Source organism: Marmota monax, unplaced genomic scaffold (assembly GCF_021218885.2).
Source record: "Marmota monax isolate L192 unplaced genomic scaffold, Marmota_monax_Labrador192_F-V1.1 WCK01_AAM20220418_F8-fsc00033, whole genome shotgun sequence".
Classification (NCBI taxonomy): Eukaryota; Metazoa; Chordata; class Mammalia; order Rodentia; family Sciuridae; genus Marmota; species Marmota monax.
Genome location: NW_026694282.1, coordinates 3874112 through 4450827, shown reverse-complemented (window position 1 = coordinate 4450827; position 576716 = coordinate 3874112). Strand labels below are relative to the sequence as shown.

Here is a 576716-nt window from a genome sequence, read left to right as displayed (position 1 = left end):
TCCCTCATGGCAAATGTTGACAATGGCGGCAGATGTCCAAATGCTCTCCCCTGCCTTGACATGCGTCAAGGAGGCTGAGTGGCAGAGTTGTCTCCACCTTGTTAGGCCTACCTCCACCAATGGAGTCCCCATATCCCCTTCTCCTCCACGGCTGCCTCTAGACAGGATTATTCCTGCGTGTGCAAAGGCCATTTCACTCTGTTGCTCCCGGCAGGAGGACTTTCTCCGACAGGCTTATTATGGGCTGCCAATACACATTGGCAGAGGATTTAATATGAATCTTCTTCTATTTTTCTTCTTCTCCTTGATATTTTAAGCTCCAAAGTCTGATTTAATGTTCTGATTTCAAGGGCAAAGCATGTAAGCCTCAAAAAAAAGAACTTTCAGAAAATCCCTTATGAGGGAGACTCTAATTTTTATATTTGATGTGGTGTTCACTCAGGTACTACCTTCCACCCTCTTCCTTCCCTTTGAGCATTATTGCTGCTTAAGACTTGTCCCTTCTGAGGTCAGAGTACAGATTTGCTGCCTCTAGACAGCTTGGCTCATTTTAAACTTCCTCCACATGAATACCCGCAGCACAAATTGAGGAGGTCACATTCACTCTCTAGAATCTACTCCTCCAGCTTGTTTAAGCTGTTTAGTTAAATCACTTGGTCCAGAGCTATTTTTCCTGATCCTAGGGAAGTGTTTAACAGCCAACCTCCATCATTTCATGGGAACTGCTGTCAGTAAGATTTTTTTCAGTGTGAAATCCAGTGAATTTCCTTTGGCCTTCTTTTTTGGGATCTCTCAGTGGCACATGTTCTATGCAAAGCCCTGTCCTCTTTGTTCACTGGGAGTCTACGTTTTTCCTCATATTTCTCTTATCTCTCTCGGTGCTTCTTATGGTTATTAATCCATCTCAAGCTCCTGCTCCATTCCTTGGAGTTATGACACTTGTCTTTGCTCTGCACAACAGAGCAATCCCAGCATCACCGCCCACCAGCCATATGGGTCTGAGAAAGTTACTTCTCAGTGCCTTTGTTTCTTCATCTACAAGATAAAATAACACTATCGACCTCAAAAGGTTGTCAAGTTAGATACTGAATTCATATTTATTATCTTAGTAGCTACTTAATACTTCATGTAAAGTATACTTAATAGTTAGAGTTAATATTTGTAAGTACTTAGAATGCTGATTATCACATAATAAACATTATTGAATGTTTAATTTTTCATATTAACCCCATAGTTCAATCATAGCCCTCATGCAGATGATTTTTCCAGATGCACATTCCAACCAAGATTTCTCTAGAACCTGTATATCTGCTATGGTTTGGATGTCAAATGTCCCACAAAGGCTTGGTCTCAGAGTGGTGCTATTGGGAAGGGGTGAGACCCTTAGGAGATAAGGCCTGGTGGAAGGTCCCTAGGTCACTGGGACATGCTCTAAAAGAGGATTAGGGGACTCCAGTTCTCTTCTACTTCCTCTTTTTTTTGCTTATGTTTTTAGAGTCTGTTGTGGAGAAAGCCCTGGACTACACATTAGAACCCCATGGATTTAGTATCAATGCAGCCAGTACTGACTAACTGAACTTATAAGTGACTGTCCCCTTCCAATCCTGTTTTCCCTCTGACAAAGATTTATCACTCATTCAACAAAAACATTAAACTTTTATATGCCAGACCTGTTCTGTGCTCTTGGGATACAGCAGTTAAGAACTGGTACCCCTGGCTTCATAAGGTTTACCCAGGAGGAGGAGGAGGACACTGAGTTGGTAAATTCCCCACAAATCCCTAACAAATGAAATGAGTACTCTGAGCTCTGCTACTGCGCCCTCCTCCCATGCATGCTTCTGTTACAGCTCATATGGTTGTGTGGCAACTTTTGCTTTTCTGTATGAATTAGCTTAGGCTTCTCCCAGAAGGAAGTAGACAAGAACTGTGGTGCAAGTGGTTTTAAGGGGGATGATCTCAAAAAGTACAGATGAGGAAAAGTGAGATATGGAAGGGAAAAAACGCAATAAAGGTGTGTTCATGACTGGGCAACTTGATATCAGTCCCTGAGATCTGAAAAACTGTGTAGGTCACATCTCTGTAAGAGGATAGGAGAGCTGAAGCACCTAATTCTTACTTATGGAGCATGGTCCCTTAGGGACATTAGCTTCACTGCATTTCCATGTTGCTCTTGCATGTGCCCAAGCCTCAAGTGAACTCAGATGGATTGAGGCAAGAATGGCAGGACCTCAATAACATCTACTACACACATAGTCCCCTCTAAGAACTGTAAGAGGTACACATTATCCATGTGACTATCCATACAATTTACTAGAGTTCCTGGGGAATAGTGAACACTAAATCATGTGCTAAATGAATGGGCAAATCTCTGACAAATTGATGTGTTAAAATACACACTTGCAACAGGTTACCTGTTCTGAAACATGGAAGGCTAACAGGGCACAGGTGAGGGTGTGGATGTTGAGAAAGTAGTTTTCTTGTTGAAATGCCAGATACAAAACTCATTGATTAGATGCCCAAAAAAGGTGATTTGTTTCCTCCTCCCTTTTGGCATATTTGGAAGGATACATGGTAGTAGTGGTCATACCGACAGGGTGGATTCCACACTCCACCATCCAATGTGTCAGGAAAAGTTGCATGGAAACAGCCAGTGGATGAATTTCCTGAGCATTGACACTTGACAGATGTCCTTAGAAAGACCCTCACTCCAGATTATTTTTTATGCAATGATGCATTTAACTATAAGATCCCTGAACATACAAGATTGTAGAGAATAAATGTATGTTTGATGCTAGTCAATCCAGAATGGGCTCCAGAAAACTCTTGTTCAGATTTTTTAATCAAGCATGAAATTTTAGGAATAAATATTTGTTCACAATGATGGTGACAGGTTTTACACAGTTGGGTTTTTGGCATAAAATGACTTCCCATTTCATAGGCATATAAAATAAGCACATAAAATAGTTAAAAAGGCTTCTTGGACATCAAATAACTCATACTAAACATCCTGATGAGTTAAGTGTAAATAAATGAGAAACACATGGATAAAATTTTCCTTAAATACATAAAGCTTTAGACATTAAGGAAAAAAGACTAACAAAACACATCTGGGGGTTTGCCCACTGCAAAAGTTATTTTTACTTTGGATATTAAAACAAATTACAATTTAATACATCCAGCTTGAGCATAAACTCTTGATTTATAAAGTAATGCCAGTCATATAATGATTGCAAAGATAGTATAGACAGTTATGAGAAGGCAGCCTTGACTCGGGTGGAAAAAATTCTTCAATAAAATCATTTAAAAGCAAAAAGGTCAGTTTTTGTACTATCATTTTTAGCAAGAGAAGCTCAAGAAAAAAACATTTCTACCATTCACTCTGAGGAATAAACACATGGAAAAAGCATCATTATAGAATTGTTGCAAATTTTTTCTACTAAAATCAAATCACAGTTCAGAAAAAGATGAGAGGGGTATTTGCTTCATTCAAGTTTGTTAAACAAAATTGAACAAAAGCCAAATTTTAGCGGTTGGGGTATAGTTCAGTGATAGAGTATATTTTCAGTGTGCATATAACTCTGGATTACATTTATAGCACCCCACACACAAAAAAAAACCCCCAGATTTTAATATTTCCCTAAACCAACTGATAAATATTACAGGAGGGGTGGGTTGTCATGCCAGATTAATTTTTGCTCCTTATCTATCATCTACAAGTGGACATAGCAAAGATTGATCAATAATAATAACAAAAACAACAACCATAACTGGGCTCTGGGTCCTCATTAAAGACTGTTTGTGAAATCTGGTCACAATTTCTAGAAGCATAAAGTTTCTACTTCTGTGTAGCTCAGAGAGGCTTCCCATCTGAGCCAAAGTTCCACAGTCACCATCAAAAAGATGGCAGGTGCTATAATTCCATCCCACAGGTATTTCTTCTTCAAAGAGACCGTGAGTGATGGCTTAAATCTGGACCCCTGAAGGCATCTGGCCTGGGATGTCCCAGAGGGGACTTATTGCTTTTTCGATGGGTGGGGCAAAGGAGATAGATAGTTCCCAGGAATGTATTAATCCTGGGCTTCATCTCTTGAACTGAGTATTTCAATCTCAGTCCCAGACCCTTCGGCCTAAATTCTCAGGGACCCTGTACATCTGCCTGGCCCTGCACCCTCCCTCCTCACAGTTCCCCAGTCTTCTCTGGGCCACAGTTCACAGACCCAGTTCCTTCTTGAGGATCCCCTGACTGTCCAGGAATCAACATGAACTGGAGATGACAAAATGCTCATGGGCGAGCCCTGAGATGTCCCAGAACTGAGAACAAGATCCTCCATGGCCAACTGCCCCCAGATCCAAATCAGAAACAAACAACAAATAACCATACAAATCACTCAGAGAAATGGAGCCCCTGGGCACCCATGAGGAGAATGCAATTCAAAGAAAACTGAGTTACTGAAAATAGTCTATAGGGAAAGAAGAAAGCAAAGAAGTAATGAATAAACAAAAGGCATCTGGATGCCAGGGCTGCTTGTCATCCTTCAGTGGCTGGGCCTGAGGAGTTGAACCTCACCTCCTTTGCCCATGTTCCACCCTCTGACTTCTGGATGACTCTACTTTGTTCCTCTCCCAAATTAATTTGCACAGAATAGTGAAAGATAAAAGTGTTAATGAAAGAAATATGATATCAGTCTATCACTCTATCTCTGTTCTTCAGTTTTACAGGCACAGGCAAGTGGTGTGTGGAGAGTGACTATGAATCATTCGCACGCAGATGTCAGAGGACTGGGGTACCATGCAGTCAACAACTAAGAATTCTGAGCAATGTGGAGTTCATCATACCTAAGAAGTAAGCTACACAGTTTTAGTAAAGGGGACTAATAGATTGTCCAGCATGAACTTAAGATACTTGTTTCATTGTTATTGTCATAAATGTGTTTAATCCAAGGACTCTAAAATCTGAGGAAACAAAAAAGTTTTATTCAAATCCTTTGAATTTTAAAGGCCTGGCCAAAAGACCACCTGACTTCAATTTGCTCTCAGGGAAAGGGAAACACTTGAGTCCTAAATTGAAGTTGGATATAGAAGTAGGGAGCATGATCCTTTGCCTGGGACATCTGATATTCTTCAGAATGTCCTGACTGTCCAAGCCCATGATGCAACGAAGCTCTGCAGTCTGCTATGCCCTGGGCTGTTGCAAACAGGCTCCAGATCTGAGGTCTAGGAATAAACACCTGAATATCTCCATATGATCCCTGGTATCTTTACAATGAGAAAGGAAAAGAAAGAACCCCAAAGATAGTGCAACACAAGGGGATGAACAGACACAAGTGCAAAGAAGGAAGTGATTGTAATGGGAATTTATTTCCTCCAACAAACTGCAAGATATTTGAGGAACACAGATTAGTCCAAAAATACTTGCATTCAGCAAGCTCTAAACTTCTGAAGTTGATAAGTGTCTTTCATGACAGTTACTGTCTCTTAAATCATTTCATAGACTTGATGGAGGGTAGTGACAAGAACAAGGTTTCAGTGATACCTATTAATTCGTTATGGTCCCAAACTTTAAATCATTTTATACCACCATCTGGAACAACATAACACCACCATCTCTCCACACTTTGCACACAAGAATGCTCTCATGGGTAACGGCTAGTGAATTTAAACTGCAAAATGTGCTCTGATAATTTTCATATTAACAGTGTAAAGTGTTTCATCTCAAGATATAATTGCACATTGAGGAGAAAAGAACACAGTTAACCCTCTCATTTAAAGTCCATGACATTATCAGGGGATATTAAAAAGCTCATCTCATGGACTAAATTTTACTTAGTATTTAAGTAGATTCTAAGAGTAAAATAAAATGACCTCTAAATACCAACACTTGATATTTTTTAAAAGAGAGAGAGAGAGAGAGAGAGAGAGAGAGAGAGAGAGAGTGTTTTTTTAATATTCATTTTTTAGTTTTCGGCGGACTTTGTATGTGGTGCTGAGGATCGAACCCGGGGCCGCACGCATGCCAGGCGAGCGTGCTACCGCTTGAGCCACATCCCCAGCCCACCAACACTTGATATTGAGGATGCAGCCTTTTAAAAAATAAATACATTATAATAGTATTCCAAAGACTCTCAAACTCCTCCTATTTACTAAATGCAAACCAGTATTTTGTATTTTAACATCCCAAAGCCGTAGGATTGTAATTTTCAAATTTATTACCTTTAAGAGTTAATATAAATACCTTTTGCTCATTCCTTTCAAGTATAATATTCTTGGGCATTGGGGAATGTAAACACCAAAAATTCTTTCTTCAAAAGATGGGGCTGGGGCTCAGCAGTAGCACAATTGCCTAGCATATGTGAAGCACTGGGTTCGATTCTCAGCACCACATATAAATAAGTAAAATAAAGGTTTATCAGCAACTGAAAAACAAGAGCTTTAACAGGGGCTGAGGTTGTAGCTTAGTGGTTGAGTGCTTGCCTCACATGCGTGTTCGATCCTTAGCACCACATATGAATAAATAAATAAATAAAGGATCATCAATAACTAATAAAATTTTTTTAAAAAGAGCTTTAGCTCTGGAAAGTCTTTTGTGTTAGACTGATAAAGTCCCACTTTCTGAAATCATTACACATAAATCCACTCCTCGAATGTTTGAGAGAATTGTTGCAGGCTTCCTTTTATTCTATTTACTCACCAGAAATGAGCTATATAGTTCAGTGAGAGGGAGGTATACTAGAGGCTCGGCAGAGTGGGTGTAAAGAACTAGGCCAGTCTAGACTTTCTGCTTATTCTACACTGAACCCCTGGAGGTGTAACTTTCTAATGCATACCAGGTTACATACCTGCCTTGCATGCAATCAACATCACATTTACAATGTTGATTTAATGTGTGAGAAAAGGCAGCACATGAAACACACTCTGGACTTCACAGATATTTCTGGTCTGAAGCTCAAGGATATTGGTTTTGGGCTTGTTCTTAAATTATTATGTGTATTGTTATTTGTGTTGCTTACATTACTGTTATTTTCTTTTTCGTTTTCAGATCTATGTTCCTCTCTTCTCAAGTCCTAGAGTTTGGTTGTAAAAACTCATATTATTTCCATATCCATCTAGAACTTAGGCTCATTATTGCTTAAAGGACTACCATGTTCCACACCACAACAAAATATTGTTCTCATTTAATAGTGTCTCTCACTGTGTATTTCCACCCAGGCATTTCTGTTTTAGCTTCATGAATGTGAAGAAATACTTCTGCACAGGATGAAGAAATAGAACCCTGTACTAATATAATAAAATCTGCATTGGGATCCTGAAGTTACCAAATTAATATACATGCAGTCAATGTAAAACCACTGGATTAGGAAACATCTAGTTCACAGATTTTGAAGGAAGATGAGAATTATCATATATGTGGATTACATTCATTTCTACATCCCATCAGAAATTTAGAAATATCTTATCAGCTTGCTGTACCCTTAGGACAGGCAGGGAAGTCTGTAGATATCTGAGAAAGATCAGGTGTAGGATAGCAAAAAAATAGAAGCAGAGAACAATGAACAAAAAATGAGACATTATTTCCAAAGTGTTTGGAGGTAGTGTATTAAAAAGCCCACCTTTCTGTAATGTACAACCTATTCTATTTATTCAGATTTTTGTAAAATTCCCCCCTTTTAACTTATAATTCTGGCAATATTCAGTCTATTTGATTATGTAGGGATTGGCCACCCAGGCCATTCTTATTATCTAAACTTAGGCCATTTTTCCTGTTGGCTAGAACTTCATCCAAAACACAAAATCAAATGTACAATTGTTACTACTGGCTAGTTACTCTGATAATGCTTTGTTGGAAATAACTAAATAAGTGAAGGTGAGGATGACATTTTCAATGTCAAGAAGAGATTATGTAAACTTCATTTTCATTTTTCTATACTCTGTCATTTTGATTATAGGTAATTGTGAATTGGCTGTAATTAAAGCCAGCCAGACAGATCTTAAACACATGCAGTCTTTACAAGATTCAGGAGAGAATGCCCTGCTTATTTGGGCCTTTTCTCCTTAGCACAATAAATGTGTGCTAAGCAGAGTTGAAACTTGTCCTGAAAAAACCCATGGCCTCAGGGTTCCATTGAGAAATAACTGTGTGGGCAAACAAAGATCTCTCTTTACAGCTTTACAAATGATAGGTTTTCACTTTATAAGATGTTTTCACTGCATTCTTAAAGCATCTGCTGATGCAAAACAGCATGGGCCAGTAATTCCAGTGTAGCATTGTGTCTGGAAACAAGTGTCTATTCATGGGAGGCTCACCCTCTCCCCTAGTTAGCTGCTTTCATTCAGAAGCTGGGAGAACAAGCAAGGACCAGGGGGCTAAAGCAAGATGCTTGCTTTGAGCAGTGTGTTTCCACTTACCCACAAGTGCCTCCCTCTAATCACCACCCTACCTAGTGGTAGCCTGGAAATCTTTGAACAAGCAGTGCGAGAAGCTCACAGGGAAGAAAGGAGGTGATGAGAGCACCCTAGGATTTCAAAGATAGGAACCATCTGTACAGATAATAAACAAAGAACCTCCTGACAAATGTCTTAGTCACAGAACAAAGCATCCAACTGCTATAACTAAACCTGTCCTGCAGCTGATCTGTGTGATGAGCATTCCTAATTTTTTAGGACCCTGACGTGGTGCAGAGGGCTGGTGGGGTTTTTTTCCCTACTGGACAAGGAGAATTATTTGACTAATTTGTCAGTGTAGTTTTCCCAAAGGGGGAAAAATGATTATGCAGTATGAGATGTCACTAACTTAATAGAATTATGTCTATGTATACATTCTAATGAGGTTGTATCTTTCTACAACATCCTCCCCATGGAAACAGCCTGTGTTCTTTATTGCATTTGGCATTCCGGGTAAGGTCTGCAAAGCACTCTTTGTGAGGCCAGTTTACTTTCCACTTTCTTGTTGCTATGTGATTTATCCATTACAGTAATATTCTTTCAAGTACCTATCATATTTTTCTTTCTAGACCAGAATACTCAAAAAAAAATAAGAAAATGGTATCATAAAATAAGGGGCTTAAAAATACTCTGTTATAAACAAAAAGATGACTTTGATTTTGTAATATGGAACTTTGAAATATATATATATTTTATATATAAGTATAAATATATATAAATTTTATATGTAAACATATATATATATACACACACACACACACACACACATATATATATATATATATATATATATATATATATATATATATATATATATACATACATGTTTAAAGGCTGTGAAAACATGAACTAGGTTATTGGGTGGGCAAGGGTCTGAGAAGTCCCAGAGATCTGGCTTTTCCTTCTCTTTGCAGGCCATTCCTTTAGGATGCTGTCAGACTAAACAAGTAGAGCCAAGTCCTGATTATTCATAGTGATCAGGTCATGGCTAATTAGCACTCACAGATCATAGACTCACAGAAAACTGGAACCAAGAAGGGAACTCAGAGAACACATAGTCCAATTCACTTGTTTTACAGGTGAGATTACCAAGATTCAGGAGGTTAAGTGTCTTGCACAAATTTGCACACCTAATAGGAGAGTAGAGATTAGAATAGAACCATGTTTCTAAGTATTTACTTCTCTCTTTTCACTCTCTCCTATGGATTACCTTTAATTTAATTAATTTAGGCATACAGACTTTGTTTCCCAAAATAAATGTTTTTAGGGGCATAGCTGATGAGCAAACTCAAACTAAACCTTTCAATTTTAATTTGCCTTCCTTTTCTGCTGCTCACTCTTAGTTTGAGGCATCATGTGATAACAAATGAACAGGCCCAAGGAGGGTAAGGAAAACATAGGACGCAGGTGATTTCCAAATGGAATGTTCCAGGTGTGAGTGATTACATTTCAGTTCTTAAAGAGACAGTCAAATACCAATAGTAGGAGTGTGGCCACCTGTATGTTAGAGAAAGCATGGATGGTGACTAGAAATGGGAACATCAGGGGAAGAACCAAAATAAAAATGATGGATCCTTGACTTCATCCCTCTATTTGGGTAAGAAGTTTATTGGTAGAACAGAAAGTTTATAGTAACCAGGAAGAAAAGAAAAAGACAGTTACAGTTCTGGAAATGGTATATCACATATGGATCGCTGGAAAGAAAGTGACCTCAGAATTGGGAATTATGGTCTACAAATCTGTCTAGGTCTGTGTGACCTGGGAGAGTCCCTGAATCCTCCTAGGCCTCAGCTTTTCATAAAATGAAGAAATCAACAATTAGTTTCCAAAAGCAGACTCTAAACGTTAGCTCCCTTAGATAGTTTTTTTTTTTTTTTTTAAATACATGTGCAGGCACATGTACACACACACACACACACACACACACACACCAAGCAAGTCTGAAGAAATCTGGATTTTATAAAATCAAACTGGTACTAGTCCCTTCCAGATGCTAATAAATATGTGTACCTCCAAGGTGTGGGGTATGATGTGCTGTGATGCCCCCAGTAACGGACAGATGTCCACAGAATACATACTCAGAAACACTGGCCTAGGAGACGTCTAACACCCCTCTTAGCTCATAAATGAAATGTGATTCCATGATCAAAGGATCTAATCATTTTCTAAAAAAAAAATGGCTCACATTATGTATAACACTGCTATTTCTACAGCAAGTACTCAAATGCTAATATAAAATTACAATGACAGATACTTTATAGTTGGCAAGTCTAAAATATGCAGTTCTCATACTTTAAAACTGTTGATCAAGAATATGATATTGTAATGCCCAATTGCCATACAAATTAATGGATTTATATCTACTTTTTAGAAATTCACATACTATTGACCTAATCTTCCTTAGATTGTTTCTTAAATTATATCTATTTTTTTATTTGTTCTTTTTGGTTATATATGACAGTAGAGTATACATTGATATATGTATACAAAATGGAGTACAACTTATTCTAATTAGTATCCCAGTCTTATGGTTGTACATGATGTGGAGATTCACTGTGTTGTATACATGTATGTACATAGGAAAGTTAAGACAGATTCATTCACTGTATTTCTATTCCTGCCACATACTTCTACCTTCCTGACATAAATATCCTACAAAAAGAATATCATGTCTTGAGGGAACACAGTTATAAGTATCATATCAATGCTGATTTTAAAAATATATGTAACATATAATGGCCTTTAAAAGTCATATATTGGACAGAAAATTGTCCCTAAAGTCATCAGTTTAGTTATCCCCAAGCACGTAATGATAATTTTACAATGAAAACCCAGATGTCTTTAATTTTCAATGAAAAAAATAATAAAAGTGTTTTCCTGACCTTTCACAATCTAATTTGCTACATATCATTAAAGATCTCTTTATCCTGAAAATTGTTGGCATTTCTGCTTTCTACGAAATGGCCCAGAAATACAAAAGAAACTATTTCTCACTGAACAGTCTAATTTTCAAACAACAGACATAGAAATGACACTTGCATATATAAATATGGAATGGAGACTATTAAGAGTCAAGGGCATCCATTCAAATTAAGCAAAAATAACCAGTTTTGTCAAAATCAAGTTAAAAATTGCCATAACTGGACTCCACATCTCTGAACTTTTTCCTTTGACTTACCTCCATATATAATCATTTCCTAGTTCTGATAATACAAATCTATTGTTTGAAAACTTTTGAAAGATCTCTTTATCTACACAATTAAATATAAATTCCTCTACCTACCATTCAATGCTTGTACAAGCTATCTAGGCCAATTCCTACAACTTCCTTGTACATGTAACATAGTCTCACTAGACTGATCTGTGTCATATTTTTCTGAGCATGCCCAGTGTTTTTTCCCATGGTACTTTTCTTCAAGCCAGTCCCTCCTATTGGATTGTTTGCTCTGTTCTTTCCTCATTCTTGACTCCCACATCTCACTGGTCAAAATCATTTTCATAATTCAAGGTATTGACCAATTTTGACTCTTTCATGGAGCTTTCTGATCCTTCACATAGAAGTGACCACTAAGTAACTGAAGAGACCCTTCCCATTCTGAACACATTTTTGAAGCGTTTACAATCTGCTATGTATATACAATGTAAAAGAGAAGACCATGACATGTGCAGAAAAAAAATGCCATGTCTTTATCTTTGGCACTTGAAAAATAATATCTTCAAAAATAAATGAACTTTTTTAGACTTTGCATCAAATACAGTACATAACAAACACTTTAAACCATAGAGAGATAAAGGGCTGGGGACAAAAACCATTGAACACAAACTATAAATAAAAAGTTATAAATGACTAAAAAACTACTTTAAGGAACCTGAACATGTGAGAAGATAGTAAGTTGTACTCATAATTTAGATTTAGAATAGCATGATTTTAAGGAATTTTTTTAGTATATTAAGGAACTGACATTTTTTGAAAATATTAAGCAACATCTTTCCCTAAAACTACTTAATGAACTATGCAAAGAACAGTATACTTGCACATATTTTGCCACTAAAGAAAACTTTCTGTTCTTTCCCTAAATACAGTAAGTTTTGCTCAGGTAACTCTGGCCTCTCTGACTACTATCTCTACCTATGCATAGAACTTAACCTTCTCACTATGAAGAAACATCAACACTAGACAGGAACCCCCATCCTCTGACCTACAGTGAGGAGATGCAGCCTTCTTATGAACCTAACAGCTATGGGTCAGTTAGTTCTTCCTTTTTTTTTTTTTTTTTTTCTGACCAGCTGGATTCTCAACCATGTCTTCTTTCTGAATTTAGCACATTTGTTGCCCCTTCCTATAACAATTGTCCACTTTGTCTTATCTCTGACATCTCTTAGACCTCCACCTTCTGCCTTTACTCTCTCCATCCCACCCACATTCAGAGTGGTTCTCCTTCCTGGTTCACCTGCTAGAGCAAAATGGGAGCTCAAACAGGGTTCAGGTAGCAAATACTTTGATGGGAATGTGCTACTTAGAGTAGATGGTTTTCACACTTTTCAAGAAATATAGTTCACATTTAATACATTTATCTATATTTAATTTAGGGTTCATTTTTTATGAGAATTCTATGGAGGACTTCCAGAAAGTTGGTGGAAACTATTGTAGTCTTTAAGAGATAATGCACCAGACTAGAGAGGGAGGGAAGGAGAGAGAAAGGGAAGAAAAATAAATCTCACAGGCAATATATGAAACAAAATTAGATATCAAGGTATTCCCATGAATCCCAACCATAAGCAAGTAAATATAAGTCAATAAACAATGATAAAATGTTATGCTATCTGTTTGTATGGGGGGCCATGGAGAGAACGGATAGGGCATTGGGCATTTGAAATTCCTAAGACAAGAAACCAAAAATATCCAACATGTATGTACTGTAAAACATGGCTAGCCAACTTCAGAACAGAAGCTGAAACTGAAAAGGTTTAGGCCAGTTAAATAAGAGCTAAGTACAAGGAACCCATAGTAGGGGACCAGGAAGGCAGACTTCTGTGAATCACTAAAATTAAACAACCAGAACTCTTCCAGGTCAGAGCTTCACATTGAAAAGAAACTACTGGGAGTGGAATAAAAATTGAGCAAAGAAAAGGAAAACAAAGATGAAGGAAAAGAAATTCAAGAAATAAAATAAGAGTACAAAAAAAAAGGAAATTTCAGAAAATAAGCTTCATTAAATATCTGTAGAAGATAGAGCTCTATGAACCTACCCTGATGCCAGGATCCTTCTAAAAGTTCAGGGGAAACAATTTTATATCAAAATGAGTGACAAAAAATGAGGTCAATCTCCATGCAAAGTTATTAAAAACAAAAAAGGGATAAATTTGCCAAATGATATACCTACAGAAAAAAATAGGGAAAATAATTGTAAAAGCCTGATAGGTATATCCACAGAACAGCTAAAATTGTTAAAACTGTAAAAATCTATGTTAAAAGTATTTAACAGGCTAAAAGTATTTAGAAAATGTTAAAATACATTTAAAAATACATCAGGTTTTAAAAATACAGAAATTAAAAAGGTACACTCAGAAAATAATTATAAAATAAGAAAAATTTATATTAGAAATGAAACTAAAGTAGAGGGAACAGAAACATGACCAAAGCTTCTACTAAAGAAGGTAAAAAGGAGACTTTAAAAATTAAAAAGAGAGTGATTCAAGAAAAAGTGAGAAATATTGAAGACAAAAATCTATTGTACACCAAAACAAAGGAACTGGGAAAAAAACAAAAATAACTTTACAAAAACTCTTCTAAAATTTAAAGGGACAAAAGAGGAAGTTTTACATTGAATGAATACACTCATATCTGAGAATATTAACCACCCAAGTGACCAAAACCAAGATATATTCTAATAAAATTACTGAATTTCATATTAAAAGAAAAAAGTTCATTTGACATCAAAGCAAAAACAGTTAGTGACTTACATGGAAAAGAAAATTTAATTATTACCAGATTTTTTTCCATGAAAGACAAATTATGCCAGAAGAAAAGGGAAAAACAGACTTAAATACTCAAGGAAAAAAAATGTGAACCAAAAATTTTATATTTAACAAAAATGACTTCCAATACAAAGGATATACCAACAAGAACAACAACAAGAAAAAAAACCTGTTACCAATATGCAAGAATACATGGAATGGACTTCTGCTTGCAGATATGATAGAACAGATTAGTGTGCTCCAGCCATAAATGATAAAACTCAACAAAATACATAAGGCAACTTTCTTCAAACATTAACAGAAACTCACCAACTGAACCCCAGAATTAGCCTGGATATTTGGATAGGGACATTTCTCAATTTCTGTTGTGTTTTAGTGAGCAGGAGTCTCCACTGAACACTGTGGTCCTGCTGAGATCAGAATTCATGGATCCATGTTTCAAGGTGAGCTGCTAGAAGTCCTTATGGTGGAGACACCAGAGGGAGGGAGAAGCATAAAGAAGGTACACAGATTGGGGAACCTGGAAGTTTTCCACCTAGAGTTCTGGGCTAAGGCCTAGGTTATCTATGAGATATAACCTAGAATATATACAAAGACAATATGCTGAGTCTTAAAATGAGTCTTCATATAATCTTTGATCATAAAAGATTCAAATTAGAGATCAATAAAAGTAAGATGAATATAAAAATGCCAAATGCCTGCAAATTAAAACATATGTCTACTATGAATAAAAGAAGAATTCACAAAGGAAATTTCAAACTATTTCAAAGTAATGGAAAATAAAAAAACGTCAAAATTTATGAGACACAGCTAAAGCAATGCTTAGGAAAAAATATTGCTTTAAATATTTTAGAAAAGAAAGAAGCTTTAAAATTAATAATATCCATGCTCATTTTTTAAATTCTACCTTAAAAAGATAGAAAGCAAATTTAAAGAGTAAATGAAAACCAAAGTGAGAAGGGAAAAAAAATACATAGTAGAAATCAATGTGGGCATGAAATATAGAAAAATAGTAGAGCCTAGCATGCTTGAGGCCCTGGATTTGATCCCCAGTGCTATTAAAAATGAATAAATAAATGAAACCACAAGTATATTATTTGAAAATATTAAATAAAATCAATGAATCCCAGAAAGATTAATCAAGAAAAAGGAGAGATAAAAGGCAAAATACATAGAAAGGATCAACATGCCTCTGCCTACTAAATAAATTGAATGCATAATCAAAGAGCTTCCAGAAAAATATATTTAAGTACATATGATTTCACTAGTGAGTTTAATTAAACATTAATGTTTTATATTAATTTTATTCCACAAAACAGAGAAAGAAAATACGTATCCCAGATCTTTAGAAGTATTGCAAAACCTTCTAACCAATGCTTGTATATTTATTATACTGAATAAAATGAAATTTATACAACAGATCTCTCATAAACTTAAATGTAAAATTCTCAAAATTAGCAAACAGAATTAAGCTGTATATAAAACAGAAAATACATCACAACCAAATGGGATTTGTCTCAGGTATGCACAACCAATTAGAGTAATTCACCATATTCTTGAAACATATCAAGAATATCCTCAATAGTTATAGGAGTAAATGTAATAAAATTCCACAATGATGCCTTAAAAAATTTCTCAACAAACTAGGAATAGATGAAAACTTCCTTACCCTCATCAATGTACAAACAAACAAAAAAACTCACAACTAATGTCATACTTAAGGAAACACTACTTTCCTCTTAGATCTGCAACAGGAAAATAATATCTTCTTTGACCACTAGTATTCAATATTGTACTCTGCAGATTCTAACCCAGTGCAGTAGGGAAAGAAATAAAGAAATACAAGGCTTATTCATAGGAAAAGAGGTGGTTATCAGCATAAATAACAACTGAAGATTTAACAAAATAAAGTTAACTTGGCAAGATTATGTAATATGATGTCAATGTTCACCAATTATATGTCTCTAGACTAGCAACAATATCTGGAAAATATAATTTAAAAGATGTCACAAGAGGGCTGAGGTTGTGGCTCAGTGGTAGAGTGCTTGCCTCTCATGTGAGAGGCACTGGGTTCAATTCTCAGCACCACATAAAAATAAATAAATTAAATAAAGGTCCATCAACAACTAAAAAAATTTTTTTAAAAAGACATTACAAGAATGTCAAAAAGGATAAATAATCAAAAAAAACTTAAAAGAATTATTATCCAAATTTTTTACATTGAAAATACAAAACAATGCTAAGAGAAATTAAAAAAAAAATAAAGATCTAAATTAAATATATATCATGTTCATGAACTGGAAGACCCAAAATTGTTAAAATTTCCTTACCCTCTAAATTGCTTGATAATAATTTAAAAATCCCAATTATTATCCCAATTATTATTCCAACAGAACTTATGCAAAAAATGACAAACTGGTTCTAAACATCATATGAAAATGCAAAAGACTTAACCATAGTCAAAATAATCTTGACAAAGAACAAAATTGGAGGACTTTTATTAACTTACTACAAAGTTTATTAGTCAATTAAGTGTGACAATAAACATACAGATAAATAAAACAAAATAGACTTTCAGAAAACATCCACACTAATTTTTTTTATTTTTGTGGGGATTGAATTCAAGGGCATGCTACCACTGAGTTACATCCCCATTCCTCCTTTTTAAATTTTGAGACAGGGTCTAAGTTGCTGAGGCAGCCTTGAACTGAGATCCTCCTTGTCTGTTGAGTAGCTGGATTACAAAAGAAGACCACCATACCCAGCTCACATAATTGCTTTTTGACAAAGACACTAATGTGATTCTGTGGGGCAGGGAGGATTGAGTCATCTTTTCAATAAATGTTGCTATAAAAACTGGACTCAATCTGGAGCAAAAATAAACCTAGACCTCCACCTTATATAAAAACTCAAAACTCAACATGCATCACAGGCCTAAATCTAAAAGCCCAAACTAAAAAATTTTAAAAAAGCATAGAGGAAAATCTTAACCACCTTGTAAGTATGCAAAACTTTCTCAACACATACACACACACACACACACACACACACACTATAAAATTTTAAAAAATGATAAATCGGACAAATATATTTGATGAGGAGCTCGTATCCATAATATGTAAAGAACTCTTACAACTTGTAATAGGGAGACAAAAATTAAATTTTAAAAATCTGTAAAGCACAAATGAAGTTATACGAATGGCACATACTTGTGCAAAAATGCTCAACATCATTAATTGGGCAAATACCAACTAAACCATAATGAGATACCACTATACATTCGTTAGATTGAAAATTTAAAAACTTTGCATATAAAGTATTAACAAAGATATGGAGCAACTACACATTTTTATATTTCTGGTAAAATTGGAATCACTTTTCAAAATACTCTGAAAGTTAACTTAAACATGCAGTTACCATATTGCCCCACAATTCTATTCCTAAGTATTTTCCCAGGAAAAATGAAAATATATGGCAAAGTATTGTGTACTATTGTGTTCACAGCAGTGTTACTCTTAAGCGCCCCAAACTAGAACAACACAATATGTAGCAACAGATGGATGGATCTACAAATTGTGACATTTGCTTACAATGAAATGCTACACAGCAAAACTGATAAATGTTCAAAAGGTTACATTGTGCTAAAAAAGCACAGCCAAAAGAGTACATAATACATGGTTGCATTGTATAAAACTCAAGAAAAGACAAATCTAATTCAGTGACACAGCAGATCAGGGTTTGCTTTCAGGTATGGGTGGGTCACTGCCTGGAAAGGTAGACAGGTAATGTATTTTGATGATAGAAATGCTGTCTATCTTGAGAGTATATCTGACACACAGGTGGAAACATTTGTCAAAACTCATCAAAATGATACTTAAATTGGATGCCTTATAGAGCACATGCTCAGCATGCATGAGGTCCTGGGTTCAATTCCCAGCACCACGAGCACATAGACAAACAAAGGTGCCTTTTACTTTCTGTACATTATACCACAATAAAGTTGATTTAAAATATGCTAAGGTAAAGAAGCTTATATAGAAAAGCAGTGAATGAAATCAGATGGTTATCTGGTGCAGGAATAAGGAGGAATTAACTTGGAAAGTTTCTGGGGTAATTAAAATATTCTAATCTTGATTTGGGCAGGGATGATATGATGTATACGTTTGTCAAAACCTTTTGAATTGAATTCTTAGTATGTGTATTTTACATAAAGTACACTTCAGAAAAATGCGATCTTTAAAAACCTTAGAACTTCCCTAGCAACATGCTTCACATAACCAAAATGACTCGAGGTGTGCTATGGTACATACAGCAACTAGCTACATGCATCTATTTTAATTTAAATGAATTAAAGTTAAAAGCGTAGATCCTCAGTTGCATTAGCCTCTCTCTAAATACTCAATAGCCATGTGGGCCAGTGGCTACTACTTTGGGCTGCACAGATACAGAACATTTCCATCACTGCAGAAATTTCTACTGGACAACACTGGTGATGAGAAATGTTAAAAAAAAAAAAGCGGAAGGAGTCGGTGGAGAAACTTAAATATGTATTTATTGTAGAAATAGGTAAAAACAAGAGAGTATATTAAGTAATTACCACATACTCAATCACTGTAATCATAGTTCACCGAATACATAGTGCACATGTGCAAGGTCTTTAATTCTTTGTTGATGTATTGGTGCTGGTAGTACTAGTATTGTTACTGAGACTTGTGTGTGTGTGACACAGGAAAGCATAATCGAGTGACTGAGGAACATTCCAATTCTGTGGAATGAGAACCAGAAAGGAAAGAAGGAAGGAGATATAGTTATAATCTCAAACAAAAAGGGCCATGGACCTGAATCATGATTTAAAGTATCAGAGTAAGGTCTTATTTTCCACTTTTTTGAGGAGACCTCAAAACAAGGACTAACCCAGCAACAATAGTCACCTCTAGCTCTCAAAATGGGATCTAAAATACCATTCCCCACTAAAAGAAAATTATTTGGGGGTGGGGGAGAAATGTCTGATTCAAGGACGGGGCAAAAACATCTGTAAGAGAAACCTGAAATATATTGTCATACCAGCACTAAGAAAGTCAGGGACTACTAAGCTCTCAAATTGATGAGCCTCTCCCTTGACCATTTTTTAAATCCATTAGTTCAGACATGAGTATCTGTCTATGATCTGTTGGCTGCCAACTTCTATTCTGAAGATATGCTCTGAGTCTTGAGTATGTGTACGATTCCTCCAGAGACCCAATTAAAATCAGACTGTGATTCAGAAGGTCAGATGTAATAATCTGCATTTCCAACCAGCTCTCAGATGTCATTGTGAGCTGTGTCCATGAACCACCCTTTTAGTAGCAAGGTCCTAGCTTTGAACACGTGAGCTGCATAGGGAGAGAAGATAGAGGAAAAAAGGTTTAAAAAAAATAGGAGTGAATTTCTAGGTATTATTTGTATTTTTAAGGGGCAACTCTAATTCCATTTAGACATCAAGGGGCATTTGATCTAACCTGATGAGATGAGGCACAGACCTCTTTGAGAAAATCAGAATGTATTCAGAAGCCAGAGGCCATATACAAGCTGCCCCACACAACAGTGGGTAATGATCCAAAATGCATAAGTGAAGGGCATCAAGGGGAAGAAGAAAGGAAGATGGCAGAGCACTGGACTACTAGGTGCTGTAATAACTTTCAGTTGCAGCTAGCAGCTAGGCGCAGCTCGGAGTGCTTGAAGAATCCACGTTCGTTCAGGCAGGACAGGAGCTCCTGCAGGATGGGGTGAAACCACATCCTCAGCACTTGTGGTTAGTGTTGCCAAACTACTGGCCCAGGAAACTGAGAGTTAGGGACTTCAGGGCATGAAATCCTTGACTCAGTAAGCCTCCCCCTTTAGGGACAAAGACCTTTCCAGATTGCTTTCCACCATGACAGCAATATTTAGAGTATCCTCACAGTGTGGTTACATTAGCCAGAAGATGATTGACTTATGGATATTACCTTACTTATGTATGACTGACAGGCACTCCCCACCCAAACTCTATAACAGTTGTATGCATTCCAAAAATAAACTGAGCTACTGGACATAGGCTAGGTCACCACCAACCAATTCTCACCAGCTCCTGGAGTCTGAGGGAGCCTAGCGACTAATTGACCACGCTAGTGAGGAACGTACGCAACTAGGCACATAACTAAAGCAGTTCACAATGGTAATGCATATGATGTATGATCAGGGATGCAGAGACACAGTCAGTTAAAGCTGGTTAGTCTCAGCCTGTCACCACTAGAGTTATCACATAAAAGCCATCTACTCTCTCCAGGCTGTTCATCTGAAAAATGGAGAGTAGTTCCTGTAGGAGTTAAAAATATGCATAAAATTTGTGTGACAGTGAGTGGCATTTTCTGAAATCTACTTTGGGTATATTACCCAATCAAAATTACCTTCTCAAGGATCCTCCAGTGTTTAACAGAATAAAAGAATGCATCAGGGCTGGGGTTGTGGCTCAGCGATAAAATGCTCGCCTCGAACATGTGAGACCCTAGGTTTGATCCTCAGCACCACATAAAAGTAAATAAATAAAATAAAGGTATTGTGTCCAAGTAAAACTAAAAAATAAATATTAAAAAAAAAGAATGTATCAACTCCAAAATCTAGAATTCCACCTGACACCCTTTTACCATTTCAACTTCCCTGTATGACATATTCTCTCCCCCCTATTGAGCCTCATCTTCATCCAGCCTGATCCTTCTTTATAGCTTGGTTCATGTATTACCTCCTCCAAGAAGCACTTTCTGATCTTTTCTTCACTGAAAAGTGATTCCTTTCTTTCCCAAGGCCAAAGCTCAAATACCATGCTTTTCATGAAGTCTTTTAATACTATTCCCAGAGATGGCTAAAGACTTTAGGAGAGCCTAGTTCTCGGACTCTAAGGATGTGATTAGATTTTTATAGTTATATTTGTCAACAAAGAACTTTATATTAATATTTATATTTTTCTTATATCCTAATAGCCTACTAATATAAGGAACAGAGATTTGGAAAAATGGTAATGAATCTAACATAAACTTCATGAATCTAAAAGAAGAGTTGAAACTGATTAATGTTTAAAACTATTTCCAATGATGCCTTTTGCCAACTTAATTTGAATGCTCCTTTTTAATCTTTAACTACTGGTGGAAAGATAAACAGCATCTATTTTACCTGAAGCTGCATTGCATCTGAAAATTTAAATTAGAAGTGTTAGTCACTCAGTTCAGCAGCCACAGTACTACCCAAATGAGATAAAAGAAGATAAAATCTAAGGCAAAAAAAAAAAAAAATAAAGAAATATTTTAAAAATTTTATCTTTGAAAAGCATTACAAAATTATTTCTTTACTATCTTTATTCTAAATGGCATCATTACTTCTTTGGCCTCTACCAAGAAAAATTGGTTACAGGAACTTATACTCTGTACTTGTCAGCTGCTACCTATACAGTTCCATTATGAATGGTCATTAGCTGCCAGTCTCTCAGCATTATTACCTTGAGGGCTCCATAAACCCTGTCCCATTGGTCAGTCTTAAAAATGGCACAGCTGCAAAACAATGTCAGTTATGATTCAGCCCTAATTTTCCCTGTCAACAGCCTTGTTCAACTTCCCAGATATTCCTACTTGTTGCCAAGTCCATTTTGTAAACGAAATCTGCCTTTTGAAAATCACCATATGAATATGTCAACAGGTCATGAAATATTTTCATTACAAATCTTAAAGAAAAACTTAGCTCTAAAGAAACAGTTTGGAAAATGTCTATTTCATTAAGTGCAAGTGTGAAATCTTGATGGAAAACATTTATTTTGGCAACTTTCTATTCTGCTGGTGGCCCCAAAGTATCCTGACCAGCCTATCTTTGTGGGAGGCGAAACTGGGGGGATTCTGGAGCAAATGAAAAATTCCTTAGCAGGAGCCCTTTGAATCATTAGCATTGGGGAAGAAAGACTGGGAAAATCCAAAGTGTAAATGTCAGGTATAAGAGATTATTCCAAAACTCCCTGTGCCATAAGAGTCACTTCTCAATTATCCACAGTAAGAAAAAAGAACTAGTAAATGGACCAAAAGCAGTAGATAATTTCCCAATTCACTCATGCTTGATTTTGGAACAAATTTGCATGGCACATTCACATTTCCCCTCCTTAAGTCTTCTCCTAAAACCACTTTCTCTTCCTAGAAAGACTTGCCACCCTCCTCTGCCTGACAAGGTCTATTCATCATTTATGACTCTCTACAAACATGGCCTACCTTTCCTGGGAAGACTTCCTCACTCTCCCTGGTAGAGAATCTGTGCACTCTGTACTCTCACAGCCTTAGATGCCTTCCTTTATTATTGCATGTGTCATGTAAACTGTAATAATCTCTTTATATGTCAGTTTTCCTAACTGTCCTGAGAGATCTCTGGGGTGAAGCCATGTCTAATTCATCTTCTGGACATCAGAGCCATGCCTCAAGCATAGACAATGTCTGGGGAACATTTTTTAATGATTTCTTTCCCAGGTAATCCCCACACAACTTGGAGGAAGCATCATAATCATAGCTGCAGATGAATTAAAACATCAAATTGGAATCTGGAACCAACATAGCCCATTTCCAAAGAATTCAATCAGGACAGGAGTTCAGGAGATTCCTTAAAACTAAAAGCTTGTCTTGGACCTCTATGATTTTCCGTGACTCTCCAACACATGGTAGGCACTGCTCTTACAATACCTATTCAGCTGTGTTTGTTATGTATCATTTTAGGCCCAAGTGCTGTTTCTTTATTAGATTGATGACACTATGTCTTACTAACTACAATGCTCCTATATTTTCTTCGAGTACATGTGTTTACCAATTTCTCTTAGCCACATTTTTCTATGAGTTTATCATGGAAATTATCTACATGTGCAAATGAGAAAAATTAAGAATCAAAAAAACTGGATGACTTGAACAAGCTGGAATCAGGACCTACATGTCTTTGTTTTTTTTCTCTGACATCTTAGTGTTCTAAACACTGCACTAGTTTATTCTCCAGAGTACAAGGAAGTTTCTGGTCTCATAGAGAGAACGCTTTAAGGTTAGGGAAGTTAAATGGTACATTCAGAGGTATCAGAGAGGCACAGAGGCAGAGATAGAATTCAATGCTCTTGATAGGATTGTTTAATTCAAATACTCGTTTCCTCGATGTTCCCCTTTTTTAAAAAGAATATGAATGATAATTTACTATGATAACACTTCAGGATGACTTTTTCAAAACACAGATAACACTAACAAAAAGATTGATCATATATAAACCTTATAGAGCCAACAGTTTTCAAGGTGAAAACTTAGGTCACAGATACCAAACAAAAAGTACGGTACAGTACAGTGGGGATAATGGTTGATATCCAATTTATATTCAGTAATTTGCTGATTGATATCAGACACACACATACACATAGTGCTACCTACTTAAGAAGAGATTCTCTCCTACTGGAGAGAAACACTTAATGGAGAAGATGGCAGTGAGCAAAATCTAGAAGGGCAGGTAAAAAGGGAAAGTGATATGATGGGTTTTTGTACCCCTAACCTACAGAAGACAAGAAAAAGTCAGGTGGTTATGAGGAACAGCAAAAAAATATCTTTTACCACAGGGACAGGAAGAATGCTGAGATAAAGTTGGGAAGGTTTGTAAATGCCAAGCTGGAATGAAGTGGGATTGATTTTTTTTATTGTGGCAAAATATACATGACATAAAATTTACTATTTATTTATTTATTTATTTTTATGGGAAGCATATGTTTTACAAGGCATTGCCAAACAAATTTCCAAAGTGGTTATAGCACTTTATATTCAACCTCTTGATATATGAGAACTCTGGGTCTTGATGCTATTATTATACATTTTACCTTTACATATGGTATAAATCCCACAAAACATTAGTTTTGCTTTTCAATTACTTTTAATTAAGAAACAAAACACCAGTCATTTTGTTTTCTCTAATATTCACCACTTCCAGAACTCTTACTCCTTTTCATAATCCAAGTTACCATCTGATATCATTTTTCTGTCACTGGAACACCATTTCTAAGTGTACAGTTCTGTGGCACTTTCTACTTCTGAATTTGATTGCTCTAAGTCCCTCAAATAGGTGGAATCCTGCAATATTTGTCTTTTTGACTAGATTATTTATAATGTCTCCAAGGTTTATTTACATTGTAGCATGAGTCAGAATTTCATTTTAAGAGTGAATAATATTCTACACTATTTACGCCACATTTTGCTATCACTGATCATTCAATGGACACGTATGTTGGTTGCATTAATCGTTTGGCTATTGTGAATAATGCTGTCATTGACCTGGGTCAATATCTGTTCAAACATCTACTTTTGATCTTCTAGGCATGTAGCTGGGAGTGGAATTTTTGGATCACATGATAATTCTCTGCTTAATCTCTTCAGGTACCATCATACAATTTTCCAAGGCAGTTGCACATTTTATATTCCCACCAGCAATGAAAAAGGATCCCAACTTCTCCACATCTTCATCATTTCTTTCATTTTTATTATAGCCATCCTAATGGATGTGCTGTGGTTTAAATATGGGTAGTGTCTCCCAAAAATCCATGTAGTAAAGACTTGGTCCCCAGGGTAGTGTTATTAGAGATGCTGTGGACTTTATGATTTGGAGTCTTGTGGTAGGTCTTTAGGCCATTGGGGGGCATGCCCTGGACCTTCCCTGTTCTCTCTCTCTGCTCCAGTTCTGGGTTTGACTATTTAGCTCCTATATGAGTTCCTACTATCATGTGCTACCTTCTCTTGCTCTTACCAACCTGAATTCCAAGTCTTTGAAATTACAAAACTGTTAGTGGATACCCCTTTTCCCAGCATGATTTGTTGAAGAGACTATCCTTTTCCCGTTGTATATTCTAGGCACCCTTGTCAAAAATCAGATGACCATATATGTGGAGACTTTTTACTGGGTTCTCTGTTCTGTTTCATTGATCCATATGTCTAGTTTTATGACAGCATATACTATATTAATTACTGTATTATTGTCATTATTACAGTAATATCTTTAACACAGTTTAATATCAGGAAGTGTGATGCTTCTAGAGTGTTTTACATAAATTAAAAGCCCCAAAGATACCAGGTATGGATGAATTGTTGTCACTGAATTTCCCCAAGTTGGCCAACCATTCTCTATTCTACTCTGAAAACAGACAAGTAACTAACCACAACTTGTAAATTTTGCAACTTCTCATTGCAAAAGACCAAGAATTTTTAGTAGTTGAAATACAACACTGGCACAAATTTCTTTCTGACTTTCAAGTAAAAGTAAAAATAGATATTATTTCTTCTTCTATTTACAGAAAAATCAGAAAATATCAAGAAAATTGCTTAAATATCCATTATCCCATCTGTCCCCAAACTCTATTAAATTGCTAAGTAACTTTCTATATCCTAAATTCGAACACATCCACTTTAAATTTCTATAATAAAATGCAAATCCAAAACTATAAAACCACAGTGCTCTAGATCTGTGAACATACATATGAAAGTATGTTTCATGAAGAGATCTATTAAAAACTTTGAAAATTTATGAGAATTCAGGCTGACTTACAGAATTTATATCTTTTATATTATCCACCTTCAATGATCCAGAAGAATTCCTCAAAAAAAAGCTAGCTAAATATATGGGTATTTCCAATCTATAGTTTATTATTTCTGGAACTATTCATGCACAAAACTTAATTGCTTTAAAATGGAAAGTTTATTTTTATCTATAAAACATCTATTCCTAAATAAATTTTGGTAAAATTTTCCAGCAGATAATACTGCTGGATGAAAGTAAGCATGAAAAATTTCTGGATGATGGCATTTTTTAAAAAAAGGAGTGAAGATAAGATCGTGACTTAAATTACAGTGTGTGCTATATGAAGGGAAAAAAGCAAAAAAGAAAAAGTTAATACAATAAACTGGCTATCTAACCCAAGTCAACCAAAGCGAGAATTAAATATCTAATAACAAAAATTAATTCAAACCCATGAGAATTATGATTGGGAAATGGCTTTTCAAAAACAGAGTTGATTATAGAGTTATGTAATAGGCCAACATTGGCATTTTCTTAAAATTACAAGCAATCAGCAATTGTTAGTCTTCAAAATCTAGGTCCTAAATATGGAAAACATAAAAATAAAAAATATTCACTGTTTTCAAAGCACTTGAAATCAAGTAAAAAAAAAAGATAAAGTTAATACATATGAAAAATTAAAACACCATTCAATCACCCCTTATTATGGGCCAGTGCTCAACTTTTTACAGCAATTGTCATAAGCAGCATTTGAGTCAATATTACCATCCTTGGTGTATAAACTTGTTTAAAAGCCTTTAAAGGCATATTGAATTAATTGGACAAAGCAACCCAGTTACTGACTACTTCAGGTTATATTTTAATATTCTGCTGTATCAGAATGTACAATTTCTCATCTTACTGATTAATAATGTTCATTTTATTTTCATGCCAGTAAATAAGAAGGTAGAAAAATATAGTTATCATAGTCTTGAAATTCAGAGAGGCAGCATTAGGGAGATCTTGACCTAACGTTTGAGGAGACTTAAGATTATGTGATGGCTATACGTGAAAATGACTTTGGCATTATAAACTACTTCATAACAAGCACAGAAACAGAATTCAAGCCATTGGTGTTTTACTTATTTATATATTTTTATTTAAGATTATTCTCCTCTTCCTCCAAACTGCAACTGCAACTAGCAGACGCTTGCAGTCTTCACTCCTGTACTCGGTGGGCCAGTCCCTGGCAAGGTCCACTTTTCCTTCAGTCTGGACTTCATCTTATGCTTGCTTCCTTCTGTGGTGAAAGCAACCTCTGTTGACTCAGCTTTTGTTAGTTGACAAAAGGCACTTTAAACTCAACATGCCTAAAGCCAGAATTTATTTTCTTCAAAAAATAATGCTTTTCTTGTATTTTCTCTCTCCAGGTCAATGGCAATGCCAGCCACATGGCTTTTCAGGACAAAAACCCTTCAGGCCTCTGTAGCTATCACATGTCACACCCAGTCTCATGACATTTGCTCTTGTTGATTCTGCTTCCCAAGTAAATACATCTGACAGTCTGAACATTTCTTCCCACCTGCATGCTACTACTGCCTTGCTCTGGGCCACCATCCTTTCTGGCCTGCACTAGACACACAGCTTCCAAAGGATTGTTCCTATTCCTATCGTTGTTGTTCCAAGTACTGTCAGTTTTCTGAACAGCAGCCAAAGTGAGCCTACCGTAGGCCAATCAGCCTACGAACAAGCACGTAAGGCTTGTGAAGTATCAGGCATTGAACAAAGTGCTTTATTTACACTAAGTCATCTTGTCATCACAACAGTTCCTTAAAGAAGGTAATATTATCATTCCTAATTACACAGGAGGCCACTGAGGCCCAGAATGGTTAAGTATTGTGCCTGAGGTCACTCAGCGGGTAAATGGCAAAGCTAGGATTCAAACTCAGTCAATTTAGTTTCTCTGTTATTTCCTCAGGGGACCCCCAGATGACTGAGTAGAAACAAAATCTACAAAGTCCTATATAATTTGACCTTCTTTTAATACATCACCTACCAATTTCCTCACTCCACTCCCATCTCACCACTTTGTTCTTTTCCAAACACTCCAGCATGCCCCAGCTCAGTATATTAATACTTGCTGCTTGGTTTTCTCAAAGGTCAGATTATTAGTAGAGTCTCACCAATCTACCCTAGGTAAAATGGCAGCCCTCATCCTCCTCACCTGATCCCCTTTGTGAACTTTATTTTTATCCCTAATACTCACTTATACCTGAACATGTGTGTATGTGTGTGTGTATGTGTGTGTGTGTGTGTGTGTGTTTACCTTATGTATGTTTCTGCCTTACCCCACAGTAATGTAGGTTACACAATGGTGAGGATTGTCATTTGTTTTGTTCACTTGCTCTCTAGCACTCAGAACAATGGTTAGCACTCAGAGAATGAAAATAAGGCAGGACTGGGAGCCTAAACCATTTATTGTAACAGATCCACTTTCTTCACAGCATCAGAGGTGATTATGATTTGGACACTAGAGAAAACCTAGGGTAATTCCATCACTGGCTCTTGCTCTGACCTCAGACATGGAGCAGACCAACCTCACCTAATCAATATAAAAGAAGCAAATCAAGATTAAGAGTTTTAGGGTTTATTCTGATAAGAGCTTGGAGAGCACTGTGTGAAGTGGTTTCAGAATCAAGAAAGCTTATTTACAAGAGGGACTGGGAAGAGAAGAATCCTTTCCTTGGGAATCAGAAGGAAATACTTTTCCATGGTGAATATTTTGCTCATTCTCTCTTAATCTTCAGAATGCCTTATCTTATCTTTACTGACTACCATTGGAACACTTTGAATACAGGGAATACCCGACTACCATCTTGGTTTAGGTCTACAAAATTGAGAACTAGGGCTAAGGGCTTTCTAAGGTAGTAAACCTTTTAAAAAGGAATAAATAATCCACTTTTGAGGGCTAGAGCAAGAATGCTGTGGCAAGGGATGAGGGCAACATAAGCTAACATTAATAGCAGGAATAACACATAAATTCTGCAGCACTTCCACAAACATTGTTTCAACTGAATGTCTTATGGACAAAGTTATTCAAACATTTTTGAACAGCAGAAACAAAACAGCAAATTGTTCCTCATAAAGAGTCCTAGTTGCACCTAGTTCAGAACTGGAATTCCAGATGACTGAGAGGTCTGTCTTTCACATAACTCTTAAGTGTTCTGAGATTTCCAGAGCTTTGCACAGCAAAGGTTTAATCCTGAAATTACCTGTAGCATTTGAACCAAAGCAAAGGCTAAAAATCAACATCAAAACCAGACATAGATTTTTCTTGGGTGATGTAGTCACAGTCAATCTTATGGACATTTTTATTCAGAAAAGTCTAGTCTCATTGTTATTGAAAGTTTTCCCAACATGATTTCTTCTTCAATGACTTCAATTTGAGATGACTATCTTGAGATATCATTTCAGTGTTACATAGTTCTAACTTTGAAACCTGAAGTCATGCAAGATAAATTTTCTCTAAAGTGCCCAAACCCACTCACAAATATGTTCTCAAAACTCACAAGTTTCTCATCCTATCATTTCTTCAAGAACCTAAAAATCTCAAATATTATTTTGAGTAGTCCTCCAAATTAGACACAAAGTTTTCATATTTGGTCTTAAATCCTCAAAATAAAAAAAAAATTACTTTCTCGAGTTTTATGCTCTGCATGTTATTGTAATGATACTGCAATAAAGATGTACTTACATTTTCTCCATTTATCCAATCCCCATCCAGTATTTTGCATAGTAATGGAGTGTATCTGAATGCAAGTTCCTTGCAGTCAGTTAGGACATATTACTTTCATTTATAGTTGGTCATGTTGGTCTTCTAAGTAAGAGTTTTTCTATATTCCTTATAATTTTCTCATGTCGTGAGACATTTACAGCCTATTATATACTGAATTCAAGACATTATTTCTTGGTCTCTTAACCTCTCTACTTCTTTCTTATTTTACCTCTTCCCTTCCAGAGCATCTTCTACAGGTCTCTTCACATTCATCACCAGAGGGACACTGGAGTAGCAAGTCCAACATCTGCCTGAGCCTACAGCATGGAATCATCTAGAGAAAGACTAATAGCACAGGGATTTATGGACAGCTTTGGGGTAATCTGGTTTGGGAACGCTTGAAGAGTGTAATATAAGTGAAGGATGCTCACATAGTATGTGTCTTGAAGTGTCCTTAGAAAGCTAAAAATGGTGACATTAGCTAGGGAAGTGGAAATAAACTAAATGCAAATACCCATCTTAAATTTTCTATTTCTTCCAGACACACATATGGTTTCATACTCCAAATCCTCTATATGTAATTTGACAAAATAAAGATATCCCTATAGCCTTATATAATCCTATCATTCTAAAACATGTTAATTCAATTTTCAACATTAGAAACAATTTCAGTTGAAGATGAGTTAATTTGCATTTTGTTTTTGTTAAAAAAATTCATCAGAATATATTGCAAAGATTCATACAAGAAAATAAAAGCAGTTTAACACATTCAAAGCTACCAATTTATAACCTTTATCACATAATAAAACTCGTCATCAATCCCAACTTTGTACTTATACCATAAGTGCATATAAAGAGTTCATCCAGAGTTTATCCATGACAATCATACTCTTCTACTTCCATAGGTATGCAGCTTTCTTTAATTTAAAAGTTGATTGAAATAATGCAGATACCATTCATATATTATTGTATCATAATCTTTAAAAAATTCTCAACTATTAAAATTACATCAAAAAATATAAATCAAGAAAAATCATGGATTCTATTTTTGTTCTTTGATTTGGAGTCAGTATAAAAAATGAGAAAACAAGTCATTTTCTCATTTTAAAAATTGTTCCTGATTTCTTCAAGATGAGCTTGACCAAATAATATGCACTTAATCTAGGAGTATCTGAAAAAAGAATTATTCAGATATGCTGATTTTAAGGAGTTCTGCCCAGATCCACCTGTGTACAATTTCCATGAAGTCTTGTTAAATATTAATAGGACTACTGAGTATTATGGTGTGCAAGGTCAGCCATAAGATAGTTAACTGTTCTTAAAGTATGGGAATGTTTTATAAAGTGAGAGCAATATAAGGCAGAAAAAAACAATGGAAAAATTATTTGTATCACAAGCCTGACCAAAAAGATAGTCTTTCACACTAAAGAATGACTAAACATGAAACAGCCTTAAAAATTATATTTGTAAGAACCAGATTGGATGGTGTCTCCTCTGTAGTCTTCAGAGCTGAAATGGCAGTTGTCCACTCTAAGACCACATTAACTATCTGCTCAATAATTCTGACACACTACTCTTCTCAAAGTCTGCCTCCAAAGTTTCACACTGCAGAAATATCCACAAGCTGTATAATATTCAACCCCTACCCACCCCGACTTTTTCTTTTTCCAGAATAGTGATCAGTTCAAGATATCATCTTTATGTGGAAGGTAAACTAGAAATATCTTAAAGTTTAAATCTTGAGGTTATATTACTAAATAATTCATGTTTTAAAAATTGACTCATATACATAAAACGATATTTCAGAACTCCCATGAAGAATGTTTTATGATTGACATTATAATAATAATAGGATTTTTAACTCAAAATATAAGTTTAATAAGTCTAGATTCTTTATCTAGAGTAAAGGACACACAACTGGAAAGCAGTAAATCTATATTCAGACCTAATTGTTCTGTTTGGTGAAGTCACTTAATGTCTCTGGATCTCAGTTTCCTAATGGTGATAAAGAAGAAATAATAATACAGAGAATGTCTGTTCTTATAGAATGGCCCTTGGCTGATTGTGAATATGCTTTGTAAGTTGATCTCTTATTCTAGGGTTTTGGCAGAGTTAAGTTCCTGGTAGAAATAGGATAATTTGCATTGATCTGGCTTCCTGGATGTTGCTTCTGCTTAGACCCTCACTGACACAGAGTATCCTTATTTGTGCTATTGTGTACCCATTCTCAGAAAAGAAGATATAATCACAATTTGTAGTGTATAAACGGCTTTTAAGATAATGTTTCAGAGGCATCTTGTAAGTATCTTCCTAGTTCATCCTTTTTCACTTCTATATCATTCCTCCCCCTCATTATTAAACAAAAACAAAAACAAAAACAAAACCCACTGCTCCTTCAAGCCATATACCATCCAAACACTCCACCCTTCACCTTCTCTCTCCTTGGTGTTTCTAACAACCCTGTGATCCATACTCCTTATTCACTGAGGATTTGTGCTCTGGTTTGGTCTCCCCATCTTTTCCCCATCTAGTCAGCATTTGCGTAGAAGATGGGCACCCATCACTTGGCTTTTCTCTCCTGGATTTCCAATATCCTTTCCTCCATTCCTCCTCTGCCATGCTTATCTGTAGTTGTGTTTCGACCCTTGTTATCACCAGTAAACAATCCACTGCAGCTACCATTTGCTTTCTGTCCAGCTCACCTGGTCAAGTACCTCCACCACAATTCCTTAACCTCAACATGACCTTCAGTCTACCAACTTTCTCACAACCCATTAGTCCTCTCCTATTGTCGGGTTTTGTTGTTGGTAGTGATGGTTTGTTTTATTTTTTTCCACCTCTGATTCTAAAGTCCTTCAAAAAGACATCTCATTTGGGAATAAATCCAACTCTGCTTGAAAAAAAACTAGAACTAAATGCCTCCATCATGATACTCCTCAGATATGTACCAAGTTTCACTTAAAAATTATGCAAAGAAGTTGAAAGGATGTTAAAATGGATCTTTTGAATTGAGATATCAGAACATAATAGAAATGAAATTCCAATGTGAATGGTTAACAAGAAAGCAATTTTTCAAAGAAAAGAGTGAATGTGATTTTGTCACATTTAGAAACCCCTCATCTATGAGGATAATAGTAAAAGATTTACAACATGTTTTGGGAAGAAAATTATTTGTTTGGTAAAGCTACTATAATGCTGAGCGTAGTTCCACCACTAAAGAAAAGGGTACCTGGTGGTACTTGCCACCTCAAGTCAGCCCTAGTAAGAACTGTGTCTATAGGACCACTCAGCTTGAGGACAAGAGAGATGGACTAGTACACTGCTTTGCTATAGGAGCCCAGGAGAGGTGGCTGCACGCACCTACCACGCTGCAATTTGTAAAAGCAAAGAAAGTGTGATAGTTTCCTGAGGCCAGACATGAGCCCCATGGATAGAGCACCAGCTTTTGGCTTGCAGTTGTGAGAACCAAGTGGGATGGAAATGGATTCCTGCATAGAGAATATCAGTGGATTGGATTTCTGGAAAAGTAGAAGCTGAGAAAGGATTGGTAGTCATAGGAATACAATATGTCTAAATCCCAGGAGTTGTGATTGGATAGGGCTTAGAAGGGGATTCTACAAAAACCCACAAAAGTACTCAAGAAAAAATGATACACCATGTGCCCCCAAATACCTATGTACTTTATAAGTCCCTCTATTACGCAGAAACCTTCCATATCTCTTTTGTCTCTTGTTTCCCAGGTACCAAACTTGGGTGACCCTGAAAGTCACAGCGAGCAACGCTCTGGCTGGACATGGGGCAGGGGTTATCTTTAACAAAGATTGAAATAAGGACACAAACAAGAACAAGACATTCATATTTCTAAGTCTAGACTCTTGTTCAACCTCCCATCACAGTAGGAACTTGTATTTCCTAAGGGACAAAGGACTGTCCAGAGTTTTTGACCTGTGGCAGAGAGAAAACTCTCCCCAATGCACAGCTAGCTATACAAGGGAAAATGAGAGAAATAATTAAAGCATTCTTCTTATTCTCTTTCATGAGTCACACTTGTTCAATACTGACTACATTGGTGTCTCTTGAACTGCATATTCACTAGCCCTAAATGAGCCCCCAAAAGCCCTACTGCTTTCATTCCTCCAATATGCGGGTTTCCTCACCAGTTTCCTCCATTAATTTTACATCTTCTCTCTCAGCTCAAATCTCCTATTTCCATCCCTCCCCACCACCACAGATGATGAACATACCCCAGAATTCATTGAAACCCCAGAAACTCCCTAACTTCTTACCAGGAAAGTGTTCCATCTTTTCCTGCTACAGTCAATATTGTTTTCCTCTAAGGGTTAGTTGGTCTCCATCTTCTCACTATCCTTCAATTAGCCAGTCTCTCCCACACTCATTCTAGCACCATGTAAACACATATTTGCAAAATAATCCTGGGCCCCAACTATTTTTCCATTTTTCAGTTTTTCTTCGCAACTAAGTTTCTCACAAAATTAGCATTTACTTCATGTATACAATTCTCCACTCTGACTTCTGACCAGAACTCCTTTCTTTGAAATGTTCAACAAGGTCACCAATGACTTTATCTTATTAAATACTTTTCTTTCTTTCTTTTTTTATGGGACACATTCTCAATGTCACAGTCGTTTCTCCAATCTATTTGTGACTTCTATGATTTCACACTGTCCTCCTTTTCCTCCTGAATTTCTGGCCACTTCTGCCCAGTCTCCCTTGCCACCTCCTTCTCTTCTACTTGATCTTTCCCTGTGGTAGAGTTCAAGGCTCACCTGTGCTATTGTGTCTTTGTTCTCCACTCTCCATTTCTCTCTACATGAAATGTGCCTTTCTGTGTCTTCAGTGTATTGATAAGTACTACCTGGGAAATTAAGATCATAATATCCAATTGCCCATTTTATACCTGCATTTAGATATTTCATGGGCATGTGAAACTCTACTGGTCCAAAATAAACCAGTAAATTGGTCCTACTCCTTCTCCCACTTTCTCCCTCATTCTCTTTTCTTTCTTTTTTTCCTTCCTTCCTTCCTTCCCTCCCTCCCTCCCCCTCTTCTTTCCCTCCCTCCCTTCCTCCCTCCCTCCTTCCCAGGGATTAAACCCAAGGATGCTTAACCACTGAGCCACATCTCCAGCCCTTTCAATTTTTTATTTTGAGACAGGGTCTCATTAGGTTGCCTACACCCTCACTAAGTTGCCAAGGATGGCTTTAAACCTGTGATCCTCCTACCTCCGCCTCCCAAGTCTCTGGGATTACAGGCATGTACCACCATACCTGACCCCTTCATTCTTTCCATCTCAGTCAGTGCTACCACAATTTAAAGATTATTTTAAATTTATTTTCTCTCTGGCAGGAACACATTTAAAGGGCTCCTTTCCAAGCACAGGTGCTTCTGGTCTTTTTTAAGACTCAGCTCCCAGAGTGGCCCTTCTTCATTGTCCACTGAGACACCATCTTTGCCATGGTGTCCCCATCTCTGTCACAGCATTTACAAACACTTATGTTCAAACATACGTCTGCTCACTGTCCTTTCCTTCAAGTTTTAATCTCCCTAAATGTAAGGTTTCTTTCAGTGCCCCTTGCCTGTGCCCTACACAAAGACAATACCTAGCCTACAGAAGGAACTCAGCAATTCCTGCAGAATAATGTAATGATCTGGTGACACAGCAACATGATCATGATCTAAATCTCATAAAATGTCCCATGTCTTTCCGTTTGGGCAATAATTTTTATGGAGTTCAGATAGCTACACAAAAGAATGGAACAAAACAAAAGGTTTAACTGCAGGAACAGAGCTTTGTTTAGAAGGATTTAAGGAAATCACAACTGTCAAATGCTACATTGTTCAGGGAACCCACATCATAACTTAATAAAAGAGAACTAATATCCTCATTCTTGAGTTGGAGATTTGACTTGAGGTGATGTTTAGGTTGTGTGACATATTCAGTTATTCATTACTTTGGTGAGTGTTTATTCATGCAGACATGACATTCCCTCTTTTGGAACTCAGATGGATTGAACACTGGCTTGGGACTCTGAGCATTCACTTAATAGCTTGATCCACAAAGCTTGGTCAGCACCCTTCACAGGCATGGGCCTGCCCTCAACAGGCACTTTCTTATACTAGCTCAAATCTCAGCTTGGAAATGCCACAGAGGCTGGCTCAGCCCCACAAAGTATCTGCCTCCTCCTGGGGTTACAAGGAGTGGTTACAAGGGTTCCCAGGGTGGGCCTGGGCCCAAGGTTGTTACTTTCTTTCCCTAATCCATTTTCTGAGGTTGGCTATGATTTTTCTCTTTTCTTCCTTTTGAAATGAAACTGTTTTTCTCCTTGGATAAACCAGTGTAGTCAGCTAGGGTACATGCCAAAACTAAATGATTTCGGTGTGCTATAAAGTAATGAAATTGACTTTTATAAAACCTTTAGATTGAAACTGACTTCTTCAAACTACTCACATTAAGCCCATTTTATTACATAGTAATCAAACTATACAGCTTCAAAAGGGTGGGATAGGGTGGAGTAAATCCCAAATCCTAAGTGGCTCCCACTATGGCTTTTGCTTCAAATAAAACTCTTTTGGACATTCACTGTAACCTCAAATTAGGTGCTTGGTTTTTTAAAAAAATGCTTACAAATGCATATTACATTTTTCTTGTTACAGATGCTTTAAATAACTTAATAGCTACTCATTAGAATAAATAAGAAATTACATAAATGTCAATTTTCATAGTAAGAAAATTTGTATTGGGGTCCAAAGGGAAGTAGTTTTTTCTTCCTTTTATAAAGGAAGAATTTAGGCAGAGAGAGATAAGGGATAAAAGGAGGGAGGGAGGAAAGTTCATTTCAAATAAGCTTATCTTGGGTGGCTGACAATAGCATCTCTCTCTGATGATTGAAAATATCAAGTGGTAAAATGAATAAATTTGCAAAAAAAAAAAATTACCAAAGTGGGAGGTGAAAGAAGGCAGCCATTGCCACATTTGAATCTTTGCTGCATGAACACAGCAAACCCATGGAGACCCTGGAGTCTAAGCCAAACTTCCTGGAATGCAGATTGATGCAATGGAAGCAGCAGATCAGGAACTTCCTGGGCCCACCTCCTATACCATTCAGTGGGGAGATTCCTAGTTCACCAGGGTCAAGGGCAGGGCACCAGACACAGCCCCTGAAAACACAAGACACGCTTCCTACCTCTCTCACTCTGCTCTTACCACTGCAGGTGAGTCCTTCCTCCAGTCACCCTGTTTTCAAGCACCTTTATCCCAAGTTCCACATCCATTGTCATTTCATGGACATCCCAGATGGTCTTCGTGCATTGCATTTATAGTTTAGTAAAAGGAAATGACCCCAGAAATGCAGAAAGGTATTTATTAAGACAAAGGGAAGTCAGAGTAGCCTGTCATTAGAACAGATGTAAGCTGATGGGTATGTTGGACTTGCAGCAGAAGAGAAGGACTTCATTTGAAGTATTGCTCCCAGTGCTCACATTTTAGAAAATTCTAAGATGCTCCAAGAAATGAAGCTAAAAGCATAGACCACTTACTAAAAAAATAAATAAACAAACCTGCTTCCTGCTATATACTCACCTCCTTTTAGGATTTAAAGTTTATAGTTTTAAGAAAGTGAGGCATACAAAAGGCTAGTGACCTCCTATATGAAGCCAGCTCTTACTATATTAACTTGAAATACTGCCTGAGGATTCTGATATACAGCTACCATTCCACAACCACATCCTGAAATTATAACTAAGACTATCTTATTTAGTGAATAATGACACCAAGTCTCCAGAAGTTAGGTGACCTCCTCAAGGTCACTCATTTAGTGGGAGTTGAAACCCATTATTTTTAATTCCTTATCAAATTTCCTTCAATATACCATAATGTCTCTCATTTTACTATAGTTCCATGGATATCAAAATGCATTTATACTTTTAAAATGTCAATAACATGATATAGTTATGCATACATTTTCACCCAGCAAAGAGAGCATCCTGATTCTTCTGAGCTATGCTGCTTTTGCACACACATAAGGCTCCACCCAAAGGCCTTAACCAATCCTCAATTACAAACACCACTCTGGCATGTGATTTCTCTTGCATATGTTATAAAGTACACAAAATACACATCACTCCTTTAGATCTTTAATGGTTCTATAATATCATCTAAAATGATTTATAAAGCAGTTCCTTAGCAGATATCATGTGACCAAAGAAAGCAGCAAAACCAGTGGCAATGTGTTTGTTCATCAGGCTGGGCAATCACATGGCTGAATTGCTCATCTCCAGTCCCTTCATAGTGCACACAATCCATATTATGAATTGCTATATTTCTTAGGTTTCAGGGGTAACTTTGAAGAGTTGACAGTGACTATATTTAATTCATGAATTCCAAAGAGTTCTGGAATTTAGGAGACAGGAAAACATATGGCAGGCATGGTGAACATATTCTGTGCCTCCTGTCATGAACTTAAATGCCCTTTCTTGATGAAGATAACAGCCTGATGACAATTCTATTAATCTACCCAAAGATAAACTATCTCAATATCACCTTCATGGGGCTCACTTCCTAAAGAGCCTTAACCTATCATTAAACTACAAAGTACAAATAACATCCTGAATGTTGCCCCTCAGCTGCAAATGGATACTAGGTACAATCTTCACTGGAAAGGAAGAATATGATTTTGTGTTTGGAAAAGGAAAAGGATGTGACCTAAGACTGAGGAGAGTTTTGCATATTAGTTCCCGGTAGTGTAAACTAGGGAACCATGGTATTATTCAGCTCCTTTTTGGACACTGAAAATAGCCTAATGGCTACCAACCTTTCAGGAGTAAGTGGACCCAACACAAATGTCTGGATTAAAAAATACAGGTGGTTCAAGACTGTTCCTGTCTAAGCAATGCTGACACAGAAACCAGTTGATGATTAATCTCTAGCAACACCAATGTTAGAGGTACGTCATTTGTAAGGTAGACAGCAACATTTTCTACTTTAAAAACAAAAACGAACCAACCAAAACACACTATAGTGAGCTCCTTCACACAGCTCATGCTAGCAAACTGTGCTGGTTCTGAAGAATGGGCCAACAATGGTAGGAAAAAGCTCCTCAAGATTTATACTTAAGGAACACCTCCCAGCTGAAGAGAAGTGTTCAAAAACTGCAAGGTGAGCAGTACTCTCCAATCTTGGGCTGCTCTATTGTGACTCAAAGTGAGGCCACTCATTTCTTCCTGTTTTTGCGCACAGAGCAATGTGACTATCACATGAAATCATACTTTGCATAAAAAGTAGGAAAACATCAAAATCACTAGTTGCCACTGAAAGTAATGAAAAATATCCAAAGAGGCTTCAGTCAGCTCATTTTTTTTTTTTTATTGCAACTATTCTCTCCCTGAAAAACAAGAAAAATGACAAATATGGTCCAACAGTGAAATCCCCATGGTCCATGTCTTTCGGACCACCCAGAAAATTCCAAGCTTGGCCACATGAAGGGCAGTGTTCTTGTTCTAATAGTTGCCAGAATAGTTAAGAGCCTTAGGAAGTTTCTGGCACTCTTAAGGACTTGGAACCATTAAGCTTGCCCTATATTAAAATAGATCAGAGTCTTTTTCTCAAATGAGGATGAAGTTGGAAAATCAAATTCTAGCAAGGGGCACATAGGAAATGTGGTTAATGATTCTCTTTGTTTAACATCCTGCACAAGATCTCTGTGGCACTGACTTCCAAGGTCTGCAAACTGAATTGTCCAGGAACACACAGTATATCAAATAATTCACTGGCTGTCCTCTAAGGTATGGGGAAAGGCTTACAACAGTTATCTACTTCTCTTTTTTCAGAATTAAACTTTCATTTTACTTATTTGTTTGCATGTGGTTCTGAGGATCGAACCAGGTGCCTCACCACTGCTAGGCGAGCGCTCTACCACTGAGCTACAGTTCCAGCCCTATACACTCCTTTTGAGGAAATGTCTGACAGAAGAAAACCTCTAGAGAGATCACACTCATTTCCTGTGCTTCACCTATGCTCTGTTAGGTGTATGAATAAAACCTGAGACCCATTTACAAGTATCCCTTTACCTGTACCTGCCACTAGACTTATCTTACTGTCCTCCGAGTCGATTAGCATTCCTTGCATTTTTACCACATTTTACATAATGTACTAAGTAGTTTTACATTTGAGAATTTGAATAACAACATAAACACTTATTAATTGTTTACCTGTATCTGAACTATAATTCACTTAACTGTTTAACTGTTTCTTCACAATGGAGACCTTTGGATAAGGCAGGAATCCCTGTCATTCCAAGTATTTCCACAGAATGAATGACGTACACACACATACACACACACACACACACACACACTCATCCTTGTTTTGAAACAAATTCTAAAAGTGCTCACATAGTTATCCTTTGAAGTGACCAAACCTTTAAATATTTTGGACCTAGAAACATCTGACAGCAAACCAAAAATTACAGTTTTAGATCCCCCTCAGTATTTTCATGGAAAAATTCTCCCCTTGAGTACATGCCATTCTCCACAATGGCTCTGTCTCTGAACACTGATCTAAAACCCCAAACCCCGATACAATCTCCTCTCTGTTTTCTTTCTCCAAGTACACTTGATCTTTGACTTCCTGAAGGTCCTTCATCCCCTGATCCCTCCTATTTCTACTTGCTTTGCTTTCCTCCTTGCTCTGTCTAGCTCTGGTTCTATGGCTCTGTCTGGCATGAATCTGACCCTGAAACAATCCATCACCTTCTACCCTAGCCCTGGAGCTGGAGTGCTGAGTGCTACCAGAGAAAGACACAACCTGTGTGTCTGATGTCACAGCTATACAAGAGCGTTTGACCCCAGGGTAGTTATGTGTGTGTATGTGGGGGGTATCCTTCTATGTTGCACAACAACCCATCACACATCCCCACAATATCCCATCCCACTCGCTCCTCCCTGTCCAGCCCTGGACCCTCACAGTTCATTTAGCCTACGTGAATTTCAGGCTTCTACTTTAGTTATAAGACCCATCTGTCTCCTGGTGGGCTTTATTTTAGTATCCTCTTCCAAGATTATATCTTCAAATGTACCTTCACTGATGGTTCATTTACCTCATGCTTATAAAAATACCCAAATCTTTTTCCTTCTTAAAATTAAAAAAAAAATTAATGGCTAAAACACACCCTCATATTTGCTTCTTCTGCTTTCTACCATTCATTCATTTATTCATGCATTCCTATTTCTACCACTTTCTTTCCTCAAGTTAACATTTCTCCCCCAGCCAAAATTCTTTAAAAACTGTTTAAGAGTCTATCATCCATATTTCTTCCCTTTTTGTTAATTTTCCAATCAACTGTAGTACTCTGCCATATCTCCATGAAACATCTCTTATTAATAGTTCTACAGACTCCTTCAGATGGGCCTTGCCCTGCACTGGCCTCTCTATGGAATGATCAGCTCCCCATTCTGGTTTGATATTCTCTCCTCCCTTGGATACACTAGACCATGTGGTCCCCACTATATTATCACACTTCTGGCTTTTTAAATGTTCCTATTTCTCAGAATCCAGTCCCCTTTCTTAGCCTGTTTTTATTCCACACTGTGTCCTTAGGTTATTCCAATAACACCTGCAGCCTCTCATCTAAGTTAGCTTAGATGTGAATTTCACACTGACAGTTTGACTCAACAGGTCATTGTAGATGACATGTAGACATCTCCAATCAATATACAAAAACCTATATTGCTAGTCTCTCAAAACTAGCTCTGTATTTCTGATTGTTGCTAATGGCCCCACATCCATCACTCAAACCAAAACCAAAGGCTTAGCTATAGATGCTTGTCAAGAGCTGCCACATAGGAGCTGAGCACCCTTATCCTTGAGCAATGGAGGTAGGAGACTGGCTCCCTGCGCAGAAATAGGTGGATCTCACCTCTGCTAGGCAGGGGAATGAAGCTCTGGGAGTGGGCGTCACCCAAAGAGACTGGATTACACCCAATCCCTTGCCTCATTTGGGTGGAATATTCTCAGGTGTCTTTCTCCTCAATAAAAAGAGTCTCAGGAATCTCCATACTGCTTTCCATTTTGGCTGCACCAATTTGCAGTCCCACAAGCAATGTATGAGTGTATCTTTTTCCCCACATCCTCACCAATACTTATTTTTGTTTGTATTCATAATAGCTGCCATTCTGACTGGAGTGAGATGAAATCTTAGAGCAGTTTTGATTTGCATTTCTCTAATTGCTAGTGATGATAAAAATTTTTTCATGTGTTTGTTCATTGATTGTGCATCATCTTCTGAGAAGTATCTCTTTAGGGGCCTTGGCCCATTTATTGATTGTTTTGTTCTTTTTTTTTTTTTTTTTTTTTTTTGGTGTCTAGCTTATTGAGTTCTTTATAGAACCTAGAGATTAGTGCTGTATCTGATGTGTTTGAGGTAAAGATTTGCTTCCAAGATGTAGGCTCTCTATTCACCACACAGATTGTTTCTTTTGCTGAGAAGAAACTTTTGAGGCCGTCTCATTTATTGATTCTTGATTTTAATTCTTGTGCTATGGGAGTCTTATTAAGGAAGTTGGGGCCTAATCCCATATGATGGAAATTAGGGCCTACTTTTTCTTCCATTAGACACAGGGTCTCTGGTTTTATTCCTACATCCTTGATCCACTTTCAGTTTTGTGCATGGTGAGAAACAGGGTTTATTTTCATTGTGTTGTATACAGATATCCAGTTTTCTCAGCACCAAGAGGCTATCTTTTCTCCAGTGCATGTTTTTGGCCCCTTTGTCTAATATAAGATAATTGTAATTTTGTGTGTAGTCTCTGTGTCCTCTATTCTGTACCACTGGTCTACAAGTATATTTTGGTGCCAATATCATGTCCCCTTTTTTTAACTATTGCTCTGTAGTATAGTTTAAGGTCTGGTATAGTGATGCCACCTGCTTCACTCTTCTTGCTAAGGATTATTGCTTTAGCTATTCTGGGTCTCTTATTTTTGCAGATGAATTTCATGACTGTTTTTTCTATTTCTTTGAGGAATGCCATTGGGATTTTTATTGGAATTGCATTAAATCTGTATAGTGCTTTTGGTAGTATGGTCATTTTGATAATATTAATTCTGCCTATCCAAGAGCAAGGTAGATTTTTCCATCTTCTAAGGTCTTCTTTGATTTCTTTCTTTAGGGTTCTGTAGTTTTCATCATAAGCTCTTTCACCTCTTTAATTAAGTTGATTACCAAGTATTTTTTTTTTGAGACTATTGTAAATGGGGTAGCTTTCCTCATTTCCCTTTCTGAGGATTTGTCACTGATATACAGAATTGCATTTGATTTATAGGTGTTGATTTTATATCCTGCTACATTGCTGAATTTATTTACTCATTCTTGAAGTTTTCTGGTGCAACTTTTTGGGTCTCTAGGTATAGAATCATACCATCAGCAAATAGTGCTAATTTGAGTTCTTCTTTTCCTATGTGTAACTCTTTAATTTTTTTCATCTGTCTAATAGCTCTGGCCAGTGTTTCAAGAACTATGTTAAATAGAAGTGGTGAAAGAGGGAATCCCTGTCTTGTTTCAGTTTTAGAAGTAATGCCTTCAATTTTTCTCCATTTAGAATGATGTTGGCCTGGAGCTTAGCATAGACAGCCTTTATAATTTGAGATATATTTCTGTTATCCCCAATTTATAGAAAGCAATATGGAGATTCCTTGGAAAACTGGGAATGGAACCACCATTTGACTCAGCTATCCTTCTCCTCAGTCTATACCCAAAGGACTTAAAAACAGCCTACTATAGGGACACAGCCACATCAATGTTTATAGCAGCACAATTCACAATAGCTAAACTGTCAAAACAACCTAGATGCCCTTCAGTAGATGAATGGATTAAAAAAATGTGGCATATATATACAATGGAATATTACTCAGCAATAAAAGAGAATAAAATCATGACATTTGCAGGTAAATGGTTGGAGTTGGAGAAGATAATGCTAAGGGAAATTAGCCATTCCCCCAAAACCAATTGCTTTGAATGGTTTCTCTGATATAAGGAGGCTGATTCATAATGGGGTAGGAAGGGGGAGCATGGGAGGAATAGTCGAACTCTAGTAAGGGCAGAGGGGTGGGAGGGGAAGGGAGAGGGCATGGGGTTAGAAATGATGGTGGAATATGATGGACATCATTATCCAAAGTACATGTATGAAGACATGAATTGGTGTAAATATACTTTGTATACAACCAGAAATATGAAAATTTGTGCTTTATATGTTTAATAAGAATTGTAATGCATTCCACTGTGATATATAAATTTTAAAAGGGGAGGGGTCTCAGGAGTGCTCTGTCTCTTTCCAATGACCCCCTATGGCCAAGAGCCATCCAGATTTTGAAAAGGTATTTCTGTGTGCTTGCATGCTTTCTTTGCCATTGTCTCAGTTATTGATACAGTCAGATTTTGTGAACCCAGCATAGGTCACCAGCCCAGCTAGTTAGTGATAGATGCTTATGCTTTTGCCATTCACATTCATCCACAAAATTCCATTAGATAGCTTTGAAATAGCATTTTCCTTCTCTTTGCCAACTTTATGTCAACTCACTTCCCTTCACTACCAGTGCCATGGCCATAGTTTTGAGCTCTCTGATCTTTTTTATTAACTACTATAGTATTTTCAACACTATGTCTTTATCTCGTAATTTCTTCAATTCTATTCAAATCACTCTGCATATATTTATGAATTCCAAAGATAAATCCTATCGCTGTACTTACAATAAACACACACACACACACACACACACACACACTTCAGCTAACATGAGCAGATAAGATCATACTTCAGTGTTTTTGTAACTGAATTGTGACCCATTAGTGAGCTTGGAAATCAACTTGATGGGTGGCAACCAGCATTAAAAGCATATGAAAAGGAATAGAATAGAGAATATCAGAGATGTATTGTAAGGCATAATAATAAACTTATGACCATTTGCTTCAGTTTTTACAAGTTTTCTATAAAATGTATATATGTATGTAAATAATGGATTGCAGTAAATATGCGCATTTGATAGTGAAAAAAACATGAATACCTATGTACATTCCAATAATTCTGGTAAAATTAGTTTTATTAACATTTTAAAATTTCCTACCTTCCAAATATCACTCCAGAATATAATTGGGGCTGGGGTTGTGGCTCAGTGGTAGAGCATTTGCCTAGCATGTGTGAGGCACTGGGTTTGAGACTCAGCACCACATGTAAGCAAATAAATAAATAAAGATCCATCAATAACTAATAATTTAAAAATAACTAAAAATTATGGTATATATTCTATTTGTTACTGTCTTTAAAATCTTAATTCAGATACCACATTTCAAGTTCCCAATAGCCACATTTCATTAGTAACTGCTGTGTTGATAAGGCAGTTCTATACACATATTAACTAAATAATCCATTCTTCTGTATACCTTCATGTCTGTGCATATACAAATGTATCCCAAGCCTGGAATACACTTCAGTTGTACCTTTACTTTTTTATTCAATCCGGTCTTCTATACTTACCACAAAGGTCATCTCCATTGCCCACTTCTCTGTCCCTAAAAGGCCAAGTTAGGTATTCTCTAGGGTCCCAGGATAAAATGCTCCTATGCAGACCCTATAGCACAGCAATTGTCCTTTTACACAGTGCCTTAACTACTTAGAATGGAAGTGTCTTGAGGGCAAAGAATGTACATTACTTGATTTTGTTGCCATATAGAGAATTTTCAGTGAAAACTTGCTAACTCTCTTATGGAAAACCTATGGAAGGATCTGGGGGACATGTAGTTTGTTATGATTTGAGCTAAAAACCTTCATCCCCAGGAACAATAAGTTCATGTTTCTACATGTATGAGGCATGGGGTTTGAGTCTCAGCACTACATATAAGCAAATAAATAAATAAAGATCCATCAATAACTAATAATTTTTAAAAATTAACTAAAATTTTTGATATATATTCTATTCGACTTGGTTGAAGCCTTTCATTGTAGGATTTGCCATCTGTAGTATTTATATTGATAATGGTGGAAAGAGCTGCTATCTTAATAAGTATATTTTTAGAAGGCTGGTGGACCAGCCCTCTTCTGATTTGCAGAAGATGCCTTTTGGGGCCATATATCCCATCACTATTCTTCAAGGCAGGAAAAGATGAAACTACTTCAGATGGCTCTTATTATTAAAACCTACACAAAATGAACTTACAGTTTCTCTTCCAAATTGTTAAAAAAAAAAAAGAAAAGAAAAAGAAAAAAGAGAAGAAAGAAATAAAAAGAAAAATCCCACTGTTGAAAGCTTTTCCTATCCACTCTAAATCCCTCCACTACATGGTCAGCCCCCCTCCTGTTTGGATCTCAGGAGAGCTACAGAGGAGCTTACCACAAGGATCTAGAAAAGAACCCTCTTATGCTTCAATAACAGCATTAAATCACCCTTAAGTCTTCTCTTCTCCAGGGTAAACAATCCAAATTTCTTTAGCCTTCCTCCATAGATCTTATTTTACAAGCTTTTAATCACCGCCTCCAGACATGACTCTCCAAGTTCCTCTATCCTACTGCTGTTGTAAAGCTTAGTGCTGCTGACAGCTGTGTGTATGTCGACTGTTACCCTGCTCCTCCATCCTTACTGGAAAGAATATCCCTTCACATAATATGATGCCCTAAAAAGAGTGGAATATGAATTTGCATGATGGTTCTCAAAATCAGAATTGCCCACTACTTAAACTCACTACAATATGTCAGTTAGAAAGCAACGATTATGGTGTAAATAGAATGAGAGGCATGTTAGGCCATCACATTTCTCATCTCATTTAAGAGGAGTAGTAGTAGGAATGGTACTGCTAATGCTTCTGAATGTTTACTATGCCAGGCATTGTTCAATACATTATCAATATTAACTCTTTAAATAAGTAAAACAAATGAAGTAGGTACCACTGTTGTCATCGTAACCTTCCCAATAAGAAAATAGTCATAAAAAATTAAATACTCAACCAAAGTTACACAGTTGGTAGAATCAGGATTGGAATCCAAATAGTCTGCCTCCCCCTGAACCAGTTTGGTTTCTAATCTAACAGATTGTTTACTGAATCCATTGCTACTACCTTCATTAAAACCTCCTAGCCATAAAGGTTTTAAATTTCCTCAAGAATTACTGCTGAAATTAAGGGAATAAACATCAATAAGACAATTCAACAAAATACCTAATGAGAATAGAAGTTGTTACTGCCTAAAAATACAAAAATAATATTTCAATAAAGAGATAGTCTTCTAATAGCATGTGTGCTGCACATATAGGTATATATTACATAAAGGTATTATATGTATTCAAAAGGTTTGAAGTAAGATAAATAAAATTAAAATGAGATAAGTATTTTAGGTATTTATAGCTACCATAAATTTAATTAATTAACCCTACCACCTGAATCTAAGTTATAGGGATATTTATAACTCTCTTTCCATATGCACTCAAAACTAGCTATCCTGGTGATGCTAGAATCTCGGCAACATGAGAAAGTTATTCTCTAACTTTATTATTTCTTTAATATTGACACCAAAATCCTATTGTGCTGAAATTCTTCCTTTTACAGAGAAGAGTTTCCTAAGGCTTGGGATGCCTCAATACTTACAGTACCCAGGATTTTAGAGACACTCAAATCATTGTGGGGAGTATAAAAGATGCTTTGAAAGGATATAGTGACACTGTATTAAATTATATCACATAGCATAAGCATGAGCTTACTTCTTTTCTCATCTCTTAATCATTATGATTAAGTGAAGAATAATGAATCATTGTGGTGATACAATTTTTTAACTCATTTTTAATACTTGAAAAATCTCCTATTTATTAAAGAGTGAACAGACTTCAAGCACAGAAACCTGGGCAGATAATACCATGTAAGCACAATTTAAAGACATCCCTTTGCTTTTTTCAAATTTATTTGTACAGTTACTTTTGATCTATGACCGGTGGCAATGGTTTTTTCTTTTTGGGTAGTGATATAAAGTTCACTTGTAAATTAATTGCATCACAAAGTAAACTGATTTAATGGCATATATTAAAAGTATACTGAAATGGCAATGATTATAAAGACAGCTTGCAAGTGATTGATCTTTAAGAAGAGAATGATGAAGCACCATGAAGTTAATGCACATGAAAACCTAAATCCTCAAAGGCTTGCAGTCTTCTACTCTGTGACTAGAAATTGCCAGCAAAAGCAATAGCATATTCCATCTCTGTGTACAGGAAATCCTTGCATGTACATCTCAACAGAGATGGGAATCTGTCCCTCTGGGTAAGACAGGAACCTGGTGTACAGAGCCAGCCTTTGTGTTTGGAGTTAACCGTGAAAAAGGTTTTATATGAATTTACTTTCCCAGCTGTAGAGAAGCTCTTGGAAGTTTGAAGTTGTTTTTCCCCAAGGTACTGAATTGCTTCAAACATATTTAATAAAAATCCACATCTTTTTCAACTTTCTTGTTGCCAGATTTACTCACAGTTCACAAAAAGAAAAAGAAAAAGCTCTCAAGCAAATATCACTGTGAGAAATAATATTTAAATACCAGTATGAAACTGTTGGGAAGGAGCCACAGTCAGATTTGATATTTTGTTCAGATTCCTGACTCAAAAACATCTCCAGAAAATATTAACCTACCTACTGTCTATTAAGCTTTCTAAGAAGATATATAAAAATATTTAATTAATAATTTCTAAACTTCAAAGGAGGATATAATCTATAAAATCAAGGAAGCAAAGGAACAATGTGGTCTCTTCACAGAAATGTAGTCATTCATTACTTTTAAGCCATGTGTAATAATCATTTTATCAATCCATCTATCCATTCGTGAATGTTCACAGTATTATGTTATGAGCATATAAATAAGGATAGACAGTTGCCATCCTCAAAGAATGTATACCCATATTAATCTATTGTATCCTTAAAAGTGAATACAGAAACTATGGTCAAGAAGGAGGTAATAGGACTTTCACTTTGTGTTCCTACAAATAACCTTGTGTAATTAATTCTGACAAAATGAAACTCATAAATTATGAATGATAAAAGAAACAACTGGAAAGATCACCTTAACCTGAGTTCTTAAATTCCAAGTGGCTCTAGATGGCTACTGTAAACTTTCAACTGGAGAGGCTGGGGATCCCCCAAGAGATATGGAGGAGATGAACATTTTGCAGATTTCTCCTTCATGTCCCTGCTGACTACATTGATCATTCCATTGCACCCCAACAGCACACCATTTTCTTCCTCTTTTGAATAAAGAATTCCATGCAGCTGCACACTCCCAGGAGAGAAAGCTCAAGACAGCTCAGTGCACTTCCTAGATCTACAATTTGCTTGTTTAGAAAGTGGGTTTCCATATGGAGCTATGGCAGGACCATCTGTGTTTACCTATTTCTTTTTTCTTCACTCTGAAAAAGGGAGGGGATGCATAAAAATGTACATGATGCCATAAATGGGGGCAGAGACTGGAGGCAAAGAGGGGGAGAGTAACGTGAGCTCTGTTATTGCTGATTCAAAACGTGCATGGAAATCAGAATCCTGGCTCTGGTGCAGAACACCCACTCATGAAGGAGGTGCAGAGCCAAACATCTCTGCAATAGCAGAGGGAAATAAGCTGCAAAAAAAAAAAAGTGTTTTGTGACAGCCAAAAAATTCAGCCCAAAGACCTTTATGCATGGGCAGATACTTTAAAGATGACTCTAGTTTACTTACCCCACTTACTCTAAATGAACAAAATCAAAATATGCTACTCATGTGGATTATTCAGGAGCTCTTCCCTGTGGCACAGAAACTGAGTCTCATTATGCTTTCCTGGGTGATGGACTCTCCACTATTCTCACATGTCCCCATCAATTGGCCCTTCCCTAAGTTGGCTTCACTCACAAAACGGAGCGGTGAATTATGCCTGTTTTGAGCCTGTCATGTTCCTATGGCTTCTTCCAAGTTTGAAAATGAAAACTCCACAAACATGTTTAGATGAAAGAGAAGATAGATTTAAGAATATAATATTCTTAAGAATATAATATGTTCCTCCCTGGTTACTAAAGGCTGCCCATAGTTAACTATTACAGAAGAGTGGATATAAGCCCTATGTAATAGGAATACATTAAATTACTTGACTTTATTTTAGTAAGGGAATTTTTCTTGGAATAATGTACTATGAAAAATAGTTTCTTTTCAACAACCTAAAGAACAAACTATACTAAATTTAAGGAAATTAGAAAAACCAAAGAGGATGCAACGTTCACAAGTGCCTGTTTCATGGAAGGTTTTATCAAGGCATCTATCACAAATCAAAGGAAAGAAATGAAAATACACTTTTAAAAAGCTGAAAATTTGAAACCATCAGAATTGGGTTTTGGTGCCATCACTATATTCTACAGACTGAATAGATAAAGTACAATTATCCAACTTTCTCAAGGTTAGAATCCTGTGTAATTCCTTAATTCCAAATACTTGTGATTATTCTATTTACACACTATTTGAAATGATTTCTTGGGAGTTAGGGGTGTAGCTCAGTGGCCGAGTGGGTCAGGTCTTGATTCAAACCCCAGAAAACATACACACACACACACACACAGTTTGTTATTCCTCTTACAAATTACCAATTTTCTTCTTACACTTAAGGGTAGATTGCTTAAAACATATTAGGTAGTGTGTATATGACACACATTAAATAAATATCTGAAGAATATAATGATAATTGATTACTGGACAACTTTATACATTATATTTATTTTATTCTATTTAACACGTATCTATTATATTCTTGTATACTCAGTACCTTTACCAATAGCATTCAAGTACATTCTGTGATACTCTGCAAACTAATCTAATGTTCAGTAACTCAAGGTAAAACTTGGACTTTCCTTAATCTGAAAAGCCTTGTGTAAAAGGAGCATCTTCTCATCACACAGGCAAGTAGTCAGCCATACCACATTCCAACCAGAAGAAAATGTTGTAAACTAACAGGTAGAATGAAGCTCTAGTTCAGTTTGAGTTACTTTTTAAGTTAGATGATGCAATTTCTGTTTAACATCTGTGGTAAAGAAATAAAAAGGAGAGGAAACAAAAGACAGGTTTGTGATCATGACATGTTATGATTTGGCATGGGCAAGCCAAAGAATTAACATGCAACATAATATATATACATAGTAAATATGCAAAAATTAGCAATGACCTAAAAATATTATGAAGCATATTCTAAGCTCATAGCAGACTTGAAAATTTTAAAAGTTAGAGGTGTATGGTAAGATTTATTATCATTAGTTTGACCAAATTCAGTAGGGTAGACATATCAGAAGAGAACATAAAGGAAAAAATTTTAATTAGGCATAATATAATAAGAAATAAATGACAGGCATTTCTTGTTTTCTTGCCAAATTTCTATAGGCTGTTTAGTAAATTAGTTTTGTGTTTAGTCTTGCCCAACATGTCAGAAGCTAAAGCTCGTAATAAGGATAATCATAAAGACCGTGACCCTCGATGGATAGAAGCCAGGTTTTTATGCAGTTTTGAAATGAAGAAAACAAAATATTGCAGGTGGCTTAGTCATAGGGTCATTTTATGGATTACCTTTGTTATGTACCACAGTAACTGAACAGACTTGCAACAAACACATACATGAACCCACAGGTGGAGTCACTGTAAACAAAAATATTTGACTGAGCTTAAAGGATTAAACATATTCTCTAAAGTGAAAGCAGGTGCAAAGTAGGATAAATGGTATGCTGCCTCTTGCATTTAAAAAATATACACTTTCATATACATGGAATGTATATGTATGTGTGTAAGCATAAGTCAGCATATACCAATTCCAGAAGGGCACCTAAGTCATGATAGTAGTTAATTCCAACAGAGAAAGGATATACTCATCACACTATTTTGTACCTCTTAAATTTTATATATGTGACTGTATTACCTGTTCAATAAATAAGTAAAATACAAGTTGTTTTTTAAACAAGGTTTGTTACAAACATTTGAGTCAGTAGAAAAAAAATTGCACATAAAGAGAACCAATGGTACCAAAGTAAGACTATAATACAGGCTGAAAAAAATCAAGTAATTTCTATATTTTTATTTAATTCTAAATTGTAATGTTTCAAAATTTAATGGGGTGAGGTAAAAAAAATTCCACTCTAATCGCTTAAAAAATAAAAATATGGGGTACACAAATATCCCTGTTAAGATTTTACAAGTTTGAGCTCTCACGAGTAATCATTCACAAGTAGACCTTGGACTTGCTTTTATCCATAGACCTTGAACTAATGTTAGGTGTGTGCACACGTGCACATTGTGTACAACCTTCCACTTCTCTTTCATCATCTGTGAGGAAAAAATTTCATTTTCCCTATCAAAGTTGAACCATAAATTTTATTGTAATATATAGATCATATAGACCTAAATATTACCAGCTCTGAATATATCCATTTCCATATCCCCGTTTTCCCCACTGTGTTAAGAAATGGCAATTTTGTGCATATTCTAACATCACAAAATATCTGACACCAAATTAGTACCAGAAATGATTCAACAATAACAAAAAAATTTATGCTCAATTTAGCTTAATTCTACAAATATTTACTGAGCATTATCAAGATATTAGTTGCTTTACTAGCACTAGGGAATGAACTCTATCTTTGCAAGGAGCTTACAATCCAGGAGTAAAACTAACTTACTCAGGAGAGACTATAATGAGTGTAGTGTTGGATACCAGGAGTTTGGGTTTTTGATGCTCTCCAAAAGCAATGGAGCACAGAATTTGCGAGAAAACTGTGGACATTTGAAAAGAAGGGAGAGAAGAAGGGGAGGACAGTGGACAGGGCCCAAGTAGCAGAGGTTAATCTTAAGTTAACATTAAACACTATGTGGCTACTTCGGTTTAAATAAGAACGTGCTCTTATAATTGGAAAACATCATCCTGATGCTAAGATGTAAGAATCTCCTTGAAATTTCCAAGTGCAGCAAGTTTTCAACTTGGAAGCTCACGTGGGGTTGGCAGAGTCCTTTGTTCGAAACTTAAAACTGGCAGTTACATCTGTAGTTTCTTTTGCTGGAATTGTTCTTGTAAAAAGATTTATGAGAGGCAAATGTTCCTCCCTGGCTTATTCATAAAAGAAAATGATGTAGAGACACAATAGATGTACAGACAAAAATGTTTTAATATGGTCTCTCTGTGCATTCACAGCATAAGAACAAAGTGAGATCTCTGTTTTAGAAAGAATTGGTAAGACTCATCTTATGGGTCAAAGGTGTGGGATCTAACACAATTTTCCTTCTGTGAGCCATGCCAGTATTTATATTGTATCAGTAAAATTCCACTCATCCCCAAATCCTCATTTATAGTTATATTTGTTGAAAAAGGAGCATGTTCACAGTACTCACAGGGTTGGAGCATTCATTATATTCTGAAATGTAATGAATGGCATACATACCGATGAGATATCGTATTTTTTTCTTCAATGGTTAATCTTATGATTGAATGAAAACTCAAGTAAATAGGGTAGTTACATCTTAAAGATTTCCAGGAAGGCAGTGTGCCCATCTGGTCTCTTCTCTGGGTTGAAATCCTACTTTCAGGACCAGCAGACAGACTCAACTGACATCTGGCAGAACTCTCTAGCGATGAAAGCATTTGCCTACTGACTCTTAATTAGGGTTATCAGACTTAGGTTGCTAACTCTGTAGGAAGTGAAAGGACATTCTAGATACTGTTCTAAACACTTGCTCTTTTATCCATTCTTTCATTCACTTCCTCTCCCAAACATCCATTCTTCCATCTTTCTACCTATTCTTCCAGCAAATGTTACTGTGATACTTCCATGTTCCATACCTTGTGCTAGGTACTGAAGAAATAACAAACGAGGAAGTGGAGCTTCCCTGGCTTTAAAAATTATAGCCTACCAGGGAGAGAATGATAAACCAACAACTATGTAGTCAAATAAGCGCCTTAAGGAAGAAATACTGTAGATAATTGAGATGAATAGTGTAGGGACCTAAATAAAATGAGAGTGTCAAAGAAGATGGACTGCCTAAAAAATAACATTAAAACTGGATCCCCAGTAATAAGAATTAAGCAGATGAAGAGTACTGCAAAGATCATTACTAGGAGAGGGAATGGAAGACTTGGTGGGTGCAGCAGGTAGGGCTGGTGCACCCACCAGCAACATGTGACTTTGGACTGCATCAGCATGATATAGGACCCATAGGGCCACAGCAGGCCACAATCAGACATTCTTTTTTTTTTTTTCTTTTTCTTTTTTGCTGTGCTGGGAATCTAACCGAGGGCCTCACACATTCTAAGCAAGAACCCTATCACTGAGCTATACCCTAGCCCCAAAGGGCAGTTACCTCCCTGTTGGGAAATCAAACCCCAGCTCATTCCAGGGAACTAGGTGTTCAATCAACATATATAATTTTTCTTTTGTTTTTAACATGAGTCACATAAGCATCTTAGCTAAGGTAAGGAAATTTATAAATCCATCTGTGACCAACTTTCCCTGGGTCTTCACTAGTGTTTTATAAAATATGCTTTTGACAATCCTGTTGGGAAAACAGCTTTTTACTCTTTAAGAAACATATTTATTTTTTCATACACAATGTTCACAAGAGCATTCCTTAGTCTGACACCACATAACCAATTTCCTAAATACAAGTTGTTAGGGAAATAATTAAGTTTCCCATTAGGCTATTACAAGAAGGTTTTCTATTATGAAGAGAAAAATCACCTGACTCAATACTTCCCATCAGTCCCCCACATAGGAAAACTTGAGTGACCAGTAACTCTCTCAAGTGGAGATGACAAAACCTGTTGTCTCTATTGCTGTCAAAGAGTCCACACTCTAGAGAGGCTGCCCCTAACCCAGGGGGAAGATCCCTGCTTTATCCAAAGTGAACATTCAACTCTACCAGGACAGTGGGAAGCTGAGCTGAAGTTGACAGTTGCCCCTTTAAGGCATCCATAGCTTCAAGGTATTCCATTCTGAGAGGCCCCATCAGGTTAAAGGGAAAAGCAGACAATAAGAGTATGTCTCCTTTTTCTTTTGCCTTCGTAATATTTTAAGACTCTAATGCTAAAGGAAACATGCAAAAGGAGACAAGTGAAAGTGGGCAAGAAGAACTGAGAGAAGACTGAGATAAACCTGGTGGGCAGAGAGGCTGAGCAGAGCCCCACAGGAGGTTGCCCTGTGAGTCTGGAGAATGTGCTAGATGAGAAGTGACAGCGCATCTCTCCACTCTGATTCTACCTGGAGGGTCTTAAAGCTCAGACGCGTGTTTGTGTGCTCACATCTCCTCCTCTTGGCCAGTTACCATGTTTTGAACTGCTTGCCATGGTGAGATTTGTAGTTTTCAACTATCTAAGTCTCTTTTTATTGCTTCTTCTTTTGCTCTCCACCTCCCACAGAATATACCTCGCCAGCAAATAACCCACTGCCTATGTGTTATTTATGTGCAGAATGTGTGAGGAAGTGCCAGCAGGTCACCCTCTGAAGGTGGAATTACTCATCTGCTTTCTGGAGTAGAGCTGCTGGTAACATCAACCTCTGTGCTGCATCTGCAGTCGCCCTGGCTGAGCCAACCCTGAATAGCCAGGGATGAGGAAGGAGCTCTCCTGCAGGCAGCACACACTGTGAATCCCAGCCTGCCACCAGACCTGAAGAAGAAGTTCAGATTTCCTCACTAAAAATTCCCTTGCCATATCAACATTTCATAACTTTGAAGAATGTGCTTTTCTCTTTCTTCTTTTTCAAAGCATGAGACTGCATCTCATATCAATATTTTAGGAAAAGGGCAGAGGAAGAAAGAAGGCTTTTTGCTTTTGCTGAAAGGAAAAAAAAAATGTCACCCTTCCTAAAAATCTGAGGCCTCTTTCCTTAATCTGGTGAAATGTGTTGCAGAGACCCAAGATTCATACAGCAGAACCTATGAAAATATTTCTACCCATGTTTATCTGGTCAAGTGTTCAGGCAATAAATTTTTTTAAAAAAATGTATTTTGCAATAGTAGCAACTCAAACTAATAAGTATGTTTTTGAACTTTTAAAAAACTAAACATGAAAGCATAGTTAATATCTGATTGCCCTCATGAGGGCTTCAAGGCCATATTTTGAATATTAAACCTTGTCAGGATGGCAAATGAATGAAATGGACTTGTAAAATCTGGGAAATTCAAAAGCAAAACCAGAGCTCCCTCCTAACTTACCTCATTAGTCTTCTCTATCGTAAAGGTCTTAAACTGCTGCAGGCATGTGCGGATTTGATGATTTTATGTGGAGCACGCTCTAAGACAAAACACCCCAACAATGAGGTGACGCACCAATGATGCATATGCATATGACTCCTTGTGGTTCTTGCTTTGAAAGACTGGAATTTTAGAAGGGAATCACAGAAAAGCAAAAGACCATTTGGTCTTTGTACATGTATTAAGCATTTAATGCATTGACATTCAAGTAGGTCTTATGGGCTTATTTATAGTTTATAGAAGAGTTTTTAGACTAGCCTTTATAGTTTCCACGAGAAAACTTTAATCCACAAAAGCACAATGAGACCGACCCTACTTTTACCCACTTCCTTTGACAGGCCTGTGGCAGCACTTACTACATGAAGAAAAGGTAATAGGAGCCCAAAGATTATAAACAAATGCTTTGAAAACAGAGCCAATAAAACTGGCATGTGTTTGTGAGGCCCAAAGTCTTTTATTTTATAACTCAGTCTGTAAGAATGGCTACAGAGCTGCTTTTACCAAACTGACTATGAATAGGTGCTAAAAAGAACTGTTACTACTTTAGTCTTTTGATTGAGATACCAATTCCTGACATTTCATCTTGCTCTTTTGGGAAAACTCCTCAGTAGAGGCCACATGCATGTCACAGTCCACTCACAGAATGCAGAGCTAGGTCTGAGCTTGAATAAGCTGGGTCACCCCGTGATGGCCCCTCCACATCATTGGGCAGCAACTCCCAGGCACCAATCCACTCCCTTACCTCTGCCAGTGCAAGTTGGGAAGAAGCACATGCTCAGACACCAAAATAAATGTCCTTCAGAACTCTGTGAAAAGTTCCAAGTAAAAAGTTGCACTAGTTCAGTTACTATTTTTACAGAGATTTATTTTTTTAAAAAAATCTTTCCTTAAATAAAAAGAATCACATACAAAAAAATAAAACACAAAATTTTGCATATTATAAAGCATTCCTCACACCAGAACAAACCAATTTCTAGTTATCCACATCTTGCCGAGCATCTGGCTACATATGAAAAACTATCTAGATGATGAAAAGACAGTTTTGATAGAGGTTTTTTTTTGTTTTGTTTTGTTTTTTTAATAATCAACCTGCATATTCAACCGCAACTTCTTAATAGCGAAGGGACCATGAATAAGTCATTTAACCTTTATGAGCTTCAAAGTCTCTTTATCTGTTAATTGACTATAACACTTTTTAGAGTGGGACTATTCAAGGATAAAATAGCACCTAATAATATACCTAAACTATAAGAAAGATGCAATAATTTGCACTACTGCTTAACACACATGATATCTATATTTAGAAACATGAAGGACTGTAATCTAAAATACATAATGGAGGTTTCCTCCTGGGAGCAGGAGTGCGTGTAACTTTATTCTTTGGGCTTTGCCATATTTTCTCAGTTTTCTACAATGTATTTATACACACACACACACACACACACACACACACTGTATACACACGCACAAATTTCCTATGTAATCAGAAAAAAATAGTTTCATAAAAATGTGGATATTTTCTACTATAAATAAATATCTGTGTCCTTTTATACCTGGAACTATATAGGCTATTGAAAGATTGTGAAAAAAGTAAAGTACTTTTAACATCACCACAACATTCACCTAAACCTTGTCACTAATGAGAGCTCACACCAGTAGTTATAGAAAAAGCAAAGACACTTTCATTTCAAAAGAGCCTGTCTGATAAATGTTAGGGCTTTGAATATACAGACCAGAAAAACCAGGGTCTTGATCATGTTATATCCTTGAAGTCTAATCAGAGCCAGTTATGCTGTAAGTGCTCAGTGAGTATTTGTTCAAATAATTAATAAGTGAATATAATATGAAAGTGATGGATAATCATAATGGTTTTCAATATTTGTATTTTGTTTGTTAGCAAAAAGATTTGGACAAGCAATCGTCAAATGAATATATTCAGAATGAGAAAAGAATGGTCAACAATTAAGAAGGTGGAGCACATTATATAATTATTACAATATACAGGTTTTTATGAAATCAGAATATGTCCCTTGTTTTTTACAATTAAGAGAGTGTCACATATGAAACATTGAACCAATTTTCTTACAATTTTTGAATAAAAATTCATCTCTTTACTGTGAAAGAGCATGAAAAATTTTATTTCCCCAAAGCACTATTTTTCTGAGAAAATAAAAGTGCAACCTAATGAGCAATGACAGAGATATCCCCACCCTCTCTTGTCCTCTTAGTGTTATTATTGAGACAAAGGACAAAACCTGGAGCAGAGCATGCACTCATCAGAGTAGTGCATACCCCAGGTGTGACAGTCCTACCTGAAGACCCTTCCCCATGAAGTTGAGTCTGTACCTTAGGGAAGAAGTCCCCTAGCTCTAAGATCCAGCACAAGAACAAACCACAAGAATGCTGTTCCTTTAGCTTTATAGGTTTTGATTTTAACCTAGTTTTACCAGGGCAAGAATCAAAGAAATAATAAGTTGGAGGAAACAGAAGTGGTGAAATCTGAAGACAGTGCATTTCCAAATTAGAATCCCATGTTCAAAAATATGAGCTCCTGCAAAGATGGTGGCCACAACAAACTTGTTGAGCCAATTTCACTTTGGTTTGTGCTAATTCTGATAATTTTCAAAAAGTTCAAAGGATTTCTTGCTCTGATTTCTAAAAAAATTGTCCTCCTATGAAATATGACTATGTTAACTAAGAAGCAACATTTTAAAAAAAAACTTCTACAATGTTGCTGCCGCCAATATAGTTTCCATTGTACACAACTACTCTTCAATATTCAGGACAAGACTTCCAGGGTTTATTAGTGGTTTCATGTTCCAGCTGAGATAACTGAGGCACAGATCCATTAGGTAGCCTGATCATCTTCACAAGTACAGAACAGAAAGTCTAGGCCAAGACAGACTGACATTCTCCACAGGTGCAAGCATGCATTCATCTGTGTGCCCATGTGCTTGGTCCCTGCTTTCTGGCCTAGACTGGCAAGGGCCACATCTGCAAATGAAATTATTAGATCAACATTTGTTGACTGACTCAATGACCAAAAAGAATTAATGATGATTTTCAAGGGTGGAGTGCAAAGCCACTATTTCTTTTGCACATGCAATCTATTCTAAGACCAGGAGCTCCACATTCATCTGTTTGTATACTGAATATGCCCTTAATATGTCTGAACAAAGTGCTGTAAGATGAATAATTGGAAAATTGCTATAACACAATGCTCCCCTACCTCAACAGACATGGATGGCCAATGAGGTGAGAGGCAGACCACTAAGGTCTACCTGACACCTATTTAAGCAGACATGGTATGAGGAACTCACCAACATAGGGAAACAGCTGAGTTGTTTTAGAATATAGATGTAAACCAAAATTCTGACAAAATCACCCTTCTTTCCAAAAGCTTCAAAGCAAGTAACTCTTTCTTCTCATCCATTCTACATATACCATGAGCAAGGCTAGTCTATGAATAATGATATAATAAGCATGTGTCATTTAAATAGTAAATATAAAATCAATAGGCTCACTGTATTTGAAGAATGACCATTGAATCCAGGAGTTCCCTGTGTTTATAAAAAAAAATTATAAAAAAGTTCTCACTCCTAAAGCACAAGAAATAAAATCAAGAATCAATAAATGGCATGGATTCAAACTAAAAAGCTTTTTCCCAGCAAAGGAAATAGTCAATAACATGAAGAGAGAGCCTACAGAATAAGAGAAAATCTTTACCACAAGCACATCACATACAGCACTAATCTCCAGGAAATTTAAAGAACTCAAAAAACTTAACACCAAAAAAACCAAATAACCCAATCAATAAATGGGCTAAGGAAATGAGAAGACACTTAGAGAAGATATACAACTGATCAACAAGTATATGAAAAAATGTTCACCATCTCTAGCAACTAGAGAAATGTAAATCAAAACTATTCCAAAATTTCATCACACTCCACTCAGAATGGCAATTATCAAGAATTCAAGTAACAATAAGTGCTGGTAAGGATGTGGGGGAAAATATACACTGATTTATTGATGATGGGATTACAAAATGGTGCCACCACTTTGGAAAGCAGTATGAAGATTCCTTAGAAAACTTGGAATGGAACCACCATTTGGCCCAGCTATCCCACTCCTAGTCTATACCTAAAGGACTTAAAATCAGCATATTACACTGATGCAGCCACCTCAGTGTTTATAGCAGGTCAATTCACATTAGCTAAACTGTAGGACCAACCTAGATACCCTTCAATTGATGAATAGATAAAGAAACTGTGGTGTATATACACAATGGAATATTATTCGGCCTTAAAGAAGAATGAAAATATGGCATTTGCAGGTAAATGGGTGGAGATGGAGAATATTATGCTAAGTGAAGTAAGCTAATCCCCCACAAAACAAAGGCAGAATGCTTTATGGATGCTGCTCCATAATGGTGGGTGGCAGTGGGGGAGAATGGAGGAACTTTGGATTGGGCAGAAGAGAGGGAAGGGAAGGGAGTGGGGGGAAGATGGTAGAATGAGACATACATTATTACCCCATGTATAGGTATGATTGCATAAATGGTGTGACTCTACATCATGTAAAACCAGAGAAATGAAAAGTTGTACTACATTTGTGTAAAAAAAAAATTAATTTTTAAAAAAGGTCTCTTTATACTTCCATCTTTCTCACTCTCAAAGGAAAATAAGGAGATTCTTCCACTGGGGAGCAGCTTTATCAATTTAAATATCTGACATCTGGGCTGGGGCCGTAGCTCAGAGATAGAGTGCTTGCCTAGCATGCATGAGGAACTGGTTTTGATCCTCAGCACCACATAAGAAAAATAAAGGTATTGTGTCAACCTACAACTAAAAAATAAATGTTAAAAAAAAAAGATTTGGCATCTGAACTGAGCTAGAATCCTTTAGATAATTATGAATTGTTTTCATTCTTCTTAGAGAGGAGTCCTCATTAAAATGTCACATTCAGAAGGTGGCAGATTACTGATTCCAACACAAGTATCTGATAATTGGATACTGCTTTGAATAGAGCCCCCATTATTCTCTATGCTTCTTCTTGATAGGTTAACTTTGTATCAGAAAACTGAAGAATAAACTTAAAGCATTTGTTATATCAAAATCTACTAGTTCATGCTTAAGAGACCACATTTTACTTAATCCTTTATAGATTGAGAAGGATATTTTAAGCATGATGAGATTTGTAACTCCATAAATCTAATTTTTATTCAATATCATAGTAGGTTGTGAGAAAATTCAAACACTGTCTGAAATTTTCCATTGAATGATTGAGGTCATTAAGTTTTCTCTCAAAAATACATAAACAAAGATAATGTATCTTTTCTGCTTCCTTTGAGTTCCTTTGAGTTGGAAGTGGCAGAAGCTTTCAACTCAAATGCCTTCCAAAATAAAGACATTGTAACCCACAGAATAAGGAGTATAAAAACCGATGGCTTCAGAGGTAGAGCCACATGGGCTCTCGCTCCTTCTAACTCTTACCTCTCGCTTCTCTGGCCACTACTATTAACTTTAACCATCTAGATATAGTGGGTAAAATCATGCCTCCCAAATGATATGTCCAAGTCGTAACCTCCAGTAACTGTAAATGGGATGTTGTTTTGAAATTGGGCTTTGCAGCACCATTTAAGGATCTTGAGGTGATTGGATTTAGAGCGAGTCCTGAATTGAACAGTGTCATTACAAAGAAAAAGGAGAGGAAGAGCAGAGACACAGGGAAGGCAGCAGAGTTTGCAGCAATGCCATCTACAAGCCAAGGAATGTAAGGATTGCTAGTATCCACCAGAAACCAGGAGAGACAGGAATGAACCCTCCCTCAGAAACTCCAGAATAAACTGACCCTGCTGATACTTTGAGCTTATGACTTATGCCTTCCTGAACTGTCAAAGAATAAGTTTCTGTTGTACTTTTAGCTGCACAATTTATGAGGTACTTTATTGCAATAGCCCTGGCATAGGACCTACACTCTGGGGATGGACTGGCCTTCTTGAAGCACGTGATCACAATGACGAGAGGATGGACACAGGAACAAAGCTGGTAAGGCTGAAGGGAGGCAGTGAAGGATGTCTGGTTTTTAACCCTCAACTATTCACGAAACTTGGTTTTAATTTTTTTTAATGTTTAAAGTGATACACAAAATTGTGTATGTGTGTGTGTATGTACGTGTGTGTGTGTGTGTGTGTGTGTGTGTGTATGGGGTTCTGTGTGAGTTTCAAAAATGCATATATTGTGTAATGTTCAATTAGGGTAAACTTACCTGACTACTTCAAAAATTCATAATTTCTTTTTGGTGAAAATACCCCAAATCCTGTCTTCTTCCTTTAAATACAAACAGTACCTTATCATTGTCTGTAGTCACCTTACTTTTCAATAGCACATAGAATTTTTCCCTTTTATTCATCTATAACTTAGTTTTCTCTCCCCTAAAATCTTTTTAAAATAAACTTTTTATTTTAGAATTGTGGAAAATTTCAAAGATACTACAGAGTTGCCATATATCTAAACCACAGTTTTCTCTATTAGTAATATTTTATATTCCATTTACATATAATGTTATACATTTACATGATGCATCTTGCAAACATGGTATCCTTGTTACAATTTACCAATTTCCATGTATTATTATCAAAATCTAGTCAAAATTTTCTTAGTTGTTATCTAACGTCTCTTTTCTGTTCTATCAGTAATGTACATAAAACCAGTTGGAATTTCACCTTTAAAAAATGTCTTCGTATAATGAAGAAGTATAATTATAAAGCTCATGAAATTTGTGTATCCCTGCATTTTGGTTTAAAAGAAACATGAGCAGAATAGATTTATAAAGACAAAATGTGGGTTGATTGCAGCAAGGAAGAAATTTTGTTCAAGAATAGCTTAAAGGGCTGTGGATACAGCTCAGTTGGTAAAGTGCTTGCCTTACATGCACAAGGCCATGGGTTCAATCCCCAGCACCACACACACACACACACACACACGAAAAAGAATAGCTTAAAGATAAAAGCCATAATGACCCACTATGATGCAATAATGGTCAGGGTTGGAATGGCAACATTTCTTAAAAAAAAATACTGATAACTCTTCCAAGATAATGATGCCAGGAATGTGATGTCAAATGTGTACTGCCTGTTCCTTAACAGGCAGTTCTGACAATCATGTGTTCAACACTGTTCCTCTTGCTGCAGTTTCTCCATTACTGATCTCATCTTCTCACAGGACTTCAGTTGGAGGTGACCTCTGGGTGGAGGATTCAGATCTTTATCATGACTCCCTATCCGCCACAATCTTCCACTCTTTACCTGGATGATTCCATTTGCGGTCAATGGTCAAACTAAATTCATCTTTTTCTCCCCAAGTTAAATAGTTGGGGAAATATTTCTTTCAGTGCTAGAAATATTGAGCATTACTCTTCATTATTCCACTCTGCTTGTATGTACATATGATTACATAAACCTGATTACATACTAGTGTGCCAACTTATCTCAGATCAGCTGGATCCCGTTTGCAGTTTTTCAAACATTTAGCTAAACTAGTCTCATCATGCCCACACCAATGTCAAGAAGGACCACTCAATCAGCATCCCCTCTCAGAGGGCTCCATTTCAGCTCAAGGCCCTTCAGAAGTCTTCTACACTTTGGGAGTGGTTGCTTCCTGTAGTCACTACCTTCTGATACCTTAGAGGAAGTTTTCTCAATCTCAGCACCGCTGACACTTCAGGCTGGGTGCTTCTTTATTATGGGGAATTGTCCTGTATATTTTAGGCGTTTAGCAGCAGACCTGTCCTTTACCCCTAAATACCAATAACACTTCCCCATCAAGCTGTGGCAACCAACAACATCTCAGACACGGACATACCTTCCCTGGGGGAGCAAAGTCACACTTGATCGAGAGCCACTACCTTTGATTTTTACTTGTTATCGCTTTCATTATTGAGTTAACTTTATACCTACTTCCTACTTAACACTTCTTTGTATTAAGTCTCTCTGTTCAGATATCTGGTGTGGTTTCTGACTGGATCTCTCTAGGATTTAGGAGCAACACCTCCTTCATTTGTCATTTTATGGTTGTCTCTCCACTTCAGTTTGCTCTGGGCTCCACAATTTTAATGTAGTCATCTCATAGGCCACCCTCTTGTTCTCCATTTCTCCATTATTATAACCTATCTTGATTGAGCCCAAACATCTCTCTCTCTCTCTCTCTCTTTCTGTATGTGTGTGTGTGTGTGTGTACCCCTGAACCCAGGGGTACTCAATCACTGAGCCACATCCCCAACCCTATTTTGTATTTTGTTTAGAGACAGAGTCTCATTGGGTTGCTTAGTGCCTCACCATTGCTGAGGCTGGCTTTGAACTCACAATCCTCCTGCCTCCGCCTCCAGAGCCGCTGGGATTGTAGGTGCACCATTGCACCCGGCCCCAGATATAATTTCATTCTACGAAAGAAAGCCTAGCCTCATTATCTTGATCTTTAGAGAAATGCATGCATCAGTAAAGCTATCTACAGTTCCAAATATGCTAATTACTCACTGTGTGTCTTTGGGCAAATTGATTATCTTTTCTGAGCCTCAATTTTTTTCTCTGTAAGATAACTGCTTCTCTTGAGCTGTTGTAAGATTAGACATGATACAGTAATGAAAGAGATAAAATTCAATAAATAGGTTATATTGCTCTTATTACAGCTTCCATGGTTATTAATATAAATAGTTAAGTACACAAAAAAGGATTTAACAAATTTTATTTCTTTTGACAGAGTGCAATTCTTCTTTTCTAACATGCTAATGATTATTAGCTGGGCCTATGGTCACCAAGCTAAAGATAATATAACTTTGTAACTAATAAAAAATAAAGATAATATATCTTTGACATATAACTACATGTAACCATATGTTCATATTTTGACCAATTAGATGTGAGTTGAAATGATACTTCAATTTTGGGGTTATGCCTTAACATGAAAGAGCATGTCTGATCTTTCTTTTTCTTTTTCCTACTGACTCTATGGTGACCAGAGCTGAACAGCCATCTTGAATTACCAGATGAAAGCCCTGCATGGAGGGTGGCAGATTAACAAATTAGAACTAGCCCATGTCCTCAGCTTTGTGGAGCCACCACAGAAGCTAGGGACCATATAGCCAGCCTCTCATGTAAGACAGAAATGAGTTGCTATTTAAGCCACTCTGTTTTGAATCTCTCCATTACATCAGAGAAAACTATATCTAAACTAACGCATTTCCTCTTATTAGATGTGTCTCCCATAATTTAGCCCCAACTGTCCATTTCCTTACAAATCCACTGAGGATTTTGCTTTTGTGGATTTAAATAGTAAGTATAAAATATGTCATCTAGGAGTAAGACTGTTTTCTCCAGGACAGCTGTGAACAGATCCCCCTCCCCAACCCTATGTACTAGGGCCTCTATTTTTTAATGACAAATGGCTTCTCCGATAGCTGTCCACTGACCCTTTTCCTTTCTTTAAATCAGGGAAAATTTTTGTTTAAAAATTGTTGATTAAGACGAGATTATTAACATATATGAACTTACCAATGTCAATATCACACAGAAAATAAAGTCACCAGGTGAACATGACAAGTAGGAAAGGGCCACATAACTTTTCCCTAAAGGAAACAATCTAAGGTTAAACTTTTAAATAAATGAGATGACTCATGGAAGAAGATGACTACAACCTATGAGGGTAAAAGAGAGTTAAATTCACTGCAGAAAGCTATGACCTATCAGTATACGTGAGAATTTCTATGGAAGAGCAATGCTTTTGTATTTGGGCAATGAAATTCCCTCTGGGATCTACCCATTCATCTAATTTAATAAGCATTCATTGATCATGAATGGGCATCTTTGTGGACAGACTTGAAGTATAATGCCAAGTTTTAGTCAAAACCATCTCTGCAGATTTTTTCTTTCTTGCTGAAACTGCCTAGAGTCAGAGAAAGAAGGCAAAACCACTTTCTTTGTGCTAACAATTCAGAGTTACACTTATTGGTGCCCCATTCACTAATGCCAAGTCCAACTGCTGATTTAAGAAAAACTTGAATAGTAGTAGAATAACCAATCCCATCAGGAAACATGTAGTAAGAATAAATCTTACAATTCTCCAACTACATATACTCAGTTGCACCATAGTTCTCCATTCTGGTAAGTAACCCATTTGGTGTGGAAAATATTAAACTCAGAGCAAATAAAGTTTCACAGTACCTAAGTGCTCTTATAATAAACTGTCTGTGTTAGCTGAGGAGGCACCAGAGACCCACAGATGTGAACAGTACTTATCTGAGTTACCAAATGCTAGCAGAAGGGATTCTGCTGGAGAACCTGGGGTCCTGAACCTCGCCACAAGTCTCCTCTATCTACTCTCCACTGATTTATAGTCAAGATAAAGATTAAAATTTGTAAAGAAAATTGAGTTAAATTCTTTCAAATTAGACAAGGTTCAGCAATTGAAAAAAAATTTTCTAATATTTCATAAGTCCAGAAAAGCCACACTTGCAGAAGAAAGAGCTTTAATTTGGGTGGGAGTCAATGGATCTACACTGTAGGCATGGGTCTGCTCATAAGTTTCTGATGAGTTAGATAAATCTAGATAATGTAAAATTAAGGGATTGAATAACACTTTCAAAAGCCCCTATGAGTGGCTTGTTCTATGATTCTAGAACTGAAAGAGCAAGCGCTGATCAATTTGAACTCAAGTTTATCATAGTCGCTGTCTTCTAAGTTTTCTAATATTTATGCTACTTGGTAATAAGACTCTAAAGGAAGTGGTAAAGATATAAAAAGTCAATCAAATCAAATGCATGAATTATTAATATTGACATCTATCTAAAACTCCCTGTTCAAAACATAGGACAAGAGCCGTGAAGCCCAATTCTAATCTTCTAGCTCAGAAACCATTCTTAAGAAAAACAACCAACAATTCTCCACCTCATCTATTCAAATTGCTTCATAGAGACACTGCAATCATCTCTGCCTATGTCTTTGTTGATGTCTCCATAGCCTCTGCATTTCTATTAACTGAAGTCATAAGTTTTCCTTTGGGGCTCAACTTGAGCCCCAGCTATTTCACATAGCATCTATTTAGTCCTGGTCCTTTTCTGACCATCTGTTTGGTCCTTAGCCACTTGGCACTTGATCTTGGTGAATAGCTACTGCCCAAACTAGATCAAAGTCTATTCTCAACAGGAAATATGACTTAGACCTATTTTTATATCTAGTGCAATAGCCTACACATAGCAGGTGCTCAATAAATATTTGTTGTTGATCATGATGATAACAATGGTTCCCATGGGTAACAGAGGGGGAAATTATAGAAAATTTCTGGGTAGGACGACATGCATCCATAAAGAGGAACATAACAGGACTGTTGAAACTGACTAGAAATTCAATAAGGGAAACTAATATGAGTCAGGGTGAAGAGAATGGATGATTATTGGGTTATTCTGAGTTGGTGCCAGTAAAATTGTTCCGTATCTCTAAAGACAGTCTTTCCTTTTCCATTATCTTAATGTATGATTTAAGAGAATATACTAAAATCTGGAATTACTTTATTTTATTAGACAAAATAATTTATTATCAATGAGCTGAAAATACCTGGTTACCTGTGGATTGGCCTTAAAAAATTTATTAATCAGCTGCTGGCAAAGTTTGACAATAACTTTTTCATGTATTTATAAAAGTAAAATTCAGTATTCTAACCTTTGCTGCTGCCCAAACCTTTCTTCTAGAAGTCAGGGGAACATGCTTCTTCATAAGCACAGACTCTATCTAGTGTGGGTAAACAGAAGCCACCCAGCTTGTTTGCTTGCTCTAAGAAGGAAAAGGGATATATTATCAAGTTACCTCAGAAAGTCTCTCTAAATACCCCCAAAATCTGAACACAAAAAATTTTAAGGAACTCAATCCCTTTCTCGGGCAATACTTTCCCAACTAACAAAGTGTAGCAGCTTCCAGGTGCTTGCAGGATTCTGGCCCAATAGTTAGTTCCTAACCCTGGCTAATCAATCAATCACGCTGGAAGCTCTGAAAAAACACAGATCCATATATCAGAAATCCAGATATTCTAGCTCTTAGAGGACATATGAATATGTACTATTTTATGCATCCCAGGTAATTCTGATAAGTGACAGATTTGGAAAAAAAAAAAGATTAGTCTGCATCACACTGTTTAAGATTCTCTGTTTTTGTTTGTTTGTTTGTTTTTTCATTTGTTTGGGTAAGTGAGTGGCTTATTTTCCCCTTAATTTTTGCAATGCAAAAGGAATCCTCATGTAATTATCCAGCTATCAATGTTGGCTTCTACTACTCCTTAGGGCAGAACATTCACACAGGTTCCCATATGAATATTTTCCTGGCTGGCAGATTTCTAAAGTGAAAGACCATCACACACTGAAAGTACATCACTTCACAATTTAATCCTTCTGTATTACATATTAGTCATGAGCTGCAAGATTTCCAAGGATATCTTATTTGCATTCGTTTGACTATTGGAAGACATTATAACTCAAGGCTTTCATAAATTTAATCTCTACAAAATATAACTTTACATTATAACTAGTTTCCAGAAAGAAACATAAGCCAAATAAAAGCTGTAACAGTGAATCATTCTGGCTATAAGAGCTTTCTTAGATAAAACTGATATAAACCTGATTATACAGAGGCAGTAAAGAGTGGTAAGGAAGAGGGGGCCTTGATATCAAGCTCACCTGGTTTCAGATCCCATGTATTAGTGATAGATGATCTTCAATAAGTGACTTGACTTCCAACCCCTCATGTCTTCATCTAGAAAATAGATCATTTTAACCGATCTCAGAAAGCTCTTGTGAAGATTTAGCAAGATAGTACCTAATAAGTTGCTGGCATATAATGAACAGTTAACTAAATATTATTTTTTTTCTCCTCTAAGGTGGAAATTCATGATTTCACTAAGGTCAACCAAAATTAGAGTTCTATTGTTTTTTTTTATCATTTGCTAGGTTAATCAATTATTCCTCAATTGAGATCCAAAGACTTTTTAATGTGAATATTAACTATTATTGTGCTTTACAGGTTTGGTATTGGGGATTAATTGAAACCAGGGGCTCTTTACCACTGAGCTACATCTCCAGTCCCCGCCCCCCTTTTGTTTTTTTTTTTTTTTTGAGACAAGGTCTCACTAAGTCACTAAGTCCCTAATTTTCTGAGCCTGGCTTCAAACTTTCAGTCCCCCTGACTTAGGCCCCAAGTGGCTGAGATTACAGGCATGTGCTACCATACTCTATTTCTGTGTTTATAATTTGTATACCATTTAAGCTTCATGATTTAATTTGTTCATACCTCCCATTGTTTATGGAGAAGTCAATTTCAGTTTCCTACTCTTTGCAAGAATTTTTTTTCATTAATTATAATTCACAAAAAGCTTTAAAAGTAAGCATTCTGGCATTTCATGCATTGAATAATTTGACAAAGACGTCACTCATCTGATTTTCAACAATATGTAATCAACATTTAGAGTACTCTGATACAAAAAAAAATTCAATACGAGATTATAGGACATTCAAGCTGATATAGATGTAGAGAAGTTCTTCAAAGTTTTAAACATTTCCAAAATCTGATTTATGGATGGCAAAAAGAGAACGTACTTTCATGCTGAAGTGATATATGTTGTTTTTTGCTATTTGGGATTTTTAAAAATTCAACATCAGCCACTTTTGAAAATCAGATATTCTTAATCTGTATACACAAAATATTTATAAATTTTTAAAATTATAATTTCACAACAATTGGTAGAATGCCAATAATAGGTAGACTATCAGTTTATTTGTATATAATCATGAATTACATGCACTCCACAATAAATTCCAATTAATTTTTGCTCCAGACTTCTGAATTTAGGAGCATCATTTATTTTATGATTCAGTCCTCCATCAACACATGTAATTGGATTACTGCAAAAACAAATAATTGCATCATTATGTTTGAATATTTAACCAAAATTTATTATAGCATTTACGATAGTGTCAAATATTTCATCTTCAACAGAATTAGTTTCCATTTTTTTCTTTTAAACCATAAATGGAATGCTGGAATTTGCTTGATTTTTCTATTTGAAGCAGCTAATAACACTGACATAAGACTAGCATCATTAAATATTTGCAAAATTCTTCTGCAAATAGATCTAAACATTAATGGCTCTTGCTTTACTTTTTGTACAAGAAAAGAATGAAATAAATGAGCTGAATTAATTCAGAGGAAAGCAGCCATTTATTCCAAATGAGAGGGCAGGCTCCACCAAGGGAGGGCACAGCACTTTCTGCAGCTGCATGTATTAAATCATCCTTGCCACATCCAGTTTTCTGAACATAACTACTAATTTCTGAACGAGCTTCTGATGCTCCTGTAAATGTGTGTCTTTGTTTTTCACATGGTTACTGGTATCACCTGGGCACCCCTAGTGGATAGCAAATGTCAACAAGCATTTTATATATTTCCCACTGATCATTGATCATTGGAGAAATGAAAACTTTTATTAAACTGCACTTCTAAAACTCAATTAGTGTCAAATAGGTTTATTAAATATCATTTGTTAAGTGTTAACAGAGGACCAACTAATGATTTAAACTGAACCTCACTCATTTGACAACCAAACAGAAATTATAGCTTCAGGCTATAATGAGTTTAACTTCCCCAAAATATAATTTTTCATTTCACCTGGTTTTCAAAAAGATATATAAAATAAATAAGGGCTATAACTCAGGTTGTGTTTCTCTGCTAACTCTGAAATAATCCTAACTACCTGGGTAGAACAAATATTTCAGTATAGATTTCACACTATACAGGAAATGACAAAATCATTGTAGCATGAGTATTCAAATTTAACTATAAATGTACTATAGCAAGACTCCTCACCTTCTGTGTCTCGTATATATTTTATCTACACATAATCTATGATTTACTGTGATTCCCACTGATCCTGCATACTGGTAGCCTGAAGACTTTGTGTACCTTGCACTTAGGGGCCATAGCCCAATCAGCTGGTATTTGGAAAATAAAGTGTCCAGCAGGAATAGGAACATCAAGGACTTCCTCTGTCACTACTCAAGATGGAAGAGGGTCTCTCTCCTTGTATGCTCATGTCCAAGAAGAACTGTATTTTCTAAGAGAGCAAGCTGTCATTGCAAGGAACATATGAGTCACCTTGCTTCTAATAAGGGGTGGTATCTACTCTGCTTATTACACCTGCCTCTCACACCCCTCTGAATGAGACCCTAGGAGAATCCACCATTTTTAACATAACATTAATGATAATACCGGAAAAATGTTAAACCAGATAAAATGACAAGATATAAACTAGAATTGTACTGGGGAAAAAATGCTATATTTTAACCCCATCCTTTACAGATTCAGTTTTTTCAAAGCATATGAAGAAACAGGCCTAAAAAGGAAAACTTGCCAATTCCTATGTGCCAAGAACAGAGACAAATCAGATTCAGTATCTGGTTAGCAAAATAAATATACAAATATCCTCACCATCAACCTCCCTTCCTTATAGAATACAATTAATCATCAACCTACCTCAAGAATAAAATTAATTTTTAAATTGGGTTATCAAAAAATCATAATTTCAACACCATCATTTGATGGATGATAGTCATTGTGAGAAACATATTGAAACAAGCCAGTTTTTTTTCCTGGTGTTTATTTGTTTCTCCACAGGGTTGAATCTTCTCAGTCTAAATTTTCTAAATTTCCACGAATAGTAGCCTGTGGAACCAATACAATCAGTTTGCTTAGTGTACTGGGAAAAGAAAAGCCTCTTGTAAGTAACGTTTGTTCTACAGACAAAAAGTTCCATCCCATAATAAGAAAAGTTCATAACATAAAAATATACCAATGATATACTCATTATTAATTCTTGAACCCACCAAATTCACTGCCTCACTCTCTTCATTTACCGTTGTCCTTTGAAGAAGGAAAAAAAAATTAATAACCTATAAGAAAATACTCTTGTTGTCATTGAGAAGTAAAAAGCCGAATATGTCCTTAATCTATCAACGTTATGTTCCACAAGATAACCTTTTCCAGGTAAACAAAAATGATTACTCATGTATTCAAATATTAAAGGCTTAATAGTATTATAAAATAAATACAGCAGGGCCAGGGGTGTGGCTCAGTGGTAGAGCACTTTCCTAGCATGCATGAGGCCCTGGGTTCCATCTTCATCATTAAAACAAAACAAAAACACCAACATAATTCAGTCTTTTCTTAAAGGCACAGGTATCATTCCACCACAATACAGTTTGCTATTTAAGTAATGGTCCAGACTATGTGGTGTCACTTTTTTCTTCCTATAAAACTCTTTCTCGTTTGGTGTTAGCTTTAAAATCTAGATGCTCTTATAACTGAGATCCTGGATTACCATTTTATTTTCACTAATTTCTAGCACTGTATTAGTGCTTTCTTCTTTCTATGAAGTATGTGAGTTATATAGCAGGTGATCTGTTCATTCTTTAACTTACATATGTGTTCACAGCTATGTCATGGGTAATTACTGTTGAAAATCCGACCTTCAGCTATGTGGGGAGTTTTGGTCTCAGTAAATTTTGGATGATGTTTTCTCCATAATGTTTTCCTTCTTGTAGAGAAGGAGAACTAACACAAATCCTTCATCTCATTATTAGAAGCTGTATGTTCATTTTCTAATTAGTCCTCCCCAAAACTCTATGTGAAAAGTTAGTGGTAAGTAGAACAGGGACTTGGCCAAAGCCAGAATGTCTCTGAGTCAGCTAGGTCAGGCTACCTCACCCAGCTGATTTCTATATTCCACATCTCTTCTGTATCCCCCTTTGAAATAGGGTATTCAAGAGATCAGATATAGAAGTTACAGGTTAAGATAAAAAGTCAAATTGCCATCAGGCTGAAACTATTATGATCACCAGTGTGTTTATGTGCTTTTGAAATCTGACTTTTACTTAGAGTGAAAAAAAATCTTGCAAGTTGATCTTTCAGGGAGATTAGGCCTTCTTAATTTCCTAATTAAAATGCTGGCAGGAATAGTTTTGGTTTTGATTTTGGTTGTCACTTTGGAGTGCATGCAGAAAGGACTATTCCAAGATTCCCAGAGGCCCAGAAGGGCAACAACCAAAATTGTCACTTTGGAATGTTCCCAGCCGCTGACCCATTAATAGCTACCTTGGAATAAACAGCCTAGGCTCGCATGTACAAGTAGAATGAGCAGATGGCATGGCTGACCCTTCCAGTAAGGGACACACATAATTGATGGGCATGATGGTAGCAACTTGGGAGTTAGGTTAGGCCAGGTCATTGTTCTCCGGGGACACTGCCTCTCTTAGGACAATCACTCTTCTGAGTGCCCTTTGATTTGGCATATCATCATGATCACTAAAATAAAGGATTGCATCACCCAAAACACTTTAGATTCTTGGTATAGATGTCAGACCAGACAAGTCCAAAAGTAGAGTCATGGTTTTGAGGCTTGCTGGGGGCCTTTTTTTCCTGGAAAACATGCTTATTTTAATTATGTGTCATTTGTTTCTGTAATAAATCTTTAAATGCTATTTCTGCACATTCTATTCAGAGAGAATGTATTTTTCTTATATGGAACGATTTTACTTCAGTCAAGTCAGAAGTTATAATTGTGAGTTCTAGTTAAATATATATAAAACATAAGCCTTTTAAACTTTATTAAACATAGACAGAAATTTTTCAGAGCAGCCACCGTAAATCTTCTACAAATGAAATCACTGAAATTCTAAGGGAAGTATTTAAATAAGATCTTCTACTTGTATAAACTGCATAATTGTGCACTAATTTGATGACCATTCAATACTTGCTTAACACTCTATAGAAAGAAGTGTATTTTAGAAAAGGAGGAGGGGAATAAATAAGCCCTCACAGAAGTTAGGCAACATGTCAATTTCATAAATCAGCCCTGTCTTCTTCCTATAAGACTAGTGTTGGACTTAGCAGTGTCATCCAAATCACAAGAGTCATCCACAAATACTCAGAGATCATAAAAATCTTGTGATATATTGTAATTAAGATATACTCTATGGAAACAAAAGGCTTTAGAAAGGGAACAAATATTAGCTATACAAGGATCAAATTAGAGGGTCTATACATCCCATCACCTCATATTATTATTTTTTTCCTTAGAACAAGATTTTTCCAACTCATTTGCCCTGAAGCCCCATTAGTAGAAATGTATTTAATGTCTCCTTCATCATTTATAGTGTAAATGCCTCCAAGGGGTATAGCAGTCATAGAGAGATAATAAATTAATAATACTAAAGACTGGATAACAGATCACTTAAGAGGAACCAAAAGAGATGAGATGGGACAGAGTCCAGTCCTGCAGTTACCCGTTGTCAGGTGTGCATGAAGTAATACTGTGTGAGAGTGGGGTAGGTCATCCCTCCAGGGAAACAGCAAGAAGGGCTCTCAGGGGACTCTAAAAGAATAGAGAGGAAGGAAAGGAGTAGAATTAAGAGAAAGCTTCAAACAAGCCATCTCAAAAATGTGGTCTGAACTTTGGCCTGTTTGAAAGCCAGAGGATCTTAACACATAGTTAAATAGAGAAGACCTATAATACTGTAGGCCCTTAACTTACATCAAAAAAAAATTTTTTTTGATGCCTCCTGAAACTACTTTCTTTGCTTCCCCAGTATGAGTCACTGATCTGATTACTCTGGGGATTAGTGAAAACATGCTATGCTGTTTTAAGCAAGCATCTGAATATTACTTACAGGACAAGCCATTGGCTGATAACAAACTAAGCATACCATGGTCAGAATTGTGACGGCTCTACTTCCACAAATACTAAAAATAAGATATGATGTTATAACTAGACTTACTCTGCCAGAGTGCATGTTTCTTACAAAGTATTTTTCCATTCCACCAAGGAGCAAAGCCAACTGGAAGATATTCATACTCTGAAATGCATTACCTAGAATAGTGGAGAGCGTACTGAGAGTCCACTGGCTTTGGGGGAAAGTGAGAACTGCACAGAAGGACTTGGAAAGTCCTCTTCAACCTCTTCCCTGCCCCCTCCTAGCACCAGCCTTCCCTCCAGTTTCTACTGCCCAGCCCCTTGACTTCTTGCAATTCCTTGAACTAGTCATGTTTTAAATATACCTAGAAGAGGTATCTCCTTCTGTCATTCTTTACTTAGCCAACTCCTTCTAATCATTCTGATTTCCAGATCTCAACTTGGTCATCATTATTCAGGGAAGGATTCACTAACCTCCTACACAAGAAACCCTCGAACAATGTCCTTACAGCAAAACACTCATAATGCCAGTGTAGATTTTCTTGACTAAATTGTAAACTAGGTGAGGACAAGGACCACATTATTTGTTTGGCACTACCAGTCCCCTCTCTAGCATAGTTCTTAGCATGTACTAAACATGACAAAATGACTTATAGGCTAATTTGTTTCTTAAGTCAACATATAATTACTGAGCCACTACTAACTCCTACTATTAAAGTACCTACTGTCAGATTTCATTCTCAGTGTATCATAATAAAATAGTCAATGACACCTGTCCTCCTAGAGCTTCAGTACCAGGGGGAACAGCAGACAATGATGATAATAAACAAGGAAACTGTAAGAAATGTTAGGCAGTGGGTAGTATTATAGGGAGAAAAAAAGAACAGGGTAAAGAGGATCAGGAGTGCCCAAAGGAAAGAAACTGCAATTTGAAGTAAGATGACCAAAGTAGTCTTCATGAGAAGGGGGACATTTACTGGTTGTATGTTCTTTTGTTTAAATACAATAATTTAAGCATAATTTGTACTTTGATTAAACGTTAGATATATTTTAATTATTAAAATAATGATCACTATTTTAAAAAGGACTATAATCCCCTGTAGGCAAAGTCTTCCATCATCAGGCTAAATCTATAGGCCACTGGAGTCAAACCTGAGACAATCACAATAATGCAATTAGAATATAGGATATGAACTAGATGTCATAGGAGAGATGTAACTAGAGTTAGGTGAAGACTGGGGCATTCTGATTTACAGATCAAAAGGTTTAAGATTGCTTAGGATTTGAAGAGAGCCTGAAATGTCCAGAGCAGAGAAAAACACAACTTTTGTGTTATTTTATAAACATAAGACCAGGATACATCTTCCAGATATCCAAAATGGGTAGAAAAGTGAGAAGGATAGAAATGAAACCATTCATATAATCTTGGTATCAATAATGAAAATGTCACTTAAGAAGGACAAAACCAGGATAAAGAGAGTGGAAGCAAACATGAAGGCATGAATGACAGAGAAAGAACTACTGTTATGGTTTGGATATGAATTGCCCCCCAAAAGCTCCTATGTTAATGTAGGAACATTCTGAGGTGAAAAGATTGGATTGTGTGACCTGTAACTTAATTAGTCCATTCTAGTTTGAACAGACTGACTGATAACCCAGGTAGGTGGGCAGAACTGGAGGACATGGGTCATTGGGGGGTATGCCCTGGAAGGGTCCATCTTCCCTGTGGCCCTTTCCCCCTTCCCTCTTCTCTCTCTTCTGCTTCCTGACCCTGCAATGAGGGGATCAGCTTTCCTTTGCTGGGCCCTTCCACCATGAAGTGCTGCCTCACCTTTGGCCCAAAGCAGTGGAGTCAACAATCTAAGGGATCCCTGCCCTTAAGTGAGCTTAGGCTCTGTGTTTATATTTTAACTGACAAAAATTGCATAATTTAAGGTGTATAACATAACACTTTGACACACACACACACACTTATTTGTGGAATGATTATATCAAGCTTATTAACAAATCCATTGTATCACATAGTATGTATCATTTCTTCCTAATGAGAACATTTAAGTGATTTATTAAATTGGTACCATAACATCTACCTTGCTATAAAAACCTGGATTAGCTCATTCAAAAAGTACAACTAATTCAATCTAAAGGAGTATTATTCACTAATTGAAAAAAAGCAATTAATGAGTGTCCTCAATAGGAGGTAAAAGAAAAATGAAGAAACCCATTATCACAGGCTGTAGAGTAAGAAATACTTATTGTATGATAAGTACAATCATTTTATTATGATTTTAAAAGTTATCTTTTTGTCTTAATTTTAACAAGCAGAGAAATTATGATATTTATAATTACCAGAAACAACTCTATTGATCCATTTCACCAGTAAAACATTAATTAATAAATTATACTGAAGTATTTGATCAATTTCAGATATAATCCAGTAAAAATGATAAGACAGAGAAAGAAGAAATAAAGATAAGGAAGCACTTTGAGAGGGTGGGAAGACATTTGAATAAAGACAGAGGAAAAATTTAGTTGAATACCTTATCAAAAGTAGTATCTTCATTTTTCTTTTTGTTATAGTTTAATAAGTAAACATTCTTTAGCAATTACATTTTACCAAACTATTTTCTTCTGAAGTATCTATATTAATATATTTTGTCTAGATCATTCAAGCAAACTTCATGTTTACTCTCATTGCAAATCATTAAAATGGTCTTTGAAGAACATAAGAGCACCTATTTGGAATTTTCACACAAAGAAATAGAAAAATTACACAAGTATCCTAACACGTAATAGTATGCCTAGATGGTCACAGTCCACCAGAATGGAGAAATCTGGAGAGAGAGTATGCCATAGTATTCCATTCCCACCCAATAAAGAAAAACTCCCAAAGCTAACAACCACCAGGGCTCCTCCAACAGGAATGGGGGTTTAAACGTTAATGATCCAGATGCAGGGCATTTCCTGGCTATTAAAAATATCTGGAGAAAGTTTCTGGTATGGAAGTTCTTAACCCAATATGGTAACTCATTCCAAAAAAATATCCTACTACAGATTTTTTCTTTAATTATTTCACAAAGAAAGAAATACTAATAGCTTCTTAAAACAATGTGTTAGTTCAGTGGTTCAAAGTGTGTTCTCCAGACCTTAAACACAGCATCATCTGAAAAGCTATCACAAATGCAAATTCTTGAGCCCCACTCCAGACCTACTAAATTTCATTCCTTGGAAATGGGGTCTGCCAATCTGCTTTTAGAAAGATCTCTAGCGGAGAGGCAGAGCCGCCCCCTCCCCCTGCGCCGGCAAGGTAGAGGGAACTGTGACCACCCACAGAGCAGGCCCAGCGGCCTGCTGAGGGGCAGAGCCGCCCCCCACCCCCACCGCCTGCCAGGTAGGCAGAACTGTGACCACCAACAGAAAAGGCCCAGTGGCCCGCGCAGGGGCAGAGCTTCCAATCATTCCTGCAAGGTAGGCGGGCCTGCGACCCACCGGCAGAAGAGGAGCAGCGGCCTGCTGAGAGGCAGAGCAGCCCCCTCCCCCCACTCCTGCAAGTTAGTCGGAACTGTGACCACCAACAGAACAGGCCAGACCTGCAACCAACAGACAGAACAGGCCCAGTGGCCTGAGGAAGGGTAGAGCCGCCCCCCCCCCCCGCGTCTGCAAGGTAGGCTGACCTGCGACCCACTGGCAGAACAGCCCCAGAGGCCTGCAGGGGGGCAGTGCCGCTGCCTGCGCCTGCAAAGTAGGCAGAACTACGACCACCGACAGAACAAGCCTAGCGGCCCGCAGAGGGACAGAGCCGCCGCCCGCGCCTGCAAGGTAGGCGGACCTGCTACCGACCGGCAGAGCAGGCCCAGCGGCCTGCCGGCGTGGTAGGCACATTGCCCCAATTGGAGGAGGGGCAGAGCCGCCGCCCGCGCCTGCGAGGGAGACTTTGCAACTATACAAGACCAATATAAATATATAGGGGGAAAATTCAATAGCACAACAGTTTCACCAAGTAGAAAGGAGTGCGAACAGTATGAAGAGACAAGGAAAGAAAGGACCACAAGCAATGCAGGTCAACTCAACGTTAGAAGAGGTAATAGCTGAAGCACATGGAATGTCAGATAAAGAATTCAGGATATACATGCTTCAGATGATCTGGAGTCTCAAGGAAGACATCAGACAGCAAAATCAGACAATGAAAGATCACTTCAACAATGAATTACATAAACAAATCCAAGAAGCAAAAGATCAACTATACGGGGAGATAGAGGTTATAAAAAACAAACAAACAGAAATCCTAGAAATGCAGGAAGCAATAAACCAACTTAAAAACTCAATTGAGAATACTACCAGCAGAGTAGAACACTTAGAAGATAGAACATCAGACAATGAAGATAAAGTATTTCAACTTGAAAAGAACATAGACAGCTCAGCAAGACTGTTAAGAAACCATGAGCAGAACATCCAAGAAATATGGGATAACATCAAGAGACCAAATTTAAGAGTCATTGGGATACAGGAAGGGACAGAGTTTCAAACCAAAGGAATGAGCAATCTATTCAATGAAATAATACGAGAAAACTTCCCAGACTTGAAGAATGAGACAGAATCCCAAATCCTAGAAGCCTACAGGATGCCGAATGTGCAAAATCATAAGAGACCCACACCTAGACACATTATAATGAAGATGCCCAACATACAGAATAAGGAGAGAATTTTAAAAGCTACAAGAGAAAGGAAGCAGATCACATTTAGGGGTAAGCCAATCAGGATAACAGCTGATCTTTCAACACAGACTCTGAAAGCTAGAAGATCCTGGAATAACATATTTCAAACACTGAAAGAAAATGGGTTCCAACCAAGAATTGTGTTTCCAGCGAAATTAAGCTTCAGGATGGAAGATGAAATTAAAACCTTCCACGATAAACAAAAGTTAAAAGAATTTGCAGCTAGAAAACCATCTCTTCAAAACATCCTTGGCAAAACATTACAGGAAGAGGAAATGGAAAATAACAATGAAAACCAACAGTGGGAGGTAGGACAGTAAACGGGGGAAAATAATCAAAGAGGAAAACAAACCATGTTTAGTAACATAAATAAACAAATATGGCTGGAAGAACAACCCATATCTCAATAATAACCCTAAATGTTAATGGCTTAAACTCACCAATCAAGAGACACAGGCTAGTAGAATGGATCACAAAACAAGACCCAACAATATGCTGCCTACAGGAGACGCATTTGATAGGAAAAGACATACATAGGCTGAAGGTGAAAGGTTGGGAAAAATCATATCACTCATATGGACTTCGGAAACAAGCAGGAGTGTACATACTCATATCAAATAAAATAGATTTCAAGCCAAAGTTAATCAAAAGGGATAAAGAGGGACACTACATACTGCTTAAGGAAACCATACACCAACAAGACATAACAATCATAAATATATATGCCCCAAACAATGGTGCAGCTATGTTCATCAAACAAACTCTTCTCAAGTTCAAGAGTCTAATAGACCACCATACAATAATCATGGGAGACTTCAACACACCTCTCTCGCCACTGGACAGATCTTCCAAACAAAAGTTGAATAAGGAAACTATAGAACTCAATAACACAATTAATAACCTAGACTTAATTGACATATATAGAATATACCACCCAACATCAAGCAGTTACACTTTTTTCTCAGCAGCACATGGATCCTTCTCAAAAATAGATCATATATTATGTCACAGGGCAACTCTTAGACAATATAAAGGAGTAGAGATAATACCATGCATCCTATCTGATCATAATGGAATGGAACTGAAAATCAACGATAAAAGAAGGAAGGAAAAAGAATACATCACTTGGAGAATGAACAATAGGTTACTGAATGATCAATGGGTTATAGAAGACATCAAGGAGGAAATTAAAAAATTCTTAGAGATTAATGAAAACACAGACACAACATATCGGAATCTATGGGACACACTGAAAGCAGTTCTAAGAGGAAAATTCATTGCTTGGAGTTCATTCCTTAAAAAAAGAAAAAACCAACAAATAAATGATTTCATACTTCATCTCAAAATCCTAGAAAAAGAAGAGCAAAACAACAGCAAAAGAAGTAGAAGGCAAGAAATAATGAAAATCAGAGCTGAAATTAATGAAATCGAAACAAAAGAAACAATTGAAAAAATTGACAAAACTAAAAGTTGGTTCTTTGAAAAAATAAACAAAATCGACAGACCCTTAGCCATGCTAGCGAAGAGAAGAAGAGAGAGAACTCAAATTACTAGCATACGGGATGAAAAAGGCAATATCACAACAGACACTTCAGATATACAGAAGATAATCAAAAATTATTTTGAATCCTTATACTCCAATAAATTAGAAGATAGTGAAGGCATCGATAAATTTCTTAAGTCATATGATCTGCCCAGATTGAGTCAGGAGGATATAGACAACCTAAACAGACCAATATCAATTGAGGAAATAGAAGAAACCATCAAAAGACTACCAACTAAGAAAAGCCCAGGACCAGATGGGTATACAGCAGAGTTTTACAAAACCTTTAAAGAGAAACTAATACCAATAATTTTCAAGCTACTTCAGGAAACAGAAAAAGAGGGAGAACTTCCAAATTCATTCTACGAGGCCAACATCACCCTGATACCTAAACCAGACAAAGACACTTCAAAGAAAGAAAACTACAGACCAATATCTCTAATGAACCTAGATGCAAAAATCCTCAATAAAATTCTGGCGAATGGGATACAAAAACATATCAAAAAAATTGTGCACCATGATCAAGTAGGATTCATCCCTGGGATGCAAGGCTGGTTCAATATACGGAAATCAATAAATGTTATTCACCACATCAATAGACTTAAAAATAAGAACCATATGATCATCTCGATAGATGCGGAAAAAGCATTCGACAAAGTACAGCATCCCTTTATGTTCAAAACTCTAGAAAAACTAGGGATAACAGGAACATACCTCAATATTGTAAAAGCAATCTATGCTAAGCCTCAGGCTAGCATCATTCTGAATGGAGAAAAATTGAAGGCATTCCCTCTAAAATCTGGAACAAGACAGGGATGCCCTCTCTCACCACTTCTGTTCAACACAGTTCTCGAAACACTGGCCAGAGCAATTAGACAGACGAAAGAAATTAAAGGCATCAAAATAGGAAAAGAAGAACTTAAATTATCACTATTTGCAGATGACATGATTCTATACCTAGCAGACCCAAAAGGGTCTACAAAGAAACTATTAGAGCTAATAAATGAATTCAGCAAAGTGGCAGGATATAAAATCAACACGCATAAATCAAAGGCATTCCTGTATATCAGCGACAAATCCTCTGAAATGGAAATGAGGACAACCACTCCATTCACAATATCTTCAAAAAAAATAAAATACTTGGGAATCAACCTAACAAAAGAGGTGAAAGACTTATACAATGAAAACTACAGAACCCTAAAGAGAGAAATAGAAGAAGATCTTAGAAGATGGAAAAATATACCCTGTTCATGGATAGGCAGAACTAACATCATCAAAATGGCGATATTACCAAAAGTTCTCTATAGGTTTAATGCAATGCCAATCAAAATCCCAATGGCATTTCTTGTAGAAATAGAGAAAGCAATCATGAAATTCATATGGAAAAATAAACGACCCAGAATAGCAAAAACAATGCTAAGCAGGAAGTGTGAATCAGGCGGTATAGCGATACCAGACTTCAAACTATACTACAGAGCAATAGTAACAAAAACAGCATGGTACTGGTACCAAAACAGGCGGGTGGACCAATGGTACAGAATAGAGGACATAGAAACCAATCCACAAAACTACAACTACCTTATATTTGATAAAGGGGCTAAAAGCATGCAATGGAGGAAGGATAGCATCTTCAACAAATGGTGCTGGGAAAACTGGAAATCCATATGCAACAAAATGAAACTGAATCCCTTTCTCTCGCCATGCACAAAAGTTAATTCAAAATGGATCAAGGAGCTTGATATCAAATCAGAGACACGCCGTCTGATAGAAGAAAAAGTTGGCTACGATCTACATACTGTGGGGTCGGGCACCAAATTCCTCAATAGGACACCCATAGCACAAGAGTTAATAACAAGAATAAACAAATGGGACTTACTTAAACTAAAAAGTTTTTTCTCAGCAAAAGAAACAATAAGAGAGGTAAATAGAGAGCCTACATCCTGGGAACAAATCTTTACTCCTCACACTTCAGATAGAGCCCTAATATCCAGAGTATACAAAGAACTCAAAAAATTAGACAATAAGAGAACAAACAACCCATTCAACAAATGGGCCAAGGACCTGAACAGACACTTCTCAGAGGAGGACATACAATCAATCAACAAGTACATGAAAAAATGCTCACCATCTCTAGCAGTCAGAGAAATGCAAATCAAAACCACCCTAAGATACCATCTCACTCCAGTTAGATTGGCAGCCATTATGAAGTCAAACAACAACAAGTGCTGGCGAGGATGTGGAGAAAAGGGTACACTTGTACATTGCTGGTGGGACTGAAAATTGGTGCAGCCAATTTGGAAAGCAGTATGGAGATTTCTTGGAAAGCTGGGAATGGAGCCACCATTTGACCCAGCTATTCCCCTTCTCGGTCTATTCCCTAAAGACCTAAAAAGAGCATGCTACAGGGACACTGCTACATGGATGTTCATAGCAGCACAATTCACAATAGCAAGACTGTGGAACCAACCTAGATGCCCTTCAATAGATGAATGGATAAAAAAAAATGTGGCATTTATACACAATGGAGTATTACTCTGCATTAAAAAATGACAAAATCATAGAATTTACAGGGAAATGGATGGCATTAGAGCAGATTATGCTAAGTGAAGCTAGCCAATCCCTAAAAAACAAATGCCAAATGTCTTCTTTGATATAAGGAGAGTAACTAAGAACAGAGTAGGGAGGAAGAGCATGAGAAGAAAATTAACATTAAACAGGGATGAGAGGTGGGAGGGAAAGGGAGAGAGAAGGGAAACTGCATGGAAATGGAAGGAGACCCTCAGAGTTATACAAAAGTACATACAAGAGCAAGTGAGGGGAAAGGGAAAAGTAATACAAGGGGGACAAATGAATGTCAGTAGAGGGGGCAGAGAGAGAAGAGGGGAGGGGAGGGGAGGGGGGATAGTAGAGGATAGGAAAGGCAGCAGAACACAACAGACACTAGTATGGCAATATGTAAATCAATGGATGTGTAACTGATGTGATTCTGCAATCTGTATATGGGGTAAAAATGGGAGCTCATAACCCACTTGAATTCAAAGTGTGAAATATGATATATCAAGAATTATGTAATGTTTTGAACAGCCAACAATAAAAAATTTAAAAAAAAAGATCTCTAGCTGATTCTTTCATTGTAAATCATGAAAATAGCTTTTGAAGATTACTAGAAAAGCTACTTGGAATTTTTCACAAACAGAAAATGTACACAAGTGTTCTGATCTAAAGTATTATGCATATATATATATATATATATATATATATATATATACACAGAGAGAGAGAGAGAGAGAGAGACATATATATGTATGTATACATATATATACACACATGAACATATACATATGTTATATATGTATTTGAATATATAGAGAGGGCAAGGGAGAAAGAGTGAAAGAAATATTCTGAAATAGAAATCTAGAAATATTTTTGGAAGTAGTCTTAGGAAACTGTCACTTTAGAATGACCTCTAAGCCAGTCATACCAACAAATGCCTAAGTCACATGAGAAATGTTTAAGGACAAAGGAAGAGGGAAAGAGAGAGTGAGAGTAGAGGAACCCAGGAAGCCAGAGGAGAAGAACAAGGAGCCCAAGAAAGGGGGCCAGTGAGCCCAGGACCTTGATCAACATTACCTATAGAAGAGAGAAAGACCAAATCATGCATGGTGGTCCCTGAACCAAAACAGTCAAATAGTAAGCACACAATATATATTTTCAGAGTTTAAATTAGAGATGGAATTCTGGTTCAAGTTCACAATAGGAAATAATTTAGCTCATATGCTAAAATTCTGTGCATATTTTGGTTATAAAGGCTACTAGCTTTTAAAATGTTGTTTTGCTTTATGGCACCTGTTAGTAAATGAGTGTTTCTATATAATATACTAGAAATTATACACATAAAAATCAAATCCATCATGTATTTGGCCTTATTCACACAAACTAATATTTATACTATAACCTGGAAAAAAGTGGAAAAGGGGACAAGAATTTTGCAGGATTTATGGTTTCCTACCTTACTTTCATAGTCAGCTATAGGAAAGGATGTTGTCACAGCTGAAGGCAAAGATGGTGTGGGGTATCCACCCTCTCAGAACAGAATAGCAACTATCTTGGGAAAGGGAGGGAAACACAGGACATAAACTCTTGCCTCCTGCCAGGTCTCAGTGCTGCATCCCTTTCAGGGAAGTTGCTCAAATATTTATGACTTCCTCAAGTTAATATGAGGCAGAAGGAATGCCCAAATCCAATTTTGGATCTTTCTCCTAGTTTTTGATGGTCTTTCCCATGGGGCACAGATAAGGGATAAACTGTACCTAGCTCTCCAAGGTGGTGGTGAATACAGGGGCGTGGTTTAGACATGTCCTAGACCCCCTGGATGCGGAGAGCCAAGAGAGGGAAGAATGAGCCATGCTGACTGCTCCCCTCTCTACCCTCCCTCTCCCATGCCAATGCCTGTTATCACCTCTTTCATGGAGCTGCAGGTCTAAGCCAATAAGCCTTCACTATAAACATTCTTCAGAAACATCCCTGATGGCCACCTCTGACCTGTTCATTAATACCAAGCCGGTTTCTGATTATGGTTTGTCACAAGTGTTTATTATCTTCTCGTTTTAGGAGACAGGGAAGATTAAGACTCTTCCAGTCTTGACATGAGTTTCCACATCTGCATTAAGCTTAAAATAGCACATAAAATGGCAGAATAATTTCCTGGCACAGTTCAACTGACAATTAATGAGAAGACCTCCAGTTAGATATGGAGATAGCTGTCTTCTTTTAAATAGCATCACTGAGAACTTAAATAACTAAATAACCTTTTATCTATAATAAACCATTATTAGATCTTGCTAATAATTGTTTTTTAATGGCACATAAAATGTATGCTTGTTTCCATGGAACCATGACAACAATCACTTGTTTTGAAAAGAGAAGATTCAAGGATTGCTTTAGTTCCAACCACAAACTTAAATTCTGAGTCTGTTATAACTAGTAATGTCAACAGTATTTTTCAAATGAAAAAAGAAAGTGATCTCTGGACAGCCTGAATATTGTAAGGGGGACCACAGGGAGAAAATATAGCTGTACGTGAACATCGATATATTCTGTTAAGGAGTTTCCCCTTTTTAAGTGATTTGTTACAAACCACATTTCAAATATCACTATTCTGCAGGAGAAAAAATGAGGTGTGAAGAGAAAAATTCACTGTGAACAAAGTAACTCTTGCCAAAAGCACTAGAACTGTGTATTTCAGATTTCAGGAACCTGTGACAAAGCTAATCAAACTTACAGTCCAGGCTCACAAGAGCTTCTCAAACTAGTGTGTTAAAAAAAAAAAAAATCACCTGTTAAAGCATAAATCTGAGGGCCCAACCCAAGAGAGCCTGATTCAGTACACCTGGGGTGGGGCCCAAGAATTTGTATTTTTAATAAGATCCCAGATGATATTGACACAACTGGCATGCAGACCCTTTGACTGGCACTGAACTGCCATGCCCTGGTCACTAGGGATTTGGGGAAGAAAAAAATGGTGTTGAAAGTATACTGCCAAGGGCATTTGCATCTTTTGTTTTGCTTTGGTTTGGAGATTCTTCTGCTTTGTTTTATACCCTGCTGTGCATTAAATCCAGGGTCTTCTTGCACATGTCAGGCAAGCACTCCATCACCGAGTTCAGTTACTGATGCTGTTTCAGTTACCAATAGCAGGTTGAAAAGCCTACATAACTGATGATCAGGAAAACCCAGGGGAGCACTTTTCAAGAGGTACTGTCCATGATGGTCAACACCTATCCTATGGAACACAGGAAAGCATGGCTACCATGCACAAGTGTCTTCAATACATCAGATCTGTCAGGAATAGCCTCCTCTAGCTGAAAGACCTACCCCCTTACTGCACATCACAGATCCCTCTAACCCCAGCCCAAGGAGAAGGTGAATAAATGGGAACTGTGTAACTATTTATTGATCTGTGTCTACAAAATCTTGGTGTCATGGTAGCACCTTTACAAAAAAGGAAATGAGCAACATATGCATATTAAATACTGAGGCTTGTTAAATTCTTTAAAATGAAGTTGTTGCTTAGTTTTTTATTGTAGCTCTGGAACCAACTGAATTCATGTGTCCCTGGCATATTAATTTCTGATGAACTGACTACATTACTTGTATGACATGGTACCATTGGAGATTTCTTAGTGAAAACCTGGAAATTCCACTCCACTTTAACAAGGCCTTATTTAGAAGCTGTGCATTTGCAAGGGTAGGAGCACACGGGAAATATATGTACCTTCCACTTAATATTACTGTGAAGCTAAAACTGCTCTAAAATAAAGTCTATTAAAAATGTTTAACATGTTAATTTAATAAAAACAAAGGTGATTAATGTTGTGAGTGACTTCCCTTTCTAGGCAAGGCACTACTTCACAACAATAACCCTTTGCATGTGCCAAAAAGTTACTTAAGTTAGTATTTTAAAATCCACTTCTTACTCATAATGTGTCCATTGTCATAAACATTAATGGTAGGGAGGGAGGAATCTGAGTTATAGGACCTATCCAGTTGTTTTCAGCTTATTTACCCCCACATATTCTCCCTAAATTTTGAGTGCTTGAGACCAAAGTCTATTCTATGAATTCCCCAGTTGTAGCAGAAAACTAATCTGGGCTTCCAGTAAGTACTACTTAAAACAAAGGGGCTATTTAAAACTTACACTATGTACCCAGAAACATAGAGAAACAAGGTAAGTTCCCAAAGGACATCATCTCTGTTTTCTAAGAATGTTCGCTTTGAGTATATTTGTAAATGTGCATGTTCAAATACCCATTCACAGACATGCATACATACATACACACACACACACACACACAACAAGCAAAGAGACTCTTAATGTTTATGTCCTTATTCATTCAACAGGTGGAAATTCTCATCAATTTTGCTTCAGTTTCTGTTTAATCTTTGCTAGTATAGATTCTGGAGCCACATGGCCTGGGTTCAAATCTGTGTTCTAGTCCTCATTATTTGTATAGCATTGAGTAGGTCTCGATTCCTCCATTTCACCTTCTACAAAATAAGAATAATACTTGTACCTACCTGAATTATTTATCTAATAACATAAAACAACAAACAATTCTTATCTCAGTTTCTGGGGGTCAACTTTCCAAGTGCAGCTTAGCTGAGCCTCTAGCTCAGGACTCTCTGCACTCAAGCTGTGAGCCTGGGCTATGGTCTCATCTGAAGGCTTGACTGGGGGAGATAGAAAGCTGCTTCCTGGCTCACTCATGTGGCTATTGGCAGGCTGTACTCTCTTTACCTATAACTTCCTCACAACAGCTGGCTTCCCCTTTAGCAAGTGAGTTAAAAGAGAATAGAAGCCACGGTCTTTTTCATAACCTAATATTGGAACTTCTCATTGCTTCTGCAATAGTCTGGTAGAAACGAACAACAAAATTCTGTTCATACTCAGGAGAATGAATGCCAGTAGATGAAGATCATCTTAAAAACTGCCTGGGCTGCGGATATGGCTCAAGCGGTAGCGCGCTCGCCTGGCATGCGCATGGCGCTGGGTTCCATCCTCATCAACACATACAAATAAAATAAAGATGTTGTGTCCGCCAAAAACTAAAAAAAAAAAAAAAAGAAAAAAACAAAACTGCCTCTAACATGTTCCTCTCTCTGACCCCCAAAGATTCACATCCCTTCCACATGGAAATGACACCCACCCACTCTCAAGGCCCCTAAAAGTTTCAAACAAAGACATCATCAGCTTAGCCCAGAATCTTCTTATGTGAATCAGGTCCAGGTTATTCACCTCAGATGTACTTCCTGAGCACAGTTTCTCAAATGTAAACCCCAGACTTGTGAAACTAAAGATAAAAGTACCCTTCTCCATGCCTAAATTATAGCACTGAGGCAGTGACAGTATAACCCCTCTACACATTCCTGTTCAAATAGGGCAAATGAAAGTCACAAGGGAATTGTTGGCATATAGGAATTCTACCAAAAATATAGCCATAAACATGTTAGGGGCACACTAATTATATCTCAAGGTCTGAGAATTCTCCCATTGGTCTTTGGTATTTACTCTCTAAGTCAACTTTCCTTCTTTTAAACGAAGCAGGGCATTCATTCACAGCTGAACAATTTTCCCACCCTGATTCCTAATAGAATTTGAGGATTCAAAGATCTCTCTTCATTCTATACTATCTCTGCTCCCCTGAATCCAAGTCCAAGTTTGTATGTATAATTATTATAAGACCTTAGTGGATTTCCCATGAATGTACTTTAGTTCATTTGCATTAGACAAAAGTCACATCTACAAATATCTTGCAGGTAAATCCTTTACTACCTTAGGTTCCTGCTGTCATGCCTAAGGGGAATCATAAGCTTCCTAAAAGCCCTAATGTTTGATTAAGAAGATGTGTGAGGTACACCCTTAGTCTCTTTTAAGACCCTTTTGTGTGACTGAAAAGTCCACTGAGGCCCTACCTTTGATCTTTCTGAGGTCTTAAAGTTTTACAGCCACACTCTTAGCTTCAACTTCAGATCACACCTCCCTGACTGTGCTATTTGGTCTTTGTTTAGAAATAATATATTGAGATCCAACATGGCGGCGGGCGGAGAGGCAGCGTTTTCAATACCCCCCCAGTGATGGGGTCATAAAGGCGCATAGATAACGCTTAGATTCTACCAACAGAGAATCTCCTAGCAAAATTCCACTGAAGAGAGACTGGCCGGGAGCTACTAGGATTTTTTGAAGCGACAGATTGCCCCAGATGGGCAAATCCCTGCCAGGAGACGCAGATCCAGATCCGCCAGCCACAGTCCACGCGCCGCAGCGCGGCTGCCAGCCTGTCGGCCAGCAGCAAACGTGACTGGGTCCCGCTAGCCTCTGAGACGCAGCTTGGCAGGAAGAAGTCTTTAGCCAAGCCTTCATGAAATAGTGAGCTGCGAGCTGAAGCCAACCAGGGACAGACCAGTCCCACTCCTCCCTTTGGACACTCCGGCAAGGAGCCTGGGGCCCGCCATAGCAGAGAGGTGACGTCATCGGAGTTCGGTTGATGGAATTCCTTCCCAGCAGAATACACTTTAGCAGGTGTGTGACTCCCTCCCCATCCAGATACAAGCAGCCAGGAAACTTCATTGACCTCTCAGGGGTCATGTCAGTAGGGAAGCAGAGGGGATCCCCGACCCCCAACCCCCATATCACCAGTGGTGACACCCAAGGTCTTAGCCGCCAGTTTACCACAGCATTGGGGCTTAAATGGGACACGCGGTGGGGCTGCAAGTGTAACTAGATCTCTGGGGAACCGATTCTGGTGAACAGGACCTGGCTGGCTGGCTGACAGGAGGAAGGGGGGTAAGGGCCAGAGTAGTGAAACGGCTCTGGACTGACAAGTCTGAGAGACTCCCAGGAGACGCCTTACAGGGACTGCTATGGGCAGGTAAGAGCAGAAGCTCCGCTTGGAGGGCACAGCTCCGCCTACTGGAAGAGAAGAAAATGGATCTCTAAGACTTCAATATTTTTTTTCTTCTTCTCTCTCTGTTCCTTTCTCCCCTTTTCCTTCTCTCTTTCTTTCCCATTTCAAGTTTTATTGTTCTTTTCATTCTCCTCTAATCTATCTATCTCTCTCTCCTTCTTTCTTTTTAAGAGCACCTTCATTCCCCTACCCCCCAACTTTCATCCCAAGCATTACGTCTTCCATTATGTGTAATTGTCTAAATGCAAATAGGTGAATGTCTCGAGGCTCCTAAATACCTAGCTACTACCAAACACCCTGATCCAATCGCCTGTTAATATCCCCCTTCAGTAGAGCAATCTTCTAAAGTAGCCAAGACATACTAACCCTCATACCATCATAGCACCTAACCTAAACATATAGTCCTAAGAACAAACAACAAATCACTATATGCAGACAGAACCTGGAAGCCTTTTATGAATTGAATGAATCAGCTTTAAAGTACAATAAAGCCCAACATTTCTAGACATAATCTCCCACCACAAAGGAGAGACAACAGAGATATACAAAGCCAAAACAAATGTATAGGAGAAAGCAGTTACAAAGCAGTCAAATAGAGCTGGAAAGTAACATGAACAACATGAAAAAACAAGGGGAAAAAGGAGTACAAACAATGCAGGACAACTTAAATCTACAGAAGGACCTAGAAGCATCAGAAACATGGACAGGGAAAGAAATCAAGGCATACATAACTCAGATGGAATGGAATATTAGAGAAGACATGAGACAGCAAGTCCAAGCATTGAAAGTATATTTTGAAAACGAACTAAACAAACAAATTCAAACTGCAAAGAATGAGCTTTACCAGGAGATAGATATTTAAAAAAAAAAAAAACAGTAATCCTAGAAATGCAAGAAACCATAAACCAGATTAAAATCTCTAATGAGAATATTACAAATAGACTAGATCAAGTAGAAGTCAGAACATCAGATAATGAAGACAAATTTTATCAACTTGAAAAGAATATAGTCAACACAGAAAAGTTGCTTAAATCTCACGAGCAATCTATCCAAGAGATATGGGATCTCATAAATAAAACAAATTTGAGAGTCATTGGGATAGAAGAAGGCACAGAGGATCAAACCAAAGAAATGGAGAACTTATTAAATGAAATAATCCTAGAAAACTTCCCAGAGATGAAAGATGGAATGGATTGCCAAATCCTGGAAGCCTACAGGACCCCAAACATCCAAAACCGTAACAGACCAACTCAAAGACATATAATTATGAAGATAGCTAACATACAGAACAAGGAGAGAATATTAAAAGCTACGAGAGAAAGGAGGCAGATTACATTCAGGGGTAAACCAATTAGGTTCACGACTGATTTTTTCATCACAGACTTTGAAAGCGAGAAGATCCTGGAACAACGTATTTCAAAAGCTGAAAAATAATGGATTCTAACCAAGAATACTGTATCCAGCAAAATTAAGCTTCAGATTTGACAATGAAATTAAAATCTTTCATGATAAACAAAAGCTAAAAGAATTTGCAGCCAGAAAACCAGCACTGCAAAGCATTTTGAGCAAAATACTACAAGAAGAGGAATTGAAAAATAGTGCCCAAAACTAACAGTGGGCGGTATCTCAGTAAAGGGGGAGAAAAATAACCAAAGAGGAAAAACTAGCCAAACTAAAATAAATAAATAAATAAACATGACTGGAAGTACAAACCATATTTCAATTGTAACCTTAAATGTTAATGGCTTAAATTCACCAATCAAGAGACATAGGCTAGTAACCTGGATTAAAAAAAACAAATCCAACAATATGCTGCCTTCAGGAGACTCATATGATAGGAAAAGACATACACAGGCTGAAGGTAAAAGGTTGGGAAAAATCATACCACTCACATGGCCCTAGGAAGCAAGCAGGAGTGGCCATACTCATATCGAATAAAATCAACTTCAAACCTAAGTTAATCAAAAGGGATAAAGAAGGACACTATATACTGTTAAAAGGAACCATCCACCATCAAGACATAACAATTATCAATTTGTATGCACCAAACAATGGTGCTGCAATAAAACAAATTCTCCTCAAGTTCAAGAGTCAAATAGACCACAACACAATAATTATGGGGGACTTCAACACACCGCTCTCGCCATTGGACAGATCCTCTAGACAAAAGCTGAACAAAGAAACTATAAAACTCAATAACGCAATCAATAACCTAGACTTAACCGACATATATAGGATATATCAACCATCATCAAGTGGATACACGTTCTTCTCAGTAGCACATGGATCCTGCTCAAAGATAGATGATATATTATGCCATAGGGCAACTCTCAGTAAATATAAAGCTGTGGAGATAATACCATGCACCATATCTGATCATAATGGAATGAAACTGGAAATCAATGATAAAAGAAGGAAGGAAAAATCCTACATCATGTGGAAAATGAACAATATGTTACTGAATGATCAATAGGTTACAGAAGACATAAAGGAAGAGATAAAAAAATTCTTAGAGACAAATGACAATACAGACACAACATACCAAAATCTATGGGACACAATGAAAGCAGATTTAAGAGGGAAATTCATTTCTTGGAGTTCTTTCCTCAAAAAAAGAAAAAACCAACAAATAAATGAACTCACACTACACCTCAAAAACCTAGAAAAGGAAGAGCAAAACAACAGCAAATGTAGAAGACAAGAAATAATTAAAATTAGAGCAGAAATCAATGAAATTGAAACAAAAAAAAACCATTGAAAAAATTGAAAAAACTAAAAGTTGGTTCTTTGAAAAAATAAATAAGATCGACAGGCCCTTAGCCATGCTAACTAAGAGAAGAAGAGAGAGAACTCAAATTACTAACATACGGGATGAAAAAGGCAATATCACAACAGACACTACGGAAATACAGAAGATAATTAGAAAGTATTTTGAAACCCTATATTCCAATAAAATAGAAGATAATGAAGATATCGATAAATTTCTTAAGTCATACAATCTACCCAGATTGAGTCAGGAAGACACACACAATTTAAACAGACCAATAACAAAAGAAGAAATAGAAGAAGCCATCAAAAGACTACCAACCAAAAAAAGCCCTGGACCGGATGGGTATACAGCGGAGTTCTACAAAACCTTCAAAGAAGAATTAATACCAATACTTTTCAAGCTATTTCAAGAAACAGAAAAAGAAGGAGTTCTTCCAAATTCATTCTATGAGGCCAACATCACCCTGATCCCGAAACCAGACAAAGACACTTCAAAGAAAGAAAACTACAGACCAATATCCCTAATGAACTTGGATGCAAAAATTCTCAAAATCCTGGCGAATCGAATACAAAAGCATATCAAAAAATTGTGCACCATGATCAAGTAGGATTCATCCCTGGGATGCAAGCATGGTTCAATATACGGAAATCAATAAATGCTATTCACCACATCAATAGACTTAAAGATAAGAACCATATGACCATCTCGATAGATGCAGAAAAAGCATTCGACAAAGTACAGCATCCCTTTATGTTCAAAACACTAGAAAAACTAGGGATAACAGGAACTTACCTCAACATGGTAAAAGCTATATATGCTAAACCTCAGGCTAGCATCATCCTAAATGGAGAAAAACTGAAGGCATTCCCTCTAAAATTTGGAACAAGACAGGGATGCCCTCTGTCACCACTTCTATTCAATTTAGTTCTTGAAATACTAGCCAGAGCAATTAGACAGACAAAAGAAATTAAAGGCATAAAAATAGGAAAAGAAGAACTTAAATTATCGCTATTTGTGGATGACATGATAATATATTTAACAGACCCAAAAGGGTCTACAAAGAAACTGCTAGAGTTAATAAATGAATTCAGCAAAGTGGCAGGATATAAAATCAACACGCATAAATCAAAGGCCTCCTGTATATCAGCAACAAAACTTCTGAAATGGAAATGAGGAAAACCACTCCATTCACAATATCCTCAAAGAAAATAAGATACTTGGGAATCAACCTAACAAAAGAGGTGAAAGATTTATACAATGAAAACTAGAGAACCCTAAAGAGAGAGATAGAAGATCTTAGAAGATGGAAAAATGTACCCTGTTCATGGATAGGAAGAACTAACATCATCAAAATGGCAATATTACCCAAAGTTCTCTACAGGTTCAACGCAATGCCAATCAAAATCCCAACGGCATTTCTTGTAGAAATAGATAAAGAAATCATGAAATTCATAAGGAAAAACAAAAGACCCAGAATAGCAAAAGCAATTCTAAGCAGGAAGTGTGAATCTGGAGGTATAGCGATACCAGAGTTCAAACTGTACTACAAAGCAATAGTAACAAAAACAGCATGGTACTGATACCAAAACAGACAGGTGGACCAATGGTACAGAATAGAGGACACAGAAACCAATCCACAAAAGTACAACTTTCTTATATTTGATAAAGGGGCTAAAAGCATGCAATGGAGGAAGGATAGCATCTTCAACAAATGGTGCTGGGAAAATTGGAAATCCATATGCAACAAAATGAAACTGAATCCCTTTCTCTCGCCATGCACAAAAGTTAACTCAAAATGGATCAAGGACCTAGATATCAAATCAGAGACACTACGTCTGATAGAAGAAAAAGTTGGCTACGATCTACATAGTTTTTTCTCAGCAAGAGAAACAATAAGAGAGGTAAATAGAGAGCCTGCATCCTGGGAATAAATTTTTACCCCTCACACTTCAGATAGAGCCCTAATATCCAGAATATTCAAAGAACTCAAAAAATTAAACAATAAGATAATAAATAACCCAATCAACAAATGGGCCAAGGACCTGAACAGACACTTCACAGAGGAGGACATACAATCAATCAACAAGTACATGAAAAAATGCTCACCATCTCTAGCAGTCAGAGAAATGCAAATCAAAACCACCCTAAGATACCATCTCACTCCAGTAAGATTGGCAGCCATTATGAAGTCAAACAACAATAAGTGTTGGCGAGGATGTGGGGAAAAGGTTACACTTGTACACTGCTGGAGGGACTGCAAATTGGTGAGGCCAATTTGGAAAGCAGTATGGAGATTCCTGGGAAAGCTGGGAATGGATCCACCATTTGACCCAGCTATCGCCCTTCTCGGACTATTCCCTGAGGATCTTAAAAGAGCGTACTATAGGGATACTGCCACATCAATGATCATAGCGGCACAATTCACAATAGCTAGACTGTGGAACCAACCTAGATGCCCTTCAATAGATGAATGGATAAAAAAAATGTGGCATCTATACACAATGGAGTATTACACAGCACTAAAAAATGACAAAATTATAGAATTTGCAGGGAAATGGATGGCATTAGAAGAGATTATGCTAAGCGAAGCTAGCCAATCCTTAAAAAACAAATGCCAAATGTCTTCTTTGATATAAAGAGAGCAACTAAGAACATAACAGGGAGGAAGAGCATGAGGAAAAGATTAACATTAAACAGAGACGAGTGGGGGGAGAGAAAGGGAGAGAGAAGGGGAAGCATATGAAAATGGTAGGAGACCCTCAATGTTACATAAAATTACATATAAGAGGTTGTGAGGGGAAAGCAGGGGGGGGGGAACAAGGGAGAGAATTAATCAACAGCAGATGAGGTAGAGAGGGAAGATGAGACGGGAGGGGAGGGGGGATAGTAGGGGATAGGAAAGGCAGCAGAATACAACAGTCACTAATATGGCATTATGTAAAAATTGTGAATGTGTAACTGATATGATTCTGCAATTTGTATTTGGGGTAAAAATGGGAGTTCATAACTCACTTGAATCAAATGTATGAAAGATGATATGTCATGAGCTTTGTAATGTTTTGAACAACCAATAAAAAAAAAGAAATAATATATTAATTTTAGTATTGCTTGCCACTTAGGCTGAGAATTTTTAAAACAATCAAATCTGGGTTCTTCTTTGTTTAAGAGTCTTTCCTCCAGTTTCTCTCTCCCTTCTCTCATTTCATGCTATCAGGAAAAAAACAGTCAGCATGCTCAGTATCTTGCTTGGAAATCACCCAATGCAGCAGGCATATTTTTTACTTTTTATGTAACTCCAGGTCACAGTGTTGCTAAACTTTCTGTCACTACATAAATAATATCTCCCTTCCTCCGATTTCCAATAGCATTTTCTTCACTTTCCTGCAATTTATCACTCGGTGTCTTCAAAGTCCAAAATCCTGTGAACAATATTTTCAAGGTACTTGAAGCTTACACTAACATTCTCTTTCAAATTCCACAGCCTTGCCAGATGTGGTGGCGTAGGCCTGTAATCTCAGCGACTTGGGTGGCTAAAACAGGAGAATCCCAAGTTCAAAGCCAGCCTCAGCGAAGGCGTGGTGCTAAGCAACTCAGTGAGACCCTGTCTCTAAATAAAATACAAAATAGGGCTGGGGGTGTGGCTCAGTGGTTGAGTGCCACTGAGTTCAATCCTGGGTACCCCCCCCCCAAAAAAAATTCTACTGCCTTTCTCGTCTCTGCTTAGCACTTGTTTTCCAAACCCAATCCCACATTTTATGTATTTGTTACTGGAAATATCTCACTTTCAGGTATTAAAATTTATACTTAGCTCCCGGTACATAACAATTTACCCCCAAATGAAGTGGCTTCAAACAATATTTTTTTTCTTTCTTTCTGTGGATTAAGAATCTAAATGCAATATACTGGGTGGGTGCCTCTGGCTCCAGGTCTCTCATAGGGTTGCAGTCAGGTTGATGACTAGGGATGCGGTTTCACCCAAAGACTCAACTTGGGTGATGGAGGAAGGAATTTGCTTCCTGACTACCATGGGGTATAACTGGCAAGCTTCGGTCCTTTATCAGAGCAATATCTCTAAATGTTGGTTGGCTTCTCCCATAATAAGGAATCAAAGGGAGTGAGAACGGACTCTCAAAATTCAGAGTATACTCTTAGAAATTCAATCTTCTATAATCTAATCATGGTGACATCCTGATAATTTTATTCTATACATTCCAAATCTCCTGCTATATGCAATTAGAAGGAAATAACAATCCATTAGAAGGGTATAACTAAATACAGCCTTACACTTGAGAGAAAATGTACACAGGGCATGAATGCTAGTGGAATATTATTGGGAACAGTCTTAGAGGCTACCTACCACACTTTCTCACCAAGTGTCTGTGAAGATATCTAAAATGCATGAAGAATGTTCAAGATATTTTATGACAAATATAAATAGAGAGAGTGTTACTTACATAATTACTATTATTATAATCATGTTAAGCAGGAGTCAGCAAAGTTATTCTACAAAGGGCCAGTAGTAAATATTCCAGGCTTTGCAACATACATATAATCACTATTGCATGTTCTTTTGGGTTTTGGTTTGTTAGTTTGTTTTACAATGCTCTGAAAATGTAAAACCCATTCTTAAGCATGAGAGTTGTACTAAAAAAGCCCACAAGCCAGTTTGCCAATTCCTGATATTAAGATACAAGTTTGAGAATGATAAAGAAAATGGTACTCCATTGTTGAGAGCCACAGCGGAAACGGCCCCAGCAAACTTCCAGCTGATTGGCTCCTCTGCAGTGACACTATTGGGCAGTTTCCCCACACTTTCAGACCACGGAACTGCTCATTGGGGGACTCTTTTGACTCCGCCCACGCGACCCAGCCAATCGGCCTCAAGAACGGGAAGAGTGCCGGTTGAGTGTGCTCACTGGAAGAGCTGGTGGTGGCAGTTGGGCTCTGAGGGAATTCCTGGAGAGCTCCTGTGGTGCTATGTGGGTGCTAAAAATAAAGTTCGTTCCTGCTTGACAAGTGGCTCATGAATTGTGCCCAGCCAGACTGCGGCACTCCATATGTTATAAAGCATGCCAATACCTGTGCACTGATTTGAGAGATGATGCCATCTAGCAGAGACTTCTTATACCAGGAAAAGACAGTCTATTCCTATGAGGAATGCTACAATCCTCCTTTGCTGATACAACTTTAATGGGGGCAGGTAGAGAACCAGAACCACATAAACTAAGGTGGAATTTGAGAAGTTGGATATAATTACCTAAATTGAAATCTAGACAGTATACAGCTCTTCTATATGGGGATAGAGGAGGGCCATGTGACCTATTAGATTCAAGAGAAAATTTTATCATCATTTTATGTTCAATTCTAAAGACAGGATTTCCAGAAAAAAAAATGCTTGTGGCCCCACATCATTAGAGTTATATTTGGCTTTGGTGCCAAACCAAGAAAAGAATGAGAGGTGCCACAGATTCAATGCTATGAGCTGTAGAGAGAATTGTGGCCTCTTTTCTTACATCTACCCTGGAAGGCCTCAACATGATTTTTCCCAACTGACTCCTCCAATATGGAAGGATTATAAAATAAACCATCAGCACTCATAAGTAAGCAGGTATTAAAAGCAGGGTCTTGGAAAGCAGGATGTTCTCTCTGCTGGATTTAGGAACATGGAGGAAGCAAATTCTTAAAAAAAATACTTTAGTATGTACTGAACAATCAAAATGAATATGAAAGACTCTGCCATCTTTTATATAATTACCACAACCTTATATTTTATAGGATTTTTAACTTTGCAAAGAGCAACGTTAATGAGGTATTGGGAAAACTATAACCCTCTTGGGATGCAAAATAGGTTTCTCCTTTGAGTCAAACCTAATCTATTGGTAGTCCCAGCATGGGTCTCAGTGTTGAAAACATTTCTGAGCCCATGCCAGCACATAGCCAGAAAGAGAGGAAGAAAAGCATAATGGAAAATGAATAATATCTTCCTGGACATGGGAAGATATAATAAGGGTGCATATGCCAGGTGACTGTCTTCCAACTAGTATACAAATATCCACTGTTATTTATCTTCCAATTTATTTATAGTTAAATTTAAACAATATATATTTTCATTACTTAAAGCACAAATTCTACTATAAAGCCACCTTCCATAGTTTTAGCACACTTACTTAAAACTTGACACAGAATACTATTTCAATCCAGAGACCATATTCTTCTGGTCATTCATTGAAAAGAAATTACATTTCACATTATAATTACCAAGACGAATTATTAGATACATTTTTTATACATGGAAACTTGATGTGATATAGACTATCAATTCAGGGAATCTAAGAACCCAACTGATTCTCTTACTTCTAGAATAGATTTGTCCCATAATTTTTATTCCATTCCATAAGTATGTACTATGTGTCTAGAGTTTGGGGAACAGGGCAGGAGTACAGAGGAAGAACTAAAAGAATACTACATACATTAGGGTCTCTACTATCATGTATGTTACAAATGTTGGGGAAAATATTTTTCCACAGTACCCTTTGTGTAATGATTCTGTTAGAGTCTTAAGAGTCTGCACCATTCCATACTACACCACACCATGCAGACTATCAGCTTGAGAAGGAAGACTGATGCTAGAAACCATGACAAGAACTACCTGTGTCTACTGACATCAAGAAGGGGTTCCTTGAACCAAATGGACAGGACAATGACAAAAACTTCGCTCTCTGTCTACCTAAGACCATGCATGTATACTTGGGAGCTGGTACTCTGGTGTCACAGGAACCCAAGTCCTGAATTCAAAGCCTACTAATTCCATTTCTATCTCCACTTTCTATTTCATCTTTCTAAAAGAAACAGTTATCAGAAAGATGGACATTAAATATTTATCTTTGACTTTCTCTCTTGTCTTTACCCCACATTAGGAAAATTCCTGCCTATCCAAATCCTTAGAAAGTTTAATAGATTATATTAATGATCATATGTCATTTACCTGGCATTTAAGGTTAGGAAGAAGTGACTGAACATCAAGTAACTAAAAGAAGTTAATCAGTAAGCTGCAATACCTTTTTTTAATAAAGAGATGCTTATGTTCAGCAAGATACCTGGAGGTAGCATATGATAATTCTCAGCCTTGACCACACCTTAGAATCTCTTGAAGAGGTTGTGAAAATACTGAGATCTAGGTCCTCTCTCATCTCACTATTCTGATTTGATTGGTATAGAGAGGTACCTAGGTTTTTATTACCTTTTTTTTTGAAGGCCAAGGTGTTTCCAGTGAGCAGCCTGCAATAGGAACCTCTGGCCCTGTGGAAATAATCCAGTCATACAACCCTTGATTCATATACTGCTCCAACACTTAGTGCAAGGCATTATGAAAAGTAAACATTCTAAGACCATTTTATCAGCTGTGAAATGGGAAGAACATAGTACAGGACTCCACATGGTCATAAGGAGGCTAAAGCAATAAAGTATGTCAAGTCAGTGCATAGTCCTTGGGCTAAAGGCAGTTCTGAATAAAGGGCACTAAAAAAATGAGCTCTGGAATCAGATACCTCTTTCTCCTAGGCAGTGGCAGGAATAGGAGGAAAGGAAGTTTTTCGTAGCTAGGAGCTAAAATTTAATTCAGTTTTCATCAGAATATGGAATGAGATCATCATTATCATACAAATTACCTACTTTCCCCTAGGAACTTCCTCAAGCCATTTATTATCTATCCTTTCTTTAGCTCTGAGGGTAAGGCATATTGGTATCCCAGAGCATTCTGTTACTTTCTCTCAGTCTTAGTTACCTAATTCAATAAAACGGGACCATTAATACCTACCCCATTTGGTGGGTGTGAGGATTAAATTACATTTTAGCATACTTTGGGCAGCACAGCAAATACCCATTTGTGTTACTTCTGTTATTGTTGCTACTATTTCATACTAACCACAGACTGTTCCTGACATATACCCTCTAGATTAATTTTATCTTGGTTTATCTTGATACTCAATGTACTTGGGGTTTATCCATTAAAAATGTTAATAGAGAAGAGAAGATCTCAGGAAGTGAGTAATTCTCAAAAAGCTCCAATGTATTCTTAAAAATGACTCCAAAACTGAGGGAAAAAAAAACCTTCTGATGTACCCAAGTACATTAGCGAAGGCCATTCTCGATGATTCAGACCCAAGCTGTCATCAGCCTGCACTGCTTTGGCCTCCCTGTGATTCCTCTGCAAGCAATTCCCACTGATCCAACATGATCCCCCAGCATTAACAACTTTGCTTTGAAACCCACAGTTAAAAATACTTTGCATGCAGAGATGGCCACATTAATATACCAGCTGCAGTTTTCTGGACCGTTCATTAAAATTGTTTTGGTTTTGAATGCATAAGGTATAAGCCTGTAGTGAATTTTTCACTAACCTATTGTGTTAGTCTGTTTTCTAATAAACACAATACCACAGACTGACTGAGTTATGAAGAAAAGAGGTCTATTTAAGCTCACTGTTCCAGAGGTCCAAGGTCAAGGACCTACATCTAGTGATGGCCTTATTGCTGGCAAAGTCCCGAAGTAGTTCAGGACTCCACAGGGCCAGAGACAGGGAACATTCCTGTATATTTGTTCCCCCCACCCCCTCTCTCTCTCTTTTTCTCTCTCTCTCTCTTAGAAAGGCCACCAGAATTGAATCTTGGGGGCTGTACTCTAATCACCTTATCTAAACTTAATCACCTCTCAAATGAGTCATCTGTAAATTCCATAGTCATATTAAGTTTCCAATCACTTGATACCTCACAATAGGGATTAAATTTTAACACTTAAAAACTTGGGGGACACACTCAAACCATAGCTCTTAATTTTGTTGTTGGAATAATTCTAGGTTTTGAGTTCTCTCTCCAGAGGAGACACCCTTTAACATTTCTGTAAGGGAACAAGAAACATAGTTACACTTGCATTTCCTAAATAACCAAGATTCCCATTCCTAAATTATGCTTTAATGTGACTGCAAATCCATTCCACAAGGTTGCTGAAACAGTACTGAGTTTTCACATGGTGCTGGATTTCAGACTCTGCATGTGATTTACAAGTACTGCCTCTTGCCAGGGGAGCAAGTGGTCCTGGTTACTGGCAGCATCCTGGAAGTGATTCCCAAGATAGGCACACTGCCCTACAGGTTCAGGTCCTGGAGTTGGAGAGAGGCCACACCATAAATAGGACATGAAAAAGTGCATTTAGTGAACCCCTTGTTTGCAGTATACAATCTGCAGTGAAGTTTTATAAAGGTGCTTAACTGTGCTCTTGCCTGGTAGTAATCTGTAGAAGGGAGCAATGAGAAAACCTTCTAGGGGTTCACTCTTCAAAAGCATAAGAAACATCCCCTTCACCCCAGTTCTCTATTTTCCCACAGTTACAAACTAATGAAAAGTGACATTTCAAGTGTGAACTTCTAGCTCCTAACCATGTTGTATACAGAGAATTCCACTAGCAGCATTTTCAATAACTTTGACAAAGGCAGTAGTCCCACTAGGAACCAATGCTATGTTTCATGCAGCTACACAGTCACATGTGGTTTACCAACAGGGAAACATTCCAAGAAATTCATCATTAAGTGATTTTGGCATTGTTCAAATAGCGACTACGTTAGTGTCACTAAGCAATACAATCTTATGGTGCTGCCACCACATATGTGGTCTATCATTGACAAATATGTTATGCAGCACACAATTTGATTAAAGGCTAACCTTCCAACTCTCTCTTTTTTTAAAACAATATAACTTTAGTTTCATTTTCTTTAATTTTTGAATTTTATTTTTATTTTTTATTTGTTTTAGTTATACATGACAGTAGAATGCATTTATGCACTTTTATATATCATACATAAATGGGACATGATTTCATTTTTCTGAGTGTACATGTTGCAGAATCATATTGGTTATGTAGTCACATATATACATAAAGTAATAATGTCTGTTTTATTCTACTATCTTTCCTATCCCCACACACCCTCCTCTCCCCTCCCTCTACTTAATCTAAGGTGATGCTATTCTTCCCTCGTGCCCCCTGCCTTATTGTGAATCAGCATCCACATATCAGAGAAAACATTCTGCCTTTGGTTTTGTGGGATTGGCTTATTTCACTTAGCACAATATTCTCCAACTCCAACCATTTACTGGTAAATGCCATAATTTCACTCTTCTTTAAAGCTGAGTAATGTTTCATTGAGTATATATACCACATTTTCTTTATCCATTCATTTATTGAGGGACACTTCAGGTTGGTTCTATAGTCTAGCTATTGTGAATTGAGCTACTATAAACATTGATGTGGCTGTGTCACCATAGTATGCTGATTTTAAGTCCTTTGGGCATAAACCAAGAAGTGGACAGCTGGGTCAAATGATGGTTCCATTCCCAGTTTTCTGAGGAATCTCCAGCCTGCTTTCTTTAGTGGTTGCACCAATTTGCAGTCCCACCAACTCTTTTAATTAGACTAATAGAAGCATGAATTTTTTTCATAGGAAATAATAGGGGCAACATTTGTTTCAACTCCGCCATTTTTGAGATAGGAAAACAAAAGTTAAGTGATATAAATAAAGACAAAACTGCTGGTGGGACCAAAACCCGGGACTAGAAAAACACTAAAGAATTTTCTCATGTAAGGTTTTGGAGTCCCTTTGAATTGTTTTATTTGTTTAGTTTGGTTTGGTTTTTAAATTGGATCTTTACTTTTATAAAATTCCTTCATTTAAAAATTTACAGAGCTTTGTTACTCTAAAATTTTACTGAAGCCTTTGAAGTAAGACCTGCATATACCTCCATCTCTCATGATATGTACATATAAACTATTGACATTGACCAGTCTGTGCTCTGATGATCCCATTTTATGGAACCTAGATATCCTTCTGACCACTAAAAAACAAAACAAAACAAAAACCTGGTGTGGAGTCAAAATCTCCTCAGGTTTAGTCAAAGGTTGAAATGGTACAACACGCGTGAAAGTACTCTGAAAGCTATGTATAAAAGGCTGCATATGTAAATTAATACTGTGATTATGATCCTCATGGGCAATTTTTTTATTACTTCATTACTTTTGGTCTTTCAGTAAGTACAACTCTAGATGCTGAGGGTACAGGATGAATGACAGAATAAAATAAAAAATTACAAAGTATTATGTACCAAAATCATAACTGCTATGTGAATAAATAGTGGTGGGGTGTGGGAGAGAAAAAATAAAGAGAATTATCTTGAATTCCAAACTTGAGTATAAAGATCCTTTTCTACAAATGCCATTTCTGAGTAAATTTATACTCTATACATCAAGTTTTTGTTTCTTTGTTTCTTCTTGCCAGATACAGAATATATAGGAAGGAGCAAGAAAGACAAAGCCCCCACTTTGTCTTTAATCCACTATGAAAGATGATGCAGAAGACTGAAAGAGTCCAGAGGCCTCCCAATCTCTTGGGAGAAGCCCACACCCCACATCTTCCTTCATAAAATCCACCATAGACATTTAGAAGGGATCTAGGGTTGGATCTTCTGCCACCTGTCTCAGCATTCCCCCGTGAATCCATGGCTATTCTCTTTCCTCATGCTACTAAATTCCTTACTTGGAAAGCAACATTCACATATGAGACTTGGGCTCTGGTACAAGCCCAACCCAGGAAAATGGGTGGAGGGAAGGAGACTCCACTTACAAGGGCTTGCCACAGTACCACTTCCAGACCTACAGCTAATGCTTCATAAAAGAGTGATGATTTCAAGTGACTCAGTTTGCTGATCACTTGCCTAGAGGCCGTGACCTAAGTGTATTTCTGGTTCCAAGTTCTCCAGATGTTCTTGATCCTGTTTGGAACACACATGCCAGAAACCCTGGAAAGCAGCAGCCTTTTCATAAAAATGGTTCTGACTTGGTGGTCAGATGGGAGCCAGCTGTTATAAGGCACCAGCCTTCCAAAAGCCACCCTTATTACTGGCCACAGGGGCCGGGAGATCATGGTTCTTGAGGAGACTCTTTCACAGTGGGGTCATCTCTGACAAGCCAAGCCAAACACTGGTGAATGTGGCCCCATAGAGAGCAACTGTAATTCTTGACCCTTTGCTAGGGCAGACCTGTTTCTTCCTCTAGAAAGAAAGGAACCTGCTTCTCCTCACAGTTATATATAACGTGAGAATCCCAGTGAGCATTTTGAAACTCCAAATGCTAATGTGTGGGGGCATTTTTTTCAAGAATGACTCCTCTAAGAGGGAGCATTCTCCCAAAGTTACCTACGTGAATCTTCCCTCAAGTTCTTCCCAGCCCTTGCATTTCTAGGTTCCTTTCTTTAGATAACTCACGTGTTGCAGAAAATACACTGGGCTGGAGGTCAAGAGCCTGCCTTTCATGTTATTTGCTGTGTGAACTTGGGCAAGTCACAGAGAGGACCCTCTTGGGCTTCAGGTTTCCCATCCATAAAATGAAGGAGGTAGGCTCTGTGCCCTTTACCACTCCTTCGAGTTCCAGTACTTTTGAGTTCTAGAGGTCTTATCTTGCAGAATTCTCCACTTGACAGCTTCACCTTTTTTATGGTTTAGACATGAGATTTTTTTCCCCAAAATCTCAGGTGTAACAAAATACAAGAAAGTTTAGAGGTGAAATGATTGGGTTATGAAAGTTTTAACCTAATCATTGCATTAATTCCCCTGATAGGAATTAACTAGGTGGTAATTCTAGGCAGATACGATGTGACTAGAGGAGGTAGGTCTTTGGGGACGTGCCTTTGGGAAATATATTTTTTCCCTGGAAAGTGGAGCTTATTCTCTCTCTCTCCCTCTCTCCCTTTCTCCCTCTCTCTCCCCCCTTCTGATCACCTTGTCCTAAACTACTTTCCTCCACCATACCCCTCTGCCATGATGTCCTGCCTCACCTTGAGCCCAAAGCAATGGAGCCATGAGTGTCACATAAATATTTCTTCCTCTAAATTGTTCTTGTTGAGTCCTTTGGTGGCAGCAGCAAAAAGACTTACTAAAACAAGCTCCGTCCTACACTCTGACAGGCTCAAGAATCAACCAGGAAAAGAGAAAAAAGGCAGACTACCAAGCAAGTGACCTGCCTTCTCCATGTGAAAATCTGAGCATGGACACTGGGCAGCTGCCTGCCATCTTGCCTTCTTCTCCCAGTGCACAAGAGGCACCTTCTATGTCCTTTTCAGGGGTAGATATACCATTGTCACTGAGTAAGAATTGTTTGCCTATCCCTCTCCCTCATCCAATAAGTGTTTATTAAAGGTGTTGAACATTTTATTTTTATGTTCAAAACCTTTTGTGATATATGAGACTAAGGCTGTCATTCAGACAATAATTCAAACAAAGGTTATTGTTTGTCATAAACATTAGCTCTCAAATGACCTTTGGCTTATTCCCATAGTTTTCAAAGATCTTTTTTTGACTTTTTTTTTTCCCAAAATCAAACATTAGTTCTAGATGACCTATAAAGTTTTGAGAATATTTTCAGTACCTTCATGTCATTTTCTGGGTACTTTTTTTTTTCTCATTTTTTTATACATAGTTTTACCATCCACAAGATACCAGATATTGATTTATAACTGAAAATTTTAGTTTTCACTTTCCATATGGTCCATATCTTCAAGAAACTAACAATCTAATGAACTTGTAAGATAATTCAATATTTATAAATTATTAATATATTATCAAATATTCGAGAATTATAAATAATCAAAAATACATAAAATAAATATCAAAATAGAATAATCACATAACAGTCATGATAAACATTAATTTGGCCCAGTACCTATGATATAAAGAATACTAATAAACCTTGAAAAGTACTGTTTGGGTTTGGTGACTATGCAAAGAATGCTCTTAAGTCCAGGACTGCACTGACCAAATGAGACAAATCTAGGCCTGGGAGTCCTATTTGACATAATAAAGCTTGAAACTCACTATTGGGGCTATTCCTACCTCCTGGAATCGGAAAACAGAAAAACAGGACCGCATATATGCATGGATTTCCTCTTCCTCAATATCCCATGATTTGACACCTATTCTTTAGCAGGTGTTGAATTTTGGCCCCAGAACTTATATACTTCAGTTCACTATTAATCTCTCCCAATTCAAGCTCTCAAGGAAACCAAGACATATTTCCAAAATCAAGTGAAATATTTTACATATATAGACTATTTGTTGTTAATACTTTATTTGGACGTATCCCTTTTCCATAAAAATAAATCTCCTTAGTGTTTGATTTTCTAGAAACAATATCTCCAATTTTTAAGCATTCAATATACACATAAACATGTATGAGTATGAAGTTTGAAAATGATCAAGAATACAAACAATAATAAATAAAAACATTTTCAGTTTATATGCTATTATCTCCCTATTTTGTGGCACTTTTTATATAATTCAGTACTCAGAGCTACCACCCAATGTTCATTCTTTAAGAATATGATTTAGGGGCTAGAGTTATGGCTCAGCAATAGAGCGCTCACCTTGCATGTGCAAGGCCCTGGGTTCGATCCTCAGCACCACATAAAAATAAAAAAAAAATAAAGGAATATGATTTATAGGAGGCATTACAATACCTGATCTGAAATTATACTACAGATCTATAGTAACAAAGACAGCATGATATTGGCCCCAAAACAGACATGAAGACCAATGGAATAGAATTGAAGACCTAAAGACAAACCCAGAAACCAATAGCTGTCAGATATTTGACAAAGATGCCAAAATCATATCTTGGAGAAAATACAGCCTTTTTAACAAACAGTTTTTGGAAAACTGGATGGCTATATATAAAAAAATGAAATTAGACCCCTATCTTTCACCCTGCGCAAAACTCAAATTGAAATGGATTTAAGACTTAGGAATTATACCAGAAAGTTTACAACTTCTAGAAGAAAACATAGGGTCAGCACTCCCTTATATAGATGCTGGCACCAACTTCCTTAACAAGACCCCCCAAAACACAAGAAATAAACCAACAACCACTAAGTCAGATGCCATTAAACTAAAAAGCTTCTTATAACTAAGGAAATGATTAAGAGCATGAAGAGAGAGCCTACAGAATGGGATAAAATCTTGGCCAGTACTCCTCCAATAGGGGATTAATACCCAAAATATACAAAGAGCTCAAAAAAAAATTAACACCAAAAAACAAATAACCAATCAATAAATGGAAAAAGAATAGAAACTTCTCAAGAGAAGAAACACAAAAGGCCAATAAGTATATGAAAAAATGTTCAACATCTCTAGCAATCAGGGAAATACAAATCAAAACTACACTAAGATTTCACCTCACTCTAGTCAGATTGCATGCTCAGCTTCTAGTCAGATTGGCAGTGATCAAGAATACAAACAATGATAAATGCTGGCAAGATTGTGGGGAGAAAGGAACACTTACACATTGCTGGTGAGACTGCAGACTAGTACAACCATTCTGAAAATCAGTTTAGAGATTTCTCAAAAAACTAGGTCTGGAATCACCATATGACCCAGCTATCTCACTCTTGGATATTTTCCCCAAATATCTAAAATTGGCATAATACAGTGACACAACCACATCAATGTTTATAGAAGCACAATTCACAATAGCTAAATTATGGAATCAACCTAGATGACTGCCAATAGATGAATGAATTAAGAAATAGTGAGATGTGTGTGTGTGTGTGTGTGTGTGTGTATACACACACACACACACAAAATGCAGTTCTACTCAGCTATAAAAATGAATGAAATTATGGCATTTGCTGGTAAATGGATATAAATGTAGACTATCATGTTAAATGCAGTTAGCCCAACTCAGAAACTCAAAGGTTGAATGTTTTCTCTCATATGTGGAAGACAGAATAAAATAAAGGAAAGGGAGAGGGAAGGATAAGATCACATAAAGAACCAGAGAAGTTAGTGCTAAATGAAGTTAGCCAATCCCCAAAACACACATGCTGAATGTTTTCTCTGATATAAGGAGGCTGACTCATAGTGGGGTAGGGAGGGGGATCATGGGAGGAATATATGAATTCTAGATAGGGAAGTGGGGTAGGAGGGAAATGGAGGGGGCAGGGGATTAGCAAGGATGGTGGAATGTGATGGACATCATTATCCAAAGTACATGTATGAAGAAACGAAGAAGGGAGGACAGGAGGGAAAAGGGATAGGGAAAAGGGGGAATTATGAACTGAAATTGAATTCAATGCATCTATGAGTTTGTCAGGATGAACCTAACTATTATGTGTAACCATAAAGCTCTAATTTTAAAAAAAAAAGAATATGCTTAAACAATTGTGTTAATTCTCAGAGTTACTTGAGTTTCATCTGAGAAACTTGGCAAATTGTGAGACTGAATTTGAAAAGCAGGCCAGCGTACTTTGGTATTCTAAAACTACCCCTGTATGTAATTTATCACACACAGTACCAGTTGTGGAATTATTCTTTGAGTTTAAATTTTCAATAACATTGATGTATGGGTTAAAGGTTTCTTCTGAATATTGTGAAGAACAAGAAATATTTTTCCTTGTTAACTCAACATTATTTTATTTGTTGATTCCTTTTAGTTTTATATACTGTTAGAATACATTTTGACATAATCACAAAAACATGGACTATAATTTTGCTTTAATTCAGTCCCCAGTATTTTCCCACTTCCCCCACTCTCCTCCCTCTTTCTGCAATTTGTTTGTTCTTAATTAGTGTCTTGTGGACATACTTGATGATAGAATTCACAGTGGTATATTCATGTATGTATGTATGAAAGTATAGTCAGATTCATTCCACTGTTCTTCCGTTTTCCTGTCCCTCCTTCCTTCCCATCAACCCTCTTCATCTACTCTATTGATCTAAGAAATGTTTATATAATCTCTATCCTCTATACCATTTTCTAAATTTTCAGAGAAGGAAACTTATGTTAAAGAAAATTGACATCAAGTTCAAGAACAACCAATCAAATAATGTAATGATGACAGTGAAACATCCCAGAGGGGAGGGTAGCCAGCAAGAGACATGAAGCTTGTGGTTCCCAAGTTTATCCAGGTCCCTCATGTATGGATAAGGTCACATAACTAGAAATGCCAAGTGTGGCTTCTAGGTCAGAACACCAAGTTGCTGAGGTGGGACCTCTCAGAGCACTCTTCACCTCAGGGAGAAGTGCTGGCAATACCAGGTGGGGATGCTTTAGTGAGTCCCCTGCGTGCACTACAATGAGTGAGTCCCCCCCTCTGACCCCAGTGGCTCCTGGCTCATGGGATCATCTGCTGCATTGAACTCCTGACATTTGGGGTGATAATACCATGGAATAAACTACAACCATAATGTGAAGCCTATCCTAATGTACTCAAGATGACGGGGCAATAAAGAGCTGAATCATGCAGGGCCTCAAGCCCTGCTAGGGAGTTTGCATCTTAGGCTGAGAGCACAGGGCTCTCTCCAACTGAAGCTGTTTTAATCACATTTGCATGTTGCTGTTGATCACTTTGACTGCAAAGTACAGAAGGGATTAGAAGGGCACCTAAAACACATCTCAAATTCCTGAACTGTGAAGGCTTATTTAACCATTTTACCCACTACCCAGTCCTTTTTTTTTTTAACATCTCTAGCCTTTTTTCTCTGTTTTCAAGTTACTGGCACAGCTGTAACTTGCCTCAGAAAAACTGAAAAGCTCAACAGAAATCTAAGAATATTTTAAAATCTCATGTCTAATGTAACCTAAATCTCTCTCAATGAAATGAAATTACCATTCCAGTTTTATCATATCTTCTTAATCTTTCTGATAAGGGCAAAATATGGTTTCTTTGAATTTGAAGCTAAAGAATGACAGGCTAATTTCTTTGAAATCTGATTACTTCAGATTCTGTGTCAGACGGTCTGAGGCCAAATTATTATGGAAAGAGCAAGTAAATTGAGCCAGAATACTTCATAATTTCCCTTCATTAGCAAGTTTTGCAGGCTTCACTGAATTTAATGAAAGAAGTACCATGTAAATCAACTCTATTTTCCCCAGGGGAAATTTTTTTTTTAAAAAATTCTCTTGGACCCAAGTATGGCGTGTGTGTCAACATTTAAACATCAGAACATTTAGCTTAATTAAACTCCTCTCTGGTTCCCCCTTTACTTCGATGGCTGTGTTTAAGGCTTTAAGACATAATCCTCCCCATTGCCAGACTTTCCCTTGCATGATTACATGGGCTAAGGGTATAAATCACAGATTTGAGGGCTAGAAGAACACAGAGGTATAAATCATGAACTCTGGGGCTTATCTAAACCACCTGCCTCATTTTACAAATAAGGTGAATGAGGTGGCAAATTACACTGGGTATCTTCAGGAAATCTGAATGAGGAAAATGATCCTTAGTCTTTCTACATTTACTCTGAGATGACTTTAACATACCATCTGTTTTTGCATTTTACTACATAGCAGGTTAACAATTGGGTAATATGGCACCTGACTGAAAACAGACTGATCAAAGATATAAACTACTCAACATATAAGCAACTGTTTAAAAGCCATTTGCTGGGGGTGGGAGGATCCACTTCACAGCTAGTTATCAGTGGGAAGCATCCAAACTGTGTTCCCCTAAACACCACTGTTCCATGAAGTTTTTCTACCTTCTATAGGGAAGGGATTTTGTTCTGTGATCAGATGGGTCTGGGGAAAGCAGCTTAAACTATGTTAAAATGTTATTGTTCATTCTGATCTCATCTTCAAAGGAAGTGCTTGGCAAAATTAATCTTAGGCTCACAGCTCCAAAAAGTTGACATTTAAGCTTTAATTAAACATTTTAAAATGGAGAATTTCTCTATTTTTATATGATTTTTTTCTACTGCTTTAATAGCCAGGTTGTTTCATTAAATCCAAATATATAAGAGCCTACAATAATGTCTTGTTTCAGCAAATCTAGACAAAGTTTTAATGATTCAATAGTAACACAAAACAAGTTGTCTTTATTTCTGTTCAAGATAAAGTAAATCAGTTCTGAATGTCCTGTTCACTTGGTACATAGGTCCCAAATGAGGTAGTTAAAATGTTGTCATCACAATATAAGCATACAGCTAAGAAAATAGTTGACATAATCACAGAACTCGCCTCATACAGAATGTAAGAGATACAGGGAGGCTTAGGTCAATCTCATCCATCTAAGGCCCTTGGCTCCCAGAAGAGGAAACTGAGGCTACTAGAGGCCATGGAATGTATCCAAGGCATTTTTCATATGCATAGGTAACTTGGTTTTACATTTGCATTTATTCATTATTTTATTGGTCCATTTATCGATTTGCTAAAATCATCTTAGTTTCAGGCCATATATCAAGCACTGAAAACACAAAGATGAACATAAGAAAGTTCCTGCCTCAAACACTCATGATTCAGTGGTATGCCTGCAATTTATTTATATTGAAATTAAAAGTAATAAGTAAAAAACACAGCACTTTCAAATTATTTCACTACAGTTCTATGCTGTTGCGGTTGCTCACATCATGAGTATGTTTAGAGCAGACTTATTATATCATGAAGTGCTCTGGTAGATCTGTTCCAAGTCCACACTCAGTCAGATCACAATCAAGTGAATATTATACTATGGAAATTGGCAATTGCTACTAAGCTGGATTTTCCCCCCTCCTAGGTGATTGTTCAACATTTACCACCTCTCTACTGAATTTGACTAACATATATGGAGTGTATTTTATTGTGGTATAGCTTATGGTAGGACTAGGAATTCACACATACATGATCTCATAGTCTCTTCTAAATAAGTCTTTGAGACAGACTTGGTGTCTAGTAGAAGACACAGATCTGTGCAAAACTAGCCATAATATAAAAAGTCCTCTGTTTATCGTATGATCAATGGTATGGCAGTTAAAAGAGTATGAGAAGAGGGAGACTGAGCCTGGATTTAGTAAAGTCACCCAAAGATCATGCAATTGCTCAAGATCATGTGATCACTAAAACGAGAGTCAGTGTGCCTCTAATTATTCTTGCCACTGTGCTCCATATATCTACCCTCCATTTCCTGAGTAACTATGTCTCAGACATGAAGCTCCAAAGAAAAAATATGTTAAAGTTTGAAACCTATTTGGTTTGCAATCTAAATATCTATGTACATAAAATATGTCATTATTTACTTGAAACTAAGGGAGATAGGTATGATGGCGGGGAGAACAAAAGCCAAGGGACATGTTGAGGCTAAATACGGTACAGACTGGCACTAAGCTGGGCATCCTTGGTGAAGTTACTTATTCTTCCTATACTTCTTTCATCTATGACATGAAAGCAAACTCTACCTTGGAAAATTAAATATAATGCTGTACTAAAAGCACATGGTTCATAGTAGGGGCTCAATAAAATGCCACTTCTTGTCCTTCAGCTTCATGCTACAGCAGTGGTCTGCCTTATTTGCAAACCTCTCTAGAAAGTTGTACAGGCCTCGGGGTCTCTGCTGTCCATTCTTCCCAGTATGCTTGATGCTTCATTGTCACCGCTGACTCATCCATCTGCGCACCCTGTGAGCTCAGGGACTATGTCTATTTTGCTTACCAATTTATGCAGAGGGATCAGTACAGTGCTTAACATATGATTGGTGCTTTTCAAGTATTTGCTAAGTACATGAATGATCCAAATAGGTCTTTTCAGACTGCTGGTTACACAAGGTACATCACTTTGAAATTTTTGTTCAATTTTCTTCCTTTAGACAATGCTTTTGTAAGCTCTATTGCCTCAATATTTCTTCTTCTAGCAAATGATACTAGTTTCCCACATTTTCCAAGAAAATGTAAGAATCAAGTTCTTAATCACAGCATGTCATGCATCAAAGCGCCACTCCACAACCCCTGTAAGACTGGCAAACACTAGTCCCTACTGGTGTCAGAGGGGATGTCAAAGAATCCTAGGCTTTAAGTTAGTAAATTTGGCTAAATTGCCATCTAATGTAGTTACATAATTTCATTTGTGTATAAAACCCTTTTGTTCCTGGTTAAAATGAAACATTTCCTCTGCAGTTGAACAAAAACTGCTTTTCCCTAAAACTCTGATGAATTCAATGGTCCATATGGTCTATTTCTTTTGTATATAAGTGATTGTATTAACAATCATTAAAAGAAATATTTTCTTTTTACTTGTTCAAATATTTACATGGTATAGCTTAATTGTTTTAAAACACTATTGGAATTCTTTTTTCCAACTTTAATATTTGCCTTTTTAAGGCCACAAAGTGGGAAAACAATATGAATGTAAAACCTAAGTGTATTTAAATTAAATAAAATCTGACCCTAAAGAACCCCATTTCTAAATATGACAAATCTGTTTTTCACATAAGTGTTCTTTCATATGGTAAAGCTGGATTGCACAGAAGGCCTATTTGGGTCTCCTAATCCTATTATAAAAAACAAGGTTAGTTTGGAATAGTCTGAATATTGATTCTTAGGTACTTTTGTCTGCTATTGCAGGATATATCAAAGAAAGGTCAAGATGCTATATAAGCTATGGAACTGAGATTTCCAGCAGATTTTCTATAAGAGCAGAAACAGGGTCAGATTTTTAACAAGCATCCATACTTCAATCCAAATGGGAAGTCTTTGGGTGTTTCCCAAATGCTAATTTGTGCTACAGTAAGAGTTGGTTGAGGGATAAGAAAGAAAGGCAAATTTGTGTAGGTAGAATATGCCCAGATGGGCAGCACCATTAGAATCGGTCAGCACAGATTTCTTTCGCTAGTTCAAAGAAACGAATGTAATACTTTCTATTTGTAGGCATTACAGTATCCTGTCTTTCTTAGGCAATTGTGACCTTCAACAAGCATTTATAGAACAATCTTTGGGTGAATCATATTTCTATTTGTCCTGTGCTCTTCATGTACTTATAGGCTGTCAGAAGCTTCAGCTTGACAAGCAGGTCACAAAGGCAGGACAAGAAGCTAGAGTCAGGGTGGAACAGGGCTGGACTTAGGGTGGGTCTGGAGCTGAGAGTCAAGGTGAACTCACAGAGGCTGAGCAATTCAGAGAATGGGAGAAGAGATGCCAAAGGTCAAAGCTGGCAGTGGCTCAGCAGTCACAGTGCAGTAACCAGGAAGTATGATCTGGGGACAAAGAATCTGGGTTTTAGCCCAACTCCGCCATTTGCTAGTTATCTGGCTCTAAGTAAGTTACTTCACTCTTCTGCACTGTGACTCCGTTTCCTACAAAATAGAAAACAACATGGACTGCTAAGTACTCTTTTGGACTTTGGATAAAAATAAAAGTGCTAATCATAATGAACATTTGCAGAATCCTAAGTATCTTATATTAATTAATTCATTTAATCCTCACAATAACCCCATAAAGCAGATACCATTATAATCCCCAAAGCCACACAGCTCATGAGTGATAGACCTGTAATACACCGCTCAAAATTCTACTCAACATGAGATCACATATACCATAAAGTAGCTTATTAAAATACTGTGTCCACATACATTTTAATAATAATAGATAATGTCTTTAAGTATTTATGAGGAATGGGGGGTCATACTCATTATATTAGGTATAATGTATGTAAAATACCACAGTCCTTTAAGTTTACTTCTTTAATAAGCTCCATACTACAGATGAGGAAACTGAGACAGAGTAAGGTCACACAGCTCTTACGTTTTGGAACCAGAATCTAAACTCAGCTCATTTTTTTTAACCTAATTTCAAAGTATGTTTAGTCTTTTATTTCTTTGACAAAATTGAGACTATCAATAATGTCCTCCCTCAATGTTCTCTTCCTGCCCCAGATTCCTGCAAACTGGCACCTGCTCTTAAGTCCCCACTTCCAGGATCAGAGGGTAAGTCATTGGTCATCCTTTCCATGTAAGGTCAGTGTTTCATCCTTTGCTCTGATACACACACACACACACACACACACTCTCTCTCTCTCTCTCTCCCCCCCCCCCGTCTCCCTCTGCTTCATTACCTATCCCCTTCAGCCATCAGTCAACTTCCTTTGCTCCTTCTCATCTAATCCTCTCTGCACAGTCTCTCCACTCCCTATCAACTTCCTTACCATCCCTATACTCCTGAGTCCCTACCTCTGCTTTCTATCTTCTCTTTTCTACTCCAACTGCTCTTTCCCAGTTTACCTCTGGCTTCCTACCTGCCCACACTAACAGGTATTCTCACTCCTCATCCTACTTGCTCTTTCCTGCAGACTGCAGCAGGCCCAGGGCTCTCCACCTCCTCCGGCTCCTCTGTGATCCCCTCAGCTGGTCTTCCATGCGCAGGGTTCTCACCTCCCTGCCTTTCCTCTGCCTGTCCTCTCCTCCTGGAATGCCTTTCCCTACTGTCACACCAGTCCTCTAACCAGTTTCCAGCTAAGGTAGGTTTTCTTCCTGGAAAGCTCTTCTGAATCGGTCCATCATCTTGACATTATCGGCACCTTCTCCATGTCTCCGTGATATGCTAACTTTCTATTTTAATTTCTTAAATTGCTTATTCTTGCAGGAGGCTTCCTCAATGACTGTAAGAGTCTTGAAGACAGGGACTGTCTTATTCATCTTGGACCGGCTCCAGGCTTGTCTAAACACTAGGACAAAACAGCGTGACTGGGCCAAGATTTCGGTTTTGACAGTCATAGTTTTTATTTTTAAAAAGGGGCTATTTCTCCTATGTAACTCACCATATGTATATAATTTTATACTTAGACTTAGTATTACAGTCTCACATTCAGTTCTACTTCTTTGATCATATATTCTCCCTTCTTTAATAAGTATGTTTTACTTTGTTCTTCTTTCCATTCTAAAGGCCTAGAAGCTGCCTGACATACCATTGGCTGTGAAGGCTGATCACTCTTTTTACCTCCCTGATGCCTACTCTCTTTCTTCCAGCAATGGAGACACTGGTGGGGTTCTCAATCCATGTCTCCCACTCTCAGGTCTAGGTGTGGGAAAATCCTCAAGACAATCAGACAGTTACTCCCAGGAATTTAAAATGTTGGGAAAGTGAAACAGAGGAGGAGAGTGATTAAAGCTAATTCATCCTAGAAGAGATTTCCCCTAGTTCCTATGACCTGGATTCTCCTTCCTATGCATTTCACAGGTTACTGGTAGCCTTCCAGTACATTCCTTAAACAAAGGTTCAAGGTAAGCAAAGTCTGTTTCTGTTGTTTAGAGACAACTAGCACCACATGAGTATTCAACTGGCATCTGCTGAATTAATAACAACCAAGGAATATTTGAGTCAAAGGGAGGTTTTTCCTAAGGTAAAGGAGACCTACAAATTCCCAGCTACATGAAGGACTGGGAGGAAATCCATGTTCTAAAAAGCCAGATGATGAATACAGAAAAAACCCTGGGGCTGGAAGAAAGAGGATCTAAGTTGTGCCTGACAAAGGGACTTGGCTCAGGAGACAGACATCCTTCCACTTTGTCTGATCCTGGAAACACAGGAGATAGGTAAGCTAAAGAAAGAGCAAAGGAGGGTGATCAGGCAGGATGACCTTGACTTTTATTAGGGAAGGAGATATTATGTGGGGAAGATTTTAAGAGATGTATCTGAAATGATGATCCGAGAAGCATATCAAGTAGTCAAAGGCAACGAGGATCACTGGAGATTTGAAGACAGATATGAGTATCTCAAATTATTAAATCCTCAACAGCAAAGCTTTCCCATTGCAAGTATAACTATACATGATGACTGACGAAAATCTTAATGACAACTGGGAAAAGTACTCTTTGGGGAAAGTAAAGGCATTTTCTTGGTATATTTCTTGGGCAGTATCACAGGTTTCAGCTAGCTCACTAGATCCCACAGAGGTTAACTTTCACAGCCACACATGCTGTCATAGGCTTAACCCGGTATAGTCTCTGGTCCACACAATGAAAAGATAATAGGATTTAGCCATAATTCATGTTTTAGACATTTGAAAAAAACAAAAAAAAACTGTAAGAGGACTGCTTCTTCTAGCTTAATGCTACTGTGCAGCATGTGGATTATTTTTGTGTTCATTGTTACAATCACACATTGGATTCTACTGTTTTTAGATTCTTTTTGGTATTTGGTGAATGTTACTTTTTCTTTACTCATCATCATATATAATAAAGACACTATGCAGAGAACCAAAAAGGGGCTGGATGTTTTCCCTAAAGAGAGGGCTTTTCAGATGTGCTCTGTAATTTGTCATCCAGAGGAAAGCGTGTATCATCACCGCTTTAAAAAAAAAAAAAGTGAATTACATCGACTTGATGCACAGCAGGCTCACAGCGTTCATGGGCCTTTGTATTCCACATATGCTTGCTCTCTGTGGTCTCCTCTCAAATTGTCCTAGGCATCCAGGAGATAAAGCAGGCAGGAAAGCAGGAGACGTCAGAGCAAATGGCTCAATAGGTCACCTCACTCGTGAGACACAAAGCTAGAAATCTACCTTCAGACAGGAAATTAAATACTTAAAAGAACCCACCAACCCATTCCACAGTCTGACATTTAAGACTTTCCCCCTCATTACCACTTCCCTTTCTAAAGCATTCGCCCTCCCTAGATGACTTCATAAAATCAGATTATTATTAAAAGAAAAAAATACATGTAGCTAAACATACCCTAAGGTTAGTGAAATCCTCTCAGTCTGTATAAGACACTTTCTTCTTTCTTTCAAGGAAGGTTACTCAACTAATAGAGCTTTACCTGAGAGTTCACTACCATTTCTGCACTTTGTTTGGTGTCATACATCAGCAGCCTAGGAGTGCTTTGCTAACAAGCCACTGTCTTTAGTTGCGTGCTGTGTACCAGCTCTGTCTCCACTCCCCAAATTCCCTACACAGGTGTGCTAACCGTACTCTGCATCTTTTCTCTCGTGCACTCCTTTCTTTTTGAATGCTGTGCTTTGACTTCCTAGAGACATGGGTTTCCATTAAGGAATGACATGGTGCTTGAACTTCTACAATCATGGTCATATGTGGACAAGTGTGCACATGTCTGCAAGCATGTGTGCATATTAAATATGAATTCTGTAAACAAACGTCTGCTTCCACTTAGTAGTTAAATTTGCCTTTGTTTGTTTAGATTGTTAAGAATGGGAAGGTTAGGACCATGTGAGTACCTTAAGTGGTCCAATTTTTATTAATAGAAAATATCTAACAGTTTTTATTAAAGGAGAATGGCCCAGTTTTATTAGTGGAGAATTTACCAAGTCCATCCTTACTAATGACATCAACAGCAGTGCCAGTTGTTCCAGATGACTTTAAAGCACAGCTGTCATTACGGCATCTTTGGTTGCAGATAGTAGCTAGAGGCAGTAACTAACTTAGAACATCAGGTGCTGGAAGACAGGAGATCCAGTAAGAGAGAGGTAATTTTTTTTCATGGGTCTCCATTTGAAATGAGAATATATTTTTCTTAAAATAATATTAATTGCCATTTGTGAAACAGCAGCAGGTACCAAGTTCTGTGTGTATTACATGCATGATCATCAAAAGAACCCTTCATGGAAAGCATTATTTCTCCCCTTTCCCCCTGCATGGAATGGTTGCACATTAATTTGAGAGCTGGCATCTTGTTTACAAAGGCAATGAAACATGGGTGTCACTGTGTTGGGGATTCTGCCAAGAAATATTTTTATTTTCAGATACTTGTATTTAATAAATGTAGAGCCACTTATTTAGAATTAACAAGTAATAGATGTTACTAACAGATGTGTAAATAAGACTTCCAACAAATTAATTTCCTGGCTAGAGTATTTAGGGGGGAAAAATGTTCCCTTTTATAATATAATACATGTGTGTTCCCTATGACAATATATATGAAGCTCATTCTTAATCACAACAAAGGCTGCTTCATTCTTTATTCAGCAAGATAATTGTGCTTTATAAAATTGTTACCAACACTCTGGTTTGTCATGAATAATATCAAAAATGAAAAGTCCTTAACCCTACCCTCAAATTCTAATTGGAGAGCCTATTTTTAGACCAATTGGCTTGATTCAATAGTGTTTTTATTCGAGTTTCAGCTAGATTCCAAACTGATTGGGACAAAGCCAACTCTATATGTTCCTTTTCAACATGCAGACTCAAGGCTAACGGCACCAGTGGAATGCAGAACTACCCGGAGACCTTCACTATCAAAGGGTCAATTTTTAGGCAGCATGCCTGCCCAAATTAAAGTTTATGTAGGTTCTTATCTGAAATAGCAAGAAGGTTAAATCAGAAAGTAACCTAAGCTGTTATCTCCTGTTAAGTAGAATTACTTGTACATTGTTTGTATATAAAAGGGTGGGCATCATCCTTCTGTGACTTATGTTACCAAAAAGATATGCAAAAACAAATGGGTATTACCTCAGGGTGCTTGCTCTGCACAATTATTTTACCATAAAAATGCAAAAAAAAAAAAAGTGGTAGTAAGAGGGATACAGGGAATGAAATGTGGAACACAAAGATCTATAAGGAGGAGAAAGTGGGGAACTAAGGGAGGGGAAGGAACAGAAAACTGATTCAAAAATGGTTGGCAACTAACAAGCAGCTAAAAGCACTTTGGGATTCAATATGGGAAATGAAACCCAGTCCATTAAGAATGCTCAGTGGCATTCCGATGACCTTTCAAAACCATGGTGCAATGTTAAAAGTTCTCCAAGAATCAATTTCTTGCCCAAGGATCCCTGTGTTTAAGTCTTTGCCTCCATGCTCTTTCTGAACAAACAGCAAAGATGTGGACACTTGAACTGAAAAGCAGCACTGAGGTTTCATCAGCCTCATGTTCACCCTGTGCTGAAAGGGTCTCTGCTATCCCCAAACCCATCTTGTCTAACATTCTGGTCTATGTGCCAGGGAAGTAAAAGCATTAAAGGAAAAAAACAAGCCAAGGTCTGCACTCATCCTCATAACTAACACAGAGCATGGTCTCTTAATGAAGGCTGGAGGCTGGGTGGAAAGTGGATGAGGGACTAAAAACAAAAGAAAGCTTGCAAAAGATTAAAAAAAAAAAACCTAGAAAAGTAAAAACATTCCTCAAACACTGGTAATTTAGAATGTGATAATTTAACATACATGAGACAAGTTTATCCATGAGAAAGGGAGTGATAAAAATATTAGCAGTAAAATAAAGACTGATGTTTACTCAGTAATAACAACTCACATTTATAGAGCACTTACTTTGGGCTGGGCACTATTCTAAGGACTTAGCACAGCCCTCTGGCTTAGCTATACATACTATGTCATTTTAGAGATAAAGAAATAAATTGATACAGTGTCCAAAGTCCTATTGGTGGTAAAGCCAGGATTTGAACCTAGATCATCTGATTCCAGAACCAGCATTTTTATCCACTATGCCACAAATAAGATAGTATGTTTACATTTTTAGCATTCTAACTCCTATTACGGAAAAAAACTACTAATTATAAATGTACCTCCTCTATTAATTTGAGCAATCTTGGCAGGACCCATCCCTGCATGCCTTCAGTGAAGAAACAATTTGGCAAGAAATGGGCAGACTAAAAATTAGAATTAAAACAAATCACTATAGTTTTTTGAAGAATATAGCTAAAGTTACTTGAAATTTTACTCATCACTATTTTCATTAATTCAGACCAAACTATTCCCAATTAACCCAAAAGAAAAGGGTTTTATGAAAATGCTGAAATTGAGCTTTTAATTTCTTTAAGTTTAAAATGTAGTTTCCTCCTTAGAGAGTCTTTCAGTACATTATACCTTTGCTTCAAACACTCTGCCTTGCATTCCACCAGCTTTCCTCCTGTAATCTGCAGAGATAATGTAGTAATTAGCTTAGTACAGGTTGGGTATCCCTTTTCTCAAATACTCAGGAATGTTTCATATTTGGGAGTTTTCTGGAATTTGGGAATATTTGCAAATACATTACTGGCCGAGCATCCTGAATCTGAAAATCTGAAGCCCAAAATGCTCCCAAATCCCAAACTTTTGGAGTATCATGACGTTGCTCAAAAAGTTGTGGATTTTGAAGCATCTTGATTTTGGATTAGGTATGCTCAGTCTGTGGCATCTATCCAGTAAAAGCAGGCCTAGCTTCAAAGAAAACCTTCTTGTTACCCATGCCTTGACTGGGCACAACAAGGAACAGTGAGGTCACAGTGGTTCTAATGTCTTCTTTCTAGGCCCTGAAGGAAGAAGGGGTCTGAAGGAAGCTACTTAATCAAGAAAAGGGATATGTAAGTACTAATGCAAAGAACAGTTAAATAAAAGAGTTTGCTGGCCCTTAACTTCTGTTAAGCAAAGAAGAAAATGGAGTCAGAGATGTTCATTACTCCCTAGACAGTGCTAAGCAACACATTCTGAATGTGAGAAGGAATCGCCAGTGTAGAAAAAGAAACAAACATAAACAAATTGCATTCCTCTTTAAAAACAGTTAACCTCTTTATCCCAAGTCTTCTTTCAGCTACAGGGAATTTTGGTCCTGTAAAGGATGTGGCTTCACCTATTTCCTTTTTAATTTTGTCATCTCAAGGATTTCGCGTATACAAAAAATACTGACACGTGTACTTTACTGAATCACTTCAAAATGTTTAAATGAACTTTTCTGTCTACCTATAAGAGCTTGTGCCTGAACTTCAGAGTAATGTGAAAGATCAGGATTGTAAATGACCTGTCTCATTTTTTTTTAACCTTGACCCAAAATTTACCACTGAACTAACATCATTCAAATCAAACCTCTCTGCCCTGTCAACTTTATCTTAAATACAGAGAGCTAATTCTCAGACATTATGTATGGTGCTGTGAATTAGTATGTACATTTTGCTGCATATAGCCAGGATCTAATAGATACATTCCTAAATTGCATTGAACCATCTATTTATTATAGTTACACATGAAAATGCATAGGAGCTATTTTATAATTATTCTTTCATTGGTGTCACTTTAAATGACTGTTAGTATGGTTTCTCAATCAGCAGTTTCATTGACCTATGATGCTAACTGCATAGTAAAAAGCAAAAAAAAAAAGAATGGTTATTTGAGATAGATGTTACGCAAATATCCCCCAAACAGCAACTACTCTGCTCTGATGTGTGGACAGAGCTTCTCTAGCTTTTCATAGCTGGTATCCCTTGTGATTGGCCACAGTGGCTGTTCAGACTGGTCAATGCCTTTGATGAACCTATAGTTAAATATTGGAGGATCACCCTACCAGTCATAGACAAGTACCAAATATATATAAATATATTTATAATATAATTACATATGTATAATATTATATATATATAATAAATATAATATATGTAAATATATACATTTCTGCCAAGGTGTAGAAATAATCTATAATGAGGAAAAAAACACAGTAAAGTATCACTATGGGTCTACAAATGGCAGGAAAATCAAATTTAAAAATACCTCAATAAAGTTACTTTCTGAAGACCTCTCTGATTTCTCTGAAAATAGTCAAAGTGAAGGTATGTACCTTATTAATACAGTTATCCAGATTTTAAGGAATATCTCTTATTCCTAACTACTCCTCAACTGAGGATCTCACAAGATGTGGGTGCAGTTGTTGTAATGAAATTCAAGACAACAGGAAATTTGTAAATGCTAAAGAACACAAGAAACATTCTCAGAATGTAATAGTCTATTTAATTAACAAAAGCTATCAGCCAAAGAATACTTGTATTAGAAAAATTTAAGGAATCAACAATCCCCCAGCACACCACCATTAATAACAACAATGTAATTGCAAGAAAAGTAGCTAAAGGAAAGGCTAACAGTGACCAAGATTTCTGACACTGACAGAATGAATCATTTCAATTTTCATTAGATTGGAACAGGTTTCTTGAAAAATGGAGATTTATGACCAAAAGACATGAATGCAAGAACACTTATAATACCCAAAGAATTCCTATTTGAATAGAACTCTATGAGCTATTACAGGTTCCTATTGTTCATGAAAAAAACAAAAGGCATGAACTTCATCCTAACTTTCACAAGTGTATTAGAGGGACACATTTAATCTTAGAAAACATATATGGAGGAAAAACCTTTGAAATGAGGAAGAAAAAAATCCGTAACCCAAAATATAATTGAACATGTTGAATAGCAATGAATGTCACACTTTCCCCTAACTTCATAAAAGGCCAGATGTGTGCTACACCCTTCTGCATGATTTCATAATTCTTACAACTCCACCCGACGAGATAACCCACCAGCATTTTTATGATCTTTCTTTCTTCCATGAAGAGCTGCTATTTAAATCTCTAGAGAAGTAAATCCCACACTAGCAAGAATGTATTACTTGCCTCTATCATTTCTGAATACAGCAGTGGGATAGATGATATTATTTATAGCCTATAGGTTGGCTACTCACTTCAGTAAACTTATCAAATTCAAATAGAGGAATACTCCTCTCTTCATATTGACAATTTTTATTCCCTTTCATTTTCAAATTCAGAAAAGAGTTACGTATAACATGGGGCAGCAGCATGGATAACATAATGAAAACAGATTTGGGAATGACAGAAACCTGGGAAATCTCATCTTTGCTCCTGTGCCACAGGCCCTCCCAGTTTTCTTTCTGTAAGATATGGGACACTAGCATCTACTTCCCAGATATTAAAAAGACCAAGTATGGGCATTTGCCTGAAAAGAAACAAAGTTAGCAAAACCATCAAGGGTGATTTTTTAAAAATTCTTTCAAAAAGGATGGCTAAGAATAAGCAATGTGAATGATATTAAATGTATTTTACGCTAATAAAATATTAGAAGGTTCCCATTTCTTAAACAAATGGGAATTGCAGACAACACAGCCAGGGGAGATAAACTTTCACATGACTCTGGCCCCTAGCAAGAGGTGTCCATGCTAGCCACAATTCTGCTCTCCCACAACTGGCCACAGGATCCTGGCACACAACCAGGAAAAGATCATCTGTGTGCCATAAGGGGGTCTTCCTTTCTGCTTTACACACACACACACACATATACATACACACATTAGGTTTGGCCTATGAGAAAGTCGGGCCTCTAACCTGCAGAAAGGGCAGGAATAAACATCAGTTGGGTGGGAAGGAAAGCTGGCAGAAAAGGCAACACAAGTCCTGGGCTGCTCCTGGCATGAGAGAAGGAGCACAGAGCTCTTGGACACTGGGGGTTTCCATTCCAAAGAGGATGAATGGGAAGGCAATGCTGTAGTTTGAAAGTCCCTTCCAAAACTCAGGTTGAAATTTAATTGCCACTGTTAACAGTGTTGAGAGATTGAACCTCAAAAAGGTGATTAGGTCATGGCGGCACTTTCCTCATGAACAGATTAATGTTGTGATCTCCAGAATGTGATGGCTACAAACACAGGGAGTTTAGACTCCTCCCCTCACACCACCTTGTATGTGTGTGAAAACTGTCCCACCATGTGATGTTTCCACCACACAACATACAAGAGGGAGGCCCTCACCAGATGAGGCCCCTTGATCTTGGATTTCTCAGCCTCCAGAATCATGCACCAAACAAACTTTTGCTGTTTTTAACTTATCTGGTCTGTGGCACTCTGAGACAGCAGCAGAAAGTGGACCAAAACAGGGGAAAAGGTGATAACATGTACTGGGGATTTGGAGACCTAACTCATGTTCCCTAAACGCACCTCCAAGTTACAGTAAGAAATTTTCATGAGTTAGCTGAGTCATTCATCAGAACACTTTTGTACAGTAAAGGAAGTTACATGAAGAGCAAAATGTACATGTTACCATAGGGTCCAACCAGTGCTTGAACATGAAAACACCTGCCACAAGAGAAGGGTTTCATGAAGGCCAAGTCTTTCCAGTACAGCCCGGGCTCAGATTGTCAGATAATGTGAGGCTTGCTAGCAAAAGTCTCACAAGCATGTATGTATTGGTGGAGACGGTGGCCTGAAAAACTCAGAGGGAGTTGAGAACATGATTTTCAGCTCTCCTATAAAGTAAAATTGTGTAAGAGTAAAATCAAGGATTTTCAAGTTTGATTTTTAATTTTTATTTATTTTATTATTTTGTTGTTGTTGTTGTTGTTGAGTCCTCAGGCAATGCAGTGGGAAATTGGAGTTACTCAAACAGGGGCCATCCAGAGAGGGACTCCAGAAGGTATAAGCTATGCCTTAGAAGATTTGGCTTCTTCAAAGTCTGAGGAAAGGTTAAGGAATCTCAAATAGTACTTTAGCTGGCTCCTGAGTTTTTCCAGGTGGTAGTTCCATTGTCCTGAATCAGTCCAAAGGTTGGAATCTCATTACTAGGCACTTCTCAGCCCCACCTGCCTCCACATAATCATGTGGCACTGACCACTTCTTTAATAGGAATGTTGTATTTCCATTTATTACACAGATTATCATGGAAAGGACAAAGGTTTGGAATGATATCAACACTGCTTCTAGACCAGGAATATACTGTGTACGTGGAACTGAGAAGAAGTAATTTTCTCTGAGCTTCAATTTCCTTATATTTTAAATGCAGCTCATAACATATTGTGAGAATAAAACATATCCAACAAACTCCTAGCAGTGTCTATGATAGAAAAAGCACCTCCAGATTTGGATTCTATACCCTTTGTCTCTACACTTCATTAAATTCTAAAATCAACCAAGTCCTAGAAAAAGTTTCATGAAGCTAAAAAGTATTGGGGATTTTTCTGTCAAAAAAAAATGATGTTTCCTACATTTAGTGCATCATCTCCTTTGTTTCTGAGGTTTTCTATAATAGTATTCAAACCACAGATAAAAGATATGTATCTTTCTACCTACACTAGCCTCCCTATCACATAAAATTGGTGTAGCATTTATGATGCCCCATGTCAAAAACTAAATAGCTGACATCAGAGAGTTTTGGACAGAAGCAATTCAATAATCATCCTTACAGAATACAGTTGCAAAAGCAAACCAATATCATCCAGGGACAAAGCTCAGCTCAGGGAGAAAAAAAAAAGCAATGGTTATGATCACTTCTAGATACTTCATTAAAAACTCAACTGGTGCTGAGAGCCATGGCCAAGTAGGAATGACGCATGGCATGATGGTCTAAAATTTGGGGGCCAACAGAGGTGAGGCAAAGAACCTCACCCCCCCACACTGGCACCAAGGCCAAATTTGGGGGCCAACAGAGGTGAGGCAAAGAACCTCACCCCCACACACACTGGTGCAAAGGCCTATCCACAAGTATGGCTGTATGCTGGACCGGTAGTCAGTGACGGGTATGATCCAATTGCAGTGGTACCAACCTAAGACAGGAGGCTGATGCCTAGAGGTCAGCTCATCTGATGACCGGTAAGGACCATATGTTGTATTGGACAACCTAAGCCACATTGCTTGTTGTTTAATTAAACAGAAGGGGGGAGATGCTGAGAGCCATAGCCAAGTAGGAATGACCATGGCATTTTTGGTTGAAAGGTGACCCCAGCAAGCCATTGAGATGATATGATTATGTTAAGATCTGCATTCAATTGGATATTAGACCCCTGCTGTCCGCCTAGGCCTGCTACTTTGGAGCTCTCGTGGGACTCCCGGAGAGTTCCCATTGGTTGGGGAAGTGCGGTAGGAGGGAATTCCAGAGGAGGGATTTCCTGTTGGTGGAGTGTGTCCCGGGAGAAGGCGGAGTGCATGGCATTCGCGGGAGTTTTGGAAATAAAGTTTGTTCCTGCTTGAGTGGCTCGTGATTTTGTGCCCAGCCAGACTGCGGCATTAGATTTACTTTGGTTTTGTTGAAAATGGGTCTTAATAATTACATGTGAAAACCAAGAAATTGAGTATGTTAAGTTCAACTTAAGGTGAAGCCAATAATGTGTGTGCAATAACATATTTTGAAACATAAATCTACTGTGGAAAATATGAGAAAGAGTCACAGACCTTAAGGTTCCTCTTATAGAGTAATAGTTCTCGGCCATAGAGGGTCTTGGCAAAAATTAATTATTTATGACTATGAACTGACTTAACTGAAGTAAAAGGAAAAGAAAGGTTTCTAAACATACCAGTAATAATATATGTAAACATTTGATAATTAAGACATTGACTAAAGGTCATCTACAAAATATCCAAGCAGAAGAGCTACTTCTCTAACTCTTAAGGTGTAACTGGTCACATAGCCAGTAATCTTTCAGACATAAGACTGGAAATGATTTCTCTGTGCCACATTAGTACCTGAAGATGTCTTGTCCTTTGAGAAAGATTTTTTAAATTTTGTTTCAGTCGGTTTTTTCACTGCTGTGACCAAAAGGCCTGACGAGAACAATCAGAAAAGGAAAAGTTTACTTGGGGGCTCATGGTTTCAGGGGTCTCAGTTCATAGATGGCCAACTCCATGGCTCTGGGCCCAAAGTGAGGCAGACTATCATGGAGGAAGGGTTTGGTGGAAGAAAGTAGCTGCAAGCATGACACCAGGAAGAGAGAGAGCAAGCTCCCCTCACCAAGAACAAAATACAAACCATGGCCCAAACCATGCCCCCATGGAACAATCTCCTGTAGTCACACTCCATCTGCCTACAGTTACCACCCAGTTAATCCCATCAGGGGATTGACCTACTGATCATAACTCAATCATTTCACCTCTAGATCTTCTTGCATTGTCTCACACAATTTGGGCGACACCTCATACCTAAACCATAAAAAAATTTAATGAAGCAAAGGCCTTGCTTGGTCCTCCTAATTCTCTCCTTGAAGGATTGTTCAAATAATCCAACTTTTCATTTAATAGGTCTGCTTAAAAACAAAAGCTTGTTTTGCCCTAATGCAAACTTATATTCAGGAACTACTTGTTCTTACATCAAGACGATTTTTATAATGACCTTGTACGTTTGCATGCTTACCAATGTGATCCTGCAATCTGTACATGTGGTAAAAATAAGAATTCATAACCCACTTGAATCAAATGTATGAAATATGATGTCAAGATCATTGTAATGTTTTGAGCAACCAATTAAAAAAAGACTCAGATGCTCATTTTCTAAATTATAAAAAAAACTAAACCAAATACCAATGGCCAATAAGTATATGAAAAAATGATAATATCTTTGTAGAAATAAACAAGTACCTACTAAAACAATTTGCCTATCAAAGCAGCAAATGTTTTAAAAAGTAACAATATTCTTTGTTGGGGAAGTTGTAAGAAAATGAGTACTCTCAATTTGGTGAGAATATAAACTGATGCAAGATTTTTGCAAAAGGACATTAAAGTATGCATGCCTTTCAATTCTTTTATGGGAAAATTATTTTAAGGAATTAATGGCAAAAAGGCTTTAGTTACAAGGAGAGTGCAGTGATGTTTTAAATGGTTTTTTAAAACACCCTATGGAATAAATTGTGATAAAGCAATCAAACAATCAGTGACAATTGCTGGGAGCCATTAGCCAAGTAGGTATGACAATTTCCTTGCCAGCGTACCCCATGTTGCAGTGACATTGAATGTATGTGACCTTGCTCAAGGACCAAGGCGGATTAGGGCGTTCCGGTTTAGGTTCCAGGTTTAAGGTTTAAGATTATTCCTGCTGGGAATAGGGCGTATCCTGCTGCCTGAGTTCCCCTTGAGTTCTCACGGGGTTCAGACAGTATATTTTTGGAGATAGAAGCCCAGAGAACGTGGATTTGGGCAGAGAACATGGATTTCCCCAGAACGTGATTGTAGACGGCTGGTGTGAGTTCGGGAATAAAGAGTTGCTGTTTGAATCTACAAGCTGTGTGGTGGCTCGTGATTGTGTGCCCAGCCAGACTGCGGCAGACAATGATCCAATAAAAATTATGTTGTTTTATATACATAAGAGTATTTCAAATAAATCATGTACTTTCAGTGGGGATATAATCATCTCCAAAAAAAGATGAAAATTGGTTCTTAGGAGTTTATAAAAAACCATCTTAGTATTTAATTGCGAGAGAGCCACAGATAGTTCGCAATGCCAAACCTAAATGTCCCTGGCCATATGCAGGTAAAGTTAGAGCAATGGGTAAAATCATAGAGTGACATTAAAAAGCCCCCAAAATAAGCTCCCTCGGGGTCAATAATGAAAAAGTTGAGAAATGCTAAACCAGACCAACATGAAACTTTGTTACCAATTTCATATAAAGTGTAAAAACCAAAATTTATTTAAAAGAGAGAGAGAGAGGGGGGAAGAAAGAAAAAAGAAAAAAAAAGAAAAGCCAAAATCATCATTTAACATTTTCTATTTATATTCTTTTTACCCAAAATGGCAAATATCTCACTCGAAACTGCAGGCTTAGAGACACTCTCAGGCTGACATCAGCAGAAGCAAAGTGAAGTCATTAACACAGATTCGCACATCAAACTGGCTCCTCAGATATTTCACTTTAAATGATGATACACTCACTTGGCCATCTTCTTCCATACATTGATTTCTTTTTTTATAAAACAATAAAAAGCATTTTATATAAAAGAATTATATAACTAGTAACACATGGCCCAGTGTGTATACTCCTGTGACTTTTCACACCAGTGTAATAATCCCCAGGGACACTTACAATACGTTCCCTGTGGGCCCTCTGTGTTAACTGGTTACTATTCATTTGGAAAAGTATTATTATTAGGTAGGTTTTTGAAACCCAATATTACATTTGTTGCTACAGCATTGAGATCAATAGGGGGTAACATATGAACTCAGAATCAGGTCATACTTTTAATAGGCTAGAACATTCCAGTCTTTCCAATTTAGTCAGTATTTCTTATTTTACCTTCTGAAAGGAATTCTCTGAAATAAAACAATGCCAATAAACCTTCATTCACTTCTTTATACCAACTCCCAGTTACAACTGCACATGGTTTCCAAGGTGAAACAGAGTCATAAATGTCAGAATAGTGCAATCAGGCAACATGCTTTAAAAAATCCCAGTATTAAATTGAGCATGCTTTTACAATTACTAGTTTGAAGGACCAAAACAAATTTGTTATATCCCAGGTGATCCAAACAAAGATTAAAAAAAAATGAGCTAGGATTCTGGGATGGGGTCACAGCAAAGAAGAGCATGCATATCTTATGGTATCACAAAGCAAATAACAACTCCTTCAAGAGTCACCTCTTCTGGAGACCAAGTCTGCACTTGACTCTGAAGTCAAGCAACACATTCAGGGAACTTGATTGTATGGACTTTTTTGAAGGGGAGACAGGAAAAGGTGCTAATGGTCCCCAAGCAAGCACAGAACATTTGGGGCTATTGTGAGCATGTTGGTGGCAGAGTTCTGTAAGAATTCGATGACTAATCAATACTTCCATTACCAGATGTTTCTTGGGCACATTTCAGGTGGTTTCCATCAGTCAAGACAGCCATTTTATAAAGGTGGCTTAACAACATATTACAAACATGCTAAGCCCGCAAGTCCAAACCGAACCAAATATTTCAGACACCTTCCTCTTTCTTACCCATTTGAAATTCTCTTGGCTTTCTCTGTATGGATCAGATTTTTGTGATATTGTTTAACTGTGTCATATAACAACAATGTCAAATTGTTGTGATATTTAATTCAATGTCACCACTTTCGCTGCTGATGATCAAACAGTTTTGATTATTATTGTTCTTCTGCCTCCTTGGCCCTCCAAAATACCATAGTCCTACCTTATCTGAAGTTTCGTTTCCTGTGGTTTCAGTTACCCATGGTCAATCATAATCCAAAGTAATTAAGTGGAAAATTCTACCTATAAATAATTGACAAGTTTCAAAGAACTTTTATTATAGTATATTGATTATCTTGTTTTGCTATTAGTTGTTGCTCTTCATCTTTAACTGTGCTTAGCTTATAAATTAAACTATATCACAGATATGTATGTGTTGGAAAAAAAACCCAGCATACATAGCCTCAGTTCTATATATATTAGAATTATGCTGTCACTGGGGGATCTTGAAACTTCTCTGTAGATATCAGAGCTCCTGTAATTACAGTATGGTGCTTAGCACCTGGGGACTTGTCAACAGGACAGGGACAAGATGCAGGCACCATGGTGCTGACACCACTTTGCATTAACTGTCCTGATCGTGCCACTGTGCACTTCTTTGGATTTCTAAATGTCAATTGTTCAATCTTTTGTTCATTATCAAAATTGATAGATACTCTCTGAAAACTCTCAAAGAGACATGACATAAAAGAAGTTATTCTCACTAAGAAAAAATCAAGGGATTAGTGGAAAGTGTTCCCCTAACAAGCTGTAAATCTGTACTTAATTTCAGGATTTCTATTATCTGACTCATAAAACACTAAAATGGCTATAACAAGAAAACCCAATTTGCTGAAGAAATAGCACACGTTTACATTTTAGCACATTTTTATTTACCTTTATAATCTCCCTTCCAACTGGGCAAGTGTCAAATGGAGTATGAGGTAATGTTTGCACCTAGTCAACAGTCTCAATTCCAGACATCTATAATAAATTTTTTTAAGGCCAAATACTGGTATTGCATACACACCTGGAGTTTGAAATAAGTTATTGTGCTGCCATGCCTCATTCTCAGAATTTGTTAGCACGGGCAAAAGGTGAGGGCTCACCTGAAGACATGGACCTCTCTAAGGACACCAGGTGGCATTTTAAATTGATCTTCCTGCCTGTCCTGTTTAAATTCAACAGTTTTAAGTTGAACATGCATTTTATCTTTGAAAAGTACATCTGATAGAAATGGAGAAGACTTGAGGCCATTTAGTTATTCAATAGTAGATCACAGATCACTCTTACTTTCTGGTATTTGTTCACATCAAGTTTTGTTCTCCTATGATCTCCATTTCCTACTTAGGGATGTGTCCAGAACTATTTCTCTAGGGTGTCTCTTCCAAAAATCATAGACTTCCACAGAAAACCACTGGGTCAGCCTCTACATGGGTGACCAGGGAGGACCCACAGCTAAACCTCAAGGACAATAGTCACTGTAGCCAGGCAGTTAAAAACATGAAATGTGTTTCCTCAAACAACCACTTTCCCCTAGATAGAAAAAGTTGAGAATGTGGGATTGGCACTGTAACATTCCATAAAACACACGCCGGGAAACCTTTCTGCACTCATCATCTCAGAGCCTCCAAGAAATATCCAAGGAACAAGAAAACTAGGTGCAAATAACCAAATTGTTATTTGTTAGGCATTTGCTTCTGTGTGCATTGCAAAGTGCATTTCAAAGTGCATTCAAAATCCATTTGAATTTCCCTTCATATATTGAAGAATTTCAAGATAGTAAGATCATCTGGAATTCTTGACCATTCAGCATGTGTATTGATCTGCTAAGAGGAACATCAGAACAAGGGACTCAGCTTATCACAGTCAGCACAGTTCACATTCTCCAGGTATCAGTCTCTACTTCCATGAAACAAAGAGGTTGGTGTTGGTAATTAATACTAATAAAAATGTCAGAAGTTGCTCATTAAAGAAATCATCAAATGTACCTCAGAACCACCCAGAATTTCATTTCGCTCACTATAAAAATGAAGGGATTGGAACATATGATCGTTAAGGTTGCTTTCCATGTGGTATTTACAGCTTGTGATAGTCCACACACAATCAAGCAACTGATGCAAAGTTGCTCATTCAGAGGAAAAATTCTTTTTTTTTTTTTTAAAGTTTATGCTCTGGCTTTATTGCTAGTTTAACCTCTTTTCACTTACTATATTCACATTCTCATAGCAGTCATAAAATATAGGTACTCTGATCACCATTTTCATGTAAACAAAGAAAGCAGAACACAGAATGATGGGATGACCCACATTCAGGATATAGGTTGTGAAGGAAAAAAGTTCAAAGAGCACAAAGCAAAACTGCTAATGAAGAAAAGAGAATATACAAAACCTCCTCCCCGTAGCTAAAGTTGTTACCTAAAGGCCCTTAATGAATTAACCTAATTAATTAATTAATTAACTAATTTGTGGGCAAAGAAATTTAAAGAACCATCTATTTTGTATTTCTCTTAGAAAATCATGCAACATAGTCTATATAGGCATACTGTTCCACTTTGTAATTTTAAAATCCTTTAATTTCATTTTAGCATACTAGAGTTAAGCACTTTTCTATTCATAGTGTTGTAAACCCTTTTATCTCATGTATGAAATAATGATATCAAGAATTTATTTTTCAAATCTACATGTAACACTTTTTTTTTAATTTATTTTTTTTATTGGTTGTTCAAAACATTATAAAGCTATTGACATATCATATTTCATACAATAGATTCAAGTGGGTTATGAACTCCCAATTTTACCCCAAATACAGATTGCAGAATCACATCGGTTACACATCCACATTTTTACATAATGCCCTATTAGTAACTGTTGTATTCTGCTACCTTTACTATCCTCTACCATCCCCCCTCCCTCCCCTCCCATCTTCTCTCTCTACCCCATCCACTGTAATTCATATCTCTCCTTGTTTATTTTCCCATTCCCCTCACAACCTCTTATATGTAATTTTGTATAACAATGAGGGTCTCCCTCCATTACCATGCAATTTCCCTTTCTCTCCCTTTCCATCCCACCTCATGTATCTGTTTAATGTTAATCTTTTCTTCCTGCTCTTCCTCCCTGCTCTGTTCTTAGTTGCTCTCATTATATCAAAGAAGACATTTGGTATTTGTTTTTTAGGGATTGGCTAGCTTCACTAAGCATGATCTGCTCTAGTGCCATCCATTTCCCTGCAAATTCTATGATTTTGTCATTTTTTAGTGCTGCGTAGTACTCCATGGTGTATAAATGCCACATTTTTTTTATCCATTCATCTATTGAAGGGCATCTGGGTTGGTTCCACAGTCTAGCAATTGTGAATTGTGCTGCTATGAACATCGATGTAGCAGTATCCCTGTAGTACGCTCTTTTAAGGTCTTTAGGGAATAGTCCAAGAAGGGCAATAGCTGGGTCAAATGATGGTTCCATTCCCAGCTTTCCCAGGAATCTCCATACTGCTTTCCAGATTGGCTGCACCAGTTTGCAGTCCCACCAGCAATGTACAAGAGTACCCTTTTCCCCACATCCTCTCCAGCACTTGTTGTTGTTTGACTTCATAATGGCTGCCAATCTTACTGGAGTGAGATGGTATCTTAGGGTGGTTTTGATTTGCATTTCTCTGACTGCTAGAGATGGTGAGCATTTTTTTCATGTACTTGTTGATTGATTGTATGTCCTCCTCTGAGAAGTGTCTGTTCAGGTCTTTGGCCCATTTGTTGACTGGGTTATTTGTTTTCTTATTGTTTAATTTTTTGAGTTCTTTGTATACTCTGGATATTAGGGCTCTATCTGAAGTGTGAGGAGTAAAGATTTGTTCCCAGGATGTAGGCTCCCTATTTACCTCTTTTATTGTTTCTCTTGCTGAGAGAAAACTTTTCAGTTTAAGTAAGTCCCATTTGTTGATTCTTGTTATCAACTTTTGTGCTATGGGTGTCCTATTAAGGAATTTGGAGCCCGACCCTACAATATGTAGATCGGCGCCAACTTTTTCTTCTATCAGACGCAGAGTCTCTGATTTGATATCTAGGTCCTTGATCCATTTTGAGTTAACTTTGTGCATGGCGAGAGGAGGGGATTCAGTTTCATTTTGTTGCATATGGATTTCCAGTTTTCCCAGCACCATTTGTTGAAGATGCTATCCTCCCTGCATTGCATGCTTTTAGCTCCTTTATCAAATATAAGATAGTTGTAGCTTTGTGGATTAGTCTCTGTGTCCTCTATTCTGTACCATTGGTCCACCCTCCTGTTTTGGTACCAGTACCATGCTGTTTTGTTACTATTGCTCTGTAATATAGTTTTAAGTCTGGTATCGCTATACCGCCTGATTCGCACTTAGGAAAAATTCTTTTCACTAAGCTGCATCCAAACTCATAAGGCAAGATATTTCTGCATTTTCCAACCCATTTTTTCCTTTTCTTACACACTATGTGCTAATTCTGATTTTGTACCTTGGCTCAAGTACCTCTTTATGTGGTACTCAGAACTATAAATAATTTTTCAAGATCTTCTTTTCCCTGTGACTAAATCTGCCTACTTAAATTTTATGATGTGTAGGAACAGAATCCCCATTATAACTATTTTAAATAATCTTCCAAGTTATCTAGTGTTAATGTTTTAACATTGTAACATTTAATGTTTTAAATCATTTAAAACATGTTTCAGTCATGAGAAGCAGGTAAGAATCTCCAGTGGCGATTGCATTGTTGATTCAAAATTTTTATTAAACATCAGCTCAAAAAGAGAACAAGATATCAGAGGGGATGCTCAAGCAGGAACTGAAAGTTTAAATTGTTTGCCAATCTTTTACACAATTCGGCAACTAACCAAATTCCATCTTTTCATGTCTAAGTAGAGAAGAAACATACGTGGTGAGTTCCTTCCTAATAGGTGTGTGCCATTCTCTTTCCACAAGCTACCTCCTCACATAAATGGCAGGAATTATTATTATCCTCATTTGACAAACAGGAAAATTGGTTTTGAGTATGTAAGTAACATCTAAAATGATAAAAGCAGGTGAAGTCAAGGTTAAGACTTTACTTGTGTCCTCCAAACTCACATCATTAAGGAAGAGTCTAAATCAGAACTAGACTGTAGACACCAAAAGTCCCTCCAAAGGAAGAAATTACCTAAATGATGTGAAAATGCCCAGTTACCATCCAAAGAATGGGCTTATTTCTCAGAATCATGCAGGTGTGTGGACATTCTAGAAGACAATTTGATAACATGTTCAAAAATTAATCTCTCATTTGTACTTCTAGAAATGAATTTTCTGGAAATGGTCATCAAATATGTTCCTCATAATAATGTTTATATTAGAAAAGTATATCAATTGTACACTGTATATACACACACTTATAAAACCCCATAATGGAATGTAATACAATCCTTAGAGTTAAAAGTTATAAGAAAAAGATATTCAAAAGACAATAAGAAAGGAGGGAAAGCAAGCATTTCTACAAAACAGCAAAGGTAATATCATCTGATTTAGTCCATCCAACTTAATAGATGGCTGAGAGAAAAAGATAACAGATTAAACTAATCAGTCCGCCAGCCAAGCATTACAAAGGATGTTTTACCTGCTCACAAAACAATCCAGGTGCTGTGAGTGCTTCATTTCATCCCTTATGTCTTTCTGTACTCTTGAGTTATGTATCACTTTTATAATTAGGAAAAAAAAACTATTTTAATTCTGCAAAGGTAAAAGAACTTGGCCATTGCCAAAGTAAATTTTTGGAATACTTGAGAATGGTTCTTAAATGCTTATTTTAAAATGGACCACCTATGGCTTTGAAAACAATATTCAATTAATTTAAATTATCAATTAAAAATTCTAATATTCCTTAAACACTTACATTTAAGTTATAAATCTCACTATTTATAAACCAAGTTCTATATTGATTAAATATGGTCTCATATTAACAAGATCACAAACATTTCAAACTGATTTTTTAATTAAATTTTTTAAAAATAAATGACAGTGGAATGCATTACAATTCCTATTACACTTATACAGCACAATTTTTCATATCTCTGATTGTATATAAAGTATGTTGACACCGATTTATGTTTTCATACATTTACTTTGGATAATGATGTCTATTACATTCCACCATCCTTGCTAATCCCCTGCCCCTTCTTTTCCCTCCCACCCCTCATCCCTATCTAGAATTCATCTATTCCTACCATGTTCCCCCTCCCTACCCCACTATGAGTCAGCCTCTTATATCAGAGAAAACATTCAGCATTTGTTTTTTGGGGATTGGCTAACGTCACTTAGCATTATCTTCTCCAAAGCCATCCATTTACCTGCAAATGCCATGACTTTATTTTATTTTATTGCTGAATAATATTCCATTGTATATATATGCCACATTTTTTATCCACTCATCAACTGAAGGGCATCTAGGTTGGCTCCACAGTTTAGCTATTGTGAATTGTGCTGCTATAAACATTGATGTGGCTGTGTCCCTGTAGTATGCTATTCTTAAGTCTTTTGGGTATAGACCAAGAAGAGGGATAGCTGGGTCAAATGGTGGTTCCATTCCCAGATTTCCAAGGAATCTCCATACTGCTTTCCATATTAGCTGCACCAATTTGCAGTCCCACCAGCAGTGTATGAGTGTACCTTTTTCACCACATCCTCGCCAATACTTATTGTTGTTTGTCTTCATAATAGCTGCCATTCTGACTGGAGTAAGATGATATCTTATAGTAGTTTTGATTTGCATTTCTCTAATTGCTAGAGATGATGAATATTTGTTTTCATACATTTGTTGATTGATTGTGTATCCTCTTCTAAGAGGTGTCTGTTCAGGTCCTTGGCCCATTTGTTGATTGGGTTGTTTGTTTTTGCAGTGTTTAGCTTTTGAGTTCTTTATATACCCTAGATTAGTGCTCTATCTGATGTGTGAGGGGTAAAAATTTGCTCCCAGTATGTAGGCTCTCTATTCACCTCACAGATTGTTTCTTTTGCTGAGAAGAAACTTTTTAGTTTGATTCCATCCAATTTATTGGTTCTTAGTTTCAATTCTTGTGCAATATGAGTCTTATTAAGGAAGTTGGGCCTAATCCCATGTGATAAAGATTAGGGCCTACTTTTTCTTCTATTAGATACAGAGTCTCTGGTTTAATTCTTAGGTCCTTGATCCACTTTGAGTTGAGTTTTGTGCAAGTGAGAGATAAGGGTTTAATTTCATTTTGTTGCCAACATCATTCTAAAAGGAGAAAAATTAAAGGCATTTCCTCTAAAAACTGGAAGAAGACAGGGATCCCCTCTTTCACCACTTCTATTCAACACAGTTCTTAAAACACTGGCCAGAGCAATTAGACAGATGAAAGAATTAAAGTGATATGTTAGGAAAAGAAGAACTTAAATTAGCACTATTTGCTGATGATTTGATTCTATACCTAGAGGACCCCCCCACAAAAAAAAAAACTCCACCAGAAAACTTCTAGAATGAATAAATGAATTCAGCGAAGTAGCAGGATATAAAATCAACACCCACAAATCAAAGGCATTTCTGAATATCAGTAACAAATCCTTGAGAAGGAAAACTAACCCATTTAAAATAACCTCAAATAAGATAAGATACTTGGGAATCAACTTAACGAAAGAGGTGAAAGATCTATACAATAAAAACTACAGAATCCTAAAGAAAGAGATCAATGAAGACCTTAGAGGATGGAAAAATTTACCTTGCTTTTGGATAGGCAGAATTAATATTATCAAAATGACCATACTACCAAAAGCACTATACAGATTTAATGCAATTCTGATTAAAATCCCAATGGCATTCCTCATAGAAATAGAAAAATCAATCATGAAATTCATCCAGAAAAATAAGAGACCCAGAATAGCTAAAGCAATCCTTAGCAGGAAGAGTGAAGCAGGTGGCATCACTATAACAGACCTTAAACTATACTACAGAACTACAGAGCAACAGTAACAAAAACAGCATGGTATTGGCACCAAAACAGACTTGTAGACCAATAGTACTGAACAGAGGACACATAGACTAACCCACAAAATTACAATTACCTTATATTAGACAAAGGTGCCAAAAACATACATTGGAGAAAAGATAGCATCTTCAACAAATGGTGCTGGGAAAACTGGAAATCCATATGCATCATACTGATTTTTAAAGCTTAATTATGGAATTAGAAAACAACAACTTCAAATGCCCAACAAACAAAATGTTCCTGAGCTATTAGTCCAAATAAATCTGATTAGACAATTTTATGGTATACTTAACAGTCTAGTTAGTTCTGTCTATAAGTTTAACAAAATTACCATATCACATTCTAATTTAAAAGTCTCAAATTTTAAAATAAAGTACACATTTCAAATTGTGATCTCAAGTCCAGTCAATTAGATAACACCAAATTCTCTTAAGTATTAACAAAAATTTTAAAACCTAACCACATATAAAGTTTATTCTCAAATATAGTACAAAGCCGGGCATGGTAGCACACCTCTGTATTTCCAGCAGCTCTGGAAGCTGAGGCAGGAGGATGGCCAGTTCAAAGCCAGCTTCAGCAAAAGCAAGGCACTAAGCAACTCAGTGAGACCCTGTCTCTAAATACAATACAAAATAGGGCTGGGATGTGGCTCAGTGGTTGAGTGCCCCTGAGCTCAATCCTTGGTACACCTCCCAAAAATGTAATGCAAATATTTAATGCAATGCATGTTATTTATTTATTTATTTGTTTGTTTGTTTGTTTGTTTGTTTTGACTGGGTCTCACTAAGTTTCTGAGGCTGGCCTTGATTTTGTGATCCTCCTGCCTCAACCTCCCAAGTCACTAGGATTATAAGTATGCACCACCATGTCTGGCTAATTTATTTTTTGTTGTTATAGTCAATACTAAGTTTCCAAGGGTTAAAGGACATACCTACCTAATAAGGAAGAGTTTCTCAATCCTGGCTACACATTAAAATCACCTAGAATTCTTTAAAGGTTGTGTGGCAGGAGAGGGGTGACACAATGTCTAGAGTCAATCTAACCAATTTACTTCAATCTCTGTGGATGATTTTCTTACTCAGAGATATTCAGATGATAGCAATAAGGTAGAGAACCTCTGGTTTAAGGAAATGATACCATCCCAAGGAAGGAACTGGCACTAGTATATTGTGGTAAATAGTAATAAACTGGAATTGCTTGATTATTTTGATAAATATTTGAAGGCTGGCCACAAGACTGCATATTCCTCATGAAACTGAGACGAGTCCCTTTAAATATTTCATTCCCTACAAATGTAATCAGGTTACACATTAACTGATCCTGTCGCTTGAATTGAGTCTGCAATCCCACATACTCTGATAGTCTATTTCCTGCCTGGTTTTAGTCTTAAATCTATTCATAGTTTTCTTGTATGACAGGACACAACTTTTACATATTTAAATGATATTTGATAGAACGTTGTATAATGTTCATGGCTTTATCACAAAACTAATGTCATTTTTAGTAGTGAATATGCATAACCAGAGGATCAGGGAAACTCCAAGGGAAACTGTCAGATAGAATGGAAGAACACTGGTATTTAAAGTAAATAATTTTGCATATGGAAAATGTAAAAGCAAATAGTCTGATTTATTCATGAATGATGTCTCTTCTGAGATCATCTGAGCATCAGATTGCCCCAAGGGCATTTACTAACCCCTCACATTAAAGCACTTATTACTTGAGCTAGCCAAAGTCCAGGAAATGGCTGCCTAAAGCAGCTACATCCTAATGGTAGGGGTGACTTAGAACTAAACATTCGCCCATTACTTAAGAGGTTCTAGGGATTGCAGAGAAAGATTTCTTGGTAAATAACAGAGCAGAAGAAAAATTATAAACAGAACCTGTATTTTAAAATATATGGTCATATATTAGATCTTAAAAATATTTGTACCCCAAATGTAAGCAGCTTGAGAAGGTCAAGAAACCTCAATCCATATATAAAGAGAGGAGGTTTTCAATGGTAGTACCCTTAGGTACCTGGATGAAGAAAATGAAAAGCCTATCCAAATAATAGCACATTCATCCTCAACAATAACAATGGCTCATGCAAAGAATTTTCAAGATTGATGACAAGGTAGCAGTCAAAATTAATGATACATACAAAGAAATATGGCAACATGAGCAAAAATCCCAGCACAAAAATACAAGCAAGAAGAGAGCTATGGAGACTTTAGAGATTTAAATTGCCAAAATAACCATAAGTCCTATGCTTAGTGACATAAATGGCAATCTTGAAAACATCTCCATGGAATAGGGAAACCATAAAAATGAGCGATCCTAGTTAATTCAGGCTATTATAACAGAATAGACTTGGTGGCTTAAACAACATTTACTTCTCATAGTTCTGGAGGTCAAGAAGTCCAGGATCATGAAATGGGCTGATTACTGGTGCCTTGTGAGGACCTTCTTCCTGGTTTGCAGATAGTCATCCCATTAAATTCTCACATGGATGAGAGAATATTCATCTTTTCATGTTTATTTTGATAAGGGCACTAACCCTACTCATGAGGCTTCCACCCTCATGATCTACTTACTGCTTAAAGGCCCCATTTTTCAATGTCATTATCACATTGACAATTATGATTCCAACACATGAAGTTTGGAGGGACACAACCATTCAGCCCATATCAGTGACAAAAAATATTAGAAAGATTCAAGTGTTAAGTTCTAGAATTTAAAAATATAATCACCAAAAATAAATAAATAAATAAATAAATAGCTATGTTTGCTAACAGAAAAGAGAATTGGTAAATAGGAAAACAGAGAAAAATAGACTGGCCAAAATGTGATCTAGAAAGACAAAAAGATGAAAAATAGAATCTGTCAGAAATTACAGCACATAGGTAGGACAGAGAAATAAAAAATGATACACTGACGAATGCAAGAAGGACAGTTTCACATTACCAATTTTACCCTCTCCCAAGCCCATGCATTATAGTACAAAAAGTGATATCCTCCATATGGGGTTAGTGAGTGAGGTCACGACATGATGTCATTGTAGACTACAATACTAGGCCTACCCCAGTGAATACCAGCATGAGGACAACTCCAGTAGTCCTAAGCTTCAGATCAGTCTTCATATCCCCACACACCAGGCAGAAGGGCCATCTACCCATTAACCTAGATACTAGGCTGATCTACCCAAGGACTCCAACAGGGCTCCAACAGTGAGCTTGCCCTCAGATGCTAACAGCTGGCCCATCCTGAATATATGGATGGACTGATTAATGAAAGATTTCTCGAGTTGAAGCCATTCTGGAACACTGGAAAGAGGTACCTATTTCTTTAAATGCACAGATGCCGAGGCCAAAGGATGGTGGATATGCAGGAAAATGCCACCATCAAAGAAACAAATTAAAACACCTGTAACACTATGAAAATGCTTGATGAAAAATTCAAAATTATTTCAAGAAAGCTCACTGAGCTATAAGAGAACACGGGCAAAACAACAATGCCAGGGAAATAATAAACAAAACCTGAAGTTCACTAAAGTAAGAAATATTTTTAAAGAACCAAACAAAACTCTAGAGTTGAAAAATAAGGAAAGCCTAAGGAATTTATGGAATACCATCAGGCACAATCCTATCATTATAACATGTATTATAATATATGTATTGTAATATTTCCAGATTTAAAAAAAAGAGGAGGAAGAGAAAAGAACAGAAAAAATATTTCAAGAAATAATGGCTGAAAGTTTCCCAAATCGGCGGAAAGATGGATATTCAGGTATGTGTATCTCAAAAGTCTTCAACAGGTTCAGCCCAAAGAAGACTTCACCAAAGCATACTGTCAAAATCAAAGAGAATTTTAAAAGTAGCAAGAGAAAAAACACTTGTCACATACAAGGTAACCCCCTTAAGAACCACCAGTGGATATCTCAGCAGAAAACCCACAAATCAGGAAAGAGAGGGTGACATATACTAAAATATTGAAATAGTAAAATTGCCAACCAAGAATATCTAACCAGTCTTACGTGTCCCTTCCAAGTTGTTAACAATAAAATGTTGACTATTATAACCAAAAAATGTTTTACGTAACCCCGTGGTAGCCACAAAGAAAAAACACAAAAGAAAGGAAGCAAAGCATACCACTACAGAAAAGCATCAGATCACAAGGGAAATAGTAAGAAAAAAAAGAACAAAGAAAATACAAAAAAAAAAAAAGCAGAAAATAAGTGAAATGATGTCAGTGGTAATAATAACTTTACATTTAATGGATTAAATTCTCCAATCAGAAGACACAAAGTTGTTGATTTAAAAAAAAAAAGACTTATCTACATGTTTCCTACAAGAGACTCACTTCAGCTTTAAGGACACGCTCAGATTCTGAATAATACAACACTGCAGAGGTGATATGTGAACGGTGATGAAAGTAAGGGATGAAAAAAGATGTTTAATACAAATAGAAACCTAATGAGAGCATGAATACAGATATAAATATCAGCCCAAACAGACTTTTGAAGTAAAAGACTATAACAAAAAACAAAGTAGGTTTTTTCATAATGATAAAGTGGTCAAGTCATCAAGAAGATATAATAACCATATTATCTATGATTCATTTATATATATATATATATATATGTGTGTGTGTGTGTGTGTGTGTGTGTGTGTGTGTGTACCCAATACCAGAACACCTAAGTATATAAAGCAAAATATTAATAGAACTGAAGGGAGAAATAGCAGTACAGTAAAAGTAGAGGATTAAAAATATCCCACTTGAATAGGTTTTCCAAACAAAGATCTCAAAGAAGCACTTGTCTTGAGCTGAATTTTAGATCAAAAAGACCTAATAGATCCACAGGGTATTCTAATCAGCAATAGGAGTTCCTATTCAAGAGTACACAAAACATTCTCATAATAGATTATATCTTGGACCCCACCACACACTGCCTTTTTCTTTTTCTCTCTCAGCAAACTTAAGACATAATATCAGACATTTTTCCAACCACATTGGTATGAAAGTAGAAATCAATAATAGAAAGGGAACTGGAAGAATTGCACTGCAAATTAAACACATTCCAAAATAAACAATGGATCAAAGAAGATATCAAAGAGAAAGTTTAAAATAGCCTAAGATGAACAAAAATGGAAACATACCAAAAATTTACAGGATGCACAAAAACTCAGAAGGAAGTTTGCAGCAATAAACACCTACATTAAGAAAAATGAAAGTGCTCCAATAAACATCCTAACTTTGTACCTCAAGGAACTATAAAAAGAACACAGTCTAAAGTTAGCAGAAGGAAGGAAATAATAAAATCTGAAAAGAAATGAAATTAAATAGAAACTAGAAAAACAATATGAAAGATCAATGAGGCTGAACTGATTTTTGGAAGATGTAAACAAAATTGACAAATTTTTAGGTAGACTAGGAAAAAAATACAAGACTCTAAATCATAAATGAAAGAGGAGACATTACAACATATACCACACAAATGCAAAGGATCATGAGAGACTACTATGAACAACTACATGCCAACACATTGGGTTACCTAGAAGAAATGCAAAATTTCCTAGAAACCTGGAACTAGAACTAAATCTTAGAGAAATAGATAATTCTAAAATACCAATAGAGAATTAGGAGATTCAATCAATAATCTAAAATCTTCCAACAAAAAAAAATCCTAGAATCAAATGGCTTGAGCTTGGAAAATCTATCAAACATTTAAAAAACTAATGCCAATCTTTTTCAAAATCTTCCAAAAAATTGAAAAGCAAGCACCTTTGTTTTGTGTTGCTATAACAAATACATGAGATTGAGTACTTTTTAAAGAAGACTTATTTAGCTTATAGTTCTCTATGTTAGAGAGCATGGTGTTGGCATCTTGGCAAGGGCCCCCCTGTTTGTGTTACAACAGGAGAAAAATCAGAAGGGAACCAACTGGATGCAGAAGAGATCATGTGGTAAGACAGAAAACATGTTGGGGAGAAGCCAGGCTTGCTGATTATATAACAGCCTGTTTTCAGGGGAACTAACTCCATCCTGGGGGAACTACCTTTGTTGCTTCCAAGGGTAGTGCCCCCTTGATCCAACTGCCTTCTACTAGGTTCTGCCTCTTCAAAGTTCCACCACTTCAACACCACCACATTGCAGAGCAGGCTAGTAAAACAGGAAACTTTGAGGGACACATTCAAATCATATCTAGACTATAGTAGGAGGGAGCACTTCTAAGCTCATTTCATGAGGCCAGCAATACTGATACAATGGCCAGACAAGGACACTATATGAAAAGAAATTATAAGGCCAATATCCCAGATGAACACAGATGTAACATACCTCAACAGAACACTCACAAACTAAATTCAACTGCAAGCTAGACAGATCACAGACCATGACGAGTAGGACTTATTCCTGGGATGTAAGTATGTTTTAATAAGTGCAAATTAATAAATATGAAATACCACATTAACAGAACAAAAGCTAAAAGTCGCATGAGCATCTGACAAAATTCAAAATCCTGTCATGATGAAAACTTTCAACAAACTAGGAGCTTCAATGTAATGAAGGTTGGGTGACAAGCCTACAACTACAACTTCCACAAGGAAGAGCTGAAAGTTTCCCTTCTAGAACCAGGAAGACAATAAGGATGCCCACTCTTGCCACTTCCATTCAATATAGTAGTTACAGCCAAAATAATCAGGCATGAAAAATAAAAGTTATTCAGATCAGGAATAAAGAAGTAAATTGTCTAGTTTGCAAATGACATGATTTTATAGGTACATAGAAAGCCATAAAGACACCACTGGGGGGCGGGGGGAACTGTTAGAACTAATAAACTCAGAAAACTTGCAGAGTAGAAAAATTTCTATGCAAAATCCAGTTGTGTTTCTTTTTTTTTAATGTTTATTTTTTAGTTTTTTTTTTTAGGTGGACGCAATATCTCTATTTTATTTTTATGTGGTGCTGAGGATAGAACCCAGTGCCTCACGCATGCCAGGTGAGCACGCTAACACTTGAGCCACATCCCGAGCCCCAAAATCCAGTTGTGTTTCTATCACTATCAACCAACTATCCTAAAAAGACATTAAAACAATCCTAGATACAATTGTATCAGAAAGAATACAAATTTTTAGTTAGAGGAAAAATTCTGGAGATTCAATGTATACATAGTGACTATAGTTAATAATACTGAATTGTATACTTGAAAACAACTAACAGAATAAAATTTTAATCTTCTTACCAAACACACAAGAAAGTTAATGAAACCAGAGCAATGGTGCATGCCTGTAATCCCAGCAGCTTGGGAGAGTGGGGTCAGAGGATCACAAGTTCAAAGCCAGCCTCAGCAACTTAGTGAAGTCATAAGCAACTTAGCCAGAACCTGTCTCTAAATAAAATATAAAAAAGGCCAGGGATGTGGTTCAGAGACTAAGTGCTTCTGGGTTCAATCTCTGGTATCTAACCCCCTCCCAAAATTCAATGAGTATATTAATTTGCTTGATAGTAGTAATCATTTATATACATATAAATATATATCGCATTTATATCTTAAAACACAATTTTCATTTACCCATTATACCTCAATAAAGCTAGAAAAAAAGTAAATAAAATTTTCAACAATAAAAGAAAAAGATATGGAGAATACAGGGAAAAGGTTTTATCTAATTCTGACTAGAATTCCAGAAGCAAAATGCACACAAAATGTGCTTTAAATTGGCTTCTCCCTTCATAAAATAAGAAAGATACGATTTCCTCCTAAGCAGTGGTCACATTTAAGTAGTTAAAATGTGTCTGGAAAAGCATATTCAAGTACGCAGGCAGAAGAACCACTAAAATATAACTGGGATTTATAATGTAAAATTGAATAAAAGCTTCAGTTAGTTAAATTTGCAGACCTACTTAAATTTGGCCACACTTCAAAAATATCTGTTGACATGGAAAAAATTACCTTAATAAAGTCATATAAATGTTTACTTTTCCAGCAATAGCACATGTATTTTGTAGATTAAGGATTGTTCTTTTAAAAATTTTATACTCAGGTCAATTTAGTTATGTTCGGATTCTAAGACTTCTAATTAACTATGACTATGTATGCCCTAGATTTAAAAGTCCATTTAAGTCAGAATTAAAGGAGTCTTGATAGTTTACAGGTACTTGGATGCTGAGAAGCCAAAACAAATTTAAGTCACAAAAGTGCTCACTCGTTTGCAATCTGAAGGAATTTGTTCCTGTCAGATGAGAGAGACAAGGAACTCTGTTTTCAATGGCAATAGCTGGCTTCAGAAAAGAAGTTTGTTTTTATGTTCAAAGGATACTTGGAAGTTTGCTTGACTCCTTTGGCACATTTACCTCATTCCCCCAATCTTTTGAAAAAAAACAGTGCTCTGATGTTTCATTTTATTTTCTCAAAGCTGATTGCCCTTCACAAAACAAATCACAATAGGCTATATTTCAGAAATTAAAGCTTTGATATATAATTATTTACATTTACATATGCAAATGCGCAAATAACTCTACACATACTAATAACCACATTTACTTAACAGCAAATGTATATGGAAATGTGTAGGAAAAGTTCTATCATTGAAAGCCAGGTGGTATATCTCTAATTGTACTCATAAGTTTCATTTACCATTTTCTACAGTCCAAGGTCTTTCCTAGTTACATTAGTGTTGACTCCTACCTTAAAAGCATAGAGTTTCACAGAGAAGACACAGCAGACATTTCTGCTAAGTGCAATGGCAGAGGCACACATAGGCAAGTGCAGAGAATGGAGGAGTGCACAGTGTCAGCTGAGTCCAGAAGCACAGTGCAGCCTAACGGGCTGATGGGAACAAAACTAGTTTGATACCTGCCCCCTCCCCCAAGAGGACAATGCATGAGGTTGTCACAGAAGAGTGAGAAGGAAGGCGTCCAAAAGGGAAATAGGAAATATTCTGGTACAGAGGAAAGAGCAACAGCCCAGGAGGGAGGTCATGATGGTAGCCTTCACATCTATACCCAGTTGGGAATCACTGAAGCACAAAGTTGAAGGTGATGGGGAGAGGGGACAGGCTGTCCAGGTGGTTCAGGCCAAGTCACCAGAAGGCCTATACTCCATGTCCAAGGACATCAGTTTTATAGTGAGGTCACTGGTGAATCATTGAAGGGTTTAAATGGGGAAACAGCAGAGATGCTCATGTGAATAATTGGACAAGGAGGATATACCCAGGTTTTGAGTAACAGCTCCAAGGCAGTCAGGGTAGAATGGAGGTGATAACTTCAAGGACTTGTCAGTAAAGTATGATGGGTCCTTGTAGGAAAAGTCTACACTAGCATCGATGTGTTGGCATGACTGGAGAGATGGTAGAAGATTCATTAAAGTGGAAATACTGATGATCAAGGATGGAAACTGAAGGAGGAGGATGAGGTCAGAGTACAAAGGAAAAATCACTCCTACATCCCCCATGGAAATGTACAGCAGGCTCTGAATACACTACTGGAAGATAAGTCACCAGTTCAAGGCTAAGGAACCTGATCAGCCCAGAGGTGTAGGGTTAAGATTGCTATAGTAATTTATGATTGTCCTAAATTTTCCATAGGTATATACACAGTTAAAAAAGAAAGAAGGACTTCAGTGTAATTTCCAAAAGAAAGAGGCACCACCACCAGATATAAGGACACTTGACACTGAAACCAAGTTAAACCCCTAGTGGAATGCAGAACTCACTGACATAAATTAGCAACTAAGACCAAGCCTAGCTCTGTTGCTCAAGGGAAATATGTTACAATGTCATCTACTCTGCCTTTAAACTATTTCTAGAACATATGAGAGAATTACAGCAAAAATTGTCTTCTTTAACATATCCATCTTTTTCTCAAGAGACTGAAAGTTTTGAAAGAACTTTATATTTATTTTGTTTATATAGCATCACATAGGATAACCCCAGGTCACTCACTTTTTTGTGCATAAAGCTACATAAATAAAATACATTATCTACATGAAAATCCTAGTTATCTGTCATTTATTCTCTTATATTCCCCTAAGCCTTCTATTTTGTCATATAAACAAGAGCACCACATGTTCTTTTATTATATATAGTTATTCTGTGGAGACACTGAAAACATCCCTGAATTAACATAATGTTCCAAGCCAAAAGGTATTAGAAGGTTAGAGAAGATAGAAATCCAAGAATTTTATTTTAAACAAATTAATGAAAATCCTAAGTTCTTTATAGTAATATGACATAACATCCTATGACATTGTGTTATCTTTTCCAAAGTGCAGACACAAAAGTTTGTGTGATTGTCCCTTTAACACAACAAACCAAACTGCACCCTTATTGGGCTCCAAATGAAATTATGTAAGTTGTCCAGGAGTGAAGCATAGATATTACCTCATCTGCCAATACATACAGTATTTTGACTTTTCATTTTAGTGGTGTGCTATATGAATTTTTTTCTTTTACTTTACAAAGAAGTCTTTGTACATTTTTAATGTAGCATGTACTAGCAAATCTTAACATCACCAAAAATTTGCTTATGGCTACAATAACAGTTTACTTTATAAAATTATTTTCTCCTTTATTTTTGTATAAAAATGTGTTACTGTTAATTACAAATGTTAGACTTAAAATTATTTAATACTCAATTTAAAACATTCTCTAAAAGTAATATATAGGTAAGGCATATGTCTTTAATCTACACTTAGATGTTCTACCTCATTTAATATACTGTTCAAAATTTCTTCTGATCTCATTTATTAGAGGACAAAGAACATTTAAGACTAAATAATGCTCATGCATATTTCCTTAGCTCTGGGGGAAAAAAAGGTAAAACCTGTAAAGGAAAGAATATTACTACATATAACCATAAGTCCTACCAGAATGTGGATTGACAGACTGTAATTCCTTTTTGCCTCTTAGAATATGGCTGGATGATGTGTCTGAAACCTGACACTTCATGAAAGCAGCATCCACCTTCTCTACCTGGAAGCCTCCTTCCTTGGAACTTGGTCTCATTTCCTATTCCAGGAAGCATGGTCATATCACCCTCCCTGATGAAGAAGGACAAACATTGCCCAAGAAGTAGTCTCTCATCTTACATCTCTTTCCTATCCCCTACAAAGCTTAATTATTCCAGTAGGATAAACAGATTTTAACTGGCAGTTATATTTCTGTTCTATTTGTCTTTGATGTTTATGCAGAGTTGGTGTTCATGCTATGGTATCCAGAAAACTGAGACTCAATATATAAATCTTGAAAAATACTCAAAAAATAAGAAATATAATTCAACCAGGAGATACTATCTGAAGCTGTGGGCAGAGGTATGAAGTTTCATTATAGGAACTCTTAAAGCAGAGCTCAGAAAGGACCCTCCAAAGATAGACCCAGTGGAGCACATCAGAAATATTTTCTGGTTCAGTGCAATTAGTGACTAGTATCAGAAGTACTTAGAACAGAAAAAAAAAAAAAACTGTTTTTTTTTTTAAAAAAAACCCTGCATGCTGTTATATACTATTCTGCATTAAAAAAAATGTTTAAAATCCCAATGTGTTAGAAGTCTTTCAGAGATCTTTAAATAAACTGATCATCAAAATTCAATCATGGATGCTGGTTTTATATATTACTATATGACACAAACCTTTCCAATATTACACTAAATTCTGTAAGAAGATCCTGAAGTAGACACAAGTCAAACCAGGTACAATACATGAGAAAAACACATGGTCAGACTCTGGGAGAAAATTCTACCTACAATGCCAATGGAGTGAAACTACCAACCTTGGTAACCAATGACAACTTTACCAGCTAAAATGAAGCACAATCACCAATCTGAACAAACATGGGGATATAATTTACCTGTCCCAATTTACCTATCCTTTGGCTGGGAGACCAAGCATTTCAACTAACCAGAAAACTGGGCATACATTCCTCCACAGCATGGTCATGGAATCTGAATTACTGGACATACTATTTTCATTTTATGCTCTCAGTTCTTCTCTTCTGATACATATTTAGAAACTACAATACCTAGGGAAAAATACTTACCTGGAGAGAGTGGGAGCTACTGGTGAACAATGCATTATGGGAGGTGTGGAATAAATACTTATAGTACCATGAGATGGAGGAGGAGAAAGATACAGTGATCCTGAGACCTTGAAATAACATTCTCTGCAATATGTAGGCTTTGATGCATTCAGCTGTTTCATTTTCAGATACAAAGGAAATAAGAGAAAATTCCTTCTCAAATAACTAAAGCTGCAATTGACAAATGTCTGTTCCCCAAATATTGGATTAAGAGCTGTGCATAGTAACTGGCCCACTAATTGTAAAAGAGAATGAGATCTTAGAGCTCACAGGTAGTCAATGAGCAAGCTGCATATCCTATCTATTGGTAAATACCAAGACTTGATAGACTTTCATCATTCCATAGTAAATAAACAGGAGAAAAGAAGATATACTAAACTGTTTAGAGAGAAATCTAAATGTTCACCTAAAACAAAAAAAATAAATATTTTTTTTTAAAAAAAAGAATAGAAGAGTAGCGGGCTGGGGTTGTGGCTCAGCGGTAGAGTGCTCACCTGGCACATGTGAGGCCCTGGGTTCGATCCTCAGCACCACATAAAATAAAATAAAGATATTGTGTCCACCTACAACTAAAAAATAAATATTTAAAAAAAAGAATAGAAGAGTAGGGGCTGGGGTCATGGCTCAGTAGTAGAGCACTCACCTAGAATGTGCAAGATGCTGGGTTTGATCCTCAGCATCACAAAAAAATAAATAGATAAAATAAAGGTATTGTGTCCAACTACAATATATACATATATATCTATATATGTAATATATATATATATATATATATATATATATATATATAGAAGAGTAGAAAAATCATGGCAAATTAGACTGGCAAAATGATTGAAACAATTTATTTGATTTTCGTGGTTTTCTGTATCTCCTTTTTACAGTGAAATCTTTTTTTAAATCAGTAAATTAACCTCTTATACCATAGCACTGTGATATATAGTGATTATAATTACATAGTCCTTCTTTGTGTTCCCTATGGATTTGTTCCTTGAAGCAAGAATCTTACTTTGTGTGCTCATTTTTAAGTTTTCAGAAGGTTTCTTGGACCCAACTTAATCTGGATCTATTCTAGAATCTCTTAAAGGACCTCAGCATTCCTAAAATTCATACACTTCAAACTAGATTTACAACATTATAACAAACAACTTCTATTCCTTTACACTGATACTCAGTAACAGCAAATTAATTCGCTTCTTTTCTTTAGTTCAGAATTTGTCAGGAGAAGAACAAAGAAGAGAAGATGCAACAATTCAACAGGCAGTAATCCCTGGTTAGTAGATGCATAGTCATCAGCAAAAAGGTTGCTTGGCTTTCCTTCTGGATGTAGAATCAGATCACTCAGAGGACCAAGATATCTGAGAGTTATAATCAAAGTCATGCAGCATTCCCACAGTCTGGAGATGCAGTCAACCACATATACTTGGATGGGTAGCTGCATGCCCTTGGGGCCCAGGGCTCACAGAATCAATTACTCAAGCATCATTGAATTGAATTCTGAAAATAATTTCCATTTATTTGTAGACATTGTTAAAACCCTGAATACCCCCAATTTATCATGTATGATGGAATTTGTTTTAGCAACCTTTACTAGGACCTAGTTGGTTTGATTTGTAATGATGTAACCGCTTAAAATAATAAGTGGTATGATTAATTTTTTAAAGTCAGGCTAAATATAGGACATCAGTTAGTAATCAACATTGATGGAATATTTTTTTTTATTCCACAATGTCAAAAATTCAATATTTAATCAATAAAAAATCAATATGCATACCTTTATGGTCTATAATAGTTCATTAGAATTTAATGTAAGTATATTCTCTGGAGATACAAAGTACAAAATATGCTAAATTTGAGTAATATCATATTTCTTTATTTTTATAAAAATAAATAGTGTTTTGATTCTACTACAAAACTATTTTCTTCTGTGAAATGTTCATAGGGAAGAAATTGGGAGTGTTCTTTTGAAAGATACCTGAGGAAATAGATAGAAAATGAAAATTGCCATGAGGCTGCAAAACAAATCTTAGTCTACATCTTGATTCTACTTAACTTCCACGTTGTTCAGTGTACATCATTATTGTAAATGTGCTAGATTGAAAAATGCTAAATTAAGTGAATGCGAAAAGCTGTCCTTCAACAAGATAGTTCTTTCCCACAAAAGAAAGTCATTAAATAAAAATTTTTAAGAAAACTTTTAAAACTTTCAGATCATTGTGGACTCACATGCAGTTATAAGAGGAAATGCAGACATATCCCATGACCCTCTTCTACACTCTACCTTAAGAGACATAATTCTGTAGTACAATATCATAACCAGGATGTTGACATTGATATGACCCACCTATGCTACTCAGATTTCCAGTTTTCACAAGCTCATTTGTGTTTATGTACTATAGTTTGAATCTTAAATACCCGCCAAAGGCCATTAAAGGCTGTTAAAACTTTGTTCCCAAGATGGGTGATTAGGAGGTGGTAGACTTATAAGAGGTGGAGCCTAACAGAAGGTCAGCAGGTTATTGGGGTCTTTCCCCCAAAGGGATTGTAGGACCTTAGCACCTCCTTTACTCTCTTTTGCTGACAAGTGATGTGGTAAGTGGTTTTGTTCCACCACATTCCTGCCATGATGTACCACCTCAAACCCAAAGAGGGCAATCAATAATCATGGATGGAAATCTCCAAACCATCATGAGCCAATATAAACCTTTCTCTTTATAAATTGCCTCCAATATTTGTTATAATGATGTAAAGATGAATAACACAGAATGTGTGTTTAGTTTGATACAAACACATGCATTGTCAAAACTCAGAAATTTCATCACCGCACAGGGATCATTTCTGGGTCTTTTCATGGCCACACCCATCTCTTACCTGTCCCCTTCTCCCTGACCACTGGCAACCACTAAGACTTCTCCATATCCTTAACTATTTCACTACAAGAATGCTCTGTTAATGGAATCATATAGTATAGGACATTGTTGTTAGGGTTTGGATAATATGTAGTTCCACTAAAAGAGTTTTAAAGTCATGGGCAAAAATAAAATTTAAAAAAGCACACACACACACACACACACAGAAATGACATAGCTCATGTCAGCTGCCATTTATAACTAAAGCCACCCAGAGCACAGGGGCATTACGTCAAGTGACCAACAAAATATCTTTACCACCCAGAAGTGGTTATTTTTCTATGCATAATGTGTCACTAATAATTAATGTCAGAAAGTTTTTGATCAATTTTCAACAACCACATTAGTCAAGAAAACATAATTTATAGTTTTGTTTATTTTGTTGTTTTAACAAGCTTCATAACAATTTGTCTAATTTTGCTGCTATATATCAAAGAAAGAAATAATAATTTGAGAGAACAAGTCTATTAGCATGTCAAAGGCACAGCTAAATATCACTAAGTGGGATGGAAAAGAGGCCAGTGCCACTATTCCAGCTGTCACTGAAGATTCCTTTAAAAAAAAAAAACTGGCTCTCTGTTATTCCTGGTAATCTTTCAACAATAAAATTGAAGGACTCTACTAACAAAGATTTCTGTGAAGCTAGAGGGATAAAGGGCCATAACAGTTTCAGGGTGCTTCAGGTTGGATCTCATTCTGGACAACTCCATGTTACATAATGAAATGACCCACATTAAAATGAAGGAATCCACTAGGACTCCTGCTTCCTGACTGCAGGTCTTTCTCTTAGAGTCAACAACGCAGGACATCAGAGTGTAAGGCGTCCTGAAAATGCATTGATTTCTCCTGGTTCCCTACAATTTATCACATGAAATATTCTTTCCCCTTCAATCTCACTTTGACCAATACTGCTGCCAAATTTTATTATATGAACAATAATTAGCTCATTCTCTAATGTAATACCTTCTTGAATTACTATTAACCATGTTCTAATTTTCTCCCTAAATTTTCCAAATGACCCCGTATAACAGCTAGCCTTCTTTATTATCTAATGATGTTTGTAAACTCTGTCCACCTAGACAAATAGATAACTAAAGGTATAATCAACATTGCAAAATGTTATTTGTAGAATCTATGCAAGAGTACATAGGTTTTTCATAGTACAATTCTTTTGACTCTTCCATATGTTTAAAGTTTTTCAGGATAAAATGGGGGAAAACCCTTCCATCTCTGAAAAAGAACTAGAGACAATTATGATAAATTAATAATATTGTTCAAATGGGCCTCTTAATCTCATTTTTAATCCCAAAGACATTTTTTTTCAAAGTAGCTTATTGTACATTTCAGTGCCTTGAAGGTTAAAGGGAATCCTGTCTCCCAGATGGTAGCCCTGACACAGAATGATGTCATGAGAAGTAGTCTCAATTGATGTGGCTCCTTGAATACCAACTGACAGTTATTTCACCAGGAAACTTGGCAACAAGGCCGTGTGCTTTATATATGATATCACTGTTCAACCCAAGAAATAGCTGCATGCTGTGCAAAGCTGTCTTCAAAGGAAAAGAAATTGAACGTATTAAGGAAAATGGATGAAAACATACTTGAAATTTTAAAGCAGCTATATACAACTACAACAGAAATCATGATTTTTAAAAATATCTAATGAGAAAAATAGTATAATTAGACCAAGGAATCACCACAAAAAGGATCATAAGATCTAAAACTCAGCATTTCTTAACCTGAAATATGATATTGTTCCTCAATTAGAAACATTAATAATTTAGATCATATTCTCTTCAAGAGACATTTTTTACACATATCTAGCTGGTCCTAGTTTTTGCACTAACATTTGATATATTATGTAATGTAGGGTACTGAGAAATGGAATATGTCAGAAAATTGACTTTAACCAGGGCTTATTTTTATAGACAAAGATCATATGTCAATATTGAGAAATAGACCAAAAAAAAAGTTGAAAACAGTAGAACTGACAGGAAGTGAAGAGTGATATGAAGAGTGAAGCAAATTCACAATGATGAATTTCTTAGTCAGACCTCCCCTTCTCTCTTCAAGATAGTGTGTGATCTCATTATAGCCCTTCAGGTGCCAGTTAAGGCTATTGAGACCTTCTAGGTGTTCTGGCTTCTACCCTGGTCAAATAGGTAAAAGAAGACCTGAACACTTAGGTCCAATCCCTAGCTCTGCCCTTTAGTCATCCTCCACTAGGTCACTTAACCTCTACAAAACTCTTCTTATTTTAGTCTACAAATAAAGATGACCAAAATTTCCATGCTTGAGGGAACATGTCATTTCATGACAAGGCTCTGTCTAACAGTGAGGTACTATTTTTCTAGGATTAGCAGGAACATTCTACTTCAGTCTACTCTTCTGTCTCCAGGGAGTCCTAAAATGGAACCCTGTTTGGGTTTCTCAGTATGAGCTACAGCTGGAGTGACCACAACTGTGCTGCTCCATCCTACAAGTCCCTGAGATAGGATGGATGTGGGAAAGACCTCCCAACCAAAGAGCTGCAGGGAATTAGAGGGAGAGTTCCCTCCTGGAGCATGTTCCCTCTCACCATTGGTGTACTGCACAGTGACAAAGGGTGTCCCAGATCAAAATCAGCCAAATCTGCAAACTTAATATATTCATTTAAAAACTGTTGGAGCACGAAAACAAGTAGCTTCCTTCTTTCCTTATCTCTTACAGTCACAATGTTCACAAAGTTATTTTGTCCATTAGAAACAGAAAAGGGGGGGGGGGGCTTGGAAAAATTGAAAACTTGTCCAAGTTCATATAGTAAGTATTTGGCAGAGCCCAAGTTCATACCTAGGACCAAATGGTACCAAAGTCCTTCGGATGCATTCTACTAAGCTGCCTCAAAGATTCTAAATCGAAGGTAGATAAAGCACATCCAGGAAAAAAGTAAATGGTTAAGGTAAACTTTAAAGCCATTTTTTTAACTTGAATTATTTCCAGAAGTATATAAATTTAGCAAATGCTTCTTAAAACTGAGCAAGAATCACATTAGTTAAGGATCAAGAAAGAAAAAAGATCATACAGTCAGAGATCTGACACAGCTACTGTCAATAAGCATTTACCAGCTGGCAGGCACTGTGCAAGCTGATGATATGGAACGAAAAGAAAGGGATTTGTGAAAATATAAATTAAATACACAAAGTATAGGTGGAGGCTAAAAAACAGAGGAACACGGAGAAAAAGAACATTTTTCTTAGACCTTAAGGTAAAGGACAGTGTTCATGCTTTCCTATGCAAGCCATTCTGAGTAAGTATGTTCATGAAGCTGAGATATTAAGCTGAGATATTTAAGATTTATACAATGAATGACAATTGCAATATGAATCCCAGAGAAGGTTTCTTATAGAAGGTTGTCATCATTGACAACCTTCTATAAGAAACCTTCTCTAAGGCATCCTGACTTATCTTTCTATACCAATGATGAAAACCGCTATTTTTTTTTTTTGTATTCTTTCTCTCCTTCCACAGTAATGGAACCCCAAATCCTTAGCTAGGCAAATAGCCACATGGCACAAAAATTACATTTCTCAATCTCCCTCAAGGCTAGACACATCCATATGACCAAATCTTGCCAAAATCATGCATGCCCTCTTCTATCCTTTAGTTGTTTCTTGCTGGATAGAAGGTAGTTATGACAGTAGAGGTAAAGCAGCCATCTTGACCACACCTGAAAACAGTGTGTTAAAGACAAAACAATGGGAAAACCCAGAAAGAGGGAGCCCTAGGCTATGAAACCAGAAACCAGCCCTGAACCATCGGTGTTAATAAGAAAGAGAAATACATTTTTATATCATGTTTAAATCCCTGTAATATTAGACTTTCTGTCTATCTGAACTTCTTCCTAACTAATGCACAACCCTTCCTCGCAGTTATTCCCGAGATAGACCTGAGGGGTAAGCAATGTACAAGCCACTGTTAGCAGAAGATCATAAAGACACATTTTACAAATAAGTCACACAGAAAATCATACTGTAGGACAGGATGCAGGTTTCAGAAAGAAAATGTAGAAAAGAAAATTTTAGCCAAAATAGTGACATATTTCAAACAATAAAGTTGTGGGTAGAGAGAGGTGACTGTCATCAGCTATTTCTATAATATCAATTAATTGTTTACTCATACATAAAAGCCCAAATAAGCAAATCTCTAAGGCAGAAGATGAAAAAACGTCATCAAATCACATACTACATGATAAATGATATTAATCCAAGAAATAAAAATCTAAATGCTATTTTACAAAATTCTAAGTATAAATTTAACTTTGCCTTTCTTGAGAATTTAAGCACTCAAGGTATTTAGAAATTCTATGTTTCCTTTTCACATTCTACACTATGTAGAGGATTTGTTGGCAATTGGAAGTAATACTATAATGTATTATATAGTAATTATTTTAACTTGATATTCCCTCAGGCAGAAAATTTAAACATTGATCCAAAAAGTCTCTAAAATTTGGAAATTACTTGTGAGATACTTTATAGTCTTAGAGTTCTGATTTAAAAAAAAATAAATCAGGGTTAAACTGAAATGTGACTAGGCAGAAATTTAAAGTATGTCAGTATTAAAACCTAACTGATATGTTTTTCTCTCCTCAAACTGCTGCCTCAAATTCTAAAAGCCCAAATTTCATATGGAATTTAATAGGGTTACCCTTCTGTAATGGTACATATTGTTTATGTCAGACAAGAACTCACATGGTCTCAAAAGTAATTTTTAAGGCTTATTTTCCTTTTCTTGGCATGGAAGAAATATGGGTTTTGGTTTTGATACACAAATCCAAGTTTTAAATCACCTTACTTGAACTGCTCTGGAATGTGTTATACACAAATTATACAATGCCATAGAAATCACAGCTAATTTATGTAATTAAGGAAAACAGAGGAAAAGAACATTTTGTCCAATGCTCAATTAATGAGCCATTCCTCATCTAGGGATAAGCAAAATTATTTTGGCTTGGGATCCAGACTAAGACATTGTTAGCACTCCACAAATTTTTCTTGGAAGAAAAATGTCAACTAAATGATCTTCCTGTAACAAAAATTAATGTGATATTCTTGCTCAGAAAACTTTTGCCTTTGATAAACAAGATTGCTAAGTATTTTCCAAAATGGAGGGAATGTTTCCACAAGTTGCTTCTTTTCCCCATTATCTCATCTAGTGGAAAAACAGATCTAATATTATTTAGTAAGCTCTGCTGTCCTCCATTGTGAAATACCACACTGCTGTTAATAGGCACTCAGAAGGTGGTTTCATGTGAACAATGCTTTACACTCTCCAGCCAAACATAGGCATCCCTTCTTAAATAGCAGGGCATGAGTGGAAACAGACAAAAATGAAAAGAAAAAAAAAAGAGACATTTTGGAAACAAAAGCAGTTGGAAAAAAGGAAAACAGTAAGACCAATATACTTTGGTAGGTAGGTGTTTTAGTTTCCCAGGGCTGTCATATGTACCACAAACTGGGTGGCTTAAAATAATAAAAAGTTATCCTCTTGAAGTCCCAGAGGCTGGAATTCTGAAATCAAGATGTTGGCAGGGCCATGCCTGCTCTAAAGGATTGAGAGGAGACCCTTCCCTGCCTCTTCCTGATGTTGAATGGCTCCTGGTCACCCTTGGCTTAACTAGACTTGCAGCTGCATCACCCTGCTATCTACCTCCCTCTTCACACAGCCTCCTCCTCTGCATGTCATCTTCTCTCCTCTTCTTATAAGGATACCTGTCATTGGATTTAGGATCCATCCTAATGAAGTATGACCTCATCCCAATGACATTTAAAAATGCCATTTTTCTAAGTGAGGTCATCTTCTGAGGTTATAAGTGGATGTGAACTTGGGAGGAGAATATTCAACCCATTATGGGAGAACAAAGAACACATCAGAGTTATAATTTCCCTGATTGCTGGAGGCTGACCTATGGAGAGACAAACACTAGGCTACAAAGAGAACAGTGGCCAGAGCAGTAGAGATGATGAGAAAGCTTGAGGGTCCATGTGTTGGTTAGTTTTCTGTCACTGTGATAAAATATCTGAGAAAATCCATTTATGGGAGGAAAGATTTATATTGGCTCATGGTTTCAGAGGTTTCAGTCCATGACTAATTGGCCCTTTTTGTTCTGGGCTTGTGGCAGCACAGTATATTCTAGTGGGAGCACATGACAGAGGAGACCCGTTTACCACATGGCAACCAGAAAGCAAAGAGAAAGACAGGAAGGGGCCTGGGTCCCCACATGCCCTTCAAGGGCACACCTTCAATGACCTAACTTTCTTCCATTAGGCCCCCCTTTTAAATTTTTCACCACTGCCCAATACCTCTACAGGTTAGCAACCAGGGCTTCAACACATGGGGCTTTGGGGACATTCAAGATCCAAACTATAGCAGCTGGGTTATCAGGAGCCCCAAAACTGCAAGGTCAATGATGGCAGGCATTCCCTGTGGCAGTATCTGTCAGAGTCCACTAGCATCTAAGGGATGCTCAGGTGCAGAAAGAGCAAGCATGAAGCACTAGGGGTGTCTGAAGTCAGGAAGGATGGAGGACAGTGTTCTGTCCCCAGGAGGAGATTACAGGGGGCCTCTCCAGCTCTGATTCTCCAGCAGTGTTTTTCAGACTGGGGGCATGTGGATCTGGGAGTTCTTTGGGAACACTTGTTTGATTTTTATGAGTTTAAATAGATATCTATCCATCTTTGAATTTGAATCAAAATTAATACTACTTTTCTTAAAATTAAGAACACTGGAGTATTTTTCAAGTATGTGTTTTCACTTTAATGAAAATCTAGGAAAACAAAATATACATTCTGGATTATCTGACATCTATGCAAATTTCAGCCTGCATCTTCATGGTCACAATTAAGAGGCACCAAAGTAGGGTGATTTTAATTATTGCAAGCTAGTGAAGTAAGGACAGCAGTGAATGTTCAATCCAAGTGAAGGGCAGCAAACCCACTGCTGCTCACAGAGGAGGCTTTTCAGCAGTCCCAGCAAAGAAACGGAGCACTAAAACTGGGTCATTGTGAAGACAGGCAGGCATGCCAGCACCCAAACATTCTGAAACAAGTACAGTCACCTGGCTTCCTAAGCACAAGGTGGTTCATACTGGAACCTTCTTTGCTATCCTCTTTAAGATGTTTATTCACTTAAATTAAATGAAATCTCAATAGAACTTCTAATTGTTTTATGTCAAAAGAAAAGTGCATTGCCAAAATTATTGTCAACTCTATCAATATGATTGATACTCTATCAATACTACTGCCATACTGTTTGTACCAAGAAGTATATCCAAACAAACAAAAAAAAAGATCAGATTCAGTTTTAAAACAATTCACTATATGTAGGTAATTGACTGTAAGGCTTGGATCATCTTTCTGCAAAACATGGAAGGCATGTCTCCAAAAAAGGTCTTATAACCACCTTTTAAAAAGCACAGTAGAGTTAAATGCAAATTTCTGGATAAAATATGTGATATTCAAAATATTAGATCCATGGATAATTGTGCATATTTGGCGTTTTAAAATGAACTATCTGGATTTTTCCATGGTATGTGGTTGTCATTTATGAAAACTTTAGTGAATATTTTTTTCCCCTCAAATATTTCAGGTTTAAAAAAAATGATTTTCTAAAATTAAAGTTGAATAAGGGAATATACAAATTAGAAGCCTGAAATATAATGTTTCTATAATCCTAAATTCGGAATCTTTCAAAACTTCAGCCTCAGCAAATTAAACAAGTTAAGATAGCAAAACTCTCTTTGCTGACAGTATAGCCAACAGTCTCTGCCACCCTGGGTACAGGAAGGGATGAAGAACTTTGTTGACGCACAGACTGAACAGCTGTCAACAACTAGAGGTCACAGGAAATAGATATCAAAGTCACACAAGAGGCAGGCCCTTCCATACTATTAAAAGCAAGTCATGGCATGTATAAAAGGAGCACATTAAATCTTCCAATAACTCTCTCTGTGTATAATACAGCATACATATGTAGGACAAGATGTATATACATCTACATGTATACTTGTATATTTACTTTGTTCTCCATTATTTTTTGCTGAGGCTACAACCATTTGTGTTTAACTCCTATCTTGCAATCTGGATGCTACTGAGGGGCCTCAGGAGTTCACAAAGCAGCCCAGTACCTTTTCACATTGGGCTTGACATACTCCAGGTCCAGTATCATTAAATGGCTGAACTGGAAGGAATAGGAATTCAGGAAACATGAAGCTTTTCTGTACAGAATGATTTCCATTTTAAGTGAAAACCCTAAACATACCTGTGTTTAATTTGTTTTCCCTCCTGGAATTTAAGTTTCATGACATACACTAACATTCTGGCCCTCTACTTCGCTACTTCTCAGTCTAAACCCCCCTTCTTTGGGAAAGAGAGTAGATGTTTCTTGGGCATTCTTAGGGACAATTAAACAATCAAACATTATTTCTTTCCAGGCCTCACCAAGTCATACAATTCTATGCCCCTTGAGCTTTCCATCAATAACTAGGTCTGGGAGCTGTTCTTCCAACTCAAAATGTCATGATGTTTTTTTAAAAATTAAACCATTCCAAAAAAATATCCAATGAAATTTAAGTCTCTCTGAGATTCTTAACACCCTTAGTGCCTTTCCAGAAACAATTACTATTAACAGTTACTATTAACTTCTTACCCGAGTTGGGCTAAAGATAAAAATTCCTTGCCATTCCACCATTGAAAATGGCGTCTAATTCCTTGAATTTGGGCTGGTCTTTGTGATTTATATGCTCACTAAGAACATGATCACATAAATGGAATGTGTCAAAAGTAATGCTCTGGAACCTCCAAGGTCAGGTCATAAGCCTTATGGTATCTACCTGGCCTCTTGGAACACTCACCCTGGGAGAAGCTAGTGGCCTCATAGGAAGTTTTACTACTCTGAGACTTCCATGTGGTTAGGAAACCCAAGCTAGCCACATGAAGATGGCACAGAGAAAGACAAATTAGAGAAATGACCCAGATCATCCAAATATCCCATCTCAGACACCAGACTTGTGCATGAAGAAACCATATTAAATATGGATGTGGTGTGGAAAAGAATCAACCAATCCAATAATGGGGTAGAAATGTGGCCCCTTCAAGTAAGCCATTTCTATCCATTCAAGCTACCTTACCTGAGATCCCAGTTAATACGGAACATAAGCAAGCCTTCAACAGTGTCCCACCTGTGAGAAATAGGAAGTCCAGTGGCCCATTTTCAGAATACAGTATTTAGCTTTAAATTTAAAATTCCTGGGCTATAAGAAAAACAACCAGATTGGAAATAAATAAAATGGTTACCAGTAGTTAACTCACAGAATAACACAACAACCTGTGAATGTGGCAAATTCAAAGTCCATACACCTGAACAGCCCTTTGACAAATAGGAATTAGGGGAAGGGTTAGGCCTAATTAACAGAGATAAAATTATCTCTGTTAAGGAACAGTAACTTAAGAAATCAGAACTGAGCACTTGTCAAAATGCACTCACCCCAAATAGACTTCCCGCCACAAGACAACAAAGGGAGGTAGGATAAATAAAGATAAATTAGAGACAGTAAAACCTAGGTGACATTCTGGAAGACTGTGTGTCCTATAGTACTCAGCCAATGAAGAACCAGAAAAGGAACCTTACACACTAGGGGGTAAAATGATACTTGTAACTGCTTTCTTGGGGCCCACTCACCCAGACACCAATCTTGCAAGACAGCCAATAAAGTCTAGATTCCACTGTATCTCGTGTTTCCAAGTTCATTCTCTGGATTTGGGCAGGTGAGCATGTATCTCACACTGTTCAGATTTCTCATACACAAAATCAATAGCATAAAGAAAAATGTGTTGTTTTTTTTTTTTTTTTGGTTGGTTGGTTTTGCAGTAACAGATAACAAACAGTATTCTTCCAGAATTTTTCTATGCCTAAATAAATATATTCTTTTTCCTTCTGCATGTATTGTTTCTGGCTCTCGAGGTTTTGGTTTTGTTTTCTTTTCTTTCAAGTTTAATGTCATATCATTCTAAGTCACGGTACACAGACTTACTTAATACTTGGTACAGTTTGCAGAGTATATAATCAGTCCAATAATAATGGGCATTTAGATATCTTACATTATTTTCCATTTATAAGCAATGCCGAATGAACTCATATGTAAATCTTGTGCATAAATATTTCTAAATGCTTGACTTATTACCATAGATTTCAAATAATTAAGTTCTCAGAGGTTTCAAGGAGAAGTCAGTTAAATGAATGCCAATAGTCACTTGACTCCTCATGGGATTGACTCCTAGAATAAGTTTAGTAGGTTTTCTCCGTCTTAAGTGAAACCACATTGTAACTATTGTTGCTAATTCAATTAAAAATGTTATTACCAAAGGTAAGAGTTTTTTTTGTTTTGTTTTGTTTAGTTTTATTTTGTTTTTTTGGCCAGGTACAGAGGTACATGCCTGTAATCCCAGCAGCTGAGAGGCTGAGGCAGGAGGATCACAAGTTCAAAGCAACAAGACCCTAAGCAATTTAGCAAGATCCTGTCTCCAAAAAAATAAATAAATAAATAAGCAAATAAGGGCTAGAGATGTGACTAAGTGGTTAAGTGCCCCTGGGTCCAATTGCTGGAACAAAAACAGAGCATTTGTTTTTCTGATAGAATCACAAATGCAAATGAAGTAGAACACCACATCCTGGTAAAGATAAGGTTCATTCTAAATTAAGAAATGCATAGTGGAGAAATATACTTGAAATAATTTGAAATTGTGTCCAAATTGTGATGGAATACCAAAAAAAATACTTGTCATTTATAAAATTATTGTCAGGTATGTCTTATAAGGTTAATGCCTTACAAATTTCAGTTTAACTATACAAACACACATTTAGTTTTACAGATTTTATTTCTCTACATATCAATAATATATATAACTATATCTGTGTACTTATCTAGTAATTATAAGTACATAGAGCCACATAGTTTACATACATACACAATTAAGCAAATAGAGACATTTTGGTAGCAAAGTTAATGCTGCTAAAACATGCTTCTGCAAGACACTGTGTTTTCTCTCCTTGCTCCCTATTAACAGTGAGACTTTAGAAGCTTGTAGAACTATTTTTTAAATCAATCCTTGTGTTCTTCAATAGTATTGAGTATTGATTGGTTTGGAAAAAAAAGACTAAAATGTATTGCATTCTGCTCAAAATCAATCAGAAATCTTTTGTATTCAAAGTGCCAATCAGTGAAAAGCCAAAACATGTAAGCTTTTGAAGATTTTTTGCAAATGGCAATTATGAAGTCAATGCTTGCAAACAGAAAGACCTTGAAATTAATCTTATGAATACAAGGAGCAACTGAAATAATTAAATGATGAGAACTCACCAAATGGTATGCAAGATTTAATTTGAAATTCTTTAGCTTCACTTTGGAATTGCTCCACTGTGAGAAAAATATTTTTATGAATTTCCAGAATTCCTATCTTTATTTGGAAATTGTACATTCGATAATACAATAAAAACAATATTCTGAAGACATAAAGTTTCACCGCATCTAAATTTAGCAAAAATGTTACAAAGGATCATTAATAGAGGTAAGTTATTTGATGAAATTTGTCTTGTAAAAATTTTATCAAAGAAGAATCTTGTGAATGGAGATATAAAGACAAAAAGTGGATGGAATAATTACACACATTTGTGAAAATATGAAATTTTAAATATTTTCCATTTTCAGAACGTTCTCTTACTTAAGTACCTGAGAACCAATTGACAAAATAAGTTCTCAATCAAAAATATATAAGGTCTACACTGGGCATGGTGGCACATATTAGAGGTCAGAAGGGGATATTGGTTATCAAATGAAAGACCATATTAACATTTTCTATGCATCAACAATCAATTTAGAAATGATTTAAATGACAGCAGAATAAAATAGACATTATTATTGCTGTGGGTATATACTGGACTGCATGACCAATATAATTCTGCAACCTGTACACTCAGAAAAATGAGAAATTATATCCCATCTGATTCAAATGTATGCTATGTCAAGACCAGTGTACTGTCATGTGTAACTAATTAAAACAAATAAATTTTTAAAAAAGAAATTATTTAAATGATTTGATTGTTTAGTGATGCATATTTACCTAATATTAGAAGGCAATATTTTTAAGTGTAGTATTAAGTGGCATGAAGTACTTTCACATGTTGTACAACCATTACATAACTATCCATTTCCAGAACTTTTCCCATCATCCCAACCAGAAACCTAGTACCCATCAAACAATAACTCTCCATTTCCCAAGCCCCTGGTAATTTCTACTCTACTTTCTGTCTCTATGAATTTGTCCATTATGTACCTCATGTAGGAAGGAAGAATCATACAATATCTGTAAATCAATTGCCATAGACTGAATTTTGGGGTCCCTTAAAATTCATATGTTGAGATCCTAACCTCTAACGTGACAGTATTAAAAGTTGGGGCCTTTGATAGGGGATTAGTGCCCTTATGAAGGATCCTAGAGAACTTGCACTCCTTTTGGCAAATGAGGACATAGAAGACAGCCGTCTATGAACCAAGAAGTGGGCCCTCACCAAACACTAAATCCGCCAGCTCTCTGACTTCCCTGCCTCCAGAACTGTGAGAAATAAATTTCTCTTGTTCATAAACCAACCACTTTTTAGTAGTTATTAAATATTTATTATTACCCCTGACTCTATACTTAGAGCTCTTTGAAAAATGAGGCCTAATATATGGCAGTAGCATACAGAATATCCTCCCACTTATAGGATAAATTTTGGATACTATATCAACTATAAAAATTTATATTTTCTATACTAAAACTGTACAAAATGTGGTTTCCTCAAATAAGGAATAAGCTGCAAGTATTCAAAAATGAGATTAACACTGAAAAAGTTTTTTAAAGTGACACTGGCTAACTGCAACACTGGTTGCTTCAGCTGGAAACTGAACTGTGAAGTTTTATGACTACAAATTGAAAATAACAGACCTTAGAAGTTTCAAATTTGCCCACTGAGATAAGAAGAATACAAAGATGGCTAAAAGACCACAATTGTGAAATCACCAACCTGAAAGATCTAAGCCAAAGAAATAAAGATGCCTGGCTTTTCACTTTTATGAAACAAAAATCAAAACAAAACAACAATTAAAAAAAAAAAACATGATTATGCAAATGACTACAACTTCAAAATAGCATAAAGAAATGAAGTTGTTCTATCTCCAAAGGGTGTAAGACCCAAAAATTCACGACTTTTTTAATTAACAAAAAGGAGATGAGCATCAAGACATGTAGTCTTAGTACAAACATAAATGGAACAATTTGTCAAGGAATTTTGAAAATGACTGAGAGAAATAAGAGTAATACATAAATAGTACCTGGCCTAATGAACTTTCTTCAAGTGTCTATAGAAAACAACACCCATAAATCAAAGGTGTTTCTGTATATCAGTGAAAAATCCTCTGAAAGAAATGAGGAAAACTACCCCATTTATAATTTAAAAAAGAAAGAAAGAAAGAAAATACTTGAGAATCAACTTAAGAGGTGAAATACTTCTACAATGAAAACTACAGAACACTAAAGAAAGAAATTAAAGAAGACCTTAGAAAACGGAAAGATCTTCCTTGTTCTTGGACAGGCAGAATTAATATTGTCAAAATGACCATACTACCAAAAGCACTATACAGATTTAATGCAATTTCAATCAAAATCCCAGTGACATTCCTCATAGAAATAGAAAAAGCAATCATAAAATTGATCTGGAAAAATAAGAGACCCAGAATAGCTACACAATCCTTACCAAGAAGAGCGAAGCAGATGCCATAACTATACCAGACTTTAAATTATACTACAGAGCAATAGTTAAAAAAAAAAAAAAAAAAAAGATCATGGTATTGGCACCAAAATATACTTGTAGACCAATGTTACAGAATAGAGGACACAGAGACAAACCCACATAATTACAGTTATCTTATACTAGACAAAGGCGCCAAAAACATATATTGGAGAAAAGATAGTGTGTTCAACAAATAGTTGAAAATCCATATGCAACAAAATGAAATTAAGCTTCTATCTCTCACCATGCACAAAACTCAACTCAAAGTGCATCAAGGACTTAGGAATTAAACCAGAGATACTGCAACTAATAGAAGAAAAAGTAGGCCCAAATCTCCACCATGTTGGATTAGGCCCCAACTTCCTTAATAAGACTCCTATAGTGCAAGAATTAAAATCAAGAATCAATATATGGGATGGATTCAAACTAAAAAGCTTCTTCTCAGCAAAAGAAATAATCAGTGTGGTGAATAAAGAGCCTATATTTTTGAAGCAAATTTTTACCACCTGTATCTCAGAGCACAGATAGAGCACTAATTTCTAGGATATATTAAAGAACTCAAAAATCATAACAAATAACTCAATCAATAAATGGGCCAAGGAACTGAATAGACACTTCTCAAAAGATGATATACAATTAATCCACAAACATATGAAAAAATGTACAACATCTCTAGCAATCAGAGAAATGCAAATCAGAATCACTCTAAGATTTCATCTCACTCCAATCAGAATGGCAGCTATTAAGAATACAAACAACAATAAGTGTTGGCAAAGATGTGGGGGAAAAGCCACACTCATGCATTGCTGGTGGGACTCCAAATGGGTGCATCCAATATGGAAAGCAGTATGGAGATTCTTTGGAAATCTGGAAATGGAACCACCATTTGACCTAGCTATCCCACTCCTCAGTCTATACCCAAAGGACTTAAAAACAGCATACTTCTCTCTCTGCCCTCTTCCTCTTCTTTCTCTCCTCTCTCTACCCTTTCTCTTTCTCTCTGCCTCTCCTTTTATACCCCTTTGGGCAGCCCCCCAATAAAATCTCTTGGTTGAATCTCCGTCTCAGGTGAGTCACTCGCCTTTCACCGGAGAATTCGCAGACCTAGAGAGACAATTAAATTATGATTTAGTCATTTATGATCAGATCACTGCATGTGCCAAAAAAGCCTGGCTCCAAATATCTTCCTGGGATCAAACAAAGTTAGCTTTTAACCAAATTAAACAGGGACTGGAGGAACAATTCTCCTATTTCATAGCATACCTGTACAAGGGAGCTAATAGGATTCAAATGCTTCTGAATTCATAGTTAAATAGCTAGCATTTGAAAACACCAATAAAATTTGTCAAGACATACTCTGACCTCATCGGAAGAAAGGAACAGTCTGAATTCATTCGCCTTTGTGCAGATGTTGGTCCCACGCAATTACAAGGTTTTACACTTGCTGCTGCTTTAAAGCAGGTACTTCAGCCCCAGTCCCAAAGATGACATTCTCCTGGGTGGTGTTTGTGGTAGGACTGGCATTTGGCGCAGGACTGTGAATCTCCGTGCAACAGGGCAGAAATCTCTCCTGGTTCCCAAGGTGGAGTTAAAGAACAAAAAGATGCATGGTGAGGGGGGAGGGGAACAGATATGGCAGTGGCCCGCCTCCATTTCTGACCTCACTTCCGCCTCCTTTAGGGCCAAAAAATGGAAGATTGGGCCTACCTCAGGCCTGCCAAACAATTGGAGCCCTGTGATTCACGTGGGAGGAGGAGTTAGAGTCCCAGGCTTTGACATCATCACAGCTGACAATGGTGGATCCTCATTATTACCAGCCAGCTCCGCCCAGACAAAACTTTTAGGACCAGCCAAGCAACAGGCCCTTTAGACCTGAGGAAAGGATTTACAGATGGTCAATGGAAAGGACCGGATCCAGTGATTATGTGGGGCAAAGGTCATGCTTGTATTTTCCCAGAAGGTGCTTTTCATCCTATTTGGGTACATGAATGCACCATCAGGCATGGAGGACATAAAACCAACATTCAAATGACTGAAGATTGACCCAGAGAAGCCTTCCCTCAAAAAGAAGAAATCTCAAAGGAAGAGAAGAAGAGTGATGGCCATGAGAAACTGAAAAAGGAAGCTAATCTTGTGGAAGGTCCTGAAGAAATTGATGCTACAGGCTACATGAATGATTCAACAGGAAGGAAATTTAAATCTCCAATGATGACGCTTGTTGCAATAATAGCTCTATTGAGCTGTCAGGTAAAAGGGAATCAGGAAGAAACTTATTGGACATAGTTTCCAGATCCACCTCTAGTATACCCAGCAGTGTGGACTGGAGAATCCATCCCAGTATTTACTAATGACTCATATATGATGGGAGGGCTTGCAGACACTCATATTTCCCGCAACCATATGACTAGATTTAATTATTTTGGCTATAGTGCTCAATTACCTTTGTGTTGGTCCCATGATAAACATGCTGGCTGTCTAAAAGTGTCACTTGAGGAAAAGACAGCAATTGGGAGACCTAGACCAGTTAATCGTACTGTTCCTGGAGACTCAAAACCTTATATCAGATCAGTTATTAAAATGGGACTTTCTTAGACAGTGTGAGTGGAGCATGGGTGAATAGATAAAAAAAATGTAGCATATATACACAATGGAATTTTACTCAGCATTAAAAAAGAACAAAACCATGACATTTGCAGGTAAATGGAGAGCGCTGGAGAAGATAATGCTAAGTAAAGTCAGCCAATCCCAAAAAAACAAATACTGAATGTTTTCTCTGATATAAGGAGGTTGACTCATAATGGGATTGGGAGGAAGAACATGGGAGGAATAGATGAATTCTAGATAGGGAAGTGGGGTGGGAGGGAAAGGGAGGGAGCAGGGATTAGCAAGGATGATGGAATGTGATGGACATAATTATACAAAGTACATGTATGAAGACTTGAATTGGGTGTCAACATACTTTATATACAAAGATACAAAGATTGTGGTATATATGTGTATTAAGAATTGTAATGCAAAGAAAAAAAAAGAATAGCATTACCTTAGATTAGGTAGAGGGAAGTGAAAGTAGGGGAAGGCAGGGGATGTAGGGATAAGAAAGATAGTAGAATGAAACAGACACTATTACTTTATGTATGCATGTGACTATATGATCAATGTGATTCTACAATATGTATAATCAGAAAAATGAGAAATTATATCCCATCTATGTATGATATATCAAAGTATATAAGTGCATTCTACTGTCATGTATAACTAGTTAAAACAAATTAAAAAATGGAACTTTCTCATAACAAAAAAAAAAAAAAACCCAGCATACTACAGAGATGCAGCCACATCAATGTTTATAGCAGCACAATTCACAATAGCTAAACTGTGGAACCAACCTACATGCCCTTCAGTAGATGAAGGGATAAAGAAAATATGGTATATATACACAATGTAATATTACTCAGCAATAAAAGAGAATAAAATCATGGCATTTGCAGGTAAATGGATGGAGTTGGAGAATATAATGCAAGGTGAAGTTAGCCAATCCCCCCAAAATAAATGCCAAATGTTTTCTCTGATATAAGTAGGCTGATTCATAGTGGGGTTGTGAGGAGAAACTTGGAAGGAATAGACAAACTCTAGATAGGGAAAAGGGGAGAGAAGAAAAGAGGGGGGTAGGGAAGACAGTGTAATTAGATGGTCATCATTACCCTAAGTCCATGTGTAAAGATACAAATGGTGTGACTACTTTGTCTACAAGCAAAGACATGAAAAATTGTGCTCTGTAAGTGAAGTGTAAGTTGAATTGCATTCTGCTGTCATATACAACAAATTAGAATAAATACAATTTAAAAAAAGAAAGCACAATGTTCAGGCCATGGAAGTCTAAGGACATGACAGACTGCTACTTCTGATGAAAACTGCCTCCTTCATAGCCCCATCTTTCATTTCCAACTGCCAGCCAGGCAGTTTGCTTGGTTGCCTCCCAACTAACTCCAACTCAATATCTGAACAACTAAACTCTATTTGCCCCCAAATTATTCCTTTTCCTATATTTCTAATTCATTAAATTTCAGTACCACATCAGTAAACATGACTACCACTGAAACAAATACTATCTCTGAGTTATTAGTTGCTTCTCTCTACTTTGCCTTTGAAGTCAGTCTGCTACCAAATTCTACTGCAAGAAGAAATCTTTCCTCCTTTCCACCCCTACGTCCATGGCCTACTTCAAGTCCTCATTATTACTCACCCAGATCTTTGGCATATATCCTCCCCATTCATCTTCTCAATTGGGGTCTTTCCTCAAATCCATTCTCCACCATGATGTGAAGGTTACCATCTTGAAAACCAAACTGTTTCATTTCTTTATGCTAAACTATGAGCACACAAGCACACATACACACACACACAAACAATCATAAAACAACCTGAAGTAACTGGGATAACAACCAAACACCTTACCAAGGTTCAAAGAGCTTTTACAACCTGCTATAACCAACCACCTAACTTATGTCCCATTATTGCCGCCACCAAAGTCTACATAAATATACCTATTGCTTTATTACCCCGACAAAACACTCTCCTTTTTCATGCTTCTATGCCTCTGCAGCACTGTGCTCTACCAATACCCTGGTTCTTCCCTTTTCCCCACTCAATCAAGAAAACTCAAGTACATCATCAATTACTCAATGACACCCTCCTCTCTTGAGCTGACTTTATCACTGCCTCTTCCACATGCATACAGCACTAAGTTAAAACATTTATCACAGTAGATATACTGTATAAATATATTATATTAAAGCATAAGATATTTAAACAGTAAAGTATAACATATTTTTCTACTTCCCTTAGATTATGTCCTTTATAAAACAAATGTGATGTATTGCTAATATTTCTATCTCCAGTGCTTAATATAGTATGAGACTATGGTGTATGTTCAAAATATGTTCTCTAAATTAGCAAATGAATGAGAGATGCAGAACATCAGAACCTAGCTGAAAAATAAACCAAAATCTCAGCAAGATCATTTGATCATTGCAATCACTTTTTTTCATTAAACTAAAGCTCCCTTGATTTGGAATTATAGATATCAACAGTCATACATCATTATTACCAAGTATACATTACTTCTTTAAAAGAATCTTGAAGACTTTTGAATGAGATGTAAAGACATTGAAGTGGCTTTTTCTAATTTAATCTTTTCAGATATACATGACAGTAGAGTGTATTTTGACATATTATACATACATGGAGTATAACTTCCCATTCTTGTGATTGTACATGATGTGGAGTTATACTGGTCATGTATTCACATATGAACAAAGGAAAGTTTTTCAATTCATTCAACTGTCTTTCATATTCCAATCCCCCTTCCTTTCCTGTTTGGTAATCCAATGAACTTCTATTCTTCCCTCCCTTCTCCTCCTTATTGTGTGTTAGCATCCACGTATCAGAGAGAACATTCAGCCTTTGGTTTGTTGGGATTGCTTTATCTCACTTATCATGATAGTCTAAGTTCTATCCATTTACAAGAAAATTTCATAATTTCATTCTTCTTTTTGGCTAAATTGAATTCTGTTGTATATATATACCACATTATCTTTATTCATCTGTTGAAGGACCCTTAGGTTGGTTCCATAGCTTAGCTGTTGGCAATTGAGCTGCTATAAACATTGATGTGGCTGGATCACTATAGTATACCGATTGTAAGTCCTTTGAGTATATGCCAAGGAGTGGGATAACTGAGTCAAATAGCAACTCCATTCCAATTTTTCTGAAGAATCTCCATACAACTTTCCATAGTGGTTGCACCAATTTTCAGTCCTACCAGCAATGTATGAGAGCAGCTTTTTCCCCACATCCTCGCCAATATTTATTATTACTATATTCTTGATAATTGCCATTCTGACTGTAGTTAGATGGAATCTCAGTGCAGTTTTAATTTTCATTTCTGTAACTAGTAAAGAAGTTAAACATTTTTTTCATATATTTGTTGACCATTTGTTTTGTTTTTTCTTTTTTTTTTCTTTTTTTTTTTTTTTTTTTGCTGTGAAGTGCCTGTTCAGTTCTTTTGCCCATTTATTAATTGGGTTATTTGTGGGTTTTTTGTTCATTTGTTTTTTTGGTATTAAGTTTTTGAGTTCTTTGTATATCCTGGAGATAATGCTCTGAGTACAGGTAGTAAAGATTTTCTCCCATTCTGTAGGCTTTCTCTTCACATCTTTCACATTGTTTCCTTTGCTGTGAAGAAGATTTTAGTTTGATAACATCCCATTTATTGACTCTTGGTTTTATTTCTTGTGCTTTAGGAATTTTGTTGAGGAATTCAGTTCCTAAGACAACATGACAGAAGAGTTGGGGCTACTTTTTATTCTCTGTTCTAATGCCTAGGTCCTTGATCCACCTTGAGTTGAGTTTTGTGCATGGTGAGAGAGAGGGATTTAACTTCATTTTGCTACATGTGTATTTCCAGTTTTCCCAGAACTATTCTCCAATGTTTGTTTATGATGCCTTTGTCTAATATGAGATAACTGAATTAATGTGGGTTTGTCTCTGTGCCTTCTATTCTGTCCCATTGGTCTTCTCATCTGTTTTGGCCCATGCAGTTTTTATTACTATAGCTCTGTAGTATAATTTATGATCTGATATTGTGAAGAGAAGAGACTTTTTTAAAAGTCAGTATTTCAGACATTAAAGTAGCATAGAATACAATTAATGGGTGAAAAAAAAGGAAAAGAAGGTGACTGAAAATAAGACTAGTTTGGTTAGAAAAAAAAACAGCTGAAAACTGGATAGTGTATCAGAGCTAAAAATAAGGGACCTGGTTAAAGGAAGTTTTGTGAGGCTAAATGACATTGTGTTTATACTAAAAGAAATAATACTTCGCCAGTGAAAAGAAAGAGACCAAATAAGAAAGATAAAACAATTTGGTGGTACAGAATATTCTACAAACTGAAAGTAAGGAAGCAGTCACTGTGACTAAGTTAGTAAGCTGTATATAGAATGTACCAAAAATCGACACTCATATAAAACAAAAATGGAAAGAGATGGATATTTGAAAGGATTTGATAGGAGTTCAGTGTGCAGAGATGATTAATGTAAGGAGGGATCATTTCTCAACAGGGACTGTTATGGTTAGGACATGAGGTGTTCCCCCTAAAAGCTCCTGTGTTAATTATTCATAAATGTTCAGCAGTGAAATAATTAGATCATGAGAGCTGTACCCTTATCAGTGGATTAGTTCTTTTGAAGGAATAAAATTTGAATGGACTAAATGGGTGGTAATTGTATGTAGGTTGGGTATTGCTGCAGGAAGTACCGCACTAGGGGAATGCCCTTGGGGATTATGTTTGGTCCCTGGCCTCCTTGAACACGTTCATTTGTTGGTTCATTCGTTATCTCTCTCTCCTGCGCTGTGCCACACACACTCTCCCTCTTTCCTCTTTTCCTCTCTCCCTGCTTCTTGGCTGCTGGGATCTGAGCAACTTTCCTCCACTGTCCCCTTCCACCATGATGTTTTCCCTAGAAGAGCAATGGAGTCAGCCAAGGATAGACTGAACTTCTGAAATTTTGAGCCAAAATAAATTTTCCCCCTTTGAATTGTTCTTGTCAGGCATTTTTGTCACAGCAGTGCAAAGCTGACTAACACAGGGACACTGGCATTAGGTAGAGAAACTGTTTAATGATTTGGAAAAAAAAGCCTTCTCCATGTTCGACTTCTAATGGTAGCAAGAGACCTCTCCAGAAATATCAGGGAAGGGCAATAATTTGACCTCTATTATTATGGGACATATTTTAGATATTCTCAGCATTGACAGCTCCATAATTTTTATAAAAATGAGCCTCAAAACATTCCCACAGTTCCTCAAAGATCCCAGGACAAGATAAGCCTAGAAAATAATGCAGGAAGCCGTGGAAGGAAGATGCCTGGGAATCTCTTCTGGTTCTTAGCTACAGTTAAGTCAGAGGTCTTTCCTAATATCTGACTGACACCATTCTGTAGTTTTCCACTCCACAGTGAAGTTGAAATTCCCAGGAACACATGCAGCTGGTGGGACAAACTGTGGGGAATATGGACTTCCATTAGACCTGAAGCACTGAAGGAGAATCAGCTAAGCACAAGGTCATGGAGATGACACCCCACCCTTGGCAGAAGGACAGAGAGCAAAGATGCCTAGCATTGCACCTGGAGGGATTCCTTTGAAACTGTTTCCACTTTCATGCACAAAGATTGAGGTAAAACTTTATGAAATTTTCAGGAGTCAAATTACATGAAACATGTTACTCAATACCCAAGAACCCATGTGAAACGAGTTTGCACATAAGGCCCTTGTGCCTTATGTCATTTTACAGGACTGTTACGCCTCCCTGACAGCAGCTCCACAGAATAGTTGAAATACTCAGCTCATGGACACACCCCATCTAAATTAGAGATGAGTGCACACAACTACTTGCTGGAACCTATGAAAATCCTAAATTATAATTCAAACATTTTGACTTCAACAAAGAACATTTTTTCCAAACATATTTTCCCTTGGTTTTTAAACCCATGTGTATTTCAAGGGGGAAAAATCATCTGTTTCTGATTCATTTATGCTTAACTCATCAGGATATCACTAGAGAAGAGTTATTGAGTGTCCACATCACTTTCCTCTCTCCCTATACTTCCATTATTTCTCTTTTTAAAAATAAGCAGGTGTACTATGTCACAATAAAATGGACATGAATTATAAAAACGCTATAATTTTGATTAAAACCTCAAGATATATGTGCTTTGAAAGATAGCATTAGAGTTTTCCTCTTTCCCTGATTTCAAGTTGTGTCATTTTGCTGGGTGGGGGGAGTATTTTGCTTTATAAGTGAGAGAGAGATGAGGAAGCATGAGATTCCCAACAATGTACAATAGGCCAATTCACAACTTATCTCAATGGTCTTATGTTTTATTATAAGGTTCCTGAGAAATTATCAAGAAATGGAACACAGCAAATACACCAAGTCCTCCTCTATCTACTAAGGATTAATGACATTAAAGTTATTAATGATATGTTTGTTTAAAAATAGAAATCCATGTTTCCCCTATAAACAATGTTATGGAATTAAGATCCAACTTCATGATCATCAAATTAACCTGAAGGGACCTCAGTCTAGCACTGGCTGGGATTAAGAGACGGTGTGCAGAAACACAGAACGTGAGCTGTGGAGGCAGAAAGGACTGGGTTCAAATTCAGCTCAGCTCCTTACTGCTTGCTGATGGCTCTCCTCATTCCCCAAAGAGATGGAGCCCCTCTGGAAGTGCCAGAGTGGGGATGAAAGAGAAAGCGGACACAGAGCTGGCCCCCAGCAATGGCTGCCTGTTGCAGTTATCCCTCATCAATCCCGTGGTTATCCCTGAAGCATCATCTAATAGAAGACGCTTTCAAGACCCAAGTTGGTGTGTCTAAGCCACGTGGCCTGAGGTCCATCTCAGGAAGGCAGCAAAAAATCACACAACACAGAGTAGTGTTTAAATCGCGGGCAGGACACCTCTACGACCTTAAGGGTTCTGCTTCCACACGGGAAGGAGAGCGTATTGGAAAAGAGAACATGAGCCCATGTTTCCTTTATTTTATAGCAGGAACATCAGAGTCAGGGATAAGGTTTCAAGGGTGGAGTCTTGCTTCATGATGTCTTGTGGTCAGGAGATTGATTGACATCTTGGCAAGTCACACCCATCTCAGGTGCTGCTTGGGATCTTAGGCAGAACTAGAGGAGGAAGCTCACCTGCATCCTGAGATCAATGCCTGACAAGGAGTTCGTAATGCCAGACCTACCCCTTTATTTGGCTACTATGTGCAACAGCCACACACACACAGCCCACGGATGGCTCGTGACACTTGACAACAGGACAGGCCATTAGTAGTAGGAACTCAGAGACAATGGGCACTATATACTGCAGCTCTCAGAGGGGTGAGTTGAGGGGGTCTCCCAGTACATGCTGCATTGTGTGCTGCCAGAGGGATAACCTGGTCCACTGCCCTTCAACCCAAAATCACATGGAAAGCATCATAAAGTAATTATAAAACTCACCTCCAGTACCACTGGCGGCTTCTCACTCTTCAAGGGAGTACTTTAAAGTTTATTTGTAGAAGGGGACTAAAGCAGGCCAAATTCTGGCACAAGCCCACTTGCACAGGCAATGGTGAGTTTGGGGAGATGTTTGGCAGCAGGCAGGGGTGGTACCTGCTGTCAGCCTCTTGCCTCTGGTGTTCCTGTTGGATGGAAAATTTTTACATAAAAGCTGGCAAAGAGTAGGTTAGAAAAGGGATAGACCACAAAATAATCTAGCAGGTCTTTATGGCCTGAGCAGTGCCGCTGCTCACATTCATGGGTTGTGAGGGCTGGAAAGGGCCACAGAGATCAAATTCTCAACCCCCCTTCCCTTTACAGATGGCCAGCAAAGGCTCACCGAAGTTATGAGGCTTGTCTGAGGTTGCACTGCCCATTCTGTGGTTGCTGTACTCAGTCTGCATTCTCTCCCTCCCAGGCCCTGCATGAGAGAAACGAGGTCATACCACAGCCCCTTCTACTGAGGCTACAAGGAACTTTACTCTTTGAGCTCAAATGTGCCAGTGAATCTACAGTGCACCCCAACAGGTGAAGACCAAAGATCAATAACCAAGAAATGAGAGGCAATGATTTTTAAAAGGGCATAAGAAAATGAGGACTTCAGTTACTTTGTGGAGTTGCAAAGAGGAGATATAACAAGTCTATAAAATGAGATAAGGCACGGGGAGTCTTATATATAAACTCAATTCAAATAGAAACAGTTTTACTTAGTAAATAGCAAGGAGATTGTACTTAGGAGGGGGGAAAGATTACATACACATGTACCTTTTGCCCCAAAGCAGGGGAATAGAAATAAAGACATTTTTGCTTTGCTTTGTCTTAAGGGCTAAATACTAAATTGAGGTAGGAGCATGCCTGCCATTTTCAAGGAACAGCACAAAGGCCAGTGTTGGTGGAGAAAGAAAAAGGGAGACAAGGAGGAGAGTAGAACACAGAAGTGGCCTGATTGGTAGGATGGAGTAAGCCACCTGGGAGATGGAAAAGCATTGGAGGGGATTAAGAAGAGGAGTGACATGACTCCACTCAAGGTGACCAGGATCACCTGGATTCTGCACTGAGAAGAGACTGAAGGTAGAGCAGAGCTGACACTGAGACCAGTTGGATAGCACTTTCCAATAATCCAGGTAAAACATGTCATTTGAACAAAGTAGTTCACATTGGAGATATAAGAAATGACCTGCATTTGCACCTAGATGGAGGAGTCAAGAGCATGGCTAGTGAATCAGGTGTGGAGTGTGGAGAAATAGGAGTCAGGATCAAGTGCAGTGGTTTTCATGTGAGCAAATGGATAACCAGGTTGCACTTCAATGAGATGACGGCAGTTTCAGTGGTGATAATTATAATGTCTCACCCTCAGTCCCAAAGAGCTTATAAAATACCATATTAACAACACAGGCTGCCAGTATCAGAGCCATAACATGATATTGTAAACATGAGAGAATAAAGAACCAGACATGGATATTGAAATGACTTGACATCAACAGATAAACTGAAACCAGAATCTTTGAGACAAGGATCCAATGACTGGCCACCACAAATGGGTGGAATGGACTGACAATGGCTCCCCAGAATATGTCACACCCTACAATCTGGAAAAGGTATCTTTGTGGATGCAATTAAGTTAAGGATTTTTAAATGATACTTTTTTCTTGGGTTTTCCAGGTGAGTCCTAAAATCCCATCACAAGAGAGGAAGAAAATGACACTCATAGAAGAGAAGGTGAAATACACACAAAGACTTATTAGAGTGATGTGGTGTAATGGTTTCATTATGAGGTGCCCCCCGCAATATGAGGTGTGCTAATGAACCAACCAGGTGGTAACTATAGGCAGGGGGGTGGCTGGAGGAAGTGGGTGACTAGGGGCATATCCTGGAAGGGTTCATCTTCCCTACATTCCCCTTCCCTCTGCTTCCTGGCTGCTTCCATCATGATATTCTGCCTTTGCCTGGGGTCCACAGCAATGAATTCTGCCAAGCATGGACTAAATCTCTGAACCCCTAAGCCAAAATAAACTTTCCCTCTTCCAAGTTGTTCCTTCAGGTATCTTGGTCACCAGGATGCAAACTTGACTAACACATATGGCCATGAGCCAAGGAAGACTAAGGAATGCTGGAAGCTACTAGAAGCTAGAAGGGGCAAGGAATGGATTCTCCCCCAGGCCTGGAGAAGGAGCATGGCATCTGCTAGATTTTGGATTTTCACCTGCCAGAACTATGAAAGATGTTGTTGTTGTTGTTGTTGTTGTTATTGTTGTTGTTGTTTTAAGCCACTTGGCTGGTGGTAATTCATTACAGCATCTGTAGGAATCACATATAGCTTAATGGCTTAATCAAGGAGTATATAACATGCATTGTGCTACCCTGGACACTTTTTACCCAAGATGGTTAGGGTACAGTCCTTTCCTCAAAGGTTCAATTATCAAGTTAAATTGATCTACCATAAGTGTTTGATCAAATCCATAAAATAAGAAGTCAAATTCCTTGAAGTGTGTTCTGAAATGTGGGTAAATGACTGTCCATCGGGTCACAGTAGAAGAGGAGGTACCAAGGTTGTGAACCCCTGAAGAAATTCCAAAGAGCTTGCAACTTACTTGTATTTGTTTCAAAAAGAAACAACATGGAGAATAATAAGCTGATTACTTAGATCATTGCGTTCAAAATGAAAACATTTTCCAAGATAGCCTGCACTACAGGGAATACATTTTTCCCCACCTAACACAGAGAAAAGACTTGGAAATGAAATAAACTTAGTGGAAGTGCTTCCTGTTACTGTTTCTAAGGTTCCAGATTCAAAAATCACCCAAGACACTAGAGGAGAAGCCTTTAAAATTTTGGATAAAAAATTCTACTCTACCTTTTAACAAAAAAAAAAAAAAGAATTTACCACTAAGACTTCTAAGAAAAAAAAAAGCAGGACACACAAAACATAAGCCACTTAGTTCAAATTCAATCATTAGTTATTGTCTCTCAAAAACAGCCTGAAGGAACCACATGGCTAACATTCAGCTTTATCTGTTCCATGCCTGAGCTTCTTTGGAGCAGCTGATGGGAAGGTGGCCCTGCAGTGCCGACCCTGCTCTCAGCAGGTGTGGCTCTTAACACTTCCAGTACAGCTGCAGGGAAGAACTGCCTAAGCTCATGGTTGGTTGACAGGCATCCTAAATCCCACCTAATCAGCGATCTTCTACTCAGGGGAAGACCTAGAACAAAGTCCAGGAGGAAATGGCATGTGGCCAAACACAGGGACATTCAAAGTTGGATATGAATAAAATGTACCTCAAATACTCCAAACAGCAGGAGCCCACAGATCCCTCTCCATTCAGCCTCTATATTGAGGTCTTGCTCCAAATGAGATAATTTTTCATGATACAGGGGGAAAGATGATTATCCACCAACTTGTTGCACACTAGCAATGCTGTAAAGAAATTGCTAAGCTATAGATCTTTGGATTTGGAAGTTCCCTCATTGTCTAGCTCTGGTCATCAATGGAACTTTATCATAAACCCCTGTATTAATCCCAATTAGAAAGATGCCAGTGTGACCTCATCAACCTGCTTGTCATGGCTGCCATAACTTTCTGATAAATGTCAATCACTTTTAAGCTTCATTAGAGGCACAGAGAACAGAAAACTGATCTGAAACTGCACTTTATGCAAAAGGAAAAAAAGCAAATTGTTACTGAGAAAAAATCTAAATGAATCCTTTTAGCTTTACTTGCTCTTTTTTAAATTTGTTTTAATTAATTACACATGACAGTACAATGACCTTGACATATCATACATGTGAATCAGATGGGATATCATATCTCATTTTTCTGAGTATACAGGTTTACTTGCTCTTAATTGATTTAAAGCTTATTAATTTTCCAACAGCTAGGAAATACATTATTAGCCCCCCACTAGCTTTAGTAATAATGCCCCTGATCTGTGGGGTGCAACATTTGCCCGGGTTCCTCTTCAAGAACCTGAAGGAGGCTTTTGCTGAAAACATGGACTCTTCACTGACCTCACCTCAACATAGCTTGGTGAAGTCACACGGGCATCTTTCTTGATGCTTTAGTAGTATTAATACAGAGGTTTATGCTGAAGTTCCACTGAGGGCCAGAAAGACTGAGGGAATTCCCAAATCCGAGATCTAGGAGTCATTTGTCCAATGGGTGACTGAAATGGGATGAAAAGGGTTGACACCTCTGTCTCCGTATAGTCTGTCTTCTTTGTGCCTTAACTTTTGGGTCAGCTCTACGTATATACCTGTTGAACATTTGAGAAATGTTTTGTTTGAAACTATAATATAGGGTTCATTTGACCTAGCCTTGCCTACTCTTTCTACCCCTCTTCAAGGCTAAAGACAACTACCAGCAGCCCTAACCAGAAACAGAAGACTATAAAAGGAGTGAAAAGAGGTAGCAACTGAGTTTCTGGAAGATCTCCACCTAGTCCCAGAAAAGATGAATGAGTATTCTTCCCTTCTGTTAGCCCATCCCTCTCTGTCATTCCTCGTAACCTGTTTTTGTAACCCCTTGGCTCCCTGGAGCAAAGAAACAGATTTGTGAGCAAAAGTTCTCTCTCCTCCAATCTTTAGCCACTGAATAAAGCCTTTCTTTCTCCCCAACATTTGTCTCTTGGACACTGTGTTTTCCCTGGGATGAGCTTCTAAATCCGGGTTCAGTAACAAAATGACAAGCTGAAAGAGGGAGGATGTGGACTATATTTACACTTCTTGGAAATATCCAATTTGCCAATTTAAAATATACAACCTCTATTTGGAGGTAAGAGGTTGTCTCCAAAGAGGTGAGTTTTCCCCAAAAACTTTCCAAAAGAGATAGCTAGGAATAGAGTTAGCTGCATGATATAAAGGAAAAGAAAAAGTTTTATCTCAAAAGCTACAATGGAAAGAGAAAAACTACAGCTGACAGCACCCATCTAATCCACCAAGCTCTGAATTCTTTCTTTCTTTAGCTAAGGATTTGAAAGACTTGAGATAGGGGCTCACAAACTGCACAAAAGAAACCTCCAGGCTCGTATTTCTGCTCGCCTCCCCTGGCATAGAAAAGAATAGCAAACCTGACGGATGGCCAGGTAAGCTTTGGCTCAGAGAAAAGTATAGTATCTTGATTTCATAGATCAGTTACAATTGCCTTGTTGTATTATGAACCAGACATGCAAGAGGTGTTTTTTTTTTCTTCTTCCAACAAACAGACACTATTTTATTAACAGTTCCAAGAGATGGAACACTGGTTTTTATTTGTAACTCATCAAAAGACTAGGACTTATCAGGTGATTTGGGAACTAGAAATAGTATGTTAGTAAAAAGGCCCCATTTTATTAAGAACAATGGTGCCAGCAGCCCAACCAGAACCCCACCTGGGCTTACATTCAGCTAACAAAATGCTAATCTGTACATATTCATGAACACAGCTACACAAGAAGAGCCTGAGAAGATTAATTTTTGCTTGGCAACAAGTTCTTTTGTTCAGTTAGGTCTGTATAGCACATTTCTAACCCACTCCCCTACTTCACCATATCTCACTTTACAATTTTAAAAATGATGAAGCGAGGTTGTGGCTCAGTGGTAGAGGGCTCACCTCACACATGGGAGGCCCTGGGTTCAATTCTCAGCACCACATACAAACAAATAAATAAATAAAGGTCCATCAATAACTAATAAAAAATTTTTTAAAAATGATGAAGCAGATAGAACCTCTTCTAGAATAAAACACACACACACACACACACACACACACACACACACACATATTCAGTGGTTCTCATCCTCTGAGTCCTGAACTACTTTAGTGCTCTTAAGTACTTTGAAAGTGCTTTGTAAATCTACATACATCCAGACACCAACTAAGTGTGTATGTATGTTTATATGACTTTGCAAGTATATCATCATAGAGACCAGCTTGTGTGACCCCTGAGTTCACAGCCTCCCTTGCTGAGTTCTTTTAGGACGATAGAGATTTGGACCCCTCTGAATCTGCTCAGGAGCGCAATAAATGAATGTGGGTGGAGGCAACGTATTCCTCTCTGAGACTATCTTCATGCCATTCTCAACATGCTCTTTCCCCACCTGTCATTCAGACACAGGCACCTGGGTGACCTTGGAAGCCATGTGTTAAAAATGCAAAGCCTCCGTAAACCAGATCCCTTAATGACCTCTGCTCGAGTCTTGCCAATAAGGCTTTATGAGAACAAGAAATAAATAATTCTCTTAAAACTTTAAGACTTCAAGGTTTTTTTCTCCCATAACAGAACATGGTTCCTTAAGTAATAATATAAACATAGGTACTGTTGGGATTAAGAATGTATGCATTCATTTTACAAGTAATATCAGTATCAGGAAGGTGTTTTGTCACTGTATGTATTCTCAAAAACACTTGATTTCTTTTTTCAACAATTACAGGCCCTGAACTAAATGTGACACAGACAGAGTGAGGAGTCAGTCAATCCCTGTCCTCAAGTTTACAATGTATTCAGAATGACAGACATATAATAAAAAATACAAACAAGGGTATCATTAAAAATTACAAATGCTTGAAGGAAACTGGGCATTGCGAGAGAAAATAACAGAAGTGACCTAATCCAAACTGGGTTAGGAGAGATGAGGGACAGGATTTTCTTGGAAGTGACATATAAGCAATAGGCCACCAATGAGCATACATTAATTCATCAAAAATAAAGGACAGGACCCTCCAGGCAGACAGCAGATTGTGCCAAGTCCTTGAAGTATGGAAGTGTTGGTGACCTTGAAGAACTCAAACAAACAAAAAAAAGGCATCATCAAGCTGGATATGTGAGCATGAGCAAGGAGACCAAAGAGGAAAGAAGGGAGGAAGTAAAAGGGGAGATGGAGAGCTGGGGGAAGGGGCCAGACTTCGAGGACCACAGTGAAGACTATCAGTTCTATTCTGAGGTATGCATTCTCACTGGGGCAATAATGCCACCAAGGAAATGAAACATTGGTTTTTAGGAGTGGGAGAAGGTAGACCTTACATAATACAATCATTTGTGGCCACCGAAGGGCCACTGTAAACAAATAAGAGATACATTTATGACATTAAAATTTCATGAGGATGGGACTAGACTAGCAGAAAATAACTAAAAATTTTTCGTATTGAAGTGATAATGAGAAAACAAGACTGAGAAATAATGGTCTAAAGGCAGCAGGAAATCACTGAAGAATTGAAGCAGCCAAGTGCCACAATGCAATGTTAATTTCACAGAAAAACCATCAAATAGGAATTATTCATATTTTTCCGTGTCAAAAGAAAGATTTTGTGAGTTAACCAGGCAAAATGGCTGACTGGAGATGCCTGAAGTGATTCCTTCCATAACAAAGAACCAGAACAGAAAAAAAGCAACAGCTATTGCACTGGACTTTTGAGGAAGAGCATTAGAATGCCCTGGGGACCAAGCAGGGACATTGTAGAGCACAAAGATGCATGATGCCTCATACAGAAAGGAGCTAAGCATACAGCATTGACCATTCCAACTCTCAAGGCCAACCCTAAACCAAGAGGCACTTTGTTCAGTGGGGAAGGTGAAAATAGGAGGCCCACGACAATACCTACTCACACCCCAGTTTCCAGAGGCATTCACTACTGGACTTACAGGCCCTGAGCCCACACTGGGCAGCTGCTGGGTTACCATGCTGCTGCATTTCAGAAGAGAAAGAACCCAGTTTACATTGTGCCCTTTCAACCCAGACACTGCTTCATGTTAATAGTATCTTGAGGTCTCGCCCACTTGGAGTCCTATAATATAGCCAGGTAGCTGTCTCCAGCCTTTCCTGGGTGGCTCAGATGTCCAAGTCCTCAGGGCATCCTCCTGTGGCCCTAAGAAGCAAAGAAGCACCATTCTCAGAGGCTGAGACTATGGAGACACTAAGAAGCAAATGGTTGGCCCTGCCTACCTACCTTCAAGCTGGGTAGACCTCCCTAAGCAGTTTGTCCCCCAGAGGCCCCACAAATCACCCACATATCGTTCAGATATTGCCAGATACCATGCCAACCAGTCATGCTATGCCACACCCTCCTGGGCTCACAAGGAGGTCCGACCTTCACACAACCTGTGGAAACTGACACCCACACAACCCATACCTAAATCCAGGTGTAGGTGTACTGCATCCCGAGATGAAAACAACCCTCCCCACCTAAGGTAGCTGCATCCAAGCTGGTAGTGCAACCCAATAATCCCTGCAGCCTAAGTCACTAAGGCACCAGAACACTGATTACAACTAAAGAAGCTCCATGAACACTAAAGCATCCACCTGAAACCAAAGCAAACGTAACACATCCAAACAACATCCTAGGACAGATTGTCAACTGGAAGTCTTTTCTTTGAAAACCACCCTGTAAAATTGGTAGAGGCAAATTGATACACTAGATGCACAAATACCAATGTAGGTACACAGAAGCATGAGAAGAGAAAGGAACACAATGCCTCCAAAAGAACACAGTATACTCTAGCAAGAAATCTAAAGAAAAGGAAATCAATTAATTTCCTGCAAAGAATTCAAAGGAATGATTTAAAGGACACTCAGTGACATATAAGAAAATATATACAGTCAGTTCAATGAAGTTAAGAAGACAATTCATTTTAGAAATAAGAAATTCAGCAAAGAGATTTAAAAATTAAAAAAAAAAACTTGCTATTGAAGAACTCAATAAATAAAATAAAGAATAAAGATCCACAATAGCAGAATTGATCAGGGAAAATGAGAAGTTTCTGATTCTGGAGACAGATTTCTTGAAACTAAGTAGATAAAAAAAATAAAAAGAAACATTTCAAAGAACAAAGAAAGTCTTTGAGATTCATGGGACACTAGTAAGCAAGCAGTCACATTATGAACATGACAGAAGGACAGAAAAGTCATAGAAAACCTATTCAATGAAATAATTGCTGAAAACTTTTCAAATCTTGGGAAAAGATATGCACCTTCAGGTTCAGTAATCTCAAAGGATCCTCAGTAAAGTCAAACAAGAGAAATGCCCCTCCCAGGCATAGTACAAACCCTCTGATGTATAAGAACAAGAGAGAATTCTACAAAACAGTAAGAGAAAAGCATCAAATCACTTATAAGGGAATTCCTATAGTAGACATCTCAGCTGAAATCTATAGGCCAAGACAGAATAAAATGGTATATTCAAAGTCCAAAAGAAAAAACAATACCAATCAAGAATATCTAAAGCTGTATTTCAGAAATAAAGGGGATATTTTCAATACAAGAAAAATGGATTTCATCCCAACCAGACTGGCCCTATAACAAATCATTAAGGTAGTACTACATTAAAATGGAAAGGATAACAACATAAAATAGTACAATTCAACAGTAGAGCAGATGCACAAAAAAAGAGTCGAATTCTGTCAATACAGAAAACCACCCAGATCACAAAGATAATCAATAAGAGAGGAAGAAAGGATCAACAGATATATAAAATAACCAGAAAAAAATTTAACAGAATGATGGGAGTACGTATTTACTAATTAATAATAATCTCGAATGGAAACATATTACATTCCCACATTAAAATATATACATTAACTGAATAAAGGGGAAAAAAGAACTAGACCCAACAATATGCTACCTAAAAGAAACCATTTCACCATAGAGTGAAAAAGAAGGAAAGACATACCATACAAATTGGAACCCAAAAGTAATGAAGTTAGGAATAGAAGGAGTATAGCAGGAGTAGCTATACTCTTGTCTGATAAAATACTTTCAGTCAAAAACTGTAAATAGAGAAAAATAAGATCTCATATAATTATAAAGAAATCAGTCCAAGAGAAGTAGTACATGTCTTTAGTACCAGCTACTATTCAAGGTCAACCTGGACAACAGAGAACCTGTATAAACATACACACACACATAAACACACAGATCAATTCAAAAAGAGGAAATGACAGTTGTAAATATATATGCACCCTACACTAGAGCACTGAATTATATTAGGTAAAGCAAAATTATTAGATCAAAATGAAGCCTAGACTCTAATGCAGTAATAGTTGGGGACTTCAACACCCAACTTTCATCAATGGACAAATCATTCACAGAAAAAAAAAATCAACACAAAAATGTTAAAATTAAACCATACTATAGACCAAATTAATCAAAAAGTTACAGAATATTTCATTTAACAGCTACAGAATATACATTCTTTTCAACAGCATATGGAACATAGACTATATGTAAGGCTACAAAAAAAGTCTCAAAAAATGTAAAACAGTCAAAATCCTAGCATAGATCTTTTCTGACCACTGTGAAACAATAGAAATTAACAAGCAAAGCTTAAGAAATTACAATTGTATGTTGAAATTAAACAATACTCTTGAATGATCAAAGGATTAATGAAGAAATTAAAATGGAAACAAATTTTTTTTGAAATAAATGAAAATACTAAATACTAAATCTTATGAGATACAGCAAAAGCAGGACTTAGAGGGAATGTTTTAGCAATAAATGCTTACATCAAAAAGGAGAAAAATTTCAAACGAACAACCAAATGATCTGACTCAAAGAATTCAAAAAGAAAAAAAAACTTAAAGTAGAATAACAAAGAGCAGACACAAATTAAGCAAAACAAAGACAAAAAAATAGAAAAGATCCATGAAATTCAAAGTTAGTTTTTTGAAAAGATAAACAAAACTGACAAACTTTCAGCTAGTCTAACCAAGAAGGGGGTAGGAGTAGGGGAATCCAAGTAAATAAAATCAGAGACAAAAAGAAGACAGTACAACTGGTACCTCAGAAGACCAAGGTTCATTAAGGACTATCATGAATTCCTGTATACCAAAAAAATTGAAAAACCTAGAAGAAATGGATGGATTTCTTGACTCGTTATAACTTATCAAAATAGAAGCAGAGGGACAAATACCTAAACAGAGCAATAACAAATAATGAGATTGAATTAGTAATAAACAGTCTCCATATGAAGAAATGTTCAAAATAAGATAGCTTCACTGATAAATTCTATCAAACTTTTAAAACTATTACAAAGTACCGAAAGGGGGAGAACCCTTCCCAGCTCATTCTACCAGTCCAGCATACCAAAACCAGACAAGGGCTCAAAAAGAGTACTATAGACCAACATCCCTGACAAACATAGATGCAAAAGTTCTCAACAAAATCAAATCAAGAGCACATAAAAGGTTATACACCATAATCAAGGGTGATTTATCCTAGAGATACAAGGATGGTTCAACATGCACAAATTAGGTATAAAAGGAATATACCTCAATGCAATAGAGCAAAAACTACAAACCTACAGCCTACATTATACTGAATGGGGAAAAGATTTTCCTTTCCTTTTCTCTAAGATCAGGAAAAAAATGAAGATATCTACTTTATTTAATATTGAAAGTCTTAGAGCAATGAAATAAGAGAAAAAAAATGAAAGGCATCCAAATAAAAACAAAGAAGATCAAATTATTCCTTCTGCAGATATGTGTGTGTGTGTGTGTGTGTGTGTGTATTTAACCCTGGTGTTTCTGAGGTACCAGGTTTTTATTTTATTTATTTATTTTTTTTTGTGTGTGTATGTGTGTATAAAACCAAAAGACTCTACCAAAAAACATTACAGCTGATAAATTAATTCAGTAAGATTGCAGGATACAAAATCAATATATAAAAATCAATAGCCTCTTTTTACACACCAATAACAAAATCGCTAAGGAAGCAATCTCATTCATAATATCTACTAAAAATAAATAATTAAAATACCTAGAAATAAATTTAACCAAGAAAGTTAGTGAACTCTGCAATAAAAATAAAATTCTGATGAAATCAATTGAAGAGGACATACAAAAAGGGATAACAACATTCCCTGTTTATGAATTGGAAGAATATTGTTAAAATGTTTGTACTACCCAAAGTGATCTTCAGATTAAATCCAATTCCTACCAAAATACCAAAGGTATTCCTCACAGAGCTAGGGAAAACACTCTGAAAATGTGTGTGGAACTATAAGAGACCCTGAAGAGCAAAAGCAACTCTGAGCAGAAAGAAGAAATCTAGAGGCATTATAACACCAGATTTCAAAGCATACTACAAAGGAATAGAAGCCACCAAAGCAGGTAAAAGCACAAAAACAGACACAGAGACCAATGAATTGAACAGAGAACCAGAAATAAATTCATATATTTACTGTCAACTGATGTTTGACAAAGATAGCAAGAACATACATACGTTGGGGGAAAGGAAAATCTCTGAGATGAATGATCCTGGGAATACTGGGTATCTACATGCAGAAGAAAACGAGACCCCAATTTCTCACTATGCAAAAATCAACTAAAAAAAAATCCAAGACTTGAATATAAGACCTAAAAGTCCGAGACAACTGGAAGAAAATATAGTGACAAGACTTCAGGACATTAGTCTAAGCAAAGAGGCTTTGAATATGACCCCCAGAACACAGAGAGGAAAGCAAAAATTCATAAATGTAACTATATAAAACTAAAAAATTTCATGCAACAATGGAAATAATCAATAAAGAGACAATTTACAGAATGGGAGGAAATATTTGTGAACTATCCATCTAAGAAGGAATTAATTTTCATAATACTTAGGGACTCAAGCAACTCCAGAAAAAAAATCAGATTATAAATAGGTGAATGATCTAAATATACATTTCTCAAAAGATGATATACAAATGTCCAACAAATATAATAAAGTTGTTCAGCATCATTTATTATCAGATAAATACAAAATACAAATCAAAATGAGATACCACAATGAAATATCATCTCAGCCTAGTTAGAATGGCTATTTTTGAAAAGAAAAAAAATACAAATTCCAGTGAGGATACAGAGAAAGGAGAACTATCACACACTATTGTTGCGATGTAAATTAGTAAAGTCATTATGGAAAATAGTCTGGAGTTTCTCAAAACACTAGAAATATAACTACCATGTGATCTAGCAATCCCACTGCTGGGTAAATAGCCAAAGAAATTGAAATCAATTATGTCAGAGAGACATCTGTACCTCCATGTTTATTGCAGCACTGTTCCCAATGTCTAAATAAGAAATCAACCTAGGTGTCCATGTGGTGAATATATACACGATGAAATAAAAAATAATGAAATTCTGTCATTTGCAGCAACATGGATGAATCTGTGGGACAATGGACTAAGTGAAATAAATCAGCCACAGAAAGACAAATATGCCATTTTCTTATGTGGAATCTAAAATGTTGATCAAAAGAGGTGGGGAAGGGAGGGATAGAGAAAGGATTGTTAAGGCATACCAGGATGCCATTGGTTAGGAGGTGTAGCTTCTAATGTTTTACAGCATAGTACATTAACTATGATTGATAACAACTGAATATTTCAAAGCAGCTAGCAAGAGAGGCTTTTAAATATTCTCTACACAAAGAAATGATATATGTCTGAGGTTACGGACATGCCAATTACCCTGATCTGATCATTACACACACACACACACACACACACACACACACGTGTGTATATATATATATATATATATATATATATATATATATATATATATATAAATTGAAATGTCACACCATACCCCATTAATAGATATAATTACTATGGCAATTAAAGATAAATTTTAAAAAGAGATTTTTTATATTCAAATAGTTGGAAACCTCTGATCTTTATCATTTTAGAACTTTGTGGTTAATTGGCATTGGCACACTAGAACATGTAATTACAAGAACTTCATTCTATAGATTAAAAAAAACTCAAAAATCTATGTAATTGTCCAAAGTCATGCAATCAGCAAGCAGCAAACAGAGTTTGGATTGTGGTCTTCTGCCTTTTCCCTTAGCACTCTTCCCAAGATTCTACATCATGCCATGCATGCAATTAGTTTACATGACTTCATTTTATATTGATTCACATTTGACACCCTTTCACACAGTATGATTCAGATGCACAAAAAGAATATAATGTAATTTCTTTTTGTCACATTTTTGGATCTTTAGAGGAAAACTAATGTCTTAGCTACATATTGTCCCCTATCTTGCAGATTATATACAAGACTAAACAAAAGAATCCTTTGACCTGTTGATTTGGTTGAATGCATAGGAACTGAGTGAAATATTATTCAGCCTTTATTTTAACCATTGGCAGAAGACTTCTGAAGAAAGCCTATTAGATCCACATTTGAGTGAAAATTATTTCTTAGACTTCCCCGCCCCCCATAAAAAGGTCTGCAGAGACAGGTGTTGCTTCTCTTTTATAAAATATATAAATATATATTATATATATACAAATACATGAATATATTATATGTACTCTCTCTATATATAAAACATCAATCTTCTTAAAATTTACATATATAGATATAGATATAAAAACATGATTTTGGACAACTTAGTTATTTATCTGTGTGTGTGTGTGTATGTATATATATATATACATACACACACACACACACACACACACACACACAGAGATCTCAAAGTGGAATTCCAGTGTTTATAATAATAGCCAAAAGGCAGAAGGAACTCAAATGTCCAACAATTAATGAATGAATAAACAAAATGTGGTATGTGTGTTTATGCAAAGAAACACTATTTAGCCCCCCAAAAGAAGAAGACTGTGATAAATACTATAACACCCATGAAACTTGTGAATACCATGCTAAGCAAAATAAACCAGTCACAAAAAATGACAAATACCAGATTATTCTATTTCTATGAAGTACCTAGTACGATAGTCAGGTTCGTAGGCAAAGAAATTAGAATGGTGATTATCACTGGGGGCTGGAGAAGAGAAGACAGGAGTTGTTTTTTAGTGAGTATAGTTTCAATTCTGCAAGATGAAAAAGTTCATTTTGGAGGGGCGAGTAGTGACAGTTGTACAATGAAGTACTTAATAGGGATGAACTGTGTATTCGAAAATTGTTAAGATTGTAAAGCTTATGTCTTACAATGATAAAAAAAAATTTAAATTTAAATGATAAAGTCAAAGATAATTTTAGGTGGTTTCACAGTAATGTCAAAGAACTTCTGTTCACAAGTATGCACAGTCAGAAAACCTAAACATCTAGACCACATCTTGGAAGTCTCAATATTTGGAAAAGCTAATGAGGTTGAAACCAGAGCAACAAAGTGAACATTCTAGGTTCAAGATAACATTATACTTAGCACCCTCTTGAATTGGATTTGGCCAATAACATGTGAGCAGAAGCAATGTCCATGGCCCTAGAGTGAAAGTATTTGTTTAGACTCCTTTAGACTCCTCCTTTTCCTGCCCTGGAGGCCACGGTTGTGGAGGTGGAGATGGAACTGCTGTCAGCAGCGATTATTGTGGGCACACAGTGGACCCAGTACCCAACAATTTGCACAGGAGCTGTGGCCAAATGGGGAAATAACCCTTTGTGGTGTTAAGCCACCATGATTCGCAATCATTGGTTGCACATAGTCTCTCCCATCCTTATATAGAGTTTTAGAAGGAGTGTTAGAACATGAGAAATCAAATTTCAGCATGTATCAGTAAAAAGGCACTCTTTAATAACAGCCATTTTCTCTGCAATGGATTTCTGAAAGAAAATTCACAATGATCATTCTTCATGAAATGCACAAGATTATAACAATGACTATTAGCAGTACAGAACATTTCATTTCTTTCCATATGTAGTTTGACATCACATACTATGCATGACTCAGTGTAGAATGTATGGGTGTATTTTGTTTGGCTTGTTTGTGGTCGAGATGGGGAGAACATCCTAAATAATAGGCACATGAAACATTTCCTTTCTCCCTCCAAGAATGTAGCAGCAGTTGCTACATCGCACTTGGAAAGGGAAGGTGTTCGGCAGCATGTACTCTTCATTTCATCAAGTGTCAGATTCCTGGATGCTTTGGACAGTTTTCTAACTAAGGATCTGTTAATCTTCTAGGGGCATGATGGCTAGAAGAGAAAGTACACAGAAGCCAGTCTTCAGCAGGTTTTGTGGGCGGGAGAGGGTGGAGGGCTTTCCTCTCCCTTTTTCCTGATCATTCCTCAGCTGCAGAGTGACTATGAGCTAAAGCTATTCCCAAACATCTGAAAACCATTTATAAAAAACTGAGGTTACTACAAATAAAGACACTTTAATCTGGTGGTTCATATCTTTAGTTCATGATGTAACGAGACACTAAAATAATAGTGTGTGCTCTAGTGGGAAAAATCATTGAACAGAGTTATGAGACACGTGGTCCACTCCCACCATCAAACTGGGACAAGTCACTCAACTGCCTAGGACCTTATTTCTCTCATCTGTAAGTAAGAGAGGTCAGATCAGTGTCTCCCCAAAAGTGGTCTTTGGTCCAACTCTGGGTATATGAGGGCAGTACCTGTAACAAATGCAGATTCTTAGGCCCATCCTACTCATGTAAATCAGAATCTCTGAGTGTGAGGCTCAGGAATCTGCATTGAAAGTTTCTAAGCACTTAGTCAGATATCTCTATGCTTGGTGACCTCTGGAAGTATATAATATAGCAGATAAAATATTGGGAAGGAAATTATCAAAGACAAATGAAAGCAGATATTCCTCAAACTGACTTGCACATGCTGAACTTTGTGAACCACAAGATTAAAGAATCACTAAGCCTTCTTCCAGCTATGCAGTCCCATGTCATGAATGGGGTAGAAAAGAAATGTTGCTTCTGCCCCACCCACTCCATCATCCCCAAAAATGCACAATTCTCTACTTAGAGATCATCCTAGTACAAAACAAAATATTAAAACTGATATGGAATTAATATCTATTTAGAACTATTTCCCCATTCATTTTACCTCATCTCTATTCTCTACTACAAAAAAGTCTGAATATCAATCATACCTTAGAGAATAAATTTTAATACAATAGATGATATTTCAAGGCCAGATCTTTACATCATGTTAACTCCATGTTCCCTCATAAAACTGTTTCCAAATATGAACACCAAAATTTGTAAAACAAAATATTACTGTGCTGCATCTATCAGCAAATAGGTTAGACTCTGTTTTACTTAAAACAGCATAAAATAAGATGGAAACAGTTAGTGAAAATATGAAAACTAAAACACAAAAATGAAAATGAAGAAAGTATGTATTATTGTGTTTAGGTAAGCAATGATTCCATTCCCTCAATAAAATCCTGAGTCTCTTAGTTGCAGAGACGTCAGTATACCCAGAACCAGTTCCCAGACCTCTAGGACTCCAGTTCAGTGTCTTCTTTATAATATTGGGCAAAGTCTCACACTGAGAATTGGAAAGCATCAGTCTTGGAAAAGTATGTATCATAACCAAAATGATTTTTAATGGGATTTGGAAACGGGTAAGGATGAGAAAATAGAATTATGAAAGAGAATACATAGTGCTAACTTCTAGTCTAACATGGCAGATTGAATACCATATTTTCTCCATTCTTTCGGAAATGTCTTTTAAAATAACAGTAAATAAATAAAGATGACAAGAGAACTGGAAAGGAGACAACAGCCGACAAAAGATGCCAATAAATTCTTGGAATATGGAAAACTCGTGGAGGATGTAACTGGACAAACAGAATTGCGCCTGCAGAGAAAGACAATGATGAGAAGCAAGACCATTTGGCCTGTAAAACTTCAAGAAAGAAGACTTCCAAAGTGGAGGCACCTGGTGCTGTAGAAAGGGAGGGAAGAAGAGAGTTTATCTACAAAGAGGAATACTGGTTGAAAATCTATGAAGATTGTTAAAAAATAAAACTGAGAAAAATCTTGTAAATAAAACCATAACAATAAGGTAATAAAAATAAGAGAAAATGTTTTTAAGTATAGATTTTTGATATAGGAAACCCATAACTAATAGGCATTTCATATAAAGAAGACACATAAGATATTGGGAGTAAATTATCAAAGACATATGAAAGCAGATATTCCTCAAACTGAAGGAGATAGATCTATGGAAAGCCCACAGATAACCTAGCACAATGAATTTAAATAAACCACACCAAGCCACAATATCATGAAACTTCAACATAGCAGTCAGCAAATTATGGCTCGTAAGACAAATCTTGCCTATCACCTGTTTTTGTAAATAGTTTATTGGAGCAGAGCCTTATTCCATTTATATAATCATTCATTTACATATTGTCTATGGTTATTTTCATGTACAATAGCAGAGTTGAGTAGCTGGGACACAGTATGGCCCACAAAGCCTACAATACATACTACATTGCCCTTTACAGAAAAATTGTACCAACCCCAATTTAGAGCACCAGATATAAAGTAACCATTCTAGAAATATTTTTTTTTAAATCAGACTAACAACACAGGATCTAGATTAGAAATGTCATTGGCTGCTCAAAGAGATATAGTAATGCCTTCAAAACTTGGGTGGTGTGGTGGAGAGTAGATACAGGGAGAAAATTATTTTCAACATAGGACTATAAACCATGCAAACTAAGAAACAAGTGAGAGAGCAGAATAATTTTTTTAGACACAAAACTAATTAAAAATTTTACTTCCATACTCATACTTTATGGTTGTGGAATCTGTAATAGGAAATTTGACAGAATAAAAACAGTAGATGGAAGTCTTGGTATGACAGCTAAGTGGGCAACTCTGCAGAAAGCAATCAGATAGGGAGACAGCCCAGGACTGTGGAAGGAGAAACCCTAGCAAAGAAACAAATAGGATTGTACTGTGCCTTAGCACCTGAAAAAAGTATTCGTAGTATTATGATAGGTCTACGTAGCATTAGAGGAAAAGAGTGACAATTACATAAATTAAGAATTTTCTTTCTACCAAGGCAATTATTAACTCCCTTAAAAAAATATGATAAGTGGGGGCTGGGGATGTGGCTCAAGTGGTAGCACACTTGCCTGGCATGCTTGCAGCACTGGGTTCGATCCTCAGCACCATATACAAATAAAGATGTTGTGTCCGGCAAAAACTAAAAAACAAATATTAAAAAAAATTCTCTCTCTCTCTCTCTCTCTCTCTCTTTAAAAAAAATATGGTAAGTGAAAAGATGCTCAACATCATTACTCATTAGGGAAATACACATGAAAACCACAATGAGCTATTAATTCATACCCCACTTTGGATATATAATACAAAGTTGGATAATATAAAGTATTGGTGAGGATATGGGAAAATTGGAATATCCACTACTGGTGGAAATGTGTGAAGTGTGACCACTTTGGAAAGCACTCTAGCAGTTCTTCAAATAACTAAACATACAGTTATAATTTTTACAGTAATTTTACTCCAATAGATATGCCCCAGAGATATGAAAATATGCCCATACAAAAACTTGTATGTTATTTTTTTGAAAGAGAGAGAGAGAGAGAGAGAGAGAGAGAGAGAGAATTTTTCAATATTTATTTTTTAGTTCTCGGTGGACACAACATCGTTATTTTATTTTTATGTGGTGTTGAGGATCAAACCCATCACTCTGTGCATGACAGGCAAGTGCGCTACCGCTTGAGCCACATCCCCAGACTGTATGTAAATTTTTACAGCATTATTATAATAGCAAAATGTGGGAAGAACCCGAATGCCCATCAACAAACATAAATATACTATGACACATTCATAAGATATCTAATGCAGATATAATTATAGTATTATGCAGCCATAAAAAGGAATGATGTACTGAAATAAACTAAAACTTTGATGAACCTTGAAAATCTGCTAAGTGAAAGAAGCAATCACAAATTATTATGGTATTTTAAATGGCCCTACTTTTTAAAAAAGTTTAAATTTGAAAAGATTTTTTAAACTATCTTTATTATACTGCTACAGTCTAAAAGTGAAAAGATGGAAATTGATATACCATGCAAATGCACCCCCAAAACAAGCAGGAGTAGCTACTCTCATATCTAACAAAGCAGACTTCAAGCCAGAATTAATCAGAAGAGACAAAGAAGGTCACTTTATAGTGGTAAAGGGAATTATCCAACAAGAAGATGTAATAATAATAAACATTTATGCCCCAAATTTTGGTACACTTAATTACATAAAACAGATACTACTAAAATTAAAGGCACAGATATACCCCAGTATAATAATACTGAGTGCTTTCAACATACCACTCTCATCACAAGATAGGTCATCCAGACAAAAACTCAGTAAAGACTCTTCAAATGTAAAAATATTATAAATCACATGGACTTCAAACATCTATATAATATTTCATCCAAAAACGACTGAATACACTTTCTTTTCAGCTGAGCATGTAACCTTCTTAAAAATAGATCATATGAAAATCTAAAGTAGAAAGAAAGATCAGTGTTTGCTTAAGGCTAATATAAAAGGAGAATAGAGATAACTAAAGGGAACATGGATTTTTGTCTTTTTTTTTTTTTGAGGTGACAAAAATGTAAAATCAAATATGTAAAATTGTTGTACACATATGTGAATAAAACCCACTGAAGTGTACACTATTTTTATCCACTTTAATTGATGCATTATACTTGTACATAGTGATGTGATTTATTGTTAAATATTTATACATGCACAAAATATAATAATAAATTTGGCTAATATCATTACCCAGTATTTCCCCTTTCTCTCCTCCTGGTCCCTTTACTCACTAAACTCCTGTGAATTTTCATGAGATACCCCTACTTTCCTTTTTCCTTGCTGGCTTGCTCACATATGGGAGAAAACATGACCCTTGACTTTCTGATTTGGGCTTATTTTACCCAGCATAATGTTCTCAATTTCATCCACTTCCCAGAGAATGACATAATTTTATTTTTCTTCATGGCTGAATAAAACTTCATTGTGTTTATATACTACATTTTCTTTATCCATTCATCCATTGATGGACACCTAGGCTGGTTCCATAGTTTGGCTATTGTGAATTGAGCAGTTATAAACATGGGTATGCATGTATCACTATAGTATGATGACTTAAATTCTTTACAATAAATAACAAGGAGTGGTATATCTGGGTCATATGGTGGTTCCATTCCTAGTCTTTTGAGGAACCGCCATAATAATTTCCATAGTGGAATTGTATACTTTAAATGGGTGAATTGTGAATTATGTGAATTTTGAGTCAATAAAGCTTGGAAAAAGAAATATATTAGAAGAAAATAAAATAATAATACACTATATGTTAGATGTAGCAATGACAATATAATGCTGAGTATTGATTTTTTAATATAATAAATGATAATGAAAGCAGGATAAAAGTAAATTAAGAAAGAATTAGGAAATCATTCAATAATAGGAATTGAATAAAATATGATCTAGAAGTCACATTTAAAGTATATTGTAAAAACTATGGAGCTGTCATATAAAAATCCAAAGAATTTAAAATGTTTATCTAATATTAAGATACTCAAAGGCAAAGTAGATTTTAAAGCACAGACTATCACCAGGGGGAGAGAAGGTCATTTAAGAATAATAAAATCAGAGATATGATAAATTGTGGTATAAAGGTATATTAAGAATCATAATGCAAAAATAAATAAATAAATAGAATAAAAAAAAAGAATAATAAAAGGCTCAATTCACCAGAATAACATAACAATTCTAAAAATTATATGCCCAATAACAGCTTCAAAATAAATAAAGCAAAAAAATTAATAGAACTTTAAGGAGAAATAGAAAAATCCACATAGATGATGATTTTGATACTCTTCTGTCAGTATTCAATATAATAAGTATAAAGAAAATCAGTAAGTGTACAGATGATTTGAACAATGCTATCAACAGGACTTAATCGATATTTATAGACTATTCCACCAAACAACAGCCAGGAAAAAAGTAGAAGACACAAATCTGTAGAAAATCTAGTTCTTTTCAAACACACATATGAGTGTATTTACTAAGAGTGAACATACTCTATGCCATAAAACAAGTGTCAACAAATTTTTAAAAATTCAAGTTCCATAAAATGTATTCTCTGACCAGATTGGAATTAAATTAAAAAAATCAATAACATAAAGATATCTGGGAAATCCTGGATTGTTTAGAAACAAAACAATATACTCCTGAATAACCACTGGTCAAATAAGAAATCAGAGTGAAATAACAAATATTTTGATCTGAATAAAACTGATACATCAAAATTTATGGCATATGACTAAAGAAGAATTTAATAACATTTAAATCACTAAAAAGCTATATCAAAAAACCAAAAAGATTTTATAGCTATGATCTCAGCATATGCCTTAAGAAACTAAAAAAATAAGACCAAATAAAACTCAAAATAGTATCAGAAAAAAAATAATATAAAAGAGGAAATGAAAATATAAGCAAGGAAATAGAAAGCAAGAACAATAAAGAAAAATTCATGAAATCAAAAGTGGTTCTTTAAGAAGACTTGATAAAATTGAAAATTTTCCAGATTAGTCAGGAAAAAAAGAAAGAACAAAAGAAAGAACCAGTAGCAGAAATGAGTCAGACAACATAACTACATACTCTAATAATATTAAATTAGATAATAAAGGAGCACAAAAAGAAAAACAAAAGAAATATTTATTAATAAAGCTGACAAAAATGTGTAAGACTATATACTGAAACAATCTGACATGGCTTAAAGGACCTAAACAAATAAAGAGATATACCATATCCATGTATCATAAAACTTAGTATTGTCAAGAGGCCAATTTTCTCAAAATAAATCTATAAATTAAAATACTCCCAAATAAATCCCTGCTTGCATGTTTTTAAACTACCAAACTGATTATAAAATTCATATAAAATAACCAAATCTATGATCTGAAAATGAAGGACAAAGTTGGAAGGATCACATTCCTGAGTTAATGACCTTTTATAAAACTCCAGTACACAAGAGAGCATGCTACTGGCATAGCAATAGACAAAGAGTTCATTCAAGTACAATGGAAAACCCAAAAATAGACCCCACATGAATAGACAACTGATTTTTGATGAAGGTATGTATATAGACAGCATAGTGGAGAAAGGGTAATCTCTACAAAAAATTATGCTAGAATAATCGAATTTCAAATTATGTGAAAACTGAACTGTGGCCCATGCATACAAATGAACTCAATATGATATGTAGATTAAATGTAAAACCAAAAACTATAAACTTTTAGGAAAAATATGTCTGTGATCCTTGAGTAGATCAAATGTTTCTTAGAAATGAGCAAAATCACAATACACCAAGAAATGATTTGATAAGTCCAATTTCATCAAAATTAAAAACTTAATCAGAAGATGCTATTAAAGGAAAAGACACACCACAGACTGAGAGAAAATTTTTCAAATCATGCATTTCTTCAAAGACATAGCCAGAATACATCAAGAATTCTCCAAACTCGATAATAAAAAACTAACAATTCAATAAAGAACCAATATTTCAATAGAAATTTTTCCAAAGAAGAGTACTGTCATGCATTGTATGCATAATGACATTTCAGTAGATAATGGACTGCTTACATGATGGTGGTCCCATAAGATTTTATCACTTAGTGACATCTCAATAGTCATAGTTTACGTAAGTACACTCTATCAGGTTCAAAAAATGACAAAAATCGTGCAATGACTCATTTCTCAGAACATTTATCCACCATTAAGTGATACATGACTATATATGCAAATAAACCCATGAAATAAATAAAATCCATGAAAAAAATGTTCAACATCATTAATACTTAGTGAATTGCAAATTAAAACATAGAACAAACTATTACTACAGGTATGGCTAAAATAAAGCACCACACACACCAGGGGTTGGCAAAGATAAGAAGAATTCTAAGTCTCATGAGCTTTTGTAAGAACGTAAAATGATAGAGTGGCCTTCCTTTATCCTCTCAGGGAATATTCTCTGGGACACTCAGAGAATGCTTAAAATCTCAGGTAATACCAATGGTTTTTCTTATTCATACATTTCTATGGGAAAGTTTGATTTATAGATGAGGCAGAGTAAAAATTAACAAAACAATAATAATATGGAACAGTTAGCACATACAATCGTAAGTTATTTAAAACTTATAAGTTATTTCTTGAACTTTCCATTTAATATTTTCAGACCACAGTGACAACAGAGAATAGAAAACACAGAAAGCGAAACCATGGGTTGGGGGGACCACAGTGCCATCTTTAAAAACTAAGTTTCTTAAAAAGTTAAGCACACACCTGGCATATGATTCAGCCATTCAACTCCTAGGTATTTACATAATGTAAATAAAAACCACATATTCGTACAAACACTTGTACACAACTGTTCATAGCAACTTTATTGATAATAGCCAAAAAGAAACACACTGAATATTAATAGGTGAAAGTTGATGTACAATAAACTGAAAAATCCATACAGTGTAAACTCAGGGGGAATAAAAGCAATGAACTATTATTGATATATGATACAGCATAGATAATCACAAGATAATTATACTGAGTGAAAAAGGCCAAACCAAAAAGGATGTGGGGGTCTGATCCCATTTACAAAAAATTCTAGAAATGTAAACTAACTTATAGAAATGTAAACTAATTATGCTCCTAATGATATGGATGAGAGGGAGACATCACAAAAGGTCATGAGGAAACTGGGATAATGGTGTCATGGGTGTATGCATTCGTCAAAACTTACCAAGTTGTACATTTTAAATGTGTAGTTTACTGTATGCCAGATATACCTCAAGACAATAAAAATGAAAATGATTGCCTCTAGGGATGGTATCTAAGCTTAAGAAAAACAGTGGGGCAAGAAGTTGCTGTTTCTTTCTAAGCTCTTAGTAGTATTTTTTAACCACACAGTAGTTATTATTGTAAAAATTAAAATAAATGACAGCAAACACATAAACAGACCAATAAAAGACAAGCCAGTCCTTTTCAAGCTCCCTAGTTGAAAAAATCTATCTATAAAGGCACAGATTCTTTTCAGCCATTCTAGAACTATTTACTTCACTACTGAATTCCTAGCAAGTATAGCACCAAGAACACCACTGGAAGTGAAAAATATTCAATCTTTATATTTTAATGAACCATCATTGATATACTACCAAAAGGACACAAATTGCCACTAAGTGACATTTTTAAGCAATGGTAGTAGATTTGCACTGATGTGAAAACCCACTCTCTTGATGGACTTTCTTCATTGTCACAGTTAGGTTGTAGAAATCATTAAGTAGTTGATCATACCTACTATTTAAAAACACTAGTTACACCCATTCTCATGGGGGGAAAAATTGGCTAAGAGGGTGAGTTCAGGTTCAGCTTATGAAGTGAAATTAATCAGTAAAATAATCAGTTTTATAAACCTAAGGAGTGAGCGGAAAAGAATCTGAAAGGAGACTAATTCAGGCAGACTAGAAGGAAAGGGAAGTAACCTCTGAAAGTAGAAATATAGTAAGAAGAAAGAAATGTTGAGATTTCCAAATAATTTTAATTTGTATTAAAATTGTTCTTTGAGCTATTGCTGTAATTCACTTTAACTGGTAGATCTTGATCTCAGACTATCCTTCTACAATATATATAAAAGAGAGGTCTGGTAATATGTACATGGATTGAGTACTTTAATTTAAAAAATAAAAAGTTTAAAGAATATGTAAATTCTAAATAATGTTCAAATCATCTGGCACTGTCTCCTGGTTATAGGATGATTTCTCCTTGATTTGATATTAACTATCCTCATTTTTTAATCTATGTAATTCAATAATTACATAATGTCCAAGGTTAAAAAAAAGAGTTGCTCTGACAAACACCTGACCAGGTTAGTCCCATCTTATATTCTACCCAACCAGCTACCTTTTTTTTTAAGAGAGAGCAATAAATTTTTAATATTTATTTTTTAGTTTTCGGTGGACACAACATTTTTATTTTATTTTTATGTAGTGCTGAGGATCGAACCCAGCGCCCTGCGCATGCCAACCGAGCTGTGCTACCGCTTGCACCACATCCCCAGCCCACCAGCTACCATTTTTAAACTGTCCCAAACCCTTTCCTCAAGTTTAATCAGGCTTTTCACATGTGGAGAACAGCCCTGAAGAGTGAAAAAGGACCAAACCATTTGGAATTAGATAATAAGCCACTGCCAACCCACACACAAGGCCCAAATCTGCTTTTATCATCCTCATCTATAAGACATGATTGAGACCTGGTGCAAGAAAGAACAGGTGTGTAATGTTAGGAAAATCAATTTGTTTTGAAGGCCAAAATCTGGAATGACTTGAAGTGATTTGAACAGGCAAAGTGGAAAGTATTTAAAATTATACATGTATATGTGTCAAAAGTCTAAGAAACTGAATTAAACTCCTCTTTAGCATTTTTCCTAGATCCAACATTAGTTGACATGTTAACAAAATCTTAAGGATAAAGTAGAACTTCTCCTGTGAGTATAAAAAAATAAAACTGAAGTTGTCTTCATCTGGTTTGAAGTCAACCTGCCTGGAGTTGTTGGAGCTGGCAATACCTTTGAGAACACAGGCCAGCCAACACCCTTATTTTACAGATGAGGAAATGGAAGGTTAAGGACCTTGACCAAAATGACACAGCTAGTTAGGGGCAGAGCCAGAACTGGAGACTACATGCCAAGACTCCTGAGCCTTTTTTCTGTTCTCCTTTTAGTTTACTTTTGGAGAATAATTCTCCAAAACGGTCACCTTAAGAGTTGTCATTTTTGCACAGGTTTTCAACCTAGCTGCACAAGGAATCACCTGAGACTTTAGGAATCTTGAGCCTGGGCCTCCCCTCTCCCCTAGTCATGTAATTCAGGTGGGGCAGTGACCCTAGCACAGGGAGTTCCAGAGCTCCCTTGGGTAACCCTTCTGTGCAGCCATCAGTGAGAAGGCCTGCCTGGAACCAGGCATGGTGGGAATAAAACCTGCTGTTAATTAAGACAAACTTTTCCTATCTAAGCAGGTGTTCCCAGCTGAAAATTTCTATCACTTATTAGGGTAGCCTCTCAGGTCCTAGTTGGCTCTGGGTCCTTCTGAGAATTCACTTTTGATCCTCTCTCAACCTCAAGAAGTGCACCTCAACAATCAAAATGACAATTAAAATACAGAAATAGAATAGAGAAATAGCGAAGACAATTTTCAAAACACTAAGTAAAAGCGAGGGCAGGAACCCCCCACCCCCACCCCGCCCCCTGATCTGGACAAGTCTCACTAAGGAAACAAAGGGAAGCTATCTGGCAATAATTCTGGGCAAGAGTAGCTGAGTATTTTCCCCAATAACCCAAGTAACCCTATGAAAAGCAAATCTATGTCGGTCAAATTATGTACAAACTGCCTAAATCATAGGTTTTCGGCCAAAGCTACCTGATTCTGAAAAACAAGCCAAGGCTAGATAGCACAAGCATCTTGACATTGACCTGACTCTTGGCCCCGCCCCCTTCCCTAAGCAGCTCCCTCCAGTCTTGAAGTCATATACCACGAACTGTGAATTAGACACTTTCTCTCAGGGTCCTTTTACGCAGCCTGGGGGCCTAAGCAACCCACTCAGAACTCCCCGATTCCTATACCCTGTGTGACCCAGCAGGAAACCGCGGAGGACTTGACCGGGTGTGGCGGGGACCAGCCCTCGTGCGCCCGTCTCATCTGCTTTCTGGAAGTACCCGAGAGCCCTCCTGGTCTGCGGTCTGCTCTGCCCTGACACACAGCCACCGGTGGCTCCAGGGTGACTGTGTCAGAAGTTCACTGAGTCCGCTGAAGAGCGGAAGTGAGGAGGAGTATCCCAGCACCCCTGTCTCGCAGGCACTGCCCCGAGACCCCAGGAGCCAGAGAGGGGACTCCTCAGACTGGAAAGGTGGAGGGGTCGCGGGCTTCCCGAGAGATGACAGCTCTACCATCAGACGCCGCCTTCTCGCCCGACTCTACACACGGGAAGCAAGACCTAGGCGGCACCGGCGAGAAGCCGGGGCAGGGTCCCAGGACTCAGGGCAGAGATCCACCCCGCCAGCCTGAAGCTTGCCCGGGGCTCGCCTTAGCTTTCCTCCACCTGTCCCAGCTCGGGTGGTGGCGCAGACTTGGATCAGACCTTCGCGGAAAAGAACGCGCCCCAAGCTGTAACGCGCCCCACAAGAGCACGACCAGAAGTTCAGGAACGCAGGCTGCCCTACCTGTCCGGCGACATAGAGCAGGCACCAGGTGCCACCGAGGAGGCGGGCCAGGAACCCCGGGTTTCTGGGCGCCTCCCGCCGTGCCATGGCCCCCCGCGGAGACCAAAGGGAGTCTTGGAAGACACCCCTCCCTGAAAGCTGTAGCCGCCTCCTGCGCGGACTGCTGGAGCTGCGCGGTTGCAGTAAGCGACCAAGCTCCAGGCGTGAGCCGCGTGAGGCAAGGCTGCGCTGGGGTTGGCGGTGCGTGTTCGGAGCAGCGGTGCGGCAGCGGAGCCCGGCAGCTTTCAATGGGAGCGCGTGCGCTGGGGGTGGGGGCGTTATTTGTGAATGTGCCGCTTGTCTTGGCTCAAGATGGTTCGCTCCCCCCACCCCGCCCGCCCCGGCACCCCCTCCGGCTCCTGCTCCTCCCCTCCGGTGTCAGCCCAGCAAAGGCGGGGAGCACAGACACCCAGCCGCCCAGGCAGCAACCGCCTTGCGCGTTTTGGGAAACCGGAGAGGAGCTGCGCTCTAGCTTCTATTGATTTGTTCTTAAGGGGAGGATCGCGCGCTGCCCACCTTTGCTTACGTTTGGAATGCCACCCTGCCGGCCCTCGGAAAAGCAAAACTCTCCTAGGATGCTGAAACTTTCCAGGGAATGAATCCCGAGGCCATTCTCGGAGCGCTTTCCCTAGAGCCCAAGCTCTGCAGACTTGTTGCTGCCCTAGGAGCAGCGTAAGACCCTCCGGAGGCTAGGGATGGACGTTGATTAAGAAATTCACAACCCCAAATAATGGGACCGAACTGAACGTTTTAATGTGTTTGTCTGTGGGGACCTGTCTCCAGGGCTCTCATAGGGATTCTTTGATGATGTTGATTTGTTTTGCAACCTCGATTTGGGAAAAGCAAAGGAGACCCACCACAGTTGGGTAGGGACACAGAAAGCGGTGCACAGCTGGGAGCCCAAGAAATGGTTCAATGAAACTGACTTCTCTAGTTGTCTTTCTCTACCGGGGCTACAGGGGTAAAGGTAGGGCGCTCCTACTCTGATTTGCACCTCACTTTTATTACATTTGTGAGGCTTTCAAACCTTCCCTTTAACAGAAAATAAACATTGTGCTCTGCTGCAGTTACCATTGGGACCTAGGCTTATTTTTTCCTCAAAACCTAACACTCCAGAGTCAGCCTCCCAAAGCATCTTTATAAGAAAGCAAATCCCCCACCCTCCTTCCAGCCGTCTTCCAGGCCACTCCACCCCTCTTCAACTTTGGCAGTGAAGCTGGAAGAGGCGGGCAGCTGGCCCCACTTCAGTAAACTCACAGGATAAGGAGAGTCAGCCTCGCGCTCGTGAAATCACTTCTGTGAAGTTCCCACGTGCGCTCCTTGGGATGAGCCCAGCATGAAATTAAGACGCCACCATCATACTCCCTAGCAACCATTCATTCAATCCATATACTCCTGGATACCTACTGCAGGCCAGGCGCTGTGCTTAGTTGTAGCCCACCAACGACTGGGACCAAGTTGGATTCTGCCCATTTTTATTGGGTAAACAGACCAGACAAACTGCAGACCGAGAATGAGAGGCAAAGTCAGGGTAGAAGAGATATAGGAAATTAATGTTCCTGGAGCTAGTGTCATCATTTATATCCAGCATGAGGTTGTGTGCTTTAAATAGTAAAGGAGGCTGTTTTTCAGTATATTCACCTAGTTTTATTTACTTATTTAGTTAGTTAGTTAGTTGTAAACGGAGCAATACCTTTATTTTACTTGTTTTATGTGGTTTTGAGGATCAAACACAGCGCCTCACAAGTGTGAGGCAAGCAGTCTGCCACTGAGCTATGCCCTCAGACCAGTATATTCACTTATTTACTCATACTATACACATTTATTGAGTTCCCAACAAGTTCAGGGGAAAAAGAAGTGAAAAAACAGCCTACTTTTGTTCTATCTCAGAAAAAGTTGAAAGGTCAAAACATCTAGAGATTTTTAAAGGGGTTTTAAGCCAGAATGTCAATTTCAATTGATGAAGAGGAAAGGAAAAGCTATTAAAGTTAAATATTATTAAGTCATAATTTTTTAAAATAAACAATACCAATAACAAAACACCAAATACCCCACCACCACCACTCCACCCCCCCCACACAAAGAACAAAGGTCATAAAAGCTAGAAACAGGAAAGAATTTCTATGGAGGATTACAAATGTCTTGTTAGGATGATTGAGCCAGATTCTGCCGAAAAGGGCAAGGCTGTGCTTGGTGGGGAGGTGGATCTAACATGTTCTGTGAGGGACATCTCCAACACCAGGCTGAAAGAAGGAATTAGTATACCAGGATTCAGTGCTAGGCAACATTAACTGAATGAAGTCTTTAAACAATACTCAAAATAGATGTAGATTATCCCACTATGACATACAAGAACACTGAAACTCAATGGCTATGGAGCCTAGGACTGGAACCAAGCCCTAGAGGGAGTGCAACAACACAATTTCAGTTTGGGGGGGAGCTCTAACCCACCCACATACTCTAAACCCCAAAGAATTTGATCATCTAATAGCCACACTTTTATTTTTAAATAGTTGAAGAAACTAAGACCCAGAAAAATTTAATGAATTGTCTATTGTCTCTCTTAGGAGGCAGATGAATTGGTTCCTACCTCAAAGTGGTTAGAGAAGAGCAAGCTGTTTTTCTATTCTTTAAATAATGAGGCAATAGAAGAAAACAAAAATTTAAAGTTAATTAATAGGGCAGTTAATTTTTTAAAAGGGTGGAAAGTCTAAAAGGAGGAAGACCATCCATCCAAGAAGACACTGCCATAAACTGTCCATAAGATGGAAAAAATTCTAATGCTATAAATGTACCTGGATAGTGGAGAAAAGCCCAAAAAGAGAAGGAAAGCATTGTTTGTGCTCATATAATATGAAGAGACAGCATCTCCCCAGAGCATCTCCATACCAGTGGGCCAACAGATCCTTTTATCAGACACCAGCCTTAAATGTTAGCAAATAGAACAGTTTTATCGGTTGTTCAGTTTTTGCTTTACAACCTGTAGGTATTTTAAATCCTTACAATCAATATACCTCATCCATAGTTTAAAGAATGACTGGATACCAAGGAGGCGCTCTCATTATCCACTGAAGATCAAGTTCTCTTGACAAAATGTAGGAAGGCTACTTAAAGCAGATGCTTTACTTCTTAACAGTTAAATAACCTCCTATGACACAAGGCTTGAGAAATGTCACACTACTCAGGTCTTGGAATCCAAATGGGGTATCAGAAGACCACAGCCACCACTGATGACTCTTGTCTCACCTCAGTGCCTATCTTACCACAACCCCTGCTCTAGACCACAAGACCATCCACAATTTGCAGCAGGAGAGAGATCTGGCCACCACAAGCTGACCTTGAAAGAATGGTTTCATGGAACATGGGAATACATGATGCTCAGGCTGGCTCTCACTCCCTCAGTTGATCTGGGTAGTACTTATTCTCCATTGATTGCTCTCCATGTTCAGATCCCCACCCACCCCCAGTCCTCACTTTTCTTCTTGTCTCTTTTTATCCAGTATTTTCTCCTAGACCCCATTATTTCAATAACACTGTTTATAATACCCTACACTTTAAAATTTTTGGTCTCCCTTCATGACTCAATTCAACATGAACCTCAATAACTGCTTTGGTGCCTGCCCTATAAGAGCAAGCACCGCAGGGTAAAGCCACAGAACAGGACAGGTAAGCATTGCCAAAACATCCTCTTCACCACCCTCAAGAGGGATGCCCAACACTGCCCAACTGTGGATTCTGCATCCACTCCCTCTCACATCATCCCATCCATTTCCCCCAAATCTTCTCCACTATCTCCAAATCTCCAACTCTTGCTTTGTCCTTCCCCTTTTCAGAAACAGAGCCCCAGCTACTCAGAGAGAACCAAATCAGTTGAATGGGAACACTTTCTACTTCTGTGTTTTTCTATCATCCTGCCCTTCTGCTAAGTGTTGTCTTTTTGTGGGTCTAATCCTCTCTTGCTTTCAACTCATAAATAAGCGTTCTCCAAATTTTCCCTTCCTTGAATAGTATATTCAATGACTTCCTACAAACCAAATGCCACCTAGGTCAGGGGAATTGGGAGGGAAGGACAATGCCCTCAAAGCTCATGTTCCCACACAGCCAAGAAAGAGAAGTGAGAGTTTCGAGAAAGAAGCCATGCTCAGCCATGTCCCATGTTGTATGAGGACAAGGAGGAAAAGGACTGAACAATGTTCCATGGTATGACAGCATGAAGGTCACTGGGCCAGAGCAGGTTCTGTTTGCGTAGAGTGTTGGGAGTCAAATTCTGACTGGGGTGGACTGGGGATTATATAGGAAGAGAGGAGAGCTACAGGGAGTAAAATCAAAACTTTCAAAAAAAATATGGTTGTGGTGGGAAGGAGAAGTATATTCATTGAAGGAGGGTTAATTTCTTTGTTTTATACACAGGGGGAGGCTCAAATATGTTTGAATATTGACAAGATTTGGTTTATAGGAAGTTGTACAAACTCCCAACAAAAATCCATAGTCTTACATGTAGCTCTTTAATAGATAATAAAATGTAACAACAACTTCCTTCTTCTAAAAAACATGATGAAGGTTGTTCTAGAGCCAGTTGTGTTCCTCATCAATATGTCAGTGTCCCCAGTGAGGAGAAAACAAGAAGAATATAACTTTTATATTCAGAAAGTTCACCACAATACACACTATGTTTTTTACTAAATATTTAGAAACATAGGGAGGAAGGAGATCCACAATCTTGTTACCCAAATTTAAGATTAAATTATTTCTAGTGAGCATATCATTTTATATTATCATTAGATGATAATATAAGATGTTCAGTAAGAAAGGAATTTTCTGATAACTGGCTCGAATCCTGCTTTATGCTTTATTCCCCTTTTGTTCTTTAACTAGCTAGAAATGCCCTTCTTGTCAGCCTTTATTTGTCTCAGTAGACAAGCAAAACACAGAGCAAAGCTATTCAGGGAAGCAAAATGTTCATTTTTGACAAGCTGAATGTCACATACTTTGTTCAAAGAAAATATACATACCTGAGTTATATAGTTATAAGTCTCCTCCCATGAGTGAAGCTGTTTCAACAATATCCCAGTCCACAGAGACATGTGGCTTCAACTATTACAAACTGTTAAATTATGTGCATAATAAAAAATGATAGGAAACATAAAGTAGTATGTTTACATCCCACAAATATGACTCAAAACCATATTTCAAGAAAGTAAATACTGGAAACCAGCAGTTTTACTTATTTTCTGCCCCAGTTTAATCTCTGTTCTAATTCTGTCTTTTAAACAAATATACAGATTTTTCTTTAGCCTTAGCTACTGTATTTCTTGATTTATAAATTGAAAGCATATAGGTTAGCTAATATTAGATACACATAGTTCTATGAATTAACATTTAGATCAAAGTATTCTAAGCTACCTTTGCTTCCATCTAACGGAAAACAGTGTCTCCTGACCTTATCAGCAGACTTATCTTTCTATTCTCTAACACTGAGTTCCTGAGAAGTATTTGAGCTCACTGCAATTTCCTGGCACCCATGGAACTGCATGGATGATAGTGTCTTAGTAATGTGCATACTTAATCTCTTCATGTTGGCTTGCAGGAGTCTCAAGTATAAAATGTGACAGCATTTGTTTTTCTTACCACATAAAAAATGACATCACAAACTGTTAAGAGGTTAAACCATATATTATGCCTTCATTTAAGAGTCACTGTTCACGTCCTATGGTTGCCCAGCAGGAACCGAATCTAACACACTTAACATTCTTGAGTCTAATAACATATATAAGCTTCTCTGGGTGAGGCCCATTGGGTGGGGTTTTATCACAGAAAATCTTATATAATAATAACCTTTTTGAAAAATTGTCATTCTTTCTCCACATATTAAAGGGTGGCAAAAGGCAACAGAGATAATGAAGGATTCAAATTACATTTAGAACAGACATATTAATTCTGTTCAGAAGTCAAAAGACCTCAGAAACTTTTACCTGCACTTGGCTACAATCTTTTCTTAATTCAGTTTGTCAACAATAATGTTCAGTATCTGTTTTCTGTTAGCCATTCTAAAAATATTTTCTAAAAGTGAAAGTATGATCGCTGTTTTTTTCAAAACACGTAATTTTCACAAAATACATTTATGAAAGAAATTTATATCTTCAAAATACTTGTGCTCTATTATTGTATAAGCCCTTAGAGAGCACAGTATCCTGTTGCAGTCATTTTTTCATCAGTACCTACCACATAGTGTGCACTAAATAAATGTTTGATAAATGACACCGAACATTTTTTCTAATGCAAACCACATTGATGAGCTAATGAGAGAATGAAACACTCATTCTGTATTTATGCCCAGATTCCTAAAGGTGATGTAGGAATATTTTGATGATCATAGCCATTACTTCCCTAAAGAAGTAATGTGGGGGTTGAGGATGTGGCTCAAGCGGTAGCACGCTCCCCTGGCATGCGCGGGGCGCTGGGTTCGATTCTCAGCACCACATAAAAATAAAATAAAGATGTTGTGTCCACCAAAAACTAAAAAATAAGTATTAAAAAAATTCTCTCTCTCTCTCTCTAAAAAAAAAAAGAAGTAATGTGGTAGACTCTAAGATAAAATCTAAAATATTATACAGAAAATAGTAGTGCAAAGTAGGTAAATCTCAGTCAGTTAATTCAATGTGCAACATAGGGGTTTTTCTCACAGAAGAGAATGCAATTTTAAAATCTATTGCTTTTGTATTTTGGTATGTTTTGCTTCACAGTATCTCATATAGTAGCAGTTTATGTTCTCTCTGCTCCCAAGCATCCTAGGAAACTGGTGGATAAAGTGCAGTATGTACTCTAAGCTTATGTACTCTAAGTATGTACTCTAACTTCAGCACCTGAAGTTCCTTTATTGTATCTCTAAACATCCAGAATAACTCCTGAGACCTGGATTTCCATGGCTTATAAAAACCACCTTAGCAAATACAATAAAAGCAAATAACTATCCTCTTAGCAATGATTCACTAGTCACTTGTCACTTATGACTGGATTGTGAGAATATCTGTTTATCATAATCACCTTTTGCTTGTTATTTGAAATCAGTGCCCAAACAAAAGGAAAATGAACTAAGTCATAGCCTCAGTTTTTCCCGAGGCATCTATAGAAAGCAGTGGCATATATTATACTGCTGTTCATTTATTTTGAAATATCATCTTGTATATGTGGATTATTTTTATTTTTTGTTAGTTGCATATGGACACAATACATTTATTTTATTTATTTTTATGTGGTGCTGAGGATCAAACCTAGTGCCTCACACGTACTAGGCAAGTATTCTATCACTAAGTTGCAACCCCAGCTCCTGGATATGATTTTTCTAGAAAAGTCAGAACTTCAACACTGAGTCAGTACATTGCACTGGGAAATTATACAACAAGGATGAAGACATGAGAACACTGGGTTTGTTTATTTGGTTTCTTGACATGAACAACTTAAGACAATTTCTCATAGAACAGAATTAAAACAAATTGTGATATGAGGCATAACATGAAAGTATTTGTTACTTTTGAGCTCCAATTATTGACTAATCTATTTTTACCTATTCTATTGTTTTACATATCCTTATGTGTCCTTCCTATTCAAAGACACAGCTACAGATGATCTCACATCCACAGAGAAGAATGTGAACGTAGAGTTTGGAGCTTAACTTACAGTTTTTCCTAAATGGATGCAATGGAGCATTAAAACAAGAACAACAAAATAGTGGTGAGAAAATGAAATTCAGCAAAATCAGAAAAATTTTTGGCAATGATAATATGGTCATGTTGTAAAAGACACTGTTGGTCATTCTTTATAAGATTAAAAACTAAAGCATGAAAAATGCTTTGTAAATTGTAAAGCACTATTAAAAACATTTATTCACTATTCGGTGATACACTGATATATTCCAGAAGAATCCAAGGCAGCTATTAAAGATACATTTAAAAATATACATCATGATATTTATTAGAGGACTGAGGTTGTAGTTCAGTGGTTGAGTGCTTGCCTCGCACACATGAGGCACTGGGTTTGATCCACATCACTGCATAAAAAAATAAATAAATAAAAGAAAGAGATTGCATCCATATACAACTAAATATGTATTTAAAAAGATATTTATTAGATAAGTACATACAAGAGGAAGTGAGGGGAAAGGGAAAAATAATACAAGGGGGACAAATGAATGTCAGTAGAGGGGGCAGAGAGAGAAGAGGGGAGGGGAGGGGAGGGGGGATAGTAGAGGATAGGAAAGGCAGCAGAATACAACAGACACTAGTATGGCAAAATGTAAATCAATGGATGTGTAACTGATGTGATTCTGCAATCTGTATATGGGGTAAAAATGGGAGCTCATAACCCACTTGAATCAAAGTGTGAAATATGATATATCAAGAACTATGTAATGTTTTGAACAGCCAACAATAAAAAATTTTAAAAAAAGATATTTATTAGAAATAGGTGAGAATATTAGCATTCTCTGGTAGTAGGGGCCAAGTGTGGAAATATTGGGATACTTCAAGTTCTTTGCTTTTTAATATTCTTTTAATGCTGTTAATTAAAGGATGCATTGACTTTATAACTAAATAAAGCAATAAAGACACTACATTTTGGAAAAAAAGTTGGATGAGAAAGAAGAATAAGGATATGACCTTAAATCTGAATCAAGGATGAATTTACTACAAATGCACATCCCATAAAGAACTATGGCTACAAATCTGGCTCTTGATTTTCAAAGAGTCATGAAACCTGATAGATTACAATGGCCACAGTGAGGGGAAAATCAGACTAGTTACATTCATAAGACATTATGAACCTTGAAAAAATTCAGAAGAGCTTCGGAGTTGTCTTTTTATCTTGTCTCATAGATTTTATCATCTATGTGCTAAAACTATTATTAATGCATATAATAGTTTTTAACAGAATACAATACAGTTAAACAATTGAGAAAAGAAACTATAATTGTCATTCCCTTGGTATCTACCACTTGCAAGCAAAATTTCCAGAACATGTATTTTCCCTTTTTTTAAATTAATTTATTTATTTGTTCTAATTAGTTATACATAACAGCAGAATGCATTTTGATTCATAGTATACAAATGGAGCACAATTTTCATTTCTCTTGTAATATACAAAGTAGAGTCATACCATTCATGTCATCAAACATGTACCTAGGATAATGATATCCTTCTCATTCCACCATCTTTCCTACCCTCATGTCCCCTCTCTTCCCCCTCCCTCCCCTTTGCCCTATCCAAAGTTCCTCCATTTCTCCCATGCCTACCCCCAGGTATTTTCCCTTTTAAATTGCACATTTAAATTTTCAAAGACAAGACAAGACATGAAGGGGAACACAAGGAGAAATTCAGAATTGAAGCTGGGAGAAGTGTGCCAATGGGAATTGCAAATTGTTACCTGGATTTAGGTCCAGGTGATGGAGAGAAGAGAAGGGCCTCTTCCCAACCTCAGCTGGCATTTCTATCAGGTTCTTCTCTTGGTAGTGGGATCCCACAGATGTCCTGAATCAGCCAAGGATTAGGGATGGATAATAGTAACAGCTATTGACTGATAAATCCCCAAATCTTAATAGCCTAAAATTATAGCTCCTTAATGCAAATAGGTAAACTTTGGCCAACAGCATGGTGACTGAAAATAAGTGAAAAAATGCTTTTAAGAAAGTCTAGGGAACATCAGAAAACTGAATATTTCCAATGAGAGCAATTTGGAGTTGAAAGATGGAAATGCCCATAAATCAGTAACAGTCTAATGGAAATTCTCCAGGAATTCTCATTTCTTCCCCCACAAGAGTAGATAAAGCATCTTCCCAGGTAAAGTCCCACTGTCACATACTATGATGTAATTGCTTGTTTCCTGTGCCCTGACTAGGCAGTAGCTCCATGACAGCAAGAATTGCGTATTCTCACCCTCATATTCCAGAGCTCATAACAGTGCCTGGTACACAATAGATTCTGACTCATATCCACTGAGGGAAGGGAGAACAGGAGAGAGGAAAAAGGAAAAAAAATGAAGAAAGAAAAAGCACAGGGACTCATAAAGTCATTAAATTTTAGAAGACTGGCTATAATCTTTTCCTTTATAAGAAAGTATATTAATTGGAAAAAGAAAAACACAGTAATGTGATAAATACACATTTAAATGTCTTTATGCTGGGGGAAAAAACAGAAAGAAAAATATAGCCTAGATTTAAGCTTTTACTCTTCATTACGTGCCATTATGTGAAATAAATTTAAAACATAAGGAAGGCACATAGACTTAACCTACCAATCTTTATTTACTTAACTATAATATGTAAAAACTTCATTTTGGAAGTAAAAGTGATGTGTGCCTAATTCCATTCTCCTTCAGAAGTTTTTTTTTTTTTTAAACAATTTGTGAGCAAATATACCAAGCAAACAGCCTCCAGAAATCCTTGTGCCTCAGATACTGCTACTCAGAGCACATGAATGTATTTATCAACTACATGTGCAAATTATAATGTTGGCTGTGCAAACAGGGCATATTATTTCAGTCACCTATGGAAGCTTTCACACTTGAAATCTTTTCAAAGTCTGAAAGAGTCTTATCGGAGATTATAGAGCTCCTTACTAATCATCTGAAGTGAATTGTAGACTTGAGAAAATAAGGTCTGAGGTTTATAGGAGTACCTTATAAAAGGGTAACACTTGTGAATTATTTCAAGAATTTGCTCATTTATGCAATATTTGCACTTTCCTAAATATTTCCACACATATTTCATTTTAACAGGAATCAGTTTTCCATTTCATCTCAGTCCTTAATATCTTAAAGGAAATCAATACACAAAACTGAGCAAAAGTTCCAAAGAAATGCTTATAAATTATAACCCATACCATATTAACATCATCCATATCCAAAATTCAATCCTTATTGATCTTTCCAATTTGGCAACTGTATATTAATGATTTCATTTAATTACCATATCCCTCAATTTCATTACAAGCAGCATTTCTTGCCATTGTTATTCTTCTAATTTTATAACAAATAAGCTCACATTTCCATTTATTTTCTTAGGTTGAAGAAACCCTGAATTTATTCACATTTCAATAAACTGTTTTTTCTTTTGTGATTTTTTTTGTCTTTGAAACTTTAGCATTCAAAGACAAATTCTAACCCGATCTCAACTGTGATCTTGACTTGAATATCCATTTGATGGTTTGATTATCAATGACATTGGCTTCTCTTCTGTCTTCTAGTGAAGTCCTTTCCAATTGAGTGTGGGAATTTGGGAAAATATTGGAACCAATAGTTGAGGTGAGAGTTCTGAATTGTCCTTAGATCATCTACATCAGAATCACCTGTCCTGCTGTGAAAAGTGCACATTCCCAGGTCCTAAAAATTCCAATCTGTGTGTGTGTGTGTATGTGTGTGTGTGTGTGTGTTTAATAATTTCTAAGCATCTTCCTTCTCTGTTTTAATGTTTTCAAAACAAAAGGGATACACAATCTGGAAAAAAATGGGTTATGTGATCAATATAGATCATAGATTCTTCTATACTTCTCAAAATATTTCAATCCAACATGAATTCTCCCAAAAGAGAATAGGGTCCACTGTTATAGATTCCACTAATGACAGGGAAATTTAGGTCTTCCCTCATGGCATTTGTATTCCCCTAGGCTATCAGGAATCTGAAATGGACTTTCCAGGAAGAGAGTGTGGAATCTGAAATCTTCTTTCCTTCCAAGATCAGGGTGGCTGCCCAGAGGAAATCCCTCACTTTGGGGAATTACATTCCAGTTGCTAGATATTTGGAAAACATCATAGTTAACTAGTAAGATGGAGAGTTAGAGAGCAAATGAAGAGGATCTGAACCATAAAAGGTTTCAGCTAGTGGTTTGGGCCCAGTGCCTGGCTTGAAAGGCAAATGTTTTATTACTTGGCCGGATTCCCATTACATGTCACTCCTGATAGCTTGCATTTCCTAGTCCTTTCATACACCAATCTGTAAGGCCTCACATTCTTTTCTCCCATTCAGGAACTAAAGGCAGATTTTTACAGGTACTGGGAAAGTTCTCTCCCTCTATCTAGGAAGGATTGGAAAATGCAAGGATGGATTAAGAGATCCTCTATGAATTTATTACTGGTTCCTACTGATTTTCCAGTTGAAAATGTTCTAAAAAAAAATCCCTGACAGTCAAATACCTGATCCAGGGGATAGTTTTTCTACTTCAGTTACATCTATAAAACAGAGATGATAAATATTGATAGCCTCAAGGGCCAGGCAGATAAACAGGCAAATAGGTCATGTATTAGATAGAAACAAAGTGGCACTATGGCAAAGTGGAGGATCAATATCTATCTGGAAGGAAATTTTAAAAATTGTAACAGTCAAATAAAATAGCAGGTTTTTAATACTGCCGAATAGGACCCAGTGTAGTGGTTAGGAGCAATACACTTCAAACTACTTAACATTTCAATCTATGAATGTATTCTAGGATTGTTATTTCCAAATATTTTAACTTCGTTTTCATGATAAACAAGCCTGTAATGAAGAGACCTATAGCTAAATATTTTTTCCAAATCCTTTTGTCCTTCAAAGTTATAAATTTCTTTCAAAGAGTTCTCTACTTCATTTGTTTTTCCCCCTACTACAGACACACCCTCTTATTGCACCTCTCAAAGCATTATTTCACTTGTATAGGTGTGTGTGTCCCTTTACTAAAGTGTGAATTCCTTGAGGAATAAAAGCAGGGGGTTTCCAGGACTGTGAGTAGCAGTGAGCTGGATATGCCTGGGCAGCTGATGAAAAGTCACTGAAAGAAAGAAAGAATGGATGAATGACAGTGACCAGGAGAAGAAGAATTAGTAGAAATCCCTGAAAGCCAACTCTGTTAGTTGAGAGTTGGCCTTTTATGACAGAGCAAATGGGTCATAAGCTCAAAAATGCTTTAAAAGGAGCCACTAGAGAAGCTGCTAGAGTTCTGTGTTGAAGCCAGTGGAAGTGGTCACCGAGTGTGAGGATGAGGGCCCGCATAACTGTAAGAGTACAGGTGGCAGTTTGGCAATCAAAATTGCCTGCTAACTTGCCCAACTGTATAAATTTTAATTTGAAAATTGATCATTTTTACATAATTTAAAAGTAAATTCCATAAGGAAGCCATCCAGGACCCCTGTGAAAAATAAGGGTGAAAAGAAGTTATGTCACATAAAAGATGGCAACAAAAGCCCAGGATGCCTGTTGTGTTCCACTTGGATACAGACATTTTCTTTTAAATGTGAAGTCCCATGAATTGTCTCATTGTGGACCAAGCAATACTCAAAGAGTCTATGGGCCTGGATTATGTTACTTTGTTCCTACTTGAACTTTTTATGTAACATTTTAAAAACCTTCAGCTATTTACTTGTATCTGGGTCTTTAGAAGTCAATTGGGAATCATAGCCGCTACCCTCTTACAGGAGTGTCAAGATTAATGAGAAAATAACAGTAACACACAGAGGTTCTAAGGCATTTGAATCCAGTGAATTCCATTTGAACACTGTGGATTACTACTGCTGTATCTCATCATATGTGGACATATATAATGTGATCATTCGCCTACATGGTAACATGCAACAAAAATAAGAGGCACAGGTCATAACTTATTACAAATAGGAGGGGAGAATGAAGACTAGCTCTTTATTCATCCACAAAATCTATGGGAACCAGTGATGAGGAGGATCACTGATACTCTTCTGTTATTCTGTTTGTGAACATTTCATTATAGCCTATTAGTTCCCGAAAGTCTGTATTGCTTTAATCTCTCCAAGAGTAACTGCAGTTTTGTGGGATGAGAGCAAGCTAGAATGTTCTTAGATACCCGCAGTCCTTTAACCACTTTGTTCACTAAAGCTTTCATTACTTCAACTGAATCATTTTTGGTCAATGTAAATTTTTTATCTTAAAAATATTATTCTGGGTTGCAGTTGTAGCTGTGGTAGAGTGCTTACCTAGCACATGTGAGGTGCTAGGTTCGATCCTCAGCACCAAATAAAAATAAATAAATGTATTACTAAAAAGAATTTAAAAAATATTATTCTGTGACTGTCTAAATAAATCCAAAGTAAAATTGTTTATAAGTTACAGGTACAACATTGACATCCGTTAAAAATAAATATTTTTTTATAACTTTCAATCAACCAGAAATAAACTTACCTTCATGAGAAACAGAGCATGATTTGTATCCATGTGTACAGTGCAGGTGCCAGAATTCAGTCAGAATAAAGACATGCAATGTAATAGTCATATAGCTATGACATTCTAAAAGGAATAAAAATCATAGTTATTCAGTAATTCCTTCAGGATTAGCATTAACAGTAATCTGGGCAGGAGTCTTTAATACCCAAATAGTTGGCTCTCTGAATTTTTCAAACGAAAGAGTGCTTTGTATTTCAGGCAGATTTACAGCCATCCCCTGGGCATTAGGACCAAAATTCCTGTTCAAATATTTATGTCATTTTATCAGATCAGATTTTTAATTCACAGCATACTTTCATACTTGACTAGAGTTCAAAATAGACCCTTTTGAGTAAACAGTAAATATTTTCATATCTAAAAGTTTGAAAGATTACAACATTATGTTTCCCTTTCTCTGAGGATGATTTAGAAAGAAGTTGATTTGCTTGATTACACCATCCTAATCTAGAGTAAGAATTTCTTTCAGAAATTAAACAATTTACATTGTTTAAAAAGTCTCAGGTGGGCTGGGGGTGTAGTTCAGCCGCAGAGTGCTTGCTGGTATGCATGAGACCCTGGGTTCCATCCCCAGCACTGCAAAAAAAAAAAAAAAAATACTCTCAATTTGATAAGGAGATGACATACTAAGGAAAAAGAAATAAATTCACTACTTCAGCTGACATGGTTTTGAAAAAGTAAAAACCTAAGATGCCACATAGAAAAAGAGCATGCCTCCGGCTTTCTCCATCAACAATGGGTCATGATTTACAGTGCAGGGGGCTAACTCACTGTTGACCTGGTAGAGTCCACTTACTCAATGTTCTTAAAGATGTTCTCCACTGTGAAAAGGAGGAAGGGGGTGGAGCTATCTCTACATATGAACTGTGCTGTAAACCTGAAAACTTGGTCTTCAAAACTGATACATCTTGGATCACTTAAGTCCTGTGTATACCCTGGAAAACTTTCCAATGTATCAAACTTCATTGCAATGGCATCTAGTTGTTGTGCTGAAATTTTGAACTTGTGCTCCATCCAGATATCTAAAATATGAGATGAACTCTAAACAACTCTACTTCCCATGTCACATAGACTTTGGATATTTTCTAGTTCTGTTTACTATTGATTACTGAGACTGTACTTGACCGAGGACATGGACTCATCGCAGCTCCATTTTCATGTCTATCTTGATCAGGGCTAGAGTTTACATTTCAGCATTTAGATTAATGAAATAACCTCTCCCCGCCAAAAAAAAAAAAAAAAGATATCATGAGAACAACATTATATCTTGGAGCTCAACCCCCATAACCTTACATCAGCAAAAATTGCATCAGTGATACCATTAGTATTGTTTCAATAGCATTAAACTTCTCTAAACATCATGTAATTTGATAGCACAAACATTTCCCAATTCAATACAGTATGATCTCTTAATTCCTGCCTTAAAATAGTATCCTGTTCAAGATTTTTTTGAATAGATAGAGGTCACAATTCTGCTTCTAATGTAAACTTATCAAATATTTCCCTATGTTCTTAATTCAATACAGACTATTTAAGTGCCTGCTTGCTTATGTCAGAGACAGGTCTAAGGCCTGAGGACTGAGTGACGAACAACTTGAAGTCATTTCCCTGATGGAACTTATATTTCAACACTATAGATAGGCAACAAATAAAAAACAGAGAGAGAGAAAGAGAGACAGACAGACAGACAGAGAGAGACAGAGAGAGAACACAAGCACAACACCAACAATGCCAGGACTCCAAAAAGTAATGGAGGTCTGGGGTCCTGGCTCAGTGGTAGAGCACTTGCCTAGCATATGTGAGGTACTGGGTTCGATTCTCAGCATCACATATAAATAAATAAAAGGTCCATTGACAGCTAAAAAATATTAAGGAAAAAAAAATCAATGGAGACAAATGGGCAGGAAGGAAAGTTAAGATTTTTTTCCCCAAAAGACAAACAGGGAAATGGGCTAGTGTAGGTAACATTTGAAGAAACCTTCACAAAGTGAGGAAAGAAATCATGGAAGATGTGGGATGGAATGTTCCAGACAAAGGAAAAACAAGTACAAACACCCTGGAATGCAACCTTGCTTGGTGCCAGTATTAAGAGGTAGTACTGTAAGAGATGATTACACCATCAAGGGCTCTCCCATTATCAAGGAACAGTTCTTAAAAAGGGTGAATTTGATCTTGTCATCTTCATTCTCTCTTTCAGTTCTTCTGCTCCTCTGTCATATTTGAAAGTGCCTTCCTCCCCTCCCAAACATGAAGTGGATATCAGGGCCCTCACTAGACCCCAGACCTCAGACTTGCTGTTATCTTGATCATGGACTTCCTAACCTCCAGAACAGTGAGCAATGCACTTCCATGATTTATAAATCACCATGTCTGGAAGTCTGCTACAGTAGCACAGAGGGAGTAAGACACCAGGGACCAAGTTATCTGGGGCCTAGAGGTCATTGTAAGCAATGTAGATTTTACTGAGTATTGTGAGAAGTCATTGTGAATCCTAGGAAAAGTGGAATGGCCTGATTTACATTAAAAGGCTCACTGGAATCACAGGAAGAAGGGTCACTTCATGGAACAGAGAAAACAGAAGGCTACTTAGGGGTCCAACCACCAGATGGAGATGGCTTGGGCCAGGTGACAGCAGGGGAGGTGGGGAAAAGTGACTAGATGCAGGGTATATTTTAATGACAGCCTATAAGATTTGTGAATGAATTGTCAGTAGGGTATGAGGGAAGGCAATATACCAAAGATAATTCTAGTTCTTAGGTCTGAGTGACCTACTAAGAGGAAAAAAGGAAAATGCAGGTTAGCAGACAAAGATTAAGAGTCTTTTTGGGTGTGTAAGTGTGAGATTACTTTCATAGACACTGATGTGGAGAAGTAAACTTGGCAGCTGGGAGCTGTTTTCTATTGCTGTGTAACAAATCCCCACAACATAACAGTTTGAAACAGCACCTGCTTATTATCTCACAGATTCTGTGAGTTGGAGTTCAAGGGATGGGATGGCTGGGTCATTTGCTTAGGGTCTCACCAGACAGAAGTCAAGGGATCAGCCAGGGATGTGATTTTTATCTTAGGCTTGGGATCCTCTTCCAGACTCACTAGCTGCTGGCAGAATTCACTTCCTTGCAGCTGTGTGACTGAGGTCCCCATTTTCCTGCTGGCTGTCATACAGGGTTTGCTCTTGGCTCTAAGAGGCTGCTCACAATTCCTTGCCATGTGACTTGCATGGACAGTCCACACCATAACTGTTTATTTTCTTCCAGGCCAGCAGAAGTACATCCCTCTGGTGTTTCACCTTCTTTTAAATGCTTACCTGATTGTCAGGTGCACTCAAGATAATCTCCTTTGGGTTTTCTGAAAGTCAACTGATTAGTAACTTAAGTGCAGAAGTGATATTACATCATATTCACAAGTTCTGCCCATAATTAAGGGGAGGAGAATGTAGAGGGCATCTATATTAAAGGACAAGACTCTTGGAGGTCATATTAGAATAGCTGGTTAATTGAATTGGTTACATAAGACCAGAATTCAGCAGCAATTCAGGACTGGTGGATTGGATAAAATATCCCAGAGAAACGGCAGATGAAAAAATGATGTGAATAGTAAAAAGTTATACCTAATACTTGTTAAGTATGTTCTCCATGCCAGCCATCCTTCTAGGTGATTTACAAATATTAACCAGGGCAAAAGAAGATGGCCGCGAATAGAGTGCATCACCCCCCATGTACCATGTCACTGCGCAGGTGAATAACGAGTTAGAACGACCAAAAGCTATCTTGTTAGGAATTTCCAGCAAAATTGGGGTGCACCGAAACCTAGAGGAAGGATTCCTTCACAGGACCGGTTACTGGGTCTCAACCGTGAGCGAACTGTGCGACCGGAGATCCAGGCTGACTGGTCCATGGCCCACCCCGCGGCTACAGACGGCAGGGCGCGCCGAGAAGCGACCAGCAAGCAGAGAGAAACGGCTCTGCGGATTCTGTGGAGTCCTGCCGGCTGTGCCCTCACTGACCTCCGGGCTGAGTTCGGGATTTGGACGGGGGAAGGAAGCGGTCCAGTTCTATCCCCCACACCAGACAGTCCACCAAGGAAGCCAGCGGCCACCATCTTGGAGAGCTGACATCACCATCGCCAGTTTCTGACAGATTGCAACAATAAAACAGGTGTGTGTTACTCAGCCCATCTCCCATACAGCGGGGAATTCGCATAAAATCTCTCCCCGGCTTTCCGAGGGAGGGATTATCAGAACGAGCCTGCATAGAGACGTGGGGAAAGGTAAAGACACCTGACCTCCAACTCCCCATCCCATCAGCGGCGAAAACGAAACCTGTCTTGCCAGCTCTGGGGGAGGGGCAAGCGGAAAAAATCAAAACAATAGGGTGCCTGTGGGGAGAGGGAGCGGCCTCACACAGACTGTATCCCACAGCCAGAGGGCAAAATCTTGGCCCGGAAGGCACAGCACCACCTACTGGAAGTGAAGAAAATAGAAGCCTAACATTCCCCCCGCCCCGCCTTTTTTTTTCTCTTTTCTCATTTTTTTAATTCTTTAATTTTTAAATTTTAAATTTTTGTTTGTTTGTTAATTATTTTTTTCTCTTCAATTGTAATTTTTTTTCAATTGTAATTTTTATTTTAATGCACTTTATTATTATTATTATTATTATTATTTTATCATTTCTTTTCTTTTCTATTCTTTTCTCTTTCTTTTTTCTCTCCCTCTCTCTTTCTTGGTTTGCGTCCTTACCTTTTCCCCTTTCCTCTTAAGCATGAACACCCAGATTACATATAACTTACTAAATGCAAATAGATGAATACTACGAATAGGTCTATAGTCCGCCTAAGCCCTTAACTACCCCCAAGTACTCCTGTCTATTCTCTTGTTAATATCCGCCTGCATTTGAGCAACCCCCCAAAGAAGCTAACATATACTAACCTCCATACCATCAAATCGCCTGACCTTAACATAAAATCCTAAGTCCAAACCTAGGATCTCTATATGCCATCAAAATCTGAAGGCCTTTAATGAAACTAATGAATTTACCTTAAATCACAATTAAATCCAACATCTCTAAACATTGTCTCCTAACACAAAGGAGACATAGTGGAACTATAAAAACCAAAACAAATTTAAAGAAGAAAACAGAAACACAGCGGTCAAACAGAGTTGGAAAGTAACTTGAGCACCATGAAAAAACAAGGAAAAAAAGGAGTACAAACAATGCAGGACAACTTAAATACACAGGAGAACCTAGAGGCATCAGAAAAATTGACAGAGAAAGAACTCAAGGCATACCTAACTCAGATGGAACGGAATCTTAGAGAAGACTTTAGACAGCAAGTTCAAACAATGAATGTATATTTTGAAAACGAATTAAATAAGCAAATTCAAATGGCAAAGAATGAGCTCTACCAGGAAATAGAGATTTAAAAAAAAATCAAACAGTAATCCTAGAAATGCAGGAAACCATAAACCAAATTAAAAACTCAAATGAGAATATTACACATAGACTAGATCAAGTAGAAGCCAGAACATCAGATAATGAAGACAAAGTTTATCAACTTGAAAAGAATATAGTCAACATAGAAAGGATGCTTAAAAGACACGAGCAATCTATCCAAGAGATATGGGATGTCATAAAAAAACCAAACCTGAGAGTCATTGGGATAGAAGAAGGCATAGAGGTTCAAACCAAAGGAATGAACAATCTATTGAATGAAATAATCCTAGAAAACTTCCCAGATATGAAAGATGGAATGGATTTGCCAAATCCTGGAAGCCTACATAATCCCAAACATTCAAAACCATAATAGACCAACTCCAAGACACATAATTATGAAGAACAACATACAGAACAAGGAGAGAATATTAAAAGCTACGAGAGAAAGGAGGCAGATTACATTCAGGGGTAAACCAATTAGATTAATCACTGATTTTTCATCAGACGTTGAAAGCGAGAAGATCCTGGAACAACGTATTTCAAATGCTAAAAAATAATGGATTCCAACCAACAATACTGTATCCAGCAAAATTAAGCTTCAGATTTGACAATGAAATTAAAATATTTCATGATAAACAAAAGTTAAAAGAATTCACAGCCAGAAAACCAGAACTGCAAGGCATCTTAAGCAAAACACTACAACAAGAGGAATTGAAAAACAGCACCCAAAAATAACAGTGGGAGGTAACTCAGTAAAGGGAAGGAAAAAAAAATAACCAAAAAGGAAAAACTAGCCATATTAAAATAAATAAATAAACAAGCATGACGGGTAGTACTAACCATATTTCAATAGTAACCTTAAAGGTTAATGGCTTAAATTCACCAATTAAGTGACATAGGCTAATAACCTGGATTAAAAAAACAGATCTAACAATATGCTGCCTTCAGGAGACTCATATGACAGGAAAAGACATACACAGACTGAAGGTGAAAGGTTGGGAAAAATTGTACCACTCACATGGTCCTCGGAAGCAAGCAGGAGTGGCCATACTCATATCGAATAAAATCAACTTCAAACCTAATTTAATCAAAAGGGATAATTAAGGACACTATATACTGTTAAAAGGAACCATCCACCAACAAGACATAACAATTATCAATATATATGCACCAAACAATGGTGCTACAACGTTCATAAAACAAACTCTCCTCAAGTTCAAAGTCAAATAGACCACAACACAATAATTATGGGTGACTTCAATACACCACTCTCTCCATTGGACAGATCCTCCAGACAAAAGCTGAATAAAGAAACTATAGAACTCAATAACATAATCAATAACCTAGACTTAACTGACATATATAGAATATATCAACCATCATCAAGTGGATACACGTTCTTCTCAGCAGCACATGGATCCTTCTCAAAGATAGACCGTATATTATGCCATAGGACAACTACTAGTAAATATAAAGGTGTGGAGATAATACCATGCAACTTATCTGATCATAATGTAATGAAACTGGAAATCAATGATAACAGAAGTAAGGAAAAATCCTGCATCACCTGGAAAATGAACAATATGTTACTGAATGATCAATAGGTTACAGAAGACATAAAGGAGGAAATCAAAAAATTCTTGGAGATGAATGAAAATACAGACACAACATATCGGAATCTATGGGACACAATGAAAGCAGAAATTCATTGAAGGAAATTCATTTCCTGGAGTTCATTCCTCAAAAAAAGGAAAAACCAACAAGTAAATGAACTCACACTTCATCTCAAAACCCTAGAAAAGGAAGAGCAAAACAACAGCAAATGTAGTAGAAGGCAAGAAATACTTAAAATCAGAGCGGAAATCAACAAAATTGAAACAAAAAAAAAACCATTGAAAAAATTGATAAAACTAAAAGTTGGTTCTTTGAAAAAATAAATAAGATCGACAGACCCTTAGCCATGCTAACGAAGAGAAGAAGAGAGAAAACTCAAATTACTAACATACAGGATGGAAAAGGCAATATCACAACGGACACTACAGAAATACAGAAGATAATTAGAAATTATTTTGAAACCCTATATTCCAATAAAATAGAAGATAGCGAAGATATCGATAAATTTCTTAAGTCATATGATTTGCCCAGTTTGAGTCAGGAAGATACACACAACTTAAACAGACTAATAACAAAGGAGGAAATAGAAGAAGGCATCAAAAGACTACCAACCAAGAAAAGCCCTGGACCGGATGGATATACAGCGGAGTTTTACAAAACCTTCAAAGAAGAATTAATACCAATACTTTTCAAGTTATTTCAAGAAATAGAAAAAGAAGGAGCTCTTCCAAATTCATTCTACGAGGCCAACATCACCCTGATCCCGAAACCAGACAAGGACACTTCAAAGAAAGATAACTACTGACCAATATCTCTAATGAACATAGATGCAAAAATCCTCAATAAAATCCTGATGAATCAAATACAAAAGCATATCAAAAAAAATTGTGCACCATGATCAAGTAGGATTCATCCCTGGGATGCAAGGCTGGTTCAATATACGGAAATCAATAAATGTTATTCACCACATCAATAGACTTAACCATAAGAACCACATGATCATCTCGATAGATGCAGCAAAAGCATTCGACAAAGTTCAGCATCCCTTTATGTTCAAAACACTAGAAAAACTAGGGATAACAGGAACTTACCTCAACATTGTAAAAGCTATATATGCTAAGCCTCAGGCTAGCATCATTCTGAATGGAGAAAAACTGCAGGCATTCCCTCTAAAATCTGGAACAAGACAGGGATGCCCTCTCTCACCACTTCTATAAAATTTAGTCCTTGAAATACTAGCCAGAGCAATTAGACAGACAAAAGAAATTAAAGGCATAAAAATAGGAAAAGAAGAACTTAAATTATCACTATATGCGGATCATATGATAATATATCTAACAGACCTAAATGGTCTACAAAGAAACTACTAGAGCTAAAAAGTGAATTTAGCAAAGTGAAGGATATAAAATCAACACGCATAAATCAAAGGCATTCCTGTATATCAGCGACAAATCTTCTGAAATGGAAATGAGGACAACCACCCCATTCACAATATCCTCAAAAAAAATAAAATACTTGGGAATCAACCTAACAAAAGAGGTGAAAGATTTATACAGTGAAAACTACAGAACCCTAAAGAGAGAAATAGAAGACCTTAGAAGATGGAAAAATATACCCTGTTCATGGATAGAAAGAACTAACATCATCAAAATGGCGATATTACCCAAAGTTCTCTATAGGTTTAATGCAATGCCAATCAAAATCCCAACAGCATTTCTTTTAGAAATAGATAAAGCAATCATGAAATTCATATGGAAAAACAAAAGACCCAGAATAGCAAAAGCAATTCTAAGCAGGAAGTGTGAATCTGGAGGTACAGCGATACCATATTTCAAACTGTACTACAGAGCAATAGTAACAAAAACAGCATGGTACTGGTACCAAAACAGGCGGGTGGACCAATGGTACAGAATAGAGGACACAGAGACCAATCCACAAAATTACAACTTTCTTATATTTGATAAAGTGGCTAAAAGCATGCAATGGAGGAAGGATAGCATCTTCAACAAATGGTGCTGGGAAAACTGGAAATCCATATGCAACGAAATGAAACTGAATCCCTTTCTCTCACCATGCACAAAAGTTAAATCAAAATGGATCAAAGAGCTTGATATCAAATCAGAAACTCTGCGCCTGATAGAAGAAAAAGTTGGCCCCGATCTACAGATTGTGGGATGGGGCTCCAAATTCCTTAATAGGACACCCATAGCATAAGAGTTAATAACTAGAATCAACAAATGGGACTTACTCAAACTAAAAATTTTTTTTTCTCAGCAAGAGAAACAATAAAAGAGGTAAATAGGGAGCCTATATCCTGGAAACAAATTTTTACTCCTCACACTTCAGACAGAGCCCTAATATCCAGAGTATACAAAGAACTCAAAAAATTAAACAATAAGATAACAAATTACCCAATCAACAAATGGGCCAAAGACCTGAACAGACACTTCTCAGAGGAGGACATACAGTCAATCAACAAGTACATGAAAAAATGCTCACCATCTCTAGCAGTCAGAGAAATGCAAATCAAAACCACCCTAAGATACCATCTCACTCCAGTAAGTTTGGCAGCCATTATGAAGGCAAACAACAACAAGTGCTGGAGAGGATGTGGGGAAAAGGGTACTCTTGTACATTGCTGGTGGGACTGCAAATTTGTGCGGCCAATTTGGAAAGCAGTATGGAGATTCCTGGGAAAGCTGGAATGGAACCACCATTTGACACAGCTATTGCCCTTCTTGGACTATTCCCTGAAGACCTTAAAAGAGCATACTACAGGGATACTGCCACAACAATGTTCATAGCAGCACAATTCACAATAGCTAGACTGTGGAACCAACCCAGATGCCCTTCAATAGATGAATGGATAAAAAAATGTGGCATTTATACACCATGGAGTATTACGCAGCACTAAAAAAAAATGACAAAATCATGGAATTTGCAGGGAAATGGATGGCATTAGAGCAGATTATGCTAAGTGAAGCTAGCCAATCCCTAAAAAACAAATGCCAAATGTCTTCTTTGATATAATGAGAACAACTAAGAACAGAGCAGGGAGGAAGAGCAGGAGGAAAAGATCAACTTTAAACAGAGACATGAGGTGGGAGGGAAAGGGAGAGAAAAGGGAAATTGCATGGAAATGGAAGGAGACCCCTCATTGATATACAAAATTACATATAAGAGAATTTGAGGGGGAAGGGAAAAAAACAAGAGAAAGAATTAAATTACAACAGATGGGGTAGAGAGAGAAGATGGGAGGGGAGGGGAGGAGGGATAGTAGAGGATAGGAAAGGTAGCAAAATACAACAGTCACTTTTATGGCATTATGTAAAAATGTGGATGTGTAATCGATGTGATTCTGCAATCTGTATTTGGGGTAAAAATGGGAGTTCATAACCCACTTGAATCAAATGTATGAAATATGATATGTCAAGAGTTTTGTAATGTTTTGAATAACCAATAAAAAAAGAAATCTTATTGACTCATTAAAAAAACAACAAATATTACCCATTTAAATCTTGCAATAATTAATAAGGCTTTGCAGTGCCCACAATTTCACAGATAAAAGTACTGAGGCACAGAGAGCTTACTTCACTTGCCCAACCTCATGGTTATTTAATTAATAGAGCCAGGATTTGAACCCAGGCAATCTAGTTCTATAATCCATACTGTTTTTTTGTGTTTTGTTTTGTTTTACACTTGGGATTGAACCCAGAGGTACTTAACAACTGAGCCACATCTCCAGCCCTTTTTATTTTTCTTTTGAGAAGGGTTTCACTAAATTGTTTAGGCTCTTGCTAATTTGCTGAGGGTGGCCCGGAATCTGTACTATTAATCACTAGTTAATATTGCATCCTCGAAGAAGAGATGTAGGAAAGAACTGATACCTGAAGTTTCAACTTATCCAATGTCTGGGGGAAAAAAGTGCTGACAAAGGAGAAGGTGAACAGCAGACTTTGAAGTAAAAGGTTAAATTTGGTTTTACAAGGACCAAATGTAGAAAGCATCATGAGAAGAAGCATATTGGTTCTTGGGTTGGTTCTCTGGGTCCAACATTAATATTTGGAGGAAAGTACCCATGCTTTTATGTATGAAGGCATACCAATATAATCCCATCTGTTTTACTCAGCTTTTTCACTGCTATGACTAAAAGACCTGACAAGAAAATTAGAGGAGGAAAAGTTTATTTGGAGGCTCGCCGTTACAGAGGTCTCAGTCCATAGATGGTCAACTCCATTCCTCGGAGCTTGAGGTGAGGCGAACATCATGGTAGAAGAGTGTGGTGGAAGAAAGCAACTGACATCACAGGAGGAAACAGAGAGAGACTAAACTAAAAAAGGACAATATATAAACCCCAAAGGCACTCCCAGGCACCCACCTCCTCCAGCCCACCCTATCTGCCTGAAGTTACCACTCAGTTAATCCATCATGGGATTCATTCACTGATTGGGTTAAGGCTCTCATAACCCAATCATTTCACCTCTAAACCTTCTTATATTTTCTCACACATGATCTTTGGGAACACACCTCACATCTCAACCATAACACCATCACTAGTGCATTCACTCAGTGACTATATAGTTTGCCTAATTGTGGCTTACCTCAATGACCAAGATAAGCAATTCCTCTGCTTGAGGGGTTTACATCATAAAAGGGGAAAGGGATTAGCAACAAACATGCAAATAAATGCTGTCTATAAAACTTCATTATAGATGGGCTGGGAAGAAAATTAAGCTGAATTCATAGTGAGTGACTGTCAACCTTTGCTTTTCCCAGGGCTACCATAATAAAATACACAGGTTAGGCCGCATAGACAATAGGAATTTATCCTCTCACAGTTCTGAAGACTAGATATTCAAGATCAAGATGCCTTTGAAGCTGGTTTCTGGTGAGACTTTGTCTTACATTGGGCTACTATGACAAAATACCTTAAACTGAGTACTTTATAAACAATAGGAAATTATTGTTCAGTTCTGGAAGTTGGGAAGACCAAGATCAAAGTACCAACTGATTCTGTAGCTGTTGAGAGTTACAATTTTTTGTTACATAGATGGTGGCTTCCATATGTCCTTACATGGCAGAAGGAGCAAATAAATCCCTCCAGCCTTTTTTATAAGGGCACTTATAGGTTCCTCATGATCTAGTCACTGCTTACAGATTCTACCTCTTAATAACTATTGCTTTTAGGGTTTAACATACTAATTTTGGGGAGATGAATACAAATATTCAGGCCCTAGCAAGCCTTTTTTCCTGATTTGTAGAGAGTGCACTTCTCACTGTGTCTTCACAGGGCCTCTTCTCTATTCATACAGGAAAAAGAAAGCACGGGAATCTCTTCTTTTTCTTATGAGGCCCTAGTCCCCAAGAGTAGAACACCACCCTATGACCTCATTTAATCTTTATTACTTTCCTAAAGACCCTATCTACAAATACCATCACATACGGAGCTTAGGGCTTCAACACATAAGTTTGGGGTTGGTGGGAACTTAATTTAGTTTATGACATATTTCTACCCTTAAAACAACTTCCTTACACAAGGGAAAAAAAAGTGAGTCCTTATATAGGAACCCTAGAAAAAAATCGCAAAAATAATCACTTTTCTCCTACAATATTAAATAATATGGTTGATTAAAATAATCAAGCTCCTTTTTTCCAGTACTGGGTATTGAACCCAGGGGTGCTAAACAATTGAGCCACATCCCCAGCCCTGTTTTGTACTTTATTTAAGACAGGGTCTCACTGAGTTGCATAGAGCCTCACTAAGTTGCTGAGGCTGTCTTTGAACTCACAATCCTTCTTCCTCAGTAATTAAGCTCTTAAAGATATAAAAGCCTCATCATTTGGCACTTACTGGAGAATTTGTGAAATGGTTGAATTAGTGAATTTGAAATGATTAATTTACTATTTTTTTTATTTTAAATGAAGTGAATATCTACAACATTCTCTTATATATATTTACACAGAAATTAAACATAATTATTTCCATCCCATAATAGGTAATTACTAGATTTGGAAATCACGGAACTTCCATGATGAGGTACTTGTACTGGTTAACCCTCCCCCTTGGCCTTTAAGTAGCCAAATATAAGTCACAGTAGCCTCTAATACACAACTGCCGCTGGGTAAGCTAGTTAACCAAGGACAAGCAATCTAAACGGTGGTCACACGTGAGGCTCTGGGTTCAATTCCTAATACCCCCTGGGGAAAAAAAAAGCACCTGGTAAGGCACAGAAGAGGAGGTCTAATGCAAAAGGCTGAGCTGGACCAGCCCTATTCCCTCTTGTAGAGATTAGAAATGAGCCATAGGAACTGAAGTTGAAAGAAGACAGAGGAACTATGAAGTAGAATCAAGGGTTACAGGGGATATACTAAGCGGTTGTGAGAGATTTTAAGTATTCAGAATCTATAACTTAGAGAAATTACATAGATGAGAGAGTGAGTAGGAAAAGTCACACAAAAAGAGTTAATTTCCCAAATTAGTGCCAAGATAGTGCCCCTTAACTCAGACACAGTGCAGAGGGAAGGAAGACTAGCCAGGGGGCAAAAAATGGACTCACTGTAGGCTAATGACTGTTTTCATACCTCACTATTGGAAGTCAGGCAGCTAAACTGATTAGAGAGGAAATTTATCACCTCCCACTGTTCTTGTCCTTCGCTTATGTCTCTATATGGTGCAGTCAAGAAAAAGGTCAGGTAGAAACATACGAGATCCCCAATCTGTACAACTGATTCCTCACTCTAGCATCAAAAAATAAATTCAACCCTCCAAGAGTCGGCAAGGTAGACAAATGTGAGTCCTGTGTGTTCGTAGACTACCTACAACATGTGACCCTCACTCTACCTGTTGTGGGTATTCCATGGCCATTCATTAAGAAGGGTAGAAAAATTCTCTTCTGAAACCTTTCTACAGCCCTTATCTTTTTAACCACTCATCTGCTCATCTGTTCCATGAAGCACACACCTTCTAAGTCCTACATTCTGTTGGCATTCTGTGCTCCATTTCCATTGCCAGAATGGAAATGTTTGTACTCCTGAGAATGGAGAGAAGGAAGTCTATTAAGGCACTTAGATTCAGGATAAGATATCTGAAGAAAAAGAGGACATTAGGCAGAAGGGGACTCTCTTTCCCATATAGTTTTTACATCTATTGTACCAAAAGGCCTCTTTCTCTAATTTGAACTAAGTAACAAAAAGCCGTCTCAAAGGTATGGGCACCAGACTTGGATTCTGTTAGCTTCTCAACTCATTCCAACAAATTCCTTTTTTATTAAGGTTAATGATGAACATCTCTGTTCTTTGCAACTCAAAGAGCCCATATAAACCAAAGTACTCAACCATCTTTAACCATGAATGAATACAAATAAGTAACAGTTGAGAATGAATGGATGCAGTTAACAGATTTACTCAAGAATCTTATATCTACACTAACATCCCTCTGAAATTTCTTATTAATAATTTTCTTCATAAAGCATTTCTTTACAATTAACACAAAAGGTCAATATCCATATTACTTCTGAGTATAATATAATCTGAATTATTGAGATTTTATTATATTCTCGACTATCAATGTATTAGTTATCTTTTTGTTGCAGTGACCAAAATACTTGACAAGAACAACTTAAAGGAGGAAAAGTTTATTTTAACTCATAGTTTCAGAGGTTTAGTCCATTGGCTGAGTCCATTGCTCAGGGCCCAAGGTGAGACCAAACATCATGGTGGGAAGGCTGAAAAGACTGGTAGAGAAGTGCTGCTCCGCTCAAGGTGGCTAAAAATCAGAGAGGGCAAGGGGAAGGGACTGCAGCGAAGATGAACTTTCAGGACACGCCCCCAGTGACCTACCTCCTCCAGTCATGCCCCACCTGCCTACCATTACCCCCCAGTTAATCCACTCAAACTAGGGTGGACTGATTAGGCCATAGTTCTCAATCCAATCATTTCACCCTGAACATTCCTGCATTAACATAGGTGTTTTGTGGAGATGATGCATATCCAAATCATAACAATCAACTACTACTGATTGTTGAAAGTATTTTTGGTCAATGGGATATCTACATGCAAAAGAATTAAGTTGGGCCACCAACTTAATAAAATTTCACAACAAATAAAAAACTAACTAAAAATGGAAACTAAAGACATATATCTAAAAATTAGATCTATACAACTCTTAAAGAAAACATAGGTACAAATGTTGGTGATGTTGATTTAGGTGATTTTTCCTTAAACATGACAACGAAAGCACTACCAACAGAAATAAAAAGTAGATACACTGGAATTCATTGAAATTTAAAAACTTTTGTGCTTCAAAGGACATCATCAAGAAAGTGGAAATGAAACTCACATATTAAAATATTTAAAAATCATATAACTGATTTATATAATATGTGAATTTATAATATATGAAGAATTTATAATTTATGAAGAACTCTTAAAAATAAATAATAAAATGACAAACAAGCCAATTTAGAAATGACAAAAGGATTTTAACAGACATTTCACCAAAAAAGAAATGGACAATGAGTATATGAAAAGATGCTCAGTATCATTTAGTAAATGCAAGTCAAAACCAAAATGAGATAGTCCTTCACATGCACACCAGAATGGCTGTAATAAAAATGTTAGGTAATAGCAAGGGTTGATAAGGAGAATTGAACCAGCATTGCTTGTAGGATTATAAAATGGTGCAGTTGCTTTGGAAAATAGTTCGGTGGTTCTTCAGAAAGCTAGAGTTACCATTTCACCCAGTGGTTTATCATCTCAAAAAGAAATCCAGGCCCATTACATTTACTTTACAGACCCTTCTCTTTTAAGGCCATACGAAAAGCTAATCTCCTTTGTCTCTATGAATTTGCCTCCTCTGGACATTTTATACTATTAGAGTCACACATACTCTTTTGTGTCAATATAAACTCCTAAGTTTGTACCCAAGGGAATTGAATATCTATATTCATGCAAAAACTTGTATATAAATGTTACCTATAATCGTTATCTATAATAGCCGAAGAGTAGAAACATGCAAAAGATTGCTAACTGTTGAACAAATACACAAGGTGGTCTATCTACACAATGGTCTATTATTCTGCCATAAAAAGGAATGACGTATTGACCTATGGTACAACATGAATGAATCTTGAGAACGTTATGCTAAAGGAAAGGAACCAGACATCCCAGAGGAGGATGGCATGGGGAATGAATGTTAAAGAGCATGGGGTTTCTTTCTGAAGTGATAAAAATGTTCTAAAATTAGGGAGTGGTGATGATTGCATAGCATTATTACTGCTGACTTCTTCATTTTGAAAAAGTAAATTTTATGATATGCAAATTATGTATCAATAAACTATTTCTTCTTTTTAAATTTTTTTTAGATAGTAATAGATTGGCATAATTACCCAGCCACATTGTAATCTTATACTTAACTTTTATAATTTATTTAGTTATTCAACAAGCATTGATTAAGAACCTGATATTTATAGGCAATTTGCTAGGTACTAGGAATAGAGAATTCAGCTGAATGACCCTAAGGAATTAATAGACTAGCAGAACTAATATGAACATTAAAATATAGCTATAATAATATATGATATGTTTTATAAAACAGAATGACAGTTTTACAGAGTATTAGCTCAGAATCTAATCTATAACAAAAAAGTATCTTGAGGGCTGGGGCTGTAGCTCATTGGTAGAGCACACACCTCACACATGTGAGGCATGGGTTCGATCCTCAGCACCACATAAAAATAAATAAAGATATTGCGTCCAACTACAACTAAAAAATATTTTTTAAAAAAGTATCTTGAAATTAATTCTTTTACCACCACATAAAAATAAATAAAGATATTGTGTCCAACTACAACTAAAAAATATTTTTTAAAAAAGTATCTTGAAATTAATTCCTTTACCTTCCCTGCCTTACTCTTTGGAGATTAAGCAGTCTATTGTCAGGATGTCACAGTAAAGGAAGAGCAACAAGAAACCTGTTTCTAGAAGGGTGCAGCTGCACAAGCCTGTGATCCCAGTTATTCTCTAAAGATCCCAGCTACACACCTGTAATCCCAGCTATTCACCTGCAATCCCAGCTGCGCAGAAGGATCGCAAGTTTGAGGTCAGCTTTGGCAACTTAGTAAGACTCTCTCAAACTAAACTAAAATAAAATAAAAGGCTAGAGATGTAGCTCAGTGGTCGAACACTTGCCTAGCATGCACCAGACCCTGAGCACAAACCCCTGGTACTTCCAAAAATGAAAACCAAAACAGAACAAAAAAGCTTTTTGCCTGTTCTTACACCGTCAAGAGTGGGTGGTCATGAGGATCACATACAAACTGTAATTTTTAGGCCAAATGGTTACTTCCACCTTAGAGAACATGGCAGTTTTACAAGCACTTTTAGCCAATGAGATTCTGTTTACTCTTGATTTGACATTCAGATATTTGTCATTAAAACCAATATCCCATGTTTTCCTTGCCTTCATCACATCTGAATAGTGGACAAGTAGGTGTCATACTTCCACCAAAGTAGCTTAGACTTGTATCTTGGTTTTGTTGAAAGTAATGCTATTTTCCAAAACCCTTTAGATCTCTCCCACTTATCACCACCACCCATCTAGAGACATCCAGGTCACACCTTCAGATCAGATGTACCTAACTGTTTCCCCAGAAAGCTACTTAGAGCTGAGCTGAGTTGAAAGAAATTGAAAAATGGACCACTACCTCTCTCAAAAGCATGCCAAATGCATGTGAGAGGTTACACCAGTATACCTTATTTGTGTCTGTTTTCAGAGGAACACTAACAATGAAAACTTCTGCCAGTAGAACTTACTCTGAAGTGGTTGGCAACGTAACTCTAGTCATTTCCCCCATTTATTTAACCTTAAAAATATTTCCAAAGATTTAAACTATTTCCTGTGCTTCATGGTATGGCTTCCCACACCCGAACAACTTTACATCATCTAGCGAGAATGCACAATGGGGAATGGTCAGAATCTAACGAAGAACAGTTTTATTTCAGCACAGTTGTATGGGTAGCTATTTTTTTCCTTCCTCTCTTTATTTCACTCTCTAAGAGATCAGAGCTCAGCTGGCTATGTTCCAGGCAAATATATTTCAGACAGAGCAGCGAGGCATCTAGGTAAGACAAATGCCTTTCCCACCTCCCTCTGACTTATGTTTACTTATACTACTTCTCTTCCTGCAGGCCAATTGCATTCCAGCAGCAAAATCTGTGTACATTTAATTTAAAAACAAACATTGAGATACTTCTAGATAAAAGACTAAGAATGTGCATAATTGCTTCATCATTTATAAGGACTTTTGCTAATTTTTATGACCCATGTGCCTTGGCCTGAATTATCTTATTAGAACCACATTACTGAATTTGTCTCTTCTAAGGTCACTTATATGTCCATTTTTGTCTAAGCTTCCCTTCAAGAAAGGAAAAGAGAAAGGGAACTAGCAATCCCTGGCATGAGTCAGAACAAAGAATCTTCTTAAGAAAGAAAAGGTTACTGTCACCTGTTTCTGGAAACCACATTCAAAGACAAACTGCTCAGTCCAAAGGGAATGCCTGCAGTCATCTACTGCAGCCCAGAAAATCCATTAAAATCATTTGGTGCATGTGATAGTAGAAATACAAAGAAAAGAAGACTTGCTGGCAGCCCTCGCCAGAGCACCTGTAAACCAGCTGCCTTGTGCCAAGTCACTGCAGCACATGTGGTCTATAATGATGCTACAAATATTCCCATATTCCTTCTGTCCTCATGGGAAGACAAAAAAGAATACTTCCGCCAAGACTGTATCCTAAAACATTAACCTTCATTACAGAGTTATATGGTACCATCTGTGTTGTGGGGACACTCTGGGACTTTTTTTTCCCTTTTTGGTTGTTGTAATGTGTTTTGAATATATAAAATGTTCATGATCAGAATGAAAAATCGTTTGAATAAAAGTTTAAAAATTATATTCAAGTGCTATCATCATCTTTTTGGTTAAGTGGCATTCTCCACAAGCTAGTTGATTATAAACTTTGTTAAGTTTAAGGTTTTATCTTAACAACTGCTTCCCCATTAAATATGTAGTATTATATTCAGGTATCTATAGGTAGTGAATAAAATGATTCCATTCAATTATATGTGGCAGCCCAGTTGAGCCCATTCTCCTAGGTTTTCATTTATTGTTAGAAACAAAGTCTTCCAAACATGTACATACTGTCTCTATTCCATGTCCACTCTCTCCCTATCTTTGACTAATTAACTATATAAACTTAAAGTTTAAGTTTTAGCCTCTCCATATGTCAGGGGAGTTCAAGTCTCCTATGTTGGGTCAGCTCTCCTTTCTTTCTTTCTTTCTTTTTGAGGTTATATCAACATTTTATATATTTTTTTATTTAATTGATTTTTAAAATACATGACAGCCGAATGCATTACAATTCTTATTACACATATAAAGCACTATTTTTCATATCTTTGTATATAAGTATGTTCACACCAATTCATGTCTTTATACATGTACTTTTTTTGTAATACAAATTCTTATTACACATATATACCACAATTTTTCATATCGCTGTTTGTATATAAAGTATGTTGACACCCAATTCGTGTCTTCATGCGTATACTTTGGAGAATGATGTCCATCACATTCCACCATCCTTGCTAATCCCCTGCCCCTCCCTTTCCCTCCCACCCTTCTTTCCTATCTAGAATTCTCTATTCCTCCCATGCTCCCCCTCCCTACCCCACTATGAGTCAGCCTCCTTATATCAGCAATAGTAACAAAAACAGCATGGTGTTGGCACCAAAACAGAATGGTAGACCAAAGGTACAGAATAGAGGACACAGAGAATAACCCCCCACAAAATTACGATTATCTTATATTAGACAAAGGTGCCCAAAAAATGCATTGGAGAAAAGATAGCATCTTCGACAAATGGTGCTGGGAAAACTGAAATTCCAAATGGAACCAAATGGAATTAAACCCCTATCTCTCACCATGCACAATATTTAACTCAAAATGGATCAAGGACCTAGAAATTAAACCAGAGATTCTGTGTCTAATAGAAGAAAAAGTAGGCCCTAATCTTCATCATGTGGGATTTGGCCCCAACTTCTTTAATAAGACTCCTTTAGCGTAAGAATTAAAACCAAGAAACAATATATGGGATGGAATCGAACTAAAAAGTTTCTTCTCAGCAAAAGAAATAATCTGTGAGGTGAACAGAGAGCCTACATTCTGGGAGCAAATTCTTACCCCTCACACATCAGATAGAGCCCTAATCTCTAGTGTATATAAAGAACTCAAAAAGCTAAGCACCGAAAAAACAAATAACCCAATAAACAAATGGGTAAAGGTCCTGAACAGACACTTCTCAGAAGAAGATATGTAATCAATCAACAAATATATATAAAAAAGCTCATCATCTCTAGCAATCAGAGAAATACAAATCAAAACTACTCTAAGATACCATCTCACCCCAATAAGAATGGCAGCCATTATGAAGACAAACAACAAGTGTTGGCAAGGATGTGGGGGAAAAGGTACACTATACATTGCTGGTGGGACTGCAAATTGGTGCAGCCAGTATGGAAAGCAGTATGGAGATTCCTTGTAAATCTGGGAATGGAACCACCATTTGACCCAGCTATCCCACTCCTTGGTTTATACCCAAAGAACTTAAAAACAGCATACTACAGGGACACAGCCACATCAATGTTTATAGCAGCACAATTCACAATAGCTAAACTGTGGAGCCAACCTAGATGCCCTTCAGTGGATGAAGGGATAAAAAAAAAAATGTGGCATTTTTTTTTTTTTACTCAGCAATAAAAGAGAATAAAATCATGACATTTGCAAGTAAGTGTATAGCATTTGAGAAGATAATGCTAAGTGAAGTTATCCAATCCCCCCAAAAAAACAAATGCCAAATGTTAGCTCTCCTTTCTTTCTGAGTATATGCCTGAAATGAGCTACAGATTCCCTGGAGCAATCACTGAGGTTTTGTCGATTTGGTCCTAAGGGAGGAAAAAGATTAGTGGCTCTTCAAAATATTAACCCAGAGAAAATAATAGCTGTAATATCCAAATTACAGTAGTTCCTCAGACAGGCTAAACTAAAGCAAGTTCATTTTAAGAAAGACTTGAAAGTACTTTGAAAGAATCAACTTCTATGACAAAGCAATTGGTTCCTTAATATTTTCATTGCAAACCTGAAAAGCATCTAATGTCAGACTTCCACAATATTCTTCAGTTATACTTTCCTTTAAACAGAAAATAACCAGCCAGAGCTTATCACCAATTGAGGAAATAGGGTCACATGTATTCTCAAGTAAAGAAATGTGCTGCCTCATGCAAAGGAGATATATCTGAGGCAAGCAACAGAAATCTACACAAAGGAGCATGAGCAAAAATGGCTCTGTGTCGGGCCTGAAGCAGAAACACAGCCAGGCCTCATGGAGGCCTAGAAAAGAATTAAACGTTTCCAGAATCCAAGCAGCCCTTCCTCTCCCTTCAGGCTGTGTGGCTGCTTTTCTACTCTCTCAGCTCTGTGTATCATCCTCTCTCTCTCTCTCTTTGGACTAGGTTTTCACTTCTCCCTTAGAGCTCTGCCATTACTGAACTCACTTCCCACACAAGCGTTTCTGTGTTTCTCATTTCAAATCCGTATGTGGGACAGAATCTGTTTGGCCCAGGTTAAGTCAGGTGTTTGTTGCTCATCCAACAAGCTAGGGACAGAGGCCAAGGACATGTAGCAGAGGTGGATCTAGTGGAACTTGCATAGGTTCTTCAAGACATCATTGTCAACCTGTTGATCATCCAGTCAGCACACCCTCTGCCCACACATACAATGCCATGGATGCCCCTGTGTAACATGGACCAACCTTTTCCTAACAGTCTCCAAGTGCACTCTCTGAATTCCCAGGGGCAGCAAACTCACAGTCCCTTCCAGCCAATGCCTGCAGAGATGTTGGGACCAAGGCTCTCAGAGTTCACTATCTCCAGATAATGTTTGCTCCTGAGCTCAAATTAACTACTCAGCCAAATGACTGACTAAACAATAAATGGGACTACCATCTGTGAAATCGTGGAGAAGATTGAAGAAGTGTATTGGGCTGGGCACGGTGGCACACACCTGTAATTCCAGGAGCTCGGGAGGCTAAGACAAGAGGATCATGAGTTCAAAGACAGCCTCAGCAAAATGAGGTGCTAAGCAACTCAATGAGATCCTGTCTCTCGATAAAATACAAAAAAAAAAAAAAAGGGCTGGGGAGGTGGCTCTGTGTTTGAGTAAAAAAAATAATAGTGGATTGGTTGAATATGTAGTTGATCTTTCTATACTTTATCAGCAAACAGAAAAGATGGAGAGTATGAGTGATATTCAAAAATTTCACCCATATCTATGGAATGCCCCATTTATTGATTGATTTATATGCAGTGCTGAGAATCAAGCCCAGTGCCTCATACATGCTAGGCAAGCACTTTACCACTGAGCTAAAACCTAGAATGACTTTGACCAGTCCTGATAGACACCAGCCTAAACATAGGGAGAAGTCTCAGGAGACCCCTATTTTTTCCAGGCATTGACCATGTACTTGCTGGACTATGGGGACCACCCAGGTGGGACCCCTACCCCTGTCCTAGGTACCTTTGCCTTTGAGCCTGTATCCGCCATGAAACACCCAAAGTCATATTTCATGACTATGTTGGTATAAAGACAAATACAATCTTGGCTGGATTCATTATTTCATATTTATTATTGTTATATTCATTTTTTCTCCTCACTTTTAAAAGAAACTAAAACATTGTGTGCTCCTGACTGTAACTTGGCCCTGATAGATCAGTCAGCCCTGGTCCCAGGAGAGAAGCAGAGCCTACTTACCAAATTACATTTCAGTTACACACATGGCCATATTATTGGGTACCAACTAAATTTCAACCCTCAACCTACCTGAACTGCATGTTGTCAGTGAAAGGACTTTACAGCTAAAATTATTTTTACATGTTACTATATATTTACAATTGAGAAAGAAACCACAGCTATATTTTGTATTCTCTATTGGCATAGAGGTATGCATAGGGAATATTTAGGAAGGATATGCACAGATTTGGTACAATGACTCTCACTGGAAGAAGTTGAGGTTATTATAGGGTCAAAGGGGACTTTTCCTTTATTTGGATGTGTTAATTGCTTTACATGAGAATTTATTTCATGTGTTCCTTATGTAACTGAAACATTAAACAGTCAATTAAAGGCTAAGTATACCATCTGGCCCAAGAAGGCTGGAGATAAGCCCAGAAGATCTGCCTTGAAGGGCTATAATGTTTATAGCTAAATGCTAAGCACAAAGTCCCTAGAGCCAGACTGCCCAGGGCTGTGTCCCAGCTCTGTCACTGACCACTTACTTGGCCTTCTATCTGGGTTTCCTCTGCTACAAAATGGAAGAAGTAATTGTAATCTACCTTAGAAGGTTATTATAAAGATTAAATGAGTTTAGTATCTGCAAAACTATTGGAAAAGTGCATGGGGCATGTTATACAGTAAGTTTTAGCTGATTTATTACGAATGTTGTCATTAATTATTTTTATTTTTAACAAGTTCTCCTAACTGTCCCCTTTGGTAAGTAGTATGAAAGGTGGGAAGCCTTGCTGTCTCCACACAGGAGGATTTGTTGCAGAGCAGTATGTCGGACAGAAAAAGGCACACCCAGGCATGGAGTGTGGTCAAAGGATGAGTCCCCAAGGTGGCAGTGAAGCTTCATGAGGAGCCAATACTCGGTAACAAGGACAACAGCCATGACTTCAGTCCATTAAAGAAACAGGCATGTTTCATTCTGTGCACAGCAAAACACACTGAGGCCTCGCTGTGCATCAGGCTGTGCTAGATGCAGAGGGTGCTGATATCATGGTGACCAGCAAACAGAGAAAAAATTCCACTCCAGATACAAATATATACCCAAAGCCATGCCCCAATTCCCACCTCCTCCAGCCACACCCTATGACTTCAGTTACCACTCAGTTATAATGCCATCAGGTATTAATTCACTAATTAGATAAGACTCTCACAGCCCAATCACTTCTCCTCTGAACCTTCTGGCATTGTCTCACATGTGAGCTTTTGGGGAACACCTCACATCAAAACCATAACCAGATGGGGGACAGGTGATGTATTCCTCACTGTGGTTACCATATATTAGGATTTGGAAGAATAAAGATCTGTGTCCATGAGGTGGAAAAATAAGTACAGTTGAGAGATTGACCAAGAATGTCTTACCCTGTGGCAGGAACAAAAGGAAAGAGGAATAGGAAACCACGGCCCTGGAAACTATGCCAGATTCAGTTAGGCCTGGTCTGATCAGCTGTGTAATTGCTGAATATGCAATCTATAGCCTCCTGTGTGCTGTTCCAACTCATTTCTACAACTGCAGAAAATCTGGAGACGATGTGCATTATGTGTACAATTGGGCTGTGTCTTCTCCAGTCTCTAGCGCGTTGTTTTATTTAGGACATGCCAGAATTTGGCAAGTTTACCTAAATCAACACCAAATTCCAGGAGTTTGAATGCTGACATAAAATCATTTTTGAGTGCTTTAAAAAAAAAAAAACAACACAACTGCTCTTCATTCAAGGAAAATATTAGCATGGAATAACTGAGAGATTGCCTGTGGGAGGGAGTATTTAAAACAGTTCAAAGCTGTGTTCCTTTTCCAAATTACATATATCTACAAGCTCTCAGTAGAACTGATTAAATACTGATGCCTAATAGCATCATACATCAGCAAGAAACCAAGTCCCTGGAATCTTTCCATCACTGCTGCTATGCTGGCTGGCAGTCATGCTGGTTAAACCACACCTCATTGAAGCAAGCTGCATTCTCCAACATAAAACTCTGTGATGTGAAAACCCTGCTAAATGCTGGGAAGAGTATTGCTAGATGTTCCAAAATACTGATGTGCATCACTGATGGTTTGTAAAGTAATTTGGAGGTTATGTGGAAGAATAATCTTAGCAAATATGGACATTTTAATGCACATCAAAAAGAATATAATTCATATTTCAATCTCGTGATTTTTACAAACATATTTGCTTTGGGAGAAGCTGAAACTGGTACCATCAGGGTGATTCACCTTAGGCCAATCCCCAAATTAACAGGTATGGTATCAGGTGATATCAAGTTATAGTAAGAGAAGGAGGAGGAGAAGGGAGAAGAAGAAGAGGAGGAGGAGGGAGGAAAAGAAGGAGAGGAGAGGAGAAAAGCTATGATGGCCAGGCACCAATGTCTTGCAGTTGGGGATTATTACTGGAGTATGAAGAACACTGAATTGAGAATGGTTAACATAGGCTTATTGGGAAGGTTCAAGCATTGATAACAATGTCCTTGAAGACAGGGACTATGTCTTCTTTAAAATTATATTAGTTTCATATTGTTGTTATAACAAAGACCTCCACAAAATTTCCTTGCCTTTTTAAGCTTCTAGATGATACAAAAATTCCTTTTCTCATGGCTACTCCACTCCAATTTCTACTTCTGTCATCACGTCTTCCTCTCTAACTCTGGCTCTCTTACCTGCTTCTTTCATTTGCTAAGGATATTCATGATTACATTGATCCCATCTGGATAAACTCTCTGTGTTGGATTCTAAACTTAATCACAGCTGCAAAGTCTACTTTAAGCTGTGAATAAGAAGGAAAGGCTTGATTTTCCTATCTTGAATAGATGACTATAAAATCAGGCATGGGGGAACCGCTTTCATCCATTGGCCAACATGCACAACAGGATTCTGTTCTCTAAGAGAAAGAAGTCAGATGATCCCTACAATCAGGCTTGCTTTCTGCCTGAAGGTATACTGTAGACCATGGAGGAAGATGGACATCCCTGAAGAGCATGGCAGAGTTACAAGAGACAAAGATAAGTCTTTAAGAAAATTAAGGTGACTGGAAATTGCCAGCTGCAGTTCTGGGAGTAGGAAACTATGCAGAAATAGCTTCAGGAACCTGCAGAGGGGCCCGCTTGTGTCATAGCTGAATACTGAAATTTGCACACACAGGCTAAAATCCAGAAGACTAACAAAGCATCTGCTCAATAGCTATGGACTTAGTGGCTCACAGAGCTCACCTATGGTTACAAGTTGTACCTGGAAGGTAGGGATACTTGATCTCATCAAGCATTTAGTAGAAGCTCCAGTAAGACACTTTAGAAAGGGATTAAAAATCCCTAAAGTGTATAATACTTTAGAATCACTCTAATAAACATTTATAAAAGTTTCAAGAAGATCAAAATGATCAGCAAACTGAAGTGAACACCAGAGGAGAGACTAACACTCTTCAAAGGTTGACAATAAAATCCATAGATTTGATGAAGTAATTTTACCAATGTCTAACATATCAAATATCATATTAGAAATACCAAGAAGCAGGAAAATAACCAAGATGAAAATTTTTCAATTGAAAGGCTAACAAATGATAGAATGAAATTGCAATCAAAGACACTAGCTACTGTATGTTCAAATGAGGATATAAATGGAAGACACAAAAATAAACCAAAAGGAGCAACTATTTAAAGAAACACAGCATCTAAAATGAAAACAATTAGACATTCAAAAGGAAACATAATTAAATTGACAACACAGTAGTACAGATTATCCAAATAAAGCAGGAACAAGATGAAAAGTTTAAAAAATAAAATGTACTGCAATGATCTTTGAGACAACAGTATATGGTCTAATATATACACATTTTGGATCTCAGAAGAAGAGTGGCAAATAAAAGAATAAAAATTTTATAAGAAATAATGATTAAAATCTTTCTGAATGTGATGATAGTAAAGCTCAATGATTCTGAAAATGCTTGGGGATTTAGCTTAGTGATAGAGTACTTGCCCAGCAGGCACAAGGCTGAGTTTGGTCTTTAGCCCTTAAAAAAAAGAAAGAATACACATGCAAAAACAAAAACCTATTCAAGGAACACACTAAACATTTTTTTCCTAAGAGATGTAAAAGAAAAATATTAATGCAAGGAGAAAAGAAAAGATGTATTACCTAATTGAAACTAGCATAAGAGTATAATAGATTTAATAAATCTATTATAGTAACTATGGGAGCAGTAACTATGGGAGCCAGAAGACAATGAAATCACATCTTTAAAGTGTTGAAAGTTGAAAAAAAAATTAAAAAAGACTTTATCAACCTAAAATTTTAAATCTAGCAAAATATCTTTTTAAATTTAAGAAAAATACTATTTTATACAACAAAAATGTAGAATTCATTTCCAGCTACTATGCATTACATGAAGTCCTGCATTGAAGGAAGTCCCCAAGAGCAAGCAGAATGTCAGCAGCTGAGAAGTTTAATCTGCACAAAGGAATGAAGCACACCAGCCATGGAATATATTCAGATAGATATTTAAAACTTTTCTATAGATAGAGGGGTGGGAGGGAAAGGGAGGGGGCAGGGGATTAGCAAGGATGGTGGGATGTGATAGACATCATTATCCAAAGTAGATGTATGAAGCATGAATTGGTGCCAACATACTTTATATACAACCAGATATGAAAAATTGTGCTGTATATATGTAATAAGAATTGTAATGCTTTCTGCTGTCATTTATTTTTTTAAAAAATCAATAAAAAAAGATAAAGCAAAACTAGTAACAATGTTTTGTGTGGCTTATAGCATATATATTTTTAAAGTAAAAATAAGAACAACGTATTATAGGTTTTACAACGTGGATGACCACAATAGCCAAAGTAACAGACTATAGAAATGAAAACATATTGTTGGAAGTTTCTTTCATTATACATGAAATAGCACACAGTGGCACAGCCTTTAATTCAAGTGGCTCAGGAGGCTGAGGCAGGAGGATCACAAGTTCGAGGTCAGCCTCACAAACTTAGCAAGACTGTAAGTAACTTAGTGGGACTCTGTCTCAAAATAAAAAGTAATAGGCTGGGTGTGTGGCTCAAAGGTTAAGTCCCCTTGGGTTCAATCCTTGTTACAAAAAGAAGAAGAATAAGAAGAAGAGGAGGAGGAGGAGGAGGAGGAAAGTTTATATAAAAGAGATTGTAATCCTAGAAAAAACACAAAAACTAAATTAACAAGGTCTAGATAATAAGATTTTAATGCAACAGTGACCATAAAATGAAATCATAAAAAATTCTCAATCCTAAAGAAGGCAGAAATTGGCGGGGTGGGGGGGGGGGGCGGACAAGGAAGAACAGATGTGATTAAATTTTTAAAAATCACAATGATTGACTTAAATCCAATCAGATTGATTGTGAATATTGTAAACTACAGTAAGATAGAAATTTTCATAATGAATAAAAAAGCAAGGTCAAGTATGATGAATCTTTTAAAAAGACTTTCTGTGATAAATCTTAACATAAAGACACAAACATGTTAAAAATAAAATCACAGGAAAAAAATATGCCACAGATATACTAATCATGATCATGGCAGCAATAGCTTTCTTTTCCTGTTATTTTCATGTGGGGTGGTGGTGTGATATCACTCCTCAAGCAAAAATGGGTCTCACAGACCGTAATTTTGAGCAAAATAAATCAGACTCAGAGATAAAAGTATCATTTGCCTTATTTTATATGTAGAAGCTAGAAGGAGAAAAAAATAAACGGGGGAAAAGGAGATACCAAGGAAGTAAAGGGAGACCCTTAGAGCAGAGGAGGGGGATAAGGGGAGAGAGGTGGGAAGGTTGGGGGAGTGACAGGGGAGTGACTAGAGATTGAAATAAATCAAACGACATTTTTATGTATATAAGAATAGGCCACAATGAAACCCACCATTCTGTATAACTAACACGCACCAATGTTTTAAAAGAGAGAAAAAAAATGGGTCTCACAGATGTTCATGTGACAGTTTTCAAACTGAAAAGCAGAGGATGTCAGTAGGTGTTGGGCTGAGAGGTTTGGATGAGAGAGACAGGAAGGGGTTTGCCTTTTATCTAGTATGGAATTAAAGCTAAGTGAGGCATTTTGAAGAAGTTTGGATCAGGGTCCATTGACAGTTAAGTTGGGTCCCCTCCGAAAAGTTTTGACATCTCATCTGCTTATGAAGCATGTCAAGTTTCAAGCCTCCTCCTCAGCAAGAAAGCCTGTCCAAAAAGCGTTAACCAAGAATTAGAAAGAACAGGCCCAGGACATTCTAAACAATGATTTCATACTCTGGGTTTATTCTGGGTTTCCCTGAGTTTCCATGGTAACCATTTATTGTAAAGACTTGGCATCTTTTGGGTTAAGTTATAGGGTAAAGGCCAATAAAATTAGTGAAACAGAGCTCTTTTGAGGTCCATGAGTACATCAAGCAGCCCAAACCAAAGTTTGATCTGGGACCACATCTAGCTCCTCCACTCCCACTTTGTGATTCCCCTGGGATGGAAAAATAGTAGAATAGCAGAGGTTTCACTGAATCTTCAGATATATTTCACTACTGGAGACTGCCTAGAGAGAAATGGAGGAAAAACCTTGCAAGTCCTGATATTAATTCTTATCAGTCCAGCAAAAAAATCTTGATGAGAAGTTTAATCTGAAAATCTTTCTTGGAAACTCTGATAAGCAGCAGCATGATCACCAGGAAAGTTACATGCAATAAAGATATCTAGGCCTCATGGAAGAGAGAAAAGAGGAATTTCAGCAAAAATACTGATAATGTCCACTCCACCTCTTCTCTCCCCTTCCCACTGAGTCACAAATGAAGACACTTGAAGAAAGAAAGGCAGAGTAAATTATTGCCAGTGTCTGAGAAGGAGGCCCCTTGGAAAGAAAGTAGCTTCACTTAAGCATAGGATTAGTGAGCTCATCTCAGAATAGAGCTTCATTTAGGAATGCTAATTTTATAGCACAGGTCAACACAGTCCAATGACCCAGCCTCTTGTGAGCCAGCAAGAACTCCTAGTAGTAAGATTCACAGAGATCATCTATGTGTATTTCAAAAATTACAGAGCGATACCCCAGAGCTCTGCTCGCTCCCACAGATGGTTTATACTCAAACATCATCTGCTCTGTTAGTCCACACACTGATGATTCTATTTCTGTTATTTCTGATAAATGCTTACTTTTTTGATGAGTACAAAGCCATTGAAAACTTTGACATTGCAATTTTAAAAAGCTGTAGCTTCAAAGGAAACAAAATTCAAAGGCTAAAAAAAAAAAAAAAAAAAAAAAAGGAAAGAAAGTGCCAAGAAGATGACGGATGTCCACGGAGTAGTGGGATGAGTCACTTATTAGAAGGAGCAATTTTGAAGGACAAAGAGCAAATCATGCAACATGAAGATCTCCAGGCCTAAGCAAAGCACAGTAATCAGCAAGAGACAAAGAAAAGTAACTGTTGAAATGGAATATTTATCCTTAATATCAAAAATCTACTAGCTTAATGTTAAATCAGAAGAAAGGTGTGTGTTGGAAAACTGAACCACAGTAACATTCATAAAACGATATGCCTGGTTTTAAAGTTTATACCCTTTGCCATGAAGCACTTAGGAATAAACGGACCTGCAAGCAGCATTTTAAAGCTTACCCTTTGTGCAAAGGGAAGTGTTAGGTGTGTATTAAAGCTATCTTGTGCTCAAATCAAGGTGTCATGACCAGGGCTGGTCTACTGCAAGAGAGGTGTCTGTTCCCAATTTGAATGAGAATTTTAGAAGCAGCTCTAGAAGTGGCAAGGCATTGGGAACCGGGAGGAGGAGTGTCTTGGAACCACTAGGAGATTTTAGAAAGAACTTGAAAAGAAAGGTCTGTGTATTCTGTTCAGTTCTACCCCTGGTCCCCCAGAGGGATGGAATGAACTGAGGAGAGATCCCAGACCCTCTAGGATCCCACCGCCCAGGTGGTGTGGCTCAATGAAAAAGGGCCTCTGCTCTTACATGTCCACAGAGGGAGTGAATAAGAGTTTAAAAGTCCCCATGATCTTGGCTTACATATGTGCTCAAAAAGATATTTTTTACGGGGCTGGGGTTGTGGCTCAGTGGTAGAATGCTTGCCTAAGCATGTGTGATGCCCTGGGTTCGATCCTCAGCACCACATAAAAATAAATAAATAAAACAAAGGTATTTGTTTTATAGTGTCCAACTACAACTAAAAAATAAATATTTTTTTTAAAAAAAGGTATTTTTACTGCTGAGTGACAAGCATTCAACCAAAGCTGGAAAATGAGAATTCATCTAATATACTTACTTAACCCTGGTTAAACAGAATTTCTTTGAACCAACCATCTTTGTTTAGGCTTGGTGGAATTGTCTGGGAAAAGGACAAACTAAAATGGGCTTGAATTAATACACAAAATTAGAGAAACTGGTCTCTCTACAAAACAAGTAGGAATTCGAGGGGAGAGAATGAAAAGTGAATGAGCTGGAGAGGAGAGGAAGGATGGTGGATGAGTTAGACAAAAACACACAGGAGCAAAAAAACTTCAGGGAGAGAGATGTGGAGCTTCCTTTTCAGGTTTGTATATTGTGAATCCTATGACCCAGTACTACAAAGGGACCGGAAGAAAAGGCTATGATGCCCCAGAGAGTTCTCTGCAAGAATTCAATGGAGAACTAAGAGAAAACCCCATCACCATCCCACAAAGACACACATCTGTCCACCACCACCAAGAATCTCAGAGAAATGTTAGAAAATGTTATGTTAGAAAAGACACCAGATATACAACTGTGGATTTCACATGGTTCATGCAAATTGTACCTAAATCTTAGAGGACAAAGTAGCCCAAGCAAATGGAGACCTTGGACCTATCCAGGAGCTGAATTCTGGGTCTGCCTTCCAAACACAGCACCCCAGGCTCTCAATGTCACTCTAACTGCAGCACAGGTCCAAATCCTATGGTTTCTTTCATTCCTCTTAATGACTTCCAGAGCATTTCTCAGAGATGGAAGAAAAGGCACTTGGGAGGGGGAAAAAAATCAGGGAGATTGCAAGGTTGATTCAGCCAACCTTCCTCTATTAGAGAGATCCCTGGAAATTACCCAGTGCTTGGGGGGAGAAAGGTTCATTGCTTCTAGTTTTTCTGGCAGACTCACTATATATGTAATTATATTTACTTCTCATTTTCTCTTAACATGGGAATAGGATGTAGAAGTCTTCAGCTACAACTGCTGATATTTAGAGCTCCATACAAGTCAAAATATCTGACAATTCAGAATATTTCTAGAAATATCTAGAATTCAGGGTAAGGGTGTATTGGGTGTCTTTGAGTCCAAACTACAAGGAACTTTCCATTGTTACAGGCAAATTCTTCATCCAAAAGGGATTTCTGATATTCCTTCAGGGAATTATAATTTAATTGGTTTTGTTTTTGTTTTTTGCTTAAACTTTGGTGGAATATGAAATCTGATATGGAATCTAAGAGAGGACTACACTTGGCATCTTTGGTGCCCTATGGATTTTCCATTTAGATTGTATGGCTAGGTCACTTTTGTGATCAAAATACCTCATTACAGGTACACATCAGACAACAGGTTGACAGACTCAGCTTTTCTCAAGAAAGTCTATCACATCTTAACTTTGTGTTTACATCTTAAATATTTTCCATCATGGCATCTCTTTTCTCTAACAATTTTGCAAAGAAGCCTGTTTTTCACACTAAGGTGGTTCCTGAGGAGACAACCCATGGAATATTTGCAAATCAGATACATATTAAATATAACCAGAAAACTTATTCTTTATGAAAACTCCAATCAAAACCAAAAATGATTATGTAAACAATAGCTCTTAATCCATTTGTTCTATAAATTTACATGTGAGCAGGTTTTCTTGAAGTCAATGATATTGAGATATGTAAAAATAAGGGGTTTTTTTTGTCACAAAATAACTATTGAACTACCCAGGATCTCCTTTAATTTCTCTGATCCTAAAATCCTACAGAAAACTTCAGCCCCACTAGTGTCCTATTGGCACTTCCTTTAAGGAATGACTTTCTAATTGGCTTAAATATAGAACGATTGTGTCACAAAAGAAAAATGTCAATTACCATTAAACCCAGCCCTCTGGACTATTAACATTAACCAAGAGGAGGGTCCGAGGAAGACTGACTCCTCTAAACCCCCAGCCTAGGATTAAATGTGTGCTAATCTATCATTGTATCAGTCTATAAAAGGGCTGTGCTGCTGCCTCAGCCTTCACACTGCACGGAATCAGTTCATATATATTTCCCATTTGGGGGTTTGGGCAAAGTTCCACTGAGGTCTGATCCAGGAACCTCCCCCAGGGCTTTCAGGGTCATAAGTCCTGCAGGTTTATGATGGTTTGATTTTAACTTCTGACTACACTGGGCAAGGTTTTTACATACCTGATGATAGCAAGTTTCACTCCAGGCCAAAAAGCTGTGCAATCCAATTGGTGGTAAGTCCTGTTAATTCCCTAAAGTCTAGCAAGGAAGCTGAGAAGAAGGATAAAACACACAAAAAATAGAATTGTTGCTAGGCATATGGAATCTGGCCCTCCAGAAGTGTTAGAGAATTGACTTGAGAAAATGTACGCTTGTGAATTTTTTATGTAGAAAATGTGTCTTATGAATTCTATGACCACACTACTTTTGATGACAATGTTCCCTAAAACCACTCTGAAAATCTTGTGGAATTGAAGAATCTTGAGAGTCATAGCCAATAAGAAGAACCGTAGAACTAGAAGGGTTCCTTGACTTTTGACAACATGCTTGCATCATCCATGAAGTTTCTTGACCATTCTTTCTTCTCTAGGCCTGCCCAGTACTTTCAATAAGGTAAAGGTCCTTAAATGTTCTGAAACCAATTTTTTTAAAAATCATCTTTGAGTGGGGGTTATAATTCTGGTTAATGATATCAACCCTATATTTATTGACAAGGAATAAAAATCACCAAGTTAGTTTATCTTTGTTTCTTCTTTTATTCCTTTCTTTTCATACCATATTTGCAAACAGACATCATTCTATGGGTTAGGAGATGCTCCTCTTGCAAAGAGAGCTGAGAGCTCTTTAACAAGACTGTGCTGCATTCCAACATACTGTCAAAATGTCCCTTCTCCAACAGCCTCCCTCTCCCACCTCCAACCTGTGGCCATACTCATGAACTTGAAAATATTCCACATTTCTTATAGGAAGTGAAGTAAGGATATGAGTTTCAATCAGTAAAGAGTCATATTTAGATCATATCTAATACAATGTTTCACATAGTCTACAATAGGATCAAGTACAAAAATCTGTTGGCACCATTCATCCAGGACCCAGGATACAGACAGACTACTGCAACTAGAGCTTTTTGGTTGTTTTGTTTTTAATGATTTTTTTCTCCAAATACTTTCATCATTGTTTTAAATGTTTAACCTGTTGATTCACCCTTGCTGCATGTGGTGGTAGTATTTTTTAAACATTTACCTGAGTAATAAGCATTATTTTTTTAAAATTATCACCAGGCATTCAACCCATGCTACAAGTTGTAAAAGATTTATAGCTATAGAAGATATGTCTGTTCCCCTTAAGAAAGTCACAATTAAGGTGGAGTAAGGGAGCTAATAGCATGAAGCAAGACCCAGCATACAAGATGGTATATGATAAGGGCCAAGCTATCCAGTTCATCCTTGATTAATAGTTTAGAATCTTTTCTGAGACCTCCAGAACTTTGCAATTCAGATAAAGCTATGTAGTTTGTCCCAGAAAGATGCAAATTATTTATATACACATTTCATATTGATTCCAAAGTAGAAAAGTTTAGGTCATTAAACTTCCTGAAGTCCACTCATGAACCTAGGAGCAGTTCATGTATCTTTCCCCTAGAAGATTGTAGGAGATCAGATGAGAAGCAGCTTGATGAATTCTGAAGAATATTAAAGATGGTTTAGTAAAGGCATCTGCATATAAAGTTAACCTTGGATAGTGGATGAGATTTAGGAGAAAGGAAATTAATTTTTGTAAGAGTTATAATAGATAATTTATATAGGCCACCTCCTTTAATCTGCAGAGTTATTCAGTAGAGAAGGTCTTGAGACCTTCATACCCTTTATGAAGAAATGGGGATAGGAGGTTCAATAAATAGCCTGACATTACTTTTAACTTAAAATAATTTAGTTCCTGAGTTGGATTGAAACTCACGTCTGTGTGAAAACAGATCCCAAGCTATTTCCCCTACATATCCCACTGAAGAGAAAAAACAATAAATCTTTTTCCAATGGAATGAATATTTCCTTTAGTATGTGTATATGATCAGATGGAGACATTGAGTGTGGAGGTTAGTGGAAAAACTCTTTTCTAGTTCTCTAGGAAAATTAAATTAAATTAGGCCATAACTGAGATAGGCACTCTTCTGCTCTGACATTACCTGAAAACTAAGAACATCTATATCTAATAAAACTACGTCTAAATGTTGTTAAATCTTTTTTAGTGCATTTTATGGTTGATATGGTAGGGTGGAACTATTGTTTTCAACTCTTTGATCTCTCTGTATAATAGGAAAATACATCTCTGACCATCTTCATACAACTTACCCACACCTCCGAGTACGTATATATATATATGTCTCCACACCATTGACCTTGGACTTGGCTCTGTGAATTAATTGCTTTGACCAAAGATCTGTGACTGGAGAAGCCAGTGTGCCAGTTTTATTTATTTATTTTTATTTTTTTTTTAAATTTTTAATATTTATTATTTAGTATTTGGCAGACACAACATCTTTGTTTGTATGTGGTGCTGAGGATCGAACCCCGGCCGCACGCATGCCAGGCGAGCGCGCTACCGCTTGAGCCACATCCCCAGGCCAGTGTGCCAGTTTTAAGCAGAGCCCTCCCTCACTCTTCCTGACTGTCTGCCCTCCTTCCCAGGGATAGCATGTTGTAGAATACGGGTGACTCTTTAGCCCATTGGTAGAATGAGAAGGTACACGGAGCAGATATGAGCCCAACCTACAGCCCAGAGGAAATTCAAGCTGAGCCCTGTCAAACCAGCAGAGCTGCAGCTGACTTTTCCAACTGGGAGTGAGAAATAAGTGTTTATTGTGGTAAGTGGTTGAGTTTTTGAGGTTGGTTGTTAACCACAGAAAACCCTGACTGTGATAGTTTGTCAAGTATAGCCTCAAGATTTTGAAACCAACCAAAAGTCTAAGCCTCACCAGAGAAACTCAAATGACATCAGGGAAAATTCCAGAACCAACATGAAGTAACCTGGTTGCCTCAAATCAGGGACAGGATTTTTAGCCTGATTTTTATCCCATCCTGTCAGCAAATGGCTCACCTCCAGGGAGATGGTAGGAAGCTAAATGTCATTTGAAGACTTAGCTCTTGACTAGATGGTACTCACCAGAAATTAACTTAAGATTTTTATTAGATTGTATGTTTTCCAGTATCTTCCCAGTTCTCATTGTGAAGGAAGTAAGATTAATATAAGACAGAAAAAAAATATGGTAAAACGTAAAGTGCTTAAAGAGCTCATCAAGTTGACAACCAGACAGAACAACTGAGAGAGCATGCTGTACTTTAGGATTTCTACACACGTACAGAAACAAACAGTCACATTTTCTTGCTCCTACAACTGATTTCTGTGAAAGCCTTGATTCAATTATTGGTCACATAATCTCAATGCCAACTCTACAAGGTCTAATTAGTATTCTCACATATGTAATTCTCTACTGAGAGTTGCGTAGATGATGGAGTGGCCTTGAGCAGAGAGGCTACCACCAACTTCTCACTAGTACACCCACAACACCTAATTACTTCAAGGATTTAAAAATCAGTATGTGGCCTCTGTAAAATAGACTGTTAAAGATGTTTCAAAGTTTTTATGTGACCAGCCTCTCAACTATAGTGTTTTACTAAAACTGTGAAGAATGAGGGCGTCAAGTTCTATTAAGAGGGAAATGGGAGCACACACACAAACACCTTCTTATTCCACCCAACCAAACTCATCCTGAGGCCTTCACATGAATCTCCAGTGTGCAGGGCAGTCCGTCAAACTGAGTATAGACTGACACTTTGTTAAATTCAGGTTTTGTAGAGCAAGCTGCTAGGACTCCACAGTTTTGGCTGCAGGACTTAGCTGGGCTTCAGCAGCTCAAATGTTGGAGCCCAAGCCCTGTTCCAGTGCCAAACATTTGTCCACACGCTGTTCCCTTGCAGCAAAGACTCAGCTCTGTCAACATCCCTGTGACTAGAGGAAGGTACTCCTCCTCCCATCCCACATGTGGGAAGTGTCCCCTGGTAATGAAGTCATAGTGGGCTGAAGGCACGGGCTTGAAATGAACTGCAGCGCCAATCCTCAGGAGAGAGGGGGAAATTGGTCAGTGTCCCACAGTAACTGACCCCTGAGCAGGGAAAACACAATCTGCTCTCAGGGTTGCATGACATTTTCATTCAGGTGTTTCCAAGCTCTGCTATTAGATCATTATAATTTACAGGATCTCTCCACATAAGGTGAATGGGTTAAAAGATCAGATGGTTTCATCAATGTAGTCTTTCTGTCAATGCAGACTCTCCAGACAATGAGGAACTTTGTTACATGAAACCTTTCCCCATTAGATGTCTCTCTGCCTTAGAGAACTAGTCTCAGCTGAATAGGCCTTTCTTCCTGTCACATGCATGGTACGTTATCTACGAGGATCTCAACATAACCATATTTTGAAATAAAAAGCTTTCTACTTTTAAGAAATGAAGATTGGGAAAAGTTGTATTTAAAATGGCATCTTGTTTAGGATCCCTTATTCAGTCTCTCTCAATAATCTAACAAAATACCTAAATAGAAACACACAAAAATGAAAACGTAAACCACCACCAAAACAAATGACTTATTTTCAGAATAGAGGATCAATTTTCATTAATTGTAAGATTGGGGAAAATGGGATTTAAAACACAATCCATGATCCTTTGTACTATAACCCCCAGAAATAGAGTCAGCCACTCACCCCTGCCACCCCCCTCCAAATGAATAGGTGGTATGTGAGAAGACCCTCCAACACCACCCCATCTTCCTGTGGGTGATTGCCGCAGCCCGGCTGGCTGGGCAAAATAACAGGGGGGCGACGAACAACTTGTGTAGATTGATACAGCAGAAGTGGAAGCCGTTTATTGTAGGACAGGAGCGGTATTTATACATTCCACACAGCTTAACTTAATTAGCATAAACTAGATACATCAGTCAACCAATAGGAATCTCCACACTTAATGGCTCGCTGGCGTTACTTCACAAACCACTCCCTCTGGCATTTTGCCAGGCGCCATCTTGACTTGTTTACAGACTCTAACAGGTGATACACGTTGAGGCCTGGTGCCATCCTTTGCCCTATTTTTCTCCCTACCCTTAGCTCCTTTTTCTATTTCCATCAGAGATGTGAAATCCCAGAAAGTGAGTAGAAAGTGCAATTCCCCAAAGTAAATCATAATAGACAGGGTGCTTCCCAGAGAGCAGCACATTCTAGGGATTATGGCCTTCTAGGATTTCCATTAGGCCAAAGTGTCAAGAGGTGGGAGTGGTATTTGTCAGTGTAACAGGTGCACTTGCGATTTCTCAGCCTAGATTTGAGAATGGATCTAGAAGCTGGGCATGTAGTATAGTGTTCTGCTGCTCGTTTGAAGAATGAGATCAAAGAGGAAGCACAAATTTGTCTTTGAAAAACAGTGTATCTCTCCTTCTTTGAAAATGAGAAATGAGAGGGAAAAGATATCATCAGACCTATAAAAATGCCAGAGTGACCCTAACACTGAATATCTATATGATGAACCAAAATCTGAAGATGATTTATAATAGTGACTAGAAGGAATTTATAAGAAACCATGTCTCATCCTCAGTAAGAGGACACAGAGGAACAAAACCCTTACTGAAAAGAAGCTAAAATGATAAAACAATATATGAGAGGAAATGAATAATGAATAGGTAAGATAGGGCCTACTTAGAAAATAAACATTGAATAGCAGAATTTCAATCTATACTAATAAATAAGAAACTGACAGCAACTAAAAATCAAATTAGTTTAGGAGAGCATCATATATTAGGAGTTCAACGGAGATCTAAAAGAATACTTAAATTGATGTGACCTCTCTAAAACTGCTAGGTTGTTCAGTGGAACAGCATGGAGAGAAAAACCAGCTCCTTAGTAACTGCTGAGTTTGCTATTTACTTGTGGTGAATTTTACATAAAGAATTTAGGGTGAGGAAAAGAGAATATAAAGAAACAACTTGGCACGTAAACAGGATGCCTAGTACCTCAGTTGTGGATCTCAGGTTCCCTAGGCTAGGTGTGCATTTCCCAGAGGAGAATGTGCTGCACTGGGGACTTATTTTGCACCTAAGTTTAGACCATGATTTTATAGTAGATGTGTTTTATTCTGGATTCCTTATTTTCCATCTCCCTCAAATCAAATCATGCTAGAGTATGCACTTAATTTTGCAACACACTTTCATCAAGGAATAGACAGCATCAACTCAAAATGGACCAAAGACCTTAATGCAAGACCTGAAACTTAGAAACATAGGGGGAACAGTTATGATATTGCTATAGGCAATGGTTTCCTGAACAGGACTCCAATTGCTCAGTACCTACTAGCAAGAATTGACAAACAGAATTACATCAAGTTAAAACACCTTCGCAGCAATGGAAACAATCTCAGGGTGAAGAGACAGCATATTAGAATGAGAGAATATCTTTGAAAGCTGTTCATCTGATTAATATCCAGAAAAAGAAAATTTTTTAAAAGTCAACACTAAAATAATAAGTAATCTAATCAATATATGGTCAAGTGATTTGAACAGGCACTTCTAAATAGAAGAAGTACAAATGGCCAATAAATATATGAAAAAGTGCTCAACCTCTTCAGCAATCAGGGAAATGCAAATTAAAACAACATTGAGGTTCTATCTCAGCCCATTAATTGGGCTATTATGAAAAAAACAAAAAGACAAGAAGAGGAACCCGTATACATTGTTGGTGGGAATGCAAATTAGCACAGCCTCTGTAGAAAACAGTATGAAGGTCCCTCAAAAAAGCAAAAAAATAGAGACTGGAGATATAGCTCATTTGGTAGAGTTCTTGCCTAACATACACAAGGCCTTGGGTTTGATCCCCAATACCACACACACACGCACACTCACACACACACAAATAGAATTATACTGGAATTGAAGATCATTTTGTTAAGTAAAATAAATCAATTTCACATGTTTCAATTCACATGTAAAATCTTAAAAAAAAGACAAATACAAAGATATGAAAGTAGAAGGGGAATTTTTAGGGGTGGGAAAAGGACTAGAGGGAGGAGGAACTGGGTGGTGGGTGAGAAGGTAAATATAATCAAAGCACATTAAATGGATGTATGGAAATATCACAATGAAACCATTAATTCATACAATCAATATATACTAATCATTAAAATTTTATAAAGGCATAGAAAGCAGACTTCCTTACAACTCTTTTAGCATATAAGGAGAATGGGGCTCAAATGGTGATTCCCAGATTTATTGTTCAAGGCGAAAAAGTTAGGGGATATCAATGAACATCTGGAGAGTCAGCCAACACAAGCAGCCTAAAACTAAAGGCTAGGAAACCATACATTCCATGTTGTTAAGCACCTAAATTTAGTCCCTGGTTTCATGTTAGATGTGATTTATTCTGAATTCCTTATTTTTCATCTCCCACAAATCAAATCATGCTACAGTATGCACTTAATTGGGGTTGAAATCCTTCCAAACATGTTTGGTGCTCGCTAGCTTCCTCTTTATTTGAGGTTAATCAAAAGACAAAGATGAAAATCTTCACCACCAGCCATCTAAAGGGAAACAGATGAAGTGCTAAAACAATAACACCCAGTGTTAAGACCGTAACAAATATCATCAATCAGGCCACTGGCAGGCTGGCCACATCTCCAGCTGTGAGGCTGTCAGGCCTAATGATCTTAGTAGGGCTGGGCTGGAGCAGAGGGTCAAAAGCAGGCTTCCCTGGAGAGCCACACCACTGACTCACTGGTTGGTCCTCTTCCTCTTAAATTAAACTTCAGAACACGCATGACCAGGAGGCTGGAGCTGGTGGGGTGGCCTCACCCTGTTTGGCTGTCCTGCCTGCACAGGGAAGAGGTCCCAAGTTGGTGGGTGGGTGGTAGTTGGGTGAGCATGGGTGAGGCAAAGAGTAAAGAGTCTGGAGGACCATGTTGGAATCAGCCACTAAAAAGCTGTGTAACTGAATCTCCCTGAACCTGTTTCCCCAACTCTAAAGTATGATAATAATAGTCACCTTGCAGAGCAGCTAAGAGGAGAAAATAAGATAAAGAAACACAGGGTCAGAGTCAACATCAAAGCTCCTTAAAGGGTTGAAGAATTTGTGAGTGGCAGCCTGAAGCACAGCCCAGCAAATCAATAGCTAGCAAAAGAAGCAGTGTGCTTAGTTAGAGAAGCAGAGCGCTGGCATGACTCCCTCACACTTGGAGTCAGATTTTGGTTTTCTACTTAGAAGGTCCATGAGCATAGAGAAAAGTCTTAAGGTACCCCTGTACATGTTTGAGCTCCATAAATCAGCTATGATATTTTAAATGATGAGTAAATGCAGCTTGTTTTCATTTATCTATATTTTATTCAACATGAGTACATAATTAAGTCTTATATAATAACATATGTTATCACATATAATATTTCTTTCTTATGAATTATGGAATAAAGCCTACGTAGTAGGTTCAGGAAGTCTCCCCCACATATTTCACATCGGTTAACTCACTATGTGGTTAAAATAACCAATAACTGTATAGCAGACACATATGTCTATTATGGTAAGTTTCCAAGAATCCCTGTTATTTTTATTATTGAACACACACTATTGTGGCAGGAGCTATGCTATGTGTTTTGTGTTATTATTTAAACTTAATCCTCACACAACCTTACTCTTGGATTATTTTATTATTATTATTATAATTATTATTAAAATTATGAAGAGAATTGCTCCAGGCTTCAGGCCTGTCCTCATACTACCTCTATCTCCTCAAATAAAATGTATGAAGAAATATTAACTGGTGGGGTGAGCTATCACTTACTAATGACACCAAGAAAGTATGAAATTTTTTTTTCAGGAACAATAAACTCAAGGTCATGAAACTGTTGATCATAACTGCCTGACACAAAACTCCATTTTTAGGGAAAGGAGTCTTAGATATAAGACTAGTCCAAGAAAACTTGATGACACTACCAGGTCTCCCTGAGAGAATTCTCAACCAGCTCCCAGGGAGGAGAGTGGCAAAATGCCCCAAGTCCCTTCTTCTTCCTGACTCTCAGCACCAATCAGAGATCCATCAATCCCCATTGAAGAGAGGCAAGAATGTCACTGAAACCTGAGTTCTTGGAAGAATCAACGTTCAAGGGGAAGATAAACTCAATATCACCTGTGTAGTCACATAGGTCATCCTGGGAGGGTCTCAAGCTGTGATGAAGGGGAACTCTCATGGGTGACCCTGGGAAGCCAGATCCCCGGGCACCAAGGGGCCCAGCCCCAGTGAGGGTCGGCAGGGCAAGCCATGTGTGACCTGGGATTTCTCTTTCCCATGGTCATCTGTGAATTTCGAAGACTCTGGACCTTTTCCAACATACGCAAAGTTTTATTATTTATGGTGCCAAAAGACATCAACAATGCAGATGTGTTAGATATTGGGTCAATCACCTGGATATGACATGATTTTTTTTTCACATACCAGAAAAGATTTTAAATATTACTTCCTGGATCAATGTGGAAATTTTGGTGCCTTTGGCATTTGTGGCATTTTAGTTGCATATGGACAAACTCTTCTGGTTGGAACAAAAATACAAGTACAAAGTAATTCCTTATCTTGATGTTTACAAGTTGTCCAGATCAGATCATCATCAATTATTTCAGAGACTAAAATAAGGCCTGTCAGGTGATTAAAATAATTGACAAAAGTGGATATATACTGACATACAGATGAAATGATGCAATAATATTTTTAAAAATCGATTTCTGCATTGTATTTTACCTTGTCAAAATTATGGACGGAGTTGACCACAGATTGGGGCAGATCTAAAAAAGTAGAGAAATGGTGAGGTAAAAGCAGCAAGGCAGACGTGACAGGATGAGAAGGCAGGTGGGTAGCAAAACAGAAGGCAGGCCAGCAGAGAATCTAGTTTAACCCCACCCCCTCACAAACCAGAGCCCACCTCTTCCCTTCTGCAAACTATTTATTTTTGCCTGGTGTTATGATTTATTTATGGGATGTCCCTCAAAACTCATGTGTGGGGCTGGGGTTGTGGCTCAGTGGTAGAGCGCTTGCCTAGCATGTATGAGGTAACTGGGTTCAATCCTCAGCACCGCATATAATTAAATAAAATAAAGGTCCATTGAAAACTAAAAAATATTTTTAAAAAAACTTATGTGTAAAACAATTTAAGAATTTTCAGAGATGGAAATAATTAGATGATGAGAGGTGTTACCTATTCCATGGATTAATCCACTTAGATGGTTAACTGAGCGGTAACTGTAGGCAGGTGAGGCATCTCTGGAGGAGGTAGATCCCTAGAGCATGCTTGTTCTTCCTAAGGCCCCTTCCTCCCTCTCCATCTCTGCTTCCTGACCCTACCATGAGCTGAGTGGTTTTCCCCCACTGCACTCTTCCCCCATAATGTGCTGCCTCACCTTGGGCCTACAGCAGTGGAGTTGGTCAGTCATCTATGGACTGAGACTTCTGAAGCGCCAAATAAACTTTTTCTCCTCTAAATTGTTCTCCTCAGGTCTTTCAGTCACAGCAACACAAAAGCTAACAAAAACACCCAACATCTTGGGAGCAGCTGCCCCAACACACCAATCAGCTAAATTATTGCCCCAACTACTCCATCTTCTTAGGCCAATTTCCTCCTGACCCAACTTCACTCCAATATAACTCTTCAATAGATGGACAGATATCAGGAAAGGGAAAGGATCCTCTCAAAATGCACAGCAAGCCTGAGAATTCAGCACTGTAATGACAACATAGGCCCCTCTTGTCATCTATTGGTGGAAAAAATGCAATTTTCCTTGAAATTCTGGGTAACTGAAAAATATAAGGTCAATGTAGCTGTCGCAATTTCTAACAAACATCCCCTCCGTGCTGAAGAGCCACCAATTTGCTTTTCCTTAGAGGGAAGGTGAGGCTTTCTCTGGCCCTGAGACTGGAAATTTAATATCCAGTAAAGACAGAATAAATTCTGATAACAAATCTTCTCTTTCTGCATTAAAAATAGAAGAAGAAGCAGACAACCAAAACCATCTCCCCACAAATGAAAAGGGATTAAACCTTATGACCTAAATGTTCATTAGTGAAAGAAAAACAACAAAATATTGCTTTATGGCTTGCTTTCTACCCCACCTTCCAGAAATGGAGGAGGAGGAGGATGAAAAGGAGGAAGAAGAAGGAGAAGAAGGAAGAAGAGGAGGAAGAAGGAGGAGAGGGAGAAGGAGGAGAAGAGGATAAGGAGGAGGAGAGGAGGAGGAGGGGAAAGACAAAGGGGAAGAAGAAAGTAGAGCCAAAATTCTGTATTTATTAGAAATATTTCCCAGTTTGAACAAGGGCAGCCTGTGGGAGAAAGTGGGCCACTCAGGAAGAAGCCAAGGAAAAGTCTTACAGGATCGAAAGTCCTATACAGGATAGAAAGTCCTATCTGCCTGAAGAATCCAAGGCTGAGGTAGGAAAATGCTGCTTGGGCTCTGGACTGATTGAATAGCCCAAGGCAATAGGAATGGGGTGTGCTTCAGCAGAACTGGGACCTTTCATAGTGCATTTATGGACTGTTAAAACAATTTATATGCTCTAACAAAGATTGCATCCAATCCCAAATAATCTTTCCCTCTCTTCCCAATGCCTTCAGGTTTCAAAAAAAGGAGTCTAGAAATATAAATTTATACCTCAAACTTTAGCTGAGAGAGGAAGAAAGGTAGATTTAGAAAAAGAAGGACGTGCATCACAGAGTGTGCACCCGTAGTCTCTTAAAGAGAAGACTGGTGAGAGCTTCCTACATCATGCATTAAAGTATAAATAAAAAGAGAAGAGGCATGGCAACTATGCAAACAGACACAAAATAAGAAAAGAAGCAACGATATTTAGCAGGCAAAGACAGATGACGAACCTAGTCTCAAAGAAAATCTGTCCTAAGAAACAGAAAGATACTCCTTGGAAATGCTTTGAAATACAACATTTTTTAAATATCTGAATTCTGTGAATGAAGATAATAAAACTACAGAGTTGAAAATGCACACTGCAAAGCTAGGGAAACTGATTACCAAAACAAGATCATATCAATAAGTAATTAATAACAAAGAACAAAAAGAATTACTAGAATTTATTATAGTGAATATAGATGAGAATGACCAAGTGATAATAGCAAATAGAGAAGAGATGGTGTGTGTGTGTGTGTGTGTGTATGTATATATATATATATATATATATATATATATATATATATATATATATATATAGAGAGAGAGAGAGAGAGAGAGAGAGAGAGAGAGAGAATAGATAAAAATAATTCATGTGGATGAGTTAGAGCAAGAAATATATCACCTGACACATTAGAATGGCTATTACTTTTAAAAAACAGGAAACAAGGGTAGTAAGGATGTGGAAAAAGTGACATCTTTGTTTACTGCTGGGATTACACAAATACAATTATATATTATATTTTACATAATGTAAAATGGTACTGCTGCCGTAGAAAATGACATGGCAGGGGATGGGGCTGGGGCTCAGTGGTAGAGCATGTGTGAGGCACTGGGTTCCATCCTCAGAACCACATAAAAAAATTAATACAGAAATAAAATTAAGTTATAAAAATGTTTTTTAAAAAAGAAAATGGCATGGCAGTTCCTTAAAAATTAAATATAGAATTGCCATATTATCCAGCAATTCAACTTGTTGATAAATATTCCAAAGAATTGAAAGTGGGAAGTCAAATAGATGTATACATGTTCATAGCAGCATTATTCATAATAGCCAAAATGTAGTAGCAACCTAAATACCGATTAAATAAGAACAAACAAACAAAATATGGTATATACACACAGTTTAATATTATTATTTGGTTTTAAAGAGGAAGAACATTCTGACACATATTATAACATGGATGAACTCTGAAAACATTATATTAGGGGGGGAAAAAGCCAGCAACAATGAGAAGTTCTGTATGATTCTACCTACATGCATCACCTAGAATAATCAAATTCATAGACAGAAAGTTGAATGGTGGTTGCCCAGGAGTGGGTGGGGAGCTGAATAGGGAATTATTTAAGGGTTAGAAAGTTTCAGTTTTGTAAGATAATAAAAAAGTTCTCAAGATGGATAGTGGATGTGGTTGCAAAACAATGTGAATGAATTGAACTCCTGCACACTTAAAAATGGATGAAAAATTTTGCTATGCTTATTTTACCACAATTTTTAAAAATTAAAATAAATAAATGAGTCACTATATGGATAATTTAGTATTCTTTCATCAGAGAATCAGTGAAACAGAAACAGATTTTCAGAGCTATGATTTTAAAAATTCCATGAAATAGAAAATTCAAAATAGAAAAGACCAGAAAAAATTGATGTATAATAATCTGCACAGATCTCTCTCTATATATATCCTATCTTCTTTATTGGGCTTCAAACAAACAAATAAGCAAAGAATATATTAGAAATGTAGTCAAAAGAAAAAAATTGCTTATAAGGAAAAAACACATCAGCCTGTCCTTTGAAGTTTTCTATAGCATCATTTACCTAATTTTTCTATTTCTTTAAATTTTCTTGTCAACACTTTAAAATTAAGGAATTAAAATTTAAGAATACTATATCCAGATAAGCTGGTATTCAAGTAGAGATAGGCCACAAGATGTATTCACAAAATTGAAAAAATTATCAAAACATAGCAAACAATTATGAACCTTTCTGGACAAACCTACTTGACATTGAAATTTAGCTAATCAAGAGATGAATCAAAATAAATCATTCATAAATGGAAATAGCATAGTAAAATATTGATACTAAACCATAAATATATTTAAATATAAAACTAAATCTAAATAACTGAAGAAATCATATTTATAGGACAAAATATAAATATATGAAGTTTTAAACTGTTGCTGCTTTTGATGCTGAAATAAAAATCAATATCCTAGTGGGTTACAACAATAAATATTGTTAGCTTGCACATATTAAATAGGAAATCAGCTGTGGTTCTGTTGGGTTCATCCCCACATATTTTCTCCTTGCTTAAGCCAGACTGAAAGAATAGCCCCACTTTAGAACATGCTATTTTCATTGTGGAAGGCCAAACCAGTTGGTTCTAAGCCAAAGCATACATTTACATTAAATACTTTTGCTTAGAAGAGGCAAACATCATGTCCAATCACGGTTCATTGGCCAAAGTAGGAAACATGATTAAGCCTACAGTCATTGAGATGGGACTTTAACTAAATATGGGATTTGGGGAAAGTGGAGTGGGAGGAAGTACAAAAATATTAATCTCATCTTTTCTGTAGGGAATCAATTTATACTTTATAAAGTCAAAAATGTTGTTATAAACAAAATGTAATGACTTCAACTTCTTAATGTTTTTATCCTTTAACTTTCAAGGAATCTTGTGTGAGCTGGTATCTTCTGTGGTAAAGAAGCAATTATGAGAAGTACACCTAATTCTTTTAGCTTTTTCCTCTAATTTTGTTATAGTGTTTTTTCTATATTGAATACTAAATTCAAGGAAAATTAAGTGTAATGCCTTTTACTTTACTATACCACATATGGTTGATTCCATTTCAATGAAATTATTCCCCTTCATTATTTTGGTGTGATAGTTAGCTTTCCATCAGTGTGACAAAATATCTGAGATAATAAAACTAAAAAGATATGAAAGGTTTATTTTGGCTCATGGTCTCAGAGTTATCAATTCATGGTTGCTTGGCCCTATTGCTCTGGGCCTGTGGATGTATAATACATCATGACTGGAGCATGTGGCAGAAAAGGGCTGTTCACCACATGGCCCTTAGGAAGCAAAGATCCATATGGAAGGGGGTCTCCATATTCACCCCAAGGGCATGCCCCAAATGACCAAACTTCCTTCTACTAAGCCCCACTTCCAATAGGTTCCATTACCTCCAAATAGTACCAAGCCAAGAATCAAGAATTTAATTTCTAGGCCTTTGGGAGACATTCCAGCTCCAAATTAAAGCAATAGGTCACCTATAAGTGATGATATTTGGCATGATTTATTGCTTCTTTCATTATTATTGTCATTATAAGCATTTATCACTTTTACTAATGAAATTAAGTCACCATTATAATATTGCAATGCAGTGCCAAATATGAGTGAGTATACATCTCATTTACTACCCAGGAATTCTTTAAAAAAACATTAACATTTTTTGTTTAATAAAGTTTAATACCTCCCTCAGGTCTCCATGATTTTCAGGAACATGTGCCATCCAAAAAGGGAAGTTATTTTTATTGGATGGGGAAGGGAACATTGGATCCTCAGCTTGTCTCTCTGTTTTGGTTTTCCTGTCACAGCTGTTACGGTCTGCATGTCTCCCAGAATTCATATCTTGAAACATAACCACCAACGTAGTAGTATTGTGGGGGAGGCCTTTAGGAGGTGAGTTAGTCATGAGGGCAGAGGCCCTTTGAATGAGATTAAGGCTTTTTACCAGCAGCTTCACACAGCATTCACCCTTTTTGGTTCTTCCACTTTTCATTATATGAGGAAATGGCAAGAAGGTACCATTTTGGAAGCAGAACCTATACCAGAAACTAAATCCCAGCACCTTGATCTTAGGCTTTCCAACTTCCAGAATTGTAGGAAATAAATTTCTATTTATTATAAATTACCTAGTCTATGGAATTTTGTTATAGCAGCACAAATGGACCAAGACCACAGACTTCATCTCATAACATCATGGCCCCTAGAGATTTATTCTCTTTTTTCTACTTCTCATTTGAGGTACAAAGATCTCAGTGAGGCTGACTGGCATCATCTACCTAAATGTACCAGAGAGCAATTTCTTCCCTGTAGTCTTACCCGCTTCCTTGTACTTTACACCATGGACAAGAAGCCAGGCTACAGTCAGTCTCTGGAGAATCCCCAGCATGCTGTATAGAAACATGTAACATCACAGGCCAACAAGAGTTGGCACCTCTCTGTCTCCATTTTCATTCGCATTTTTGGAGATATTTTCCAGACTAGGGAATAGAAAGGGAAGAATTCACTCTGCTTCTTGAGGGAGATATCAGTGAATGATGCTCTTGAATGACATTCCTTCTCTTTCAAGGTCCCATTGGAGGCACCTAGCATAATCTTGTTGATGTGCTGAGGTTTTGGGGATACAGACCTAGGGAAGTTTTAAGTCCTGTTACATCCCTGCACTGAGGTTATCTTCTTGTTGAATGGAACCAAACAAATGGGGGCAAAGACATCTAAAGGGAGGCAAAGGGAAGAAGAAGGTAAGGAGAAATCCACTGGTTAACAACTCAAAATTATTGTTTTATCATACTTAAATTGAATTTAAAAAAAAAAACTCTATGAGTTCAACCTAGAAGATAGTGTACCTGCCAGGTTATGGGATATTATTTCAGTTTTTGGAAAGGAGATGCTAATAGTTGACAATGAAGAGGTTGAGAGTGAGTGATTTACTGGAATATTGTTCTCAGTTTACCTCCAATAAAAAGGGAAACACACTTCATCTTCCTCTCCAACATGCCAAATGCTCTGCAGACCAAGAGAGTGCTGAGGAAGGGTCTGAAATATTGGAGAAGGGAGTGAGTTGGAAGTTGAAGCAGGCCAGCAAGAGGATTTACGGCTAGTGGGACACTACAGCCAGACTCTCATTCAAAGAGAAGGCAAAAAGAAAAAAAAGCAACAACAGCACAGCAAAAGAAAATGTGTTAATAAAGAGGTATGGGTTTAAAAGTTAATTATAGTTCTCAACTTAGATTGAGAAAAATCTATCCGGTCCAACAAGAGTATATCAAGGCAAGATGAATCAAATAATTTCCTGTTTTTTCCTGAGAATTAAAGGTACATGTCATGATGCCTAAGAATGAGTCATACGATGTGCATAAAATTTTGAAAACACCTTTGCTTTCTACTGGAGCATGAATCATAGGGCCACATAAAATGAAGAGAACATCTGCTCAAATAGAATGAGTATCCAGAATGGTCCATGGAGAGCTTTGCCCTAGATGAAACATCTTTTGACTTAAATACTTGGGACATTTTCTGTATTCCTACAGGAAATCACCCCAGTATATCACATTTCCCCCAACAAGTAGTGTTGTTCTTATTGTTAATTCAACTAAAATAGGAAACTTTGTAAAACAAACAAAAAAACTCACAGGTAAACAAAGTCTAAAAACAAGTACAGATCTACAAGTGTTATCAGAGAGGAATATTTTCCTAAAGTTGACTTTACATGTTTGAAACAAAAATCATTGCTCAATATGCCTTAGTATTGTATTAAGCAATATTTTTATATTCCACTTCATTCCAGAGAATCTGATGCATGTGCTCTACATAATGTATATAGTTATGATATAAACATGGCAAACTTCCATGAGATGGGTCTTACTGTTTTCCCAGATACTCATAAGCAGAAGGTCAAGTTTCCAAAATCTCTAACACCAACTAATTGAACTGATGGGGGGACTGTTGAAATGTATCTTATCAATGATTTTAAGTTTCATCTCAACATCAGTATCAAATGGTCAGTTGCTCAATTGTGTACCAAGACTCACTTGAGGCAAAGTTCTGAATGTCTTTCAAAGAATTATTGCATGACAACTGCCTCCTTGTCATTTCTGCTCATTTTCTTCCCAGAATTTTTCATGGATTCAGAGACACATCAAAAATCTAAATGATACTTCAGTGTGTCATCTGCCTTTAATCTCTCAGTAACTTTTAAGCAAAAGAATCTTATTCTATCACTTAGGACCAATGTTCACCTAAAGAAGTTTACAAAGCACCAAATTCTAACTTTCCTAAATCAGTTTTATCTTGATGTTTGAGTGAATATATTTTATTTAGTAAATTATCACCAGCATTGGCTATCTAATTTTTTTTTCACTGCTCTAATGTGAGAATATTTGTGTCCCTCTAAAATTCATGTTGCAACTTAATTCCTAATGAGAATATTAAGAAGTGGGGCCTTTAGAGGTAATTTGGCCATCAGGGACCCACCCACATGAATGGAGTTAGCACCTCTATAAAGTATTTTAAGGGAACCTGTTTTGCTATTTTGTCCCATCTGTGAGGACACTGGGTTCATTCTCTTCAGACACCAGATCTGCTGACACCTTGATCTTTATCCCAGCTTCTAAAACTTTGAGCAATTCTCACCCACGTCCTGCACAGGTGATGGAATTTGAGTTTCCTCTTCGTGATTTGGGCTGGCTGTGAAATAAAGCTAAGAAAAGAAGGTGGCAGAAAAACCACACGACATCCAAAGTAATTTAGAAAGTGAGGGCGGGAGGGCTCGTTGACCTTAGGGGTCCACTTTCACATCAGAAAGAGAGAGCAAGAGCCCCCACTTGCTTTATTTATATGGGGGAAATTCAAAGGTATTCCAAATTAGGAATATTTTTGCCAAATTAGGTAGGAGGTGGTCTGTCCAGGACCAATGGGTCATGCCCAATTCCAGAGCTAACAGAGCAGTTTCCTAGCAGAGGGACTTGAAGTCACACTCATTGTATAATCCATTAAGTGGGAGGGGCCACAAAATAGTGTGCAATGCCAGACCAAAATCTCCTTGGCTCAAGGCTGAGTGAAGATGCTAAATAGCTCAAGAGTGGCTTCCCACAAGCAATAAATTTCTATTATTTATAAATTACCCAGTCTATAGTGTTTTGTTATAGCAGCAGGAAAGGATTAAGGTGAGCACTACTCTAAAAGGGGCTCTTTTCTCTACAAACATTGCCATACTGTTTTATGCTCTATGTTATTTTCCTTTTTAAAGATTGGGAGTTACTGTATTAGAAGCACATTTCATACAATGATCTTGGGGTTTTTTTTTAGAAAATTTGATGTCCAAAGTAAATATACTGGACAGAATATAAGAATGTGGCTTAATAGTCATATTGTTCCTTGTTGGTACTATAAAAATATTGTTTTTACTAGAGCTCCAATAAGGATTTGATCTTTGGAGTTCATTCATAAGATTGGCACCTGGCATTGTGATCTCTATGGAGCAGAAAATACATACCTACCTGATTCTGCTTTTAATTGTGTTTGATTTTTAAGTTTGATATTTGTACTACAATTAAGGCACTTTCTATTTCCATTTGAAAAGAGTTCATCACATCCTAGGCTATAGAATTCCAATATTTCTCAATCAATCAACCCCAAATTTTTCACTGGTTTTATACACTACATAAGAATGAGAGTACATTTCTTGGTACATAGCCGTCCAACCTCCTGAACACATTTTCTAATCAAATCCTCATGTTCTCCTCATAGATGTTCTTTATATCTGGGTGGGGACAATCTCCCCAAAGTTCAAGCCTGAGGTTACAGGCCTCTGTTTAAACCACAGGGACTGAGGGCCTGGCAGGAGTTGGGGGATGAACGAAGTGAGCCACAGGCATTTAGGGAGTTGGGGCTGCCTTCTTGCCCCCATGAATTTCGTATTACATCCGATACTACAGGGAGCTTTTTAAAGAATGAACAATGTTAGTTCCCCATATATACATCAGCTGCTGAGAATTTGCCATGATTCTTGGTTGAGAATGAAAACATGGATCCACAAGTGTGTATAACTAATAGTAAAATTGGTTTTCCCAAGGGCTGGAAAAAAGAACACTATAATTGGGAACATTTCAAGGGTGTATAAGATGAGCATTCTCCACTGGAAAGCATTAAGCAGGGATTTTTACAATACGTGAAATTCAGCACGTTTTTTTCTTTATGCTCCTTCATACAGAGAAAAACTGTTACATCAGTCTCCCTGGTGACAAATCACCCATTTGGGCAAAAAGAACCACATCATGAATGAGGGGCAAGACCAGCTTGATCAACACAGATGTCTTTTTGAACTTGTCAAAAGGGGGAAATGCTTTTTTTTTTCCCAATAAAAGTAAGCTTTGCGATCTAATCTTTCAGAGGGCCATTTCTTAACTTATAACTTGTATGACCTAAATAGCACTGAATTCTCACATTGTAGAAGGAACATTACCAAATGCATTCTTGATTCTCAAGGAGATATGGGACACTGACTTTGAAATAAAACAAGTGAACAGAGTTTCCTTCCCAGCTCATAGGCAGGAGAAAAGGCTGGGTAATAATGTTGGAGCCATTTGGAGGCAGGTGTGAGCCAACTTCCCAATGGGGAAGTTCCACATCAGAGACCCCAGCATCACACCTGGAACTAATTGGCCTCCTTTTTGGCAAATTCAGTAACTAGGCCAAAGATTAAATAGACCTTGGAGACTGCACAACCACTTCCGTTTCTAAGTGCCGTCAACCCCAGGGCAGGAAGGAGGGATGCTGGGGAGATGGCCCAGAGAAATGGCTGCCCCACTCTCCCCACACCTGCTGCAGGAACACACTAAACATGTTTGTTTTCATAGCACCTAAATTAAAAGCTGGAACATTATGTGGATGATTTCTTTCAAGTTGTATTTTTCTCTACTCTATACTAAAATCATTCACTTTTAAAGGAATATAGGTACACAAATTCAAAATAACACTCAATAATACTGCATACCCTGGAGAAAGTTATATATCAAACATGAGAATTGTCTTATTAATTAGAGGGGTTATTTTTAAATAACTTGTTTTTTCCCATTTTAAAAAGATAATTGAATTTTCTTTCTGTTTATGTGAATGAAATTAATGTGTTTGTTTAAATTACATTTACCCATCATCTTTTCAACCCACATTTCCACTGTGCCCACCCTGCGCTAGTTTCCCTCTGAGACCCTGAGCAAACAAACAATACATGAAAAGAGCTTGTCCTCAGGAGCTCACTGTCTGATAGATGAGATTAATAGCCAGACAATTACAATGAAGTGCTATAATTACATAATTGGCAAAGGGAAACAGAGCCCTGTGTGAACATAGAAGGGGGTTGGGATGGGAGGAAGCAAGAGCTGTGTGTGTGTTGTTTGTTTTGGAGTCTGTGAAGACTTTCAGCTCATAATGCCACTCCCCATCCAAGAGCCTCTGTGTTTCTAGCATGTCCTGGTTCTTGAACTCACAGAAGGAGATTGGTTGGGTGGAGTTCTGAGTCCAAGGAGAAAGTTCTTACAGGTAAGGCGACAGACTTAAGAAGAAGCCAGGTTGTCAAGAGCTGCATGTCTGCAAAAGAGATCAGGTTAACCCTGGGGAATAGGAAGACTGAAGTCTTTTGAACCAGGGAGTATCAGCAGCAGCTTTATGTGTGGAAACGCCCTTTGGCTATAGTGGGAAGGATCATTTGGAGAATGAGGACTAACATGGAGAAACTTAGCATGAAGCCAAGGCTACCATATAGTGATATGTGGATCTGAACTGGGAATGAAAGCAGAGAGACAGGGACTAAGTTCAGAGACACTGAGTGGGTTAAAGTTGATTGAGTGATATTAAGTATTGAGGAGAGGAACAAGACTAGGGTGAATCCCAGGTTTCTGATGTGGCTTATGTAGGACAGTTTAAATTGATTGCAGTGAATTACTTCTTCTCATGGAAAGACATATTGCTCATTCATTCATTCATCCTCTCAACAAATATGTACTGAGTCTGCCAGGCCTTGTCTGAAGCAATGGAGATATAATGCTAAGCAAAGCAGCAAAATTTCCTGCCCTCCTGTAGCTTACAGTCCAAAAGGAGAAAATAGACACATCACTTAAAATATGTCACATGGTGATATTTGCTAAGAAAAGGGGATGTGGGGAGTCAGGTGGAGGATGGAGAGTGATGGAGAGGTGCGAGGTAATAAAAGGTGGTCAGAGAAAGTTACATTCCAGCAGAGATAAGCAGAAAGTGGGGAGGGGAGGTAAAGAATGTTCCAGACATGGAGGGAAGGAGTTGATTGTGCAAAGTTTTGGAGGATAGAACAAGGTGCTATTAGGAAGAATCTTTACCCTCACAAAAGGGCCACCACCCAAATGCTGGCTATAACAGGACCTAATTGAGGCAGTGCCCTGCCCTTCCTGCCTCCCAGGCAAATACTGCAATTCATTTTGAAAGAAATGCATAAGACCAGTTAAAATAATTAATTGTGAGCCCATTGGACTGGGCCAGCTCCAGTGCCCTAGGTTTCTACATCAACAAGCCAAAGCCCAACTCATTTTCATATTCTAGGAAGATGAAACTTAAGATTAATAGGTCAGAAACTGCCCACTAACTTCTAAACAGAGGCTTTCCACTAGAATGATCCCAAATAAGACTGCTTCTCCACTTTAACCAATCAAATGGTTCTTTGCCTTGCTTTACATTCATCCTATGAAAACCACACTCTTGTGCCCCTTTGGAGGAGCCCTGAACCACTCTAGTTTCAAACTGCCCTGTCCATGAATCCCTGTCTGCTCAAATAAACTCTGAAATTGAAATGTGACAAAGTTTATCTTTTGACATATCTTGGAGAGCAAAAAACAAACCAAAAGAAATGTTCTGCTTGTAAGATAGAAGAACCCTAAACTTGTTGGAAAAAGCAGGGTTGTTACCACCAGGAAGTGAACAGTCAAAGAGACAACACTCACTCCTGCAAAAAAAAAAAAACAAACAAAAAAACAAAAGCAGGATGGAAAAGGTGTGGTTGGGGCAAAGAGAGACTAAGTCCTTGGTGGTGGATAAGTTCACTTGAGGGAGATGCAGGCAGAAAAGCAAGGCACAGGAGAATACAGGCAACGACAACATGGGAAAGGTTAGAGGCTCATTAGGGAGGCCAGAGGTGGCCAGAAAGCCTGAAGAGGCTGGGCCAGGGGAGGAAGGAGTTTTAAGAAGCAATGATCAACAGGAGCAAATGCTGCCAAGGGTTAAGTGAGATAAAGCTGCCACAGGCCCAGTGGATTGGAAGTCTAAAAGGAAGGGGTTAGGAGTGAGTAATGGGTGCTGTGTTCCTCTTTCAAAAACACTCAAGGAGGAGAGAGAGAAAAAATGGACATACAATCAGGTGGGGAATTTAGTTGAGTGTTTGTATATGTGTTTTGATGGGGAAAACATAAAGATGATTAAATGTGAGGTGATGGAAGCAGTAACCCAGGGAGATCACAGATAGGGGAAAATGAGAGGCGAGGCCAGGCTGGAACAGGACTCTGATGACAGTGAAGGGAGTAGGCTGGGTGGGTACACAGATGGTTGGAGGTTGCAGTGTTAAATAAGAGTTCATTTTTTGCCTTTATTCTTCACTTCTTTTCCTCTGCCTGCCAAGCAACAGGTAAAGGACAATGCTCATTGTCCTCAGTGGAATAACTCAGCTGTCTGATTCATGAAAAAATTCCTCAAGTCCCTGGTGAAGGTAAGTGAGAAGCCCAAGTGTTTTTGATTTATAAGAGCTGGTATTAAAGATACAAACCAGGCCTCTAAGACTAGAGCACAGGCCTATAAAACCAGCCATTGGGCATCATAGGTAGGAGGCATGATATGATATCAAATTAAATTTTCCTGCCAGGCAAACCTGTAATCCTAGGGGCTCAGGAGGCTGAAGCAGGAGGATCACAAGTTCAAAGCCAGCCTCAGCAAAAGCGATGTGCTAAGCAACTCAGTGAGATCTTGTCTCTAAATAAAATACAGAATGGGGCTGGGGATGTGGCTCAGTGGTCGAGTGCCCCTGAGTGCAATCCCTGGTACCCCCCGCCCCCATTAAGTTTGCCCATCACACGGAAGGAGGTAAAATTCCCTCTTTGGCTGAGGAAAGGCTTGGGGATGAATAAAAGGAGAGCCAGAAAGGTTTTCTCTGAGCATTACTCCTCCAAGTCAAAACTTATGGGATGGGACAAGATGGAAATACCTAGAGAGCCTCAAGGAACTACAGCACCTCACTCACCTCACTCAACCTTGGTGCCACAGGATAGCCAGAGTAAAGAAAGCATGGAGTCAGCCCATCTTTGATAGCCCAGGATCTAGAGTAAGGGAGCGACAGCCATCTTGATCATGGCTGGTTGCCATGGCAAAGGAAAAAGTTTCCTAGAGGATGGTGCCCAGCTTGAGTCACCTCAGTTTTGATAATTAAACATGTCACATGGCCTCAGCCATTCATTAGGGCCCAGGAAGTGTATTCAGATATCAGGTAAAGAAGACATTGGAATCAGACTTATGTTCAAGTCTTGGGTCCTCTAATTATCCCCAAATTACAACCTCTCTGGGGCAGTTGTTCTATCTATGAAATGGGGGAACTTCAGCTCCCTTGAGTATTTGAAAGAAGGTCAAATGAGATAATTCACAAAAAAGTCCTGGAACATAGAAAATATTTGGGCACATAGGAAGCATTTATAAAAAATATTTCCACTTCCTTTGTTTGTACACTGGTGACCCATATGGTTATTCTGAAATTCTGAGAGTTCACAACCTGCCTTCATGTAATGAATTTTTCTTTTCACAGTGTTAGTAAATCATTTGAAAATCATATTCAATGGTACATTAAACATGTCAAAAGTATAAATGTCATGTAATAACTACACAATGACCTTGGATTTTGACTGCTCCATCCTACTTCTACTCTCAACAAGCCTGTTCTGTTACATTATACACAACATAAGAGAGTAAAAGACTGACAGATTGGTGCTGGGTCAGTGTACTGAGAATTGAACTCAGGGACACTCAACCACTGAGCGACATCCCTGACCCTATTTTGTATTTTATTTAGAGACAGAGTCTCACTGAGTTGCTTAGTGCCTCGCTTTTGCTGAGTCTGGTTTTCAATTAGTGATCCTCCTGTCTCAGCCTCCAGAGCCACTGGGATTATAGGCATGTGTCACCGCAACCAGCAAAGAATGATAGATTTTTTAAATCTTGAAATTTGGCCACAAGATTTAAATGAATAGCTAATGGTTATCTGTGGAACTGAAATCCTTTTTCTTTTTTAAATTTGTATTGAATGGTGGGAGAAATTTCTGGATCACACACTAAATACTATGATGTGAAGTGAACTGGAACACTTTTTCACTAAAGGTAATATTTTGGTTGTCTACTGCTGATTAACAATCTGCCCAACACTTAGTGCTTACAACAACAATTTAGTTTTCTTTCTCATACTTCTGGCCTGAATGGGCTCACATGGGCCATTCTCACAAGGTGTTTCCCCTGCAGTTGCTGTCAGATGGTGGGCCAGCGCTGGAGTCACCTAAAGGCTGGACAGATACCTGTGTGGGGACAGTTGGACCAGATGACAACCAAGTGCAAATCCCTCTTCTGATAGAGTCTCTGCTTTCTCCGAGAAAATTCTAGGATTTTTCTTTTTAATTTGAGAATGCATTTTGCTGGAGGTAGCATTAGATGACATGGTGTATAATCCTAACATTTAGTTTGAATAGGAGAGGTTTGGTAAGTTTAGAGCTCAGACTTGAGAAGGTCTCATGGAAGCAATAAGGCATAGCAGTTAAGACATGAGCTGTAGAGATGGAGACCTAGGCTCCATTGACAGCCTCACCATTTTCTAGGCACTCACCCACTAGTTGTATGGCTTTATAGGGCAGATCCTTATCCTCTGTGCTTTATTTTTTCTTATCTCTAAAAAGAGAATGATAATGCCTACTTTAAATATTATTTGTGAAGATCAACTACGATAATAAAGAGCAACATTTTGTGATCAGGTGGTGCTTTATTAAGAGTTTGATGACTGTAAGAGGCAGTGTGTCTGGAGCTGAGCTTGGATGCAGCCCATTGAGTGAGAAATCCCAGGGCTAAGGAACTGGAGTTCCAGGATCTCAGATGATGGCTGGAACCAAACATCCCTTGCACTACGTTAAGCCAAGACCAAACACACACACACACTTTTGATGAGCAAACTTGCTTTTGGATATACTTGTTTCTACCTGCATATATATCTTTTTTTTATTGGTTGTTCAAAACATTACAAAGCTCTTGACATATCATATTTCATACATTAGATTCAAGTGGGTTATGAACTCCCATTTTTACCCCAAATAGAGATTGCAGAATCACATCGGTTATACATCCACATTTTTACATATATTTCGTTTAAGAGTGTCTCCTAAAGAAAACCATGGCTGTGGCTTACTCTGGTGACTTGTAAATGGGATGTTTTTTATTACAGTGGTTGAAACTCCTTTCCATTCTGTGTGTTTGGCTCCAGGGAAAGGGGAAGTTCAGATCACAGCATGCTCTAAGTGGGTGTGTGCCGGGAATGCCCACTTCTGGTCCTTTGTACACAGCACCTCTCCCATAAACTGTCAGATCTCCTGATGACAGCTAAATATGTGCTTTAGATGTGTGTTAAAAATCAGGCATGCCAGGCAGGTTCGAATTTCATCTTACTGAATTGCCTTCTGCATTGGTCCTCAGGAAGGTGTAACAAACGCAAGCACAGATTAAATTGCTTTCCGGTAGAATTACAAGACAAGACCCTACCTGGGGAGATGTTCTTATGATTGAAGGGCATCAAAGAGGACCTACTGAATGAGTGCTTCAAGAAATGCAGAATTTAGAAAGCATTTTGTGGCCATTTGTTTTTCTCTATAGAACTTTAAAACACAACTTTAAGAGCTGGTTAAAAACTAGATAGACAGCAACAATTTATATCTTCATCAATATTACTGCTGGGCATAAGCCTTCTACCCAAGAGACAGGAAAGCATCCAGAACTAATTTGAGTTTCCAGGCAGACTTAGAAAATTATTATGCCTCATCAGGGGGTAGAGCTGAATCTATCTGCTCTTGACCCACTTTGGAAGATGATCTCTTCCTACTACAAATAACAAATGATGGAAACTCTAGACCAGGTTGAGAAGCCTGACTAGGTAATTTTAGCCATTGACACAGAATTTTTGCAACTCAACAAGATCAAAGCTAAACTTGGACTGGGCAGGGTTCCTTAGCATCTTCTGTTGTCAAATATGCAGCCTGGCAATTAGTAAGGAGAAGAATGGGCACAGGATGCAGTGCCTTCCGCAAGGACAGCCAGCCCAGTCACCCTTTTTACAACAAGATCTGTGGTTTCTTTCTCTCTCTGAGGGAAAGGGCATTTTTAAATAGGATCAGCAAAAGTCCTTGTCCAAATTTGTATTATGAGGTCAAGGAATAAAATCATCAGAAAGCTTAAGTAGAAATAGACACAGAGGCAATCAATCAATCTGAAATTAGATGAAGTAAATACAGAAGATTACTTAACAAGTATCAGAGGCCTAATAATATGCACAGTTGTGATTTCTAAACCTATTTTTTATTTAACTGTATAGAGATAAAAGTGTGTTTCCCATGGAAAGCAACCAAATAATGTAACCACTAAGAACTAAACAAAATTTAGGTACTATTGAAAATACAGAAGCTAGAGAGAGAACGGTGATGATGTTGCTCCTCTGTACCACAAGTCCTACCACTACCTGGATTCTAAGAGGGAGGAGTGAACACCTGGTCCAGGTTCAAATAAGAGAAATTAAGGTAGAAAGGAGATGCAAAACTTTGTCACATAGATACTGCCCAAGAACTGGGGCTGCTTTACGTGAGGGAGAATCAAGTGGAAGAGGGATATGAGGCCTTTTTTTTTAAGGCAGTCATGTGATTTTTAACTTGTTTATATAAAACTTCCAGGACAAGTACCTGATAAAAGCTGCAGAAAGTAAGTTAAGTATGGAAAGGAGTCCCTCCGTGCAGTGAGTTCCCTGAACTCATTGTGGAGGGTCCATTGATAATATTAGGGCAGAGAGATGTGCACATTGGATAAGGATGAGATGGACAAGAAGGCAGAGAAGTGCAATGATTACTTTAAGAGCTCAGCACTATAAACAGTCTACCCATTTTAATATGACCCCTAACACTCAACGGAACTTCAGTCACCCCAACAGGAAATAGAGATAGTAGAGCCTATTATGGTTTGGATATGAGGTGTCCCCAAAAAACTCATATGTGAGACAATGCAAGAAGGATCAGAGGAGAAATGATTGGGTTATAGCCTTAGCCTAATCAGTGAGTTAATCCCTGAGGGTGTGGCTAGAGGTGGGAATCAGGGTGTGGCTTTGGGATATATTTTTGTATCTGGCAAGTGGAGTCTCTCTCTCCGCTTCTTGATCAACATGATGTGAGCTGTGTCCTTCTGCCACACACTCTGCCATGACATTCAGCCTCACTTCGAGCCCTGAGGAATGGAGATGGCTTTCTGTGAACTAAGACCTCTGAAACTCGGAGCCCTCAAATAAACTCTTCCTCTACTACTGTTGTTCTGGTCAGATTCTTTAGTCACAGCAGTGAAAAAGCTGACTATCTCATGTTTTAAAAAATAAATACATTAATGCACATAAAGAACTTCCCATTCCACTGGGTGGATAGCACTTAATAAACCACAAGTATTAGGATTCTGATTAGCCTAGGAGTCAGATGTAAACTTTCTGAATACTCTAGTTTCAAGGAACATCAGCTACCAATACTTGTGTTTCTAACCACAAGGTGGCAGACAGAGGGTCTCCCTAACATGCTCTGGGATCCAGTTTGGAAAGAAGCAGCCAGAAAGCAGTAAACCATGGAAGGGGAAAGAGAAACGATCCAGGACCCACATGCTCACAGCCAGAAACAAATCAGGGTGGGACTGTGAAGTCAGGTCATGGGTTGACAAGTTTAGCTGTGCTTTGACTTTTATATGGTTCCTCTTTTGTTTGGTTTTTGTAGGCATAAAGTATCAGTTGAATAAATAGAAGTTTTGCTGAAAGCTGATGCTTAGAGTGACTTTACCCCATAAAAAAGAGAAAAGTGGGACGATGTGGTTAGAAAAGGGAAGCGTGTGTTTACATTCCCGTGAGGTAGATGCTGGACATACAACAGCAGCACTCCTGCCACCCATCCACCGCTCCCTCCAACTCAGGCTGGCATCTCTCTGCATGAAGACATAATCCACACATAGCTAAGAACCCTTTCCTGCCAACTTTTCTTCCAAACTGACCCTCCCAAAAGTCCTAGTCAAAGAAAAACGAAAGAACAACTTCCCCTGGAAAAGGCATTGACATTGGGTTCAGAGGAGTGGATCCTAGTCCCAATTGGGCTACTTCAGTAGCTGTTTGGGCTTGGACAAATCTCAATCCCAGTCCTTATTCATACTTTAAAGCAGATGACCCATCCCTGATTGATCCCCAAGATGTTGTCCCCTCCTCATATCTTACCCTCTAAAGCAGAGAATACCATTCTCTGAAGTCTAGGACCTAATCCTCAGTTACCTGATCTATGATCCACAGTTCACATGAAAGTATCCATTTGCATAGACAGTTCAAACTGGGGAAGAAATCTTTGAAATCAAATAGTGCTGTCCCTTCAGTGTGATGAAGAAATTGAGACTCAGAACAATAAAGTAATTTTACCAATGATAGTTAATTAGAGGTCAGGCCAAGGCTGGGGTTCAAGCCTTCAGAAATTCTGCTCATGCCCACACATACACAAAACCCACACCCTTTGCACAATGAAATTTTTAAGAGCTTTGTTGAAAACAATGTAGCCTCTAGAAAATTCACCCATTTAAATGGCATAATCCAATAATTTTTAGTAAATTTACAGAGTTGTGAAGCCATCATCACAATTTGTTTTAGAACCTTTTTACCACCTCATAAAGCTTGCTGGGTCTGCCCATTTCAGTCACTCTCCATTGCCAACACCGCAGACATTAATCCACTTTCTAACTTTCACATTTACTCTTTAGTACATTTTGTTTAAGTGAAATTGAATAATATATAATAATCCTTCTAGTTTTAGAGGGAAAAGCAGACCCTCTTTCATCAATAAATATGCTGCTACCTGCAGATTTTTCATGGACTCCTTTTATCAAATTGAGAAAATTCATTTCCATTGTAGATTACTGAAAGTTTTTTTTTTTTTTGTCTTGACATTGAACTCAGGGCTTTACACATGCTAGGTAAGCACTTTACCACTGAGCCACGTTCCCAGCCTGGAAATTTATTTATTTTTTTTAATCATGAATGAGTGTTAGACCTTGTCAAATGTTTTTTTGTGTGTGTGTGCATCTATTGAGATAACATTTTTGTCCTCTATTCATATTACTATATTAATATGGTGTTACATTGATTGATTTTTAGATATTAAACTAACATTATAATAATGGGCAAAAAATCCCATTTTGGCATGGTATATAATTCTTTTATACATTGCTGGAATCATGATACTAATGTTTTGCTGAGTATTTTTGCATCTAGACTAATGAGGACTATTGGTAGGGTTTTTTGTGATATCTTTGGCTATGGTTTTTGGATAATAATGGCCTCATGGAAGTTAGAAAGTGTTCTTTTCTATATTTTCTGGAAGGGTTTTTGAAAAATTGATGTTTTATAGAACCCAGGTGGGCCTAGGTTTTTCCATGAGGGAAAATTTTCTATTAATAATCAAATTACTTATTATAGGACTACTCAGATTTTTTGTTTCTTCCTCAGTTTCATTAATTTGTGTCATTGTATGAATCTTCCTATTTCATCTAAATTTTCTAATTTGTTAAAATAAATTTGTTCATAGTAGTATTACCTTATAATGCTTTTAATTTCTGTTTAAGTGCAGCAATAATGTCTCCCCTTTTATTCCTAATTTTGGTAAATTGTGTTTTCTCTGTTGTTGAGCAGTCACCCAACCTCAGCACTATTGATATGTGGGCTCAATAATTTTTATGATGAAGAGGCTATTATACATTATAGGATTTTAGTAGCCTTCCTGAACTCTATCCTCTGGATATTAGTCAAACATGCATGCACACACACACACACGCACACCAAGATATGGCAATTAAAAATTTTTCCAGATGTTGACATGTGTCCCCTGGGCAGCAAAATCACCTATGGATGAGAACCACTGGTTTAAATAGCTTCAATTTTGTTGATCTTAATCTGTTTTTCACTGATATAACATAACATACATGCTGGGCAAATTATAAACCATAAAAATGTGTTTGGCTCACAGTTCTGGAGTTTGGGAAGTCCAAGATCAAGGATATCATCTGGTAAGGGCATTCTTACTGTGTCATAACATGGCAGAAGTTTCACATGAGACAGAGAGGAAAAGGATGCCAAGTTCCCCTTCTTTTAAATAACCCACTCCCATGATAATGGCCTTCGCCCATTAGGAGGGTGGAGCCCCATGACCTAATCACCTCTCAGAACTCCCACCTCCTAATGCATCCAGGATTAAGTTTCCAATACATAAATTTTGGAGGAATAAATTTGAACCATAACTTAATCTATTTAAAATAATCAACTTTTGTTTTCACTGATTTTATCTAATTTTTTATTTTTCATTTCATTGGTGTCTACACTCTTATCTTTCTTATTTCCCACTTTCTGCTTGCTTTGGATCGAGTTCACTTCTTTTTCTTCCCCCTAATTTCTTCAGGAGGAGGCTTAGATTATTAATTTTGGGTGCACAAATCAATTGTAAGACAAATTTCATTTAGGACAACTTGGATTTTAGAAAGCCTCGCATCTTAGTATTTTTTATGTATTAACAACCAGAAAATGTTAAAAATTTCTCCTCAGCATTCCATTTGCCTTCCCTAACTAAAATACTATGTAAAGCATTTTATACTTTATCTTTCCTTATTTTATAGAGAATAAAAATTGGAGCTCACAAACTATAAACTATGTAAAGGAAACGTAGCTACGTTGTCCTTCTAGCCTCCTCACTTAACCATGTCTTCTTTAAATTACTTGAATCCTTAGTCATTTCTTGAAACTTCTTTCCTACCTACCATCCTCATTCTGACTTATGGTTTCTCTTTTCCTTCACTCACATTGATATATTAGCTAATCTGATTGAACATTTGCTGCTGATAATATAGTATTATATACATCATATATTATAGTATATTCCATTCATAATTATAGCACTTTCACTAAGTGCTATAATTATTAAAGGAACACGTAAGTGATCAACTCACAGTAGTTGCTGGGCTCAGAGTATAGTGCAGTGGTAAATCACTTTCCTAGCACAAACAAGACCCTGGGTTCCATCCCCAGCACCATAAAAAGAAAAGAAAAAAAGTGGTGGTTTTTAATGTAATTTCTACCTTTGTTGTGGTGATGTAGATGATAAAGGAAGTATCTTGGAAAATTTAGACATTAAAACAGGATACTTTCAAATCATGAAGGGCTAAGAAAATAAAGTCACATCAGAAAGGAAAAGTGAGTTAAGTCAGGGTGATAGTCAACCCCAATTCCATGAACAGCTGGCAAAGCCAGGATGGGGTTACTGCCAGGAGTTAGAGGTGACTTTAAGCCTCCTTAATAAGCATTAGAGCCAATGCATGGAGACCAGATTCATTCAGTGAGCACCAGCTCAGGAGCAGAGCTAACAACAGGAGACAATAAAGATAAGTGAAGGGCAGCGCTTTGCAAAAATAAAGAGTGTCTTGGATGGAGAATATTTCCAATTAGTTTGCATCTTGCCTTTCTGGGTTCACCAGACTGGCCAGTGGCCTTATAAATTGCAGGAAAACTGTCCATCAGCTGGTGGCCTCCTCTGCCTGTGTGCTGCTCACAGGGGACAGGCAGTTGCCTTGCCTCCCTGTGAGGCCCATGCATGCTCTGTAGGACCTGTTCAGAGGAAAGCAGTTGAGCTGCACATTCCTTCCTTGATCCCAGTCCCCCTCTCTCTCAGTCTCTATCCTTGTCCCTGACCCTTTTCCAGTCCCACTTTATCTCCCATTCTCCTTCACTCTTTTTGCTCCTCTCCCTCTGCCCAAACCTGGCTTCTCTCACGTTTTTTAATTACAAAGGGCTATGTCCTGTGCTAAGTCCAACACTGGGAGAAATATTCTTTCTTCACTTTAAACCCTGCTTCTTTTTTTTTTATAAGTAATTTCTTTTTTTTATTGGTTGTTCAGAACATTTCAAAGCTCTTGACATATCATATTTCATACATTTGATTCAAGTGGGTTTTGAACTCCCAATTTTACCCCAAATACAGATTGCAGAATCACATCGGTTACACATCCACATTTTTACATAATGCCCTATTAGTAACTGTTGTATTCTGCTACCTTTCCTATCCTCTACCATCCCCCCTCCCTCCCCTCCCATCTTCTCTTTCTACCCCATCTACTGTAATTCATTTCTCTCCTTGTTTATTTTCCCATTCCCCTCACAACCTCTTATATGTAATTTTGTATAACAGTGAGGATCTCCCTCCATTACCATGCAATTTCCCTTTTCTCTCCCTTTCCCTCCCACCTCATGTATCTGTTTAATGTTAATCTTTTCTTCCTGCTCTTCCTCCCTGCTTTATTCTTAGTTGCTCTCATTATATCAAAGAAGACATTTGGTACTTGTTTTTTAGGGATTAGCTAGCTTCACTAAGCATAATCTGCTCTAGTGCCATCCATTTCCCTGCAAATTCCATGATTTCGTCATTTTTTAGTGCTGTATAATACTCCATTGTGTATAAATGCCACATTTTTTTTTATCCATTCATCTATTGAAGGGCATCTGGGTTGGTTCCACAGTCTAGTGATTGTGAATTGTGCTGCTATGAACATCGATGTAGCAGTATCCCTGTAGTACTCTCTTTTAAGGTCTTCAGGGAATAGTCTGAGAAGGGCAATAGCTGGGTCAAATGGTGGTTCCATTCCCAGCTTTCCCAGGAATCTCCATACTGCTTTCCAAATTGGCCGCACCAGTTTGCAGTCCCACCAGCAATGTACAAGAGTACCCTTTTCCCCACATCCTCTCCAGCACTTGTTGTTGTTTGCCTTCATAATGGCTGCCAATCTTACTGGAGTGAGATGGTATCTTAGGGTGGTTTTGATTTGCATTTCTCTGACTCCTAGTGATGGTGAGCATTTTTTCATGTACTTGTTGATTAATTGTATGTCGTCCTCTGAGAAGTGTCTGTTCAGGTCTTTTGCCCATTTGTTGATTGGGTTATTTCTTATCTTATTGTTTAATTATTTGACTTCTTTGTATACTCTGGATATTAGGGCTCTATCTGAACTGTGAGGAGTAAAAATTTGTTGCCAGGATGTAGGCTCCCTATTTACCTCTCTTATTGTTTCTCTTGCTGAGAAAAAACTTTTCAGTTTAAGTAAGTCCCATTTGTTGATTCTTGTTATTAACTCTTGTGCTATGGGTGTCCTATTAAGGAATTTGGAGCCCGACCCCACAATATGTAGATCGGAGCCAACTTTTTCTTCTATCAGACGCAGAGTCTCTGATTTGATATCTAGCTCCTTGATCCACTTTGAGTTAACTTTTGTGCATGGCGAGAGGAGGGGATTCAGTTTCATTTTGTTGCATATGGATTTCCAGTTTTCCCAACACCATTTGTTGAAGATGCTATCCTTCCTCACACTTCAGATAGAGCCCTAATATCCAGAGTATACAAAAAATATACCCTGTTCATGGATAGGCAGAACTAACATCATCAAAATGGCGATATTACCAAAAGTAATATAGGTTTAATTCAATGCCAATCAAAATCCCAATGGCATTTCTTGTAGAAATAGATAAAGCAATCATGAAATTCATATGGAAAAATAAAAGACCCAGAATAGCAAAAGCAATTCTAAGCAGGAAGTGTGAATCAGGTGGTATAGCGATACATGACTTCAAACTATACTACAGAGCAATAGTAACAAAAACAGCATGGTACTGGTACCAAAACAGGCGGGTGGACCAATGGTACAGAATAGAGGACACAGAGACTAATCCACAAAGCTACAACTATCTTATATTTGATAAAGGAGCTAAAAACCCTGCTTCTTTGTAACATCAATTTATCCTGTTTCAGGACAGCTTGGGTGTGGTGTACTGCAGTTTACAATACAAGAACATATTGTAGCTTTGCATAGCCACACAATTGAGAAAATGCTGAAACCAGAAAACTTGGGCTGGAGCTGAGATTCTATGGGTAGCTCTGTTCTGAGTTGAAATGTGCCTATTAGCTGAGCAATGAGGGATGAAAATAGGGGAAAGTTAGCAGAAAAAAAAGGTTTTTATTAAAAAGGGGGAGAAGGTGCTGCCTGAATATGCCAGGAGCTTTAAAGGTTTTGTCTGACTTAATTTTTGCAACTCTAAGAAGGGACTTTGATTTTCCTTATTTTACAGAGAAGGAAAATTGGGGCTCACAAACTCAAGTAACTTGCCCCCTATGAGCATGTGACAAAGCTGGGCTTTTAACCTGGGGCTGAATGGCTCCAAAGCCTCCTCTTTTCAGTACCATACTGCTTCACAAACCATTCGATGGAAAACATGATGTGGACCTTGGCCATTCTGTGGTCCTCCTTCTTTTGCTTAACAACAGTCCCTAGAGAAGAGAATCCTGGAAAGTTGACAGCTTGAATGTGTCTTGACCCCCTTCACTCCCTTCTCCAATCCAGCTGTATCTCCAGAGTTCAGCACTGTCATGACTGCAGTTGACAGTGGTAAAGTTGGAGATTACTGAGTGTATAGGATTCTTCCCACCTGGGGCAGGTAAGAACCTAGAAACAGTACTGGAGAACTTAAGGTCAAGGATTATAACACATGAACCCAGAAACTTCATCACTGAGATCCATGGGAAACCCTATCTCTCACCCTACCCAAGGAATGTGCAACAGGGCCTGGATAAGTGTGTCTGCCTCCCCACCCCTGAGATGTTTTACCATCATGTTTTTAAAAAGGACTTTCTTCTCTCTACTCCTTAGGTGGGAAAACCTAAGGAGTATGGGAAACAGAAAGGCTTCATTTTTATACTGACACCTCAGTAGAGAATGATAAACTGTCTGTTGCTCCATCACTGTCTCAAAGGAGCAGAGACCATCAAGCTTCCTGTTGCTCCTGGGACAGCACCACTTAATATGCATCAGAGTTGAAGCTAAGCCAAGTGAGCAGACAATCAAACCCAATAACACTTATACATGAGGGTGTCTGGAAGTCAGCAGGAGGCTGCCGGAGGAGACTGACAATAAATGGGACAGGAAAAACCAATTATTAGAAAGATTAAAGGACAACACAAAAATTGCCACTCGGTACTGAAAAACACAATTGAAAATTATAAATTCAATGAGCAAATTGACAAAAAAAAAAAATGATCACCACTGAGACTGAAATCACAAGCCAGACAAATTGAAAAAAATATTTTAAAGAACTGAGTAACAATATAAGACAAAAGTTAAAAAATAAAGACATGAGGTAAAAAAATGAAATTTCTTGAGGATTAATTGAGGCAGCTTGAGAAACAAATGAGTCCCAAAGGAAATAAAAGAAGACTTAAGGTTAAGACCATCACTAAACATAATTAGCTAAATCACAGAAGAAAAATTCCTGAGTTGTATATGGATTTGTGGCTGCATAGTGAAAGGCCTCACATAATTGTATGTAAAAACTACAAATTAAAGCAATGTTTTGTGTGGTATATAATCTACATAAAAATAAAATATAAGACAACAATAGCACAAAGGATGGAGGAAATAAATAAAGGTATGGTGCTAAGGATCTTAAGTTATATACGAAGTAGCATATCACTCACTCCATGGTAAACAAATTAGTGACAAATGTTTTAATGTCTAAAATAACCACAAAACAGATAAAAATTAAAAAGTAAATAGCAAGAGCAAACTACAGCTGCACCACTAAAGACCTAAATACCTAAATTATATTAAATGTAAATGGACTAAACCTAACTTTAGAAAGTGATTGTCTTACAGGTATTACAAGAAAAAAAAAGCAAGAACAACTATAGACTGTCTAGAAAAAAAATGCATCTCAACACAGAGAAGTTAAACACAAGTGGTTGGGAAAAGATACACTATAAATTATTATTTCTATAAACAAAAGCTATTTATTTAGTGTATAAAGACCTCTATAAACAAAAGCTATGTAGTTTAGTACATAAAAATCAGATAAACTAGACTTCAAGGCAAAGTATATTACTAAAGATAAAGACGTATAAAATGTCAATTCATCAGGAAACATAAAAATCCCAAATGTGTATGTGTCAAATAGAATGAAGTAAATGCTTGCACCAACGTCTAACAAAATGACTCTGCCTTCCTCTTTCACTTCTCTCTAAATATCTAAAAGTATAAAAACTATTCTTTGCATGGTGAGGCAAAACCAGATTATAGGCCAGACTATGGAGCTATGCTTTTTCTGATCCCTGAGGTAGAATATATGTGTTTTTAAAAACTATAAGAGCTCTGATTTCTCATTCCCTATGAAAGGAGCTTGGAGTCACCAAACCAACAAAAATATAAATTTTCCAGAACTAAAGGGTGGGAAAATCCATTATTAGAATTGTAGAACTTTATACTTCAAATAAAAGAGTAAACAAAATTTGGAAAAAAAAAAAAGTAAAGATACAGAGCATAGGCTCCCAGTGTGTGGTCTGGCTTCCACAGCTGCTCCCTGAGACCATTTCAGGGAGTCTGTGAATTCAGAATTAATTTCATAATAATGCTGAGAGGTTATGTGTATTTCTACTCTCATTCTATACTAGAACAAAGCATAGAAGAAAATCTTCAGAATCAGGCAATATGTTATTATATGGGATATGAAAAATACGAAGCCTACAAGGAAAAATATATAAATTATAGAACACCTGTAATTCCAGTGGATCAGGAGGCTGAAACAGGAGGATCATATGTTCAAAGGGAGCCTCAGCAAAAAGTAGGGCGCTAAGAAATTCAGTGAGACTCTGTTTCTAAACAAAATACAAAATAGGGATGGGGATGTGGCTCAGTGGTTGAGTGACCCTGAGCTCAATCCCTAGTACCTCTCCACCAAAAAATGTAAAAACTTGTATTCATCCAGAGACACCACCAGCAAAACGAAAAGGCAAGTCACAGATTAGAAGAAAGTATTTGCAATAAACACATCTGATGAAATACTTATATACAGAATCCCACAGATTCATAATAAAAGTCAACCAAAATGTTTTTATTTGGACAAGACTTAGACGCTTTACAAAAGGAGACATACAAATGTCTAAGAAGTATATGAAAAGGTGCTCAAGATCATTAGTCATCAGAGAACTTCAATTTTAAAGTCAGTGAAATGCCACTTCACCAGAATGACTAAAATAAAAAGGAAAATAATGTCAAGTGCTGGAGAAATATGGAGCAACTTGAACTTTCATATACCACTGACTTATATAAAATAGTACACTTTGGAAAATGAATTGGCTACACCCTAGGTAGTCAAGCATATACAAATTTACACATCACCCACCAATATCAAATACACCATAATGAGCAAAATATGTCAAACATGAAGACCATATTCTGTTAGATTCCATTAATCTGAAGTTCTGAAGGTAAAATTAACCAATGGTATATATCAGTTTTATAAATTGTACTTCAATGAAAAATTAAAAAAGGAAGTCATTTGCCATTTTCGCCCTCCAAAAAGCAAAGAAAATTCACAAAAACAAGAAGGTATGTTTTATGAACTCACTTAGCCAGACACACATGAACTGCATTCTTTGCCATTAGAATTCTACATCTTCCCTCAAGCTATCTCTTATAGGAGATCTAATTGCCACTCTGTGGCATAAAGACTGAGTGAATCCACCAGACAAGAATCATATCAAATATAATCATATTAATGTAATTTTATTATACTTAATATAATTTTATGTTAAATATTAGTAAATTCTGATTTCTTAGTTTTAGAAAAAGAGTACAAAGTTTTAATGTCTCTTCTTGCTAACAAGTCATCTCAGATACCCTTGGTCTGCCAGTTTGGAAATTGTTGGTTCAAGTCTTTACATCAGGATATTCTGAAACCTGTGGCTCAAAAACAGTCTCAACTGATAGAGCCCAACATAGAGGAAGCGGCCAGATTGTGAAGGTGATTCTAAGTCATGCTAAAGCAGTAATATTTTATTCTGTTGACTATGTGTTGCCTCTAATATTTCTTAAGAAAATGAGGACATGTGGGAATTAAAGACAGAGAGGTCAGTTTGGTCTGGGAGAAGGTGGTAGTCTGAATTAAGACAGGGACACTGGGGTAAAGAAGAAATTAAGAGACATTCAACAAGCGAAATCCAAAGGTGTCCAGGCAAAAACACTGACAGGTCTTGGTGGTAGACGAGACGTGGGAAACAAGGGCAAGAGAGATGTCATCATCTCCTTGGCTCAGGAGTTGCATGTGTGGTGGTACCCTTAGCAAGGAGGAAGCCCTGGAGGTAGAGAAGGTAACAGTGAATTCAGCTTTGGGCATCCCAAGTCTTTGGTGTCCAAGAAATGTCCAGTAGGCAGCTGAGAATACAATGCTGATTGAACGGTGATTGCTGGGAGAAGCCGCACCTCTCCTCTCTGGTATCACTGATGCTCTCCTCCTTCGTTGCTGTACTTGAGAAGAACATAAATGGATGACATCATCCTCTCCCAAATCTCATGAGTTCTGTCCCAAGGTTTGGTGACACCCTGACTCTGCTGAGCTTGTGGACCTTCAAGCTTATATGCCTGGCAGCTTACTTCCCAGTCTCTTCATCATGGAACCACATTCATGTAACAATGAAGCTTTTGGAACATGCCAGGCTTTGTGCAGGAGGTCAGATACATGGAACTGCAAGAGTATGGCTCTTGCCTTTAGGCTTGCAGTGGACACAATGATGTACATATAGTTGTTCTATGTTACAATTATTAGATTAATATGGAGATGGCTGGGGATGTAGGATTTGACGGGAGGGTAAGGCTGCAGGAGACAGGGAAGGCAACAGAGAGGTGGTAGTCTTTAGTGTGACACTGAAGAATTTATAAGAATCATCTGGATAGAGCAAGATGGAGCAAATGAACAAGTCTAAATCAGAAGACCATGAAAATATCCAAGGGGTGAGAGAGCCTAGCATACTGAAAGCAAGCACTTGCTGACCACGTGTTGTGTCTGCACACAATGTACAAGGACAAAGTGTTTGAGGTGAGTCTGTAGGAAGATCACATGGTTTCTTAGTTTTAGGAAAAGAGTAATAAGTTTTAATGTCTCCTCTTGCTCTCTAACAAGTCATTTCAGATATTCTTGGTCTGCCAGTTTGGAGATTGCTGGTTCAAGTCTTTACATCAGGATAGAGCAAGAACTAAGCTTAGCATGCAGTTTAATGTTTCACAGGCAACCAGGAAGAGCCACTTTCTCATCTGAGCTCTGTTATTTAGATGAATCATATTAACAAACCAGAACTGGAGAAAAAGTGTCCTCAGCATCATCCCAGGTGTTCAGAAAAAGAACATTTGCTAGCTAGTTAGGGTGTCTGTAGCTAAAGAAAACCAGGTTATGAGGTCAAGATGTGGGGGTCCTAGGAAAGCCTAGCCAGTGATAAGCCAGCATTGGGCTCAGAATCTAGCACTAGCTCAGAGTGCAGACATCCAGAGGACCCACCTCAGAATGGTTCCATGGTCAGGCTGACAAAGAGTCAGTGGGGGCCTAGAATGCTAACATTGGCCCAAATGCAGTTTCTTCCTGAAATAGGGCTAATTTCTTCTCAGGAACATAGCAGATCAATTCTAGTGGACATGGACATGACCAGATTCCTAGGGGAAGCAATAGTCATGGCAAGAGCCTCAGGGACCAACAGGACATAAGCAGACACCAAAACCTTGGGCTAAGACAGTGCAATAGTAGGTTCATGACAAGATGGGGGAAGAACACAGGGGAGAGAGGATGTGACGGCATCCCTCTCTACCAGAGGACACAGCTACCCCATGCACACGCAGATAGCACAGTTCTAGCACATGTTCCTGAAGAGATATCCTGTGAGCTTCTGGGTTCTTCTATTGGCTGTAAGTGTATTTATAACCATAAACTTTGATTTTCATCCCTTCATGTTGGTAGAATGTGGGGACTTGTCAAAAGCACAAGGAGCCAGCTTCAACTGTCCTAGTTTGAGGCCCAAGTAAATTTTGGTGTTATAGATTGTAACCCATAGAATGCAATGAGAGTCGTCAGTCAATACTATATAAATACGTAAACAAATAAATGACAAAGAAATTCAACTAATAGATATAGAAGAAATGAGACAAATTTTTAAAAATCACCTTTGACAACACAGCAATGTCTGTTCTAACTCTATCATGAGGAATAGATATCATTTGCCATCTGAAATTATGCACTGAGAAAAACTTATCATTTTTTTCTAGAGTATTGTTTTCAAATAGGCATAAAATGAATCTAATCATAGAGAAGCATCATACAAACCCCAAATGAAAGAGATCCCATGGATTAACTGGCCAGTCATTTTCAGAAATGTCTGACAAGAAAAAGACTGAAGATGGAAAGGGGGAAAAGAGACAACCAACTGCATCATGCCATCCAAAATTGGAGTCTGCACTGGAAAAGTAACTTTATTTTGTGCTACAAAACACGTGAGTGTGACTATTGGTAAAATTTAAATAGGCCTATAGAGTGGAATGATAACTATATGACTATTAATTTCCTGGTCTTGATAGTTCTGCTGCCATTATATAAAGAAAGTCCTTGTTTCAAGAACACCACATAAAAATAAAATAAAGATGTTGTATCCACCGAAAACTAATATTAAAAAATTCTCTCTCTTTCTCTTTAAAAAAAAAAAAGAAATACACTCTGAAGAATTAGGCATAAGGAGGCATTATATCTTGATGTAATTTCCACTGATTCAAAGAAAGAATTATAAATCAGATTTGTAACATGTTATAACATCTCAGGAATCTCAAAAGTATATGGGAATTCTCTGAAAAATTTTTGCAACCTTTATGAAAGTCAAATTATTTCAAAATATAAAGATTTTTAAAAGATTTAAAAATAAATGGATAGAAAATTTCTGTGAGGTTTCTACTTAAAATAATAATAATAAATTGCACAGAATCCCATACAGGATGCACTGGAGTATGGCTGGATGTAGGAAGAGATCTCTTCTACTTATGCCCAGTGTGGATCCAGAGTGGTTATTTTTCCTGGTTGTTTCCTATTTCCTAATGTTCTCTAATCTAATTCAATAATACACACTGCCAGGAAATGGTGCTTATAGGTCCCTAACCCCGGAGCAACCACATTCAATGCTCTGTTGGCACACCTGGAGTCACCTCTGAGCATCCCCTGAGGTCGCAGTAATCCCAGGGCAGAAAGCCCAACCCATGCCTCAACCTACAGGTTCTGATTATTTTGCCAATTGTGTCCCCTCTTCAGCGTCAGTCCTCTCCCCAACCCTAGAACCTAATAAAAGTTTTACAGGGTTTCAAATGAGCCCATGCACAATCTCTTCTGGGTTTTAATCATATTATGTTTGTGTTCATGTTTGATCATATTTTCTAGTGGGAAAATAATTATAAGTTAACAAAAACCAAAAGCTGTGGCAGGAAAAGCACTGAACTGAGAGTCTTGCTTCTATCACAACTAGCTGTGTGGGTTTGTGTAACTTACTTCTATAGTTCTCATTTATAAAATTGGTAATCTGAACTAAATCTTCTTTTATTTTTGTCATTTTGTTTTGCAGTACTGGGAATCAAACCCAGGGATGCTCTACCACTAATTGATATCCCATCCCTTTTAATTGTATTTCATTTTGAGATGGGATCTCATTAAATTGCCCAGTCTAGACTTGAACTTGTGATCCTCCTGCCTCAGGCTGGGATTGCAGTCCTGTGCCACCAGGCCTAGCTCCAAATGTTCTTAATAATGATTATAATGGTCTCTGTCACCTCTCAAAACACTGCTTATTTGGCAAGAATGGGATCCTAATTAGAAAAGGTTACCTCCACGTATGTATAATATGTCAAAATACACTCTACTATCACATACATCTAAAAAAGAATAAATAATTAAAAAATACTGTTTATTGTTAAAGAAAAGGTCCTCTGACTTGAAGTAGGTTGCATACCCATAAGAACAAACTTTTCCTCCTGAGGTGAAGTGATGAGACCTTTGTGTTTGATTCTCAGAGTTGACCTTGGTTTGAGTTCATGGCATTGACACTGCTTCACCCAAGGGAAGGATTATAGCTAAGAGACAGCATTCCCACACCCAAGTTCTATTTTGTAACAACGCCTGCCAGCTTTGCTATGTTTAGCTTAAACTATTTCTGGATACACAACAGTTAATCACCTCTTCAGTGAAAAATTAAAGGAGAAAAATGTGGGAGAAAAAGGAAAAATACAACAAAAAGGGAAGTCCTATAATCATTCCTAAATACCCCTAACTCCCCCCAACCCTGAGATTTCTCTGCTATCACTGCAACAGTGGGCACATGAGCTATGCCTATGTCTGGTGTCCTCAGGTATCTATTTCCTTCAGTCCTGGCTCAGATTCAGCAGCTCCAAGTTGTCAAGGAGTTGGGAAAGCTGTGCCCAGTTTTGCATGAAAGCAGGATTTGGGCATACGCATTTTAGAATTATTTTCCAGACTCTTCCTTCTCCCTTGGCTACTCATCCATGCTGAAGTCTTTGGCACTTATTCCCTAAGTCCAAACTTCTGACACATCATCTCTTCTCTTGATGATTATTAAGTACAATTCTATTTACTTTTCAGATTTTGCTTTGATCTGATTGTTCCTTTTCTCAAAGAAAAAAATATTCCAAGTGAGAAAGAAAGTTATGCTCAATTTCCCTTGTGGGGCCAGACAAGGGAATACAATGGGAGTCTTATATCCTGGAAGAATGCAAGGAATCCCGAAGATGGGCACAGGCTGCTTGAGCGGAGTGCTTTTTATAACAGAAAACACAAGATCAATAAGAGTGGGCCGAGTATACTTGGTATAGACAGGATAAATAGACCCTGGGACTCACAAGGCCCAGAAGTTCTGAAGGTTCTGTGAAAGAGAGGTGAAAATATTTGTCTTCCTTTAACATGTGAATTCTGTAAAGTAATAATAACATAATATGAAAATATCAAACATACAAAAGTAAAAAAGTTAGTATAATCAACACCCATAGCATTTCTCTGTATTTGTTTTCTTATATTTTTGGATGCGTTTTCATATTTGCTCTAATATATGCATGTGTGTATGCTGTACTGCTGAAGCGTTTTGAAGGAAATCACAGGCATTGGGATACTTCAGTTCTAAATACAGACATTTTTCTTTCCAAACATAAGGGCATTTTGACTCAAGAGTAATAAACATTGTTACTCTTAAAATTAACAATAATTCCATAATGTATGTAATACCCTGGTGTATTTAGTTGTCCTTCTGGACTAATGCGTTTTATAGTTGATTTTTTCAAAATAGGATTCAGTCAGAGCAAGCCACTTGCCTGGCTGATTCCAGCATTCTGTATTTATCTAATTGTTCCCCTCTGGTGTCATTTCACTAATCTTGTTTATCTTTTTCTCTTTTCTAGAGATTAAATCTAGAAATCTTGAGCTTCAGGCTCAAGATTTTGGGTAGGATTCATTGATGCTGTGTATCCACCTATGGATACCACTATCCAAAGAAAAACTTGATAACTGGTTATGCAACTAAGGACACTAAATTTGTGTTCCCAGAAAGTATGGTCAGTTGTGCTATTAGGCCAAATAGACAATCTTTGAAATCACTGTGCTGCATATAATATAAACCACAGGTTATGGGGAAAATTAGGTTATAACAGTCACAAACTTTTTAGTGAAATGTTTAAAAGAAGAGAGAAGCACCTATTAAAAACAGCAGCATAGTGTTACATATGTGAAATGACTAAGAAAGACATAAATACCACAACAAATATAGATGGTTCTTAACCTTGAAAAAGACCTGAAGTTTGCCTATGGAAATAGGTATCTGTAAGGAGGAAGCTTGTGAGCCATTGGGAGCTAATAGGAGGGTCATCTGAAACTGAATGGATAGGCCCAACACCAGATATGGATGGCTACAGCTCATGACACAGACAGTGGCATGGTTAGCTGGGAGATGTGTGCATACTACATGGCTTGGCTTATCTGGGTATGGTTTATTGTGCTTACCTTGTATTTGTTATGTACAAAATCATGTATAAGCATGAATAATGAAAAGGGCATCATGCTGAAAGAGTTTCCTTGTATGTGGAGTGCATTGGAAAGAATTTGCATTTCAAAACAAACACTGTATCAGAATTGACTAATTTGGTAATTTACTACTTTTGTTTTGATGAATCTAGCTTGAAATTCTTCAATCTTTTGTTCTTGTTGAAGAAAAAGCTATAATTTTCATTCCATTTTTCTGTTCTTTTGTTCTCTGGTTTGTTTATTGTTCTCAAATTTATTATTTCCGTCTTTCTAGTTACCTTTGATTTGCTCTTATATTTATCTTCTCTACCGTGTTACTTACATGTCACAAATCCTGGTGGGTTATGTATTTAATTGTTCTAAAGTTTCTCTTTAGATACCATACAGCATCATCTAAAAAGACCAAGACTTCTAGATTTAATCTCTAGAAAAGAGAAAAAGATGAGCAAGATAAGTGAAATGACACCAGAGGGGAACAATTATAAATACATACAGCATCAGGTTCAAACTATTTTTTAAGATTTCTACATCTGTGAAGAAGCAGTAGATACCCTCTTCCTTACACTTTTTGTTAGACTTAGCTAAAAATCCTAGATATTGTATATAAAAGGAACATAAGAACACTCTGAAAGATAGAGAGAAAAATACAGGTAAGCTAGGGACCTTACCTACTGCTTATTGTGTACAACATCTTAAGACAAGCATGCATGAAAATGGATTGTGCATCATGGTGATATCCATGATATCGATAGAGACAAAGTGGGAATCCTGACCGCCCATCCCCATATGGCAGTAACATCTTCCTGTCTTCAATGTGTTGGCACCTGCCCCCTTCTGTGTTTCCATGAAGACCCAATAGGTAATGGGCTTCCTTGCCTACCTGCCAGGAACAAGCCACGCTTCTCGTTCCCTACCCCTCCTATATAAGATGCAGAGTCTCATAATACATTAACCAAAATGTTCAGGTACAATTCAAAATCACTTGTTATACCAAGAGATAGGAAAATATTAATGAGAAAGACAATAAATAGATGCCAACAGCAAGATGATACTGAGGTTAGAATTATCTGACAAAATTTTAAAGCAGCAATCCTAAAAAACAAAAAACTAAGAATACGCCTGAAATAAATGAAAAAAATAGTGTCCTCAAAGAGAAAGGACAGCAAGAAAATTTAATATGTAAATAAACACAGAATTTAAATTTTTGAATAAACAATACAATAATTGAAATGAGAAATTTAATAAAAGAGATCAACAGCACAATGCAGAGAACAGAAAAAAGGGAACTTGAAGACAGAACAATAAAATAACTCAATCTGAACCACAGAGAAAAATCATCTGAAAAAAGTCAACAGAGACATGGGGACCTATGACAAAACATCTAATATTCATGTCACTGGAATCTCAGAAGGAGAAAAGTAAGACAGTGGGACTGAAAAAGTATTCAAAGAAATAATGACTGAAAATTCCTCCTATTTGGCGTAAGACATAAACCTACAGATCCAAGAAGTTAAATAAGTCTCCAACATGATAAATTCAAAGAATTCTATACCAACATATATTAAGAGTCAAAATTCCAAAAACTAACAACAAAGAAAAATTCAATGCAAGAAGGTTCAGAGGATAAATGATTAGATTCTAAGAGTCTTAACCTAATCAGTGATTTAATCCCCTGAAGGAAATAACTGAGTGGTAACTGAAGTGGTAGGGTGTGGCTAGAGGAGGTAGGAATTAGGGAATGGTTGGTATATATATTTGTATCTGGAGAGCAGAGTCTCTCTCTCTTGGCTTCTTGATCACCATATGAGCTGCTTCCCTCTGCCACACTCTTCCACCATGATGTTCAGCCTCACTTCAAGTCTCATGGAATGAAGCCAGGCTTTTGTGGACTAAGACCTCTAAAACCTCAAATAAACTTTTCCTCTTTCAAAAGTGTTCTGGTCAGATCCTTTTAGTTATAGCAATGAAAAAGTGGACTAAGTCAGAGGGCGTGAACACGGTACCTTTTGGCAGGGCAGCAGGCCTGGCACAGTGTAGTCCTCACCTGATTGGTCATGAGGAAGACCTGGTAACTGGGAAAAAGACTGGTTTCTAAGGGCCAACCAGAAAGGTTCTCCATGTTGCCAGTGATTATCCAGGTTTAGAGCAGCCATGGTATAAAAAGTATTTAACATATTTGATAACAAATGTTATCAAACTGTGGGATAACATTTGTCTCTTTTCCTATAGCTATTAGATTACTAAAACAGATTTCATCAGACTATAAGTGCCTTATGAACACAGCACTAACTATAGAACTAATTGATTAGATGATATCAAATATTCTTACTCCCACTTATAGAAGTAAATGGCTTACAAAAGTAAGGTTACAAACCAGGCATGGTGGCATCCACTGATAATCCCACCTACTCAAGTGGCCAAGGCAGGAGGATCACAAGTCCAAGGCCAACCTCATCAACTTAGAGAGAACCTCTGTCAAAATAAAAAAAATACATTTAAAAAGGGCAGGGGATATCATTAGTTCCTTGGTAGAGTCCCTTTGGGTCCAGTCCCCAGTATGGGGGAAAAAGTTATAAAATTTAGCCAAGGGACAGTACCACATATATGAAAGTGACTTATATAAAGACAGAGTTGGGGTGGGGTATATTTTCTGGTGGCAGCTTTTTCTTCCATTCTTGTTTTAGCTCCCATAACCCTGTAGCCCAGTAGGCTTCCCAGTTTGAGGACTGGCCCAACAGTCTTCTTCAAAGGAATGAGGATCTCTTGCTGATAGAGCTTCCTGCAGGACGTGGCTCCTTCTCTTTCTTGGAATACTTTTCCTCAGGCTTTCAATCCCCCTTAAGGATAAGCTTTAGGTATCTGAGATCTCAGTGTGCATTTGGGGAAAGAGAGCACAGAAAGTCAGAGACTCTCTGAGTCCAGAAGAGCTGGACAATCCTGACACCAGGTTAGGTTCTAGCAAGCCTTTCACCTTTCCTCTTCCTCTCTTTTCTCAGGTTCCAGGGGACCAATGCTGGGACCAGATGGGGTCTGAAGTTTCCAGGTCATCTAAACACCTATGAATCTAGATAGAAGTCTTTTCTACAGAATTTTATAGATGTTTAGAGTTAGATGTTTGCAAAACTCATAGAAACTTTAATCACTATAATCAAATTATTTAAATCTAACTACTTTCAAAACAATTTAGCATAGTTGGGTAATTGTAAAGTGCTGAAAAACAGCTATGGACCCAAACAATTCCACCCTAGCTCATGCTCAAATAACTGCATCAGGGCAAGATGTTCTCATCAAAAAAAAAATTGTCAACTAATTTATAATTATTTTAGAAATGAGAGTGGAGTTTCTTTTTGTTGTTTTTTGTCAACTGAGGTCTCATTCAAGGATTCTTCATAGCCCATCCATAAGGGTAAGTCATCTTCAAGTTACTTGGGAGATACAATGATGTTTATTATGAAAAGATGTTTCTTCTAAACTGTCTTCATTTGATTTCCACTTATATAAAGATTGGGTCTGAGTATGTAAATTATCTCTACCAATTTTCTGCTCTTTAAAATGCTCATATGTTTGCTTGTATTTGAAAATTAATGCATCCTCACAAAGGTTTTGACGCAGGACAAGGAGGGGCAAGAGGAGGAGAAAGCAAGGAGCAAGGGGAGCAAAACATAAACAAAGAAAAATAAAAACAAAACACATAGGTAGCTTGCCTCATCTGCTGCTGACCTTCATGGAGATGCCCTTGACCCACACAAGAAGTTGCTGCTGGTTCTTGAGCATTCATTCCCTTAGGCTCACCTTTATCAGAGACTGAGAAGCATGTGAACTACTGGACAAAAGGGTTGGATTAGGAATGTGCAGAGCTTGGTTCTATATCAGAGCTCTGGGAGGCTGGGCTGTGTCTGCACAGTCTAGAGAGCATTTCTGGAGACAGTAATATAAAAACAAAACAAAGTCTTTTTGTCTTCCACCCACTGAAAGGGCCTGTCAAACATGCATCAGTTCTCCCCAGCCCCACCTGCTGAGATAAGCAATTATTCTTAATCCTGCGCCTCTGAAATGCAGAGGATTATGCTAGGAGTAAACTTTCTCAGAGATCATGGAAGTGTTTTTTTAAATGCATGTGGAGTCAGGCTTCAGTGCTGGAGGGGCCAGACTACCTCCTGATCTAGTCATCCATTGATTTTTCTCCTAAATTCATTCATTCAACAGGATAGATTAATAAACCGAAATCCAGGTTCTGGGTTGGGTCCCAGAAGTACAAAACTGAATAGCACATCCTTGTTTTTATTCACAGTCTGGCAAGGGATACAGGCACACAATCAACAAAGCAAGGTGCCACATAGCGTGATGGTGAAGGAAACGCTTTGTGTGCTCCAAGGAACACACGCCCCAGGTCAGTCCCTATGAACCAAGCCTGGGCAAGATGACTGGTAGCACAACATACAGATGAGTTTTGGGGTATTTTGTGCTTTTCTACATTTTCTATGTTTCCTTTGTCCTTAAATGAGAAACCCAATCCTAGCTTCTCTTGGACACTCATTAAAATTAGTAACTGCTGCCACTTCATCTCAGGTACTGACATTTCATTTCCTCCACAGCAGCCATTGAGGTGCCTCTGGTACCACTGATGCCATTCTTTGCTTGCCCACAGAGAGGTTTCCTTTGGACTTGAGGCTAATTCTCTTCTATCACAATTATTCTGGAATCAAAGGGGAAGACCTTTCATAGCAGTATCTGTGGCCCTGTAATAGGCTCCAAGACTGGAATATGCCCCTGATGATATTTGAATGTCCTGACCTGAGGAATTCAGATCCATTAAGAAACACTTTCCTCTGTCCCTGGACTAGAGCATACCACTCTGATACTCAGCAGGATGCCTCTGCCCAATACCATTTGTGTCTTAATCTAAGATATATATATATATATATATATATATATATATATATATATATATATCAATTAATCATTTAACTACCTACATTTTTTTTTGCCTTGTCATTCTCTCATGGAAAAATATTCCTTTACCCCCAAAGCTCCCCTGGTAGCATTCAGATCAACCTCTTCTTCCTGCAGATACACCTGCAGGTATTTGCAGATGTTCTGTCCTTCTGAGTCCAAAGCAGCATGAGAAGCAAGCCAAGCCCACACAGTTCCCTGCATTTGTGACACTTTGAGTTCCAGCAGAGTGCAGAAACTCTGGGTGACCCTTGAAACTTCAGAATGCAGGGAAAATGCTTCATATGCTCTATTTTTATATTGGAACTCCTTAAAGAGTTAAAATTGCACAAGGGAAAAGGAGAAGGGAAGACAAAAACCAAGTTATTGACTTACCACATACGTGAATAAAACTTTATAACACATTGAATAATTTAATTACATTTCATCTTACTATCCAAAACATGTTAAATCTACAATTAATGCCAGAAAGTCAGAAATACTCTTGATAGGAGATGGGGTGATTTTGTTTACCATCTGTTGTAAATTGCAACATAGCCCAAGGTTTATAAAGTGAAACATTCCCCAAACCTCATCCCATGAAAAGGGGCATTTCTTTTTTCTTTTCTTTCTTTCTTTCTTTTTTTTAGATCTTCTCAGAATTTTTATAGGAACTCTCACAGAATCTTACAGGAACTCTTTCAATCATCAGGAAGTGTGTGAGATCCAACAAAGTCAAAAACAAAATTTTGGGGCCTTTACTCAACAGGCAATTTATAAGCATGAAATATGCCTCTGGTACATTACTAAACCCTGAAAAATTACAGAATGTAAATAAAACATGATCTTCAAGTAGTCTTCTGCGGAAAACTATTCATATTATCATAAATAGAAAAGGCTTAAAGGAGTCACAGGCACACAGAGATCCCTTAGCAAACAGCTCCTTCAGTCATTAGCATCTGTGCTATAATGGAGGCACAAGAGTCTTCAAAGATCTTGTGGCAGCACAGGGAGGAAAGGTGGAGGAAAATAATGCAAGATCCTCCAAGGGGGGTGTCCCGCTCATGTCCCACGCAGGCAGTGGAAATGGGGTTCCCCTCAGTGGAATGGGCTGGTTGAGAAATAAAAGCTAGGAAAAGTAGAATAACGAAAAGACCACAGGGCACAGAAAGCAGTTTCAAAAACAGGGGCAGGACAGGCAAGCTGTTCTCATGGATCGAATTCCTAGACTCTGGCAAAAATGGAGCCCGTGCCTGCTTTATTTATATTGGAAACATCAAAGGCCTTCCATAGAATGTTCTTCACCAAAAAAGGTTAAACTTGGGCTATCCAGTTCCCAGTGAGTTACACCCATCTTTGGAACTACTATGAGGGATTTTCTTAGCAGAGATAAAGGTCACGTGCATTGGGCAATCTACTGCCCTGGGAGAGCCACGGATAGATCCCAAGGCCAAGCCTAAATCTCCCTGCCTTCCATGCAGAGAGAAGATCCTCATGTAATTCACAGATGGCTTCCCACAGGGGTGCTCTAAGATGAGCACTGGAAAATCAGTGAGCTATTCCAGGCAGGAGGAAGAGCATAAGCAAAGCAAAGACTTGAGTTGACCCCCTGACTGAAGGAATGTGAATGTGTCCTATGTCAAGAAAATGCAGGGTTGAAAAGATGGGTGGGAACAGATGCAAATATCAAGGCAAGTTGGGCCCAGATTATGAAGGACATTTGAAGGTCAGACTTTATAGACAATAGGGGCAAACATTTTTTTGGGGGGAGGAGTTGATGTGTTCAAATCTATAATTCTGGAAACTAAAATCAGGAGGTTCTTGTAGACCAAGAGGGGAGAAGATGAGGAGACCAAAACAGGCACTGAATAGCAGAGAAGTTGACTTAGGAAAGAGTGAAAAGGCAGGCTTTTTTTGTTATGAATTACTGTTAAAACAGTCTTTCCAAGTTACTGGATACAGTTTTTAATGAGATTTATTTCTATAAACTGCAAATCTTTTTTAATGAAAGGAAAACTGGATTTTTACAATCTGTTCTTCCTCACTCCTTTCCCCAGAGCCTAGGGAGGTAACCTGTTAAATTTTGCAGGCACCACTTGGTGGCAGCTGCTGGAATTACAGGCATAGGACCCCAGAGTATTACACTGTCTAACCAAGGTGTTTTTGCCAACCTATTGGGAAGTAATGACAACCGTCATGCTGAAGTTTCATTACTTTCTCAGGATAGGAAATGATTTGTGGGTGGGGCGGCTCTAAGAATAAACATTATAAAGGTTCTTGCTTCAGCTAATGAAATGAAATGCTGCCATTCCACATGAGACAGCAGAAAGGGGTGGAGGGCAGGAACAGAGGACACCAAGAGAAAATAGTCCAATCTTACACATCATCCAAGCCTGAATAATGGACTGCTGGACGTTATAGGAAGAATGATGTAGGAAGACCCCTGTTATTTGAAATCAGAGATCCTCGCTGTTAACCATAGTTGTTTGGTACTAGGTTTGGCATTAAGGGTACAAAAGAGCTTAAAATAGATGATTAGTTTAGACTTTGTTTAAATAACACCTTCAAAAATGAAAGAAAAATGATGAGACCTCTGGCTTTGGCCATTTTGTAATACCCTTCATAAAACCATCCATCAAAACTCCAAACCAATTCCATCATTAAAATCTTTCAAGTACAGCCTAATTTGACCACTGTGGGTCACCTCACTACTACCACCACTATCCTGCCTCTAGCACCTCTTGACTGTTCCCTGATCTCTGCAATAACCTCTTGGCTAGCCTCCCTGCTTGCTTCAGCAGCAGACCACCCCTCCCACGGTCAGTCAGGATTTTCTTTCTGAAGAGTAAGACAGATCAACTCACTCCACCGCCTTTGAGGTAAAAATTTCATTCCTTACCAAACCTACCAGGTCCTCCCTTATCCACCCTTGCTACCTCTCAGACCTCATCTACCCCCACCCTGACTCCCTTGCTGCAACTCCTGTTGGCTCCTGGCCACAGAAACATGCCAGGCACCCTTCTGATTTTAGGATTTTCTGCAATTGCTTTACTGTCCAGAGTGTTCTGCCCTCTATGGCACCTACTTCTAATAGCATCCTCCTCCAGCCCTTTACTGTGCCCCTTTCTGTCTCCCATAGGATTTTTTTTCCTGATACTGTATTATACATGTCTATTTGTTTGTCTCCCTCCCTGGAAAGTAAGTTTCATGAAGTCAGGGGTTCATTCTGTTTCATTTAACTGTTTTGTCCCTATTCCTAGAATAATGCCAGGCACACAATAGGTTCTCAAACACGTATTAAAGGCATGAACAACTGGATGAACAATACACTATCTTTATTTCCTAACCCCACCACCACTGCTCTCCAGTTCTGAAATAACACCTACCTTTACCTGCACAACATCCTTGGCCAACCTGGTCTAAGTGATTTTCCACGAGGTAAAGGCATCGAATAGGCTTTAAAGCAGGTGACACCAGACTATGCTCTTCAGGCCACTTCAGCTCTTCAGATAACTTCTCAGGAACTCAACAGCTGCACACATTTTGCCTAAGAAGGAGAATTTAAAGTGTGCATCATATTAGCAATAAACCTCAGAAAAGTCAATGTATGCCGTAACTCTAAATGACCTCAGTGGAGTCCAGGGATGCATTACCCAAGCAAGATATAACTTTAAATAAACAATGCATGATTTCAATCTTTTTATTGAGAAACTCAAAAACGGCACTTCTTTGAGGGAAAATAAAAACAAAGCAAGCTTTCTGCTGCAGGAATCAGCGAGGGCTGAAAGGCACCCTAGCCAAAGCTATAGTGCCCTCTACTGGCCATTGGTAGCTAACAAAGATGTGGGGAACCACAAAGAGGAAGCCACTGTATGTATATTCAGATCCATTAATGGGATTATTAGAAAACATTTCAGTGCCTTCAAAGAAAATGGTCTGTAGCTATAATAAAGGAAGATATTCAGTCTGTATTATCAAGCAGGTTAAAGATTACTACGAGGAACAGAAATTTGGAATTAGAATGGGATGGACATTTAATTCATCAGGTAGAGGTGTAGGAAGTGTGAGATGATGCCTGAGCTGAGGTTTCAAAAGAAACTAGGAGGTGGCCAGGTGCAGGGAGTGGTGTACACACGGGGATTTACATTCCAGTGATGAATCCACAGATGCGGAGGCATGGAGGTGAAAGAACGTGGTTAGGGACTCCAGGAGTAGAAAGTTAGGATAATTACTTTTGTCTGCCTATCTACCAATCATTCTCCCACCCATCTTTCCTTGCTGATTTGCTGTCTTCTTGGCGTCTGAGATAATAATTTTCCTAGTTGCTTTTATGATTAAAGATATACATCTGACCCAATTCTGCTCAATGAGATATCAGGGAACATTGCTGGAGGGATGGATGAGATATAATTTCTTCCATACCAAAACAGGAGACACCCATGAGGGGCACCCTCCACTTTCAATCTACCTGTTGATGTCACAGGAAGCTATTGCTGTTACATGAAGGTGTTGCTATTGCTGCCATCTGGTGACCATGAATGGAGACATCACCAATACTCTGGAGATGGCAGTCTTTGGTGGCCTCATGGAGATAATGAACCACCCTGATACCACCTATCTGGATTTTTTATTATGAAGGGGAAAAATAAAGTAGCCTCTTGATCAGATAGTCTATTATTTGTAGCCAAGACATATCCATTGCTGTGCTCACATTCCATAACATGAGGAACCAACGGTTGATTTTAAAAGGTTGTAATATAATGAAATTTGTATTTCAGAAAGACCAGGTTAAAACAAGCAGAAAAATTTATTAAACAAGATGGGACAAAAGGCAAGAAGACCAACTGGGCTGCTTGTGATGGTGTACATGGAGATGGAGAGAAGAAGGCAAAAATTAGGGCCTTTTGAACTGATGCACACATACACACAATTTTAGAGGTAAAAGGGACAAGGTGTGGTCATTGGTGGGAGAACTAGTAGGTAAGATAAATGAAATAATCAAGAGGTTAGGTAATGACATAGGTGGGTGAGTCATATCTTGATGATTCAGATTTTTGAAGAACTAGATCAAGGATGGGATAGAAATAATTAATTTTGTTTGGGACATACTGAGTTTGAAGAACCCAGAGAAATGTCCAGTGGGCAGCTTAATCTTACATCTAGAGCTCAGAAAATCTGGACTTGAGATAAAGAGTTTCAACATATCAACATGTACATGGTAAATGGATCCCTGAAAAACGTTCAGTCTTTTTAGAGCATATGTATAGAAAGGGAGACAAGAGGAGTGAGTTGGAAAGGAGACTTCATGATGACCAACATTCTCAGACAGAAGGAAAGTCTCATACAGATTATGAAACCACAAAGGGAGGAAGCAAAGAGAAAAAAGTGCCTCCAATGGTAAATACAGTTTCCACAAGAAAACCGCCTACTTGAGAGGATGTAAGTGAAATAGGGTCAGAAAAGGACACCATGGTGACCTTCACCAGAGTGGTTCTGTGGAGTGCTAAGTGCAAAAGTCAGAGTGAGTTAAGCAGAAAAGATGAAGTGAATCTGACCTGAGTTTATTATTTTTTAATTTGTTCTAATTAGTTATACATGACAGCATTTCTGTTCATTTTACACAAATGGAGCACAGCTTTTCATTTCTCTGGCAGTGTATGACATAGAACTGCACCATATGTGCAGTCATACATGTACCCAGGGTAATGATGTCTGTCTCATTCCACCATCTTTCCTACTCTTGTGTCCCCTCCCTCCCCTCTCTCCCATTTGCCCAAAGTTCCTCCATTCTTCCCACCCCACATTATGGATCAGCATCCACTTATCAGGGAGAACATTCAGCCTTGGTTTTGGGGGATTGGTTTACTTCGTTTAGCATGATAGTCTCTAACTCCATCCATTTACCTGCAAATGCCATATTTTTATTCTCTTTTAATTCCATTGTGTATATATACCACAGTTTTCTTATTCATTCATCTATTGAAGGGAATCTAGGTTGCTTCCACAGTTTAGCTATTGTGAATTGAGCAGCTATAAACATTGATGTGTGTATGTCACTATAGTTTGCTATTTTAAGTCCTTTGTGTATAGACTAAGGAGTAGAATAGCTGGGTCAAATGGTGGTTCCATTCCAAGTTTTTTAAGGAATCTCCATACTGCTTTCACAGTGCTTGCACCAATTTGCAGTGCCATCAGCAATGTATGAGAGTATCTTTTCCCCACACTGTTGCCAACACTTATTGTTGCTTGTATTCTTGATAATTGCCATTCTAATTTTTCTTTTAAGAAGATTTCTATGAAAGGAAGGATGAAGATTGAAGACAGGGAGTGCATGGGGTCCAGGAAAAGGCATCTATTCAAGATTGGGAGGGTTGAGTATGTTTATATATTGAGGAGAAAGAAGCACTGGAAGGGGTGGAGCAGGTTTGAGAGGGCTACAGGTGGCAACTGATGGAGTGAGGTCCCTGAAGATTCAGGGGGGAGTTGGAGGCATGAGCCTTATGAACAATTTCAGATTGCAGTTCCCTCTAAAGAAACTTAAATCCAACTCTCTAAAGGAAAGTTCAGTCAATCAATACTGGAGCTCTCCCATTTCCCTAGGATCGTGCAAGGGTCCCAGCACAGCATCAAAACATCTGGATGGACACTCCTGGTGCTGACCACAGTGGTTATCACAAAGATGCTAATTCTTCAAGCCTGCAGGACCTGATCTTCTTTGGGTGATACTGAGAGCCCATAGAACTGGGAAGTCAGCATTATTAGATTTATCACATAGATAACTCCACATTCCCCAGGGAACCACCAGAGGGTTCCATTAATGATTGGAATTCCCATGTCTTGTCCACCTCAAGTCTCCCCCTAGTACTCAGAAAATCATTACGCTCCTACATATGGTACCTTCATTGTGTTGGTTTTTGTTGTTGCTGCTGTTGTTGTTGTTTTTACCTAAATAAGCTGCCTCTCCTCATAAAGGGGGAGAAAATGAAAGGAGTAGATGAGATAAAAGTGAAAGTTGTGTGATTCTCCAGAGAAAAAAAGCATGCAGTCAGCCTCCCTAATACAAGTATCATAGGAATATTCATGTGCATGATCTAGAGAGACTTCAAAACATGGCACAGGTACAGCTTAGGAGTTGTATTGCTTTAATATCGGCTGGCAAATGATACAATGTCATAATATCTCAGGGCCTCACTAACAGATTAGGATTTAATCACTCCGTACCCTTAGTCTGACCTGAGGATAGTCCCAAACCTACAAAGGTAATTTGTCATTCTTACCTAAAAATCAGCTAGCTCTGTGAATCAGATGTTCCTTCTGAAGACTGAACTACACATTTTCAGTTCAGAAGAAGAAAGCAACTTTATTTTGAAAAGTAAAGGCAACAATCCTCTATAGATATTTAGATAAGGACCAAAGTAATGCTGCATATAAAGCCTAGAACTCCTCTGACTAAAGATTCCAGAACCCATTCGTTAAGCTGCATCATAAAATGCAATATTTTTAAGAGAAAAGGGGAGGTAGTGGTGGTAACTGATGTACAAAGAGGAGTCTTGCTTTTCACACAAGAGTCTCCAGCAATATGCAGGGAAAGGGGAGCTTGGTAGATGGAAAGGTACATTCCCGCTCTCCTGTAGGAATGCCCCCAAGGTGGAAATAATTGCATCAGGCTATCAGAAAAGCAGAACCTTATGATTAATGACTATCTGAAATCAGATTAAGCACAATGAGGTTAAAATTTAGCTTTCTGCACAGCTCAGCTATACAAACAACACTCGGATCGGATGATCTGGCCTTTCCAGCCTCTGGGAGCATTTCCCCACCAGCTGGCATCCCACATTGCTTGAATGAATGTTGAACCATCATTAAATAAATAAATCCTTGCTGCCAGTCCTCCTGAGGCCTATTACACAGGACTGCCCATGTGAGAAGCAGCTTGCTCACACAAATCAGTGCCTGAAATTCAAAGCATCTGGCCTAGTGACTTCAATTTTAGACTTATATTTGAAAGCACAGCTTGATTTCTCTGTTCATTAAGCATATCTCACGTGGTCAGCAGTCCCACAGGCCTCTCATCAGGCCTCAAGTTCAGCTCCTTGGGAGGATAACAGCTGATATCTTTGAGAAGCCCCCAAGGATAATGGGGGAGGGGGTGCAGATTCCACAAAACCATTTAAACATAAACATACTGTCAAACATAACTTGAGAATTTTCTAAAATCTATAAAGCCTTGTCATGGAATTGGCGATAGTCAGAGCTTATATGTTACTCACATAAATTGTAATTGAATAACATGGCATTCTCATTAATGCAGAAAACAAAATGACCCTCCAGCACCTAGGCTGAGCTCTTGAGACTATCTCCTGCTCAAAGGAAACAGGGTTCCTTGAATAAAAATTCAATTGTAGTTCCAGAGAAATAGATCTACCAGATGTGGCACCTTTCACCTCACCAGAAAACAAGGAAGATAGGAGGGACACCTAGAGCTGTATGGAAACACCTCAGAATTCAACTCAAATGGAGTCCCACTTCACACTGGCCCAAACAGTAGCAATTTGAGTATCAGTAAGAATAACTGCAGCATATTAAATATGCTAGATCCATGGGTTCACAATTGTACTTACTGGTCACCGTTAGAGATGCTAGTTAATAAACTCTGTTTTCAAAACAGGAAAACAGAAGGAAAAAATTCCAGATTTTATGCTACTTTTCGATATAGTCTATACCACTGAGAAACAAGTAGTAGATAAAAGGAAGTTTCTTTTTATAGAAGTATTCTAGTAAATAAATGAAAAATAAATAAGTTAGGATATTACTTTGCAATTCCCAATGAAGTAATGTGTCCAAGGAGACTGCCAAAATCACAGAAAAATAAATTATCAAAGATTAAATGTCACTCAATGAAAGAATTCACTAAGGGCCTATCTTGCAAAAAACTCAAGGTCCTTCTCTATATCTAAGTACCTAATTACTAGAAACAAAGGGGATGTCAGGAACATGCATACCACCACCACGGGGATGAAAAAGAAAACTATAAACTGTGGGGTGCTCTGCCCTGAATGATCTCATGCCTTCATCAAATGGCAAGGAAACTATATGGAGTGGGAACAGATTGAGCTTAAGAGACTATCAACCCTCCCACAAATAAAGGAAAGTAGGACATCCATGTTTTTCATTGACCCTGGAGTAATCCCTCAGAGTTCCCTTTTTCCCAGGATCTGAACTGAAGCAATGCTCCACTCCGATACACGGTTAGTCTCCAGTCCTATCTTCTACCCTAATATTTCTCATCGTGCCCTAACATTGAGATCCCAACCCTCCCCAATTCCCTTTAGTGCTCTGTATAAACTGCTTACTATCAGCCACATGACCCCTAAGATGCTGCAACTGGGATATCACCAAGCAGTCTGGTTCTGGGAAGCTCAAGGGGCTGGGAAGATAAAATAGTGCTAGAAGCTGGGTCTGTAGTGGTTGGCCAGTGCAGGGAGAGTAATGGAGCACATCTGGACCATAAACCCACAGGTGCAGCCAGGAGACAAGCATCAGGGCATCAAATGTAAATATTAAACTTAAAAGTAAATGAAATTACAAATGGCAAAAGAACCAAGAGCCGGAAACTGGCTGGGACCTAGACCAGAGGGGAAAGAGGAAGGGAACAATTGAGAATATTTGAGATTGAGAGGGCAGGGTGGACACTAGTTGATTTTTGCTTGTCTGGCTTCTTGTTTTCACTTTGGGAACTGCTGCTTCTCCATCCTCAAACCATGAACCTCCTATTCCACAAGGGAGAGCAATGACAATTACGGGACTACCATAGGGCCACATCCACCTAACAAGAGATTGAACCAGAAAACTGGCCCAATGATGAACACAGACCCAAGTGGGGCCAATCAGAGTTCTCCCATGAGATGTTTCTATTTGGAAGAAAAAGGAACTCTCTTCCTGTAAGGATGAAGATTTGTACCTGTCAGCAATTATCTTTCTCGTGATACGCAAAAGATGTCTACAGCAGATGAGAATTAACCAACACATTAAAAAAGAGTGGAAACATTCACAGATGAGAAAGTTTTTTTTAAAAAAAATCCTAAAAATTAAATTCCAAGGTTAGGAGGCTAAGGCAAGAGGATTTCCAGTTCAAAACCAGCCTCAGCAATTTATCGAGGCCCTAAGCAACTCAGTGAGACCCTGTCTCTAAATAAAATATTAAAAAGCGCTGGGGATATGGTTCAGTGGTTAAGCACCCCTGGGTTCAATCCTTGTAGCCCCCTGGCAAATTTTTTTTTAAGAGAACAATAAGCGCCAATGGCATTTCTCAGTTCCTATAATTGTCTTTGTTTGTTTGTGGCACTGGGGATTGAACCCAGGAGCGCTCTACCACAGAGCTACATTTCCAGCCCTGATTTTTTATTTTGAAAAAAAATCTTGCTAATTTGCCTAGTCTAGCCTTAAACTTGCAATCCTTCTGCCTCAGCCTCACCAGGAGCTGGGAATATAGGTGTGTACCCACCACACCCAGCTACTTCTAGTCTTGCCCAAAGTGAATTCTACCCTAAAGCCTACCAATTGCATTTACCAACTCATTCCTTTTTTGTTCAGTTTTGTTTTAGTGTATGTTGGTAATTGTCACTTGCAACCAAGATCTTCACTGCTGTAATAAATAGGAGAGGTATGAGCTGTATCCATCCCAAAGATTCACAAGGCATGACTTTTCCTGCTTGATCAACATCCATTTATTTGGTCTCTCCAGTTTGATACCTCCCATCTTTAAAGTCTGATTGGCTCTAATATTATGAGTTCCTGCTTCCCTTGCCTAAAGAATAAGGGAATGAATTTTTTCTTAATATTTATTTTTAGTTGTAATTGGACACAATATCTTTATTTCACTTATTTATTTTTATGTGGTGCTGAGGATCGAACCCAGGGTCTCGCATGTGCAAGGTGAGCGCTCTACTGCTGAGCCCCAGCCCCAGCCCAAGGGAATGAATTTTAATAAGTCTATACTGGTTGCAGTCTACAAATAACCAAAACCATGAATTGTCACTGTTTAATATCATGTTGGCTGAAAAGAGGTGTATAAAGAGTATTTTGGAAAATGAAATTCATTTTCCCATAGATTAAATTACCATTTTAGATATGTATCATAAAGGAGGACTTTAGAGTGGGGATTAGAAGAACTGATTCTAGCCCCAGAATCTGTGAGCCTTGTTTGGGCTTTGTTTCACTAAACCACATGGCATGCCTATACTGTGTATTCCACTATTTTAAATACTTCACATGTATGAAATCACTGAATCCTCAACAAATGACCATAACCATTAGGAAGGTGCTATTATATCCCCTCTTTTATGATGAAGGAATCTGGGGCTCAGAGAGTCTCATCTACTCAGTATAACAGAGCTCTTGAATAGGAGTGAGAGGTTCTGTGTTTTGAATTTGAGGACTTGTGTTCCTCATCTACAAAATATGAGTTACTAGATAACTGCTGTTGTATAAGAAAAGCCTGAACTTTGGAGTCAGAAAAAAATTGGTGCTATAATGCTCAGCCACAGTTTCTTCATATGTAAAATTGACACCTTTCTCTTGGGTTTGTTGCATAAATTACATGAGACAATATATGTCAAGCATCTATGGAAATGCTCAAGAAAATCCCCTCCCCTGCCACCCCTGTGAAGCAAATGAACTATGCCCTATATATTTTTAGGCAAGATACAGGGGCATTTGCAACTTTCCTAAGTCAAGGAAATATCTGCCACAAATGAAGAAAGAGAGTTGAAATTAGATACCACCCCAGGCTTATGATTTCTACCTTGAAAAAAAATAATGTGTCCAGACAGGTATTCCCTCTCCCAGAGAATACTTACCAGTGGCCAATGCAGAAGTTCAGCTGTGTGTGCAGACAGAAGCCCCTTCTACCCACAGTCCACCAAGAGAATCATGCCAGCTTGGGTCAGGACCATGAAGACGATTGAAACATTCTCTCTTCAGGAGGGGGTTATAATCAGCAAAGTTAGCTATGGGGCAGCATCTGGCCCTGGATAGAGAGTAACCCAGATGAGAGTGTGGCTCAGGATTCATCCCCCACTCATGGACCTGACATTTCTATCTCCTTGTGATTTAAAGAATTAGAATAGGAATTCTGGTATAAAGACAGCAGTGAAACAGAAATTTCCTAGTCCTCTTCCAGGATATCATACAAAACAAGATGAATGGAAATAAAATTGGTGGGGGCAATGCCATTTTGAACAAAGTTAGAAAAGAGATATAATCCTCAGGCTCAAAAGGCATCTAGGGATGGTCCAAAGTAGCCAAGCAGGTGCAAAAATGTCATAGGAAGAAGTTCTGCAGGGGTAATGCTTAGTGAGCTGTCTCAGGGGCTCACAAGGTGCCAGCAAGAATATACTTCCTCTGGGTAAGCAGCTTCCCTTGATGTGACAGATAAATATCCTTGATATAACAAGAGTTGCAAAATCTGTGGAGAAGGGTAGAATTGGATTGAGCATGAGCTGCCTGTGGTAGGAGGTGGGGTATATATTGTGCATCACTTCAAAATCCTCTTGGCCCTACTTCTTACTCCTGCCAAGCTGCGGCATACACTTGCATGCAAGTTTCACTGATTTGTACAGATTCAGCTAGTGCCTTGCTCTAGATTAGGGCTGCCTACTTGATTCTTGGAAACCTACTCTTGTATTCAGCCATGAGATACCCAGAAGTGTCGGGGATAGGAGCCAAAAGACAATCGTTTCCCATTTCACTCCCCAAGCAAATATTCCTCCTCAGCATTTTCCAGTGGGATCAAGTACTAGTTGCCAAAGCATGACACCTCAACAACAACTTGGGGGACCAAGCTGAGAAAGGCAGTACCCGAAATGGTCCCAGAATGCAAGTACTCAGAATGGAATTTTGGAGATGATTACCCACCAGTCAGGTGGCAATAAGGACACCATTTGTAGTGATCATTGGTGGACAAATCATCACAATTATTAACATTTTCCTGTGGGGTTAGGGTTAGGTACAGGGAGAAAGTGAAGTTACACATGGGACTTGAAGGGTATAGGGCAACTTTAATTATAAAGACTGTAGCACTATTTTGGTAATTGCTTTGAATATCCTGAAAAAAAAAAAGATGGCTACAGGTCAGCCAACCATGAGCTATGAAAGCCAGAGAACCTCTAGGGAAGCCTTTGGGAGGTCCCTACCTTCTGCAGCATGGAGCAGACTCTAATAGAAATCCAAATCAGAATCTGTTGAGACAAAACTGTAAAGAAAATGGAATATGCAATTTTAATAGTATCTTACATCTGTCAGGGAAAGTGGAACCCAGAAAACAGCAATGGAACTGGCTAGGTGCATGAGGCCCAGAATCTTGAACTTGGGTTTTTCTGAATCATCCCACCTGACAGACAAATTCTCCCTCCACTTCTCTAGGGAAGACCAGCCCTCCCCTTGCTTGAAGCCCCTCAGGTTCCACCCTCCTCCACCTTTAGGCTGCTTTTTAAAATCTCAGCCCTTGCTGCCTCTCTCTGCCTCTGGGAAAATGTTGTCACAGATTAGTCACCCACAGCAGAGAGATGCAGTGCCTTCCCTGCAAGAAATAATCCACACCATGAAGAAAGAAGAGACTAATACACACCAATAGGTACGAGTTATACATGTGGGAGTGGATTTCTGGAGAGTGAACTGGGGATGGGAGTTAGGAATACAAGGCTGAACTGGGAAAGATTTATTGGCAGACCTGATAAAATTGGCTTGTTAAAGGATCAAGGGCTTCAGCAGCATATGACAGGGAAAAGGGAGATCTTAAGTTCTGCCTACATTTGAGCATTTTAAAACCACCAGGGGAATTTGTCAGTCTTACTTTTTTTTTTTGGCCAGCAGAGGGCAATCTAGGCTCCATGAAACTACTTACAGGAAAATAAGAGAAAGGAGGGGAGGATATAAAATACATAATCATCAGATGGCACTAAAATGTTGGTGTTTGGATACATTATGTCAGTCAGTCCCGGTTTCCCCAGACTCATAAACTATCTTCCTCCGCCCAATTGCTATTTACTATGCAACAATTTCAAATCCTTGATTTTTTTTTTGGGGGGGGGGTATTAGGGATACCCCTAATATGAACTGAGCCACATCCCCAGCCCTATTTTAATTTTATTGAGAGACAAGTCTCACTGAGTTACTTAGTGCCTTGCCTTTGCTGAGGCTGGCTTTGAATTCAGGATCCTCCTGAGCCGCTGGGATTATAGGCCTGTGCCACCTTGATGTTCTTAAACAGAAAAACCAAGAGAAGAGGCTATGTTGCTGTCAGCATCAGGAGCTGACTTGTGCATTCTGCAGCGCTTTTCACTGTCTTGTCATGGAAATCACTTGCACTACAAGGTGAGAGGAAGCTGGTTCCTTCTTTCTCCTCAATTGCTGGCCCATGTCTATTAATTGATCCTCCTCCAACATACTCACAAATCAATATTCCCAAGTATGAACCAGGGTTTCTCAGAGTGTGGCTTTGTCAGGACCTGCAAACAAACCATAGGATGGGACAGGAGCTGTAAAATATGAGAACCCTGACCTTACTCCTGGTGTGGTCAGGACCCAAGAATCTGCATTTTAACATGTGTCCTTTGTGATTCTGATATGCACTGAAGCTTGTGACCCACTGATCTAAACAAGAAAAGCAAGAACTCTGGCAGTGGCCCCATGTGGGGCTTTTGAGTCTACTACAGACAACCCTTTCTCCTGACCCCTCAGGATACAGGAAGTTAGCAGTGAGGCATCAAGGAATGGCAGGGAAGAGAGAAGATAGAGACTCCAAGTCAGCACAGACTCAGATCAGGATGCCTTTTGTCCTCAATTAAAAAAAAAAGAAAAGAAAAATCACTGGAGTTCCTGAATTTGCAAAATCACTCTAGAGTAAGGGTAGAAAAGAATATATCAAATATTATTGAATCAATAAACATGAATACCTTAAAGCAAAAAATTAACAAGAAAAAGTCAGTGAGCAGTTTCCTGCTTATTTAGAACATTTGTATCTAGAGGAGTACTTCCCAAACTCCTGGGAATCTGAGTCATTTGGGAAGTAGACTGGGACTCTCCAGAGCATGTTGAAGCAGCCACCAAAGCATGCCTGAAGTGCCACCTCTCAGGTCTGCAGAATATGCCTGGATTTTCCCCACTCGTCATTCTACATAGAAAATTCTGTTGTGTGTGTGAGCACAATGAACAATTATTTGGGGAAAATAATAATAATGAATAGTGTGTTAATGTTTCCTTATCATGTTCAACACCACAGGCAGGGACTAAAAACCAGGAAACAGCTGACCCTTCCCAAGAAGTTGATCTAGTAGAACAGTGATACTCCAAGTGTTGTCCAGGGATGGGCAATAACACCATGGAGCTTGGTAGAAATGTGAATTCTCAGGTTCTGGCTCCAGACTTAGGACTGGTTTCTGGAGGTGGGACTCAGACATCTGCTTTAACAAGACCCATGATTCTGCTTATTTAGAATACCGATTCACATCAGCACTGCAGATTTTTCCTAAACCTTTCTGATGGTAAATATAATTTCCTAGGCTCCTCTGTGGGCAACTCTTGAATCAGAGCAGCTGGAACAAAAACCTTGAAATTCAGTTTGTACAATCAACCCCAGGTGCGACTTTTAGGAAGGTTGAGGTACTCTAGGTCCCTTCCTGATCTCTTATCTACCTGAGTTCTGATGAAGGCAGATGCTTGGATAAGAAATATACATTAGAATCACTGGTAGAGTTTTTAAAAATAGATTCTCACATTTTCCAAACTCCAGCGAATTGTATCCACCTTCTGTTCTAAGCAAATGGTTTTGAGAAGTTCTTTGCTTTTGCTTTTAATGTGGACAATTTCACTTGTCAAGCATTGTAGCCTTCTCTAAGTGGAAGGCCACCATCATCTACTCATTTGCACTGAGTGACATTCAAGGGCCTGAACTTTAAGTAGCTAGCACTCAATGAGCCCTTAAAAACAGCTTCGCTGGTCAATTTGACAGCTCCTTTAACCTGGAGTCAGAACAGGTCTTAACAGTGGCGCCCAGAAAAAGCTGTCATTGGCCTTGTTGTATTGCATGTCTTCTCCTACCCCAGCCATCACCCAGAGTTCTTAGCGCAGGTGTCACGCCTCTTTCTTCATCTTAAAGTCTGTCCTTCCACCCCATCCACAGGGGATGATGGGCAGTGGGCATGTTAAGCAGTTGTTAACCTGGTTGGTGAAACAATGGGTTTTGAAATGTGAACACATGGTTTCATCCAGAATGTTAGATGCTATCCTGGAAGTAACAGCCTGAGAAAACACTGATTTCCTAAGCAATACATGCAGTGATGATCCAGGTTATATACCACATATACATAGTCCCACAGAAGTTTCCATTCCTGGTCATATTCTTATTGTGTACTTATTTACAAAGAAGATAAATTGAGTGTGGGAGGGAGGACTATGTTTCCAGAGTTTTCTCTTTAAGACCTATTAAATCTATTTGAAAAATAGAGAGACAATTGCCCCACTGAACTTGTTTACCATTTTAGGTTCAGTTTAATTCAGTTCCACTTCTATTTCTGAAAGTTCGTTCTGTGATTACTTTGAAGGGCAAGTATTTTGGAGAAGTTTAACTTCCACTGATAGTCCACAGAGTTGTCTATTCTTTTCTATATTTAAGATTTCACTACAAACTATTTACTATAGTTCAATAAAAACAAGAAATTCAAACAGTTATGAATCTGCTAAGTGTATTAGTAATAATCTCCAGAAGACTCCCTGAAAAAAAAAGTTTTTTTGAATCCTGGAATCTATGGTCAGGGCACTTTTATTTCAATTGACATTGACTCATAATGATATTACTCTATTTGGTCAGGTCTTGATGTTAGTTATCCTTTAGGTCACAAAAATAACAATAAACAGATACAGCTGATATGACTATCACATTAAAGATAATGGAATGCTTTATTGGTTCAAATATGGTTGAATGTCTCTTTCTGGACTCACTATTCTGTATAGACTATCTATGCTTCTAATGTTGCATTAACAGTATACTACCTTAATTACTAAAACTTTGTTTTAGATTTATATAGGGTAAGTCCTCCAAGTTTGACCTTCGAGAAAAAATATCCCTTTGCTTTTACATGTAAATGTTATAAGGCTTGAAATTGAATACAAAGAAGCAAACATTCTTAGATTTTGGTTGAGACCACATTGAATATTTCAACAGGTAAATTTGGAGAAATATCTTACCTTTACTGAACCGACTTTTCCAATCCAGAAACACAGAATACCTCTTTACTATTTTTCCTAAAACATATTTCATAATTTCATATGCAGAGATCTTGCTAGATTTCTATCTATAGGTTTGACCTTTTGATGCTTCTGTAAATTTTTTTAATTGAAATTTTCATCTTATACAGAATAATCCTATAAAATTCACTTATTAACATTTTATCTTAAGATCCTTCTGGATTTCTACATTTACAACAATGTCATTAGTAATTTTTTAAAACTGAATTAATCTTTAATAATCTAGAACTCATGTAGCTTGCGAAAACATTGTTTTTGTTAGGTTAGTTCACATATGTAAGTTATTCAAACTCTTCATGTTAGTTTCGAAAATTTGGCTTACTAGTCTGAGCATAAAATAATTTAAAGGGTACCTAATATACAAAGAGCATGTTTATTTTCTTGGAAGCTTTGGAAATACCTATTCTGTGTGCAACTTCCCCTGTTGCCATCCGCCCAGTGCTGCTACACACAACACGAGAAAAGAATGCTGGATTTTTTATTTTATTTTATTTTATTTTAGAATGCTGGACTTTGACCCAACTGTTTTTCAATATATATTTGTTTCTCTTCATGTATGAAAGGAAATAAAAAGACTGGTTGATGTGATAATTTCATTTGCCCTTTGTTGTGTTATTATCTTGCTGTTGCCACTGGTGCATCTTATGGGATCTCGAGACCTCCCCTCTTCACGTGTCTCATCTCTCAAGTTCTTCTCCTTCCTGGAGTTAATGGAAGTTACCAATGTCCAGCTGGCTTCTTGCTGCTGGAACTTTCCTACTTACAGTGAGGTAGAAAGGTGGTTGGAGTCAGGTCTGGGTGCAATAGGAGACAAAGGAGCCTGAAGTGAGTCCTCTTCTACCCACTGTCAGGCCCCCAAAATGGACACAAAATGAAGAAGCCGAGCCTCTGTGTTTGTTTTCAGCAATATTTATTGGAAACAACAATGCTTCCCGGGTGAGAGTTTATACATTAAGCAGTAAGATTTGCCTTTCACTCCACATGATCCACTGCTGCAGGTGGCACATCGGAAGCAACACATTAAATCTCTGAAATAGTCTGTACAGCTATATAAATAGAACTCTGGATACCTAACAGGACTTTCATGACTGATATAGGGGGAAAAAAACAACACTGGTAAGTTTACACACAGCACTGTACACACCAGATGGAGATGGGATAGAAGGGACAGATGTAGATGTGATAACTGAATTGGGAGAGGTTTTGCATATGCAGTCACAAACCTTAAACCGCTAAGCACAAAAATCATCTTTATTTGGTCCTCATTGAGGGCAAATACACACAAATGATGTTCAAGGAACACAAGGTAAAAGTGGAAAGGAAAGACATTTACTGTTTCTTGGTCTATGAAGTTGTGGGAAATGGTTACTAGTATTTTTCTCCTTATATCTCTGTGCCTAAAGAATTTATGTAATGAAACATATAATTCATGAATAAAACTGAAGGGAAGATAACTGTTCCCCCTTCCCTGTACCCTCCAGATATGGTCTAAATATGTACATGGCTTCTGTACAGTAAGAAATTTGAGCTTGAAAACCAGATCTTTTGCCAATTCCTCATAATGGAGAACTTCTTCTTTTCAGCCCTTTCTACAATATGCCGATTGCTGTCTCACTTCAAAATAAATGAGTATCTCTCTCCCCTGGCCCACTGGATTTAATAACAGGGAGTAAAGAAAACAGGCTGTATCTCAGAAATAGGCATCAATGGGGAGAAAAAAGTGACTGTTTCCAGAGAAATTCTCTGAGCCCATCATTAATACTTTTCTACTGCTGGCATCAGGAAACTAATTCATTCAGACCAGAAGACAATTTGCTGGTGAGGGAGGCTTTTTTGATAATTCCATGCCTCACATATTTAGGAAGGGACAAAGTGAAAAAGAAAGAACTTTCTCCTCTTTGAATGAAGAAGTTGAGGCCTGAATGGCCCCTAGGTGATAGACAATATCTTCAGTAGGATGGTTTTTCTGTGATGTGGCTCATGGTCATATTCTAAGAAACCACAGCCTCCTGAGAACTGGGTAAACAGTAGTTCTGTGACTACCAGCTAGTCTCAGATAGTGTTTAAAAGCACATGCCATGCCCACCAGGCTTGGAAGATACCATCCGTCACCAAGGCTCCTGTGGGAGCACACAAGTCAACCCAAGACACTTGTGGGGCATGATGACTTGGTCCACTGCGGCCTGCACTCAAGATGTGTTGTAAAGCAGCATTATCAAAGCAGTGGTTAAACTTAACTATCTGGGTCAAGAAAAGGTGAGCCAGCCAGCATAACTTTCTAATGGGGCAGGGCAACCAGAATTTCTACATAATTGATGGGGAAGAAGCCTGACTGGCCATGAAGCATCCCCTCATACCAGTTCTCATCAATTTGGTTGGTGAGTGTGATGATGTCACCCTCTTTAAAACCCAACTCCCCTTCATTTTCAGGTTCAAAGTCATACAGAGCTCGGCAGCAGGGCTGATCCATTGGGACACCTGGGAGTAGGAACAGGAGAGAAGAACACAAAGGGTATTTAACTTGCAGTATCTACTGCCTGCTACATCCAACTGGCTTCTTGTTCCCCTTCTTCCTTCCCATATACCTCTCCCTGCCAATGCTCCCTCTTGCTACTAGACTCCAGCATCGCTCCAGGGCCATCTTGACCCTAACAGTTTTCAGATGCTTACTTCAATCTTTGGAAGTTGTTGGATATTCCTGTTTCTATTCTCAATATGAAAAAAATGGCCACATCTATTCTTGTGATACATACAGCAGCATTCATTAAGGTTTGCCTTCTCAACAATACCCAGAGATGGGAGACCCTATGACTTAGGGAGCTTATAATGAGATCTAGGTTAGTAACACAGCATGGCCAGAATCCTGTTATATTAGCACTTTAAAATCCCTGCACATTCAAAATAGGACAATTAACTCCATGTACAATGCTTTGCATCCTCAGAAAAACAGTTAAGTTCTCATTCGTCAAACAAAACAAAACAAACAAACAAACAAAAACCTCACCTCTGGAAAGCTGCTGTAATGCACAATAATAAAATGCACTGGGTTCAAGTTCTTACTCTGTGTGACCTTGCAAAAGGTCACCCTTGGTTTCTTTTTTTCCAAATTGGAATTAACAATAGAACTTACTTCATATGATTATGTCTACTAAATTAGATGATGTTAAAAGAAGTATAATTCATACTTGGTAAAATGTTGAAGCTCAGAGCTATGATGGTAGATAAAAATAATGTATTCCACTTTAAGTAAAATAATAAGGGTTGGAATCATATCTTAAAATATAATCTATCTGGGGCTGGGGATATAGGTCAGTTGGCAGAGTGCTTGCTTCACATGCACAATGCCCTGGCACCACACACACAGTGTGTATATGTGTGTATGTGTGTGTGTATGTGTGTGTGTGTGTGTGTGTACACACATGAAATGACCAAATATATTAATATAGCCCACATATGAATATGGACCCAAGTACATACAGCTCCCATACAAACTAGCTGTCTTGGCAGAGAAACAAGGTAATTAATATTTTATTTACAGAAAGCCCCAAATTAAAATGAAAAGCAAAATATACTACTGGTTTCTGGGTAGAAGCACTGTTACAGATAATTTATATGACTAGTCCTGGTAGCCAGAAGCCACTGCTGTTGACATAGGGAACTCAGCTCAGAGTTGCAGAGGTGAGAGCAAGGACAGAGCTGAGATTCATCTGCGGGTTTCTGTCTCCTTTCCTTTTCAGCTCCCTAAGAACATCTATCCAAAGTTTTCTCCTAAAGAACATCAAGCAATGAAGATGTATAGAAAATAGGATAAAGCTGCATATATCGAAAATTCTGTATCTAGTAAAAGACAGTTCCCATGTTTTAACCAAGCCGTGTCATGGAGTTAGCAATGCTTCAAGCACAGGCTTTGTCTGTCCTATGGATAGGGGGTGGAGAGTGATCGTGACAACTGAGAGAATGTGTTACTGGGTATGCATCAATATTCCTTGGAAAAAACAAAACTTAGCTTTCGTAAGACCAACCTCAGTTACCACCGCACCACGAACTGGTAGAGGGTGGGAGTAGGAAAAAAAAAAACCTAGCAGGTGCTGAGGTTCAAAATACATCCATCTGCAAATATATTGAACCATATGTTCCTGTGACTCAAGAAATCCAGCTCCACACGTTCCTGGAGCTGCTGTCTCTGGGTGATGTGGGGTATATGTGGGTGCACACTGCCCAGGGGCTTCATTTTCATTGTTGGATGCACAGGAGGAAAAAGGCAGGGAAAAAAGAAGACATGCCCAGCACCTTCCTGTGGTACTTCACCACCACAAAACAAGGCCCACAATCAAATGTGTCTCCTAGGAAGTCTGTGTGTACTGCTGAGTAAGAGAAAAGGGTCATGCAAAGGAAGTTTTGCAGAAAAGTGGTGGAGGGAAAGAAAAGGAAAAAAGATTCCTTTAACAGTTTCTACCCAGCAAGCCACTCCATGAGACTTGTGTTACTGCACATTTCTCATGCAGCCAGATTGAAATCCTGGAAAAATATTGGCCATGTGTCCAAAGCCTAGGTAGTGAGGTCAGTGATCTGTGCTCCTTACCTGCAGGCTTAGGAGTGCCGGTGTGGGAGAAGCCTCCATTGGGCTGCGTGCTGTCTCCAGTTGAAAACTCCAGGCTCATTCGAGGTTTAGGCTGATATTCTCTTCTAGGCTGAGATGAAGCTTGTCTTATTCTGCACAGAAGAGAAAGAGGAGAGGAAAAAAAAAAGGTTGGGTTGATTCAGGAGCAAAAACAGAAAGCAACAAAACCAAGGAGATGTTGGGCCACTTGCCAGTCTACTATGACAGAATGTGGAAAAATCAAAGGAGCCGTAGTTTCCTTCTGTGTGTGCACCTGTGCTCTTAGTGATGTCCTCCTTCAGTGTTATCCTCACTGTCTTTATTCATCTATCAGTCCCTCACTTCCTCCCTCCTTTATTCAGTGATTTATTCCACTATGCACTGTGTGAAGTGCCAGGAACACAGAGGTGATTAGGATACAATTCTTGCCCTCAAGCAATTTATATTCTGTAGGGAACAGCACAACAGATTATCAAATTACAATAGTGCTGTCAAGGAGAAATCTGCAAAGTGCTGTGGAATTTGGGGTGGGACTGGGGGTAGGGAGCAGTCCCCCTCACCTGGGAAAGGTAGAGAAGTTTCAGGAAAGATGCAAAAGATCCCTAGGAGTTATTTCCAAAAGAACACTGTGGAAGAAAGCTACTCTTGAACAAGAGCAGGTTTAAAGGGAAGGAAGAAGGAAATACTGAGAGGAGTGAGAGGTCTAAGATAGTGGGGGAAAGGGAATGAGGGAAAGCAGGAGAAAAATGGAAAGGTATGGCTGATAACACATTCTGCATACCACTAAGTATTTTCCACAGCTTCAGATACTGGATAAGCAAAGAACACCAGAGATATGCAAGCATGGAAGGGGCTAAGGGTATGGTCACTGTAGAATGATACTGACTTTCAACATATTTCAGAGGAAAGAAAGGAAACTGGTCCCTTTATATTCAACAGGTATCACAAAGGCACATACTTCTTTAGTAGTATGACATGTATAGTTTTAACTCTTTCTAGAGGCTTCGGCGATACATACATTCCCACAAGGCACAGTGCACCAAAGGAAGCTGCATGATCAAAGCACCAAAGAAGATATTGAGGAGAGGAAGACCTAGCCAGATGCAAACAGGTGACATTTCCAACAGTGCAGCACAATACCATTTGTGTATTTACTGTGCACTAAGCCATCTATCTGTTCAGCTATGTGAGTCTAATCTGGCCATAATCTGAGAATAAAGGTTGCTGGGTGATCTTTTAAGGTAGGTGTGTGTGTGTGTGTGTGTGTATGTGTGTATGTGTGTATGTGTGTATGTGTGTGTGTGTGTGTGTGTGTGTATATATATATATCAAGATTATCCTGCTTCATCTGGCTAAGTAAAATAACACATATATATAGTTGCCAGCCTACAATGGTTTGACTCAATAATTTTTTGATTTTTGAAGGTGCCAAAGGGATGCAGATGGAACAGAATCCACACTTCAAATTTTGATCTTTTCTGGGTTAGCAACATGCCATACAATACTTTCTCACAATGCTGAGGGCAGGAGTCGGGGGAGGGGAGCCACAAATCCCAGTGAGCGATATAATCACAAATATAAACAATCCCTATTCTAAAGTGCACTGTGTGTTAAGCTATGTTGTTCCATAACTTATGTATATTAAATGCTTTTTACACTTTGGGTTTATTGACTATAATCCCAATGTAAGTCAGATAAGCAGCATCTGTAAGATAATGTAGAGTCACTGCATGTAGCTCTGCAGGCTGTGTCCCCAAATCCAGACAGCCCATTTGCACAGAGAACTACTATAGGTCTCTTTGAAGTGCATCTATGGAAGTAGAACAGGTATATGAAAATGGCTCTGTTAGTGAGAGAGTTAGGACTTTATTATTCTGTTAGGACTTTATTATCATTCAAAGAAACCTGATATGAAAAGATGCAGGCATTCAAATAGGGTGTGCTTGCCAGTGAGCCCCAGATCCACACACTGAGTGCGGCTATGGGCTCCCTAAGCCTCAGTTTGATCAACTGTTACTTAGACAACAAGGATGTTTTAAGAATAATTATATGCATTAAGTCTCTTGCTGAACATCTGCTCACAAACTGCATCCATCATCATCAACAGTCTCCAGGTGTCCATCTGTGACAGTCAGTATAGAATCCAACCTATCATAAACCCAAGCCTAGATCCAAAAGAACAAAGTAAAATGAAGCACAGACAACTAATCCACAAGATGTCTATGTAGGATCAACAAAAATTTTGGCAAAAGTTTTGTCTCCAAATGTATTCTATTATTTCGGTTTCTTTACATCATTTTATATCAAGGAAATGTGAATGAGAAATGCAAGGAAGTGTTACCCACCTTTCCTCCAGTCTGACTGTGACCTGCTGCAGGATCTGCACTGCCTGCTTGTGGTACTCCAGCTGGGCTTGCACAAGCGCAGAGAGCTGGCTCACCTGTTCAATCTGCAGATAGAGGGCAAATCATGCCTCAGTTACCAGGTTACTGTCCTGAAGCTCCTACTACTTACTGTTCCACACATATGACTGTGCCTGGCAATGCTGATGACTGTGTGGCAGTCCAGGCTAAGACAGATGTTCTGCAGGCTCCAAATTCCTTACAGATAAGAAAGCATCCTTGTTCTTAGAACCACATACATCAGTACCAGGAAGAGCAGCATAAGAAAGAAACCCCCTGAAGATGACATCACTCTATTAAACAGTCTGATGTCTAGTTACCACCTTCTAATGATGATGTGGCTTCCTTTATTGATTTCTTAAAGGAAAAAGATCCACTGACTAAAGGACTCTTTGTTCCCTATACTTTTTATCCTAAGTTAATATCAGTGTTGTAATAAAAATGTGAATATTGATTGCTCACATAGGTACCATGGAGGTAATATAGTCTGATGGAAAACCTTTGGTCCTCTCAGAGCTTCATTTGTAGTGCAAAGGGGTTTGATTATGTGACATCTTGAGTTCTTTCTAGCTCTAATATTCTTAGTATCCTTAGTTATTCTTCATCTTGAATCTCCCGTTGTGTTGTGACCTGAGCAGTAGCCTCCTAGTGAACAGAGGTGATGTTACCCTGAATTTGAGGTATAGGGAAGGATCCCTGAGATTCAGGTTTCCTATGTTATTCCTCCTGAGTATTTAGGTGGACAAAAGTTATTTCACATGAACACAAACCTATACCACCTCCTGATGGTGAAAAAGACCAGATTTGTTCAATATGCCTTCCCTGCCACAGGAGGAAGACAGCTAAGTGATGTAATGGTTAATTTTAGGTGTCAACTGGATTAAAGGAGACCCAGATAGCAAGCAAAGCACTATTTCTGGGTATATTTGTCAAGGTATTTCCAGAAGAGATTAGCATTTGAATCAGCAGAATGTGTAAGGAAGATGTGTCCTTATCCAATGTGGACAGGCACCATCAACTTGGCTAAGGGTCCAAACAGAGTAACACTGCAAAAGAAAGGAAAATATTTACCAGCTCCTGAAACTAGGCATCTGCTCCTGCCCTTGGACATCAGAGCTCCCAGTTCTTCAGCCTTCAGACTTGGTTTCCAAGACTTGCACCACTAGCTCTCCACCTCTGCCTGGTTCTGGGCCTCTACCCTCAGACTGAGAATTGCACATTAACTCCACTGGTTCTCAGAACTTCAGGCTTGACTGAGCCATGTTACTGGCCTCCCTGGTTCTCCAGCTTTTGGATGGCATATTGTGGGACTTCTGAGACTATAATTTCATGTGCCAATTTCCCTGATAAATTCCCTCTTCTGTATCTTTATCTATATCCTATTGGTTTTATTTCTCTGGAGACCCTAACCTAAGTAATAAATACATAATATATATGAACATTTTGGCAAAAGTTGCTGAGCAGCTGATAGGGTAGGAGGTAGAGATGAACAAGGACAGGAAAGCTGGTATAAACAGGTCTTATTGCATAAGTGAAATGAGGAAGGAGGATCTTTCATTGTAATTTCAAAGCTAAAAGAATTTAACAGAATGTAATGTCTATAGCAATAAACAATAATTTAGCACCCTGGGTATGCTTTTAAACCATCTCATCTATATCCCAAGTGTAATACTTATACTACAATCATCATTCTCAATAAAAATTACCTTTTCAAAGACAATGTCAACTTTACTTCAAAATGCAGAACGTCTTAATCTATGTTGGATGCTCAATTCTGAATGTATTTCATAATCTCAAATCAATATACTTTGTATCAACAAAGTATTTTTTCAAATATTGGACTTACTCATGAATCATTACCAACATTCTTTTTCTCTTTGCACTAATAGTAATGTTTTAAGATTCCTCATCAGGAAAAAAAAAATCTAGGTAAATCAAACTATAACAGTGCAGGAAAATACTACTTCTCTGTATACTTTATCACTTAAAATTATTTAAAAGAAATAAGCATCTATGTGTTCTTACCACATAGTATAATCCAATCTTAACATTTTAAATATCAGACTCTTTAACACATTAATCTACAGCCTCAATGATAAGATTAAATTAAAAACCACAGAAGAGTCACTTACATCCATCTCCAAAAGATTGAACATGCTTGACTCAGCAATTTCTTTAGACTCATCAAATTTCTCCAGAGCTTGACGGAGCTCTTCATCTGGAATCTTGCCTTGTCGTTTCTTCTTATAATCAAAGTCCAGGCGTCGACCTTCCAACTTCTTTAGATGATGCTGAAAAAGTCAAGGGCATGAATATGCTATGAAAAGACTTACAGAAAAGGTCCACTTTCAGCTCACTTATACGTCATGCCTATCAGCCTCCAAAATAAGACAGGCTACATTTCAAAATGGCACACTGCCAGAGAAACAAAAAAATACACATTAAGGAGGCAAATATTTCCAAATGTGGAGAAATATCTTCAAAACTAATTAAGAATGAGAAAGACATTGTGGGAAATTACATTGTCCTTTATTTTCTGCCTTTGCCAGCCAAAGTCAAGCTGGACTTTGCCTTTCCCTCCCAATGATAAGGGAATATGTGTGCATATCCTAAAAATACTAAAAAGGATATACTCAGCCCACAAGTCTCCATCTTTAAGAGAAACTGTATCTCAGGAAAAGGCAGGGCAAAAACACTTTCCCTGAAATAATGTGCAAAGGAATGGAATTCTTGATTTTGTAATCATTCAGTCTATTAGAATCACCTAAATTGTTCATCAATAAAATAAATAATTCCTAATTACCTAAATCAAAACATCCAGGGCTGGGCCTGGGAATCTCTATCTTAACCTTGTTCCAGTTGATTGTGGCAGCTTTTGGGAATGTCCTGATTTAGCCTAAGCCTCCTCCTGACAGGTGATACAACTCAATCACAAAGCCTCACTCAGAAGGATTTCATCTAATGCTCCACAATGAGCTTCAATTCTTCCTTGCACTATCCCCAGTCAGGCTGCCCAGACTCTGCCCAGCACTGTTAGTGGCCAGGTGGGAAAGTTGCTTTCCAAAGTCAAAAGGTACTTTCCCCACCCTGAGAGCTGCAGCCTTCTACTACTAATGACTGGAAGAAAATGCTGGACTTTCCCTTTTTCCTGGATATGTCTGGAGTGGAAGGAAAAGAAAACAGAGCTTGGAATGACAAAGAACTGAGAAAAAAGAAGGATGAAAAATATCCTTCCCTCCCACTTCATATCCTGCCCCCAGTCCATGGCTGATCCAAACTAAATGATATCTGTTCCTCTGGAACAGACATTATTTTAAAACATCTGAACTTTCAGCCAGCTGTGGGGTAGAACATGGGATCAGTTACAGTTTGGATGCAGAGTGCCAGTCTGCCATTTACTGGGTGACCCTGAGTGAGTGGTAGAGTTGAAGGAGACTTACGCTAGAACAGGGAGAACCAGAGAACCGGAGTTCAAGCTACTGAAGTCCACTTGACAGAATTTAAGCTACATCAGGTTCAGCAAATATTAATTGTTCAGTTTTAGGTTCAGTGATTGAATGAGCAAACATCATATATCCAGTCAGAGACAAAGCCCATTGAATTTATTAGAAATAGCTCAATGGTTCTATAAGTTTCAGAAAGAGGATTATTGGCTACTCCTGATCAATCCCAATCATATTTTTTATAAAAATTTAAAAAAATACATTTAAAAGTGAAAGAATATTTACTTAAACTAACATATAGTCCAACTACATTTGGGAGGTGACACAGGTCTGGCAAATCATTCCAACTGATAAAATTATGTATTCTCAGGTTGAGTCCATTATGCTTCCAGAGGGAAAAAATGCTTGAAAAAACTAATGTGGAAATTGGACATAAAGAAGTCACATGTAATACACAAGAGTGGCACGTCACAACAGTAGGCAGAAAGGTATTATACTTCTAATTTCTCTTAACTTGTCTTGCCCTGTTGTTTTGAATTTCATGTGCCCAGTTCTGTCAACATAAATATTAACTTCAAAAATGTTTTCTAAAGGAAATGAGCATCTGGACAACTCCTACAGGACTAGTTGCACATACCTGAATTTCCCTCAAATCTTTGTCATGAAGGTTCTGAAGAGGGTCAATGAAGTTCTGCTTCACTTCCATGTCCAAAGAGTCTTTCACTTCTGAAAGTTCCCGCATGGCCTCCCCTACCTCACCAAGTGCTGGACCTGGAAGGAGAGAAGGAAGTTCTTCTAACTCAAAGAACAAAGATGAGCTACACTTGCAAAAATAGGGCATTCACAGATGAAAATTCAGGATTACACATCCTAAAGATGACGAAGACCAGAGGGAAAGTGTAATGTCTTTTCCACTTAGGATGTTCATTTTGAGAACCAGACTCAAAGCCTCATGCTAAGGGGGAATAACCCTTATCATCAAGAATGTAACATTTTACTTTACTTTAAAAAAGTAATTTGTGAGGCTCTCTGCCCTCTGCTGGAAGTACCAGCTCTTGCTGATAGAGGACCAGTTTCAGACCAATGTATTTAGAAGAAGCAAATACTAGGAATGAAAAGCAGGTTCAACCAGGAAAAACAATCATCATGTCAAGAAGGACATGTCCCACATCACAAGGGGGTTAAGACAAGAGGTGTTTAGTGTCATCATTGAGTACTAGAAAATGTCGGTAGTGAAGGAATAAACCCTGTCTCACTTAGGGCAGTGGGATTAGGTACATATACAAAGGAGCTGAGATCTAAGAGAAAGCCCAAATGGCAGGATGTTGCTTTGTGCTGTGACTGTTTCCTCTGTCTCAATTCTCAGTTCCTCCCAAACACACCCAATAGAAAGTGCAGAGGCACCTGGGTATGTCAACCAAAGGAAAAGATTCAATTCTAGAAGTCTGTTGTAAGGACTGGATCCAATCATAGAAAAGAAAAACAAACTAACCAAAACAAGACAAATCACCTTAAAAAAAGGTGAAAATTAAAAAAAAAAATTTGTTTCATGTATGTAAGATCTAAAACAAAAAATAGCTTGACAAACTGCCTACAGAGTTTCTTACCAGCAATACAGCCCCCAGGGCTAACCAGCATAACTACACTGTGAAAAAGCATGGCACTCCTTACCAAAGTTGCAATCATCTCCAAGCTCCCTTCCAAACTTGAGCATGGCCTCTGCAAGTAGTGCCTCTGCCTGAGGATAGCCTGGCCCCTTCTCCTGGCCACGGATTTTTGACATGGTGTTGATCATGCTGAGCTTAGCTCTGGAAGCTGAAGGCAAAGAGAGAATAGGCTTTTGAAGTCAGCAATGTGGCACAGTGGAAACAGGGACAGATGAGGAAGCAGACCTCAGACTGGCCTATAATCGGCTCAACGATCAAAAACCGTACCTTTATCCTTCATGGTTTGGGCTTTACTTGAAATATGTGGGTGTTGATGTATAGATAGACATAGATATACATATGGATATAGACATAGATAAATAGAGATAGAAAGATATCAATATAACATATATATGTGAATAAATATAGACGTGTTGATATATAATCACTAAGCTCTCTCTTTTCCCTTAAAATCCTATGAGGAATTATAAAGAAAAGGCAAAGCTATTCTCAGAGAAGCAATAGTAGAGGCTCAGATCCTATTCTCATCTGTCCCTCCCTGTCCTCTCTTAATTCTGGTGGCTCCAGCTGAGAGTCTGTGGCACTTGGTGGCTCCATAGAGACCATTTTGGAAAATCCTGAATTATGTGATTATCTCTAACTTTATTCCAGTTTTATATATCAATTCTAGAAGTCTATGGAATAAAGTCCAAAATCAATGGTAAATTACTGAAGAAAATAAGGAAAATTATACTAGTCTATATTGGAATTATCAATGACAAATAAAGGTCAAACAGTGACATTTTCAAACACACAAAAGGAAGGTCACAAATTTTTCCCCTTCCCAGACTAATGGAAGGGTGAGCCTTTATGCCGTGTTTCAATGACATCATCTATAAAATAGAAGTATGTTCAAAATAGTCTCTTAACTAAGATTATGATACAGATTCATGAAGAAGAAACATAGTGTGCTCATTAAGAATTAATTACTTCTTTTGCACATAGTTACATCTGAAAATTAGTTTAATGCCTCAAAGATAGCATTTCAATTATTTATTTGGCTTTTATTTTTATAAAAGAAGATGCCTGGAAATCAGTTTCAATCTTAGTAGAATAAATGGCTTTATTAACAAGATATTAAAGCTATGGTTTAATTTATTCTAGAATGCCTGGGTTCCTTAGGCTCACTGTTAGAACGTGGTTTGCACATTAACCCAGGACTGTGCCCAAGATCCCAGCTGCAGGGAAACCCCGGTTAGAACCACATCTAAAGGTACTTCTGGCATTCAGTGGCTGATCTAGTTCAAATAGACTCTTATTTAAACTCTGGGCCTCAATGATACAAACTGGAGATAAGAGAGTTATCAGGGGAGGATTCCCCAACCCTGCCCAGGGACGTTATAATGAGTGAGACAATTAAGGCCACGGCTGTCACAGTTTATAAGGATCTGAGGTTAAAGTCTATTTTAAAAGTAATTAGTGTGACATGTACATACTAAGTGCCATGATGGGGGACTGCTATGAGTTATAGGAACACGGCACTGTCCAACTTGTGGGGTGGGACACTGCAAAGGATTCTGAGAAGAACAACTCACTGAGTGTAGAACCACAGAGAGTACAGGCTGGCCAACGACACACGCAAAGCTGGAGGTGACTGTAAAAATGTAAAACTCACCTTTTATTTACCTCCACTTTCCAAAGAAAAGTGTATCAGATATGTTAAATTTTTAAAAATAAAACTGTCTCATAATCACCCGTTTTCTAGAGGAAACTGTCATTAAAGTGGAATTGCAGAGCTGTTTCTGCAATCAGCCACCACTGAGACCCAGGAAAATCACAATCCCTGCCCTCATGGTGTTCACCGCACACTGAGGAGTTGGGCAGACAGGCAGTAGTCTGATAGGATAAATATTATACTGGCTGATACACACAAGGGGATGGGGAAAATGAAGAAGTAGTAACATCCGTACAAATAAAAGAAAGAAGCCAACACCTGATAATGAGGCACACAGAATGAACACATGGAACAGAGACCAAAGACAGAGAGTAGTGAAACCACCCCTGGTGGGTAAGCCTTCAAATCCTGTTTCGAACATTTTACATTCCACAGATATATTCTGTTTATGAAAGCTGGGTATTGATTAGTGCTTATACCTTCTTCTGTTAAAAACTGTCTTTGGAAAGCAATTTTAAACAGTTTAATATATTGTAGCTGATTTTAATATTCCTCATTTTGACTGTTGCTGAATTATGAATAGCCCTGTTCTCTTACTAATTACTTAAAAACATCTTTGATATATTCCACATCTTTACAACAAGGAAGAATAAAGCCATATTTTATTATTTTATCTATTTATTCAAATGATCTAAAAAAAAACTATTAGCCCACATTTGAAGAGGTTGGCTTTTAAGTTTATTCACAAACTCATTAAATTTTTATTAAGAACCTTGGTTTGGTAAAAATTCTCTGTTCTTGAAAAATAACATCAGATCTTGGAATTACCGTATATAAATGTTAACAATCATTTCAAATGATTTTCTAAAGAAAGCTGAGTATGAGCCTGGAAAATACAAATATAAAACATTAAAATTCCTGTAATGGGACCTCAGCCTGGATTGTTTGTCCAAGTTGTATTGTGACCCTGGAGACCTAAATCCCTTTTCTCCTTAAAGGGGCCTGACTATTCTCCAAAATATCTTCCCCTGCTTCATCACTTGGTATTCTTACAAATGGTTATATTCTCTCTGAATATGCCAAACCTTTACTTTCCCACCATCACTATCTTAGTTCATTTGGGTTTACTGAAAAAGTGGTTTCCTATCCTAATAGCAATCTCTCCCCTGAGCCATGAGAGTAGGACCCTGGCATATTGGTCTGCGTATCTCCCAGTTAGGGTCAACACAAAGCTGTGCACACTGGAGATGTTCAACACATCTGCTGAAGGCATGAAGAAATGAATGAGAAGACCATCCTAGAAAAGACAGAGCAGAGTAGTAGTTTGCATAAATGGACTGCTCACATGCTGACCGCCCCCTGAAGCACAACAATGGAAACTAGAAACCTTGTTTCTTTAGTTGAGAAATAAAAGGTATGGCAATTCAACGGATTTTTTTTTTTTTTAAGAAAGAAAACCCCTGACCCTGTGAGCTAGGATTCTGTGGCAGTTACTATGTGCACTGTAGGACTCACCAACTGGTGTGTTCAGAGTGTGGGTAGTATTCCTGAATATATTAAGGGCTTGGTCCCCAGGCTGGCATTATGTGGAGGTGTTGGAACCTTTGGAAGGGGGGTCTAGTGGAAGATTCTTGGTCACTGGGGGGTATATGTGTACATGTCTCTTCCTGTTCTGACTTGAGAGGTAACCATTTCTTTCTACACATGCTCCTAAGATGATGTGCTCTAATCTACTGCCACCACCAGAGACCACACCAGCATGAGCAACAGAAGTTTTCTTAGAAAACAATGAAACAATACCTCCAAATATCTTAGAGAAAATAAGGAAAATTATACTAGTCTACATTGGAATTATCAATGACAAATAAAGGTCAAACAGTGACATTTTCAAACACACAAAAGGAAGGTCACAAATTTTTCCCTTTCCCAGACTAATGGAAGAGTTCCACTAAAATGAAATCATAAATCTTGAAAAGGGATAGGTATGAGATCTAGGAAATAAACAGGAACCCAATGTAAAGAAGCAGGCAGAGGGAATCCCAACATGACTGTAAAGGGAGCTAACAAGACAGTCCTAGAGCCAGGTGCGGTGGCACATGGCTGTAATCCCAGCCATTCAGGAGTCTGAGGATCACAAGTTCAAAGCCAGCCTCAGCAATGGTGAGGCACTAAGCAACTCAGTGAGACTGTGTTTCTAAATAAAATATAAAATGGGGCTGGGGATGTGGCTGAGTGATTGAGTTCAATCCCCAGTACACCCTCCCCCACGGAAAAAAAAAAAGATTAAGAAAAAGATAGTCCCAATATTTCAGGCACCACAGGCAACTAGACCAACATAACCAAATGTGTTCAGCTCTGAGAGCCATGAGCTGCGAAGGCGCAACAATCTCTGTGGATCCACAGGACTAATTCTGAAGTTTTCTTTGCTCCTATGCTCCCACTGGGATCATGCTGCAGTTGCCTGCCGTCATACCATAATTTATAATGTACCCTTTACTGGGTTCCTCTTCTTCCCTGCTCCCCTCACAGGGTTTGCTGAAATCACCTTGAAAACCAGTACTTGTGCTAAATCCTTGTATTGTGGCTTGCTTCTGAGGAACTCAAACTAAGGGAGTAGTCAATCCAGAGTACAGCATCAGATGTTTCAAAGATGATGAACACCTGATGAGTTTCACCATATTTTGTGAGGAAATTCATATGTGAGGCACAGCTTGGGAAAGAATCAGTGAAAGGTACACAAAATGTTCTGAAATTTTAAAAATAAGACAAAGATTAACTCCATGAAAATCAAAAAGATACACGAGAAAGAAAATACTATTATATTATTCTACATGCCTCAGCTTTGTATAAAGTTTATAAGGACATAAAAATTAAATACTGATGTAACAAGAATTATGCTACAAACATACCAGAAAAATGAGAGAACAGAGGTATGTGAAAAATAGGGAGGTTGAAAAAAAAACAAGTGATTCCAATCTTCCAAATTGGGAATCAAATGGAAAACATCTAAAACTGAAAAACTAAGCAGGATCAACATAAATATATTGTTTTAGGATTGGAAACAAACAAACAAGCAAAAAAAAAAAACCCCAAACAAACAAAGAAATGGCCAAAAGAGCCTTCAAACTGTTGCTTTATGAAGCAGAAATGGAGAAGGGCTGCAATCCTGGGGGGACTACTATGTTTTATAAAATGTAAACTACTCGCTTTTTAATGTTTGTGTATTACTTCTATTCTAAAGAACTAAATTTAAAATATTTCCATATATTTTTCCCATAGGGAAAAAGGATGTTTAAAACAAGTCCTCAGTTAAAGAGGGTTGGGGGGATAGTTGTCAGAACTAAGCTGAAAAAAAGAAAGAAAAGTCAAGTCCTCAGCTGGCCGTGATAGCACACACCTGTAATCCCAGCCAACTGGGAGGCTGAGGCAGGAAGATTCCAACTTTGAGGCCAGCCTTGCAACTCAGTAAGATATTCTCTCAAAATAAAAAATAAAAAGGGCTGGTGATGCAGCTCAGTGGTCCATGAGTGTCCCTGGGTTCAATCCCCAGTACTGACAGATAGTTGAATTGATAGACAGTCAGACAGACAAATGAAACAAATCCTCATCTAGTGATTGAAGTAGATAAACAGTATTCTGCCTTGTGGCCACTGCCCCAACCTCAGGGACCTTTCAATTAAAAGGTTTGATGAAAACATATACTCACTGGTATAAAGACAATTGTCTGGGAAGAGAAAAGTTAATAAGGATTGACAGGTGGAATCTTATCAGGAAGCACCATCAGGAGAGAGGGTTTGATGTCTACAGTGAATTCTGGAAGGAAATTTTTGGATTGGACTGAAACAGCAGGAAGTGAAAATGGGATAACCAAAAAGGGCTCTACTTAGATAAACAGGACAGTTTCTATTTTGAAACTATGCTCAAAATCTATGTTATCTTTTAAGGAAGACAAATGAGGGCACCTAAGCCTCAATCTTCATCAACACCCAACTCTGAAGCATAATCTGCAGCACCCTGACCATCTTTCTAATTCTGGGAACAGCCAAAGGGAAGTCCAGGCTCTGCTGGGAGTTAGAATGCAGCTCCACATGCCTTGCCTAAGCTATTTTCCTCTGACCTAAAAGCAGTGTCCACGTGAGTCAGTGGACTAAAGCTATCTGTCCAATGCAGCAACTAGCCGGAAATGCTGAACATCCAGTATCTCTGCTAACTCTTAGTTTTTAAGATTTTTATTTCTTCATCTAAATTAATGAATAGGGAAATAAATCACTATTAGGTCTTGTCTTTCATGGAAAGAAGCAGAGTGTGTTAAATTAAGCATTAGTTTTGAACACATGCAGACATAGGTAGAAATTCAGCCTATAAATCCTGTTGTTAGCTATGTATCCCTGAAAATTATCTCATTCATAAAGCTGTCACCAGTACTCAAGAATAAACAGAGAACCAGGCTCTCCTCAGGCAGCATGTGTTGCAATGTTCCATGGACATCTTGGTCCTGCAGGGAACCACATTTCTGAGAGTTCCTGTTTCCATGGACCAAAGGGAGGTTGTGTAAGGGCTGGGAGGCAAAAGTAAAGTGGCAACTATGACACTTTGAAGGCTGTCATTGGCTAAAGGAGCCAGAGACAGATGCAGAGGAGAGAATGGGTTACAGTTTGTCCATGATGTTTCCCATTGTGAGCCAAATCATTTCATTTAAAAATACGAATCTTCTCATAAAATTCTTCTGTACACATCAACTTTTCTAATCCTTAAAGAACGCCTCCCTCCCTGTTCAAAAGCACCCTGACCTTCCTCTGTGCTCTGAAATGGAGCTAGTGGCTGCTGGTCAAGTCTTATCATTCCAACTCTGTCTGATGGGCTGGCTGGAGTATGGTCAGGCTTTGGGCAACTGGCCTGCCTGCCTTCCCTTACATGCATTAAACAGTATGAGTCCCAAGATGGCCAGGCCTCTCCATTTCTCCATTGGTACACAAGGGTGGATTCCTATATCTCAGGTGGTCTAAGAGCCATGACTTGGCACTTAACCACCCTACTCTTCCCTGAGCAACCTGGATTTTTGAAACACTTCATCTTTAAATCATACCGTGAAGTTCTGCTTTATGTGAGAATGACAAAAATTGATCTCACAATCTCCTTGAATTAGGGAACAGACTCTCGTTTCCCCTAACCAGAGAGGGTTCCTAAGCTAAATGAAGGGCTCTAAGTAAAATGATTTTTTTAAAGATCCAATTTAAAAAATAATAAGTGGGGGCTGGGGATGTGGCTCAAGTGGTAGCACGCTTGCCTGGCATGCGCGGGGCACTGGGTTCGATCCTCAGCACCACATAAAAATTAAAAAAAAAATAAAGATGTTGTGTCCACCAGAAAAAAAAAAAAAGTATGTTACACTGGAAACTAAATTACTACCCTTTATACAAAAAAAAAAATTCTAAAACTTCAGTGCCTGGTTGAATTGTTATTTACCAAAAATATGTTTTTAAAGGATTTTCCATGGAATATAATAAAATTAGTATTTAATAACACCTGTTATGTGAAGAAGATTGCTCTGGAGACTGCTGCAAGAAGGGCTCCACCTCTGACCCCAAGGAGCTGTCATCCATTGGAGACCCAGAAAACTCACTCCCCAGCACCAGGTAAAAAGTAGGGCCATGCTTTGGGGGAGGTTATAAATTCACACAGAGAAGACATCAACCAATTCCCCTAGAAGAGTAAGGGTGGGGAAAGCTAATGAAGCAGGTGACACTAATCTGATCTGCGTTTTCTGAAAGAGTCCACTATACAGGCAGAGTTGGGAAAGGCCATTCTCAGCATCCGGAGAAAAGGAACAAGGCACCAGAAAAAGACATCAAGTGTTCAGAGGGAGCAGAGCCACCAAAACTCTCAAGAACAGCAGGTAGGAAGACAAACTGGTAGAATATTTTGGATAATCACTTAGCAGCATGATTTGACCTGAACTACAAGCTATAGTTCCACCTCTAGGTATATGTCCACCAGAGGTGTGTACACATAGTACAAAAAAGGGACTATTTAAAGTAGCCAGAGGATGAAAACACCTTTATTTTGCTGGTGACAAAATGGACAATAAACAGTGCGTTTTCTCATGAGGGAACATTCAGAGATGAGAAAGGAAATGATAACTACACACAATAGCAAGTGCAAAGTCAAACAGAAAAAGGTAAATCACAGGAGCACCTGATGTGCTTAGGGTTCTATTTAAGTGAACTTATAAGATAGACAAAAGTGTCTGGTGTTGGAAGCCAGGAAGCTGGCATCAGGAAGAGCTTCTGGGATCCTGAGTATTCAGCCTGAGCTGGTTGCCTTTGTGCAGATCATCAGTTTATACTATGCAACTGAGTAACATACTTTTGATCTGTGTACTGCCCTGCTAACACTGGTCCAAGCCATGTCATCTTCAGCCTTGATCATTAACATATGCCCCCTGCTTCTATTCTTGCCCCCTAGAATCTATCCTCCATATGAGAGTCAGGGTGCTCCCATTCAGTGTAAGTCATGTCACTCTTCCACAAACCCTTTAATATATTCTCATGTCATTCAGGTGTCACTCTTCCCCAAACCTTTTAATGAGTTCTCAGGTCATTCAGGGTAGAAGGCCCAGTCCCAACAATGATTCTGAAGTCCTATGGGCTCTGACCCCATGGACATGCCCCTCCTGCTATGGCTCTTTACTACTTCCTGAACACACCAAGAACACCATCTTCCTAGACTCAGTTACTTTCTATTTTCCTTACTCTTCATTTTTCTTCATTGCACTGAGAACCACCTAACACAAAATTTTTATTCTGTATCAACCTCACTCCACTGGGGAAGGGGCTTTGTTTCATTTGCTAATGTATGCCCATGGCTTAGGACATTGCCTTAAGATAAATGTGGCAAATAATTGAAGAATCTGAAGACTTTATTTATCCCCAAATGGAAAAAGTCAAAGCTTCCTTAATGTGAAGACTGGAAATGATGTCTGTAGGGCACTTTCTGGCTGAGCTTGGCACTTAACAGAAATACTCATTCAAACAAGTTACAACCATCACAACAAAGTCTGTGTGGTACAGAAGTAGGTGAACAATGAGGACACTGAGATGAACAGATGTGGTACCCCAAGATTTTCATTGACAAGAGGAAAGTTTACACAGCATAATAAACATGGCTTTAGGTGTAAACATCTGATGTTGCCTGTGGTGTAACACTGAGGAGAGGGACGAGAGAGCTCAATCTGGGACAACAGAATGAAGCTGGTAAGTGACTAATGTAAAAAAGGTAAGAAGGCTGCTATGGGTTGGATTGTGTTCCCTCAAAATCCATGTATTTGGAAACAGGGGTTTTAGAAGTTAACTAAGATTAAATGAAGTCATAAGGTTGGAATCCTAATCTAATAGCTAGTATAATTCAGTTATGTGTACTCTATTCTGGGTATTTTAAAGAACGGAGTTTGTTCAGTAAACACAAACTCTAGAAACAGGATCAAAACACATGAGTTCTTAAACAGCAACATGCACCAACTTTAATTTCTGTGTTTCAAATAAAAAGAATATAGAAAATTATGTATAAAGTAGATTTTAGGATTTATTCCTTGTAAAACGTATGAGAAAACTAAGAAGAGATGTCCTTATAAGAACACTTGTAAGAAGGCTACATGGGGGCTTGGTGAGAAGGTGAATGTCTGCAGGCCAGGAGGAAAGCCACCATCAAAAAACAAATAGCCAGCACTTTCAACTTGGACTGCTCAGCCTCAAGACTATGAGAAAACATTTTTTCTATTGTTTAAGCCAGCCATCTATGACAACACAAGGGAACAAAGGTTACACTCTGAGGTTCTGGGACATGAATTTAGGAGGAATACTATTCAAGCCACTATACTATCTTTCAGATGATTATTTTAGCAAACTTGATATAAAAGTAATTTTTATGAGCTTGCTGAATTGCTACATTTATGATAAAACCATTTATTATAATTTTCACTTCACATGGATTTCTAAAGTTCTATCTCTTAAAGATTCCATCTGGGGTTGCTATTCTTGGATTCAGCCACTAAAAAAAAATTAACTTTGAAAGAAGCCTTATAAAAATAAAAAAAATATTGATTTCTAAGTGATTTATTTATTTCTTGGATAATAATTTTTTATGGAAGCTTTATTTCCATAAGAACATAAGAATGTGATCAATGAATGAATGTGTGATCTAAAGTTTTCACAGATACAAAAGACACAGGTCCCTAACATCCTCCCTGCTCTGAAGGTCTCCTTGCCTCAATCTCAAGGTATTCTCTGGGCATCTGCTGCCTACTTCCCTGTGGGGACTACTTTTCTGTGGCTATGGTATTTCTGGACTCAGCCAGCAGTGCTTTAGGGAGACAAATGACAGTGTGTTTTTCCATGTCTACCTTTAGTGATACCTTGTTGGCAATTTAAAAACGGCCATAGGAGACTTTGCAACACAGATAACTGGCAACTGCCACAAACTAAAGTTTTTCTTCTAGAGAGATTGTTAAACTATTAGCACCATTAAAGCACTGAGCAGTGATTAACTTTCCAGCTAGAGGAGAATTTTAATGTTCTCCAATTCTCATCTGTGCTGGCTATACTATTTGCTTAAAAAATGAAATAGTTCAAACACATGAAGAAGTATCAAAAATAACATAACACTCATATACATACATTATTGAGATGTTCCTTATTGAATACCATGTTCCTGATCATCTCTGAACAGGTACTTCTTGCTAGCGGTTCTATCTATTGTGTCTCTAAAATAGGGTACAGCACACTCATAAATAAGTCAGTGTTGAAGTTTTATATACATTTGTTGGAAACACATTGATATTTGCTTTTTTTAAAAAAGCCTCAGAGGACCAAGCACAAGTGATGTTTTCTTTTTTTTTTTTTTTAAAGAGAGAGAGAGAGAGAGAGAAGAGAAGAGAAGAGAAGAGAAGAGAAGAGAAGAGAAAAGAGAATTTTAATATTTATTTTTCAGTTTTTGGCGGACACAACATCATTGTTTGTATGTGGTGCTGAGGATCGAACCCGGGCTGCACGCATGCCAGGCGAGTGCGCTACCACTTGAGCCACATCCCCAGCCCACAAGTGATGTTTTCTAAGGGGGTTTGGTCCCAAGGGCAATGATGCCAGAGTTGAATTGTTCCTATTCCTAAGGAAAAAATAGGGGGTTCTAATGTCACCTTTTTTATTTTAAGTTTCATTTACAAATAATTCAAAATCAAAGTTTATAATGAATGGAAGTTCTGTAGCTCTGGAAACCAGCAGTCTCCATGGAATAGGAAGCCTGAATAGAGAGGTCCAGCACAAATCCAAGGCCAGGGTGGAGTGTGGAGGGGGGAGGGGACAGGGGTTGTGCAAATGAGTGCTAATGCTGGAAGGCGCAGGGAAGAGGGTGAGTCTGCCCTTCTGCACCCCATCTTCCTTCCCACCACAAATGATTATGACAGAAGTGTTTGGAGAGAGACCATTTATAAATTTAAGAAAAAATTACAACCTACTTTATACTGCTGTGTTATGCTCTCAAGTACGGTTTCCTTCCCTCTTCAACTGTGAAATTTCAAAGAAGAAAACATATTGAAAGGATATCTGTCCATCACAACAGGGAGAAGAAAATCCACCCCCACCCTTGGCTCATGTTGATGAACACAGCAGACACATTCAGGCAGAGCAGGTGGCCACAGTACTGAGTCACATCTTCGTGGTCTGTGAGGAAACCTGATGGATTTAGCACTTAACCACAGAAGAACCAGAGACCTGGAACAAGTTTTGTGGAGCCTTTTATTGCTTAAAGGGACTTAATTCTTTTGTCACCTTTATTTACATTACAGAAGCCAAGCTTCATTGCTCCAAGAGCAGAGTTCCTTAGCAGGAAAAATGATGAATGATTTTATTCTAATATTCATAAATGCTACCATCTGGTCTAAAAACTTGGAAAAATCCCCCAAAATATCTTGGAGAAACTGAAGATCATGACCACATTTTATTTACAGCTATCACTTCAGAAGTATCTACTCTCTGTAGTTCCCACATCATCTCTTTCATCCTAGCAATGACACAACAAGTTTTGTTTCTCCCTTTTACAGGAAAGGAAAATGAAGCACATAAAAATAATGTCATTGCCCAAGGAAATGCAGCAACAAAGCCTCAGAGCCAGACCTTGAATCATAGTTAGGTCTTCCCAGAATGCTGCACTGACTCTCACTGCTTTATTAGATCTTCTCTAAATTAGGTCAAATTAGGACGGAGCAGTAGCAGAATGCAAAGCTTTAGCTCTACTTACATGCATTAAATGTTTTAAAATACAGAGGTGAGAAAGTGTGATCATTCAGGAAGTGGGCATGCATTAAGAGGTTGGAGGTCTTTCTGAAACCTTTATGACCTCTGGTGACCTGCCTAACCTCAGACCTCTGTTTCTTCACTCAACACAAGACTAGCTTACCCCACACATTACAGTGCCTTTCAGATCCAAAAATTTCTGATTCTTTCCATGAAAATCTTCTAGGACAAGTGGACTACATCATTTGCAAATGAATAGATGTATCTATCTCAATGCATAGAATTTAAATGTAAAATTTCAAAACCCCCAAAACACAATCCTTTACAAAACCATTACCTAGAGTGAAACAGTTATCACTTTAAAACTCCAATGAACTATTTTTAAAAATCTGTCTTTAAATTGTTTTTCCCCCACATCAATGTATACCACAGCCAGACCATTTTCTAATGATATAGTTTCTCTGTACAGGTCTGAGCAAAAGAAAGAATTTTTTTTAAAGCTCCAGTGGATATGTCAAATAAAACAATAAGGTAGCTTATTCTTCCTTCTTCTAGAAACTGTCAGATTTCATTAGAGATAATTAATTCCTAAAGACAAATAGCATTGTGAACAAGCATTGTTAAAATGTAGAGGACCAAAGTGACATATAAATTTTGAAATAGAGCCTCCTTTTGAAGATTAAAATAAAATTAGAACTGCTTTCTCCAGTGACACAATCTATAATCATTTTCTGCTAAATAATGCAAGTATACATTATATCAAGGGAATAATATAGAACTGGGTTCAAATGTTATGATGATCTCCAGTCAGAATGGCAGCTATTATGAAGACAAACAACAATAAATGTTGGCGAGGATGTGGGGAAAAAGGTACCCTCATTCATTGCTGGTGGGACTACAAATTGGTGAAGCCATTATGGAAAGCAGTATAGAGATTTCTTGGAAAATTGGGAATGGAACCACCATTTGACCCAGCTATCCCTTTCCTCAGTCTATATACAAAGGACTTAAAAACAGCATACTACAGGGACACAACACAATTTACAATAGCTAAACTGTGTAACCAACCTAGATGCCCTTCAACAGATGAATGGATTAAAAAAATTGTGGCATATATACACAATGGAATATTACTCATCAATAAAAGAAATAAAATCATGGCATTTGCAGGTAAATGGATAGAGTTAGAGAAGATAATGCTAACTGAAGTTAGACAATCCCCAAAAAACAAATGCTGAATGTTTTCTTTGATATAAGGAGGCTGATTTATAGTGGGATAGGGAGAGGGAGCATGGGAGGAATAGAGGAACTCTAGATAAGGCAGAGGGGTGAGAGGGGAAGGGAGGGGGCAAGGGGTTATTAATGATGGTGGAATGTGAGGATCATTATTATCCAAAGTACAGGTATGAAGACACGAATTGGTGTGAATATACTGTGTATACAACCGGAGATATGAAAAATTGTGCTGTATATGTGTAATAAGAATTGTAATGCATTCCACTGTCATATATAAATAAAAAGTAAAAAAAGAAATTTAAAAAAAGAGCAACAAAGGAGAAAAAAATGTTGTGATTGTGAATGAGATGACGTATTTAAGCAAGGTGGGTACTACACAAAGGTTTTAATTCTCTTCTGTCCCACTTTTGGCTGGAGAAAATAAGTTGATAGCTACCTCACTGGAATAGCCAACAGTAACTAACAATCTACTTACCTCCTTATCACCTGTCAAAAGACAAGTTGGTTCATGGAAAGATAACAAAACTGATAAACATCTAGCTAGATGGGCTAATAAATAAATAAATAAATAAGAAGAAAGAAAAAAACGAAAAAGAAAACTTGCCGGGCACAGTGGCTCACAGCTATAATCCCAATGGCTCAGGAGGCTGAGGCAGGAGGATAGCAAGTCCAAAGCCAGCCTCAGATATTTAGTGAGGCCCCAGACAACTTAAGGGAGATCTTGTCTTAAAATAAAAAAATAAAATAAAAAGGGCTGGGGATATGGCTCAGTAATTAAGTACTGCTGTGTTCAATCCCTAGTATCCCTCCCGCCCACCCCCCCCCCAAAAAAAAAGAAAAAGAAAAAGAAAAATTACTAAAATCAGAAAATGGGAACATTACCAATAATTCTTTCCTGCAAAGTTAAAAGTCCAGTGTCTGATGACTTCACAGATTTAATTTTACCACATATTTGAAGAACTAACACCAATTCTTCTCAAACTTTCCAAAAATATTGAAGAGGAAGAAGCACTTCCTAATTCGTTCTATGAGGAAAGTATTACACTGATATCAAAACCATACAAATAAATCTACAGATCAATATCCTTATGAAAATAAATGTAAAAATTCTCAACAAAATATTTGCAAACTTAATTAGCAGCATACTAAAAGAATTTCACACCATAATCAAGTAGAACTTATCCCTGGAATGCAAAGATTGTTCAGCACATAAAACTGACCAATGTAACACACCATACTAACAAAATGAAGCTAAAAGAACTATCTGAGCATCTCAATGGATGTAAAAAGTGCATTTGACAAAATACAACATTTGTTTGTGTTTAATAAAATACTTAACAAACTAGGAATACAAGAAAATTATCTCCACATAATAAAAAATATGTGAAAATCACACAGTAAAAAATCATAGTCAATGACAAAAGACTGAAAGCTTTTCCTCCAAGATTAGGAGCAAGGTGAGGATGCCTACTTTCACCACTTCTATTCGACACAGTGTAGACATCATAGCTGGAACAATGAGGCAAGAGGAATTCAAATTGGAAATGAAAAAGTAAAATTACCTCTTTGTAGATGATATGATCTTTATGTAAAAAATCCTAAAGATTTCAACAAAAATCTATTAGATCTAATAAATGAATTTAGCAAAGTTTAGCCAAGTAGAAGTATGCAAAGTCAACACATAAAAATCAGTTGTGTTGCTTTACAATGACAATGAACACTTTGAAAGGAACTTAAAAGGACTTCATCTATAACAGCATCAAAAAGAGTGAAGATACTTAGGAATTAACCAAAGAGGTAAAAGATAATAAAAAGTATAAAACATTGCTGAAAGAAACTAAAGAAAACATAAGTAAATACAAATACACTCTTATATTCATGGATTGGAAGATAACATTGTTCAGTTCAATAGTACTCAAAGCAATTTACCAATTTAATGTAATTAAGAACAAAATCTCAGTGTTGTTTTTTGCAGAAATACAAAAACTCAACCTAAAATTCATGATAAATCTCAAGGGACCCCAAATAGCAAAAGCAATCTGGAAAAAGAACAGAAATAGAGGCTCATACTTTCTGATTTCAAAATTCACTGCAAAGAGACAGTGATCAAAATGGGACATGTCTTAGACCATCTGTGTTGCCACAACAGAACACTTAATACTGGGCAATATATAACAAAATAGGATTTATTTATTATTTATAGGGTTTATTTATTCATGATTTTTAGTGGCTGAAAAGTCCAAATAACAGGACACTGGAATTCTGGTGAGAGGACCCTGACTTATCACAACATGGCAGACAAGTGGAAAGAGAAATAGCAGAAGGGGCATGTGAGCAAGATAGGAAATAAGAACCCAGGTAGCAGGCAGGCTTGCTATTTTCTAACAACCTACTCCTGCGGGAACTAATCTCCTGAGGGAGAACTACAATTCAAATATCAGAGGGTGTCACCTCATGATATGATCACTTTTTTTCTTTCTTTCTTTAATCTTTTGTTTTGGTACCAGGGATTGAACCTAAGGATGCTTAACCACTGAGCCACATCTCCAGCCCTTTTTCTTTTTCATTTTGAGACACTAAGTCCTTAGGTCCCTTGCTGAGTTACTAAGGCTGGCCTTGAATTTGCAATCCTCCTGCTTCAGTCTCCCAAACCACTGGAATTATAGATGTCTGCCACTGTGCCTGGCCCTCAAACATTTGTATCAAGATACCAATACCATTCAAGGAAAAGGACAATCTTTTCAACAAATAGTGCTGGGTAAATTGGATATATCCATAAAAAAAAATACACACACACACACAGAGGATTTAGACTGTCTTCTAATATAATATATAAAAATTAAATCCAAATGGATCAAAAACCCAAATGCAACACCTAAAATTATAAAACCTTTAGGGAAAAAAACATAGCAAAAGCTTTATAACATTAGACTTGACAATGATTTATTGGATATGATACCAAAGGCACAAGCCAAGAAAGAAAAAAACTGGATTTCATGAAAATTTTTTAAATTTTGTGCATCAGAACCCACTACAAAAACTAAAACAGTAACCCAAGGAAATGGAGATAACATTTGGAAATATTATCTGATAGGGATTAATATTAAGAATATACAGATGTTTCCCAAACTTCAATAAAAACCCAACAACCCAATTTAAAAATGGGTCAAGGACTTGAACAGCCATTTTTCCAAAGAAAACTTTAAAATGGCCAATAAGCACATGAAAAACTGCTCAACATCATCAGGATACTGCTAGTCAAACCTCAGTGACATACCATCTTACACTCCATTTGGATGACTACTGCCAAAAATAGAGAAAAAGTGTCCGTAAAGATACAGAGTAACTACAGTCCTTACACACTGTTAGGACAGGAGATGGTAGGACTACCATGCCAAACAGTGCCATGTTCCTCAAAACATTAAAATAAAGTTGCCAAAATCCAGCAATTCTGTTTCTTGGTATATATCTTTTTTTTTTTTACCAGAACATCACATAAGTTTATTTCAGATGTAACAGCAATGTTAAAATTGACAAGTTTAATTCTTAACTGCACCAAGTAAACTTAGCCATTAAAGTAATTTTAAAGTTTTCCCTCCAAAAACTGAGGGAGCTTTTCTTTTCCACCACCACACACCAGTTTCCTAATAATCTCTTTTTGAAAGATTTTCAATTGATGAGTAAACTTTGAAGATATTTCAGAACTCCTTTCCTCAAATGAAAACTAATCTGGACAAATTATACATTGCATAGATTTCTCTACAGATTCTTTTCTTTAGAACCTAAATGCAAATTCAATACAGTATAAATTTAACCTACTTGCCCCACTGTAAAAACTATCTGTCCTGAAAAATATGATGGATATATCCTGTGATCTTCCAGTTAACAGAATTACTGTTTTACCTCAAAGATTATTTTTTATCATATATCAAAATAATCAACTCAACATGGGGTATTACTGACTCATAGGCATACAAACTAGTGCCCAACTTCTACTTCTTCCAAATCTTCTTCTTGTATAAGTGGATGGAATTATTTAACACAAGTTTGATGTAGGATAGTTAACCCTTTACAAACACTCAGAATTTAGGTTGAATCTTTTAACTAGTGTGGAAAAAGAAACTAAATGACAGAAAGCCTACAAACTCAATTCAAACTTTAATATTTTTCCCTCTTTAAATAACAAGTACTTAATTGTCGTGAGGCAGCTATTCGGTTTTTGATAACCACATATAGGGATACATTCATAGGACTGCTTAGAAAGTCCAGGTGAAATGGATATAGAAATAGAGGCAGTGTCATCTCAGAAAACTCAGTTATATATCAAAATCTATTTTGATATCTGGAAGTTTACAAAAAGGCTGAATTCTTCACACTAATTACACTTCCTGTAACTCAAGCACTCTTTTCTTGTCAAGAGCAAGCTGAATCTTATCCACAAAGGTAAAGGTGCTTAATGCTAAACTTTTCTTCTAAGCCTACATTTGGATTGTTTAAGGAATTGATAATGAAGAAAACAGTGTGGTCTTTCTACATTTTTACTAATTTAAGATTAGAACACTAAAAATTCATTCACCAGCCATCTTCCTTTCTTATATTTTTCTTGGCACTCAAGACTATGGAAGTCTATTTTACTTTGTACTCTCACACTTACAAATAAAAACTTAAGGATATAAAGTGTGTACATTCTATAAAATAATATTGTCATTTAATCTATTTGGAGATGAGACTTTTATACCAGAATTTTACATGAGGATCAATATTACGAATCAAACTTCCTTAAAGTCAAATGACAGAAAACTCAAGCCCTGTGCATTGTTTGTAAAGTCTAATGAGAGCATTTCTTGAACCATCACTACTGACAAACCAAAAAATTCTAAATGTTGAAGATGGGGCAATGGGAGTAAAACACAAATATTCCAGATGTTGATAACTTTATGAGAGACATCTGGAAGACATTTGGTATATATCTAAAAGACTGGAAAGCAAGGTCTCAAGAGATACTTGTGCATGTGTTCACCGCCACATTGTTTACAACAGCTAAGACAGGGAAGGAATCCAAGTGTTCATCTAAAATATGAGCAGATATACAAAACGCAGCATGTACAAATATCTGATGGAATATTATTCAGCCTTTTAAAGGAAGGGAAAAGGAAGGGAAGTCTGACATATGCTATGATATGAATAAACCATAAAGATATTGTGCCAAGTGAAATGAGCTGATCACAAAAGGACAAGTACTGTATGATTTCACTTGAATATTTAGAGTAGTCAAAATTGGTGACAGAAAATGGAATGGCAGGTGCTAAGGGTCTGGGACAAAGGAGGAAACAGTGAGATATTATTTAATGACAACAGTATTTCACTTTTACAGATGAAAAGAGATCGGATATGGTTGGTGACTGATTGTATGGCATTATGAATATATTTCTTATCACTGAATTGTTCACTTAAAATGGTTAAAACAATAAATTGTATGTATTTTACCACAATTAAATATTTTAAAAAATTAATTCTCAATTATTGTAAATTTGTAAAGTGTAATAGAGAGAATAATATTAGAGTGAGAGTATAAATCCCCAAATCATGCTACATTAAATTGTGGGCTTAGTACTTACAGTAAAACGTATGTAGCAAGGAGCTCAGCATCTTTCATGCTTGCAATGTGATGATTGTGTATAACAGCCTAATTTTCCTGAATGAAACCTCAGAACATCTGTAAGTCTGAAATGTGGCCTTCTGATACTCCAGGCACTGTAAGCAATGTGCTTCTCTATCTTGCACACTAACAATTACTAAAGAACCCGCAAAATTTAGGTGGCAATTCAGTTGTGTTTGAAATTAAGTATTATAAGGGATTGAGGAAAGGGAAGAGGAAGATCTGCTGTTGTCTTTCACAAACAGGTAACTCCAGCACTGGATCATTATGCTTGCAACCCAAATAATGGCATTTACGTAAAGCCTCTCTTTGAGGTGATAGAGTTCTTTTATGCCCCTGAGGGGGAAGCAGCAGGGAGGTATTTTTAAGACACTGTGCTGTGGTAGTCAGCAGCTGTAAAAACTCGTGACATTGGACAGCAAATATCTCCCATCTCAGGACAGGGTATTACAAGATGCCAGTGCAGATCTCACAGCAAGCCCTGGGAAAGCAGACAACAGCACCCCAGGAGCACAAAAAAGTTTGTGCAATTTGAAAAATATACAAGCATCAGTATACTAACATGATGAGCCTTTAATTCTTCAAGTTTTTAGAGCAATGACATATGACATTTTCATGGGAAAGGCTGCACAGAGGACTCTTCCCTAGACATCTTGCCTGAAGGTCTCTTGGAAGAGTAGGAGAGTAACATTTCTTGAGCTTCTACAAAGTGACAGGCACTGTCAGAAGTGTTGTTTACTATCATGGTTCAAAACAAGAAGATACCTTTAGTTTCAACATGGAATGGATTACCCAACCACTCCTTAACATGTTCAGGAGACTTCCTCCTGAGCTGAAGAGACAATGATAAGCACTCCTAATCTATCTCCTACTTCACTGTATGGTATCCATGGAAAACAACTCTGTTTCCCATGCTCTGCTTGGGAAACAAATGCACTATAGCCACACTGTATTGGTTTAGCTTCAAACAACACATTTATTATCTCAGTTTCTATAAATTGGAAGTCCTCTGCTTAAGCTCTCACAGTAGGACAAATAAGGTGTCAGCCAGGCTGTCATCTGAAAGCCTGAGTGGGTTAGAAGCTGCTTCTGGGCTCCTTCAACTTGTTGCCTGAATGTGCTTCCTTGTGTCTGTGTGACAGGTCCCTAGCTTCTTACTTACTGCCAGGTAGTGGCCATCTTGTGGTTCAAGGGACCACCTCAGTTGGTTCTCTCTCCTTAGGCAGTCATAATATGGTGGTTGCTTCTTCTAGGTCAGTAAAGGAGAATCTCTCTCGCTCTAGTGGGCTAAAACAGACTCACAATGGAAGATAATCATGGAAGAAACAGCCCATCTATTCTGCCATATAATGTTAGCTTATCAAGGGAGTGATGAATGGTTGGTCCCATGACTTCTGCCATACTTAGGGTTAAAAGCAAATCACAGGCTCCACCCACTCAAAGGATATGGGTTACATGGGTGTGAGGTATTAGGGGTCAACCTAAGAGTGTATCTGCCACATACCAAGACTGAAGGTATCTTCATATTTTGCAACATAAAAGACAGTGAAGGGCTGGGGATGTGGCTCAAGTGGTAACGCGCTTGCCTGGCATGCGCGGTGCGCTGGGTTTGATCCTCAGCACCACATAAAAATAAAAATAAAGATCTTGTGTCCACTGAAAAATAAATTAAAAAATTCTCTCTTCTCTCTCTCTTTAAAAAAAAAAGACAGTGAAAACAAAATGAAATTTAAAGACAACTATATCTAAGAATTCTGGTTTTTCTATTGAATGATTTTGGGAAAATTAATCTATTTTGCAGCTTTAGTTTTCTCATTTCAAACAAGAACAACTATTATCTAGGTCTACTCTACAAAAACAAATGTTTTGTCACTAGCTTCGGTCCAATAATCTCACCCATGATAGTGTGCACATATGCATTTTCCCAAAGCAATTACTTGTGAAACATATCAATTGTGACATGAAGGAGATATTATAAAGACAAACTAAAAGCTGATTCTGGCCTGCACAAGCCTGCAGACCAAGATTCTACCAGAAAGGTTTGCGGCTCCTACAGGGTGGAGTTTAAACAGACTTAATGTGATCTGAATCAGTTATTCATCAAATTAACTAATTGCTAAGCACTAAGGACTGTGCTAGGCACAGTATATAAAATAAGCAAAACAGACATAGTCCTTTGATGAGTTATGACATAAAGAGAGGTTCATTCACAAAATATTTATGGAGGGCACTGTGTATATATGAGGGATATATCTTTTTAACAAACAAGACAGACAAGTCCTACCTTTGTGGAGATTATATTCTGGATGGGAAATGGGGGTGATGGACAGACAATAAACAAAAAGATAAGCTGGAGTATAAATTCAATTGGGATAGAAAATAACAAAAGGGATAAATAATGAAAGAAGTAGGAACAGGCTATTTTAAATAGGATGGCCAGGAAAGGACCACACCAGGAGAAGGCATCTGACTGCAGGTTGAATGATGAGAAGCAGAAGCTATCTTGAGAGCTAACCCTAGCCCTAACCCTGTGCAAGAGTATACCTGAGACAGGTACAAGATTGGGTGTCAATTCTCAGTTTATTCTTCCTTCGGTAGAAAACACTTGAGAATTGTAAGCAGGAGTGACAAGATATGATTTACATCTTGAATGTATGGAAATGGCTAGGAGAGTAAAGGAATATGGTAGTATATTGAACAAATAAAATGACATACAAAGTAAACATTCCAAGTACAGTTATGAAAAAAAAATCAGGATCCTTTCAGTGTATCAACAACAATCCTACACTCAGGATTCTATACCACTTGCATTTTGGTGACAGACACAAGCAGTATTTTAACAATGAAACACACAGTAAATGTACTAAAGATAAGTGCTACAAAGAAAAATAAAACAAAAAAGGGCTTAGGGAGTGAAAGGATTGATGTTTTAAAAGAGCTGTACAAGAAAGCCATGCAAGGTAACATTTGAGCAGAGACATGAGTCTAGAGTCTGAGAAGACATGGAGAGGGAGGACTCAGGCCAAAGGACTGATGAGTGAGAATGCGCTGCATTTGAGAAACCTGGCAAGGCTGGCAAAGAGGGAGCATGATGAAGATTGTTGGAAATGCAGAAAACGAGGTGGGACCACCAAGGCCCTGTCACCAACAGTAAATGCTTTCAGTTTTACTCTATATGAAATCACTTGAGAGATGTATGGAAGGGGCTTATGTGATAGAAATGTGTGGTGAGGAGGCAAAGCTGCAGGGGCTGTGCAGATTGAGGGCGCAGCAGATGCCTCTCAGTGGAGAGGATAATTTGAACTGAGGAAGGATGAGTAAGATGACAGAGGTCAAAAAGGAGCATGTGGGGCACTCCAGGAAGCGGGAACTGCTACCACAAATTCCTGGTCCAGGAAAGAGCTTGAGGCAATGAAGAAACCACAAGGCTAGTGAGGCTGCAGCAGGGTGAACAGGAGGGAGAAGGAGCCTGGAGAGGCAGAGAGTGTAGGGCTCCTCAGCTGTAGCACAGCGCTGGGCACATGCTGAGCATACCTGAGGCCTGGGCTCAATCCCAGCACCAGTGTAATAATGATGACAATAGCAACCCTATTTTAAATAATGTCTGGCTTTAGTATTCTTTAGAGACATAGGGAATGAGTATCATTAATCCACCATCAGTTCCAGCCGACTTAAAATCATGAATTACTTAAAGTCTCAAGTATATTAGGAACCTACTAACTTTCCATATTTTTTCCCAAAGATGTAGTAAAAATAGGAAACCATGCCAGCCTTTTCAATACATACAGTATATGGATTATACTGCCTATTGCTTTACTTACATTTTCCTCTTTAATATGTTATCCTCGTGAGACCCTATTCCTTTGAAGTTTAACATTTTCCTCATAATTGCTTTTGTAACCCGTCCTTTATTCATTTGGAAATTTTTCAGTGTCAGGATTTGGAAAGGTAAAAGGTACTGGCTACCAGACAGTACATTCCTCATTCTTCAAGTGAGGGGTGAATGCTGCAGATTCATCAGACACCTATGTGGCAGACAAACCGAGGGCAAACCACATGTCAAGTACAATGCCAAGAGCTCTTAAAGACACTGGATGAAAATGCTCAGGCCTGTCCTCCAGGAAATACAGAAAATACAGTGCTGTGGGAACAAAGATTGGGTAAACAAAGGCCAGGTGATTTGTGCATTAACTTTCAGTTCCATCACCACCAAAATATCTTATAAGCACTATATTTTTTCATGTTTGGAAGATTATTAAAAGGGCAGCCTGTGGGAAAGAAGTGTAATTTTGATGTAATATCTTTCCAGGGACTAATGAGATGTTTTAGATCTAATGCAAGCTAACTTTTTCCCCCCAAAGGCAACATTCCACAAATGAGATTTGAAATTATTATTTAAAAATACTGAATAGAAATCTAATGACCCAAATTTAATACCTGAATCTTGGACACACTGGAAAAAGACCTCTAAGGCATTTAAGGGACTAGAATTTATGTAGAGAACCAAATCTCTGCTATACATAATATTTTTATGTTCAAACTACATTTTTTCTCAGCAATCTAGAAATCTGTATTGGTTTATGACACTGGGGTCAGAATAATTTCTCAGTGTTAAGTGAAAAAGTCTCTACCATAACAAAGTATGCTACAGCAGGAAAGGATTCACACTCCAATCTGTGATTCTGTTTGAGGGAGAATCTCCACAACATTATCATGAAATGAATTTTCGGATGTTTAAAGTACAGTATCTTCATGGTCTTCAGCTTGATCCTAAACAGTTCATTTTTCTATTGAAAATAAAATATATTAATGCATAAACCAAGGTGGCAAACATTAAACATTTATTAACTATGAACACATTAAACATTTATGAAACTATGTAGTGTATATTTCAAATTATAAACTGGTTGAATATAGATTTCTCTGACACTACGCTATCTGTTACAGAAACCACTGTCCACACAGAGCTTTGGGGCACTTAAAATGTGGCTAGTCCAAACTGAGATGTGCAGGAAGTATAAAATACACACTGAATTTCAAAGACTTAGTATGGCAGGAAAATAAAAAAGAATGTAAAATGCCTTTATAATTGTCTATATCAATATTTTACATGTTTGGTTAAATAAAATGTCATTAATTTCACCTTTAATTTTGCTCTCTTGATGTAACTCTTAGAAAATTTGTAATTACATACGTGGTCTGCATTATATAAACTGACAATGCCTATTTAGTGCCTTTTTCTTCCCCACAAGGCATCAGAACACTTAAATAAAAGACTGATTTATATTTTGTGCAATGATATTTTCTCTTAGAGCAAGAATTTGTACTAGTACTTTTCATGTTCAAATTATTTCTTATCTACAAAGGGGGCTCTTGCACACTGGTGAAGATAACGTTGACTGGTACAACCAGTATAGAGGTTCCTCAAAGTCTCAAAAAATTAAAAATAGAAGTACCCTATCACCCAGCAATCCCACTACTAGCTATATACTCAAGGGAAATGAAATCAGTCCCTGTCAGAGAGACACTGACTGGCACTCCCACGCTCATTGCAGCACTATTCACAAGAGCCAGAAAATGGGAACAACTAAATAAGTATCTATCAAGGGATGGGTGAATAAAAAAATGTGGTACAGATACACAATGGAACTACTCAGTCATAAAATGAATAAAGTCCTGACATTTGCAACAACATAAATGGAACTGGAGATCATTATGTTTAAATGAATTAATTCAGGCACAGAAACACAAATACCACATGGTCTTACTCATATATACAATCTGCAAAAGCTGACCTCACAGAAGTTGAAAATAGAATGGTGGTTACCAGAAGAAGGGTACAGTCAGGTGGGGTATGGATGGGGAGTGGTGGATCAATAGGTGCAAAGCTACCATGAGACAGGAGTAAGAAGTTCTGGTGTGCTACCGCACAGTGGGATGGCTACACATAAAAAGTAGTATTGTATAGTTCATAAAACTAGAGGATTTTGAATATTGTTGCCATAAAGAAATGGCCAATGTTTGAAGAGATAAGTATGAAACACTATGCAATGCATACATATATAGAAACATTACATGGTGCCCCCGAACATGGATAAATTTTATTTCTATGCATCAGTCAAAAATAAATTTTAAAAATATTTTCTAAAAATAACTTAACCAGTCAGCTTAAAAATTGACACTGGTTATGCTACTCCTGTCTGAATGTCACAGTCCCAGCTGGAAGACCTTACAGATCCGTTTCACACCCTTGAAAGCTCTGCTTCACAGGGCAGAACTGCTGGCCTATTGAGTGCCTGTGTCCCACTTTTCCTCGCCTCATCAATCAGCTGGAATTTCCACAAGGAATTAGCTGTGAAGCCCCATGTTCCATCCTCCTCAGAGTGTGTGTCAACTACACTGTTACACTGTCAAGTACCAGAGAGATGGACTTGATATGGGTCTTATTTTACCCCAGAAACATCTAGGATTGGCCCACATAGAAGAATATGCATGTGATAAATGCCTGTTGTATGTGTGGTTCCAATGGTTTGGGAAGAGAATAGCTTTTACCTCCTCTCCTTTGTAGAGCAGTTGTATTATATTAGCTACTGACTGTTAACTGTGCTTCCTAATTCATTTATTCAAATAGCCATGAGCTTGCTGGATGCCTGAACTGGACTGGGGGGTTGGGATATAGCGGTGAATCAGACAAGCATGATATTGACCTCACAGAGAGGGAACAAACAAACAAACATGTTACATAATTTCAATAAGGATGACATGTGCCACTGCTGAAAAGCAGCTGAACTTACAAGAGGAATAGAACACTGACATAGCCAAGGAAGGCTTCTGCATGCCTTGTATACCTGGACCTGAAAAAGCTGTTAGTTTAGCAAGGTGGATGAGGAGGAAGGCAGGACCATTTAAGCCATGGTGAAAATTTGAAACTTAATCCTAAAAGCACGAAAAGCCATTGAGGGTTTTATGAAAGATAGTCATATGATCAGATTTGCCTTTTTAAAATGTCACTGTGGAGGTGGGCAAGTACAAATGTGGGACTTTCACAGAGCATATCCATGGATTCCTAAAAATTAATCAGCACCTCCTTGGTCATCATTCAATAGAACTTAAGTTTTGAGAACATAAAAGCTATGTAAGCTCCACAACCACAAGATCTGAAACCCAGCAAGCACCTTTGAGAGTACCTCTATTTCAGGGCACTCTCAAAGTACCCTCAAAGCATTAATTTCTACTGCTTGTACTGGCTACCCATGTCAATTTGTCACTTGGCATCAGCTTCAGTCCTGAACCAAGCCTGGTCTTGCTTATTCAGAACCAGAACCCAGCTATCCAGACTTACTGACCCAGCTCTGGTCCCTAAGAGCAGGACAGTTAAAATACTTAGCACAAGGCATGAATCTGGAATATTATTTATGTTCTACTGTACCCAAAGACTGAGTGCCTCCATCTCTTTTGGATATGTGACTGCAACAGTTTCTTAATTTCTCTGGCCCTTGATATTTCTATGCATAGAATGAAGCTGTCCATAGCATTTGCTTTCTCAGGCTGCCATTTCATATTACTACAAACTGGATGGCTTAGACAACAGACTTTATTCTCTCACAGGTCAGGAAATCTGAAACTAAAGTGTCAGCAAGGTTGGTTTCTTGCAGATGCTCTGTGGGAGAAATCCTTCCTTGCCTCTCCCCACCTGTGGTGGCTCCTGACATTCTGTGGCTTATGCCAAGGTGTCACAACTCCCACCTCTGCTCTCATTTCTCCCATAGTTGTCTTCTGAGTCTCTCTGTGTCCTCTCTCTTCTTCTCTTACAAGGGCACCAGTTCTTGGATTTAGGGTCCACTCTAAATTCACAGGGAGTTCATCTCAAGATTCTTAACTAATTATATTTGCAAAGATCCTATTTCCAAATGAGGTCACTTTCTGAAGTTCTGGGTAGACCTGAATGGGGTGGGGGGGTGTGCAGGAGAACATACTATTCAACTCCCTACACCTATCCATGACACAGTATAATTCTATTACACTCAGGAAAAAGACAGGTTCCCAAAGAGGATTTGTTAACACAGTGAATTTTTAGTCCATTCTTTACACTATAAATTGTTCAGTTGAATTTCATTTTCATATTAAGAAAATGTTCACTTTAAAAGATGAGACAGTGATTGTAACTAGCACTGTGCTGAAAATGCATTATTGCTCAATAAACATTATATTTCTCTCCCTGTCCCCTATATTTAGCCCAAAACTGTGAATTACTAGCATAATTCATGTGTGAATCCCAGGAAATCATAGGGTATTTTAATATCCTATGCAAAAATAAAGAGAAAAGTTTCTTGCCCAAAACAATTATTTCCTGGGGTGAAGCAGGATAAGTAGTTCTCTTTTCAAAATTTGACCAATTACTATTGTCTAAATATTATGGCCTAAGCATACAGCTAAGGTATCTTTGTATTTCTGTGGAATAAAAAGGTTATGAAGAAGGATTTGGGTAAAAATTAGGGGCTTGTATTTTGTTATTTTTTATCTAACTTGCTAATAACCATTTGAAAACTTCTTTGGTCTGCTATCAATTAAATTCCTGGTCCCCATCCTTTCCCATATTTTTTTCTATATTTTCCACCCTCACATTATCTCATCTCTAGCATGTTTTAAGAAGGAAAAAGAAAACAGAATGTTATTCCCACATAGTTTGTTCATCTTCAAAATAGCAGCTGTGCTGCCATAGGTAAACAAAATGTGATTGAAAGCTGCAACATGGGGGCTGGCGGTGGGTGGGGGCAGGAGAGAGTAGCAGCCTTACTAGGAGCACTGGGACTTCATTTGATCTCACACACTCCACTTTCCTTGCTTCTTGCCCACTTAGGCTCTGTATCCAAACCCACTGGGGCTGAGGCAGTCGCCTGTACCATCTTTCCAAGAACCACCAGGGACATAGCAGTCCAACCTAAAACTCCCAAAGAAACTAGTCTCAAAAACAAATGCTTCCAAATATCCGTATATTTGGCCCTGCTTTGAGTTTTACACCCTGTGGTCAGGAACAGATATAGAGAAAGTATAATGAGGAGGCTTATGATATAGGTTGCTCTACTTTGCTACACCTTGAGCCTATTGAAAGAGCCAGTTCTACCTGGTTCTCTTTTCAAAGTACAGCTGCATTATTTCTATTACAATTCTTTCCTCTAAGGTTAGAAGAATCAGAATCAAAGACAACACTCTGATGCCAGAAGAACAAAAACCCTTTGTATTTCACCAAAGTATTCAACTTCCTACTTTTTTCACATCTTCTGGGATTATATCTTATCTTAAAAATACACACATTTTATTCCTTACCATCTCTTGCAAATTAAAGGTCAAGTGATGAGAGCATGAGACATGACATTATATGTCAATCAAGCTGTCCATGCACACCATTTGTTAAATACACCATGGTTGGATAAAATATCACAGATCCTCTGGTTACTGCAAAGTGAGCTTTAAAAAGTCACTCTCCTGGGCTGGGGATGTGGCTCAAGCGGTATCGTGCTCGCCTGGCATGCACATGGCCCTGGGTTCGATCCTCAGCACCACATACAAAGATGTTGTGTCTACCAAAAACTAAAAAATAAATATTAAAAAATTCTCTCTCTTTAAAAAAAATAAAATAAAAAAGTCACCCTCCCCCAGTTGAAGCACTATATGTGATGTCACTGAACCTCCAGAAAAGCAGACTGAAAGAAGCCCACCAAACTGAAAATGTCTATCAAAGAGAAGCTAAAGATTAATTGGGAGGCGTGCCAAATACAGGTAAGACAATCCCTTACCTGGATTAGGTTGAAGGTATTCAATTGTTTTAGTCATTATTTCCATCACAGCCCTGCTGGTGACATCCACTTTCTGAAATGAGAAAATACACATCCTGAATGACAGAAATCATTAGTGTTTTTGTTAAGTCTATAGAAAACCACTATTGGGACAACAGAGTAATATCAAGTCCATCAGTAGAAGGTGAGGGACTGTGGGGAGATGCTAAAAGGAATAATGTCTATCAAGATCTGAAAAACATATTTATTCGAGGAGGAAGCTAGTAATTGCCTAAAATTTGTTTCAAAATATGCTTCATTATCTTCTGGCGAAAATAAGATTGAGACAGTGAATCATATTTTTTTCCAGAGGCATTTAATGGATGTCTATGAAGAGCCATGTATGGTGGCAGATTTCACTGCTCGAAAGAAAAAATAATGTGCCAGGTGTGATGGGGCCTGCCTGTAATCCTAGGGGCTTGGGAGGCTGAGGCAGGAGGATCACAAGTTCAAAGTCAGCCTCAGCAATTTAGTGAGGCCCTAAGCAACTTAACAAGACCCTATTTTAAAATTAAAAAAAATTAAAAAGCCTGGGATATGGCTCTATGGTCAAGTGTCCCTGGTTTCAACTGCTGCTACCAAATAAGTAAATAAATAAATGACAGAAAAAGAGAAAAGAATGCAGTATCAACTCTGCTTACTCAAGTGTGAGAGGGAAAGATTTTATTTAACCTCTGAGAACATCCTAAGGATACAAAAATCTTCAGTTAACATATTTGACCAATCCTTGAACATAAGGTAAACTCTAAATAAAAACTGTGATGTTAGAGTCTATCTCAAAAAAATTCTGTGTGGTCAGCATTGGCTGTTCACTAAGCCCTCCCTGTCAGGCCCTTCTTCCCATGGGAAGAGATGATGGAAACTACTCAATGCAACCAGATCCCCTCCACCTTGCTCCACCAAATCCTTTGTTGTCAACACATATGGTACACTCATTCACACTACAGGGAAAATGACTGTTGGAAATAAATGCATCCATGTGTTCCAGGTACATGCATGTACTATATGGCATACGTATCAGGCATAGGAGGCAATTTTAATGGTGAAATTTGGATATTAAGTGCATGAAAATTGGAGATCAAGGGCTCCTCCCTCAAATCTAAAAAGCTTCCATAGTTTATTGTATACACATATAAAATCAGCCTTGCATGGCATAAACCTCCTTGTATTTCATAATCTATCTATTAAAAGATTTCATCTTGCAGTTCAGTTTTCAATGCTTAATAATCTCCCATTCCATGACAGTCACATAACTCTCTGTGTGTGCACTGTTACAGGGATAAACAGAGGAAACAAATTTTTTTGTCAAGGAATCATGGTATAAAACTACCTTTAAAAGCATACTATTTCAGATTAACCAGCTTGCAATGGAGTCTTGTACCAAGTCCTTTTGATTGACTCAACTTCTTTAAAATTTATTCTCATTAGTTATACATGACAATAGAATGTACTTTGAAATATTATACATGCATGGAATATAATTTCTCTTTCTTCTGGTTGTACTTGTAGAAGTACATAGGTCATGTAATCACATACGCACATAGGAAAGTAATGTCTGACTCATTCTACTATCTTTCCTATTCCCATTCCCTCTCTCTTCTCTTAATTCCCCTTTGTCTAATCCAAAGTACTTCAATTATTCCCTAACCTCCACCCCTATCGTGAGTTATCAACCACATATCAGAGAGAATATTCAGCCTGTTTTGGGGTGATTGGCTTATTTCACTTAGCATGATAATCTCTACTTTCTTTTTTTTGAGGTTTTTGCTAATTTATTTTGAAATAACAATAATATAGGCAGTGAATGTAAGCATAATTAAAACTTCTATTTTTAAAAAATCTATATTTTCAGAAAAGATATTGTGAATAAAAAAGTGGCAGTTTTACAAATCTTTTAAATGTCTTCCTTAATGGGAGTCAGCTGGAATCTTCTAGCAGCTTCCACATTCAGTCTGTTGCAATGTATTGGTTTGTGCTGAAGTATATCAAGGAAATCCAGCATCATACAGATATATAGTAGAAAAAGGGAAAATAAGTTATTAGGCTTTACAGATAATTGTGAATATTCTTTGACAAGAAGGACTTAAGGTCCACCTCAGTTGCATTCTACTAGTCTACTGTGTATTTTTAGTTTTTACTTATTTATTTATTTTTTATTAGTTGCACATGACAGTACAATGATCTTGACATATCATACATTTGAATCAAATGGGGTATAATTTCTCATTTTTCAGAGTGTACAGATTGCAGAATCACATTGGTTATACAGACACATATATACATACAGCAATACTAGTGTCTATTTTATTCTCTGCCCTTCTTAACCCCCCTTCCCCTCCCCTCCCCTCCTATCATTTTTCTCTACCCAATCTAATGTGACACATTTCTTTTTTTCCCCTTCACATCATCATACATGTATTTTGTATAACGATGAGGGCCTCCTTTCATCTTCCGTGCAATTCTCCTTCTCCCTCCCATTCCCTCCCACCCAATCAACAAATGGGCCAAGGACCTGAACAATCTGCAGTAAAATTTAAGGTCTGGTGTTGTGATGCCTCTTGCTTCACTTTTCTTGCTATGGATTTCTTTGGCTATTCTGAGTGATTGACTCAAATTTTTAAGATGTTTTGGGTTGGAACATATAGTTCGGAGATTAGTTCTAAAAAGAACAGTAGCCCTTGGAGTTATGCACTGCATACCTTCTGCTACCACACATGGAGGTCCTGGTAGTATTAGTAAAACATCAGTCAGTATCTATATCCTCAAGTCATGGAATGGTTTAGGGTCAGGACAATGAATCCAAAGGGTATATGCAGAACAAACATGCAGAAGCTTCATAGAACGTGAGTGGTTGGAAGACAAATGCAGATCACCTGCTAACTATATGACAGGCATTAAGGAAGAAGATGTCGGATATACCCAGAAATCCTCTGGCTATGATAGGAAGGAAAACAGTTCCAAAAATCAAGGTTTCTAAGAAGGAGTGCTAGAAGACTGGAACTGTCAGATGACCCTGATGTCATCTGCTGCTAGGAGACACCAATTATTTCTAACTTTCTTCCTTCTCTGTCCTTAATAATAATAATAATCATTACTATCACAAGATGTTTTCTATTTGTCAGAAACCAGTATAAGGGATTTAAATATTGTTACATGGATGAGGAAATAGAGCCCAAGACACCTGCTCCAGAGACTGTGTTCCTAAACACTACCCTATATCTTCCTTAGAAGACAGGCAGCAGGGGCATGCCCCAGCCTGAGAAGAGATACCAAGTCAGAGTTGAAAAGGAGTTTGTACCCTCCCCCACATGGACAAGGAACCTGACAGCAGTCAACCAAGAAGGTCAGGAGGAAAGCAGCTGCCATCCCATCTTCTGTTTCATTTTGAACGTCCTCAAATTCTATAAAGTCCAATCACAAAAATTATTCCACCCTGAGCCCTACAGAAGGAGGGCTCTCCCATGCTGGGCTGCTGGGCCACAAATTCTCAGTTCCAAAGGTGCCTCTGCAGAAGCTGGTGCCAACAGCACACACCTCACACCTCACATTGTCCACAGGAGATTCAGCAAGGAAGGCTGTGAAAAGTAGTTGTCATTCAAGTGGGGAATCCCTAGCCCTTACCAAGATTTGTAAATATTGAGCTTAACTACTAAGGCTCTCTACAGAGAGGTCATTCACTTGGTTAAAGCCAGTGGTCCCAGAGGCACAGGGATCTTGGAGATACCAATATTAGAGTACCATTTTGGGTACCTAGAGGGGATTCAACCTTAAAAAGACTTGGGAATAGAAACTATTCCAGTGTCACTGATGACTTGACCAAAGTCTCCCAGGACCATTACAGGGCCTGTTGTCCACTGAGGCTGACTCTTTCAACCTCTCTGGTTACCTAATCCAGACATCATTATAGAACCAGCTCTATCCAAACACTGTTGATCAGAGCATAAGAGCATAAAATGGGCTTCTTTGTAAGTCCATCTTTGGGGAAAAAAAACTTTATCCAATAGAATTATTTGTGTATTTTCTTTTTACGACATACACCAACAGGGAACAGCTTTTAGCAAATCCATCCATGGGCCCTTGATCTTTATGTACTCTGACAGATAATCACTCGATTAAGTTAATAACCATAAGAAGAAGAGACCAGAAGCACAATTAGTCCAAAGCCTTGATTTTTCAAAAGTGAGAGTCTTAAGGCCTAGAAAAGGGAAGGAGCTCCCTAAGGTCAGACAGCTAGTGTTATTATGGGAAGCAAACTCAAGGTCATGGATTAGGTTTCTAAGAAAGAGTACTAGAGCTGAATTGTGTCATGACCATTTGCTATTCCAGAGTCATCTGCCAGGAGGAGGCTGACTAACTTCTCATCTCTCTCCATCTCTGTCCTCAATAATAACGTTCAGGACTTTTGCTAAGTTATACTGTATTGGCCACAGACAAGCCATGGATCACAATCCTAAACGTGCCTTGCAAGGTACTGGCTAGGAAAGCTATACCTGAACAGGCAAGAACATATTCTCTTATTATCAGAACTGATAAAATGAACATGAAGAAGATGTACCCTTACATCATTTATTATAATCAAGAGTTTATTCCCACTTAAGAAAAACACAGTGTAACTTTGAAATTATGACATATAGTTCTTTATTTCTTCAATTCCCAAATTTTCCAATTACTTAAAAATAAGCTTTGATCATCCTAAATTACAGCAACTTCCATTTTTTGTGAGCTCCTGAGCTAACTATTCTTGCCTGGGACTAGTAAGGAGGATGGTAGAGTAAGGCTCTTTAAAGGAGGTGAAATCATAAATATATGTAAATATAGGCATGCTTTTAGGAAATAAAAACCTTTGGGTGAAATAAGGTTTTTTCCTAAAGGTAAAATCATGGACAGTTGTTGAAGATGGCCGCTGCGTAAGGGGGTTGCTGAAGTGCTGAGCGTGGTGCTCAAAGCAGCGGCTTTAATAGAGATTTCGCACAGTCTGTTAAAGCTCCTTTCACCATTAATCTGTAGTGGACCACTTTGCCAAGGAGCAGGAAGAACAAAGAAATCGAAAGAGAGACGCTTGGCTGCTCAGAGCCGCGGGCGCTTTGCTCCCATCTGCTTCCTCTTTCGCTTCGCTCCGGGCGGAGAAGCTGAATGTGCAATCAGCAGTGGATTGTAAGTACCCGAGGCAAAGAAAGCTCAGTGCGCCCCGCCTTTTTTTTTTTTTTTTTTTTTTTTTGAATATTTTTTATACAGGGAGAGTTTGTGGATTGGGATTGCTGGCGGGGCTGTGGTTTCTGTGCCGAAAATCCACTCCGCGGGAGCCGCCATTTGCTTTCTGCTTGCTGTCTTGATGGCTCCGTATACACTGTCCGGCAGCCGCACCTAGAGGTTGCAGCTGGGCTGCGTGCTGAGCCCTGTCCTCCGAAGGCTGGACTGCAGCCTCGAGCGTCTCTGTGGCCTGTTCGCCGCTGCACCTTCGGGCAGAGCCTGCTCTGGGGTCGTTCTGCACCCCCCTGCCAGGGGACCCGTGCTCCGGAGGAGGGGGACGGAGAGCCGCGGCGGCAGCCGCTTGGGCCCCTGGGGCCTGGCACCGGGCTGAAGAGCTGCGGAGGCCAGGGCGGCTCTGCTACGGTCGCAGACAAGCGCGGACGCTCATCAGCGCGGCCCAGAGTTTCATTTCTAGAAATCTGGACTGGAAACAGAAGCAGCAGTTTGTATAATCCCAAGAACTTGCTTATACCAGGAAGCTGTAAGGGCAACATGAATATTACTGAGGAGATGTAACATGGTGGCAGGCGCAGAGAGATCAAGTCTCTGACATCTTCAACTGCGCGGGCATAGGGAGCCGTAAACTGTCTAAATGCTGTTTGCTCAGGATCACTAGGCAATGCTGAGCTGACGTGGATCTGGGGTGTACAGGCTGGGCCCCTCAGAACACACACACAGAGCCCGAATCGGAGGCAATTAAGCTCCGGTTCGCCTGCTTCGTGTGACTCAGCACTAACGATCCCGCTGAAATAATTGGCCGGCCCTTAGGAACTTACGGAGGTAAAAGCCAACCGAGCCTTCATAGGCAGTGGCCACAGGACTGAAACGGGGATTGGGAGAGACAGTCAGGACCCACACGTTGCATTGGTCATCCGGCAAAGGGAACAAACGGTCACCATTTGCATGGGATATCACCATGGCAGAGAAATGGCGTCACGGGCGGAGGAGATAACTGCATTGAAACCAGCGCGACAGGTGTGTAATCCCCTAGCCATCTCTCTCCACACAGGGGGAAACCTTAAGGGCCACTCCCGGCTCTCCTGTGAACGCAATAACCAGACCCAGGGAATCAGGAGTGGCGCGGGACTCGCGGCGCGGGACTCGCGGCGCGGAACTCCCGGCTACCGCTCCCACCAGTGCTGACAACTGAGGTCTCTTGCACCAGCTACCGGGGGCGTGGCTACAGGAGGGCAAGCAAATTCGCTGGGGGATCTCAGCCCCAAGCTCTACAAACTTAGGGTCTGAGGGAGGCAAACAGGGAGAGTGAGCCCAGGTGTTCATGAAAACAGGGCTCCCAGGAGCAGCAGACCTGGCGTGTAGACAGTATTGTGGTGAGCGCCACAGGTGAGCACGGCCTGGCTTGAGGAAACACAAGACAAGGCCCTAGACACTCAGGATTGGAGACCCGCCCAGTCTAGGAGAAAGAGCTGCTGCACAGTGAATGGTTCCCACCTATTGAGAGGAGAAGCTTGGCCCAGTGGGCACAGCTCCACCTACTGGAAGAGAAGTTAATAGAACTCTAGGACTGCATTTATTATTATTATTATTATCATTTTTTTTTCTTTTCTTTTTCTTTTTTTCTTCTTTTTCTTTCATTTTCAATTTTTATTTGTTGTTGTTCTTTAATTTTTTTTTCAATGTTTCTATTTTTTTTAATTTTTTTTTATTTTATTATTATTTTTTTTAATTTTAATTTTCATTTTTTATTATCACTATTATTTTTGTTAAAATTTTTTTCCATCTTTTCTTTCTTTCTTTATTATCTAATCTTTGTTATTCTTGTTTCTTTTGTCTTTTCATTTCTTTTCAATCTTCTTATTCCCCCTTCCTTGAATTCTACCTGCCTACTCTCATTCTCTTTAGTGACTTCTTCCCTTCCCTTCTAATATCTTTCCTCTCAAGCATCAAATAAATCTATAAGAGTAAACAGTAACTCAGCAGTCAAACAGAACAAGAAGTAACATGAGCAGCATAAAAAAGCAAGGAAGAAAAGGAGTACAAACAATGAAGGACAGCCTAAATATTCAGGAGGACCTAGAGTCAGCAGAAAAATGGTCACATAAAGAACTAAAGGAATACCTTAGACAGATGGAATGGAACCTTAAAGAAGATACGAGACAGCAAATCCAAACAGTGAAAGAACACTTTGAAAATGAATTACATAGACAGATAAAAGAAGAAGTTAAGCATCTTTATCAGGAGATTGAGATTATAAAAAAAAACCAAACAATAATTCTAGAAATGAAGGAAACGATAAACCAAATTAAAAACTCAATTGAGAGTATCACTAACAGAGTGGAGCAAGTAGAAGCCAGAACATCAGATAATGAAGACAAAATATATCATCTTGAAAAGAGCCTAGCCAACTCAGAAAGGCTGGTTAAAAACCACGAGAAAAACATCCAAGAGATATGGGATAACATAAAGAAACCAAACCTACGAGTCATCGGGATAGAAGAAGGTACAGAGATTCAAACCAAGGGAATGAGTAACCTGCTGAAAGAAATAATTACAGAAAACTTTCCAGAAATAAAAAAGGAAACGGATATACAAATTGTAGATGCATACAGGACACCGAGCACACAAAATCACAGTAGACCAACGCCAAGACACATTGTTATGAAGATATCCAATATACAGAACAAAGAGAAAATACTAAAAGCTACAAGAGAAAGGAGGCAGATTACATTCAGGGGTAAACCAATAAGGTTAACAACGGATTTTTCATCACAGACGCTGAAAGCGAGAAGATCCTGGAACAACGTATTTCAAACACTGAAAGACAATGGATGCCAACCAAGAATTCTGTATCCAGCAAAATTAAGCTTCAGGTACGATAACGAAATAAAAATCTTTCATGATAAACAAAAGCTAAAAGAATTTGCAGCCAGAAAACCAGCATTGCAAAGCATCTTGAGCAAAACACTACACGAGGAAGAAATGAAAAACAATAACCAAAACCATCAGTGGGAAGTGCCTCTATAAAGACAGAGGGCGGGGGGAAAGCTAACCATGGAGAAACAAACTAAATTAAAAAAAAAAAAAAAAGAAGATAAATAATCAAACATGGCTGGAAGTACAAACCATATATCAATAGTAACTCTAAACATTAATGGCTTAAACTCTCCAATAAAGCGACATAGGCTGGTAACATGGATTAAAAAAACAAATCCAACAATATGCTGCCTCCAGGAGACACATCTGATTGGAAAAGACATACACAGGCTGAAGGTGAAAGGTTGGGAAAAAATATACCATGCACACGGTCCTCGTAAGCAAGCAGGGGTGGCCATCCTCATATCGAATAAAATTGACTTCAAGACTAAATTAATCAAAAGGGATAAGGAAGGACATTATATACTGTTAAAAGGAACCATTTACCAACAAGACATAACAATTATCAATATTTATGCACCAAATAATGGTGCTGCGACGTTCATAAAACAAATTCTCCTCAAGTTCAAGAATCAAATAGACCACAACACAATAATTATGGGTGACTTCAACACACCTCTCTCACAATTGGACAGATCCTCCAAACAAAAGCTGAATAAAGAAACTATAGAACTCAATATCACAATCAACAACCTAGACTTAACTGACATATATAGAATCTATCAACCATCATCAAGTGGATATACTTTTTTCTCAGCAGCACATGGATCCTCCTCAAAAATAGACCATATATTATGCCATAGGGCAACCCTCAGTAAATATACAGGGGTGGAGATAATACCATGCATTTTATCTGATCATAATGGAATGAAACTGGAAATCAATGATAAAAGATGGAAGGAAAAATCCTACATCACATGGAAAATGAACAATATGTTACTGAATGATCAATGGGTTACAGAAGACATAAAGGAAGAAATCAAAAAATTCTTAGAGATAAATGAAAATACAGACACAACATATCGGAATCTATGGGACACAATGAAAGCAGTTTTAAGAGGGAAATTCATCTCTTGGAGGTCATTCCTCAAAAAAAGGAAAAACCAACAAATAAATGAGCTCACACTTCATCTCAAAGCCCTAGAAAAGGAAGAGCAAAACAACAGCAAATGTAGCAGAAGGCAAGAAATAATTAAAATCAGAGCGGAAATCAATGAAATTGAAACAAAAGAAACTATTGAAAAAATTAACAAAACTAAAAGTTGGTTCTTTGAAAAAATAAATAAGATCGACAGACCCTTAGCCATGCTAACGAAGAGAAGAAGAGAGAGAACTCAAATCACTAACATACGGGATGAAAAAGGCAATATCACAACAGACACTACAGAAATACAGAAGACAATTAGAAATTATTTTGAAAACCTATATTCCAATAAAATAGAAGATAGTGAAGACATTGATAAATTCCTTAAGTCATATGATTTGCCCAGACTGAGTCAGGAGGATACTCACAACTTAAACAGACCAATAACAATAGATGAAATAGAAGAAGCAATCAAAAGACTTCCAACCAAGAAAAGCCCAGGACCGGATGGGTATACAGCGGAGTTTTACAAAACCTTTAAGGAAGAATTAATACCAATACTTTTCAAGTTATTTCAGGAAATAGAAAAAGAAGGAGCTCTGCCAAATTCATTCTATGAGGCCAACATCACCCTGATTCCGAAACCAGACAAAGACACCTCAAAGAAAGAAAACTACAGACCAATATCTCTGATGAACATAGATGCAAAAATCCTCAATAAAATTCTGGCGAACCGGATACAAAGGCACATCAAAAAAATTGTGCACCATGATCAAGTAGGATTCATCCCTGGGATGCAAGGATGGTTCAATATACGGAAATCAATAAATGTTATTCACCACATCAATAGACTTAAAAATAAGAACCATATGATCATCTCAATAGACGCAGAAAAAGCATTCGACAAAGTACAGCATCCCTTTATGTTCAAAACATTAGAAAAACTAGGGATAACAGGAACTTACCTCGACATTGTAAAAGCTATCTATGCTAAGCCTCAGGCTAGCATCATTCTCAATGGAGAAAAATTGAAGGCATTCCCCCTAAAATCTGGAACAAGACAGGGATGCCCTCTATCACCACTTCTATTCAATATAGTTCTCGAAACACTGGCCAGAGCAATTAGACAGACGAAAGAAATTAAAGGCATAAAAATAGGAAAGGAAGAACTTAAATTATCACTATTTGCAGATGACATGATTCTATACCTAGAAGACCCAAAAGGGTCTACAAAAAAACTACTAGAACTAATAAATGAATTCAGCAAAGTGGCAGGATATAAAATCAACACGCATAAATCAAAGGCATTTCTGTACATCAGCGACAAAACTTCTGAAACGGAAATGAGGAAAAACACTCCATTCACAATATCCTCAAAAAAAATAAAATACTTGGGAATCAACCTAACAAGAGAGGTGAAAGATTTATATAATGAAAACTACAAAACCCTAAAAAGAGAAGTAGAAGAAGATCTTAGAAGATGGAAAAATAAACCCTGTTCATGGATAGGCAGAACTAACATCATCAAAATGGCGATATTACCAAAAGTTCTCTATAGGTTTAATGCAATGCCAATCAAAATCCCAACGGCATTTCTTGTAGAAATGGATAAAGCAATCATGAAATTCATATGGAAAAATAAAAGACCCAGAATAGCAAAAGCAATTCTAAGCAGGAAGTGTGAATCAGGCGGTATAGCGATACCAGACTTAAAACTATATTACAGAGCAATAGTAACAAAAACAGCATGGTACTGGTACCAAAACAGGAGGGTGGACCAATGGTACAGAATAGAGGACACAGAGACTAATCCACAAAGCTACAACTATCTTATATTTGATAAAGGAGCTAAAAGCATGCAATGGAGGGAGGATAGCATCTTCAACAAATGGTGCTGGGAAAACTGGAAATCCATATGCAACAAAATGAAACTGAATCCCCTCCTCTCGCCATGCACAAAAGTTAACTCAAAGTGGATCAAGGAGCTAGATATCAAATCAGAGACTCTGCGTCTGATAGAAGAAAAAGTTGGCTCCGATCTACATATTGTAGGGTCGGGCTCCAAATTCCTTAATAGGACACCCATAGCACAAAAGTTGATAACAAAAATCAACAAATGGGACTTACTTAAACTGAAAAGTTTTCTCTCAGCAAGAGAAACAATAAAAGAGGTAAATAGGGAGCCTACATCATGGGAACAAATTTTTACTCCTCACACTTCAGATAGAGCCCTAATATCCAGAGTATACAAAGAACTCAAAAAATTAAACAATAAGAAAACAAATAACCCAATCAACAAATGGGCCAAAGACCTGAACAGACACTTCTCAGAGGAGGACATACAATCAATCAACAAGTACATGAAAAAATGCTCACCATCTCTAGCAGTCAGAGAAATGCAAATGAAAACCACCCTAAGATACCATCTCACTCCAGTAAGATTGGCAGCCATTATGAAGTCAAACAACAACAAGTGCTGGAGAGGATGTGGGGAAAAGGGTACTCTTGTACATTGCTGGTGGGACTGCAAACTGGTGCGGCCAATCTGGAAAACAGTATGGAGACTCCTGGGAAAGCTGGGAATGGAACCACCATTTGACCCAGCTATTGCCCTTCTTGGACTTTTCCCTGAAGACCTTAAAAGAGCATACTACAGGGATACTGCTACATCGATGTTCATAGCAGCACAATTCACAATTGCTAGACTGTGGAACCAACCCAGATGCCCTTCAATAGATGAATGGATAAAAAAAATGTGGCATTTATACACCATGGAGTATTACGCAGCACTAAAGAATGACAAAATCATAGAATTTGCAGGGAAATGGATGGCACTAGAGCAGATTATGCTTAGTGAAGCTAGCCAATCCCTAAAAAACAAATACCAAATGTCTTCTTTGATATAATGAGAGCAACTAAGAACAGAGCAGGGAGGAAGAGCAGGAAGAAAAGATTAACATTAAACAGATACATGAGGTGGGATGGAAAGGGAGAGAAAAGGGAAATTGCATGGTAATGGAGGGAGACCCTCATTGTTATACAAAATTACATATAAGAGGTTGTGAGGGGAATGGGAAAATAAACAAGGAGAGATATGAATTACAGTGGATGGGGTAGAGAGAGAAGATGGGAGGGGAGGGAGGGGGGATGGTAGAGGATAGGAAAGGTAGCAGAATACAACAGTTACTAATAGGGCATTATGTAAAAATGTGGATGTGTAACCGATGTGATTCTGCAATCTGTATTTGGGGTAAAATTGGGAGTTCATAACCAACTTGAATCTAATGTATGAAATATGATATGTGAAGAGCTTTATAATGTTTTGAACAACCAATAAAAAAAAATTTAAAAAAAAAAAAAAAAGGTAAAATCATGGGCATACATTCTGGGTATTTTCCTTCAATTTTCTCATGCCAAGATTTTAGCAACTGTGAATATTTTAGAGTTAGGAGGTCCTTTGTCTACTATCCAGTCTTATAATTTACAACTTCAGAGAGGGACAAAAATAGCTGTCAACTTTCTTTACTTACTATAATAGTTTTGTCTTCATGCTAAGTCAGAGTTTGGCAAACTGTAGTCAATGAATCAGATGAGGCTGGTCACTACTTATTCTTACATTTTTTAAATGGAAAAATAAATTAAAATAAGACTACTATATTGCTCATAATTCTATAAATTCACATTTAATGTCCTCAGACAACGCTTTATGAGAATATAATCACACTCATTCATTTAAACACTCTTGATGATTGCTTTTGTGCTTCAACAGCATTGATGAGGAATTGCAAAAGAGACCTCAGAGGACCTCGGCCCCAAAAAGCCCAAAACAACTTGCTCATCCCTGATCTACAGTGCCAGTTTCACTAAGTATGCCATACTGAATCCATGAATGAAGTTGATTGTTTCACCAGCTGTCTCAGTCTGCAGAGACAAGATACCAGATACCTGAAGGCACTGACTTGACCAGAGTGGGGTTACTGGTCCAGGGCCACCTGAATGTTACCTTTCTTTCCTAGAGAAAACATAAGTCAATGCTTCCTGGACTTAGAGGGTGCACACATGAACAATGTGGCATTCTTTATGGAGCAACAAAAGTACTGGATGACATGATTTCCTACTGTCTTATGCCAAATCATACCAGATGCTGCCACAGGGAAGCAAAGCAGAGTTTAAGAGAATGTAAGACATCTTAAATGGAGCACAGGTAGTTGGTGGGTTTGGCAATCGATAATAAATACGTGAATTAAGCACCCACTTGGATATGGGGTAATGAATGGTGGTTACATGAAAGAAGTTAAAATGTCACATGGAACATTAAAATCTTTACAAATTCTTAAGTTTTCTATCACCAAAGTTAAGAAAATGCAATTACTAGGAATGTATACACACCTACTTGAGAACCATGGAATGAGAATAATTAAATAAGCAAGTCACAGAGACATGAAGAAAACAGCACCTGGGAAAGGCTGGCAGGAAGATCCAGGCTGATCCAACAGTGAGGCTTTTAATCATTTCCTACAACCCAAAAATTAGTTGTGCCTGTCTCCAAACTGCCTTGCTTAAAGGAAGATATCCTATGTATTCAGAAAGTTTGGTAATGTTTTCAAAATATAATATTAGCAAAGGTGTGGTTACTAGAAGGATGGTGAAAAAAAAAAGAAAAGAAAGTATTAGGTCGAGATTATTCTATCATTGACCATTATCATTCTTACCATTATTTTGCTAATCTACTTGAGCACTGCCTTTAATACAAATAGTCTGGAAATGTACTATAAACACGTAGTCAAAAGGAAGCTTGTCTTCATGAAATTTTAGGCCAGGCAGAAAAATGCCATTGAAGATCATCATCTGTAGGACTCCCGTCCCTCTCACAGCTTTATACCAACAGTTGAGTATCTCAGTCCCACGAGCCACATCTTTGTCACCACACTCCATGAAGGATACACAATTGGCATGGTGGGCACCCATTTGCCCACTCAGAGATGTGTGCTACTCTAAACATGTTGGCTGTACTTTTATTCCTTTGCTCCCATTAGAGAGACATCTCTGGAATCTAAGTAAGAGTGACATCATTAAAAAGAGATCTTGCTATGAAACTCAAGAGATGACTAGTGTTCTTCACATGACAGCTGGGAACTGTGGGTTTAGCCTGTTTCAATGTGGGCAGTGATAGGGAATTCAGTAATTTCTGGGGTCTTTTTTTTTTAACACCTCTGATAGCCAAAAGTTCTTTCTATATTGAGCCGGAATCTGTCTACCCATGGTTTCTACCCATTAATCCCAGTTCTCCCACTTGGAGTTCAACCTCTCTCCAACTCAAAGACACTGTCCTATCAGCCTTTCCCCTCATCCCACTCTACCGGCAATCATCACCTTCTCACTCTCACTTGCAAAGACAGTCTTCTTCTTCTTTCTCAACATCCTGCTTTTATTAAAACTTGAGGCTGCCCCTTAAGAAGAATTCTATTTACTAAAGGGCCTAGAGACACGTTTCTAACCCTAGAATCTCTCCTAGTTAAAACATAGAGAATTTCCATTATAAAAAATAACAATAAATAACAATAAATCCCTTGGCTAGGAATTCTGCATTATCCATACTTTCAGAGACAAGAGAAAAATTCAGGTAGTCTCTCCTCTAGGAAGCTTCCACTGATCTATCCAATCGAGTTAGGCATCTATCCTAGATCTACAGAGATTTTCCCCATAGCACTAAGAACTATGTCCTATTTGCTACAAATTTATGTGTCTTTTTCCCCCCTCAAAATTGGAAGCCTCTTTCAAGCAGTGACTGAGCCTCATTTATATCTGTACTTTGTACCCAGTATAATGCCTGACACATTATCATTTACAGATTTTCCAAGTGAATTAATGAACATAACAACACAACAAAAACCACAGAATCATTATAGTAACTAATAAAATCTGAGAAGGAATCAGAGAGCCCTCAAATTCTAGAAGTTTCATTTTTTAAAAATCTATAGCTTTTCAAGGAACAAACCCACCCAGTGTCTGCACCATAGTAATGAATTTTGCCTGTGTTTAATGAAGCTTGTAAGCAACAGATAACATTTAAGCCTAAAACAGAAACAATTTCATTCAAGGTACTTAAGAGGAGGAGAGAGATCATTATGGAAAGGGTTCCTGCAGAGCAACATAGCCACAAGCTCCCCCAAATCAGCTCAGGGAGGGTTAGGCTGGAAGGCTGGGAGACATGAGGGGATCTGACTGCATCTTAGCAGGAAAGCGTGGGGCAGCAATTAAAGAAACAACCTCCAGGAATATCTACCTCTCTCTCCCAGTAGCAGCACCGCCTAATGCAGACCTCTAATTTATTGCGTTTTGTCGTCTAATTGCACATCTGAGAATACAGCTGAACAAAGGGCTCTCTACCTCAACTGTTTGATGATCAGAAAACCAATTGTGGGTAGACAATTCTTCTGAAGGCTTGGGAACATTGAGCTAAAATATTATAATAGACAAATTAACAGGAAAGAAAAGATTTGAGATTCTAAATCCAAAGCAAGTACTTTTCAATTAGCGCAAATTTATAGCTTAAGTAAATCAATTATGGGTAGAGTCCAAAATTTGCAAGAGTCACAGATGAGACAAAGGATGTATGAAATAAGATGAAATAAAATAATTTCAACACTAAACTGAAATCTAAATCTCTGAATTTACTTAGGTAAAACCCTAAATGCAAAATCATTAGTAGGTCCTTCAAATAATTAGAAGTTTATTTTGTTGCAGGAACTCTAGATTTTAAAAATAAAACCTTCAGAAACTTTATATAATCGATCATGTGGGATTAGGCCCCAACTTCCTTAATAAGAGAAATGAATCCTACATTTCATCTTCATCCTCTAGGGACATCTGTACTTGCCTAAATAAAATACTTGTAAGATTCCCTTTTATTTTAATTAGCTTGTAAGACTGACATAGGATTCATAGCAAATTAAGTCTCCAAAGGTCTAATGAATTGCTTGGTGATAAACTCTATTCTTCAGATTTGTTTTTCTTTTTAGACTCACTGAAGAAACAAAAATTTTGTCTTCACATAGACAGTGAGCTACGTAACTTATTTGCTTTAGTCCTGCAAGATGCCAAAATCAAGACCAACTTCCAACACTTGGTACTTAGTTTCAAACTTCTAAATCCCTGCCTAATCTGTCATAATGGCACAGCCCTGGCCATGTGGTACTCAGAAAGAGAATCAAAGGATAAAAGGAGGACTAAGCAAGACTGGGCACAGAGGGAGGCTGGGCCTAACACAGCCCTGTGGCTGTTCCTAGAAGGGGTAAGAACTCCACTATTAGGAGTGGAGGAGTCAAGACAGTCTGGGAATGTGTGTCAGTGTTTAGAGACTTAGATGCTGTAGAAGGATGGGCAGAATACTATTCCCAGAACTATAAATATCAGTGGTTGACAGCTTTGGCTGAAGATAGGTGGTATTAATAAGATGAAAAAAAAAGGGGGAAGATGGCGGCGAACAGAGTGCATCACCCCCGTGTATCGCGTCACTGCGCAGGTGAATAACGAGTTAGAATGACCAAAAGCTATCTTGTTAGGAATTTCCAGCAAAATTGGGGTGCACTGAAACCTAGAGGAAGGATTTCCATCACCAAGGACCGGTTACTGGGTCTCAACTGCGAGGGAGATGTGCGCCCAGAGATCTGGGCTGATTGATCCATGGCCCGCCCCGAGGCTAGAGATGGCGGGGTGCCGAGAAGCGGCCAGCAACGCACAGAAACGGCGCTGCGGATTCTGTGGAGTCCTGCCGGCTGTGCCCTCACTGAGCTCCGGGCTGAGTTCGGGGTTTGAGACGGGGGAAGGAAGTGGTCCAGTTCTGTCCCCCAAACTGGATAGTCACCAAGGAAGCCAGCGGCCACCATATTGGAGAGCTGACGTCACCATCGCCAGTTTCCGACAGAGCACAGCTATAGAACAGTTGTGTGTTATTGAGCCCATCTCCCATACAGCGGGGAATTCGCACAAAATCTCTCCCTGGCTTTCCGGGGACGGGACTATCAGAGTGAGCGTGGATAGAGGCATGGGGAAAGGTAAAGGCACCTGACCTCCAACTCCCCCTCCCATCAGTGGAGAAAACGAAACCTGTCTTGCCAGCTCTGGGGGAGGGCAAGCGGAAGGAATCAAACAATAAGGTGCCGGTTCCCAATAGCCTCGTTCCACACCCAGCAAACCCGGGCCCAGAGTATAGTTTGAACTGCCGAGAGGCATCACACTGGGGAAGGCCTGGCTAGCAGGAGAAGCCAGGGGACTAGAGGCCAGGAATAAACCTAAGCTAACAGGTTTTTGAGAGACACCAGGGGAAGGAGGAGGGAGCGGCCTCACACGGATTGTATCCTACAGCCAGAGGGCAAAATCTTGGCCTGAAAGGCACAGCACCAACTGCTGGAAGCTAAGAAAATAGAAGCCTAACAGTGCCTTTTTTTTTCCTTTCTTGTTTCATTTTTTTAATTCTTTAATTTTTTAATTTTAAATTTTTTTCTTTTAATTATTTTTTTAATGTAATTTTTTTCAATTGTAATTTTTATTTTACTGCATTTTATTATTATTATTTTTCTTATCATTTCTTTTCATTTCTATTCTTTTCTCTTTCTTTCTTCTCTCCCTCTCTCTTTCTTGGTTTGCATCCTTACCTTTTCAACATCTTTCCTCTTAAGCATGAACACCCAGATTACGTATAACTTACTAAATGCAAATAGATGAATACTATGAATAGATCTATAGTCCGCCTAAGCCCTTAACTACCCCCAAGTACTCCTGTCTATTCTCTTGTTAATATCCGCCTGCATTTGAGCAACCCCCCAAAGAAGCTAACATATACTAACCTCCATACCATCAAATCGCCCGACCTTAACATAAAATCCTAAGTCCAAACCTCAGTTCTCTATATGCCATCAAAATCTGAGGGCCTTTAATGAAACTAATGAATTTACCTTAAATCACAATTAAATCCAACATCTCTAAACATTGTCTCCTAACACAAAGGAGACATAGTGGAACTATAAAAACCAAAACAAATTTAAAGGAGAAAACAGAAACACAGCAGTCAAACAGAGCTGGAAAGTAACTTGAGCACCATGAAAAAACAAGGGAAAAAAGGATTACAAACAATGCAGGACAACTTAAATACACAGGAGTACCTAGAGGCATCAGAAAAATGGACAGAGAAAGAACTCAAGGCATACCTAACTCAGATGGAACGGAATCTTAGAGAAGACATTAGACAGCAAGTCCAAATAATGAAAGTATATTTTGAAAACGAATTAAATAAGCAAATTCAAATGGCAAAGAACGAGCTCTACAAGGAGATAGAGATTTAAAAAAAATCAAACAGTAATCCTAGAAATGCAGGAAACCATAAACCAAATTAAAAACTCAAACGAGAATATTACAAATAGACTAGATCAAGTAGAAGTCAGAACATCAGATAATGAAGACAAAGTTTATCAACTTGAAAAGAATATAGTCAACACAGAAAGGATGATTAAAATTCACGAGCAATCTATCCAAGAGATATGGGATGTCATAAAAAAACCAAACTTGAGAGTCATTGGGACAGAAGAAGGTATAGAGGTTCAAACCAAAGGAATGGACAATCTATTGAATGAAATAATCCTAGAAAACTTCCCAGATATGAAAGATGGAATGGATTGCCAAATCCTGGAAGCCTACAGGACCCCAAACATTCAAAACCGTAATAGACCAACTCCAAGACACATAATTATGAAGATATCCAACATACAGAACAAGGAGAGAATATTAAAAGCTATGAGAGAAAGAAGGCAGATTACATTCAGGGGTAAACCAATTAGGTTAATGGCTGATTTTTCATCACAGACATTGAAAGCAAGAAGATCCTGGAACAACATATTTCAAACGCTGAAAAATAATGGATTCCAACCAAGAATACTGTATCCAGCAAAATTAAGCTTCAGATTTGACAATGAAATTAAAATATTTCACAATAAACAAAAGTTAAAAGAATTTGCAGCCAGAAAACCAGCACTGCAAGGCATTTTGAGCAAAACACTACAAGAAGAGGAATTGAAAAACAGCACCCAAAACTAACAGTGGGAGGTAACTCAGTAAAGGGAAGGAAAAAAATAACCAAAAAGCAAAAACTAGCCATATTTAAATAAATAAATAAACAAGCATGACGGGAAGTACAAACCATAAATCACTAGTAACCTTAAATGTTAATGGCTTAAATTCACCAATCAAGAGACATAGGCTAGTAACCTGGATTAAAAAAACAAATCCAACAATATGCTGCCTTCAGGAGACTCATATGATAGGAAAAGACATACACAGGCTGAAGGTGAAAGGTTGGGAAAGATCATACCACTCACATGGTTCTCGGAAGCAAGCAGGAGTGGCCATACTCATATCGAATAAAATCAACTTCAAACCTAAGTTAATCAAAAGGGATAAAGAAGGACACTATGTACTGTTAAAGGAACCATCCACCAACAAGACATAACAATTATCAATATATATGCACCAAACAATGGTGCTGCAACGTTCATAGAACAAATTCTCCTCAAGTTCAAGAGTCAAATAGACCAAAACACAATAATTATGGGTGACTTCAACACACCGCTCTCTCCATTGGACAGATCCTCCAGACAAAAACTGAATAAAGAAACTATAGAACTCAATCACACAATCAATAACCTAGACTTAACAGACATATATAGAATATATCAACCATCATCAAGTGGATACACATTCTTCTCAGCAGCACATGGATCCTTCTCAAAGACAGACCATATATTATGCCATAGGGCAACTCTAAGTAAATATAAAGGGGTGGAGATAATACCATGCATCTTATCTGATCATAATGGAATGAAACTGGAAATCAATGATAAAAGAAGGAAGGAAAAATCCTGCATCACCTGGAGAATGAACAATATGTTACTGAATGATCAATGGGTTATAGAAGACATCAAGGAGGAAATCAAGAAATTCTTGGAGAAAAATGAAAATACAGACACAACATATCAGAATCTATGGGACACAATGAAAGCAGTTTTAAGAGGGAAATTCATTTCCTGGAGTTCATTCCTCAATAAAAGAAAAAAACCAACAAATAAATGAACTCACACTTCATCTCAAAACCCTAGAAAAGGAAGAGCAAAACAACAGCAAATGTAGTAGAAGGCAAGAAATACTTAAAATCAGAGCGGAAATCAACAAAATTGAAACAAAAAAAAACCATTGAAAAAATTGATAAAACTAAAAGTTGGTTCTTTGAAAAAATAAATAAGATCGACAGACCCTTAGCCATGCTAACGAAGAGAAGAAGAGAGAAAACTCAAATTACTAACATACAGGATGGAAAAGGCAATATCACAATGGACACTACAGAAATACAGAAGATAATTAGAAATTATTTTGAAACCCTATATTCCAATAAAATAGAAGATAGCGAAGATATCGATAAATTTCTTAAGTCATATGATTTTCCCAGTTTGAGTCAGGAAGATACACACAACTTAAACAGACTAATAACAAAGGAGGAAATAGAAGAAGCCATCAAAAGACTACCAACCAAGAAAAGCCCTGGACCGGATGGATATACAGCGGAGTTTTACAAAACCTTCAAAGAAGAATTAATACCAATACTTTTCAAGTTATTTCAAGAAATAGAAAAAGAAGGAGCTCTTCCAAATTCATTCTACGAGGCCAACATCACCCTGATCCCGAAACCAGACAAGGATACTTCAAAGAAAGATAACTACAGACCAATATCTCTAATGAACATAGATGCAAAAATCCTCAATAAAATCCTGATGAATCAAATACAAAAGCATATCAAAAAAATTGTGCACCATGATCAAGTAGGATTCATCCCGGGGATGCAAGGCTGGTTCAATATACGGAAATCAATAAATGTTATTCACCACATCAATAGACTTAACCATAAGAACCACATGATCATCTCGATAGATGCAGCAAAAGCATTCGACAAAGTTCAGCATCCCTTTATGTTCAAAACACTAGAAAAACTAGGGATAACAGGAACTTACCTCAACATTGTAAAAGCTATATATGCTAAGCCTCAGGTTAGCATCATTCTGAATGGAAAAAAACTGAAGGCATTCCCTCTAAAATCTGGAACAAGACAGGGATGCCCTCTCTCACCACTTCTATTCAATTTAGTCCTTGAAATACTAGTCAGAGCAATTAGACAGACAAAAGAAATTAAAGGCATAAAAATAGGAAAAGAAGAACTTAAATTATCACTATTTGTGGATGATATGATATTATATCTAACAGACCCAAAAGGGTCTACAAAGAAACTACTAGAGCTAATAAGTGAATTCAGCAAAGTGGCAGGATATAAAATCAACACGCATAAATAAAAGGCATTCTTGTATATCAGCGACAAATCTTCTGAAATGGAAATATAGGACAACCACCCCATTCACGATATCCTAAAAAAAAAAAAATACTTGGGAATCAACCTAACAAAAGAGGTGAAAGATTTATACAATGAAAACTACAGAACCCTAAAGAGAGAAATAGAAGAAGACCTTAGAAGATGGAAAAATATACCCTGTTCATGGATAGGAAGAACTAACATCATCAAAATGGCTATATTACCCAAAGTTCTCTATAGGTTTAATGCAATGCCAATCAAAATCCCAAAGGCATTTCTTGTAGAAATAGACAAAGCAATCATGAAATTCATATGGAAAAACAAAAGACCCAGAATAGCAAAAGCAATTCTAAGCGGGAAGTGTGAATCAGACGGTATAGCGATACCAGATTTCAAACTGTACTACAGAGCAATAGTAACAAAAACAGCATGGTACTGGTACCAAAACAGGCAGGTGGACCAATGGTACAGAATAGAGGACACAGAGACCAATCCACAAAATTACAACTTTCTTATATTTGATAAAGGGGCTAAAAGCATGCAATGGAGGAAGGATAGCATCTTCAACAAATGGTGCTGGGAAAACTGGAAATCCATATGCAACAAAATGAAACAATCCCTTTCTCTCGCCATGCACAAAAGTTAACTCAAAATGTAACAAAGAGCTTGATATCATATCAGAGACTCTGTGCCTGATAGAAGAAAAAGTTGGCTCCGATTTACATATTGTGGGGTCGGGCTCCAAATTCCTTAATAGGACACCCATAGCACAAGAGTTAATAACAAGAATCAACAAATGGGACTTACTTAAACTGAAAAGTTTTTTCTCAGCAAGAGAAACAATAAGAGAGGTAAATAGGGAGCTTACATCCTGGGAACAAATTTTTACTCCTCACACTTCAGATAGAGCCCTAATATCCAGAGTATACAAAGAAGTCAAAAAATTAAACAATAAGAAAACAAATAACCCAATCAACAAATGGGCAAAAGACCTGAACAGACACTTCTCAGAGGATGACATACAATTAATCAACAAGTACATAAAAAAATGCTCACCATCTCTAGCAGTCAGAGAAATGCAAATGAAAACCACCCTAAGATACCATCTCACTCCAGTAAGATTAGCAGCCATTATGAAGTCAAACAACAAGTGCTGGCGAGGATGTGGGGAAAAGGGTACTCTTGTACATTGCTGGTGGGACTGCAAATTGGTGCGGCCAATTTGGAAAGCAGTATGGAGATTCCTGGGAAAGCTGGGAATGGAACCACCATTTGACCCAGCTATTGCCCTTCTAGGACTATTCCCTGAAGACCTTAAAAGGGCGTACTACAGGGATACTGCCACATCGATGTTCATAGCAGCACAATTCACAATAGCTAGCCGGTGGAACCAACCCAGATGCCCTTCAATAGATGAATGGATAAAAAAAATGTGGCATTTATACACCAAGGAGTATTACGCAGCACTAAAAAATGACAAAATCATGGAATTTGCAGGGAAATGGATGGCATTAGAGCAGATTATGCTAAGTGAAGCTAGCCAATCCCTAAAAAACAAATGCCAAATGTCTTCTTTGATATAATGAGAGCAATTAAGAACAGAGCAGGGAGGAAGAGCAGGAGGAAAAGATTAACACTAAACAGAGACATGAGGTGGGAGGGAGAGGGAGAGAAAAGGGAAATTGCATGGAAATGGAAGGAGACCCTCATTGTTATACAAAATTACGTATAAGAGGTTGTGAGGGGGAAGGGAAAAAAAAACAAGGGAAAGAATTAAATTACAACAGATTGGGTAGAGAGAGAAGATGGGAGGGGAGGGGAGGGAGGATAGTAGAGGTTAGGAAAGGTAGCAGAATACAACAGTTACTAATATGGCATAATGTAAAAATGTGGGTGTGTAATCGATGTGATTCTGCAATCTGTATTTGGGGTAAAAATGGTAGTTCATAACCCACTTTAATCGAATATATGAAATATGATATGTCAAGAGTTTTGTAATGTTTTGAATAACCAATTAAAAAAAGAAAAAAAGGGACCAACAGAGACATTTTAGTCCCTGCTGATTAACAACTTATTATTTATATATTAGGAACTCAAATGTTTTCTCCTGTTATCTACTCGCATCTTTTTTCCTTTCCTAGAAACACACTAGGCTCTACTAACTCTTATTTAGCCTCCACCCTTTGATGTAAACAGCTTGAAGATCTTCCCTGCCCACCCTGTGTGGGTAGGTTTCTTCTGTGCCAGGCATCTGCAGCATCAGGTTTTGTTAGCCTTCTACACTGGTCACATGTGTCCAAAGTATATTAGACATTCTCCACTAGACTATGAATTTCACACACTCAGGAATCCTGTGTGTATCCTACATACCTGGATCACTGGAGGCATAAAGCAAATATTTGTTGAGTTCATCAATGAACTTAACAGGAGAAAAAATGAAAAAGACTTTACAAACAGCTGAAGTCTCAGTACCTTAAGTAGGTTATTTTTATCAGTGCTGGGAACATCGCAAAGGCTATCTACACTAAGCCCCAGGCCAACATCATCCTAAATAAAGAAAAATTGAAGGCATTCCCTCTAAAAACTGGAACAAGTTGAGGCCTGGTGCCATCCTTTGCCCTATTTTTCTCCCTACCCTTAGCTCCTTTTTCTATTTCCATCAGAGATGTGAAATCCCAGAAAGTGCAATTCCCCAAAGTAAATCATAATAGACAGGGTGCTTCCCAGAGAGCAGCACATTCTAGGGACAAATCCTCAAAGTGAAATGAGGGAAACTACCTTATTTACAATAGCCTCATAAATAAATAAATAAATAAATAATCAAACAAATAAATAAATAAAATACTGGGAAATCAACTTAACCAAAAAGGTGAAAGATCTATACAATGAAAATTACAGGACCCTAAAGAAAGAAATCAAAGATCTTAGAAGATAGAAAGATGTACCTTGCTCTTGGAGAGGCAGAATTAATATTATCAAAATGACCATACTACCAAAAGCACTACACAGATTTAATGCAATTCTGATTAAAATCCCAATGGCATTCCTCATAGAAATAGAAAAAGCAATCACAAAATTCATCTGGAAAAATAAGAGACCCAGAATAGCTAAATCAATCCTTAGCAGGAAGAGTGAAGCAGGTAGCATCACTATACCAGACCTTAAATTATACTACAGAGCAATAGTAACAAAAACAGCATGGTATTGGCACCAAAACAGACTGGTAGACCAATGGTACAGAATAGAGGACACAGAGACCAACCCATAAAATTACAACTATCGTATATCAGACAACGGCACCAAAAACATGCACTGGAGAAAAGATAGCCTCTTCAACAAATGGTGCTGGGAAAACTGGAAATCCATATACAACAAAATGAAATTAAACCCCTATCTCTCACCATGCACAAAACTCAACTCAAAATGGATCAAGGACCTAAGAATTAAATCAGAGTCTCTGCGTCTAATAGAAGAAAAAGTAGGCCCTAATCTCCATCATGAGGGATTAGGCCCCAACTTCCTTAATAAGACTCATATAGTGCCAGAATTAAAACCAAGAATCAATAAATGAAATGGTCTCAAACTAAAAAGTTTCTTCTCAGCAAAAGAAACAATTTGTGAGGTGAACAGAGAGCCTATATCTTGGGAGCAATTTTTTACCCCTCACACATCAGATGGGGTATATAAAGAACTCAAAAAGCTAAGCACCAAAAAAAAAAAAAAAAAAAAAAAACCAAATAACCCAATCCATAAATGGGACCAAGGACCTGAACAGACACTTCTCAGAAGAGGACATACAATCAATCAACAAATATATGGAAAAATGTTCATCATTTCTAGCAATTAGAGAAATGCAAATCAAAATTACTCTAAGATATCACTAAAGTCAGAATAGCAGCTATTATGAAGACAAACAATAAGTGTTGGTGAGGATGTGGGGAAAACGGCATACTCATACATTGCTGGTGGGACTGCAAATTAGTATAGCCAATATGGAAAGCAGTATTTTCCAGTATTCCTTGGAAAACTGGGAATGGAGCCACCATTTGACCCAACTATCCCACTCCTTGGTCTATACCCAAAGGACTTAAAAACAGCATACCCCATTTGAATCAAATGTATGATATGTCAAGATCATTGTATTGTCTTGAGCAACTAATAAAAAAAAACAATGAGGCTTCTTACAATAGAGATTAAATGAGAAAAAAAATTAAAGATATGTTTATTGTAAATCTTTATTGCACCAATAAGCCTGATAGTCCTTCAATGTAAAATTTTCCCCAGCATACAGTAATGAATAATGACTTGTATGTTCTTTTGAAAACCAAATAAAAACAACGAGTTAACCTCTTAATGGAATTTGAAAAAAAAAAAAAAAACAGCAGCATACTACAGGGACACAGCCACATCAACGTTTATAGCGGCACAATTCACAATAGCTAAACTGTGGAGCCAACCTAGATGCCCTTCAATAGATGAATGGATTTTAAAAATGTGGTATATATACATAATGGAATATTATTCAGCAATAAAAGAGAATAAAATCATGGCATTTGCAGGTAAATGGATGGTGTTGGAGAAAATAATGCTAAGTAAAGTTAACTAATTCCAAACAAACAAATGCCAAATGTTTTCTCTGATATAAGGTGACTGACCCATACTGGGGTAGGGAGGGGGAGCATGGGAGAAATAGACAAAATCTAGATAGGGCAGAGGGGTGGGAGGGGATGGGAGGGGGCCGGGGGTTAGCAATGATGGTGGAATGTGATGGACACCATTATCCAAAGTACATGTACAGAGACATGAATTGGTGTGAATATACTTTATATACAAACAGAGACATGAAAAATTGTGTTCTATATGTGTAATAAGAATTGTAAAGCATTCCACTGTCATGTATTTAAAAAATAAAATCAATTAAATATTAAAAAAGACTTTACAAATAAAAAAATAGCAAAATTGAGACAGTCACTGGAAATGATGTGGACAAAATGAAAAAAAGTTAAATCTATCTCTCAGGCCTCTAAAATATTTCTGATATAGGCAAATCAGAATATAAAGAAAAAATGCTTTTTTATAAAAATGTACAGAAACAAAATTCTTAATAATGCTTAAATGTAGTTTCCAGGTATTATACAGGCTTGGGACAGTCTTTATCAAGTACAGGATTTGTACTCCTAGATCCATCACCATCAACAATTGAAAACCCAAGATATTTGCACAATACACACTCTTCGTCATAAGCCTAAATACCACTTGCTATGAAAAGTGAAAGAGAAAATACGGCTTATACCCCAGGAAAAATGAAATGAGACATTTTATTCATTACCTCTACCTTCATTTATTGAGAACCTGTGATCTTTTAGGCAGAACCCTAAATTAATTATATTAGTCTTAATCCTTAATAAAAATTTTCCAAGTGGGTATAAGTATTCTCATGTTATATATAAACACACTCTGAGAAATAAACGTACTTTGCAACAAGCAGTGGAAATGGAGTTGGAGCCAAGGCAGATATGCTCCAAAAACTGCATTCTCTCCATACTACCCTGCTGGATCTGGATGGCACCATCCTGTCAGAAAGTCCTCTACAGTCAGAAAGTGACTCAGCCTTCAGCCTCTCCCCAAAACATCTGGGACATCCTTCTCCACCTTCTCCACTTTTCTTCCCACCTTACCCTCATTCAACCATCAGCTCCACATAACCCTTATGTAGAAAAGAGATGACAGGACCTACTAGGAGTAGAGCATTATGACACTCCACTTTCACTGAGCATAGCACTGAGGGATGACAGGATACTTTAAATCTCCTATTTTGGAATACACTTCAAAAGGACAATATCTTTTAAAACAATGAAATGTGTTCTCAGATATCAGTAGAGAGTAGCTCCCCCCTGGCCCTCTAATGGTGGAAAACTTATGGCAAAGGAAACTCATGGTGGTGGGGACTTACCCTCTCCATCTCTTTGAAGTCATCATCTAGCTTGGTTCCTTCAGCTCCTCCAACCTTCTCACTTACTTTCTGCAGGGGGAAAAAAACACAAGAAAATTATTATAGTTTCTTTTACAAAGATATAATTAAGCACTTTCAGAAACATCATTTTGTCATCAAAGGTTCAAAAAATTAAAAAAAATAAAAGAAACATCATTTAATGCACTCTCACAATCATTTTCAGAATTAGGTGGATAGTCCCATTTTCATAGTAAGAAACTGTGCTTCAGAGGGTTTAAAAACAACCTTCTGTAGGTATTGAAGGCAAGATTTTAAACTTCTATCTTCCTATTTCATTGCTGGTGCTCTTTCTGCTACATAAATCATCATACAAATATACCTAATCACTAACATTTTCCTTATGGAAGTTCTAAGGAGCAGTATCGTATAATAGTCATTTCCCTCCAATAATGGCTCTAAAATGCTACCTAGGTAGAAAATTGTTACTCCTTCAACTTATTCCTCAGTGGGCTATTGAACAGATCATCACAAGTATCTATCAAACTATTAAACAACAAAAAAAAAGAAATCAGTCTACTTGATCTTCAGATAAAAGGACTTGAATACCTATCTTTCACAGCTTCCTGTAGCTCTCTACACATCCTCAGATACAGAAGGCAAACTATATGGAAAGATATAGTAAAGGTATTTCTTTGCAACCAATCACTTCCTATTATCATACATTTTATATTTATAAATTAACACATGCACATTATTATTTCCACATGTAATTCATGTTCATAAAAAATAAGCTGATATTTTCTGAAATAATTATTCAAATTAAGGATAATAAAAAATACTCTGATTTCACTGAAGATAGGAAAGAAAGTTGAATACTAATTACACAGGACTTCATTTTCCCTTAAAATATCCTAACTGTAAAGGTAGTTAGAAGTATTTCCCTAAGACATCACTATATTACATAGCTATCTCACACTGATAACCAATTTTGTTCTTAATTTCCTTCATTGGCTGTTGGGCTGAGAGTCACTGTGGAGGATCCCCACCATGACTAAGGAACAGTGATGTCAGCAGCAACTTGGGTTATCCTAGTAAGCTTGGCTCATCTCTTTCTAAAGAGGCCTCTGATATCTAACTCCAGCTCCTGCCAAGGAAGCTCTGATAAATGATTGTTGGAGCTGGAGGTGTCTTTCTTACCCTCACTTTCTCTCTACCCTTATCACCTTCTTTCTGCCATAGGAAAACCTTCAGAATAAACTACTCTTGGGAAAGCTGACACTTGGATTTCTATCACCCTGAATATCAGATGCCATCCCTTCCCCTCCCTACCCCTAATAATAACAGAAGGAATAAAGTGCAGGGGCTGAGCACGGGAACTGACTCCTCTACTCTGCTATGTACATGGAGTTGTTATGAAAATTATGTGGCATAATAACCAACAGAACCTATATCTGAACCCACAATGTACAGAGCAAATTGTATCTCTCTTCTCTCACCAATAAAGTTTGTAATTGTTTGTGGTATTTTGGTTTTTCTATCAGTTTATTTAACTGTCATTTCACACTTAAGGAAAAGTGCTAGTTTCTTCTCCAACACAACTCAATCTTAGGAAAAGGTATATGATTCAAACTGAAAGGTTAATGAAAACAATATTAATATCTTTAAGTTGTATCACTGACACATACTTTCATTTGTAATTTACCATTTAATGTGCTTCCTAAGAACTATGTAGAATAAACTTATGCAAACTGAGGATTGCATAAATTAAATTACGTGCCAGTTATAGACATTTTTAGCTAGGCAGAGGTGGAACCAGGACCTGAACCTTAGTTTTTCCACATCAACTCGCAGGATTTTTCAGATTCACATCACAGCATTGAAGAGCTGTCCTTGGTGCTGTCCTTCTCTGCCTGTTGTTCAATCAGAACACCAGATAGGCAGATACAGATTCCCTGCTTTAACTTCCTGTATTCAACATCAGCCTCTTCCCCTGTGCCCTGAATAAGCTGATTACCAATTCTTTAAGCAGTCTTCACAGATCCAGGATTTGTCTGGCATCGATCTTACTAATGGGATCTAGCTCAGCAGCTAGTTTTTAAAATGGAAGGGAGAGACGGAAGAGGTTCTGAACTAGAATCCAGTTTAGAATCTGCCAGTGGAATTCCAAGTGCCAGGACTTGATCTACAAGTTCATGTTCAAGTTATAGAAAGTTAGGAATAGAAGAGAGAGGCTTTAAAGGTTATTAATACCAAAATTTTCCTATGATCAAATTTTTACTGTGCCACACTAATTTCCTCTCTCACATATGCTCAATGAAAACAGTTTCAATTCACATTATTCTTCATCTTATTCTTTTTTATTAGAGCTTTATAGTTATGAATAATAGTTGGGTTCATCCCAACAAATTCATATATGCATGGAAGTCAATTTGAGTTTTCATCTTGTTCTTGAAGTACATGGTTTACTATTAAATTTGGGCTGTGAAAATCAAATCTTGTTGAACTTTCACAATAAATAAATATTTGCTACACAATTTCAATTGTCATCTCCATTTTATAGAACTGTCTCCATGATCAGGAAACTCACTATATCCTAAAGTTGTACTTTCGTCAAAGAGAATTATTATTACAGTTAGACACCTCACATGACTTGTGGATCAGACATTTAACTTTATTTGCAAAACGTACACAAAAAAATCAGCCAGCTGAGAAATGCCACCATGTATAGAAATATTAGAGAATCCTGGTTATCTTGGTATAATCACATTTTGACCAGTCCTAGGGAATAAACATGGCCCTCATCCAAATCCCAAGGGTCTGTGTCATAGTTTCAGTACCACAGTGCTCAATGGAGAATAATTTTAATTCCCTCCTTTATGCATCCATCACAAACTCAGCACACCACAGTAGCTGGCTCACTGTATCAAATGAGAAACTGGGATCACAGTGGTCATTAGGTTAGAACTGACAACTGGAAACACTGAGGCAAATTCATCAGTCCACAGGCTTTAACGCTTTAGCTTACAAATGCATGCACAAAAAATTTACAAACAAACAAACAAAAACTGTGTGGGAAGAGAGGAAGAGAGAAAGAAAAGGGAGCACAACAGTGAGACTGAGAATATAACATCATTTCTCTTCTCTATAAAAGCTGCCATTTGCTCTGAGAGAAACAGTTCACTAAACAAGGTGAACGATGCTAGCAGTTAGATACTGATCTGGCATGACTGGTTGGTTGATACAAAAATCCTTATCTAATTATGTTCCTAAGGGGGAAAAGGTATTACTCAAAATTACATCTACTTTGTTATCTGGGCTATTTTTCCAAGTCACAAAGGATCTAAATATATCAAGGCACTGAATAAAACATTGAGCTAAATAACAACTGACTCATTCCTTAGGAGTATGGCAAAGATCTTGTCCTCCTTTTATTTTAATACATTTCAAAACTTTCTTTTGTTTTATGCATAAGAATCCATGTGAGGAATACAGGGTTCCTGAATCCATATGGAGGACCACAGTTTTCTTTTTATTACCTGATACTATTTATTTTGTTCTATTATTTTCCAGTGAGATGGTTTCTAAACCTAAGATTCCACAGTACTGAATATATTGTGAATCATCTAGTAGTCCTTAAGTGCTTGCCATTTGATAAATTGATCACCTATTTGAACAAACTTCAGGCAAAACATTTGGATAAAACAAAACAGTAGAAATGAACCCATATGTCTCTCAGAATCATCTACAAATCCTCCTGTACCACCTAAAATACCTCCAAAATTGAGGATTCAAGATGTTCAATTGCACCTTTAATACAATATTAAAAGCTTGAGGTTTTTATCTGCCATTACATTTCCCTTACACTGTCTTCCAACCAAACCTAAAATCTTATTCTTCATTGTATTCCTCACAAGAGGTACTCAGAAAAGATTTATGAAACTGAACAGCAATGTAGTTTTGTGAATATTGCCATTATGGTGACTGAAAGGTGCCATAGCTGGGATAGTCTTTCAAAAGAGAAAATGAATAATACAATCAGCTGACCATCAATAGTCTTCATTTTAAGTCTGCAATAGTTGTTGCCTCATGCTATTTTTCCTCTTATACCAAGTAAGAAAAATGTCAAAGAAAGCCAACATCAAGACACATCTTAAATAAGTGACCACTGTTCCCAGCCTAAAGGATGCTGCACTGCTTTCCAGCAATGACTCATACACCCCCGAGTTATCTGTCACCTCCAGGCAGAAGACACTCTGTACTCTAGCTGCAGCTCTGATTCTCCTCAGCATTGTACTACGTTTACTAAACCCTTTTAAGAACCAACTGCAGTATCTCCAACTAAAGATCTTGAAAATGACATCATCAGTGAAATTCAATAGACTTTACCAAATTCACTCCCACACTCCCAAATCTGTAAAGTTATTTACCTCTGAACTTCCCTGTTTCTGCTCAGTTTTATCTCACACAGTTCATCACACAAATCCAGGTTTCCTTACCATCTACCAAATGCACTGTATTTATTTCCACCACTTTATACTTGGACCTATTTCCTTTTTGTATGCTTTGAATCCTACCAATTGTCTTACATGTCTAGATATCACCTTTTCCATCATCTGTGAGTGCCCAGCCCACCTAGAAGTTATCAAACTTCCTATGCACTCTTAATGAGACTCATCATCTATCAGACTACCTTGAACTAAATACTTCAGGAGCAAAATTGCTGAAGAATTTTGCTCAGCTGAATTATAAAATGCTAAAGCAGGAATGACATTGCATGTGTTTTGAAAATGTCTGACATAGCAGTATCTAACAGTGATTAAAATGCACAGCAGAAAAAACCAATTATCAATAAAGTATTCTAAGATAAAAATTGCATGCAAATTAAAGGAATGTGTTTAATTATGAGTTAGCATTGGTTCTGTTTCTCCTTTATAAGTGTGTAACCTCCCCTCTAAATATAGTATCTCTTTATCATAAATAAGCAAAAAAATTAGAAAATTCAATAAACTATGACATATGATATTTTATTTATAGTCAAGCCTAAAAAATGTCTATCTTCATTGTAACCATTCCACATTCATTTGGGCTAACTACATATAGATCTCAATTTTCCAGATGGTGGTACTCCACATATGAAAGAGAAGGGGGCCTCAGTTGATGAGAGACGAATTTCACACTAGTGTTTCTCAGCTGTCATTATATTGGAATGCTTAAATGCCAGGATGTTTTGAAAATGGATTTAAAAAAAATTATTTTTTCCTATCCAGAAATTAAAGATTTTCTTAGAAAATGAGCAAAGGCATTTTTGTCTTTCTAAATTGAACTAATTCTGACCATTTCCCAGTACCAAGCAGTATTTACACATTGAAGAAAATTAGAAAAGTTTCTCTGACATGAAAACCAGTGATTTTCTCCCCCCAAACTGAACAGGATAAAGATTGGTTATCTTCCAATATCTAGAGCTAAAAAGTTTAAAATGAGTTCAAGTGAGCTAAGTGCTTGGCCTGTTTCCCAGTTCACACCCTACCTTGTTCCTTGTCAAATACCATACAGAAAATGCAGAAATCAATTTGTATGTAACTCTAATTGTTCTTTGTGTGGCTCAATGGGGTTAAAGGCAATAACCTTCTAATCCCCACCTCCCCAAAGTGAAATTTCCCAACAACCATGGAGCTAATTACTTACAGATACCCCTCAAAGGAAGTTGGTAAATTTTATTTTATAGGTATCATTCAGAGTTCTTGGCACCCCACTGGAGTGATACCATATAAGTACTATCATTTGCAAGTGATCTTATTGTTTTTGTCTTGTAGAAAAATTTTTGAGTGTGTACAATATTCAGACTTTTGGTTCCTCATCAGATAAAGAGTAATTGGAAAGGGGCCTTGACTAGAGCAGATGATATTTCTGTAATGTTTCTCCTCTCGGGAAGTAGGAAGAATTTTTTTTTTCATTTTCATAGTCCACTGCAATAAGATACTACAGGTTAAAATATCTGTTAAAAATGTACTCCAAGACTCGAGGCAGAAATTATATCATGTACTAGTTTTTAAAAAATTCTATTGAAAGTTGTCACAAACTCCCTTGAATTAAAAAAAAAAACAGAATTCCTAAAGAGAAAAAGGGTGCTTATAATTAAATTGAGTTTTCATATCTAGTTAACAAATGGTCTAGAGCCTATTGCTTGATAAGTGAGTTGATAAAGCAAAGAAGGAGATGATTTGGATTTTCAATGTTAAGAGAAACTTCCTAGGACGCCCTTTTCTACTAGCCAGTTTTGTAGAACGATCTATAAACATCCCTGGGTCTTTTTCCTCAACCATGAAATGGGACCAGATATGGTGGCACTGGAAAAGAAAAAACAAAGTTCTAAAACACCTTACAACTAAAATTGGATGCCTATTTCTGTGACAGTCGGTAGGTGACAGTACCCAGTTATTCAATCAAACACTAAGCAGGTGTTGCTGTGGAGATGTTTTATAGCTATGGTTAAAATCCACAATCAGTTGAGTTTAAGTAAAAGAGATTATCCTTAAAAATGAGGGTGAGTCTCATCCAGTAAAAGGAAAAGCTTTAAGAAAAAAACTTGAGGTTACTCCAAGGGAGAAAAAAGTATCTGCCTCAAAACTGTCACATCCACTCCTGCCTGAGTTCCTGCGCCCGCTGGTGTGCCCTACAAATTTAGACTGGTTAATGCCCACAACTGCATGAGCTAATCCTGTGACATGGAACTCTCTCCCTCTCTGTATACCCACATCCCTATCCAGCTGATTCTTTCTCTTTGAAGAATGATGATACAATTTCTACCTTCTGCGATATTACTTGGATTTCAACAAAGGTAGGAAATTAGGAGAGGGAGGAAAAAAGAAAAAATGATGCAGGGTTTGAAAAGAGAATGCTATGATATTTAGGGGTTTTTCCTTTTACATCAAGGTTATTTGGGAGCAAATAACATTTTTTTTTAAAAAAAGACAACAAATAATTTTTGATTGATGAAATCAATAAAACAGAACACAAATTAATGTACCAGGGACTTTGTTAGCACTAAAAGTTGGGCCCTGATTCCACACCCAATAAATATCTATCTCCTTCCTAGAAAAAGATTAACTATCTGGGTTGACTATAATCAATATGCAAATTTATTGTGCAAAATTTCTTTAAATGTTCTAAACTGTTCCATACTGTTTATGTTGCTAAAAATTGTTAGCAAACATTTTGATAAGAATTAATATCAGTTCGGTTTTACTGTCCTTCAATAATAATAACTCTAAAGCCCCCTCCCTTTGTCTACACACTATTATTGTTACTATGTCAACCCTATCCTGCCTTTGAAGATTTCCAAACCTCTCTGTGCTTCCACAGCCTCTGAGCCTAACTATGGTAGGCTCACAGTATTTGTTAGACTGTATTTATCATCATGGTTTGTTTGAATGTCTTTCTGGAGTTTCTTGAAGGCAGTGACTGTTTTTTTTTTTTTTTTTTTTTTTGTACCAGATATTTAACCCAGGAACACTTTACCACTGAGCCACATGCCCAGCCCTTTTTATTTTTTATTTTGAGTTAGGGTCTCACTAAATTGCTTAGGGCCTCACTAGGTTACTGAGGCTGGCCTTGAACTTGTGATCCTCCTACCTCAGCCTCCCAAGTTGCTGGGATTACAGGTGTGTACTACACAACCAGCTAGAAGGCAGTGATTTGATCTTGTTCTTTGCTTCCCAGAATCCAGTGGACCTCTGGCACGTGGTCTGCAGTGTAGGAGCAGACAAGAAGGCAGTGCAACAGGACACCAAACTCTGCATCAGATTTTCTTCCACTTCCTTTTTCTACTCAAACCCCTTAGAAGTCACTCCCTGAATAATCCCTGCATTAAAGTATTTCTCTTCCCCACCAAACACCCATCTGCCAGTGGCAAAGCAGGAGGACAAGAGGTGGTTACAGAAAACAGGGTAATTAGTAGCAATTCTGGTCACATACTCCAACAGTATTTTCTTAAATAGGTTCTTTTTTTAAAATATTATTTTAGTTGTAGTTGGACACAATATCTTTATTTTATTTCTTATATGTGGTGCTGAGGATCAAACCCAGCACCATGCACATGCTAGGTGAGCGCTGTACCACTGAGCCACAACCCCAGTCCCTTAAACAAGTTCTTTTAAAAAGGAAATATGTAGGCATGACTCTTGATAAGCATATGATGAAAACAAGGCAGAAAAATCAGGGTAAGAGCAGAAATCGCTTAACAGTCAGACAAAGCAATGTGTTGCCTTTTTCCCTCCTTGGTAAGTCCTTCCTCTTTCCTTCTCACCTCCATTCCCTTCCCTCTACCCCACTGATCTTTCTTCTATTTATATTTTTTAAGTTAGTGCCTTGCGGATATACATGAAGATGTGTTGACTTTTTTTTAACACTTGCTCCCCCATCACACCATCTCCTCAACCACCATCATATTAGAATGCAGCTACCTTCTCATCTCTGCCATTTACTCATTTGAAGTGTTTACTGGATGCCTTTTATGTTTCAGGCACTGAAGACACTGTGAGGAAGATGTGCAAAGACCCTAGGGACTATCAGGGGAGAATAGTTCCTCTAAGAAGCCTGCACAGAAGATGCTCAGAGAAGGGAGGGAGAAAGTCGTCAAGATGCAGCTAGAGATGCTGACAGGAGCCAGATCGTGCAAGTTCTTTCAGACTAAATAAAGCCCTTTATCCTAAGAGCAATGAGGCAGTATATTACTTCAGTCTGTCAAAACATAATATCATAGTCTGCGTGACTTAAATAATGAAAATGTATTTTCTCAAAATTCTGGAGGCTGGAAGTCCAAGATCAAGGTGCTGGCACATCAGGTCTCTCTGAGGACTCTCTTATTGCAGAGAGCTGCCTGTTCACTCCACCCTCTCACATGACCTTTCCTTCATGCTTGTTGGAGAATCCTCTACCTTCTTCTAAGGTTACTAATTCTATCATAAGAACCAATTCTCAATATGTCATCTACCTACCAAAGACCACATCTTGGTAATTACCTACCAAAGACCACATCTCCAAATATGCACTGGAGTTAGAGCTTTTGGGGGCATACATCCAGACCATAGCAGGAAGAAACATAGCAGGATTTATGATGTAAACGCTTCATTTGAGATATATTTAGTGCAAAGCCACTTGGCCAAATGAGAGCCCAGCATCACAGAAGGGTGCTGTGTGGAGAGGAGCTCCCATTCCTGTCATAAGAGCTCTGCCGTATTTTGCTTTCATTTGCAGGACCACAGAGTCGTGACTGTCACAAGGCTGGCATGCACAAAAGAACATATGGCTTCTCTCTGTAAGACGCCCTGCATACCTCAAGCCCCAAATTTGCTAATAAAAACATCCTGTTCTCTAAGCAACCTCAGGAAACACATTTTTAAAATTGTTATCCTTTTGTTTTGGTTTCTTTTGTTTTCCTATTTTTTTTTCCTTTTGGTTTTGGTTCTCCTCCTTACATAGCATATAAAATCCCCTACTGGGATTTAATTTTCTGGAACCTAAGAGAAATTTTCCCAATAAGCTATTTTATAGTTTTCTGCAAACTGTGTTTCTCTCGAGTGAATTACCATCCACTCTTACATAATATTTCCCAACTTAGACAGAGCCTGTTCTACTTGTTTAAATCTCAGAGGAATCTCTTCAGTACAGCAGAAAGTTTTAGATACCTTACTACTACTGGAAGAGAAAGCGATACTATGAAGTGCACATGAAAATGGAGGAAAGCCCCTTTCAATTTAATTACTATATGGTTCATCGTCTCCTCTACCAGTTAAATACAGCCAACTTTCTTTGATTCTTAAATTAATTTTGTTCAAGATATGATAACCATGCCAAGGTAGAAACCAGAGCTTAAGCAAAATTAGCATCAGGTTCTTGAAGAAAAATCAAATTAAGTTTTAAAAAGCTAACCGTTTGCCATATTAGTTACAGATATTTTCAAATAAAGAAATAGCAGGTAATAAATTCAACTAAAGCCCCTTTTATTCTGCCTGTCTGCTCTGGGATAACCACTCTTCTTCCCATAGGCAATCTTGTTCTTTTCCTGCCCACATATCTGTCTTATTCTGGTGTTCTCCAAAGCAGAACTTGGGACACATATGAAGAGACAGCAGATTATTGGGACTGAGGTGTGAGCAAGCAGAGGAAAGGTACAGGGCAGGACAGGTAAGGCCAAGGTAGGGTGTGTTCTGTAGCTGGTTACCACCACTTTAGGCCGTGTGGCTGGGGTCCCTGTAAAGTACCACATGGACACACCTCAGCATGGGCTTTTGGATGAACAGGAAGTTATGGCAATCTTCATCAGCTGATTCATGTTGCCTCTGGCTGAAGATTGCTTTGAGGTTTTTTAACTCCTGACATTTCAGGGTGCACCCAAGAATAGCTGAAGTTCCAAGGCACAGGACAAACTCCTGGAGAAGAAAGGCTGGAGGTGGGACACTGGAGCTGTACATCAAGCCCAGACTAGAGTCATGTAGCTGTGGGCACAAGCCCAGCTGTACAGTAGGGGCCTGCAAACTTGTTTAGTAAAGGGACAAACAGAAACATTTAGGATTTGAGGGTCAGATACAGTCTGTGTCACATGTTATTTTGTTGTTGTTGTTTTTACAATACTTTAAAAATGTAAATATCATTCTTTTTTGTGGCTCTTGAAAACAACCCATGGATCAGATTTGGCCCTCAGGCCACAATCTGTTAATACCTGTGCTATAGTATCCAGGATAAACAAGGATTTATTATCTGTTTGTTAAATGATATGTTATACTGTACATGCCTTCCAGTAACTTATTACATATCTAACTTATAATTGTGCTATAAGTAGAAGTAGGTCATATATTTTAACTACTATATAGTTATCCGTTAAAAGAATACATCAAAATTTGTTTCTCCATTTCATCACTGATATATATTAGGGGTATTTTATGTTTTTCAAAAACATTCAGCAACAAGCATGCCTCCATGTTTCCCGCTGCACAAGTGAGAATATCCCCCAGAATTTGTGCCTTGAAGTAAAATTACTGACGTAAGTTCTATGTATAGTATCTTTGACTTATTTAGATATTGTAACATCACTCTCCAAAGTAGTTCTACCAATTTATGGCATCATGGGCAGGAAATTTCCTGTTCCTCCAGATTTTCCCCAATACTTTGTTATGTTAGCCTTGTTTTTGCAAATATGGGTTACATTGCATCATATTATGAATGTCATACTCTTGACAGGTTCAACAACTTTTCATGTTAACTAACCCCCTGTGATTCCTTTTCTACAGATGCCTTTGCACATCATGTATCTATTTTTTTTTATTGCTACTATTATTTTTTCTGCTACTGGGCTGTCTTCTCTTACTCATGTACCATGTAGCAGTTCTTCACATTCCCTTTGTTTTTGACAATTCTGGCTAGCTATGACTGGGCTGGTTCAGCAGAATCTAGACCTATCGTCCCCATAGCCACAAAAACCCCTATACTGTTTGTATCAATCCATTTGGGTAAAAACTTAACACATGACTTGGAAAATATAGTACCAACCTGTTTATTCATCTACTCATTCATTCACATACACTTATTGATAGTTTACAATTAAGCAGCATTCCTAGTACTATATACAAGGAACACAAAGATATAGAAGGTCACAATCTAATGACAACATTCAATGACAAAGAAAGATTAGTCCTCCAGGTGAGCTAAATGTCCCTTCACTTGGAGAAAAGTTTTGGAAATAAAGGAAAAAAGAGGGACCTTCTAGAGTGGCAGTGAAATCAGTAGACACCCCCTCTGGCACCACCACCATTTATTTAACTGGTAAGGTTTATTGAAAATAAACTAAAAAAAAAAAAATTTCAAGTCCCTAGAAAACTTCCTAAAAGCCCACAGCAAAAGGAGAAACTTCTCTTCAATAAAACATACTAAATCTTGATAAGAATGAAGTCCCATGGGGGCTGTGACTTGCTCCTAGCCTTTTCCCCAGTTGTGTGTAAAGGAAGCTCCACTGTGGGCAGATATGGCCAAGTACAGAGGGACTCCTGCCCTCCCAACTCCTAGTGTAAGGGCTATGGTTTCATCTGAAGGTGAAATATCCTTTTCCAGCTTCATTTGAAGCTGCCAATGTCCCTTATTGGCCCCTAACCTCAATCATGCAAAGCAAAAGAGTAATTCCTAGCAGGTGCTGCTAAAAGGACTCCATTTCCTCCTCCCACTGTCTTCATATTAAAGGGTCATTCCTAGGAGAAGTAGGCTACTATTCCTATTTTCAAATGGTTTAGTGATAGAGGTTCTGTCAAGGATGAGAGACTGGCCCTAAAGACAGAGAGCTCACTACTGCCTGAGGGGACTGACTTTATTTAGAATGCAAAGAGGGGAAGATCATGCCTAGGGGCATTATCAAAAACAATGGAGATTGTGGTGGCAAGCAATTAGCTAGCTGCATATTAGTAGCAAAAAGTGAAATTGTGAAACAACCATAATTTAACAGAATGTGCAAGACATCCAAAGAGTGTTTCTGAGATCACACTCACCTCTAGGGGCCCAAAAGACTAATAAGCACATGACCCAGGCACACATCACTTTTATTTTTAATCAGGAATAATCAGAGTGGAATATAGAGGAGACCTGAAAAAAAATGCCTTAAGTCAAGTACAGACCCAACAGAAAAATGAAAAAGTCTTACTGCCTCAAAGCACAGCCTTTGATCAAATAAACATTAAGTTACTTTAGCTCAGGGGTAACCCCTGGGAAGTCAAGCTTAAAAATAAAATCACATTTATCTTTCATGGTCTTTAAGACTGTAAGTCCACACTACACTTTCTTAGGAGAAACCAGAGAGAGAACCTCTTGAGCTACTAGAACCTGGATGAACTCAGCACAAACCATAGATTTTCCTAACTATGGAAACCACACACACATACCCAACTGCCCAGGGCAGCTTACGCAGAAATTGGATTAATAAAGGTTTAGGTAAACATGGTGGGGGATGGGACTCCTAGGAAACCAAGCTAATACAGACATAGAAGAAAAAGAAAATCTGACTAGTGAACATCAGAGGCTATACACACTGTGAAGAAAATAGACTTCAAAGAATTAGTTCAGTCAAGTCACCAAACAAATTATCAAACAACTTCAATAAACTTCTTCCACAAGAAGGAATCAGTATCCAGAGATGTTGTGTTATCTTAATGTGCCATTTTCAACAAAAAAATTTATGACATATGCAAAACATACACACACACACACACACACACACACTCCCATCCCAGGAGAATATGATCCATACATAGAGAGAAGAAAAAAAAAACAAAACAGGCACTAGACACTACTTTTACAGGGCCCAGATGATGGACTTAGACAAAGACATGAAAGTAGCCAGTATACATATGTTAAAAGAAATAAGGAAAATCATGCTTATAGATTATTTTATCAAAGAGAATATTAATAAAAGACATTTTTAAAAATGAAAATTCTGAAGTTAAAAAGTATGATAAGTGAAATAAAACAATCACTAACTAGAAGGGCTTAGCAATGATTTGCAATGGTAGAAGAAAGTATCAACCTACTTGATAATATATGAGTGGAGATTAAGCAAACCAAATAATAGAAAAAAAAGAGTAAAGAAAAAATAAACAGAATCTCAGAAATATGGCACACCACCAAGAACACCAAGAAATTCATAAGGAAAATATGAGACGAAAGGAGAATAAAGTAATAATGGCTAAAAACTTCCCAGGGTTATTAGAAACACTAATCTACACTTCCAAGAAACTCAGTGAACTCAGAGAGAACCACACCTAACACATCAAAATGTTGAGAGCCAAATATAAAGAGAAACTCTGGGAAATCAAGAGAAAATTGTTTATTCATTGTGTTACAATGGACTCCCAATAAGATTAATAGCAGACTTCACATCAAAAAAAATAAGGACCAGGAAGCAGTGGCAGGACACATTTAACATGCTGAAAGAAATCGATTTATTTTGGGAGACATGAAAATCCAGGAAAAAAGTTTTTGAGAAAAGTCCTGTGGCTACTAGGAATCCTCAAGCAGAATTAAAAGAGGGTGGTGCAAAAAGGAAGTAATGAGAGAGAGTGATAAAGGAAAACACAGATATTACTTGTCCAAAGCTTTTATCTATTAAAGGTCAAGCAGAGAAAATCCCTCATGTACATTATTTGGGAGTTTATGAGCATTCCCACCTCTTTCATCTCTGTTCAACCAGATATGCCAGTGAATCATTGTGAATTTAAAGTTGATGTATAAAAGAAGCAGAGAATCATTGGTTAAATTTTCAAAAATGAGTGACTAAACTTGCAGGCAGAAGGCAAAATAATATGATGTCAATTGCATAAAACAACTAAAGAATTTATTAATTCAAATATTTTGTTGAAAACATAAAATATCAAAACTTGGGCACAAGAAATATTACAAGGGTCTCTGAACATGAATTAAAAAAAATAAGAATTACACGAGGTGAGATTTTGAAGGGGCAATATGAAAACTTTGCTGCAGAAATAACACAAATGAAATATTTTAAAAAAAAACATTTTTTTTTAGGATGCTTGTGTTAGCATCCTAAAAAACATTGTTTTGTTGTTTTTTGGGTGCACTTTGAAAGTGCTTTGACTGTAGAGTGTTATTTATCTTTTACAATTGAAGCAAAATTATCTGGCACTGATGATTTAGATAAAAGACATTTGTGAAAGAAAGGGGCACAATACATCAGGGAAGCTGAGGTAGTAAACTAAGAACCAGTTATTCTATTTCCAGCACCTGGCTATGCATGTCCCCTGGCACAGCCTACTAGTCCTAGTTGTTGTAGTCAGATATGGACATAAATTACTGGCAGAAGAAAATGGCTAGCTTATAAAGAAAATATGTAGCATCCCTATTAGACAATGATAGTAAGTGAACCCAAGGTGTATAAATACTAATTAGCCATTTGACAAACAGAAGAATTTTGGTAAACCAACATTTCACTGCACACTCCATAGCCAAAAGGTCAGATTACAATTATACAATGAATATTTTCAAGAGAAAATGAATGTTTGTAATTGCATGAAGAAAATGTTGTCTCTTGAATAATGGGATGTTAAAACCATCTCCAACAAGCTTTTGTCAGCACAGAGAAAATAAAAGACACAAACATTTTAGAACCTATAAGTTGGTGTTGCATGTATGAAAAACTGATATTTTGTGCTAAAAATGGAAACTAATAAAGCTCATTTAGAAGATTTTCATAATCACATTTGCCTTCTCCTGAAGACACAGACCAGAATGAGGTTAATTTAAATAAAGAGAGGAAGTCCCAAAGCCACACTTCCTGGGTACCAATCCTGCCAGTTCCTGGTTATGTCCTCCTGGGCAGGTGTTCCACTTTCTCAATGCTCTGAGATTCCTCATCTACAAAATAAAGTCCATAGACTATGCTTCTGAGTGGACATGGAAACTAGGTGAGAGAACATACTTAGCTATTGTTATTAAAATCACATGAGTCTTCAGTTACACACCACTGGACCTGGGTTAAGAATGGCACTAAGAACACAACCAGGCCATCACTTCATCAGAACTTTGTTTTTTCTTTTTTAAAGGTTGAGAAAATCTTGCCCTTCTGTAATCAGGGCATTTAAAAATAACTACTAGTGAGAAATTTATATTTCTAGTGCTTTATCTGCTTTCAACCTCTATTTTCCTCCCTTGTTGAGTTCACTGATGCAGTAATTAGTGCATCAAAGATGCTCAGTGCAGGAAGGTCTGCTTATTTCTGTGGTGCTCATCTCCATCTCTTCTCAAAATATCATCAATTTTCATAGTACAGACTTTTAGAGAATATAAAAATTTGATCAATCTTTTCTATTTAGGGGTGAGTTGTGATTTAGCAATCTGAAATATCCCTTATATTGCTGTGTTTGGGGATCCAGGCATTCCATAAGATGGCTATAAAGATTAAACAAGCAAAAGTGTGTGAAAGTGCTTTGACTAGTGCATGGAACTCAGTTATCCTGTAAATATTGGCTATAATTCTAATAAAATTATTATTTATTATACATTATGTACATTATTAATATTTTATTAATAGTTAATAGTAATTACTAATGTATAAATGCATAATGAAGGGCATTAGGTTCTTAATCAGCTTGCAGCTTCATTATCTGCCTGGTAAGACATCATCTGGGATGACGCAGACAGAAGGCACCTGCATTGCCACTGACATCCTCATACAGACCTCAGTGCACTACTCTCCAAAGCTGTCCCTGCCTCACTGTCCTGTTTTTCCTATTAGTTGTTCTATTAGTTGAAGTTCTCAAAGAGAAACAAAAACAATAGAATATACAATAGAGAATTTATTAAGGGCACTGGAGACAGGGAAGTCCCATGATGCACTGTTTAGAAGCAGAAGAACCAGGAAAGTTGATAATATGTCCAATCCAAGTCCAAAGGCTTCAGAAAATGATAGGATGATGGTGTACTCTTACTCTAAGACCAAAGGCCTGAGAACCCAAGGGATAGCTGGTGCAAATCTCAGAGATCAAAGACCCAAGAATCTGGAGCTCAGATGTCCAAGGACAAGAGAAAATGGGTGTCTCAACTCCAGAAAAGAGAAAACACAAACTCATCTTTATTCTGTCTTTTTTTCTATCTGGATCCTCAGAAATAAGATGGTTTGGGCCCAGATTGTACATAGGGACCTTCCTTATGCAATCTACTAGTGCAAATGCCAAATCTCTACCAGAAACAACTCCGAAGATTTAATGGAAATAATGTTTCACTGGCTATAAGATTATCCCTTAACATAGTCAGCTGATACCTAAAATTAACCACCAGTGTAGTCAAAGGAACAAAAACATACTGAGGAATATGTATTTCAAAAATACCAGTGTAACTAGAAATGTAATGGGGCATTTAAGAGAAACTTTCCCAACAAATTAAGAAAACAACAACAGATTGGTTAAGTAAAATATGGTATATTCATCTAAATGAAAACAACAACAACACTTAAAACCATGGAGGTGCTTGCTTGCCAGACTGTTTGGTAATATGCCCTTCTGCAGAAGTACAGTTTGCCCTTACCAAGCTAATTCGATTTCTTGCAGCACACAGGTATTTCTAAGAAATTTGGTGCCCAACATGGAACAACATGTATTGTCTCAGGGGTCATGGAGTCTCCCTCTTCACAGCAAACCATCATGCTGACTTGATGTGGCAGCCTCAGAGTAGAGAAGGAAATCTGTGACTCCTAAGGCTGACAATGGACCCCACATTGAAAGTACATCAGCAATTGGGGGGGGGGCAGTGGGGTGAAGGGCCCAAGCAAGCAACACAACAACCAGGCAACTTCATGCATGGACCAAGATAAGAAAATTTATTCTCAAGAAAGAAGTGCTTCCTTGGTGGTTGGGACATCCTGGAGATTTTGTGAGTGTGACTAAGACATAAGTGAAAGAAACCTCGAAAAGGGTATAGGGGAGCAAGTATTCGGAAATATAAGATCACACCCAGAACAGAGGGAAGGGGAAGAGCAAAAAATATCCAGAGTGGAAATTGAGCCTTTAAATAAAATAGTTTAGAAAAAGAGGAGGCTGGCAGGGTAAAGACAGCGAAATATCCCCAAATACCTCTGGCCCTCATGTTAAACTATAGGAAGACAGTCCTAGGACAAAAGGGAAAGAGAAACCAAAAATAAAAATATTGTTGTTTTATTTTGACTCACTGAGCACACAGTGAGTTTGGGGTATATAAGAAATCTCCAGGAAAACTTGTAGGCATAGGAACAGGGAAGGAAAATGGAAAGCATAGGCCCTTCCCATGTCTGAGTCATAATGTAAAAATCTGTGACAGGCTCTACTTCAATTTACAAAGGGTTAAAATTGATAGTTCTTTTGCCTCTTACCTGTAGGCATTTAACAGCTGATAAAGAGCTACCAAATCTTAGTTTCCTGTTTGTTTTACATATACTAGTGCATACCAGTGTATTATATGTCATATCTCTACACGTGATTCTGCCTTTATCATGTACATGGTATCAAAACTGGCTTACAGATGAATGAGTACTCATAATTTAAAGAATGAATCCAAATGCCTTCAGTTCATGTGACTTAAGTAAAACTTTAACCAAAAGGGTCAATTTAAATTGGTAAGGGCAAAGATGCCTTTGAAATTATTAACGCATGCATTTTTTCTAGGTTGTCAGCCAATCAAAGTGTTGCTTTCTATAAAATGTTTAAAGTGTAATGACCATTTTTTCTAAAGATTTTTCTATGCCAAGAATAACTGACAAAGTGTTAACTAGACTTGTTTAATACTTTGGTTTTCATTGGTAACATGCATAGTAAATTAGTTTTAATGAAAATGGGATTAATCTTTATAAATGTGTTTATTAGAACAGACATCTGATTAACTGGCAAAGTTAAAATACTAACACATCAACTAAGTATAAATTCAGTTATTCTTGGCTTTTTGAATTCCATAAAGGTAACATATATCTGAGTATATTAAAAGTGTTTTATAAATTTATAAATGAGGGAAAACAGTGAGATGCTTGTTTCTGGGTCTTAACCCAAAAGCAAGGTTACTAAGAGTTAAAATTCTAACAGGTAATTCTATATGCAAAGAATAAAAAAGGTTCAGCTATGTTTCAATTAAAGTGCTGTAAAAACTTATTAAAAGAAATATTTTTTTCTAAATTCAAAAATTTCATAATGATTATTTTAGAATGTAAATTTAAGAGTCAGCAACTTGAAAAGGAGAGATATAAGTTATGGGTGTAGAAATATATTTCAAAATGGAAAATTGAAGGAAAAAGAAATGTTTCCAGATGAAACAGTCTTTTTTATGGTGGAATAAACAAGTTGTAGAATGTCCATGTAAGTTCCAAAAGATTTGTGGAAGGTAAATCTCAAAAAGTTTCTGTGTGTGATTTAGTCAGCTCTAATCAGCATAGTCAGTTAAAGTTATTCAAGGTTTATTTCCTAAAGTTAACAGTTAAGATGCTAATAATTCTTTATGTTTAGAAAGAACAATGGCTCCTTAAACCATTGATCTGCTCTTATGATAATTTCTTATGTCTGTTAGGTTTTATTACTTAAGGAAACTAAATCTTAAAGGGATTAAGGTTTTTAAATGTTTTAAAGTCTTCTAAATGATAATTTCATACTGGCTAAATAAACAACTGTTATATATACATCTGAGAATGGTTTGAGCCTGTCTAAATTGTTTTATTTATTTATTTATTTATTTAGGTATATATGACAGGAGAATGCATTTTGATTAATTGTACACAACTGCAGCACAACTTTTCATTTCTCTGGTTGTACATGATGCAGCATCACACCATATGTGCAGTCATACATGTACTTAGGGTAATGATGTCCATCTCATTCCACCATCTTTCCTGCCTCCATGCACCCTCCATACTCCTCCGTCCCCTTTGCCCAAAGTTCCTCCATTTTTCCCATGCCCCCCTCCCCAGTTATGGATCAGCATCCACTTATCAGGGAGAACATTCAGCCTTTGGTTTTTTGGGATTAGTTTTGAGGGACTGGTTTACTTTGCTTAGCATGATATTCTCCAGCTTCTGCAAATGCTATAATTTTATTCTTTTTTGATGCTGAGAAATGCACCATTGTGTATATATATCACAGTTTCTTAATCCATTCATCGATTGAAGGGCATCTAGGTTGCTTCCGCAGATTAGCTACTGTGAATTGCACTGGTATGAACATTGATGTGGCTGCATCACTATAGTATGCTAACTTTAAGTCCTTTGGGTAGACCAAGGAGTGGTATTGGAATAACTTTCGGTTCACAGCTAGTAGCTATGAGCAGCTCAGAGTGCTAGGAAAACCTAATCTTGTACAGGCCTGACAGGCACACCTGCAGGACAGGGTGCTCTGCTCTAGCAAGCCGTCTGTGAAACCACATCCTCAGTACTTGTGGTCAGCGTTGCCAAGGTGCCAGACTACCAGGTCAGGAAACCAAGAGTCAAGAGCTTCACGGCATGTAGCCCCCCAACTCACAGCCCCCTCCCTTAGGGACAAAGACCCTTCCAGACTGCCTTCCATCACAACAGCAATATTTAGTGCTTCCTCATAATGTGGTTACATTAGGCAAAAGATGATTGGCTTATAGATATTAAGGTGCTTATGCGTGATTGGCGGGCACGCCCTACCTGAACCCTATAACAGCTGTATGCATTCCAAAAATAAACAGGAGCTTGCTGAACGTCGACTGCGGTTTCTCATCAGCCAGCTTTCTCACTAAGTTCCCGGTGTCGGGGCGTTGATTCCGCGTCTCTATCCTCCATGACTGAGGTAGCCAAGTTACCAATCGACCACACCAGTGATTAGAAACACATACAGAGTGGGATAACTGGTTCAAATAGTGGTTCCACTCCAAATTTTCTAAGGAATTTCCATCCTGCTTTCCAGATTGCTGGTGGGACTGCAAATTGGTGCAACCAATGTATAAGTGTGCCTTATTTCCTCACATCCTCTCCAACATTTATTCTTGATAGCTGTGCCATTCTGACTGGCGTGAGATGAAATCTTAGAGTAGTTCTGATTTGCATTCCTCTAATTATTAGAGATGTTGAATATTGTCTCATATAATTGTTGATAAAATGTATATCTTCTTCTGAGAGGTGTCTGTTCATCTCCTTAGCCCATTTATTGATTGGGTTTTTTTTTTTTTTGGTGTTAAGTTTTTTGAGTTCTTTATATATCCTGGAGATTAGTGCTCTATCTGACATGTGTGTGGCAAAAATTTGCTCACAAAACGTAGGCTCTCTCTTCACCTCATTGATTTTTTCTTTTGCTGAGAAGAAGCTTTTTAGTTTGAATCCATCACATTTATTAATTCTTCGTTTTATTTCTTGTGCTTTAGGAGTCTTGTTAAGGAAGTCAGGGCCTAATCTGACATGATGAAAATTTGAGCCTACTTTTTTCTCTGTTAGGCACAGGGTCTCTGGACTAATGCCTAGGTCCTTAATCTACTTTGAGTTGAGTTTTGTGTATGGTGAGAGATAAGGTTTTATTTTCAGTTTTGCTTCATATGGATTTCCAGTTCTTCCAGCACCATTTGTTGAAGAGGCTATCTTTTCTCCAATGTATGTTTTTGTCGCCTTTGTTTAGTATAAGATAACTGTATTTACGTAGGTTTGTCTTTGTGTCTTCTATTCTGTATGTAGAACATTGGTCTACATATTTATTTTGGTGCCAATACCATGCCTTTTTTGTTATTATAGCATTGGGGTATAATTTAAGGTCTGGTATTGTGATACCTCCTGCTTTACTCTTCTTGCTAAGGATTGCTTTGGGTATTCTGGGTCTCTTATTTTTCCAAATGCATTTCATGATTACTTTTTTCTATTTCTATAAGGAATGACATCAGGATTTTAATTGAAATCATGTTGAATCTGTATAGCACTTTGGGTAATATGGCCATTTTCACAATATTAATTTTGCCTCTCCAGAAGGATGGGAGATCATATTTTCTAAGGTCTTCTTCAATTTCTTTCTTTTACCTTTTTTGTTAAGTTGATTCTCAAGTTTTTTTTTCTTTTTTCTTTTTGTGAGGCTATTGTGATGAATGGGGTAGTTTTCCTAATTTATCTTTCAGAGGATTTACTCATGTATAGAAACCTAGACCCTTAAAGCCAGGAGATCCTGGTACGACATATACCAAGCTCTGAAAGAAAATGGATGTCAACCAAGAATCTTATATCCAGCAAAATTAAGCTTCAGATTTGATTTTAAAAACTTTTATGATAAACTAAAGAATCTACAATTAGAAATCCTACACTACAGAGGATCCTAAGCAAAAATATTATAAGATGAGGAAATGAAAAACAATTATGAAAATCAGCAAAGAGAGGAACTTCACTAAAGGAAAGGCCAATCAAAGGAGAAACTAAGTCAAGTTTAAAACCAAAAATAAAACAAAATGTCCAGGAATACAAATCATATTTCAATAACTCTGAATGTGATTGGCCTAAATTCATCAATTAAAAGACATAAACTGACAGATTGGATTTAAAAAAATACCCAACAATATGTTGTCTTCAAGAGACTCATCTCACAGGAAAAGACATTCACAGACTGAAGGTGAAACGGTAGGAAAAAATGTACCACTCAAATAGACCATGTAAACAAGCAGGGGTTTCCATCCTCATATCAGATAAAGTGGACTTCAAACCAAAGCTAGTGAAAAGGGATAAAGAAGGACATTTCATATTGCTGAAAGGATTCCTATATCAACAAAACATAATAATCATAAATATCTATGCCCCAAACAATGGGACATCTATATGTGTCAAACAAATCCTTCTCAAATACAAGAACTAAATAGACCACAACACAATAATACTGGGTGACTTTAATACATCTTTCTCACCACTGGACAGATCTTTCAAACAAAAACTAAACAAAGAAACTATAGAACTCAATAATATAATCAATAATTTGGACTTAACAGACATATATAGAATATTCCATCCATCAACAAGCGAATGCACTTTCTTCTCAACACATGAATCCTTGTCTAAATTTTAATGTAAAAGTAAAACTTAGTTAATAAGGATATCTGTGTAACTGTGACTCTAACCTTTACTAACTGCCCTGCATTTTAGATGTCTTCATGTTCTTTAAGTGCACAAGACTTTTAAAATGTAAAACTTAGGACAGAATTTTACCAAGCTGGTATTATCCAAACTAAAACTGTCTATAGCAATATTCTTTTGCAGATTTATATAGAAATAACCAATCTGGTTAGTATTTATATCATTTAATGTTTTACAACTGAGTAAATATAATTTTTTATCAATAAGTTTTTATATATCCATATATGTAAAATTTTATGTTCCTTTTTACAAATTTAAATGTACTTTTGGAAGGTAAATAGAAAAATATGATTTAAGTTATGAACTCTCTTAGCCTTTCTGTTTGATTAATGTTTCAGACATGATGTTGTATTATGTTAACTGATATTCAGATAGATTCAGTAAATAATATGTAATAACTTTGTAAAATGATATTTAAGAAAGAGGCAAAAATTAGCTTTAGAAATAAAGTAGTTTAAGAGTTTTCAAGAACTCAGACTCACCTAAGTTATGATTGCCTCTTACCTTATTCCATGTAAGGATGGCTCCAAAGTAGGCCAGAATTAAGCACATCTAAATTTATGTTCAAGAGACAGGTTTATTGTTGTAAAGATTAATGTGATCTCAAAATAAACAGGGTATATAATACATAACTAAATAAAGGTTCGGGATTATATAAATTATATTCCTTAGTTCATAGCCATTTTGCAAACTGAGTATGTTTTTGCCCTTGTTAATTTCATTTTGTATTTTCCTTGTAAAATTTCTTAACTGCTTCCTGTCAGAAGCCATGTTTCTGCAATACACTAACAGAACAACCTGAGTTAATTTGAAATAAGCCATCATCTATAGCACAGATAGAATATAATGCCAGCTTCCAGTACTAATATGGACCCCAAGTAATTACAAACATTAAAGTTAAAACTCAGTATTCCTACTTCAAGACCGATGAAACTGACCTTCTAGATGTTTAAAACAAAAATTTGGAGAGCACAATCAAGGAAGTAAAAGAGATAAGGAAAAATCAGACAATATTTTTGCCCTTGCCCTCTAAGGTCAGTTAGGATTCAGGGAATGATGGGACCCTGCAACTCCAGTGAGTCACTTGACCCCCTCTTGATCAGGGGGATTGTGAGGACCCCAAAGAACAGGAAACCAACCAATGCACATTCTGTAAATAGGGAGAGGCAAATGTCCTTGATGCTTCCAAGAGAAGCCATATGTGATCAGCAAAATCCTGACCCATCCTGGCAGATGGCATCACTAGTAAAGGAAGGCTAAAGAGCCAAGAGATTTTTTACAAGTTCCCAAGAGTGATCCCTGACAAATCTCAGCTGACTCTTAACTGCACACAAGAAAAAGGTCAATTTTGACCATCTCAATCTTAAACACCTGGCAGGAGAGTATAACTAAAGCACAAACATGGACATTTAAAAGAAAAGAAAATGGTTCTTTTAATGTAACTTGAGATGCATATTTGTGTTATTCCTCTGGAAATAAATAAAACGAAGAGGTTATAAAGGAAGGGACTTTATAAAGGAGTGCCTGATAAATATCACAAAAAGCTCTGTCAGAGTCACAAGTTTGTTCTGAGTCAATTGGAGATCTATGAATTTTCTTAACCTCTTGCATACATAGACTTGATCTGTGTCTGTTTTTGTTGTTGGTTTTGCTGGTATGATTATTATTATCTGTTGCTTAGACTCCTCCTCTGGCATTCACAAGTCATCACTTCCAGCCTGGCTACTTGGTTTTAATCAAGACCTGAAAGAAGACTAGGTTCAACCAAGTTGAAGGACCTCACCAAGTGCTCCTAATCCCTGGAATGGCTATCCAAACTGCTAAAAAGAGGAGAAATCATACCATTGACAATTCCCATCTTAAAAAGTTAATATGTTTAAGATGGATGGCAATGCCAAAGAATACAAAAACAAAAATGAAAATGAGAAAAAAGGTATAAAAAGAAAAGGGAGACTTGTAAGAAATAGAGTGGTCCAGTTACAGACTATAATATGTAGCCTTAACTGGATTGTAAGATTCAATCATAGTCTTTTTAACTATAGCCCTTGCCTTTGCCCTCCACAATTTTAAAATCAGCCAATCACATAGATTGAAACCCCCATCTCCTCCTATCAGAACAAGAGACAGTGCTGCATTAGGGATAAAAACCGGTGGACTGCCCACCCAAGTGTGCTTGATTACCAGACTTTGTTGGGTAGCACACCCTTTTGCAGAAGTAAAGTGTGCCTTGCTAGGATAAAAAAATAGTAATAAAAAAGAAGAAAAATGATAGAAATACATATCATTAAATCATAAAGTAAAAATAAATTAGCCTTAAAACTGTATGATTCTAACTGCTAATAGTATGTATAGAGATGAGATAAATAATTCCTCAAAAATATCAAACCTAACTCCATTAAAAGAATTTTAAACTATTTAATTTTTTGTTTGCTTCAACTTTCCAGAATGAGTATGTATTTCTTTTGTAATCCTTAAAGGAATCCTGAAATGGTCAAGTTCATGGAAACCTGTAGTGTTGCCACTTCCATACTAATTTCCTAATCCAGATAAGAGGCTGAGACGGCCTGCATCCGGAACCCAAATCAAAATCAAACACCAAGCAGTCAGTTTAACCAAACTGCCAGTCTCAGAAGGTTGTACAGAGACTGTGAGCCAAGCAACTGGAAAAATGAGCCAGACAGAGAAGGAAGGTTCAGAAAGGAGAGCGGGTGTGGCCAGAAGTAACAAGCACATTTTGTTACCAATCTAATCTTCCAATAGGGTGACTCATATCTTATTTGCCACCAGGTGCACACTGCTGCACAACACACTGCCTTTCCATCTATTAAAGCTTTCCTTCTGGAAGACATTCTAGTGACTACTGAAGCAAATACTAACTGTCTATATTGATCAAATTTCAGTGATTCACCTGTGAACAGGTCATAGCACAAATGCATACTACAATTCATAAGTCAAGAACTACCAGAGCTGTGCATTTTTAATCTCCAAGATTATTTAACTCTTTTAGAGTTGAATTTAGAACACTAAGTGCTAATTCTTATTTCTCACATTTGCTCAGATCTCATTTCACCTAAAGTATCAAAAGCATACTAGAAAGTAAATTTCTTATTTCTTCTATTCTTTCCTATCTTTGAAGAGGTAGACGATCATGCAGTTAATTCACTGGCAGGGTAATCTCTTTGCTGCATTATGTGTTAAGTACTGAATTAATATTTCTGTATGTGGAGGAGAGTCTGCTAAAATTAAAATTTTAAAACCAATCCCAACAAATTAAAACATATTTCCTTTTATTGATAATCTACAAATACTCCTATAATTGACATTGATGATTTTGTGTATTTTTTTGGCCTACTATACTTTACAAAAAGGATAATCAACATATCAGAAATATATTGGAAATTTTGTAAGTGAAAGTAAAAAGAAATTCTACTTACTAAAAAAGACATACACAATGGATAAATGTACTTAAACAAACAGAATGACTATGTATCATTTTAAAAATATATACAACTTATAGCATATTCAGGTAAGATACACAGTCAAATGCGGGATGGATTCTTCACATAGTACTAAATCCTTTAAACCTCAACAAGCATAAGGGTATTAAAAACTTCCAAATGTGCTGAGCAAGACATGATGTGTCTGACTCCAAAAGCTTAACTTTATATTTTAAGTAAGAATCCATTTCATCTTCATAAGCTACCCTGAACTCATCAGATCATGAAAACATTGACTAGAATAAGGTTTTGAAACAGTTCCTATGAACAGTCTAGAAACAGTAAACCCACATATACAGTTCTTTAAGTTTTAAAGGTTAGGGTCTTACTTAGCTTAACCACTTTGGAAGGAAGTAATAATTGGCATAATATCTGCTCTAAGATGATGAACATTAACTACAATTGTGGGAAGGAATTTGATTTTAACCTGGTTTCAACCTGGTTGATTGTGCTATCTCAGTTACACTCAGTGAACTTCAAAGTAACACACTCAAGGTCCCATGGTTATAGTGACCAAATGAGACAGGCTATACTGAAGACTCTGCGATGAGAAATGTCTATCTCACTTTTTTTGACACTCAGAATTTAAATTTCTGATACGTTAGTAGAAGGAAGGGTAGCAGAAAAAATACAGGGCCACAGAGAGAAGAAGGGAATATGGTACTCCCATTTCACAGGATCAGTCCCCACCACCAGTTGCAACAAAGCCATCCAGAGACTAACTAAAAGGCTACTGCCTCCTACACTTTCCTGAACTTCTGATGACATTTGAAGGTAAGGTCTAGAACCATGTTCTTAACACACTCCCTGAATATAAGAAATACTGCCACACTGTGTGCCCTCCCAGGTCCAACCTCAGCAACATGTCATATCAATGTATAAATTCTTCCTCTTAATTTAATTTGTGGTATTGTTGGCAATGTAATGAGATGCTTAAAAAAAATCACAGTTAGAAGCTCCAAAATCCTACAAGAGAGGCACAGTAGGATCTGGTGCTACAAAACCATGAGATCTGAATTTGCCGTGGCTTACTTCTAAAAGTTGTTTTCTATTTCTCCATATGGTAAATGCTAAAGTATTACCACTGCCATCTGGAGTTGTAAAGTGTTAAGGAATAAAACATCAGTAGAGCTTTACAGTGCCCCTAGCTCACAATATTCCAGTTCACATGAAGATTCACTGAGTACAAGTTGCCTTTCTCATGAGCCAAGAAAAAATGACTTGCAACAAGCAGGAGGAAAAATGAACTTAGTGCATGCTTCCACCCCTGTGGGCACCATCATACACTAAAACTCATTAATTATGTGGAACCCAGAGATTTCCAACAGAATGTTAAAACTGAAAAGGTCAGAAGCATAACATGATTCAGGGAAAATAAAGGGAACAGATCAACTGCGGACACATCTTTGACTATTACCACTAATAATACCAGACATGTTTATAGTCTCTACAGAGTACACTTTGCGTGCCTTCATTAAGCTGATCTCCAAAATCCTGTGAAGGGCCCAGCACACCCTACACACTTCTGTTAGCATCTTTATCTCTGTACTGTATTTTTATCTCTTTATCTCTTCTCTTCCATATGTTTGCCTATGAGTTTCTGGAAAGGAGAGATGACATATTCTCTTCTGCATCCTTAGTATCTATCATGGTTTCTAGCTCCATAAAGAAGGCAGAAACAGGAAACAATTGAGACTTACAGAGACCAGAGGTTTTAATTCTGGACAGAGACTTGGAAGGAAGGGAGCAATAAGTCCTCAAATATAAGTGGGGCTATGGTATGGAGAGGGGATTAGACCAACTACACATGACTTCACTAAACAATCTGAATGGAAGTTAGTGGGAGATTTATTCCAGCTAATATATAAAACATTCCTAATAGTGAGAAATGTCTAAAATATGAAATGTGTTCTTCAAATGGGAGTTGCCTAATACAATAATACAGGAAAGAATATGCAGAAAGAGTTTTATTCAGAGTTGGAGGCTGAGCCACATGACCCAAAAGGTTCCTTCTGATTAGAGACTCCATAAGTCTGTCCCTTGAGACATCTTACATAGCTGGTGATTGGTAGTAACAGAATGAAACCTCAGCCTTATCTCACTATTCCCACTGTACCACAATGGAAGATTCTGCAGACCACTTAGCTAACAGGTTCTACCAATTTCAAAGCAGGTCATCAGACTGCAGCTCCAAGGCAAGGCAGAGTAAAATAGACTGGATTTATCCCCCTTCCCAAAGACAATCAGTGTGTGTGTGTGTGTGTGTGTGTGTGTACTCCTTCCCAAAGACAATCAGCATGTGCGTGCATATGAGAAACAATCATTTTAAAACTGAGTATCAAGCAAATAAATAGTGAACCCTGATTGACAGGAAACAAATGAGATTATCTCTACACTGTCCCAACTTAGTGCTCTGAGAGGTTTTTCCAGGCCACAATGCAAGGACACAGGTAAAGCCTTAGAGATCACAGTTTAAGAAGACCAAGACAATGAGAATTTGTAGGGCAGAGTCACAATGCACAGGAAGAACATCTTGGAGATTTCTAGAGAGTCTCTTGACTATTCAGCAAAGCACATCCATGTGAGGAAAGTAACCAACACTGCAGGAAGAATTATCTAACAAGATTAGAGGGAATCATGCCCAGCACCTATGTGGAGCCAGAAATAATACCTACTCCCACCAGATATGTTGGAAAAGCTCATAATTGATATGGAATTTAGTAGAGAACTCAAGAAGTCTTGGAAGTACAAAGCAATGCACTTTGGCTATGTCTAAACATTGCTCTGGTCTCCCCAGCAAATATTAAAAGCAAGATCTAAAAGGACAAAACTATTTCCAAGTAATTTTGCTCTGTTCAAAAAGAAAGTTCAGAATTTTTTTTTCAGTATTGGGGATTTAACCCAAGTGTGCTCCATCACTAAGCTACAGTTCCAATCCTTTTTATTTCTTATTTTGAGACAGGGTCTCACTAAAATGCTCAAGTTGGCCTCAAACTTGTGATCCTCCTGCCTCAGCCTCCTGAGTGGCTGGGATTACAGGTATACACCATTTCAACCAGCCCAAAGTTCAAAATTTTTATAAGAATATAAAAATACCCAACATTCATGGAAAATTCATAACACCATGCAAACAAGGATTATTAGGGATACAAAGAAGCAAAAAATAAAGACTATGATCCATATTGAAGAAAACTGACCAATTAATACTAATTCAGAATGACACAAATAATAAGATCAATTCACAAGGAGAGTAAAGAAATTATAATTATACTCCATATGCTTAAAAAGTTAAATAGAGATAAAGAACGAATAGATAGAAACCTATAATATATAATATCTAGATTGATAACTATAATTTTACAGATAAAACAAGACATAGGACAGTATTAACACCAAGAGACAATGGGGGAGAAAAAAATCAGAGACATTTAAGATAGCAATCGAGAATATCAAAAAATGAAACAGAAAAAAATGAATTTTATCAACCAAATTGACTTTATCAACATATATAGAACACTTCAACCAACAACAAAATACACATTTTTCTCAAGTATACAAGGGATATTTACCATGATATAGAATAATCTCAGCCATAAAATTTATCTCAATACATTTAAAGGGATTCAAGTCATTCGAGGTGTCTTCTCCAGCCATATGAAATTAAATTTGAAATCAAGAACAGAAAAATTCTTAGAAATTTCCAAAATTCTTATGAAGTAAGTAAATAATCTACTTCTAATTACCACACTGGCAATCAAAGGGAAATTAGAAAATAATCTGAACTGAATAAAAGTACAACACAGGACTTGTGAGATGACACTAAAGTAGTGTTGTTATGAAGAAAATTATAGCACTAGACAAGTATGTTACAGACAAAGAAAGGTACCAAAATAATGACTTGGGCCTTCTACCTTAAGAAATTAAAGAAAAGCAAAAGAAACCCAAAGTAAGCAGAAGAAATAAAGTTCAAAGCAAAACAATGAATTTAAAGGAGAAAAATGATAGAGAAAGCAGGCTCTTTGAGAGAATCAACATCAATAAATTCCTAGGTATTTTTATCAGGAGCAAAGAAAGACAGAAATTAACAATATAGTACTATTAGAAATGAGGGAGTTGATATCACTACAAATTTTACAAATTCTAAAGAATAGTAAGTGGAGTTTGTCTAGGAATATTTGTAATATTTAAAAAATTCAATTACTGTATTAAGAAACTAAAATGGGAAATCCATATGATTACCTCAACAAATGTATAGAAAGAATTCCACAAAATCCAACATCTACTTCTGACCCAAACTCTCAGAACCAAAAGGAATGCCCCGTATGTTAAAAAAGACATGCAAGAAAAGCCTACAGTTAACGTCATACTTAATAGTAAAGGAATGAATGCCCCTCATCATCAGCACAAATCAAGAATATGCACAACAATGTTCACACTTAATCATTTCTACACAACACTGTAATAGAGGTTATAATGAATAGTAATACCCACAGATGGATACACAGGCAGAAAACAAAGTGTTAAAAATAAATAAAAGGCATCCAAAATAACGACATAATTATATATAAAATCTAACGCAGTCACCCACTCAGATACAGTCAAAGGTGCCAAAAATACACATTGGAGAAATGACAGACTTTCAACAAATAGTGCTAGGAAAAGTGGTTATCCATAAGTAAAAGAATGAGAGGATTCCTCATCCCACACAAAAATCAACTCAAAAATCAAAGACCTAGGAATTATACAGGAAATTATGCAACTCCAAGAAGAAAATGTAGGGTCAACACTCCAACATATAAGTATGGGCAGTGGCTTTCTCATTAGGACTCCTAAAGCTCTGGAAATAATGTCAAAAGTTAATAAATGGGGTGACATCAAGTTTTAAAAAAACAAACTTCTACATGCTCAGCATCATTGCAATTAGATAAATGTGAATTAAAACTTAACTGAGATTTCATCTCACTTCAGACAGAATGGCAGCAATCAAAAATACAAATAATAATAAATACTGAAGAGGTTGTAGAAAGGGACACTTTCATACTGTTGGTGGAACTGTAAATTAGTACAACCACGATGGAAATCAGTATGGAGGTTCCTCCAAAGACTAGGAATGGAGCCACCATGTGACCCAGCTAAACCATTTCTTAATATCTATTCTAAATAATTAAAGTCTTCATACTATAGCAATACATGTGTGCCCATGTTTATGGCAGCACAATTCACAACAGTCAAACTATGGAACCAGCCTAGTTGTCTATCAGTGGGTGAATAGATAAAGAAAATGTAGCATATATACATAATGAAGTTTTATTCGGTTAGAAAAAAATGAAATTATTTCATTTGCAGGAAAATAGACAGAACTTGAGAACATCATATTAAACAAAATAAGCCAAACTCCGAAAGCCAAGGGTTTTGTTTTCTCTAACATGTGAAAGCTATAAAGAAAAAAGGAAAAGTAAGGTGAGGTGGGAGGGTCTTATAAAAATTGAAGAGAGATCAGTAGAGTGTTCACGTACAAATACGCAACAACAAATCCTAACATTATGTATGACTATAATACACCAGTAAAAACATGGTAAAAATAAATAAAAACCTAATATGATTTACAAAAAGCTACTGCAATAAGAAGTTGATTGAGGCTGCAGGCTATAAGTTCATATAAACTATATTTTCAGATACTAGTAATGTATAATCATAAATTAGCATAAAAGTAATGTTCAAAATAGCATCAAAATATAAAATATTTAGGGATAAACCTAATAAAAAGATGTATAAGATCTATATGTGTGAAACCAACACTGGGCAGAGAAGTTGTAAAAGATCTAAACAAATGGGGAGTTCTACTCTGTCATTTCACTTTGATCTACAGATTAATACAATGCCAATCATGGGGAGTGGTGAATGTGTACAAACAAAAACAGACTGATCCCATATGGAAATATGAAGGACACAGACAACCAAAACAACTTAGAAAAATAAAATTGGAGGGCTAACATATGGGGCTTGAGGACTTGTCATAAAGCCTCTATAACAAGACAAAGTCTTGCTCACATCAGGATAGACAAATAGATCAGTGCAACAGAATAGAGATCCAGAAATAAACATGGACACAGAGGAGAAATAACTTTTACAAAGGTGACAGGACAATTTAGTGAAGAACAAACAAGAGTTTTCAACAAATAATGTAGAACAAATGGATGTTTATATGGAAAAAACCTTCAATCCATACCTCTACAGTATACAAAAATTAAACTGATCGTAGATCTAACTAAAATATCTAAAATTTCTAAAAGGAAACATAGGAAACATCTCTATAGCCTTGGATTAGGTAAAGATTTTTCAGATATGACACTAAAAGCACAAAAAACAACAGGCTTATTAGATAATCATCAAAATTAAAATCTTCTAATTACTAGAAGACACTGTTAAAAGAATGAAAAGTCAAGCCATAAACTGGGAGGAAATATTCACAAAGCAGACATCTGATAAAGGACTTGGATCCATGTGACAAAAGCAGCTCTCAATACTGTTAAGAAAAGAACCCAATAAAGAAATGGGCAACACATCCGAATGGAAACACCATCAAAGAAAATATAGAGAATGGCAAATAAACACATGAAAAGATATGCAACACAATTAGCCATTAGGAATAAAAATTTAAAGTACAGCTTACTATTACCATACAGCTTATCGGAGAGGCTAAAATTCACCTGCCATACCAAAGTGTTGATGAGGGTGTGGAGCAACAGAGATTCTCACTCACCACTACTGGGATGTGAGATGGAACAACCCACCTTGTAAAACTATGCTGGTATTTTCTTGAAATGTTAATCATGAATTTACTATATGATCTAGCTATTCCACTCCTAGATAGACCCATAAGAAAAGAAAGCATATGTGCATTAAAAAAAAAACAAAAAGCTTGTAATTATACCAAACTGGAAACCCTGAAAATACATCAATGGATGCATAAGGATAAACAACAAGTTGTGGTGTATCCATACTTGGAAATATAAAGGAATGAACTATTCATATACACATAAACATGCATAAACCTCTAAATACTTACACTGACTTAAATAAGTGAGACCAAAAATTACAAAATACTATGTGATTATATTTACATAAAAATCCGGAAATTCAAACTAATCTACACAGAAAAGTAAGAATACCAGTTGCTGCCTAAGGAGAGGGAGCCAGGGACAGAAGAAAAAAAATTGCCAAGGGATTTGAAAAAACTTTCAAATGGACATTTGAAACAGAAGGATGGGTATGTCCACTTTCTGGCTTGCAGTGATGGTTTCAGGGAGGTATACACATGTCAAAACTTTTACTGTACAGCTATTGTATGTCAATTTGTACTACAGATGTTAAATATAAGAAATCCCATCAAAGTCAAGGAAACAACATTATTATGCCATATCCTTAGGTTATTGCTTCAAACAAACAGTAGCAACAATAGCAGTAATCGCAAAATTCAGCAGACACTGACACTGAAAAGTTATTGTGTTTCAGGCATCTTCAAAATGAACTGGACAAAATATTACTCAGAACAACTGCCCTGTTTTATTAAGTGGTACTATTATCATCATGCTTCAAGGATGAAGACTGATTTATTTTATTTGCTATGTCTTCAAGGTTCATGTAAACGGCAGGATTTATCAGAATTTCTTTCCTTTCAAGGCTACTAGACCATTGTACATGCATGCACTCAACCACACACATACCACATTTTATTTTTCCATTCATCTGCCAATGACCATATGAATTGTTTCTACCTTTTGGCCTTTCATCAGCTGCTTTAAGTTCTTGCTTTTTTTTTTTTTCCTGGTTGTATATCCAGAAGTAAATCCTCTGGATCATATGGTAATTATGTTTAATTTGTTCCACAATCACCATAACCTCAATTCCTAAATCCTAGTGCACAGAAATAAATTTCCCACAAGGCAAACCTGACCATGTCACTCTGAGAATTAAGATCCTTAACAGTTCCCTAATTGACTTTAGCATGAAATTCAAACTCCTCAACATAGAGGTCCTTCCCAGACAACTGTACTCCCACCCCAAGGACTCCACTCCTTCCTCCAAGGTCTCAAAGCACAGTGTACCTACCGTACTTCTATTAGTACTGCCTTTGCTCTGTTATTGCTGGTATATATTTCTCCCTTACGAAACTGTAAGCTACCTGAAAACAAGATCTACATTTTCATTCTTCATATCTGCAGAACTCTTCCACAGTGCCTAGAACATACTAGAAACTCAACATTTGTTAAATGAATGTCAGTTTTGCTAGACATACATAACCAAAAAAAGCCTTTTTTCTTTACATGTAACATTTACTGATTCACATGTTATTTCCATTTTCAATCATAAGCTCCTTATGGTGCTGTCTGCGGTCCTACTAAATACTGTGGAGAAAAAGAAGCTAATGACACATGGTCCATCTACATGTCAGTTAGCCCCACCCCCCTCTCTCTGCTGAGTAGAATCATACACTTGTGTATGAATCTGCATGTAGACCACACATCTTAAGTTTCATGGACATGACACACAAGAAACTGTTCTTGCAACTGGGATTAGGAATCTGTATGACTTCTGTTTTACATTCTTGCATGGACCAAAAATGGTTTCACTGTCTAATGATAAAATATTTGAAGAGAATCTCAGCATGCAGTCCAGCCTGGTGAAAGAGCATGGATAATAGTTTCCTGAAGAAAGCGTATTTGAACTAAAATAAATAACAGTTTCTAACTATGCACATTAGATGATTGCTTATTTTTTGAACTTTGTGAATCTCCTTAGTCAAGGAAAATGTCAAGTTTTCCAAAAAAGTTCTTGTTTTCCAGACAGTACTGTCACCAGATAAAAATGGTCACAGATAATATTATCAGACAGCCTGTTCTTGAGCTAGTCCACTCAGACCATGACAGATAATGATAAAGGAGTGCCCTCTCTTATAAGTAGGTGCAAGTAAAAAAACTGAACTCTTCCAGGTCTAATGCATGCCTCATGGGCCACAAATGAACAAGCCCTGGAAAACATTCCATCACACATGACTTTAAGAACTTTTTATATCAGGAGAACCTCTGGACTAAACACTTTACCTACATTAGAAACAAATAAAATGTTTTCAAGGGAGTAAGAATCACTAGGTGGGGGGAGTGTAGCCCAGTGATACGACATTTGCCCAGCATGCACGATGCCCTGCATTCAGTTCCCAGTGAAGCAAATTAAATAATTTTTAAATTAAATAATAAAATAATCATGGCAGAAACTATTGAACATAGAGAAAAAAATATGGTCACTTAGGACTCAGAATTAAAGGTAAAATACATCAGTGTTAGAAATGGAATTCTTTTCACCTCAAATGTAAAACATTAAAATTCGTTATTTTAGTTCCAGTAAAAACTGAGACCTGTGGTAAAAAGGAATCTCAAATGCACTTCAGATTTCCTTAAACCTGAATCTTGTGATAAGGTTGGATTTGCATAGCCTAATTTCTTAAATGGGGCCAGGCAGAACTTAAATAGCACATTTTAAACAGATTTCAGAAGTGGACCTCCTTCACAAAGCAAACTCAAAGCACAAGAAAGGGCAGTATCTTAGCACAGGATGCTAACTAGTCTGTAAGCCGCTGGAGATGTAACCACACCCAGGGTGAAAGATCATTTAATTTGTGAGTAGAATGTAACATAATCAAATACATATTTGCTACCTATATATTTGTTGTTGAAGTTCTAAGAAAATCAAGCTCTCATGGTTCCACCCTCAAATTCTACATGTTTTAAAAGCTGAGATTAGAATATTTTCAAACTGGAATTGTGCTACAGTTGAACCCCTGAATTTCCCAAGGTGGTTTCTCTAAACAGACACATCTGACATGAAGGAGAGACCAAAAGAGTCTAGTTCAGTAAATAAAACGTACAAAATGTGCTCATCAGTTAAGCTGAAGCAAAATTCAGCATAACTGTCTATGAAAACCAAACCAAATACAGGTGATTGTAGAAAAATTGGGAAGCAGCATGGAGTGAGGGTGGCAATAAAAATATTAAGAAGCAGGCGCAGAGATGGGAGAGCACTGGGACCCTGAGGGAAGAAAGAAACCAAGAGCATGAGAACAGTTCAGACCTGGTATAGACTGTCCTTCCCTTCTCAGAGGCCTGAGGGCAGCAACATAGCACAGACCACTCATAATGGACATGCTGAAAGATAAGGATTTGCTGAATTATCTGTGTACATTCTATATAATACAACAGAAACATCATGCATAAAATCTGCATGCGGCCAAGAGGTGAGTATGAAAAAAATCCAGGTCCTTGCATTTGGGGAGGATATGAAGAATAAAACACATGATGGATGTGTATAAGATACTACATGCTCAAGAGGTTACCTTATGACCTGCTTCTGTTAGGAGAGGGTTTTGATCATCACTAGCAAGTAAACAAGCTCATAGAAAGATTTTCATATCTTAGAGATAAGGAATTAAGGGTACACTCTAACAGTTGTAAAGTAAATAAATGGCTGGTGTTACTCATAAGTTTCATTTTCCTTTACTGAAACAGTACTTTTTCATCCCAAAATAAAGAATTTCTCATATTAATTGAAGACTGAAGTAAAACATTTAAATTTAATTTGAGTAATAATACCAAGTTCACAAATGTGACCGTTTTGTAAGACAGATAGATGGTACAGAATGCTGTAAGGTGCCTTTTACTAAACATTTAAATTTAATTTGAGTAATAATACCAAGTTCACAAATGTGACCGTTTTGTAAGACAGATAGATGGTACAGAATGCTGTAAGGTGCCTTTTACTTACCACTGTTGTGTCTGCATTTGTCCTTCAAATACATAGCTTTCAAACACGCAAAGGACAATAGACTGCCCAAAGAGAGCTAAAACCTAAAATTAATGCCTCAAGAGGGTAGTTAGTGAGATTACAAACATGCTATGTGTGGCCCCAAGAGGCAGATTCAGAAGCAAGAGTGAGAACTCATAGAAGACAAATTTCATCTCAACTTCATAGTGTCAAGTAACGTGATGGACTGGCTGAGAACACCAGTTGTTGCTATCTCATATCATTCTAACAGCCTAATGAAATCATGATAAGAAAATGGAGGATCAAAGAATTGAGGGACTTGCCCAAGGTCACAGAACATGTTGAACCCAGGATACAAGACTGGCCAGATTCAAAAGTACAAATTCTTTTGAAAGCTCTAGGCTGCTCTCCTAAATTTCTGGTCTCCAATGTGGGTCAAGTAGGGGTTAGCCAACTACCTCTTAGCAGTATAGGGGCTTTCTATGTCAAGTCTGTATTCATCAATATTGCCTAAAAGATCCTTCCCACCCTGAGATGCTGCTGCAGTTCTCCTACAAAGCAAACTGCTTGAATTTCCTCTTAATACTCTATTGTTGAGGCAAAATCCTACAGCAGCTTTCCTAGCCTTCCCTGACTCTTAATTAAGGTTCTTCTATATGACAAAACAGGATTGTATTTTTAAAGTGCCTTATTCATTTTAATGGCATAAAATTAGTCTTTTTTTTTTTTTTTAGCAAAAAATAGTGAGACTTTACTGATGATCCTGCAATATTGGTTACATGGGTAAGCAGGCATCCCCAGAGCAGTTACAATCAGCATTTTATCCCCTGGTGTGTAAGGTCCTTTCCAGGTTCCTCTTTGGCTGAGTACTATGGGGTGCACAGTCTTCCCCAGCATCTCTTAGGTTTTACTGTCTTCTATTGGGTTAAAGAAATATTGTTAGTTGTTTCCATTGCCCTTTATTCTCTCATGACAATAAAGTCTTAAACATCAGGAAAGAAGTAAATGCAAGGAAGATCCAAGACCCTTCACTATCCAACTATGAGACATTAAAGGCTGAGAGAGTAAAAAAAAAAGATTCAACTCTTCCTTCATAAACAAAATGTACATTGATACAAAAGAAACAAGAATGACAACATAGTGTACATCATATAACACAGAAAAAATTAAGGTACTCATCCATTCATCTTTATGACTGAGATAAATGATCAAAAAAGTTTACCAGGGTAAGAAAAAGATCGGAGGAAAATAAAAGTGAACTATGGATTTCTTTAGGAATAGCAATTGCTCCCAAGGCATCTGGTTGAGCTGAAAGGCTGGTGCAAAGTTCATGAACAGGAGCTAGCATCATAAGCAATGGGAGAAAGGGAGTTTAAATTAAGAGCAAAAAGTGTATCCATGCCTTTCATGCCTGGTTAATAGCCAATGCATAATCTAAGGGAATGAGCATAACCTGTACAGAGGTATGAAAGAAGGAAGCAAGGCCACATGGAAAGAACACAGGTGTGAAGATCGGGGCAACAGGGTCCAGGCCTTGCTGGGCAGTCTTGGGCAAGTCCCTCAGCTACAACAGAATAAAAGGTGTAATCTCTCAAATGACACAGTTCTAAGTTTTAATTAAAATATATTACTGTGACACCTCTTACTACAGATATACAGATATATTACTTTGATACTGCTTACTAAAACTTTTAATGTTGTTTTGATCAGTCTTCAGCTCTAGATCTCCAAAAATCTTTTTACTATTTTTAAAGCAAATTGAACAAAACTGCCACAAGTTTTTTCTAAATATACAGTCATATTAAAAGTAAAATTAATGATTATAACATTAAAATCTGGTCATCAGTCTCATAATTAGTTGCTCTCACAGCATCTTTATGGAAAGTGATTCACTTTGGCTGATTGCTCAAAAAATATTTTATTATTGTTCTTTAAGCCATAAATGTCCTTAAATCATTCTCTGCCCACAGAAGGCAGCCATTTTCATTTGTGGAAAGGTGGGAAATTCTGGAGGCAGCCAGCTTACTACCTTCACATTTCATCAGGGTTGACTCTTCCTTCAAGACCCTGGGCACCTGCCCAGGTCAGAAAGGTACACACCTTGCAGGGTTTAGCAGGCTGCTATGTCATCTGCCACAGTCCTCAGTGACTTCTAAGAGAAAGCTAAAGAACAGGCGACATTCAGGTCAGAGCAAGATCCTGGATTAACAAAAGGATAATCGAGGGACACAGCCAGCTGACAGTGAGGCATTAACAGATTCAGAGCATTAGGAACACTGCACACTGGGGGAGTGTACCTAAATTTAGTTTAATAGGAATTTCTGCAGCATGTTCCTCTCTTTTTATTTTAAACATCTGTAAAATTACAGGATGTGCCTTGTGTATGCATGTATGTCTATGTGGATGTTATTCGCCAGCAGATTCATTTTCCTGTGCCTTAAAAATAAGCATGAATATTAGGGAATTATTTTCTAGTTGTGATAATGGTTTTTAATGTGTTAAGGAAAAATATTTTTTATATACACACATGTATATAAAAAAAGAGATTTTTTTTTTAGATAAGATGATACGATAAACTTCAAAATAAAGTTCAGCCATGAGGTGATAATGGTTGAAAACTGGTGATGAGAACATGATGGTTTACTATGCTATTCTCTTTACTTTTCCATCTTCTAAAATCTTTTCCACAGGAGCTTTCTGCAGTAAAATTGTGAGATATATCTGAAAATATAATTCTTTCTTTTATATTCCCTGGGTCATAATTAGAAAAGCTTTCACCAAACCAAATTATTTACTTTCTTTCTTGGTTCCTTCTAGGGCCTAGAAGTCTTCATTAATTAGCAGATAAACCTTTATTTGTTCCATTTGGAACTTATCCTGGTGTAAGATATTACCTACTTTTTATCCACGACAACTACTCATTTGTTCTGATATCATTTACTGAAGCATCTATTTGTCTTCACTGATTCGAAATCCACATATACCTTATATTAAATTCACATATGCATTAGGGTCTATGGACTAATTATTCTAGTGCATTGATCTGTTTTTTTAATGAAGTAACAGAGTATTTTTAGCATTAAAGGTTTCACATGTGTTTTAATATACATTAGGACTAGTCTTTCCCATCATCATTCCTTATACTTCCCTTGGCTATATTTAACTACTTTGCACACAATTTATTGTAAGCTTATCTTGTTAAAAACAGTATCTTTCTTTTTTATCAATATCACATTTTAGTTTAACTTAGTCTTAGAAGACTGACTCCTTTATCATACTGTTCTTCTCCCTTCAAAACAGAATGCTTTCTATATGTACTTACATTGTTTTTATTCTTAAAGGAAAAAATGTTCCTAATTATACCTGGGCATTTATTTTTTTAAAACATTCTACCTCAAATGGGGTCTTTTCTTCCACTATTCTTCTAACTGGTGGTTGTTTGTTTCTGTATAGCCTATTTCTTTATGTTAATGGTTCTGTGTGTTAAAACATAAATGTGCTTATTGTTTTCATGTCTTTCAATTGATCCTCTAAAGGTTAAAATATATGCTCATAACCATGATTTCACTATCTTTCTCCCAATGTCTATACTGTACTCTTTTCCTTGCTGAACTGCCTTGGTAACAGAGAACCTCCACAACAAAGGTCAGATGGTCTTGCATCCCTGACCTAAGGGGAATACTTCAGTGCTGAGGTGTGATCTGGCTTGTGAGGTTAAGGCAGATGAAGGAAGCACTGATCTATTTCTATTAGGAATTTTTATAAGGAATTGAGGCTGAATTTGGTCAAATGCACTTAGCACTGATGGATGTAACTGTATATGTCAACTTACACCTAAGATAGCATATTGTATTAGAGCTTCCTTGATAATAAATCATTATTGCAGAACCAAAGTAGCTTCAATTTGATATAACCATGTCATTTTGTTATAAAAATAGTGAAAAGAACACTGCAAGGATTTTTAGCCATATCCCTAAATATCTAAAAAATAAAAAAATTATGTATTTGTGTCATACGTGTGTGTACACACATGTATCTTTTTACTTAGTAATTTTAGGGCAAATTATTTATAACACTTTACCTGCAAATATTATACTAAATCTTCTCCTAAGGCACATTATTTCAAATGACCACTTAATACCAATACCTATACCAGACCCCACCTAAAAAACTGTAATAACTTCCTAATATCATTTAATATCTGGTTCATCCTGTCTTTTGAACTCATTTTTCAAATGAGAATCCAGTGATGGTTTACCCACAACATTTGGTTGTTACAGCTAACTTTTAATCCTGAAACACATCCCCCATCCCTGCCCCCTTCCTTCTCCTTCCATGACACTGGCTTTTGAAGAGACCAGGCCAATATCTTGGAGAATTCTCCACCAGTTTAGGCAGTGTTCCACACTACAGGCTCCTCCTGATGGTGTAACTTGATTTGCTTCTCTATGCCTGTATTATCTGAGATCTCAAAAGTTAGAGATAAAGACTACTTTTTTTTTTTTTTTGGTGCTGTCATATTCTTACATGTGTCCTTCTGTGATTAAATCTCTTGATTATAAATGATATCTAAATTTTGAAGAACCAATTCTAATTGTCCCAATATGAATGTAAGGAAAAGTAAGGAAATAAACTTTTATTTGTCCACTATTTTGTTGGAGTGAGGTATTTAGTGTATGGTTAGAAAGAAGAGGCAAACTTCTGAACCTTTCAAAACAGAAGATTAATTTTAAACTTAGAATATGTTCCTATAACCTATTGCCGATATTGTCTTTGCATGAATGAATAAACTTTTTTCAAAAGTTAAAAAAAGACAGTGAAATCAAAGTTCATTATTTTTAGAAGACTGACTCATAAATTATGGTGAGTACAACCTGAATGAAGGCATCATACCAGGCTATCCCACTATTACTCATGCTCAATTGATCATTTGGTTAAGGAGGTAGCCACCAGATTCCTCCATTATAAAGACATTTTCATCTTTTCATTTAACAGCAATTTTTTGGAGTGACACTTTGACACTATGAAAATATTTTAATACCTTTATCATTCTGAGAGGCCCTTTGCTAGAATCCCTGCCACTACCACAATTGGAGACTGCAAAATGGTGATTTTCTAATTTTATCATTCCTTATATATTAACTAGATGGCATTCTTCTATAAAAGAAAAAAAGGTCATCTTTTTCTTTGCTTTTTGCCTCCTACTCTCAATTTAATCTTGTTTTATAGTTGTTTCAAAACCCTTTCTTTTTATATCTACCTTGCACACCACTGCTTATGCACTGATTCTCAACCTTTCTGAAGCACTGCACTGTTGGATGTATCTCTCACACACAGTACAGAGAGGAGGTTCTTGCTTTCTAAGCCAAATCAAAACTTTCTAATTAGTCAAGTTAACCCACTAATTTTTGTTGATTACATAGTACGGGCTCAACTGTGTCCACAAAACATATATGTTGAAGTCCTAACCCTTAGAACTGGTGATTATAATCTATTTTGGGAACAAGGTCACATTGGTAATCCTGTGCAGATGTAGTCAAGATAAGGTTATACTACATGAGGTTGGCCCTTAATCAAATATGACTGATCAACCTATGAGAAAGAGAAAAGAAACATAGAGATAGATACACAATATGAACTCCCTATAAGGATGGAGGTTGAAGTCAGTGGTGCTTCTCAACCAAGAATAGTACGGATTGCCAGCAAAACCAAATGTTAAGAGAAAGCCAAGGAACAGATTCTCCTCTGGTGTCCTCAGTGATGAATACTCTGAAAACTCCTTGACTTCAGACTGCTGGGCTGCAGAACTGTGAGGGAATAAATCTCCATTGTTTTAAGCCACCAAATTTGCAGCAATTTATCACAGCAGCCCTAGGAAACTGCTAAGCATTAGTACAGTCTTAATTCTATTGTGTTTTAGGTAATATTTTGTTTTTAGGCTTTCACATTTTATTATTGGTTATTTTACTTTGAATTTTCTAAACACATACATGAGCAATTTTTAAAGATATTGTTTTAGTGTCCTGACTTTATGAGAGGGTGACTCTCTTCCAACTTCTCCCCTAAAAGAGACCCAAGTCATCCATGGTAATCCAAGTCCTACACTTACTCTCCACCGCCTGTTACCTACCCTCATTCTTACAGAAGCTCAGGTCTTGGCTCCCTCTCTATTATAGCTCTTGATATTGCTTTCCAAGCAGCTCTGAAATGCATGAAAGCACGTTTGTTTTGTTTTTGTTTGTTTTTACCGAAAATTTCTAGGTGTTTTATTGCAAAAGCTTCTCAAATTTTCTGTCTTATCCCTCTGGGAACATTGTGTATAGATTTCCCCTGTGTACAGAGGATTCATTCAGACACCAGAGGGAGTCTTTGCTAGATTTGTGACTCCATTTTCAGTGCCTCCCTCTCTTTGGTTGTGGGCCCACTTCTGAGAGGTTATGGAATAATGGAAAATAAGCTGAGAGGTTATGGAATAATGGAAAGTGACAGCTTGGGACTTTTACCATCTGGGACTAAGGCCCAATATGAAATGACTTGCCCAAGGGTAGACACACTCCATGTAGCATGATAAGACACAGCTGAAAGCTCTATCCATCTCTTTAACCTTAGAGATGCATTCATCTGCTATTGTTTGATATGATTCTTGTATGAAAAACTATTTGTCTAGCTTTCTCTACACCATATGCTGAAGTCCTCAGACTTTGATTTAATATATCAGAAATCATGTGGCCTTGCTGCCAATAGGATTTTAACACAGGCTTTTGCAATTTCTAGAAGACTCTTTAAATCAATCACAAACAAAGAATATAGAAATATTTCTAAAAAATGAGAGTTAAATACAGGGAAATCCTGGGAAAAAATCAGAATAGCAAAAAAAGAGTCTGGCTAAAGAACAAAAGGTGGACAATAATTGGTTATCTTCAGAAAGGTAGCTGAGACAGATTCAGAAATCAGTACTAGCTAACCTAACAATGTATATCAGGAAACCATAGAACAAAGGTGCCAAGGAGACATCTCTTACTTCTCTAGAGTTCTGATCAGTTTTCATCTCACAAACGAACCTTAGAGTATTGCTTTAGGAAATTTTAGCTGAAAATCCTGAATTAATTATGTTACTAGGTAAATCACACATATGTGGGAAAACACAGCAAAAAGATTAGAAATCTTGAAAGACTGAGAAAAATCTGGTCATTCCTTCAAATACCATGAGATAGTATATGACACACAGCTCAGTCTCTGAATCCAAATGGTTCGACATGACCAACTCGACACAAAGTTTAGGAAAAAAAATAAAACACAAAAAATAATAAATCCCTAGCAGATGGATCCAGAACACAAGAGGAACTCAAGTTCTCCAGAGATAATTTTTCCATGTGTATGGCCATATGTTGCTCTTCTGAGATCCTGGTAGCCCAAACTATTTTACTCTTCCACAGAGATCATCAGCAAGAGTGACAAGGAAGGGCACTTGGATGCTCTCTCGGGAATATAAACTGGAACATCTCTTCTAGCACACAAATTTGCAATATGGGTCAAAATTTAACAGTTCTATCTTTTGATACAGCAACATGACACCTGGGTATAAAGAAATAAGACATTCAAAGAACATTTACAAAATGTTCATCATGACACTATTTATAATAAACACTGGAAATAACCTACATATTCACCATTAGGTGACTGGCTAAATGACACATGTCATCAATGACATACCATGTGACAGAGAAAATAGATAAAGCACTGAACTAATAGAGGTGCCCTTGTTCGAAAAGCCATATGGTCTCAAGCTCATGAGGCTTCGCAGTACCACAGGCAAGCACTGCTGAACAGCCACATAGGGCCAGTGTTCAACAGTGGGACCTTGTTTTAGTCAACTTTTGCACTGCTGTGACCAAAATACCCAACAAGAACAACTTAGAGAGGAAAAGTTCATTTGAGGTTCATGGTTTTATAGGTCTCAGTCCACACATGGCCAACTCCACTGCTCTAGGCCTAAGGTGAGACAATATGTCATGGGGGAAGAGCCCAGCAGAGGAAAGCTGCTCAGCTCCTGGAAGCACCGGAAAGCAGAACTAAGAGAGAAAGGAAGGGGCCTCAGGAAGAACAACCCTTCCAGGGCACGCCCAATGATCTACCTACTTCCAGTGACGCCCGCCTACCTACAGCTACCACCTGTCAGTCCATTCAAACTAGGATGGACCAATCAGATTAAACTCTCATAATCTGATAATTCTACCTCTGAATATTCCTGCATTAACAGAAGCTTTGGAGGTATATTTCATACCCAAACCATTCCACATGACATGACAGTGAGGCTATTAAGGACAACACAGAAGACAGATTTATACTAAGGCTCTGGGTGTGCAAATGCCTCACACTGATGTCTGCCTATGTCTTCACATGACCTTCTTTCTGGAACTTCTCTTTTGTATCAGTGTCTGAGATCTCCCTCTCCTAACTCTTACAAAGACACTAATCTTTCGAATTTAAGAATAACCCTAGATCCATAATTATTTTATTTATGGTTCCTTATCTTAATTTCATCTTTGTAAAGACCCTATTTCCAAATAAGTTCACACTAATAGGTACTGACAATGAGGACTAGGACTTGGACATACTGTTTTGGACATTCAGCCCATTATATCCAGATTCCTCTAATTTTAGCATCTTAAACAACTATATTATAATTATCAGCTAAAATTCAACATTGGTACAATACTATTAAATGCAGATTTATTTGGATATGACCAGTTTTTCTATTGTACATGAAAGCATTAACAAAGTAGGACCAAATTGGTCAAATCTTGCATGTTCCACAGACCAGTCTTCAGAAATGAATCTTGACTGGCTTCTGGAAGGAACCTCTGAGCCCTTGGGGTATTCTGTATGCTAAGAATATTTCTGGTTGCTTGCAGTGAGGCCTTGGCCACACTTATTAGACTTACTAGGTTGTTTATGCTAACCACATGATTTATGGGGAGAATCTGTTTCTATGTCTGTGCTTTAAGTTACCCCATATTGGTTTGACCTTTGGGAGGTGCTTTAGACAAAACAGCTAAGGTCAATCATAAGAGCACTGCATGTGGAAAGGACTGCTCCTGGATATAAACGTGGACACAGGTTTAGGGGAGCATGGTTAACATCAGTACGATCATACATCGTCCCTAGGAGAATTAAAAATTTCTGTGCAACCTCATTGGGAGAGGACGGCAAGAGTTGTGCCTGGTCCCTCCTGGACTTTTCCTCATTTGCATTTTCCCTTTGCTGAGCTTAAACCTAATCCTTGCACAGTAATAAACTGTAACATGATTATAACAGCTTTTTCATGTCCTGGTGAATCCTTATGGGGTCGCTGAACTTGATGGTAGTCTTGGATACCTCCCTAACATTCACTAATGGCCTGCTTTCTGTTCCCACATTAAATCCAGAATGTCCTTTGTCTCTTCAATCAGTGATGTTTTAGTCAGATTTTTTGTTCTGTGACTAAGTGACCTGAACAGCACAACTGAAGAGGAGGAAAAGTATATTTGAGGGTCCATAGTTTCAGAGGTCTCAATCATAGAAGAACAGCTCCATTCTTTGGAGCTCAAGGTAAGGCAGGACATCATGGAAGAAGAGTGTGGCAGAGGGAAGCAGCTCATATGTTGATCAGAAAAGAGGGAGAGACTCCTATTGCCAGATACTAATATACATCCAAAGCCACACCCCAATTTCCACCTCCTCCAACCACTTCCTGGAACTTCAGTTACCACTTTGTTAATCCATATAAGGGGATTAAAATCACTGATTGGGATAAGACTCTCACAACCCAATCATTTCTCCTCTAAACCTTCTTGCATTGTCTCATACATGAGCTTTTGGGGGACACCACACGTGAATCACAACATTCTTCCCCTGGCCCCAAAAGCTCACAACCATCTCACAATGCAAAATACATTTGTTCCCAAGAGTTCTCACAGCCTCAGCAGTTTTAGGATTGCTCAAAGTTCAAGTCCAATGACTTCTCTGAAGCTCAAAGAAATCTCTCATTGTGAGCTTCTATAAAATTAAAAGCAGCTTACAAATATCCAATATATAATGGTACAGAGTAAACATTTCCATCCACAAAATTAGGGACATAGAAAGAATGGATAGGATCAAAACAAAGCACGTGGATATGTCTTTCTTATGGTGATGCTAGAAACGTAAGAAGCCAAAGGGGTTGAGGCAAGGGTGGGGGGGGAAAGGGAAGGAAAACCATACAATGTCTCTTGAGGCCTACACTCTGAATAGGACCCTTTTCATTTCTATCTTGTTCTATTGGCCAAGAAAGTTACATGGCCAAACCCAGATTCAAGAGGCAGAGAGATGATTCCACCTTTTATTCTAAGGGGAACTACCTAGTCACATGCCAAGAGCTTAACTGCTGGAAAGAGTGAAAAAATGGGGCCATGAATACAATTTTCTTCAGACACCATAAAGAGGAAAAAGACAACCCAGAGAATGGGACAGGTTTGTCACCATGTAACCATAGCACCCATTTTATAGTTTACTCCTTCCCTTGTTTTATGCTACAATATTGTAGAAAACACACTACTCTTACTGATTCATTTCATTATTAATGGATAGTCATGTTGTTTCTAGGTCGGAGCTACAATGACAAATGCTGCCAGGTATCTTGAAACACGTGGGCACACATTTCTGTTGCATATGTGCCTGTCAGGGAGTGGAATTGGTTGGATCATGAGATATGCACATTTTCACTTTAGGTAAATAATGCTAAACTCTTTCCCCAATGCTCAGGTCACTTTACACCCTCACCAGCAGTATATGAGATTCCTGTTGTACAACATTCTAGACAAAGTTTGGTGAGGGAGTTGATTTCTGTATATGGTGTTAGGCAGAAATAAATTGTACTCTAAAAAATAACATGGTAAACTAATGATCTCCTATCCTCTTATTGCAAATACAGACCTGTCCCACCCTCAGACCTGTCCCACCCTCTTCTATCATTTAGATGTTTCTAAATTATTTTTGTATACACAGTCTATTTTTTTGTGAACCAATATAAATTATTTAAATATCATTTTTTTATATTTCTTGATATCTAGTAGAGAAATACTTCCAATTTTTTGGTTTTATTCAAAATTGTCTTGGTTGTTTTTAATTTACACACTACAAAATTTACCCCTTTGTCTATAGTTCTGCTACTTTGTTTTGTGTGTACTGGGAATTGAACCAAGGGTTGCTTTACACAGACCTACATGCCAAGCTTGCTATGAATTTTAAGACAGGGTCTAAGTTGCTTAGGGACTCACTAAGTTGCTGAGACTGGCTTCAATTAGTAATCCTATTGCCTCAACCTCCCAGTTTCTTGAATCACAGGTGTATACTGGCCATCAGTTCTGCTACTTCTGATGAAAATATAGTCAGGTTATCACAATCCAGATTCAGTTCCCTAAAGAACACAGTCTCCCTGTTGTGCTTAGTGGTAGAGAGTTTGCCTATCCTGCACAAGAGCCTGGGTTCAATGTACCAGCACAGCAAAGAAACAATTCCCCTGGGATTCTCTGTAGTTCACCTCTGTCTCTCTACCTCCAGCCCCATGGCATCCAATGGTCTGTCTTCTCTTTTCCAAAAGCCATGTGAGTGGAACCAAAAGCCATGTGAGTGGAATCATGTACTATGAAGCCTTTTGAATCTGTTTTTTCCTTTAGCATAAAGTATTTGATTTTCTTCCATGTTTGTTTATACCAGACTTCATGTTATTGCCGAGAAGCATTTTACAGAAGCATTTTACAGTATGGACATACCATAGTTTGCTTATCCATTCGACAGCTAAATGACAATTGAATTGTTTCCAGATTGAGGTGATTACAAATAAAGCAACTATAAACATTTATTTTGAACAATACTTTTATTACAAAATTTGAAAAATATTTAAGAAACGCCTCAGGAAAATGGGAGAAAGGACAGAGGAGCAGTGCAGGGGGGAGTGTCCCAGGGGAGCCGTCTCTGATGTCTTCTGCAGGTGGGGGCAGAGGAGACTCCTGATGTCCAGGTGGATGCAGAAGTGCTCTGGGCTGGAACCCGTGCAGAGACACCTGAGGTAGTTGGCACATCTTCTCCTGCAGCTGTTCAGAGTCCACTTGATTGAGGCCCCAAACAAGGTGTCAGGATCCACAGAGAACAGGGTCCTCTGGCTGCCCCCTGGTATTGTCTGGTCAGCTCTCTCCTTCACTGGAGCCACACTTCATGAATCTGGCAGGGTTCTGCCCTCTTACATTGGAGCCACCCCATTGCTGACACGTGGTATGCAACAGCACAGTTGTCGGACACAGGTAGCAATCCCCCTAGTTACCCGCTTCCAGAGCTTTCTGCTGGTGTGGAGTTGCCCAGAGTCAGACTGGGAGGCTAATCCAGGTGTGGGGGTTCTTGCAGGCGGGAAGTGGAAGTGAATAGGCGGCTGGCTGGCCCTCCTGATATGCTTCTGCCCTAAGCGTTTGGCCTCCTCAGGCAGAGGAAGCTCACAGGGCAAGGAGAAGGTGTGAAGGGCAGGCTCACTGGGGCTCCTTATTGGGAGGACAGGGGAATGGGAAGAATCCAGGGGACATGGCTGAGGCTTAACCATGGGAGGCACAGGCTTCCCCTGGAACATGAAGCCCTTCCCCTGGTTTTTCTGGTGCTGGAGTAAGAGGTAGGTAGCCATGGCTCCATTGAACTTTCTCTTGGCCAGGGACACCCAGGTCTTGCGTAGATCATAACCCATATCAAACATTATGGTCAGTATTTCGGGGTCTGGGTGTTTGAGGAGTGCCTCATGATGAGGGGGTAAATGCTGCTCACCCTGCATCAGCCATATGTGCCGAAGGATCTGCTTGGCTGTGGGCCGCTTCCTGGGGTCCAGGGTCAGCATTTGGTAAATGAGCATCTGTGCTGCCAGAGAAACGTGGGGAGGGTCACGGTACAATCCCAGCACGATCTGCCGCATTGTCTCCTTACGGGTGGATCCCATAAATGGGAGCTTCCCTGTCAACATAAAATACAGAGTGACGCCCAGGCTCCAGATGTCCACTGGGGGGCCCTCATATGCTTTCCTCTGGATAATTTCGGGGGCAATGTATGAGAGAGTGCCCCAGGACTCCTTCAGTTTCTGGCCGGGTGTGACCCAGGTGCTGAAGCCAAAATCAATAAGTTTGATGTGACCTTTGGCATCCAGCATGATGTTCTTTGGCTTCAGGTCTCGGTGCACCATGCCCTTGTCATGGCAGTAGGCTACGGCACACACTACCTCCCGGAACAGTCTGCGCGCCTCTTCCTCCTGCATGCCACCCAGCGGGATTTGGTCCAATAGCTGGCCCCCATCTGCGTGCTCCATCACCAGGTAGATATTTCTGCGGGTCTCAACGACCTGAAATAACTGGATTATGTTGGGATGCTCCAGGCTCCTCATCATATCCGGTTCGGAGAGGACCTGGAGTTTCTGCCCTTTCTTCTGCAGGACTTTCACTGCCACCTGCGCCCCAGTGAGGCAATGGCGGGCTAGTTTGATCTGGCCAAACCCACCATGCCCAATGTCCCTCAGGACCTCATACTGGTCCCTCAGGACTGTAGTCTTGCAGGAGCTAGGCCCCTGCCCCACTCCACTACTCTCACTACTCTGGCTATCCATCCTAAGCAGGAACACCAACTAAGGATGCTAGCTTAAAAAAAAATAACAGACTAAAACAACAAACCCAAATCAAAAACAAAAACAAGACAAAACAACAAACCCAAATCAAAGAACCAATATCCAAAGACCACCACCAACAACTGCCAACCACCAACCACCAAACACGCTAACTATCTGGGAGTCCGACAGGTCACCACCAAGAGCTTCCTGTACTTGTGGACAAAAACTCAGCCAAAGCCACTCTCTTATATACCTACATTTTGACACTTGCTCACAATGGCTCATTGTGACATCAGAGGAAGCAATGGCCCAGGCATGCCTGGCCATAACTCCCAGTGGTCATTTCCTTTTTGGGCCTCCAGAACTGCTTTCATTTTCAGAATAGGAATAAGGAGCTCCAGACATTTTTTTTTTTTTTGCTTTATTGGGTAATAGAGACTGATATATACTTGTTTAGAAATTAGTATTTCTACAGAAGTTCAATGTACTTTTGATTTTCATTTGAAAAATCTCTAATAACTCTGACTTTGTAAGATATCTACACTCAAGATATTCAATTCCTTTTTTCTTCCAACTTCTAATAACTGCTGTTTAAAGGTTGGTAGTGCTTCAGTCACATGTGATACTGTGACAAAATTTTCTGTTCCCTAAGACACCACATAGCACCTATGGGGGTTAGATGGGGAAAAGTTTCTCATAATTTCTCCATACAATCCTACACACAATGCATATGCGTTCCAAGGTGACACTAGTAATTGATGGGGATGGGTAGAGATGCACAAGAACAGCATTTTGTGGTACTGATGCTGAGGGAAACTGACTGGTCCAGAAGCATCAAGCAGCACTCAAGGGGAAGAACTCCAAATTTTATTTTACAGCAGTGGGCCCAGAGGAAAACAAAACTACAAATTCTGAGCCCCTATGCCCAGTTTTTTTTTTTCACAATATTTATAGGTATCTAGTGTCATAAATTTTCTAGCCTACCTGACATAGAATTGTGCAAGTGGTTTCTAGAGGTAGCATGTTTACAGAAGCAGAGTGTGATATGGGGAAGAATTGGCTCCTCTTACAAGGCCTTTCATAAATCTCTAGTTTTGAGCCCAGAGCCTTCATAGGTTCATTTACACTTCAAAAGGGAGGAGGCCAACTACCAGGAGAAGTTATCTACAATGCAGAAGGTAGGGACCCATGGTCCATCAGGATTCCTGAAGAAAGGCTGGGGGGTGGGGTGGGACATTGGTTTATTACAATAACATTTTTATAATTTCATTTAATAAACAAGTCTGGTTTTGTCATCACCCTGGAGTTATGTGGCTCTAGGTTCACATTGGAGGTGGTTCTCCATCTCATGGTAAAGGGATGCCCAGGGACACTGCACAGACATATCCCTAGGACATCCATAAAATAAAAAGGATGGAAATTCAAATATTTTACATAGAAAATCTATTAGATAGGAAAGAAGATAATCAGGATATAAGGCACAGTGGATCAGTAGCCTTCCCTTCTCTCCTTATAAAGTCACATGTCTCACTGAAACAACAGCTTGCCCTATTCTCTTATGACCCCATCTTAGGTGATTACATCATAATATTGCTATTTCTGAAAAAAAGGCCTTATTCCTAGGTGCAGGATTAGAACCTATACAATGGCTCTGAGATATATAATTAAATCATAACTTGCTCCATTCCAATTTTTCTAAGAGCTTTTATCCATAGTTGTGGAATTTTGTCATACATCCACCCATTCAATCATCTGACATCCTGGGCTCATGAATGAAGTGCCTATCTTTAGCGGGTATGGTCTTGCCAAGTCTTGATGCCCATGACCCACTAATCCTTCTCTTGGTCACCTCTTAACAATTCTACCAGCCAACATCAGCACACTGAGGACAAAGCTGCCAATACACGAACCCTCTTTGAGGGAAGGAGGGGGACACTATTTCCTTAATAGGCTGTTGATGTCTTCAGGGTCTGTCATAATTAATATTCCATTTAATACTTGATGTTGAAAATTTGTCTCTTTTTTCCTTCATTGATGTTATTAAAAATTTGTGAATTTTATTAATCATTTCAAGCAAGCAGCTCTTTGTCTCCTTGATTTCTTCCATTGTCTCTAATTAATTTAATTAATCTCTGCTCTGATCTACATTAATTCTTTCTTCTGCTTCATTTTGGTTCAAACACCCTGCCCTCAACACCCAAGATTTCTCAGGTGGTAAAAATGATTATTAAATTGTGCCTACTCCTCATTTCTAATGTGGTTTTAATGCTATTAATTTCCAAGTACTGCTTTAGATGTGTTCTGCAAATTTTTAAATATTTTTCACTAGGTTCAGTGTCTATTTTACTTTCTTGGGAAATTTCTTGACTAATAGAATATTTAGAATTATGCTTTTTTCCCAAGGTTTTGGAAGTTTTCTTTTATCTTACTGTTTTCTAGTTTGAGTTTTTCGTGGTGAAAGAACACACTGAGTATAATTTCAATTTAGCAACTTTGCTTCATGGTGTGGGTAATGGTTTATATTGACTTTTTTTTCTTCAATGGGTTATAGAGACTGATATTTACTTGTTTAAAAATTAAAATTTGTACAATAATTCAATGGACTTGTCATTGGGAGTCTAATTTTTAAAAATAAATTTGGGCTTTGGAAGGCCTCATCATATCTACACTTGAGGTATTCAATTCCTTTTTATTCCTAATAATTGGTGTCAAAAAGATGGGAGCATCTCACTCATATCGCATACCAAAATGCTCTGTTGCCTAAGACATTGTAGAGCACATTCTTAATACCAATGGTATTGAGACGAAGGAAGGATTTATCTTAATTTCCCCATATTGCCCTTGTGTGATTTCTCATTATAAGCTGGTTTCAGAGGTCTCAGTTTTTGGTCAGCTGGCTCCATTCCTTGGGGATTGAGAGTGAAGCAGGACATCATGGTGGAAGAGTGTGGCAGAGGGAAGTTTTCACATGATGATCAGTAAGCAGAGCCATAGGATCTTCAAGCATGTGTTTAAGAACTCTTACCCAAACTCTGAGGTCACAATGTAACAAAGATTTGCTCTATTTCTTGTAATATTTGTATAACTTTACATTTTAGCTCATAAATCCATTTAGAGATAATTCTTGAATAAGGTTTACTGTGAAGATCAAGGATTTTAATGCTTGGGAATTTTTTAATTTTTTTTGTAGCATATCGATATTCAGTTGTTCTTACACTCTTTTTTGGAAAGGATATCTTTTCTTCCTTGAATTATCTTTACACCTCTAGCAAGAAGCAATTAACACCACACATGTGGGTCTATTTTTGGGCTCCATTACAGTACATGTGTGTGCTTTTCTCTAGTACCATGCATCAGTTTTCTAGGATTCTGTAATCCAATAGTATCAGTTTTTCAATTGTGTTCTCACCTTCCAAAATTGTTTCATCTATTCTTGTTCTTTCATGTTTCTAAAAGGGAAAAAAATGCTTGTTAATTACTACTATGAAAAATTTTTATTTTCTCTGGGAATATTGATTGGAATTTTGTTGAATTCATATATAAATGTGCAAAAAATTGAGATAATTAAAAATATCAAGTCTTCCAATCCATAACCCTTTTATATAACATTCTATTATTTATTTACTTGCTCAATTTCCTCAATGTTTTGTACAATATATTCAGATTTTGCACATATTTAGTTAAGATTTATTTCTAAGTATTTCATGGAGTTTTTAGTGATATTATAAACAATATCTTTTTTGGGGGGAGGGTGGACATGGGGAATTGAATCCAATAGTGTTCTAATACTGAGCTACATCTGAGCCATTTTTATTCTTTATTTTGAGACAAGGTGCTGCTATGTTGTCAAGTCTGGCCTTGAACTTGTTATCCCTCCTGAGTTGCTGAGATTACAGGCATGCACCACTAGGCCTTTATTTAAAATAATACTTTACAAAGGTTAATTTCAACTTTAATTTATTTTTATGAAAATGTTCTTGTAGCCTATGAACTTGCTTGTGTACTTTCTTCCTCAGCTTCCCCAGTCACTGGATTACTGAAATGTACTCCCATGCCTGGCTTTTGTGTTTATTAGAAGGGGTTTAACTACAAGTTGAACTGTTTGAAGAAAATACACAGAACCAATCTTATTATCTCATTCTTCTTGAATATATTTTGGCAGTTTGTGTCTTTCAGGTGATTTGTTCCTTTGCTAACTTGCTGAATTTATGGTCATAGACTAGTTCACAAGGTCCTTTATCATCCTTTCATGGCCACTCTTTCATTACTAATAATTTCATTGTTTTTGCAGTGCTGGGGATTGAACTCAAGACCTTGAGCATGGTAAGTACATACTCTACCACTGAGCTACGTCTCCAGCTCATTCCTGATATTTTTAATTTGTGTCTTTCTTGTTTCCTTTGTCAATTTGATTCATTTTTTCAATTAATTGCTTTTGCTTTTGTTGATTTTTTTTCTTTTTGCTCTAATTCTTTCATTCTGGGTTTCATTGATTTCTGCATTTATTTTATTTTCCCTTCCTTATGTTGCTTTTGGTTTATTTTATTTTTTGTAGTGCTGGTCTAATGACGCTGAATTTTTTTGTTTTGTTTTTGTATATCTTGTCTTTATCTCTTCTTTTTTGTTCATTTGTTTTTAAATAAAATTCACAAAATAAAATGTAGTGGCATTTAGTACACTTGCAATTTTGTAGGATCATCATCTCTCTCTTGTTCCAACATATTTTAATCACCCTTACAGAAAGTGTTAAAACCATTAAGAAGTCACCTTCCATTTCCTCTCCACATAACCCATGCAGAGCTCTAGTCCAACATCTGTCTCTATGGATTTATATTTTTATGGTGTTCCATATGAATGGGATCATAGCTTCTTTCACAAAGCATATAGTTTTCAAAGTTCATTCATATTGTAGTAGGTGTGAGTACTTTAATCTTTTTTATGCTTAAATAATATTCTATTGTATAGATATGTCACATTTTTTAAATTCATTTTTCAACTGTTTTTACCTCTTTCCTACTGTATAAAGTGCTTGTTATGGTTTGGATATGAGGTGTTCACCCAAAAGCTCATGTGTTGGACAATGCAAGCATGTTCAGAGGTGAAATGATTAGATTATGAGAGCGACACCTACATAGATACAATAATCCATTTGATGGATTAATAATTAAATGGATTATTGGGTAGTAACTGTAGGCACATGGGGCATGGCAGGAAGAGGTCCTGGGGCATGCCCTTAGGAATTATATTTGTCCCCAGCTCATTGTCTCCCTCTACTTCCTGGCTCCTGTGAGCTAAAAAGCTCTCTTCCACCACACACACACTCTGCCATGATGTTTAGTCTCATCTTGGGCCCAAAGCAATGGAATTGGCCAACTATAGACTAAGACCTCTGAAACTGTAAGCTCAAAATAAAAATTGTCTCCTTCATATTATTCTTGTTAGGTTTGTGGTTATAGGAATGAAAAACTGACTAGCAATGCTGAATTGAACATTCATCTGCAAACGTTTGTTTGATTCCCTTTCAGTTACACCTAAGAACAGAACTGCTGGTTCATATGGTAAAACTAAGTTTAACTTTTTGAGAAACCATCCAACCAATTACCATAGCAGCTGTGCCATTTTACATTTCTACCAGCAAAATACAAATATTCCAGCTTTTTTCCATATCCTCTCCAATACTTGTTATTTTCTGATTTTTTTAAAAAAAATATAACAAAGTAGTAAATGTGATGTAATCTCTCATTGTGGTTTTGGTTTGCAATTCCCTAGTGACTAATGATGTTTAGTATCTTTCCTTGTAATGTTGATCATTTCTATGTCTTGTATGGAAAAATGACTCAAATTTTTGTCCATTTTTAAATTAAATTCTTTGTCTTTTTGTTCTTGAGTTGAATGCTATCAGTTTCATTCCTTTCAACATGTTTATATAGAGAAGTATAATATAGAAGTATGTAGAGATATAGATAGACACTGATATAGATGCACATATCCTGTGTTATATTTTCATTCTCTCAATGGTGTCCTTAGATTCAATTTTGATAAAATCTAATTTATTCCTTTTTTTCCTTTCCTTACATGTACTTTGATGATACAGCTAAGAAATCATCTACTAGTTCAAGATCTTGAATATTATCTATGATTTATTCTAAGAGTTTGAGTTTTACCTTTTATATTCATTCCTTTGATTCATTTTTGAGTTAATTTTTGTATATTGTGAAAAGTAAGGTCCAACTTCATTCTTTTGCATTTAGATACCCAGTGTACTTAGTATCGTTTATTGAAACAAACATTATTTTATCATTAAATGAGGAAAAGTTTGTTTCAAGGCTTATGGTTTCAGAAGTCTTAGTCCATGGAAGGCTATCTCCATTCCTTGGGGCTTGAGGTGAGGCAGAACATCATGGATGAAGAGTGTACATATGAAGCAGTTCACAGGGTGATCAGCAAGCAGAGAGAGATAATTTCCCCTACCAGATACAAAATATATACCCCCAAATCATGCCCCCAATGTCTCACCTCCTCCAGCCACACCCTATCAGCCTTCAGTTATAAGTCATTTAGTTCATATCAGGGAATTAAATCACTGATTAAGTTTAGACACTCACAACTCCATGATTTTTTCTCTAAACCTTCTTGCATTGTCTTAAACGTTAGCTTTGGGGGGATATTACATCTAACCTATAACATTCCGCTCCTGGCCCTCAAAAACTCACAACCTTCTCAACAACGCAAAATATACTTTGTCATTTCCCAGAGTGCTCACAGTCTCAACAGTTCCAATATTTCTCAAAGTTCAAGTCCAGTGTCTTCTCTGAAGCTCAAGGCAATCTCTCATTATGAGCTTCTGTAAAATTAAAGCAATTTAAACATATTCAATATATAAAGATACAGAATAAACATTTCCATTCACAAAATTGGGGGCATGGAAAGAATGCATAGGACCAAAGCAAGACCAAAATCCAGCTGTACAAACAAATCTTGTAGCTCTATGTCTCCCATCTGGGGTACTTGCTTGTCTCTGGTCAATTCCTGAAGTTTTCCTAGGACAATGTCCCATGTTACTGGCATTTTTTAATCTCTGTTGGCGGAGGTCTCCACTGCAGCTCTAGCTTCCTCCTCAAATTTCCATACCTTGCCTTCTTAGGGAGAGCCCTCAGGGACTCAAGTTCTGCAGCACTTTTGTTGGCTTCCAAGGCCTTCCTTTGTAATCCTGGTGGAAGCCTTCATGACCCCCTAACTCCAACATCATGCATTCCTGTAGAACCAGCACCAGATGGTTGATGCCAGGGTCTGCCACCATCTTGAGCAGTTTCCAAGTCTCCACAGACCCTGGGTGAAGTGTTCTCTGAGTGCCTATACAGCTGAGCATGTTGAACAACCTTACTAGGCCCCCTTGTCCAAGAAGGGTGCCTCACTGGTCTCTTCTCAAGAGAATTTTCACCTTTACTTCCTTGAACTTGAGATGGGTGTGGTCTTGCCAGCTCCTGAGTTGCCCTCAAGCCATTTTTATTATTGTCTCTGGGCAAAGTCTTTAGTATTTCTTCAGTGGTGGTAATGTTTTTAACAACTACTACTTCCTTAGACCCAGTTTTAGTCCCAACTTTCAAGTTCACTTTTTCCAAATCTTTCTGCTCTGCTTTTTGCTCCTGATCATCACAATAAAGTTGGCTAAAAGCCACCAGCAATATATATATCCATGCCACTGCCTAACTGCTATGCTGCCTAGAAATTTCTTCTACCAGATTAAGACGACCATTGCTTTTAAAATTAGCCTCACAGAAAGTCTCAGGACATGGACAAAATGCAGGCAACTTCTCAAACAGAACATAACATGAATTGTCTCTACTGCAAATTCCAATGGAGTCCTCCTTTTTTTGAATCCTCTTGAGCCCTGTCTTCACTGACCATGGTCCTATTGCCATTCTGGTCTTCTGAGCTACCACCAGGATTGGCCATTAATCTCTACTTACAACAGTCTAAAGTATTTCCAGATTGTATTGCTAAACATCTCAAAATTTCTCCCACCAATTCCAAAAACTCAAAAATCTTTTGAATCACATGATGAGTTTCATTGCATCAATGACCGTACTCTTCAGTAACAATTTCTGTTGTAGTCAGATTTTTTACTGCTATGACTAAATGACCTGACCAGCACAAATGTAGAGGAGGAAAAGTTTATTTGAGGGCTCAGAGTTTCAGAGGTCTTGGTCCATGGGAGGTTGGTTCCATTCCTTGAGACTTGAGGTGAGGCAGAAAGTCATGGCAGAAGGGTGTGGCAGAGGGAAGGAGCTCACATGTTGATCATAAAAGAGGGAGATACTCCATTCACCAGATACAAATATACCTCCAAAGCCACACCCCAATTCCCACCTCCAATAACCACACCCTGCCACTTCAATTACAATTTAAACCCTATCAGGGGATTGAATCACTGATTGGATTAAGACTCTCACATCCCACTTGTTTTTCTGGAATTTTCATGACTTTTGAAGAGTACTGGCTATTTATTTTGGGCAGTGTCCCATTATTTGGATTTTCTGATGAATTCTCATAATTAGATTGTGTTTACCCATTTTGGGGAAGAATGTCACAAACCAACACACTCTTATTAGCAAATCACATGGGGAGGATACGTTATGTTGATAACATTTTACTGGCGATGTTCACTTTGATGACCTGGGTAAGATGGTGTTTTCTAAGTTTCTGCATTGCCAAGTTATTCTACCCCTTGTAATTAATACACCATGTGGCAGAAGATATTTTGAAATTATGCAAAATAATCTGATTTCAAATATTTGTAACCTTTTAAAGAAACACAGATTAAAGCCACCCAGAAACTTTCCTCAAGATCACTAACTTGCAACCTTTGGACAGTAAGAATGGTGGTAGCCAAGCCCATGTAAACAAGCTGATATGCAGTGGCCAACACCAAGTCACCCAAACACTGTCCAGGAGTGGGGCTGATAATATCCAAAGCCGCTGACAAATTTTCTTGGGGAAAAGGTGGGCTATCTTTCAGTTGCAGGTCGTCTATTTCCTATCTTTGAAAGATTTGGTTTAAAATGGCTGTGTTCCAGCAGCCAGTGAGCAGCCCTGCTGAGAAGAGTTGGCAACATTATTGCATTGTTTGAAACCATTTGTGCACCCTTGAACTTTAGTCAATACTTGGGGTTGTCATTCCTTTTTAGGGTTATGAGCATTTGATACCATGAATCATACAAGATGCTTGTTCTCAGCACCAACATAACAGGCCAAGGCCCATCATGACTTCCAGGAATGGGTAGTGGGAGGGCTAAAGGGGGAGAGCAGAATAATTTTAGACCTTGGCATAATTGTAGGGCAAGAGTGAAGAGTTAAATGACCAACATAAGGTTTCGATTTTCTGTTTCTGTTTTTTTCTTTCATTTGTGAGGGGGCTTCTTCCCTATTATTAAATGTAATGAAGCATAATCCTCAAATAAATACCTTTCTGTTAATATAGGAGGTATTTGGTGACCTCGGGAAATAAAAGTACATCTTGATAAATCATTCAAGAGTCAAATGATAGGCTTCACAATGGATACCTCAGACTTTTTTTCTTTGTAATTATTCTTTAAAATGTAGGAAATTTATCAATCACAAATCACTCGTCAATCACAAATCAAGCCCCTAATTTTTATTTTCAAGCATGAATCATGTTTGTCAAAGCTTATTGATTGTTAACTAATAGAGACTTCAGCTTTCCCAACGAGGAAATCCACATGCCATAGATAAAGGGAAGGAGGAGAACAGAACAGAGGTAACCATGTTTTCTTTTCAGGTGACCTGAAAAGAAGGGGTTCAGTGATAGAAACTGCGAAGATTTCGTCTTGGCTTTCAATGGGTCTCACTATTTCACTTCACATCATAGATCACACATAAGGTATTTATGGTTTTAAAAATTCTTTTTATTAAGAAAATGATTAAAAAATGTTTGCTTTTAATCTCATTTTAATTTCTTGGCAACAAAAATAATAGTATCATTCTGGATGTGATTCAACTGTCTGATGGACACTAAATCAAAATTTGTTTGATTTTATTCCTTTTGTTGGCTGAGTTGATAAGTTAATTCCACATGATCAGCATGGAGACATCACTAGCATTACCCCACGTTTGGAAGGCATGTTCTTGGCAGGAAAAAAAAGGCACCTCCATAGAGTCTCTTGCCATGTTCTTGTTTTCCTTCTTTCTGAGATCTCCCTCATTTCATTGTATCTAACTACATATACATTTGACTTCAATCCCTAAAGCCTTAAAAACTTGCATTTAGATTGATGGATGATTAAACCTTGGGCTTGAAACTTTGAGGGTTTTTTTTTTTTTTTGTACTAACATTCATTCAGTTTGTTTAGGTTCCTCAATCCAGAATCTGTTCAAGTTCATGATTTGGTGTCAACACATAATCCCTGACCAACAAGAGAACTTTTCATTTTTTCATGGGATGATCCCTACCCCCCCCCCAAAAAAAAAAAAAAAACCTCTATCCCTTCCTCACCTCAGTTTAGACACACACACACACACACACAAATACATTTTTTTGCTGAAATATTTCAATCCAAACTCTAAAATGCCAATTGATGAGATTGTTTTTATTTATAAGATAAAAACCATAGAACTAATTTCTAGGATGATTTTTAGGTCTGAGAACTTCTAAATTGAGAGATTTTTTAAATAGCATATTTCAAGAGTTTATTCTAGTGGTATTGTCTTTATTTCAGACCATGTTGTCTTATGTACTCAATATAAATTATTTTTTTCAAGTAATAATCTCATAGTGGCAAGACTTGCCTCAAGCAACTCATGCCTTACTTACCTTTACTGACTTGCTTTTCTTCTTTTAATCTTACTGTAAATCATATTATCAGAAAGTATACATTGTACATAGGATGCTTTTGGAATTCAGAAACTATTTAGAAATAACTTTAAAATATGAATCTCTTAGGTCACAACATATCTGTTCTCATTCATACCTGGGCTCATCCACATAGACTCATCCTTTAGTTCCTAAATATTCTACACATTTTCTTTCACTTCTAAACTTCCATATAACCCAAGAAGTAGCAGAATCACCGCAAAGCAGAGCCCAAAACAGGTAAAAGTCCTTTAAATATTTCTTTTTTTATAATGAACCAGCTACACTTAAAAATAAACTATGAAACCATTGATATTATGTGTTAAGAATAATTTGGGAAAAGAAGTTAAAAAATGGAGACATTCTGAATGTTTGAGAGAATCATACCAACTACATCCAAATATCGGGCAATCTTTGAGGCCTCACTCAGAGACTTCTCTCTTTGGTAAGTGGACATTTGGTGACCTGGACATTTGGTCCAAATTAGTTGCTAGGGGACTTTCAATCACCACTCCACAGGTTTCAGCACATGCTGTTCATGGTCTTGCTGCTTCCTTCCAGGCACTGAGCAGGGGACATTTATTCTACATTAACAGTCACTGTTGTCTTACTTGGGGGCCCTGCTCTCCTGGTTTCTGGTGTCCTTTGCAGGACTACTTTTTCTTCCATTTTGCATTTGTCAGACCAAGCTGTTTCAATTAACTCCAACTTAAAAAATAAAAAAAATAAATTTCACTTCTCTCTTCCTTTTGATTCTCTCACTCCACCAATATTTCCTCTTCTTTCTAAAGTTATGTGTCAGGATGTCTTAGAAGACATCTAATGAGCCATTCTAGTCTCACTGATATTTCCTGGTTTCTTCATCTGCATATAGTTCTAAACAGTTCCTTGATGGCTCAGATGTAGATATCAGTGTACAGGCCTTTAGATGAATGATATGGACTGATCTTTCAATATCAATTAAACAATGAATGTTAAAAAAACTCACTATATGATCATACTTTGGTTCAATTCCTTTTTTTAAGGGCTATTTTCCTAGCAATATTGTAAGTTCCATGAAGTCAGAATACGACTGTTTTATTTTGGTTTCATGTACTTTCCTATCCCCTGGCTTCTAGTAAAATGCCTCACACATAATAAGAACTCATTGCATTTTTGCTGTTCCTGAGAGTTAGTGATGCTAAAATTCAAATAATAGCCAACAACAATGAATATTTATTGAGCCTTCTATGTATGACCCAAATAATCCCCAAACCTCTCAAAGCTGAAGGCATTAATCTAAATGGGCCCAGATTGACAGCTCTCCCAGGTGCCTAACAGAAGCAAATGCAAAGTCTTTGAGAGATAATAATTTAAAACCCAGGTTTCAAAGAGTTCTTCCAGATTATGGTTCAAAAGTACATGATATCACCATTAAAAAAATCAGATAGTCACAAGGAAACAAACTTTTAAGAGTGAGTCATGTAAATAATAAGGTACAGAATTGGATTTACAGATATTAGAGATAAAAACTACAGATTATACAGGATGCTTACTATGTATAAATGAATAAAGGAAGAAATTAAAAATATAATGAAAGATGAATATAATATGAAATTTGGATGCTTTTATTTAAAATAAACTAGATAAAACTTCTAAAATGAAAAGGTAAATAATTTAGACACCCTTTGGAATGGCTAAATAGCAGATTTGACATGAATAAAGATAATCAAGTAGAGTAGATTTCCTTGAAAAAAAAAATCCAGAATATAGTGCATAAAGAAAAAAGAAAAAAATGAAGAAACTAAGAAACTTGAAGGACAGAGAAAGATGACTTAGTATACATCTAATCATTGTTCTTAAAGGAAAAAGTAAAGGATATGACAACTCACTTAAAAATAGCAGGAAACATTTCCAGAATTGAAGAAAGACACCAACCCACAGATAAAGAAAGTTGATTGAGTCTTAAGCAAAAAAGATTTAAGAAAAAAATACATATCTAGTCTCATTAAACTGCTGAATGCCAAAGACATAAGAGATTTAAAAAAAAAAAAAAAACGAATGTAAGGAAAAAAGGAAGCACCATAGATAACACCTAAGAGCAAGGACTTGGGAGGCAGATAGCCTGTGTTCATTTACTGGCTTAGACCCTTAACTGGATGACATCAGGCAAAACAGTGAACCTCTGGTGCCTCAGATAATTCATTTGTAAAACAGGAATGACAATAACAGTAACTACCTTAGACTCCTAGTGTTGCTATATGAATTGAACAAGTTAATCTTCTTTAAGCTCAAAGAACAGAGTCTAGTACATGGCAAAATGAAAGATGTTATTTAAGTACAATTTAAAAGTATAATATAATATAATAACAGCTGACTTCTCATCAGCAGCAATGGAATATAACAGAATGATACATTCAAATTTTATAAAAAATAACTATTTAACTAGAATTGTGCACCAGAAAAACATTTTCAGACATAAGCATCAATTAAAGATATTTACAAAAAAAAAAAAAAAATAAAAAAAATAAAAAATAAACAACCTGACAGTCCAAAAAAGTCCTTTCTAAACGTGCTTCTAAAAAATGTACTTGGAAAACAATAAAAGTGATCCCAAAGAAAAGTGCATCTCATTCTGAGATGCAGAATGTAACAAAGAACAAAGAAAATGGTTCACCCATGGGTAGATCTAAACAAATGTTGATTGTTTACAAGAATGAAAATAATTTCTTAATCAAGATGGAATAAAACACTATATAACAATGGCAGAATTGCTAGTGAGATAATATGTGTTTGAACATTCTGAGAGCTTTCTGCTTTTTGGGAGGAGTGTAAAACGCTGCCTAAGTTTAGAATATGCAAGGTAAGTTTGCAAATTGAATATACAAGATAAAATTTCCGGAGGAACATAATAGTGAATTTCTAGAAAATTCACTAAGAATAGAAATACAGTGTGTAACAGGAAGTGACAAAAAAGTACCTAGCTGCTTAGAATAAAAGTGACCCTCTGCAAGACTGGAATGAAGCCTGCCTCTGTAGGCCATCATCACAGAGCAAAGGACACTGCCTGCCCTTCAAGTAAGGCCATATTTCCTGGGACTATGGACTTCTATCATCAGGAGTCACTGGCAAGAACTGACCTGCTCCTGACCCTCAAGATATTTTACACCTTTTGTAGCAATCACAGCCTTGCTGTCTCCAGATCACTGGGAATAATGGCATTTAACTTTTCATCTCTTGCCACAAGAACCAAGAATTTGAAGGTCATACCCCATCCACCAGATTCCCCATTACTTTGTGCATTCCCTTTTCTGATTGCTTCTCATTTTCTGAAACTTTCTATGTGAATATTCTCTTCACATTCTTGTTTACTTAAAGCATGGCTATTCCTTGGTGACATAGCTTCCCCTTGTTTCCTCTCTAAGAGTGGCTATGTTCTCTGACCACACTTCTCATATCACTGGGCCTGGAGGTCTAGAAACTGTTTTCCTATGTATTTGATGAGAATTCCAGACTATTCTTTCTTCCTCATGCACAAACCACTCTTTGAGTCATCAGATTAAACCATCTGCTACTGAACTAACTGGTGTTACCCACTGTTCCTTCCCCATGAACATATCATTGAAGAGTTTAGCTCCTGGTTTACTGTCTGTAAGTTCCCATAAGAGTCAAATCCAAATCTCAGAACCTGAATAAAACCAAATATTACCTCAATATAACCCAGAATTACTTTTGAGATGGTGAAGAGGAAGTAGGTCTGGCTCCATTCAAGGATTCAGACTGATAGAGGCCCTGCCATCTTCACCACATGACTTCCAAGGTTAATCCTGGAGGGCATTGTCCACCCAGAAGATGGAAAAAGAGAAAGTGCAAGATCATGAAAACATACTTTTCTGAGGCAGGCAAGGGGCTTCTGAGAGGAAGAAACTGAGTTTGTGTGTAGCTGGCCTAGCGTGTTCTTCTGGAACCAGCTCTCTCTTCTGTTCTTCCTCACACACTCATGCTTCCTAGGAGATAATCCAAAGTGCTACCCATTCACTGCTGCAACTCAAAGGTCAGATCACCAAAAGTACATAATAGTCAACTTTCGATTCTTGCAATATTAGCAGGGTCTTCTATGGGAATAACCTATCATCGGGTATATTTAAGGCAACATAGTTTTTAAAAAGTATATTTAAGGCCAGCAAAATCCTAGAAGACCAGCTGTGGGACAAGATTTGGGGTAAATAAGAGAAAGTGTACAGAAAGAGGGAAAGCAGAGAGAGAATGTCTTTTAAATCCTTAGGGCACATTCTAGATCTTGGTGTTTCAACACCAACCTGATTTTACTAATGCCTTTCAAGCAACACTGTGACAACAGAGCAAATGAGAAGAGGAGAAGAATGTAGGGGAAGCAACCCAAGCTGAAGACAGGAGTCCTGGGGTTATAATTCTAGCAGTTTCTGTATAAAATACTATGGCAGTTTAAATATTCCCTTGGTCCATTCCAAGCTCAGAAATCCACAGGTGTTTGATAGGGTTTCCTTGACAAAGTCACTAACAGAATTGAGCACTAGGAGATTTCAAACAATGTTTCTAGAAGTGGTGTTGAGCTAGATGATTAGAAATATAGCTTTGTATTCCTGAGGTCATATTGTGAACACAAAAGCTATTATTATTTGGATTGGACCTTTTTCATTGGAAGGTGAGTCCAAGGTCAAATTGTAAAGGTGGCTTTGGAACGTGGAAAGAAGCACAACATTTGTTGTTAGCAGTGAATCTGCTCAGTCCTGGGCTTCCACATCCCACATGGCCTTTCTAGGACCTGTGGTGTGAGGGGGCTAATCCCTAAAAAGGAAATAACAGCATCTGACAGCATCAAGATTCCAACACTGGATTTCATACATCCCCCCATAAAGAGCACATCCCTTGTCTGCCAGAGGCATGAAGGCTTCCATGTGTCCAGTCTGCCCCAAACTACCCTTCAATGAATACAAGTCCACAAAAAAGAAGGAAGAAGGAGGATGACAGAGATCCAGTGCCAAGGTATATGCAAGTCATGTTTAGTTTAAGCATCCACACAAAATATGTTGGGGTAAGAAAAACCAGAAACAGGAGGGAGGACCCAAAACCCTGAAGAGTAAAGTGATCATTTTTCTGCTGCAAAATATGCAAATATTCTTTCTCTTTGGTTTTGTTTATAAAACTGTTTTCTTTACAGTCAATTTGCTTCAGGGCACAAACATAAAAGTGAAAGCATAATTAGAAAATTCAAATGTAACTGTAATTTGCATTGAAAATATTCTTCTCTCAGTTATAAAGATACTTTTAAAAGATGTCCTCCTATTAAAAAAAAAAAAGTCCTAAATGTCAGTAACGTGGGTCTCCCTGAGCCCTTAAGCGGCTCCCTAATTAAAACACCAAGTTTCAAAACTGGAAGGAACTTGGTTATTACAGAAGAACTTCACTGAAAGAATCAGAAAGGAGAAGCTCAGGGAAGGCATGTGGTCTGTATCAGACTGTTGAAAAACTTACACAACAACACAGCCTGAATTAGGAGTAGCAGGCCTACCTTCTTCTGGCCTAGTATCTTCTCTCCCCACTATGTCAAATGTCTTTTAAAAATGCAACATCAGTACAAAAAGGTCTCTATTACTCACTAAGGTCAGATCGCAGAACCCCAATGTTCCCCACAAATTCCTTCAGATAAAATTCCATTCTCTAATTTCAGAGACAATAAGCTTTTTTTCTTGATGTTTCCATTAAAAAAAAAAAAAGTGAACAGATTTTTCTTTGCTTATTCCTGCCAAGAAGAAATCCAGCCCTAGCTCTCTGCATAATGGCCACCCTGACAGAAAAAGGGACTGTGATTATGTAACTGCCATTCGACCCACCAACACCACCGGGAGCATCAATACAGCAAGGGCTTTTTATAGAGAAGGTCAGAAGTCCCCAGGCGAGCTCATAGGGAGTTCAATACCTCCTGGTCACCTCCTGAAAGTTGCCATCTGCGGGAGTGCATCGAGATCTAAGCAGTCACATTTGTTGCCCTGAGATTATGTGACACCAAAACCCTATTGACTCAGTGAAAATAATCCAATTACTCCTTATGTGCACAGAGGAGAGGAGCTAGGTAAAGTTTCTAACCTCTTGGAAATAAATATCTCCAATATTTGCCAACACCTCAGGCATCTAATCTATTGTGTGTCATGCAGGAACAAGTTTGCAGGAGCCCAGAGTTCCTCTTCCATCCTTCACCATGTGCCTGTCATCTGAAGGAGACACAGGGATTGCCTTTCAGTTTAAGAAAATGAAAACATCTTGGTAAGATGTTGAGCTTAGAGGTAACCACTGAACACGCCACAATTTGTACCCAATGGGCAGAGCCACAAAAAGAACAGCTAGGAGTAAGATCTGAAATTATTTTGTTCCCCCATATTCCCTTTTAATAATCTTCACAGTGCCTCTTTCCCTTATAGCAATCTCTGGCTTCTTTTCTATTCTTTCTTAATTATTTATTCATCTTACGAAATTTCATAATTTTTAGTAGGTTTCTTTAAAATTCAAACCTGTGGTTATAATGTAAGAAGATAATCACCAAAGAATGGTGATGCCTCCTCCATTCTGTTCCTTACCAAAAAAAAAAAAAAAACCAGAACAAAAACCACAAAGTCCAGTTTATAAACACTCACTTACAAAGATCTGAGTAGGCTCTATGAAGTTTGGCATTTAACCCAATTATGTTAATAGTTAACAGCAACACCCTAAGAAAATCACCTTTCCATGTCACTGGCACATAGTAATCAAGAGAAAATGATGGCTTCTCTCACTTCATCCAGAGGTCCACAATTCCACTGCCAGCTGTCCCAAACTTACAACGTTCAGACCTCAAATGTTTGCTTTCGTCTCCCTTCTTTCAACTCCACTATCTCAAATGATGGACTGGAGAGAGTGGGTGGGAGATGACATTTAATAAATTAAATTCTGAAGGATGAATGACAGTTAATACTATTAACTGCTACAGGCACACCATACCTTGCATATAGAAAACCCAGTGATCTGAGTATTTAAAAAAGCAATAGTTGCTTTTAGAATAGAACAACTGAAACATCTCTCCAGGAAAAAGAACTAACACTTTCTTGCTAGTATTAAACAAACAAACAAAAATCAGGCAATCAAAATCAGACTCTTGGTATACTCCACGATATGTTTCCCTCTCCAATTTCCTTAGCAGGATTTTTTCCCTTCTGAATAAATGGAAGTTTCCAACCAGAAAAAAAAAAAAAACTATTGCTAATGAAAATCTTGAAAAATACTCAAAGGTACAAAAGAACGTAGGAAAATAAAATCTAGCAAGTATTTCATATAAACTTAAGTCACTAATAAATTTCCTAGATTTCATCAATAAACCCTTCTACTAACAGAAATTATCACCAGGAAACTTCTATCCAAGATACAAATATTTATTATTCTAACTATACTGATGTACGTACAGTGTCTGACAGCAAAATAAGACCCCTCTCCCAACAGTGCCTTTGCCAGGCACTCTACTCCCTGTTTGGTTTACCCAGATGAGAACTGAAGTTCTTAGTAACTCCAATTCTGTTCTTACAAAATAATATTAACCAGAAAGAAAATTACAAATTTGCAGGTGAAAATACTGCTATCTTTTCATATGTCTGTAGAAAGGCCTTTGTAAAAAATGGTAAAGTACAAAGCAACCTTCCATTTATTTTTGTGTGGGCATCTGTGTGTTTGTAGAGCATTTTATACCATTCAGTTTTGCAAACAAAATTACTTTCTCCACCCCCATTTTAGACAGAAGTAATGGCAACTCCTGGAAAGCAGAAACCATGTATTTCAGTTTGCCTCTCCATTTCCTAGTCTATCTAATGTAACTGAAAGAGCATCTATCATGTTTCCTGCCGGCAGGATTTCTGTGCCAAAATATATGCTCTAGTGTTTGCCAAAGAGAAAATATCGCCATCACCCAAATCCCTCAAAAGAAGGACACCAAATATCACCTTTTATTGCTAAAAAATATCCCAAAATTTCCAAAAACCCATGATCAATATTAGTATACATGAAAATTCCCAAACTTTCCATAAAAAGCCCTTTTTTTTTATTTTCAAAGGGCAATACAAACAGCATGGCTCAAAGAAACCAAACAGTATTAAAAAGTACATAGTAAAAAATGTTTCTCACTTTTCTCTGCTTCCAATTGCCCTACTTTCTCCATGTAATATTTATAAGCAATCACATTTTCAGTTTCTTGTATATCCTTCAAGGGTTTCTGTAGGCAACAAATTAAAATACCAAAATGTGCCACCCCTCTTCTTACACAAAAGCTAACATAAGTGTGTTTATACCTTGCTTTTCTCCACATAAATACACAGCAAACCCACTCTGCATTCTTAACATCTGCAGTGTTACACTGAATAAATGCACCATCAATCTGTACCCTATTAATATGCATATACTTGGTCTCTTTCCAATGTTTTGCCATTTCAAAAATGTTGTATTTATTAACTTTGAACATAGGTTAGTTTACATATAAGTATACCTCATAAATGAATTCTCAGAAAAAGACTACTTTTGTAATTTTGATAAATATTATCAAATTAGGTTCTATTCCTCCATTCTTCAATGACTGAAATAAATAGCTGTTCAGGACAAACCTGCAAAGGACATCAGGCTGTTTATGTGGAAGAGGTAGCACTTTATAACAACTGCCAAAAGCATACAAAACCATTAATTTGAAAGTTGAAATCAAGTAATGACAATGTGAAATGTGATATTCCAGAAAGAGGGAAGTCTAAATAACAATCCTGACTGTACTAGCACAAGTTTGTATTTTTTAATAAAATTCCAATTGTGTTAGTGTAAAATCTTCTCTAACTGCAAATCCCATTGTTTTTTGTCAAGAGAAGGAATATTAAATTAACGATAAAGAAACTCAGTTTATTTGTAGATTTTAAAATCAGTCATATTTCATAGATTCAATAAACTATATTTCTGTTCATGAATAGGAGGTCACATGCAAACAAACTGAAGAAGAGACTTAAAATGTGATAAACCCTTAAAAACCAATAATAATAAAGGGACTCATCTGTAAACTACTCTCAAAAACTAAAGTTTATTAAAAAATGTTCTAAGTACATTTTCTAAGCAATATATTAATATCCAATTTTCTATTATTTGTTCAACAAATTTAAAGAGGTAAACAATATTTTATTGGTATTAGCAGCAGTGTTTTCTGAAATGATAAGCAGAATACAAATGGACTGAATGGAATTTAAAGGGCAATTTAGGTCTTAAAGATAAGGGTCAAAGGTGTGGCAAGAAGCTATAAAGCAATGCCTAGAGAAGGGAATAAAGAAAATCAAAAAGTATCTGGACATGATTCCACTTAAAAAACCTTCACATTCTCTGCCTCTATTTAATGGAGTGTGTCCACTAGAATAACTAACATCCCATACAAAACTGGTAAAGAGAGAAACAATGTGAGTCTCAGGCCACATGAAGAAATATAAGGTATGCCCCCAGGCCTAACTTCCTCTGGTACAGAAGTTTCATGATATTAGGGAGTGGGGTTCTTCACTGTGACTGAGGATCCAAAATATACCTGGCACAGGCAGGTGCTCATCATCACTGAATGAGGAATTGGGTATCTTCCCAGAACCCCAGCAGACCATCCTCACTCACTAAGCATGATTCCACAGCCCCAAATCATACTTCTTCTTCATCAGAATGTCGCTGTATCAGCACCCAGTGAATACAGATAATAAATCTAATCAATTTGTCATAAAATGGTAGGAACTTCCAAGCAGTTTAAAGTCTTGTCCCTTTGACCTAAATAAAGATATTCATAAATCCTAGAAAATAATCAAAGGCTGATTAATTCTAATATCTGGAAAGAAAGGGAGATGCTGACTTCCCTATCCAAACAGCTTCGATTTTGTCTCAGTGAAGAAGGACTTTAAGCGGACTCTTCAAGTTCCATTTCTATTCTACCAGAGGTTATTGGAGAAAACAGTTCTCTCATTAACTAAATGAGAACTGAAGAAATGAGATACCAAAAGAAATGGAGGTTTGTTTCTCTGCTACAGATATAAGGAGAGGAAAAGCTCTTTTAAAGGTCAAATTTGCCATTTCTGTATTTTATAAAAATTCTAGTTCCTAGGGAATTAAGAACTAAGATTATAAATTGGAAGTAAGTAATTATCCCAATAAAGAAATTACCTAGGAAAGGAATGAGTTGAACAGAATTCCGCCTCTTGCACAAGGGTAATTCCCAGTTTTAAAAAAAAATGCAGTTGTGTTATACTGAAGCTGCTTTCTACAATTGCAAAAATTATTATGAACCAACCTTGGCACCCTGCAGTCCTAACAGCAGTCTTAAAACACAGGGATAGCATTAACTACAGGGCCTCTTGGTTGAAGGGGCACTTCTTGTGTTCATAAATGTTCTCGAAAATGTCTGGGTCCTAAGATTATGAAAAAACACAGTATCAAATTCACTGAAATTCTGGAATGAATCTCCCTATCAAAATTCATCCTAAAGTAGGGAAGGTAAGTGTGCGGGAATCTTAATCTGTTGGTCACTTTTCGTTCAGAAACCTCAAAAGAACTTGTCACCCCTTAGCATAAAGTGAAAGCAAAAAAATAAACATTAGATGGCAGAAAACATGGAGCATGCTACATCCATAGAATGCACTGATCATTAACTGTAACTAGTTTGCTAAGTCTCTGGTCACACAAGGTTTTCAAAGTCTCCACTCTACAAAGAATACCCCCTTCTCCATAGAAGGGGCTAATTTAAAAATGTAAAATTTGTCACTGCTGTTAGAGTCAGGTGTGGGGTACTGAGTCAGGTTTTGGGAGGTTGGGATGCAGATGTATGTTTACTTCTTGCTAATCACTATGTCTACAATTCATTCAGGCAAAATCTACATTATAAGGACCATTTGCTCATAGTATGAGTTCTTCAACGTCTTTGTATTGTATTTATTTATCTAAATGCCCACAGTACCTGGCAATTTGCCTGTTATTCCTAGTAAATGTGAGGAGCTAGGAAAAATGGAGGAGAACATCAGGGTGCTGTTAGGCAGCCTGCCTCATGCAAGCCACAGTGTACATTCCTGAGGTTACACTCCATCCCTTGACAGCTGTGCTAACATCTGTTTAGGCTTGGCTGGCCACAGGAGCTTGGTGCTTCATAACCACAATTACTGGGCAAGTGAGGGGGCATCCTGCAAAGTTTCTAGGCCAGGGACTTGGAAAATATTTAACAGAACAACAAAATTGTAAAGAGGACATGTGACGCAGAGGAAACCAAGATAAAGTCAAGCAAGTCAGAATCAAGGGACGATGGAGATAGGGAGGTAAGTCCTGGAGGAGTCCCTTGAACAAAGTCTGAGGCATCCAGCATTTTATGCAGTGCCTGAGGCCTCTCACTAGGGAATGCTGACAGCAGATAAAGGACAGATGCAAAGCAGACACAAATATTTATCCCATAAATGCCATTATGTAATTTCCTGCCAGGCAGTGAGCTAGACACTGTGGGGTACAGAGATAAATCAAAGAAGCACAACTGCTTCAGTGTTAGCAATCTAGAAGGGAAACAAAGTCTCACACATACAAATGCTAATGCATAACAGAGGACAACTTTTTGAGAGGCAAAGAGAATGGGCTGTAAGCATGTAGAATAAAGGAAGGAAGCAGAACTGAATAATTATAATGATATGTACTGAGCGCCTACCTGCCATGTGACAGGAGTTGCTACAGATGTTAAGAATAAACAGAACTAACAAAGTCCCTCATCTCGTGGAACCTAATTTCTAGTGGGATGGATAGAAAAGTAAAAATACATATAAATGATTTCAGAAAATACTACTATAAAGAGAAAGAATACAGGTTTGGTGGTTGTAGACTGTAGAGATTCTATTTTAAGCAGAATGGTTAGGAAAAGACCCTTCTAATGAGGTGGTATTTGCCAAAAGCCTGGAGTGAGCTGAGCAATACCTGTGGAGCTCCAGTCAGAGGAAGCAGCAAAGGAAAAGCAGGAACAGCCTGGACAAGTTAATGAACAGCAGCAAACCCAGTGTGGCTGGAGCAGTGCTAGGGAGGCAGTGCCTAAGAAATGGAAGTAGAGAGAAGTGGCCAGACCAGGCAGGGCCTCCTAGACCATGGTATGGACACTCCACTGGAGGGGCCAGTGCAGTGAGCTCCAGAATGTTTTGATCCTATTTTTCATTAGCATAGCACATTTGGTGCAATTAGTGAGCCAATATTGAGACATTATTAACTAAAGTGTAATTTATCTGTATTTGCTTCCTTTTTTTACCCATTTTTTTTTCTATTCCAGGATCCCATTAGGGCACCATGTTATATTTATTTATCATATCTCCTTAGGCTCCTCTTGGCTGTGACTGTTTCTCAATTTTCTTTGTTTTAATGACCTCCACAATTAAAGGTTCACTGGTCAGTTGTATATGCTATCATTGGAGTTTGCCTTCTGTTTTCCTCTTGATTAGAGATTGTGGGTTTAGTAGTATAAAAGTTCAAAAATGCTAACACAATTTATCACTATTGATGTGGACCTGGATCACCTGGCTGGGCAGTGCTTTCCAGGCTTCTCACCAGGAAGCTACTCTTTCCTCTCCCCTGCCCCTTTCCATGCTGTACTCATTGATAGAAGTCTCTATGAGCAGCACACAACAAACACACACAGAGTCATACTCCCTTTCTTTTAGGAAAGAGTGAAATGGGTTACTTAGAATTATTCTGCACAGAAAACTTGTCTCTTCTCCATTTACTAAAGCATTCAATCATTTACTTATATTGGCATGGGCTGATGGATATTTATTTGAAAGTTTTGATATGATACTATTTCATTTATTTTGTTGCTCAAATTATTCTGTTTGAGCTCTTTCATTATTAATGAATTAATTTATTTTAATTAGGTATATATGAAAGCAGAATGCATTTTGTTTCATTGTATATAACTGCAGCACAACTTTTCATTTCTCTGGTTGTACATGATGTAGCAGAGCACCATATGCGCAGTCATACATGTACCTAGGGCATTGATGTCCATCTCATTCTACCAACTTCCCTGCCCCCAAACCCCCTTCCCTCACCTGCCTCCCCTTTGCCCAATCACAGTTCCTCCCTTATTCCCATGCCCCCCCCACTATGGATCAGCATCCACTTATCAGAGAGAACATTTGTCCTAATTTTTTGGAATTGGTTTACTTTGCTTAGCATGATATTCTCCAACTCCATTCATTTACCTGCAAATGCCATAATTTTATTTTCATTTAATGCTGAGTAAAATTCCATTGTGTGTGTGTATAATATATATATATATATATACTCACACCACAGTTTCTTTATCCATTCATCTATTGAAGGGTATTTAGGTTGCTTCCACAGTTTAGCTATTATGAATCAACCTGCTATAAACATTGATGTGATTGTGTTACTATAATATGCTGATTTTAAATCCTTTGGGTATAGATTGAGTAGTAGGATAACCGCGTCAAATGGTGGTTCCATTCCAAGTTTTCTAAGGAATCTCCATACTGCTTTCCAGAATAGTTGCACCAATTTGCGGTCTCACCAGCAATGTATGAGTATGCCCTTTCCCCACATCCTCGCCAACATTTATTGTTGTGTGTAGTCTTTATAACTGTCATTCTGACTGGCATGAAATAAAATCTTAATTTTTATTTGAATTTCTCTAATTACTACAGATATTGAACATTTTTTCATATATTTGTTGATCAAATGTATATCTCCTTCTGAGAAGTGTCTGTTCAGCTCCTTAGCCCATTTATTAATCAGGTTGCTTGTTTTTTGGTGTCAAGTTTTTTAAGTTCTTATCTGACATGCATGCTCTTGGATAGGCAAAATTAATATTGTCAAAATGGCCATATTACCCAAAGCGCTATATAGATTCAATGTGATTCCAATCAAAATCCCAACATCATTCCTTAAGAAAAAGCAATCATGAAATTCATTTGGAAAAATAAGAGACCCAGAATAGTCAAAGCAATCCTTAGCAAAAAGAGTGAAGCAGGAGGCATCACAATACCTTAAACTATACTACAAAGCCTAGTAACAAAAATAGCATGGGATTGGCACCAAAATAGACTTGTAGACCAATGGTACAGAACAGAAGACATGAAGATAAACCCACATAAATACAGTTATCTCATACCAGACAAAGGCGCCATAAACATACACTGGAGAAAAGAGCCTTTTCAACAAATGGTGCTGGGAGAACTGGAAATCCATATGCAGCAAAGTGAAAATAAAACCCTATCTCTCATCATGTACAAAACTCAACTCAAAGTGGACCAAGGAACTAGAATCAGACCAGAGACCTGTGAATAACAGAGGAAAAGTAGGCCCAAATCTTCATCATGTCAGTTTAGGCACTGACTTCCTTAACAAGACTCCTAAAGCGCAAGAAATAAAATCAAGAATTAATAATTGGGATGTAGTCAAACTAAAAAGCTTCTTCTCAGCAACAATGAGGAGAGAGAGCCCACATTTTAGGGGCAAGTTTTTGCCACACACACATCAGATGTTTGAGCTCTTTGAGCTGGCTCTTGCATCCCCTGACACATTCCCATAAAAATGTTTTATTTCTGAGTGACTTCTTAAGTTCCAGCACTACAAAATGCTGACTCAGCTTGCATGATTCCTGTTCCCAGTCCTAGAATCAGCCTTTCCCCAAGGTGCCCTGGCTCCCTTTACTGGAGAATGTTATTAGAAACTAGATATGAGCATTGAGTGTACTCATGATCTCTGCTATTTTTTAAACAGTGGATTTTACCTTCTTTTCTCTTCTACTGATAATTTATACATTTCCCCTTTTAAAGAAAATGTTACTTCTCCTCTTTTAACCAATATTATACTTTCACCCAATTTCTATCCTGATGTGATATTTTCAACAGTCAGTTAAAGCAATCCATACTAAATACAATAGAAAATCACATTGAAAGGCAATGTTAGGGGCTGGGGTTGTGCCTGAGCCTTAGAGCACTAACCTAGCACATGAGGCACTGGGTTCAATCCTCAGCACCACATAAAAATAAATAAAATAAAGTCACTGTGCCCATGTATAACTAAAAAACATGTTTTCTAAAGGCAATTTTACTGATTGAAAATTTCAATGAAAAAAATGCTGACCTCTTGTGCTGCAGAGTCTTCCATAAAACCAAGCTCAATAGAACTAAATAATTTTGGTAACACTCTATTGATTGGATTTTGAAAAAACCTGTGTATTGAAGGCTTTGTCCCCAGGGTATTGCTTTGGGAAGTGGTGGAACATTTGTAAGGTGGGGCTCAGTGAGAGGTCCTCAGGTCACTATAAGCATGCTCTCAAAGGAGATTTTAGGACTCCAGTTTCTCCCTGCCTCTCTCTTCTTCCTGGTTCATGAGATGAGAAGTTTTGCTCTGCCACAATGCTCTTGCTGATACATACTGTCCTCCCCAAAGGCTCAAAACAATGGGGCTGCTCCATCTTGGACTGGAACCTCAAGAATCAAGAGCCAAAAATGCCTTTTCTGTTTCTAAGTTAATCGCCTCAGTTAGTTCATTATTATGATACAAAGCTGACTAATACAGTACTACCTTAATAGTAGAAAGACAAATAATACAAATGATCTTGGTAACATTTACATAAGGCAGGCATCTATAGTCACCGTAACAAGTTCAAAACATGTTCAGGAGTATCTGAATTCACAAGTAGATTGAGACTGGAACAGATGAATTTGGTGAGTTCAGGGAGCAGAAAACTAACTCTAACCTGACAGAAAATCTGCTGCTTCCATGCTGAACTATGTAATACATCTGATCTGTGTCCTTTAAATACATTAAAATTATAGAGACACTATCAATTGTCTCTCAAATGAATTCTATTACATAACAAAACTGGCTTTAGGCAGCAATCTTTGAAATAGTCACAAATATTGTTACTTTCTAAATTATAGATCCCAGATAATTAGTGGTCTTAGAGACTCTTTCCACACAAATCCTTAAAAGTCACATTCTTCTCTCTAGTTTAACAAGTAATTATAAGACATATTCCGTATAATAATGGTTTCAGGAAAAATAAAAAATACTCATTTATGAGAATATTTAGGCTTTATTATCATCAGAACTGAGAAATACCATTATGTTCTACAAGGACATGACTTCCAACAGTTCTCTTTTTAAAAACTCATTTTTATCATTGTGAGTTCAGATCTATGCTAGAAAGCACACACACTTTTAACTACTTTCTTACATCTATAATTTTGTTTACAATTTAATTTTTTTTACTGTGCTCTGAAAGTCTATTTTTTAAACTATGTACCCTGTTACATGCATATATTCAAATAGAGCCTCAGTGTCATCATTTAGCCTAATCTCCCTCCAACACATGCAACAATACTGTACTACAATGACTTTTAAGGCCCTTTTCCCCATGAAATCCCAGAATACTTGTTAACTCGCAGAAGGAGTCATAGTGAAGTTCAAGCTCTCAATGTCTTATATCAACATAGTTAATGACAGGACAGTTCTTGGACTAAAATCATTCAAAATATATTTAAGTGGTTCTAGACATTAAATTAATGAAAAGCAAACATTACATGAGAAAGCACACTTAAAGGCTTAATAAGTTTGAATACTAGCCATTGTCTTCAGTTCTTACAAATAAGTAGCCCTTGAGACCTTTCCATATAAATCCTTAAGATTCACATCTTTGTTTCTCTCTAGTTCAATAAGGATAAAAAAATTATGAGGCTTTAGCATAATAATGGTCTTGAGGCAGAAAGTTTATTTAATGTGCATCTTTGGTCTCAGATCATTCTCTCTGCCTCTCTAAAAATACAAATGATCATGATGTAGTTCACCACTGTGATTCCACCATTTTGCTTAAGAGTCTGTTTTCAATCTTCCCACGTGTCCAGTAATGAATGGCTCCTATGATGGTTAGCTTTGCATGTCCTCTTGACTAGGGTGTCCTCTTGACTAGGCGATAGTACCAGTTATTCAATCAAGCATGCACACAGATATTGCTGTGAAGGTGTGGATAATAACACATGCAGTTGACTTTAAGTCAAGGATATTATTCTTAGTAATGTGGATAGGGCTCATGGAATAAACTGAAAGAACTTAAAGGCACACTACTGGTTTCCTGAAGAAATTCTGTCTCAAGACTGCAGCGTCAGAGATTCCATCCTGACCAGTCCCCATGGAGTTTGGACTTGTCAGTCCCCACTATCACATGAGCCAACTTCTTTAAATAAATCTCCTGGTATCTATACACACTCCCCTAGCCATCCTACTGGTTCCTTTTCTCTTGAGAAGTATCACAGATACCGAGCACTTTGCCTTAAAACAATCAAAGCTACAACAGTGAACTAAGATCAGACAAATCTCAAAAAGTCACAGGCAACCAGGAATTGAGACACAATAGTTGGTTTGTCACAGTAGTGAAGTTCAATGTGGCTCTTACCTTCATTTCCATAGATATTTAATGTCACCAGTGAAATGAAGAATAATAAGGACTTTGATTGCTTTTTTTATTTCTTTCATTTTAGAAAATGTTTTTGCTGGACAAAGAATTTTCAATTTATGTTTTGCATTTCTGGCTTGCCTAAATTATGATGAGAAATCTGCTTTGATTCTTTCCTTTTACAATGTCTTTGTTCCCTCTGGCTGCCTTTGAGGTTTTCTGAGTTTTTTAAATTTGTTTTTGTTTTTTTGGTGGGGGGAGGGTTGTTTGTTTTTTTAGTTTTAATATGGTATTTGCGTTCTATTCATCCTATTCGCTGTCTACTGATTTTTGATCTGTTACTTGATTATATTAATTCTGGAAAATTCTGTGCCATTATCTTTTTAAACATTTTCTGTATCTTTTATTTCTTCTCATCCTGGGATTCTAATTTTTATATATATATAAATAATATATTTTATATATATATATAAATAATATATTATTTATATATTATATATTATATTATTTATATATATATATTATATATATATTATAATATATATAAATAATATATTTATATATATTATTTATATATATAAATAATATATTATTTATATATTATATATTATATTATTTATATATTACAGTATATAATATATATATGAAATATTTATTTGATATTTTCTCAAGGTTCCTAGAGGTTCTAATATTTCTGTTTTTGGTACCCCCTTTTTTCCCATGGTGTTTCAACATGGAAAAGTTTTTTTATTTACTTGTGTTCATTTGCTCTTATTATTTCCTTGGCTGTCAAAGACGACATTCTTCTCTGTTACTATTTTTCATTCCTAGCATTTTCAATTTCTTTCTTTTTATAATTTTCACTTCTCTACTGAAATTCCCCATCTGTTCAAAAATATTATCCCCTTTTCCACTAGAACCTTTAACATATGGATCACAGTTATTTAAAGTTCTCTTCTCATTCTGACATCTGGATCACCTCTGAGTCTGGTTCTATTGACCGCTTTGCTTCTTGTATGTATGGTGTTTTTTTGCTTCTTTGGATGTCTTGGTAATTTGGGGCTGAAAGCCAGACATCCTGTGCATACTGACATAAGTAGTATTAGTGCCTAAAAATGAACACGTGTCTTCTTCTGCTCATCTTCTCTATGGAATTGACTGAATCTAGTTGGAAGTTGAGAGTTCAAATTGGGATTTATTGTTGCTATGGGTATTACCCTCTGCTCAGCCCAGGTTTTTATATGGCTTTAATGTTACCCCATGCTTAGAGTTGGACTGGCTTGCCAGAGTGTTTTCCTCAACTTCTGTTCTATCCCTTTATGCCTGTACCTCACAAAGGGCCTCTCTCCATGTTCTTTCCCCCTGTCACCTAGCAGCAGACAGTCCCTACTGTCACTCCATGCTTGCTAACCCAGTAGGTGCACAGAAGGTATTTTCTTACCCTGGTTCAACTCAGTCTTACACAGGATTTGTGTGTGAAGGGTTGAGGGTGGGCCCTTCCCAGTGATCTTGACCCTCCTCCAATATTGGGGAGCTCTAATAGTCAGGGTTGGTAATACATCCTCATCCAGAGATAGAGGGACTTGCCTATTCCTTCCCCCTGCTGAAGTCGGCCTTCCCTGTGCCCCAAGCCTACAGTTGCCTGCCCTTCCCCTGGGAACCTAAGGCTTTTGTTCCAAAGATGGGATGGGGTGGGGCAGTCCCAGAATGGCTTCATGCCTTTCTTACAGTGCTTTCTGTTCACAAGAAAGGCATTCTTCAGTCACTTGCCTTGCCACCAGCTCACTCCCTAGAGCCCCTGGTAAAGTCTGTGGCCTGCACACCCATGAATGAATTCTCACACTGCTCTTTCCATGTTGTCACTCAGCTTTCATTACTTTAAATGTAGCTGAATTTTTTCTTACCAGTTTATATGACATCCAGCTTCTCCTCCAGGAGCGTATATCATCCTGTCTACTTGGAGGCTCTTATGTCTCCTTAGATTTCAGGTTAGTTGACTGTCCTGCAACCTAAGTTCTTTGAGCATTCCAGAAAAGATGCAATTTTGTAGACTATCTGGGGTTTTTAATGTTGTAAACAATGAGGGAACACTCTTCTGGCTTTATACATCCTAGCAGAATCCTGATCATATGAGAGTTTTGATTGGTTTTAGTAACACAAAAGGTTTAGGAGATTGAAATATATGAATGCACATGTATCATGCCAGCTTGCCAATTAGAAATAGATAAGCAAGTGCTGGAGACTCTAGTTAAAATATTACCTCTTAGAATGAATCCAAACTAAATGGGTTTTGCAAAGGAGGAATAGATCTTGCATCTCATTTGACTTCATGTTTTCTTAATTTGGAGTCGAAATACTAGTGACATATGACTATGTCATAGGAAACCCTTCAGCAGACTTAGTAATGTGGTTCTATTTTAGCAGTAGATAAAGGACAACATGATGAGGTCACAGAAAAAGAAAGGAACAATAACAAAAATACCAGCATTGATTGGTAATACTAAAAAGTGCCACTACCAATCCTCAGACTGACTATAAGACATTTATTTTCCACTTATCTTTCCCTCAACCAAATGCTTATGAGTAATACATTTCCTAAAACTGATTTACAGTACCTTCCATAAACTTCTACCTAGTTTTCCCATCTTAATGTAGTCACCTCTGAGGCTTATAGATAGATGGATAGCTAAAAGATTTGTTATGAATTGTGTGAAATAATAACTTATCATTTAACACATTAAGAGAAAAGTTCTGACACTCAAAATAAGTGCTTAGAAGAAGATTATAAAAATACTTAAAAGCTTCCAGTTGATATCTCAAAGCATTCAGTATAAAATTAATATTGAGCTATCACCGTTGTAATGTCAAAGTACATCACTACAAAAATTATACTATCCATGTCTTATTACAAAGATCAAACATAAGTTAAAAATAAAATTGCATGGGAATGTGAACATGAGACTGGGCAGAAAAGGGGAAAGCAATGAATGGGTTATAATGTTGGCACAAATTTATCTTTGTTTTAAAATTTTTCACATAGAACAAATCAGAATCTGTGGGTGCTCTGAGGACAGAAGACCTTATTTGCCCCTGCAGAAATCCCTAAGTCTGAAAGACTAACTGCAAAAAAGGAGGGAGACTTCTCCGAAAGGTTCTCATGCAGACTGGCCTTGGTCTCTTCTTAGCCACAAGTTTATTTACCTGATGAAGATGGTATCATCATTCTTGTTTTAAGAGGACAAAGCTGAGTTGTGAAAATTACATCGAAGCTGTGTAGAAAAATGGAACTTTTAGAGGTGCACAATTATGTATTAAGGCAGAAAGTGTAAGGACGTTTGTGACATACTTACTCAAGTTTTGGCAAAAATAATTCTTCCCATAATCTATGCTTAAGTGCTTTCATAATAAAGTAGGTGGGAAAGAAAGAAATTTAAAAAATAACAGGGAGATACCAGATCAGGAATTAATATCTGGAATTAAGATAAACAGCAAGAAGGGTAAGGTCAAAAATGATAAGAAACAGAAATAAATACAGACCCTCCACTCTAAGAACCTAAATGATGACTTCAATAAGTGGACAAGGAGAGAAGAGTCAGCTTTGCTGACATGATATGAGATGGTAGTAGGTGGGTGGGGAACACAAATCAAGGAAGGCATCCTAAAACAGCCATCACAAAGCCTTAAATGCAAAAGAATTAAAAGAGGCATCATTAGGTTTGGATGTGAGGTGTCCCCCCAGATCTTTTGTGTTAATGAAGGAATGTTCGGAATGTATACATGACAGATATGCATAGGGGCTCCTTTTCTTGATGAATCCAGTTACCCTATTCACTAATCTGATCATAATGGGCTTAGGTCAAGGAGCTTAGAATTCAGCTGCCTATGCTGTTGTAGTCCTTGCTCAATCAATTATTTATACCTCAGGCATCTTAACATTAAGCAAGTGGTACACACATCTGATGACAAGTGTTCAGTTGCTTGGAAACCAAGATTTTCAAATTTTCCTTCTCTGTTCTCAATTTTAACTATTGCCAAACCACAAACTTCAATATATGTATCACCTTAATTAACTACATAATGGGCAAATTTAGCATACACATTTTCAAGATCTTTAAATAACAGTATTTATCTCACATACCCCAGTAGATTTAGGTCAAAATAAAACATCAGGTTGCCAAGGTCAGTTTCCAATTAAGTCTCATGTGACATATAGAGGCTCTAACATTAGTCACTAGGCAACTCCCTGTCAATTCCACAATAAACAGGATTAATTTACTGATATAGTTTCAATTCAGTCAAGATATGCATACAATCTGTGATGAGGTAACACGATTGTCATGAGACAAGATAAACACCTAAAAAATACTAATTCAACCAAAAGTTTTATTATTTCAAGGCAACAAAGTTGTAATTGGCAGCTATAAAGGCCATTATTAAGTTTATAAAACTAAATTTCAGCTTTAACTCTCAGTTTCACTACAGTTAATTATGTAAAGAACAGAGACACAGAGATGCAAATGTTATTCAATGAATTCTGAAGTCAAGGGCTTTTTGTTGATGGAATATAGAATCTTAGAAAATATATTTAGAAAAACCCAGATACTCCCTTTCCCTGCCTTGAAAATATAGTTGAAGATAAGGAATCTGATGAATAAATGAAGGGTTCAATAAATAGAAGATTTAAAACTGGAGTTTTCTATCTCTTTTCAGATGTATGACTTAAATATCAAACTTACTTATCTTGTGTTGCAACAGAAATGATCACTCCTATCTTATAAACATCAATAGAATACCAATCATAATGCCCAGCAATTTTCCCTGAGATAACTTGTGCTCCATTTCATTAATACAGACCAGTGATTTTTTTCAAGTGTGGTCCCCAGACCAATGGCCTCAGCCTGGCCTGGAATTGTAGAAATGCAATCAGTCCCATCCTGCCTGCTGAGTTGGAATCTCTATGGGTGGGGCCTAGTCCTCTGTGTTTTAACAAGGAGGTGATTCTGTCACCCTCTGAATTTTGAGAATCATTAATATATGAAAATTCCATTGTTTCAAATAGATTTGAAAAGGAACAGAAGATAAATAATTCTATAACATTGTTTTCTTAAAATTTTTCTCTGATATAATCGGGGTGACTCAAAGTGGGGTAGAGAGAGACAGTATGGGAGGAAGATTATTTCTAGAAAGGGAAGAGGGGTGGGAGGGAAAGGGAAGGGGAAGGGGAATAGCAAGGATGGTGGAAGGTGATGGTCATCATTATACAAAATACATGTATGAAGATTTGAATTTGGGTCAACATACCTTATAACAAACAGCAATATGATAAATTGTGGTATATATGTGTATTAACAATTGTAATGCAAAAAAAAAAGAGTACATGTATAATGGCATAATTTGGCGTGAAAATACTTTATATACGGAGTTACAAAAAACTGTGTTGTAAATGGGTAATAATGAGTATAATGCATTCCACTATTGTCACGCATGTAAATAAATAAATAAATAAATAAATGGAAAATTCAGAAAAGGTACAAAATGTGCAGCATACTAAAATGATAATTTGCCAAGGTAAATCACACTAAACCTAGTCATAGAAGTTAGAAAAGCAGAGAAAATACTATTTGATGATCTATTTGTAATTTAATAAACAGTGTAAATTAGACAAAAACATGTTGTTGGTATAATGCTATTGTTTCTCCCCATTCAAGCTTGAAAAATACCTAAAAACAAAAGCAACCAGGGGATATTAGTCCACCAGATATGAAAACATACTAAAAAGCTTCTATAATTAAAACAGTTTCGCAGTTTCTTATACAAACAAAACATGCAATTATCACCCAACTCAGCAATCACTCTCATGGGCATTTATTCTAGAAAAATCTTGTATATAAATTATCATAGCAGATTTATAAGTAAAAAAACTAGAAATATTCCCGCTGTCCTTCAACAGGTGAATGGTTAAACAAATTCACACACACGATGAACATGTGTGAAATAGTATTTATGAGGTTACTTTTTGATCTGCTTCTATTATGACAAGATTTCAATTATCAGTAGCAAGTAGACAAGCTTAGGACTTAATCACGAATGAACAATACAACAACTTGTATGAATTTCTAAGACATTATGCTGAAAAAAGGAGGGGAAAGCCAATCCCCAAAGGTTACATACTATAATTTGCCTTTTAAAATACTATTAAAGTGACAAAATTATAGAAATGGAGAACAAATTAATGGCTGGCAGAGAGGGTAAGAGAGGAGGTAGGTGTGGTTATAAAAAGGCAACGTGAGTACCCCTGTGTGATAAAATTGTGCTGCATGCTGACTGTGGTGGTGAACATAGGAACATACACATGTTATACAATGGCATAAAACACACACACACACACAAAAAAAAAATACAATGAGTTCAAGAAAATGGAAAATAATCTGATTGTTGTAAATGTTAACATCCCGGTTTTGATATTATACTACAGTTTTGCAAGATGCTACCATAAGGGAAAACTAGGCAAAGGACACAGAAATCTCTATTACTTCTCACAACTACATGACAGTCTGAACTTGTACAAAATTAAAATTTCAACTTAAAAGTATAGGGATCTGGGGATGTAGCTCAGTGAAAACATGCTCACTTAGTGTGTGAGTGGCCCTGGGTTCAATTATCAGTACCACAAAAAAATAATAAAGTATGATATTGGTACATAAACAGATCAATGGAACAAACTAGAAAAATCCAGAAATATCATCTAAATATTACATAAAATCACTGAACAAAATGGACATTTAATAAATGGTTCAAAGGCTAGGTTTGTACCTCAGTAGCAGAGCATTTTTTTATCATGCACGAGGCCCTGGGTTCAATACCCAGAACTGAAAAAATAAAATTAAAAAAATAAATGGTTCTGATTCAATAGGCATTGATGGGGGGGAGAGATACTCTTATTAAAGAAAAACATGTATGAATTCTAAGTATAGGAAAAGACTTCCTTTGTCTCAGAATCCAAATAAGAGAGACTGACAGATTTGTTCATGTACAAGGATCTTTATTGGTCAAAGTTATAAAATTAGAAGCAAATTCAAAAGACAAATGGTAAACCCATACACTTATGAATAATTTACTTTTAACAACAAATGGTAATATGACAATTTCAGCAAATGGTGATGGGATAACTGGTGAAAGACTGAAGCTAGATGACTACTTCATACCTTATACAAAATTTATCTCAAAATAGATGAAAGACCCAAATATAAAACTATAAGAAAATATAGACATAAATCTTTGTCAACTTGAATTAAACAACAGCATTTGCAAATGACACCAAACCACCATCACCACTACAAAAACACCCTAGTAAGTTGTACTTCATCATAATTCAAAATCTTGGTGCTTCAAAGAATCTTACTTAACAAGTTTTTGAAAAATATTCTCGCAGTGCCTCAAAAGGTTAGACACAAATTTACAGTGTGACTTGGCTGTTTCTCCTCACATAAACACAAGAGAAATGAAAATTTTTGTCTACACAAAAACACATACACAATTGTTCATAGAGGCATCACTGGTGATACCCAAAAAAGTAGAAACAATCCAAATGTCTGTTCACAGATGAGAAAATGTTTTGTATCCATACAATGGAATATTATTCTGCCACAAAAAGGAATGATGTACTAATATGTCTATAACATAGATGAACCTTGAAAACATTATGCTAATTAAAAGAATCCAGGCACAAAAAAATAGGTAAATCCATACAATCAGAAAGATTAGTGACTGACAGGCTATTTAAAGGGTAGGGAGAATGGCCACCAGTGGGCCTAAGGTTTCTATTTATGGTAATGAAATGTTCTGAACTGGATGGTGGTGATGGTTGCATAACTTTGTGAATTTAATTAAAAAAACAACAACAGAATTGTACCCTTTTAATAGATGGATTTTATGATATATGAATTATGTCCTCATCAATAAAGGACAAATAAAAAACCATGAGAAAAAATTTTGTACTACATATCACAGCTAAAGGGCTATTATCACTAATGTATCAAGAATGTTTCAAATGGAGGGGAAAGAGATTTTAAAAATTCAAAAAAAAACAACCAAAAGGCACAGAAAGACAATTTACAAAAAGGCTCTAAAAATAGTATTCAATCATATGAAAATATGTTCACATTAACACATAATAAAATAAAAGCAAATTAAAACTATATTACAATACCATTCTCATCTTTCATATTAGTAAAACTTAAAACATTTGATAACACAGTTTATTAAGAATGCTATGAAGAAATGGGTCTTCTCATTACCTTACTGATGAGAACGGAAGTTGGTACAGTCTGTATGGACAGGAATATGACAATATCTATCAAATTCACTTTTCTGTTTACCTTTTGACCTAGTGATCCCACTTCTAGGAATTTTCCCTAAATATACACTTCCAACATTATGAATGTATGGGAGTGTATGTGTGTGTGTGTACACATACACAAGTTTATCCACTGCAGCAACATTTTTAGTTGCAAAATACTGGAAACAATCTAAATGCTGATGGCTACATAAGCTACTTGATGTCCATTACTTGGAAACTATTAAAAAAACGAGGTCAGTCTCTATGAACTGACATGTAAACACCCAGAATATACTGTCAAATGGGAAAAAAGGCAAAGCACTCTTGCACATGTGCTTATTCACTCTCTCTCACACACACATACACATACACACACACTTCATGTTACCTTTATGTGTGAAAGAATGGGAAAAATATAATTTACAAAAAGATCTGAAAATGGTATTTAATTATGTGAAAAAATATGTTCAAGTTAACACATAATAAAATAAAAGCTAATTAAATATAAGAAAAATTTTTGTATTCATACAATGGGTTTATTTTTGCAAAAGAAATATAAGGAGGATAAATCAGAAACTAATAACAAGAACTCAGGTGAAAACTGGGTAGGAAGAACAGGAGTAATGGCATTTCTGGGTACATCTTAGTCTTGAAACCATATTACTTTATATAACCAATAAGTAAAATCAGCAAGCATGGGTGGAAGGATGCTACAACAGAATACAACATAGGGCTGGGGTTGTGGCTCAGTGGTAGAGTGCTTGCCTTGAATGTGTGGCCCTGGGTTTGATTCTCAGCACCACAAATAAATTCAAAAAATAAAAGTTCATCAACGTCTAAAATAAATAAATAAATGAAATGAAATAAAAAGAATATAACATAAACATAAGAACCTAACTATTGCAGATAAAGAACATAACCACATCAAAGAGATGGATGTGGTACTTTGGACTGTACTCTCAGTATTAGATAAAAAGAACCATAAACAATATTGAACTGTAGTTAGTAGGTTTCTTTTCACAGTAGTACAGGCAAGAAATTCTAAAAATATGTTTTTTTTAATTGAACAAGTAAGTAAGTATACTGAGAATAGTAAAAGCCACGCTTCTCACAGATGGTAAGTTTAGTTACAAACATGGAAAGGAGATATACTAGTGTGAACCCTGTGGAATGGAACTGAAACTAAAGGTGTTAGGAAGAAGCCACACTTTGAACAGATGGATAGATCAATGGAAAAATGAATGGACATGTATTTATTTGTGTACTTTTTTCTTTTTCCCTGGCTTTAACTTCAAAGAGGGTCTAAAAGTTACGGCAGTCTGATAGCAAAGGGCACCCCAGCACCACGATCTAAATACCAATCCTGACTAAAAAGAACCAGATTTCCTTGCAGAACCCAACTGCTTCTAGGAACACAGCAGAAAGAGAAGCCCGGAATATAATAATGTGCCTGAAAGAAAGGCAATGCGGAAAGACTGACAGTGGCATGTCAAAGAAGGAGCCACCTTGGGGAGGATCCCACTGGCCAAGTTTGGAAGTTTGTACATTAAAATAAATATTAATGATAATGGTTTATAATCCACTGAATAAGAAATGCTGAGTCTGTAACAAATGTAAATGAGTAAGTTAATAACTAAGCAAACAAATACAACTTTAGAGAAATCTGTGAATATATGTTATATATGGTAAATTTGCCTGTTGTCCTCAAAAACACTAAGGTCATGAAAGAGAAAAGTAAGGATGAAGACTGGATTCAGGTTAAAAGAAACAAAAGAGATATGACAATTAAATACAACATATATAGATAGGTCCTAGACCCAAAGGGAGAAATTCTATATAAACGTCATTATTGGGACAATAAACAAAATTCAAATTCAGACTGAACTAATTTTAAATTCATTGATTTTTACCACAGAAGTTATATAAGAAAACATTCTAGTTCCTATGATATATCCACTGAAACAGTTTCAGGTTAGTCTATGACCCTCAAATGATCAGGGAAAAATATGTATGTAAAGAGAGAAGAGCTAATAATAAAGCCAATGAAAGCAAACAGTGAAACAGTGATGAATCTGGGTAAGAAGCACACCTGGAAGTTTTTTATGCTACTGGAATTTTTGCATTTGACATCTTTTTCTTAATTGGTTGCTCAAAACATTACAATGACCTTGACATATCATATATCATACATTTGATTCAAATGGGGTATGAATTCTTATTTTTACCACGTGTACAGATTGTAGGATCACATTGGTTATACAGCCATGTTTATACATACTGCCATACTAGTGTCTGTTGTATTATGCTGCCTTTCCTATGAAAAAAAGTCATGCAAAAACTGTCATTTTCTTTAAAATACAATTGAAGCAAAAAAAAAAAAAACATTTTTTTCAAGCCAAGGAAATCTTCTGAAACCTTACACTATATTTTAAATAAATGAAATGTCACTATGCTCTTTTACAGCTGAGGAAATTAAAGGGGGAAAAAAGAAGAGGAGGTAAGAAAGAAACATTATTTGTATAAGTGTTTGGAAAATATTCTGATTTCTTACAAAAAGCACTCCTGAATTTTCTATACAATTGTGTATTTCTTTCAATCAGAGAGACAATATCATTTTCCTGGTTGAACATTAATACATTTTAACATATAATATATTTAAATGCAAAACTTTTGCCTTTTTCAAAATTTCTTAACTTTCTCACAATCATGTGAAATCAAGATTTATGCCTTCATTTCTGAAAAGCAACAAACTAAGTCAAAGAGATGTAAAACTGTGAGTGTATCTCAGAGTGAATAATTCAAAACAAGTTAAGAACTGAAGATTCCAGAAGTCTGATCCAGTGTCCACATTACAACTACCCTGGCTTGACTTTCTCATCAAGACATATCTGGATGTTATATATATTAAGAGAAATAATAATGGGAAGCACACTTTGTTAATATATTCATGGTAATGCATTTTTACCCAAAGGAAATTAGGAAAAATAATTTCCATATTTTAATCAGAGATTTAAGCCTAATAGTAAACCTAACAGCTGTGCCTTTACAGCTAGTAATTTAATTTAGCTACACTCAATGAAAGCTTGTGTTAAGAAAAAAAAATTAAAGACCATTTATAAAGCACAATTTTTAAAAACTTTTTTCTCTGATTCACTATTTTTCTCCCTCAGCATTTTTTAAATTTAAACTGACACTGGTGGTAAAATAATCAAGAGATAATGATTAGAAAAGTGTCCCTCTCCATACCCAAGAATTAATAATAATTTCACTAATGAAGCAGCAAGTTTTTTAGTTATTCCAATAGATATTCTTCAATTTCATCTTAAGAGGTTCATTTTTACCTTTTTTTTTTTTTTTAATTTTAGTTCCCAACTCAAGTTCAGTCACTGGCAGCAACTTCACTATAATTACAGAGCCACACACAGTAAAGCTACAGTAGTGAGACCTGGATTACATTGTGGAACACCGGATTCACCTCAGTCTTGACATCTACAGGATGGATCATTAATAAGAGCCATTAATAAGAATTAACAAGTAGCTATGAAATATCAGATTAGCATCACAGAACAATAGCACATCTAGATTTCAGAACCCTGAGTTGGTTGTGTCTTTTGATTTATTTCATTCCCAAACAAATTAATAGTCCTTTGATTCACAAAATTATGAAAATATAGATATATTTTTGTGATATTAATCAGTGTATGTGTTAAAATTTAATTCTAACAGATGGAATGTATAATGTCCAAACCAGTAGAAGGAAAATAATGAAAATTTTTTGAATAAAAAGAGATTAAAGCAGCAAAATAAATAAATAGTAAAGAAGAAAAGTTAATTAAAAATGGAAGAAAAAACTATAGATATAGGATATGAATAACAACATACAATCATCACAATGTTCTGTTCTATACTCAAATTAACAGCTGAGATCAAATCTGAGTGGTTTTTTAATGCCAGTAATATGCTATTTAAAAGAGACATCTAAAATAGAATGGCTCTTTGTTCCAGTTATTACTAAATACTGATCTTGAAGAGAAGATCACATTTATGTATTTTTTGACACCAACAGAATCCTAGCTGTTAACAGTTTTTCCTAAAGAGAACTAGTCTAGAAGCGGGGGGGAAAAAAGCCCCCGAGGGTGATAACTTTCTCCACAATATGAGGGGTAAAGGCATATAGCTTTGTTAAGGCATATAGCCTACATTGATTTTTTTTTTTTTTTGGTCACTTAACAGGGAACTCCTTTCTTTTCCACTAGAAAATATTTTCCCCAAGGGGTTTATTAAGAAGGAGATTTGGCCAAAGAACAGAAAGCATATAACTATATGTGTCACTACAAAATGTGAAATCAGGTTGTTAACATGCCAAAAGAATGGGTCAAACACTTGGATCTGTATCTGAGTGAAAGAGAACCTAAATTTCAGAGTCCCAGCCCAATGAATGCACCCTGAGACCAAACTGGAGGTCTGGTGTCCATACTTACTTGGTAGTTGTGAGGAAGATAAAAGAAGACATACCCAAGGAGTAATAATAATTTCCCCAAACCCCAAGAAGTCATGGTGACATACTGTGTTACTAAATTTATGGAAGTCATAGGATCAGAACACATTCTACTACCTGAAGCCAAATATTCTCCCCTACACCCTCTTTGCATTTGTTGTATCTTTAGACAGAATAAAGAGAGACAACCATTCATTTTCCACAAGCAGCCTGCAAATATCTCAAGACCTAATCTCACCCACAGATTAACTCATCTTTTCTCTAGGCATACCATGCTGAGTACTCTGGGTCATAATAGGCCAGTCCACTGTGAAAAAATCATACAAGGAGGCTAAACATCCCACTGTCAGCAACTGATAGAACTACAAGAGAGAAATCATCAAGGAGATGGAAGACATGTAAAGCACATCAATCATCTGGGTCTACTTAACATCTATAGAGCACATCACCCTATAACAGAATGCACATTCTCATCAGGGATCATGGAATAGTCACCAAAATACATCACAACCTAGCCATAAGCAAACCTCAGCAATTTAAAAGAATAAAATGACACAGAGGTTATACTCTAACCATAGTGGAATCAAACCAGAAATTAACCAAAGCCAATAGGAAAGTCATCTCAATGTAATAATCCCAACAAACCCATGAGAGAAATATCACAACACTGACCCCACATTTAATGAAAACAAGACTCAAAAAGGTGTGTTAGATAATCATTAAGTGTTAAAGCCAAATTTATATTCAGAACTGACTGCAAAGTTTATACTTTCCACTACATCATGCTACCTCTTTGACAACAGAACTTCCAATCCAGCAGTCTCCAAAACTTTTCATCACACCTATTAGTTTTTAAGTTAATTTTGCACCCCCAATGCCTACAGTATTGTTTTTATTCATGTACTATCATCCTGCTAGGCAAGTCAACAAAAAACTTTGAAAAGTTGCTTATATAAATAAGGGAAAGTCTAATATGTTCTATATGTGACACGGTGATGGCTCTGAACACACATTGAGAGTAAACATTGCAACTAAAAGCCTAGCTCTTTTTTTCTACCTACTCTTTAAGATTTTTTCCTTCCCTACCTTTACTGGTGCCACTGATTTCAAACCTAAGTCACAGCCTTGCACACTGATATTTGTTCAATTATGGCGCATTGCTCCATTTTGGTCAAAATATCTTTCCATCCTCAGGCTGTCATCCATCCTATGAGTCTCCCTCTCAGTTTCACAGAGCTGCTACATTGAGGCCTGCCCTAGGAACTTTATCCTGATAACAACAAAAATTTCAACAGCACATTCCAGAATAAAAGAAACTCTTCAGTTTATCAGATTATAATAACCTATAACTTTGAAGATTGCTTTTATAATCCATACTTGACTATTTTATTTGTAATATCTCACAAATGAAATATTTTCAAGTGTGGTACTTAATCACTTTTCAAACAAGTTCACCACGAGAAGAAATCCTGAGAATGAGCTAATCCAAACCCTGAAATGTCCCTAGGAAAACAGTGAGATTCAGGAATTAAGTGGTTCTCTCTGGTCACATGGCCATCAGAGACAAAAACGGGGTATCAAACAGCTATTTTGTTTGAAATTTCGGGTCTGAAATCTCCTGGATTTAAACTTTCCCTTTACTACATCATCAGTGGCATTGACAGGAAAGAAAAAAGGAAGGAAATATTTAAAGAGCTCTATTGCGTGCCCAGTGCTGCATGCTTTTTTTTAAAAAATGAAAAATCTCATTTACTGACAAAACAATAAATGTCTACAGACTCAGTTAGATAACAAAAGCAAATGAACAGGTAAGATTCAGACAGCAGGGAGCCACCATATGTGGAAAAGTGAATGCATCCCACCCAGAGAAGCTGCCAGAGGTGCGGGGCAAGGCTGCTCATCTTCTCATTTCTGAAAACCAGATTATTACAGTGAAATGTATCACTGAACAAATTCAACGGAGCCCTGACCAAAGAAACTACATCTCCACAGCAATTTCACTCTTGTGAATGGCATTTTCTACACATCCTCTCATTAAATCTTATCATAGCCATAGTTTTAATGAATGAGGCAAGTGTCACTCAGAGAAAAAAAGTTGTCCACAAAGCTAACAGCTTGTAGAATTATAATGCAAGACTATCTAATTAATACCTCCATTACCCTTTTCTATTTCTCCCACTAATAGTTTTCCACAAGCAGCCTGAAAATATCTCAAGACCTAATCTCACCAACACATTAACTCCTCTTTTCTCTAGGACATACCATGATGAGGACCCTGGGTCATATGAGGCCAGTCCACTGTGAAAAATCAAACAAGGAGGCTAAACACCCACTTCAGCTCCTTTCTTGCTCAGAGGAAAATAATTTCCCAACTGAATTCCCATTTAGGTGTTCAGTGATTTAATCCATTACCCCTCCATGGATTCCTAAAGATGAACAACTTGACCCAAAGGACTCGTTTCCCATGGTGGATGCTCTGGTATTTGACAGGGCAAGTGGTGGTAATCTCTGGAGATAGCTTGGAAGAAACCTAGCACATCCTTCCCATCATTTCCCACAGCATCCCAACTAATAAGTACACTGCAAAAACACTTGCTTTACAAATGTCACTTAAAGCCACCTTCAAATAAATACTCAGTTCAAGTTAAAAAACCACTATGTGAACATCTCACAGTGTTCATGAATGAGTCACATTACATATGCCTAGCATTATGAATGGCATATATAGCAGACATTTAATAAGCAATATTATTTGTTACTGTTCTTATTAATTCCTATTCTAAGTCTATTTTTACACATCCAATGCAATGACCTAGTGAAATTCAGATGATATTTTCACCAGCTTTTAGTCCCCAAAGAGAGGGCATATAAAATGTCACTACAAGAAATCAAACAAATGGAAACATTATAATTCACTACTAATATGGGGAATCAAACAGCTATTTTGTTTGCTATAGTTATCTAAGCAAAATAGATCTGAATTTTACTTTTTTCTGTAAAAGGAAAAAGCACTTAGAGAAAACTGGTGCTGACACTACACAGACCTCACAGAGAACAAAAGCGGTTTCTCCTTTCAGCATCTGAGGTGACAGCAGCAGACATTCCAGACACAGAGTTTTAATTAATAATTTTGCATGACTGTCAAAAAGACAGTATCTTAATCACTGTTCATTAAATGGAGTATCTGCAAACAGAGAATATATAGCCTGAATACCAGAAAGAGGCATTTCCAACAATGCAGCCTTAAGCACGAGTGAACAGGGAGTGCCTGCTTGCCTTCTACTTCCTACTTGCAATCACCTAATCCAATTCTAGACGCTCATCCACAACAGCTGTTTAAGAACATACAATTTTTATTAAGCCATCAAAATCCCAATGGAATCTTAATATTCAAAACACTGTAGAATGAGTACCATGAAAACCTTCCACCAGGTTAATGGAGAGGTTGAGTCAACCTCTTCTTCTCTAAGAGTGGTCACTAAAATGACAGCCAAAGTTTACCTGTATGGGTCAGATACTGTTTCAAGGGCTTTGCATATTTTATTTCATTTAATCCTCATGACTACCCTATGTGAGAGCAACAATTGTTATCCCTCTTTAACAGTCCAAACATAATTAAGTAACTAGCCCCAAATTACTTAATGATTGCCAAGAATGTTAACAGATTATATACATGTCTACCATGTTTACAAAGCTCATTCAAACACATTATCCCATCTTGTCTCCTTCATAACTGCCTTTGGAGGCAGGTATTTTTACTACTGACCCTAATTCATAAATGAGAAAACAGACTCACCTAAAGGTCAAATAATCACAGAGGCTGACATCAGAATCCAAAGCAACCACAGAAGCCAACTCTCTCTAATATCAGAGAGTGCTTTGGTTACTTTATACTTCAAACATTTATGTACCACTCAATATTTTTTTTCTTTTCTTGAAAGTCATTAAATGAATTGAGTTTTTCAGTCTTTACCATAAGAAGTTAAAAGAGGGACATATTTGTTTTTTAATTCTATTTTCCTTAACTAAATTGTGTACTATTTAACTTATCAGTGATCCAACATATTCTTCAAGCAAAGAAAAAATATCCATTGAAAAATCTTTTTCAGCAAGCATAAAATATGTTCAAATATGTTTCTCAAGAGAGCTGAACATAATTTAAATAGCTAACACTAGAAGTTATGACTTTTCATGACTAATAGCATGGATATAATTATGATAAAAGATACCAATCACGGGTATATACTTCAACAATTTATTACCTGTTATTGACTACCTGTGATGTTTATATTGCAAATACAACACATAATTTTTACCAATACATCAGAGGCAAGGTTATCCTTGTCACTGCAATCTACAAAGCAATGTTATCGAATTATCTCTTTTTTTAATTTATGGAATTCTCAATATCTGCCGTTACTGAAAAAATTTAATTTTCAACCAACAGGACATTTCATAAGGCCAGTAGTCACTCAACTGACTTTATGACATGTCAGCCAATTATCTGAAGAATATTACATAGTACAGAAGATTAACATGTCCTCTAATGTAACTATATGATTAACTTTCTTATTATAAACCAGTCCATCAAAATAATTTTTAGAATGTTCCAATAAAATAATTCATGAAATTGTGTACAGATCCATCAACACAACTGATATGGAAAACAGTACTGCCTAAGTAATAAATTATTTTTAGAAAGCCCATCAAAGATTTCTAAGCAGTTTTAGCTCCTTACTCCAAAAAGAGAAACTGCACTTCTCAGTTCTGCAACCACTTTGCACTCTGGGCAACAGCAACAGGAAAGGGAGGGAGAGAGTGTGGCTTTGCACCTTACCCACATTTTTCCTCCAACCCCTCACCCTCTTTTTAATCAGAGTTTCTTAAATTTTCTCTTTGAAATATCATCACAACAAGTTTTTATTTTGCATTCTATTTTTTAACTGAAGACAAATCACAGAAATTTTGAGTTCATCTGGCACTGTATTCCAGCAGATACCAAGATTTCTTAAAAGAAATTATAGTTAATGCATGTATGTATGTAACAACAAAGGCCACCATCCATACAACTAGAATAGCCCTCAAAAAATGGGAAAATAAATTTTTAAAATAATAGCTCTTTATTTTAAAAAAAAGAATTAGAAAATGAATTACAGTTAATGACCATAAAAATCATGCAACTGAAGCTTTTGGGTGGGACAGAAGAACCATTTATTCAAATAATTCAAACTTATTTTTGAGACTTTTTTTATTATCTGAAGCAAGAATTTAGCCACAGACACTTCCCATTTCATTTTCTCACCTTAAGTTATGATATAAGCACTGATCATAAAGGGAACAAAATTACCATTAAATTATCATCATTAGAATTAGTATGAAGCAGCAGTTCATCTGCTCATAAATTAAGGTAAATATTACCTTAAAGCCACTGCTGAACTTTATAAAGTATTAATATAATTTTTTATTGCTGCTGAATTAAGCTGAGCTTATAACTGAGTATCTGAAAATACTACAAACCAATTTGCAGTTTCACATGTTGGACACGCACACTTTCAGACCTGGTCAGAGCACACAGAGACATTTTTATATGGCCGCTAAACCAAAACTGTATTTGAATAAAAGCATCTTACTGGAAACCAGCACATACCCATACTTCTTTCCATAAAAGATTTCAAGACACCAACACAGAATTTAAGAGATGAGCCAACCACCAAGTGTTTAATCCTGACTTAAAATGGCCAGGTTGGGCTTTAAAAACACTTTTCTTCCAGGTCAAGAAATGCGCATCCCTATGAAAGGCAGCCTGGGTCCACCTCTGCCCTCCTCCCCAGATACAGCAGGCTGGGACTGACTCAGGAGGGGTTCTGGCTGAAGGCAAGCACATGGGATGGAGTGGTGACCACAGACTATACTCATCACATAAGTTCAAAGCACTCAAAAACAAAGCATGGAGCTAGAAGACCAGAGGAGGCCCAGAAGAAAGGACAGCAACTATCTTAGCCCATGTGTAAAACAAAGAAAAAAATGCTGCAGGCACAGGTTCAAAACACTTGTATTTTAAAGTGATACATTTAAATAAATAAATAAATCCCTTGAGGTAACTCTGGCTATTCAGACTCAACTTACAAGGTACATAAAATATACTATAAAATAGTAAGTTGGTGTTGTATATTTTAGTAGAATGGACTCAGTGCATATCAGTACCTCCCAAGCTGTAAGATGAGGGAGGCAGCCCAGAGGAAACAGTAAAACACCTGATCCTGTCACTAGGGGTCAAGTGTAGGGAAGCAGGGGAAAGCCTGCAGTGAAGCTCAGTGGCCATCCTTCCGCAGCTCCTTGAGACAGCAAGTGCTGTGTGAATTAAGAAAGACAAGATAATGAAATTTCAAAAGAAATTACAGTCTTCTGACATGCTGGATTATCACTTTTCACTTTTCCAATCATGGACCCTGGCTTGACACCTCTTGGGTGTACAAACCATTTCTAGAGGGAAAGGAAAATGTATGCCTATCCAACTCCTCCTCATCACCTCCCTCTGGTGAGGGATTTTTCACAGAACAGCACAGAACAGTGAGATATATGAATATCTGCAGAACATTGAACCAAGTCCATGTTTTTTTCTTCCAGGACCTATTTAATCTTCCCACAGAGCTCCTATCACAACCTCCATGAGCATCATGATGGTCAGTAAGGTAGGAATTTAGATGGAAAATGTCTGTGTTACTTTTCTTTTTTACTATCACCTCACTTCCTCTATACACTGCAGTCTAATCTCCTGCAGTAGAGTATCATACTTTTGTCACATAATAATGTATTATTGTTCCCTTCAGTATACTATTTCTTGTTCACACTAGCTACTGGTTAATACAGTGATGATTAAATTAATTTTACCTACATCTTTATTTTCATACATTTCTCTTTCACAATGTCTTCTTATGACACCTATTACTTTCATCATTAAATTCTATCCATTCCAAGCCCTAAGCTATGCTTTCGGATTAGCCTTACTGACAGGCATGCTGGCTCAGGGACAGGGTTCTATAAATAAATCAAGCCTCAGTTGTCTAGCCAAGAGGCAGATTCATATCTACTGCTACATTTTCAATGAGGACTGATCCATTCATTTGGTTAACAAAGCTTCACTGAATACAAGGAAAAACTGCAGCAGTCCCCTCCTCTCTAGGAGTGCAATTATTCAGCGGCAACAGCGCAGAAACCCATAATAGTATCATGTTATAATAAAGACATATTAAAAAAAATACATAAGCATGAGATAGAGAAAGGGTGGCTCATTCTTCAGCAGCACAGCAGAGGTCAGCAAGTAGCATCCAGGGAAGTATTAACATTTTCCTCCTCTGACTAGGAAGAGGATTCTCATTTGACTCTCAATCCTTGGCCCTTCTGCAGCCTGTGAATCTCTCCTTGGTATGACACTCTCTAGAAGCTAGCTGCTAATTAGAATCCAGAGTAAAGTCAAAGCTTAAAATGCGAAATAAATAATGACAGAAGGCTGCTATGGAAATATACTGCATGACTTTTCTCAACGTTAAAAAAAAAATCTTTCTAGTCATTTCCTTGTTATAAATTTGATCTTTTTTACCCATTTGAATCCATGTCAGCCTCCTGTGAATGTCCCCATGAATATTCACAAAGGAAGTATCTGTTGTCTTCTTTTGTAAGACAACCCAATTCAACCACCCTTGAAATGAACTGCTAGCACCCTTCAGGCTTTCCCTAGTTAAGTTCCTCTGAGCAAAGGTCATTTCAGCACATGGGTCTTTCCTCAAGCCCTGTCACTCAGCATGGCCCAGGGAGTGTGCTGTCTCCAACAGCATGACTCCTGCAATCATGGCCTGGCGCATCCAGAAGCTGGCGAGGGGCTGCACCTTGCTGCTGCCACCTTCAGTCAGCCTCTCTCTAGTCCTGCTGGAAATGAGCACAGTGGCTACCTATACCTCAGGAACTCAGTGAGAATACCATGGATGGTGCCCACCCTGGAGGGCGAGACACAGAAAGAACTCAGTGACTGAGAATGTCCTTTCTTCCTGCCTGAGACACCTAACTTACTTCAAGTTAATTTTCTCATATAATCACACAGGTTTGCTCCAGAGAAGGCCTTATTTCTCTCTTAGAGAAAGGCTAAGTGGTTCTCAATCTCAGCCACCAGTGAGAAAATAATATGAAAACATGTTTCTCCAGCACAGCTCTCCACATGGTCAGGATGTATTCACTCATCTGTTCATTCGTTCATACTGGGGATTGACCTCGGGGCACTTTACCACTGAGCTACATCCCCAGCCCTTTTTATATTCACTTCATTTTTTTGAGCTAGGGCTTCACTGTGTAGCCCAAGTTAGCTTCAAATTTAACAATTCTCCTGCCTCAGCCTCCCAAGTCTCTGGGATGATCATGTGTTGCCACCACCTGCCAGAAGTCTGTCTTATAAAAGTCTTAACCCTGTTCATGAAAAGAGGGGCCTTCACAGCCTCATCACCCCTTAAAGGCCCACCTCTTAATAGGATCACATTGGCAAAACTCGAATCTAGGAGGAGACACATTCAAACCACAGCAGCAGGTCAAAGTTCTAGGGGATTAAACATGAGTTCAGAGAAGCCTGAGGCCTCTGAGGAGCACAAACACCACTGGTGAGAGAAGGCAGCTCCAACAGCCTAGCTAGTGTTGGAGCATGGAGGTAGACGAAGGTTCCAGAGAGTGCCCAGAAGAGGGAGAAGGAGATTCAAGGTAGGAGATGTGGAGGCTAGAGGAGTGGGACAAGGAGTCTCAAAAGAATAAAGAAAAACACATGGATTAAAAAAAAAAAGGACTGAACAAATAATCCCCCAAATTTTTCCAGAACTGAGGAAAACAAAGAATAACATCTGATTTAAAGAGTTTCCACAGGAAGGGAGAAAGGAAGAAATCAAAGCAAGCAAGGAATAAAACAGGTATAGTAATTAGAAAACATAAAATCATATGGCAAAAACAAGCCTGGTAGAACAGAAATCATAATTAAAGTAAATGAATGAAACATACTACCAATAGATTTCTCAAATTGAATCTTATTTTATTTATTTATCTATCTATCTATTTTTTTATGTTATTGGGGATTTAAACTAAGGCCTCATGTATACAAGGAAAGCACTCTATTATTGAGCCACTCCTCAATCCTAGGATTTCTTAAAAAATCATGACTCAAACAGTCAACATGAAAGCATGAAAGATATTTTGTAAGAAACTCATCAAAGAAAGCCAGTGAGGCAATTTTATTATCAGACAATAGAATGTAAAACCAAAAACATCATCAGGAACAAGATGGGCCAGGCACAATGGCACATGCCTGTTATTCCAGCAACTCAGGAGGCTGTGGCAGAAGGATCACAAGTTTGAGGCCAGCTTCAGAAACTTAGCAAGACCCTGTCTAAAATATAGAAGGGAAAGGGGTAGAGATGTAGCTCAACAGTAGAGCACCCCTGGGTTCACTTCCCCAGGTAGGAAAGAAAGAAGAAACAGAATTTATGTACTTGTAAAAGGAACTGCGTCTGAAACCAAAATACAACACTCACAGAGGGATGTGTACCTAAAAATGTGACCACAAAATGTAAAAATAAATAACAGATCTACTAGAATAAACTATTTTCATTGGATAATTTACTATGCTCCCCATAGAAACACAAGATTTAAATAAATGTTTTATTGGATATAATATGAAGACACTCCTCTCAGAAATGAGGATGTAAATATCCTACTTATAGTGATGTACTTCAAATGATTTCTTTAGAATTTTAGAAAAACAACCTATTTTTATTCTTAGCATTCATGAACCTGGTCATTTACAGACCCAAAGGGAAATCTCAAAAGTTATTTAAAACATGAATCAGATTATGTTCTTATTTCAATATAATAAAGGCAGGAACAAATAATAAAAGGTAAATAGAAGATAATTCTATAATCTGAAATCTAAAAAACAAAATATGTACTATGTAAAAATAATGCCCAACAATGACTTACAGAAGAAATAATAAGAGAAATTACAAAATCCTTAAAGCATGATGAGAAGGCATGCCAAACTTTATGAGATGCATCCAAAACAGTAAGAATTTAAATGTTTCCCAGAAAATAATGACTAAAAAAAAAAAGCCATTAACTTAAGTAAATACTCACCAAGAGAAGAATTAGAAATGAGAATTCAGGGAATAAAAACAAAGGTAGATATCAGAGAACAGGAAAACCAATTAACTGAATTGATTACTAAACCATCAAGTAGAGTTTAGACAGACTAATAATTTAGAATAGCCTCAGGCAGGATTTCAGGGCAGGAGGAAGGGATCACTGCCTCACACCATTTAAGACTGGATAAAACTGGGGACTAGGATTGCAGCTCAGAGGAAGAGTGCTCACCTAGCATGCATGAGGCACTGGGCTTGATCCTCAGCACCACATAAGAATAAAATAAAGGTTCAAAAAAATTATTAGTTTTTTTTAAAAGAGAGATTGGATAAACTATGGAAGTAATGAGAAAACATTTTTAGAAATTTAAAACACGTGAAATAATAAAATGAAAGAATGCTGGAAACATCAAAATGGCATCTTTAAAGTGCTGACAGGAAAAACAATCACCCTAGAATTGTTTACCCAGCAGTAAATCCTCCAATACTATGGCAAAATGAAGACTTCTTTAAGAAAATAAAAGCTGAAAGAATTCATTACCCACAGACTGCTAGAAATCAAACAAAGAAATCCAGCCAATAAGGTAACAGAGAACATTAATAGGAGAGTTTAGCCAAGTTATCAGGGATGCAACCAATATACATCAAATCAATACAATTTTTCTGTATTAAAATAACCAATCAGGAAAATATGGCACTAAGCAAAAATAAAAACAAAAAATGATCCTTCAGGCATGGCAAAAAAAATGTATCTAGGAATTAACCTGTTAAAGACTGCACAAAATTCTCAATGGAAACTTAAAATCTTAAAGGACATTTTAAAATCCTTGAATAAATAGAGAAGATGCTTATGGACAGAATAAATTAACATTTTAAAGATGCCAATGCTCCCTAAAATTAATTTATATCTCCAGAGCATTTCCTATAATATCCTATCAGGAATTTGATGGTGCTTGAAAATTAATTCTAAAAATGTACATAGTGGGGGAATTAATAGCTGAGACAGTATTTGAAGAAAATAAAGCCAAAGTTAGAAGGGGCTTATCCTGCCAGATATTATGTTACAGTAATTAAGAACAGTTAAAAGAAGTATCAAGAAGCAAAGTCAAGAAACAGAATGCATGTTCTACTTCCTTCTCATACACTTACACAACACATGCACATATGCACGTATGCATGCATGGGCACATGCACACAGAAAAGGGGTGAACCAGAGAAAAATGTCTGAGGTCAGTTACAGGTGTCGGAATTCAGGCCTGAGGGAAGTCATAGTTCTATAACTAGGACATCAGGGTGACCAGAGAAGGGACTCTGTAATGGACACCCCTAACATGGGAGTGTAAGACTCAAACGCTCTAAAAGAAAGAAGCACCATAAGGAATCTAACATATTAATAATATTCCCAAACAAGAGAGAATCTTCCATGGATTCAGGACTTCTTTATCCTTCATGTTGCCATTTACTTGTGATTTTACAAAAATATGCTTCAGTTCATTGGCCATGAAAACATCAAGTGAATCTCACCTCCAATACTCTTCAACCAATCTGTAAGCGCAACAAGATCATTAAGGTCTGAGGAAAATGTGGGCCATATTCCACTGTACATTTCAAATTGTCACAAGATGTCATTTATGCCTAGTTTAAGTAAAATCCTGGAACTGATCACACTGTACTTATTATGTATTAATATGTAACACCTGAAATATTCTATAACTAAGTTGAGAATATAAATGAAAATAACATCGTCAACTGTTGTTTTTAGTTTAACTTTTTATCAGAGTCGGTATGATATCAACTTTACTCTCTCCAGGGAAAATGTCCTTGTCAGTATATTAGAGATATATGGAATATTAAATAAAAACTGGTGGTTATGAAGATTTTTATTTTATATTAAATCATGAGCACTATTCTACGTTTTTCTATATAGAACATCAGGATATATTAAATACCATTTTGGTACAAACCTGTCAAAACTATTAACTATGATTTCTCTTCTTCATTTCTCTTGCAACAGATGTATAACAAATTGGTTTGAAATGTTTATCTAATATCCAGGCATAGCAAGAAAATGTATTATGACTTCTCTGAGAAAAAGAATATTAACACTCATACCACTGACTATTTTCCCCATCCTCAAAATGATGACTTATATATGTTTTTATTAAAATAAAAATTTAGTGCTTACTTTGACAGCACTTATACTAAAATTAGAATGACATAAAGATGAGCATGGCCACTGTGCAAGGAGACACTCAAGTTCATGAAGTGTCCCAGATTTTTAAAAGGGCTAGAATATAGCTAGTAACAAAACACCCTAGGGAGGAATAGAGGGAGGAAAGGAAAAAAGGAAGAAAGGAAGGAAGGGAGGGAGGCAGGGAAGAAAGACTGCCTGCATTGCATCGTTTCAGTGATGTCCAGTCAAGCCAACTTAGTTAAATACCATTTGGTAGACTAATTTATTTTTCAATTGAAGTAGAAAAAGTGAGTTTCATGGCATTTCCCACTGCCCTTTCAAATATCATACACTTGGTAACTTACCATACAATTATTACTTTTTCATTTAAATTGTACTGAAAATAAAAACATTTTGATTGAATCAGGATGCAATATTTATGAAGCAAAGTGAGTTTAATCCAAAACATAGCTTGTAACGGTGTCTTTGAAAAAAATGTATACTATAGAACCTCATGAATGCTTGAGTTAAGCAAAAATGGAATAAAAGTTTATATTGACATATTTCTTCTTTTTTTAAAAAAAGTTGCAGATGGACACAGTACCTTTATTTTTTTTGTGCAGTGCTAAGGATCAAACCCAGTACCTCACACATGCTAGGCAGGTGCTCCACCACTGAGCTACAGCCCCATATTTATTCTTACACATATGCTCACATACAATATCAGGAAGCACGATTATACTCAGTAAATCAAAACCCTTGACAGAGATGTGCTCTTTGCATCTAGATCTCACTGCAGTGATTTTGGAAAAACTAGACTGATGTGATGAAAATTCTATAGCACTTTGCTTCTGGGTGTAGGATGCAAACTACACTGCCAGCCCTTTCCAGAAGTTGCTTTCATCATGCATCACAGGAAACTCCTCTGAACATTCCACCTTTACCAAAAGACAGACTTAAGATAATATCTGAAATCTGTCAACACAAAAATTTTAAATCCTAAGAAGCTATCTGAAAGAAGACTATGACTTATTTTTCTAAGCAACTTTCTGAGGCACTATATCTCAGTACATTTTGGGACATGAATTTACTAAATAATAATGGCAACAATAAAATATTCCAAGGGAACACTCTCTCTCAAGTATCTAAAGAATTAATCTACCTATGCTAAAAAGCTAACACTGTATCACTGAGTGAGTTAAAGATCAGCATACTTACTTTCCATAAGAACAAAACCAAACTCCTTTGCCTGGCACTCCAGATAAGTAAAGATGTGCCCCAAATTCCTTTCAAACCCAGTCTCCAACTTCCTGTGCATCTTAATGTAGCTAAGCCAACTACTTAGTCCTTAACCCCATCTCAATACCACTGAGCTTGCCTTCTCCTCACCTTGATCATGCTCTTTTTTCCAAGTACTGATCTATGTAAGAAGTCAATTTTCAAGGTCTAATTTTAAAAGATGCCTCTTTGAGTTTGAGTGCTAAAATGCCACACTCTGAATTCTCTACTCTGTGCTAAATGCTTTATATGCAATATTTCATCTTTGCAATCCCTCCCCAAGGATAGCCACACTAATTACTATCATTAAGTGCTTCTACATGGTGCCAAAGGCTTTATAACATCACTTAATTTAACCTTTGCCACCAACCATTTTGTTATGCTTATTCTATACAGATGAGGAGTGTTAATTGTGAGAGGTAAGAACAACACCTGTATGGTCTGAATGTGAATCCCAGCTCTACCACTTTCATCTTCCTCAATTATCAGTTTGCTCAAATGTTAAAATGTGTGTATATGGGTATGTGCAACAAACAAAGCCTCTCTCATAGAGCTATGGTAGCCTTAAATAAAATCAACCACGTGTAGCATTAAGCATAGCATCTGATATTTAATGAGAAAATGAGTGTATATGGGTATGTGCAACAAACAAGGCCTCTCTCATAGAGCTGTGGTAGCCTTAAATAAAATCAACCACATGTAGCATTAAGCACAGCATCTGATATTTAATGAGAAAATGAGTGTATATGGGTATGTGCAACAAACAAGGCCTCTCTCATAAAGCTATGGTAGCCCTAAATAAAATCAACCACATGTAGCATTAAGCGTAGCATCTGATATTTAATGAGAACTTGCTAAGTACCAACTGTTAATCTTACTTCACAGCATCTAGCAGAGTGTTCTGCACATAGGAGAAACAAAAATATATTGCTTATTAGAGAATATTCTCTATTTTAAAAAACTAAGTTTCTTTTACAAGTTAACTTAGAGATGCAGTTTGTAACTTCAGATCATTAGAAAACAAGAATCTGAATTCAAAGCACATTTGGTTTGACCTGATTGATGCATCTTTTCCCTTACCTGCTACCATAAGCAAACATACTGCAGAAGCACTGTGGAAATGGTGATTGAATTTATGTTCAGAGGGACTGGAAAAGCTATTTTCTTGTACACACCAGTGGGAATTAGAAAGTTAAAATGTAATACTCATTTCAAATCTAGCACAGAGTTATTAATATTGAAAAACTGATAAAACAATCAGCAGCCACTTTTAAAAAAAAGACTCCTTTATAGAAGCTTAATAACATTTTTTAAACAATCTCCTCCAGGTAAAAACCAAAAATATTTTTCAATTTGTAATTTTTATAAGATTCTATAATTACATATCTAAATTTAATTGTAGGCTTTTACTTAGAATTTGTGCATATTTAGATAAACCTCTAAAAGGAAGCTTTTCTTTACTTACATTCTTCCTTAGTATTTTAATTTTTTTAGAAACGATCTCTATCAATTATAAGAGGCAAAATACTGAAAGGAAAACAATATTCTATGAGTCCTCAATGATGTGTTAAAAATTATCTGCATGTTTGCATAACAGAACTTTCATTTTAAAGACACAGCAATAGTATATAAAAGAAAAAATAAAATAGCCACAGTAAATAAAACTTTTCAAGTAAACATTTCAAAACACTCCTTGTCCTTGGGGTGCTGAGAAAACCATAGGAGAAGCCCAGCAAGGCCACTAGCCAACAGAGCACCACACTGGACATAGCACTGTTGCGTCCTGTCCCACACAGATCATTTCAATTCGTCTTCTCAACAGCCATGCAAGACGGGCACCACAGTCCTATTTCACAGGCTGGTCTAAGGATCAGCACATGAGAGAGATCCTTTAAAATAAAAACAAATGTTGATTTTCTTTAACATTATAAAGCTTTCAGGAAATGTACTCTATAAATCTGTCCAGTCTTTTGGTGACAGGCAGAAATAATTCTCTTGGAAAAGGAAAAAGAGTATACAGACTGGGTAAATAGAATTTATTATAAAACAGAGAAGAAAAATGTAACCTCTTTTCAAACTCTCTAGCCACATAATGACTAGTAAATAAATAAGAGTATAAAAATGCTCAGAAAAGTAATCCTTTATCATATTTAATTGAGAAACACCACAGAATGCTTCATTAGTAGAAGCAAATGAGATAACCACAAAGAGGCTATATATTTTTAGAAGTTTTTACTTTATTAGGGTATAATTTATATTTTCACAACCTAAGTGCAATTAAGATAATAAGTTTTGAGTTATTTGTTTTAACTATAAAGTTTAAGTTTTGTAATTGATACAGTCTTGTTACCACCACTACATTTGAGATATAACAACACCATCAGTGGAAAGTTTCCTGGTACTCCTCTGTAGTTATACTGTCAGCCAAACTCCCAGTCTAGGAAATCCCTGATCTTCTTCCTACCACTAGTTTTAAAAATTACAGAATTTCATTGAAATAATTCAGACCTCTTTCCTGCAGCATAACTTTTTTAAGTTTTCTTAAAATTCAACAGATATTTTCACGTTAGTGTTTTGTTCTTTTTAGTATTAAACAATATTCATAACATGGATATACCATGATCAGGTTGTGTCCAGCTGGAACTATTATGAATAACACTGATATGCACTTTTACATAAAAGTCTGTATGGACAGGTTATCTCTCTTCAACAAACACCAAGGAGTTGGATTGCTAAGTTTACATGGAAAATTTATGTTCATCTTATAAATAGTACCATACTGTTTTCCAATCTGCATTCCGACCATCATCAACCAAGGGCTCCAGCTGCTCGCCATTGTCACCAACACTTAATACTGTTCATCTTTTTAACTTTCACCATCAAATGGAAATGTAGTAGTATTTCACTGTGGCTTGAATATGCATTTTCCTGACATCTAGTAATGGTTAACATCTCTTCATGTGCTTATTGGTCACTTATATATGTTCTGTTATGAAGTGTCCCTTCAAATCTTTTGTCCTATTTTAATTGGGCTGTCTTACTAAATGTGTTTTAAGAGTCCTCTATATATTCTGAATGCAAACTTTATATCAGATTAATTTTATAAATATTTTTCATGTTGTATGTATGGCCTGCCTTTTATCTTCAGGTATATCTTTCAAAGAAGAAAAGTTTTAAATTTTGATGAAGCCCATTTTAGCATTTTTTTTTAAACAGGTCAAGATTTTTGCATATTTTTGAAGACACTGCTGCTTAATTAAATATTAGATGTCACAAGAGAAAATGACAAGGCTTTCACTTCAATTCTTACAATTCAGAATTCAGATATTCAATCAACATACTTCACCCTGCTTCCCGGTACTGGAGATTGTACCCACAGGCACTCTACCACTGAACTTATATCTCCAGCCCTTTTTGTATTTTTTATTTTGTTATTAAGCTGCTGAAGCTGGCCTTAAATTTGAAATCCTCCTGCCTCAGCCTCCCAACTCACTAAGATTACTGGCCATTCAACCTACTATCATAAAGCAACTATCAAATAAACTATACTTGATGGAGGCCTATTTGGCCAAAACTCACTTCCTAATCAGTGTTTTAAAGTACCAAGAGGTTTAATAACTGAGATAGATTAGCCTCCACTTTTATATGTGGAATAAGTCTAAGAAAAGGAGACCTTAAAAAAATACATGTGCCAGCCCATTGCTTATCTCATATAATCTTCATTTAAAAAACCCTAGGAGGTATATTAGTACTGCTACTTTTGCTTAGCCTAGTGTTTAAGGAGATGGACTCTGCAACTAGACTGTCCCTGTTCAAAGCTCAGCTTCACTATTTCCTAGCTATGTGATCTTGAAGTCACTTAATCTATCTCTCCATCTCCTAATTGGTAACACAGAGAAAAATATTAATATTTACCTCAAAGGATACTCTATTTTTTTATTTTTAATTTATCTTTTTTTTATTGGTTGTTCAAAACATTACAAAGCTCTTGACATATCATATTTCATACATTAGATTCAAGTGGGTTATGAACTCCCATTTTTACCCCAAATACAGATTGCAGAATCACATCGGTTACACATCCACATTTTTACATAATGCCATATTAGTAACTGTTGTATTCTGCTACCATATTAATGACATAACACATGTACAGCATTTAGGTTACACATGCCATACAGTAAACTCTGTAATTTTCTGCTCTCCCGTATTTATTTTATAGGGAGATAAAATAGATGATAGACATAAACCTATTTGTCTAAGGGCAAAGCCACTGGTGGCTGTCAAAACACGGTTATTAGACCAGCAGCTTCAGCATCAACTGGGAACTTGCTAGAAATGAAAATCCTCAAGCTTACTTGAATCAGAAACCCTGGAAGTGGGTCCAGCAACACAGTTCTGACAACACCCCAGGGATTCTGATGTCCATTAAGAACCAGGGAGGGCTGGGGTTGTGGCTCAGTAGTGGAGCACTTGCCCAGCACATGTGAAGCACTGGGTTTAATCCTCAACATCACATACAAAATAAATTAATTAAATAAAGGTATTGTATCCATCTACAACTAAAAATATTTTCAAAAAAGAAAAAAGAACCAGGGAAATGGAGAGAAGTCAGACCTCCGAGTTTGGAGGTGGGAGCCTACAGGGTGTTGGGGAGGGGCATCTAGCACGACAGCTCCACCTGGAGAGAGTGGCAACTTGGCTGAAGGGAGGCCCACCTCCATGTTGATCTTGGCTTAAAGGCAGGTGCTGTGGCCACATGGAGGCTGGTGGTTCAGGCTGAGCCCACACAGCAGAGGGCCTTATCCTGCACATCTCCCAAGCCCACAGAGAAGATGGGTGTGGTGTTTCTATCTAATCTTTACATCTCAGCTTACATATCACTTTGCCAAGGGACATTCTCACCATCCTGTCAAAAACAGTTTTCCATCACCTCCAACTATTCTCCATCTCATCATCTGGCTTTCTGCAAGACATTCTTCACAACTGACTTCATTTTCATTTATTTGCTGACTTTTGTGTCTCCACTATAACTAAGAGGCATCATTTGAGGAGGGACCTCATGTGTTCTGCTGATTTACATATCTGTAGCTTCCAGTCCAGGACCAGAATGCAGGAAAAAAACACAATGATAATAAATGTTTGCATAATGGAAGAATTTGAAAATGAACATCCAATAGCATAAGGAGTTTTTTGATACTGAGCTGAAAAATGTGCTGAGAAATGAGAAAATTCTAAGGGCCTCGTGGGACATCTTGAAAAACAATCAGGCTTATGAAATCAATGTTTTAGGATCAAAAGGTAAGCTTGATGGAGTAGTAAAAATTTTACAGTTGATCTAGTTTATTAGAAATAATGACTCGAGTTGTTTTGAACACACAGCAATAGCTTCTGATTTTATTATCCTGACGAAGATACAGCTCAGAAAGGACAGGACACTTGCCTGAAGGCACACAGGTAGTAAAAAAAAATGAGACCAGACTCAATCCAAACTTGCATGTCCAAAAGGAATGCTTTTTCCAGTTTTTTGTTTTTTTTTAATCCTGTGGACAAAGGCCAATGTGGAATTTGTCTTTGTTATCAATTTATCCATTCAAAGATGTTACGGTACTTGCTGAATTCCCAACTGAGTTAGAAACAGACACATCCATAGATAATATACAGAACAGGTGATATAAGGCAGCTATGAGCAGAGGCTTTATGGGAGGTCCCAGAGTCTCAAAGCAACTATTACTCAAGGCGAGGGACCAGAGAACTGTCTGCCTGGGCCTGACTCTCACAGCCATATCCCAACCAGTCTCCATCAACCAGCAACACTGACTCAAGTAGTAATTGTCATTAATAAATAAGTGGCTGATAAGGTCTTAACTGTTGGGCAAAAAATATAGCATAACATTAAATAAATGTTAACTCTCATGTCCAAAAGCTATCAAGCCATAATTCTATAGTTTACTCCATATTCCACCCAACAATTTCGGTTCTCAGGAAACAAGCCTACTACAAAAGAGACCATTTTAGCAACAAATTCTCCATGTATTTAGTTCACATTTTTTTATTCTGGTCTGAAACTTCCAGGTAATTAGCAGGTTAGGACAGGTATTATACTACAAGAGAAACAGGGGAAATATTTACCAATATCAACACATTCATAAGCATAAAGGAACTGAACACCTCCATTCTGTTCTAGTGTCCAACAACAAGAAGGATTAGAACAAAATTAAAAACACTAAGAAAACCATCCAGAAAAAATAATGCAGGCAATTGTTAGAAAAAAGAAAAGGAGACAACTGGCCTTAACTTTGGTTTTGATTTTGGTTTTAAAGACTGTGTTAAGGATAAAGTAACTAGAGTCAATTCAGTGGACATAAAAGAAACTATTTGAATTAACTGTCTACTTTAAATTCTTGCCCAGTATAGGTTAAATATTTGCCTTGATGTATGACAAAGATCATTAACTCAACAACTAGAAAATAATCTTCATGGACTTACCAAAAAACCCTGATGTCTACTTTTCTTTAATATTATGAAAATATCTAAACTGTGGCATGATTCCAGTATTGAAAAAGGTCATTTTGCAGTTATGATTAGCATTGAGAAAGGAATAATGAGTCAGGATATGTCAGGCTGTGTGTCCTGAATGTTGTATAATAAGGTTTCCTCACACAATGAATAGTCAGCTGAAAAGGCAATATAATGGTGTTTGTAAGGATAGGAGATTGGGTGTGGGATAAAATGCTGTGGATTTCACATAGATCAGACATGTTGCTCATGACAGACAACCCATCCTTTATTGAACACTTCCATGCTGACAACAGTGGCAAGTGCTGTGTGGGCATCTAGAAGTATTGTGATAAAAATGAGCTAAGGTTTTTCCCTCCATGGCTGTCTTGCTAGATACTTGCTAGAACTATAATTTTTCAAAGACCATCATTAATACGCCATACATGGGCATTTGCACACGTATGTATACACATAGGAACCCCACACCATAGCAAACTGATAACTTCATAAGAACTCACAAAGGAAGTAAGAGGCAAGATAACCAAACCTGTGCCAAAGAAGCAAAGCTTCAGTGTTGCTATGCCTGCCTTGGTAAGTCACGCACCTACATGTAGTCTAATTAATTGACACCCTGGTTACTTAATGTCATTATCTGGCTGATAAATGACAGCTAGAGAAAATAGCAACTGCCATTGTGTGGCTTTCGTTCTTCCAAACTTTTCAATAATATCCCTTGACACCAGAGCAACCACAAATTCCTTGGAGAGTCCAGTAGTCCACTTGCTTTTCTCCCTTATTCCTAAGCACCCAGGGGCAGCACAGCTAATTTCCAAGAGACATCTCAAGGAGCTAACACACATTTACCAGACTCTTCTACCACATATACTCAGAGTACCCTGTATCCTTCTCAGCATGCACCTGCCCTCTCAGCCTGTCGATGCTCTGAGAGGCAGGAAATGTGCACTCCCAGCCCCAGAACACAGGTGGCTAAGCCCATTTTTTAAAAGTTTGTTCTAATTAGTTATACATGAGAGCAAAGAGCGTTTCAACTCATTGTACACAAATGGAGCACAACTCTTCATTTCTCTGGTTGTACACAATGCAGAATCACACCATTTGTGCAATCGTACACATACATAAGGTAATAATATCCATCCTATTCCACCATCTTTTTCACCCCCATTATGGATCAGCATCCACTTATCAGAGAAAATATTTGGCCTTTGGTTTGGGGGATTGGCTTACTTCACTTAGCATGATATTCTTCAACTCCATCCATTTACCTGCAAATGCCATAATTTCATTCTTCTTTAAGGCTGAGTAATATTTCATTGTAGCATATATACCAAGTTTCTTTGTCCATTCATCTACAGAAGGGCATCTAGTTGGTTCCACAGTTTAGCTATTGTGAATTATGCTGTTATAAACATTGATGTGGCTGTGCTCCTATAGTATGCTATTTTTAAGTCTTTGGGGTATAGACTGAGGAGGGAGATAGTTTGGTCAAATCATGGTTCCATACCAAGTTTTCTAAGGAAAACTGCTTTCCAGAGTGATTTTACCAATCTGCAGCCCCACCAGTAATGTATGAGTGTGCCTTTTCTTCCACATCCTCACTAACATTTATTGCTGCTTGTGTTCTTGATAATTGCCAATCTGGAGTGAGATGAAATCTTAGAAAACTTTTATTTGCATTTCTCTAATTGCTAGAGATGTTGAAAATTTTATCATATATTTGTTGATTGATTATATATCTTCTGTGAAGTGTCTGCTCATTTCCTTAGCCCATTTATTGATTGGGTTGTTGTTGTTTTTGTTGTTGTTATTATTATTATTATATTTATTATTATTATTATTATTTTGGTGTTAAGTTTTTTGAGTTCTTTAGATATCATGGAGATTAGTGCTCTATCTGATGTGCATGTGGTAAAGATTTTCTCCCATTCTGTAAGCTCTCTTCACATTATTGTTTGTTTCCTTGCTCAGAAGAAGATTTTTAGTTTGAATTCATTCCATTTATTGACTCTTTATTTTACTTCTTGCACTTTAGGAGTCTTGTTGAGGAAGTCAGGGGCCTAAGCCAACATGATGTAGACTTGGGCCTACTTTTTCTTCTATTAGGCTCAGGGTCTCTAATGCTTAAGTCTTTGATCCACTTTGAGTTTTGTGCAGAGTGAGAAATAGGTGTTTGACTTCATTTTGCTACATATGGATTTCCAGTTTTCCCAGTATCATTTGTTGAAGTGGCTATCTTTTCTTGAATGTATATTTTTGGCACCTTTGTCTAGTATAACTATATTATTCTTCTGTTATGTACCATTGGTCTACTGTCTATTTTGATACCAATACCATGCTGTTTTTTTTTTTTTAACTACAGCTCTGTAGTATAATTTAATAAGGTATTGTGATACCTCCTGCTTCAATCTTCTTGCTAAGGATTGCTTGGGCTATTCTGGGTCTCTTATTTTTCCAAATGAATTTCATGATTACTTTTTCTATTTCTATGAGGAATGTCATTTGGATTTTACTTGGAATTGCATTAAATCTGTATAATACTTTTGGTACTATGGCCATTTTCACAATATTAATTCTGCCTATCCAAGAACAAGGGAAATCTTTCCATCTTCTAAGGTATTCTTTAATTTATTTTTTTTTATTGTTCTGTAGCTTTCATTGTAGAGATCTTTTACCTTTTTTTGTTAGGTTGATTCTCAAGTATTTTATTTTATTATTTTTTTGAAGAGGGGGGACTGTTGTGAAGAAGTAGTTTTCTAAATTTCTCTTTCAGAGGATTCATCACTAAATAGAAATGCATTTGATTTATAGGTGTTGATTTTATATCCTGCTACTATGCTTAATTCTACTATTAGTTCTAGAAAATTTCTGGTGGAATTTTTTGCATCCTTTAAGTATAAAATCATATCATTGGCAAATAATGAGAGTTAAAGTTCTTCTTTTCCTATTCATATCCCTTTAATTTCTTTCATGTGTCTAATTGCTCTGGCTAGACTTTCAAGGACTATGTTAAATAGAAGTGGCAAAAGAAGGCATGCCTGTCTTGTTCTAGTTTTTAGAGGAAATGCTTTCAAGTTTTCTCCATTTGGAGTGTTGGCAGTCTTGGGTTTAGCACAGATAGCTTTTACAATGTTGAGGTATATTCCTGTTATCCCTAGTTTTACTAGCGTTTGGAACATGAAGGGGTGCTGTATTTTGTCAAATGCTTTGTCTGCATCGATTGGGATGATCATATCATTCTTATCTTGAATTCTGTTGATGTGATGCATTACATTTATTGATTTCCATATGTTGAACCAACCTTGCATCCCTGGGATGAACCCACTTAATTATGATGTACTATCTTTTAAATATGTTTTTGAATTCGATTTGCCAGAATTTTATTGAGAATTTTTGCATCTATGTTCATCAAGGATATTGATCTGAATTTTTCTTTTCTTGATGTATCTTTGTCTGGTTTTTGTATCAGATGATACTAGCCTGATAGAATAAGCTTGGAAGGGTTCCCTCCTTTTCTATTTAATGGAATAATTTGAGGAGTATTGGTGTTAATTCTTCTTTGAAGGTCTTGTAGAACTCAGCTGAGAATCCAGCTAGACCCATTTTTTAAGCACATTACTCTGCATAAAATCGAGTTCCTACAGATGGAGCAATTCAAACCCAGACCTCTGGAGACCACCCCTTTCTTTTTCCACTTTATTCCAATTAGATGCATTCATATAAATATGTGCACAGGACACTCTGTCTCCCCCTCAGAAGCTGTCACCATACCATAGCATAAAGATGCTGATCCTTCCCTATCAGGACCCCTGCTGCAAGCTCCATAAGCCAGAAGCATACCTATTTGTTTGATCCTGTAGTTCCCAAAGCCAAAGAAGTACCTAGCATTTAACTGGTGCTCAAACTCTGTGGCTTGACAGAGTATGCAAAGTCATTTTTCCTGCTTCTTCCACTGGAAACAGTCACTTGTTAGTGTCACATTAACCCTTTCACTGAATTTTTCCCCCTAAATTTAGAGAGCAAATAATGTCACAAATGGTTAAGAAAGTCTTCAAGCTGTACTGAAAGCTTCCTAGAAACAACCCTGAAAAGAAGCTCAGCCCTAAAAAGAAAATGCATATGCCAAGAAAATTAAGATTTCAACATGCCCACAAAAGAATTATCAGATTAATTTCAAAACTATAACAAAATATTGATATTTTTCAGGTCGATTTCAAAAATATAAACATAAGCATGTAAGCCAGAAACAGCCTCAAGCCATCAATAAGCCAACTCTCCACTTTTCAAAGCGAGTCTCCCACAGCTGTGGACTGTGAAAAAAGCATAGATGATGTTAAGGATAATGAAAAGTAGAAGAATGAAAAATGTTTTAGGGACCCTTGGAACTTCATACTACACCCAGGGTTTGTACTCCATTTAACCCTAGTCACTTAACCCATTTAAAGTGCTGACTTGTAACCCTGTTACCCAACCCAGCTGATGTGACTATCCAGTGTGCTGGGGATTTGCTTTCTCTAGGACAGAAGCTAGTGACTAAAAATTAAGCCTTCACATTTCCCATCTATAGAACTGCCAGAAGTCTTATTTGGTGAGCTTACATTATAACAAAATCCAGAAAAGGACACCAAGAGAGACAGCAGCAGGGACATTTACAAAGGCCAAGCCTTACCAAATCCATCCTATGCTAACATGACCATGAAAATATGAACAAGAGCGAGTATCAAAACACTAGGCTGCTGTTTTAACTATACGCTGTGAAAGCAAGAAACTCATTCTGAAAACCCACTCCTCTTTCAGCAGCAAGGTATGCAACAATCAAATAAAAGTTTGCTGAACTGGACACACCCACAGAATTATTGAATGTCATCATCTTTCCCAAGGAAAGGGAGAAGATCCTGTTCCCTAGCAATCAGAAACTGGAATGTCCTAATTAAACACATTCTTTTGGATAAAAAAAGACATATAATCTATTCCTGTAGTCTCCTAACTGAATATAAACTCCAATCAATAAAGAAAACTTCAGTATGCAGGCCACTGATAGTTTTATTTGTAAGTAATATACATCTTACTAATTAAAAATACAACTTTCTAAGCTTAAAAAATATATAGAAATGTTATATTCTAATGTTTTCCCCAAATCGCCATATTTCCTATGTGTTCAATGTGGATATATTCCACACCACAACTGAATGAGACGTTTTTATTGAATTAGAATAAAACTTCATGTTACACTCAAACTATAGCTAGCATGATTTCTTTCACAATGTATAAGATTGTGTGGATTTCTGTGCTGTGCCAAAAAATGAATTACTTAAAAATAAATGTGAGAATAGTGAATAATCTGCTATGTGTACATCATTACCTATTAAGTTTGCATGTTTCACATTCTTGGGCTTGTTTTATTACCAGAAGAATAAAGGTGAAGGACAAAGATTAGTTCAATTCTTCCTCTCAGTCCCTCCACAGAAACACCACCTCTATGCCATAAATCAAAACTGGAGTCTCAAACGATAAATATACACAGGCAGGCTCTGGACACTTTCTAATGCAATCAAGGATCATGTATTAAATCAGCTGGTACTTATCTTTCCTTCTCATCATTCTGATTGGATCTATATGCTAAGTGCCCAACTGTTTCTAAAACTGTCCTAATCCTCTATAGTCTACAGAAGAAAAAGCTGTGACCAAAAAATAATCACTTGTCCAGCCCCACCATGCCCACAAAGCAGCAGGCATAGATGGGACTTCACACTCCCCATCTGCAAATGGAATTTGGAAGGTCTTGGTACCAAATACAATAAACTAAAGAATATTTCAGCTCCAGAGAATGTTAATCAGCATTAATGTCTTTAATTAGTGCATCTTTGACCTTTACTAGTTTCCAGCCCCTCTACAATAATGTAACTATAACAAAGGTCTTAACAAGAAAAGGCAAGGAGTCAAAGCATGTGTCTTTTTCTTTTTACCCACCGGTCTGCCCTTCCCTTCCAGTCCACTTGGTGGTCCTCCTGACACTGAAACTCTGTGAGGTGCTCTCCTGAGAGCTTCTCACAAGGACAAATGTGTGTGAACTCAAGGTTTTACAACCCGTGCTACTTTCTGAAGTGTCCAATACATACTCATCAATAGTCTAACACAGGGCTGGGAGATTGCTTGCCAAGTATGCACAAGGTTCTGGGATGAAGCCCCAGACCACAAAATAAAGAACAGCAGCAGCAGCAAGAACAATAATAATGATAGTCTTACACGGACATACTGTTTTGGAAAAGTATTATGAAATGAAAGGTAATATTAGAAATTTGTGAATGAAAGACTTCCACTATCTTGTTATCAGCATTATTTATTCATTAAATATTTCAGAGGCTTCATTTAAAAAAAGGCTGGTAAAGATATTTTACAGCTTTCCAATTACTTACCACAAATCCACCCAGTAATGCACTAATTCATTTACCAAAAAAAAAAAAAATACACTTAACTTAAATTATGTGTTAGATCCAGCAAACATGATCAAAGGCATAGTCCCAGTTCCCAAATACAAGGATGCTGAGGCCAGTTTAAATTTGAAAGTCATTTGGGAAGGCTGTCAAAAATGAGGATTTTTATGTCTTCCCCAAAGAGACTTGGCTCCAGTAGAACAGGACATGAACTTGAAATCCACTCTTCTCTTCAGCATATCCAGGTGACTCCACAGCAAGTTGCCTGGGACCACATCTTAAACAGCAGACTAACAAAGGGAGAATCTATACAGAAAGAAATATTCAAGGAAGCACCTAAAAGTCTAAATCAGTAGTCAGAACAAAATTATAGGACTTCAGGGGATTAAGACACCTGGACACAAGCAAATACAGAAGGTAGATCTTTCAGAAGACCATCGGTGAAAATGAAACACAGACAGACAGGAAAGAAATAGGCTTAAGGTGAGCCAAAAAGGCTCTTTGGATATAAAATAAGAGGACCTACTAAACAGGGCAGGATATAGTGTTAGACTGCCAAAAACCAGTATTTTGGATCTGTAAATATCACTGTACCCAAACTATCCTTCAGAACCACTAAGTGGCATGGTTCTAACAGAGATGACAACACAACTTCAGGAAAAAGATTTCAAACATGTATTTCATTTCTATCACAAAGCTATAACAACACTTCACTGCAATTAAAAAAATGGGATTATAGATATCATACGACCCCTTGGCTTACTAACCGCACAACATGAGGCCCAGAAAAGCCTTATGACTAGGCCTAGATCACACCTGTCATAAAAGGCAGAACTGGAGCTACAACCCAGGTCTCCATGCAATCATCACATCTAAAGGTCAATGTCCCAATTCATCTCCCAGTCCTCAACAAAGACCAAATTCGGAACTTTGAAGCAGCTTCATACAGTTTGATGGACAGAAAGCATCAGGGGAAAAAGGGCAATTTAATTTTCTAGAAATAATTAAAACATGGATTTTTACAAACAGCTGGTATTACACACCACCATTTGTTGTGCTAGGGTGAATGTTTCTTCTAAAAATATTAAAGCTTCTCTGATGGAATTGGATCTTAGATCGATTCTTAGCTGGCAACCTATACAAAGCCTGCTTCACTCTGAAGATTTGTAAAAAGGCAGCTGGCAGGATTTCACCCTTTAATAGTTAGAGCCCATTATACAATTCTCCCTTGAGCTGGACACTTCTAACCAGAACTTTTAGCTTAAAATTAAAGCTGAGTGGGAAAGGAAAGCTGGGTATAGTGGCACATGCCTATAATCCCAGCAACTCAGGAGGCTAAGGCAAGAGTATTGTGAGTTTGAGTCCAATCATGGCAATTTAGCAAGGTCCTAAGAACTTTAGCAAAATTCTGTCTCAAAAAGGAAAAGTATTATGAAATGAAAGGTAATATTAGACATTTGTGAATGAAAGACTTCTCAATTTGGGATAGAGCTGGGCATGGTGGTGCACACCTATAATCCCAGTAATTTGGAAGGCTGAGGCAGGAGGATCACAAGTTCAAAGCCAGCTTCAGCAACTTAGCAGGGCCTTCAGCAATTTAGCCAGACTGTCTCAAAATAAAAAATAAAAAGGCTGGAGATGGGCTGGGGTTGTGGCTCAGTTGTACAGCGCTTGCCTAGCATGTGTGAGACCATAGGTTGGAGCCTCAGCACCACATAAAACTAAATAAATAAAATAAAGGTTTATCAAAACTGAAAATAAAATAAAAAGGCTGGGGATGTAACTCAGTGGTTAAATATCCCTGGGCTCAATTCATGGTAACCAAAAAAAAAAAAAAAAAAAATTACAATTTGGGGGGTGGGGGGGGTTGGGTATATAGCTCTGTTGGTAAAGCACCCTGGGGTTCAATCCCCAATACCACCGAGAGAGAGAGAGAGAGAGAGAGAGAGAGAGAGAGAGAGAGAGAGAGAGAGAGAGAGAGAGAAGGTGAGGAAAAAAAGAAGGTGGGGGAAGGAAACGGGTAGGGAAGGGAGAGAGGAGAGCTACCCCTTATAGGAAAAACAAAAACAAAAACAAACTTCCAAGCTACTAAAGCTTCCAGCTACAGATATATGTTGTTACTGTGTCATGTCTCACCTTAAGACCTTCACATTAGTCAAAATGACTTAAGGGGCTGGGTGGTGGCTCAGTGGTAGAGCACTTACCTAGCATGTGTGAGGCACTGGGTTCGATTCTCAGCACCACATATAAATAAATAAAGGTCCACTGACAACTAAAAAATATTTTTTAAACAATGTCTTAAGTCACCAAAGCATGCTGCATTGCATTAGGTGGGACCCAGAGTTACACATATTTACATCAATAGATAAATGTGGATATACACACTGGGTTGTCTCCAGAACTAGAGCTGCATTTAAGTTTGGAACCTCATTTGAAAAACAATGAGGCTACTCTGTTTCTATCAAAAAATTATATTCAGTTTAGGGGAGCATTTTGGGAGGTGAAGGGGTTAGGAGTTACATATTTATAAAATGTCCATGTGCTAGTAACAATGTTAAATACTTGATCTATTTTGGCTCCACTTTAAATAAATACATTGGTTTGAATGATGGAATCATGCTCAAAAGAAGAAACTGAGTCTGAGGAGACGGTAAGTTTGCTGTGTACACAGTCACATCTCTAATGTTCAGTGATTTGTGCTTTATAGTGCAAAATACCAACTCAAAGGAACATCACTCTTTTGACCAAAATCAACTCAGAACTCTTAAGTTTCTTATACATTCATCTTCAAAACCACCCTGTACAACAGAACAAGAAAGAAATGTTGAGATGTGAAGAGGTCAAAATACAGCAGGGGAGTCTAAAGCCAAATCACCCAGATCACTGACATTACTGAGTCACCAGAGCTGTAAAAATCAAGAACCATTGCAGTTTGTGTATAAAGAGCCACACAGCCACCCTGGACCCCAGGTATCTTTCCTGCTAATGCCTCTGGAACATCTATCTCAGAAGGTTTACCTAGGTTTTACCCTTTGTTTGCACATTATCACAGAGGGATGAAGGGACATGGTAGAATACTAAATACCTTCTCATCAGAGCACAGGCACTCCAGTTTTTTAATTGTTGATACTCATAGCATTACATGCAAATTATACTCTCAAATAAAAATTAAAATTTTCATGGCAGTGTGAAATCTAAAACCCCTTGTAATTATGATGACAGTATAATTTCTAACTTTTAAAGTCAGATAACAGAATCTGCTTGCTAAAACTTCCCTTGTTACTTTTCTTTCCCCAACTGAGATCACTTTAGGTGAGAAGGCCAGAGTTTCAGAATCTCAGCCCAGAAGAGCTCTGATCAGGGACAGGAATGAACCGCAACATTGTTGTGGATCAAGGACCTTCTGAACTACACCATTTTTCCCCAAAGTGCAAACTGATTGTCTGCCTCTCACAGGAAGGTGAGCTGAGAGCAGCCAGGGTCACTACCTATGCTATGGGTGATGTGAAGCTCTGTAGCATGAGCAAGATGTCTCTGTGGTGAGTGCTAAGAAACATGACAGATGATCCTTTTGTTCCTTGAGTGCACTGCAAGAATACAGGCTAGTTTTGGAATCTGGATGATTATATTGGTAGTTCCTAATCTTCTATTTAATAGCTTGAACATGTTATTCAACTTTTAATACCTACACTGCAGGGAAGTCCTGAGAATTAGATGAGGAGAAGGTACATACAGCACATAATCCAGGATCTGACACACAGTGGAAGTTAAAGCAGATCATCCTGGCCCAGGGAAGCAGGCTGGAGAGGGAGGGCAGCCCCAGAATTCTGAAGTAATAAAAGGTCATTTTTTCAAGTCCTCTTTTCCCTTGACTCTTCCACAAATTAAAGGGCTCAGAAACCCATGAGGGAGGAATGTGGAAGGCAAATCCAGTCGTTCAAAGAAAGGTGAAGAAGACGTACTGGCGGCCATGCTGCAGTTGAAAGGTTGTCAAATGCCTGTCAACAAGACTTTGCAGAAGGCTGTGGAAGCCTTTCCTCATAAAAACACATTCATGCAGAATATAATATTTTGTGTTTAATTCCAGGATATCCAGGGACCACAAATCTTAGGTAATTGCTTTTGTGTTATTAGTAGAGGTTAGTTGTACATGCCTTGAAGTAACTGCACTAGCTGGACATTATTTTACTTTTAAGAAACAAATGGAAAAAAAAAACAATACTACAATTTGAAAAATGCATGAGCACGAAGCCCTTAATAAAACAGCAAACACAAACATGAAGCAGGAAATATGAGAGAGGAGAACATGACTCACTAAGGCCTGTGTGAAGCTCAGAGGGGCTTCTGCAAGGGGCACCCTCGAGTTTCTATAACCTCAGGCTATCTCCCCAACTGCCCCTCACAAAGCTCACCCTCTACAACACTGTCCATTCCCAAACATGGGCTCAGGCCAGAGCAATCTGAAAATCCTAACATGGGCTGAGATTCCCTTGACATACGGAGGCAAAAAAGAACAGGTGCCAAGTAGAGGTCAGAAACCATCCCAGACCTGCACCTGCGGAGCACACAAACACAGGCTCCCACAGGCTCCATCTGCTGTGTGCTGTGGCAGAGCCCCCTCTGTGAACCATAACCAGAGAGCCAAGATGACACCTTTCCACCCCCACAAGATGGTCCATTAGCTCAGGTGAAGGAGATCCAATGAGGAAGTCTAAAACAAAGGAGAAGAGAACAGCTTTCTGCCCTGCTCCATTGACTGTAGGCAGTGAAGCTGATGCCACCGCGCGGATTTTCCTTTACTCCCTTGGGGTGACCCTACAGCTTAGGACAGACTTCCTGGGGCAGGTTCCTCATGAGGATACAGAGTGACCTCATCTCTCACTTTAAAAAAGTGTACCCTTAATAAGTGAAGTTCCACATAGGAACCTGATTTAGAATAAAGACGTCTACCCCACCTCCTACTCCCAATTTCTGAACCTAAGCTGCTTCTAGAAGCTCGCTTGCACTCCTCAGTCTTCAAGTGCCCAAGACCATGGTGAAGGAGTACTGAGCTAAGAGACACAAGAGCTGGGATGCAGTCCTGCTTCAACCGCTTGCAGACTGAAGTGCCCTGGCAGGCTGTTCCTGCTAAGAGCCAGAACCTCCTCCTCTCCCCCATTCACACATGGGGAACAGTGTCAAAGTGGAGTTAAAGAACTGGGTGACACTTCAGATAGAGCCCTAATATCCAGAGTATACAAAGAACTCAAAAAATTAGACAATAAGAGAACAAACAACCCAATCAACAAATGGGCCAAGGACCTGAACAGACACTTCTCAGAGGAGGACATACAGTCAATCAACAAGTACATGAAAAAATGCTCAACATCTCTAGCAGTCAGAGAAATGCAAATCAAAACCACCCTAAGATACCATCTCACTCCAGTAAGATTGGCAGCCATTAGGAAGTCAAACAACAACAAGTGCTGGCGAGGATGTGGGGAAAAGGGTACACTTGTACACTGCTGGTGGGACTGCAGATTGGTGCAGCCAATTTGGAAAGCAGTATGGAAATTTCTTGGAAAGCTGGGAATGGAGCCACCATTTGACCCAGCTATTCCCCTTCTTGGTCTAGTCCCTAAAGACCTAAAAAGAGCATGCTACAGGGACACTGCTACATCGATGTTCGTAGCAGCACAGTTCACAATAGCAGGACTGTGGAACCAACCTAGATGCCCTTCAATAGACGAATGGATAAAAAAAATGTGGCATTTATACACAATGGAGTATTACTCTGCATTAAAAAATGACAAAATCATAGAATTTGCAGGGAAATGGATGGCACTAGAGCAGATTATGCTAAGTGAAGCTAGCCAATCCCTAAAAAACAAATGCCAAATGTCTTCTTTGATATAAGGAGAGTAACTAAGAACAGAGTAGGGACGAAGAGCAGGAGAAGAAGATTAACATTTAACAGGGATGAGAGGTGGGAGGGAAAGGGAGAGAGAAGGGAAATTGCATGGTAATGGAAGGAGACCCTCAGGGTTATACAGTGGAGGAGGTAGAGAGAGAGGAGGGGAGGGGAGGGGAGAGGTGGGGAGGGGGGAGGGGGGAGGATGGGAAAGGCAGCGGAGCACAACAGACACTAGTATGGCAATTTGTAAATCAATGGATGTGTAACTGATGTGATTCTGCAATCTGTGTATGGGGTGAAGGTGGGAGTTCATAACCCACTTGAATCAAAGTGTGGAATATGATATGTCAAGAAATTTGTAATGTTTTGAACAACCCACAATAAAAAATTAAAAAAAAAAAAAAAGAACTGGGTGACAACACAAGTGAAAACCCAAGAGAGCACCAGAACATGCATGTTTATTAAAGTGCATGCCAGGTCCTTCCCAAGGAGGATGACTAGAGGGGAGGGAACACAACCTGTCGGACCACCACTAACCATGGCTTACAAAGACAATTACGAAAGCAATCTTCATCTCAGGCGTCCTCTGAATATATATGCTTAATTGAACAACTGCAAATCAAAATTGCTCTTCCTCATTACATCAAGGTTTCTATTTGATTAAACACCAACCAAAAAATGGAGGGTTTCTCAAGTCTGGTCTCTTACTTCATAGAGCAGGGAGAATCCCTTCAAATACAAAAGTTTCCAGTCCTCACCTTTTCTCCACTAAAAGGAATCTAGGCTCCTCAAAGAAAGGGCTGATTCCAGGGCCAGGGGAGAGTATATACAAGATGAGCCTGAACATCTTGCTATACCAGAGAGTTCTCAAAAAACTAACAAGTTCTCTGGGGGGTGGGCACGAGAACAGGCTACCTGGCACAAATGAGTACAGCAATGAATCGTAAACCACCAGGAGATGGGAGTTCATGAGTCCATGCCATTAATAATTAAATAAATATGAATGAAGGACTCTCTTGCTTACAGAACACTGAGGGCAGCTATGCACATGGAAGGTGTACTGAGATAGAAAACCCTGATTGTACCCATCACAGCAAATACTGGACCTAGTAAAAATCATCAATAGATGTTAAACCTTGTACTTATTTTGATGAGAAACAGGGTTATCTGCATTATTTTAAAGCATCTCCCATAGACTTGCAAGTGAAGAAAAAATAATAACAATTAAATGGTAGAGACACTGAACAGCATTCTGATGGCATGATCAAAGGCATCCCCATCAATCAGGCTTCCTTGCCTGCAGATGTGAGACCCTGAGAAGGACACAATGTCAGCTCTGCAATATTCCAACTGAGACTACATAACCTTTATCAATCATGAGGAAATATCAAACAACCCCAATGGAAGACCACTGTAGGTCTTAATGGGAAGAATGAATTCTTAAAAATTATCAATGTCATAAAAAGTAAAGTAAGGCTGTGCAACTGTTTCAGTTTAAAAGAAACTCATCAATGATATAAAAACACCTGTCACAGTCGGTACTTATGGGGAAAGTGTAATAAAAGACATCGCTGGGTCAACTGGTCAAGTTGTCATATGAATGTGAGAATTGATTTATATTTAAAAATGTAATTTACTGGAGTTGAAATAGTGCTGTGGTTCTATAAGAGGATATCTCAATTCTTAGGAAATAAATACTTAGTAATATGGAGGTAAAGAGCTATGATATATTAATATATCCTCAAAACAATTCCCAAAATACTGTGTGTGCATACACACGCACACATATCTATACATGTGTGTCTGTAGGAAATAATAAAGCAAAGAGGTTAAACACAACAACAGGTAACTGAGGAAAGAATGCATAGATATTCTTTGTACTCCTTTTGTGTACCTTTGAAATTATTTCTAAATGAAAAGTAAAAACAAAGAAAAATACATTGTTCTCTCATATTCTGATTACATTTTCTTGAAATATCTCCATGGCTTACCTTCCAGCACATCATTCTCCTCTGAATTTCCTACATTTTCTCTGACTTCTAGAGGTAAATCCTCTTCAATTCATTTCCTAAAATTAGTGGGTCACTTGTCTATGCAGGATCCTAGAATCTTGCTTAGATCCACAGTCTCACTGACAAGACACAGCTTTCAAATCTGGGGACCTAACAAAGAAACCCCACCAAAGAACCCTCTCATTCCTCACCCCTATGACTGATAGGCCCACTCAGATGGAAGGGCCAGAAAACAAATGCTGTATTTCACACTTGGAACAGTAGCAAGCTAGAATGAAAGGAAGGATTATTTTTTAAATTACTCAAAATAAAGGGAAGAATTGAAAAAGAACAAGTATAATTTCACTCTGCTATATTATAGTAAGTAAAGTTCTTAGATTCTAAGAAACCAAAGCCACGAATGTCATAGTTTTCAAGTCTTCGTTATCATGTCACAAGCAAATACCCAGCTAAATGAGTGTCCAGCAGGTGAGAATCGGGGATCCATTATTCTTCACTTATCAAGGCTGCCTCTCACCTCCCTCATTTCAAAATTCAGAATATTGGGACTCCCTGCTAGTTCACTATCTCAGGGAATAGGACAGGTCCAGGGTTGCATCAGAAAACAATAATCCCAATTAATATTAATTGCCCAATCCCAATTAATATTCTTTGACAACTTTTTACCTGGTATTATGGTCCGGATGTGAAATATCCCCCATAAGCTCACCTGTCAGACAGTGCAAGAAGGTTCAGAGGAGAAATGACTGGCTTGTAAGAGTCTTAACCCAATTAATGATTTAATCCCCTGATAGTGATTAACTGAGTGATAGCTAAAGTGGTAGGGTCTGGATGGAGGAGGTAGAAATTGGGGCATAGCTTTGGGTATATATTTGTATCTGGTGAGTGGGGTGTGTGTGTGTGTATGTCCGTCTCTGTCTCTGTCTCTCTCTGCTTCCTGATCACCATCATGTGATCTTCTCCCTGCCATACTCTCCCTCCATGATGTTCAGCCTCACCTTAATCCCTGAGAAATGAAGCCAGCTTTACTATAGAGTAAGTCTGAAACTGTGAGCCTCAAATAAACCTCTCCTCCTCTATAGTTGTTCTGGTTGGGTCCTTTAGCCACAGCATCAAGAAAAGCTGACTGAAACACCTGGTATCACTTTTTTGTCTTGTAGAGGATAAAAAGAATAAAGTTGAGGACACCTCTGATGGAACTTGGATAGCTCACAGGTGGGGCTGGATCTGGAAACAGGAGGTTTTCACTCACAAGTGACCTAGGCACCCAATTCCAGTGTCCCAGTTACCAGGGAGCATTTCAAACTTCTAAAGGAAGCATCCCTTTTTAGGAATGCTACTGAAATTACAACCCAGCCCTGGCAAATTTCTGCCTAAGAACTGGAAGCAATCCTCCCTTTTGGACACTGCAGATGGCTTATTTGCATATTCTAATTCAGCCAGTTGATGATTGTTTGGGGGCATTATGGGAAGAAGCAGATGGGTGGACAAACTTTTTTTTTTTAATGTGTCACTCTGGCAAGTAACCAGGCTAATAAATAATCCCTAAATAATAAACTTTCAAATCAATTCATAATGCATATTCATTAAAAGGTTGCAGAAAATGCCAAAATGACAAATAGAGAAATAGCCTCGTCCTAGTTTGACCAAAATTTACGTTTGCAAAAAATTGAAAGATGCCACATTCCATGGCTCTAGAGAGACAAGGGCTATGAAAAACCAAAGTGGAAACATTATAGAGGTTGGAGAGCAGAGCAGAGTAGAAAATGAAGTAGAAAACTGGGGCAATTACTGGCATAATTCCAGTTCAAAACTCATCCTACCTATGCCCCAAATAAAGGAATAAAGTAAAATTTGTTTTTGTCCTGAATTACGCACATAATAGCTTTAATCCTCTATGATTTATCACAGAATCAGAGAAAGTATACACACCTGATAGGTCCAGTGCCCTCCTAGCTATTGGCCAGTTTTAGGTAGATTTAATCTCAAGTCACTTAAACATCCTTCAGGCATCAATACTTGTCTAAAGTTAAACAGCAATGATCTTAATCCCCCCCCCCTTTTTTTATCTGATTGTATTTCTAAAACTTCTTGGCAACATTCCATGTGGAATCAGGAATTGACTTAGAACCTGGCTCTGCCACTTTGGATGTCCATGAGCGTATCACTTAGCTTCTCAGTGCTTCAATCTCATCAGTTACCTGGAGACAATAATGTGTCTACCCACAGGGCTGTTGGGTGTTTAAATGAGCAACATATATAAAGTTAAAACAGTGCCTGGCACTTAAGAACCATACAAACATTTCCAATTATTGTTTTTATAAATTTATTCCTTATTAGATCTGCAATAAACAATATAATGTGTGGTAAATAAAAGATACTTCATAAATATTCACTGAATGGCTATTTTAGGCATGCACTAATCACATGCCAATAAGATTCTGGCAAAAGTAACCCCTAATGCTGTATATCTGCTAGCTCTTTAAAATGTGAAATGAAGCCTCAATTTAACTTCATGGATTAAGATGTAAAGAAAATGGCTCTAAAATTTATTTTTTTTAATTTAAACTTTTAAAAAATAAATTGTTCCATGGGCTGGGTTCGATCCTAAGCACCACATAAAAATAAATAAATAAAACAAAGTTATTGTGTCCAACTACAACCAAAAAATAAATATTTTTAAAAATAAATAAGTAAATAAATAAATAGATTATTCCGACTACTCAATTTGGGTACTCTTACCCTAAAATTTTTTTATAATGTTTAACTCTTAGTTTCCTGACCAATTAAAAAAATGTCCAGCCATCTGTTTAATTTCCCAGAAAACATCAAGAGACTACATCACAGACTCAAAAATCGGGTGAAAATTTTTAACATCCCATGCTTGCTAGTGGGAAAATAACCAATACATTTTGTAGTGTATATGAAGAGTCAATAAAAAGTTATATACTCTGATTCCCTTTAAAAATACTCCCTAGAGTTGGGGGTATAGCTCAGGGGGTATAGCTAACATATACATAGCCCTAGGTTCTATCCCCAGCACTGAAAAAAAATAAACAATCAGAGGACAAATATTTATATATAAATGTGTTCATGCCAATGTTCTATTGTGAAAAAAATTGGAAATAATCTAAATGCCAATAGATGAATGAAATAAATTCTGGTTCACTCAACTATTCTTGTAATTTTTTAAGCAGCAATTTAACAGTGAGATTTTTGAAACATATGTAACATAATAAGGGAAATACTCTTCCAACATGAAGGAGGTTCAAAAAAATGAAAGCTATAAGGAAATACACTCAAGAACAAAGGCAGCTCTTTCTAGCCACTCAGATCCAGATGGTTTTCTTCTCTATGCCAGAGTTCAAACCTTAGTTGCTATCTAATAGATGTCAGATTTTGGGCAAATTGCTCTTCCACAATTTGCGAACTTGTAAGTATAACAGAAGTTTGAAGGTCAGTTAACACCAGTAAAATACCAAGCACAGTCTGGCACACAAATACACTGCACAGGTGTTGACAATATTATTACCTTTCTGTGTTAGATTCTTCATGATGATCCTAAATTGTTTTGGGAACTTAAAAAACTAATACATATTAATAAAAGTTCTGAATATCTTAATAGAAACCAAATGAAGCAAGAATGCAAATCAATATATAAATCCATAATCACTTCTCTGAAACCTCTGGAAAACAAAAAAAGAACATGAGTGAGGCCCTGTTTTTGATTCCCGAGTACCACAAAACAAACAAACCACCAGAATTTTTCAGATTTTTCAACAATGATAACAGTGTATTGACCATGCTATATAAAATCCCACACTAGGTCTAGGCTAACACCCTAAAATCAAACACATAAACATTTACACAAAATCTGGTAAATCAAGACTATAAATACCTACCTATCAACAAAGATTCCTGTATGTAGAAACTTTACCTACTCAGAGCTTTATAAATTTGAATTTATAAATTCAACTATGAATTAGGAGTCATGAATCTATCCTATCATAATGTCTGCAGCACATGATCTATTTCTGCCACCTTGGATGCATGGAGAAAAGATGACCATTTCCTAGTCCTCACCTCTAGTAATATCCTATTGGAGCAGGATGTACTGGGGCTATAGCTGATGCCTTAGGCTGAATAAAGCTTTATAGGGGTGTTCTGTTCTGTACACTGAAAAACTGCTTAGAACTACCCTTGATCTCTGCCTATCAGATGTCAATAGCACCTTTGCAGTCATGATAACCAAAAATGTCTCTAGACATTGCCAAAATCATCCCTACTGAGAATCAGGGTCCTATTGCAAAACAGTAAGTAAACAAACAAACAACCACTTTCTGCTCCAGATTCCACAAGAGAACCACAAACTGCAAATTTCTGCTGGAGTACTGTTTACTTCAGAAAGTCTCACCCCTCTCCTCTTCTCCATGCTAGTCTCCAAGCCACCAAAATGACTTTTCTAATTTTGCCCCAAATTACACAACATTCTTTTTACAAGTTGCTGTTTTAGCTCCCACTAGGGTCTACCCAAAATATCAGATCCCACATTCTCTCATGCTCACAGAACATGGTTGTGATATGCAGCCTTCCTAATAGGCCATTTCTCACACTAGAGTGAGTGAATAAGCTGCAGACAACAGGAATATGCCTCCAAAGGCAGGACATTTGTCAGCTGAAAAATCAAAGGTTTAGCTAGTTTCCAGGAGACAGGAAGAATCACAAAGGTCAGCTCTTCCCAGAACTCATGCCAGTGAGGCACCTTGAAAATGTGATGCCCAAGCAGGTCTGAAAAGTCAAATCTGACAGCATATTTATGTTGGTGTAGTGTAGCCCCAGTACACCACGTGAATACTTTAAGTCTTTAATATTCTAATTATTTTATGACAGTCCAAGAGATAAATCAAGAACACTGCATTTCACCAATTTATTTAGCCATGAAATCCCATCTTCCTTCTACTCCAACAATGTCTATTTTCCTGATGAGGAAAGGAGCATTAATCTGGGGAACAGAGACGAAAACTCCAGGGGCAACTCTGGAACCCTCTTTGAAGCTATTGGTTTCCACTTCTTTCTAAACAAATCTACTATGTGTATAGTTTTATATACTACAGCATTAGTCAAAAGATTAAAATGGAAACATATTAAATAAAACATCTACCAGTAGTATATTTGTTAAGTAAATCATGACATATTAATTCACAAGACCATTATCCAAGCATGAAACGTTGAGGAAGTTTTTCGGGCACTGAAACAGAAGGGTCTATACAGTGCATGAAGTGAAAAAAACCAGGCAGACATGGAATATCATATTCGATCATCACTGCTGGTATAAGAAAGGAGAGGAGAGGGAGCATTTTTCAAAGACTTTGGAAACATGTGACAGTAACACTGGTTACCTCCAGGGAAGAAGACAAGGTAGGGGAAGGAGCAGAACAGACATCACCATTTAACCTTTTGCACTAGCCTAACTGTATTATATATTTGGAAATTAAGTTTAAAATAAGTATATAAACTAATTTTACCAATCTCTGGAAAATAAAAATCAAAAACATTAGAATGTAATACTCTACAGGCTATATTAGTAAAAATGTCAAAGAACTTTACTATATCAATGATGATTCTGTACACTGATACCTTCTTGTTTTTTAAGAATAAAGGAGAAAATAATTTTTGATAAAGCTTTAACTACTTATTCTGCTTTGTGATTTCATAAAGACAATCTCATTATTAATTTGTTCTATTACGTGCAGACATCTCCCTTCTCCCTCTTATACCATTTCATAAAAAAAAAATAAAACACCTCCATAAAAAAACACAACAGTTTATTTCATTAGTTCAGTGCATAAAGAATTAGTTCTGGCAAATTTCTCCTTGTTGGTTCCAATGTTTTAAAGTGCTGCTACAACCAATGAGCTGGAGTTGGAGTTGGAAGTTCTACCCATATGCTGTGTTTGTCCTCAATGTAACAAAATGCAGCTGCCACTTTTATGATAGATGGTCCCTGACTCACTGTGCATCACATCATGTAGTTGTGCTTCTTTGCTACCTTGGTAGCTCTTGTTCTGTTTATTTTGTTGCTGGTGTTGTTTTGACACTAAGAACTGAATCCAGAGCTTGACACATGCTAAGTACATGCTCTTCCATTGAGCTATTCCCCCTACCCCTGTCCCTTTTTGTGTTTGTTTTAATAAAAATCTACAAGCTTCCTAGTTTATCCTTTTCCCTGAAATCTAAGAGTTTATCCAATTTTTGATACAGGTATACACAAAATAGCTTCAATAATATTTTCCATAACACATAAGGTTGATGTAGGCTAAACATAACAATGGGCAACTCTCCACACTGAGAGCCTCCTAAGCAGGGAGACCTGGAGAAAGCAGAAGGCCAGCTTCCTCAGAATCATGATTCCCATAAATAACTCTCTGGATATTCTCATAAATACCTACTACTGAGCACTAATATTAAATTTCTTATATAGAGATCTACAACTTTTCATACAATAAATCAATGATACAAGACTATTTTTTAAATTACTAGAACAAATTATCAACTGATTTAAATAATTATACTGCCATTATGACTAAGTTAGTTATAATGGTTAGCATTAAAATTTTTTCAACTCTTTCTAAATTTTTTTTTTAGTTATACATGGACACAATCTTTATTTTATTTATGTGGTGCTGAGGATCAAACCCAGTGATTCATATGTGCAAGGCAAGTGCTCTGCCACTGAGCCACAACCCCAGCACTTATTTAACTTTTAATTTTTTTTACAATAAACATGAATTAATAGGGGAAAATTAAAAATAAGGGAAAATTGAAAGATTAAAATGTTATATATTTTTAAATGATCAAATTATTTGTAGAGTATACATATGGTCCATCATTTGGTTTTATTTGTGAATTGCTAAAAGGTCCTAGTAAACACTTCATGGAAAACACACCTACGCAGGTTCATAGCCTAGGCTTCTGGGGATCCTCGCCAGGAGGTAGATCTTTGAATTTCCAAACCCCTCAATAACCACTCAGTAGTAGTTCACTGGTGGTCCCTTAGCAGCTGAAAGCAGGTGGCACACAACTAGTGTCTATAGTAGTAGGGAGGGCCAAGGACAGAGGGACATAGAGGAGGGAGGTTAGGACATCCTCAGATGGACTTGATGGGGTGCTCATACTGATAGGTGGTACCGGACACCTCTGTGCATCCGTGGATGTTGGAAAATGCTATTGTGGAATCACCTTTATTAGGAAAAGTTTAGTGTGTTAAGAGACCTTGTAATTTTGCCCATGTCTATTTGTGTTTCCATCAGCCACATTCCTGTTATAACAACTGCCCCATATGAGCAAAAACAGCAAAGAACAACTTCACTTCATAGGAAACAATATCAACTTTGGGGACAGCAAATTCCAAGCCTACTTTCCCGCTAAATTTTAGGAAACTTCCCTAATCTCCTTGAACCTCAGCTTCTCCATTTACAAAGCAGTGGTGGTAATAACAACAACAAACACAATTTGTAAGGTTGCTACTCTATGCAAGAATGTGCATGGTGCTAATGTAATACTCTCTGATACACTGGAGGTTCTCACTGCGTGCTGGCTGCCTGCCCTTTTCCCCCAGAGTTTGCCCTATTATGGAAAACAGCTATCCTGTCCCAATTCCAGAACCACTAAAGATTCTGACACAGATCTTTAGTGGGCCAGCCCCTCCTGCTCTCTGAAATCCTGCCAAGTCAATTTCCTTGACATAAGGGCTCAATCCAATCTTTCCCATTTCCTCCAACAGGGAGATCTTACTAGCCCAGTCAAATTTCCAAATCTAAAAGGGGCAAGAATTTTAATTATTTTCTCTTTTCAGAAACCATGCATTTCTCTCTCTCTCTCTCTCTCTCACACACACACACACACACACACACACACAACAGCAATTTTGTCAGGACTCTGAGAAAAGCATGAGATTTGCTACAAATGATCAGCACTTTGCAGCACTTAAAAATATAGTAATCAGGTCACAGAAAGAACCTTACATCCCAAAGAAATCTGTTAAGAAAGCATGTCCCCTAAGGTTGAAAAGATAGATAAATGGCATTTTGCCCAGAGCTTTCTCAAAAAAGAGTCAAATAACTGAGTCTGCCCACCAAAGAGGGAGAAGGAGACAAGAGTGTAAAAGAAGCACAAAACCCTTTAGAAAGTGACCACACAGACCTCCAGTATTGTCGTCATTCATTTGATTTACCAGGCAGCCTGCCAAATAAGGCGCCAGCAATTTAGTACCATTAAGATGAGCTTAGTTGGCAAGGAGGGAAAAGGGAAAAGGAAAGCTTTTCATGTTGCAAAAACCAAAATAAGAATTTCCGAATGACCATGTCAACACCATCAAAGCAATGAAATGCTAAAAAAAAAAAAAACAAAAACAAAAAAAAAAACAAAAAACTTCGGTGCACAGGAAAACATCTGCTAACTGACCACTTTTTTCCTGCTCACCTCACATTACATGCATTACAAAGTGACCATTGGGAAGCCCAAGAAACAAGCCAAGATTTTCTCTAATCAGTAAGGTATTCAGCAAGTCAGATTTGTTTTTTTGTTTTAAAAAGGACTTACATATCTAGAAGAAAACTAATTTGTTCTTTATTTGACAAATAAAAATCTGAGAGCTCAGCAAACCAAAGGAAGCTGCCTTTCTCTGGGGCAGCACTAACAAATTAAATTAACAAATATTCAGAACTGCTGGGAACAGACTGCTGGGGGAGGGATTTGTGGTTTGTTGCTAAAAATATAACCATTGTTGTTATTTATCTAAACAGAATATTTTGTCATTTAAATTTTCAGCAACATAAGCTGGATATCTGATAAAGGCAGGCATAGTTGTCAGCCAGAGCTTGGATGGCACACAACTGTTTTTATGCAAAAAGTGGTTAAAATGAAGTTGCTGAAACTTCTCATGCAAAGAAAATGGAAAATAGCAATGTTTTATTTCTTCAATTGAATGCATTTAATATTGCCATTACTCCTTCACTGGGACACAGCTCTCAAGAGCCTAAAGCATGTGGCATTAGAATAGCAACTTCTCTCATTTAATATTACCATACAATGAAAGACAGCCTGAATTTCATTGAAGCTAAGAAAAAGGACAAAATTTTCTTTATTCCTGCTCAAAATAAGCATAAGGCAAGTAAAATGCCTGCAGGGAAAAGAAACAAAGCACTGACACATGCTACAGAACTGTTACGGTTTAAATATTAGGTGCCCCCAAAAGCTCATGTGTGAGACAATGAGAGAAAGTTTGGAGGTGAAATTACTGGGTTAGCAGAGCCTTAACTAATCAATGTGTTAACCTCCTGGGTGGTAACTGTAGACAGGCAGGGTGTGGTTGGAGGGGGTGGGTCCATGGGGGCATGCCCAGAGTTTATATTTTGTTCATGAGAGGACCTCTCTCTCTGCTTCCTGGTAGCGTGTTCCCATTTACCTTGCTCTGCCACATTCTTCCACCATGATGTTCTGCCTCACCTCAGGCTGTCTGTGGACTGATTCCTTTAAACCATGAGCCTCCAAATAAAATATTCCTCCTCTAAAATTGTTCTTGTAAGGTCTTTTGGTTGCAGCAGAGAAAAAATTGACTAAAACAAGTATGGACCTTGAAGATGTTATGCTAAGTGAAAAATTCTGACAGAAAAGACCACATACAGTGTGATTTCATTCATATAAGAAATGTCCAGAATAGACATTTAATTGCCAATTCACAGAAGCAGAAGTACATCCATGATGGTCAAGAGCTTCTAGAAGTGGGGAGGGCTGTGGGGGGAATGACATATGGCTGCTAATGTGTATGGAGTTTCTTTGCATGTAACTGAACAATTCTAAAACTGACTGTGGTCATGGTTGTACAAATCCGTGAATACATTTAAAACCAGGAAATAGGGTACTATTTAAAAGCAAACTAAGTGTGAATTGTATGGCGTGTGAATTATGTCTCAATAAAATTTCAGAAAAATAAGAACATACTTGCCTACTTACAAATATACACACAAACAAAATACATTTTCTTAGTCATTCTCTTGTACACACACCGGCTTCCCTTTCTCTCCTCAAGAGAACAGAATACTTATTTCCCTCATTTTCTAGGATTGCTTGTTCTCTATAATTCTAGAACTGTGCTTTGAAAATTTTACTGTATGTAAGAATCACCTGTGCATTTTGTTGAAGAGCAGATAATGATTCTTGATGTCTGAGGTGGAGCCTGACAGTCTACATTCCTAGCTATGGGTCGTCCCACACCTAAAGTTGTACCACATACCAGGATCGTAACAAATCCTAAGTGCTAAGCACTGAGCAGAGCTACTACCCATAAGCCTCACCTAGGACACTCCTGGGAAGGATTTTTTCCTCCCTGTTCTCCAAAGCACAGACCTGGAAAGAGGTAATACTACTCTGGGAAGCCAGACTTTCCACACCCAGGAAGGTTCCAGATACGTTCTATGCCTGCTCAGCTGCTGAGAGACTTTCCACCAGGCACCTGCTCCCTCTGAGAATGTCCTCAGATGTACAACCCAACCAAATACTGTTAGCTACTGACTTTATAGAGTTGTTTCCTGTGTGAGAAAAGATGCAAAAGAGCTTAAAGAAGCACAAAGCAGTATGTTGCTTTGTAGTAAGAGAAGAGTATTGACAAAGGCAAGTTTTCAAGACATTCCTTGCCAGACACAAAAGACAAAGCAGTGGGCAAATTCTGCAGGGCAATTCCTAATGCCTACTTTTGTGGCACTGAAGATGGAGGTCACAGCAATGGGCCTTCCCCATGGGGTTTAGTGAGGATAAGCCCAGTTTGCAGAGGAGGAGAATTTCAGTGGCCAAAGATAACCAGCACCTTCTGAAAAGCAATAAAAGCTTAGTGCACGTCTCAGGGATCCACTGAAATCTGAGTCAAAGTCACTGTGAGATCATAAAGTTAATAATGAGGAGCTCCTGTTACCAGCCATGGAGTCTCAGACATGCCCATGCTTGATTCACACGCAGATGAAACACACTACCACAATGACAATATAACTCAGGTTGAGGATTATGCTATAGCCAGAAGGAACTGAAGCCAATAAAGCTCTACATGAGCTTCAGTTTCTATTAAATTGTAGTGCTCTGAAGAGAACAGAATACTTGTTTCCCTGTAGAATATAGAATAAATTTTATTTTCCATGAACAATCTCATCAAAAAGATGAAAAAAGAAACTAAAATGTTCTATATGTCTATTGTGTACCCATGTTTATTCCATGAAAAGGGAAGTTACTTTCATAAACAAGTTTTAAGAGACTTGTTTAAAAAAAAAAGAATGATGCATTTAAATGTTACAGGACAGTCTTAAAATCAGATAGCATTACTCTACCTATATATTTCCTATTATGGTTTAGATATGAGGTATCCCCCAAAAGCTCAAGTGTGAGACAACAAAGGAACTGTTTGGAGGTGGAATGATTGGATTGTGAGAGTTGTAACCAATCAACTGATTAATGCACTGCTACGGATTACCTGGGTGGTAACTGCAGGCAGATGGAGAGTGGCTGAAGAGGTAGGTCACTGGGGGTGTACCTTTGAGGTTTACATTTTGTTCATGGTCAGACTACCTATGAACTGAGACCTCTGAAACCATGATCCCAAATAAGCTTTTCTTCCTCTACACCATTATTGTGAGGTCTTTTGGTCACAGTGATGAAAAACCTGATGAAAACATTTTCTTACAGCAAAAGAACTGTTAATTTTTATGAAATGAAACACTTATATTTTCCTAATTTTCAAGGTTATTATATGAACATCAAAAATTAAAGAGATTTTTTACATCTTTCAGGAATTGAAATTTGTCAAATAAATCTTACAGAAACAGAGAAAATACAATTTTAATTCCAAATTCAAAAAAGAACCTTCACTAGAAAGTAATGAGAGCCTTGTTAACACACTGGCTTTGACATCTTTCTTCTCTTTATTCAGGCAATAATTTTTTAACTGTATTAGAGTTAGTATAGAGAGTCTACAACCTAAAAATAAAATAAGTATAATATATTCATTAAAAAGTATCCCTACAGGGCTGGGGTTGTGGCTCAGCGGTGGAGCGCTCACCTAGTAAGTGTGAGGCCCTGGATTTGAACCTCAGCACCACATAAAAATAAATAAATAGAATAAAGGTATTGTGTCCAAATACAACTAAAAAATAAATATTAAAAAAGGTATTCTTACAACAAAAGGGAAAATCTCACTTTAAGGGGGCACTCTCCTATTTTTATTCTGCCTGTGAGTCAGCAAAAATTAACTTATAGAAGATAACTTAAGCTTTAAGAAAAAAAAACTTAGAAAATTTACACTTCTTAGGCTTTACTTTGAAAATTTTTGTTCCACACAACAAGAAAATAATCTAAACATCATTCAACTACTGTGCTATTTACACCCTGTTTAAAATATGAATTTCCTATTACAGTAAGCACACACCTACATTAAATAGTTATTCATTCCAAAAGTATTAACCACCTAAACCAAGTTAACATTTAGATATCGGCTTTTTCATGACTCTGGCACTAACCCATAAATTCTTTGAGAACAGAAACAGGTCTTCAATACCCTAATGCCCTAGAGCAGGTGCTTATTTAATATTGTTCATTAAATAAATGAAAGGAATCTGAGCCCTATGCTCACACACAGCACTGATCTCCACAAAGCTCATTTGTTATCACTTCCTTAAAATTAAGCAATCAATTAAAATGAGGAAAAGAAAGGAAGCTGTCATTTGTTATATACCAGACTCTTAACCTGCATTCATTTTGGTGTTTAATCCTTGCAATACCCTGAGGAAGACAAATCAGGACAAGGTACAACTTGCCCACAATTGCACAGCTAGAATAAGGCTGGTCCTCAATTCAAACTCGGGCCCAAAGAGTTAAAATTATATACAGGTGATATTTAATAGACTGACCAAGTTAGGGAAACACAAGTTGGTGGTATCAAGGACTCTGCCCTAATGTAGCCAATCAATCCTTCAGCAATTCATCTGCCTTAGAAAGTGCCTTTGACAGTGGCCAATCATATGTCTGGAGCTCTCACAAGCCACAAAAATGATTCCATGAGAACATAGGTATGGTGCATCGTGCTGGGGCTTCCAAGAACATCCAACCCCACCCTGCTCATCAATGTGCCTCATCGGAGATGACCTTGGGCCCTTCTCTGAGGCAGCCTCTGCTCCAAAGTGGCTCTGTAATGTGATTTACAATATTTTTTCAGGGCCCAATAATTCTCATTAATTCTCCCCAAACTCATATCAAGGATATGTTCAGAGGTTGCCCATTAGGTATTCACAGACCTGATAAGACCTGAAGATCCATTTAGAACACACAGGTATTTTCAGGCCTTTACTAAACATCATCCACCCTGGGCTCCTCTTCCCACTGGCTCCAGCTGGCAGAGGTCACCCATCAAGGTCCCCAGCTCTCCACAGCCCATCTTGTCTGGCAGACTTCTCTCTGCCTGCTTAGCTTACACAGGCATCTGATTTACAGCCTCTGCACTTGCCAGAGTTTTATGGGTACAGAGACGATAAACCAAACAGCCTTTGATGATCTTCTTGAACAGGCTGAGCATCTTTGTTCTTTCCTCCTCTTCAGTCCCAACTCTCTTTGGCGACATCCCAGGAAAATTTCAGCCTTTGCTTATCTGATGCTTGCATTGAACAACCCTGACTACCTAGGTTCGAGCTCTAATACTCCCTCTTACAAACTGTGATCTTCAGCAAGCTATTATATCTCCTCACCTAAAAATGGGAACGCCATAAATAACTATTTCACTGGGCTATGAGAATTGCTGTTCATTAAATGCTCAGTTTACCACTGTGCATGGAGACAGTGACAAAGCAGATCTACTATATGTATACAGATTTCCAACCACTAAACCATAGCTGCTTTACTCAAAAACATACTTACCTAAAGAGCCATGCAGCCATCTACGTGGAATTTTATGTCCACATTCACCAAAACTAAAAAGGATTGATTAAGTCATATTTCCACTTGTTACTAAAAATCATGTTTTTCTCCATCTAATTTCAACCTCAAATCCCATTGACAACTCCTTGCTTTGAGCCTTGAAGAATGATTTCATTGGCTTTCTTGAAACAATAATGTAAGAGGAGATAGTTAAAAAAAAAAAAAAGCAAAAGCATTTGCAATTCTCTCAAATTTCAGGGCTCTGTTCCTGACAACACTCTGCTTAGAGAATGTCAAAGCAGCTTAAAATATCACTGTACTTCATGAATCAACAAATTGTCACTTCACTTGAGTAAAAATCAAAATACTTGTTGCTTCCAACTTATTTGGGTGAGAAAGAATCAAATCTGTTAATTTTATTCATCAGAATTTCCATTAATAGGTCTCTGCAGGGCTGTGGTTGTAGCTCAGTGGTAGAACACTTGCTTTGCAAGTGTGAGGCACTGGGTTTGACCCTCAGCACCACATAAAAAATAAAGGTATTATTTTCACCTACAACTAAAAAAAGAAAAAAAATAGGCCTTTGCAATAACATTTGACCCTAAAGGGGACAGCCTACAAATTCCAAATTCAAAAAAGAGATTTTATTCCCAAATACTTAACTTTCTCAGTTGTTTACATGCAAATGCAAATTGGCCTCCCAAAAATAAAGATTCCATTTTAATTTCAACAGAAGAGCTAAAAGGAAAGAAAAATCCTGAACTTCTCCAAGATAATGAACATTTCATATCATCATATTCCAGCATGGGCACCAGTATTTGGGATGAAAATCTTCAATAAATCATGAAATTAAATGCATTTGGTTCATGAGTTTGATCAGGTTGTCATCACAGATTATTTTCATTTCACCTAGGCAATTCTGCCATAGATGAAACAAACACAGAAGACAAGCTCTTGGAGCCTGCTGGAAGTTTTAGCCGCTCAAAATTTGAAGAAACAAGTCAAAACTACAATTATTGTTCTATGAGCATGTGATGTAAATATCTACATGCACAATAAAACAGTGAGCCTGTAAAAAATAATACTTTAGAAAAACCTTACTGTGATTTAATTGTTACTTAATTGTTAGCTAACTATGCCATCACTTTAGGAACCATCAAAAAGTAGTTCTTGCGTGGACACACAGTCTTTCTCTCCAGCAGCCCCTGCAAGGAGAAAAGGGGCTCCCACCAGAGAACATGCTCTTTGAATCATTATTTGTGGGTGTTTCCATCTTTCACCTAAACTCATGGGAAATCACAGGAGGCCCCTTCTCAACGGCTGACCCTCTGCTTTTAAATCATCATTTCACCACTAGACAAGGACCTGCCTTGACAAAAAACAGAGCTACTCAAAATACAGCTTGAATTTGGAAATTTTATTTAATTTTATTTAATTTTATTCATCTGTTGTGGTGGTTTCCTGCATTCTAGGACATGAGGGGGAAATGCCTGACACTAAATTCCTCCTTCACTCCCATATAGGAGCTGGGGAAAATGTCAAACAGAAAATGTTAGGCAGCTCAGATCTGGGGAGGATATCAAGCTTTCACTTCACCAGAGAACACCAATTAAATCTGATAAAAGCTTTTAAAATTGCTTTAGCTTTTTATTTCCTAGTTCAAACCTCTCAGGATGGAGAAGACACCAAACTGGTACAGGAACAAAGATTGGCAGAGTTGACACCAATCACAACAGAAAGCAGATGCTACTCAAGCAAAGGACAGGCTAATAGGCTCAGGCTGCATGTTGGCATCAGTTGAGAAGTTTCTAAGTTACTTAGTCTGGGGAGGAGTGGGATCTAGTAGGGTTTGTTTTGTTTTGTTTGAAAAAGACTCACCCAAGTGAAGCTAATGAGTAGTCATGATTGAGTTGGACTGAATTCAACTACATATATAAAATAAGAAGTCATTAATAAAAGTGATCGTGTGATCAAGCATAGATCTTTTAAAGCAGATAAAAATGTACTGACTTTGATGGAACTAATTCCAGTGTATCATATGTATGATATGCAGTGTATCATACTTTTCATTTATATATGAACATGTGCATTACATGCAACACAAGCACACACATTTAAAAAACAAACAGTATGACTGCTCACTGAGGAGCTGCCTAGGCTGATACCTCTGCCTAGTTCTTTCTAGCTCTCAGGTACAAGACTGCATACTGAAGGATGCTGAGCCCCTCCAGGCCAGGATCATTTCACCCTGCTCCTATCTCCAGCCTGCTACCCCATTCAGCACATTGCTCAGCACATTTGCTAGATGAATTTTCCCGAGCACACACGGCCTTCCTGGAAATGTCAACAGGAAGAAGTCTTCTTCCAGAAGCTGGTAAGAGCAACTAGGAAAGAGCCAACAAGATAGTGATTCAGCAGCTAAGGGAGGTTTACCATCTGGAGTCAGAAAAAGAAAAAAAAAACAAAAAAGTCCTTGTAAAATAATACTGATACTTCTGTCTCTACCTCAAACTAAGCCAATCTCTACCTCCAGACCCCTGACTGGCTTCTGGGGACAACTGACCTAGAGAAGACAGCTGACCTTTTCCTCAGATGCAGGAGAACATCCCCACACATGCAGCTAGAGACCAGAGTCCCTCATTTCTGTTCTTGGCACTGATCAAGAACACTGTACCTTTGTAGATGCCTGGCCTCCTCCCTGCAGCGACTTCCCCTTCTCCTTACCCTCTAAAACTGACCCCTATGCTGGATGTTTCACTCTCTTCCTTCACAACTACCACAGTAAGACAGGCATTCACTGACTCTTGTGCCACACCTGGTTAATAGGGATAAGTGGAACATGTAGTTCAGAATAGGGAGCTAACAAGGGATTGCCACTGGGCCTCAAAATTCCAAGATTTGTCCCCACGTCCTGTTTGCAGCACATACCAGGAAAAGCAACAACAATAATAAAAATAACATTCTTTCTTTATTTATTGTATGAGAAAATACTATGGAAGGTGTCAGATATGGATAAGCTCAATTCACCTTCCTAACAACCCCACAGGATAGTGATATTCTCATTTTACAGATGGAGAAGCAGGTTAAAGAAGTTAACCTGTGGTTAACTTGACAAGCAAGTAGTGGATCCACAGTGGAGCCCAGGCAGAATTCTTCCTGCACCTGCACTATACACTGCATATCACACAGTGTTTTCTACAGAAAACTGGGTAAGCCCAGTGTGGGCACTGCTCACACCAATGAGGGCATAAATCACCTCACTTCTGAGATCCAATTTTCTCATCTATAAAATGAAGGCACTGGAGCAGTTGATCCCTTCCAAACAATAACTTTTCATCATGCACAGGACCAAGAAAGCCTCATCCCACTGTAATGAGAAGCTTTAAAAAAAGTAAAAAATGAGGGGAAACTCAAGATGGCTGACACCCCCAGCACTATTTTTTTTTTCCTTCATAGGATAGAAACAAAGCAACAGGTGAGTAACTGCTCCTAAAGGTGAGTGGCTGTGGGTAGCATAACACTGAAAACAGATGACACACAAAAGGAAACCTGGTGGATTCCAGAGACTAGAGAATAACAAAGCAAGAGAAGCAAAATACCCCAGCTCCTAGCACCTCAGTCAGGACTATCCCTTCCAAGAGGATAAAAAAGAAGAAGTCACAGAAGGGTGTACCCCAAAGACAAATATCCTAAACAAATAGGTGATCTGGAATCTAGACAACAAGCTAGCTTTAGAGAAGAAATCTAGTGCACCTCTGAGCAAACACAGAGCATGATACAACCACGTGCCATCTTGGAAAGTGTCCTATTGTTAGAGACTACACTGCTCTGAGGATCAGAAAACCTGGCCGAATGATGTCTCAGGGTCCCTGTGGAAATCCTACTGCACAGCTACTTAGAAGGCAGCCACATGAGACAGGCGAGTCTTGGGTGTATCTCTTACACAAACTCACTGAGGGGTTTATAGACTGCAGGAAGCATAAGGTGCAATGGATTGGAGTGGAAGGCGCATTGGTAGTTTAATGATCCTGCCTTCTGTGATGTGAAGTGACACCAGTCACATGTGGTTTCATTTGGAGGCTGGGTCTGAGGTGCAGGGATTGAGACTACAAATCATTTGCCTCCTACAACTGATGCTCCAATACAGAACTCTAGTTCGAGGGCTCCCATCACCCTCAGAGACATTCTGGGGATTCTTCCAGGCTTGCATATTTGCCACCCTTAAAGGGTAAACACAGGCTCTCAGCTGTCAACTGGTCCCCAGGTGGCACAGACTGAGGAATTCTGAGGCTCTGCTTCTGGGAAGATAACCCCTCAGCAGCAGCAGAGAGGAAGAACATAATGGTAATGACACCACATCTACACAGGCCCTCTACAGTGATGACAGCTGCATCAGGTCAGAGCAGCAAGGCTGGTAGGTCTAAATGGGAGTCCTACAGAGGGGAAGTTATGACTCTAGTCCCTGCCCCTCCCCACAGAGTACCTAGATTTCCACCTGTCTCCAATCAGAAGACAAAAGCTTCAGGCCCTTCAAAATGACAGGAGCAACCAGCATCAGAATTTCTTTCAAGAAACAAAGCTACTGTCAACAGTGCCTGTGGAAATGGTAGGAGTAACCACAGAAGGCACACCCTACACATCATCCTGAAGTACCAGAGTGTCCCCATTCTTTCCAGATTTACAGAGACAGTGGGGCACTCCAATCCCAATAAGGTACAATAAGACCAAATTACAAATTAGAACCAAAGAAGCTACAGGGAGATTAAACCAAGGAGTCCAGTAGGAAATAAACTCTACATTACACAAGAAATCAATACTCCAAGTCACACTGGCAGAAGAAAGCCACATACTATGAAGGCCACCAAAAAGCAAAAGATGGGCAAGTCTCAACATAGAAACACAAGAAATATGAAAAAGCTAGGTAAAAATGTCACCTCCTAAAGTTCATCAATTTATAGTAATAGATTCAAAGATATCAAAGTGGATAAAATGACAGAAAATGATTTCTAGAAGGCTCAATGAAATTCAAGAGAATAAAAAAAAGGAGCTTAATTAAGGAAGGCAATGCAGGCTATGAGTGAGTAATTCAATAAGAAGATAGAGCCTTTGAAAAAGAACCAAACAGAAATCTTGGAAATTAAAAATAAAATCAATGAGTCAGAATTAAAAAAGAAAACTAACTCAGTTGAAAGCCTCACCAACAGAATGGATCAAGAAGAAGAAACAATATTAAGAGTTTGAAAACAAGTCTGATCAAATAGCACATTCAGACTACAATAAAGAAAAAAAAAAGAAGGAACAGAACATATATGATCTCGGGAACACCATTAAAGGACCAACTGTGTCCACAATCAGAATAAACAAGGGGAAAGAGCTACAGGCTGAAGGCATTAAAAAAAAAAAAACCTTTAAAAACAAAAAATGGAACAATCAACAGGACAACCTACAAGATGAGAGAAAATCTCTACCAGCTCTTCATCTGACAAAAGATTAATATCAAGAATATATAAAGAACACACAAAACTTCACAACAAAAACAAATCATCCAGTCAATAAATGGTTGAATGATCTGAACAGATACTTTACACAAGAGGAAGTACAAATGGCCACCAAATAGGAAAAAAATGCTCAAAATCTTTAGCCATCCAAAAAATGAAAATCAAAACTACACTGAGCTCCCATCTCACCCTAGTTATAATAGTTATTAAAAACAAAACCAAAAAATGACAAACGATGGAGAGGTTGTGGAGAACAAAGGAACCCTTCTACACTGTTGAAAGGAATATAAATGAGTACAGCTACTATGGAGAACAGAATGAAGGGTCTTCAAAAACGCTAAAAATAGAACTACCATATGATCCAGCTATCCCACTCCTTGGTATATATCCAAAGGAAATCAAACCAGCACAAAAGAGATAACAGCATGTCTATGTTTACTGCAGCACTATTCACAATAGCCAACATGCAGAATCAGCCCAGGTGCCCCTCAACAGATGAATAAAGAAAATATGGTATCTATATACATTGGAGTATTATTCAGACATAAAGAAGAATGAAATCCTGCCATTAGAAGGAAAATGAATGAAAGGGGAAGACATGGTGTTAAGTAAAATAAGCCAGACAAAGAGAAAAACAAGTATCACATGTTTTGTCTCATGTGGAAATTGAAAAAAAATTAACAAAGATGACATGAAAGTAATAGACTACTAGAGTCTAGGGAAGGGCATCATGGGGAAAAGGGGTAGGGGATACAACAACAAAGAGTAGGAGAAGGGAGGGAATGCATGATTAAAGCATGATATATGCATGTATGGAGTGCTTCAGTGAAATCCACTAATTTATATCCTCAATGTTTTAATACATATAATAATAATAAAATGAAAAAAGAATTACCATGCAATCAAGCAACTTCATTCCCAAAACAATCAAAAGCAAAGGCCTAAACAGATATTTGTACATTATTGTTCCTAATAAAATTATTCCTAATTGTCAAAAGGCAGAGACCATCCACATATCCAATCAAAGGTAAATAGATAAAATGTGGTATACATCCATACAACAGAATATATTCAGTCATAAAAAGGAATGAGATTCTGATCAATGCTATGGTACATAAAAACCTTTAAAAAATGCTAGGTGAAGTAAGCCAGACATGAAAAGACAAATACTGTACAATTCCACTTCTATGAGGCAGCCAAAATAGAAAAGAAGCTAACAAAGGCTAGGGAGTGGAAGAGAAGGGAGTTCATGTTTAATGGGTACAGAGTTAGTCTCAGATGATGAAAAAGTTCCAGAAATAGAAATGCCAAATCACACTTATAAATGATAAAATGGTAAATTCTACAGTGTGTATATTTTACCCAGAATAAAAATTGCCAATTTTAAAAATACTTTTAGATATATTTTTTAGTTGTACATGGACACAATCCCCTTATTTTATTCATTTATTTTTATGTGGTGCTGAGGATCAAACCCAGTGTCTCACATGTGCTAGGCTAGCGCCCTGCCACCGGACTTCAACCCCAGCCCAAAATATTTTAAATACATTAAATTTTTTTTTAAAAATCAGACTCACTCTGAGATTGGTTTACTTTTGTATGTCTTTAAAATCGTAGTAAAATATACATAGCATAAAATCTGCAAGTGTATACAGGTCATTGGCAAAAAGTACACTCATGTTTTATGCAAGCATCACCGACACCCATCTCTAAAACTTTTAGCTTCTCCAGCTGGAACTCTGTACCCATTAAACGGCAAAGTGCCCTCATGCTCTTCTTACAGCCACTGTTCTGCTTCCTATCTTTATAAATATGAATGCTCTGAGTACCTCATGAGTGGAATCACACTGTATTTGTGTTTTACGATGGGTTTGTTTAACTGAGCATAATCTCTTCACAGATCCTCCATGCTGTAGCATGTGAAAAGATCTCCCCACTTTTTAAGGCTGAATAATATTCCACTGTGTGTGTGTACACCACAGTCTATCCATTCATCTGTGGACACTGAAAGCTGCTTCTACCTTTCGATTCTTGACAATAATGTTGCTCAGAACACAGGTGTCAAATGTCTCTGGGTAATGAATGAGACAAAATAAATTCAATTCATGTTTAAAGGGTTTTCTTTTTAAAAAAAAAAAACATAAGTAGAGATTTATTATAAACAAATCAAAACCTGCTATTCCTGACTTAAGCTGGCCTCCCTGAGCAGAGGCCTGGAGACTTGATGGCACATGCTCAGAATAATATAGCATGCCACACAGGCACACACAGCATTGCTCCCTTAGTGGGGCCAGGCTCCTCTAAGTTGAGCTCTTTATAACTAAAGAATACAATAAAAACACATTACCCCCCACCCCCCAAAAAACTATCTCTTTAAAAAGTACTATACAGAGGAAGATCTGGATGCACTTTGCAGGGGATTTAAGGTGGCTTTTTCTTAATAGTACTTCTTTTAACCATCCTGTCGTTAGCTGAAACTTTTTTTTAAATGTTTTGTTATTTTTACAAAGAAACTTTTCCATTTTGGTACAGGTGTTCCCTACCTTTTTTTCCACCCCATTATCCTCAAAAACAGAACAATAAAGAGAAAAAGTGACAACCAACTATCTTGTTAACATTTACTTTAGCCCTTCTCTTGCAAATCAATAATTCAGAAGATTTTTTCCCTGCTAGACCTAGAGGGAACCTGGCCGCTCCTCACTCTAGGGATCAGTCTCACCTGGAAGGCATGATTTACTATGACCATGTCCAGGAGACTATTGGAGAGGGTAAGGTGTCTGGCAGCCTCTGTATTTAGAATGTGCTATAAAACACTTGCAAAATAAGAAGCAAACATCTTACAAAAATGTTCTGGCTAAAATGTGCCGAGTAAGAAAAAGTTCTATGTTTCATGATCACACAGCCATTAAAAGGTACTGACTTTAGCTACGATCTAATATGGATTTTCTAAGTAAAACAAAATTTTAGACAACAGCAATTAAAATTGTGCTCCATTGACTGGGATTTGGAGGTAAACAAGCTAAAGTAAAAATTAACCCTGCATATGATGCAGAATCGTTGGAGAGGCAGGCCCATCAGGTACAGGACCACCTCTAATGGCCTGCATGTTCCCAAGCAGCCTGTAAACAAGACAGACCTCAGTCAGAAGGGAAAGAGGACAGGGCTGGCTTGTTAGATCTCACACTGAGCTAAAAATCAAAGATATTGCAAACAAAATATGAAAAGCATGAGGGATGGGAGCCCAAAGGCCCCATTTGGGGTATGGTCCCATGAATTAAAATCACTTCTGTGAGAAACTGGGGACCCAATAGGATTCTGCCTTGAGTTCAAAGGGAAACAAACAAGAGGAATGTCTGACTGACACTGTTCCTATTTTAAATCTATCTATCCAATAAACAGAATTGATCATTCTCTGGACGTTTTATAAAGAGTGCCCATGTGGTTTTCAAGTGGTAGGAAAAGCACTTTGAGGAGGAAAAGTTGTTTATTACCTTATGCCAGACTTCTGTAATGCCCTTAAGAACAGTGGTTACAGATGTGAATGATTTGTAAGATTTCTCCCAAGTTTGATCATTTCTCTTTTATAACCACTAGGAATATAATTACTTCTCATGATTTGATAGAATCGAATCCACTACAGAGGAAGGCAGATGAAGATTTCCCACCACTGAGATTCTCTCTCTAATGGCCACATTCCAAGTTCCCAGAGGGGATTTAATTAGTAGCCTGATAAAGTGTAGCAACTCAAAATGACCTAAAAATTACTTCTGGCTCCACTTAAGCATTCCATGGGACTGAAAATTTACAATCTCATTTAACCACTCACTGACTTCCTGCTTCATCCCCCGAAAATATGGAAATTAAGTTACTGTCATAGTTTGTTTTAACATGTAACTTCACCTTTTCTGAAGCGTACTTGGGAAGATTATTTGATTTCCATAATGACTAAAGAAGACATTTTACAAAGACAAAGGGAATGCCATCCACATGGCTACTGAACAAAACAAACACACTCCTGTGAACCTGGAGAAACACACACAAATACACACACGCAGCTGAAACCAGTATTTCACCCTTTAGAGGAAAAACACCAAAATGGGAGATGTGAGTCATTAATTATACTCAGCTATTTCATGGAAAGCAGCAAGCTGCTTGTAAGTCTAAAAATATCTCTGAACATTGAGCCCTGTGTTTATTTTTTCCACCTTTCTCCATTTTGCTGTATGTCCTTTTGGCAACAGACCTCTCCTGATTAAAAAATAAAACATTACTTACATAAGACAATGTGAGCTCCAACAAGCCCAGAGAGATGAACCTGTGCCTGACATGCTCACCCAGCCCCAACAGGACCTGAGCTGTGCAATAAGGAAACATTAGAGAACAGGAGGCATCCCAAGGAAAAGCTTGGGCAGCACAAGTGCACAAGGGTTAGAAACGCTGAGGCCACCTGGACTAAGTGGATGGATCGCAGTAATTGTCACAGAGCTAATAATAATATAGGGAAAATAACCTCAAAATTTATAGAGCTCCACTGCCTACTACAGTTCCAATTCTTGCTACAATCACCAAACCCGAAACCGTAAACTCCAAATTCACTTGACATTTCACATCTACATAAACTTTATCCCTTTCTTCCTTCTCTTCAGCCTTCCAAAAATCTCCTCATCTAGAATACTAGGCCAACAGGTTGTTTTAAATCCCAAATGAGTCCCCACATTGGGGATTACCATGAAACTAGTCTTAAAGTCCATTCTCCACAAAATCCAAAATAGTGCTTAATATTCATAGAACCAGATAATGTGTTGAATATTAAAATGCTCTTTGTAGTTCAGAAATCAGTATTCCCCTAGTAATACAGAACAAATACCTCAAAACAGAATAGAAATCACATCCGGTACATATATCCTTAGCACAATTATGCAGCTAGATCACCCTGTCTACAGTGCATGCAGGGCTGCTCCATAATTAGTACTTTATTAAACTGTTCTCTGAAGAGCTGATGAGAAAAGATGGCAACCTGAGCCAGCTGTGCAGCTTAATATTGGAGGGAGGTATGTGTGGAGGTGGGTGATGTGAAATTCTTCCTTCAGCATTATACTATCATTGATGCTTTCAGATTTCTTTTTTTTCCCCTCCTCCTTTGTCTTTGTTTTTCTTTTAAGGCTGAAGAGCATAGGACATTTAATTAAAAACAAAAGGGTTTAAGAACAGGGATGCTGAAAAGGCCGTGTTTCTATTAAACATTGATCCAGTTCATCGAGGAAGGCTTTGTGCCATGGAATAAACTCCAGCACTCATGCAATTTTAATGAACATGCTCCTGCACCTTGCTTCCTTCTTTGTGTTGAAACTGCTGCTCAGTGTCCTGAATATTTCAAACACTTCTAATGCAGTGACTAAGAAGTCCAAAAGTGAGAACAGCACTTTTAGGAGCAAAAATAAGTTTTATGAGAATGTAAATACTGGGGCTGGGGGTGTAGCTCAGTGTAAAGTGCTTTGCCAACATGAGCAAGTCCCTGGGTTCAAAATCCATGCACTGCAAAAAAATAAAAATAAGAAATGTAAACATGAAAGGACAATAAAACATCTTAATTTTTGTACTTCATAAGATAACTGTTCCTATGAGGAAAAAAATAAAGATACACAGTGTCACTTATGCTCATGAACAGATACAGGCCACACTCACAATATTACATCCAGGTTCACTTTACAAATGCCTTGCTAAAATATGTCCCCTGCCCCAAATTTATCTAGCAAAGGTTTTTACAGGGATATAGATACATCACTTTAATGGCCTCACAGAATGCCAACGTGTTAACAGACAACGCTGCATTATTAACACAGCAACATATTTGAAATGTCTGTGCACACACATCTAGGTATTCTACTTGTGATGAAAGCCTAGAGGTGACTTAAACGGAATCTACATACATGGCCCACCCAGAGAGAAGGACCTGCAGGACACAGAACACATGGGTTTTTTTATGTATTATTTTTCAGTTCTATGTGGCAAAGCCCTAAGTTCCATTAGTCATTTCCAGCACCTTTAGGATGTTCTGGCTGGCCAGCACTTCTTCATTTTTAAGTATCAAAGATCGTCCACCTATATTCTAGAGCCCCTATACCTGAATTCAAGTTCAGAAAGTATTTCTACAGCTCAAAAGAACCCATATTTTCCTTTGACTACCTTATAACCTTTTTATTTTCATATTTTTACAACCCATAAAATCTGTTTTGGTAAAAGGTATGATAAAAGATCCAGTTTTATTTCCCAACAGACAGCTAACTGTCCACACACCATTTACTGAATAATCCATTCTTTCCTCCACTGATCTGAAATGTTGCCTTTATCATATACCAAATTGCCACAAATACACTACTGGACTTTCAATTTTGTTACATTGACTGAGTTAATGATTAAATGATTCACTTAAAGCCTATCCCAGCATCCACTGCCAGTGTCAAATTCTGCCTCTGTTAACACAGTAACAAACTGCTATGGTACTTTGAATGAGGCTCTTAACTTCTCTGCCTTCCTCATTGGTAAATAGGTTACTACAAGGATCAAGCTAAATGGTTGGCACTATATATGTGTCACTTATTCTTAGTCATCAGACCCAAAAGTAGGTACAGACTTGATCCCTGCCTTCAGGAAATAGACATTTAATCTAATGGCCACAAAATTAACATGCAATCACAAACCATGGCAAAGTGAACCTGAACCAACCCAGCAGTTAAGGGCTAAAGGATACTACTGCATACTAAATTCTAATATGAGGACACAAATTTCTGTTTGTGATTGGTTTGTCTGGCAGGGAAACACAACCTAAATTCCTTGCCACATGTAGCACTGGGGGACACCATCAAGCACTCCACTACCCTCCTGCAAAGCATTTCTTTCCCTTCCTGTTCCTCACAGCTGCCATAGGAATATCAGGCACTGCTGGTAATCTTTGGGCCCAAGAAGAATGTATAAGATGTTTCCAGACTCTCACAATTCTATCACTTCTGCAGGAACTTCAGCCAACTTCCTCAGCTTCTCTTTTCCCATAGGGATGATTTAATATTAACAAGGTTTCTCCCTAGATAGATACTGTGGCAATAATTAACCATATACGCCCCATAAGATAATATGGTGTTGCTCCACATTCATCAACAAAGAGGGAATGGTTAATATGAGTTTCCTATGTGAGATGAATGTCAGAGAAGCATATATCATAGCAGCCACTGGGGAGAGTGAAATCACAATGGCCTCATTATTTGACATATTAAATAAGGAACTTCTTTTGGGCAGGACAGATTGCTCAGAAGACCCTAACAGTGGGACTGGGGATAGCAGAATGCATACTTAACATGCAAGGTCTTGGGTTTAACCTCTGCACCAAAAACAAACAAAAAAACCAAAAAACAAAAAGTCCCTAAAACTGTTTCAAAATAAAGGTAATGCTCCCACTTAAAGAAACGAATATAAAAACCAAGCTTTAAAAACTTTTCAGGGAGAATCACAATTCATTTGATGTATAGGTGATCTATAATAAATCTATTATGAAAGTTTTTTAAAAGGATGAATTAGGGAGGGAAAATGAATGAAAAAGAAGAGAGGAAAAGAGAAAGAGAGTCAGTCTAAAAAGGATTTACCAACCAATTTCATTAGGGAAACTATACATAATTATATCCTGTTTCAAGAATTCTGAATATTTTATGTTTGGGCTTCTGAAAATCCTGAAGTATAGAAATGTGCTCAACTTTATCTACTCTGGTATTTCACAAACCTATTTGGCCTCTGTTCATATATCTTCTCCATACTCTATCTATTATAGAAGACTCTTTGGAGAGCATTGCTTGAAGCCGAGGAGCTGGGGGTTTGTTTGTGTAGTGTCTGTGCCCCTCCCCAGCCTCCCAAATGGCAGGAACCGAGTATGATGTACTGCTCAGTTGGGGTGTCACTGCATCAGCTGACATGATTTTAAGCTACTAGCAGAGACTATGGGCTGGGGTCTGAGCCCCTGCCAAATGATGCATGAGAAAAAGGTGAAACATATTTAAAATTATAATGCAAAAATAAGTGAAGGAGTTTAATCCACAGAAACACAATCACATATGTTTTCCCAGTCAGTATGCTTGCCACAAATCAAGATGGACTTTATGATTCCAACAGTCTACTTAAGAGCAAGAGGAGAGTAAAACAACAATACATTTACAACTCCACCTTTCCTAAGGAGAGTTTTAAAATCAAAACAATTTATAAAGTAGCTCATAAAAGCATACTTAAATAACCTGTTAAAAGAAACTCACAAGTCTAACTAACACCTCACCTCCCACCAGCAATGCCAATAATAAGAGAAGCATCCCACACAACCCTCCCTTTGTCATAGGAGCCATCTAAGAAGCACATAATGCAGAGTCTGTAGGCAACAATGTTCTATTATGCTGCCTCTACCTCAATTCAGAAATCACTCTTACCTGGTGATTATGTTAAACACTGGATTATTTTCAAATACTTTAAAAGGGTCAAAACCTTAAGTTTTGTAGAAAATAAAGCATCCTTTTAATATAAGCTTCCAGCAAATTACTATTCGAAAAACAAAATTCTCAAAATAGAGTCTCCAACTCTTTCTTGACTTACAAGTGAATATTGGCTCCAGAAATTTCAAGAGATTCTCCAGAAGCTGGAAAAATAAGCTTTACTCCAGAAACAACTTCATGGATTATTTGTCTTGGAGTTCAAAGTACTTGCCATTGAAGCCATTAAGGCCCTGAAAAAAGCCAAACCATCCATAAAGGCACAATCTTGCCCAGCAAGCAGCAACCTCAGTGTTCTGGGTGATGTTGCCAGATGTGTCCTCTCTGGATGGAAGCTGAAAGTAGCTGTGTTTCATAGGAGTGATTTTCCATTTTGTTTGAGGTGCAGAGAAAGGGTAGTATTTTTCTATTCATGGCTCCCTAAACTTTGAATTTTCTAAATAGAAGCCCATAGAGGGTACTAAGAATACTCTACATTCACCTTCAGAAGGGATCACTGGGAATATCTATCTACTTTTTAAAAGTGTCTTCATTTCACTCTTCTTTGCTGATAGGCAATGCCAATAGGTCTTTTGAAAAGAAGCTAGACATGACAATACCCAGAAGACTCCCATTTAAGAACAAGAGAATGAGGTGGAACAGCTCACTCCAAATCATCATTATCTTACAATCTCACAGAAGCACTGCTCTATACTATGCACGTCCCAACTGCCCTCCTTCCCTGTGTGCAAAGCACAGGGTCAGTTTTGTGACACTTTTTCTTCAGAATAAGACTAAATATCTGGAAAATAAAATCTTTATTTAAAATTAAAACCAACAAAAGTCACTAGAAGTCAGTAGCAGCTTATTTACGATGTACCTACATTACTTGGAGAAACAGGAAAAGCAGCCATACATTCCGAAGAAATCCCAATAGCACAATTTAACTCAGGGCTCTACAAAGAGCAAGACAGGTGTTCCAGTAGACTTAAGCTCAATATGTAATAATGGAGCAAACCTACATCTACTTATAGTTCTAAAACTTGGCTAGAAACTGGGTTTGCTCCCCATCTCTGTGGTGGCTCCTAAAATTCTGCTACTTTTGTTTTCAACTTAACATGGAAAAGTTGGGGCACAAATAATAAGATAATGAACTGGAAAGAAAATTTGTTGGTAGATCTAATTACTAAAGACAAGAAAAAACATAGAAACAAACTGCTCACTCATAAGCCCACTGATCAAAAATAATCACTAATTAAATGTTAATTTAAAAATAATTTTATAGTAGCAATACAGCACACTAGCTGGCATATCAAGTCTCCATGTATTTTAGTTATTTTATATTATTATATATTATTTTATAATATTTTAGTATTTTAGTTATATCATAATATATTTTTATAATATTAAGCATATTTCATATATGTTTTTTGCCCTGCTTTCTTCCACTTAGCAATAACCACAAATATTTGCTAAATCAATAAATACTGCTGTATGTGTAAAACAGGTATGGAAATTCCATTATAGAGACTTACCATGATTTAGTTCTCATCCCCTAAATGTTGGACATTTAGGTGGTTTCTAATCTTTTACCACAATAACTATTAAAGCGAACAATCTTGTATATAACTTTTACATGCTTGTACAATTATTTTATATGGATAGATAACTAAATACAAAATTACAGGGATGTGAATTGATGCTTCAAATGAGAACCCACATTCTGTCTTGTTAACATACAATGTAATTATATTTTAATGTTTTTCTATCTAAATAATAAAAAATGCAACATACTACCCTTTGATTTTCATAGTTTTTACATCTGTGTCTCATAGTTCTTTCACATATTGCCTTTGCATATTCTTGTGCTGATTTTTCTACAACATATTTATCTTTTCTTACTGATTGCTAAAAGCTTTGGGATACTTGTTGGTTTAAGGCTAGAATAGGATTCATGTTTGAAAATTACTGAAAGTTGCTAGATCTGAAACCATTTGGTCTGGCTTCAAATCCTGATTATGTCACCATAGCCATGTAACTATGGGCAACTTAATTTCTCTGGGCTTCAGTTTCCTCATCTTAAAAGTGGGGATAATAATGCTGCAGACTTATGGGGTTAGTTAAAACAGTACCTAGCCAACCATTCATTTTTACAATTAAGGATATTAGTTTTAAACCTGTAAACTTACAACTCTACAAAAAAATGTTTTAAACTTCTAGTTAAAAACTTAAGTTTTTTAAAATACATATTCCTAAGTAGAAATACACTTCAAAAATATATGCCTAGGACAATACACACACAGGAAATATGTACTCATTCAACAGGCATCAACTGAATGCCCACTATGGCACAGACACTAGAAACAATGAAATACAGAAAGATCTCTCTCCTTATGCCTCTCTTGGAGGATGTTAAGAAGGAAACAGGTGCTTGCAGAGAAGTGGGCCAAGTGCTATGCTTGCAGAGCTACAATGGGAAATTTTCATAGTACATGGATAGGCATGTGATCCACACCAAAAGAAGTGTAAGTCTCTCCCTCAAAAATGTGAAGCTTAGGGCTGGGGATGTGGCTCAAGCAGTAACATGCTCGCCTGGCATACGCGGGGTGCTGGGTTCAATCCTCAGCACCACATAAAATAAAATAAAGATGTTGTGTCCACCTAAAACTGAAAAATATTAAAATATTCTCTCTCTTTCTCTCTCTCTTTAAAAAAAAAAGTGAAGCTGAGATATTTAAGAGAAGTAGATTAGTCAAGTATAAAGGTGAAAGACAGAAGGGGAATTTCCACAGAGCAAAGAGCATGGTTCAAAGGATCCAATGTAGGAATTTTCATTCGGGGACAACAGATCTCACTGGGCAAATACGTCTAAGACATAGCAAAGTTGTAACATCCAGCTTATGAAGGTTCAGGGCTGAGAGCTACAGCCACTGGAAAGTTTAGAACAATATTAGACTTGCTCTTTAGAATGATCATTACTGGGCTGGGGATGTGGCTCAGTGGTAATAGCACTTGCTAACATGTGTGAGGCCCTGGGTTCCATCTTCAGCACCATAAAAAAAAAAAAAACCCAAGATCATTACAATTGCACATAGATAATAAATCAGAGAGGAATAGCATCCAAAGTATAAAACATCTGAACCTAAATCATGCCCCAGACCATATTACCTCAGTTATGGAACTCAGGAACTAAGGAACTACAGGAGAGAAGAGTTGAAATCAAGTGACTAGAGCCCCACATGTGCTCAGAACAAGAGGCCCAGGAGGCGATCTCACCAGTGGGCTTCCAACTCTGGGCTCTGGCTAATGATGTTCTACATGGCTTGATGATGGATGGCCTGGCTCTATTCTCTACAATACTCTAAGAGTTTCTCTTAAAGTACACCCCCACCTCCCTTCTGAACAGGAGGCACAGAACAGATAACTCAGTGCTGCTCTAAACAAGGAACCTTCCCTTTTACAAAAGATAATCAAATCCCGTTATGAGCAGAAGACTCCTTGATGGTCAGAAAATGGTTGACCAATTTATACAGTCAAACTGTGGGAGGGGCATGTTTTTAACAACACAGTTTGGACACATTTGTGTCCTCTGGTCACCAAAATTCACAGGGGTTTCTCACCACTAAGAATCAGTTCTGCAGTTTATTCTACCACAGGCACCAGCTCAGCATCCTCTAATTTGATTCAATTCTGACACCATCTACATGGAAATAGTATCAGATCCCAGAGGTTGAGAGCACAGTCCCACTAAACTGCCCCCTCTTCAGATGCCAATCACAAACTCAGGTTATGGCTATGCTTCTGGCCAATCAGCAATAAATGAGAATTCCCACTACTTTTTTCTTGGGTTCAATTAACTTGATAGATTTCCTTAGGACTAACTAACTAACTTGGGGAACTATTTTACTTACATTTATTCGCTTGTTATAAAGAATAGTAAAAAGGATGCAGATAAGCAAGCACATGGAAGAGATGTATAGGGCTTCTCACCTGTGGGCTTCCAACTCTGGGCTCTGGCTGATGATGTTCTACATGGCCTGATGATGGATGGCCTGGCTCTATTCTCTACATTACTCCAAGAGTTTCTCTTAAAGTACACCCCTACCTCCCTTCTGAACAGGAAGCACAGAACAGATAACTCAGTGCTGCTGGAATGGCAGAAGGAGCACAGGAAGCCTCCGGGCCCTCTCTCAACATGCCTTCCAGTAATGTCCACATGTCTAACTGTCAGGAAGTCCTCTCAAGTCCTAAGATTTCAAGCATCATTGATTAAATCTCTGGCCACTGGTGATCAGCTTAACTTTCAGTTCCTTTCTCCTACCTGGAGGTCTGGGGTAGCATTGAAAGTCTCAACCCTCTAATCATGCCTTGGACCGTCTCATCCTGATACCTAGGGTCCCCAGTCATGTGACATTTACAGACAAGAGACATTCCTATTAAGCAGAGATTTCAAGAGTCTTGGGAGTTTATTTTGCCAGGAAACTAGAATAAGGGCAAAATATATATTTTACAATATCATAGTCCTCAATAATACTAGATACCTCAAAGAGGATAGCATTCACTTAATCTATCTTCTGCCTTTTATTTCTTCTTGAAAGTCTACTTGTTAATTTAACCAAGGCAGAATAAACCTTAAATTCACAGATTTTAAGCAAGATCAGCTAGAACTTTAACTTTTTTTATATAAAAGATTATGGTTTTTCCACTTATGAAAATGACACAATAAATTTAAATTAAAACAGTTGATTTTATATGTCAAATTAACTGAGTTAAGAGTCACTCACTGGTAAAACATTACAATTTTCTGGGGGTGTCCAAAGAGATTTAGCATTTGAATCATTAGGCTAATCAAAGATCATCCAATCCACTGAGGGTATGGACAGAACAAAAAAGCAGAGGAAGGGCAAGTAGCTCCTCTTGAGCTGGGACTTGCATCTTTGCCTGCCTGCAGACATCAGGACTCTGGGTTCTTGGACCTATGGATTCCAAGACTTAAATGCCAGCAGCCCTCAAGTTCTCAGGTCTTCAGCCATGGACTGAAAGTTATACCCTCTGCTTCCCTGAATCTTAGGTCTCTGGATTCAAACTGAATTACACCACCAGATTTCCTGGTTCTCCAGCTTGCAGAGAATAAGCAAAATAAATCCTTTTTCATACCTATATCCTACTGGTTTCTGTTTTGCTAAAGAACCCCGAGTTATACAGTTAGTAATATAAAAATGAATACAAGAGCCTGAAAAGTCATGAAGACAGAACTCAGTGACAGATTTAGGAAACAGTCCAGTTACTCCACCATATGGAAAGAGCCTACAGAAACTGCCCTTTCATGTAAGGTAGTTTATGGTAAAAATTAGTCGGCATTATTTAAATCTGTATACATTGAGACCCCCGAAAGTAGCTGAAATAGCCAGTGAAAGGAATTGAATGCATCTTAAATACTTGAACAATTCAAGTTTTATAAACAATGAGAAGCTTTCCTAGGTTCTGATGAAGGTAGGAAAAAGAACTTATCTGTGTTTATATCAAGAATTTTGGGACTGGTGCTGCGGCTCAGTGGCAGAGCAATTGCCTCACATGTGTGAGGCACTGGGTTCAATCCTTAGCACCACATAAAAATAAATAAAATAAAGGCATTCTGTCTATTTACAATTACAAATTTCTTTAAAAAAAGAATTTTGGAGATGAAATGGACAATAAGCACCATATCTCTATGGAAAATTTAGACTGGGTTTAATGTGAATAGAATGACCATATAAAATATTTTAGATTTATGACCTTCAAAGGACCTAAATATAGAGCATATTGGATGACATAAATGGAAAAGAGCTTAATGGAAAACCATTTTATGCTTGTTAAACTTAATTAAAAAGTGAACCTGGAGACAATCCAGTGTGGGGCTGAGTGTAGGGAAGAGAACTGGATCTCTGGATAAAAGGATGTTAACTTTCATGAGTAAAATCTTGATGACAGTATTGATGATGAACATCTACCAAAAAAACTTCCTTCAGCTGGTGTACAAGGAAGGGGGATGGCCACAGCAAAGGGCTTGACCTTGTAGGACTCTCTTGCCCAGATGCAGCCACTTAAGCAGTTAAAAGTGGTATAAATATGGCCATCGAGCCAATGCACAGGACATGTACTCAAGAGAAGTGGCATACCAAGGTCACCTCAGTGAGTAGTATATGCAGAGAATGACAAGGGTGAAAGCTGTATCCACTCTGTAATCAATTCCTACAGGATACTTCACCTTAAGGTTATTTATTACACAGACCATGCTTGACTATTCTCTTCCTGGCTGAGTTGTTCAACAGTGACATCTGAAGGTGCCAGAACTCATTCTTTCAGAATTATCTCCACCAGTTGCACCCAGAAAACTGTTCAGAGCTATTGGGCCGCAAATCATGTCAAAGAGCATGACAATAACACCCACAGGCTACAGAGCTCAATACTGCAGTCACCCTTTCTGATTACACAACTTGCACTGTTCATGTGTGCTACACAGATTTGTAATCCTCAACAACAATGTCATGAGCAACTTCAAACTGCCACGCAGCCTTCTGGAAGACTGGAATAAGGGCATTTCATGTGTCTTTGTTGGCATCAGCCTTCCTCAAGCACAAAAGCAGAGGTACAGTGAACAACCACTCTACCCTCCCTGGTAAAAATTCCTTGTGTACTAATGAAGACTAATAATTCAAAAAACCTCTTTGTAGTTCCTCAGTATCTCCATTCCAAGGTAATGAGGTTGTCACTGTCTGCCAGTCCACCAAGCTAAGGGGCTTCTCAAAAAGAACTCAGTAGTGCCACTGTTTAAAACTGATCAGGGGGGCTGAGGCTGTAGCTCAGCAGCACAGCGCTTGCCTAGCATGCATGAGGCACTGGGTTCCATCCTCAGCACCACATAAAAATAAACAAATAAAATAAAGGCTTTCCGTCCATTTACAATTACAAAAAAAATTTTTTTAAACTGATCAGGGAACACAGAATATACTTGTGTTTCACCAAACACAAGCATATACATATTTAAAAAAAAAAACCTACAAGGTATATAAAATGTATTTAAAAATATAAATGGAACACTGAACCTTATACAAAAGGTTGATCCATCAAAATGGACTTAAGGTTCATATATGTACATGTTCATGTTGCATATGTATGTACGCGTATACACCAAAACCCACTTCTATGTTCTGAGCACACTGCTGAACTTCTTCCACCTTATTCCTTTGTACTTATGAAAGCCAGACAGTGGCCATGTTACAAGTCCCAACCAATGAAACATAAACAGAAGTGACTGTTTTTTGCTGACGCATAACAAATTATCACATAATTATCAGCTTAAAACAATACTCATTTATTAGCTCACAGTTCTACAAATCAGAAGTTTGGGCCAGCTCAACAAGGCTCTATGTTCAGGTTTTCATAGCACCAAAATCATGGTGTTGGCTGGAGTGGGCTGCTGTCTGGAGGCACTGGGGAAGCATCCTTTTCCATTCAGGTTGTTGGCAGAATCCAGTCTTTTGAAAGCTACTTCCCTTTATCCACGAGCAGCTCTCTGCTCCTACAGTCCCTTCTTCTTTAAGGCAATCACAGCATGACCAGTCATTCTTTCACCCTCTCTTACTTCCTCCTCTGCTATCAGCCAGAGAAAATCCCCTGCTTTTAAATAACTCATACAACTATATAATCTCTCTTTTTCCTTGTAAAATAACAATCTCAGGAATGACATCTTTTCATAATGAAGGTTGCACCCACACTCAAAAGGCAGGGCCTGTAAAAAAGCGAGAGTCATTGAGGGTCTTAGCATTCTGCCTATACATGCTTCCAGACCTGATCCATGAAAATCTCCCATGCTTTCCCAGCATATTCTTTCCATTCAGCAACTCTGAAAACTAAGTGTTAAAGGCAGCAGAACCCATCCAGATTCATCTTAGATCCTGGACACAAATAATAATTAAGAATGAAAAGGGCTTTCTTTGAGCAACAAAGTTCCATTAAGACTTTTTGTTTAAACCAAGAAGTTTCAATAACTACAACTAAGTTGTACAAAGTTTACTTTACACAACCAAGTCTATTGGTTGAAAACTAGATCCAAAAAACAATTTCCACTGTGATAATTGGTTAATAGTACTGACAAGAAGAAAACAGTTCATAAGCCTTTTTGAGAGAATTGTATTGCCCACGTCAGCCTTAAACTGTGAGTAGTCAGAAGCCTGTAACTCTAAGCCAATTCTTAAATAAATAAAAAGTTGAATGCAAATGTTATGTAGATACAAAAGAGCCCACAATCTGTCACTTTCATTAGATTTGGCCAAATATAAGAACAAGAGTTCTACCCGGATTGCAGAGTGAGGATCAAATCAAGGAACTTCATCTGCTTTAGGGGTTGGGGACTTCACAATGCGTATGGAGCAGGGTAGCAGCACTCTAAGGGACATAACTGCCTATGACTTCCATTCTTGTCTTTCACTGTGATGTTCACTGTGGACATTTCTTGTACATTTCACTTTAAAGTATAAACAGACTATTTGCTACATGCACTAATAAGCATTATACCTGATACTGAGATACTTCTTAGCCACCTAAAACTGCTCCAGCTAGGATCTATGGGAAAGCTGCCAGCAAGGGAAAGTTCAATATAAATTATAAAAAAAAAAAAGATATCTCTATTTCTTTCATATATCACAATTCAAAAGAGGTCTGAACATATTGCCTCAAAATCTTTCAGAGGCCTCAGAACATTAAGCAAACCTGCTAAAAGCTATGGGTTCTCCTGAAGTATCACAGGCTGCGTCTCCACACTCATGTAGGCCACATGCAATCTGAGATGGGGCAGAAAAACTACATCATGTTTGGAATTTAGAAGGTATACTAAATGTAAAATGTTGTTTCCTGAACCACTGGACATCATCTAATGATTTAGTATCCTAACTAAGAATTTATTGATAGTCTGCAAGATGATTTGACTGGGTCTTACCACTATGACATTTTTAAACAGCGATATAGCTTTTTTCTTAGGCTTTATCATAAAGACCACATAAATCCCCTGAGGTATTTAGCTCTCAAAATCATTAGGGAAACATAGAAAAACTAAACAAACAAACAAAACATTGACAAGGTCTGTGCTATGGACTTTTAAAACTTTTATTTTTTTTCTTCTGCTACCTCAACATCCCCAAACATATAATAAGCTGTAAGCACCTACCCAGGTGACCAGGTGCACAAATGTGATAAAGTTGACCCCTTCCACTAGTTTCCCTCCCACCCTCCCTGACCTGATAACAAACATACCAAAGAAATTCCCTCCTGTGCTGAGCACAGAGACACACATCTGTAATCCCAGTGACTTAGGAGGATCGCCTCAGCAATTTAGCAGAGCCTGTCTCCAAACCAAAAAAAAAAAAAAGCGGGGGGGGGGGGGGCTGGGGGATGCAGATCAGTGACAGAGTGCCTTTAAGTCAATGCTTTGTGGAAAAAAAAAGAAATTCCCTCCTGCCTTTTCTTGTCTATGCCACCATGATCCCCATTAAAGACACTTGCCCAGGAGTCTTCCTTCACTCTTAGCTCCCCATTGCTTAGATGACCTGCTCCCCTGCTGCTCACAATGTGCCTCCCCCTTTCCAGGATACAGTGATTCTGTCTTTCTAGGACCTGAGTATAACGACCTTTGTTTTCCTGAGCCTGTCCTATATAACCTCCAGTGGACATACCTGACTGACCACCTTATAAAAGAGCAAAGAACAAGGATGCAAAGGATTCAAAAAAAAAAAAAAAAATAGAAGAAAAAACTTAAAAAGGGGAAGCTCGAGGAAATTCACTGATTTCTTACCCACCTAGTATCTTGCCTACTTGCATTCCCTTTAATCAGTCCTTTAACACCACTTCCTTGCCCAATTTTCATTATCCATCTCAGTCTACTTCCTCAGGCTACCTCTAGGATTCTCTATATGGGACTCTATATGCCATACAAGAGGCTTAATAGAATGTGCTCTGTAAGATTCAGGTCCCTTCCCCTGAATATTAAGTCCCTCCCTCCCTCCATGACATTTGACTTCAAAACCGTCACCATTTTCCCCCAACCACATCTTGCCATTTTCAATGACACCTCTAACTAAATTGGAAGATGTATTAAAATGTTCCAACTAGATTAAAATCAAAATTCATCAAAACAATTTAAAACTTTAAAGAATCACTGGAGCAGCAGGGGGGAAGTTTGCAAAAATATAACTGTATCAACAACCAAACCTTCAGTCAAGAAGAATCTCAGTTCGAGGGAAATTATTTTCTGTCACTCGCTTACTTTCACACACCCCCAGTCCACTGCCAAGTGTATTAGTGAGCTAGCATATTAACAACTTTTTTTTAACATGGTTCAATCTATTCTTGTTGTACACACATGATACTCTCACAAGCATTCTCATTCAATCCTTACACCTCTGGAGAGGTTTTTAAATATTTGATTGCCCCTAAATATAGTTCAGGGAAGGCTGCATTTTGATGAGACATTCTCGAGCTTAGTAACAGAATGGCTGGAGTGACAGTTGTTGTAAGAAGCACTCTATTCCCTCTAGACTACATGATCAATTGCTTGCACTACATTTTTACTTGATAAGGGACAGCAGTGATTAGAAATTCCTTTAAGAACCTGGTGATACTCTACAGACCCTCTCCCTCAGAAAAATGCATAGATAAAATGTGGCATATAATTTCAGAAAATATATAAGGCCCTGAAGCCTACTGTCAGACCTGGCAAAGGAAACAGGCTTAAGATCTGTCCAGCAAGAAGCCATACTTCAAGATTTTAAAGGCACAGGAGATTTTAGAGCTTAGAACAAACAGTTAAGAAATTGAGAACTTGATTCAATCACAATTAATTAATTATATATTTCCTTAAATTCTTTAATAACCAACAAATTGCATGAATAGATTTATATAATATTCTCCTGAGCAGAGAATTTAGAAAAAATACAGCATTTTAAAAGTAATGGAAGCATGAAGAAATTAGTTAAAACACAAAGGCAAAGAACATAAATGTAATTAAAGTTTCCCAGGTGTAGAATCTGAGTGTGATAATAAATGCATAACAAACTGTATCATAATATACAACCTATCCAAATGAGTTTTATCATTTTAAAAAGTCAGAAGACACAGCCTACAATAGGTGCTATGGTTTCAGGGCGTCCCCTAAAGTTCACTTGTTGAAAGCTTATTTCTTCAAGACAGCAGTGTTGGAAGTAGAGCCTAGTGGTTTTGGAGCCCCAAAAACCACTTGGATTAATATCTTCCTCACAGGAGTTGTCACTCTCCAGAGACAGGATAGTTTCGAGAATGTGTACTGCTAAAAAGCAAGACCACTTCTTGTACTATGCCTCTTACACACACCACACACTTGCCATTCTAAGCTGAATGGCCCTCAGCATAAGTGACCACCCAATCTTGGATTTCCTAGCCTCCAGAATCATGAGCCAAAATAAACCTCTTCATTAACATCCTAGTTTCATGGAATTCTGTTATAATAACAGAAAATGTACTAAGACAATAGGTATATTTCTGCCTTAGTTCAGACTACTATAACTAAATACCTTAGGATGGATAATTTAAAGATAATAGAAATTTATTTCCCACAGTTTTGGAGTCTGAAAAGTCCAAGATCGAGGCACCAGCTGACTTCATGTCTAGTGAAGGCTCACCCTGTTTCAAAGATGGCACCTTGTTGCTATACCCTCACATGGCAAAATGGGATGGGGCACTCCCTTCAACTAGTTCCACTCATGAGGGCAGAGCCCTCAGTAATGAATCACCTCCTAAAGCCCCCACCTCTTAATACTACCTCATTAGCAATAAAGGTTCAAAATAAAAATTTGGGATGGGGACAAATTCAAACCATAGCAATATTCCTACCAAACTAATTTTTAAAAATAATGTATACTGCATTCAACATAATAAAGTTATGTAATATTTATAGACTTCTAAATGTTGAATCAAATGCAACATGTAGATTCTGCAATGAACCCATTAGTGCAAAAAATGTTATGAATTGAATTATGTCTCCCAAAACATGTATATGTTAAAGTCTTAACCCAGCACCTGAGAAAGTGACCTTATTTAGAAGTAAGGACACTGTGGATATAATTACTGAAGTTAAGATGAGTTACATGGAGGACAGTGGGCCCCCAATCCAATATGATTGTTCTTATAAAATATGTAAAGTAAGACATAGATATAGAGAGAATGCCATATGTACATGAAGGCAAGATCAAGGTGATGTATCTACAATATAGAGAAGGCCAAAGACTGCCTTAAATATAGCTCTAGAAGTTATAAAATAGGCCTGCAGCAGATCCTGCCTAGTGCTTTCATAGGGAGTGTGGCCTTACCCACACCTTGATCTCAGACATCTAGCATCCCTCAGTCAAGAAGTATGAGGTGGTACATTTCTATTATTTAAGCCACTCAGTGTGTGGTACTCTAGCAAACTAATACAATGAACAAATACTTTTTTACTCTATAACAGAATTTCCTATGTTACTATAAAGTAAGATACATGCACAGACACATACACATAAAATACATGGTATAGTGAAGTTAAAAAATAAGGGAAAGAAAGTACAGGTTTTGTAAAAGCAGCAAGTTAACTGAGGCTATTTTCCCCCTAAACTGCTACAGGTTTAAAACACACAGAAAAAACGGGACATTACTCTTGATAAAACAAAATCTCAAAATGAATGAACAGACTAACAGATGCTGATTTGCTCTATTATATAGCTTTAAAAGTTAGTTTAATTAATTATATATTTATGAGAACTTAATAAGGCATATTAAAAGATGGTGATTTTTTGCTATTTTAGTATATCCTCATGCAGAAATAGTTTATTGCAAAAGCATTTTTTCATCTCCAAATGGCAAAGGTATTAAAATGACTATTGACAACAAGACAGAAATAATCAGTTCTAATACAAGATCATAGTTATGACATATTTTAGTAAAAAAAATTCCAAATTAATATTTCAAACACTAAAAGTACACTGCTTTATTAATACAAATACTACCCTCATTAGCATAAGCAAAAATCTCAGTTCTGTAAAAATTAAAAATGTTTGCCTTCTATTTATACACACAGGTTACATAATTCAGCATGCCAGTTCTCAAAAGAAAATAATTCTAGGTCTAAAGCTTCCTTGGTAGATAAGATCAGGTTCATGAACCTATATGGGAAAAATGTCTTACAAAAATAAGACAGGACTATTTTCCTAATATCTTTGTCACATACAAACATTAACACTCCCTTTACATACCCTCCAAAATACACATTCATGTATGAAAAGAGTAATCTCTGCCTTAAGTTTTCTACAGTTCTACATTAAGCTATGAACAAGAGACTATGTTGCTTCAATTTTGAAATAAGAGACTTTTCAGCAAAAGAAAATAATGCAGTAGTTCCTCATTTGGATTCAGTATGATAAAATGCTAATCTTACCACAAGCAGACCTCCTCCAACCACGTAAAAAGTTCATACATATTGTAATCCAACTTTTTTATCCCAAATTTTAGCATGACACACGACCTCACGATTTGGCTGAAATGAGGACTTATGTCATTATTTTGTAAGGTAATAAAGCTAAAAATTATAGCTTCAATAATTTCCTCATGTCTCATTACTGGTATAAGGGACAGTATTTTATACTAAAGAAATTATTCTCAGGGTTAACAGCTATTGTTTATTAGGCAGTCTGTGTGTGTGTGACTGTGTGTGTGTATGTTCTACAAATTCATTTATACTCCTTCATCAACCCTGAGCAATGACTATTATCTTCATTTTAGGAAGGACAGATTCAGAAGTTAACTCATTCAAGGTCAGAGGCAACAAAGTTGGGATACCAAATCTTAGCCTTATCCACTCCAAAGCCAAGATTTCTAATTGCCTTTTAGCAAAAAAAAAAAAAAAAAAAAAATGAAGCCTTGCTGAGGTCTGACTTAGAGAGGTGATAAGTACCTGAAATTCAAAAACGTTAGTAACATCAAAGAAGTCTTGCTGAAAAGATAACAGGAGCAGCACATATGCTGGTCCTGTAAATCTGAAGGAAGTTAAAATATAAAGCTTAGATGCCTTCCTATCTAAATCATCAATGCACTTAAGCTTACAAACATTTCTGGCAGAGAGGTCATAGAAAGCTTCCTTAGAAAAGCGAAAATAAGAATTTTCCTGACTTCCTAAAACTTACAAAGCTAATTTTATAAAGGCAATTATATTTATAAAGGCAGTGATAATAGAGATGACACCTTGCATATAAACACACACACACCCCAGATGAATTTCATGTTGCATCTGTCACCCTAACTTGACAAATGCTCTACAAAACACAATCCTCACCTTTTCTGTAGGTAGTTTCTACATAACACTGCTATTATGGAAGCCTGGGAAAAAGTCACTACTTCTGAGAAATTTACTATTAATTCACTATGAAAACGCCTTTAAAGCATGGAAAAAATTTACAGGTAAATCAAAAAAGTCCTTAAAGATTCCTTAAACCTGACTCTGTTTCAGAAGAAATTTTTTTAAAGGGTAATCCTATACATTATTTTAAAAAAAATAGGTCACATCATGTAAGTATTCACTTATTTTTCCTTCTGTGAGATTCTTCACCTGGGCCCAATATGATTTAAATTATTAGAGTTTGAATTAAATAAGTTAAACTAAGATCGCAACTTATTAAGGGAAAATGGACACACCTGTGATGTAAAAGGCTCACTAAAAATACTTCAAAATATTTGATTTTAAGTTCCAGCAATTAGGTTATGCCATGACAGCAAAATTCATGGGAAATGTTACCAGACACGCACAGTGTTGGTCAAGTCAAGGCCTCAAAGAAGTTTTATGGGGGAGTTCTCCACGGAAAAGTTAATGAATGCTTCACTGAAGAAAGCCCCCATCCTCCATTCCCCTGGAGCCTGAGGACGCGGGCGGGGGAGGTATTCAGAAGAGTGTATCCCCCGGGCACCTCCGCAGCCACCCCGGGTGCGGACAACCACTCGTGCCAGCACATCGCAGGACAGTCGGACGCACCGACACCGCAAGGTCACTGGGGAAGGAGAGACTTTACATAATCCCCGCCGTGGCGCCGGGGCACCTGAGCGCCGCTCCGGTGCAGCTGCGGTCCCCTCCCTGCAGCACCGGCGAGTGGCGGTGCGGGGGCGGCGAGCAGGAAGACTAGGCGGGACGCCAAGGACCCGCGGGCGCCTGCAGCGCCGCACCGAGGCGGAGTCAGTGGGTGGGGGGGGTCGGCTTCCCGCATCAACCGTCCCGCAGCCGCCGCGAGAGAGGCGGGAGATTCGGGGCGCGGCCAACGCGGACTCAGCACTGGGCTGGGGTCCCCAAGCTCCCAAGCGCCCCTCGCGGCTCAGCCAGGGACCGCTCCTCGACGCACCTGTCACGCGCCTTACCTGAGTGGCTTTGTGGAATTGCTTCTTAAGCCCGGCCACCGACATGGTGCAAGAGGTCGCGCCGGCGGGGCAACTGCGGGTGCGGAAATGAGACGGCGATGGAGAGGGACCGGTGGACCCAGCGGGGCGGCACCGTCGCCAGGCCGCCGCTCGTCGTGCAGCCGCCGGGGCTGTGGGCGCGGAGCGGAGCGGGATGCGGGCTCGTGCGGAGAGACACCCTGACGTCAGGGCGGGTGATGCGGCCTCTTAAAGGGGACGCGGGAAGCCCCGCCCCAGGCGCGGGGCCGGCCAGGCAGGTGTTGCGGCACACGGTACCTGGGCGTTGATGGCCGCTGCGGACTACTGATTCCTTGGCACCTACTCGGTGGTCAGGCGGCTGAGGGCGTACTCCCCCAGGGAACAGGGGTGTTCCTTAGTACCCCGGGCGAACTGCCGACAGGCTGCTGCAGCTCCGCAGTCCAGGCACTAGCAGGACTCAGGTGACTTGCTGGGGTTCCAGGTAGCCGCAGCGGCGCTGCCTGCAGACAGCCTGCCTGCCCTTTGAGCCCGGCCTTTCAGCAGCCTGAAAAGGAGGAGTGGCGGTCTATCTGGAGTAATGAATAAGTCATTGCTCCTTTTATGCCTTGCCCCCGGTTGGTTTGTCGCAGAAAACACTTATCTGCCCTGGTTTCAATATCTCTTAAGCCTATATTACCTTAGGGAAAACCACCAACGCTTTTTTATCTGGTCTGATACAAGTTAACGACTTAAGAAGAAAAACACTTAAAGCTGAACGGGTAAATAGAATTGAGGCGTTATTACAATAATAGCATTAAATCTTCTGTTTACAGAAATGAAAAGGCCCAAAGTGTGAACTTGGCCTTGATGCAATTATGGTAATGGATTTAGGGTTTCCAATTTGAAATAATCTTTAATGTAAAAAAATCTCAAAAAAATATCATACTAAATTGTCAAATACTAAATATGGAATTAAGTATACATGGCTGGACTAAGGGAAACTGATGGAATTAGGTGAAGGGAGCAGAGCCTCATCAGATACCTTCCACGCTCTGGAAATTATCCATTTCCTCTAGTTTTTCTAGTACTTAAGAGCTTATGAGAAGAACTTGAACATTGTCTCCACATGGGGACCAAAGTGATAGGAAGAGAAGCCAGAGTGACAGAAGCCAAAATGAGAGTAATTGCCAAGGATGAGTAAAGAAGCATAGCAGAATGGGATTCCTAGAAATACCTTTCCCTCTTTCACCCACCAACCCCACCCTTCTAACCATTGCTACTTGGACTCAGGGTGAACACCTGGTGCAAAGGGATTCTATTCTTCAATTATAGTCCTTGCTAGTGAGAGACAAAACACATAAAGACAAAGTCAAACAGATAGTGGTGGATATTAAAGCAGAGCTAATTGCCCAGTTTGCAGAGAAAAGCAGAAAGGTAGGCCAGCAGTGTTAGTTCTTATGTGCATACACCTTCCAGTGCACTTTCCAAACCCCTAAGTGAGACACTGTGACAAATTCTGGTTAGTGGGTAAGGAAAGAAAAAGACTATTGCTCTTGGCAGAGAATTTAACCATCAGTATAAGATACACAAAGCCCTCTTTCCCCTCTGCAACAACATTTTAGATGGTTGTAGTTTGTCAATCAGGATTCAGAGTGAGGACAAATGAGGGCAAAGTTCCAAGTTAACATTAAATGGACATTAACATGAATGAGAAATAAACCTGAGTAATTTTAATCCACTGGGGCTGGGGTTGATAGAAATGAGACTTTTTCTCCAATTTTCCAATTTCCAAAATGTTTTCCTATTACTTATCCAAAAGAAGAAAGATTTTATAGTTAGATTTTACCACATAGTCTCAGATCTGAACAGCAGAGCATTTTCATATAAGAATGGGCCTTGATTGAAGTTGCCAAGAGTTAGAACAATTAATCTACAAAGTGGAGAGCATGGGATTGTGAGCTCTTATTTCTGACTATGAAAGGTGTGAAATAGAGACCTGAAGAGTCTCCTCAGAACTTTTAATACCTGATTGAACCTAAATTAAACAAAAGCTGGTCTTTCCCTTTCCCTGGTTCTTCATTCATCAACTTAGAAGGCTTATGCTGCTAAACTTCAAAGGAACTACCTTAGGACAAAGAACTACTTAAAGAGCTTTGAATCCTTTTGTAACCACTGTTAATTCTGCTGGATATCTCCTAGATCTCACCTAAATTCAGTATTTCTATTGAAGCTGCAATTTATACCAATAAAAATCTTTCAGATATTACCTTTGAAGAGATTTTTTGGGCTTTTCTTACTAGCAGGCATCATAGTAGGAGGTGTTGGGGGATGGTAGAGCAAGACTGGACTTTGAGCCACAACAGGGAGTTTCCAGGCCAATAATTCAGAAAACCCTTTCTATGGACATTTATTGTGACTGGAATACAGAGGAACAAATGCAGCAGGCACTAAAAAATTCCAAATACAGGTGCCCTCTTTGGTTACAAACAATCTGCAACAGAGACTTCAGAGAAATCCAGAAGCATACTGCAGGGAAACGGAAATCAAAGGTCAATGAGGAAGAACTTTGACAAAACTTGTTGTGATTCAACATACTACCCTATAGTCTCCTGCGATAAAATCAGTGTAAAAGGGTAAATAAACCTAGATCTGCTAAAGAAAGTCCCAATTAAATGAAACCCCTACAAAGCACCATCTCAATAATGGGAAGTAAATTTATGGTCAGCTATAATTCCATCACATCATTCATGCACTATTTCTCCTTGCATTATGCCAAATCTCCTGGCAAATACCAGACCACTCGTTTGCACAGAGCTGCTGTATCCCTGGTACCTTTTAGATGACTTCTACTTCCAAGGAGGTAGAAGAAAAGCATTGGTTTTTCTGCCCATCAGGCCCACCCATCTGACTGGTACAGGGCAAACTGCTCCAGACTTGTGTATAGGCTTCACAAGCATAGGAAACAGCGAAGCAAAGGTATTACATCCCAAGCTATTTTCCAGATGAGAAAAGAAAGGCAGTTCAAGAAGGTGACTTATTCATCCTTCCTTTTTTATACTGTAGCCTCTAGTCTCACCTCAGGACAGAGTCTCTAGTCAGTGTTAATAAATATAGATTTGAATGAAGCAATGGATAGGGGATGCACAATACATCAGTGTCACCAATGTTGTCCTCCTACCACATTGAATCTGATGTTCAGAAATCTTCATCAGATTATCCTGTATTTAAATTTGAATTGTGCTGGAACCAAAGTTATTCTGGATGTGAGTGGCACTTAACATTTTTTGCCTTTGGATGCTACCAGGTGCACTGGCTCCTATCCAGCATGGGCAGGGATAATAATAATTAGCCCTTTCCTAGAGGTGAGAAGCCAAAGGAAAGAACACCTTAGTTTCTCTGCTTCCAGGTTTATCACCAATCACCCCCCTCCAACACATACATAGGGAGTGGTATATTATTTTTTCCTTTTTTTTTTTTTTTATATTTTTTCCTTTTTGAGGTAGCATATGTAGGTCTTTCTCCTAGTGATGCCTCCTTTCCGACATAGGCCACCTTCCTCTAAAGCACAGGGGCCTCTTTCTTCAAAAGCTTTCTTTTCACTTAGCTAAACCCTATTAATCCAGTCATAGAGGAAGAGGAGGGGATTTAGCTAAATGAGTGACTCACAGCCTTTTACATCTGGGCTATGCTCATTACTTACATCCCGGTTTGAAATGCTTCCAACTTCCCTAGCAAAATCCTGTCATCTCTAATACCCACCGCCAGTACCTTTGCTTTGAAATCTTTCCCCATTAGTCTTCACTTTTGGAGCCCCAAAATTGCACTTTTGTGCACATGTGCTCTGTTCTCAGTCTAATGTGTATTGTAGAATTTGTATATAGTTAGATTCTTACCTCTTCTAGTACAGGGTATTATCTTTACTTTTTTAACTCTTAGCAGATAAAAGATACCCACTTGTCATAGACCAATTGAAATTTGAAAAGCCTAATGAACTTTTAAAAGCTAACCTGGGGCTGGGGTTGTAGCTCATTGGTAGAGTGCTTGCCTAGCTGGGTAAGGCACTGGGTTCGAGCCTCAGCACTAAATAAAAAAAAAAAAAGTAAATAAAAAGTAAAGGTTATTTTTTAAAAAATCAATAAAGCAGTCCAGAATGAAACTGGCTGGGCTTCTCTCCATCTGAGCAAATTATTCAATAGTTATGGTTGCTACTCTCTCAGTAGCCTGAGTCTCCAATGCTCTGTCAACTTTTAGAGTTCCTGATATCCTTCTTATAAATCCCCTTTGCTTCAGTCAGGCAATATTCCTTTCTGTTGTTTGTAATCAACTAATTCTTAGTGAAGCATATCCCATCTCCCTCCCTGCAATAATATTCTAATCTCAGCTCCATTTCTCATTTGGCTAACTACAGAGATTTAGGCAATCATTGTTCATGCTAACCACTGTGTTAGGCTTCCCTGTCAGACAAGGGTAGGCAGATTGAGTGACAAGGAATATAGTCTTTTAGCAAGTGTCAATTCTCCCTGTAAGATATTGACATTCTGATTTACAAACCAAACCTTTTGTTTATTTGATTAGTATGTGTCAGGCTGCCAGGGCCTAAACCTCCCCAGCCCCTGGGAATTGACAGCTGATTGCTTGTAAATAAATGCCAAGCAACTGGACTCTGACATGACAGTGCCCACTTCTGGAATGAGAATAGCCTTAATTAGGGGCAAGTTGTTAGGGCAGCCTTACCACTGGCTTATCTATTTGATTGTTGCATGAATATATTACCATTAAAGATGCAGAAGACATGCTGTTAACCTTGAAAGTGGGATCAGCCTGATAAAGCATTGTGTTAAAGAGGACAACTTCTATTGCTATTTTAGTAGCTAGTTAGCTATGCACAGAAAAACTATTTCTTAGGCACAGTATTTTGTCCTGTCATGTCAAGGTTGCATTCTCTGGATTACAGAAATGTCCAGGTGAGAAAAGAGAGATAATATAGTTTAAAACAAACCTGTCAACAAAACTAAGAACTTAGAGTACAACCTTCACTATTCTGTCACCATAAGCTTTATATATGGAAATAATAGTAATGTATTTATTCTACTATGTTTTTAAAAAGGCAAAAATATACTTTGAAATGATACACAATGTACAATTATTTAAATAGATCATTTATTCTTGATTGGTTTTGAGCTTTTGTTTTTCCTTTTCAACTATTTTTTAGATAGGCCATTCTATTAAATGTGCTCAGCTTGCCTTTTATCCACACATATAAATCTGACTTCATTGACAACAAATCTGATATAACTCACCATTTTAAAACTGCATATAAAACATTTAAATTAGCATTGAAACTCCCCCTTCTAAGGAATATCATTTTCCCCCAAGGTCCAGTCACAGGAAGTTTGCCAAGTAGGGAATTCCTTAAATAAAGATCTTGAAAATATTTTTAGTTCCCTGTGGGTAGAGTTGAATTGGGGAAATTTGAAACGCAAATCATAAGATTCCCTGAATTTTAAAGGTGTATTACAGTGAGCAGGGAGGAGATCCCATTGCAGCCTGCAAGATCAAGACCAATGAACACACTTACCAGTGAAAAGAGTCTTCTCTCCATCCAGGCAGAACTAAGAGGTCAGAGAAGGAGAGGAAGAGGAGAGAGCAAAGGCAGATGTCCCTCCAGTTCCACAATGAGAAGAGACAACCCAGTTGTTAGGTCAGGTATAGGGATGTGATAAGTAATCTATCTTTCTTCCTTCCTCCCTTCCTCCCTCCCTCCCTCCCTCCCTCCTTTCCTTCCTTCCTTCCTTTTTCAACTAGAGAGATTTGGGCATATTAAGAACCCTAGAAAGAAGCCAGTTAAATGACAGATATGAGTCGTGCTGGAGACTTAGAGGCTTAGTCACTGGAGGATGCAGGAAGGAAGGAAGAAAAGCCAAAGGAAGAAATCACCTGGTAAAAGGAAAAGGATGTATATTCCCCTAATACATAATATTGGTGCAAGGTGTAGAAAGATGGCACCATATTGATTAGGGGAGGAGGTCTGGTGACAAGTGGGGTGCAGTTGGTGGAAACAAGGGAGATGCCTGATGACCCACACCAGATCAGACAGAGAATACACAACTCATGCCCTCTGGTTGCTTCCCTACTGTCCCTCCCCAGCACCTCTGATTTACCCTGATGCCTGCACTCAAAGATCAGTCCTTGGTGCTTCATCTGATCAGGACCACACATACTGTTCTCTCTGCCTGCTTGTTTCTGCTTTACACCTGGCTAATTCCATGCACATCCTTCAGCTCAATTCTGTTCAAAAGGATTCTCTGATCTCCCTAATAGGGTCAAGTCTCACCATTACAGTGTGTTAGAGTGAAGTGCTGTTGTCCTCTAATGCACTTTTCACAGCTGTGATTTTGCATATATTTTTTCAATGTCTCCCCCAACCCCCCTACACACTATTCTGCAAACTCCATAGGAACACACACAGGAGGTTGGGTTTTGTTCACTACTGCTTACCCAGCAGAAAACATGAGCTTGACATACAGCAGGTGCTGCAAGGGGCATTAAACGAATGAATAAATAGGTGGAGAAGTTTTGACAAATTTAGTAAAACTTAAGAGAAATGTCAGGTGCTTCTGAGGAAAAATAATGGTATAGCTTCCTAAATCTTCAAAATATTATTTGGAGCCCCATAAATCAACAAGAAAGTCACTCAGTGACCGCTACATTAAAACTTGATCCACCAATGAAATATATGGTTAAAAACCTAATAAGTGGCGCTGGGGTTGTGACTCAGTGGTAGAGCACTTAGCTCTCATGTATGAGGCACTGGGCTCTATCCTCAGCACCACACAAAAACAAATAAAGGTATTGTGTCCATTTACAACTAAAAAATATATTAAAAAATTTTTAAAAACCTAATAAGAAATATGGAAAGTATGGGTTATGAACCTAATGAAGTAGTCATGGTGAAAAGACTTCATGGGAAGGTGAGAAAATAGATCCTGAAATTCACTTTGGATCAGATCTCAAATTTCACCAATTAGAAGCTCAAGATGACACAATAGGTAGACATTCAATTCCAAGCCCATAATGTAAAAGGAAATAACTTCCAAATTCAGAATGAAGACAGAGAAAGAACCTATAATTAATAAGATAGTGTTAGTCTTTCAGGTGTTATAGTGTAGATGAAGGGTGGGTAGCTGGGACCCATTTTGATAATGCATTTTAAGGGTCATCTACACATGATGCAAAGCCCTCAAAACTTTCAGGACTACTTCTAAAACTTGCTTTCTTACTGTTCCCCTATAAATATTCTCCAAGCATCTGATTCCATAGTGTCCAAGATGTGGACCCCAGACCAATAGTGTCAGCAGCACCTGAGAACATGTTAGATTAACAAATTATCATCGAGGCTCCACCCAGACCTACAGAATGACCATGCATCGGAGGAAGAGCTACCCAATCTGTTTTAACAAGCTCTTCAGGCTTTACTAACCTCCAGGCAGTGTGACCTCCAAGTATACTCTGGTTCAAGAGCCACAGGCCTCTAAACTGCAGAGGTTGCACTGAGAGGGAGGATTGGACCAGAAGCATCAGGAAATCAAACATAAAAACTGTCCCTGTGAAGAAGCTGTACATCCTCACAATGGGCTGGGATTACTTCTTTTCCACAAGTAAAGCAATTAAAACAAGGCTATTAAGCAGTTTGGTTATTAAGAGATTTGGGGACTATTCTAGTTTGCTAGGACTTTTGTAACAAGATGGCTTGAAACAATGGAAATTTATTACTTCAGAGTTCTGGAGCCTGGGAGCTGGGGTTGTGGCTCAGGGGTAGAATGCTCGCCTGGCACGTGTGAGGCCCTGGGTTTGATCCTCAGCACCACATAAAAATAAATAAAGGTATTGTGCCCAACTACAACTAAAAATAAATATTAAAAAAAAAAAGTTCTGGAAGTCTGAACTCAAAGTGTCTGCAGGGTTGGTTTCTTCTGAGTGCTCCGAGGGAAAATCTGTCCCATGATTCTCCCCTAGCATCTGGTGATCTGTGGCATTCCTTAGTTTACAGATGCATCTCTGCCTCTGTCTTCCCCTGGTCTTTATTCTCTGTGTGTATCTGGGCATGTATCAGGTAGACTAGGTTAAGTTATGACTTTCAGTAGGTTAGGTGTGTTAAATGCATTTTCTACTTGTGATTTTTTTCCAGTTATCATGGGTTTATGAGGGAGTAACCCTCATCAGGTGGAAGAGTATCTATACTTCTCATTCCTCAGCATTCTTAAGTTACCTTGCCAAAGACAACAACACAAAGACACTCCACAGATTTCTACATTTCAAGCCACTGATGATAAAACTAACAAGGAAGAATAAATTACTTCCTTCACACAGTGTGTCCCCCTGAAGCAATAATGATTACACACCTTCACTTAGAAAATTTTCGGGGACCCTTCTTCTCCATTCTGACACATTTAAACATAATAGGTTTTTCCTATTGACTTAATCAGTATCCAACCATGTAAACATATAGTTTAAGGAAAAGAAGATGATATTTGGCACCTCTCCGACATTACTCTTTGCCCCTTCTGGCTTAAGTCACATACAACCACTGTGGATAGAAGGGGAGACTCATTAGGCCTGAAAAGACAGAACTTAATTCAGAAGATCATAAATTCAGAACTACTCTACAATTTTAGGTAAGCCCTTTAGGTTTACAGAACTTCTTAAAGAAAAACTGACAATGTCTTTAATAATTTAATGAATGATTCTGACCCCTGAGCATGAACAATCGGAGAGAAAGATGGGACTGGTAATTCAGTATCTGCTCTTCTCTCACACTCAGCCTTCTGGAGGTACCAGTGCCTGAGGATGCATTTACTGTTCAATGGTTTCTGTGTAAAAATGCTGCAAACCAGAAAGTGAAAGAGTGCTCAGACCTGGATTTTTGTCATGAAATTCTTTTAAATACAAGTAAACACTCAGAGTTTGACTCTGGGCCATATAACAAAACCTATGGTTGTTTCCAGAGATGTAATGAAAGTGAATAAGAAACTAAATGAAAAGGATAAACCCCCAAATAATTACCACTTCTAATTTTCTACATTTCTTTGAACATAAACTATCATCTAGTTTTCAATTCGATTCAGGGAGAAGCATTAATATGTCTTATGTAACCAAAATGTTCTCTCTTAGTCTCCATTTACCTAATTGCTTTCATGATTTAAACTAATAATATAGTTTTAAAAATTTTCTAAATCTCTTTTAAAACTTTGAAAATAGTTAGTCTGGTTAAAACAAGGACTCTGAAACATTAATTTTTCTCAAAGTATTTTTATAAGTGATAATTTACTCAAAAAATTTCATATCTAACAAAAATCATTTAAGATGAATGTAAGCTATTTTAAAAATTATCTCTCAAACCAAGGTATTTTAAAAATAATCTCTCAAGCCAAGGTATTTTAAAAATAGCTTATGGAAAATATGACTAACATAAGAAGCTTGTGCAACACAATACAAGGAAAAACTTAGACCCAATAGAGAAATGTACAAAGTGTATAAGCTGCTCACTGTAGTTACATAAATAACTTCTGACCCCTGATCATAAACAATCAGAGAGAAAGATGGATCTAGTACTTCAGTGTCTGCTCATCTCTCACACTGGGCCTTCTGGAGGTACAAATGCCTCCAGATAATTATCATGTGTATAAAAGGGCCCCATGTCACAAGAAATGGAGCTACAATACTATCAATTTGACTAAATTAGCAAGGATTTAAATATCTATTTTAATGTAAACTTTATGGAATGAGAATACTACATACTTTTAGGCAGAGTAAAATCCATGTAATTATTTTATTATTTAAAAGCAGTTTGGCACTATATCTCAACCTTTAAAAATTGTCCCCATATTTCAGTAATTTTACATCCAAAACATGTCCTTATCGAATAGAATTTCAGGCAACCATCCATCAGGGAAATGCAAATCAAAACCACAAAGATATGGTACTTCATACCTAACAGGTCAGCTATAATTTTTTTAAAAAATTAGATCATAACAAGTGTTGGTAAGGATGTAGAAAAACAGGAAGTTCCACTCATACATTGTTGGTAGGAATATAAAGTGATGAAGTCATTGGGAAAATAGTCTGACCATTCCGAAATAATCATACATAGAATTACCATATGATTCAGCAATTTTCACTCCAATTATGTGTCCAAGGGAAATAGAAGCATATGTCCACACTAACATCCATGAATGTTTACATCAACATTATTTAGAATAGCCAAAAGTGGAAACAACCCAAATGTCCATAAACTGATGAATAGATTTATAATACATGGTATCAACACACAGGTGATATTATTTTGCAATAAAAGAAAGAAAGTGGGCTGGGGTTGTGGCTCAGTTGTAGAGGGCTTGCTTAGCACATGTGAAGCACTGGGTTCCATCCTCAGCACCACATAAAGATAAATAAATAAAATAAAAAATATTGTGTCCATCTACAACCAAAAAAATTTAAAAAGAAATGAAATATTGATACATGTTACATCATGGATCACCTTAAAAAATATTATGCTAAATGAAAGAAGTCTATTAGAAAGGACTACATTTTGTATGACTCAATTTATATTGTTTCCTAAATAGGCAAACCTGTAGATATAGAAAATAGGTTACTTGTTGCCTAGTGCTGGACAGGGAGTGGAAGAATTTGGGTGTTCATGGTTAAAGGGAGTAGACTTTGTGACTTTTTTTTTTCCTTTGGGGTAATTAAAATATTCTAAAATAAACTGGGGTGAAGGATGCACAATGCTGTGGGTACTAAAAGTCATTCAATTAAGTGATTGAATTGGATGAGGTGTGAATTAGATCTCAATAAAATTGTTATTAAAACATCACAGCATTATATAACAGGAAAATAATGAAAACAATCTAAAATCCAAAATTAAGGAATATAAAATTTCTGAAAAACATTTCTTGATGCTTAAAATTTTTCAGAATATCATAATTGACAATAAGCATGTATAAAAGTGAAAAGTCACTATAATTCCAATCACATAATAATATATACATACACAGGTATACAAAAAAGAATAGCTGAAAATATTTTAAAATATGACTAGTGCTTACTCAGAGTGGCAAGCTTTATGGGTGCTTTCTATCCTGATTATATTTATGATATTATCTAAATTCTGTATCTCCAGTGAGAATCTATATAACCAAAAAATTTACTATATGTATGAATATGGTCATGGTTATATCTTAAGCTTAAGGTAATATCCCAGAAAATTTATCTGCATAGCTATAACTTTCATAGGATCACATTCTTGTATTGATTTATTCCAGATCTATTGCTGGTTTACATATAACAAAATTTTGTTATATAGAGGCAATTTTATAAAGAACAAATCTTCAGAGATAAAAAGACTTATACTCTGGGGCTGGGTTGTAGCTCAGTGGTAAAGTGCTTGCCTGGCACATGTGAGGCACTGGGTTCAATCCTCAGCACTACATAAATATAAACAAATAAAATAAAGGTATTGTGTCCATCTACAACTAAAAAATACTTAAAATACTTGTACTGAGAGAATTCTATTTCTTAGATATCCAATAAACTCATATTTTCTATTCTCTTAATGATAAACATTTGGCTGCTTTCAGCTTGGGACTACTCTGAATAATGCTGTTGACATCCTTGTATGTAATGCTTTGGCACACTTATGCACACACACCTGTCCTGTATTTACCCAGAAGTAGAATTGCTCAATCACAATTCCATGTTTAGCTTTAGTCTATAACAAAAATAGTTTTACAAACTGTTTGTACTGATTTACACTTTCACCAGCAGTGTTCGACACTTGGTGCCATCATTCATTTGGGTTCTCAATAATAAGTAGTAATTTCTCATTGTGACTTTAATTAGTATTTTGTAGTGAAGTTGTGAGCATCTTCTCATATTTTTTATTAGTCATTGGAATGTTCTCTATTGTGAAGTGACCATTCAGAGGTATTGCCTATATTCCTATCAAGGTTTCTTTTTCTGTCAATTTGTAGACAGTTTCTATATATTTCAAAATCAACTTTTTTGTCAGTGATGTATGTCACAGGAAATTTTTTCTCTATTTCATTAGCCTATTTGTCTTTTTTCAAAAATGGGACTGGATTATAGTTTTCCTTTCTCATAGTGAGCTTTTAGGTTTGGATATCAAGATTATGCTGGCTTCATAAATTATGTTGGGCATGTTTTTTTGTTTTATTCTCTTAAAAAGTTTTTGTAATATCAGTGTTATTTCTTCCTTGTGTGGTTAGTAGAATTCACTGCTGATGCCATTAAGGCTCAAAACTTTCCTTAAAGCAAACTTAAATTATAGATTTAATATATTTGATATTTTCAGAACAATTTTTTTTTTCTTGTATAAAGTCTATTCTGTTTTTTCAAGGAATTTATAAAATTTATCTAAATTTCAAGAATATTGGCATAAAGTTGTTCCTTATATTCTCTTATAGATTTAATGTCTATAAGATCTATAATGGTGTTTCCAGCTTCATTCCTGACATTGGTTATTTTTTTATTTCTTTCCTTTTCGTGATCAGTCTCAGAGGGGTTTATCATTTTATTAGTTTCTTAAAAAAGGAATTTCAATTTTTTGCTTATTAATTTTTATTGTTTGTTTTCTATTTCATTAATTTCTGCTATCTTTATTATTTTCTTTAAATTTGACTTGATATTATTTACTAACTTTGTCTTAGTTCATTTTGTGTCATTGTAACAGAATACCATAGACTGGATAATTTACACAAACAAAATACTTACTTTGCCTTACGGTGGGAAATAAGTATCTTGCTTGTATTTCTCAGGCTGGAGACTGAGAAGCCCAAGATCCAGGTGCTGGCATCTGGTGAAGGCCTTCAGCCTGCATCATCCTGATGGAAGGCTGAAGAGCAAGGGAACCTGTAGGACAGCAAGCAAGAGAGAGGGTGCTGGACTTGCTCTCCACTCTCTTCATAAATAAGCCACTCCCTGACAACGATATTAATCCATCAGTGAGGGCAGAGCCCTTATGACATAATCACTTCTCAACCCCTACCTCCTAACACTGTTGCATTGGAAACACATGAATTTTAGGGAGCACATTCAAAGAATGGCAAATTTCTAGAGATGAGTTGTTAATACGTCAATGTTCAGATGTTATTCCTTGCATATGAAGTTGTAATTTGTCTATAAAAAAATTGAGCTGTATCCAACAGGTTTTAAGACATAATAATTATTCTGTACAAAATATTTTCTAATTTCTATTTTTTCTACTTTGATCAAGGCTTGTATAAAAGTATATGAAAATTTTGTATTTTTTTGTAGTTAATTGCATTGTGGATCTAGAACACACTCTGATGTGAACCTTTTGATGCTCACTGAAATTTGCTTGAGGGATCAGCATATGGTGAATTATAGTAAAAACATAAAATGCATTCAGAGTTCTTTAGGCAAAGTTTTCATGTCAGCCTTTTTAAACCCTTATGTTTTAGGTAGGTCTCTTACCTACCTCATAAATCTCTTTATTCTGGATTTTTTTCTTATTAATTAAAGCATTTAATTGCTGACGTATTTGTATTTCATATTGCTAACCATTAAACAATGGTGTATTTGTATTTCAAATGAAAAAAATTACCTTTTATTTTCTACTTGTTTAATCTGCTTTATGTTCCTTGTCCCTGATTTCTAAACTTGTTTTGGATTTGCTTGTTGTTTATTATTCCATTTTTTCCCACTATTAGTTTTAAAATTATAAATCCTCTTCAATTTCTTTAACATTTAGTTACCCTTGAGATTACAATATACATTCTTAACTTATTAGAATATAGAGTTTATTGATACTCTTTCCCCACTCTTGGACAATTCATGGACCCTAGAATACTTTAATTCCTTTTACCTAACTCATGATTTATAATCAAAAGACACTTTTAGTATTGTTTTTTATTGCCATATATTCATTTAGATATATTCATAAAGTTCTCTTTCTTCCTGCTTCTCCCATCTGGGAACATTTTTATTCTGCCTAAAAAAATTACCCTTTGGGATTTTCATGAAAATAGGTGTGCTCGTGATAAATCCTCTGTTTTCCTTCATCTTAAAATGTCTCCATTTCAATTGTATTCTTTAAAGATGAAAATAGAATTTTAAATTGTCAGTTATTTTTTAAAGTACTTTATATTTCCCCATTTTCTTCTCGCTCCCATTATTTCTCTTATGAAGTCAGCTCACAGTGTAATTTTTATAATTCAAAGGTAATATGTCTTTAGTCTTCCTTCACTTCACCTCCTGGTTTTAAGATTTTGTCTTTGTCACTTATTTTTGGCATGCGATGCACATGGGTATGTATTTCTTCTTATTTATTTTGTTGATAGTTTGTAAGACTTCTTAATCTATACCTTGATGTTTTTCCACCAGCATTGGAATTTTCTCAGCCATTATCTCATCAGTCATTACTTCTGCCACATTCTTTCTGGGACTGCAATTATTCATGCCTTAGTCCTTTTCAGAATATTCCCTCTGTATTTTACCTTTTGCTTTGTATTTTTCATTCCTTCTCTCTCTAGGTTTCCTTCTGTCTTATCTTTTCTTAGCTACATTCCTATGTATGTTCAAGTTTTCATTATCAGTTATTTGAGGTAATATATAAAATATAATGGTTTTTATATGGTACTTTTATGAAATGACCTTTATAAATTCATATATTAATTATAATACTCTAATGACTCCTTTGGATTATGAATGCAAACATATTATATGCAAACTTGTGCCATGTGAATGGCATTTCTTTTCCAATACCTTATACTTCTTTTCCTTGACCTACAGGATTAAAACCTTCAGTGCCACGTCCAGGAGTAGTAGCTATAGTAAGTATCCTTTCTTTTTCCTGATCTCAGGATATTTTCAGCATGTTGAGTTCATTTTGTATGTATTTTTTATTCTGTTTAAGAAGTCCTGTCTATTACTTGTTTGCTAAGAGTTTATTATGAACTTGGTAAAATCTCATTAAAATACTTTGTTATATTTATTGAAATAATCATTTTTCTTCTTTACTCTGTGGTTAATTGATTTTCAAATATCCAAATTACCTTGTAGTCTTGGGAAAACCACAACTTGGTCACATTTTATATACACTTTTAATAAACTGATTAGATTTGATTTTATTTTGCTTGGGATTTTTGTATATATGATTATAAGAATAATTGGCCAATCATTTTCCTTTCTCATAATACCGTTTTCAGAAATTTTGTTGGATTATTTCAGACATCAGAGGATTCAAGTATTCTGGAATCATCTTAATTAAATTTTAGGATTAGAGATGATTTCAAACTGGGCAGCTGTTACTCAGGGAACCAGTTTAAATACAGAAAAATATTGATTGACATTTGTGTAGGCAAAATATAAATAAAATAGAAAATTTCTGAAAAAATAGGCTCACATTAATTAATGTTAAAATATCCCATCCTTGCTGGGCACAGTGGTGCACGCCTGTAATCCCAGCAGTTTGGAAGGCTGAGGCAAGGAGGATCACAAGTTCAAAGCTAGCCTCAGCAACTCAGAGGCACTCAGCAACTCAGTGAGACTCTGTCTCTAAATCAAATACAAAATAGGGTTGGGAATGTGGCTCAGTGGTTGAGTGCCTCTAAGTCCAATCCCCAGTACACCGTCCCCCACCAAAATTTCATCCTTTACTATCTCCATAGTCATGACCAACAAATATGCACAATGGCTGATGAGCACTGGCTCCCAACCTATTATTTTGTAAATTAATAATAATAGTAATAATAGCTAATGGATTAGATTTGAGAAATATGTCACATTTCCCCCATTCTACTCTTTAGCCAGGAAGAATTAGAAAATAGATAAGGCAAGAGCCACATTTTAAAATATGCCCTATTGTTTATATTTAGTCTTATTTGTATATCTTCAAAGATGTTGTCTAAAAAGAGGAGACTAACAGTCTGCGACGGGGAATGTTAAAATAAGCTTCAAATAAATGGTTCAGGGAAAACTCCCTGCCAGATGATCTATAATCCATGCCTCTTTACCACCCCCCACCATCTCCCCCCATTCCTGGGGAGAAGCAGAGGCACTGGTCTGCTAAGTAATAAATACAGTCACCGAAAACATCACCAAATCCTTAAGAATCTTGAGAGTGAAAAATGGGGCTATAAAATGCATCATGCACAACACAAGAAAATCAAAGTCAAGCAAAGAGTATCTTGGAAGGGGGAAATGTAATGACTGAATTCCCTATCACAGCCTGTTATTACAACAAAATATTTATATCTCCACAGAGCTCTAATACTATGGGATAAAAGGATCTGTTCCAAACAGTGACCAATACAGAAAACACATATCCTAGAAGGTAACTGGAGAACATATGCTCTGTTCCATACATGTCTTATCATCAGTGTCAATGAATATTTATTGAGTTAGCATTTAGCCATGCCTGCAAACACTTGCAGTAAAAAATTCAGAAAAGATTCAGTCCTTTCCCCCTAGGACATTCCATTTCAAAGACCAAGATATATATAGCTTACTCTCTTTCTATGGACAGATACTATGTTTTTTTTTTCTTTAACATGGGGATTCTTAGCAGCCTTTCTTTACCATGAGGATTAAATTGATAGGATTTAATATATCTTTGAAGAAAGGGAGAAGAAAGCACACATGATGACTATGTACAAAAATGGTTTCAGCTATGGGGAATAAGGAATCACAAGTTGTAGAAGGAGGACTAGATGCAGCCAAGGATCATGAAATAAATGCCAGGGATGTGGGCCAGATCACATCCTCCAAGAGATAGACTCACTTTCTTTCTGAAATATGAGGCCCTTTCTATTTGTCTTCTGGTTTTATAGACCCATGAGTTCAGAGAACTATTTCTTCCACTTTATAAAATCTACTGACAAGACTGGTGATAAATGGTAACAAAACCTCGACCTCGGTGTGGGAAGTACATAGAGTAGAGTGGACGAGGTGAATCTTGAACTTAAACAATTTGTGAGCCTCTTTAAGAAAACCTCACAAAATTGCAAGTGTGAAATTAGGCAGCAGGCCTTGGAAGAGCAGGGCCCTGATGTGTTAGGCCCCTTATCTTTACCATACACCTACCTCTGCTCGGTGGGGCCTATGCAGAGTGGGAGTGTAGATAATGATTTTGGGTGAGCAGCTGAAGGAGAGGGTATGAACAGAAGAAAACGTTGTAACAGTGTGGCAGAAGGAGATGACAGATTGAATGTGGGAGGAGAGCAACTACTTCCAGACCCCATTCCTTGGAAATAGATTAAATCGTGGCCCCTCACACAGCAATTAGACAGCTGAAGCACATGGAAGACTTCAAGGCAACATTTCTGAAAATGTGGTCCACAGACCCCCTTACTCTGGAGACCTGGTATGCTTGTAAAAATGCAGATATCTGGGCCCAATCCCAGGAAGTAGTGTGTTGGTTTCTGCAAAGGGGCACAGGAACTTAAATAATTTGTGAGACTCTAACAAGCACCCAGTGATTCTTAGATAAACGTCATTTAAGAAACACGAGAGAGATGACTTTTGTTTTTGTTTTTTACTCTAGCCAAGAATCACATAAAGAGATACATGTGGAAGTTTCCAGGCTTTGGTTTTCCCGATTGGTACCTCTCCCTGTCACCTTCCCCTCAGCCCACACATTTTTAGTTCTGAACTTGAATGGCTCGCTAAGCTGCCAAACAGAATGAACCACTGAGACTCCAGCAATTCTGCCTAAGCTAAAAAGCTGAGCCCCAGCAGATTCAACCCTCTCACTTCCTCCTTGGCATCCTTGCTGACACATTGCAACCACAGCTATATTTTGTTAACACTTAGCAGATGAAGTGTCCTGAAAATCCAAGATCTGCATTATATAAATTATAAAAGT

General features: G+C 37.5%; 3 protein-coding genes and 1 non-coding gene across 5 annotated transcripts in view; 1 reads left to right on the top strand and 3 right to left on the bottom strand.

Moving 5' to 3' along the window:
* Positions 1 to 206689, bottom strand: part of Adamtsl1 (ADAMTS like 1) — a 935498-nt gene extending 728809 nt beyond the window's left edge. For both annotated transcript variants that reach the window (XM_058586373.1, XM_058586374.1), the window contains exon 1: positions 206389 to 206689. In XM_058586373.1, coding sequence (XP_058442356.1) covers positions 206389 to 206475 — 87 coding nt within the window. In that variant the 5' untranslated portion in view covers positions 206476 to 206689. The remainder of the gene's footprint in view (positions 1 to 206388) is intronic.
* A 115019-nt stretch (positions 206690 to 321708) lies between these two features.
* Sh3gl2 (SH3 domain containing GRB2 like 2, endophilin A1) lies at positions 321709 to 559026 on the bottom strand. Its single transcript, XM_046467406.2, has 9 exons — positions 558818 to 559026; positions 389190 to 389258; positions 361560 to 361632; positions 332932 to 333075; positions 331898 to 332031; positions 329950 to 330108; positions 327761 to 327864; positions 325398 to 325528; positions 321709 to 323293 (listed from the first exon to the last, which is right to left on the bottom strand). Exons 1-9 carry the CDS (start codon positions 558860 to 558862, stop codon positions 323094 to 323096), a joined length of 1059 nt encoding a protein of 352 aa, XP_046323362.1. The 5' UTR covers positions 558863 to 559026; the 3' UTR covers positions 321709 to 323093.
* On the bottom strand, positions 437178 to 441335 carry LOC131425047 (sperm motility kinase 2B-like). Its single transcript, XM_058586372.1, has one exon. The coding sequence runs from the start codon at positions 439774 to 439776 to the stop codon at positions 438385 to 438387; it is 1392 nt and encodes a 463-aa protein (XP_058442355.1). The 5' UTR covers positions 439777 to 441335; the 3' UTR covers positions 437178 to 438384.
* On the top strand, positions 493299 to 493401 carry LOC124108872 (U6 spliceosomal RNA). Its single transcript, XR_006856803.1, has one exon. It is a non-coding gene; the product is annotated as a U6 spliceosomal RNA (small nuclear RNA).
* Positions 559027 to 576716: the final 17690 nt, after the last annotated feature.

Coding starts and splice junctions, on each gene's coding strand:
- Sh3gl2 (XM_046467406.2), bottom strand. CDS start 558,862: ATGTCGGTGGCCGGGCTTAAGAAGCAATTCCACAAAGCCACTCAG. Junction 332,032..332,931: donor TGGAGATGATTGCAACTTTG/GTAAGGAGTGCC, acceptor CTCTCCTTCCAG/GTCCAGCACTTGGTGAGGTA. Junction 325,529..327,760: donor ACAGTCAGACTGGAGGAAAG/GTGGGTAACACT, acceptor TCTTCTGTGCAG/AATAAGACAAGCTTCATCTC.
- LOC131425047 (XM_058586372.1), bottom strand. CDS start 439,776: ATGGATAGCCAGAGTAGTGAGAGTAGTGGAGTGGGGCAGGGGCCTAGC.